The following is a 469,525-nucleotide window of genomic DNA, read 5'->3' as shown; positions in this document are numbered from 1 at the left end:
AGGTCGCTGAAGTCCTTACCCATGAGCAAGAGTTGGATATCCTCAGGCGCTGCTCCAGAAAGATCTGTGCAAAGAGTAGGCAAGGCTTGTGGCCCTCGGTTACAGCGAGCATCTCGCTCATTAGGGCAGATGGGGATATATTCCCCAATCCATCCATATGCAGCAATCGGGTGATGTGCTCACGCCAGGATAGCCCGAAAGTGTGAGTTAATAGCTTTTGAGGGCCGTGTATTTGCCTTGCTCTGGAGGCTGCCATAGGAAATCTATAACCCTTGCCGCTGTGTTCTGATCGTGGGTGCTCACAATGTAGAAATAGCAGGTGTCGTTGGTAGTGATGTGCCGAAGCTGGAACTGAGCCTCGGCCTGCTCGAACCACACGTGTGTCTGGGAGACCTAATCCTTTGGGAGCCTGAGAGAGAGGCCACGTGGATGGTTGCTGGGTCCGCCTGGTCCGACCTGGGATGGAAATGACATCAGCCCCAAAGGCTGGAACAGTGCCCAGTATATCAGGGCTCTCGGGCCCCTGTAAGTCCTTACCTCCATAATTCGGTTCACTTGCATAGTGGCTCAGCCCGCCACAGGAGTTCCCCCCACCACCCCAAAATTCCTCCTCTCCTGGAAGTAATGTTTGGAAGTGACAAGTCATCTGACAGTACACAGTTTTCACATTTAGGCCTGATGACCCCTCTGCCACAGGCATGCCACTGTCACCAGTCACTCTAAGTCAATATGTCCTGGCTTAAGGCAATCGACCGTGAAGATTTCTTGCCTGCCCCCAGTGTTTAGGACGCACATTGAACTGTTGTGTGGAAGCACCTTATATGGACCCATGCATGGGAGCTGAAGCGGAGTTCTGTGCATTCCACGCCTCACAAAAAATTATTGGCAGTCCTTGAGCTCTTTCGGGTCATAGAAGGTAGTTAGACCATGTCGTGAGGTTGGGATGGGAGCCAAGGAGCTGACTTTTTCCCATGGTCGCATCAGGAGTGCTGTGGCCGAGTCTTCGTGTGCCCAAGCTGTTGGCACAAACTCGCCTAGGACAGCAAGTGGAGCCCCATACACAGCTCAGCAAGGATGTGGTCAGATCCTCCTTGGCACCTTGTAGCACATAAGGCAACTCATCTACCCAATTAATTGTCAATCAGTATTGTCAGATTGAACCAAATATGATCCCTTAAATATAAAAATAATAGGCATTATATAATAGAAAATAGAATATATCATTAAATGCTACTTATATACTTCTGACATGTTGTAATTTTTAGCTTTGGATTGATATTTTAGGGTTTGCATTGATGTTTGAATATATTGAATTGTAGTTAAATTGCAGAAACTTCCTAAAAAAAAAGTTTAATTAAGAAAATATAAGGGAGACATGTACAACCATACAAAGAGAAGATGTAACTTTTCAGACCGGTAATCAAAAAATTTACATATGCTGTGGTTGAGTGCATGGTACAAAAGTTTGAGTAAACCTTAGTGGGACATGCAGAATCATGGGAAGCAGAATGCTTTTACTTTTGATGGATGTTGCATGACCTGCTAAGATTCTCCAGCACTGTTGTGTACTGAATGTAACCTTTACTGATGATTTTCAAAGAGTAGCCCAACCCAGAATGTGAATTGGATCTTCTTTGTGAAGTGACCAGTTTGGAATTTATGTTAGCAAGCACGCAGTCCACGAGGAAGTGGTCTATTGTCTTATCTGAGGACAGCCTGCGCAAGATTAACTCTGCAGGAAAGGTCTGACTTTCTGATAATAATGTTGCTTTGGAAACCATCCTACAGGATCAACTATTTTTGTCTTCAGGACGTTCTGTGCTCTCCACTGACTGATGGGCGTGGTCAAATTGTTTTTTCACAGAAACATTCTGACAAAGAACAGGTCATCCAGCAAGATCTAACTAATGGAGCTTTACATTAGCAGCAAAATAAGCTCATTATTCACAACACTGCGGAGAGGTAGAACCTCAGCACATAGTGACACTTGGTGTATGGATACTCAGGCTCCAACATAGCTTAATGCAACCATACATTTAAAGTCCATTCATTCAATTGCTCTCTGCACATCTAAGGCTTTTGGCACATGTCCATGGTCGAGGTGTTGGTGCTGATATCCCTCAGGGGTTGGATTCCACTGCGTAGAAGCAGTATTGCTAAGGGAAGACTAGTCTGGTTCTCCATCACTGAGGCTGTTTCTATTTGCTTCTGTTTTTTGTTGGTACTTATTTCCATCAGCTGGGGGTTTGGGGAGCATATTGGTTATGGTACTGTTCCTGATCTCTCAGACCTGGGGGGCACAGGGTAGATTCAATTTGATTTTAAATTTAGACATATAGCATGGTAACAGGCTCCTTTGGTCCACGAGCCCATTCCACCCTATTACACCCAATTGATCTACAGCCTCAGTACTTCTTGAAAGGCAGAAGGAAACTGGAGCTCCCAGAGGAAGCCTATGCAGGAGCGGGGAGTACACACAAACTCCTTACAGACAGCTTGAGATTCCAACCCCAGTCCCAGTCGCTGGTGCTGTAATAGTGTTGTGCTAACCGTTCCTTCCTTTACAGGTTCTTCTTTCTTTCATGCACTCATTCGGTCTCAGGAATGATTCTGCCTTTAAAAACAGCAGAAGCACTTACTCCGGTTTAAAAAAATAATTATATGTACAGCACAGTAAAGGGCCAATTTGGCCCTATGAGTCCATGCTGCCATTTTACACCCAAATTTCCTACAGCCCTGTACATTTTTGAAGGGTGGGAGAAAATTAGTTCCCCCTGAGAAAAACCCACACAGACACGGGGAGAACATACAAATTCCTTACACTTCTCCTGGGTGGCTTGTCGCATCTTCACCATTTCCAAAGGTCATGCCAAAATGCCTTTATCAAATTATTCATGGAGAGAAGAGATACCCTTGGTTTTGTTCCTACAGAACGTTTCTTACAAAAAATATGCATTGTCTGTGAGGCTTCCTTAGACCTCATTCTTCAGTGTTGCCCTGAGATGTAACTGTTGGAATAGGACTGATGTTTATAACTCAAGAAGAGTATGTTAGTCAACAATTTTTCAGGTTCCATCAAATGCTCAGATACAAATGAGGTCACATTTCAATTCCCCTGTTCAAAATCAAATTTGTGCTTGTGTAATTGATTTAATAATTATGTCACTATCTTGAAGACCAGATGCTAATCATTATGTAGATTAGCCTGAAGTAGTGCTCAAACAAGGATGGGATTGGTTCTTCAGGTGTACCACTGCAGTAGAAAGAATTATTCTTTACAATGAAAGAAAAATAATTAGGGAAAATGTTACGAGCCCAGAGGACCCAAAAACCCAGTAGCAATAGATATTCACCAAGACAAATGGTCACTTAAACAAAAGTTGCTTTTAATTATCTTTAAGCCTGAAAACAGAATCACACTTTAACTTATCACTATTGACTTAAGTAACCTAACTTAACCCCCTTCTAATTCTAAGCGCATGTGTATGTAATGTGCTTGTAAGTTCAGAAACGTTCTTTGATTCACAGTCCAATCTCACTTCTCATTCCTTCAAGTTCTTTGGTTGCAGGCAATCTTATACTGTGCATAGAATTTGACATGAATAAAGTTCACCAAGCTTTGGTGCTTGAAAAATGGTTACCACTCAAGAAGGTTCTTGTCGGTTTTCAGAGAGAGATTTGTTGTATGCTGACACCCACAACTAATTCCTTTTTTAAATCAGCCACTTCAGTATCTTGCTAAAGAAACTTTCCCCCTCAGGGTTCTCCAGATGATAACCTCCTCCTTTCAGGCCACTAGAGAGTTCCTTTTTGATTCTTTTATTTCAAGTGAAACATTAGACAGCCAGCCCTCTCCTCTTGGATGAACCACAAGGGCTTTGACCATGCTGAATCAAGCACTCACAACCGTCTTCCAAATGGGGTTTTCTACAAGTTTGCCAGCTTGTCCTGTTCCAGTCCTAGCTGCTGCTGCTGACTGTATCACCGCAGAACTGATCTCTCTCTCTCTCTCTCTCACACACACACACAAAGCCTGTTTGACTTTCTCTGCTTGCAAAACCACATGACCCTCTTAGAAAGGCAAGTTCCACTCCAGACAGAATGTGGCTCTGACAAGTTCATTCATCTGTTGCCTTTTTGTAAACAACAACCCATTAGTGAAGTCTCTTGGGAATGCTCCAAAACTTTTGCAATATCTGTTGGCCCCGACATGTCTAGCATGAGAAGAGATCAAGTATTTTAAATAAGATCTGTTTTAAAGTGTTTGTATGTGACCTACACTAAAAATCCTTCCCCAATTTATCTCCAAAAAACATATCTATATTCTGTCACAATATACTTTTTCGTAAATGGAATAGAATGGATATTTTATTATGAAAATGTTGAATGTGATTGGATATTTGTAACTACCTGATGACAAACAAAACATGATATCTGCCTAAACCACGTTATTACAAAATTTATTTATATTCAAGTAACTTCACTGTTGCATTCCAAGAAAACTGGTTACATTTTGATTTTATGCAACACAGAACCTTATTTTCAATTGAATCTAATGTGGAGATTTATTACTATGAGATGTATTTTTATTAGCACTAATGATAAGAATGATCATTTAAGAAATTTGCTTCGGAAACTGACAAGGTAATCTCTTAAGTGGACAGCACCTACACTTGAAGATACAAGTGATTGCAGATGTTTATCACCTTATCACATGGTTAAGATGGCTTAAGGTAAAACTCAGAACAATTAACAGTAGCTGTTCAAGTTTATAATTAAACCTACTGGCTCTATTTCAGACATCTGGAGGATAAATAATGTGGAAAACGTTTGAAAAAAATACTTGTCAACAAAATGATTTGATGGTATTGGAGGAACACATCACATTAAATGCACATGAATCAAGAATTGTGAGCTGAAAAACAAAAATAGACCAAAAAATTATGACTTCATTTGGATTTTATGCTTATTTATTTAATTTTCCCCTGCACAAATTCTGGAAGAATTAATATTATTTTTCGGTATCTCTGATTTTTCAGAAGTAATTTGTGAATTCCATAAGGGCAAATTTCCATGTCCTGAATAGCTATAACTTATAACTGCAACAAATATTTTATTACATAAAAGAAAATTACACCTTTAGGTAAATTGTTAATAGAGAATGGCATTACAATATCTGAACAGAATCACTTTAACAAAAGTGTAAGTACATTAGATAATGGTGCACTTTTGCTTCTAAATAAGATGCTATGGTTTGCAAACTAAACTGTATCTAATTTCTCCTTAGGGACAAGCGTGAAATCAAAATCTTCAGAGTAGGGAATTAATTAACACATTTGAATTTATGTCTAGCATCAATCCTTGTGGAGATAAACCTGGTGATTACATCGAGGGGTGGGATAAAAAGAAAGTTCTTTTCTCACATGGTAGTAATCTTTCAAATTCCTTACCAGAAGGCTCAGGTATTGGGGGATATTGAAGATAAATACTGATAGACCTCTAGATATTAAAGGAATTAAGGGATAAGAGGTCAGTACATTAAAATCACACTAAGTGGATGAGCAGTGATCATATTAGATGGCAGAGCAGGGACGAAGGGCCAAATGGTCTACATGTTCTCTATGCATCTTTTATAGGCTCATTTTTCAGAATCTCTGCATCATTGACAAGGCCATATCTGTTGTCCATGAACTGATAGGCTTGCTAAATTACTTCAAAGTCAACCATATTTCGGTGTCTGAAGTCACAAGACAGATTTACTCCATAAAGGAGAGTGGTGTGGAGCATTAAGGTGGCAGGTCTAAACCTTAGGGTTGTGCACACAAACTGAACAGAGATATTCTGTAAGGCAGACTCCCACTCTATATTGTGGAGGAGATCATGTTATAAGCAACAAAAGCCCTATCTTAAAAGAAATACAAGAGAATCGCTGCCTCACTTGCAAAGAGCCCTTGTGATCCTGGTTGGTAAAAAAGGAGATAAAGAGGTAGATGTGGCATTTCCTGCAATTGTATGTGACAATGCTTTGGAAAGGGTTAAGCAAATTGGAGAAGAATAAATACCAATGGAGAAAGAGGGGTGTAGATGTGTTCGGTGATGGCATTACATTGGACATTTTGGTAATCTGTAGGTTGGAGGAAAGGAAAGTTAGGGAAAAGGAATTGTCTCCAAGTTACATTATTGTTCCCTTCATGTTCCCACCACCTACTCGATATCTGACGTCTCCAACCACCATCTTGTCTCCTCCTCCACTTTGTTACACACCTACCCCATAGTCATGATCCCTCCCCCTACAACCTCCAATTAATTCTGGCCTCTAGAGTCCCTTCTTCTCTCCATGCTTCACTGCACTTGGTGTTGTCAGCTACCACTTGCCAGCTTCTTGCCTTTGATATGGGAAAAGACAAAACATTTTAGTCTGGCTAGTGGAGGAGCCTATTCTTCCCAAAGTTTTGAACTGTAAAACAACACCTTGAACCCAACCACATCTGTTACATGTTATATGTTATTATTGTGATCTAGTGATTCCAGTGATTCCATACTATTAGTGAGAAGCTCAGTGGAGTGGGGTGCTTGATCTAAGGCTTTTTGTTTGGGATTGGGGGTATTTTTGCAGAGAAGGTTATTGGAAATATTTCCCCCTCCCCCAATGGTCCACTGCCTAAGTGGCTGAATGAGACCAGTTAAGGCAGAGGGTAGACTTCTGTGTGTCTCAGAATAATTTGCTGCATGTTTTTGGAAGTACGATAGGGATAATTTGTCACCCTTCAACTAAGATGCCAAAAGTCACTTGCACACTCCATAGTCCCAAAATAACTGGCAAAATCAAGATGAGATATCAAGGCTGACGACTCATACTTCCATATCTATACCTTCTGCCAATGCTATGTTTTATTTATTTTCTCATTATTTTATATCTTTGAAAGCTAATTAATGATAATAAGATTATATATATTTGTTCTGTTTATTTCACATGAAACTATCTTTATTTATTATTGAAAGTGTTCACAAAATATTTAAGGTGACCATAGTGAACAAAATATTTGGTAATTACGGTTCAGTTTGCTTGGTATCTACAATCTATGGAGCATTGACCAAGGCTGATTTATTCTAATTGTAATGAAAAATTACCTACTTCAATATACAAAATACAATTGAGTTCAGTTCTTGAACTGTCTTGTGGAGTACAAAGTACATTAAATAATATATTCAATATTGTGAATACCCTTTGATGCACTGTACCAACTTAAAAGTAGTTAAAACATACTATTTATCGGGACATTATCAAACAGTATTTTACACTGAGTGATGCAAGAATGTATTGGGGAAGGACGCAAACCTCATCAAAGGGATTATTTCAAGGAACATCTAAATACGGAGAGATTTAGAGAGCAAATTTCAGAGCTTAGTCACTGAAGGTATGAACACCTTGGTGGAGGCAGTAAAATTAAAGATCTCCAAGTGTCTGTATTGGTTAGTGCTGATATGCAGTAAATCCCTGTTATCTGGAATTTAAGCAACTGGCAAAAAAAAATTGCAGAAAATAGATAAGTAAAAATATGAATGTTTAAAATTGGCATGTCTCGCCATTCGTTTGCCAATCATGCCACATGTAATCTCCATCAACCAAAAAATTCACTTATCTAGCATGTACTAATTTCCATAAGTGCCAGATACAACTGTATTGACGTTTGGATAGACATACAGGGAAGGGTGAAGATAATTGAATGCAAATGTTGCGTCTCAGACCAACATCAATAGAAATTCGCCAAGGCAGTGTTATTTTAAAAATAATATTTTTATTATTAATTACTGATAATATAGCACCTTAATTAACATCTAATCTTAACCCCTAATTATTCATGAATGTGTGTGTGTGCATAATACCCAAACCATAAGAGCTTTGGCACAATTCTGGAAAGTCAGTTCACAGTTCCATCTTGGAAATCTTGTGTTGAAACTCAGGATTTTAAACTGATGCCCAGAAGTAATTATGAAGGAGGTGGGAGAGACTAAGTGACCAGAGTGCTGAAAACCACAAATCCTCATCGAGTTGGTTGCTGAGAAATATCCTTTCAGGGAGTTGCTACAACTCCCTTTTTCCTTGGTGAAGGGAAACGAAATGCGTGACTTCCACTATGCTTCCTAAAAACCTGCCACAGTCAGTCAAAGTGACGTTTCTTTTGGCCATGGTGTGGTTCAATAAGTGCCCTTTTAAAATGACCTTTCCTTGAGTTATAGTGATTCAACACGTCCCATTAAAAATGATCTTTCCTTTGGTCACAGTGTTTCAATGTCCCTTCAAAAATGACCTTTCCTTTGGTTATGGTGGGGTTCAATAAGTTCTCTTCAAAATGACCTTTCCTTTGGTCATGGTGGGTTTCTCTCTGACAGGGAGAATCAAACAAATTGAACCACTCCAGCAGTTTTCCTTCAGATGCCTGTGCTCTCCAAGTGTTGTTCCTTTAAAATGGCTGCTGATCACAAAGTGCATTGTTCCTTTAATGCTTTTCGCTCACATGACTCTCTCCACCTGTGTCCCCGGAAAAAGCAACACATTTCCACTCTTCTCCCCAAAAGTGGCGAAGTTGGTACATTCTTTGTGAGTTGTTGCCACCCCAGTCTCTCCAAAGCTGTGCATGTTTCAGCTTGATGTGTTATCCCTTAAAGTGACAGTCACACTAAAATGAAATGGAAACTTGTAATACAAGAAAGAAAAGTTTACTCAAGGTATTGATTAACTGGGAGATAATGCAAGTCGGTGAGCATATGCATGAGGAGTAATAAGGTTGTACAAGTTAGGACGTGAGTAACAGTGTTAGGAATGACTTTGAGTTTGTGGAGTGTGGCATGTGGGTTGCTGATGTGGTATAATCGCAGCATGAATAAGAAAGACACGGACAAGGTTTCAACAGTATTGTTGATATTAGAGATACAAGAATACCCTGAAGAATTGGTAAATCTTTTAATGTGCTGCGATGTGCTGTGATTGCTTTTAATTCTTAGCAATTTAAATACAAAGCTTTGTAAAAGAGGAGACCAAATGAAAAATCACAAAATAGTTTGCAATTTTAAACTTCATGTTCTTTCTTTTTCAATCTTTTTATTATTATTATAATTTATAAACACATACAGTTCAAAGAGATATTAAAAATACATAGTAAGTAATGAATTAATACAGAGATATTAAACAATAATATTACAGAATAAAAATATATCATAAAAAAATTTTAGATCAGTTTAGGGTGTGAACTATCTCTAAAAAAAAAAGATATAATTAATAACAATATATGAAAAAAGAGAAAAAAAAACCCCAAAAAAGAAGAAAAAACAAATCTGAATTAAAAAAAACTTTAAAAATACCTACAGATATAGCTAAACCACGCCGATCACTCCGATCTCATCTTACAGCCCAATTATCATACATAATCATAGAAAGAAAACAGAGCCAGATCAACTCACCACAAATGAAAATATTGAATAAATGGTCACCAGGTTAACTCAAACTTAGAAGGGGATTCATAGACAGAGTTTCTAATTTTCTCTAAATTTAAACATAGTATAGTTTGGGTAAACCATTGGAAAACAGTGGGAGGATTAACCTCTTTCCAATTCAATAGTATAGATCTTCTAGCCATTAGTGTAAGAAAAGCAATCATACGATCCGCAGGAAGAGATAAATAAGTCAAATCTATCATAGGTAATCCAAAAATTGCAGTAATGGGATGTGGTTGTAAATCAATATTCAAAACAGTAGATATAATGGAAAAAATTTCCTTCCAATAATTCTGTAAAGAGGGACAGGACCAAAACATATGTGTAAGGGAAGCTATTTCCAATTGACATTTATCACATATAGGATCGATATGAGAATAAAAGCGATGGAGTTTATCTTTAGACATATGAGCTCTATGAACAACTTTAAACTGTATTAGTGAATGTTTTGCACATAGAAAAGAAGAGTTTACCAGTCGCAGAATTTTATTCCAATTTTCATTGGAAATATGAAGATTGAGTTCTCTTTCCCAATCATTTTTAAACTTTTCAAAAGTCCCAGAATTTATTTTTGTAATTATATTATATAATTTAGATATCACACCTTTTGGAGGGAATTTTGAATATAGTATATCCTCTAAAACAGTTGTAGTCTCCCGATTGGGAATAAACTTCATGTTCTGACTGCCATTTTGATGCTGGAACTAAATTATATCTGCTTTCAAAAAGTCTATACGACTGAAATTAAAAAAAAAGTCTGGAAAACCGCAGTCAGCACTGTTACATGTGGAAATATAAATGTAATGAAAAGTGAAAAATCCTGAATAGGTGGGAGCACCTGAAAGATTTTTAAAAAGATATAAATTCATATTTCTCTGCATATGACTTTGAAATGATGTCAAGGCTGAAAAATTAAATGTTTCCAGTTTGAATAAGAAAAATCTATTGTTTGAGCTAAATGCTTAAGAGGCCACCAAAAAAAGTAATTCTGATAAAAGCAGCTGAAAATATCAGGAACAAACGCTTAGGATCCAGCTACTGTTCCTCAACCTTTGCCGCTGCCAAATTCTCATTTGGAATCTGAGCCAAGTGAGTTGAATTTGGTTCAGCCTGGCTTTATGCAGCTCACATTCTATAAATAAACGGAACCAGCAGACTGATTTCCCATAGTCTTGGTGATTTCCAGACTTGTGTCCATATCCAGAAGCTTGGTCTAATTTAAGACCACTGCCTAAAATGCAACTACAAATAAAAGGTAGTTAAAGAAAGAAAAAAAAAATGCCTATTTAATTGGAAGTGTAGTCACATGGAATCCAAGAGCATAATCTAAGAACAGAGTAAGTTAAATAAGAATAGATACTTTGGACCCTCATGCTTTCTCAGCCATTCAACAAGTACATGGTTTATCTTTACCTCAACACTACATTTCTGAGATTCTTCTACGCTTCTTAATTTCCTTAACATTCAAACATTTATTGATCCCTATCTTAAATATATTTGGTGACTAAAATTCTTTCCCTTTCGAGTAGAGAATTCCTGAGATGCAGTCCCTTCTGAATGAAGGCATCATTTCTCATTTCAACCTTGAATGGCTGAGCCAGTTAATTTAGGAATCTTTGGATTTTTTAGAGTTTGAAAGCCCAAGGACAAAGAAACTAATGCTTATTTCTCATCTCGGCCATGAAGTCTGACATGAATGCTGACCATTTAGTGGTTCCTGTCAGTTCCCATTTTAGCAACCAGGCTAATATAATCACTGAGGAAAATTTGAAACTGCAGATCATTTGAATAAATCTAAGTAGTCCGCCCTTAATTTTCCAAAACAACAAAGATACTCCAATACAAACTCAATCAGACAACTGTAATGTATTTCATGGATTTATCAAAAGTAAATGTCTTGTACAATCAGAAGCATTTTCCCTTGTAGAAGGTCAATTTCTTTCTTTTACTCAATTGAAAGAGCGTTTTTATATTGCTGAAATTCTTTATTTGTTTATTATCAAATTTAGTCACTGATAAAAAAAATGTATGGTAAAGAGATGATTTTACCTGTATTGTCAGAGTTTGAGTCTTTAATTTCTTCTATGCCTAAAAAGGGTTATATTTCTGTAATGTATCAAGTATTACAAGATAATATGGACAAGTCGGAATGGGAGAAATCTAAGTTTAAATGGGAAAATGATTTAACTTTTGTTTTTCCTGAAGAATATTGGACAGATACGTGTCATGATAGTGTTACTAGATTGACAAATGCATGATATGGAATGGTTAATTATAATTTTTTGCATCAGTTATATTTAACTCCTGAGAAATTGAAAAAATATGGCTTTAGTAATTTAGATTACTGTTTTAGATGTGGTACGTGTGTTGGAACTTTTTTTTTACATGCTGTTAGGTCTTGTATGCATGTACAACCATTTTGGAAAGAAATTAAGTCAATTTTGGAAAAATTGTATAAGATTAAGTTACCCTTAGATCTATCTGTTTTTTTACTGGGTTATATGATTCCTTTAAAGGGACTGGGGTTGGATAAATTTCAAATTACATTTGTATATTTAACATTGTCCATAGCTCAAAAATGTATAGCAAGTACATGGAAGGATAAGACAGTGATTAGTATAATGCAATGGGATAATGAAATGAAAGCTTGTATTGTTATGGATAAAATTACTTATGTTTTGAATGATAATTATTTTTTTGTTAATAAGTGGTCATTATATTTGGAATATATGCATTTAGAGGTACTATGATTTATTTTATTCTTAGTTTTTTTTCATATATTTCTTTGGATCTCCTTAAGAGAGCTGGCTGAAGGGGTGGGGGTGGAGTTTCCTCTTTTTCTCTTTATTTTCATATATATATATATATATATATATATATATGTATATATATAAATATATGAATTTTGTTGGTGTATTTTGTATGTTTATCAATAATTTTTCAATAAATAAAGTTTGAAAAAAAAACCTTTTTACCAATGTATACAATAAGGGTTGTGCAGCTGTATCTCCACTCTTCATACACACCACCATATCTGAGTTGGCAGTGTTTGATATTGAAAGTGATTAGGTGAAAGTAGACTGAGATAAAATAATTCACTGCCTCATTCGCTCCCCTTCTCCATCGAGGTAAGTAAAGTTTATTGTCATCTGATTGCACAAGTGCAACCTGGTCTATGGTATGTTCTCTGGTCTATGGTGTAGAACACGCAGAGTATATCAACCAGATATTCCACACATACAGACAAACAATACATATGCAGGACAAGTATTCATATATCCAAATAAATAATAAATTTTGTTTTGTGCATATGAGGGTCTTGGCTGTTTAGTGTTAATAGTTCCTTAATAGTTCCTTTGGTCATTCAACATTCTTACTGCCCATGGATAGAAGCTGTTCCTCACCTTTCCTGACAGAAGCAACAGAAAGATGCTGTATGTGTAGTGGAAAGGGTCCTCAATGATTTTGTGCACCATATTCATCACCTATTTGAAAAGTATATAACCTTATCGCAAACTTTTCAAGAAAATTTCACCAGTGTGAGACCTTAATATTTACAATCGTACTGAGGAGAAGCAGATCAATTAAATTACCTCGACTGAGTTGGTTGGAATTAGGAATCAGAAAAATATTGACCTCAAACAGATAAACTTATTACTATGCTCATTATAACTACAAGGTGACATATAATGATATTTTTGGTATCAATCACCTTAAACAGGACAAATCCAATCCAATTAACAACTGCTGAAGTAACGACTTCTCAATTATCAGAGACGTGTTGGAAGAGATTTTCCAGCATTGTGATTTTTTTTTAAGGCAGTCCCAGCATCTGCAAACTTTCATGTTTCTCTCTCTAAAGTGTTAGAAGGTGTCATTGACAGTGTTATCAACTAATCTGTTTGCAGATGGACATTTTGGGTTTCTCCCAGACCATTTGGCATTAAACTCATTATAAACTTGGAGCAGAGTTGAATGTCACAGGTTTGGTGAGAAGAAAATCAAGGTGACATTTACAGTGTTAGAGATTATTCATCCAAATCCCACTATGTTGTTGCATGAATTCTGAAGGGTGGTGCCTTAGGCCTAATTATCATCAGTTGCTTCATTCGTGATCTTCCATCCCTGATAGGATCAGAGTTATGAATTTCCCTGATGATTACACAGTGGATTCACAGCTCTTCACTAAATGAAGTATCCCATGCCTGCAAGATCTAGGCAATATTCTACAATAGTATAATTTTTCTCGTAATATTTGGGCTTCAACAATGTCAGGCAGTGGCTGTTACCATCAAGAAAGTGTCCAACTGCCTATCCTTCACATTCAATGGCATCAGAATTGCTGAGTTCCTCACCATCAATAATCTAGGAGTCACCGCTGTCCAGACATTGGTTTGCATAAGCCATGTAAAATACTGAGAATTTTTAAAATGGATGCATATTCTGCAACGACTGGCTCACCAATATTTTCCACTTTCCTGGAGGTGTGCAATTCTAGTAACCTTTAAATCTCTGCCCCATTTAGAACAAAGCAACTTGTTTGATTGTTTGGTTCCTCCATCATAATTTTTGATTGCAGTTTGTACTGTATCAGCTACACAAGGTAGCACAACCACTTGCCCAAACTACTCCAGATAGTACGTCCCAAGCTTATACCACATCAGCCAGGGCAAAGACAATGGGTGCATAAGAATATCACCTCCTGAGGGTTACCATCCAAGTTGCATAGCATTCTGTTAGGAAATGCATTACACCTGTTATTTTTCATTTATTGTAATGAAGGAACTTGGGTTCTTTTAACATAACAAAGGATTTCATGGAGACATCCATTTTTAATCTACCCAAGATGCAACAGCTCTTCTTCTGATCCCATCTAGTGGTCAGGATTAGTACTAGCACTCTATCAGTACATCCCCTTTCCTTGAGATGTTTAATCTAACAACATGACATACTAATACATTATTGATTTCAATTTAAAGTTTAATACAAATGTAAGCACAAACATTGGCAGCACAAACTTATTAAGTGTGCAGTCTTTTTTCTTTTAGATATTCAGTCTGTCAGGTGCCTTGATAATACATGTGGATCGTCTTAACAGAGGGGCTTGTGTTGACACTGCTGGTCCACTACAGACTAGCACTAGTGATATTTCCTCTGTTGCTATGCAGGCTTGATCTTCTGCTTTTGTCTGTTCCTGCAATGTCTCTTGCATTTTCAGCAGGCTCTTTCAATTCTTTCTCATTATTTGACTGTCCTCTGTTCTGACAGGGTAGGATCTGGGATTTACATCCTCCAGAATGGTGGCCTTTTTGTCCTAAGTGTTGGGATCTCAGCGTCTCACTGTGCCATATTGTGCCAGTGGCCCTAACCATCTTGATGACTTGTCATAGTTTGCATTATGTCTCCAATACAAATGCTTCAGTTTCCAATCAACATCTTTGACATCTCTGTTCTTGTTTGAGTCTGCAGGGTAGGGAAGTATGGTGCGTAGTCTATGTCCCATCTGAAGCTCAGCTGGCGACATGCCCTGATCAAGTGGCAAAAATCTGTAACTCAATAGAGCTAGATATAGATCTGAGCCACTGTCTTGTGCTTTTTGAGCAACTGTTGAATTATGTGAACTCCTTTCTCTGCTTTACTGTTTGACTGTGGATGCAGAGGAATTGAAGTTACATATTGAAAATTATAATCTTCTGCAAAGTTCTGGAATTCTCTACAGCTGTAGCATGGTCCATTGTCACTTAGACAATTTGAGGAATTCTATATCTTCCAAAGATCAACTTCATATATTTGATCACACAAGCAGCAGACATGCTAGGAATCAGTCCAATCTCCAGATAGTTTGATAGATGGTCAATAGCCAGTAAGTAATTACTTCCATCCACGTCGAACAGATTAGTCCCAACTTTCTGCCATGCTTCTGCTAGTACGTCAGTTATTATCATGGGTTCCTTTGTCTGCTTTGCATGATGTTTCAAACAGGTCTCACAGCTGGAAACCATCCTGTCAATGTCAGCCTTTAATCTTGGCCAATAAATAGCAATTCTGACTCTCCTCTTGCATTTTTCCATTCCAAGGTACCCCTGATGCACCCTTTTTAGCATATTTTGTCACAGAGATTGAGGAATGATAATTCTGCTCTAACTGACTGGAAGTCCATTGACAACATTCAGCTCAGCTTTGATGTTGTAGTATGGCTAACCATCACCTCTCGGCCATCCTTCATTCAGATTCTTGATGACCTTCTGTTTCAACTGCAATCTGCTTGCATTTCATTTCAGATAAGGGAAGAGATTCAATGATCAGGCTCACGAGGAGATTCATATCTGTCTCTGTGGAGCTCTCATTGAATGCTTCATTCTGTGTTGTTGCCCTAGATAATGCATTAGCCAACATAATAGGGTTCCCTGCTGTGTACACCTTCTTTACTAGGCTTAAGTTTTCATATGCTTTGTCACCAAGCAGTGATTCATGTCCATCTGGGACTACTCCAAACCTGAGGTGGTGCTCTTTATCTTTAACTTTCACCTTGAGTTTACATATACCTTTTGTGTCCATGCTCTGTCCATTGTAGGCTTTGAGCTGTACATGATTTGCATGGATGTATGGCTTTATCTTCAATGCCCTGATTTCTCACTCATAGATCAAATTGACCTTTGCCCCATGTCTAGTTTGAAAGGAATATTTCCTCCATTTGTATGTAATGACATCCACTTATCCTACTTGACTGTTCATGCTTGGCTGTTTAGTGTCTGTTGGTTTATAATGTTACACATTTCATTGGCATGGTAGTGAAGTATCAGTGAGAGCAGTTTCTTCTATAATGTGTACAGTTTCACTTTTGTTTCCCTTTGGAAAAACATTGCTTTGAATAATGATTCTGCCCTTGGCACTTATCACAGACTTTCCCATTGGTGGGGCATGATGAGTGCACTTGAATGTCTCTCCATCTTTTGTTGTTTCCTATATCTTTTTTTTGGGTGTGTGGACACACAATATGGCTATGGCTAAGCTTTTGTTTTCACTGGCTTTTGCACTCTCATTGAACATTTTTTACATGCTGCAAAGCTTATTCACTGGTGTGACATATCTTCACAGCTCCAGGTAAGGTAAGCTCTGTCTCTCACAGCAACCTTACCTTCACTTTCTTATCAATAATCCTGATCACAATTTGATCACGGATCATTGAATCTTGTAGCGATCTAAAATTGCATGTTCTTGCTTTTAATTTCAAGTCCGTTAAAAATGTATCAAACCTCTCTCCCTGCAGCTGCATGTGTGAGTGAAACACAGACCTCTCAAATGTTTCATTTTTCTTTGGTGAACAGTGTTCATCAAATATTTTGATTACCTTGTCGAACTTCCCCTGGTCTTCTGCCTCGGCAAAAACTTCTAGTGCTTGAGGTTCCACCACGGTAAGTAGCAGTGCAATCTTCTATGCATCTTGTTTGTTGTCAAGTCCCATGGCTTGCAGGTATAGCATAATTTTTTGCTTAAACAACCTCCAATCATGGTCAACATTTCCAGTCCAATTTACAGCATCAATAGTCTTTACACTCTTCCTATTTTCTGTACTGATATCAACAGATACTTTGCACCCTCCTGATTTTTCTTCCACTCCTGTGCACGCTGAAAACTCCTGGTATCATGTGATGATTCTTTTATTGTTATAAAGAAACTTGGGTTCTTTGAAATCAACAATATTTATTAGCTATAGCACATACACAAAAGATCTCATGGAGGGATCCATATTGAATCTACCCAAGATGTAACAGTTCATCTCCTTCTTGTGGTCAATATTAGCACTCTGTCAGTACAACAGCTCCTTTGCTGCATTTAATTCCTTGAACTTCATCCACAAGACGGCAAAAGCCAACAATCTCAAAGGTTCCAATTTCAAAATTATTATTCAATTCTAACTGGTTTCAGGAAGAAAGAACAATTCCCGTTGGAATGTTCCAACATCTAATTACCAAAGAATACTGAAAGCAATAAAATTGAATATATAGTGATGAGTAAATTTAAATTAAATGTAAATTTAAATTTAGACATACAACATAGTAACAGGCCCTTTTGGCCCACAAGCCTGTGCCAATTAATCACACCCCATTGACCTACAATCCCTGTGACAATTGTGAATGGTAGGAGGAAACTGGAGCCCCTGGGGAAAACCAACACAGACATAGGAAAAACATACAAAGTCCTTACAGACAACATGGGATTCATACCTCAGCCCTGGTCACTGTCACTGTAACAGTGTTGTGCTGACTGCTATGCAGCCCTTTGTTTTCTGCCAAAGAACTTGTGGAGAAGTAGTTTGCCATGTTGTTAGAATTTGCTTTGTGGTGGTCAGTCATCTATTTTAAACATGTCAGAATTACAATATATTGTTATGATCAAATCACAAAGTTCTGGTTTGTGCCAGCATCACATTGCAAACATCTGTATTATAAACAATATAAGCAAAGTATATCTGGTTGTAATGATTCATTCTTCTTTCCACAAGATGAAATTAGGGTAAAAATACAAAATGCAGAAGGCAAATGACATGCAAAATACCCAAGGGATATACCTTTAGCCAGGGGAGATGATATTTCCCATGACTAAGCACTCACGAACCATTGGTCGCAGTCATACTAAAGGGTCGGCCACATATGGCATTGACCTGAGGGATTTCTTTTCATTCTGAGGATGATAAATCATTGGGATTCTTTACCCAAGAGAGGTCTGGAGGGTCAGTCATGGAGTGCATTCAAAACAGATGTTAGTTGCTTTTTGCATATTAGAATAATCAAGTTTTGTAGGGATAGGACAGAAAAAGGTATGAAGAGAGAAGATTACCTATGATTCTATTTGAATATCTGAGCAGGCTTTATATAAATCATCAACAGTCCTTCTCGTATACTTGAGCAAGCAATGAAAAGTTGGAGGGGCTCAACAGGTCAGGCAGAAGAGAAATGGACAATTAATGTTTCAGGAACAATTAAAGGTCAGATGGAAACAATGGAACAGGATGACATGGGGCTTATCTAAGATATGAAAAAAAAATCAATGCTGATGCCATGAGGTTTTGAGCTACCCAGAGGGAATATGATACCCTGATCTTCAAGTTTACCTTGTCAGTGGCCAGACAGGCCTGTGTGGGAATGGTGAGAAGAATTAAAATGGCGGGCAACAGGGAGTTCCAGCTTTGCAGGTGCTCATCATACTGTGGTTCAGACTATATTTGGTTTCACTGATGTAGAGGAGACCAAATCAAAAGCACCAAATGCAGTAAACTAGATTAGAGGAGATACATGCGGAATCCAGCTCCTTATGGAGGATCTGTTTAAGACGCTGGATGGAGGTGAATGGGAGATGTGATGGTGGCAGTAAATGCCTAAAGGGAGGGAAGAGAAAACTGGGGAGTTATCTAGACAATGGACCCAATGAAAAGTGAAGAGGAATGGGAGGAGAAGATGTGGTTGGAACTGCCTGGTTAGTTGAAAATCCAAAGATGTGACCATTGAACTTTTCAATTTCAGGTAACTTCCACCACTCAACTAGTTCTGCTGTTTCCACCTGTTCTTTTACCTGTTTGTAATTTTCCACAACTGCCCTCTACCCTGCAATCTTGTCCTCTGCCTGTCTCCCATTCTGCCTCTCTCATCTTCATTTGTTGAGTATGATATTACCTCAGCCCCTCCCCGGCTATTCCAACTTCCTTTTTTTGCTTCCCATCTTCCCACCTTAGCATCGTAAAAAGGTCCTGACCCAAAACATTGACTGACTGTTTCTTTCCATGGATGCTGCTTGACTCAATGAGTCCCACCAGCTTCTCCTCATTTGCTCAAGATTCCAACATCTGCAGTTTCCTGTTTCTCTTTTTATGCCCATGTTAAATCCCACATTACTTTTAGCCACAGAACCCTCTTGCCAAGTAATTAGATTTCCCATGGACATGAAGCAGGAGCAAAAATTAAGATAATTGACAGTGTTTAAGTAGAAAGGGACCACCATTTATGTCTGAACTCTCATCTCTGTTCAAATATTTTGAATTCTGTGTAATTCTGGAGTGTGATTACTTTTGAGTTGGTAAAAAGGCTGATAGCGGACAGAATTTGATTTTTTTTTCAAAGAATACTTCATGCAATAAATGTCTTCTCCTTTGACTTTCAGTTCTCTCTATGAAATTACTATCACCAGAAAGTAAGAACCATGGTGTTCGAATGGTGTTCGAATTCAGATTTGCATTGGCTTGAAGCTTAGAATCAACTAAATAGTGCCTCCAAGTGGTTGAAAATTGCAGGTTCCTTTATGTTTATCTTTTATTATTGTGAAAACCTTGGATTTTTGGAAAAATTGGAGAAGATAACAAGCCATATTAGTGGCAGTGGTGCAATATAGTATTATAATTGGGCTAATGCTACAATGTACAGAAACAGACTGTGTAAATGGTGGCACTAAGAATGTAAGAAAAATGTATTTTTCATAGTGAATACACTTAATTTATGGAAAATAAAAGCAAAGGGAAATAGTCTCTTGTAGATTAGAATTACAATTACATACACAGAAGGTTCTTGGTGCACTTCATTGGAACACATTTTAAAAATATGACATTCTAGTGTGTTTGGAAGAGGCATTTCTGCAAGATTGGCCAATCTTATACTAGGTATAAAAGATTTTGAGGAATTATTGAAAGTTTAGGGAAGTTTCCTTGTACACTGGCCAATCTTTTTTTTCAAATACCAGTCGAAAAAAAGGTAAAATTTACCTACTACTGAACTTTTCTCTAACGCCAAACAGACTTGATTTGCTGAGTATATTCGGCAATTTCTGGTTTGATATCAGATTTCCAGCATCACTAATTATTGATTTTCAGTCCCTGTTTTCACAAAACTTGTTTAGTTTGGCTGGCACTGAAAAACATTGGCAATTTGAACATGACAAATGCTTTATAGCATTTCAAAAAATTCCACCATTAGTATACAAAATTGAATAAATGCAGAAATTAGAAACAAATAATTTTATCTTGTCGATAGTGCTTGGTCAAGCTTAACTATATCCATGTGCTACACAGAAGAACACACAGCCAGAATTTATGTCCCGATTTCATCCTGTAATGGTGCTGGAAAAGAAAAAGCACAGATATCAAACAGGTTTACGTTTCTCTTTGACCCTTTGACAGTCAGATGGTGTTGATCTGCCAGGAACTGATGCTGCTCTTCACGTTTGTGAACCTCAAGGCCGATAGCTCGCTGCCATGAGTCAGTCTCCAGAATAATCTGGTGGTAGGCTAGACTCCACAGAGGAGCACTGGAAGACACCTCTCCGCTCCCTACTCTCCACGGTATGCAACAGCCTTTGCAGCGCCTCAGCAACACCACAATTTTTCTGCCTCCAGAGCCTCAGATCAGGATGTCATCCATTCTTGGTTCACATTCAAGTATAATGTTCTGCAAAAAAGATAATATTGGTAGTCTTGTTTGAAATAGTAAAAGCAGATGTTGGGCAAATAATGCTCCCATTTAGGTTGTCGATGTGGTATCAAGAACAGATAACAAAATCAGAGTTAATGGTAGCAGGCACCCAGTCCAGTCGCCATCAGCTCCGTACAGTCTTTAAATGTCCTTTTAAATGAGCCAACAGTAGTCTGGACACAAGATAGTGGTGCCTAGGTTCGTCAGTGGCCACGAGGGGTTGCAGGATCCAGTGAAGCAGATGACTGGTGCTGGGCACCACTAAACATGGAGACCACCCCCATATGAGAAGAAGCAGAGGAGACGACCCACTGAATGGTGATCACAGCGACCAGTGAGGGGCTCTGAGGCGGAAGGACACACAGGCAGCTTGAGGCAAGGAACCTGCGCAGGTTGCAGTCTGCATTCTGCTGGTGACTGTAGTCAAGGAACTCATACCAGGCTGCAAACTGCGGGAAATTGGCTCAAGACTAGCTGAGGGGATACCACGTATTGGAACTTAGATGCGAGAGGGTGCCAAGGGCTATGTGGCTTCCTGATCATGTCAGAGGTTAGGATCATGAGCTCGAATTGTCAAGTCCATGATGATCATAACATCTCCAACTGCACTTGACTTTAAACCATTTCTGTCATTCTTGCAATAATGGAAGATACTCAAAATAAATCCGTTATAAATTGCACCTGCTTCCTCCTGTCCCGTGTATATATATATATATATATTGTCCTTTTGAAACAGTCCTGGCGACAATGAAAGTTTACCTTTAAGAAGCAAAAGGTGGTTTGGAGTAATTGCTTCGAGATCATTAGGGTTTGTTGAAGTCTTAGTGATTGGACGACTGTTGAGGATAACTTCAACTTCGCATAGAACTGTTTGAAGATTTTGCCCATCCAAGATTGAATTAAGCATTTTCCGATTTGATCTAATCAATCTTTCTCATACACCTCCATGGTGTGACCCAGTAGGGGGATTGAAGATCCAAGTAATTTCCAAGTAGTTCATTAAGAATTCGAGTTTGATTCCAATTTTTAATTGCATATTTCAATTTGTGCTGAGTCCCATGAAATTAATGTCATTGTCAGATCTTAGTTCCTTCACTTGCCCACATCTGGCAATAAAACACCTAAGGGCATTGATGAAAGAGTCTGTGCCAAGTGATGATGCCGCTTCAATGTGAATTGCCCTTATGGCTAAACATGTGAAAGTAACACCTTAGCACTTCACCACATTTCTTGCTTGTTTCACTTCAAAGGGTTCAAAATAATGAATGAAGGTCCAGATGGAGAGACTCTGTCCAGAGGCAAATCTGCCATCAGTTGTCCTCCGGTCTTATTGACAACCGTGAAGAGTCTTCTGTATATCAGCTCTAGAAACTCTATGGTTGTCATCAAAATGTTTCTCTGATAACCACCAAGCCATTTTTAATCCTTGATTTCGAGCATATGCTGGCAACTCTTTACAAGTTCTCTTAGTTGTCCAATCATGAACTGAAGCAAATACTCTTAAACAATCCTCTGAGCTGTGAATTTTAATTTTAATACCATATTCAAAGCTTTTCATAAACCCTTGAAATTGAAGTGGGTCTCCATCAAAAATAGGAATTTTTTATCTTGGGCAGAGAAAAGCATGTCTGTAACTGAATTAACAATGCAGCCATTTCATCCTTTCTTGACATACAGAGGTTTGCATTACTTTGTCCAACCAGGATTTCTGATACTCGCTGGGAGTTCCTGGTATGATCCTAAAAGAGATGGCATTTGACTCCCATCTTTGTTCAATGCGGCCATCATCTGGGTTTGATCTCTGGCTCCTTGGATCCATCTTGTTAATTTTGGATCTCGCTCATCTCACATCTGCAGCACTGGTTCAGCCCCTCCTCTGCCAAGACCAAGTTCGAATTGTAACTGTAGCACTGGCTCTGCACCAAGACTTAATCTGCTTAGTCCTTGACCAAGCGCTTCTTGTGGTTTTATCACTGGCTCAGCTCTGAGCCCTGATCTGCCTTTTCCAAGACCAAGCTCATATTGTGGTTCTAATACTGACTCAGCTTTGTACCTAGCCTTGTCTATTCCAAGACCAGGCCCATATTGTGGTTCTAAAGCTGGCTCAGCTTTGGTATCTAATAATTTCCTTTCTTGTTCTTCATCAAAACTTAATGTTTTCAATAATTTACTTTGAGCACCAGATATCACTGAACTTTCCAATGCCTCTGACCTGGCCCCATTAGCAGCAATTTCTTTGTCCAGTACCAGTTGCTTCTTTTGCTTTTTTTTTTAGCTCTATTTCCTCAATTTTTTAGCTATTTCTCCTGCAGTTTCTCCTCTTGTCATTACCACACCTCCTCCTCTGGTCTATTAATTATCCAACCAAGCATAGTTTTGACAGCATAAGGTCCACGTCCCTCACTCCTTATCATATCCAATGGTTCCAGAGCCTTTGGTACATTTGAACCAATTAGCGTCTCAATCTTCGAGTCGATGTCATGTAAACGTATGTTTTTTCAAATATGGTTCAATGTAATTTTGATGTGGGATGTTTTCCTTTTGCACAGACATACTTCCCTGAGTATATACACCTGAAGGTTCACAAAAGTCATTACTATCCAACCCAGCGATCTCTAGGTCATAAAGCATGTTAGTTTTTGTATGTTTAAATTTACCTGTCATTTTCAATAGAATTGTCATACTTTTTCCTTGAATATTGAGTGTATTTGTAAGGCCCACAGTGCAAAATGACGCTGTGCTTTCTGGGTCAAGAAAGGCATAAGTATATTTTATTGCACTTCCTTTTTTGGCCTTAACCTGAAAAGGTACTACCAAAAGTTTGCAGTTATTTTCACTGGTCCCAGAAAGACCATTTGTCAATACCAAGGCTTCTGCATTATTTTCAAAATCTACTTTCCTCGTTGTTTGTTCCTTTCTTGTTTCCTTATTTTCCTTGGAGATGTGTAGCATTTTCAGATGCATTTTATTACGTATATCACAGCTGAGTCGCTTCTTACGGTCTTTGCCAATGTGTCCTTTATACAGACAGCCAAAGCACACTCCATTTCCCTCCAAAAAGGCAATTCTCTCACTATGCGTCTTTTCCATCTGTGGACAATTTTTAAAATCGTGTTTATAATTACATAATAAAATTATTTATTTAGTATGGACTAACATAAGATCACATCCAAAAGAGGTTCAGCAAGTTAAATTGAGAACATAATGGAGCACAGCATAGATGTTGAGATATTTCCATGAATGTGATGATGTCAAACAGGGTAAAAAATCAGGGGACAGTCATTTAAAACTGAGATGCCTCCAAACTTCTTTTCTCAGAGAATGGCAAATCTGTGGAATTCTCTACACATGAGAAATCTGAAGATAAAATGGTCAGATATATTTAAGGGCTATTATAACACATTTTGAAAGATTGAGGAATTGAGGGACATGGGGATTTGAACTGAAGTGGGAATGTGGCCTGAGGCAGGTAAGCTATGACAATATTCGATGGAGCAGCAGGCTCTGGGGACTGGGTGGCCTTCGCCTTATCCTACTTTCTGCTGTTTTTGTACATTAACAACTTTTCTTCATATGAATCATTTCAAGGATATCAATAAGGTAGAGAGGGTGCAGAGAAGATTTACTAAAATATTGCCTGGATTGCAGTATCTAGAATACGGAGAAAGATTGAGTAGACTGGGTCTTTTTTTTTTTGGAGTATAGAATGTTGAGGGGGGATCTGATAGAGGTATTTAAAATTATGAGAGGAATAGATAGATGTGAATGGGCTCTTTCCTTTGAAGGTAGGTGAGATTTGAATGAGGGGTCATTAGTTATGGGTTAGGGGGCAAAACTTTAGAAATAACATAAGAGGAAGCTTCTTCAATCAGAGAGTGGTGGCTGAGTGGAATGTCCATCCGGAAGAGGTGGTTGCAGTAGGGTCAATTTTGTCACTTGGATGAGTACATGGATGTGAGGGAGTTGTAGGGTTATGGGCAGGGAGCAGGTAGGTGGTACTAGTGGAGTTCACTTAAATCAGTGCGGACTAGAAGGGTCAGTATGGCCTGTTTCCATACTGTAATTGTATATGGTTATAAGGTATTTTAGATGATAATTTCCTCATAAATGAATCATGTTAGACCATATCAAGGTTATTAATGTATGCGCCCCAAAGGAGGAAAGAGAGTCTTACAGAGTGAAATTAGGAGCATGATGCTACCAAAGGCACAACTGTCAATGGTGAAGCAATTCAATCAATGGATGATCAAAAGGCCAAAGTTGCAAGGTAGAAACAGGTTGCAGAAATAGAAGCGTAAGGTCATGTCTGGATTTGAATTTGAGAATTGGAGAATTTTAACACTTAATGTAGGATTGGCCAAACATTTTTGTTTGTTGGCCACATATAGAAAAATATAAGGGAGTCACAGGCCCATCAATATTAAGCCCACCATTTTGCAACCAGTTTTTCAAGTAGTGTTTTTAGACCAGAAAATGCCTGTGCCATTAAATAAGTGTTTTGAGACCAGTGCTTTTCAAACTTTTTCTTTCACACACCACCTTAAGTAATGCCTATTTCATAGGTGCTCTATGATAAGTAAGGGATTACTTAAGCTGGTATGTGAGTGGAGAGAAAAAATTTGAAAACCACTGCTTTAGACCATGTGCCATTAAAAATTTATTTTCTTTCAAAGGACACTACTGAACAGTTTAATTGTTGCCATTACAGTAGTTTCTTCTAAACTGATGTAAACATTTTTATAACTGAGTTAAATGATTTTTAATTGTGGTAAACATTTTTATCAATGAGTAATTTTTTAAGTCAGCCTAGTAGTTGTTCAAAGTTCCAGAGTCATCTAGTGTTGAAACTAAGTGCAATGTATCAATTTATTGTTGGAGACTATGTTCTAACGGGCCACTGAAAAATGGGAAATGGGCTGCAGTTGGTAGCCGGGTCTTAGTTTGGCCATCCCTAACTTAATGCATTGTTTAGCTCAAAGTAATTTTTAGGCACAAAACTGGGTGAAAATGGACCTGTGGAATTCATGATAGGTGAACAGGACTGGTGGATGTTAGTTGATTTACAAAAGGGTGGGAACAGTTAGTGTAGCGTTAACACAATCCTGTTAACAGTGCCAGCGACCCGGCATAAGGAGTTTGCACATTCTCCTCACATCTGTGTGTGTTTTTCCTATGAATGCCTCAGTTCCCCCCCCACCCTTCAAAACATATGAGTGTTGTAGGTCAATTGAGTGTAATTGGGCAGCATGAGCATCTGGGCCAGAAGGGCCTGTTGCCATGCTGTATGTCTAAAAAAAATTTTTGTAAAAAAAGAACAATTAAGTCTGGCAAGAATACACTGGAAAAGTCAGATGGCAAGATGAAGGCAGTAAGGATGAAAGTTTCAGCATCAAATGATCTGCTGCCAATGCAGAGTCGGGGAATGCTCCGGATATGATATTGGATGGCTTTAATTTGGTTTGAAATCATGATCTGAAGCTCATGTCAGTGTCGAAATTGAAACCAAGTTTGTGAAGTCTGATTCAATTTCAGGCAGCTGCTGGGCAGAAGGATGGAGTTGATGGCTGAGGAATGATGTTCATGTCAAATAGAAAAGAATGTTTTGATATTAATTTAAAAAAAACTGGTGGAATTTATGTTCATTCAACAGAAGATTTCAAAGAAATAGTTAAATGATTTTGAGTCAGTGGAGTGGTCAAGAGTAGTATTGGGGATATACTAGCATATTCAAGTAATATACGATGCTTATTTTCTTTTGGATAAAATGATTTTTATGCATTTTGCCAGAAAATCAGGAAAATGATCTCTTACTTCAGCAATAATAAATGCCCCTTGTTTGGAAAGTTGGAGTTAACAGTCACATGAGAACTCCAAAGGGGCCACGTGCAGTGAAATGGAATTTACTGTCTGTGTGTAGATGGCTGACCCCTCCTCTTGGCTCCGCCCCCATTGGTCCCCATATAAACCTTTACCCCAGATTCACCTGAAGACTTTGGTAAATACTGGCTGTTAGTTGTAAGTTAATAAAAGCGTGTTTATGCTTATCACGTCTCCGAGTACTATTGATCATGTTACAATTTCATTAACACTTCTGAAGATGGGATGGAAGTCCTATTGCAACCAGGCATGCTCCAAGTCAACCCTCTGTCCCCAGGAGGCCCCGGAAGAATTTGCCTATTGGTTGGAGTGCTTCCAGCCCTACATCATGGCCACCAAAGAAGTCTTCCACTTTGACGGCCTCCAGAGATTGGTCCTCCTCTCTCTCGAGTTGGCCCCAAGGGATACGCTGTCATCAGGGTCTGCGTGATATATAAGATGGCCATTGAAGGCCTGAAGGCCCCCTACATGAGGCCCCAGAATGATGTGCTGATGAGACACTGATTCTCACAACGTCGGCAACAACCGGGTAAATCACTGGACGACTACGTTCTGGAACTATGAACACTGGCAAGGAAGTGCAACTGTGAGGTGGTCTCAGCCAGGGTGAGGGAAGAAGGACAAGTCCGCGATACTCTCATAGCTGGAGTAAGTTTGAGGTATGTGAGGCAGCAACTGTTGGAGTTGGGGAAGAAAGACCTTGCCAGTACCCTTGACCTGGCGAAATCCCTTGAACGGGCCCAAAGGGAGCAGACCAACTCACTAATGAAAGCAGCGCCTTCTTGGCAAGCCAGGCCTATGGCGCACAGCTGTCCCAGGTACCGACTACCGCGGCCACACATGACCGGAAGTGCTACTTCTGTGACAAGTCAAACAACCCTGTGCCAGATTCCCCGTGAGAGATTCCATGTGCTCCAGATGGGGTAAGAGGAGACATTGTGCAAAAGTCTGTCAAAGAGGAACCCAGGAAGGCTACCGCATGCATGGCTCCTGAACAGTCATACAGCCCAAGCCCAGAGGTTTGGACCCCCACCTCTCCATGGTGCTTGCCGCCGCTATCTTGCTGTGCCTCATGGCGGGAACTGCTACCAGAAGAGAAGCAATGGAGGGAATGGGGGCAATCTTGCTGCTCATCTCTGGCCTTTGGATCAAGACGGCGGTGGCAGAGGGAGCGATACAGCCTCCATACCACTGGCATCAGTTGTCCTTGACCAAGTGAAACCCTACCAGCTGAGTAACTCAATGATAGAGGCGAGGGTAAACGGACATCTGATTGACTGCTTAATAGCCACTGGCTTGATGGAAAGCTGCATAAACCCTAAGACCGTTTGGCGGTACAAAATTAAAGGTCTAACCCATGGACTACCATATCTATTTAGTGTCGCAATCGCATTTGGCGACTATTCAGGGGTATTGTATGGTGCACTTATCTGTAAAGATGGGGGGGGGGGGGAATTTTGCAAGTTTGCAAGTTCTGAAAGTTAAGAAAGATTGAAGGTTTGTGTGCTTCTGTGTTGTGGGGCCTTAAAAGCATGACCATGGAGTACTCAGGCTCACTACCCCCAATGTGGAATGGAAGGCCCCAAAACCCAGACACTACATGCAGTCTCTCCACGGTGTATATCACCCCACCACCCCCCCCCCCCCCCCCCACCTTGTTTCAGAACCTAACTCCTGACTGTATGCCGATAGCCACAAAGAGCCGGCGATACAGTGCAGGGAACAAAAAAATGATTAGAGCAGAAATGCAATGGCTGTTTAAGGAAAAAATTCATTGAACCCAATAACAGCCGTGGAGAGCCCACGTGGTAGTTGTGAGAGGGGGAGAAAAGCCCAGGCTGGTGATTGACTATAGCCAAATTATTAATCACTTCACACTCCTGGATGCGTACCCCCTTCACCGAATCTCAGACATGGTGTATGAAATTGTGCAGTACTGGGTCAATTCAACCATCGACATGAAAGCTGCATATCACCAGTTACCAATCAGTTCCAAGGACTGCCCCTACACCACATTTGAGGCAGATGGATGGCTTTATTAGGTTCTGAGTGTCTCTTTTGGCATTACAAATGGGGTCTCAGTCTTCCAGTGGTAGATGGATGAAGTGGTAGACAAATATGGGCTAAGGGCTACCTTCCCCTATCTTGAAAACGTCGCCATTTGTGGATATGATCTGGAGGACAACGACATCAATCTCCAGAAATGTCTCTACACAACCAAATCCCTGAACCTCGTGTATAATGCCATTATGTGTGTTTTTGGAGCTAAATGCCTAGCTATACTGGGCTATGTTGTGGAGAACGGCATCATTGGCCCAGACCTTAAGTCTATGCGGCCCCTCTTAGACCTCCCTATCTCACAGACCATGAAGGCACTAAGGAGATGCCTGTGCTTCTTCTCATATTACACCCAATGGGTACCTCATAACACTGTCAAGTAACACTCCCTCTTAAAATCCACCTTCTTCCCATTATCGCCTGAAGCCAAGGCAGCTTTTAACTACGTCAGGAGCAAGATCGTGAAAGCCACCATGCATGCGGTGGACGAAAATGCACCATTCTAGGTGGAGAGCGATGTCTCTGATGTAGCTCTGGCAATGACCCTTAACCAGGTAGGCAGGGTGGTAGCTCTCTTTCCCTGCACCCTACGAGCTCCAAAACCCCTCTGTGGAAAAGGAGGCTCAAGCAATTTTGGAGGCCATTAGGCACTGGAGGCACTACCTGTCCAGCAGGAAATTCACTCTGCTCACTGATCAGTGATCTGTAGCCTTCATGTTCAATAATACAAATGGGTAAAATAAAGAATGACAAGCTCACGAGGTGGAGGATCGAACTCTCTGTCTATAACAATGAGGTAGTGTATAGGCCAGGTCCAGATGGCCTATCCTGAGGAAGCTATGCTGCTGCACACACACCAGCCAGATGCAGTCATTTCATGACAAGCTCTGTCATCCAGGCACCACCCACATGGCTCATTTCGTCAAGACATGGCACCTGCCTTTCTCTATCGAAGACATCAGAGAGATTACTGGGTCATGCTAGGTCTACGCAAACCACACTTCTACTGCTCAACAAAGTGCACCTGATTAAAAACTTTCCACCCCTTCAAATGACTCAGCATCGATTTCAAGGGGCCACTTCCCTCTACTAACGGAAACATGTACTTTCTTAACATTATTGATGAGTAATCGTGCTTTCCATTTGCTATCCCCTGCCCAGACACCTCCACCACCACAGTTATCAGAGCTCTGCACTCTATTTTCATCATGTTCAGATATCCCAGCTGTATGCATAGTGACCGGGAATAATCATTTATGAGCGAAGAGCTACACCAGTACCTGCTTGCAAGAGATAATGCCTCAAGCAGGACGACTAGATACAGCCCCTGAGGGAACGGATAAGTTGAAAAGGAGAATGCAACAGTCTGGAAGGCTATAAAACTAGCCCTCCAGTCTAAAGGCCTTCCAGACTCTTGCTGGCAAGAGGTTCTGCCTACTGCACTCCATTCCATAAGGTCACTTCTCTTCACTGTGACCAATGTGACTCCTCACAAGCTAATGTTTGCATTCCCAAGGAAGTCCACGTCAGGGGTTGCTCTTCCAGCATGGCTAATGACACCAGGATCAGTCCTGCTGAAAAAGCACACGAGGAGAAGCAAAGCAGACCCTCTGGTCAAGAAAGTGTACCTACTGCAAGCAAATCTAATGTATACCTATGTGGCATACCTGGATAGCAGAGAAGACACCATCTCGATCAGAGATCTAACACCATCAGGAACTGAGGTCCCGATGCTCACAATAGGCCTGGGACCTCCAAACTCCCCACGCAGGGTTCTGGACAATGTGGTTCCAATGGAGCTACCATTGGACCTGGGACTCCAGACCCCCCCCCCCCCCCTCTAAGCCCCACAACCCAAGAACCACAGGAAGTTCTGGAAGAGCAAAGCCCACCAGTGATAAGGTGCTTGACCAGAATAACCAGGCCCCCAGACAGACTCAACTTGTAAATAACTAACATTCTTTTTAAATGTGGTCCCCCACAGGTTCTTTTCTAAAGGAAGGGCTGAATGTAGTGAACTGGAACTTGTGTTACAAGCCCAAAGTATCCCAAAACTCAGAAGCAAGAGATATTAACCATGACAAATGGTTACTTAAACAAAGTTGTTTTTAATTATCTTTAAACATGAAAACAGAATCAAACTTTAACTTATCACTAACCCAACTTGACCCCCTTCTAATTCTAAGCGCATGTGTATATGTGTAAATTTAAGAAAAGTTATTTGGCTCAGAGTTCAATCTCACTTCTTATTCTTTCAAGTTCACTGATTGCAGGCAATTCTTATACTGTGCACAGAATTTAAAAAGGTCCAAAACAGACAGCCTTGGTCTGGTTGTTCTTCATTCATTCATGACGTCATTTCAATTAGCACCTACTTGTGAAATGTGCATAGCATTCTCCATAGTTTCTGTAAAGTCACTGAATATGAATTCTTCAGTATTTCATTTCCCTTGCAACCGTGCCTGCCTGTCCCACACTGGACTTGTCAGTCATCAATGAGCCTGCAGCAGACATGGACATCCCCTTCCATAAATCTTCGTCCGCGAAGCCAAGCCAAAGAAGAAATAAGATCTGTTTTAAAGTGTGTGTGTGTAATCTACACTAATTTTACCAATTTATGTCCCTAAAACATTCCCAAATATTTCATCACAACTGTCTGTGTGTAGAGGGCTGAGCCCTCCTCTTGGCTCTGCCCCTGTCGATCCTGATATAAACTCTATTTTCCCACTTTACCCCAGATTCACCTGAATGCCTCTGTAAATACTGGCCGTTAATTGTAAGTTAATAAAAATACATTTGCGCTCCTCACAAGTCTCCAAGTACTATCGATCATGATAACCATGTAATAATGTTTTGAATCAAGGTTATATGATTCTGTAAGTTATGTTGGCACTATGTCAGTAACTATATCATTAATGTAATTATACTATTTGGCAATGGATAATTTTATCCATGTCCTATTTAAATCATGTTATGTATTATTAGCCATGTCAAACTTGTCAAGAATTCTATATGTAAAATATACAACTTCATTTTGTGAATTGAATTTATTGATTATAGATGGATAAAGTTGCATTTTTGTCACTTTAATTCTTGATTGGACTGCTGGTTGGGCCAATCTTGGAAGAAATAAAGTTAGTCTGATTTCGCAATGAACTAAGCTTGGTTTCTTGCAGAAAATTAAATCTTTCTGTGGAATCCTGTGGAATTCATGACTATGTACAGTTAGTGTTGTCTAATTTTTACACAGACACTAAATCCAATTCATCACATCACATTTTTCTTACAAATAAATTTACTGTTTGAATATTTAAAAAAGACATTTTGATAATATGCTGCAAAAGCAAAGGTGAAGTACAAAGCATTAAATAAATATTTATTGTGTAGCAAATTATTCTACACTGAGTTATTTATAGAGTCCAGTGCAAGACCAACACTTCCAGACTTGCATGCAGGCTCATATATATCACTGCTTCTGTCACATGGACAGGAAATGATGTCACCACTGATGCCATCAGTCCAGATTTTAAAAAAAACCTGTGTTGGATACAGGCTAATTGTCTGTGCTTTTCAACAGTATGCCTGCCATTTTGGGAGCCAGTTCACTTGCTGGTAAGTGGGTCACCACAATAGCATGGATATGAAGTTGGCTAAGCAACAAACAAAAAAGGAGGGTCATAGCTGTTTTTCAAACTGGAGGGTAAATGGTGGAGATCACCAGAGATGAGTGTCAGGGCATTTTTTAAAAAAAATCTGTTAATTACAGACTTGGTGTGCAAGACATAATTTCTAAATTTGCAGATGACATGAAATTTAGCCATATTATGAGCTGTGATTACATTGCAACAGGATTTAAACAGGCTGGTAGATGGACAGGCATATGAAGTTTCAAAGAGAAAATTATGAATGTAGTTGTAGAAAGAAAGGGGGAAAAAAGGCAGTATGTAGCAAAAAGTACTGTTCTACAATGAACGTGTTATAAAATTTGTTGTTTTGCAGTGGCAGTATTGTGCATTAAAGGTACAAAAATTGCTATATATATTTCTGTAAATATACTATTTAAGAACAAATAATTAGTGCAAAAAGAGTAGAAAAAGATGAGTGTCTGTAGTTCATTGTGCATTCAGAAATCTGATGGCAGAGGGGAAGAAGCTGTTTTTGCAACATTGGATGTTTTCAGGTTCCTGTACCTCCTTCCTGATGGTAGCAGTGAGAAAAGGGCATAGGTTGGGCAATGAAGGTCCATGATGGAGGCTGCATTTTTGAGACACTGCCTTTATGAAGGTGCTGGCTGAGTACACAATTCTCTGCAGTCTTTTTCTGTCCTGTGCATTGGCACCTCTTTTACCAGTCAGGGAATCAACCAGTCAGAATACTCTCCATAGTACACTTGTAGAAATTTGCAAGAGCCTTTTTGTGACATCGTCTCAAGCTCTGAACGAAATAGCCTTCTTTGTGATTGCATTGACATGATGTATCTAGGATTGATTTTCAGAGATGTTGACACCCAGGAGTTTAAAGTTCTTTACCCTCTTCATTGCTGATTCCTTGATGAGGACTGGTTTGTGTTGTCCTGGTTTCCCCTTCCTGAAGTCTACAATCAATTTGTTAGTTTTGATAACGTTGAATGTAAGGTTGTTCTTGTGACACCACTCTGATCTATCTCCCTCCTGAACACTTCCTCATTGCCATCTGTGATCCAACCGACAAGCATGGTGTCATCATCAAATTTGTAATTTGCATTTTAATTGTGTCTAGGCACAAAGAGGAAGTCAAAGATCAACTTGCAGAGGGAGGTGTAGAAGTCCGGGTTCTGAAACATTCTGAGCTGTACTGAGGGGATGATGGTGTTGATATCTGAGTTGTAATCAATGAAAAGCAAGATATATGTGTTGTTGTTGTCCAGGTGAACCAGGGCTGAGTGGAGAGCTAATGAGATTGCATCTGCTGTAGAATGATTGTGGCAATAGGTGAATTGCAATGGATCTGGGTCTTTAACATAGAACAATACAGTACAGACCCTTCACCCCTTAATGTTGTACTGACCCATATATCCATTTTTAAAAAGTACTAAACCCTTCCTACCCCATAACCCTCTTTTTTTTTCTTTCATCAATTCTGGTTTCTTAAATGCCCCCAATGTTTCAGCTTCCACCACATCCCCGGCATGGCATTCCAGGAACACACACTGTGTATTTTTTTAAAAATCCTGATGTCTCCCCTAAACTTCCCTCCCTTAACTTTATATATCTGTCTTCTGATGTTTCCTGATCCTGCCCTGGGAAACAGGTGCTGGCTGCCCACCCTATCTATGCCTCTCATAAACATGTAGACCTCTATCAAGTCGCTTCTCCTCCTTCTATTCTCTAAAGAGAAAAGTCCCATCTCTGCTAATCTTGCCTCATAAGAATTGTTTCCCCATTCAGGCAACATCCCGTTAAATCTCCTCTGCACCCTCTCCATAGCTTCCACATCCTTTCTATAATGAGGTGACAAGAATTGAACACAATACTCTAAGTGTGGTCTTACCAGAGATTTGTAGAGTTGTAACATGACCTCTCAACTCCTGAATTCAATCTCTCTATTAATGAATCCCAGCATCACATAGGCCTTCATAACTATCCTATTAACCTGTGCATCGACCTTGAGGGATGTATGGATTTGCTCCCCAAATTCCCTCTGTTCATCCACTTTTTTAAGTAACCGACCATTAACCATGTACAGGTACACAATCCTTTATCCAGACATCTAAAATCCAGGAAGCTCCAAAATCGGGCAAATGGGGAGAGAGGCTGGCAGCGCGAATCAGGTGGGTGAGGGCAAGAGACAGGCAGTGCAAGTCAGGCGAGTGCGAGGGAGAGACCAGCAGCGCGAGTTGCACGGGCGCGAGGGAAAGACCGGCAGCACGAGTTGCACGGGTGCGAGACCAGCAGCATGAGTTGGGTGGGCGCGAGACCAGCAGTGTGAGTTGGGCAGGCGAGGGGGAAGAACTGGCAGCACGAGTCGGGTGGGCAAGGAAGAGGGACCAGCAGCGCGAGTCAGGTGGGTGAGGAGACCGGCAGCGTAAATGTAAGGGGGTGGGGGTGGATACGGCAGCATAATTCAGTGGGCTTAAATCTTGCTTTCTGAAATCTGGAAAAATCCAATATTCAGAACATACTGTCCCCCAAGGGTTCTGGATAGAGGATTGTGTACCTGTACTCTGTTTAGTCCTTACAAAATGCATCACCTCACACTTACCTGAATTGAACTCCATCTGCCACTTTAGTGCCCAACTCTGTATCCTGTCTATATCCTCTAGTAATCTTTGACAACCTTCAGCTCCATCCACATCTCCTCCAATCTTCATGTTATCTGCAAACTTACTGATCCACCCATCTGCTTCTTAATCCAGGTCATTTACAAAAATCACAAAGAACTGGGGCTCCAGAACAGATAACTGTAGCACTCCACTAGTCACACACCTCCAGGAAGAGTACTTTTCTTCCACTACTACTTTCTGCTTTCTACCTGAAAGCCAATTTTTTTTTAATCCATATAGCTAGTTTTCCACTGATCCCATGGCTCATGAGTTTCTGGATGACAAATGCCTTGCTAAAATCTATGTAGACCACATCTACCAATCTATCCTCGTCAATTTCTTGTGTTACCTCCTCAAAAAACTCAATTAGACTTGTGAGGCACAATCTTACCTTCACAAAGCCATGTTGATTATCCTTGAGTAGACTGTATTTCTCCAAATGCTCATAGATCCTATCCTTAAGAATCCTCTCCACAAATTAACACACCACAGATCTAAGACTCACCAGTCTGTAATTCTCAGGATTCTCCCTATTTAAACAAGGGGACTACATTTTCCATTCTCCAATCCTCCGGCACCTCCCCTGCAGCCAAATAGGCTTCAAAGATCATAGCTACTACCCCAGCTATCTCTTCTTTCATTTTCAACAGCATCCTGATATATATTGTGTCTAGCCCCAGGGACTTATCAACCTTAACATTTTTAAGAAGATCCACACTTCTGCTGCCTTAATCTCCAAATTGTCCAGTACGTTCAATTTTGACCTCACCATTACCAAATCCCTTTCTCTTGTGAATGCTGATGCAAAGTATTAATTTCAAACCTCCCCAACCTCCTCCACCTCCAAGCACATGTTGCCTTCCTTATCATTTTGCCTTCATTCTCATCATCCTTCTGTTCTTCACATACACATAGAACACCTTGGGGTTCTCCTTCATTCTGTATGCTAAGGCCTTCTCATGCCTCCTTCAAACTCTCTTAAGTCCTTTCTTGAGTTCCTTCCTGGCTACCATATATTTCTCATTATCCCTTCCTTTTTCCTGCTTCCTGTATCTAATGTATGCTTCCTTCTTCCTCTTCACATTGCCTGACCTGTTTCATCAGCCACGGTTCCCTTTTCCTACCATATTTTCCTTGTTCCAGTGGGACAAACCTATCTTGAATCCTGCTCAAGTGATCCCTAAGCTTCCTTCACATTACTTCTGTGCTTTCACTTTTAAACATGAGCTTCCAATTCATCCTTGCTAGTTCCTGCCTCATCCCTTCATAATTAGCCATGTCCCAGTTAAGCACTTTCCCATTTTGACAATTTATATCCTTTTCCATAGCTATATTGAAGTTGTGCTCACTCACCAAAATGCTCCCCCACCGAGTGGTCTGCCACCAGAAGCACATCCAATATGGCCTTTTCTCTAGTCGACAGGTCCACATACTGTGTCAGGAATCCTTCTTGTACACACCTGACAAATTTATCCCTCTTGCAGTCACGAGATCCCAATCAATATTAGGGAAGTTAACTACAACCCTGTTTTTTCCCACACCATTCTAAAATCTGCCTGCTTATCTGCTCACCAGTGTCCTGAGGGCTATTTTGGGGGCCTTTTGACAACTCTCAGCATAGTGATTGCTCCCTTCCTATTACTGACTTCCACCCACACCATCTCAGTGGACACTCCCTCTGCAGCATCCTCCTTTCTATAGCCATGATAATATCCCTGACCAGTAATGCTACTTCTGAACAAACCCGCCACCCCACCACCATTTCTACTTCCCATCCTATTCTTTTTAAAACACCTAAACTCAGGTACCTGCATCAGCCAATCTTGCCCTTCCTCCAGCCATTTTTCAGTAACGGCCACATTGTAGTTCCACATGCTGATCCATGCTCTAAGCTCACCCCCTTTACTCTGACTACTCCTAGCACTGAAATAGACACATTTCAAACCCTCTAACTCCTACCTTTGTTTTGTCCCCTGCCTGTCATTCCTCATCAACTGGAGCACAGAGCATCATGTTTTTGTCCTTCTACCCTAATCTCTCCCCTCACATTCTGATTCCCACCCCCATGCCAAACTAGTTTAAACTCTCCCCGACAGCTCCAGCAAGCCTGCCTGCCATGATATTGGTTCACCTCCAGTTCAGATGCAGCCTATCCTTCTTGTACACGTCAGACCTTCCCCAGAGGACACTCTCTCTGCAGCATCCTCTCTTTCTATAGCCATGATAATATCCCTGACCAGTAATGCTACTTCTGAACAATGATCCACAAATTTGAACCCCCATCCCTGCACCAACTCTTCAGCTATGTAGTCATCTACCACAACTTCCTGCTCCTACCCTCTCTGGTGCTTGGCACAAGCAGCAATCCTGAGATTACCACCCCTGAGGTCCTGCTTTTTAACTTCCTTCCTAACTTGTATATTCCCTCTTCAGGAACTCATCCCTGTTTCTAGATATGTCATTGGTTCCCAAGAGGACCGTGACATCTGGCTGCTCACCTTTCCCCTCTAGAATGCAATGAACTTGATCCTGATGACCCTGACCCTGGCACCTGGGAGGCAACATACCATCGAGAAGCTTGTTCACTGAATCTCCTATCCATTTGTCTAACCAACCAGTCTTCAATCACCATCGCTCTCCATTTCTGAGTCATGGTGGAGGGGGGGGGGGGGGTCAGCCTCTGTGCCAGAGAATCTTCGACATGTCCCTGGTAGTTCATTAGTTGATCTCCACCAACAGTATCTAAAACAGTATACTTGTTGAGGGGAATAGACACAGGAGTACTCTGCTCTTTCTGCCTCTTCCCTCTCCTGACAGTCACCTGACCTTTGGAGTGACAGCCTCCCTGAAACTCCTTCCTATTACTACCTCTGCCTCCCTCAAGATCTGTTCATCCAACTCCAGGTCTCTAACAAAGTTTCTCAGGAACTGCAGCTGGATGCACCTTTTGCAGGTGCAGTCATCCGGAATCAACTTGCCGACCCTGACTTCCCACATCCTACAACCAGACCACTGTACTGCCCTAACTACTGCCTCCATTATCCACTCCTAACTTAGTACTTGGGTACAAGTTATTACTGGCTATGACCAACCTTTCAAAGCATTTTATTACAGTAGATTTGCGTGCCACTGGATAATATTCATTGAGGCAGCTCACACTTCAGAAGTGACAGGTGTGAAATAAAGGCAAAGAGAATTAATCATGGTGTGAGAAAGACTTTTAACAAAATGTTGTTGGAATTTGGAATGCACTTACCAGCTGATGTGGAGGAAAGCAGATTCCAGGGTAGGTTTCCAGAGGAATTGGATCAATATGTGTTGACATATTTACCAGCCACAGCAGAGGCTGCACATGGAACTAGTGTGTTGTTTTTTTTACAAGAACTAGTGGAGTTGATGGTCTTTTTTGCTGCAACTTTTCTATGATTATGATTCCATTAATTAATTTTTATTTTGTGTACTACATAGAAAGCTGCATCAACAATGGTAACTGATTAATCAATCAGGTAGACTAATCAGGTGAAGAATGTTGGTGGTAGATGAAAGGAGAGATAGGTAACACTCGACCAACAAGAAACCTAGTTGATGACACAAAGATCAAGGCTGAAATTTCATTTAGGTTGTGAAGGTATGCTAACTCTCATGGTTCCAGGTGTGATAGTAAACAGACCTCATAAATATCTTGGGTGCATGTTAAACCCCAAATGCATTTGTTCACATAATTAAGATGTAATCTCTGGCGATCTGGACTGAAGAATCCGAGATCAGTTAACATTGTTCCTTTGTTCAAGAAGGGAAATAAACATAAAACAGGAAATTAGGTGACCCTTGCATTTGTGGTAGAGTTGTACAGAATCAGCAATGAATTGATTGTTAGGTTTCAGATAATGTGGCTTGCCAATAGAAGACAGAGGGAAGGGAAGGGAGTTATTCTCTAGATCTGTGACCAGAGGTGTTCTGTAGGGACCAGTGTTGTGACCTCTATTATTTGTGATTAAATATAAATGGAGGATGAAAAAGTAGGTATTTAGCTTTATCTGTAGCAAAAAAAATGTATTGCTAGTACGTGGAAAGATATGAATATGATTGATATTAATAGATGGCATAATGAGATGAAATATTGTTTAATAAAGGAAAAAATTACATATGTTTCACGTGATAACTATAGTTTATTTACTAATAAGTGGTTGTTATATTCAGAATATTTACATTTTGATTTACATTGATTAGATTTTAATTTCTATGCTTAATTTTTTCTTAATTTTTTTTTCTTCTCTTTATGGCTCTCCTGAGGAGAGTTGGCTGAAGTGGGGGGGGGGGGGGGTTCTTTTTTTTCTCTCTCTTTCTTTTCTTTTTTTTATATTATATAAGATATAATGTTCATGTTTATGGTTTATTGTTATATATGTTACTTATTATCTGTACTCTGAATGAATAAATACATTTAAAAAAAAAGACAAAGTAGGTGAATGGGTGTTTGCAGATTATACAAAAGTTGGTGGAGTTGTGGATGGCATATAAGGCTGTCAAAGGATACAGTGGGTTATAGATCAATCGTAGATATGGGCAGAGAAATAGTAAGTGGAGTTTCAACTGGGCAAGTGTGAGGTTTTGCACCTTGCAAGGTCAAATGTAATAGGAAAGGTTACAGTAACTTTGATCTGCAGAGGACTGTGGAAATCCAAGACCATAGCTTCCTGAAAGTGTCCATCCAAATAGATTTGGCAGTAAAGAAGGCATATGTTATGGTTGCTTTCATTGGTTAGGGCCTTCAATTTAAGAGTAAGAAAGTTATGAGAGTAAGAAAGTTATGAGAGTAAGAAAGTTATGAGAGTAAGAAAGTTATGAGAGTAAGAAAGTTATGAGAGTAAGAAAGTTATGAGAGTAAGAAAGTTATGAGAGTAAGAAAGTTATGAGAGTAAGAAAGTTATGAGAGTAAGAAAGTTATGAGAGTAAGAAAGTTATGAGAGTAAGAAAGTTATGAGAGTAAGAAAGTTATGAGAGTAAGAAAGTTATGAGAGTAAGAAAGTTATGAGAGTAAGAAAGTTATGAGAGTAAGAAAGTTATGAGAGTAAGAAAGTTATGAGAGTAAGAAAGTTATGAGAGTAAGAAAGTTATGAGAGTAAGAAAGTTATGAGAGTAAGAAAGTTATGAGAGTAAGAAAGTTATGAGAGTAAGAAAGTTATGAGAGTAAGAAAGTTATGAGAGTAAGAAAGTTATGAGAGTAAGAAAGTTATGAGAGTAAGAAAGTTATGAGAGTAAGAAAGTTATGAGAGTAAGAAAGTTATGAGAGTAAGAAAGTTATGAGAGTAAGAAAGTTATGAGAGTAAGAAAGTTATGAGAGTAAGAAAGTTATGAGAGTAAGAAAGTTATGAGAGTAAGAAAGTTATGAGAGTAAGAAAGTTATGAGAGTAAGAAAGTTATGAGAGTAAGAAAGTTATGAGAGTAAGAAAGTTATGAGAGTAAGAAAGTTATGAGAGTAAGAAAGTTATGAGAGTAAGAAAGTTATGAGAGTAAGAAAGTTATGAGAGTAAGAAAGTTATGAGAGTAAGAAAGTTATGAGAGTTATATGAAACTCTGGTTAGGCCACAGTGGAGTGTTGTGTGTAATTCTGGTCACCCCATTACAGGAAGGATGTGAAAGGTTTGGAAAGGATGGAGAGGAGAGAAGACAAATTTGGGTTGTTTTCTTTGGAGCGCTGGAGGCTTAGAAGAGGACTGACAGAAATAGGAGGCATAGATAAGGTAGACAGTCAAAATATCTTTCTCGAGTTGAAATGTCAGGTGTTGTCTGTAATGAGTTTGTACATTCTCCCCATGGGTTTCCTCCAGGAGGTCCAGTTTTCTCCCACCCTTCACACACAGGTTGTAGGTTAATTGGAGCATTTGGGTGGCATGGGCTTGTGCTCTGTCAACATTTTTACATTAAAATTTATACAGTATGACATGTTCAAGATGACAGAGGCAAAGTTTAAAGGAGATGTGTGGGGCAAGTTATTCATGCAGAGAAAGGTAGATGCCTAGTGCAAGCTGTCATGGTTAGTGGTGGAAGTACAATAATGGTGTTTAGATGTATGAATATGCAGGAAATAGAGGGATGTGTATCACATGCAAGAAACTGAAACTTACTTAAATTTGGCAACATGGTCGAAGCAGATATTGTGAGCTGAAGTGTCTGCTCCTATGCGGTACTGGTCTATATTGTTCTGAGCATTACATTTCCCCCAATCAACATCATTAGAAACATATTATCTTGTTGTTATCACTTTATTTCAGTATAAATTTGCTACGTGCATATTACCTTCATTTTTTTGTACAATGATGATCACAGTTTAACTAGTAGCTTGTAAATTACCAAGCAACTTACAATATCCCAAAAGGTATGTTAACAAAACTACATATGTGCTCATCTTTTTTCATTCCAAATTACATTATATATTTCGCTATACATCCTTTCATGTTTTAAAATATAATTTGATCAGGCATTTGGCAAAAGTTGTCAACTTGCATCATCAGAGATGAAGAATTGGTCATCCATTCCAAACCTCCTTCACTTGGAGCGCAGATCCTTTGGTTAGAGACACCGCAGAAGGGGGCAATTCTACAACCACGGAGTTAAACAAGAATGTTTGCGGAACTGGCACTGCAGTGAAATACACAAAAGTGCTGGAGAAACTTAGCTGGTCACGCAACATCAATAGGAAATCAATGGTAACCAACATTTCAGGCCTGAGCCCTACATTGAGGTAGGAACAAAAAGGCAGGTGCCTGAATACAAAGGTGGTGGGAAGTGAGGTGTGGGGCAGGAGAGGAGAAGAGGGAGGAAAGGGCAGGGGGAGCACAGGCTAGCTGGTCAGAGTGGATAGAGGTGAGAGGGTAGATGAATACTGAAGTGATAGGAGAAGAACAGCTTTCTGAATGGTAAGGGAGGGGATGGGAAAGTAGAGGTAAGGAGACAAAGGGATAGGAAAAGAGAGAGATTCGTAGGAGGTACTTAACAGAAATGGGAGAAGTCAATGTTCATCTGGTTGGAGAGTGCCAAGACAGAATATTAGGTGTTGTTGCTCCAATTTTTGGGTAGCCTCAATTTGACAGTGCATAAATAGACATATCGGTGTGGGAATAGTGTATGGCATTAAAATGGTTGTCTACTGGGAGGACCCTGTTATTGGGGTGGACAGAGAAACGTTCTCCCATTCTGTGTCCCGTCTCTCCCTGTGACTGCAAGAAATGGTACACTTGCACCCACACTTCCTCCTTCACCACAATTCAAGGCCCCAAACAGTCTTTCCAAGTGAAGCAAGATTTCAATTGTGAATCTGCTGGGTTATCTGCTACATCAGATGCTCCTGTTACATTGGAGAGACTGGGTATATACTCCCTCTGTCTCTTTTCCTCCACCTCCTACCACTTCTCTCTCCATTCAGAGTTACCCCTCCCCATCACCTCAGCTTTTTTTCTCCTTCCACCTATTACTTGTTAGCCTGTGCTTGTCTCCCTACCCCTTCCTCACATCTCTCTTCTCTTTTTTCCCCTCCACCCCCCCCTTCCCCACCACTGTTATTCAGGTACTTGCCACCATTTTGCTCAGACCATAAGGAAAGACTTGGGGTCAATACATTGGTCGCCTTTTACTTGCTATAGATGTTGCGTGTCCTATTGAGTTTCTCCTGCACTTTTGTGAATTGCAATTCCACACCATAGCAATAACAACAAAGGCTTCCTTAATGCATCCAGGAGACCAGATTAAAAAGCCAAGCCATCTGCATCTAATGGTGATTTTCCCCAACCCTTCTCTCCATTTAATCAGAAATACTTTCAGAATGCCTCATTGGAAATATTATTTCACAACACAACTGTAAAAGAATGCTTTTGCATTAAAATTCAAATACTCTTATAATGATATATCTTAATGCCATTTTCTATTAAATATGTTTATTGTGAGTCATTTTAATAAGATTTAAATCCATATTTACTCATTAATTTCAATGTAATTTTGGCTACTCTGACCGTTTCATTTCACAGTAGACTGTTTTATTACACAGAATGTGTAGCTATTGAATAAAAACCTGACTTGTTCATTTGAATCCCATGTATTGTGTGCTGATTATAAAGTGCATTGAGAACATTTAAGTCTATTGATGGTATGAAACTGGCAGAACTGTTGTCACTGTCAATCAGCAAGATTAAAATACACCCTCTCGTGTCCTTCCCTGTAATTAAGATACATTAGATAATCAAGCACTGTTTGCGTTCCAATGGTCCAGCTCTGTTAATAATGCAATAATTACACTGTTATATACTGTAAATGCATCTTCAGACATGCATTTTGCCATTTTACCAGACTGATCTGAAAATGTATCTTGGCTAATTTGAAGAAGTTAGTAATTCATTTTGTGAATATTAAAGCAGTTTTTGTTTAAAGTGTAAAATGCAGAAAGACAATAAAATCCCCAAAGCATAATAATTTCAATAATATTATTTAACTCATTCTATTACTGAAGTGTTTAACTCTATTTTGAGAAATATTAGTTCATTATGTATTATAAATGAAAACATTTGAAGATAATGAATATGCAACGCAATCTGAATTTAAGTATTTTATTTGCATTAATCTTAAATAAATAAAATTTAAGAAAATAACCTTATCTTTAGAGGAAGACTGCATGCTATTTTTCATACATATTCAAGTATAAATTTAACTAGATTTCTTTAAATACATGTACCTGAGATCAAACATTTTCAATAAAAATCATGGCAAATAAACTGATGTCTTGTGCACAAAAATAAAAATTATTCATCCAGGCATAAATATAGAAATTGTTTTCATCTGTACATATTTTATCAGCTAGTTTTATCTTGACCACGATATCAAGCAAAATCAAATTGGGACCAATTCAATTCTTCGACCAAAGTTGTTTATATGCGCTATTGAGGATAAAGTGGTTATATTTCTTTTGTCATTTGATGCAACAGTATTACCAGCTAAACCATGGAGCACTGGAGAGGAAAGTAACCTGATACTCATTGTTCTGATATCCATCCACTTTACTACTGAAGGATCTTTTATAAACATCCAATATCGAGGCCAAACCAAATTGTCCATAGAATGCTGTACCATAAAATATTTAGTTTGAAAAAAGGATTCTGTCTTATGTGACAAGAAACTGATAGAACGATCAATCATGTTTCTTACAAGAATTAAAGTGCAGAATTCATTAAAAATTCAGATAAATCGTGATTAACGCATCAGCTACATACAAATCCCATTTCTCCACCATGTGGAGCAACTCTGTGGATAATGCAGTCAGCTACTACAATCAGCTGGTTGTTTTGCATCATTTGGAAATATTATCAAACTGAGCAATTGAACCCTTAGAGCCAATACATAAAGTGATAGCAATCTTCCTGACTTGTTAATAATAACATTTAATCAATATGAAACCATCATTTATTTATACTGTAGGGACATTATACAGAATTGGAAAGTAACTTTTATTACATCTATAACCCTCAGAGGACTTTAGATTGGTTCAGCCACACATAGTGCACAATTTTTCAGTATTATTTTATAGTAAAAATCAATTGAAGATAATTTTTAAAAATTCAGAGTTTGGGATTTGTAGCATTCAATCTTCCTTTAAAATTTGCTCAAATTAATTTCCAAATGCTATTGAGGTAAGCAACACATTCATCGAAGGCAGATAATTCCCCTGTTATTTTAACACTGAAGGACATGGTCAGCTATTGGATCCTGGAAAATGGTGATGATGTGTTGTGAAGACCACGCTGACAGAAAGCACTGGGTGCGTCAGCTTAAATTACATCATGTGACATTGGTCTGAGTCCCATAACCTTCCTTTAGATTGAAGATGCTGAGGTTTAACATTTCTTTCTCTAAATATAACTGTAATACCAGGTGCAACCTTGCCCACAGTGTTAGGTTTCATTGATAGATCTCCCTGACTTGAAAACTCACATTTGTAAACAAAAAGTGCAAGTAGATATCTCTTGTGGACATATTAAACATAAAACCTATATTTTACAATAAATATGATGTAAACATTATTATATTAAAATGTCTTTGTATTTTTTTCAGTCAGTGCAGTATAGGTGTGCATCTCATCTGGACAGGGTTGTCCTCATAAACGTCAAGCAGGGAGGTGCTTTTCTCCTTCTCTAAGCTGCAAATATATATGCATGAAACAATTATGTAAAATAGGTTCCATCAAACAAATTTCAATAATTAATATCTAAGGAAATTGTTTCATTTTTTTCTAGAAATTCTCTCAATTCTTCATCTTGGATGAAAACTTCAATTTGTTTTAAAGTTTGCACCTATCAGAAGTTGACAACTTCAATTATTTTCAATAATAATCTTATATGAATGTGACTCCAAAAAGTTAGTTCATAGGCTTGCTTTAAAAGATGTAAAATAAGTTAATAATATGTTCAGAAATCTCACCATTTTTCTTTGATTACTAAGACAGAAGGTGCATATTGGTCTGGCAGCTGCAGTATTAACGTCGTTATTGCTGCCCTGCCTGACAGCTCGATATTTTAAGCAGGGCTGACCGTCCAGACAGTCCTCTCCCAGGAGGAGGACATTAGCCAGATGGGAAATATAACTGGAGGCCAAGCGCAGGGTCTCTATCTTCGATAGTTTGCGGTCTGCTGGCTCAGTTGGAATGAGATTCCTGAGAGCTGTGAATGCTGTGTTCACGCTGTGGGTTCTGTCCCTCTCTCTTGCATTTGCTGCTTGTCGTTGTTTGTTGATTCCAGTTGAACAGATCTTTCTCTTCTTTTTTGCAATACCATCACTTTGACTGTTTTCACTCTCACTCTCAAGTTCTTCGATATCAGAAGCAATGGTTTCTGACTGACAGGTTTGAGTGCTCCCTATTGACTTCATCATGCATCTGCAATGGGAAGAAGCTGTAAATTGTACACCATGGGTTAGAAAGCACGACCATTTCCTGTGATAGAAGTATCCAGTATTTCAAAACAGAAAAGCTGACAGCATCAGTCCACTTTATCCCTTGACAGTTCTGCAGGCCTTTTTCTGAATGATTACTACAAATGGGCAGAACCATGAGGTCTCTGTATAAGGACAAAAGGGTGGAGCTTTTACTCTCAGATCACTGATTACCTTTAAATTAAAGCTGTAGCAAACAGTTCAACATCATCATTATTTATTTCACAAATGAGATTATTTTGCAAAACCAGGATACATAAATACTTGGGTCACATCTTGTTTTAAAATGCTTGAGCTTCTAGTTTACTTTGAGCTGCTGTTATAACCTCTAACACATGCACTTGTAAGTGTTGTTTTAAAGGAGAGATTGTTTCTGCAAGTACAGGAAAACCCGACACCTGTAAGGAGGGTCATTCCACTTGAGTTCAATCAATATTGAGTGCTTTATCACAGTGAAATCAAGTAATGTAAAGCAAGGGAAGTTGATTTAATGGTAAAAAGACAGAAATATAAATTCCACAGTATGAATTAACTAAAGTCAACTTAAGGCTTTCTCTAAAGATTGTCTACAAGGTACATGTCAGCAATGTTCAAACACTAAATTAAAATTCAGCACATGGATGTTCATTAGAAACAAACAGTGTAAAAGGAGATCATGGATGCTACAATTGAACTTTTAATTCCTGGTTACCTTTACTATTCCTCCTTTTTAAATATACAGTTCATTTTGTCACTAGATTTTTGTGGGATCTGATGAGAGCAACTAATTATTGAGGCTGTTATTTAATCTTTGCAATTCCACATGAAAATGTGGACAATTTCAAAAATAATTTATTTTAAAGAGTTTGCCTTCACAAAGAAAATAATGAACTTGCTGCACACATAAAATTAAGCTAAATTTAGATTGTTATCAAGGTGCTATTTTCACAAATGTTGAGTGTGAATATAGAATTTTGGCCTGGCTTCGCGGACGAAGATTTATGGAGGGGGTAAATGTCCACGTCAGCTGCAGGCTCGTTTGTGGCTGACAAGTCCAATGCGGGACAGGCAGACACGGTTGCAGCGGTTGCAGGGGAAAATTGGTGGGTTGGGGTTGGGTGTTGGGTTTTTCCTCCTTTGTCTTTTGTCAGTGAGGTGGGCTCTGCGGTCTTCTTCAAAGGAGGTTGCTGCCCGTCGAACTGTGAGGCGCCAAGATGCATGGTTTGAGGCGATATCAGCCCACTGGCGGTGGTCAATGTGGCAGTTACTCATGGCAAAATACCTAATTTGTCTCATTTTTTGGGGGGGCTCAGAGCACTGGTTTACAAGGGCAACAGTCTTCCAACAGTCCTTCACTTCTTATAGATGCGCATGACCTGCTGATTTTCTCCAGCACTTTGTGTTCCTCGCTACAGTCACAGCATCTGCAGACTTTCCTGTTTAACTAGAACTATTCCAGCACTTTTTTTTTTATTAATCCTCCTCTGATTTCACTGATTCAAGACCCTTGTGCAAGTGGGTTTCCCTCCCCTGCTTGTCGCAGTATCTCTTGTATCCATTCTCTGAGGCCCTGGAAAATTCAATCTTATTTTCTGAGTTAAAGAATCATGGAAATTTACAGGATAGCACAGAAATGGGCCCATCTTATTAATGCCACCTGTGATCCCTTTCTATGCATATCCCATTTGCCCTCATATAGGCCTGTATCCTTCTGTGCCTTTCCTATCTGAGCATCTGCCCAAATGCCTTTGAATCATTATGATTTTATCTGTTTTCTGTCTCCTTTTAAACTCTTTGGAATGAAAAGGATGTCAGTGTCAAGCACATTCCTTATGATTTTCTTCCAAGCAGACTGTCTCTGGAACTTGCAATACATATTGTAATTGTCCAGATAGCAGTTTGTTATATAAACCAATCCTTAAACTGGTAAAGTAGCATTAAAATATCAATCATGGACAACTAATGTTACATATGACATTTAAGTGTACAGATAGCCTTGGAATTATTTTCCTTTCAGGTACCTATCCAGCTCTCACTTGAATGTTGCAATTGAATCAGCCACCAGTATTTGCTGCATAAAACAATTTTTCTCCATCATTGTTACTTTGGCCAATTATTTTCATTTTCTTTCACCTGATCCCACTCTGTTTAGACCATCAGTTATTTTAAATGTTTCCAGAAGGTCACTTCTTGCCTCTGTTCTAAGGAGAATGTAAAACAGCAGGACCTGACAAACGTACCTGGTTGGGTGCTGAAGGACTGTGCAGCCCAGCTTGACAGAGGTCCTAACGAACTTCTTCAGCATCTCATTGCAATAGTCCATTCTCCCTGCTGGATTCAAGGCAGCCACAATCATCCTTGTGCCCAAGACAGTGAAGGTAACTGGACAAATTAGCTACCACTGAGTGGCACTGATCTCTACAATCATGAAGTGCTTTGAGTGACTGGTGATGTAATACATCAAATTGCACTTTCCAGTGAGACCTTCCAGTTTGCCTACTGTCCAAATCAGTCCAGAAGTGATGCAATAACTTTGACCCTCCATTCCATCCTGTCCCACCTGGAATATGATGTTTCAAACATCAGGCTGTTGCACATTGACTTCTAATCTATGTTCATCCTGTTCATACCTCAGAAGCTGGTGGATAAACTGTTCTCACTGAGACTCAACACCCCTCTCTGCAACTGGATTCTGGGCTTCTTGACAGAAAGACCATAATCTGTCTGTATTGATATCAAAATCCTATCATGCTGAACACCTCTGGGCTCTTTGTTCAACCTGCTGTTGTTCATGCTTCTGACTAACAACTATTCTGCCAGATTCAGTCTAACAGAGTCAAGTTTGCAGATTATACAATTGGCAACAATGAAGAGTCAACTTGCAGATACAAGGTTGGAAGGCTTATAAAATGGTGCAAGAACAACAACCTGAGTTTCAACGTGGACAAGACAAAGGAGATATTTATGGACTTCAGGAGGATGAAGGTCAACCATTCTCTACAACATATCAGCGGGTCTGTCTTGGATAAAGTTCCTAGGAGTGCATACAAAGGCCAATCCATTTTGGACCCACAACACCACCTCATTAGTTAGGAAGGCTCAGCAGTGCCTACGTTTCCTAAGGAGATTGGGGTGGGCAACTGGCTCCCAACTTGACAATTTTTTTTACAGGAGTACAATTGTATAGTTGCAGTATTGTGTTGTATGGTAGCTGCAAAGCATTGGACTAGAAGTCAACACAGAGTATCATCAAAATCCAAGAAGTTCCCCTTCCTTAATTGATGTTATTTACTGGAAGTGTTGAATGAATTGGGCTTAATGAATTACAGAGGACCCTTAACATCCAAAAAAAATACTCACTACCATCAAGAGGGTTGTACAGGAGCATCAGAATCAGGACTTGCTCCCACAGGCTGTGAGATTGATGAATAGTATCCTATAATGGAGTAAATAATTGCAAAATTTAGACAACCTTGTCAAACTCCACGAAATCTGCATTCTTACTAATACCTTCTATATCCTTATAAAGGTGCACCATGTACCTTCGCTCATATATTCCATGCCCTTTTATAATGCCCAGCATTTTATTTGCTTTTTTTTAATTGCATCGTCAAATTATCTTGCCACATCCAATGCATGTAAACTCACAGATTTGTGATTCAGTGCCCATTATAGTTTACATTGCCTTTCCATGTTCTTTCTACTGAAATGTAATGCTTTTCATTTTTAAGCTTTAAATTTCATCTGCCTCATGTACCCCAGTCAGTATTCTTTTGAACTGTAATCTTCCCTCCATCTGGTATATGATGCTTTGATGAATTTTTAATGTACATTTTCTCGCCAGTTGAAATTAACTGAAGCAACAAATTGGAGGTCAAAGCTGTGAGCTTTCCATACAATGTACATACACATTCAATGCACTAAAATGTTCAATCATCATTATTTTATCTTATCTGGATAACAACCTTTTGCATATAATCCTGTGAAATGACGGCTTCCATCCTGTTTCATGTATGTGCTGCAATAATTTTCTTTAATTCAAGAATAAATGTAACTGAAAACTGACACAGCAATTGGACTTTTAAGGAAAGGTCAGAGAACCCTTCAAACATGCTTATGAGTGAGCAGTGCAGGTGTATTTATTAATCGTACTTGCCTGTAGTTATTTAGTTGCTACGAATATACCATGTTAAAAATATCTGTCTGGATTTATAACACATACAGTGGATATTGGGTTACTTCAGCACTGAACATTGTGAAGTAGAGCACCATTGCAAAGTTTTTTAATGTAAGCACAAGATTGAAGTGATTTTATAAAGCACGATGTATTTCCTTAAGATCTGGTGAATGGACAAATCAAGAATTTAATGTTAACATTAAAAAAAAACCCAAAATATATTCCTGTTCTTTTGTGGACATTTCACTAAATATTGAAGAGCCCGTTTAATAGCTCCCCTTTCATTGGTACTATCAAGAGTTGTTTCCAATTTTTGCTATTCCTGAGCGACAGGAGGATGAGGAACAGGAGAGGAGGAGGAAAAAAAGTATCAGCTTAGCACACAAGCTTGCACTTCCTTCTGAATGATGTTAGGTCTGCTTTGTTCATGAATGAGTGAGACAAACACCAGGCTGAGTCGAAATCAGGGTTCTTTGTTCTTTATTACCGGATTGTAACACTTGCGACTAACAAAGTTAGTCGGAGAATGCATTCTGCCGTTATCAGCAAAATGGTGATTTTTTATACCCTTGGATACATGCTTAGAACATCATCATATCATTACTTGTCCAATGACTAAAACTGTTGCTATCCTTTCCCTGCTAGCTTCCTGCCTCTCAATCCATCAATGTCTCTCTTATCTTGTAAGTACAAGGATGCATTTACATCTTGTTACAGCCCTGTACATTCCCATCTCATGATGTTTTACCTAACAGGAGTACAAGGACACCTCCCCTTCTTGTTACTGCCCTGTACAGGGTAACTCCCTACACATTCCCATCTCTTGATGTTTTACCTTACAATGACCACATTATTTGGCAAAAGGGAAATGTTGAGGAGCTGATGGTATTCTCTCTCTCCGTTTGAGCAGCAATATTTTCCTTTTTTTCTTGTGTGTGCGTGAAGTAAGGAAGCCAGTTCAGTATTAGTTATCAAAAAGCAAAAAGAAAAATGCTAGAAATGCTCAACATATGTAGTGAGAGAAACTGGATTAACATTTCAGGTCAATGACCCTTTGTGAGAATGGAAAAAATCCTCCTTTCTGCAGACACTGCCTGACCTGTTGAGTATTTCCCACAACTTATTTTTGCTTTAATTATACTTGATGAGGCGCAAAAGGAAAACCACTTTTGGGTATATGATTCCTTCACAAATTAAAGAATATAAGTATATTTGTTTACAAATTTTAGACATTAACACTGGGTTTAGCACGTTATCCTTCCTATACTGTTTGAAGAAGTTCAGTATTAAAGTTTTGGTTGTTTGATCAAATGTTTCTATATTCTGCTATTTTAGCTATGGAATACAGCATTCTATCTGAGGTTTTCAGTATTTTTTTATGCAAGTTTGCATTCTCTTGAGATATGTCAGCTACTGTCCAGGATTTATTGCCTTTCTTTAGTTGTACGAGGTAATGGTTGTGACCTACTCTTTTGAATGCATGAGGAGGGAAAAGCCATTGTGACCATTAAGTAAGATATTCAATAAAATGTTAATTCAATCCAACTTTCTTTCTCTATCCCACTCTCCTTTTTTTTTAAAAGAACAAAAAATGTAAATACCATCCAAGGAATGAGCATCCTTAGACATCCTTGTTAGAGAATTCTAATCATTCTCACCCCTTATAAAATGACAATTTGCTTATTTTAGTTTCAAATGACACATCCATAATCCATAAAAATGTAGACTCTTCAGACTCTCATTTGGTTTCTCATTCTGTTCAATCTCTCTTCATTAGTCAGGCCCTATGACAATTAATTTAATTGTGTTTTATGATGACAGTCCTCTAACTCAGGGGGACTTTCTGCAATTTGGTCACATGCAAAGAAATTCCAACACCAGATACATCTTGCCCCATCCTTCCCCTTCAGCATTTAATGGGTATTGGTCCCTTTGTGAATCCCTGATCTACCTTACACTCCCTCCATTCGCAACCCCCCCCCCACCACAGACCTTGCACATGAAACTGCAGGTGACACAACCTTTGCCTTTTCAGTAAAATGCAAAAGTCTGTGGACACTGAGACTGAAGTAAAAACACAAAGCCTTTCCACTTTGTCATTTCTTCTCTTCTGTTCCCATCATCAACTGTCTTACAGGTGAAGAAGTGAATCATTTGAAAGACTTCCAATATGCTCTCCTCTACAATGAAGAAACCAAAGTCAAATTTCATAATTGTTTCACAGAGAATCTTTGTGTTCAGTCCTCAAGGATAACTCTGTACTGTCATAGTGAGGCCTATCTCAAGGGAGAAGAACAATACATTGCTAACTGGGCATATTGTAGCCTTCTGGATTTAGAATAGAAATCTATGGATTCAGATAAGTTAAGTTTATTGTCACATGATATGCAGTGAGAAAGTTTGCTTTGCAAGCAGTCCAGCTGGTCATCCCAGACATATAGCAAGTAAAGCATAGTATAGAAGTGAAGAGTTACAGGGAGAGATCAGTTAGTTCAGAGCAAAGACAATACTATTTTACCGATGTAAGTTTCATTCAGGAGTCTGGTAGTGGTGGGAAAGAGACTGTCATCAAATCTGATTGTGCATGATCTCACGCTTGTGAATATTCTCTCTGACAGTTGGAGAATGAAGAGTGTGGGATGACCTTTTTGCATGTGTTGGCTGCTTTTGCATGGAAATCGAGTTGACAGTAGTGGGGGGGTTTGGGGGTGGGTCAATGGTTTGTGTGATGGTCTGAGCTGCATTCACCCCTCTCTGCTGTTTTTTTTTTGCAGTCATGAACGAAGAGGTTCCCAACCAGGCAGTGACACACTATTGCAGGATACTTTAGGTTCAGATTTCAGATTTATTGTCAGAGTACATACACAACATCACATATAATCCTGAGATCCTTTTTCCTGCAGCCGAGGTGGAATTACCACTTATTAGTGTGCAAAATAAAACCCAACTCAACATTCACATGTAAACACATAAAGAAATTTAAATAAACAAACTGCAATACAAGGAGAGAAAAAATAATCAATTAAGTGCAAAAGCAAGGGTTTTTAAATGTTTGTTGAGGAGTTTGATGGTGGAGGGGGTAGAAGTTGTTTCTGAACCTACTGGTATGAGTTATATGGCAACTACTATATACTTTTTCCTGATGGTAGCAACAAGAACAGTGTGTGTTCTGGATGATATGTTTCCTTGATAATTGCTACTGTTCTCTGATCGCAGTGTTCTCCTCAGATGTTCTCAAAGGTAGGGAGAGGTTGTTGTCCTGGCACCAAGTCATGAGTCCCTTCATCTCCTGTTCTACATTCCAGTAACAGGTCCTGATCTGAAATAGTGACTGAGCATTTCAATCTATGGATGCCGACTGACCCAGCTTCTACTTGTTCAATCAGGATTCCAGCATTTCCAGTTGTTAACTTTCCTGCAAAACGAGATGAGATTCCTTTATTGCCATGCACATAAATACATACAATAAGTCAACTTCCACTCACCTCCAAGAAACTCAGGTGCCATTAGCCCAGCACCCCCACCAATAAGAGGAAGAATTGCAAGAGTGTCTCTATAAATTCCCATCCTGTGCTCTGTCAGCTTCTACAGCTGTGACCTCATGCTGATTCCGGTGGTGAAACCGCCGATAGTTTCGATCCTCCAATACAATCAGAAAACTGCTAACACCTGAGGACCTTTGAGAGCCCTGCTCACTATTGTGGCACCCTCCTGAATCTGAATCCCATTACCAGCTTCCCACAGCCAGTGTCTAGCTATTTGTGCATAATAAAGTCAGGGGCATGTGAATGCATGCATGTCCACAACACAATATTAGGCATTGTTACTGAGAATGATAATTAAGAACAAGTGATCTCTTGTCTCTGTTTTTGTTCACTCCCCACTCCCACATTCTTCATGGCCCTGCCATTGTATTAAGCTAGTTGTCTTCCCAATTGCTTGCATCTATATATAAACTTGCTGGGTTCCCAAGATGGCAGCCCCCACAGATCACACATGGTACTGCTGGCCCAAGATGATGACAGTGTCCAGGATGGCAGCCCCATGATCCACACGTGGTGCTGCTAGGAAGAATTTTCTTCATAGTGATTCTTCTTCCAGCAACTAGAGCAAGTTGAGTCCTCTAATGCTCGTCCAGGCCGCAGAAGTAGCATTTTGGGTGCTCCCATAGCACGGGGGCTGTGGTTGTGTCACCACCAGAGCCGAATGAAAGTGGTGGGAGGTGGTCGCGGAGCACTGCTGTCAGAGTTGAGTTGTTAGCAGAGCTAAGTGGGGTCGGCAGTATGTCCCAAGATGGTGGCACCCAGGGTAACCACGAGGCAGCTGCATTGTCAGTCAAGTAGGCCTTCATGCTCTGGAGAGCCACCTCCAGCATATCTGCCAGCTTGACTGCTCTCCACAGACTGAGCTCCCCTTGCTCCAAGTGTCTCTGATGGATGTAGTTCCTGCAACGTAGGCATCACAAATGAGGTCCTCTGTGTACTCCACAACAGACATGCCCTGCATTCACAGGCCCTGCCAAGTGCTCACAGGGCCAGATGTTTGATGTTGAATCCACTGGGTCATTGTTTACGGTCACTAGAAGGTGTTTGGTGTGGACGACATTGATCTTACGCAGGTACTGTATGTTGAATATGTTCATGGCTTCCTGGTACGATGTAGCATCCCTGATCATGCAATACACCAGGGTGCCGACTCAGGAGTGCAGCATTTGTAGCTTATTTTTCTCTGATCGCACAACAGTAAAGGAAATCTGCAGGAATGCTTCAAAACAGTACAGCCAGAGCTCAAAGTTAGTCAATGCCTCAGGCGATTGGGGATTGATCTCCAGCTTTCCTGGCTTCAGGATCTGCTCCTTTGTTTTAAAAAAAACTTTAAGTGAATAAAATTGATGCACCATCAATTACTCGAAAGACTGTTATTGAGAAACCAATAGGTTTTTATTCACTTAAGAACAATGGCACATCCATGCAGTTCGACTGTCCTGCACTGAGGAGGGGGCTATGGGGAGGAGCCTTGGGTACAATCAGCCAAAGATGTGTCTGATAAGATAAGCATATGCAACAGAGAGTTGATAAAATTGTGCCATAATAAAATGGAATTAGTGTAAGTAGGTGCTTGACATTCTGTACATCAGTGGCTTGTTTCCATGCCATATGAATATTTGACTAAATCAGCCTCATTCTTACCTATCCACCATTCAGTCTATATCTTCAGCTATATTTTGTGCCAGATCATACTCCAGGCTACTCTTGCTTCAATGTTGTACATATGAGATAATTTGCCCTCCAAATATTCTCATCATCTGTCTTTGTGCTATTTTTACTCCAGATAATGGAGATTTGTTCTCCTGATCTCCTCTAACTTTAGTTTTTATTAGATTTCATGAAACTACACAAAATCAATTACTGATGTCAATGGTTGTCACACCCACTACCTCGAATTCAATTCTTCTTCTTTTGTTTAGGCTAAGACTGCAGACATTTGCATCTATGATTTATTGGCAGAATCTAAATTAGCATTGTTGGGCAGGTCTTCTGGGAAGGATACTTTACTGATTGATGCTTTGAATTATTTGAACATACCAAACAAATGTATTAAGATTTCAGGTTTGTTTTTCATCCTGGTCTAATACAAAATGATTCATGTAATGTATATGACAGCCAGTTTCTTCCTAGTTCTCTGCATTAAAATTCATCAACTTTACGCTATTGTGAAAATTTTGTGCTTCCTTTCATCCTCCTCCATGTGTGGATTGTCAGTTTTATCTGTTGTACTCTGCAAATGTTGAACATCTGACTTTCTGACTGCTGTAGAAACACTTGAGGCTGAACCATTTTTGATGGTTATGAATGAGTTTTCTGCAGATTGTGTAATTTGCATATGGATTCAAGGGGATGGGGGTGAGGGGTAAAACTGGGAAGGTGGGGAATGAGTCAAAGCAATGACTGCAAATGTTTTTTAAATTTTTTAAAATTAAAGTTTAAACAAGCATTTCCATAAAATGTATTTCAGATATTATACATATATATCATATTCATATTTGCCATGATTTTCTACCTAATATTTATCTGAGGTATACACTTATAGAGAGAATGATTGGGAGTGAGATTTGAACATAACATTTTCAGATGAAGATTGGTAATTTCAGCTTTATTAATGATTCTTCATGTTATGCAAGGTTTTGCTTATTATAGTTTAAGGTGATACATAGAACACCTGTCCAAACTTAAATGATGTCATTTTAATTCAGATATTGATCCACTGTGTGAGAAGTGTAAACTTTTTGGAGCTTCACTGATCCATATATTTTGGGAGTGCCTAAATTTAGAGAGATTTTATAAAGACATTTTTTTTTCAAACTTTATCAGCAAAAATAAAACCATGTCCATTAATTGCTTTGTTTGGTTTTTCATGTGGGTCAGATATACCTCTGTCTGCAACTCAGGAAAACATTTTAGCCTTTACCACACTGACAGCCAGATGAGCAATTTCAATGAAATCCTCAGAACACTGTGGTTACATGATAGAATGTCCTATATAAACTTGGAGAAAATTAGTTTCAATTTCTAATGATGAGGGCCCCATTCATAGAAGACTATTATGATTGGAAGAATTAAGAATGTTCTGGAGATTTTCTGTCTGATGTATGGTGGTCGCTAACCAATCCACAATTTCCCTTTTACAAAGATTACCTTGATTAGAGGGAGGGGGTAGATTAGATTTAGGTTTTAGGGTTTTTTGTTTTCTTTTTATCAATTTTTATTTGGATTAATTTGGCAAATATGGGTTTCAACACTGTTATCATTAGATTAATTCAATAACTTGCTTCTCATGTGGATGAAGGAATTGTCTAATGTAGTTCCATCCATGTTTTTGTACTTGCATGTATATGAGCTGACTTGTTAGGTTTTCCTTAAAATGTTGTATGTGTTTATATGTTAAACGCAATAAAAAATATTTAAAAAAAAGAAAAAGACAAAGAAAAAGCCGTAGGTGATGCCGGTAGAGGACCCATGATTCGGAGCTGAACAGGAGCGTGGGTATGACAACGGCTCTGTACACGCTGATCTTTGTGTGTTTCTTCAGGTGGTTGTTTTTCCAGACTCTTTTGTGTAGTCTTCCAAAGGTGCTATTTTCCTTGGCGAGTCTGTTGTCTATCTCTTTGTCGATCCTTGCATCAGATGAAATGGTGCAACTGAGGTCGGTAAACTGGTTGACCGTTTTGAGTTCTGTGTGCCCGATGGAGATGTGGGGGGGGTGGGGGGGGGGCTGGTGGTCATGGTGGGGAGCTGGCTGATGGAGGACCTCAGTTTTCTTCAGGCTGACTTCCAGGCCAAACATTTTGACAGTTTCCGCAAAACATGATGTCAGGCGCTGGAGAGCTGGCTCTGAATGGGCAACTAAAGCGGCATCGTCTGCAAAGAGTAGTTCACGGACAAGTTGCTCTTGTGTCTTGGTGTGAGCTTGCAGGCGCCTCAGATTGAAGAGACTGCCATCCGTGCGGTACCGGATGTCATTGTTGAGGTCTTTATTGGCTTGTTTCAGCATCATCCTGAAGAAGATAGTAAAGAGGGTTGGTGCGAGGACGCAGCCTTGCTTCACGCCATTGTCAATGGAGAAGGGTTCGGAGAGCTCATTGCTGTATCTGACCCGACTTTGTTGGTTTTCATGCAGTTGGATAACCATGTTGAGGAACTTGGGTGGGGCATCCGAGGCGTTCTAGTATTTGCCAAAGCCCTTTCCTGCTCACGGTATCAAAGGCTTTGGTGAGGCCAACAAAGGTGATGTAGAGTCCTTTGTTTTGTTCTCTGCACTTTCCTTGGAGCTGTCTGAGGGCAAAGACCATGTCAGTAGTTCCTCTGTTTGCGCGAAAGCCACACTGTGATTCTAGGAGGACATTTTCGGCGACACTAGGTATTAGTCTATTAAGGAGAATCCTAGCAAAGATTATGCCTGCAATGGAAAGCAGCGTGATTCCTCTGTAGTTTGAGCAGTTCAACTATTCTTGAGGTATAAGCCCAAAATACATGGTCTTACTTTCTAAGGGTATTTTGCATTTAAAAATGTGTAGAGCAATGTGTATCCCACTCCAATAATCTTTGATAACAGTACAGTCTCAAAAAATATGGTGATAGTTTGTGTTTTGATTTCCACAATTTCTCCAGCAAACAGGGAGGTTACTATCCTACTGGGATTTCTGAGAGGGTGCGGTAAAATATCTTATCAGGTTTTCCACCCAAACTCCCTCTATTTCCATGAGCTGGTACACTTCCACTGAGACCTCCTTCTTATTGTTCTTTCTTCCTCAGATATAGTTATCCTTCCTTCCTTCCTTTTCCCATTGGAATGATGTAGTGTGTTTTAAATTTGCAGATATAATTTTATTATTATATCTGATATAATTTTATTACAATTATCTGAATTGTATGTTTTTCAAAACAGTTCTCTTGTATATATACTTGCTTTTGTTACATTTTTAGCTCTCCTATTAACATAATGTCACATCTGCAAATACTGATAAATGTCTTGTTTTTCTAATAAGTGCTTAAGTATTTAAAATCTGAATAGTGTCCCTTCTTTCATTATATTACAAAGAAATGTTATTTCTTCAGCTATCCAGTCCTTATTTATTTGGTGTGAAATGAGAGTCATATGCACACCATTTAAGAATTGTAGTATCTCCTTCTGGTTTATATTCCTTTATAGTAGTTTTCCATATTTTAAGAATCAATTTTACCCATATATTATCAATAATATTTATGTATCTTTGTAGATTTTTAGCAGCCAAAATTTCCGGTATGGGGATGGAAAGTATCTTCTCAATATCTTTTCTATTAAGCATGATATGATGGGTAATGTCAACATATCACAGCTCTCAAATGTGCTACAAAATAGTACACTTTAAGGGAAAGTAGGCCCTATCCTTCCTTTTCCTTAGCTAATTGCAAAGTTTTGAATGAACTCTAGGCCTTTTACCTTGCCATATATATCTTGATAACATTTTATCCCATTCATTGAATCGATTTTGGTCAATCTCTATTGGTAGGGTCTGAAAAATATATAATCATCTGGGCAATTTATTCATTTTAATGGATTCAATCCTTGAACTGAGATTTTTTTAAAAGGAATTAGGTTTCATCTTATAATATCTTCCTTGTATATGTAGGAAAATAATTGCATTATAATAATTTTGCCAAATTTTTTGGCATAATGATGACCAAATACTTAGACTCTGTTTGCCATGCCCAGAGATAATCTACTTTCAGTTTGTCTTGGTGGGCTATAGTTATATGAGAATAATTGGCTTTTATCTACGTTAATTTTGTATATTGATAATTGACCAAATTGTTCAAAGGATTGCATCAATTTTGGTAAAGAGCATGTTAGTTCTCTAAAATATATCAAAATATCATCTGTAAAGCAGGCCAATTTATGATCTGTCCCTTGAATAGTAATTCCCCTGATATCCTCATTCTATCTGATGTATTGAGCTAATGATTCCAAATATAATGCAAAGAGTAGTGGTGACCTTGCACAACACTGTCTCGTACCCCTTTCTAGTATAAAACTATTTAATAAATATCCATTAATTTTAATCCTAGCAGTAGGATTTTCATATGGTGCCTGTATAGTTTTAGTAATTGTATTGTAGCGGCCTGCACCTTGGGCTGACGAAGGAAATAATCGTCGAATGCGGCAACACGCAAAACATCATGCAGGCTGAAATGCCCATTTCCATAGGCCACCAGCAGAGTGGAGAAACTGGCCAATCACCACTGGTGGAATGCAGGGGGCCTAATCAGGGCCCAGGCATCAGAGGTAACCAATTGATAGCCAACTTGCTTAAGCCACGCCTTGGTGGTAACGCAGCCAAGCTAACTATAAAAGGCAGATCTGCCATTGAATAAACTCGGTATTGAATACACTCTACTGGTGTGTTTTTTTTTTCTCCAGCAGATTTGAGCTACAGCCTTAGGGCTATAACCGAGAGTCATAACATAGCTGTAGCTGTAGAGACCTTGCTGCAATATCATGTAAACCAAATCTATTTAAACTTTGTAAAGAAAATTCCAATTCACCAAATCAATGCATCCATGCTAATAACTATTGCTTTAATATTTTTTTATACATGATCTATAATGTGGTGTCCTTTTTATTTTGTCTTGTGTTTGGCATTGTTGTATAAAACTTGCCAGATCATTATGTATCAATGTAGGTAAAAACTCTTCTAATCATTTGGCCATAATGGAGGTAAATGATTTATAATCCATATTAAGAACAGATATTGGACTAAATGACATACATTTCATTTTATCCTTGCCTTTTTCAGTATAGCTGTGATTATCACCTCCTTCCAACTGGGTTGCATTTGTTCCTTTATTTGGAAGAATCAGAATTTATTGCCATGAACAAGTCATGAAATTTGGTGTTTTGTGGCAGCATTATAGTGTAAACATTCATATTATAACCATCTTACAACATTACTATTAAAAAATAAAAATAATAGAGCACAAAAAGTAAGGCAGTGTCTATGGTTCATTGATTAATCAGGAATCTGATGGCAGCGGGGATAAAGATGTCCTTGTGCCACTGAGTGCTCGACTTTAGGCTCCTATAACTTTTTTCTGATAGTAGAAGAGTGAATAGGGCATGGCCTGGGTGATGGGGGTCTGTGAGGATAGAGGCTGCTTAATTAAGACACAGCCTCATGTAGATGTCCTCGATGAAGTGAATTCACAGGCCGAGTTAACAACTTCCTGGAGTTTATTCTTGTTCTGAGGGTTGGCACCTCCATACCAGGCAGTGATGCAGCCAGCCAGAATGCCCTTCATGGTACACCTATGAGAGTCTTTGGTGTCATACAGAATATCCTCAGACATCTCACACATTATAGCCATTAGCGAGCCTTCTTTGTGATTGCATCATCATGGAGGCTCGAGGACAGATCCTTGGAGATGTTCACACCCAGGCATTTCAAGTTCTTGACCCTCCCCACTACTGAGCCCTCAATGAGGACTGAGAGTTGTTCCCTTAACTTCATCCAGAAGTCTACAAGCATCTCCTTGGTTAGGCTAAAAATGAGCACAAGGTATTTGTCATTACACCATTCAATGAGCTGATCTTTCTCCCTCCTGTAGGCCTCCTCATTGCCATTTGTGATTCTGCTGACAACTATGGCGTCATCGGCAAACTTGTAGATGGCTTTGGAATACTGTCTGGCCACGCAGTCATGTGTGTATAATCAGTAGAGCAGTGGGCTAAGCACATATTCTTGGGGTGCACCCTTTATTGTTTCCAATTCGTACTGACTGTGGTCTTCCAGTGAGAATGTCAAGGATCCAGATGCAAAGGGTGGTTCACAGGCCTAGATTTCATAACTTCTTGACCAGCGCTGAGGGAATAATGGTACTGAAGGCCAAGCTGTAGTCGATGAAGAGCAGTCATGTGTATGAATTGTTGTTTTCAAGGTGATCCAGAGCTTAGTGGAGAGCCAGTGATATTGCATCTGCTGCAGAGTGGTAGTGATGAAAAGCAAATTATAGTGGGTCCAGATCTTTGCTTAGCTGCATGTTAATTCTGACAATGCCCAGCCTTTCAAAGCATTTCATCACAGTAGAAGTTGGTGCTATTGGGTGGTAATCATTGAGGCAGTTCATGCAGCTCTTCTTGGGTACAGAGATGATTGATGCCCTTTTGAAGCAGGTGGGAACCTCTGGGGCAAAGACAGGTTGAAAATGTCTGTGAACACTCCAGCTAGTTGGTTGAAGCAGATTTTCAATACCTTACCAGGTATGCCACCAGGGCCTGACGCCTTGTGTGGTTTCACCCTCTTGGATAATGTTCTGATGTCTCCTTCAGATTCAGATGTCGCAGAGTCCTCAGCCTTTTCAGGGATTCTGGTAGGCACAGTTTGGTGGTTCTTCTCCAAGCAGGCATCAGGTAGTGAAGCATCATAGCCATCTATAGTGTTCACCCTCGCTTTGTAGGCTAGAATGGCCTGCACTCCCTGCCATACCTGGCATGTATCTGTGTCAGTCTCTGGCTTCCTCCAGAAATGCCACTTTGCTTCAGAGATGGCCTTCCGCAGGTCATACCTGGATTTTAATACCCAGTTCAATGTGGGGAGTAAAACAGGAATTAACTTGTTTTTAAATTATTTATACCACTCTGCCGTATATCCATCTGATCCTGGTGACTTGCTTAATTTAAGCCTACTAATTACAATTTTTAGTTTGACTTCAGTTAGCCAATGTTCTATTTTGTTCTTCACCTGAAATGGGTGACTCTAAAGAGGAGTGATGACTCTCTGCCTTACAGTGGATAAAGAATTTCACGATGTTACATTCTTAATGTAGTATTATGTGACAATAATGGAGCCTTTAGCTTTACCTTTACCTTAGAAATCAAGAAGGTGCTAATCTAGGTTATGCTTCCCCCTGAAACTTTGGAGTATAGAATTTTATAAAACATTTCAAAAATGTCTTGATTTTCACTTAACTTATTTTTATTACTTTTTTTTCTTGGATCCCCAACTCTGAATTTTATCTTCTGCTCTCTTATTCTCAGTTTCCATGCCAATATTTTCATAGACTTGGATCCACTTTAATTGTGTCTCTGTTTCAGAAACATTAAATTTTTCCTGATTTCTTGTCTTACAAGACTATTAATTTCATAGAAAGCTACACACGGAAAACAGGCAATTCGGCCCTTCTAGTTTGTGCCATCCATCATTTTGCTAAACCTACTGACTTACTCCCATTCCATAACCCTCCAGACTTTTCCCATTCATGTATCTGTGCAATTTATTCTTAAAGCATGAGATTGAGCCTGCATTCACCACTCCATAGGGCATCTCATTCCACACTCCCACTACTCTCTGTGAAGATTTTTCCCCTAATCTTCCCCCTAAACCCTTCCCCTTTCAGCTTAAACTATGACCTCTTATATTTATCTCTCCCAATCTAAAAGGAAAATAGTCTACTCTCATCCACTCTGTCTATACCTCTCATAATCCTGTAAACCTCTATCAAATCTCCACATTTGAATATATCAATTCCAGATGAATACTGGGATATTATGCTTGATTTGATTAGTAATACTTCCTTCTGTGCACAACATTGTCTATTACAATTTAAAGTGGTACATAAGTTAACTTTAGACATGTGAATTCTACCTTGCTTATATTCTGATGTTGATCCACTATGTGATGAATGTAAAATTTTTGAGGCCTCTCTGATATGTTTTGGAAACTATTTTTCCCACTTTATCTTAGAGATTCTTAGAATTAAAGTGGAACCTTGCCCTTTTATTGCTTTGTTTGGTTATTTTCAAGAGGAAAATATTTCCTTGATTGTAATTTAAAAAAAAGAATAGTAGCCTTTACTTCATTGATGGCCAGATGAGCAATTTTGATGAAGTGAAAAGATAGTTTACTACCTATTCATATGTGAAGGATACAGAATATTGTCTTGCTTGAGTTTAGTGAAAATTAGATAGAACTTTATAGATCATGATTGAATTTGACAAGATATCAGGCCCATTTATGGACTATTAACATAATTTGAATACATAGGTGGGGGTTCTCTGTGAGTTTTCTGTCTGTTATCCAGGGGCCTAGACTCAATTCTTTACATATTATTTGCTGGTGAGTGTGATTAGTGGGAGTGTTAGGATTAATGTTTTTCCTCTCTGTAAGTCGAAGAGATTAGTCCCATCAGATAATTTACTACAAATGTCATAATATTAGAATATGAGGTGAAGTTTTCATGAGGGTATTTCCATTGAATACAAGATGATGTATAAATAATTATGATTTATATTCTGTATTGCATTGTATTAAGTTATGGGGCTAAGTTGTAGTCCATATGTAACATCATATTTCTCTTTTCAAATTAAGAAAATATATTATAAAGAAAGAAAATCTTTCCTCATTCTTCACTCCAAGGAATAAAGTCCTAACCTGTTTAATCTTTCCGTGTAACTCAACTCCTGAAGACCCTTCAAATACAAGTAAATCTTCTCTGCACTCTTTCAATCTTCTTGATTTCCTTACTGTAGTTTGGTGACCAGAACGCCACTCAATATTCAAAATCTGGCATCACCAATATCTTAAAAAAACTTCAACATAACTTACCAACTCCTATACTCAATACTTTGATTTATAAAGGCCAAGATGACAAAAGCTTTCTTTACAGCCCTGTCCACCTGCGCCGCCACCTTCAGGGAACAATTTATCTGTATTCCCATATCTCTCTGGTCCTCCGCTCTCCTAAGTGCCCCATTATTTACTGTGTATGTCCTGCCCTGGTTTTCCCTTCCAAAATGCATTACCTCACACTTGTCTGCATTAAACGCCATCTGCCAATTTTTGGCCCATTCTTCCAGTTGGTCCAGATCTCTCTGCAAACTTTGAAAGTCTTCATCACTGTCCACCGTGCCTCCTATCTTTGTGTATCAGAAAACTTGCTGATCCAATTTACCACATTATCATCCAGATCATTGATATATACAACAAACCATATGATCCCAACATCGATCCCTGAGGCACACCATTAGTCACAGGCCTGTAGTCTGAGAAGCAACCATCCATTACGACACTGTTTTCTACCACACAGCCAATTACAAATCCAGCTTACAACATCTCCATGGAGACCTAGTGTCATAACCTTCTAAACTAGCTTCCTATGCGGTACCTTGTCAAAGGTTTTACTAAAGTCCATGTAGACAACATCCACAGCCTTTCCTTCATCTACCTTTTTAATAACCTCCTGGAAAAACTCTACAAGATTCGTTAAACATGGCCTACCACAAAGCCATGTTGACTGTCCTTAATCAGCCTATGACTATCCAAATACCTAAATATCCTGAGTCTCAGACATCCTTTCAATAATTTACCTACTACTAATGACAGATTCACTGGCCTATGCCAGCCTATAATTACCTGTTTTATTTTTGGAGCCGTTTTTAAACAATGGGGTAACATGAGCTACCCTCCAATCCTCCAGCACCTCACAGTGGCTAAGGATATTTTGAATATATAAGCCAGGGTCCCTGAAATTTCTATGCTAGTGTCCCTCAATGTCCGAGGGAATATCATAACTAGCCCAGATGATTTATCTATCTTTATTCACTGTATGACAGCATGCTTCTCTCCTCCTTGTGTTCCATGATCCTTCTGTTTGTTTCCCTTCCTTCCTTATACACTATACAGTTTCATGAGTAAAAGCTGATGCAAAAAAATAAAATGATAAGATCTCCCCATTATGTGAGGATCCATACATAGTTGACTACTCTGATCCTCTAGAGGACAATTTTGATCTTCACTATCCTTTTACTCTTCACATACTTGTAGAAACCCTTCGGGTTTACCTTCACATTATCTGCCAGAGCAAACTCGTGTCTTTTTGTCTTCTGCATTTCTTTCTTGAATATTTTCTTTTTCTGTACTTCATTGGATCCTTGTTGCCTATACTTGCTATACATCTCCTTCTTCTTAACCAGATTGCCAATATCCCTTGAAAACTAGGGATCCCTATGCCTGTTACCTTTGCTTTCAATCCTAACAGGAATATGCAAACTCTGCACTCTCAAGATTCTGCTCTTGAATGCCATCCACTTACTTAACACATCCTTGCCAGAAAACAACATATCCCAATCCACTCTTCCTAGATCCTTCTTCATTTCCACAAAATTTGTCTTCCTCCAATTTAGAATCCTAACATGAGGATCAGACCTATCCTTTTCCATAATGAATTCCATAATTCATTCTTATTTTTTAAAATTTCTTCTAATGTATCCTGAGCAAACTCAACTTTTGTTTTATTTTGTTCCTTCAGCTTTTCATAATTCCTTTTTTTTCTTCTATGAAGATATCACTATAATTTTCCCTCTTAAGACAGCCTTCAGAGTATCCCATGAAATAGGAGGAAAAATCTCTCCATTATCATTGAATTGCAAATAAAGATCAATTTCTTTTTAATTTGTTCCTTAAAATGGGGATTATTGAGTACAGGTAGTCCCCGACGTGATTGTAATGGGGGCTCAGGTTGGTCCAATTTGCTTCACCGCGCATACCTAAGGTCGTGCAACATTCAACAAAAGAACATTTAATGGGGATTTAGGACTACCACTGGGAGTGAGGACCACTGAATACAGTAATCTTAATACAAAATATATACTTGTATAGTAGTTTTAATAATGATTTGGTCTTGTGTGTGGGTGGATGTAACTCACATAGGTCAGAAGTCAAGGACTACCTGTAGATTTAAATTTAGTTTTTAATTAGTATTTTTTGGTTGTAGATCAAAATCAACAGATAAATATATAGATGCATGGTCACTTATATTGATTATTCCAAGTTCACAGCTGTTTATTTTGTCTTTATCTTTTCCAAATGTTATGAACTACTCCATTCTGGTACATAATGAATGAGGGGTAGAGTAATGAATGTAATCCCTTCTGTTGGGGGGGGGAAACATCCCTCCATATATTAATGCATCCAATATCCTCAAAAAGTGTGTTAATTTTCTTTTGAAAATAATTTATTTCCTAAGTTTTTTTTTATTGAAGAGTCCAACTTTGGTTGTAATTGTAAATTTAAGTCTCCCCCATATATCAAGAAACCTTCTGTTTCTGCAGCCATAATATTGGTAATTTTTGGAAGAAACTAATATCACTTCTTGTAGGTATATATATATATATATTGAATAGAGTAATCAGATTCCCATCTATATACCCCCTTACTAGAATATATCTGCCCTCCTTATCTTACATGTCAAATACTTTTTCAAAATTTAGCCTGTTTAAGTTGAGAATAGCAACTCCTCTCCTATGTCCTGATTTATGTGAGGAGAAAAACAAATTAGTGAAGCCCATTCTCTTTAGTTTTCCATGCTCATTATTATTTGTGAATTTCCTGTAAATATACTACATGGGCTTCTTGTTTCTACATTTTAGGTAGAATTTTATTGCATTTGATTGGATTTAACACCCCATTAGAATTAAAAGAAGTTAATTTTACCTTGTCCTTAATCTGTTAATATTATCATTGAAATTAACAGAATATACCTTAAACAATCTACTCCCTGAACAGAGATGAACCAAAAAATATGTGTGTGGGGGGTGGGGGGAAAGACGATGAAAGCGATGTTTCCCTGAAACATGACCCTGAATTGGGCTAGAGAAAACATCTAGCTGTGAGGGATAGCCTCTCTTGCCTGTGAGTTTACGGCCCCTATTCCAGTAACCACAAAAGTAAATGGGGGAAAAAATGTCCATTATACAGAAAATACTTCCCTATGTATTCCTCCCATATATAAATTCTCATTTATATGGGGAAAGAGGAGTGAATGAATAAAAAATAAAATTATTAAGTAATATAAATATACCTTCTTCAGATAAGTACAGCACCATCTATTTTTGCTTCTGTTTAGCTTATCAACACTTTTGAAATGAGTCAGATCTTGTGACTCTTCTGGGGGGAAGAGTGAGGTCTGTCTTCTGAAAACTTAGTCTCTTCCTGATATTCTTGTCTCATTCTCCTCCTGTCCCCTGCTTTCTCGATTCTGTCACTATTTCCCAAAGAGAGCAGGATGGCTGCTCAGACAGGCTTTCCCTTACTGATGGACAACCCTCTGACCTTCATTTCTGCAGTCACTTCTTCCACTGTCCGATACTACCACATTCCTTCTTCATAAAACCCTCATAGTTTAGCAGGGTATGGAGTCTGGAAGCTAATCTTGCTTTGCTTTAATACTTGCTTTGCTTCAGAATATTCCTTGTGTTTCTGAAGGCCTGCTGGGGGTTATCTTAATCAAAATGTATTAATTTCCTATTCAAGAAATACCTTCTTCTTTACTCAGGCCATGTGCAGAATCTCGGCTTTGGTTTTGTACCAAAGGAATCCAATTATTATTGACCGTGGTTTATCTTCCCTGTCACCAGGAGGCCTTGGGATGAGTGCATGATGTGCTTTCTCATTCTTGAGTTCCACATTCGGGGGAATCTCCAGTGTGTCCCGTAGTAACTTTTCTACAAATTTCACCATAGACAGCCTCTCCGCACATTCAGGAACATTTTTATACATCCTAATATTCTTCTGTCATGACCTTCCTTCTTGATCGAGTAGTTTATTTTCTTGTTGATTTAATACAGTTATCATCTTACTTAGCATCAGCCTACATTTTGAACCTTTTCAATTCATGCCTCTACCACCTCTATTTTTCAATAAGCATTGGTGAGCTCATTTAGTTGCTTTTTTATATTCCCTTATCTCTTCCAGAATTTTTTAGATTTTCTGATTCACCTAAATAGGGCCCAATGTCAGCTTCATTATTACTCATGTAGAAATGTTGAAAAAAATAAGGGCTCAAACCTGAAACGTTGGTGATGTATCTTTACCTTTGCTACATAAAGGCATTGTTTGACCTGTTGAGTTTCTCCAGCATTTGTGTGTGTGTTTTTTTTTAAAACACTTAACCATGGTGTCAACAGTATCCTGTATCCACAAGCTCAGCAGTGACACTTTTTTTTCTCCATTTCTTTTCCTCATTGTTACCTTCTTTATCAGTTCATATATTTTCAAGAAATCTTGTATTTGGCAGATTATTGAGGCATAATAATTGTTCTTTTCCGGAGGAGCTGTTATTTTAAGCTGCCATTCTGAATGATGACGTCACTGGAACCCTTTTTGACTCTTTAGAATTACTTATAATCTGAATGAACAATGGATTTAATTTCTGATAACGCCATAGAACAGATGATACATTAATAATGATAATGAGTTTATTGTAATATACTATTTGGAATGTAGATGTGCATCATAATTCTTGGTGCAGCTGAGAGGTACCTTGTTAAAAATCAAAAACAACTGGGGAAAAAATGGACAGGTCATACATATTCACAGTTATCTCAGTGCGGAAAATGTGACTTAGAAGTAACGCGGACGTTCCTTTTGTAGTGTCGGAGCAATCCCCAATTAGAGATGGCAGATTCAAGAGCCTGATAGCTATTGGAAAGAATCTGTTCTTGAACCTAGAGGTTACGATTGATGGAGGTCCTTTATGGTGTTGGATAAAGTAATAGAGAGAAGGGAATTGATGCACAAAAGACAAGGGTGGGGGGGGGGAGGCGGGTGGGAGAGAGAAAACATGTTTCCCAAAGCTCATTCTGACGTGGCTTGCTGCCATCAAAACCAAAGTTCATTCATAACATTTGGAGATGGCACTGGAATTTTTAGGACTGTAAATCGAGTGTTTGGTTTCTCCCTCTAATTTGTTATCCTCTCTTGTGCTTATTTATCCCTCTCCTTCAGACGGATAAATACTTTTCCTTCCAATTCTGATTTCAATTTGAGACGCGTCTTTCTGTCTTCTATTCAGCAGCAGATGCAGGCGTGATTGCTCATTGCCCAGAATAGATTTATTCTCTGGAGCCAGACGTTAGCTCCTGCTTAGCTTCAGTTGTATTACAGTTACCCAACTCTGGCTGCTGAAGCCATGCTGAGAATAAAACTTTCACTCATTTCTGCCACCTCTTTGATCATGTTTTACAATATTGTCCTTTGTCTCATTGACTTCTGGCAGCTCTTTAATGATCATTCTGATCATCTCCTCTCTCTCTACTCCTACTTCTTCACTTAAAGGTACGAGTGAACAGAAACTGATTTAGGTGTTCAAATACACAAGGGGAAGAGTTCAGCTTATGCTAGAGTTCTCCAACCCAAACAGGCATGAACCACAAGGATCTCGCCATCTGAAAGTCCATTCGCTGCTGCATGGGTATAGTTTGCTTTATTTTTTTAGTAATTTTATTCATGTATGTCAAGGGCGTAAATCTAAACACAATAGGAGAAAAAATGAAAGGAAGATTAGAGACATATTATTCAACGTTTCTATCCATATAAAGAAATAGCATTTTGCAATACTCCAATATCAGGTTCTAATTACATATTAATTTCTTTAGGTTGGTAATCTTAGATTTCACAAGAGGAAACGGGTTCTGTTTTATCTAAACGAGTGGGGTTTACAAACGCAGCCCAATTAATCTTAACAATCCTAAATAGCAGCAGTTACGCTTATTTTCCCACTAAGATTAAGGGCTCTGAAGTCACGTCATTCATCAACTATTAAATAGTTCAATTGTCATTCATCTGAAGACCACTGAATCAGGATCTACCCTTGTGATTCTTTTTGGATTGTACACATGACAGCAAGTTTAATGTTGAAGGTTAAACAAAAATTAATAGTATAAGGAATATACAGATATTTGTGCAGTGTTTATTGAAAACGCTGAATCTCTACAATTTTCCAGAGTAAAGCTTTTTATTTCAACTTAATTTCTAGTTGCTAAATGCAATTTTCTCTGATTAATATCAGAAAAGCTGAAGATACCCACTTCTCTTCACACTATTGTCCCGTGTAGTATGTGAGACTTAACTCTTTGCAACTAATGATCCTATTTGGAGCATTGCTAAGCATGCAACTCAAATCCTTTCCATCGCTAAGTACCTAACATCAGCATAAAGCTGTTTGCATTTTCGGTCATTGTAGGCCTGCTGTTAATTCCCAGGTTTCCCCTTGATGAAGCTGGCACCAGGTAACCTTTCCAATTCAAGTTAAAATAAGGTATGAAACTATATCTCTCACATATTAAAATGTTGCATGTTGGGTGTGGATTCAGTGTTCAATGCATTTTCACCTTTCAACATTCTATTTTTCAGTCATTTATAATGAAGGAATGGATCTTTTTTTCAGACCATATATTCACATGTGGTCTTACTTTCTGGAAACTGCCACTGATAAAATAACACTGTGGATTATGTGCAGTTCAGAGTAATTTCAAAGTAAATGCCATCTTCACTTAGCGCCGCGAGGAAACAGGTTCTTCCTATCCTCTGACCTTGCTGGATTTTGCACCTTTACTTTTTTGTGTTGCCATGCAACAGCAGCCAATATCTCTAGTTCAGCACTGCAGCACCACAAAAGCAGTTTGATACAAGCAATTTATCCTTTTATTTTCAGCCAAAGCATTAATAGAACTTGTATTTAGTTGAACTTTGTGCCCTCAGTTTTCAGTACGTGACACAATTGCTCATGCATGGGGGAAGATCAAACACAGAAAAGGTGGTTACTTTTGTGAATATCAGTTGTTCCAGTAACCCTAATCATCTGATTTCTCTCAATTCTCTTCCATTCTTACTTTGACTTAAGCATCTGTCACTGTTACAATGCAAGGTCAACAATCTTGAGTTACACAATTTCAGATATACTATTTTTTCTCAGACATTTAAATCCTGTTAATGGTTTCTCAGTGACCATTTACGCATCCTTTAGATTCACCTTTTGCCTGCCACCAGATTCCCTCCCGCTATCATTTTCCCCCTCCACCCTTTCACCAACTGATTATCTCACCCCACCCCCCTTTGATCATTCCATCCCCTTCCAGCCATCTCCCTCCATCTTATTTCACCTGACCACTTTATATTCTTGCCTCTCACTTCCTTTGTCAACCAGCTGCCTTGCCTCCACATCTGTCCATTATCTTTTACCTGTCTCTGAACCACCAATCCCCTTCTGGCACCTGTCCAAGCCCTCTGTCATACCCCCATTGTCCTGGCTATCTTGTTTGCACTCTAAGTCTTGATGAAGGATCCAGACCCAAAACGCTGACATTTCCTTTTCTCCCTCTGATGCTGCTCAATCTGTTGATTACCTACAGCAGAATATTTTGCTCCAGATTCCATCACCTGCATTCTCTCGTGTCTCTTTTAACTGACTGTATTTGTTAATAAAGAGATGCAAAGAACCATAGAACAGGCCCTTAGGCCCATCTAGCCTGTGCTGAACTATTTTTCAGCCTACTCTCACCTAGACCATAACCCTCAATGCCCCTCCTATCTATGTACCTGTCCAAATTTGGCTTCGATGTCAAAATTTAACTTGCATTTACCAATTCAGCATGCAGTTTGTTCCACACCCCCGTGTGAAGAAGGTCTCCCTAATGTTCACTTTAAACATTTCCCCTTTGATCCTTAACCCATGTCGTCTAGTTTTTGTCTCACTTAACCTGAGTGGAAAAAGTCTGCTTACATTCATTATACCTATACCCATCATAATCTGGCAAATCTCCCTTCATTTTTCTGCTCTCCAAGGAATAAATTGCTAACCTGTTTAATCTGTCCCTGTAGTTTTTATAAAAAAAACAATCTGCAGATGCTGTGATTGAAGTAAAAACACAATGCTGGAGGAAACTCAATGGGTCAAAACAGTGCCTTTTATATAGCAAATATAAAAATACATTACCAACATTTCAGGCTTGAGCTGTTCATTAGGATAATCTTTATTAACTGTTCCCTAAACTCAGTTCTCCAAGACCTGGCAATACCCTTGTGAATTTCCTCTCGACTCTTTCAATTTTATTGATACCTTTCCTGTAGCTTGGTGACCAAAACTGTACACAATACTCCCAAATTTGGCCTCACTAATGCCTTATACAACTTCACGGTAACATTTCCAGCTCCTCTTCTAAATGCTTTGATTTATGAAGGTCAATGTACCAAAAGCTCTCTTTATGACCCTATCTACTGGTGATGCCACTTTCAGGGAATTGTGTAACTGTATTCCTAGATCCCTCTGTTCTATCGCACTCCTCAGTGCCCCACCATTTACATTCTATGTCCTACCTTGGTTTGATCTTCCAAAGTGCAATGTCTCACACTAGTCTGCTTTAAATTCAATATGCCATTTTTGCATCCCATTTTTTCCAGCTGGTTCATATCCCTCTGCAAGCTTTGAAAGCTTTCCTCACTGTCCACTACACCTCCAATCTTTGTGTCATCTGTAAAGTTGCTAATCCAATTTACCACATTATCATCCAGATCACCAACTTCCCAGTTTGAATGAGAGGATATTGGTCAAAAAGACAAGTGGAACATCTCAGCTGGTAGAGCTGATGTCTTCGAGCTCCAATTTTGATTCTGACCCTTGGTGATGCCTGCATTTGTTTTCATTGCTTTCCCTGTGGTCTGGTGGGTTTCCTTTGTGTGTTGGAGTTTCCTCCCACATATCCTAGATATACAGATTGGTTGCTGTTGCATTTAACCCCAATATACAGATGGGTGTAGAATTTGGGTAACATTGACGATAATATGAGAGAATAACTGGGATTAGTGGAAATGGGTACCTGATAGTTGGCATGAACTTGGTGAGTGGAATGGTCGGATTCTGTGTTGTAAGATTCTCTCTCTCACTCAAAAAAAATCAATTCAGTGCTACCAAGCTGCTGAATATTTCCTGACTTTACTTAAAATTTTCTTTATATGGTTCACATTCTCAGTGCGAAAAAACAGTCCCATTTCTCATTAATATTACAATTACAAAATCTTAGACTTCCATTGTGTGGCTGAAATAAATATAGCAAAAACAAACTATACTGTATTGAATCTGTAGTTGTAATAAGAGTCTACAGAGCATTCCTTTATCTTAAAAGTGTGTATTTAAAATTAAAAATGTATTCGTTCCTTCTTTGTCTACACATCCCATGTTAAATGATTTGACCTACACAACTCAACTGCTGTCAAATAGAAGAAATTCACCTTGCAGTTAGGGTAAGTGTTGGACTGAAATTAATACCTTAAATTGGCCACTTGTTGCATCCTTTCACTGACTTCAATTCAATTGAAAGCAAAGCAGAAAATGCAAGTGGAATTCTCCCCATTTAATATAGTGGATACTTCCTCTGCTACTCAAAACTAACAGGCATTTGTCTCTTTCCCTATTCTGATGAATTATCCATGATCATAGGACCGTGGACACCACAGCATAGAAGCAGGCCCTGTGGTCCATCTAGACCATGCTAAACTATTATTCTGCCTAGCCCCATTGACGTACTCGGACTATAGCTCTCCATACCTCTCCCATCCATGTTCCAATCCAATCTTCTTTTAAACATTGAAATTGAGCCCCCATCTACCACTTGCAATGGCACATGTTGAAACACTGTCTGAGTGAATAAGTTAAAAACATAAGATCATAAAAGCTAGGAGCAGAATAAAGCTATTTGGCCTATCAAGTCTCTTCACTATTCAAATTGTGGCTGATAGATTTTTCCTTTCAACCCCCCTTTTCTTGCCTTCTTCCTATAACCTTTGACCCTATTGGATATTGTTGAAATTCCCCCATTATCTCCCTTAAAGATTTCAGATTTCACCCTTTACCCATGTTATCTATTTCCCCTCTCACCTAATCTCTGTGGAAAAAGCTTGCTTGCATTTGTCCTATCTATACCCTGCATAATTTTGCCTACCTCTCTCAAATTTCCCCTCATTTTCTGACAGTCTAGGGAATAAATTCCTATTTTAATCTCTCCAATGTCTTGTACAACTGCAACATAACATTTCAACTCCTGTGCTGATTACTTTAATTTATGAAGGCCAAGGTGCCAAAACCTCTCTTTATGACCCTATTTACTTGTAATGCTACTTTCAAGGAAGTATGTATCTGTATTCCCAGATCCTTTTGTTCTTCAGCTCATTTCAGTGCCCTACCATTTACCATGCAAGTCCTACCCTCGTTTGTCCTCTAAAATCCAACACCTCACATTTGTCTGCATTAAATCCTATTTGCCATTTTTATAGCTAGACTTGATCTTGCTGCAAACTCTGAAAACCTTTCTCATTGATCCAATACCTCCAATCTTTGAGTCTCTACAAATTTGCTGATACAATTGACCACATTAGCATCCAGATCATTGATTAAAGTCAACAACAATGGATCCAGTACCCACCCTTGAGGCACACCATGAGTCACAGACCTCCAGTCAGATAGGTGATCTTCTACTACCACTCTATGCCTTCTCCCACTTACTACCTGTGATAGTACAGATTAGATCTCCAATGTATATATATATTGTAGTGTAGGATGATTGTGATTGGTTGAGAGTGTAGCTACCCCTACTGGCAGGTCTTAAAGGGTTGCTCCTAGCCAGACCAGGTCATTCTGGACTGGTCGACCTACATGTGATATGCTCCAGTCTTCTTGTTAATAAAAGTCTTGGTTTGGATCAACAAGCCTTTTATTCTTTCGAAACACTCTACACTACCTCATACCGAGTGACCAAACTTTTGTGACCAACCTCCCATACGAGACCATGTAGGCAAAATCCACTGCATTCTTTCATCAATGTTCCTGATAACATCCTTGAAATACTCTTTAAGATTGGTTAGACTTGACCTACCACACGCAAAGCCATGAGGATTATCATTAATCAGTTGCTATCTATCCAAATACTTATCTATCCGGTCTCTTAGAATACCATACAATACTTACCACCACTGATGTTAGGCTTACTTTGGTCTATATTTCCCAGATTATACTAAGAGTCTTTCTTAAATAATGGAATAACATCAGCCTTCCTTCAATTCTCTGGCACCTCACCCATGCCCAAAGATGTTTTAAATACCTCTGCTAGGGCCCCTTCAATTTCTGCATGAGCCTACCTCAAAGAGGCTGAAACAATTACTTTGTTTCTCTCTTCTGCTGCCTGACCTGCTGAGTATTAGAAGCATTTTCTATTTTTATTTCAGATTTCCAGTACCTGGAGTGCTCTTTTGATATCCATTTCTTGACCAAGTTGACTATTAGATGTCTTGTCATTTTTGAAAGGGCAAAACCCTGGACCTCTTCCTTGCAGTGATCGGAAATATGGTTTCTGGTTCAAGTGTCATCCTCTGAAATAAATTCCATGACCACGTTGCAGGCATTCTTTTTGGTGTCCTGTCCTAAGCAAATGAAATCTTCCAATGAATTGTGAGAGTGTAAGTTCTCCAACCTCCTTTTAAAGACATAATGGCTTCCTGATTTGATTCTCTTCACTTTTGACAGCGACTGGTCCATAATAATGAAAAATCTCTATTTCCCTTCAAGTGTAGAGAGAGGAAAGTTAGTTGCCAGCAACTATTTTTAAGTAGTCCACACATATAATAAGCTAGTTAATGTCAATATGAGTTTATTGGCATGTACAATGCACAGATACACTGAAATCCTTATTTGGTGCAGCAAAAATATATGTAATGCAATAGTAAAAACTTAAATCATCACAAAAGGCAAGAAAGAGGCAATAAATATCAAATGATAAATAATATATTCACAGCTACAGTTGATGCAGGAAAAACAGTGAAATTTCGGTAGCGTAGTCAGATCTTTTATTGGTCCTGGAGTAATTTATGGATAAGATTAGGGTGATACGAGGAGGTTCAAGATCTAGATCGCCCTTGATAATTGTTAAATCACAATGGAGAAACATAATGAAGAAAGCAAATTCTTGCTCACACTACCAGGGTTATTATTTCTTTAGCACCACCAGATGGCAGTAAATGCAGGCAATTCAGAAGATTCGGTGAATTGCTATGAATTGTCAAACATCAAAACCATGATTTGCTTAAAAATGGATGGATTTTAATATCTTTGTGTACATGCTTCCAAAAGATATTCCTAGTCATTATATGAGCTCTTTGATCCATGATGCCAAAAGTTTAAATTATTTTTTAATAAAAATGATTATGAAGAGGGTAAGCAGCATACATTGTTAATCATACATAATTATGCACGACATTGTATTGCAGTATTTACTTTATATAATTTTATTTGTTCATTTTTATGGACAAAAGTCAAGTGTGGATTCCTGAAAGATTGTGTTTGAGGATGCATGTTTCAAATCTGAGCAAAAGCTGCAAATCCATATTTGATCATGAGTAATTATAAAGAAAAACGATGTTAGTACCTTTGAGAATCATTTTTCAATGTTCCAGTACTGTCGCAAATTTAACCTCCAGCCAATCCTTCCTCGTTTGTCAGAAGTGAAGAAAAATAAAACATAGGAAAATTTAATTTCTAATCTCCAGGTTTCTATAAAATTAATCAAGCTGTCTTGATTTAATGAGAGGTTTTCACACTGCTTTGGGTTTCACTTTGTCATCTCGCTGCTGTAATTATGTCTTGCTGCAGTGTGGACATTTTTAAAAATCAAACCTTGACTGAATTAATATTTGGGCACATAAACAGTGTTTGAGGGGGAACTAAACTTGAACAGGTAATATATGCTCTAAATTGGATTGCACATATTTGTTTTGCTTGCTTTAATGCCAAATTTGGACCCTGGCATAAAGATCATAAAATTATTAAAAGTTCCCAGAAAAAAGTGTTAGAATAAGATTTGCTCTATTTAGCACAAGACCCAACACTTTACTGTTCAATAAACAGTTCCAAATAAACTGTCTCAAGGTCGCACAACACTTTTCATAACATATTACATTAAAAAACAACCAAGACATGTCAATTTCTTCATTCACTGTACCAAGTAATTCAATACTTTCCCTTAAATCAATCCTTAAACACTGAATCAGAGGGTTTTACATGGGGTCCAAAGGGGAAAATTACTTCAATGCTCTCTCTCAACAAAATAGAGCAAAACCAAAAGATGTCCTCACACTATATCAAGATGTTCTGCATTTGTGTGTAAATCCACTGCCAGAAGAAATCAATGAGACAAGCAACATCCATGTGAGAGAAACAATGGTTGACATTTCGAGCAGATGCCCTTCACTGAAGGTGGTCCCCAATCCTGATGAAGGGCTTCAATAACCATTCTTTCTCGACCACTGATGCTGCTTGATCTAATGAGTTCCATCACTAATGCGTTTAGTTTCAGATTCTAGTACCTGCAGTCTTCTGCATGTCTCCAATTCTGCATTTGTTGCTTACACTTGCAGAGTGGGTAATTTTATTTTAAACAAAGGTCTAGGTACTTTCAGCAAGTTACCACTCATCGGGAGTTTTATTGGGCCTGAGCCTTTCTTAAAGGTTCCTCCAGAATTTTTATATTTTTACATAGGCATTTAGCAGTACACTTCAACAGAAATGGAGCCATTTTCTGCGTGCTCCACGTTGTTTACCTGTCAGCTAATCAGGACCAATGAGTAATTGTCTATGGAATTGAAAGCCAGTGTCATTTTTAGTCATGATTACAAATGATAAGGTGCAGAATGAGGACAAAAGGACAAAGTTTCAGTTGTGGACATTAGATATGTTACCCTGTTCAAAACAAATTGTTTTGTCCACTCTCTTGCTTTCATGCACAAGCAATGATTTTTGTTAAACAGTGGCTTATTTATTCCCGCCTTTCTCAATCTCATGCAATCATGATACAGATATGTCAATAATTGCTTGCCCTGCCCCCCAGCAACACAAGCAGATGCTGCTCGACTGCTGAGATTCTCCACCAGTTTGAATTTTACCCTGGATTCCAGTATCTGTAGTCTTTCATGTCTGCAAGATAGATTAGGTGTTTTGTCACACCCTTGTGTTCCTGTTTGCATTGCTCCCCTTCCTTTGGAAATCTTCCATCTGAGGTTGCCATTATAAGTGTCATTAGTCACATTGAAGCAAAGGAGAGGGACCCATGTCAAGAATCAGCTTCACATCAGAGGCCAAAATTACGAGGCAGCTCTGGCGATAGTCAAATTCTTTCAGACTCATGAACTGCGCTGTGTAAGAAAATCTTTTAATTTGATGTTGATCCAGTTGACCATAAATACATGGAATTAGATGTTGACTGAGTGAGGCCATATCTGGTATGGAGCATAGCTAGCAGCTGGCATTATGTGACCTTCCTGTCCCAACTGTAAATGCTACTTTTGAAGTGTAGGAGGGATATGGGTGGGAAAGGGTCAGCAGCTCATCCATATTTAATGAGGACACAAGGTCTATTTTTACATTACTCCTTTGTATTGGAAATCTGAGTCCTGAAGGTGACAACTAAATCCACCCCCTGCCAGGCACCTCTTATGGCAAACTTGCCAGATCTCCTGGTCGCCTCATCTACCCAACTACCTTGCTGCTTCCTTCTTGACCAGAACTTTTACAGCCCTATGAGGAAACCTTTCAACTCTCTCCTTCTCTCATTCAGCCTCTCTCTCCTCCCAAATGATGGTGTGTGTTTCTGCTACCTCGCTGCAAGATCAGGTGTGCCTTCTGTGATTACAATGTAGTTTAAGTATTAAAAACTGCTTTTAATTGAGCTTGGTTCCAATGGGAATGAGGCAGATCTTGTTGTAATTCATAATTCTGAGTTTAAATTCATCCTAATATAATTTCAAATATTGTTTTGATTAATTTTCCATTTTTCTAAATGTGGACTCAGTTTGGTTTGATGTAGTTACTATATCAAAAATAAGTGAAATCCAATCTCCAGCTCAAGGTTTCTTCATTTCTTTCACATAGTTGTTTCGTTGTCTGATAAACCACTTGAGGGAAAATGGCATTTATTTTGTGTAACCAAACAGGATGTTTACTGTGCTTTTTGTTAGTTTATGCAGCAAATGCTTGCCATTGAGATTTGTAACCTAAACATCTGTTTTATGCTGTGCTGGGATAAAAGTGATGTGTGGAGTTTTTAAACCCAATGAGATCAAACAAATTACCAACTTCACTGGAAACAGGAGAAAGGCTCAGTTCATACAGGTTTATTGCTTGACAACTATTTATTTTCTTTCTTAGTATGCACTTCAGCCAGTTCTGCTCCCCTTTCCCCTGAATGGGGTCTGTAACTAGAAGGAAATTTATGATGCTGGTTAACAATTCATTAGTGAATCAATGAAAACTATCAAACAAGAAGTGGTTTGCAAAACACCACTAGTTTTTTTTAACTGGAGTGTGAATAATGATACAAATAGTGATGCTTTATACTTTAAGTTCAAGTTCATCTGATTATACATATACTACCAGATGAAACAGCATTCCTCTGGACTATGTTGAACGCACATACACCATTTCTCACGTGCAAATAATAAGCACACACAATCATAAAATATAATATCAAATAAATATATGTAAATATGTAAAAATATTCTGGAATAATCTACTCAGTTTCATTTATAAAACAGCCAAGGTTAAAGAATACCATTCATCAATCTCACAGCCAGTGGGAAGAAGTTATCATCCTGGCAGAATGATTTTGATGCTTTCTGATGGAAGTAGGTCAACGATATTGTGTGATGGATAATTCTTTGAGCCCTATGCAAGCAACACTCCTGTTGAATGTCATCATTAGAGAAAAGGGAGATCCTAGTGGTATTCTGGGCCATCTTAATAATCTTCTATATCGACTTCTGGTCCGATGCTTAGAAGCTGCCATACCACATAATGATGCAGCCATACAGGAACCTCTCAATTTTACTCCTGTAACATGTTGTCAAGATCAGGATCAATAGCCATGTCCTCCTCAAACTTCTAATGAAGTGTAGGTACTGCTGCATCTTCCTGACAAAGGAGGAGGTTTTGTGGGTCTAGGATAGGATGAGCAACAATCAAAAGATTTTTTTTTAAGAGAAGAAAAATTTGGATTCTTAAAATGTGACAATGTCTTTTCACAATTATTTTCATTTCCCATTAAGTGGGACCACAAAGTTAAATGCAAATATAAACTCATATTTACAATTATCAGTAAGAGTTTGGAAAATCTAATATTAAAAGCCTTAAATTATAAGCAAATAAAACAAACTTCTGAAGGAACTCACCAAGGCAAGCAGCGTCTGTGGTGGTAATGAGATAAAGTTATGCGTTAGGACCTGGCATCAGGACTGGGAGCATTGAGGGAAGATATCCAGTGCAAAAGGGTGAGTTGTAAGGGGAGACCGTGCATGGTGAATGAAGGGTGGAACCAAGTGAAGTGGGTGATGATAAGGAGATGGTGCCTGATGGGGGAAGAGCGAGAAGGGCTGGCCGAGGGAGAAGAAACACATCGATAAGGCTATGGATACCTAATTAAATTCTCACTCTTTGTATTTTGTATTATTTCTCACTTCAACGGTAATGAATGTAACCTAACTTTCTAGGTCCCTTCTGCTAAACTCAAGTTTTAAAACAATGTTTCTAACATTGCCATCTCAATGAGATAGCTGGACTTGATCATGTTCCCATAATAGTGTAAACCTGATGATAGCAAATCAACAGCCTTTTAATTTAATTTTTCCAGGTATTGTTCAAAAAAAAATCAAGGGACCCTACAAAGGTAAAAAGGCAGAGCCTACAGGGTAGATGGCCAAGGCAATGGACCAACCAGGGGCTCAGCGAATGAAGGACTCACACAGTCTATGGGCTTCAGCCGACTGCTGGGTGAAGGACTCATGCCAGTCTGTGAGATGCTAGAGATTAGTTTGTGGGAACCAGGTATCAGGATTGGGATTCAAGAGGGTCTCGGAGGCAGGATGAGGCCTTGGAGCTAAAAGCTTCCTGATTGTATCTGCGGTTTGGATCTAAGAGCTTGGATTTGCCAGTGGAGGAGACAGGAGGCTGAGGGGCTGCAGGAGTGCTGGAGGAAAATCCATGGTCACCTGGTGTCTCTGAAAGGATTCTCTTTTATTTCTCTTTTATTCTTGGAAGTGGCAGGCTATATTAATGGTGTCACTTTGAGAGCCTTTAAAGGCGGTAAAAGCTGATGGCTTTTGTGTGTTATTACATTGTATATATTAGTACATGATACCAAAGGAATCTTGGACCTTGAATCGAGATTGAAACAGAGACGGAAATATGTAGAGAGGGAAATATGGATAATGTTTTGAGTCATTTTTTTCCAAACTGTCATCTTGCTGTTCTGAACCCAAAGCTTCTTCTTGACATTTATAAAATTAACATTAGCAGGTGTTACAATACTGACTCAGTTTCTCCAACTGTCACTAAGGAAATGTTTCAGCTCTTGAATAAAATACAATCTGGTAATAAAGTAATGATGAGAATGATTTTTGTCCTTCCATTAAATTTGAGATTATGCCATTAAGACTGGCAATCTACACTGAGCTATCTGCTCTGCTGAGAGATCAAGTATCATAAATGGTGTTAGGTTGTTAAACCTTGGCTTGTTTGGAGGAGAGGTTGTCTGGATTCTTCCACAGGTATAGATATCAAGTTGAGGAGAAATCCCATTTGTGCTGTTATTCCTGCGAAGCTCAATGTTTCCGTTTCGTTGCTAAGTCCACTTGAAAGGATCAGCAGAGAGCCTACCATGGAAACATACCCCACTGTGAATCAAGACCTTTGACAGATTGGGAGAAGTGCTTGGCAATGAAAGAGACAAAAATCAATTGTGAATTGCTTGTCATTTCTAGTTAACTGCCTCAAATATTGATCAAAACAAAGCCACGAATGAAAATGGACTCTCTGAGTATTAAATTCTGATGCAAATAAGATACAGAGATTGAATAAAGATGAAAGCCATGATGTCAATCACATAGGCTGATCTGTTACCATTATGTATAGTTTAAAAATATTTCTTGCATATCTGGCAATTGATGCAGGCACACTAAACATATGAATGTTGTCAGAATGCTTAAACAAATGGCATTTTTGGAAAGGTTTAAATGATGAACTCTGCTGCATTTAATTTCAGCAAATGAAATGTGCAGCTTTCAATGCTCATAGTTTATTGTGGACATTTACCCCTCCATAAATCTTCGTCTGCGAAGCCAAGCCAAAGAAGAAGAAGTTTATTGTATAGGCAGTTCCCTGTGGGGCCATTTGGGATACCCTTCAAGTAGGGGGGGGGGGGTATTGATTATTTGTTAGTTTAAACAAGGAGAGATCTAGATTAAATATAAATTTTAACATTAATATATTAAAACTTTTTTTCATCCAAAAGCCACTGCATAAAATTAACTATTTAATAAAATATAAAATATACAGGAACTATACATGTTTCTCATTTGTTCTGTGAACTGAATCCAGATTTGTGGAAGATGTTGAAGTAAATTAACCTTGTAAGTTTTCTGGAAGTTGAGGCACTCTAGTGACAGATAAGACAACTAACATAATATGAAGATCAGCTTGATTTACAGCTAATTTTGATTTTGTGTAGATGTTGACAGATAAGTAAACTTCATCAGTCAAAGATGCCAACATTTAATTAATGATTAAACTTCATTACACATTTTAAATATTTTCCATTCAATGTCAATCTTTTTGAACTAAGATAAAAATTGCATGCAAGAAAGAATTAATTAACCTCCAATTAAATTGCAAACCTACTTCTTCTAAGAAGTTTAAACTATTCTGGGTTATCATTCCTGTAGAGTTCAGAATATTTTGAATATTTTTTTAACATGCTTGACATAATTTCAGAAGTGCTCCAATATTTAGGAATTACAATAATGAGAAGTTATAAAATTTATTGAAAGAATTTTTTTGGTATTACTTAATCAGATTAAAAGACTATTGGTGGGATGGCCACCCTGATCCATTACAATGATTGGATGTATCAATTCAATTAAAATAAATATTTTACCTAAATTTTTGTACTTTTTTCAAGCATCACCAATTTTCATTCAGAAATCTTTCTTTAACTCATTAGATTTGGTTATTTCTTCATACATGTGGCAGAGAAAGCAACCCATCTTCAAAAGTCTAAAATGAATTTTAGATTTTATTATTGGGCAGTTAATAAACGTAATTTACTTTTATTATTACATTTTGATAAATTAGTGAATTTCCCTTCTTGGGTAAAATTGGAACTAAAGTTCTATGTTGACAACTTTAGGTTCCTTTTTACCCTTTTCCTTTTCTAAATTGACACATAATCCGATAATGAGAAATAGGTTGAGAATATGGGCTCAATTTATACAAATATTTGGGTATAATGGTTTTTCTCTTGCTCGTCCATTACACATAATCATTTTATTCAGCCTTCTCTGTCAGATGCAGGCATTAAAGAATGGTATAGATTAAGTATCAAAAGTTTTATCAAGATTTTTTTGTTTGAGATAACTTGTCTTTTTTGAACAATTGTCAGCTAAATTTAATCTTTTTTTTTTAACTTTATTTAAGATTTTATAACATGAATAACATATAGGATTACATTAAAAAAATTAAGAATAAAATAATAAAATTACAATACAGTATCAGTAATCTAAATAAACTATACCCTCCCCAATAATTATTACACATTAATAACCCAACTCAAATTAGTCCAACCCCCCCTTTCCCCCCAAAATAAAGAGTGAAGAATTAATAAAGTTAATAATATGTGAGAAAAAAACCCACTTACAAAAAAAAACAAAAACATAACCGATTAAAATACTAACAAAAAGAAAAGTAATTAATACTAAGATATCAGACTTAAAAAAAACATATTTAAATCAAACTTAAATGCATATATTTAACAAATGGAGTTAAGATGAAACATATATTTAACTCAAACTTAATATAAAAAATTAGTAAAGTTAGTAACATTATCTATCAAAAATTCTTAAACAATAATCAATTCTTAAAAAAAATTGTAGCATAAAAAAAGATGAAAAAAAAACTTTCTCTATAGAGATAAACCTTCACCAAATATCAACTAACTTCACATCTATCATCATATTAGTCACATAAACCACCATCTTAAAACAAAATTCAAACCTCATTAAGCATTATACAATTCAATTTTAGTACTCTTCCACCATTTTTCCCTTTTACTCTTGAATAGTTATCCAATAAAAGCTCCAATACCACATTTAAATATCCCCAATCATTACGTTAAAATTCAGATATCCAAATAATAAAAACACATCTACAACGAAATCTATATCTTCAACAAATGGAGCATAAACCACAAACAAAATTCAAGCCTCATTAAGAATTGTACAATTCGATTTCTAACTTTCACCATTATTCCCTTCATTCTATAACTAAAATAGCAAAATAATATACACCAGAATTACCACTCCTTTCACCTTAAAGTTAAAGAAAAAATATTAAAAAAAACTTATCCATCCCATTCACATTTAAATTTCAGATATTCCTTATCTACTGAATAGACTTTACAAAAAATACCACATCATTTTTTAGTTTTTTAAACAATCAAATACTTTCTTATGCTTTTTTTAATATTTAAACAAAAAAAAACCCCTTCACTCTTTAATCTAATAATACAAAAATAAAAGAAAAAAAAGGGTAGGAGGTTAAAAATATCCCCTCCCGTCTAAACCGTGCAATGCGGTAACTCCCCAAAAAAAATGGGTGTGAGATAACTCACACGTAGCAGATGACTTTCAGGAAATAGTGTCTATCCAGTTCTCTCCCCCAACTCTCACTTCATTTTAAACTAACATCATCATTAGTTAACATCCCTTTTTTTTTAAAAAAAACATTAGAAAAAAAAAAAGGACAACTCTTCTTTTAATCAGCTCCAACTGCCGAGTCACCATTACAACCATTCCTTCTTGGAGCACGGCTCTTTTCTTCCATCTCTTGTCTCCTTAGAGATCGCGGCGGACTATGTCTCTGTTGAAACTGAGTAATTGACAGCTCTTGAGCAATTGCTATAGCTTCCTTTGGAGAATCAAAGAACTTTGGTTGGCAACCATCTTGGAAAACCTTCAAAACAGCTGGATATCTAAAGGTTGCCTTGTAACCTTTCTTCCACAACAACTCTTTAGCAGGATTGAATTCCCATCGTTGGAACATAACTTCTTGACTCAAATCTGCATAGAAGAAAACTCAAATATTTTGAATCATCAAGGGTGATTTTCTCTGTTTTGCATTTCTAATAGCCACTCGTAAAATTATTTCTCTGTCGTAATAATTCAAGCAACGAACCAAAACAGATCTTGGACTTTGACCTGAAATAGGTCTTCTACGCAAGGCTCTGTGAGCACGTTCCAGTATTATACCTTCCGGAAAATGTTCTTGACCCAGCACCTGTGGAATCCATTCAGTAAAAAATTTTCTTGGGTCTGGTCCCTCCATACCTTCCGGCAAACCTATAATCTTTATATTATTCCGTCTGGATTGGTTTTCCAAATAATCAATCTTTTTCACCAAATTTTTATTTTGAGTTTGTAAGTCTTCGACCATTTTGGTCACATCAAAAACTTGATCCCGTATTTAGTCAATATCTTCTTCACACAAATTAAATTTATCTCTCACTTCAAGCTTAAAAGCTCCAAACTCAGCCATCTGTTGAGAATGTATTTTCACCAGGGTATTAAACCTAGTACCAAGTTCAGTCATAATCTTGGATAATCCCTGCATTGTAAAAGATAATTTATATTCAAGATTCACAAAAATCTTTTCAATTGGAAGAGATTTTAGCTCAACAGATTTCTGCTTCTTCTACATAACCAAAGGATCTTCTGTTCCTTCCTTCATTCTGGTTGCTTTCCTTGTAGTATGACTGTGTGTGGAAACCCCAGCCACAGCCTCTCCAGCAATGGAGAGACGCTGGCCGGGGTTTTCCCCAGTCCATAATGTATTACGTTCTCCCAGTACATCAAGTTGTATAGATTCTTCTATCTCAAAAGATGCAGTTTGCAGAGCCACCTCTACAGTTGACAAATGCCTTTGAGTAACTCTTTGTTCTAAAGGCTGTTTGGCGCCCTCTTTAGGGGGCTCTACCAATGTAACATAGAGCTCTACATCCGAACACTGTACCTCTCTCCTGGGATCCATTTCACGCTGAGTCCCGGTGTCTTTCCTATAGGTAGGCTCCAAAACTTGAACTTTTGGAAAATGTAGTTTTTTGATGATCTGTTGTCGTTTTATTTTGCTCTTTTCCACCAATTGTACCATCATAAGTTAAATTAACAGCACTGAAATTATCTAAACTTTTAAAGAATTTTAACGGGCATTTCTAGACAAAACAATAAGATTGAGTCAGGAGAGGACTGGAAGGCACGTCTGATCCTTATGCCATCTTGCCACGCCCCCCAAATTTAATCTTTCTAATAGACATTTTTTTTAAAAATTTACAAGTTAGGCATTTTGTTCAATCCAAACTTTCTGATTTTCCTTGAATCTCAAATACAAAAATTCACGATTTAAAAAAAAATTACAGTTTGTTCACAGTTGATTGATATCATGTCTTCATAACAACTTTTTGGATTTAAGATCAGCTTCAATGGCTGGGATTAAGAATGATTGGGAACAAGATTTGAACATAACATTTTCAGATGAAAATTGGTACTCCATTCTCAGTTTGATTCATGATTCTTCATTTTGTGCAAGGCATTGCTTATTACAGTTTAAGGTAGTACATAGAACACATGTTCAAACTCAAATTATCTTGCTTTTATGCAGATGTTGATCCATTATGTGAGAAGTGTAAATTTTTTGAAGCTCTATTGACCCATATGTATTGGGAGTGTTGCAATTTGGGAAGATTTTGGGAAAACATTTTCCAAATTTATGAATGATTTGTAAGATCAAGAGAGAACCATGTCCTTTAATTGCCTTGTTTGTGTTTTTTGGTGAACCAGATATACCTCTGCATCCTAAGATAAAGTTTTAGCTTTTATCATGTTGATAGCCAGACAAGCAATTTTAATGAAATGGAAAGATGCCTCTTCACCTACTCATACACAGTGGTTACATGATGTAATGTCTTATTTAAGATTGGAGAAAATTAGATGCAACATTAATGATAGAAAGTTTCATGATTGGAAGATTTAAGAAGTTTGGATCCTCCAGAAATTCTCAGTCTAGTTTCTTACAGTCGCTTTTTGATCCATATCTTTACATCCTTTTCTACAGGTAACTTTAATTAGATTAGATTTAGTTTTAGGATTATTTTGTTTCTTTTTTAATTTTGTTTTCTTTTATTTGTTGCATTAACTTGTTAAATATGGGTTTAATTATGTATCATGGATCATATCATTAAATTAGATAGAATTTGCCCTTTGTTTAGACCAAAGGATTGTCTAATGTAATTTATTTAGTTTCTATCCAGAATTATTTTTAAGAAATACTGTTAAATAAACAAAATGCATAGGATTTTTTAATGTACATTTAATATGTATATATTATTTAATATATTGGAAGACTGTATTTAGGATTTATGTTAAACTCAATAAAAATGTTTTAAAATGAAAGAATTGTTTTAGATGACTGAACACTTGCTTCATGATATCTTAATTTACATTTAGCACATGTATTTACGGTAACCTGTGTGGTTGAATTAGATATCAATGCATTTTAAATGCAAAGGAGAAGACATAAGGCTGGAAATTCTAAGATTCTACATTAGGGCTAGCCCATACTCGGAGTAACTCTGACAGGAGAACAATGGACACACCAGAGAAAATTGCTATTTTTAATGCTTTACATTTACTTCTGCAGGGAGTCCAACAATTTCCTATCAGAAAACCCTCATGCAGATTCCATGTGATTGTATTAATGAAGATCTTTTTATTTTGAAGAGATGTCAACAGGTAAATTTATAATGACATGAAGATATTTTAATGCACTGAGAATTTTGATGGATTGATTTTTATATATTCTGCAAAACTTTGATTATCTCTAACCTGAATAATGTAAAACTGTTACAGACTCCATTGTTTCAGTGAGAAACCCATCAGTTCCTTCAGTTATTCTCCATAGCAGAGCCCTGTATTTTTTATCTGCTCAGAAGATGTGAGCATTGCTGGCATGGCCAGCATTTATTGTCCCTCTCCTATTGCATCAGATCTAAGTTTGCCAGAAGCCTCAATGGTTAGTCTAGATAATAAAGAAAAATCCCCTTTCCTGATGGATGCTAGTGATGCGTTCAGACTTTACAATTACTGATATCAAATTTTCAGTACAGGTACCAGATTTAATTATGTAAATTTAAATTCTTCAAATGCAGTGGTGGGATTTGATCTCCTGCCTTTTTATAAAAACTTTATTTATTTGTTCAAAAAACAAATAGTATATGACATATACAACAATTAACCATAAACATGAATGTTATTTTTTATATATAGGAAAAAAAATAGAAAAAAAAAGAAGAGAAAAGAACCCCCCCCCCCTTCAGCCAACTCTCCTAAGGAGAGCCATAAAGAAAGAAAAAAAAAATAAAGAAAAATTAAATATACATATTAAGATCTAATCAATGTAAATTGAAATGTAAATGTTCTGAATATAACAACCACTTATTAATAAAACAATTATAATTATCACACAAAACATATGTAATTTTTCCATTATTAAACAATATTTCATCTCATTATGCCATCTATTAATATCAATCATATTTGTATCTTTCCACATACTAGCAATACATTTTTTCGCTACAGATAAAGCTAAATATACAAAAGCAAGCTGAAACTTATCTAATCCCAAGCCTTTCAGAGGTTGAAAACTACCCAATAAAAAAACTATCGGATCTAAAAGTATTTTAATCTTATACAGGTATTCTAAAAACAATTGTGATCTCCTGCCTTGAGACCAATTGCCCATCCCTTTGGAATCTAAATCAGTAATTTCACCATTATGCAACCAAACGTCATAACATGTCATCATCTCTTCATTGATCTGTTTTTTTTTGACATTTACAAATATTAGGAATTGATTTGAATAATTATAAAGTATAACAAATTAAAGAATTAATACATTAATTTAACATTCATTAATTAAATTGTTAACAGACACTGAAATAAATATAAACTGAAAATGGTCAGTAACCCCCATGCAAAAGAAGGAGGCAAGTCGAGACGAAGAGGGACCATGTATGAGGTATAACCAGAACTTTGGCTCAAAAAGTTACCAAATGAAAATGCTGATGTGCCCACTGCAACTAGTAACTGGTTTTCTACCGAAATTTGAGCTTGCCATCAATATGATTCTGCCATCCATTCCTCAACCTGCCATAATCTCTCCAAGTTCATGGCATACATATGCTCAGCTAGAATTTTTTTTAAAAGTAAATATCTCACTCTCAGCATATATTAAAGGTAAACAATAAGAATCTTAAGAGACTTGAGGTCCAGCAGAATCCATGAGAAGAAATTAACAATAAATTTTCTGGATTGGAACACTTATTTCTGTGTAAATGTTTTCTCCAGGCTTTTTACATAGAACTTAAAACATGACAGCACATGCCCTTCAGCTTCTGAGCTTGTGCTGACCTATGTGAACTTCTTCCACAGCAATCTAATTTTACCCTCTCTCATACTCACATCCCTCTATATTCTAACATCCATGTGCATTTCTAAGAGTCTTTTGAATGTCCCCATTGTACCAGCCTCACCACCACCCCTCTCAATGCATTCCATGAACCCACCACTCTCTGTGTAAAAACCTATCTCTGACATCTCCGTAGACTTACATGAAGTGATGTATTCTCCACTAAGCTGCAACAGTATATAAAATCAAAATCTCACCAAAGCTATCAAAGTCCTACAAGTTTTTCAGAGATTATGTAACTGCATGAGCAATTTTTATTTCATCACAATAAATGAACAAGATCATTTTCATATCTACCATCACCATTGGAAACTGAAATGACAAGGCGGTGGTGTATCATGAAATGATACCTGATTTGAAAACACATGTTCATGGTTGCAGCCTGTTAAGAGGTTTGTCCATGATTTTTTCTTATTCTTAGATTGACGGATGACAGATGCTCTACTTCCAATTTCTACTGGTTTCTTGAGCTTCCATTTTAGTAAAATGGGATTTTCACTCTAAGGGATAGTATAAACAGGAGGAACTGAATGGTCACAGTTAACATTTAACATTTCACACAAGCACCATCACAACACAATTTACAGCCCAGTGACAATATAACACCTTGGAAAAACTGAGGGAAAGCTTGTGTTACAGTTTGTTCCAGATTCGAAAGACAATGTGATTTTCCAAGGGAGAACTATTCTGATGGCTGAGGAGAAAACAGCTTTTTGAACATTTCCACATTTTTGTGGAATTCAGAGCAAAGCATGCCCTGTGAATAACTGATCCTTTTCAGTGGATTGACCTGCACCAGAAGGGTCTTTTGGGAAGCAAAGTGCTTCATTTTAATTGTGACTAACAGTGAAATGGTGTTACCTTTTGCAAAGATCTTGCTGACATTTGAGGAACATGACCCAGTCCTCATCAAGGGCTCAGTAGTGGAGAGGGTCAAGAACTTCAAATTCCTGGGTGTCAATATCTCCAAGAATCTAACGTGGAACCTCAATGTTGATGCAATTACAATGAAGGTTCGTCAGCAGCTATACTTTGTGAAGTGTCTGAGGAGTTTCGTTATGTCACCGAAAACTCGTGGAAACTTCCATATGTGTACCATGGAGAGCATTCTGGCTGCTTGCATCGCTGCCTGGTATGGAGGCGCAAACTCTCAAGACAAGAAAAAAAACTCCATAGGGTTGTTAAATCAGCCTCAATATCATAAGCACCAGACTTCACTCCATCGAGGACGTCTATATGAGGCAGAGGCTTAAAAAGCACCCTCTATCCTCAAAGACCCCCCAAGCCACAGCCTCTTCACTCTGCTTCTCTTTTTCTTTCTCCTTGGCTTGGCTTTGCAGACAAAGATTAATGGAGGGGTAATGTCCACGTCAGCTGCAGGCTCGTTTGTGGCTGACAAGTCCGATGCGGGACAGGCAGACACGGTTGCAGCGGTTGCAAGGGAAAATTGGTTGGTTGGGGTTGGGTGTTTCCTCCTTTGTCTTTTGTCAGTGAGGTGGGCTCTGCGGTCTTCTTCAAAGGAGGTTGCTGCCCGCCGAACTGTGAGGCGCCAAGATGCACGGTTTGAGGCGATATCAGCCCACTGGCGGTGGTCAATGTGGCAGGCACCAAGAGATTTCTTTAGGCAGTCCTTGTACCTCTTCTTTGGTGCACCTCTGTCTCGGTGACCAGTGGAGAGCTCGCCATATAACACGATCTTGGGAAGGCGATGGTCCTCCATTCTGGACACGTGACCTACCCAGTGCAGTTGGATCTTCAGCAGCGTGGATTTGATGCTGTCGACTTCTGCCATCTCGAGTACTTCGATGTTGGTGATGAAGTCTCTCCAATGAATGTTGAGGATGGAGCGGAGACAACGCTGGTGGAAGCGTTCTAGGAGCCGTAGGTGATGCCGGTAGAGGACCCATGATTCGGAGCCGAACAGGAGTGTGGTTATGACAACAGCTCTGTATAAGCTAATCTTTGTGAGGTTTTTCAGTTGGTTGTTTTTCCAGACTCTTTTGTGTAGTCTTCCAAAAGTGCTATTTGACTTGGCGAGTCTGTTGTCTATCTCGTTGTCGATCCTTGCATCCGATGAAATGGTGCAGCCGAGATAGGTAAACTGGTTGACTGTTTTGAGTTTTGTGTGCCCGATGGAGATGTGGGGGGGGGCTGGTAATCATGGTGGGGAGCTGGCTGATGGAGGACCTCAGTTTTCTTCAGGCTGACTTCCAGGCCAAACATTTTGGCAGATTCCGCAAAACAGGACATCAAGCGCTGAAGAGTTGGCTCTGAATGGGCAACTAAAGCGGCATCATCTGCAAAGAGTAGTTCACGGACAAGTTGCTACCATCTGCTACCATCGGGGAAAAGGTACAGGAGCCTGGCACAAGGACAGCTTCTTTCCTACTGCCATCAGATTCCTGAATAATCAATCAACCAAAGACTTACATTTTGTAACCAAAGACTATTTTTATCTACAGTAATGTTGTAAGAAGGTCATAATATGAATTTTTGCCTATGATTCTACCACAAAACACTAAATTTCATGGCTTTGTTCATGACAATAAAATCTGATTCTGATTCTGCTGAGAACAGACTCAACTGAAACCAACCATATGAATACAGTGGCTACAAGAGATTATTAGAAGTTGACTCATGTCCTGTCATCCCAAGGCCTTCCTATCAAGGATAGGAATCAAGGATGTAATGGATGAATTCTGCACTCAAGAAGCTCAACACCATCCAGGACAATGTCATCTGCTTGGCCAGCCCTCAATTAACCCCTCTGATCTTCACCACTGATGCATAGTGGTTCTAGTATTCTACAAAATACGACCCATAAGTACAGAAACTCTAGCATCAAGAAGGGCTGCAGACGCGTGAGAGCATCATCATCTGTAGGTATATGCAAAGTTGGACAGTCTTGTAGTTATATGACTAATCATTTATTGATTCTGGGTCTAAGTCACTTTGCCCAAGGGCACCATGGGGCTACCTGCAGCAGTTCAAGAAGCGAGTCCACCATCACATTGCCAACAGCTCCCAAATCCTAACTATGAATACAAACAATCCAAGCAAACACAGAGTGACACAGTTAGCGCAACACTATTACAGCACCAACAAACGGGTTCGAATCTGGCGCTGCCTGTAGGGAGTTTGTACATTCTCCCTATGCCTGTGTGGGTTTCCTCCAGCCACTCCAGTTTCCCCCCCACCCTTCATAAAAGTACAGGGGTTGTAGTTAATTGGGGTATTTTGGCAGCATGTGCTCAAGGGCTGCAAGGGCCAGTTCATGTGCTGTGTGCCTAAATTTGTTGTTTAAATCACTTTGTTCAACATTTCCATCACTTTTATTCATGCCCAAAGTCCTGGCATTTGAGAGGAAGAATCCCTGCAGATATTCAATTCTTCAATGCGCCACAGGAAGTTACTATCCTATTTGAAATACAGAACTTAACTGCACTTAGGCCTTGAAGATGAATGAGCTAATTTTAACAAAATCAAATAGGCAAATGACAGGGAGGATTACAACATAACTACATTGCTGAATTACCAAAAGGGATAAAATTTAATGTTAACATTTTATATCCAGAAAATTGAGCATTTTTCTCAGGAGTGGAACAAATTCTGATGTAATAGCTGAGTAAATTGAATGGCACGGTCAGCAAAACGCTGTTACAGCACCAGCGATCAGCACTGGGAATTCTGTATGTTTCTCCCTGAGTCTGCATAGGTTTCTTCCGCGTGCTCTGGTTTCCTTCCACTGTTCAAAATTGAACCAGTCATTTGGATGAAATCGGGTGGCATGGTCTCATTGGCTGAAAGGGCCTATTACTGTGCTCTCCCTAGCAACTTGATCATGGGTCCACCATAGGCCGTTAATGTGACATTTGCTGTTTCCAATACACTGTCTTTTGGATTCCCTTTTATTTTAATGTTCTCTGGGAATATCTGGTGGTAGTCTGAGTGGAAGGATATTGCTTTGTGATCCAGTATCCAGCCTCACCTTTAGGTTAAATGTTGTAGGCTTGTTCTGGATTGTCCTCTGCATTTGGATCCTTGTGTGCAACTCACTTCCTTCTTTTGTCTCACCCGACATCTCATGAAGGTGTATGGATTCTGTCCAGTATTAAGGTGTCGGAATCCCTATTGTTGTTTCCTTTTATGTGGTGGATCTTCTTCTTGTCTTTTTTCTTCACTGTTTTCTTCATACCAGACTTGCACATCTTCACTCAGTGCTTTGCTTTACCACAGGCTCTACATTCAGGACCTTTGCGGGGCATTTGTTTTGGTCATTGAAGGGGTGTTGTCTGCAGCACTTCCTGCAGGTCTTGGGGGGTTTGCACTTTTCTGATGGTGTTTGTTCTTTATAGCATCAACCATTCCTTCTCTTTGCTGTGGGTGAGTCTGCATTTGTATCCTTATGGCTTCGACTGCTCTGGCTGTGTCTATAGCTTTGGCCAGCTTCAAGCTACTCTTCCCTATAAGGGACTTTTGCACTTCAGGGTGGATGTGCCCCCCCCCCCCCCCATATTAGTTGATCAACTAATCTTTCCTCTATATCCTTAAATCTGCATTTTGCAGCAACAATTTTTAGTCTAGTGACTTACAATCAATTGTATGACTTTATTTTTGTTATACCGCTGCCACCACGTTATGTCTCTGTGTTACTTGGGAGGCTTCCTAAATAACTTAGAGATGCAAGGTTCAAATAACAAAAGAGACTTTACTTACTGGTGCCTTTCACCATCTCAGGAAACTATTCGCACACACTCCTATACATACGCCCCAGAGTGGTGCACTAGAGTTACTACTACGTGGTTACAAAATAATTCATTTTATCCTGACTATATAATACTTATCTATGCTTCTCATGATACGTAAAACCTTCCTTTTGCCATTTATGTTGAAGGAAGAAAAGTCTCAGCTGAGCCAACATCTCCTTGTAATTCAAGCCTACCAGTCTTGTTAACCTTCTCTTGAAAATTTTCTGCATTCTTATAGCTTAATGATATACTAGCTATGGTTAGATGGCCAGAATTGTGCATAATACTCCAAATACAGTCTCACCAAAGTCTTGAGGAGTTGCAACATGATATCTCTGCTACTGTACTCAATATCCTGATGGAGGAAGGCCATGCTTTCATCATTCTGAGTATATCTATGTTGCCACTTTCATAGACTATGCACCTGAACTCCTATGTCTCGCTGTTCAACAACACTTTCTAGGGCCCTACCTTTCACCTGCTCTGGGAAAACCTACCAAAGTGCCACACCTCACACTTGTCCAAATCAAATTTCATCTACTGTTTTTGGGTCACATTTTCAATTTATGTAGATCTTAGATAAAATCTTCACTGTCCATTTCACCACCAATCTTGGTGGCAGTTGAAATTTACAAACCATCCAACTACATTGTCATCCAATTTGTGGCAGTGCCATGCTGTTACAGCGCCAGTGATTGGGACCACACTATCTGTAAGGAGTTTGTACGTTCTCCCCATGTCTGCCTGGGTTTCCTCCGGGTACTTCAGTTTCCTCCCACCCTTCAAAATGTACAGGGGGTTGAATGTCATTTGGGTGTAATTGGGTAGCACAGGCTTGTGGGTTGAAAAAAATACAGATAACAAACAATAGAAGACGCAGCATCATGAGGCAGACCGTCACAGGCTTAAAATTGGAGTAACAGGAGCTCATGATACATATCATGGGCAATATGAAACAAGTATTAAATCTAACAAGAGTTATCCATATGAATTTGATCAATTGTAATTTAAGTTCATAATCTATTCTTCCATCTTTCCTGAAGTGCAGCTCTCTCCTGTATTTTAAATTAAGGTCATAAGAGCAATATATGACAATCTACTGGTATGTCAATTGGGTTTTCAAATTTCATCTCGTCACCTACCTAACGTATGCATAATTGCTACTTTATCAATGAGTGATTGTTGAGAAACTGCTTGAATGATTATGCTTAAATTAACATGAAATATTGATACAGTTATGTATACAAATAAGTGTTAATCATAGCGGTGCCCAAGAAGAGTGTGGTAATCTGCCTAAGTGATTATCGACCAGTGGGACTCACATCAACAGTGATGAAGTGTTTTTTGAGGATGGTGTCAAAGCATATCAGCTCCTGTCTGAGTGTCAACATGGATCTCTTTCAATTCCCCTATCATAGCGAATCAGGTCTACTATCTCACTGACTCAACACAGAGCTCTGGAACATTTGGACAGGAAAGATGCATACATCAGGATGCACTTTATCAACTATAGTTTGGTGCTTAACACCATTGCCCCCTCAAAATTCAAGACTTGGGACCCAACACCCCACTGTGCAATTCTCACCTCCAGACCACAGTCTGTGAGAAACATAGAAAACATAGAAACATAGAAGATAGGAGCAGGAGTAGGTCATTCGACCCTTCGAGCCTGCTCCGCCATTCAACGAGATCATGCCTGATCTTAAAGTTCAGTACCCCGTCCCCGCCTTTTCTCCGTAACCTTTAATACCCTTATACTGAAGAAATATATCTAATTCTTTCTTAAATATATTTAATGAACCTGCCTCTACTGCCCTCTGTGGCAATGAATTCCACAGATTCACCACCCTCTGGGTAAAGAAATTCCTCCTCATCTCTGTCCTAAATGGTTTGCCTATTATCCTCAAACCATGGCCCCGGGTTCTGGATTTTCCCATCATTGGAAACATCCCATCTGCATCCATTCTGTCCAGTCCTGCCAGAATTTTATATGTCTCTATGAGATCCCCTCTCAATCTTCTAAACTCCAGGGAGTACAATCACAATTTGTGCAATCTTTCCTTATAAGTCATTCCTGCCATTCCAGGTATCAGCCTGGTGAATCGCCTCTGCACTCCCTCCATTGCAAGAACATCCTTCCTTAGATAAGGTGACCAAAACTGCACACAATACTCCAGGTGTGGTCTCACCAAGGCCCTGTACAGCTGTAGTAAGGTATCCTTGTTCCTATACTCAATCCCTCTTGATATGAAGGCCAACATACCATTTGCCTTTTTAACCGCCTGCTGTACCTGCATGCTCGCCTTCAGAGACTGGTGTACAAATACCCCTAGGTCTCTCTGCACTTCCCCATCTCTTAATCTATTGCCATTCAAATAGTAATCTGCCCTCTGGTTTGTATTACCAAAGTGGATAACCTCACATTTATCCACATTGTAGTGCATTTGCCACGTATCTGCCCAGTCCCTCAATTTATCCAAATCACACTGGAGCTTCCTGACCCCCTCTTCTGTGCATACAACCCCTCCTAGCTTAGTGTCATCTGCAAATTTGGAGATATTACATCCAATCCCCTCATCCAGATCATTAATGTAAATTGTAAACAGCTGGGGTCCCAGTACAGATCCCTGTGGCACCCACTGGTCACCGCCTGCCACTCAGAAAATGAGCCATTTATCCCAACTCTCTGTCTTCTACCTGTCAGCCAGTTCTCAATCCACATCAATACTTTGCCCCCAATCCCATGAGCCTTGATTTTGTAAGCCAGTCATTTATGCGGGACCTTATCGAAGGCCTTTTGGAAGTCCAGGTACACCACATCCACTGGCTCTCCATCTCAAAGAATTCCAATAGATTTTTCAAGCACAATTTACCTTTTGTAAATCCATATTGACTCTGTCCGATCCCTTCTCTGCTAGTCATATGCTCCGCTATTACATCCTTAATAATGGATTCCATCATTTTGCCCACTACTGATGTAAGGCTCACCGGCCTATAATTCCCCGCTTTTTCTCTACCCACCTTTTTAAATAGTGGGGTAACATTAGCTACCCTCCAATCCATGGGTACTGATCCTGAGTTTATCGAGTTCTGGAAAATAATTCTTAAAGCATAAATTTTGCCCACTACTGATGTAAGGCTCACCGGCCTATAATTCCCCGCTTTTTCTCTACCCACCTTTTTAAATAGTGGGGTAACATTAGCTACCCTCCAATCCATGGGTACTGATCCTGAGTTTATCGAGTTCTGGAAAATAATTCTTAAAGCATAAATTTCCCCAAGACCATGTCCTTAGAGATACTAATTTCTTTCAGTTCCTCCCTTGCATTAGTCTCTATGAATTGTCAGACTCTGGCTTTACCCTACCCTCAATTTAGTCTATGTGTCGTCTGAGTCCAGCGTGCTCGTTGAATGAAGTGATAGGAGAAGGTATTCGGTTCAACAATCAGTTTATTATACAGCACAAGAATAAAGCTTAACAGAGCTCTGGGTCAGTCGTTAGTTCATAGGTCACCTGCACAGTGAGCTATTCCCCAAGACTGACCCCTATTGTCCAGTCTGCTCAGTTTATATAGATCTAAATTACCATACAGAACAAAAGTTGGCTTCCTTTGCTAGATAAAGTATATCACCAGCAATTTCCTATTCTACAGTTTATCTCGGGTGTAGACCTCTTATCTTAAATCCTCAAGATCAGACCATCCTATTGTTTTGAACAGAAATCAATTCCTACCCCAGATATTTCCAATCATCGTTCTGTTCCTGTCTGGCCAATTTCTTCTGTTCTCCTTAACACCTCCTCATGCCTTAATCTTCTTCCTAGACTGGCTTTCCATTCCCTTTGTTTCTTACAGGATACTCTTTGTTCTGGTCTGACCTGTGTCTCCTGTGCTACTCACCACCTCCTTCAGTTTGACCTCCTAAATCGTTTCATCCATTTCCTCTCCCTTGTATTTTGGAAGCAGACAATTCTACCCCTGCTGTACTCAGCCAACTTTGCTCCATGCTGTGATTGCCACTTAATTACATTACTCTTTTCCCTTAACCATGAAGTAAATATAAAATTGTTACATAGTCATATATTCTGTGATATTTTAACCCCTAGATTCCACCAGTAAGCATGAAGTAAATATAATATTGTTACATAGTCATATATATTGTCTTTCTTTTTCTTTCTTTTCTTTGGCTTGGCTTCGCGGACGAAGATTTATGGAGGGGGTAAAAAGTCCACGTCAGCTGCAGGCTCGTTTGTGGCTGACCAGTCCGATGCGGGACAGGCAGACACGATTGCAGCGGTTGCAAGGGAAAATTGGTTGGTTGGGGTTGGGTGTTGGGTTTTTCCTCCTTTGCCTTTTGTCAGTGAGGTGGGCTCTGCGGTCTTCTTCAAAGGAGGCTGCTGCCCGCCAAACTGTGAGGCGCCAAGATGCACGGTTTGAGGCGTTATCAGCCCACTGGCGGTGGTCAATGTGGCAGGCACCAAGAGATTTCTTTAGGCAGTCCTTGTACCTTTTCTTTGGTGCACCTCTGTCACGGTGGCCAGTGGAGAGCTCGCCATATAATACGATCTTGGGAAGGCGATGGTCCTCCATTCTGGAGACGTGACCCATCCAGCGCAGCTGGATCTTCAGCAGCGTGGACTCGATGCTGTCGACCTCTGCCATCTCGAGTACCTCGACGTTAGGGGTGTGAGCGCTCCAATGGATGTTGAGGATGGAGCGGAGACAACGCTGGTGGAAGCGTTCTAGGAGCCGTAGGTGGTGCCGGTAGAGGACCCATGATTCGGAGCCGAACAGGAGTGTGGGTATGACAACGGCTCTGTATACGCTTATCTTTGTGAGGTTTTTCAGTTGGTTGTTTTTCCAGACTCTTTTGTGTAGTCTTCCAAAGGCGCTATTTGCCTTGGCGAGTCTGTTGTCTATCTCATTGTCGATCCTTGCATCTGATGAAATGGTGCAGCCGAGATAGGTAAACTGGTTGACTGTTTTGAGTTTTGTGTGCCCGATGGAGACGTGGGGGGGCTGGTAGTCATGGTGGGGAGCTGGCTGATGGAGGACCTCAGTTTTCTTCAGGCTGACTTCCAGGCCAAACATTTTGGCAGTTTCCGCAAAGCAGGATGTCAAGCGCTGAAGAGTTGGCTCTGAATGGGCAACTAAAGCGGCATCGTCTGCAAAGAGTAGTTCACGGACAAGTTTCTCTTGTGTCTTGGTGTGAGCTTGCAGGCGCCTCAGATTGAAGAGACTGCCATCCGTGCGGTACCGGATGTAAACAGCGTCTTCATTGTTGGGGTCTTTCATGGCTTGGTTCAGCATCATGCTGAAGAAGATTGAAAAGAGGGTTGGTGCGAGAACACAGCCTTGCTTCACGCCATTGTTAATGGAGAAGGGTTCAGAGAGCTCATTGCTGTATCTGACCCGACCTTGTTGGTTTTCGTGCAGTTGGATAATCATGTTGAGGAACTTTGGGGGACATCCGATGCGCTCTAGTATTTGCCAAAGCCCTTTCCTGCTCACGGTGTCGAAGGCTTTGGTGAGGTCAACAAAGGTGATGTAGAGTCCTTTGTTTTGTTCTCTGCACTTTTCTTGGAGCTGTCTGAGGGCAAAGACCATGTCAGTGGTTCCTCTGTTTGCGCGAAAGCCGCACTGTGATTCTGGGAGAATATTCTCAGCGACACTTATTGTATATATTGTAAACATGAAGTAAATATAAGATTGTTAAATAGTCATATATTCCATGATGTTTTAACCCCTAGATTCCAACAGTTTCCCAACATCCTTGGGAGGTTATTTGTATCCTCTCTTGTAAAAACAGAACTAAAGTAAGAATTTAATTGGTCTGCCATTTCCTTATTCCCCACTATATATTCCCCTGATTCCAACTGCAAAGGACCTACTCTGGATTTCACCAATCTTTTCCTCTTGACATATTTATAAAAGCTTTTGCAGTCGGTTTTTATATTTGCCGCAAGCTTACGTTTGTAATTTATTTTTGCTCTTTTGATTAATCCCTTTGTCCTCCTTTGGTCCATCTTGAAATGCTCCCAGTCTTCGGTTGTGGCACTTTTTTTGGCCAATTGATATGCTCTCTCTTTGGACCTAATGCTGTCTCTAATTTCCCTTGTTATCCACAGTTGAGTCACCTTTTTTGGTTTATTTTTAAGCCAAACCGGTATAAACGATTTCTGCAATTTCTCCATTAGATCTGTGAATGCTTTCCATTGTCTATCCACAGTCAACGCCCCCATAAACACCACCCAATCAATCTTACTCAACTCCCGTCTCATACCATCATAATTCCCTTTATTTAAATTCAGGACCTTAGTCTCGGTTTTAATTTCATCACTCTCCACGTCGAGTGAGAATTCAATCATATTGTGATCGCTCCTACCCAAAGGGCCTCATACAACAAGATTGTTGATTAGCCCCTTATCATTGCATAATACCCAATCTAAAATGGCTTGCTCCCGAGTTGGTTCCTCGACATATTGGTCTAGATAACCGTCCCGTAAACATTCAAGGAATTCCTCCTCCTCGGTATTTTTACTAATTTGGCTAGTCCAATTTATATGCAAATTAAGGTCTCCCATGATGACAGCTGTTCCCTTATTGCACGCTTTTCTAATTTCTCTTTTAATGCCTTCCCTCACCTCTACACTACTATTTGGAGGCCTATATACCACCCCCACTAACATTTTCCGTCCCTTGCTATTCCTCAGTTCTACCCATATAGATTCCGCATCTTCCGAATTGATATCCTTTCTGTCAATCGTGTCAGAACATCTCCATCACAATCTCCATTAGTAATGGGACACAAGGCTGTGTTTGTAGCCCCCTGCTCTACTCGCTATACACCTACGACTGTGTGACATGGTACAACAACATAATCATCTACAAATAATTCAGATATTAATGATGCTCCTTCTTTTATTTAAGAGAAGGTTGGATGTGTACATGGAGGTGAGGGGGTTGGAGGGTTCTTGGCAGAGAGCAGGAGGTTTGAACTAGTGGAGTTGTTCTAGTGAACCGGTACAGACTCGAAAGACCAACATGGCCTGTTTCTGCTCCATAAATGGTTATATGGTTAAATATGCCGATGATACCACAGTAGTGGATTGTGTTAAAAAGGGCAATGAGTCAGCATACAGGAGGGAAATTGGAAAGTTGACTGAATGGTGCACCAACAACTACCTCCCACTCAGAGTTACCATAACCACGGAACTGATTGTTCACTTCAGGAAGGAAAATAATGTACAATCCAATGATCACTGGGGTATCAGTGGTGGAGAGTGTGAGCAAATTTGTTTTTAGGAATCACTATCTCGGAGGGTCTTTGCTGGATGCAAAGCACTAATGGGATTGTGAAGAAAGCACATTAGTGCCTCCACTTCTTCAGGAGTTTGCGGAGGTTTAATATGACACCAGAAACTCTGGCGAATTTTTATAGATGTGTGGTGGAAAGTGTGCTGACCGGCTACATCATAGTCTGGTACAGAGACCTCAATAGCCCTAACCTCAAAGTCTTACATAAGATTGTGGACACAGCCCAGGAAATAACAAGCCAAACCCTCCCACCATCGAGAACATCTACAGGGAATGCTGCCGTTGGAGAGCAGCAGCCATCATCAAGGGTCCACATCACCCACTGCATGTCCTTTTCTCGCTGCTACCACCAGGAAAGACGTATAGGTGCCACAAGACGGGATTAGCTGGAAGATGCTGTGTGCAGGTCGGTAGGAATCACCATTATGGTTGTGGAGAACAGAGAGCTGATTACATTATAAACCTCTGCCCACAAGAAAGTGACATCAAAAGCTATAACTTGGCTTCAAAGCCTGCCCAAAGCAATTAATGTTGCCAATCTAATTGCTACATCTAATTAAATTATAACTTAACCTTTAAGAGTTGAAATGTATAAAATCTTTAAAGCTTATCTCAGGTTGATTGATGATACCATTGTCAGAAGGATATTTGTTCAAGGCCTACTCTTGAACCTGTGCCCTTAATCTTGGCTGACACTCCAGTGTATCACTGAAGTGATGTCTTAATGCTGCAGCTGTCATCCATTGGAATGGTAAAGTAATGTCAGTATTTTAGGAGAAACAGTATTCTCCTGTTGGTCTGATAAGACCCACCAACACTAATTACCAAGCCTTTCAACTGTGCCTTGTTGCCACAAAATGGTGTTGTAAGTGCACAAATAGAATGAATGTATGACAGCAAATTTACCAGAATCATGAAATGTTCTTTTATTGCAAATTGGCTAACAAACCCCACCTGTACTCATGTAACCATATAACCGTTTAGTAGAAGCATTTCATAATATTACAGAAGTAAATAATTATCAAGGACATCATACAACTTGCTTTGAAAGAGCATAAAAATTAAGACTGAGATTAAATAAATCACCTTATCTCTGTTCATCCTCTCAGATAAGAAATCCACTTGTATTTGTATAGAAATGTCAATAGTAAGTGCTAGTTTTGTATTTGGTAAACTGTTAGTTACTTAAATGTTTAATAAATTCTTCTTTTACTTAATGAGGTCATCCTGGGTATGGTAATAAAAATGTTAACAATATTAGAAATGTCTTTAAAAAAAACTGCAGAGAGGTAAATGATTGGGCAGCATATACTATTAATTTTTTTTTTGTCTGCAAGTCTAGTTTTTCTCCAGTGCATGAATTAAAAATTGAATGCGCTTTCATCCAAGTTAAAGAGGTGTTATATTGTCGATTGTACATGAAATGTGACTGCCTTCCTTGGAAAGTATTGTGATCTTGAAGCTATTGACCAGCACAAGTCCAAATATTGCCAGTGAAGCCAACCTTTAACAAACTGAAGATGAAATGAACTGGCATAATAACTAACAAAGCTTGAAAACACCAAAAACCTCATGGAAAGTTACTAGATCTTTGCCATCCCTTGCTCCAGTGATTTTTTTTTTTGAATGGATAATTTTACCACTGATTCTTCATGGAATCTACTCATGGGTAATGTTGACAAAACAGTGCCATTGAATTCTCATTCCCAAAGCAAACATATTACTTTCAACTTTTAACCAAGCATTTTATAATTTTTTAAAATATATCTTACAAAATACAGGGCCTTATAGCCTGAATGTGTCTGAGATTGTCTCAACTCGGAAGCTAACCAGGTTCAGGCCTGGTCAGTATTTGGAGGGGAGACCCTCTAGGAACAACAGGTGCTCTTGGTTTCTGTGTGGGATGCCAGACAAAGTGGCAACTCTCTGTCTGCCTTATGGTAGACAACATTTAAAAATTTTCATGTATGTTGCATTCCAAATGTAGTATTACATGACAATAATAGAACCTTGACCTTAAGTTGTTTTTAAGATTCATGGTTTTGAAGTGTGATGTTGGCTACCTTTCTACCCTATTGATATCAAAGTCCCACTGCACCTGTAATTCTTTACAACTGTTTGCCTTTTCACTTTTCTGAAGCAGTTTTACTGAATGTGTGCAGTAGGAATTTGTTAGTATGTGATTCAATTATAGGATTGGTAATTCAAAGGTTTAGTCTAATAATCTGATTTAAAATGCATTTAGCAAAGGACTTTTAATTAAATTAAATTAAAGTACAGCTGTAGTCCAAAATGAAGCCATGCAAGTTCTGTATGAAAGCCCACTGGCTTTAATACTGGCCTGCAGGGAACTGTTACTACAGTAATATGATTAAATACATCTTCCCAAATGACGCATGCACCATTCTGCTGTCAAGAAGGTGACTCATCACATCCTCTTCAAACAATAATTGTGTAAGTATCATTGGTGCGATGTGTCCTGCTAAAGGATAAAATTCCTTTTGGATTTGGAAGGATGGAAGTAATGAAAATATTGCAATCACATTAAAAAGATGGCCCCTTGGACGTACTGAAATGTCAACCTAGAGTCTTGTGATCAAACTTTCTGGCATAACAGTCGCAGAACCAAAGTTTGCACCATGTTGATTCGAAACAGAGCTATGTTGCACTAGTGAAAAATAGAAGCTGATTATTTTAGACTTTTAATCTGCTTTTTGTATCTAGGACATCACTTTTTTTTTAGGCTGAAACTTGTTTATCGATATTTGCTAAATATACTTTTAAGACTTGGGCTCGTCTTCACGTGATGATTTTTTAACTTAGATGTACAATTAGCAAAATCATCAGGTGGATCTACTGCCAACAATGTCATTGACTTAAATCCATTGTTTACAGGTGGAACTGATTTGGTAATAGTCAAAACTATTTTCTCACACTTTAATTTGCTTCAATATTTCAATGTAGAGGTAAAGTGGATACAGTGATATGATGTTGACCTAAGTGCTGAGCAAGCTAACTTCATCTTGTTTTCATGTCCACTCAGATTTTCGTTAGTCCGTTCATCACTAACTCCAATGCAAACCATTTGAATTGCAAAGTCGGTATTATGGAACATTTGGACTAAGCTCTTTGTGTTTGTTTTTCTTGTTGAGTGGAGAATTTTGCCATAGTTCAGTAGGCACCAATCAGCATCCAATATAGTAATTTGAGTACATAAGCCTATTTTCAGTCCAGCTCTGCTTTTATCCTCACCCCACACAGTAATTGCAGCATGTTAACTGTCAAAAATAAGCATTCTGACTGAATTATAGATAGCTCAGTGCAAATGATGTACTGTAGAAATATAATTTATTTTGATCAACTTTAACGTGTCAATTTCTTACAAAACTTCTAGCATACTGGAATAGTTAGGCCTGAAGTTTGCAGTCTGGATAAACCCTGCTCTTGGGAAAACAAATTGGTGCTCTTAGCACTTCTATTTTCAAGGGCACAATATATTGCTTGCCATTCATGTCCATTTTTCTCCTTAAATTGAAATTGGAAGAGTATTGCTCATGGAGCAAAACATCACATTGTGATGGAAATGGATTTGCTGCAGCCCTTTAACAAGTTCCTGAGTGAACAGGATATTTTCAGTTATAGTCTGCTAAATTGTTGTTTGGCTCAAGCAATGATGGGGAATGGGCTATAGTCATCTCCTGGAGCTTTGCTTGATTGCCTTGGAGGAATACAGTGCAACTTTGATGATCCAAAAATCGGATTATCCAAAATGCTGTTATCCAAATCGTTTTGGACCCGGAGGTGATGTCTGTTCAGCTCCAAATTTTTTTAGAACTGAAGATTTCGGATAAATCAGGAATCCTCATTTATCTCCAAAAAATTGAAGCTGAAATGACGTCATTCCACCTCCAAAAAATTTTGAATAAATGATAATCTGAAACAATCAGAAATCCTCAGTTACCCAAATGTTTTTTCACAGCCAAACTGATGTCACAGATTGGAAAAAAAAATGGAATTTTGGAAAAACCTGAGTAGAATTCCAAGTTTGTGGTGACAGATTTATCTTATTTTGTTCGGGTTGTTTTTTTTGGTGAGAATTAAACATTATTTTAATGCTTAAAATACCTTCCCTTATTGTTTGTTGTTGTTTAAACACTGTTACAAGTGACTTGATGTTGCTACTGGGCTGTTTTAAAAAAAATGACCAGTTATCTGAAAATATCGTTTATCTGAAATAGCCCAATCCTGATCATTTTGGATAATTGGAGTTGCACTGTATTTAACCAAAACATTATTAAAGGCAACAAATCAATTAAAGCTGTTTTTCAAAACAATTTATTAAAGCATATGTATGGTATTATCCATCTTGCCTTTATATATCACAATTCAATATTAATTTTCACAAATGAACTAGAAATATTACAAACATGGTTTCAAACATTATGATATGATATACTCAATTTCTTGTTTTATATACATAAATAAATTGTACAAAAACATTTTTCATAAAACTAATATTTTCATTAAATCAATAAGTTAGTTTGTTACAAAAGAGTGGAAATGTCAAAATAAAGTTCATGTACTGTTTTAGTCCCTGGCGTGGTTGAATATTATAGGAGGAACAATCAAATCTACAAAATTGCCCATTTTCAGTATAGAATTAATGTAAGCTGAACACTGGGAGGTAAAGACAGCTTGTTTCGAATTATCCTTGTGGAACAAACAATGTATACAACCTCAGTGTAAAGCTTAAAACTTAATAAATGCTGCAACTCTATCTACTGTATTAATAGTAAAGAAAAAATAAAGTCACACTTCATCTGATTTTACTTTATAAGGTGGTTGTGCTATTTAATTTGGTGTCTTAAATTTTTCTTTCCTTTTTAATTTAGAGTACAGCACAGTAACAGGCATTCCAGCCCAAAAGCCGGCGCAGCCAAATACACCCATGTGACCAATTAATCTACCAAGCCACACGTCTTTGGAATGTGGGAGCAAACCGGAGCAACTGGAGAAAACCCACATGGTCACGGTCAGAAGGTAAAATCTTTTACAGAATCAAATCCGGGTCATTAGCGCTGTAATAGCATGAGCTAAATGCTATGCTAACCGTGCCACTCACTTTTGTCCAGTGATAGAGTTGCAAACAATTAAATAATTAAAGAATGGGCTTCTCTGGAAACAAAATTGCCAAGTTAAATCTAAAACTGAGTTTTGTGTTGGATAATGAAAATCAAAAATGTTCAGATGCTGTGGAAATCTGACATTTAAAAAAAATGCTGGAAACATTCTGAGTCAGACAGCATTTGTGGAGGGAGAAATAGAGTTTACATTTGGTTAGAACTGAGAAAGCTAGTTTTAGATTGCAGAGAGACAGGGAATATTTCTGGTAGTGTGTGGGCAGAAGTGCCCAGGTAATAAGATTGCAACAATCTGATTGAATGCTTCAGGAGAGAGTTAACACAAACAAAGGAACAGGTACAATCTCTGAAATGTGGGTCGGAGCTGTAGGAAGTGCTCAGTGGGTCAAGACATGCTGGTGAATAATTTAAAACAAAAACCTAAGTTTCTTACAGATGAATAACTCTCAAATAGAACTGAACGGTTCTAATGCAATTAGAGAAAGCTGAATTTGATTATTTAGAAAGCTCCAGCTAGCTCCAGTTGTAGATGAGATGCTGCTTCTCAACCTTATATTAGGCATAATTATGAAAATGCTGAAGGTCATAGATAAAAAGGCCAGAGTGGGAGGGCAATAAAAAAATTAGGGATCACAATTTTATTCTTACCATCTCTTTTCAGAGACCTCCCACATTGCTATTATGAGGTCCAATGTAAGCTTTCATGTGTTTCTTTTAAATATGTTCACTCTAACTCCACTCCATCAACCTAGCAACCTGATGGTTTAATCTACTGCATATCAGTGTGATTTCACCCAGTCAGACATATTTCCTTTGTCAGACTCTTAACCACTTTGCAACAGGCCACTCACAAATTTCTCTGTTTTCCCAGTTCTGCAAAGGGACTGACCTGAGAAGTTAACTCCATTTCTCTTTCAACAGCTGCTGCCTGATGCAAGTGGGTCTATTTGAATGAGGCATTTATCTGGGGATCTGATTTACTGAATCCTCATGACATAAATAGGATGTTTCATATGACTGAATAACATTTATTTTGAAATCTAAGTTACACTGATGTAATTGCTGTAATGTTGTATATTCTTGCAGTAAATTCTCTGCTATGAGAATGTGATTGAATTAAATTATTCCCTCAACCCCAATTAGTTATTGTTTACATACAATTACACACTTCCCTGTATGGCACAGCCCATAATTTTTAGATATTCATTCAGAGTAAAGATCCATAGAATATTACTATAGGGAAGTATATATTGCCTATGGTGACCTTTCAATAAATCTACTCAGTTAGTTGCACTCTAACATTTTTCCTAATCTTTTTCCATCAGATGTGTGGCTATGAAATAGCTTTGAGAGGCAGAATTCTGAAAGTTATACTTGATTCACTATTGCTTTGTTCCTGCAGTTAGAAATATTTAAACTAGTCTCCAAATCAAGGTTTTAATAAAAATGTCCCTGTCTTCACTTCCAAAATGCAATTCCTTTATTCAAAGGATGAGCAGAAATCAGTGATGGAGGTTTTAGTATTTATAATTTTTTTTGATCTTGTTAATCTGAGGGATGTCACATGAGGGATCTGAGCATAGTGGACACCGTGCAGGACATCACAGCAAAATCTTCCCCACCATTGAGAACATCAACAGGGAACACTGCCATCGGAGACCAGCAGCAATCATCAAGGATCCACATCACCCAGCACAAGCTCTGTTCTTGCTGCTGCTTTCCCAGGGACTTATTTATGGACTCTTACTTTTGCCTTTTATTGATTTTTTTTCTCTGTATTGCACAGTTTATTTACCTTTTTTATATGTTTACATGTGTACGTTGAGTCAGCTTTTCTTTTGCATTGTCAATAAGTTATAATTCTGCCTATCTGAGGATTGTATGTGATATACTCTGACAATACATCTGAATCTGATATCAATTGTGAGGAAAGAACATTTTCCACTACTGCAGTGCCCTTGGTGCTGAGCACTTCTGGACTAACTGAAACATTAAAAAAAAGATGCCCACTTTTTCAAAACATGTCAATCTTATTTCCACTGCTCTTATCAATTCAGAGAAGTCTAATTTCTCTTATTAATCAACCCTGTTGATCTTTCTATCTATGATTTTCGATTGTTGCCAAATTAAATAGAGTTCTGTGATGAGAATGGTCATCCATTGAATTTTTTTGTTTGCAATACATACAAGGAGAATGATAAAACAAGGAATTTGACTCCAATATTATTTGCATTTTATTGGAATAAACAACAGTATGGGGGTGGTGGGGGGGGGGGGGGGCTAAAATGTTAGCACCATTGCAATATAAACAGAGAACAGAATGTTAGAATTTATAAATATAATCCAGGTCAATAGTCATGTGTGGTGAGATTCAGCTTGCAAAAACTACAGTGTCAAGATTAACTGTCTTAGCTGACACAGATGCCCCGTGAAGAAGTAAGAATCTATGTCTATGAGGTAGTGAGACTACAGATACCAGAAACAAACAGCCTACCATCCTGTAACATGACTGCAAGATTATAATGAGTTGATTACATATAAATTATACAACAACTTACATCAACATATTTGCCTCCTGCAATTAACATTTTAGTTATGCGGCAATATAATTTTTTTTGGAAGTTTAAATCACTTCTTTAAGGTGTATTGATGTGAAAATAAACACACCTTGATATCTTCCTCACATCACTTCATTGTACAGCTGTTTGAATGCATTATCCCTTGATGTAGCTGCTCACTAGTCAATATAATGACTTGTAGTAGTTCCAGTTTATCATCCACGCCCAACTGGAAGCTGCAATGGGTAGAAAATACAATGGTATGAATTAAATCAGTTTTTGCATTGTTATATTTATGTAGGAGGCATTGATTGGCATGGTAACTACTCTGAACAGACCTTTTAGAAAGAGGTTAGATAACTGAATTCTATTAAATCATTAAAAAAGGGTGGCATGGCTGGTGTGGCGGTTAGTGCAAGGCCTTGAGAGCGCCAACGATCGAGACTGGACCGGGAATCAAATCCCACAGGCAATCATTGTGTGTAAGGAGTTTGTACATTATCCAAATGTCTGCATGGGTATTGGCTGGGGGGGTCCAGTTTCCTCCCACTGTTCAAAACATACTGGGAATGTAGGTTAATGGGGTATAAATTGGGCAGCATGGACTCATGGCCCGAAACTATGCTGTATGTATAAAATTTAAAATGGTACTCAGGTTTAATAACTGGCAGATCAAGTAGATCCCTCGTTATATTTTTATTTGTGTAACTTATTTCATGCTTATTATATGTGCACAGCTGGTTACCATGTCCTCAGATGTTTCTCACAGGGTTTAAAGGGCACCAAGTGAATAGTACATGTTATTCTGTTGTTATGAGCCCAAAGGACCCCAAAACCCAGCAGCAATAGACATTCACCAAGACAAGTATTTACTTAAACAAAAGTTGTTTTTAATTATCTTTAAACATGAAAACAGAATCAAACTTTAACTTATCTCTATACTTAACCCAAATTAACCCCCTTCTAATTCTAAGCACATGTGTATGTAATGTGTGTGCAAGTTTAAGTGAAGTTCTTTGGTTCACAGTTCAATCTTTCTTCTCCTTCTTCCAAGTTCTCTGGATGCAGGCAATTCTGATACTGTGCACAGAATTTAACATGTATAAAGTTCACCAGGGTTTGGTGCTCGAAAGGTAAATGTTTACTGCTCAGGGAGATTCTTGTAGGGTTTGCAGAGAGATTTGTTGTTCCAAGATTTCCACAACTGAGGTACCACCATTAGTCACCTCAATGTCTCGCTGATGAAACTTGTCCCATTAGGGTTTTCCAGATGGTAACCTCTTTCTTTCAGGCTATTACAGAGTTCCTTTCTGTTTTCCTTATTCCAAGAGAAACATCAGACAGATAGCACTTCCAGCCATCCACTGCTCTGGAACTTTCTGTTTCCAACCAGCTCTTCCTGGCTTGCACTGTTCAGCTGCTTTCAGTGTTGCACACACTAACTGAGAGAGCTTCTTGAACTTGTCTTCTCTCTCTCTCTCACCAACCGAGACTGCCAGAAAGCCCATGTGACTCTCTCACCTGCAAAAAACCCCACCTTCGTCAGCAAACCACAGGAGTTCTCCTCTCTTGGTCAAGCTGTTGTCTTAGGTGAACAAAACCAAGGAGTGACCCTTCTGTGAGCACTTTGCAGAAAGGTCAGAAGCCTTGTAGTTATCCAACCATCCAGCCTGTCTCCAATTCATTTCATGATGTCATTTCAATTAGCACCTACTTGTGAAATGTGCATAAAAGTCTCCAAAGATCCTGCAATGTTACTGAATATGAATTCTTCAGTCTTTCAAATAAGATCTGTTTTAAAATGTGTGTATGTATGTAACTTACTCTAAGTTTACGAAATTCCTCCCAATATGTATCACTTACACTATACACTTTGAAGACTAGATTAACAATTCTCAGTTATAAAATTTGACGTGGAGTAATTTAAACTTTTTGTAACAGTGATTTGTTTTGAAAACTGGGCAAGAGAGAAAACAAATTTATTTCAAGTTTCACAGATGGTGACCTGATTGACTTAATATGTAATGGCTGATAATCAGCTGCCTGCATTTGGTCCACGTCTACAAAAATCTTGTTGCTGATACATTGATGCAAATTAGTTTAGGAGAAATTGAGATGAGAGTGCTGTGTTGATTTCTGGGTTACATTTTCAGAGACCAATTTCAAGCTAGAAACTGAATGTCTGGAAAATTACATGCAAGTAGAACTAACCTAAAATTATTTTGCAATTAAGATCCTGGTCACTGCATCCATTGGGGAAACTGGACAGGACAGAACCGAACCATGTTAGCATGTCTGATATTTTTCTGCAGTCTAGTGTCCCTAATGCTGTCTTCATTCATAAATGTCCTTGTTGACTAAAATTGATAACCAGTTACAGTTGAGCAAGGATCATTCTGTGCTGTTGTGTTACTTTGCCATAATTTAAATGAATAAGCTGGTGACATTGGGAGACCTAATTGCAGAGCTTTTGTACTGAATGCACGCTATTGAAACACCTTCCACATTCTTCGTCTATTTTAAGATGATGCTCTTGTTCCAGGGCTGCTCTCTCAGTGGAGGTCTCATAATCCTCATCAATGCAGCTTCCCAAACTAATTTGTTGATCTCTATTGAAGATGAGAGATTACATAGGTAATCACGAAAATTTGTAGACACCGTAGTTGAAGTAAAAGCACAAAGTGCTGGAGAAACTCAGCTGGTCATACAGTGTCTTTTATATAGCAAAGGTAAAAATACATAACCGACGTTTCAGGCTTGAGCCTTTCATCAAGTTATGAAAGAGTGTCGGCGGACATCTGAACAAAAGGGAGGTGGGGGCAAAGGCAGGAAATGATAAGTGGAAAATGGAGGGAGTGGACAGCAGCAATCAGGGGAAGGAGGGAGAACTGGAAAGGAGAGGGGAAAGAAAAGGTAAGCTGGTTAGCAGAAAGCAGAGAAGCTGTTGTTAATGCCATCTGGCCGGAGAGTGCCCATGTGGAAAATAAAGTTAAAGGATCCATTATTGTCATGCTCTGGAACTTTCTGTTTAGAATGTAACATACATGAAATTCTTTAACTTTTGTCAACAATAAGGAAGACAGAGAGTCACCACTTTGTCCAGGAACAATAAGGTGTTGTTCTTCCAATCTGTGGGAGGTCAGGGTGGGACATAAGGCCTTGGACGAACATGTGAGTATATCTGTCTGACTGAGAATTGAAATGCTTGGCCTCTGGGAGGTATTTGTTGTGGTGGAGGGAGTGGAGGTGCTTAGCGAAGCAATCTGCCAATCTGCGACTGGCCTCTCTGAGTAGAGAGATTACATAGGAATAGTTTGCTGAGAGAGAAAAAAAAAATCTAAAACTAAAGTTGTTCAGGAATCCCAAGAGCTTGGGATTTGCTTCACTGGGCAATGTTCCCTCTGTTTCCTTTAAATTCACTGAGCCCTTATGTTTTGGCAGAAAAGCCAAATATATATTGGTGCTAAAAGAGCATTGTAAGATTTTTAAAAAATATAATTTCTAAGCAGTAGTTTTAAAAATTTTTATGGTCACTCCAACTGCAAGGAACAAAGTGGCCATCACATGTTAGCTATGTATGGATTAAGACTCCCAAAGACTACTTTGTCACCTTGTTATTTCTTGTTCATGCTGTTCCTTGTTTGAAAACAGCAACATCACATACATAGGCATAGAACTCACTCACTCTTGGTTTTCTCTTTAGAGCTAATCTATTGTTGTGGGCCGCTGTTTGTGAAACCTGCTGGACAGGGAGATGGCCATGCTCTGCCTGCTCCTTTTAACTGATGGAAATGTACATAGCAGATAAAATAGTACATGCCCTTCAGACCACAGTGTATAGTTCAGACTCATTGTCACAGTACCCACATGATATTACATACAACCCTGAAATTATTTTTCCGGCAGGTGAGGCAGAATTACCATTTAATGTTGTGCTGACCTATATTAACTTCCTCCACTATCAAACTAACCCTTCCTAACCTCGGAGCCCATAACCCTTCCATTGTTCTCTCATCCATGTGCCTATCTAAGAGTCATTTAAATGTCCCTATTGTACCAGACTTCACCAAAACAATGCATTCCAAGCACCCACAACTCTCTGTGTTTTATAAAAAAAACTTAATGGTCGTTGATTTTTGAAATTGCTCCAACTTACCATATTGTTTCCAAACTTTTTAAGTCTTTATTCTTAAGCTTCATATTGCTTACTGAATTTATTTGGATTAACAACTGTAACTGTCTTTAATATGATTAGGACAAGGAATACTAAAAGTGCTAGAAAAGAAGAGGACCTTCCTGTCACTTCAGAATCGATCATGGAATTGCTTCAAAACCTAGCAAAGAATCCTCTGATGAATTACAACAATTCAGAAATGAGTTCAAGTAGATGAATGCAAAATTGGATTCTTTTCAAAAAACCTTAGAAGGAAATGATAAACATATCCAAGTTAATCGAACTGTTTTGGATTGAAGAATGGATGAGAGGCAAAAGCTCTGTAAAAAAAAAAAAAAAAAAATCTATCAAAGATTAATGAAAAATTAATGCAGAGTATTATCAACATAGAAAACAAAAGTAGAAGAAATAACTTACGAATTCTGGGCTTGGAAAAGTTAACTGAGGGTGGCAACCTATTAAATCCTTTGCAAGTTTTGTCATAATTATTTGGACCTGGAGTTTTGCCAACTCTCCATGTGATAGATCATTGGCTTTTAAACCAGCTCGTGGTCAGAGACCTCGATCGTTTAGAGTGCGCTTTCTTGAATTTCAAACTCAGGATATTTTATTACGTGAATCTTGTCCTAATCTTCTGACCTCTGTAATCACTGAGGATTATTCACCCGCGGTTAGGAGTGCACATGTTAAATGTAAGAAGATAATATTGAAATTCTACAATCAAGGTTTTGAAGCCATCTCTATTTTTTTTTCTAGCGTTCTTCGGATCACACTGAAGACAATTCTAAGAAGTGGTTCCATTCCGTCAAAGAAGCCCAGAAATGTATGGAAGAAGATCTGCCATCTATTATCACTCCATGTGAGTAACTATTTCTCTAATTTTCTGTAGATGATACACTTCCTGAATCTTTTAGTTTTTAATTATTAGAATAAAGATTTAACGAGTCAATGCCTCAAATGTTTCTACATTTTGATTAGTTTTTTTTGACATTTTATATATTTTTTAGTCATTTAGGTTAGAAAATGTTATGTTTTTTTTGATCCTGATTTAACTTTTTAAATTACTCTTTTAATATCTGGGTATTCTTTAAGATTAAAGTGTGTTATTAATATTGTGAAAACAATGATTATCTCTGTTTCTGTTCCTGGCATTAGCTGCAGTCTCATCTGGAACCCATTTACTGTTTCATTATAACATTGTAATATTGTCAGGAGAAGAGTTTGGGGATGGGCAAATTAATTAGTAGTGTACTATCTGTCTATCAGCTGGCTTTCTGTCTAGAGGAGGGTGGGGTGGGGGGGGTTGTTAACATTTCTGTGGTTTGAAAAGCCTCATCTGTTTTTGGTTATCTGATTGTCAATGCCTGTTCATTATAATTGAAATAATTTCCTTATTCGCTAGACTCTTTTTTAAAATAATTAAAATTGATCAAATTATTAATTTAATTAGTTTTAAAATTGAAGGGTTAAATCACCTGGCAAAATAAAATGTGATTTTTGCTTACATTAAAAAATTTAAGGACCCAATTATATTTTTGCAAGAAGCATATGTTTGCAACAGTGACAACACACACCTTTTTAGACAGTTGAATAGATTGAATTTTTACTCTTCATTTCAGGGTAAATCCAGAGGGGTATCGATTTTTATAGATCCTACAATTTCCTTTGTCCAACATAATGCTGTGCCAGATAAAGAGTCATTTTGTTATTGTGCCAGGGAAATATAATAAATTAATAGTGTTTGCTAATGTTTATGCTCCAAATGTGGATGACCCTGGATTTTCTGAACATTTGTTTTTCATCCTTGAATGATTTGAGCTTTAACTCAGATAGGAGGAGATATTAGTTGCTGGTTAGATCCAGTTTTGGACCACTCATCTTCTAAATCAGCCATTTTGAATAGATTGGCTTTATTCATTTAATTCTTTTTATTAAAATGTGGTATTATTGATGTCTGATGGGTTTTTTTTCACCCAAAAGATAGGGAGTATGCATATTTTCTCATGTTCATCACATATATTCACGGATTGACTTTTATATTGACAGTCAAATGATCCCACTAACTCAATCTCGTGAATATAAAAATTATAGTAATTTCCGACAATACTCCTGTGTTCTTATCTTTAAACTTCCTTGATCTTCCCCAAATAAACAGATATTGGCATTTTAATTCAATCTTACCATCTGATAAAGATTTTTTTTAAAGTTCTTGGAGGAACAAATTCATTTATTTTTTGAAGATATTTCCGTCTTATTGTCTGGGACGCATTCAACGCTTTCATTAGGGGGCAAATTATTTGGTATACTTCAAATATTAAGAAAAATGCCACTAAAGAGAAAACTGATTTAGCTAACCAACTGACACAATTAGATCAAAAGTATGCTCTTCCTCCAGACCCTGGTTTATATAAATGGCGTGTCGAAATTAAAACTAAATATGATTTTCTTCTAAAATACCCAATTGAAAGCCAACTTTTGAAATTTAAAAGTCATTTTTATATTCCTGGAGATAAAACAGGTAAACTATTATCTAATCAATTAAATTTTTTAGTAGCCAAATGACAAGTTAAAGAAATTCGTAAAGCTAATGGTGATATGACAACTGATCATTTAGAAATAAATGATACATTTATGGAATTTTATTCTGAAATTTATAATTCCAATTCTACTAAGGATAATATTGTAATGATTTTTTTTAGATTAATTAGCTTTTAAAGGATCATATAGATCAGTAGCTCTCAACTTTTTTATTTCCACTCACATACCACTTTAAGTATTCCCTATGCCATAAATGCTCTGTGATTAGTAAGGGATTGCTTAAAGGTGGTATGAATGTGGAAAGAAAAATTTTGAAAACCACTGTTTTAATTGTACCTAATTGACTCATTATATGCACGGATTAATAACTCCAAAGGAAATGGGCCAATGACAATTTTTCTCAAGCAAAATATTTCAGTAACAATTGGGTCTAGAGCAGTTTTTCTAAAATTTCCCTTCCCACTCACATACCACTTGAAACAATTCCTTACTAATCACAGAGCACCAATGGCATAGGGATTACTTAACTTGGTATGCAAGTGGAAAGAAAAAGATTGAGAACCACTGGATTAGATATTAAATGTTTTAAAGATCTATTTATTGAAGGGAGTCTTGCTTTTTTTGAACAACTGTCAGTTAAATATAGCTTACCAAATACTCATTTTTATTGTTTAGATATTTAAAAGATACAGATTAGAGATTTTTCATGATCTCAATTACATACATCCCCTAAGATCTTAGATAAGAATTTAATAGATGTAATTTTTAATTTGCAACCTTTTTACAATAGTTCAATATTTAACATTTATGACATGTTGCTGGGAATAAAAGGGATTAATTTAGATATTTTTTTTAAAGCCTAGGAAAAGGACATATAGTTTTCTATCTAATGAAGAAACTTGAAATGTAATTTTTAAATTGGTTAATGCCCCATCTTTATGTGCTTGTCAATCCCTCCTACAATTTAAAGTAGTCAAAAAGGCCCACATGTCCAAAGTTAAACAATCTTGCTTTTATTCAACAATAGAGATGCATCACTAATTCACATGTTTTTGAGACTTGGGAAATATTGGCAATATTTCAAACTTTTTCTGTACTTTTAAAATTTTAAGCCTAATCTTTTAACTCTCTTGTTTGGTATTGTTGGAGAGAGGCATAACTTTAATAGCATATGATTTGTATGTATTAAATTTTATTTCTCTTGTGGCTAGACAGGCAGTGTTGCTTAGATGGAAGGATGATGCTCCAGCTATTCATGTTCAATGGTTATGTGACGTTATGTCATGTTTACATTTAGAGAAGATTCAACGCTCAATATCAGATTTGTTTTCAAAATTTTCAAACACTGTGGGGACTCTCTTTGAATCACTTTCAAAATCTCTGATTCAGTAATGATGCAGAGGTGTTGACTAATAAACATTACTGTGACATGGATTTTTTTTTTCCTTTCTTTGCCAAACAGCTTTGGTTTTGGTAGTGGGATTAGATTTTCTTTTTATAATAAAATATTACCTAATATCACTTAATAGTATGATCTGAGTGTAGTGTATTCTGTGTTTTTAAATTTTTTTTTGACTTTTAATATGTATTCTTTTTGATGTGGAATTTCTTTTTCAATATTTTCTATTGCATTCTGAGAAATAATAATATCAAATACATAGATGTATATGATATAAAGATCAGGTAAAAGTAAATTAAATTTACAGATAGTAAACAACAGTAAATGAGATACATATGATCCATGTTGTCTATGAAAAAGGGGGGGAGGAGGGAACCTTTAATGTAATTTCTTACCCCAACCTATTCCCTGAGTGATTACAATCAAAGCCAGGCATCAATGCTCATAATTCAAAAAATGAAGAAAAATAAAAAATGCTTTTGATAAAAAGCAAAAATAATTGATCTATAAATTTTGAACATAATTTTTAAAAAACCCAAAGAGAAAAAAAATACTCGTTTTAGTAGTTAAACACTTAATTTTCTCTAGAGAGAGGGATGCCATAAAATCCAATAAACATTGGGTATGCATGGGAGGGACAAGATCTTAAAACTACAGCAAAATGGGATTGAGATGGAGTCAAAATTAAGTCCATTGGTCCACTCATTCCAAATAAAAACAGCAATAAAAGGGCTCGGAGACAGATTTATATCAGGAATTAAAGATAGTGTTGTACATACCTTTTTCTAGTAGTTACAAAGGGAGGGATATAGCCAGGACATATGATATAAAGTACCTTCTTGAGTTGTACACTTCTAATCACATTTAAATGATACATTGGGTTAAAATATAGTTAATTGAAATTTGGAAAAGTGGGCCTTAGGAACTACTTTAAATTGTAATATGGAATGTTTAGCACAGAGAGAGAAAGAATATACATTTTTAAAAAAGAGAAACCATGCATCTTCAGCAAACAGTTGTTGAAAGTCATGTTCCCACATTTTCTTAATGTTAGATAAAGAATTAGTGCTAAATCTTAAAAGTAGTTCATAAAAAGCTGAAAGCAGTCCTTTCTGATTAGATCTAAAAATTATATACTTCCCAGATAAGGTTAAAATTAAAGACTTGGGGAAGCCTCAATGTTAAAGAGTTTAAAAAAAAATACTCCTAATCTATAAATAGTGAAAGAAATGTTGATTTGGTAATTTATATTTGGCAGATAATTGGTCAAAATAGAAAAAGTTTTGGTCTATATAGAAGTTCAAGAAAGAGTGAATACCTAACCTAGACCATTGATTATATCCAATGTCTTTAACCGAGGACAAAAAAAGGAATTATGTAAAATTGGACTAATTAATAAAAATCTATGATAACCAAAATGTTTTCTAAATTGGAACCCAATACATCTCATTACCAAATTAGTAGTTAGTATGGAGAGTGAAAAAGGCAAATATGCTCCAAGTATTGAGACAAGAGAATGTCTTTTAATATCCAAGTTAATCCATCCTGAGGCACATGAATATTCATTATGATGTGTCCAAATAATGATATCTGTGGAATTCCATGAAAAATATTGAAAAAGAAATATTTTTATTTTGATTTATTAGTGTTAAGGGTTGAGGCTGTGATTGGATCATTGGGCTGTAGGTGTGAGGAATTGAGAAAATTGTCCAGAGCCTGCACAGTAGTTGTGTTCATTACTTAGCATTACTTAAAAGGAGGAACAAGCCCAGGAGTGGCCTGTGTCGGAGTGGCTTAAGGACAGAGTGGGACATTAAAGTTGTGCCTTTGGCTCTCAGTGCCTTTGTTGAGCAGTGACTTGAGAAGAGATGCTGCTTGAATCCAATAAAAATATTTCAAAAAATATTTCAAAAAATATTGAAAAAACTTAACCTTTCCTCCACTCACTTTATACAGATATCCTCTGGTATTGCTGACCTGGTTCTCCACCCTATATAAGCCTCCCTTATTCTTATACACCTCTATTGTCTCTCATCCCCCGTTGTTCTGAAGAAAAATATTTGAGCTCGGTTATTCTTTCTTCACAAAACATGTTCTCCAATCCAGGCCATATCCTGGTCATCTCCTCTGCACCCACTCAAAAGTTTCCATATCCTTTCTATGTTGAGGGAGCCATAAATGAACTCAATATTCTACAAGTGTCTTTTCAGGATTTTTGTAGAGCTGCAATATTACCTCATGGCCCTTGAACTCAATCTCCCACCTAATGAAGGCAATCTAAGTAATGCTTCTCTACCTGAATGTAAAGCATGAGAGTTTGTGTTTTAGGATTTTTGAGGATAGAAACCTCAGTGAGCTTAAAGTGTTGTCCCTTTCAATAAAACATACAAGGAACAGAGGTTAGAAAAAAAAAGTTTATTCCATGACTAATATCAGATAAGGGAGACATAGTTGGCTGAGTGGTTAGCGCAACACCTTTACAGCACCAGCGATCGGGACGGGATTAAAATCTCTTGCATTCTTCAAGGAATTTGTACGTATCCCCGTAATTGTATGGGTTTCCTCTGAGGACTCCAGTTTCCTCCCACCATTTAAAAAAAAAGTACCAGGGATGTAGGTTAATGGGGCTTAAATTGGGCGGCATGGACTTGTGGACTGAAATGGCCAGTTACCATGCAGTATATCTAAATTAAAAACAATTTAATGCTAATAAAAAATGCTAAGGAGAGCAAAAGACTTTCCTGACAAATGAAGGGGCACATTTCCCAACAGGATCCGAAAACATGTACTGTATAAAATTGCTCTATTTAGAGTTCAACAACTTTTAACTGTAGAGCACTGTATTATTTTTTGGACTTGCTACAAATTTCTAGCTAAGTGTTTTAAGTTGAATAGCTCGTACTTAATTTAATATACTCTGGACAGCTCAATATTGCTGAAAATTAATAGTCAAAGAAATAAAATGTATTTTTTAATTACATTGAACCATTTCAACACACAACAGAATTTAAAAAAAAAGAGCATTAACTTTATAAGAGCTTTAGAACGTGTAAGTTTGAATTTGGATTTAAATTCCCACTAATACAAAGCTTTGCTTGACAATCATTTTGGTGAGAACTTCTTTATTGGCTTCTCTTAATCACAGCATATCTATTATCTCGTGGAACTTGATTATTTTCAGTGGATCAAAAAAAAAGAAAATCTCAAATTTTGCATCCCTCTTCATTAAAATCAGTAGACGATGCCATGAAATGGTAGCAGGCCTCCTGACACTAAATGATTACATTGAGCTGATAAATGGTGTGTAAGCATGAATAAAGATGAGAGGCTAAAATTAGAGATGAATAAATGAGACCTTTGAAAATAAAGAGCCTTTGCATTTAGCAGACATGCACTGATCAATGTGACAGAGATTCGGCATGATTGGCGTAGTGGTTAGTGCAATGCCTTTACAGTATCAGCAATAGGGACTGGGGTTTGAGTCATGCACTGTCTGTCAGGGGCTAGTACATTCCCCCATGTCTGTGTGGGTTTTCCCCAGGGGCTCTGGTTTCTTCTCACTGTTCAAAACGTAATGGGGGTTGTAGGTTAATTGGGTGTAAATTGGGCGGCATGGACCCGTGCGCCAAAATTTTTTGTTACTGTGCTGTATGTTTTTTAGTTGGTGAGGAGTCAGGAGAGTCTCTGGAAAAACTGTGAGTAACAGTGGTTTAAACTTTTATTTAGGCATGTAGAAGCTAGGAATAGCAGAAGGTTAAGTATTTATTTATTTGTACATGTAGAGGAGCTAGGACTAGCAGAGTTTTAAAGGACTGTTAATTTATTTAGACGTGTAGGGACTAAGGTCAGGGAGGGGGCCTAGTGCACAGGCGCATGATGTCGTTCAGGCAGTAGATTTAAAAAGGGCAGGACAGCTTACCTTGTTTCTCAGTTAGTTTACCATTTAGAGTTAAATATTTAAGTGATTTATTAATGTTAAGGATTGAGGCTGTGATTGGATCATTGGGCTGTAGATGTGAGGAATTGAGAAAATTGTCCAGAGCCTGCACAGTAGTTGTGTTCATTACTTAGCATTACTTAAAAGGAGGAACAAGCCCAGGAGTGGCCTGTGTCGGAGTGGCTTAGGGACAGAGTGGGACATTAAAGTTGTGCCTTTGGCTCTCAGTGCCTTTGTTGAGCAGTGACTTGAGAAGAGCTGCTGCTTGAATCCAAGAAGGTAAGTCTTATCAAGGGAGCTTTCATCAAAGTTAATGGAGTCAGCTAGGGCTATGGATTGTTTAGGATGTGGGAGATCTGGGAATGTATAATTGTCTCAGATAACCACACCTGCAGAAAGTGCATTCAGCTCCAGGTACTTACTGACTGACTTCATCAATTGGAGCTGGATGAACTGCTGGTTATTAAGGAGGTTGAGGCAGTCACTGAGAAGAGTTACAGGGAGGTAGTAACCTGAACTAGACAGAGCACAAATAGCTGGGTGACTGTCAGTGGAGGAAAAAGGAAAGCACAGGTAGTGAAGAAGGGGAGCAGTTGGATTTTGTGGTCTATGTGGTAACCGATGATATTAGATTGGAGCAGAGATGAGGTCCTCACGAGGGAATTAGGTAGTAAGTTAAAAGACAGGACCTCAATCTCAGGATTGCTGCCTGTACTAGATAGCATATTAATAGAAAGTTATGGGTGATGAATGTATGGCTGAAGAGTTGGTGCAGGGGAAAGAGCTTCATATTTCTAGATCATTGGGATCACTTCTGAGGAAGGCCAGACTTCTATTAAAAAGAATGGGCTGCACCTGAACTGGAAGAGAAGAAATATCCTGGCAGGAGTGTTTGCTAGAGCTGTTGGAGAGGGTTTAAACTGGTTTGGTGGGGGGGGGGGGGTGGGAATCAGATTGTGAATGTTATACGAAGGTAGTATTTAAAAAGCAGGATGCCATGAGTCCTATGTTGAGGAAAGATGGGAAGGGGCAAATCATAAATGCAATCGGTCAGAAAGCTTGAAATATGTCCATTTCAATGCTAGGAGTATAAGGAATGAAGTTAGAGCTTGGATCAATACATGGAACTGTGATTTTGTAGCTATTATTGAAACCTGGCTGGAGGAAGGACAGGATTGGATGATGCAAATATCAGGATATAGCTGCTTTTTTTTAAAAAAAAAAGGAGGGGAGGAAGAAGGGTGGGGGGAAGGAGTGGGATTGTTGCTTCAGGATAGTATCAATTGTACATAAGGAGGACACTGAGGAAGGTGAGTCCACTGAGTCAGTAATCAGAAATAGGAAGGGAGCAATCACTGTACTGGAGGCCCCCAAATAGTCTCCCAGACAATGAGGACAGTTCAACAGGCAGATTTTAGAATGGCGAATGAAATACATGATTATAGTCATGTAAGATTTTATCTTTCCTAATATTGACTGGGACCTCCTGACTGCAAAGGGGATAGATGGAGCTGAATTTGTTAAGTATGGTCAAGAAGGATTCTTGACACAATATGTTGCCAAGCCGATGAGAAGAGAGGCCATACTAGATCTGGTGTTGGGTAATGAACCAGGTCAAGTGGTAGCCCTCTTGGTGGGGGAGCACTTGGGTGAAAGTGATCACAACTCCCTTAGCTTCATTATAGCTATAGAAAAAGACAAACTCAGGCTAACTCGGAGAGTGATAAACAGGGGAAGAACTAATTATGAAATGATTAGGTAGGAACTAGGGAATATTAACTGGAAAGAGATGTTCAATGTGGAGAGCACAGACGTATGTGGAGGAAGCTAAGGGACCAATTGAGCTGGGTCCAGGATAGGTTTGTCCCACTATGACAAGGAAAAGAAAACTGGATGATGAAACAGGTAAGCTGACTTGTAGAGAGGAAGAAGCAAACCTATGTTAAGTATAGGAAGCAGAGAACAGATGGAGCTCATGAGAAATGTATAGAAGCTGGAAAGAGCTCAAGAAGGAAATTGGGAGCGCTCAAAGGGGGCATGAAAAATCCTTTGCAGGTAGGATTAAGGATAACCCCAAGGTGTTCTATGCATACGTTTATTAAAAAAATGATGGTAGGGCCACTAAAAGATGAGGCAACATGTGCATAGAAGTGGAGGAGATCCTAAATGAATACTTTGTGTTAGTATTTACAAGAGAAAAGGACCTTGATCAGAATGAAGTCAAAACAGAGCAGGACTATGTATTGGACAATGTGCTGATTATAGAAGAGGAAGTGTTAGATTTTCCAAATAACACCAAGATGAATAAGTCACCAGGGCTAGATGAGATGTACCGTAGGTTGCTGTGGGAGGTAAGAGAAAAAGTTGCAGGAGCATTAGCTTTGGTCTTTGAATCCTCTTTGTCTATGGGGGAGGTGCCAGAGGATTGAAAAATGACAAATGTAGTTCCTTTGTTTTATTTAAAAAAAAGGTAATAAGGAGAATCCTGGGAATTATAGACCAGTGAGTCTCACATCAGAGGTATGTAAACTATTGGAAAGGGTTGTTAAGGATAGGATATAATTTACTCAGGAATAGTCAGCTTAGCTTTGTAAAGACGAGGTCATGTCTCACGAGCCTAATTGAGTTTTTTGAGGAAGTGATGGAAGAAATTGAGGGTAGGGAGGTATATGTGGTCTATATGAATTTCAGTAAAGGTGTTTGATAAGGTCTCCCCATGAGAGACTTATCCAGAAGGCCAAGAGGCATGGGATCAGTGAAACCTTGGCTATCTAGATTTTAAAAAATTGGTTTGCAGGAAGAAGACAGTAGTAGTGGAAGGGAGGTACTCTGCATGGAGGGCAGTGACTAGTGGAGAGCCACAGGGATCAGTTCTTGGTCCTTTGATTTTTGTGAATTTTTAATAAATGATCTGGATGATGGGTGAGTATGTTTGTGGATGACACTAAGATTGGAGGAATTGTAGATGGAGCTGAAGGTTGTCAGAGGATATAGACAGGATTGGGCAGAAAAATGGCAAATGGAGTTCAATCTGGACAAGTGAGATGATGCATTTTGGCAGGTCAGATCAAAAAGCTGAGTACAGTAGGTTAACTAAGAGTGTGGATGAACAGAGTTATTGAAGTTCATTTCCATACATTCTCTCAAGGTAGTTGCTTATGTTGATGGGATAGTTAAAAAAGCCTATGGGATTCTGGGCTTCATCAATAGGGGGATTGTGTAAAAGAGTAGAGAAGTAATGTTGCAGCTTTATAAGTCTCTGATGAGACCATATTTGGAGTATTGTGTCCAGTTCTGGTTGCCTCATTATAGTAATAATGTGGAGGCTATGGAAATGGTGCAGAGGAGATTTACCAGGATGTTGCCTCATGAGGCAAGGTTAGAAAAGCTGGGACTTTTCTCTTTGGAGCATAGAAGGATGAGAGGGGACTTGATCGAGGTCTACAAAATTATGAGAGGCATAGATATGGTGGGAATAAAGGGAGGGAAGTATAGGAAAGAAATCAGGAGTAAAATTTTTTTTTCACCAAGTTGTTGAGGCCTGGAATGCCTTGCCAGGAGTCGTGGTAGAGGCTGAAATATTAGGGGCCTTTAAAAGACTATTAGATTGGCACATGGACAAAAGGAAAGTAGAGGGTTTAGCACTACTTGGAGGGGTGAAGGGCCTGTTCAGTGCTGTAAATGTCTTAATTTGGGAAAAAAAATCCCTTCCAATTTTAGTCATGTCTAAAACATTCCTTAATTATATGGTTTCCAGCTTTACCTTTTTGGCGCAGGCTAATCCCATGAATCCTCTCCTGCAGGCGCACACATTCGGCCTGATGCACTTACTTCCAAACAAACATTTCTGCTCACAGATAGCTGGAAACATAATAAAGAACAGATGTAAAGACATATTTCCAGGTAAAGAATAATTGCTTACATTGTAAGATTAGAAGTCATGGAAGAACACTTACCATTTTCATCAAACTAACCAATGGGGTTACATTTTAGAATTAGATATAAATTATCTATTCTGTTTGGTTCTTCTCTGTTTAGTCTATTGCTATTTAAACTTGATCTGGGTACTTTTGTCTTTAATCAATATCTCAATCTTCAACATTGACTGGATTGAACTAACAGTCAAGAGAGGGAAAATGTTGGGGAGCCGCATAATCCATTTGGGTGGCACAATTAGCGCAGTGACTTGCACAATGCTAATACAGCGCCAGTGACCAGGATTCGAATCCATTATTAATGAGTTTGTACATTTGCTTAGGGGTCCTCTGGGTGCTCAGATTTCCTCCTACCCTTCAAAAATATACAGAGATTGTAGGTTAACTGGAGCATTTGTGGGCACTGGCATGTAGGTCAGATGCATCTGTTACTCTGTTGTATGCATGCCTAAATTATTTCAATTACATTGGCAATCTCCTGCTTTCTCTGCAAATGGCAGTGTAAACTCCTGGTTGAGCATGGATGTTCAGAAGACACTTGCATCTCATAATCTCTTGAGCTTCTATTACCAAATTAACTCTGAGCAAGATCACATTGGTACCTAATGCAAAAAATACACAAAAACCATTATAATCCTAAGATCATGAGAGAGAATGCTGTTTGAATTCCCTTCTTACACCAAGGTGAATTAGATTGTGTTTCCATAAACAATAAATTATCATTCATGATGGCTTCTTACCTATTTTAAAATGAAAAATTTTCAACTCATTAACTCTCATAAGTGTTACAGGCCAGAGCATACCAAAGGTCATTTATATAAAATACTCGTCATAAATTCCAAAAGAATATTCAGAAGATACTTTTTTTTTAACCCATGCCCTCCTTCATCTGTCTGGGCAATGAGTACAGGAGCAAGGAAGTCTTGGAATTGGATAGGACAGTAATTTCTGGCAACCTTCCTGTATTCCACTGCCCTCCGGCCTTCCCACATATAACCGTTTACAGTGTGGAAACAGGCCATATCAGCCTTTTGAGTCTGCGCCAATTCACTTGAACAACTCCACTAATTCTCCCCTCTCAGTCCATAACTCTCCAACCCCCTCATATCCATGTACACATCCAATCTTCTCTTAAATTATAGAAAGGACCCTGCTGCAACTATCTCCTCTGGAAGATCATTCCATTCTGCAATCACTCTGAGTGAAGAACCATCCTCTAACATTTCTCCTAAAGTTTTTCCCCCTTAACTTGTGCCCTTTTGTTTCAACCTCCCCTGCCCTCAGGGGAAAGAGTCTACTCACATCTAGTCTATTTCATTCATAATTTCATATCCCCTCTCAACTGACTATGTTCCCATGAATAAAATCCCAGCCTCCTTAATCTTTCTCCATACTCTAAATATTGTAAGCCAGGCAACATCCTTGTAAATCTTCTCTGCACCCTATCTATATCCTTCCTATAATTTGGAGACCAGAATTGAACACAATACTCCAAACCTAGCCTCACCAATGCCTTAAACAGTCACAGCATCACTTCCCAGCTTCTATACTCTATAGTATGATTTATGAAGGCCAGCAAACCATTTGCCTCCTTAACCACCCTGTCTACATGGGAACGCACCTTCAAGGAACTGTGTATCATAACTTCAAGATCCCTCTGCATACCTCAATGCCCTCCCCTTAAATGCACATGTCCTATTTTGTTTATTTTTTTCTGAAATGCAGCACCTCACACTTGTCTACATTAAATTCCATCTGCCATCTTTCAGCCCACTCTTCCAAACAAACCAAATCCTTCTGTAATCCAAGAAAACCTTCCTCACTATCCACCACTCCCCTTAATTTCATATTGTCTGCGTATTTGCTTACCCAGTTAACCACCCCCTCCTCCAAATCATTAATATAAATGATAAACATCAGGGGACCCAGCACCCATTTTTGTTCCTTTTCCCATATCACCCTCTAAAGACCTCCCGCCTACTTACTGTATGTTACTCACCAGATCTCCTCTCTCATCTATCCTTCACCTCTCCTCCAATGGTTCTCATTGTCACAATCCTGGTAGCCTGTCATCCACCACCCTCCCCACTCCTCTCTCTCGATCTAGCTCACTCTTTCAGCCTTCCTCAGTCTACTTGGAACCTGCTGGTCACCATCTCACTCATCCACTCGCAGTCCTGTTGTAGGTTCTTAACCCAAAGTGTAGACAAAATCTTTTCTCACCACAGGTACTGCTCAGCTTATCTCGATTTTACTTCAGCAGTGATAAAATGAAGACTTGGATTCTCCACCTCAGTTGAAGGCTGAACAAGGCTCTGAACAAAATGTGTACAAATCCTGTACAACATTTCTGCCCTTGAAGTCTGTCATTAGCATCTGTAAATTTTGATAATGTCTGACTTCTTAGTCCAATCCTTTATCTGAGAGATGATCTTATAAAGGTGTACAAAATCTTAACAAGAATAGATTGGGTGAGCTCAGTGTCTTTTGCCCAGAATTGAGGAATCAGAGAATATAAGCTAAGGGGGGGGGGGGGGGGGGGCAAGAAAGATTTAACAGGAACATGAGGATTAACATTTTATTTTATATACAGGGTGGGTAGGTGTGTGGAATGGGCTGCCAGAGGAGGTAGTTATTGCAGGTATTATTGCAATGTTTAAGAAATAGATAAATGCATGGAAAGAATGGGTTTAGAGGCATATGGACCAAATGCAGACAGGTGAGATTAGTTTGGTCAGCGTAGGCATATTTCCATGCTGTGAGGCTCCATAACTATGAATGGTGAAACAACAATAGTCTGAAGAGAGTGGCAATCTGAGCACCTATTTGTTAGCTTTACCCACAGGACAGGTCAGCTCCGCTTGCTTCTGGGCTCCACATTTCTCCCTATTGATACATTGCAAGGATACAAGGTTCTGCAGGAGAATGGAGCAAGCAAGAAGTCTGCAGATGCTGGAAAACCTTAGTAACACGAAGCACTGGAGGACTCTATTGGTCAGGCAGCATCTGTGGAGATCTCCAGACAGTCGATGTTTTGGGCTGAAAGCCATTCATCAAGAATACCAAGAACCAGACAGGCACTTATCTTTCTCGCACCCTTCCCCCATCACAGCTCCTCGATTTTTTTTTTTTTTTTACCCGCCCGCCCCCCCTCACCTACATTCACTGCTCACCTGCCAAGCTGTGCTTCTCCCCCTCCCCACCTCTACCCAGCTCTTTCAACTCCTGAAGAAGGGGTTTTAGCCCAGAAATGTTGACTGTCTATTGCAGGGGTGGCCAAATGGTGGCTTGTGAGCTACATGCGGTACTTTGACATGTAATGTGCGCTCACAGAAATATGTTGGTTGGAGATACCAGCACTCCCAACACTACCTTGGGACACTCCAAATATCTGTAGCCAGATCAGGGGGTCCCTGGATAGTCTATCTTGGGCTAGTGACAAGGAGAGGGAGGAGGGAATGGGCTCTGAAGGAACAGCCCTGCAGAGGAGAGTAGTGAGCAGCATGTTGGAGTTGGCTTCTCCTCGCTCAGGATGGGCCACACCACAATCCTGTCAGCAGGAGATGTGTGGAAGAGGAGAAGGTTGAGTTGAGGATTCTCTGCAGGGAATGGCTGCAGAGGTTGTGAAGCTGGGATTGGGCCACGAGATCTTTGAGGCATGGCCTGTTCCAGAGTCTGTGTCTGTCCAGGCACTCTGGCAGGGGGAAGCAAGATGACAGAAATGGGGAGGAGGTCCTCATCCATGCAACAAGCCAGGACAGAGCTGGAGCTGACAGCGGCAGTGAAGGTCCTGTCAGTGGGCAAGGCCTGGCCCCACCAGATGGAGAGTCAGCACCAGGCAATGCAGACTTTTGACTGCTCCGTACCCCAGCCTCCGCTCCCCACATCCCGCCCATGACTGGGAAGAGGGAAGCAGAGGTTGGGACAAAGAGCAGCAGAGCTGTGGGCCCTGTGGCCTTGCCCTGCTGCAGGAGGCAGCTTTGGATCGGGTCACTTACCGCATCTCAGCTGTGGATGCAGCAGTGCTGCAGATATATGCAGAGACCAGTGGCAGCAGCGTTCCCGAAGAGAATACATTAGGAGTAAGAGTCCTCCATTTGGCCTGTGGAGTCTGCTCCTACATTCAATGAGATCGCAGCTTATCTAGCTATGGACCCAGCTCCAGCACAGAAGCCTAATATGCCTGAAATTGCCTTATCTCAGAAGCTAAACAGGCTCAGGCCTGGTCAGTAATTGGAGGGGAGACCACCTAGGTGTTGCAAGTTTCTGTGAGGGGTGCTGGACCAGCGGCGACTCCCTCTCCGCCTTACGGTTGACAAAATGTAAAGAATTTCATTCTTAATGTAGTATCATGTGACAATAATGGAACCTGTCACCTTTCCCACACAGCCCTCAATTCCCTTGTGGTTCAAAAATCTATCTTTAATGAGGCAACTTATCTTGGCAGATATTTCCACAGAAAATCAGTCAGGTATTTAAAAAAAATTATATGTATACATGTACTTTTTGATAATTGAAATGAATACAAATGAGCAGTTTTAAAACTACAAACATCAATAAACATTATTATGTACATGTATTTCTTAATATTTATGAAAGTTTTCTAACAAAATCTACATGTAAGATTAAAAATGGGTGTTTAATATCTGGCTGTCAAACATCGGAAGTTTATCGTATAGGGCTATTGCTTCCTATGGATGCTGGCTGACTCACTGAGGTCCTCCAATATTTTGTGTGTTCTGCAGAAAAATGTGGACTTTTACAGTTGGAAATGAGAGAGGTACTGTTTAGATAATTGTGGATATGATAAAAATGAATGGGGATTTTTCCAATTCAAACAATGATTAGGAGAAGATTATTTCCACTGCTTATCAGAGATACCTCATGGCAATTACCTTAAAAACACCAGTTCTTTGCAGGAACAATTGAATTAATATTTGAAAAGGGGGAATAAGTGCCAGGAGAGGGTACAGCAATGCATGGACATACTGAAAAGACTGATGAGTTTAGGTAACCTCCAATAAACACCAATTACACGGAAGCACGAGGGTCAGGCAGGCATTTTTAGAGAGGCTTTTCACATCAATTTTTCACATCGCAAAGGTATTAAAGTCCATAAATTAAAGTATTAGTGCATGAAAAATGAACAGCTATAGTGACACAAAATGCAATTATATTGACTTTAGACTAACATCAGCTACTTACGAGTCTGACACAGCATTCCTTCCCAGCCTGCCCGGCAGTGACAGGTACTTGGTCCCACACATTCTCCATCATTCTGGCATTTTTGTAGACATATTGCTGTGTATACAAGTAATAATTGACAATCTATTCATGCAGATTGAAAATATAAACTCTGTATGGATCAGGGAGAATAAGATAAATTTAAAATTTGAAAATCTGGGCTCTGTTCCAGTAAAGCTGAGAAAATAAATCAGTAACCATAAAGGGTCTTTGAGGATATAGTTATACAGCCTGTTGCTTGGCGAGACCACAGTAAATAGCAAACAAATGAAAACTCACAAAAGGAATTAAAATGAATATCAGATTACATTTCTGATTACACAATGCTTTTGCAAAGAAGGGGCTTATAAATAATTTAAAAAGGCAAAGAATATATGAAATATATTAAATGTGTGGCAAAGTGAACTACTGGCTCAAATAACATTAAATATCTCTTGCGGGAAGAGACATGGGCTCATTGTTTAGGCTCAATGATTTGTTCCTGTGGCAAGTTGATTTTGACCAGTTAAACCTTTGATATTTATATTCCTACTTATTGCAATACATACTTACGTTGATTGCACCATTTCCCTTTCCATGCTGATGGACAGTCACAAATATCTGGGCTCACACACTTTCCTCCATTCATACACATTGGGTCACAGATGCCTGCAGCAAGAAGAAAATGGATAAATACTAATTTTTAAAGACCATTGACTTTGCATTATAAATCTGGTATTGTTGGTCTTTGTAGATCCCTCATACTTTCCTGGACAACTGGATGTTTATCTGATAAATAGGCATTTGTAAAACTAATTAAAAGCTGTAGATATAAGATCAAACCAATGTCAAAATGAAATGGATGATATTCATTCAGTTTTGATTCACACTTTGTCAGGGTGATCCTTGCCTTTTTTCCAAAACCGATGAGCCGTTCATGGAAACACATATTACTTGGTATATTAAATAATTGGCTGAAAATATTTGGCACAAAACACAAGTAGAACTCACTTTGCTGACATCTTCTCCCTGTGTAGCCTTCAGGACAGGAGCACAAATTATTTCTCATACACCGGCCACCATTCTTACAGGGGGGATTGCAAATAGCTGCAAAGGAATAGATGGTTTTAACTTTATTTGTAGGTACTTCCATTTAAATTATTTCTTTCCTGATTTCAATTCTAACAAAGTCATGTCTTAATAAATTGTTATTTATGCACCTTACTATAGAGATATGATAAGCCTTTTATTTGTTATACTCTGTGTGTGTGTGAGACTTATAACTGGTATGTGGAAGTATAATTTATATCTCAATGTTTTAAAGCTTTTGCTGTTAGAATTAGAAAGCAGCTTATAATTATAAAATGGGTGAAATTACAAAGTGTGCCATAAAATGTCTGAACTCATTTCGCAAACTCTGCAGAAAACAGGTTGTAGACCTTGCTAAGACAGAGATGAGATGGCTTTATAAATATCATTAAACATTTTATCTTTTACAGTGATGTTGATTATTTACCAGACAAAAACTCAAATCATTTTTTTGTGTAAGATAAACACCAAAAAACAGGCTGTTCAAGCTGGAAACTTTTTAAATGATAAAATTACGAAATGCAAATGTGGGGTCACTTCTCCCACTTACACATTTGAAATTGTATATAGAATGAGAGCTAAAGGCATCAGGACGGGTGTCAGAAATGAATCTCTCCTGATTAGTCTGACTCACTTCCTATATACAAATTGACTATTGCTGAAATAGATTTGTATGCTTTAAAATGATATTTTTCTGTGTGCTGTATTCTGCTGTCTGATTTCACTTCAGTGCGGATTGACTTCCACAGCTGCTTCCCGTATTTGTCCGAATTTTTTTTTAAAGTTGGAGTGGCCCCTCCAGGTTGCAAGCGTTGGGCAGAGTTGGTATGGAGATCTGTCTATTGCACATGCAGTGAGATCCCTTTCTCTTCTCTTTGATTATTTCATTCAGATTTACAAATCAACATGAAATTCATCAATTACATAAAAGAAACAATCTTATCATTTGATGTTGATTTTGAAAAATACAAGAAAAGAAGAACAAGCCCTAATCCTCCCCCCTCCCATCCACCCAGGAAAACAAAGGAGAGGAAAAGGTCTCATTAGATTCATTAATCTCCTGCCATGGGACAAATATCCTGACTTGCCCAGAATCGCAGATGCGGGGTGGGGAGGAATCATTAAGAATCTACATCTACATGTTGAAAATATGGACTCAAATTTTTAGAAAAAAAAAACTTTTCCCTAAGGTTTTAAGTAATTTTCTCCAGGGGAATTCAAGCATATATTTCCACTGAGTTGTATCTAGATGGGAATCGGATTTCCTAGTAACCACCACCAATGCGATCTGTACAAATTCTAATTGGTATTTTGATAGTCTCATTTTGGGTCTTGCATCTGTTATATTTCCCAATATAAAAAAAATTCTGGTATCTGTATAAATTGAATCTGTGTGATTTGTTCTAGAAGATTTCCCAAATCTTCCCATAAAGGACTCGGTTTGAGTGCAAAAAGATTCCTGTTTCTTTGCCACATCTAAAACATTGATCTGATATTTCTGCTTTTAATTTGTGTCATTTTCGCAGCAAGCTATAGTTGGTGCAAAAATTTGTGTTGCCCCAATCTATACCTTGCGTTAATAGTATTGGTCATGCTGTCCTGACATAAGTCGGACCAGCTTTTTTCAGTATACCCTAATCCAGTGGTTCTCAATCTTTCTTTTCTTTTTCAATCTTTTTATTATTATTATAATTTATAAACACATACAGTTCAAAGAGATATAAAAAAATACATAGTAAGTAATGATATTACTTAATATTAAACAATAATATTACAGAATAAAAATATATCATAAAAAAAATTTTTTGATCAGTTTAGGGTGTGAACTATCTCTAAAAAAAGATATAATTAATAACAATATATGAAAAAAGAGAAAAAAAAACCAAAAAAAGAAGAAAAAACAAATCTGAATTAAAAAAAACTTTAAAAAAACCTACAGATATAGCTAAACCACGCCGATCACTCCGATCTCATCTTACAGCCCAATTATCATACATAATCATAGAAAGAAAACAGAGCCAGATCAACTCACCACAAATGAAAATATTGAATAAATGGTCACCAGGTTAACTCAAACTTAGAAGGGAATTCATAGACAGAGTTTCTAATTTTCTCTAAATTTAAACATTAGTATAGTTTGGGTAAACCATTGGAAAACAGTGGGAGGATTAACCTCTTTCCAATTTAATAGTATAGATCTTCTAGCCATTAGTGTAAGAAAAGCAATCATACGATCCGCAGGAAGAGATAAATAAGTCAAATCTATCATAGGTAATCCAAAAATTGCAGTAATGGGATGTGGTTGTAAATCAATATTCAAAACAGTAGATATAATGGAAAAAATTTCCTTCCAATAATTCTGTAAAGAGGGACAGGACCAAAACATATGTGTAAGGGAAGCTATTTCCAATTGACATTTATCACATATAGGATCGATATGAGAATAAAAGCGATGGAGTTTATCTTTAGACATATGAGCTCTATGAACAACTTTAAACTGTATTAGTGAATGTTTTGCACATAGAGAAGAAGAGTTTACCAGTCGCAGAATTTTATTCCAATCTTCATTAGAAATATGAAGGTTGAGTTCTCTTTCCCAATCATTTTTAAACTTTTCAAAAGTCCCAGAATTTATTTTTGTAATTATATTATATAATTTAGATATCACACCTTTTGGAGGGAATTTTGAATATAGTATATCCTCTAAAACAGTCGTAGTCTCCCGATTGGGAAAAGAGGGTAAAGTCGAAACTAAGAAACTCCTAATCTGCAAATATCGAAAGAAATGAGATCGAGGTAAATCATATTTCATGGATAATTGTTCAAATGACATGAAAGAGTTATCCAAGAATAAATCCGAAAAGCACGTTATACCTTTAACTTTCCAGAGTAAATAAGCTTGATCAATTAGAGAGGGATGAAAAAGGAAATTTAGTACAATAGGAGTTTCCAAGATAAAATGACTTAGGCCAAAAAATCTCCGGAATTGAAACCATATACGTAGTGTATGTTTAGCCATTGGATTATCAATTTGTTTATATAATTTAGTGAGAGTAAAAGGGAGAGCAGCTCCCAAAATAGAGCTAATTGAAAAATTTTGTATCGGTTTAATTTCTAAATTTACCCAATGGGGATTTAGAGATAATTCTGAATAATTCAACCAATACCTTAAGTTGGCATTACCCAACTTTAGAATTTATTACTGGGCAATTAATATTAGTTACTTAAGGTTCTCAATCTTTCTTTCCACTCACATACTAGGTATTCCCTATGCCATAGAGAAGGGATTGGTTGAGGTGGTACGTGGGTGCAAAGAAAAAGTTTGAAAACCACTGCTTTAATCATATCTAATTGACTCGTTATGTGCACGGTCTGTTTAAGTCTTGAAAAAGAAACCTGAGCTAATGGAATTCCTAATGTCTGGAAGAGACATTAGGATGCTCTCAACATATTCATTCTTATACAATTGACTCTGCCAACAAATTATTTGGAGAATCATCCATTTACCAATTATCTTAAGCAAGGGAAGATTTAAAAAAATATATATAAATTCTGAAAGTTCTATCTACCTTTATCCCTAAATATTGGGGAAGATTTTATAGTCTGAATTCAGTAATGATATGGGTCTATAAGATGACCTTTTCAGTGGATCCCTATCTATTTTAGGTATCGCTGTTGATAAATATTCTGGGAGGGCACGGACTACAACTGCCTGATGCAGTACCTCCACAAAAAGAGGTATTAAAATATATTTAAATTCTTTATAAAATTAAAGGGGGGGGGGGGAAATCCCCTGCTCCATGCTAATGACTGGTCCAAAAAATGACAAAAGTCTATACTGTTTGGTGCCAACAACATCACAGGAGTTACTGTGCCAGTGCTGGGTACAGCACTGAGCTGCCTTTGGGATTCGGAGTTTACTCCCAAAGCCTTTCCCGTAAGCGGGTATAGCCACAAGGCAGCAGAGATTTGATATCAGAATTTTCCCTCTCCTAGATGGGTTACCATCCGTGATTATTGAGTCCCATCTACCTGGAGCAACTGGCTTCAAGGCATCAATGTTCTAGCTTTGCCTCTTCTTCTCTCTGTGAGAAGAACTCTGCTGGGCATAAGAACTATACCACATGTGAAGGCCAGGAGTTGAACTTGGTTGTCAGAGGCTGTTTGAGTCACATTTGTGTATGAGAGGGAGCTACCAACCTTTTGCTAATGCAACCTTTAGAGTAGTAGTTCTCAACCTTTTTCCTACCACTCACATACCACTTTAAGTAATTCCCATGGTCTGTGATTAGTAAGGGGTTGCTTAAGGCGGTAAGTGAATGGGAAGGGAAGGTTGAGAATCACTGCTCCAGACCCAACTGATACCAAAATATTTTGCTTGAGAAAAATATTTCCTTTGCACATAATGAGTTAATGAGGTACAATTAAAACAGTGGTTTTCATACTTTTTCTTTCCACCTACATACCACCTGAAGGAATCCCTTACTAATCACAGAGTGTCTATGGCATAGGGAATACTTAAAATGGTATGTGAGTGGAAAGAAAGTAAAAGGTTGCGAACAACTGCTTTAGAGCCTTTTACACACATGTTTCAATTCTAATTCTATGTTTGAATACTGGAGGTGTTTACTGGGCAGATTTTACAATTCTGAACAACTGTTGTGGAATAGAATAAAGTGAGGTTTTTTTTTTAAATTACAGGACAACCCAGGATTCTGAACACATGATTTGTTGACACCCATACATACCAATGAGCTCCCATCATAGGATTAAATTAAAAAGTCCAATGTGTATTGGACACTCTTGCGTAAACAGTACAGCACAGGAATAGGCCCTTCAGCCCACTTATCTGTGCTGAACATGATGCCCAAGTTAAGCTAGAGCTCCACTATGTAAGCATGATACACATGACTATCTAGAAACTTCTTAAATGTGATAATTGTATCTTTTTCCACCATTCCTCCTGACAATCCATTCTAGGCATCTACAACTCTCTGTGTAAAAACATGTTCTGCCCATGTCCATTAAACTCATTCCTAGGGGAAAAAAATGACTATCTATCTTATAAGTGTCTCATAATTTTATGAACATGTGTAAGATTACACCGACTCTCTGAAGAAAACTAACCAAATGTGTCCAGTCACTCCTTATAGCTTAAATCATTTTATCCAGGCAATATCCTGTTAAATCTCTTTGTAGCCTTTTCAAAGCCTCCACATCCTTCCTGTCAGGGGGAAATCAGAATGGTACTCAAGTTTTATATATACAGGTGCACAATCCTTTATCCGGAACCCTTGGGGGGACAGTATGTTCTGAACTTCGGATTTTTCTGGATTTCAGAACACCCGAATTGTGCTGGCGTCTCTCTATCCCTTGCCCACCCACCCATATCGTGCTGCTGTCTCTACCCCCATTCAACCTAGTTGCACTGCTGTCTCTCTCTCCCTCCCTCCATTGTACTAGCAGCAGGAAAAAAATGCCAGTTTTTGGAGCTTTCCGGATTTTAGATGTCCGGATAAAGAATTGTGTACTGTATATAGCTGCAACAGACTTCTTTACTTCTATACTTAATGCTTCACCCAATGAACCCAAGCATACCATCTACCTTCTTTATCAACCTATCTACTTGCATAGTCACTTTCAAGGACCTATTGTCCTTATCCCCCAGATCCCTCTGCATATCAATGCTTTTAAGAATTCTGCCATTAACTGTAAATGCTCCTCTTGAATTTGACCTCCAAAAGTGCAACACTTCACATGTCCCGATTAATCTCCATTTATCATTTTTCTGGCCATATCTATAAAATAGCCATATAACAATTACAGAACGTAAACAGGCCATCTCGGCCCCTCTAGTCCATACCGATTGAAATGATCTCCTCTAGTCCCACTTGCCTACACCCTGCCCGTAACTCTCCAATCCCCTCACATCCAAGCATCTATCTAACTTTTTCTTAAATGAAAAAATTGTCATTGCTGCAACCAGCTCTTCTGGAAGGTCATTCCACTCAGCCACCACTCTCTGAATGAAGAAGATCCCTCTCATGTTACTTCTAAACTTTTTCCCCCTAACCCTTTACTCATGACCCCTCATTCCAATCTCACCTACCCTCAAGGGGAAGAGCCTATTCACATTTACTCTGTCACTCCCCCTCATAATTTTAAATACCTCTATCAAATCCCCTCTCAACCTTTTACACTCCAGTGAATAAAAACCCAGTCTAATCAATCAAACTTTGTATTCTAGATACTGCAATAGAGGCAACATTTTAGTAAATCTTCTCTACACTCTGCTTTCCTTATTGATATCCTTCCTATAATTTGGGGACCAGAACTTTACACAGCATTCTAAATTTAGCCTCACCAATGCCTTGAATAGTCTCAACATCATTTCCCAACTCCTATATTCTATGCTTTGATTTATAAATGCCAGCATACCAAAAGCCATCTTTACCACTCCATCCACATGAGATTCCATTTTCATAGAACATTAAATTGTTATTCCAAGATTTCTCTGATCCTCTTTATTCCTCAATGTCCTCCCCTTCAATGCATATGTCCTGTTTTGATTATTCTTCCCAAAATGAAGTGCCTCACACTTATCGCTATTAAACTTCATCTGCCATCTTTCAGCCCACTCTTCTAAGCCGTCCAAATCCTTCTGCAGTCTCTGAAAACCTCTTCACTATCTACAACTCTCTTTATTTTTGTATCGTCCGCATATTTACTAACTCAATTTACCACTCCATCATCCATGTAAATGACAAACAACAAGGGATCCCTGAGGCACACCACTCATCACTGGCCTCCATCCTGACAGACAGTTATCCACTATGACCTTCTAGCCATCGGTGAACCCATCTGACTATCTCAACGTTAATACTTAGTGCCTGAACCTTCCATGTGGAACCTTATCGAAGGCCTTACCGAAATACATATAAGACTACATCTATTGCTCTACCCTCATCAAACTTCCTAGTCACCTCCTCAAAAATTTCAACAAGATTTGTCAAACATAGCCTTTCCCGCACAAACCCATGTTGAGTGTCCCTGATCAGTCCCTGCCTCTCTAGATACTTATATATATTATATCTAAGAATATTTTCCATTAGTTTACCAACCACCAATGTCAAACTTACTGGCCTATAATTGCTGGGCCTACACCTGGAGCCCTTTTTAAACAGAGGAACCATATTTGCGATACACCAATCCTGCAGCACCATGTCTACATCTAGTGACTTTTGAAAAATCACTGTCAGAACCTCCGCTATTTCCTCCCTGATTTCCCTCAAGGTCCTGGAGAGTTATCCACCTTTATATACCTCAAAAGTTCCAACACCCCCTCTTTCCTAATTACTACATTTTCCACAATCACCTTTTTTGCTTCTCTTATCCTACATGGTTCCATATCTTTTTCTTCAGTGAATACGGAAGAAATTATCTCATTTGGCTCTGCACACAGTTATCCGCTCTGATTTTCTAAGGGACCAATTTTATCCTTCACTCTTTTTCCTATTTACATATTTGTAAAGACCCTTCAGATTTATTTTCACCCTGTTCGCTTTCCTAATTTCTTTCTTAAGCTTTTTATACATCCATGTATTTTTCCAAGCATCTGGTTTATACCTTGTTTCTTATATTTAATGTAGGCTACCTTTTCATTCAAACCAACTTTCTAATCTCCCTTGAAAACCACGTCTTTCTCGAACTTTTGGCTCTGCACCCTCAAAATCTCACCTTTAAAATGCCTCCAATTCTCCTCTACCTCTTTCCCATAAAACAAATTGGCCCAAATTACTCCTTGCAAATCCATTTTCATTTAATCAAATCTGGCTTTCCCCACTCAAAAACCTTAATCTTTGAACCAGACCTATCCCTTTCCATAATTATATTGAAACTAATGGTACCATGATCATTGGATCCGAAGTGTTTCGCAACACACACCTGTCACCTGCCCTATCTCATTCTCCCAGTCTAGTGGGTATAAAAACTGACTTCTGCCTGCCATAAGGCAGTGTCACATGGTCAGCTCCCACAGCCTCTACAGCTGCACAGACTCCAGTTCGATTCATTGGTAACCTGAGCTCCAGATCCAAACCTCCGACATGATCTGGAAGCCTTCAGAGGGTTTCCCCTCTTGCCTTCACAAAGCCTTACAATTGGCTGATCTAGTTTCCACCCTCTCTCCACTTTTAGCAGTGGTCGTTTCTCATCTGCCATGTGTTTGTGATGGCATTCATAGCATACTATGGAGTAGTGGTTGCCAAATTGAGTGACTTTTGTTTACTTAACTTACAGACAAGATCAATTGAAGGAAATACGTACAAATGGAATGTGTTTGTTAACTGGAAATAATGTGCCATGCGTTTTAAGGATCCTTTTTCACCAAACATCCAAATTTCTGAAAAGGATAAATTTCTACTTATATACTTCTTGATTTGTCTGTATTTAAATTCCCACCACTATTAGGATTTCTAACAATGATACTTTGTTTTAGCTTTTGAAACTGCTGATATGAGGAAAATATACAACAGGGAAGATCACTTTTGAACGCAATAGGCTTTACACATTTCACAAAATGGGAAGTGTTTGTTTAAACAGCTTCACCAGTATCTGCACCAGGACTTTACACCCTTACAACACATAATGACTGAAAATAAAGAACCCAAGTTCGATGAGTGGATCTTAAGAGAATGTTTATGTTCCATTTCGGATTGATATAATCACCCTACATTCATGCGTCAGTATGAAAAATAGCTCTCCCCAGAATCAACTGTTGACTGGATCATTTAGCAATAAACCTACAGTTCCAGTAGTTAAATAATATATTAATCATTAAATAATAAAAAGGAATGGAACTTACCATTCTGACACTGAAGTCCATAGAAACCACGAGGACAATTACACACGTTTTGGCGAATACAGATGCCACCATTGAGACACACAGGAGCACAAACAGCTGCAGAAAATAAGGAGGACAGTTAGATGACATCTCTCTGTAATGGGAGGGTCACGTGACAAGAGATCGGAAATGACTCTGCCTGCCAATCAAGGGTTAGATCTGCCCACCTGTGAAGTCAATGTGTTATTTGCCCTTGTCATTAACGTTTGATTGGTCCGTTAGGTGCTTATCAGGTAAGGCTGATGTATGATTGGTCTTTGCAGGTCAAGAGGACGAGCCTTGCATTAAAAAATCCCACATGTGGTGCTCTTTCTTTCTTTTTGCTGTTCCCTGAAGAAACCTGAAGAAACTCCAGGCTCCGAGCCACAGACAGCTCCGGAGGGCCAAGTGTGATGGACCCATCCCGGATCCTGAGTAGTGGTGACACTGGAGATCAGATTTGTTTAGTTACATGGTATACTGTGCCTGTGGGAGGTGGACATGTTATTAACCCTCATTTATTTGTGTACTCAGTATACTGTGCCCAGTATGGGTATATGGGCGGTAGACATAGTGTTTAATCCTCATGTTCTGAATCGGGAGTTGAGATTCTTTAGCAGTGATTTATTTGAGAGTGTGTGTGTGTGTGCTCTTTTTGTGAATTCTCCTATGTGTAAATAAAGACCATTGTTTGTGAATAACTCGTGTCCAGCCTTGATTCTCTTTGAACCCATCTAACCTATTCTGAACATGACACTCACTTAAGCAATCAGATAGTGTACACCATGTCTTCAGAATTAAGAGAACATGTAACTTAACTGAACATCACATATCCTTTAAAGTAGAGAACTGCAGACAGTGGAAATCCAAAACAAAAACTAAAGTGCTTGCTGAAGGCACTGTATCGTATCAGAGACAGAATCACCAGGGAGAAAAACAGGACCCTTCATCAGAATGGGAATGCAGGAAAACAAGTGTGTTTTAACTTGCAGGAAATGGGACAGTGAAGAGAACAGGATATTGTATGGACAAAGTTGTTAACAGTTATTTAATAAATAGCATTTCAAGACTGAAAAAGGAGAAAAAAAAACTAAATGGAACAGAAAATTACCAACACATCTGAGGAGACAGATGAACCTGAAATTATTAAATTAAATACTAAGTCCTGAGGTTGCAATGTTCCGCAACAGAAGAGCTGCTGTTCCTCAGTGACAGCTTTCTCTACAGATATGGCTGCATTTTTCTGTATTAACAACATCAATAGATGTTCATCGAAGGAAGGAAATATATCTTTTCAGTTTAATATTCAAGGATGCAATCTTTGTACCTGTTTCACACGAGGGTCCTGTCCATCCAGCTTGACAATTGCATACATCGGGGGAAGTGCACTTTCCACCATTTTGACAATGTTTATTGCAGATCACTAAAAATATAAAATAGTGTCAGTTTCAACTGTATGCATCAATCACACCTACTGATAGGAAGAAGATGAATGGCTTCATCAAAGTAAACTCCCATCATTTCAGACAAGAAAATATATTTTACCTGTCTTAAAATATCAGAACTGAAAATGGAATTAAAAAAGAGGAGAAAGGTGCAAAAACTACTGAGTTTGACACTTTAACAATAGATGGGAACACCCACAACCAAAATATTTACATATTTCAACCCTCAAACAGATTAAACAACACTTTTCTAACCTTCACTCCCCTTGTTTCATTGTTATTGACCCAGTTCCCTTTGAAGATACTAATTGGTTCCAAATATTTCCCATTTGAATAAATCTGGTGATTTATTCTATTGAAATCTGAAAAGAAACATAGTCTTGCCTCAAATTTGGAGATCATTGATTCTTGATGCTGTCAATAGATATCATCCAGAACACTAATTTTCTAAAACATCAAGAAACTGATAGAAACCCAATTTAAAGAATATCAGGACGGTGATCAAACTGAATCATCCACCAGCTGAGTTGCTGTATCACTGCTGTGCTAACATCTGGGAAGTGAGTCAGGCCTCAAAGAGCATTTTCCATGGTAGGCAGGGGATGGCTCTGTAAAGGACTGGGAGCAAAGGAAGATCTGTTAGACAAACAGTCTCAATCCACCTCAACGGCTCCAAGCAACTGAATTTTGGGCTGATCAAGTCAGTGCACATGATACCTTTCACGGAGCTGCATGTTATATAGATACCACAATCTTTGTTAATGGTGTGTAGTGGGGATCGTTCTTTGGTGGACTGTAAATGGAAGTCAATAGTTGCATCTTTCAGAGATACTTCTGTTTCCAAATGCCAAAACGTTTGCAGTGTTTGATAAATATCTGACTCTGGGCAAAGGTCACACATACCCAAACAGTCGCTAAGAGAGCTGAAATAGAATGTGGGCTTTACCGTGCACAGAATGGCTTTTATATACAAATTGAGCAGAAAATCATTCATAAATGAATCCAATTTCTTGATAATGACCTTGCTAGTATCATCAAGTTGTATTTAAGTGGACAATATTACTTCATCAACTGATGCCTCTAAGTCATTTGATCACTCGAAGTTGAATGGCTACTTATATTCTCATTTGAGGAAATGGTAAATTATGTAGAGAGGAAATGATTGGAACTTAATAAAGCCTGCCTGACATTGCGTCCCTGAGAGATGTTTTGATATGCAGAACAATTCCAAACCAAATGATCCACTCACTTGTTTCACATCTTGGCCCAACAAATCCATAATGGCAGGAACAGGTATTTCTGGTTATGCACAATCCGCCATGCTCACAAGCTGGGATGCAGAGGGCTGCACATAAAAGTACAAATTACTAAAGCAGTTGAGGATCTTTGTCCCGGAATTAAACTCTCTCTGATTTCAGCAGAGCTTAATTTCCCAGCTTCTGAGCTAATGGCTTATCTCCGCTGCCAGTGGTTTAGTCTCTGTTGAGAATTTCTACCATATCCAGACTGCTGAGTTCAAGATATCTCTGTCTGATTGAGACCTTGGAATGCAGAGTGTCCCTGGCCCAGCTTGGGACATAGTCAGGTTACAGAAGAGTTCCATTGGGAGTTTGATATGTGTCACATGTTACATTGTGAGTGGTGAGAGTTAATGCTGTTATCTTAGTGTTCCAGTGACTCAGGTTCAATTCTACCTCTGATGCTTTCTGTGTGGAGTTCACATGTTCTCCCATGGCAGTGTGGGTTTCAGCTGGGAGGACCAAGCAGTATGCATCATCAGTGCATGAGAGTACATCATGAGGACTCTCTTATGGCATAGCAAGACCATCAGCAAACACCAGCTATATGACCTTCAAGCTGAGTGAACCAAAGATAGACACTGTGGGCATCCTAAACCCTTGTGTCATGTTTGTTACAAATTTTACTCATTTTATAATCTATGAAAATTAGAAAAATGGACATTTGAAATCGAAAAAAATCCCAGAAAATGCTGAAAATGTTCAGCAGATCAGGAAGAGTGGTGGGAATGGAAATGCTTCAGGTCAGACTCATTAGGCTACTCAATTACAAATCAATTCTTTACACATTGATTGTGATGTAATATCTACATTTTTAAGTGGTAGAAGGGGAGAATTGAGAACAGCACAAGCCATCATATATTAAAGCAATAAACAAGTCACAAAGTTAAGAAGGCTCAACAATTCATCTGACTCAGCAGTTCTGCACCTGCTGGGTATTGAGCAGCCAGTACAGGTCAGCAGCACATTGAGGTGTGTAAGAATATTGCACTGATAAATTAACTGCACTAATGCCAGTAATGGTATAGTAACGACACATTCGGAAGTAAAGAATCCCCATTTTCATTATTTCCATCTGTTCATGCTTTGCTTTTCTTGCCAGATTTTGAGAATATATTTAGTTTCACCAAGAATGTGATTACATGAATTTTCCAATTGCTGAAATGATGGGAATTTAATTGTGGAAATGACCTAACATCATTATCCAACAAACCAGAAAAGTTCAGGATCCACTTGGTTAAATCATGCCATAAAAATAAAATCTAAACCTCATTCTTTGCTTCCTTTGTCAAGGGAAAACAAATTTTAATCCTTCAGATAAAGCTGCAACAGGATGCAGGGCCAAATAAAAAACAAATTCTGACTGTGTAAGTCAATGCTAGGATAGGATACCACAGGAAAGAGCGAGGTCAGGAAGTTAAATGGACATTCTTTTTCTCTTCTCGTGCCATATATATATATATATATATATATATAACGAGGAAGTGTTTTGGCCTCCAGTGTTTCATTGGGCACAGTGCCTATTGCCATTTGCTTTGCCTCTCATAGATCATCAAATGAATCAGGGGGTAAGCCAGAAGAACATGGAATGAACAGGCAAATGAAATTGATGGGAGATGAGGAGGAAAACATTGCTAACGGCAATGTTAGGAGCATCACCTTGCAGCTCCATAGATGATGGTTTAACCAGGGTTTCTTATCAAAGTGAGGATGGGCTAGGATATGTGAGGGAGGAATAAATGCTATGATAGAAGGATGTGCACTTATAAAAACAAATACAAAACAGGATTCAAGTAGTTACTCGTGCAACTGTTGATGTGATAGCCAAGTAAGTATGCAACATTCACATGAGCAATGAAGCAAGAAACTGGAGATCCATTGGGGAGTTTAGTATGGGTCAAACATTGGACAAAGAATGACTGAACATCAGAAATGCCAGAATATTCATCATCTGAGGCAGCAACTGTGGAGAGCGAGAAAATAAGTGCACAGATGCTGCTTGAACTTTCAGGTATTTCTCTTTTGTTTCACATTTCCAGTATCTGTTATGTTTTACATTTCATAAATCCAACATGGCCTTTTGTTTCTTCTCTCCCTATCTCCTGGCACTGAAAGTGATATGATATCCAGAAAACCTCAATTTCTGATCTCAGACATCTTCTTTGTTCTTTCTTCTCCAAATTCCTCACTGCAACATAAACTTGTCTTGTTTTGATGAAGGTTATCAATCTGAAACATTGACTTGATCTCTCTCTCTAATGCTGCTTTCTGATCCGTCATGTGATTTTGGCATTTTATGGTTTTGATAAATGTTTAGGGCTGTCAGTATTGGACAGGATAATGCCACTATTCAGCTGATCTCAGGACCAGCTAAGTGACAGATGCAGGTAAATTTTGTTGCTGCTGTATTTCAGATAGAATCCAATGGTGCAGCTTGAACATTCAATGCACTGGGGCATTTAGCCAAGTGATTCCATGGCAGTCACATTTAATGTAGGACTGCAGTTCTATTTATGCAAATAGGAAGGTGTAATCATGGAGCTTTGGATAAAGTTTTTTTTTCACTTTAATGTTTTTTTTAATTACATAATCATAGCAATGTACCACACAGAAATAGACCCCTTAAGGCCAACTCTTGCATTGCCTATCTACACTAATCTCATTTGTCTGCATTAAACCTGAAACCTTTAATGTCTTTCTATCCAAATACAATAAAACCTCTGTAATCTGGAATTCAAGCAAACAGCAGCCTCAAGCAACCAGCAAAAAAAAAATACAGGTTTAAAATTGGCATGCCTTGCTGCAAGGTCACTAATTACAACACAATTTCAAGTAACCAGAAAATGTACTTATCTGGCATCTACCAATCCTATAGGTGCTGGTGACCAGGGGTTTTACTGTACGTGTTCTAATGTCTTTTAATCATTGTAATTGTATTTACCTTGACCTCTTCTTACAGCAGCTGATTGGAGATGACCACCACCTCCTGTGTGAACACCTTATCCCTCCAATCTCCCTCAAGTTTCTCTCCCTCACCTCAAACAAGATTCATGTTGCTGAAGTAAAAAAAAGATTCAAATTATTAGGAATAAATATCTCCAATGATCTGGCCTGGGGCAAACACGTTGCTGCGACATTCAAAAAATTGTAACAATGTTTCTACTTTCTTAGAAGATTGAAGAAGTCTGGCAAGTCTCCCCTCCTGATCTCTGAACAGATTTTATAGTTGCACCATTGAAAGCGTATTTACTGAATGCATCACACCAGGTATGAGAGCTGCTCTCGTCAAGGTTGTCGATACTACATAAAGTGGTGAATGCAGATCAGAAAATAAAAACTTTCCTCCCTTCCGTGGATTCCATCTGCACCTCCTGCTGCCTACAAAATGCAGTCAACATACTGAAGAAAGACCCAACAGACCCATTAGGGAGAAGGCACACCAACACCCTTCAGGCCCCGAATAAATGTGGCATACTTACTCGGCTATCACATCAACAGTTGCATGAGTAACGACTTGAATCCTGTTTTGTATTTGTTTTTATAAGTGCACATCCTTCTAACATAAGCATTTATTCCTCCCTCACATATCCCAGCCCTTCCTCGCTTTGATAGGAAACCCTGGTTAAACCATCATCTATAGAGCTGCAAGGTGATGCTCCTAACATTGCCGTTAGCAATGTTTTCCTCCTCATCTCCCATCAATTTCATTTGCCTGTTCATTCCATATTCTTCACTGTGGCTTAACCCCCCGGTTCTTTTGATGATCTATGAGGGGGAAAGCAAATGGCAATAGGCACTGTGGCCAATGAAACACTGGAGGCCAAAACACTTCCTCCTTTATTGCAGAGGAAAAGAGAAACTAGCTAGTATAACAGTGTTCTCATTCTGACCTTGCCTGGTGCTAATATTTTTCCATTTCATTGTAATCCCATATTCTGTACATTATGCTCTATGCATGTAAGGCTAGAGATAACTTGTTCAGTTGGCAGAAAAAAAACCTTTCTCACGATACTAGGTATTTGAGTCATGTAAACTTAAACATAAAACCTATGTCATTACATTTTTTTTATTATTGAATTCAATTATCTACAAAAATAACTATTTGCAGCAGGTTTTTCTTTTGGAGTATTTGGGATATTTAAGAGCCTCACAAATTCTGAAAGGAGGTAACAGCCATCTCTCAAGTTTACTTCAGAGTGCAACATTAACAGACAGGGCCTCAACTGTTTGCCAGCTGAAGTCGTTGGTCTCTAAAACATAGCTAATCAGCTCTCTGGTCAAAAAAATCATCTCAATCAGCCCACCACATCTGGCCCAGGTAAGTTCAAGCAGCCAGTGAATTTGAGAGCTAAGTCTCGTATGGATATTTGATTAAATTGGAAATCCAAAATAAAAACATAAAATGCTGGAGATACCCTGAAGAACAGGTAGCATCTTTAGACAGATGCTAACACAAATGGTTGTGGCTTTAACAGACACTGCCAGATCTAGTCAGTGTTTCCAACATTTTCTTTTCTCGATTTTGATTTAATTGCCTGAATGGCAGTGTGGAAAGAGATTGCATGAGTTATACCATTACTCAGACAGAGAAGACAAAAAGGAATTCCATTGCCTTTGGAATGATTGGTAAATTGTCATGAACTTTGATCAACTGATGCTTGTCAAGATCTATTAGACTTGTCAACTTCCTGTAACATAAACCACGGCTTTTCAGGTGGAAATGGTAGAGAATGGGTCAAATGTCCATTAGCAACTTGAGCTGTCGATTTGTATGGATGATTCCACTATTCAATTAAGGACTAAATTTAGGGTGACAAGTTATAGCAATATTTATTTAATAAAATATAGTTGGCTGAGAGGAGTGATAAAGTGAATACAGAAAATGTCAAAGAAGCAATTTCAACTCTGTTAGGAAAATTCCTTCCCATTAAAAATTGCAGCAACCACAGGAAACAAAATGTGGGGTAAAGGATGAGTTTTGTTGAAGAATATATTGGAAATGTTACTGATAATAATGACCTTACATATATTGCTCTGTGGATAATTAAACAAATAATTTACTCATTATGCAAAAAAAACTCAATTAGTGGGAAGACAGCTGAGCCTAAGTTGTATATCCTTGCCTGTGCAGCAGGATTTTTTTTTAGGTGGATTCAAAACATAGATCATATTGTGGTAACAATTCAGCAACGTTAAACAATGATTATTATATTTGCAATTCAAATGTATATTTAATTGATAATAAAATCTTATTCTCGGTGCATGTAATGCTCAAATTAAATGCTGTGACAATTTCATCAACTACAGATAACTCAGCAATCGAGGTCACTGTGCCTGAGATCAGATTTGTTTTACATTATATGCCAGAGGTATGGGTCATGGGGCGAATGGCAATTCATCGAGAAATTTTATCAGTACAGGAAACTGCATGAAAGGAAAGTTGTCAACATGTTACCCTTGATCTTGAGAAATATTAGCTCAGACTAAATTTACATATCAGTTGAGACAGTTAAACTGTCTTAATAAAATTCAACAAGGGTGTTATTTGAAGTCAAGGGAATGGAATTTCATTCTGTTGACTTCGTGTGTGCATTTTATAGAAAGGATAGGTGTGGTGATGGTAGTTGAAGAAAATTATAAACCAGTCTTATTTTTGGCATCGACTGTCCTTATTCTACCTTGAAGTCAAAATATGGCTGATGGGAAGGAAATTTAATTTCTTAAAATTTAATTTACAGATACAGCATCGTAACAGGTCTTTCTGGCTCACAAGCCCGTGCCACCCAAATATACTTATGTGACCAATCAGCCTACTAAATTCTTAGGTCTTAGGAAATGAATGAGCTCCCCTTATAGATCTGGGCTTAAAATTGTAGTCACAGTGGGATAGCATTACTTGAAATGGATCCATACATCCATGGGATTTCTGTACCAGATCAAGGACAAATCTGTCACTCCATTTTAAATGCTCCTTTTGCCACCTGATGATGAGGAGGAAGTGCTGGGCAATGGGGAAAGAATGAAGGGAGGAAGGTTTAGGGGAGATATCAGGACTAAGTTCTCTTTTTTTGACAGAGAGTTGTTGGAGCCTGAAATGCTTTGCTAGGGATGGTGGTAGAGGCTGAAACATTAGGGGCATTTTAGAGAATCTTAGACAGGCGTATGGATAAAAGAAATATAGAGGGTTATGAGGTGGGAAGGGCTTAGTATTTTTTTGGTAGGAATATATAGGTCAGCACAACATCAAAGGCTGAATCGTCTGCATAGTATTGTAATGTTCTATGTTCTAAGTTGCCCCTAGTCCATCTGTCATTTGCAACACGAGAAAGCTGGAGCAGACAAACAAACATAACACGTGAACCTAAGCACAATCATCCAAATTGGGAGAAAGAGTTAGATATTTTAACCTGGTCTCGCATTTAAAAAAAAATTGCATCTTATCTGATTATATTCTATCTGCCTTAAAAATATTCACATTCTGTTTACATTACACTTTGAGGCAGAGAGTTCCAAAGACATGATTCTGACCGACATAAAGATTGAACTGATCTGTATTAAATGGGAAATCTCTGTTCTCATTATTTTCAGGACTTCAATGATAATTTTATCTCTTCATGAAAATGAATTTACTGCAGTGAATGGTGGGGGGTGGGGGGCGAGAGTGTGATGGATGTCCAAGCTGAGAGTCACACAATGCTTGCTGCATATGAACAATGGGACTAAGCAAATCGTGCTTACCGTCCTCACAGGTCAGCCCATTGTATCCTGGGGGACACTCGCAGTTATCTGGTTTAACACATTTTCCTCTGTTTTTGCAGGCAGGTTGACAGATTGCTTAAACAAAAAGGAATAGCCAACAGTAGCAACATCAAAATATTGTGCAATCAATCACAGACAATAAGAGTAACCTTATCACCTTCAAATGAGAATTCCAATCGGATTTTGTTTAGCAGAGTTCTTACCTATATGACAGTTGTAGCCAGTGTAGCCAGGCTTACAGCGACATGTGTTGGGTGCTGCACATTCCATGTTCCTTCCACAGGGATACCTGCAAATAGCTAATCAATATTACAGAGGTTGGTTTTCCATATCAAGCATGGTTGCTACCCTAGAACGTATCTGAATAGCCATGATTTGCAGTTGGCGTTCGCTAAGTATTTCAAACAGAGCAACATTTTCTGGTGACATAGAAGAAATTAGACCATGGCTATGGGTCAGATGAAGCTGATGGGACTGGGTCTTTACATGTTAATGAAGGGTTCCAAACCAAACGATTCTTTTTTCTCACTGATGCTGTCCAAATACTGAGCTAGAGCCATAGAGTTACAGTATACAGTGTGGATACAGGCCCCTCAGCCCAACCTGCTTATGTTTGGTCCATATTGCTCTCAACACATCCTATCCAGATTTTTTTTCCCTCCAAATTCCAGCACCGGCAGTCTCTTGTGTGGCCCCCAAGGATCAGTTTATGGCTTTCAATTATTTATAATTTATATAAGTTGTCTGGAAGGTTGTGCAGGTTAAGAGATTCAAATGTGCCTCTGATGTGAAAATACCTGACGTGGCAAGTGGTGATGAAGATATTTGAATTCTGCAACATGATATGGAGAAGTTGTGTGAGAGGGAAAAATCTTGGAAAATTAAATTTGATGTGGGAGATCATAAAGTTATATACTTCAGTAAGAGGACATTAAAGACACAATTATCTAAATGGAGAAAGATCACATATGAGTGAAGTTCAGAGGAAACTAAATATTCTTGTTCATGAATACAGAACGTTAGTAAATAAGTGGGGCAAATGATGATACAGTGTGGCCCATTTTTAACGCTATCTTTGGGGACCACAAAATCTCATCATGAAAAAAGTGGGGCTGCGCTAAATTGGGGTTTCAATAAATTGTTGTTGTTACAGTTGAAATTAAAACCCAAATTAATTTTTAGTAAACCAGAAATGGCCATTTCTCTGGCAGGAAACAAATAAAGTGTACGATGCTGGATGTTCACAGCTTAACGCTGCTCAACATCATGTATAAATGAGTTTTGAAGTAGCAAGAAGTACATCCATGGAGAGAGCACTTGCAACTCTGCCCTGTAGTCGGCAAGCCCGGGGACCCAAGGTCCCCGCTCCTGCCGGGAGCCCAACCCCCTCGCTCCTGCCTGGGAGCCCAAAGCCCCAGTCCAATGACTCATCGCGTTACATCCGAATTTGCATTAAATCAGGGTTTCACTGTGTCAAATGGGCCATTGTCCTTGACTGGGCTTCGGAAATAAGGAACTATTATCACAATTTTACATGGTACCACAGATGCCACATATGGAGTACCATGGACATTTTGGGTCTCCATACTTAAGAAAGGACATACAGTAACTGGAGTTAAAATAATTCACTAGGCTCATTTTCAGGATGGGGGGGGGGGTGGGGTGGTTACCATTACGAGTAGCCAAATAAATTGAATTCTATGTTTTTTAGACTTCAGAAGAATGAGTGGTGATCTCATTGAAACACCTAACATATTTGGGGTGTGTGGTAGGGTAGTTATCAAGATGTTTCTCCATGTGGCAAAATATTGAACAATGAATAGGGGATAGTCATTGAAACAGAGGTGGGCTAGAACTTCTCACAGAGAGTGGACAAACTGAAATTCTCTGTCTTAGAAGGTTGTGGAGGTGAGATCATGGGAGATATTTATAAGTATATAAAAGGTAAGACTGGCACAAAGGAAGCTATGTTGCTTGGGGTAGCCATGATCACATTGAACAGCAGAACAGGTTTGATCACCTGATTCTTTTTCTCCTACTCCAATTTGGAGATGTTCTTTGGTTTATAGAATGAAGGAAGAAGGGCTCAAAGATCAAAAACTAGTTGATGAGAAAAGCATTGAATGGTGTTTGAAAGTATTGAGCACAGTTTGAAGGCACATTTGCTAAAAGAGGAAAATGACTATAATTGAGGAAGAAACCATTAGTGAGTTAGTTGAGTAATCAAGGAACAAGTGGAGCAAATTAATGAAGTAGAGGTATATAACTGTAGATATCTGAAATACACTATAAGGTGAAAAAGATCTTCACATTTGTGCAAGGCCGAGAAACGTACCTTCCACTATTAGTTTTAAATATATGCTGTAGTGTTGTCTGACCTTTGTGATATCTTAGTTCCAATGAAGTCAAAGGAATCAAATATTGGAAGGATCAGCCAACATTTTAGATCCTCTTTGAATACTTTCTTATATCATTGGATGGGGATGCCATTGGCAAACCCAGAATAATTTGAACTATTTTGTAACCATGTAAGAATACACCATTCTTACTATAGTAACTGTAGTGCCCCACAGTGGGGATGTATGTATATATGAGTGCGTGTGAATAGTTTCCTGAGATGGTGGAAGACATCAGTAAGTAAAGTCTCTTCAGTTATTTGAATTTTGCATCTCTAAGTTATTTAAGAATCCTCCCAAGTAACACAGAGACATAACATGGTGGCAGCAATATAAGAGAACAAGAATAAAGCCATACAATTGATTGTAAGTTACTGAAATGTGAAGGGGAAGAAAATTTAAAAAATTGCTGGAACAACAGCAGTTCACCAAGTGATGGACTGGGAAGCTGAAGGCATTGTTGAATCGTCTAAAAAGTTTCAGCAGAAGTGCAATTTATTATTCAAAAGCTATTTTAAAAATGCAACAGTAGAGAAGGTCAGTTCTATACTTCTCTGGACAGGGGAGCGAGGCCTTGATTTATTTAATAGCTTGGAGCTTACAGAGGTGGAGAAAAATGTTCCAGAGCAGATATTTGCAAAGTTTGCTTCTCACCTTGTTCCCAGATCTAATCATAGAATTAAATGCGATGGATTTCAAGGCTTAATGCAAGAGACTGATGAAACTGTTGATAACTTCCTCACTAGGCTAACAATTGTGGCTGCAAAATGCAGGTTTAAGGATATAGAGGAAAGATGAGTCAATCAACTAATATGAGGGAGTGCCCATCCTGAAGTGCAGAAATCTCTTATAGGGAAGGATAGCCTGAAGCTGGCCAAAGCTAAGACAAAGCCAGAGCCACCAAAGCCACAAGGATGCAAATGAAATCGCTATCTATGCAGACCCACCCACAGAAGAGAAGGAAAGGTTTAATGCTATAATGAACACAATCAGAAAGATGCGAACACCCAAAATCTGCTGGAAGTGTGCCAGACAACACCCCTTCAACGACCAAAACAAATGTTCCATATATGGTTCTGAATGTAGAGCCTGTGGTACAGCAAACCACCGGTGAAGATGTGTGTCTGGTATGAAGACAACAATAATATCAGTGAAGAAAAAAAAGACAAGAATATCCACCATATAAAAAGAAACAACAATGAAGACTCTGACACCCAGATACTGGACATAGAATCCATTCATCTTCACGAGATGTCGGGTGAGATGAAAGAAAGAAGCGAGTTAAACTCAAGGATCCAAATACAGAGGACAAACCAGAACAAGCCTATGATATTTAACCTAAAGGTGAAGCTGGATACTGGTTCACAAAGCAACGTCCTTCCACTCAGACTCTACCACCAAGTGTTCTCAGAGAACATAATAAAAGGATATCCAAAAGACTGTGTATTGCAAACAGCAAATGTCACATTAACAGACAATGGTGGACCCATGATCAAGTTGCTAGGGAGAGCTAAGATCAATGGCTACCATAAGGGAAAAATACATCCGGTGTATATTCTCCATGGTAGTTCAGATGGACCAGAAATTCTAGGTCTGGATAGCTGCCGATCTCTGTCAATTATCAGATCCAGATGAAGAAGATATCCAAAAGGATCAACAGAGACACTCCATTGCAGAACTGACCTCCAGTCACAAACAAGGCTGAGCTCATGAGCATGTACCTCGAATCCTTTGATAATTCATTTGGATTCTTTGTAGACTTTGAATATCACTTCACCATAGATCCAAACTGCAAACCAGTTGTCCATGCTCCACAGAAAGTACCACTACAACTTAAGAAGAAGTGACTGAGCCGACTGACTGGGTAAATTCCATAGAGGTCAAAGAAAAACCAATGGCCACTTGAGAATATGTCTGGACCCTAAAAACTTAAATCAAATCATAAAAAGGGGTCACTACCCAATACCAACACTAGAAGGCATCACAGTGGAACTAACAGGATCCAAAATCTTTAGTAAGCTAGATGCTAAGAATGGATACTAGAATGTGAAAGTAGATGAGGAATCAACACTACTAACAACGTTCAATACTCCATTTTGTCATTACAAGTTCTTGTGACTACCTTTGGGCCTAAACGTGAGCCAGGACATGTTCCAACAGAAGATCGATGAGACCTACAGAGGGTGTAAAGGTGCTGTTGGCATCGCAACTGACATCCAGGTTTTTGGCAGAGATGAAAAAGCTCATGATTTTCTTCTACACGAGGTAATGGAGAGAACAAGAGGAGCTGGAATTAAACTTAATGCAGACAAATGCATTATAAAAGAGAAGGAATGCCCATTCTTCGGAATGGTATACACTCCCCATGGGGTAAAGCCAAGCCTAGAGATGGTTAAAGCCATTGCTGAGATGGAGCACTCCAAGGACAAAAAGGAACTCAGAAATTTCCTTGGGTTGGTCCAATACACAAGTTCCTTCATACCACATATGTAAGACTATACAGCAAACATTAGAGAGTTGCTGAAGGAAGATGTGGAATTTCAGTGGTTATCATCACATCAGAGAAATTTAGACCAGCTCAAAGAAAAAGATTGGCTGACACACAAGAAGGACACCACCATTATTACAAACATGCACAAACATTGCCAGAACTCTTCAGAAAGCAGGCATTTGCATATTCAAGAGCCAATGTTAAAAACATTGTCCCCAGCAAAGGTCATCAGAGAAGCTGAGACACCAAGATCATATATTGTTGAGACAGACTCTGGCAATCAGCTGAGGAAGAACTGAATTCACATCCAGCCGACACAAGATGTCATGAGGCAGAAAGCCTTAATACCAGCAAAGCCTGCAACACCAATATCAAGTGAGGTATCAAATGAAGAGACCACAACCACTAATACTGAAACATCAACACAGCAGGTGAAGCCCAACAAGCTACGAGAGCGACACAGAGCCCCAATGGTCACAGCCAAGTTCACAAGATGGCAAAGCAACATACTGCCGCCAGTGTGATATTGATAAGAACTATTTAAAAATAGTTGTGTAAATGAACTAGTGAACAAGATCAGTTACTTAAGTTGCACTGGAAAGTAAGTGATAAAGAACAGTAATTTTTTTCTGTATCTTGAGAAGGACGGATGTTATAGAGTCAGGATAATGTGAACTATTTTGTAACCCTTCTCACTGTAATAACTGTAGTGCCCCACTGTGGGGCGTATGTATTTGAGTGAGCGTGAACAGTTTCCTGAGGTGGTAGAGGACACCAGTAAGTCTCTCCTGCTATTTGAATCTTGCATCTCGAAGTTATTTAAGAGCCCTCCCAAGAAACACAGAGACACAGCACCCTGAACTTTTAGTTTATCCTCACTTTGCCTAAAATTAAGGAGGGAACTAGATATTTCAACCACACGAGTGGATCTAGAATCACATGTAGGTGAGGATGAGAAAGGTGGTTGATTTCCACCCCCAAAGAACAGTAGTAAAATGCATTTCTTTCAATGTGAATCCAGTAGTTTCATAGTCTTCTGTACTGAAACAAGTTTACCTTTTATCAGACAAACTTAATTTTATTCAATTGCATGAATTTGAATTCTCCAGTCACCATGAGGAGATTCATATTCAATCCCTGGATCAATGGTCCCAAATGCTGGTGGCTGGAATATTAGCTTATTCATTTAGTTTTCAAAGTATGAATTCCTCACCCTATGTGTGGCTATTGCTGAACAAAACCATTTACGATTTATAACCACTGTGGTCAATGCAGATCCCTTCTGCACCTATTGAATGCATTTACCTTTGCACGTTACACCATCACCAGTGTATCCAAAAGGACATTGCCCACATTTAAAGCTTCCATGTTGTATGGGCTCACAGGGAACTCCAGTAAAGCAAGGCATGTCAGCACAGGAGACCTTTGTTTCAGTCGGAACAAACTCATTCCTTATGTGTGGAATGGAAACAGCTTGAGATGCTGTTACAGCCCGTAATGCTGAGGTGACAGGTTGCCAAAAAGTGGCTAATTTTTGTGGAGATTTGGCATGAACCTCTAGCTGAGATATAGTTCCAGAGCTGGTGAAAGCAGCACCAGTGTCCTGTGACAGGGAGGTAATGGAAGGAGAGAAGCTCCAACTTGCATGCGGCCTTATTGTCCTGAGAGCTGGAGGAGGTTTGGCTCTTTTAACTGTTTTCTCCATTGTCACTCTGCCAGACACAGGAACACGTCTAAGAGTAGTTTTTTTCCTTGGTTTTGTGGTGGAGGCCCAGTGTTGGTGAAATCCTGGTGCAACATGCTGGGAACCTAGAAGAACAAAAACATTTACTGCATCATAATTTGGAAATGCAAGAAATTAGCATGCCTTCACAGCAGAGTATTTAATGTTAAACAGTGAAGTTTTAATGGTCCACCACATCATGTACAGACTTAAGCATACCCATTTGTGAAGAACTGTTTAACATCAGAAATTCTGCATGGTGAAAAGACTTAGAATAACTCACAGGTAGCTACAACCTCTTCTCACCCTAAGAACTGAAGAAATAGGAGCAGGAGTAGGCCATCTAATCAATTGAGCTTTCTCCACCATTTAATAAGATTAGGGCTGATCTAGATGTGGACTCAGCTCCATCTTATTGCCTTTTCACCTCCTCTGAAAAAATGTATCAGTGTCTTGAATATATGTAATGAGGTAGGCTTTACTGTTTCTATCAGATTTTCTCCCACTCTTCCAAATTCCAATGGACATTATCCTATGTGACTCAATCTCAATGACTAATTCACTCATCTCCAGAATCATCTTGGTGAACCTCCTATATTTGATACCTCACTCTTTTTTGAATTCTGCTCAACTTTGCTATGCCTTTACCCATTGTGTGCACATTTGCATTGATGTGTTCCCAAAACAAATTTGGGGATAGCTGAGGCCAAGTAACATGTCATCTTTAAACAGAACTATTTCCTCAATGGCTTTCTGTTAATGGGTGAAAATAGTCATTGTGACATTATGGAACAAATCTTCTCACTGGTCTGGGTAACTGATGGTAAGTTCTTGGCTTGTGCATTTTCACTGACCTGCACAGCTGCACACAATGTATGCAACACACAGTTGTGTTCAGGTAAATGATGCACAAGATCCTAATAGTTATTTATTATTTGTCGAGTTATTTACTTTTATATGTGCTCGTGAACACTGTGCAAAAATGCAATTACTAAATAGCTTTTTAACAGGAAAAGGCCCAAGTGGCTGATCCTTTTGATCCTACGAATAATTGTTGAAGGTTGATATACTTCACCGCTAACCCTGCAACCGCTGCAACCGCGTCTGCCTGTCCCGCATCGGACTTGTCAGCCACAAACGAGCCTGCAGCTGACGTGGACATTTACCCCCTCCATAAATCTTCGTCCGCGAAGCCAAGCCAAAGAAAAAGAACAGTTTTGCATAGCCTTTCAAACACCTGGATCTGGATGTCTTTAGAAATCTCCCTCAAATAAATAATAATGTCTTAATCCACAAGTTGGAGTCCGAGCTCATGGAAAACAATCTAATGCACAACAAAGAAAATTCATTTATCACAAAAATAAATTATTTCAAGGAAAAATTCCAAAAATAATATATATTTTTTTACAGATTAAAGCAGGATCGATGCAGGATAGCAGACTGTGCACAGTGAGTTAAATATTAATTAGGGGCAAAAAATAGTTTCTATCGTTGACAGCAGTGCAGTAACTTGGATGATTGAAAAGGCAATCAGGCAAACATTTAGACTTTGACTAGAACAGATGCTGTCATTGAATACAACCATTAAGGAATCATTGCCCTTGCACATGCGATGAGTTCTTTAACGCTTTGTGCATAATTGTTACAAGCCCAGAGGACCCCAAAACCCAGCAGCAATAGATATTCACCAAGACAATGGTTACTTAAACAAAAGTTGCTTTTAATTAACTGTAAACATGAAAACAGGATCAAACTTTAACTAATTACTATTAACTTAACTAACCTAACTTAACCCCCTCCTAATTCTAAGCGTGCATGCATGTACTGTGTACATAAGTTCAGAAAGATTCTTTGATTCACAGTCCAATCTTACTTCTCATTCCTCCAAGTTCACTGGTCGCAGGCAATTCTTATACTATACACAGAATTTAACATTTATGAAGTTTACCAGGCTTTGGTGCCAGTAAGGTAAATGGTTACCATTCAGCAAGGTTCTTGTCGGTTTTAGAGAGAAAAATTTGTTGTTCGCTGGACACCTACAACTGATTCTTTCTAACCAGTCACTTCAGTGTCTTGCCAAAAAAACTTGCCCCATCAGGGTTTTCCAGATGATAGCCTCCTTCTATCAGATCACCAGAGTTCCTTTTTGTTTCTCTTATTTCAAGTGAAACATTAGGCAGCCAGTCCTCTCCTCTTGCATGAACCACAAGGGCTTTGACTAGGCTGAACTAAGCACACACAACACATCTTCCAAATGGGGTTTTCCACAAGCTTTTCAGTTTGTCCTGTTCCAGTCCCAGCTGCTGCCACTGACTGTAAAACTGCAGAACTGAATTCTCTCCCCCTTCTCTCTCTCAGAGAGAAAGCCTGCTTTACTCTCTCTGCTTGCAATCCACATGGCCCTCTTAGAACAGCAAGTTCCACTTCAGAAAACCTGCAGCTCCAATCAGTTCTTTCATCTGTTGACTTTTTGTAAACAAAAATCCATTAGTGAAGTCTCGTGAGCATTCTCCAAAGCTTTTGCAAAGGCTCTTGGCGTCAGCCTGTCTAGCATGAGCAGAGCTCCAGTTTTTAATAAGATCTGTTTTTAAAGTGTTTGTATGTGACCTACACAAAAAGCCTTCCCCAATTAATCTCCCAAAACATATCTATAATCTGTCACAATTATGTACTCCACATTGTGCACTTAGTTATTGTACCCCTTTGCTTTAGAGAAGTATTGCTCTACCTGTGGGCCAATAGATGCTCCATGGTGAAGCAGTGGTTAAATATGATTACAAAAGTCCCAAAAATTCAAAGCAAATGTTAACGCCATAATCAAGGTAAGTATGCCGTTGGTTTTGCGTGCATTCATCAGCTACTCTTCTCCTATTAACTGAGAGAGCCATAGGTTATTTGTGAGTTTGTTGCAGGTGGTATGCAGTAAATAAAGGAATACTCATGGGTGATCTGTGAGTGAAAAGAGTTGGAGAGCCATTGCTTTAGAGCATTGAGTACTGAAAATGGAGAAAAGGTCATTTGATCAGCATTTATTTGTTATAATTTATTCTATTTTCGGTCATGTCCTTCACTGGCAACCTGCCTATAATTAATTCTGGTGGTCTTTTGATCATGACTTTAATATGCTGGTCCATGTAATTTTTTTCAGATATTTCATGCTTTATTTTGTCTCAAATTCAGTCTTGAACTTTCATATTTGTTGCCACTCTTTTCAACCAATTAGCTGTCAACCTCTTCAAGAAATCTGAAATTTTTTCTGTAAAAAATCTACTTAAAGGTTCAGCCAATTTCCACAAAAAAAGAACTTAATACATCTTAATCAAAGCTTGAAATCTCTTATAGTTGAAAGGGACGCTGCTTGAATATTAGAAGATTGTGTTAAATGTATTGTGGATGGCCGCATGCTAATAATTATTATACCTCATAATATCATCAAACAACCATTTCTTCCAGTTTTGTCAAAGAAAAAAAAATCTCCAGTGTTTTAATTAAAAAGATTCCTTAGTGTATTCACGATTATTTGTGTGCTATATATTTTGTAAAAAAAATAGTGTTTCTTTGAAATTATCTACACAATCCCCGAGCAGCTACTTTGGAGATTTTTAAATGTTTGACTTATGACCAATGTTATTCAAGTGAATGCAAAGACTGAGAGAATAAAACTCCAGCTCCAAAACCAACAGCCAGAATGTAGCTACTGGAGGAAGCCAACAGATTAGGTGACATCCATGTGCAAAAACAGTTAGTTAAGCTTCAGGTTGGAGCCCTTTATTGAAAGTAAATTAAAAGGGGGTGACATGACAAATATAAAGGAGGGGCAGGGGGCAAGGAGCTTGGGAAAGGATCAGAGATGATGGGTTTTTGGACTGAAGGTGGGAGAAGTAGGCAGATGGGAAGAGGGAGAGGCCACAGTTGGGGTGAGGGAGGAACTCAGAGAAAGAGCAGCAGAAGGTTAAGAAGATCTGGAAACTGTGGAGCCAGATAGAGGTGGGGTCTACCTCAAATCTGTGTTCATGCTGTCAGGTGTTTAAGGGTTTCCTGGATGGCATGATCATCGACTTTGGTAATTTTAGGTAACCCTGTTCTCTATTTAGTTCCACTGTTTCCATCTCTTCTTTACCTTAAGCTGTTCTTACATTCTCTCTGATTTTCCTCCTACATAGTCTCTCACCCTTTCCACCTGTCCAAAAGTCCCATCTCCCCTTGGTCCCTCCTCACCTCTTTTAATTTCAGCCTCAATAAAGTTTCTGACCCAGAACGATGACTGACCATTTCTGCCTCTAGATGTTGTCTGATCCACCATCTCATTGTTTGTATCAGATTACTGCATTTGCAGCCCTTGTGTCAGGGCTATTTCTCAACCCATGCTCTGCAGGGTCACATTGTGGAATATAGTGCAGACTTCCTCTGGTAGGGGTGACCACCTGGGCTGCAGGTAATAGAAGAAACTGCACTAATGGCCTTTTCTTTTCCACAGTAATTGGCACTTCCTGGGTAATGGGGACATTGCTGGGCTCCTGTAATGACCTATGGAGGTTGCAGGGGAGTGGGACAGGTCCAGACAGCTGAGAATTGCTGACAGGAGTAGAATTCAGCTCAGATTTAAATATTGAGTTAAAATCTGTAAGAGTTCAATTCGGAAATTCAAGCATATTTCCAACAGTAATTTTAACACATACTAATTTTATGCCAGAACAGTACTTTCACCAAAGTATGTTTGTTTAGTTTGAGAGAATTCAATTTAGAGTAACCTACAAACCCAACTAGCCTTTTTTAACATTTGATCATTAAAAGCTAATTTGAAGATAATGAAAGCAAATTATTGTGTCCTAGTGAAAACAAAAATGCATAGCATACATAAACAAAAAATACCCAGATTCATTAATCATAAAATTAATTCAAAATGGAGATGGGAAATGCTTGAAAGCAATTTATCCTGGAAGAGATTAAATATGTCCATAGATGTAACAATGCAATTTTGAATCTGACTCTGGGTATCATTGCTAAGTACTCTATCTGCAGGACACTTTGTATGAATCTATGGATTCAAATTTTACATATTCTAAAAGTAATTATCTTTTAACTCTTCTAAAAATTATTTTCAGGTTATGGGTGCTCAGGATAACATAAAATTATAGTCCCTAGTTTTACTTGAGAATGTGATGGCTGAGCACTCTTCAGTACAATGCTACAACCTCGTACTTCCACTTCTTCCTTTCCCACCTGGAGAACAACTCCTCATTTGCCTGAGAGCTGTTCATTTAATATGATCATACCAAAGAAGTTCACAGATCCGTAGGTATCCGAGGGATACTTAAGTTGGTAGGTGAGTGGGAACAAACTACTAGGATAGACTAAGGGTGACCAAATTAATTAATATCAGCACATGAAGAAATGAATTGATTATTAAGAGAGTAATTTGTCAAGTACAAAGAATAGTGGTCTTCTCTCACTCCATCTTTATATACACATTCCTACTTCAGTCTCAAGAGAGAGCCTCAATTGACCATTTCAACCCATGGATGCTGCTTTACCCATTGAGCTCCTCCAACTTCTCATTGTTTGCTTGTCGTTCAGTTGCTACCATTTATTCTGCACTCATGTATACATAGTGCTACAAACCACTCACCAAACCGTGAAATCGTCTTGCATGTCTGCCCAGTACCAAAGAATCCTGCAGGACAGCGACCACATACAAAACCAACATGAGGTGGCTTCCGATCGAAACACTGAACTCCTGGGAAGCAGGATTTACTTGCACAAGTAATTATGCTCTGTGTAACAGTGGTTGAGCCTAAACAGAAAACAGATGATTGGCTCAGAATTAAGAACAGCTTGTTAAGTGGAAATGCATCAGTAACCAAGCCATAAGATATACAAACAACAGGATTAAGCACTTTGGAAACACATTTCTATGAGTTTCTCTCATATTTTTGTGTATTGCATAAGACCCCAGCATGTGTAGATTTTCTTGTTTAACTTCAATTAGTTACATTTGGATGGAGAGACCTTTTCACCTAGCATAGCAACATTACAACCTTTCCATAACAGTTATAAGATAAAAATCTTATCTAGAAGACAGCATTTCCCCAGTCTATCAGCTATTTTCTGGTGTTACAGAGCAGGGTGAACCTCTATTATCTGGCACCCTTGGCGTAATCAAGAGGTTAGTATTGAGAAGCACATACTAAGCTTCTCAGATCTTTTCTCACCATCTCTCAGCATTTACAGAATGCTTATCTGAGTGATCCAACTAAATGTTAAAAAAACCCAGAAGCCATTATACTCACCACCATTATACTCACCACCATCTGTAGTCTTTTAATTAAAAAAAATTGAATTAAAAAACCCCAAAAAATAAAAAAATAAATAATTAGATAAATAGGAGAAAAGAAAAAATATATATATATATATACACACACACACACACACCAAAAAGTGTAAGAACAATAAAATATCCTGTATAGGTACAAAGTAAAGACAATGAATTCTAGAATAAAAAGGGACATTACAACTAATGATAAACAAACAGACAAAAATCATTATATCTCTCGTTCATGCAGAAAAAAAAGTAACATATTATATCTCTCATTTATGCAGAAAAAAAGATGTAACTAACTTATTCTAAATCTATAACCCCTAAATAAAAAGAAAGAAAAACACTGGGATGCCTTAAACCACCAAAAGGGTGACAGTAAGAGTATGTTGATGAATTGCTTTATATGTAAATAAGTTAGTTTTGGAAGAGATTATAAACATTTTGTATGTTATATATAAAATAGTAAACCACTGTATTATTCATTAAACATTAAAATATTCCATAAACGAATGCCACATTTTATCAAACTTAACTTCAGATTTCAAAACATTACATCTAATCTTCTCAAGGTTTAACCATGACAAGGTTTGGGTCTTCCATTGTGTGTAATTGGGAGGGATAGAGTCCTTTCATCTTAGTAAAATAGATCTTCTAGCCACTAAAGTGGCAAAATCTATCACATGGCAATTTGACACCAATAATCTACTGTTCCCTATCTCCACACCAAATAAAGCTGTAATGGGATGTGGTTGAATAGTAACCGAGAAAATATGGGAAAATGCATTAAAAAGTTCCTTTCAATAGTGATCTAAATAGTGATCAAAACATATGAAATAAGGATGCAACTCCATTACGACATCTGTCAGATAAAAGGTTGATAGTAGGAAAAATCTTGGCTCATTTATCTTTGGATAGATGTGCTCTATGTACCATCTTGAAATCAATAAATGAATGACGTGCACAAACAGAAGAGGAATGGACCAATTTACTTGGTCCATATATCATTGCAAAGAATAGTTTGTAATTCACTCTCCCAAGCGCTCTTCATTTTATTCATAGAAATGCAACATATTTTAGAAATTAATCCATAAATTAATCCCATTAAACCCCTTTGACAAAGATTTAACTAAAAAAACAAGTCAATGTGTGATAGTACAGATCTATCACCCTAACGTCGAAGTACTCGAGATGGCAGAGGTCGACAGCATCGAGTCCACGCTGCTGAAGATCCAGCTGCGCTGGGTGGGTCACGTCTCCAGAATGGAGGACCATCGCCTTCCCAAGATCGTGTTATATGGCGAGCTCTCCACTGGCCACCGTGACAGAGGTGCACCAAAGAAAAGGTACAAGGACTGCCTAAAGAAATCTCTTGGTGCCTGCCACATTGACCACCGCCAGTGGGCTGATATCGCCTCAAACCGTGCATCTTGACGCCTCACAGTTTGGCGGGCAGCAACCTCCTTTGAAGAAGACCGCAGAGCCCACCTCACTGACAAAAGGCAAAGGAGGAAAAACCCAACACCCAACCCCAACCAACCAATTTTCCCCTGCAGCCGCTGCAACCGTGTCTGCCTGTCCCGCATCGGACTTGTCAGCCACAAACGAGCCTGCAGCTGACGTGGACTTTTTACCCCCTCCATAAATCTTCATCCGCGAAGCCAAGCCAAAGAAGAGAATCACCAATGTACATAGTGTATATAGTTACTGTATCTAGACTGTGCTTACAGCGATTGGCTGAGAGCCTATTGTCTGGGCCTTAAAGGGTTGTGTCCCTAGCCAGGTCGGATCATTCCGGACTGGTCGGCCATCTGTGAAGAGCTCCGGTCTTTTGCTAATAAAAGCCTTGGTTTGGATCAACAGGCCTTTGGTTCTTTCGACGAGCTCTACACAATGCAATTACTATGATGGGAGAATGGAAAGGTAGTAGTTTGGTTTCTCAGGAAATTCTCTAACTTGTAAATATCTAAAAAAAAGGAAATTAAGGAGATTAAATTTAGGTGACAAATGCTCAAAAGTCATAAAACAGCCATCTAAAAATAAGTCAAAAAATGAAGTGATACTCTTTTCTCTTCATTTATGAAAACAAGTTCAAGGCAAGATGGAGAAAAAAAATTAATAATCGGAGCAGATTTAAAAAATTCAGTTCAAAACTGTGCCTGACCAGCTCTGGCTACACAACTTGGTGCCTCCTTTCTGTTTTCTTTGGTAAAGATGAATAAATAAATAAGAAATTTGATAACCATCTGTAGTCTTATTCCTGTCTGAAGTTGAGACAGCCCACTATTGCCTCAGCATCCCACAGTGAACTCTACTTTAAAAATATATTTTATGCACAAAAGTTGTAAACATTTTTTGTGACTGTTACATGCTCCCATTTTAAAGTTCATTTCATGAACTGTAACTTTGAAAGGACAGATTTAACAAAAGCCTGCAGGCTTTGGAAATTGACTGTGAACTGGCAGCAAGCTTTGAACAGCATGTTCCTAAATTGGATACACTTGCAGAGTGAGGAGAGAAGCCCTGGAAATCCGAGGGGCAGAGACCATGTGACCAGCATATTAAAGAAGCAATGCGCAGCTTTGCTCAGGGGGACATTTTAAGGAGACAGCACAGGAGCAAACAACTCTCTGAAGAATAAATACTGTGCTGGATGGGCCTCATACGTGGTTATAGACAATCTGTCTGATTTCCTCTTGTTTCTTATAGAGGAATGAGTATATATGCAATCTGTCTGATTTCCTCCTGTTTGTCATAGACGAATGAGAATATCTTTCTGTGACCAAAAGAGTGAAGGTCAGTTTTCTTTGACTGACCCACAGAAAGGGTTCTACCTGCAGAAGAAATACTGCACTTGGATGTTGACCAAAGTGAGAGTCACTTGAGTTCGGCTGACACATGAAAAGGGTTCTGGAAGCTTTGTGAGCATCACTTGCTTTGTGTGGCCTATGCCAAAGAGGAGAGTTTTGGTTGGCATGCCTCTAAAAAGGACATTTTGTTGGAAGCATCTCAACAAGGGTTTTGTGAGTTAGTCAACATTCTGTCACCCCTGGTCTCTTTCAACCACTTTATGACTGCTAATTTCATCTAAAGCCGGAATGTCTCATCCATCTAAGGCCTGCGTGTCTCAACCATCTAAAGCATGCATGTCGCATCAATTTCAAGCCTACGTGCCATCACTGAATTTCTGAAACGGAACTTTGGAATTTGGACTGCCTTTTGAGAAATCTGCCTTGAGCTGTGGTTGCTTGGGGTATTCCACACACACACCAGTATATTTGCGCATAGTTGGGGGTAAAGTTTGATAAATGTAGATAAGATTACATAAGTGTAAATAAATTAGATGATGTGTTATATCACTGTTAACTAATAATTAAAAATATTATTTTAAATATGACATGGCCTGGGCTCATTTCTATTGCTGCTGTCTGGTATGTAACAATAAGAACAGCTGCTATCCCCACCTATTTGCTGCTAATATTCTCAGTGACATTTAGCACTTCATGATGTGCTTATTCCAATCCTGCCCCAGCTGACTGACATTATCTAATCTTCATCCTCTGCACTTTCTAACATATATATCTACGAACAATTATTACAAATATTTGGAAACAGATTACTTGCCCTTTATTTGAGAGGAGGAAATATGGGATGCAACATGGAAAATATTTAAATTCAAAAGGAGATGCAATATTTTAAAAATATATTAAAAAAATCAAATTGTTGATTGGATTTTAAGATAGATTATTTTTAGAAAATAAATACTTTTAAATTCAAAATACATTATACTGAAGGCATAATTACCAAGGGTCACAGCGACTAATGTTGCAAAGGTAGAAATACATAACCAATGTTTCAGGCTTAAGTCCTTCATCAAGGTATGAAAGAATGCCGGCAGGCATCCGAACAAAAGGGTAGTGGGGGAGGGGGATGGCAAAGGCAGAAGATGATAGATAGATGAGAGGAGGGGAAGGAGGGGGACAGCAGCAATGAGTGGGAGAAGGGATGGCTGGCTGGGTGGGTAAGGGGGAGGGAGGGAAGAACTGGAAAGATTGGAAAGGTGGAGGGGAAAGAAAAGTGAGCAAGTTTAGCTGAAAGCAATGTTAAGGCCATCTGGCTGGAGAGTAGAGGACTTTAGCTGGGTGGTGTTTGGAGAGTTATAGAAAGCAATATTGTGTCTAGTAAATAATAAGAGTAAGTCAACTTCATGGTGCGCTGAAAGAAATGAGTGAGTGTATTCTTTGTTTGTAAGCTGGGGTAACTCAATACTATTACAAGTGGTGCATCATCCTCAGCCATCTATGGAGACTCATATTGCCCAGTTACTAACTGATGACAGCCCAGACAATAGGCAAACATCACAGATGTTGAAGAGGTGGTGCAGGCTATCTCAAACAGACCCTGTCGAAGGTGATTTTTGGAAACAGAGGTTCCTTCAATACTTACATCATCATATTCAAGAGCAAAGAGTCTTTCAAAAGTCCACCTTCAATCAGCTGGCAGATCATGTTGACCTCTGCATTGAACACAGAAGGATTGGGTTCTTCCCCTCGTCAATAGGAGCAAATGGAGCTGCAACAACTGTTTATTGCACTTTGTGAAATGCCAGCACCTGATCCATTGAAGAAAGCACCAGCAATTTCTCAATCGAAGATAATACCAGGACCATACATAACTGAGTTGAAGCAGCAAATAACAGCACTGACTACGCAGGTCCCAGCTTTGGGCACGCAATGGAATTCCTTCCATCGACCTGGTTGGAAGGTCCTAAGGACATGGTAGAGGCCATGGATGGGGTATCTGTTGGAAGCATCGGAGATTTGGTGCTGCTGCCTGGTCATGTCAGCCACCTTGCAACTTGTACAAATGGCAGACAGAAAATGACCTGGCCCAGCAGTAGAAGCAATTGGTGTCCATGGGCACTTCAGCCACTGTCTTTTCCTCAAAGACCGTCTCTTTGGTGTTCAATTTCTTGCCGATTCCAGTGCAGAGATTCCAGTGGTCCATCCAAGTACGGAGGAACGCAGGCACCCCAATATATTGGTTTTCAGATGCAAATAATTCTCATATTCAGGTCATTCGTTTTTGATTTTGGTCTCAAGAAACCTCTTCTCTGGGTTTTCACAATTACAAGTGTGACAAATTCCATTTTGGGAGCAGATTCCTTGTTACATTTTTCTTTGTTGGAGGATTTGAAAAAAAATTGCTGCATCATGGACTACAGCTCTTATATTCAAGTGAGCTGCATCTGTTGTCCCTCCAATGTCGTCTGTGGCCTGAATAGTCTTCATCTTGGATCCTCCCCTTTCCTAGCCTTGCTTAAATGTTTCCCTCATGTAGGGACCCCATCATATCATCACACAGATGTTAAATATACAGTAACCCACCATATAAAACTTGGGGTCCTCTGGTGGTAGCATGGGCTCATAGAGTATCCCCTGTCAAACTGTGCATCACCTGTCTTGCACTATCGTACAAGGTTAGACCGAACTGTCAACCCTCCCAACGTTTGCGTAGTGGGCCAGAGCCAATTAGTCATTTCCTTGAAAGCTGAAGGAGGGGTGTGGGGCTGTCAAAGAAATGTACTTAACTTTGTTGGGAGCAGTGCTAGCATCGCTGATGACATAACAGATGCAAAGGACAGGGGTAATAATGCGCAAGTGCAGATGTGTTAGTCTTCAGTATATGGGTGAGAATCTCAGATGCAGGAGGAGGAGAGAGTGTCATGTTTACCTGTGTGGCAGTGAGCCAATGAGAAGATCAGAGGAGTTTAGCTGGGTCATGAGTGGGGAGTTGAAGAATGCAATGTTGTGTCTAGTGAATAATAAATGAATGTTGATTCATGGTGTGCTGAAAGAAACGAGTGAGTGCATTCTTTATTTGTAAGCTGTTGTAAATCAGTACCATTACAGGACCTTGTCACAGCCTTTCCTTCATCAACTCTCCTGGTAAGGGAAAACTCTTCCAAAAACTCTATAAGATTGGTTAAACATGACCTACCATGCACAAAGCCATGTTGACTATCCCTAATCAGTCCATGGCTATCCAAATAACTGTATATCTGATCTCTTAGAACACCTTTCAAGAACTGATCTGACTACTGATAAGAGGCTCACTGGTCTATAATTTCCAGGTTACTTCTGGACCCTTTTTTAAACAACAGAACAACATGAGTTACCCTCCAATCCTCTGACACTACACCTGTGGCTAAAGACATTAAATATTTCTGTCAGAGCCCCTGCAATTGCTACACTAGCCTCCCTCAAGGTCTGAGGGAATATCTTGTCAGGCCCTGGGGATTTATCCACTCTTAATTCCTTTAATACAGCAATCACTTCCTCCTCTTTAATCTGTATAGGTTCCATGACCTCAACATTTTTTAACTTTACTTCCCACAATTCTATGCCTATTTGCTGAGTGATTACTGATGAAAAAAAAAACATTTAAGATCTCTTATAACTATTTTTTCCAAACCCAGAGTGCTTACATCTCCTCCGGCAATCTAGATAAAAAGAAGAAAGGAAGAAAATATACTTTATTATTATAACACCTATTGGGTAGGGTTCTTTTTGTTTATATATAGTTGCATGTTTTTTTATGTATATTTTGAAAGTATATTTTCTTCCTTTCTTCTCTTTATCTAGATTGCCAGAGGAGATGTAAGCATGCTGGGTTTGGGAAAAATAGTTATAAGAGATCTTAAATGTTTTTTTCATAAGTGGTCCAACACCACCTCCCTCTGTTTTACACAGCAAATATTGTAAGAAATAAAATACAAGTATCTTGTGATAGCTCTTCAAAAGAGTTCTAAAATTAGTCCATATTTTATTTGTAATTACCATCAGTACATACACTTTATAGCTTGGTAAACTTCCAAAGGAATGGTGGTCCAATTAGCAATTTGTAGTTTTCCTTGTTTAAGTTCCCATTCACAAAGACAAGTATCTCTATCCCTTTAATTTCTTGATTACTTTGTCACCTCCTGACATGTGAATATGAAACTCAAATTCCTCTGCTCTTTCACTCCCTTCCAAATAACACTGACCCTCCAGTTTCTTCTTCCAACTTGTAACAGTCAACCATTCCCTGGATAAATGCACTTGTCATGTTACTAATCTTCTCCTGATCTCTGCCATCACTCATTCTACAAAATTTGCCACATTTGCTTCCAGTTCCCAAGTCAAAGTAATTTATTCCCAGAACAAGAGAAAAAAATGCAGTGAACTTTAGACAGCCCCTTTTCTATTACAACCATCTCTTTGAATCAGTGGTTTTCAAACTGCCCCCAACCCACATTCCACCTTAAGCAATCGTTGTACCATAGGTGCTCAGTGAATTGTATGGGATTGCTTAAGGTGGAATGTGAGTGGAAAGAAAAAGGTTTGAAAACCACTGTTTTAATCGTACCTCATTGACTCGTTATGTGCAAGGTTTCATAGCTCCAACAGGAATGGACCAATGATAATTTTTTTCAAGCAAAATATTTGAGTAATAATTGGCTCTAGAGCAGTGATTCTCAAACTTCCCTTCCCACTCACATACCACCTTAAACAATCCCTTACTAATCACAGAGCACCGATGGCATAGAGATTACTTAAGCTGGAATGTGCATTGGTGGGGGGGGGGGGGCAGTTTGAAAATCACAGCTTTAAACCATGTGGTTCTATTTTACAAATTATTTTGCTTTGTGATGTTCTATGAAATGTTCTTTGAAAGCCTTTGCAAATATGTGCACCATTACCTTCTTCAACCCTCTTTGTTATCTCATCAGAATAAAACAATCTGAATGCTGAAGCTGTGAAACATCAATAGTATCATAATAAAAATGAGAGATTTCAGAACATTAAACTAAAGATAACAGTTTTCAATCAGCTCTCAAAACATGTCAGTTTGCAATAGTGACTGTCCTAAGTAAAGCAAGTCATGTGTGAATTCTCTGGAATTAAAAATGATCATGTAGCTTTATATAAAGTTTTCTTGGTACCCAGAACTAATGACCAATATAAACAAAAGTACTGTCTGGATGGGTTTCATTATTGCATTTGTATGGTAATGATTGTTGTAAACTATATCAAAGCATTAATGAACAAGGACCATAGAAAACTGCAGCACAGAAAACAATCCATACCAGAATATCATTTTGCTTGTCCCACTGACCTGTACCCATTCCATAACCCTCCACACCTCACCTATCCAATTTATCCTTAAAACTTAAGAGTGAGCCCGCATTTACCAGCTCATTCCAAACTCCCACCACTCTCTGAGTGAAGAAGATCCCCCTAACTTTTCACCTTTCACCTTAAAGCTAACCCGTCTTGTATTTATCTTTCTTAATCTGTGGAAAGAGACTACTCACATTTACTCTGTCTATTCCCTTCGTAATTTTGTAAATCTCTATCAAATCTCTCTCATTCTTCTAAATTCCCTGGTAATTCAGTTGGAACTTTTTTTCATGCTGTTTGGAAGAAAATTCAATTGTTTTTAGAATACCTGTATAAGATTAAAATACTTTTAGATCCGACAGTACTTTTATTGGGTAGTTTGCAACCTCTGAAAGGCTTGGGATTAGATAAGTTTAAGCTTGCTTTTGTATATTTAGCTTTATCTGTAGCGAAAAATGTATTGCTAGTACATGGAAAGATAAATATGATTGATATTAATAGATGGCATAATGAGATGAGATATTGTTTAATAATGGAAAAAATTATTATGTTTTGCGTGATAATTATAGTTTTTTTTATTAATACTCAGAATATTTACATTTCAATTTACATTGATTATATCTTAATATGTATATTTATTTTTTCTTTAATATTTTTTCCTTTTTCTTTCTTTATGGCTCTCCTTAGAAGAGTTGGTTGAAGGGGGGGTTCTTTTCTTTTCTATATATATAAAAAAAATAACATTCATGTTTATGGTTAATTGTTGTATATGTTATGAACTATTTGTTTTTTGAATGAATAAATAAAGTTTAAAAAAAATATTCTAAATTCCTAACTTGTTTATTTTTTCCCTGTAACTCAACTCCTGAAGACACAACCACATCCTAGTAAATCTTTTCTGCACTCTTTCAATCTTACTGATAGTCTTACTGTAGTTTGGTGACCAGAAGAGCACACAATTTTCCAAATTTGGCCTCACCAATATCTTATACAACCTCACCATAATACTCCAACTTCTGTACTCAATACTTTGATTTATGAAGGCTAAGATACCAAAAACTTTCTTTACAACCCTGTCTACCTGTGACACCACTTTCACGGAATTGACTATCTGTATTCCCAAATCCCTTTGTTCCTCTGCTCTCCTCAGTGCCCTACCATTTACTAGGTATGTCCTACCTTGGTTTGTCCTTCCAAAATGCATCATCTGCATTAAATTCCATCTCCCATTTTCTGCCCCATTTTTCCAGCTGGTCCAGATCCCTATGTGAGCTTTGAAAGCCTTCCTCTCTGTCCATAATGTGTCCAATCTTAGTGTCATCACCAAAAGTGCTGGTCCAATTTACAGTATCATCCAAATCATTGATACAGATAACAAACAACAATGGTCCCATACTTGTAGATAGAAACCCTTTGGGTTTACTTTCACATTATCTGCCAAAGCAACCCTTATGTCTTCTTTTTGCCTTTCTGATTTTCTTCTTATTTTCTTACATATTCTATGCTCTTCTAGTACCTCGTTTGCTCCTTGTTGCCTGTACCTACTCTACACCTCTTTCTTTCTCTTTAACAGTTTGCTAATATTCCTTGAAAAATCAAGTTTCCTTTGTTTTTAATCCTGTTAGGAACATGCAAACTTTGCACTCTCAAAATTTCACCTTTGAAGGCCTTCCACTTACTGAACACTTACTTTGCCTGAAAAAAAAACATCCAATTCACTCTTCCTAGATCCTTTTTCATTTCCACAAAACTGGGCTTTCTCAGATTTAGAATCTCAAGGTCAAGACCTATCCTGATCCATAAATAACTTGAAACTAATGATATTTGTGGTGGAACATGGTATTGCGGTCATGTCCTTACTGGGCTGGGCCGGCCTACCTTCTGTACCTCTCCATAAAAACCCTTAATAAAGGCTGAGAGCCCTAGTCTCCTCCCTCATACCTGCCTTGGATGTGAGCCAGCAGCATGTAGAGGAATGTCTGGGCCTTCTCATCAATAAAGCCTTTGGCTACCTGCTTTGTGCCTGCGAGTATTCATTGATTGTGCCACAACATTATGGTCACTGGACCCAAAATGTTTGCCTACACATACTTCTGTCACCTGACCTGTCTGGTGTCCCTAATAGGAGATCAATTATTGTATCCTCTCTCTTTGGTACCTCTATATGTTGATTTAGAAAACTTTCCTGAACACATTTGACAAACTCCAAGCAATCCAGCCCTTTTTACTGTATCGGGATCCCAGTCAATACAGTGAAACCCAGATTTTATGTGCCCCAATTTAACATGAATTTGTATATAACACAATGAATCATTAGTCTCGGGTATAGGGCTCCAGACATGAGTGGGGGCATTGGATTTGAGGAGAGTTGTGTTGTCCCTTATTTCCCACATCCCACAATTGGATCAATCCATGCCCTGGCTGGCTCCATTATCTACTCCTAATATCGATCCAAAGGTCACCTTGCCGAAGCCTCACTGCTGAAACCTCGCCACTGACTGTGAAATGCCTCTCTAGCTGTTTATCATTAACTTTTAAAAATATATTTTTATTGAGTTTAGCATATAAATCCTACATACATAGTCTGCTGTTTTTCATTCACAACGTATTGTTAACAGTTTTGTTGGCACACATCTGTAAAGGAATTGGTTCTCGACCACATGTTTTTGATTTATCTGTGTTTGGAGAAATAATTGTGGCTTGTAAAAAAAAAAGGCACTCTACAAATATACCATAGAATGAGCATGTCATGTGATTCAAACATACACTAAAGGCACAGGAGTGGAATTTGGCTATTCAGCCTATCACATCACCTCTGCCATTCCATCATGACTGATTTACAATCCTTTTTAACCCCATTCTTCTCCCTTCTCCCCATAACACTTAATTCCTTTCCTAATCAAGAACCTATCTACTTCTTTCTTAAATACAATGACTTGGTCTCCACATGGTCCATGGCAATATAGATTCACTCCCGAGGGGTAAAGAACCAAATGCTCCCCATTTGATAACCCTTTCATCCCAGGGATCATTCTTGTGTACCTCTTCTGGACCTTCTCTACTGCTAACACATCCTTCCTTAGATAAGGAGCCCAAAACTTCACCCAATTCAAGTGCACTCTGACCAATTCATTATAGTTTCATCATTACATCTCTGCTTTTATATTCTATCCTTCTTGAAGTAAATGCTAAAATTGCCTTCCTCACCACTGACTCTACATGTAAACTCATGCATGCACCTCAGATTGATCCTTTAATTGGTCCTTTAATTGGTCCTATGCAGCAGTTGGAAGCTGGTTCATCAAGGCTAAGAACATTTCAGGGGACATCAAAGATACCTATGTAGCTTTAACCAAGTGGAGAAACCTTGATATCTTGATACCCTGATATCTCACTATAGAGGGGACAATGAAATTCAGTACCAGGATACCAGAGCCCATGTATAAAGTTGTCAAACAAAAGAGGCACAAGAATGTAAAAGTTCAAAGGCATAATTATGTAATGATATCAGATTTATGTGTTATTTCATGTTGCTTTTTAGTACCATTTGATTCTACAAGCACTGTCCAAACATGGCCTCATTTTAAATATCATTACTGTGGAGGGATGAAGTGACACTGGTAGTCATGCCTTACCGAGCCTTCCATGCCTTACAGAGAAAGGTTGTTAACATTATGCAGGTTTGGATAAAAGATTTGAGCTTATTGCTGCTAAACACAAAGAAATGCTTTGCCCTTGGAAACCACAGCCTCTCTGCAGTGGATCACAAATCACAAAATTCTAATCCTCGTGCAGTTGCTAACATGGTATTCAGGCAATAAATGAATTGGACTTTCATCACCATCTCACTGTATACATTTGTTTCACTCTGAGAGTGCACATCATGTCCACATCTTAGGAAAGGTCCCTGAAGTAGAAGTTTCAGTAAGGTTTATGATGACATTCGAACTTTTCCACTTGTCGCCCACAGTGTGAGATTCTCTCTTTAGGTGGGTAATTGAAACTGACTGAGAAAGAATTCACAAAAACTGATTGCTTGTACAGGGAAGCATGACTATACAAATAGCACATCCAATTGTTTCAATCTGAGTGAAGCATTGCATATTTACCATTGAAAGTTTATCAGTCGTACCTTGTTGAATAATTTGAAATGGACAACGGACACAATGGTCCAAAATCAAACTGAAGTTTCACAGGTGATTTCTCGTTCTTGGAAGATTGGGAACATCAGTTTGAAATATTAACTGTCAATCTGGTCAGTATGGTATTGTCTGCAGTTTTTCACCTCCTGTGGCTACAGTGGTGACTGTTGCTATGCGCCGGTCCAAAGTGAGCAAGATTTCAAACAAAATTTATACCTGCAGAAGGTTGTTGCAATCTAGGTCAAGACACTGAGGTTTTATAGAAATCCATGTGAATTATAGGATTAGGGAAACATTAATTGGTGTATTATTGGCAGATATAGTAGGCCTCACATGAGAAGTTTGTGCAATTAGAGTGTCATCTGGGTTTTCCTAGCTGCTTATTGGTGTGAATGAATGTAGCAGTACATTTGGATTTTCCCTCTGTGAGGAAGCATCTTGTGTGTGCAGACAATATAGAGTGCGTGAAAATGGTCACCAAAACCAAGGAACTGATCATTGACTTCAGTAAGGGAAAACTGGAAGTATACAATCCAGCTATATTTGGGGGATCAGAGGTGGATACGGTGAGAAATTTAAGTTCTTGGGAGTCACTATCTTGGAGGAACTTATGTGGATCTGACACACTAATAACATCATGAAGAAAGCACATAGGTGCCTCTACTTCCTCATGAGTTTCCAAAGGTTTGGTATGACACCAAAAACCCTGGCAAATATCTACAGATGTGCGGTGGAAAGTGTACACCATGCTTTGGTATAGGGACACCAATACTCCTGACCATAAAGCCCTCCAAAAGGTAGTGGACACAGCAGATAAAACCCTCTCTACTATCGGAAACATCTACTGGGAACAGTGGGATTAGAGATCAGCAGCAATCATCAAGGACCCTCACCACTTAGCACATGCTCTGTTCTCGCTGCTGCATTCAGGAAAGAGATATAGGTGCCACAAGACTCATATCACCACGAACCGCTACTACCCCTCCACCATCAAACTCAATCAGGGACTCATTTAAGGACACAGGGCTCCAGTCAGAGAGGCAATCATCTAGTGCCACACCCTGGCTTCTCCAACAAAGCCAATATCTAATCCATTTTACTACCTCATCCTGAATACCTCATATTCCCATGCAGGACCTTACCAAAAGCCTTACTAAAGTCCATGTGGACAACATCCACTGCTTTACCATCAACTTTCCTGGTAAACACCTCAAAAAACTCAATAAGATTGGTTAGACATGATCTACCATGCACAAAGCAATACTGACTATCCCCAAGCCAATTACTTGTATATCCAGGTTTTCAGCTCTTGTCAGATAAGCAGCTCTTTGTCTTCTGCCCTGAGATCCCCAAATCACCCTGAATGACCAGTGAAGATCATAAAGACCCATCCAGTAATTCCACATTTTCCTCACAATACTAGGTGAGGTCATTTTGGACCATAGGGTCACTCAGTGCTGGGCTCACACAACAAAGCTGTTCATCATTAATTTTCTCTGTTCCCTCACACACTCCCATCAACACATGAGAAACAATTATCACCTGCCAACTAGCTTACCAACCTGCACATTTTTAAGTCGTGGGGGATGCTGGTGCAGCCAGAAGAAACCTATGCGGTCAAATTGAGAATGTGCAAATTTCACACAGCACACTGGAGGAAAGGATTGAGCTCTGCCATTGGAGCCGCACCACCAGCCCCAACGATTGCGGCCAGTGGTGTAATTACCAAGGCAAACAATGAATGGGTTTCTCAACAGCTCAGTGGTAGAGAAAATAGCAAATGGCAGAGTTCTATTTAGGGTGAGTAGAGGAAAGTTGAGCGGAGACATCAGAGATAAGATTTTTATTTACATAATAAAGTAGTGGATGCTTGGAATGTATTGCCGGGGGTGGTGGTGGAGGCTGGAGCAAAATAGACTTTCATAAGACTCTTAGATAGGCAATTGATGTAAGAAAAATAAAGGATCATGGACTTGAGGGAATGATCAGAAAGTTGTGGAGTATTTTTACATAGGTCAGCACAACTTTATGGGCCAAATGGCCTGTACTATGGTGAAATATTCTAGGTTCTGGTTAGCTCAAGGTGTTCAAGCAGTCTACTTTCATTAGAAGTTACCGTCGTGCAAAAGATGACATCATTAGATTTTACATCAGGGAAAATTGGGTTTGGATTGGATGGGGAATTTTGCAAATGGTGTAATTTCATGAAATTATATCATAAAATGATATATTATTACTAAAACAGTACAATAATATTTGATCAAAGATTTGCATTTGAAAAATTCTAGCAATAACTAAACAGTAGCTTATAATATCAAAGATTAAACTTGTTTTCTTAATAACATCAATTTTTTTTTCTGATACATCTATTCTAAGATGTAACATCTAAAAATTTTAATATGTTGAGTTTCTTGTTTAAATAAAATCAATAGAATTTTGGACTTAGATCATCTACTGCAACTGAAATGTTGCCCTGTAGGGATGCATCTTGAGAATCCAGTTTATGTCTGCACTTTTGAAATTCATTATTGATAACTGTGAACATGTATATTGTGGTAAAAATCAATAATTAATGGCAAATTGCAACATGGAAGACAGTCACTACTGCTTTTATAAAGGTCAATGTGTCTCCAGGACACAGCAACACTATTCCCAACAACAGGCTTATGGTAACCACAGAGGTTTGCAGACACTATGGTTGAAGTAAAAATACAAAGCTGGAGAAACTTAGGAGGTCAATAGTGTACGTTATATAGCAAAGATAAAGTTAGAGAACTAACGCAATGGGCTATTCAACAAGAGTTGAGGTTCTGGATGTACTTTCGATCTGGTCCTTCATACCTTTAAGAAGGACTCAAGCACAAAACTATAGAACACAACAGCACAGAAAACAGGCCATTTGCCTTTCTAGTCTTTGCCAAAATATTATTCCACTAGTCTCATTGACCTGCACCTACTCCATAACCCTCCAGACCTCTCCTATCCATGTATCTATGCAATGTATTCTTAAAACATAAGAGTGAGCCTGCATTTACTACATCAGATGGCAGCTCATTCCACACTCCCACCACTCTCTGGGTGAAGTTCCCCCTACACCTTTCCCCTTCACCCCAACTATATGTCCTCTCATGTTTATCTCTCCTAATCTAAGTAGAAAGAGCCTACTAGCATTTACTCTGACTATACTCTTCATAATTTTGTAAACCTCTAACAAATCTCCCCTCATTCTTCTATGCTGCAAGGAATAAAGTCCTAACCTATTTAATCTTTCCCCGTAACTCAACTCCTGAAGACCAAGCAATATCCTAGTAAATCTTCTCTGCACTCTTTCAATCTTACTGATATCCTTCCTGTAGTTAGGCAACCAGAACTGCACACAATATTCCAAATTTTGTCTCATTAATGTCTTATACAACCTCACCATGACATCCCAACTCCAATATTTTGATTTATGAAGGCCAAGATGCCAAAAGCTTCATTTATAACCTTGTCTACCTGTGACATTAATTTCAGAGAATTATGTACCTGCATTGCCAGATCCCTTTATTCCTCTGCACTCCTCAGTACCCAACAATTTACTATCTATGTCCAACCTTGGTTTGTCCTTTCAAAATGCAACTCCTCACACTTGCCTGCATTAAATCCCATCTGCCATTTTCTGTCCCATTTTTCCAGCTGGTCCAAATCCCTTTGCATGTTTTGAAACACCCCCCCCCCCACCCCCACACTGTCCACAACACCTCCAATCTTAGTGTCATCAGCAAACTTGCTGATCCAATTTACCACATTATCATCCAGACCATTGATATAGACAACAAACAACAATGGTCCCAACACTGATCCCTGAGGCACACCACTAATCATAGGCCTCCATTCTGAGAAGCAATCAACCATTAACACTTTCTGTCTTCTTCCTTTCAGTCAATTTTGTATCCAGTTTACAAGCTCTCCATTAATATCTAGTGTCTGAACTTTCAGATCTAACATCCCATGTGGGACCTTATCAAAGGCCTTACTATAGTCCATGTAGACAGCATTCACTGTCTTTCCTTCATCTACTTTCTTTGTAACTGTCTCGAAAAAACTTTATAAGATTCCTGAAACACAACCTAAAATGCACAAATTCATGCTGACTATTCTTAATCAGTCCTTGGCTATCCAAATCCTTGTATATCCAATTTCTCAGAACACCTTCCCATAATTTACCTACTACTGGCTCACCAGCCTTTAATTTCCTGGTTTCCATTGGGAGCCCTTGTTAAACAACTGAACAACATGAGCTACCCTCCAATCCTCTGGCACCTCACCCATGGCTAAGGGTATTTTAAATATTTCTGTCAGATCCCCTGCAATTGCTACACTAGCCACCCTCAAGGTCCGAGGGAATATCGTGTCAGGCCTGGGGATTTATCTATTTTTATTTTCTGTGAGGCAGCAAGAACCTCCTCCACTTTAATCTCTATATGTTCTCTACTGTTTGTTTCCCTTCCTTCCTTATACACCATGCCAGTTTCCTGAGTAAATAATGATGAAAAAAACTCTTCAAGATCTACCACATCTTGTGAGGTCACCCCATAGATGACTATTATGATTTTCTAGGGGACCAATTTTTTCCTTTACTATCCTTTTACTCTTAACATACGTGTAGAAACCCTTTGGGTTGACCTTCACATTCTCTACCAAAGCAACCTCATGTCTTCTTTTTGCATTCCTGATTTTTTTCTTGTATTTTCTTATATTTATCTAGTATGCCATTTGCATCTTGTTGTCTATACCTGCTATACACCTCTCTCTTCTTCTTTACTGGATTGCTAATGTTCCTTAAAAACCAAGGTTCACTGTGCCTGTTAACTTTGTCTTCAATCCTAAAGGGAACATGCAAACTTTGCACTCTCAAAATTTCACCTTTGAAGGCCTTTCATTTATTGAAAACATCCTTGCTAGAAAACAACTTATCCCAATCCACTCTTCATAGATCATTTCTCATTTCCACATATTAGCCTTTCTCCAATTTAGAATCTCAACTTGAGGACTAGATCTGTCCTTATTCATAATTAACTTGAAAGGAATGACATTATAGTCACTGAACCCAAAATGTTCACCTCCACATACTTCTGTCACCTGTCCTGCCTGGTTCCCTAATAGATCAAGTATTGTATCCTTTCTCGTTGGCACAGGTACACGATCCTTTATCTGGACATCTAAAATCCAGAAAGCTCCAAAATCCGGTAAATGGGGAGAGAGGCAGCCAAGGGATTGGCTTTTGGGGGAGGTGGCTGGCGCTTGGGGGAGGTGGCCGAGGGTCTGGCGCATGGGGGAGGCGGCTGGGGGACTGGCGCATGGGGGAGATGACCGAGGGTCCGGCGTGTGGGGGAGGCAGCCAGGTAACTGTAACGGGGGGGGGGGGGGGTGGGTGGATACAGCAGCACAATTCTGGTGGGCTTTCCGAAATCCGTAAAAATCCAAAATTCAGAACACACTGACCCCCAAGGGTTCCGGATAAAAGATCGTGTACCTGTACCTCTATTATTGATTTGGAAAATTTTTCTGAACACGTTTGACAAATTCTAAGCTTCCAGCCCTCTTAAAGTTAAAATCTCCTATTATCATAACCTTGTTTCTTACATCGTTAGTTATAAAAAACTTAAATATTGGTTAACTATATAAAGTATACCATTTGACCTGCATTTCTCTAGTTTTGTGATTTTATAGGCAGATGGTTTAAGAACAGACATAATTGCACCCAAGAAATTAACACAATTCTTTATCCATCATTAACTCATATTGTGGAACATGGTCATTCATCCAAGGTTCATGGTGAAAAATTCTCTTTATTAAAGCTTGTTACTTGAGAGATGCTTTAATGCCAAACTACCAGTTTGGTAGTAGATGTAGACATGTGTGAAACATAAAGAAAATGATTATTTTTTTAGACATTACAACACTACCAGGATGTTGTGGTTTCTAGAAATTCTTTTTGAACTTGCTGAACTCTACTAATTGAGTGCAAGCTGCTTAATCTGCTGGGGACTAAATGGAGTTTTCACAAATAAATGTCAACAGGGGCAGCATATTTTGCTCATTTATGCACATAACTCAGAAGCCTGCTGGAGATATGAAGGAGTCTGACATTTGAGTAGCGGGATCTTCCATATATTACTGAGTTGAGTTTCTAGATGAATATTCCATTAGCCCTTGAGCTTTGCTCCAGTCATGGGATTAATTTGAAAAATATTGCCAACTACCATTTAAAATAAACTTTTCCAATTTATTTTCTTTGTTATTTAAAGTAGATACCAGCAGCATAGGCATTTTAAAATAATTTTTTTTTGGATCAGGTAAGCTACTCAGATGCTGTTTATTCAAACAGAGTTGACTGCATTTATCAGAGATCTGCCTGCATAGAGAGCAGGCAAACTGCAAAAAAATACACCCGATGGTGCTAGGTGCCATTGAACACACTAGGTGTTCGTTTAAAGATGTAATACAAGAAAATATTTCTCTAATATTCAGCTGCTTTGCCCAAAATACGAGCAGTGAACATGTTGTCACTTCCAGACTGTAACGTCCTTTAGTTATGCCTGTTTCACTTTGATTAACAGTGGCTGCCTGAAATTATGCATTAACTGTTCCTGCAAGAGTTAGGCTGGTGTGTTAGTAATTATTATTTTTGCGATGTGGCTTTAGTAATTAAGTAGCTGGCAGTGTGTGCAAGCTACAGGAATGGCTTGTAAGGCTTCAAGTTCATTATTTATGTAGCACATTTTTTTTAAACTTAAATTGACCAAGGTGCTGTACAAACCAAGGCAATCGATCGAAACTAGTACAACTATTTATAGAACAACATATTAAGATGTTATAAATAGACCACAATTGCAGTGAATAGTGCAGTGCTGTCAGAGGTTAAAGGGTTTCAGAGGTCAAACGGTAATGACAAAAGGTAAGCTTTAACCTGGATTTAAAGCAGTTTAAAGCAGTTGAGGGAGGGGTAATTTAAGTCAGGGGAATGGTGTTCTACAGTTTGGGGACCACAACTGTGAAGGCCTGGTCTCCCCTTTGTGTGCACAGTGCATGGTACAGCCAGGTGCCCTACGGAAGCTAATCTGAGCTGCTTGGGAATGGAGTAGGGCGTAAGCATATCAGAGATATGGGGAGAAAAATCTCTGAGGGCCTTGTATGTAAATAGCAGCAGCTTGAAGTTGATTCTGAGCTGTACTGGCAGCCATTGGAGGGAGGCCAGAACTGGGTGATATGGTCCCTCTTCTTGGCACCTGTCAGGACCCTAGAGGCAGCATTCTGAACCAATTGAAGGCAGGTTAGGAAGGACTGGCTATCTCAGTGTATCAAGAGTTAGCGTCACCTAGACATGAGAATATAAGGGCATTAATAACCCTTTCGATGTCCTTGAGTGAGAGGTACAGCTTTATTTAACAATGGTGTGGAGCTAGAAAAAGCAGGCCTTCACCACAATTTTGCCCTGTTTGTCACATTTGAAGGCAGGGTCAAATAGTACCCCGAGAGATTCAATGTGGGGTTTAACAAGAGTGAATAGATTACCTAGGGAGCCATGTAATTTTTTGTGAAATTAGGGGAGCTGAATAGTATGATCTCAGATTTTGTCTCATTAAGTTGGAGGAAGTTGTGGGCCAGCCAGCATTTTATGTCTTATAGGCAGTTGGTGAGGTTGGTTATTTTTGACTGGTCATCCAATTTTAAGGGGGGGGGGGTAGAGCTGGATGTCATCGGCATAACAGTGGACGAAGATGCCATGTCTCTGCATGAGATGGCCGAGGGGGAGCATGTACAGTGAGAAAAAAATGGGGCATAAACTCACCGACCAGGGGTTTAGATGGGCAATAAATATGAATATTGAAGTCTCCAAAAATCAGAATTCAGTCAGTTTTGCATGATGTTAGAGAGGAAGTTGGCGATTTGGGTATTTTTGTGGGTGATATAAGAAAACAATTAACAAGGGATTGACCAGCCCCACTTTGATTATTTGGACCTCAAAGGTAGAGAATTCCCCAAAATTTACTATGCAACAGTTGAACCAGTCTTTAAATACAACGGCTAGATCCCTGTCCCATCCAGAGGGCCTTGCAGAGCTGAGAAAGTTACAGTTCTACGGACAGAGCTTGTGTAGAAGGGAAGACTCATCTGCGTTCAGCCAGGTTTTGGTCAATAATAGAAAGTGGAAAACCTTGGGCAGTGAAGCAAGTCTTTGTGTTCGGTTGCGAAGGAAAGCATAAAATTAATTTTTTAAAAAAATTTAGACGTATACAACAGGAACAAGCCATTTCAGCCCACGAGTTGGTGCCGCCCAATTTACACCCCCAGTATATTTTGATCGGTGAGAGGAAACCGGATCCCCCAAAGAAAACCCACGCAAACATGGGGAGAATGTACAAACTCCTTACAGACAGCTTTCTTAATGTAATTGCCAAGAGAGTTTGTCTTAGCGAGATAACTGCTCACTCTTCTAAATTGACATGAGCATAGTGATGAGCTTCCTCATCACGGGAATACACTCACTCCATGGTGAAACTATCTCTTCAGATGTGGAGGTGACATCATTTGAAATGAGATCTCATGGAAACCTTGTGCAATCTCAGTTGCAAACTTTGACAATGATTTTCTTCTAATGGAAGGATATTTATGGGGTCAAATTAACTGAATTTTCACACTGTCCTTGGAAATCTTCTGGGCACCAAATGTCAACAAGATTTGATCCTTTGGACAAACTAGATGCAACTATATTAGTTGGCAGTGCACAATTCATTTAGCACCCAATTCGTTAATCTTTGGATAGAGTTATAACCTTGATCACAAGAATAAGCCTTGGTGAAGCATCTAGGCTCATATAGATTAATTTGCTCATTGATCTCAAATTTTATTTCTGCTTTTTTTTAAACCAGATTTTTATTGATGAAATCAGTTGAACTTGGCCAGGGATTGCTAACCTTGTAATTTTTAATTTAGAATACAGCACTGTTACAAGTCATTTCAGCCCACAAGGCCATGCAGCCCAATTAACCTATACTCATGGGCTAAAATGGCCTGTTACCATGCTGTATGTCGAAATTAAAAATTAAAAGGTTAGCCACCCCTGAACTAGGCTCTCAGTAAGTTCCTAATGGAGATGAGGTCACACTGTTTTGCATGGATAAACTGGTGTGACTGATTAACTATGAGTCCACAGAATACTGCTAATCGGCTTTGTACAGATTTGTAAGAGATTTGGTTGCATTATTAATGTAAAAATGTTTGCTATATTTTTAGTCAAGTAACAAATCCAACTTTTCCTAGAGTTGGCTACCACAAAAATGAACAGTATTTTTTGTAATAATCACATTCTTGATTTTTACTGTTGAGAAAAGATTTGAAGAATGCTTGCTTCACCAAACAATGGTGATAGATTAATGTTATAATTTGTGGTACACAAAGTGCTGGAGACATTCAGCCGGTCATGCAGCATCCACAGAAAGCAAACGGCACATTATGTTTCGGGCTTGAGCCCTTCTTTAGGAGTGTCAAAAATCAGATTTCCTTTTTTTAAAAATATTGTTTGGTTTCTCTTGCGATTTCCAGTTAGCTGAATCTGCCAAGCTTCTGATTTCACTTAAGATAAAAACTATTAGATATTTTATTAGATAAAATTGGGTTTGAAATGGGTTATTATAGATCATATCTTAGATTAAGATAAAATTACCTTTTTTATATCATTGGATGATACCATATCTATTTTATATTCAATAATAACTTTGCTATAATATCTGAAATGGATTAACTGTTAACCTAAAACAATGATAAAATTGGAGATAAATTAAGATAATAATCATGGGTATATTTAGAATTTATCTGTGTTATATTTATGATCTGACCTGTTCTATGCTATCAACTGTGTATATAGGGCATTATCTATTAAATTCAATACAAAATATTTTAACAAAGAAAGATTAAAAACTAAATATAACTGCAATAAAATTTGAACCAGAGTATCTCCCTCAAGGTGCAAATCAGTTTTCCAACCCACATTAAAGCATCAAAGCTGGATTTACACAGAGCTGGCAAATGAGAGAATGGAGGGCTACTCTGAAAACAATGCATCAAAATGAAATTGAGAAAACCCTTGAAGGATGCAGTGGCCTTTGCATAGATTATTACTGGACTTTAATCCAAATCCGGGACAGCCTCAGCAAAATAAAATTGGGTGATATTGTAAACTGTTTACTTCAACAACCTCTAGTCCTCAAACCCTGAAGGAACCACTGACCAAACCCCTCATGACAAATACAAATTAGTAGAGTGGAAGTGGGGCAGGCTCCGCACATGTGCACTTCAAAAATGCAATTGCTGTCTGTTACATGTCTGACATACCAAGATGATACCTAAATTTGAGAACATGTCTATGAGGCTAGGTTAAAAGAGGTAGGGGTTTTCTCTTTGGAGTGAAGAAGAATGAGAGCTGACAATATAGGTCTACAAGATTATGAGAGGCAAAGATAGGGTGGACAGCAAGCACCTTATCCTGGGGCGAGAGTAGAAAACTCCAAAGGGCAGAGGTGAGAGGAGGAAAATTTAGGAGAGATATCAGGGGTGATTTTTAAACAGAGAGAAATGAGCATGTGGAATGGATTTCCAGAGTTGGTAGTGGAGGCTGATACAATAGGGACTTCTTAAAGACTCTTAGAAATTCACATAGATGCAAGAAAAATAGAGGGTTATGAATGTGAGGTTTAGTTCATTGAGAAGGTTCATGTAGTTCAGCACCGCATCGTGCGTTAAAGTGCCTGTAATGTGCTGTAATGTTCTACGTTCTAAGTTTAAGGTTTTAAGTACATCAATGGCGATTTGCAGTCACTGCATTGCACAAACCATTATGTCCACCGTGCATCTATTTGTATACCTCATCCTTCTCCACTCCAACTAAGGAAAAACCCTATAGCTCAGGCCCTTAAGACCTGGCCACATCCTCATAAATTGTCTCCTCATCCTATTCAGCTTGTTGGGCCACCCTGCCAACAACACGACTGGGGAATTGAGCGACGGAGCAGTCGCACCCGACGAGCCCGCTAGCGACACCACTCCAGTGACCCCAATCCCGGCACCACGGCAGTCACACCGGATGGTCAGACCCCCTGACTGCTACAGTCCTTAACCTACCCCTTCCTTTCATTCTCTCCCTCGTTTTTGTTTTTTTTTCTTTTTCCAGGGTCAGTTCTCCAAGAAGGGGTGAATGTGATAGTACAGATCTATCACCAATGTACATAGTGTACATAGTTACTGTATCTAGACTGTGCTTACAGCGATTGGCTGAGAGCTAAGCCACACCTATTGTCTGGGCCTTAAAGGGTTGTGTCCCTAGCCAGGTCGGATCATTCCGGACTGGTCGGCGACCTGTGAAGAGCTCCTGTCTTTTGCTAATAAAAGCTTTGGTTTGGATCAACAAGTCTTTGATTCTTTCAACGAGCTCTACAATGACATAGTTCCAATGACATAGTGACCAACTGAATACAATGCTTCAACAGTTGTCTCACCAATGTCTTAAACAACCACAACATTATCTCTAACTTCTCTACTCAAGATTTAGACTGATGAAGGCCAATTTTCCAAAAGTCTTTATGACCATTGACCTGTGGTGCCATTTTATTTGTTTTACAACACTCCCCATATCTCTACCATTCATTGTATAGTTCTTACCCATGTTAGACTTCCTAAAATGCAACACCTCACATTTCTCTGTATTTATTTAAATTCCATCACCCATTCCTCTATCTACCTGCCCAACCTGCTGTGTTTTCATCCAAATTGTTAATATAGATGACAACAATGGGCCCAGCAAAGAACTCTTTGGCACACCAATAATCAGAGGTCTCTCGTCTGAGAAACAACCTACCATCACCCTCTGCTGTCTTCCAAGAGACCAATTTTCTCTCCATTCTATCTCCTTGGATTCCATGCAATCTAACCTTTCAGAGCAGCCTGTCAAGCAGAATCTTACCAAATTCCTTGCTTAAATTAAAAATAAACATTGCACACTATTTATTTCAGTCAATGCTGCAAAAAAAGTGCATTTTCATACTGATCTTTAAATATTAAAAAAAATGCTATCATGCTGTACGAGACTTCAGGATGTTCTTCATTGATTGATGTTCTGAGGTCCTTTTTTAAAAAAAACAAATGAAAATAGAATAAATTCACCAAAGATTAATTTCTTCATTCCAGAAATTACATTTCTTATAATCTTTGACAAGCAATATAAATTTAGAATGAGATGGTTTTCTCTCTTAGTTGATATTGAACACTGAAGATCTGCCTGGTAATTCAGACATTGTTTGAAGGGTTTTTGTGATATCTTCTCTCCAGCCTGTGATGTCTGTCATCAGATTATTTTTATGTTACATTTTGTTAAGTAATCAGAATTGAACAGCTTTTGTACCATCTGGAATGAGATGCAAATTATCTCTTTTAATGGATTCTCCTCATACCTCATTATTCAGAGAGAACAGAGCTTTCAAACAAAAGCTCCAAAAATATTATTTTACTTTAATTAAGTTTCTTTCCACATACATAGTATTTGACTGCAATATTCAGATGAAAAAGATGGAAACTTCTTTGCTTCCATGCTACAGATTTGTAAAGTCACGAACAGGCCCTTCTGTTCAACTCATCTATGCTGACCAAGTTGGCATTCTGGGCTTGTCTAATTTGCCTGCATTGGATTTATTGCTTCCAAACTCTCTCTATCCATGTATCTGTCCAAATGCCTTTTGAACATTTTAATTTTACTCACTTCTATAGCTTGTTCTTGCAGCTCATTCCGGATACAGACTACTCTCAATGAAAAAGGTCCCTCTTAAATCTCTTTCCTCTCACTTTCAATCTTTGCCCCCTAGTTCTAGAATCTTCAACCCTTGGAAAGAAACTGTGTGCACTCACTTTATAAACCTCTAAGTTCCCTCATCAGACATCTATGTTCTAAGGTATAAAGGCCTAACTTATGATAAGGTAGACAGCCAGTGCCTTTATCCCAGGGCGGGAGTAGAAAATACGAGAGGTCATCTTTATGAAGGGAGGAAGGTTCAGGGGAGACATCAGGGGTTAAGTTTTCTTTTCTTCTTTTGGCTTGGCTTCGCGGATGAAGATTTATGGAGGGGGTAAAAAGTCCACGTCAGCTGCAGGCTCGTTTGTGGCTGACAAGTCCGATGCGGGACAGGCAGAAACGATTGCAGCGGTTGCAGGGGAAAATTGATTGGTTGGGGTTGGGTGTTGGGTTTTTCCTCCTTTGCCTTTTGTCAGTGAGGTGGGCTCTGCGGTCTTCTTCAAAGGAGGTTGCTGCCCGCCAAACTGTGAGGCGCCAAGATGCACAGTTTGAGGCGTTGTCAGCCCACTGGTGGTGGTCAATGTGGCAGGCACCAAGAGATTTCTTTAGGCAGTCCTTGTACCTTTTCTTTGGTGCACCTCTGTCATGGTGGCCAGTGGAGAGCTCGCCATATAACACGATCTTGGGAAGGCGATGGTCCTCCATTCTGGAGACGTGACCCATCCAGCGCAGCTGGATCTTCAGCAGCATGGACTCGATGCTGTCGACCTCTGCCATCTCGAGTACTTCGACGTTAGGGATGTAAGCGCTCCAATGGATGTTGAGGATGGAGCGGAGACAACGCTGGTGGAAGCGTTCTAGGAGCCGTAGGTGGTGCCGGAAGAGGACCCATGATTCGGAGCCGAACAGGAGTGTGGGTATGACAACGGCTCTGTATACGCTTATCTTTGTGAGGTTTTTCAGTTGGTTGTTTTCCCAGACTCTTTTGTGTAGTCTTCCAAAGGCGCTATTTGCCTTGGCGAGTCTGTTGTCTATCTCATTGTCGATCCTTGCATCTGATGAAATGGTGCAGCCGAGATAGGTAAACTGGTTGACCGTTTTGAGTTTTGTGTGCCCGATGGAGATGTGGGGGGGCTGGTAGTCATGGTGGGGAGCTGGCTGATGGAGGACCTCAGTTTTCTGACTTCCAGGCCAAACATTTTGGCTTACACAGAGTTGGAGGTGCCTGGAATGCCAGAAGTGGTTGTGGAGGCTAAAATATTAGGGTATTTAAGAGACTCTAAGACAAGCACATTAATCAAAAAAATCTAGAGGATTATGAGATAGGAAGGGTTTAGTAATTGTTCTGGTAGGAATATATCTCAGCACAACATTGAGGGCTAAAGGCTGTAATATTCTATGTCCTCATCTCTTTTTCTAAGTCAAATCCTCCAGGCCCAGTAACATTCTAGTTAATCTCCTGTGCACCCCTTCCCATTTGTTGACCTCCTTCTATCAAATCGGTGACCAGAACTGCACACAGGACTCCACACACAGTTAAGCCTATGGGGTCATTTATTTTCACATACTATTTCCAGGACCAAGTGTTTCTATATTTTATAGAGGGGACCAAAGAAAAATAGATTAATAGCATTAAAGAGGCAGATGCTGTGAGACTGTGTCAGAATTCAAAAATGACTGATGGCTTGCTTAAGAAAATGCGATTTGAGGATATTGAAATCTGGAATGAAAGGGTTATCTTCTGGAGCAAGGGATTGGACCAATCATAAACAGCCAAAGAAGATAGATATATTTTCTTAGGAGTTTAGAGGAATGAAGTGTGATATTACTGACGTTCCGAAGGTGATATTACAAAGTTGATGTTGAGATGTTTCCACAAGGGGAAGAGTTTTCATATAGAGAGAGATGGTATGGGTAGAGACCATTCAGCCCATTAAGTCTGCACCAATCATCAACCATCATCACTAATCCTAACATCATACGTTATGTTTATTTTCTCCATATTTATATGATCTCCAAAGATTCCAGATTATACCACTCACATGCACACCACGGACAATTTTTAGTGGCCATTAAGTATACCAACCCACATTTCTTTGGAACATGGGAGCAAACCAGAGTACCAGGCCGAAACACACACAGTCACAAATAGAACATGTAAGCTCCACAAAGACAGCATATGAAATCTGGATTGAATTCAGGTTTATGGCACTATGAGACAGTGGATCTACCAGCTGTACCACTGTTAGTAAATGTACTCATCTGGGATGAATGGGGGGGAGTTACGTGGAGAGCCCAAATTCCCTTGAATAAAATTACAAAGCAAGCAGGTGATCATTAAAAATGAAGCTACATTAGAGGTGAAACTCTGGAATTCTCAAATAGAAGGTTAATGTAGTTTACATGACAAGAGAAAGCCAAAGAGAATGTTGGTATATTTTTGGAAGATCAAGGAACTGAGCACTATGGGATCAGTTAGTAGTGTACAGAGTTTGATTGGTTTCTGTATAACCTGCACTGGAAATCAGCTCAACACATTTAATGTGTAGTTAAAATGACGAGTATTTCTAAGAATTTCAAATCCTGATTTAAATAATAGCAAAACAAAGGATCTTGGCTTTGTTCCTTTACCAACCAGTAGGGGCAATCTTGACACCTTCTTGGAATCTTAAAGTTTTTAAACTAAAAAAGTTTGAGAGTTTAATTTAATATTATTCATTTAATACTGCACAGAATAGCTTTTCAAAATTCTGTGCAGATGTTTCACATTTTATAGGCTGATAAGAAAACAGCAGATGATCATACAACCATCCCAAAGGAATTTGGATGGCATTTTGCCGATAAAAATGTGAACTTACTGTGAACATTTTCGTGGGTAAGACATGACGATATTTACCTTTGCAAGACCGGCCATCACCTTTCATCTTGCTTGGGCAGTTTCCACATTTGTATGATCCAAAGTTATTGAAACAAGGGACGCCAGGAAAACACACTGCTTTCTTGCATTCATTAATATCTTCTTGACATTCAAGTCCTGAAAAAGATATGTACAACAGATAAGGAAATGGTCGTTTCCTCAAAATAATAGATGACAAAAAAAATCCCCTTCCATTCAGAAAATCAAGCATATAAATGGGAACCAGGTATCACAGAGCCAGGATATGAGAAAGTGTTGAGGGCAAGAAGGGCTCCTGAAGGCCCTTGGGCACTGGAGGCTTCCTGATCGTTTGAAGGTTTGGATCTGGAGCTCATGTTATCAATGGATTGAACAGGAGTCTGTGGCTGTAGAGGCTGCGGGAGTGCTGGAGGTGAATCTATGGACACACAGTGACCCTGATGGGAGTCTCTCTTGCTTCTCTTTCACTTGTACTATCAGTTTATTTTACCTGGTTAGGATAACAACAGAACGTTCAAGCACACACAGACTGCATATTCATGTCTGTAAACAAGAGAGACAGGTAGGAACGTGCATTTTCAAGCTCAGTAAAAGCTAAACGAAATAAATGAATGCTGAAAATCTGAAATCCTAACGCAAAAGAGCGGAAGTGCTCAGCAAGCTGTATGTAGACAGGTCTTGTGGTCCTGATAGATTTGAAAGCTATTATAATTTAAGTAAATAATCAATATGAAAGAAAGTTAAAAACCTAATCACTAAATAAATCTGCATCAAAACAAAGTAAAATATTTAAACAAGAGCTTAATTCCTTTTTGTTCTCTGACTCATAAGTCAACCATTCCCAGTGAAATCAATGGGATCTCAGATTGTATGTCTGGTCCAGCCTGGCACTGATTTCAAGAAATAGCTTCACAATGAATACTATGAATTCTCAACAAGGCTTCATTGCTGACTCCCAAGGAACCCAGTGGTGCAAAAAGTGACTGATTTAGCCCCGCAAAAGATCCTCTACATTTTGCTTCTCACACTGAAAGCCATAGTGTTGTTTGAACAGCTAGAGGCCAGAGGTTCTGAACCACACTCTCTGATGAGATCTGACCCATAATCTTGATTTTTTTTTCCCCGTTTGCCCCCATATCATTATTTGTCCCAAGCACCTTTGTGTCATCAAATCTTCCTTTCAACATTTTTATTAGTTTCATTATATGTTACATAGGTACATGAGAATAAAATAGAACATTAACAAATTTTATAGAATAATTCAGATTATATTGTAACCTATGTTACATTAAAAATAAGTGAAACAAAAACTAGTAAAGTACTATTACCCTTATCTAAACCCATCCGACAGAAGCTATTGGCTTAACACGGACAGACCCTTACTGATAATATAAAAGGTAACCAATGAGGTCATAAACCAGAAAAAAAATCTTATAAATTTTGAAAATAATTGAGAAAAGAACCTCATAAATTAAGATTAATTTCAGTCATGGAACATCTATTTTTTTTCTGAAGTCAGAGATGCCATCATATCAGACAACCACTGATTTTGATTTGGAGGGACAGCATCTTTCTATCTCATTAATATGGCCCTTCTTGTGATAAGGGAGGTGAAGATAACTACATGGGATTGTGAAGCAGTCAGAATTAAACCAGATGGCCCACTTAATCCAAAGAGAGCAACAAAAGGATTTGGGATTAAATTAATATTAAAAACTAAATACAAGATACATCATACCCCTTCCCAAAAATTGGAAAGAATATAACCTTCTTCAGTTATACATTTATCATCATTTTTTTTCACTATTTACAGGTTAGGAGCATTTTTTAAATTATTTAATTTTGAAACTCCACAAAGACCTAGAATCCAATATGATAGAGAGGATTTATAATTTTCAACCTAATTATAGAGATGGTATCTGGTCTTTATGAATTACTTTTAAATTCTTGGGATAATTCCCCGGACAGAACTTTTAAAAAAAAACTATGGGAACAAGATTTCAACAGCCATTTTCTGAAACTACATGGAATTCTATTCTGAAAAGAGTGCTTTCATTATTACAATTTAAGGTAGAACACCAGGCCCACTATTCCAAAGTTCAATTGGCTAAATTCTATTCTAATCTCTCTTCTAAATCTGATAATTGTATAACTGAAGAAGGTAATCAAACTTTCATCAAATTCTATTAATTGTCCAATTGATTATTCAGCTGTGCATCCTCATTCAATTGAGGCTGTGCTCTGTAATATTAATGCTTTGGCCTTATGTCCAACCTTTGGTTGAATGGGAACAGGTCTCTCTATTACATGAAGATAAAAGGAATCTTGAACCTTTGTCAGAAATAATCTAGAACTTGCAGTTCTTATTTAAATTACAGTGAAACCTGAAATCCAAATAATTTTCTTGCATGAATTACTTGAGTTATTTCTGGTATATAACACTCTCTTATACAGAGCTGCTCATACTTTGGTGCAATCAACACCACAGATAGTGCAAGACATTTTAACACTACCAGGACTCAGCAAAGAACAAAGAATTTCACTTGCAACACTGATGCTGTCAAATGAGATAAATCAATTTCAACCAGTTCTTAAGTGGACGGAATGGCCCTACAACCAAAAATACATCTTAACAAGGTGCAAAAGTACTGGTGACACTATATAATGTTACTTAAACTCTTTGAGCTCACTGTGAAGATTAAATAGCAGGAGGCAGCCTCATTTCATTTCTCCATAAATTCTAACATGCATCTTCAGAGGTACTGCACACTAATTCCCTGAAATCTAATGATGAGTTAAGTTTCACCACAATTATCCTGCATAAGTGTTAATTAAACTTTGCTTTTGCACCACTTTACAGATGCTATTTTGAGTAACCCAGTTTAACAAATATACATTCAGTTTCTTGCAAAAGAGAGACACACAAGAGACTACAGATGCTGGAATGTGTAAATTGTTATCAATGTGCCATATGTTGTGACCATAACACAATTTACAGATTTTCCTGTGTACTGATGCCACTTGCAATAACAAGGATGATAATCATTAAGAGGAAGTAAAAACTAGGATGTCAAACACACTGTACAATACTGCAGAGACAATAGAGGATATTGACTTGTGTGGATAAGCTGCATGCAACATCAACTGCAGGAATCAAAAATGCAATACAGCAATTGCATCTGACTAGGAGATCCTATATCACTCTTCAGCAGATGCCTGAAATAATGTGAAGGCACAGAAATAGAGAGGAGGTCCCTAATGGAAGGCCATCGTATCCAGTAGGGAGGAGGTCAGGGAGGTCAGCAAGTATCCCTGGTGACTTCATCTGCAAGAAGTGGATCCAGCTGCAGCTTCTTACAAACCGGATTAGGAAATTGGAGCTGGAGGTACACCGGATCATTCGGGAGGCTTAAGGGGGTGATTGACAGGAGTTACAGGGATGCAATCACACCTCTGAGGCAGGAGAAAGGTAGCTGGGTGACAGTCAGGAGAGGGAAAGGGAACATACAGTCACTGCAGTGCACCCCTATGGCCATTCCCCTCTATAACAAGTGTACCATTTTGGATAATGTTGGGGGGAACTACCTATCAGAGACAAGTCACAGTGATCAGGTCACTGGCTCAGAGTCTGGCCTTGTGGCTAAGTGAAGGGGAAGAACAGGCGAGCTATAGTGATAAGAGATCCCATAGTGAGGGGAATTGATGAGGTTCCTGGATGGCATTCTTGGGAGGGAAGGTGAGCAGCCAGATACCATGTAAAGACTATTGATTTTGGAAGGAAGGGTGATGAGGTCTTGCAAGGCGAGTTAAGGGAGTTTGGCACTAAGTTGAAGAACACAGCCTCCAGCAGGGTGATCTCAAGATTGCTACCTGTCGCATGTGCTAATGAGTTTACATGTGGCAAAAAAGATGGTGCAGGACGGAGGGCTTCAGGTTTCTGAATCATTAGGTTCTCTTTTAGGGAAGAGTGGAATCTGTCCTGACAGGACGGTCTGCATCTGGACTGGAGGGGGACTATTATCTTTGTGAGAAGGTTTGCTCGAGCTGCTCCAGAGGATTTAAACTAGATTTGCAAGGGGATGGAAACCAGAGTGCCAGAACAGATAGTGGAGTAGAGGTGATTATGTGAAGACTGCATGTAAAGTCAGCAATCAAAGGGCTCTAAAGGTGGAAAAAATTCTGGTGCATCTATTTCAATACAAGGAGTATTGTAGGAAAAGCAAACGAGCTTAGAGCTTGAATTGGCATATGAAATTATGACATGGTGGCCATTAGTAAAACATGGTTGTAGGAAGGGCAGGACTGACAGTTTAATGTTCTGGGGTTCTATTGTTTCAGATGCACTAGAGTGGGAGGGATGAAAAGGGGAGGAGTTGGATTGCTCTTCAGGGAAAATATCACAGTTGTGCTCAGACAGAACAGACCAGATCATTTGTGGACTGAGGCTACATGGGTGGAGTTGAGAAATGGGAAAGGTATGACCACATTTATTGGGTTGTATTATTGACCACCTAATAGTCAGCAAGAATTGGAGGACCAAAGCTGTAGAGAGATAGCAGACAACTGCAGCTGTAATAGTAAGATATTTCATTTTTCCACAAATTGACTGGGACTCCCTAATGTGTACAAATTGCAGGGGCCCTGGCAGAAATATTTAAAATATCCTTAGTCACAGGTGAGGTGCCAGAGGATTGGCGGGTAGCTCATTTTGTTCCCTTGTTTAAAAAAAAGGACCCAAAAGTAACCCAGGCAATTTTAGGCTGGTGAGTTTGACATTAGCAGTTGGTGACTTATTGGTAGGTGTCCTCAGAGATTGGATATACAAATATTTGGATAGCCAGGGATTGATTAGGTATAGTAAAGATGGCTTTGTGCATGGTAGGTTATAGAGTTTTTTATGGAGGTTACCAGGAAAGATGATGAAAGAAAGGTTGTGAATGTTGTCTACAGGGAGATTAGTCATGAAGGTTCAGACACTAGGTATTCATGGTGAAGTAGATAACTGGATTTGACAATGTCTGGATGGGGTAAGCCAGATAATATTGGTGGATGATAGCTTCTCAGACTGGAGGTCTCTGTCTAGTGGTGTGCCTCAGGGATTGGTGCTAGGACCATTGAAGTTTGTCATCTATATCAATGATTTGGATGATAATGTGGCAAATTGGATCAGCAAGTTTGCAGATGACACTAAGATTGGAGGCATTGTGGACAACGAAGTAGGGGTTCAATGCTTGCAGAAGGATCTGGACCAACTGGAAACATTGGCTGAAAAATGGTAGATGGAATTTAATGAAGTGAAGTGTGAGGTGTTGCATTTTGGAAAAACTAACCAAGGTAGGTCATACACAGTAAATAGTAAAGCACTGGGGAGTGCAGAGGAACAAAGGCATCTGGGAATACAGATGCATAATTCCCTGAAAGTGGTGTTACAGGTAGGTAGGGTTGCAAAGAAAGCTTTTGGCACATTGGCCTTCATAAATCAAAGTAATGAGTGGAGGAGATGGAATGTTGTCATAAAATTGTGCAAGACATTGGTGAGGCCAAATTTGAAGTGCTGTGTACTGTTTAGGTCACCTAACTACAGGAAAGATATCAATACATTTGAAAGAGTGCAGAGAAGATTTACTTGACTTTTGCCAGAACTTCAGGAACTGAATTATAAGGGAAGGTTAAACAGGTGAGGACTTTATTCCCTGAAGAGTAGGAGGATGAGGGGAGATTTGATAGAGGTTTACACAATATTGAGGGGCATAATCAGACTAAATGCAAGTTAGCTTTTCCACCGAAGTTAGGTGAGATAAAACCAGAGGACATGGGTTAAGGGTGAAAGAGGAAAAGTTTAGGGGGAACATTTTCACACAGTGAGTAGTGGGTTTGTGGAATGAGCTCCTAGCTGAAGTGGTGAATGCAGGTTCAATTTTAACATTTAAGAAAAAAAATGCATAGTTGCATGAATGGGAAGGGTATGGAGGGCTATGGACTGGGTGCAAGTCAGTGGGACTAAGTAGAATAATAGTTTGGCACAGACTAGAAGGGCTGAAGGGTTTATTTTCTGTGCTGCAGTGGTCCATGGTTCTATCGTTCTATGGAGGTTTGCTTCTGGAGTTGGGAGGGAGGAGGGGTGGTGGTCTGCCACTAGTTGTTCTACTGCAAGTCCAAATCTAATTGTGGACCTGTTGAGTAGATGGTGTCTCTTGCAGTACTATCTCCATGGTTGCTTCCTTCTCTATTGAACTAAAATGTGTTTTACATTATGAAGTGTGGTTTGAAAAGTTGCTAATGGAAAAAGGAGAAATACACATAAATGGAAGGGGAGAAATTAAACTAATAAGTGGTGTAATAGGTCCAATTATGCTTTGTGATTTATAACTGCTCGGGGGTGTATTTAGCTGGAAAGCAGCAGTATTACTTTATGAAGCTTAATGGCCCATTAATTAGATGGCATAGCCTTTTCAATGCTACATGCCTGAAAATCACTTACTTATGAAGTAAAATGTGATTATGTCCATTTCTGGGTTGAATCATACCAGCCAGGAAATACAATGGGACACTTTTTGCTCTAAAAACATTTCTGTGCCAATTTCTGTCTCAATCACACACCGAATAATGCCTTCCCTTGTGCATCAGGAAGGCTGCTGGTTCACTGCAGTTCTCTGTAACAATGCTCCAGCCTAAAGGATGGAAATTTGAGCCAAATTATCCACTTTTTGATTTCTTTTCAATTTATCTGCATACCTGAGGTCCACACCCAGCCCATACAACACTAATTCCGATTCCTACCTTCTCGACCCATCTGATAAACCCACCCAAACCCAAGCCTTAATATGTGGGCATTTGCCCACCAAGATAAATTCAGATTTAAGCCATGATCTTCAGAACCTCCTCACAATCAGAGCCTGGATTTCACACTTCATCTGGATATGGTAAGACTCCTGCCAGCCAGCCAGTTCTTAAACATTAATCTTTTAGAATCTGCCACTTCATAGCATTCATTATATTTTTCATGTATTCTGCAGGATGTGGCATCAAAAGTTGACGACAGGCAATGCTACGTTAGATAATCTATTTCCCATGTCAAGGGCATTGAAAACAAGAGATATTGTTTTAAGATAAGAGTCAAAAGTTTTAATGGGGATCTATGGGGTAGATTTTACAGAGAGTGGTTGATATATGGAACCAGAAGAAATAGTGGAATCAGACACAATTGCTACATTTAAAATGAATGCAGAAGTTATGATGTTTAAATGGCATAGTGAACAGCCACTTAAATAGGAAAGGCATAATGATTTGGGAAAATTAGATTAGTGTTGAAAGGCAAAAAGTTTAGAATAGACAAGCTGGGCAGAGGGTCTGTTACGACACGGAACAATTCTATGACTATGGGTTGTCAATGCAAACAAACAAAAGTACACCACTGCTGTCAAGGGAGAATGTCACACAAAGAATCATTTATGCATTTGGATGGATCTCAGCTTGGGGCAGTGGATAAAATACTAAATCATTCAGAAAATCATCAGATCTCATGACAGCTGCTGTGTGCATTTCCATGGAAGGATTAGAGGGAAGAGCAAATTCTTCCTTATGCTTTTTTTAAATTACTCTGTTGTGGCAACAGATTAATAAATATTGTAGCTTTTGTACATTTAACCATATAAATTAAAAAAAAACCTGGAATCCTAGCAAACAAGAACAATTAAATTCAATCATGCTGGCCAGTTGAGAATAAGCTGAGCAGCTATTAATGGTTTTTGCAGGATATAAATGAATTCACAGCTGTCCCATGTTGCTGGAGTTCTTCAGGATTTTTTTCTTTCATTCTCCTGCTTCAAGTTTTTGGATGTTAATAAAAAAAGGTTTCAATCCAACTTCAGAATCTCACAGATATTACCAAACACCTTACATTCTTGTCAACACAATTGCATTTCTTTGCCTGAAGTTACAGTTCATTTCGAGATGGAGGCCACTGAGGACTTTTTCACCAAGCCAAGCCATCATCAAGCTATAACCAGGTATTTTTAGAGGTAATGCACTGCCCAACGTAGAAAGAATGCCTTCAATATCAGGGCTCGTGGCCAGATGATATTTCCCTATAATAAGTGCTATGTGAACATAATCAATCAATGCAGATTTTATAGTTACCATAATACACAAAATTGACTACTAGTAAAGATAAGGGCTAAGGAGGTACATCTTCCTCCTACAGGAGGCTACTAAAAGAAAATCAACAGGAGCCAGTGCAAATTGTCACAAAATTCCAACTATTTCACAAATGATTATGGGAGGATTTACAGGGGCCATCTACTGCATCTGGTGTTCCAGTTGTGGCTTCCTCTACATCACAGAGACTGGATGCAGACTGGAAAATCATTTCCTGGAGCACCTTTGCTCTGTCTGCTGGAATAGAGGGGATCTCCCAGTAGCCAACAATTTCAATTCCCTGCTCCAATCCTACACCAACATGTCTGTCCTTCGTAGGAAGAATTCTGCTTTCTTTTCATACCACTCAAGACCTGCAGCTACATGGTTGCCTCTTAACTGAAGCCCTCTGCAAATTCCATAATTGAGGGGCAATTTCTGATGGAGAATGTTGGACTCAACTGCAAAAGTAATATCCTGTGCAAAATAAAATCACAACATTTTGATAAGTTGGTGCAAAATAAAAACTTCAACAGGAATATTTTAATGTATAATGAAAGCTCAAACACTCCTGAAGTCCCCTTATCCCTTAAACATGATGTTGGGCTCAGCTTTTGCATTCTCACTCTGACAGCTAACTCAGGGGAATTTTGGCCTGGCATCAAGTGCCTTCACCTGTCTTGACTAGGCTTGACCAAGACTCTCCAGGATTAAAACAGACAAAAGTTCAGAAATACTCTGAAGTTGGGATACTGTTATCAACTTGGAAAGAACCACCCGATGAGCCAATAAGCATGTAGGGCTTGTCCCTTATCGGATACAATGGTGAATTGTCAGAAACTGTTCTCTGGAGCTGACAGAAGAATGATTCACATATCTCGAACTAAGAGCTGAAGTTCCCTTTTGTTCATTCACTGGAGAAGATACCCATCTCCAGTAAATTGATTAAAATTGTTTTGTGTCAGTGAGAATGAGAATGGCATCAAACCCTGGAGCCAATACTGATGAGGAAAGGAAGGTCGTGGAATGATGTGGCCTTGGAACAGACAAATAATTTTGATGATACATAATTTCTTCCATGCCAATCAAATGTGATGACTTGGTGGTGGTGAAAAGTGGTGAAGGAAGGGTAGATGAGGGTTTTATTGGTGGATAAAACAAATCACATTAAGGCACTACATTCAGCAGATATTTTGAGAATTTCTACCACTCCTTAGGGGATAATGCTGAAGAGGTTATGATCTAAAAGATGAAACTATCATATTTTTGCACACTATTACATAAGAACAATGGGCTCTCTGGCCCATTGATGAAGATTCCCCTTTCAATAAGATCATGGCTGTGGATTCAGCTCCGCCTACCTGCCTTTTCCCCATAACCCAATTCCACTACTGTGCAAGAAATGATCTAACTGTATCTGAAATGTATTTAACAAAGTAGTTTCATCTCCATAATAAATCTACTGCCCCAAATCTTGTGGCTATGTTCCTCAGTTCTAGCCTCACTTAACAATCTAAAGAATTTTCCTGCCTCTATCTTATATACCCCTTTCATAACTTTATATGTTTTGATACGATTCCCTCTCATCTTTCTAAATTCTACTGAATACATTTCCAGGAAATTCAATCTCTCCTGATAGGCTAACCTCTCCATGTCTCAAATCAACCTGGTAAACCTGCTCTTCACTGGCTCCAAAGCCAGTACATCTTTTTCTCAAGTCTGGAGACCCGAACAGTACTGAGTACTCCAGGTGCTGCCTCACCAGTACCCTGTTCAGTTACATCAGACCCTCTTTGCTCTTGAAATCAATCCCTCCTGCATTGCAGGCCAATGTTCCATTTGCCTTCTTTATTTTTGAATATTTTGTTTTATTTTTTCCAAGACTTTAATAGACCATTATTACATACATCATATAAATAGTATTTTAAAATTACAATCTCATGATTTGCCAAAATCACATCCCCCACCCCCCGCCAAATGCTAATATAATAAAGAAAAACAAATGTCCAAAAAAGTAGGACCATACCTTTAATAATTAGTCCATATCTTGATCTTCAGAAAGTCAACACTATTAACCTGACCATATTATTTGAACCTTTTTGGGGAAATTAATTATATTTTTACAGATTCCAGAGGACACCCAAAACCAGCAGCAAGAGATATTCACCACAACACAGGGTTACTTAAACAAAAGTTGTTTTTAATTATATTTGAACAAGAAAACAGAATTAAACTTTAAATTATTACTTAAACCTACTTACTTAACCTACCTAACTACTTAATCCCCCCTCTAACTCTAAGCACAGGTGTGTGTAATGTATATTTAAGATTAGAAAAGTTCTTTAGATCACAGTCCAATCTTACTGGTTGCAGGCAATTCTTCTTCTGTGCACAGAAGTTAGCATTAACAAAGTTCACCAGTCTTTGGTGCTGAACAGGCAAATGGTTACCACTCAGGACGGTTCTTGCTGGTTTTCAGAGAGAGATTCCTTTTTCAGGACATCCACAACTGGTTTCTGTGTCACTCCTCTCTGTTTCTTACCCTCCTTCTCTGAGAGCAAAATTCTTATATCCCTGCAAAGATCACATGCTCTCCCAGGCTGTAGATACTTTGTTGCCTCCTGCAAAAAGCATTCTGCAAAAGTCCTGCAAATATTCTGGTTTTTAAAATGTATGTGTGCAAGCTGTTCTAACAATTCTTCCCAAACCACCTCTACTCTGTCACAATATCCTTAAGCCAGAAGTAGTCAAATAAAGGTTGCCATATTTTAACAAACGTGCCATATTTCTTTCTAAGATTATGCTATCTTTTTGAGGGGTGCACAACCTTGTATTTCCATATTCCAGCAAGTAATAAGTAATGGGGAGTTGGACTTCCATGTAACAGCAATACACCTCCTGGCTATCACTAGTGCAATCCTCACGTACTGTATTTGATATTTTTATAGTTTTGTGCCAATAACCATAAGATGCTCAATAGATATAGTTCTGGTTCCAATGGAAAATTCAGCTTGCATTCCCCAGTTCAGCTGGCAGCTTGTTCCACATTCTCACCACTCTGTGTGAATAACTTCCCCCAAATGTTTCCATTCCCTTCATCCTTCACACATCCTCCAGTTCCTGCCTCAGTAGAAAAACAAACCCGATTGAATTTATTCTGCCTGAACCCCACCTCCTTTACCTCCCAGTTTTCCAAATTACCTGATACCCTTTGATATTTTATACATAGTTATCACCCTACAACCATGCTTTTGTAATGGTCACTAACTCATAAGACAAGGTACTGATGTGTAGCTCAAATTCATTGACCTCGTTTTGGTATATTAAGGAAATACAAAACATTTTTACCATTGTTCTTTTATAAATTAAAAATCTTTATGTCTTTTGCTTGGATTTTCTGTACTCTACAGTACTCTTCTCTCATTTCTAACTTTATTTGGTCTCTGCATTGCTTCCCGCTGTCTTTTTGGCATAGATTCCCATCCCATGCCCATATTAATTTAAATCCTCCTTTACAGAACTAGCAAACATTCCTCCTAACACATTGATATCAGTCCAGTCCAGGTGTAAAGTGTTTGATTTGCATTGGTCCCACCTTCCACAGAACTAGTTCAAATGCCTCAGGAATCTGAAGCCCTCCCTCCTGCACCACTGCACAAGCCACACATTCATCCAAACTGTTCTGTTATCTACATTGACTAGCACAAGGTACAGGTAGTAATCCTGAGATTGATACCTGTGAGGTTTCTTTTATTGTAATAAAGAAACTTGGGTTCTTTTATAACTATACTTCATTAGCTACAGTACTCGTGACCTCATGGAGGCATCCATTTTGAATCTATTCCTCGCTGCAACAACTCACCTCCGACTTTCTCTAGTGGTCAGGATTATCTCTAGCACTCTATTATTACATTCCCTTCCCTTGAGATGCTTAATCTAACAACACACTAATACAGTATTCATTTCAATTTAAAGTTCAACACAAACGTAAACACAGACATAGGCAGCACAATTTCTTTTAAGTGTGCAGTTCTTTTTCTTCTAGATATTCAGTCTGTCAGGTGCTTTGCTAACACGTGTGGATCTTCTTAACACAGGTGCTTGTGTCGGCTCTGCTGGTCCACTACTGTCTAGCACTGGTGGTGTTTCCTCTGTTACTGTGCAGGCTGCATCTTCTGCATTTGTCTGTTCCTGCAGCGTCTCTTATGTTTTCAGCCGGCTCTTTTAATTCCTGTTCATCCTCCGCTTTACAGTAGAATCTTGGATTTACATCCTCCAGAACAGTGGCCTTTTTGTCCCAGATGTTGGAATCTCCAGGTCTCACTGTGTCATGTTGTGCCAGTGGCCCTAAGCTTCTAGCTGACTTGTCATAGTTTGCTTTTTGTCTCCATTACAGATGATTTTGTTTCTATTTGACTTCTCTGTTCTTGTATGAGTTTGCAGAGTAGCAAAGTGTGGTGTGCAGTAGGGAACTCAGCGGGTGACACACCGTATTCAATGGCGAAGCTTGGTAACTCAACAGAGCTAGACAAGGATCTGAGCTACTGTCTTGTGGTTTTATGAGCAACTGTTTAATTATGTGTACGCTGTTCTCTGCTTTATCGTTTGACTGTGGATTCAAAGGACTTGAATTAACGTCAAAAATCATACTCTTCTGTAAAGTTCTGGAATTCTCTACAGTTGCAGGATGGTCCACAGTCCATTGTCACTCAGACAATCTTGCAAAGATTGATTTCATATATTTGATCACACAAGCAGCAGGCATATTACCAATCTAAGGATAATTTGATAGATAATCAATAACAAGCAGGTAATTATTTCCATCTATGTGGAACAGATCTGTCCCAACTTTCTGCCATGGTTCCATTGGTAAGTCAGTTATGATCATGGATTCCTTTGTATGCTTTGCGTGATTTTTTAAACTGGTCTCACAGTTTGAAACAATCCTGTCAATGTCAGAATTTATCCCTGGCCAATAAACAGCAGTTCAGTCCCTCCTCTTGCATTTTTCCATTCCAATATGTCCCTCATGCACCCTTTTCAACATTTCATCTCAGTGATTGAGGAATAACAATTCTGCTTTGTCTGAATAAAAGCCCATTGACAACACTCAGCCCAGCTCTGATGTTGTAGTATGGCTAACGTTCACCTCTAGGGCATCCTTCATTCAGATTCTTGATGACCTTCTGTCAAAATGTGTCCTTTTCTGTTTCAGCTGTGATCTGCTTGGATTTCATGTCAGAAACAGGAAGTGATTCAGTGATCAGGTTCACATAAAGATTCACATCTACCTCTGTTAAACTCTCATTGTGTGCTTCACTCTGCCTCAACTGACAAATAAGTTTCCCTGTTGTGTACACCCATTCAAAGACATAACATTGTAGCTTCTTCATCAGTTTTTGGATTTGTCATGACATCTCACAGAGAATTTACTTTACTATGGCTATTAATAGCTTATGGTCTGTCTCTCCCATGAATGTTGGTAAACTATATACATAATTGTGGAATTTCTTAAATTCATAGACCAGACCTAGACTCTTTCTCCATTTGTACATATCAACATTCAGATGTTGTCATTCTCCTTATGCTACTGGCCTCCCACAGCCTGAAGTAGTGCAGAACTATTCCATCTTTTGAAAGTCTATAGATATTTTCGTCCTTCTGGATGCATCAAGGAACATCAAAAGCATTGGTTCTGCAGTTAGAATGGTCGTCAGTCATCTGCATTCTTCCTCATGGTTGACTGTCCACTTGAATTCACATTTGTTCCTTATGTACATTGCTTTGGAAGGCAGGTTTGGTATGAATTTACCAATGAAATTGATCATTGCCACCACTCTCGATATGCCTTTTTTGTCAGTGGGTCTGGGCATCTCCAAAATTGGTTTCACTTTGCCTCAATGGATGACATTTACTGAAAGCTTTTTCTAAATAGGGCTCGAGAAATAGAAGACCTTTTCCATCCAATGCACAATATACATTACTATCAAAAGGTGGTACAGGAGCACTATCAGGCTGGAAAATAATTTCTGGCTCCACACCTGCCTCTGACAGTTTGTCTCCCAGAAAGGAAATTTCCTTCACACCAAACTGACATTTTTCTCTGTTTAACTTTAATCCACATTTCTGGATGTATTGTAGCAATGTGCTTTTCTTATATGTATCCCCATAGGATCATGTCATCCACATACACACATATCCCATTATCCTGCGGAACACTTCTGGAGTTGAGGAAATTTCAAAAGACATCTTCAGACAGGAGTATCGGTCAAACAGTGTTTTGTGCTATCTTCGTGCAGTTTTATTTGGCAGAAGCCCTGGGATGTATCCAATTTAGTGAAAAACTTTGCACCAGCCATCTCGCTTGCAATTTCATCCTTGGTTGGAATCTGATAATATTCCCTTTTTATACTGGTATTCAAGTCTTGTGTTCATGCACACACGTCAGTCAGCATTTTTTCTTTTTGACACACACCATTGAATTCACCCATTCTGTGGAGTTCTCCACTTTCTTTCTGACCCTAGTGATGTCACTCAGTCGAGTTCTTGCTTGAGCTTTTCTTTTAGTGATGCTGGTACCTGCCTTGGGAAAAACACTACTGGCTGTGAATCCTCTTTTAACTGTATCTTATAGGTGAATGGTAGAACTCCCAACCCCTTGAAGATGTCAAGAAATTGATCCAGTATTTCCTCTACACTGTTCTTTGCATTGTCACTGTTAATTTGGTACACCCTCTTAATTAGGCTCAAGTTTTCAGATGCTTTGTCACCAAGCAGTGATTCCTGTCCATCTGGAACTACTGTGAACCTGAAGTGGTGCTCTTTATCTTTAACTTTCACTTTGAGTCAATGCTCTGCCTAATGAATGCTTGGACCAGTATAGGATTTTCATGGAAGCATGGCTTTATCTTCATTGCCCTGATATCGTACTCACAGATCAAATCGACCTTTGCCCCTGTGTCCAGCTTGAGAGGGATATTTGTTCCATTTGTGTGCAATGATACAGTCCATGTGTCCTGCTTATCTCTGTTCACACTTAAATATCTATTGGTTTATAGTCTTCCTGCACTACTCTACCAATGAAGAGGGCATCACTAAGAGCATTTTCTTCTATAGTGTGTATAGTGTGCACACTTTCACTTCTGTTTTGTTTCCCTTTGGAAAAACACTGCTTTGCATCATGATTCTGTACTTTGCACTTATTACAGACTTTTCCATAGGCTGGGCACGGTTTTGGTGCATGTTGAGCATCACATCATTTACAATTGAATATCCCTCAACCTTTTTATTATTTGTTATATCTAATTTTTTGTTTATGTGTGTGTCCAGACACTGTGGCTACGACAACTATGCCTTCATTTTCACTGGCTTTTGCACTATCACCTAACTTTTTCACATGCTGCAGAGCTAATTCACTGGCATGACTTATCTTCACAGTTCCAGCTAAGGTAAGCACTGTCTCCCACAACAACTTCTCTCTCACTCTCTTACGCGAACAAAATTTGATTGCAGATCATTGATTAGCATCAATACAAAATTGCATGTTTGTAGTGAAGTATTCTGCACTGAGCTACTAGAGTCATCGGTGTACACATTGTGGAATCACTGTGCATGTTGTTGAGTTGATCTCTATGCAGGGAAGTCAATGTACATGCTGTGGAATCTAGTGCAAGACTGACACCTCCAGGCTTGCATAATGGGCTTATATACATCATTGCTTCTGTCACATGGACAGGAAGTGATATCATCAGTGAAAAACCTGTGTTAAATGCAGGTCAATTTCCCACATTTTCCAAAGCACATCCACCATTTCAGGAGCCGGTTCTCTTGCTGGTAAGTGGGTTGTCACATGACTCAACCTCCCGGAACCAGCAATTCCATTGTTGGCTCCCAAAGTCTGTATAGTTTTTTTTTAGTTTGGGCAGAATTCCTCTTCGTTGAGGCACCTGAACTATGACTAGTCCATTGGATTGTGGGTGGTAAGCAGTTGTGCAGTGCAACTTGATTCCAAGCAGGGTAACCATTGCTGATCACAAGCTTGACATGAATTGGGCACTCCTGTCAGACGTGATGTGTGCTGGCAGACCGAAACATGCTATCTAGGCAGAAATGAGGGCCCCGGCGCAGGTGTCGGTAGTCATGTCTGCCAGTGTAACAGCCTCTGGCCACCGCATAGCCCATTCCACAATAGTGAGAAGAAAATGGGAACCACGTGACACCAGCAGGGGCCTACAATGTTCATGTGTACATGGTCAAACCTCCGATAGGTTGGTTCAAAAGATTGTAGAGGGGCTTTCATGTGTTGCTTGACTTTAGATGTCTGGCAATAAGTGCATGTCTTCACCCAATTGCTGAACTGTTTTTGAAGGCCATGCCACAGAATTCTGTGGCTACCATCCAGACAGTCATTCTGATCGATGGATTGCCAACCCGTGTACCGCATCAAATACCTGCTGCCTTCACGCCGTGGGAACAATTGGGTGATGACAACCTGTAGATATGTCACACAGGAGTTTGAGCTCCCCCGGGCCTACCGGAATTTCTTCAGCTTTGAGTCTCCATTTCTGTAACGCAGAATTTTTTCATCTGCTTGTTGCACTTTTGTGAGCGCAACATAGTCCACTCCTTGGGCGAAGGTCTCCACTGATTTTATGGCCAGATGAGACAGCATATCTGCCACTACATTGGCCTTTCCTGAGATGTGTTCGATGGCCATCATGAACTCAGAAATTTATGATAAATGTTGATGAGCCAACATGGTTCTGATACCTAAATTAAGACAAATGTAAGTGGCTTGAGGTCCGTAAAAGCCGTGAAATGCCTGCCTTCTAGAAAGTACCTGAAATGTCTGATAGCTAGGTACAGTGCCAACAATTCTAGATCAAAAGCACTGTACTTGAGTTTTGGTGGTCCCAGGTGCTTACTAAAGAAAGCCAACTTTTTCCAATGCCCAACAGTGTACTGTTCAAGCACACCTCCTACTACCATAGTGGACGCATCCACTGTCAGGGCTGTCGGGACATCCATTCTTGGGTGGACCAGCAATGCAGCATTAGCCAGTGTTTCCTTGATGTTCTCCAATGCTCCTGACAATTCTTCTTCCCAAGTGGCATGACATCCCTTGCCTTGCCTGAGACCAGGGCAAAGAGGGGCCACATGATGTGAGCTGCTAATTGTAGAAACAAACTCCTGGAAGCATTTAATTGTTCTGGGCTTAGCAAATCCCTGGATCACCTCGACCTTTACCGGTAGTGGCTTTGCTCCGTGTTTGTTGATTCCATGGCCCAGAAAGTTGATGGTCACTAACCCAAATTGATACTTGGCTGGGTTGATGGTCAGCCCAAACTCATTCAAATGAGTGAAAAGCTTGCGCAGATGGGACAGATGTTCCTGACGACTGCAGCTAGCGATAAGTACGCCATGTAGATATGTTAAGGTAAAGTTGAGATTGCATCCCACTCCATCCATTAAACATTGGGAAGTCTGCATGGCATTCTTAAGCCAAAGGTCATCCTTCTGAATTCAATAAGGCCAAACTGCTGTTTTTTGAATGTCATCCAGGTGGACTGGGATTTGATGATACCCACGGACCATGTCCATCTTGGAAAAGATGTGGGCTCCCTAAAGGTTGGACGTGAAGTCCTGTAAATGCGGTACTGGGTAGCGATCTAGTGCGGTAACTTTGTTCAACCTCTGGTAATCACCGCAGGGTCTCAATCCACCCTGTGGCCTAGGGTACCATGTGGAGTGGGGAGGCCCAGGAGCTATCAGACCATGGTACAATACCCATGTCCTCCATCCTTTCAAACTCCTCTTTGGCCAGATGAAGTTTATCTGGAGGGAGCCTGTGAGCTCAGGCAGGCAGCGGTGGCCCTTCGATTGGTATGCGGTGCTGCACCCCATGTTTCGGCATCGCCGAGGTGAATTGCAGTGTAATTATTATGGGGAATTCTGCCAACAACCTGGCGAATTCATTCTCCGAAAGAGTAACGGAGTCTAAATACAGAGCTGGCATCTTGACCTCACCTAGGACGAAGGTCTGGAAAGTGTTGGTATGAAAGAGCCTTCGTCCCTCTAGTTCAGCCAGCAGGCCATGTGCTTTGAGAAAATCAACTCCCAGTAGCGGTTGTGTGACCATGGCCAAAGTGAACATCCATGTGAACTTAGTATTGCTGGAACTGAAGCGGAATCTTACGTGTGCCAAATGTCTGGATAGTTCTGCAGTTTGCAGCTTTCAATTATGCGAGTCATGCCCAGAAGGGGGAAGCATTCTGTATCGAACAAGAAACACGAGCCAAAATGTCTATCCCAGACATATAAACGGCTGCCCCAATGTTCAGCTGCCACAGCCATTAGTGACAGCTGGCCCTTGCGTTTCCCTGAAAATTAGAAACCCGACATGCCGTGTCTTGATCCGGGAAACTTACTACTTAGTAGTACCATGTGGAATTCGATGTTATCTACCTTAACTGGAATTGGGCTTCTGCTTGGTCAAACCATGCGGTTGTGAAGTCCAAAGCGTTGGCAGTTTCAGAGCCACAGCATGCATTGAAGAAAACTTTTCCATATTGGGGTTCAAATATTGTTTGGACCATCAGGGTCACCAATGTAGCAAAGTCTTCTATACTGAGATATTAGAGACATCAGTGTACACATTGTGAAATCGCTGTACACGCTGTGAAGTCTAGTGCAAGATTGACAACTCTAGGCTTGCATGCTGGGCTTATACACATCACTGCTTCAGTCACATGGGCAGGAAGTGATATCATCAGCTTAGATAAAAATCTGTGTTGAATTCAGATCAATTTCCCACATTTTTTACAGCATGTCTGCTATTTTAGGAACCAGGTCGCTTGCTGGTAAGTGGGTTGCCACATGCTCTTGTTTTTTATTTCAAGACCGTTAAAAAAATGTCAAAGCTCCCTCCCTGCAGATGTGTGCATGAGTGAAACACATACCCCTTGAACGTTTCAATTTTCTTTGTGAACAGTATTCATTTAACATTTCGATATCTTTGTCGAACGCCCTGGCCAGCAGCCTCAGCAAAAACAAATGTGTTGAAAACCTCTTATGCTTGAGGTCCCGCCACTGTAAGTAGCAGTGAATCTTTAGTTCTGAGGAAAGCAGACTTAAATGCTTTGAGCACACTCGTGTCAAAAGGCCTTATGAACTTTAAAGACATAAGTGATGCCACATACCATGTGACACAAGAAATGGGCTGGAAATATATTATTGAAATGAGAGACAAAGAGTTGAGTTTTGGAGAGTACTGAAATCAAAACAACCTGTGACACACAGGGGTTGAAACCTTATGAAAGACAGGGTTGAATTACTGTAACCAGAAAAGGTGCTATTATGTGTTACTCCTGGAAAAAGGGGAACATAGAATAAGTGGCTTTTAAAATGGGGAAGACCACTTTGCTGTCTCTTTGGAAAAGAGGACAGATTCTTCGTATGGAAAACAGATTCCAAAATCTTCAGTAAAAAAAGGTTTGATCCTGGGAGGACAGGAATTGTATTCTCTTTTCACAGAAGTTACATTGGTGGCTCAAAAGAATATCTCTCAAGACATCTCATCAAAAGAATTCTTAGTAAAGAGGCCTGAAGATATGGTGCTTAAAAGTGCTTTATAATTACTTCTGAACTGAGAATATAAGACTTTCAAGCAAGACTAAAATTATGGTTTAAAAATTGACTTTTCAGAATGGGATTTTAATCTCACACTCACGCACATACATTTTACATTTGTGCATAGTGGGGTTAAATTTAAAGTTAAGTTTAGAGATAAATAAGAAATGTTATGTTTTTGATAGTTTAATAAAAACTATTATTTTGAATTTACTATTGTTTGGTGAATTTTCCATTGTTGTTCCTTTGTTAGTGCAAACAAAGTCTCTTTAGCCCCAAACCAAAAAATTTATTAAAAGGGTTGTTAGTCCCTAACAGTATCTGATGAATTCTTAAAATATTCACATGACCAGCAATTGTCCTGAGAAACCAACATATTTTACCGTATAATTACAATGTTACAATCATGGGGATTCTATTAGATAAACACAAGACCAAAACCAACAAGATCACATTTATTCTTATTAAATCAAATTTATTTTTAATAGATCATTCTGATTTATAATGATAAATGGCTCATCCTACCTGTGAGACCAGCTGGGCATCTGCAGGAGTAGCTGTTGATACCATCCACACAGGTACCCACACCGCATGGATTTGATTTGCATTCATCAACATTTTTTTGACAAAACTGCCCTTCAAAACCGATGGGACACACACAGAGGTATTCACCACTTCCTGGGGGGAAATTGATATTTGTAACACATGTTCCACCATTTATGCAACCACATGGCTTCACTGCAACCTATAAAGGAAAATGAGGAACACTTGAGACAGCAGTGCAATGAACGACTATCACAATTGTAGTTTTCTTTATTTAATAATATATGCATACAAGAACATTTTAAGTGACTCCTTTGAAGTTATTGTCGGCTGCTTCATGGCCTCTGATCAATTTACATTTATATTAATAAAACTGGAGAAATGTTGCTGCTTCATTTTACATTAACAAATCTGAAGAGAAAGCATTTTTATGAATACAATTCAAAAGGTGCCAGTTTGCCTCTTGTAGCAATAATTAAAGCTCTATGTTCTGTTTTACAACTAATTAGTTCTATTCTAATCCTATGGTGCTCTTCATTTCTTACTCAGTTGGAGGTCTGTTCTCCTCACAGCAGGGTGTAGAGTACAATTTCTTCAGTGCAGGGAGATATGTCAATCACTGCCTACAAAAGAACCAGTGGAATAGCATGAATACAGAAATGATTTCATGCTCGGTTATGGTTGGAATTTTATCCCCTATAATGTGATGTAGCTACTGAAATAATTGGCACCTTCATTATCACTTTAAGACAAACCTTATCAATTGTGAAATTTCATTCCCGTTCTGAAGAAGACCCGACCTAATTTTTCTTCCCTTTGAAAGCAAATAAAGGATGTGCAGCTGCTACTGGAAAAAAGACACCACACACACACACACACACACACACACACACACACACACACACACACACACACACACACACACACACACACACACAGTGTAGTCAGGCTAAGCTCCGAGTTTATTAGGGCTCAGGCCCGACTTTTATACTTGCGCTGTTCCCACCGTGGCTCCCTTTGGCTGACGTCACAACATGCATAACAAAAGCGGGTTTCCCATGCACGGGCACTTTCCCGCATAACAATGCCCTTCTTCCCCATGCGCTCCTCCTGTCTGTTGGCTGTGCAGCATGGCCAACATGGTGTGGTGTACTCCGAGATATAAGACAGGTGTTATTACTGGCAGGCCGACCAGGGGTCCGAGATCTTAGCCAAGGTGAAAGTCAGCCGTTTGTGATCTGTGACCTGTCCTCTAGGAAATACAGCATTGTTAGCTTTCTGTCAAAAGCACTGTATTTCAGTTCCGGCGGCTGCAGATGTTTGCTGAAGAAAGCCAGCGGCCACCAAATTCCTTTGATCTGGTGCTCCAGAACTCCATCGATCACCATTCCTGAGGCATCCACTCGTTGGAGCTTCTGACCTGGGATGTGCTCAGAGAATGGTGTCCATCAGGGCTTCCTTGACCTTCACGAAGGCTTCTGCTGACTCCTTGTCCCAGGTGATGTCCTTTACCTTGCCTGCCATCCAGGTGAACAAGGGCCACATGATCCGAGCAGCTGAGGGGATGAACCTGTAATAGAAATTGATTATCCCATGAACTCCTATAGTCCCTAGATTATGTGGGTCTCGGGAACTTCCAGATTGCCTCCTCTTTACTGGGTAGCAGTATGGCTCCTTCCCTGGTTATTCTGTGGCCCAGGAAGTCGATGGCCTCCAATCCGAATTGGTATTTAGCTGGATTGATCATCAGGCTGAACTCGCTCAGTCAGGTATAGAGGTTACAGAGGAGCGCCATGTGTTCCTGTCATCCAGGTGCACAAAGGTGCCATCTAGGAATCATCCCACTGCGTCCATGAGTCACTGGAAGGTCTGTGTGTCGTTCTCTAGCCCAAACGGCATTCAGAAGAATTCGAAGAGGCCGAATGGGTTGATGATGGCAGTCTTGGGGATATCATCGGGGTGTACCGTGATATTCATGCACAAGGTCCACTTTGGAGAAAATCCTTGCCCTGTGCAGGTTAGCTGCGAAGTCCTGCATGTGCAGCAAGTGGTACAGATTTGTTGTTGTGACCTCATTGAGCCAATGGTAGTCGCCGCATTGTCACCAGCCCCCAGTTGTTTTGGGTACCATGTGCAGGGGACAAGCCCATGGGCTGCCTGACCGCTGTACGATGCTGAGCTCCTCCAGCTTCCTGAATTCCTCCTTCACCAGCTAGAACTTCTCCGGAGGATGGCGTCTTGCCCTTGCATGGAGCGGTGGGCCCTGGGTCAGGATGTGGTGCTGTCCTCCATGCCAGGGCATCACCATGGTGAATCGGGGGGTGTTGAGAACTGCAGGGAACTCAGCCAGGACCCTGCTGTACTCATTGTCCAATCTCCATACAGAGTCCTGGGAGTCTGGCGTCTTTGAGGGGGAGGTCTGAAATGTCTTGGCATGGACAATCTCCTTCCCTTGAAGTCTACTAGCAGGCTGTGGTTGCACAGGAAGTCTGTCCCAAGGAGCGGTTGTTCCACTGCAGCCAGCATGAACACCCACAAGAAGAGGCTGCCTTCCACCTGCAGTTGGACCTTGCGGGTACTGTAGGTTCGAATGATGCTGTTGTTGGCAGCCCTCAGTGTGGAGCCCTACTGCCTGTTCATGGTGTCCTGTCCCGACGGGGGCAGGGTGCTGACTTCTGCTCTCACATCCAAAAGGAAGCATAGTCCGGACTGTTGATCCAAACCTACAAGATGCTGTCTTGGTGGCCAGCCATTGAGGCCATTAGAAACAGCTAGCCCCTGATGTTTCCCTGAAACGTGCATGGCGACCTGTACTGGTGGGCTCCAGTGCCCCATCTCTGGTGGTAGAAACACCACTGGACATCTGAACCACCTCCTCTGGGGTGTTGCTGTTCTCTCAGTTGCTCTGCATGGGTCTGGCCACCATGGACGTCGAACACTCTCTCTTCTATTTCCACAGAACGTCCACTTATGCTGCAACTTTCCAGGGGATTGCTGAAATCTGCATCAGCCAGGAGCAGTTAGATGGCCTCAGGCAATTGTTCCAAGAATGCCTGTTCAATGATGACGCGGGGCTCTTGTTTGCCCAGGAGGGCCAGCATCTTGTTCATGGGGGCAAAAAGGGGCCTGACCCCTAGCCTGTCCAGGTGACATAGACGTGCCCTTCTCTCACACCGCGAAAGTGCAAATGTCTTGATCAGCAATTCCTTGAAGGCAGTGAATGAGCCTTCCAATGGGGTCTCCTGGATGAAGTTGGCCACCCGACCTGCTGTGTCCTGGTCCAGGGCATTCACCCCGTGGTAGTACCAGGTGGATTCTTCTGTGATCTGCCAGATCTGGAACTGTGCCTCAGCCTGGTCAAACCACACACGTGGTTGATTCATCCAGAAGGTCAGCAGCTTGAGAGTGACCATGTTGTCTGCTCCCTGTTAGCTCATTACTGGGCTAGATGCCGTCTTAAATGTCGGGGACACCAATTATAGCCACGCGCTACTAGAAAGAAAACACACATAGTGTAATTAGGTTAAGCTCTGAGTTTTATTAGGGCTCAGACCCATCTTTTGTACTTGTACTGTTCCTGCCATGGCCCCCCTTGACTGACGTCACAACGTGCATAACAAAAGTGGGTACTTTCCTGCATAACAATAACCTTCTTCCCCACACACTGTCCCTGACTGTAGGCTGAGCAACAAGGCCAGCGCTATTTTGGGGTCACTGGCCTTTAAGCTGCCCTTGCCATTCACCCGCCGGTTTACTTGTTGGGGCCAGTGCCGCTGTGTGGGCTGCTGGTCTTTGGTTGCGCTCAATTACCGAAATGACAGGCTGCCACAGATGTGTACTAAAATAAAGGGTAACATTTCCACTCTGGCTGCAGTCAGCAATTCTGAACAAACAGCATTGTTTTTAAATTTGTTCGAACGTAAAGAGTTTTGTGACATTCGGAAGCTGTGAAAGATGCAAGTCATCCTTTCATTCAGAATTTAAAAATTCTCCCTTTAGCATTCTTGTAAAGAAAGAGGCAGATTTGATTTTTGTGATTCCTTTAATTTGCCCATCCTCCTCGTCAACCTCGACCCACTTCAATTCATCTACCAAAATCACAGATCCATGGCAGATGGCATTTCTCTGCCTTTCCTCTCGGCCCTAAAATATCTGACAATATTTTGTCAGCCTACTATTCATTAGGCACTTTCAAGCTGCCACACGAGTGGGGTGCTAACCAGGATTTGCCTGGTTAACCCCATTTTACATGGCAGCTTGAAAGGGCCTAATGATTACAGCTCTGCCTTCAACTCCATAATCCCAAACAAACATCCCTGGGATCTTGGTCCCAGCTCCCACCCTCTGCTTCTGGCTCCTTGACTTCCTGTCTGGCCGACCTCAATTAGTGAGGTTGGGAAATGACTCCTCCTCTACAATCATCCTCAATGCTAGTGCCCTGCATGTTCGCTCCCTACTCTTCTTCCTCTGCACCCATGACTGCTCTGCACTGCCAAATGCTACTCCATGTGCCCTATTAGTGCTGAGGTGGAGATAGTGGACAGTTTTAAGTTCCTTGAAGTAAATATGCCCAACAATCTGTCATGGACCAAGCACATCGGCCAAGAAAGAAGGGCTCAGGCCCAAAAAGTCAGCAAATACATCTTAACATATTGCCAACTTTTATATAACAATCTATCTCATTTAGATGCTGAGAAGATTGGCTGAGTTCCTCCAGCATTTTGGTGTGTTTACTACATATGTAGCATACCATGCTTCACTCAAGAAGGTGCACCAATACCTTCATTATTTCAGGGGCCAAAGGAAATTTGGCAAGTCCCTGGCCTCCTCCAGAATCTCTGCAGATGTATCATCGAGAGCATCTTGTCAGAATGCATTATTTTGTGGCATGGAAGTTGTTCTGCCCAAGAGGGCAAGAAACTGCAGAAAATTGTGAATGCAGCTCAGACCCTTCCATCCATAGATTCTATCTGCACTTCCCGATGCCTCAGGAAGGAAACCAACATAGTGAAGTAAACATTTCAACTAGGAGGAAGATTTAATAGTACAACATCATGCAGTACCAGACTCAAGGAAGTTTTTTTTTCCTGCAATTATCAGACTCCTGAATGAATCTCATCCTCTAAAATAATTTTTACTTTAGACATAACAGCATGGTAACAGGTCCTTTCGGTCCACGAGCCCGTGCTTCCCAATTATGCCCAATTGACCTACAACCCACTTACATTTTGAAAGGTGGGAGAAAACCGGAGCACCCAGAGGAAACCCATGCAGACTTGGGGAGAACCTACAAACTCCTTGCAGACAATGTGGGATTCGAACCCCAGGAGCTGAAACAGGATTACACTAACAGCTGTGCTACCTGTTGCGCTGACCATTGTTAGGTCTGCTTTGTTCATGAATGAGTGAGACAAACACCAGACTGAGTCGAAATCAGGGTTCTTTGTTCTTTATTACCGGATTGTAACACTTGCGACTAACAATGTTAGTCGGAGAATGCATTCTGCCGTTATCAGCAAAATGGTGATTTTTTATACCCTTGGATACATGCTTAGAACATCATCATATCATTACTTGTCCAATGACTAAAACTGTTGCTATCCTTTCCCTGCTAGCTTCCTGCCTCTCAATCCATCAATGTCTCTCTTATCTTGTAAGTACAAGGATGCATTCACATCTTGTTACAGCCCTGTACAGGGTAACTCCTTACACATTCCCATCTCATGATGTTTTACCTTACACCATGCCGCCCAAAGGTTGCCCTTACTTTGATAGACCTGATCTCTCACTGTAAATCTATTTTCTGTAATGCGTTTTATTCTACTGCACTTGTGAACTTAATAGATAGTGCGCCAAAAAAAAAAGTCCTTTTCACTGTGGAACCTCAATGTGCATGACAATAAATCTAAACTTGAAACATTAATTTTTAGAAATTCATTCCAAGCAGTGTGAAATTCTAAAGGTTTATTAGCACAAACAATTGAAGAAACTTAACATGCGTCGAAGCCAATTTGGATTAAAGTGCTATTATCATTCATGTTAGTTTCACCAAATGTCAGCTGAAATATATTGAAACAGTGACCTTGTGGGAACTGATGTACAAACTGTTTCAAAATCTAGCCTTCAAAGAGTCATGGAGTAATGAATGAGCCATAAGCTCTTCAGAATTTCATTTCTTTTGTTCAGAGTCATTTATAGATATTATTTTTAATAATTAACTATCAAGTACATTTTGGCCACATTCTTGTGGATGTTCATTACTGTAATCACCCTGACATTCTCCCTTTTTACATTACCTAACTGAACACATCCTTTATTTATATTTATTCACAGCCCAATGTATAATTGAAAAAAAACCCCAAGCATTCTCATCCTTCAAGGGCTTTTGGAATTTGTTGATAGTGGAACATCCTGTCTGCCATCAAGAGCAGACTTCTGGCTTCTGACCCAGTATGAAGAAAGTCATTAGTACACTTCAGTGAGCATGGTGTGTGACTTCGAGGGGAACATGCAGGTGATGACATCCTGAAAACTCTGTTGCCATTATCTTTCAATACCAAGACAAAAGAGAGACTGCTGACGCTGGGGATTTGTAGCAAGAAGCAAACGGCTGGAGGACCTCATCTGTGGAGATTAGGGGCAGTCGATGTTTTGGGTTGAATCCCTGAATTAGTTAGCTTTTCGCTCTTTCCTCATGATATTAATGACATGTTTTGAAGTTGGAGAATTGATGCAGTGCACTTGTAGACGGTACCTATTGTGGAAGCGCAAGTCAGATACGCCTTGTGGAAGGGACTTGCCAAGACAGATTATTGATGCTGAGAATCCACCCTCAGACTTGTATTTCTACTCAGAATATTTTTAAGGCTGGTTTAATTCAATTTCTGGTTAGTCATGAATCCTAAAATGTCAGCAGCAGGGAACTTTAATATCAAGTGGAAATTATTAAGCAGTTTCTTGTGGGGACCGGTCATCGCCACCCAATTGTGTACTACAATTATTATCTGTTAGATCTCATTGTAACGCTGAATATTGTCCAGGTCTTGTTGTTTGTGAGTATGTGCTCGTTGAGCATTTGATTTTTTTTTAAATTACATTTTAAATTTAGATATACAGCACACTAACAGGTCATTTCAGCCCACATCCCATTAACCTATGTTTTGAATGGTGGGAGGTGACAAGATCCTCAGAGAAAACCCACAGATACACTGGGAGAACCTTCAAACTCCTGACACTATGTTTTGAACGGTGGGACGTGACAAGATCCTCAGAGAAAACCCACAAATACACTGGGAGAACCTTCAAACTCCTGACACTATGTTTTGAATGGTGGGAGGTGACAAGATCCTCAGAGAAAACCCACAGATACACTGGGAGAACCTTCAAACTCCTGACACTATGTTTTGAATGGTGGGAGGTGACAAGATCCTCAGAGAAAACCCACAGATACACTGGGAGAACCTCAAACTCCTGACACTATGTTTTGAATGGTGGGAGGTGACAAGATCCTCAGAGAAAACCCACAGATACACTGGGAGAACCTTCAAACTCCTGACACTATGTTTTGAATGGTGGGAGGTGACAAGATCCTCAGAGAAAACCCACAGATACACTGGGAGAACCTTCAAACTCCTGACACTATGTTTTGAATGGTGGGAGGTGACAAGATCCTCAGAGAAAACCCACAGATACACTGGGAGAACCTTCAAACTCCTGACACTATGTTTTGAATGGTGGGAGGTGACAAGATCCTCAGAGAAAACCCACAGATACACTGGGAGAACCTTCAAACTCCTGACACTATGTTTTGAATGGTGGGAGGTGACAAGATCCTCAGAGAAAACCCACAGATACACTGGGAGAACCTTCAAACTCCTGACACTATGTTTTGAATGGTGGGAGGTGACAAGATCCTCAGAGAAAACCCACAGATACACTGGGAGAACCTTCAAACTCCTGACACTATGTTTTGAACGGTGGGACGTGACAAGATCCTCAGAGAAAACCCACAGATACACTGGGAGAACCTTCAAACTCCTGACACTATGTTATGAATGGTGGGAGATGACAAGGTCCTCAGAGAAAACCCACAGATACACTGGGAGAACCTTCAAACTCCTGACACTATGTTTTGAATGGTGGGAGGTGACAAGATCCTCAGAGAAAACCCACAGATACACTGGGAGAACCTTCAAACTCCTGACACTATGTTTTGAATGGTGGGAGGTGACAAGATCCTCAGAGAAAACCCACAGATACACTGGGAGAACCTTCAAACTCCTGACACTATGTTATGAATGGTGGGAGATGACAAGGTCCTCAGAGAAAACCCACAGATACACTGGGAGAACCTTCAAACTCCTGACAGAATGCATGGTACTTGAACCACGGTCCGGCCCTGATTGCTGGCGCTGTACAGGAGTTGTGATAACCGCTACGCCCAACTGCGGCTGCAACTGCAGAACTGAATTTTTTTGCAATCAGCAACACACATCCTTACTTTTGGTGCAGGATGGGGGGGGGGGGCAGAGCGGTTGGGGGGGAGTTCATTAATAAAGCAGCTGAGATGGTTCAGCCAAAGACGAGGTTACAGAACTACTGTAGCAATAGCCTTTTCTTTTGAGTTGACTGATCTCCTCAAACAACAATCTGTTTGTGCTTGGTGAAATTATTTTCATTGAACACTTTGCCTTGTTAATCATAGAATTCAATTTTATCCATTCTTCTTGAAAGCTTATTTGATCAAGTGTAATCTTGTGAAGCCAGTTACTCCCACCAAATCACTTGCATTTAACTGTTTTGCTCATGTTTGGACTGTAATGGATAAATATTGGGAGGAATTTGGTAAGATGAGCATGGGTTACATACATACACACATTTTAAAACATCTCATTTGAAATAGTAAGAATTCATATTCAGTAACATTGCAGAAATTTTGGAGAATGATGTGCGCATTTCACAAGTAGGTGCTAATTGAAATGACGTCATGAAATGAATAGACCATTGTCTTCAAGGAGACAAATTGGCTGTTTGCAAGTATCTACAGAGTGCTCACAGAAAAGTCACTCCTAGGTTTTGTTTGACAACAGCTTGACCAAGAGGGAGAACTCTTATGGTTTGCTGAAGAAGGTGGGGTTTTTGCAAGTGAGAGAGTCACATGGACTTTCTGGCAGTTGGAGAGAGAGAGAGAGAGAGAGAGAGAGAGAGAGAGAGAGAGAGAAGCTCAACAAGCTCTCTCAGCCAACGTGTGTGACACTGAAAGCAGCTGAACAGTGCAAGCCAGGAAAAACTGGTTGGAAATAGAAAGCTCAAGAGCGGTGGATGGCTGAAAGTGCTATATGTCTGATGTTTCTCATGGAATAAGGGAAACAGAAAGGAACTCTGTGCTAGCTTGAAAGAAAGAGGTTACCATCTGGAAAACCCTGATGGGGCAAGTTTCATCAGCGTGACATTGAGGTGACTAATGGTGGTACTTCAGTTGTGGACATCCTGGAGCAACAAATATCTCTCTCTGCAAACCATACAAGAACCTTACTGAGCGGTAAACATTTACCTTTCAAGCACCAAACCCTGGTGAACTTTATACCTGTTAAATTCTGTGCACAGTATAAGAATCACCTGCAACCAGAGAACTTGGAAGAAGGAGAACTAAGATTGAACTGTGAACCAAAGAACTTTTCTTAAATTTACACACACATCGTACACGTGCGCTTAGAAATAGAAGGGGGTTAATTTGGGTTAGTTAAGTATAGAGATAAGTTAAAGTTTGATTTTGTTTTCATGTTTAAAGATAATTAAAAACAACTTTTGATTAAGTAACTACTTGTCTTGGTGAATGTCTATTGCTGCTGGGTTTTGGGGTACTTTGAGCTCGTAACAGGACCAAGTCTCAAACCAAGTATTTCTTGCAAATCTCAGAATATACAACTGTGATCAGATCTTTGTTCAGATAGTGCCACTTCTTTTTAGTTGATTGAGAGCAGAATGGGTCATTGGTTTAACTGAACAGAAGTGCTTTATTCGTGGTTAGGTGTAGCTGGGTAATCAGTTCACCAGCTGAGGAAAGGCAATAGGTGATAACCAGCAGAAAGCTTCTTGCTTATAAATGACTGCATATGACCATGTTATTTCATGAGGTCTGGAAAAAGAGCTGAAGAATCTCATTTTACTGTCATCTTTCATTGACCTGTCCTGCTCTGGGGACATGATAAACACAGGTATTAGAATAAAATTGCTTGGGATATTGACTATGTGTAGCTATGTCAGGTTGATGCTTGACTAGTCCAGACAATAGTTCTCCTACTCAGGCACAAATCGACAGATGGTTCTGAGGTGAACTTGGCTCCATTAATGGGACTTAGCATTTTCAAATTCAAATCAGTTCTGGCTAATTTCATTTTCAAATATTGCAGATTGATGCACCAAAATGAATTGCTTGGCCATTTTAGAGAGCAGTTAAGAGTCAAGCACATTAATTTGGGTTGGAATTACAATTAACCCAAACAGAGGAATGTTCCCAACAACATCAGTGAACCAGGACAGTTTTACAGAAGCCCAATAGATTCATGATTACCATAATTGGTACAAACATGTTATTCATTCAGATTATTTAATTAACTTATTTTCCAGCAGTCATGATGGAATATTAACATGCTTCTATAGTTCAGATAATGGCATTACTAATCCACAACAATGTTGTAATGATGTTCCACTATTTCCTATAAATACATGTTCCAACATTAAAGCTCCATTGTTCAAACAAATTTAAGTGAGACTCATTAAAAAAAATTCCATGAAAGAAATTTAAATATAGTGCGATGCATTCAGCAAAGTAATTGCAGGTTTAGCAGATTATGTAGAAAAAGACCGTTCAATAATTTTAAGACATCCCGTTATTTTTAATGGATGCTTGCCTTGCAGTAAGCCATGGATGGATCCACCAATAATTATTCTCTACTGATTTGAATGGACCACAAAATCAGATATCCAATCTTGTTATCTTGCTGCTAGATGATTGGATTTAATTTGTTGGATTTTTAACCTATCTTTGTAGATCAGCATGAGTATCTCCAGACCTTTGTATTCTGTGATACTAAAAGCTTTACTTGAATGCACAGAAGACATCAAAATCTGAGCAAATTATTGCAATGAGCCTTGCTTGGTAATGCAGACAGCTGCATGTTGAAATGCCACCCTTTATCTCCCAGGAAAATCTCGAATCGCAAGCAAACAGAAAGTCCTCCCTGTGTTGGCTGAACAGCAGTGGCTTCCTTGCTTTTCTTTGCTTCAAAGTTGGATCACTCCTGGAGCACAGTACCAACCTCATGCAATTCCCTTGCAGTTCTACTAGAGAATCTGCCCCACTGAACCTACACCATGTTAGACCTAGCATCAGACCAAGCTCATTCATTTTAATGTACAGCTGTGAAGGGAAGCATATGGTGATGTCCACATTTTTTGGAATTAATTGCTGTAATTACTTTAAATATTCAAAGTGGTTTAAGAGATTTAAATTAGATTTAATTTTAAACTCATTAATAATTAAAAAATAATTTTCCAATTGATTTTTCACAGTTTCGCAATGCCCTTGACTATCAAAGTCATTCAGAAGCATTCTAAGTCAAGCTTGAGTGCAGTTTAATTTGATATCTAATTTACCTTTCCATGGAGGGAGGGCTTGTTCTACATTATATACCTTCCTTCACCTCATATGATGGTGTTAAAGAGGAAAATCTGTAGATGCTGGGGTGGTAGTGCAATACACAAAAGTGCTGGAGAAACTCAGCAGGTCATACAATATGCACAGTAAACAATGGGTCATCAACGTTTCAAGCTTGAGCCCATCGTCAAGGACCTATATGACTGTATTGCCTCAAACATGGCCCATTTGCCTTATCAGTCCCTGCCTTCCAGAATCAGGATGTTTCAGGGGTGCAAGTCACATCAGGGCATCTGGAAAAATAGGTCTGCAGTCAGTACATACACGAGTGGAAAGATCAGGTGGCTCCATTGCTAGCCATTCTCTAATTTAAATGCAGGGTGTGGACACCAATAAGAAGCTCAGAACTTGGTGGCTATTCCCAGTTATTTTTGAAAAGTTTGTGGTGAGCCATCTCAAGGATCTGTTGCAATCCAGTTTGTGAAGAAGTTCCTATTGTGCTATTTGGAAGCGATCTAAAGGATTGTGACTCAGAGACAGCTAAGGAATGGTGAGGTCAAGCAACATCAGTGGAGGCAAATATATCAGGAGTGAGAGAGAAGGCAGAGAGAGGTGGGAGGGAGGAATGAGACCGAGGCTTTCACCTCTTCAGAGGGACCATATTTCCTGTAGACTCATTGGCATGCTGCAGGGTCCAGACCCAAAATATTGCCCTTTTCTTTGCCTCCACTGGTGCTGCTTGACCTGCTGAGTTCTCCAGCAGTTTGTTTTTCTGGTCCAAATTTTAGAACCTGCAGTTTCTCATGACATAGATTCCTTTTATTGCCGCATAATATTACATTCAAATGTAATATACAAATGTAATATACATGAGATACTTCACCTTTGGTGCAGTTAGGAAACCAAAGAGTCAGCATGAGGAGTGCCCAGCACCCCCAAGAGTAAGAGAAAGAGAATCAAAGAGATTACCTTCAAGGACATGGAGTGTCCGTGGATTCACGTCCAGCACTCCCGCAGCCTCTGCAGCCTCACAGACTCCTGATCAAATTATTGGCAACCAAGTTCTAATTCTAAATCTCCGATACATATGATCAGGTAGCCTTCAGTACATGAGGCCCTTTGGGACTTCACAGGGAAAAAAATACTACAAATAGTGGTGTTCCTTTCCTCCTTGATGAGAGAGATTTGGGAGATGATTTGAAAGAAGCCTGGATAGTTGCCGCAGCAGATAGCCCAGCAAAGGTGGTAATGGAACCCTAATGTTGGTGGATGGTGAGAAAATAAAAAATGGCTGTATCACGTTGAGCTCTATTACCACATCTAATAGCCTGAATATGCCTGGAATTGCCTGACCTCAGGAACTAAGCAGGCACAGGACTTGTGGTTTACTTGGAGGGGAGACCACCAAGGAACACTAAGTGTTGTAGGTTTCTGTGAGGGGCGGTGGACAAAGTGGTGACTCTCTGTCTGCCTTACGGTAGACAAAAGTTAAAGAATTTCATGTATGTTGCATTCTAAATGTAGTATTATAATGGAACCTTTATCTTTGTGTGTGATCAGAATTGCAATTATCAAGACAAGTTGAACATAGTCCATCACTTTGCTGATCTCTGCTTTGAAAACTTTGGATATTGAAAAGGTAATTGTACAGGGCACGTAACTTCTGATCATTTAGCAAACTTTCCAACTGTTGACATTGTGATGGACAAAAGTTCATAACTGAAGTAAACAAAGATGGTGATGCAAAGATACAGCTCTGAATAACTTATTAAAATCAGGTTCCTTTCAATAAAGCATGAAGTCAGCCAATGAAATCTGTTTACTCCAGCTCCAAACAGCTTCCATGTTACTGGGCTTGTCTGATGTTTGCATGTCAAGGACAGTCACATATATTCAGGAATCAAGAGAGTGACTTCAACACAAATAAAATATTCAGCAGATCAAGAAAAATTGATAGAAGAGAAGCAGTCAGATTTCAGCTTGAAGATCCATCAACCAAACACCAGGAATGCACAATATGCAATTTGGACACAAGGACACCATTTTCCAACATATACATTTCCTCAAAGAGATAGCAAAATAGCAAGAAAAAGAAATGCACACAAGTTCAGCTATATCTATTTTCCTGCCTCTTCTCAATTCATCACAGCAGACCCTTATCAGGAAGTGGTTATCTGGTATTAAAGGCACAATTCTAATCCATTTTGAGTATTTGTCATAAAAATGTGTACCTATATATCAGTTAATGTATTTTTTGGAAGATTATCACTATTCTCTTGAAACATTAATAAAAATATACTCACCTGAATTGAATATGTACTTTGTGCATTACATTCATCAGAGACGGTGAAGACAAAACTGCCTGAGCTTTGGGAATTCACTTTCCAGATGAGAAGTCCAGCTGGTGACAGACTGGCATTTTCTGGTGGGGACTCCAGTGAGAAGAGCACAGGTGATCCTTCTGGATCCACTGCGATGAACTGGTAAACAAAATTTTCCCCTAAAAATGTCTGGAGCCTCGTGGTAGATTCTTGGTAGTGTGGTGGCTGATTATCTTCATGGAATATAAAACAAAAACATCAACAATAAATCTGGACAAACATATGGCCATTCCAACTTTCCTCTCAAAAACCCACATCACCAATGCCAAGAAAATGAGGTGTCCTAATGCATTCACTACATTGTCACTGCCTCCTCCAAATGGCAGTTTCAGTCATGGATCCACCATTAAAAACTTCACTCAAGGCTTTGCTATTAAACTAACATTTTCTTATTGGAAATTCTGCCATCAGTGTCCAAGGATTAAGGGGAAAGAGAGAGTCATTAGTTCAATGTATGATGGGGTGTGGAGGTTGCTTAAAAGGACAGTGTAAATGAGTGAAAATGAGGATGAAGAAGACCACAGTTGACAATTGACAGCTCAGATCCTTGGAGTTCATTAGGTCTAAGATTTCAAGTGACAGTTGGTTCAGGATCTGAGCCAATTGGAGAGTCAGAAGTATGAGTAATAGAGAGCAGGACAACACTTCCCTAATCTGCAGACCAAAACAAATACAGAGATGTCAAACCAAAACAAAAGTGTCTGCAATGGAGACATAAAGCAAACTATGACAAGTCAGCAAGAAGCTTAAGGACACGGTGAGACTTAGAGATTATGTCACCTAGGACAAGAAGGTCACCATTCTAGAGGAAGTAAATCCAAAATCCTACACTGTCAGAACAGAGGATGATTAAATATTGAGGAGGAATTGAAAGAGCCTGCTGAAAAGGCAAGTGACACTGCAAGAACAGACAAATGCAGAAGATCCAGCCTGTACAGCATCAGAGGAAACACAAGTGCTAGACAATAGTGGACCAGCAGAGCTGACACATTCACCTGTGTTAAGAAGATCCACATGCATTATCAAAGCACTTGACAGGCTGAATCTCTAAAAGAAAAATAACCACTCTTAAAAAGTTTGTGCTCCTGATATTTGTGTTTATTTTGGTGTTTAACTTTAAATTGAAATAAATACTGAATTAAAGTGTAATGTTAGTAGATAGAACATCCTAAAGTAAAGGAGATGTGGCGATAGAGTGCTATTGATATTCCTGACCACAAGAGTGAGTCAGAGATGAATGCTGCACCTCGGGCTAGATACAAAAATCTGGCTCTACCACGAGGTCATGAGTTGTTAATAAAATATTGTTAATATAAAAGACCCCAAGTTTCTTTATTACTTAAAACATCACAATTGGGATCTCTTTTGTGGAAAGTTCAAACTGTACAAAAAGGACATGTTACACCAGAACTGGAAGGGTACAAATATCCTCGTGGAGAAGTTTGCTAGAGCTGTTGGGGAGGTTGTAAACTAATTTGGCAAGGGGATCGGATCCAGAATAATAGGGCATAAAATAAAGCAAATGGTGGAAAGGTGGATGTAATGTGCAGTGAGATTGTGAGGAAGGACAGGCAGTGGAGGGAGCCTAAATATAATCAGGGAAGTGAACTTTGAGCATGGATCAATATGTGGATTTACGATGCTGTGGCCATTACAGAGACATGGCCGATACAGGTACCATGGTTTAGATGTTTAAAAAGGAATAGGACAGGAGGTAAAAGCAGGTGTGGGGGTGGAAAAAGCATCAATAATCAGAGATACTGTCACTGATGCAGAAAGGGAGGTGCAAAAATAACAGTCTTGCTCTTATGGGACACTTAATAAGTCTTAATATTTTAATGTGTATAACTCCTATTCCGACTTATATTGATATAAATATACTCTGTGGTCCTGGAGAAACGCTATCTCATCTTTAGTGTGCGAGCATGGTATGAAGAATAAATAAAACTGAATTGACTTGAACTTCCCTAATATTGATTGGTACCTCCTCAGTGCAAGAGGGAAATAATGGAGAAGTATTTGTCAGATATGTCCAAGAACAATTCCTGATACAGCAAGTGAACAAGCAGAATAGAAAAGAGGCCATACTGGATATAATACTGGCTAATGAACCTGATCAGATGGCAGGCACATCAAAGGGGAGCATTTCAGGAACAGTGACCACAAATCCCTGATCTTTAGCATGGCTTTGGGGAAGGATAGAAGTAGATAAACTTACAAAATATTTAATTGAGGAAGGGCTCAGTATGATGGGATTAAGCAAAAATTTGGAAGAGAACATTGAAAACAGATGCTCTCCTGGAAAAGCACAGAGGTTAATGTGGATAATGTTGAGGGGCCACTTGCCTGCAGTTTTGATAGGTTTGTCCCTCTAAAACAGGGCAACAATTGTCGGGTATGAGAAATATGGCTGACAAAAGAAGTGAGAGAGCTGGTTAAGAGAAGAAGAAACAAAACAAAAGTTTTCAAGCAAATATCAGGATGTCAGATGTGTTCAGGAAAGTTTTCTAAATCAATATACAAAGATACCAGCTAGAGAAAGGTCCAATACTGGATCTCCTATTAGAGAATGAGACAGGACTGCTGACAAAATTAGGTGCAGGGCAACATTGTGGGTCCAGTGATCATAATGAAATTAATTACTGAGAAGGGTAGGTCTGGGACACGGATTGGAGAATGGCCAATTATGAGGAAATGAGAAAGGATCTAGAATGCATGGATTGGGGTCTTGTTTTGGGGCAGGATGCATGAGGTAAGTGGAGAACCTTCAAAGGTGTAATTCTGAGAGAACAGAATTTGTATGTTGCTGTCAGGATTAAAACCAAGATTAACAGGCTGAGGGAACCTTGGATTGCAAGTGATATTGGGGATCTGGTACGGAAGGGAGAGGTGTATAACATGGAGTAAATGAGGTACTTGAGGGTATAAAAAATGTAAGAAAGACCTCAAGTAAGAAATCAGGAAGGCTAAAAGAAGACATGAGGTTGCTTTGGCAGACAATCCAAAGGAAAATCCTCAGGGTTTCTACAGATATATTAAGAGCAAGAGGATAGTAAGGAATAATATTAATCCCCTTGAAGATCAGAGTGGTCAGCTTTGTATGGAGCCAAAGAGAAGGGGACATCTTAATTTTTTTTCATTAATATTCAGTGAGAAAATGGCCATGGAGTTTTGGGAAGTAAGGAAAACAAGTAGTGAGGTCATGGAACCTATAAAGATTAAAGAGGATGAAGTGCTTACTGCCTTAAAGCAAATAAAGGTCCATCAATTCCAAGGGCCTGCCAAGATATACCCTCTTCCTTGAAGGAGGTCACAGTAGAAATTGCAGGGGCTCTGGCAGAAATATTTGAAGTCCTTGGCCATGGGTGTGGTGCTAGAGGTTTGGAGGGTAGCTCACTTTGTTCCGTTTGCTTAAAAAGGCTCAAAAAGTAACCCTGTAAATTATAGGCCAGAGATCCTGGCATCAGTAGTAAATAAATTATTGGAAGGTGATCTAAGAGATCAGATACACAATTATTTGGATAGCCAGAAATGGATAGTCAACATGGCTTTGTGCATGGTAGGTCACATTTAACAAATGCTATAATTTTTTCGAGGAGGTTACCAGGAAAGTTGATGAAGACAAGGCTATGAATGATGGACATTAATAAGGCCTTTGACAAGGTCCCACATGGGAGGATAGTCAGGAAGAAAGAGTTTAGATATTCATGGTCAAGTAGCGAACTAGACTTGACAATGGCTGGACGGAAGAAGCCAAAGAGTAGTGGTGATGATGGCTTCTCAAACTGGAGGCCTGTGAGTAGTGGTGTGCCTCAGGGATTGGTGCTGGGACCATTAGTGTTTGTCATCTGTATCAATGATCTGGATGATAATGTGGTAAATTGTATCAGAAATTTGCATATGACACTAACATTGAAGTTGCTGTGGACAGTGAAGAAGATTTCAAAGCTTGCACAGGGATTTGGACCAACTGGAAAAATGGCTGAAAAATGACAGATGGAGTTTAATGCAAGCAAATGTGAGGTGTTGCATTTTGGAAGAACAAACTAAAAAAGGACAAACATGGTAAATGATAGGGTACTAAGGAGTGAGGTTGAACAGAGGGATCTGGTGATACAGATACATAATTCCCTGAAAATGGCGTCACAGGTGGATAGGGTTATAAAGAGAGCTTTTGGCATACTGGCCTTCATAAATCAAGCATTGAATAAAGGAGTTGGGATGTTATGTTAAAGTTGTATAAGACATTGGTGACACAACATCTGGAGCACTCTGGCAGTTATTCCCTCTTCCCCTTTCCCTCAACTTCATATAAACATACAATAACATAGAAAAATAGCCTAATACCATTGGGATCCATGATCTTCCTCAAAGTTCAAGAACCCCAGATGTTAAATAAACTATGATGGGTGAAAGATAAATAATCAACATTAAAATTAAAATTTAAAATTAAAACACATCATCTGTGCCACACCATTTCATTCTCTCCTTTACTTAACTGGCAGGATGATTTGTTTCTTATCTCATTACTCAGGTTGGGGGGGGGGTGTGGATATAGATTATATCTACGCATCTATGTGCCTCAATACAGCTGCCATACATTAATGGAAGGTCTAAATCTCTAGATCTCTCAAGGTTACCGCACTGGGTGATGGGATAGTTAAGAAGGCTTATGGTATGCTTGTCATCATTAATCGGGGGATTGAGTTTAAAAGCCAGGAGGTAATGTTACAGCACTATAAAACTTTAGCTAGATCTCAATTAGAATACTGTATTCAGTTCCAGTCACCTCATTCCAGGAAGAAAGTGGAAGCTTTGCAGAGGGGACAGATGAGATTTTCCAGGTTGTAGCCTGGATTGTCTTATGAGGCATGGTTAACTGAGGTAAAGTTTCCCTCTTTGGAATAAAGAAGGATGAGAGGCACCTTAATATAGGTCTACAATATTATGAGAGACAAAGATACAGTGGACTGAATGGCGGAGCAGGCTCGATGGGCCATTTTTGGCCTACTCCTGTTCCTACTTCCTATGTTCCTAACCTTTCTCCTAGTGTGACAGTAGCAAACACCAGAGGACATCTGTATAAGGTGAGGGGAGGAAAGTTAAGGGACATGTCAGAGGTAAGTTGTTGTATTTTTGTTTTACACAGGGAGTAGTCAGTGCCTGGAATACATTGCCAGGGTTTGTGATGGAGGCTGATAGACTAGGAACATTTAAATAACTCTTAGATGTGCACATGGATGAGAGTAAAATAGAGAGTTATGAGTGTGAGATAGTGAAAATTTAGTTTGTTGAGTAGGTTTATAGTGATCAACACAACATTATGGACTGAAGGGCTTGTAATGTGCTGTGATATACTATATTACATGTATGAGATTGTCTGGTGCTGAAACTAAACAGTGATAAGCAACTGAACTTCAAGGCACAAGTCCTTAATTAAATTCAAAGGCTCTGAATATGAACTTACTCTCATTGATAGACCAGGTGAACTTGGATATGTTTGGGTTGCAGAGTAAACAAAGACTTGTTGGATTTGGGTCTCCTTCGCCATAACACAGACCATCTATATTGCATGTTTTTTCCTACAAAAACAAATCCATCACATTTGATGAAATTAGAGCTGCCGAAAAGATTAATTCAACATTTCATTATGATTACAATTAATAATTACACATAAAAATGTCAACAATGTATTAGAGGAGAAATACATTTTTGCACTTTGCTGTTTACTTTGTTAAGAGTTACAGCTAGTTGAAAAATAGTTATTCTACCTACTTTTGGTGCAAGTAACTGAAGATGTATTTTCCCTTGATCCAATAAGATTGAAACAGTGCAAGGAAGATTTACTAGGATGTTGCCAGGTCTTCAGGAGTTGAGTTACAGGGAAAGATTAAACAGGTTAGGTCTTTATTCCTTGCTCGATATCAATTTTATCTTGGTAAATGAAATCAATTTGCTGGAGTGGGTGAGGAAATATCAGTGGAAAGCGAATGGTCGATGTTTTGAGCGGAATGTCTTCATAACGACTGAGGCTGAAATATCAAGTGTTCTTTTCCTCTCTCTGATGCTGCCTGACTCACTCAGCTCCTCCAACAGATTGTGTTTGGCTTCAAATCCCACTATCTGCAATCTCCTGAATATCCCTCAGTTTCCTTGGTGAACAAGGATTTACTGTAAATTTAACCATGTTAGACAATCAAATAAAAGTGGGAAAATGTTGAATGTTTAACAAGTTTGCTATATTAATTCTGAAATCTATAATTGGAGTTAGTAATGTAGCCTCCAACTCTACTTCATAGTGCCAAAATTTGGATAAAAGAATTGCATGGACATGGTACACATCCAGAAGGAATATAAGACCATAGGACCACAAGGAGCAGAAATACACTATTCAGCCTATTGAGACTACCCCACCATTTAATCATGAGCTGATCCATTTTCCCACTCAGCTCCACTGCATGGCCTTCTCTCCATAAACTTTGATGATGTCCTGGTGAATCAAGAGCCTATCAAATTCTGACTTAAATACACTCAATGACTTGGTCTCCACAATGGCCTGTGGCAACAAATTCCATAGATTTCCCACCATCTGGGTGAAGAAATGCTGCCATATCTCTATTCTCAGTGAACATCCTTCAATCCTGAAGGTATGCCCTCAACTCTACCACCATGGAAAACTACCTTTCTACATCTACTCTGCCCATACCTTTCAACGTTCAAAATGTTTCAATGAGATACCTCTTCATTCTTCTAAATTCCAATGAGAATAGGTCAAGGGCTGTCAAACACTCCTTATGTGATAACCCTTTCATTCCCAGAATCATCCTTGTGAACTTCCTTTGAACCCTCTCCAATGTCAGTATTCTTAAATGAGGAGCCCAATCTCCAAATGAGGTCTTGCCTGTGCCGTTTAAATTCTCAACATTTCATGCTTTCTCTTGCATTCTATTCTTCTTTAAACAAATGCCAGCATTGCATTTGCCTTCTTTGCTGTCAACTCAAAATACAAGTTTACTTTCAGGCTATCCTGCATGAGGATTAATGTGAAATTATAGCAGGTTGAGGAGAAAGGAAGACTTGGAATGGGCCTCATCAATGTCTGATAAAGAGTTCTGATGGGAATGGCAACAGGAAGCTTAGTTGAGGTGAAGAAGAAACTTGAGCTTCAATGTCAGAAAAAAATATTCTGAAGGGAATGACAAAATGAACTTTGTGGAAGCTTAGATTAAATGGATAGGCATAAAAAGTAATGCTAGATTTTGTCAGATTAGCCATGTTGAAATAAAAGCAATTCAAAGAGTGGCGCTCTTTCTGTCAGTCAAAAATCTCATCATCTGGATCACAAAAGCACAATGCTGGAGGAATTCAGCAGGTCTTGCAGTATCTATGGGAGGTAAAGATATATAACCTACTTTTCAGGCCTCCTTTACCTCCCATGGATGCTGCAAGACCTGCTGAGCTCCTCCAGGATTCTTGTTTTTTTCTATAATCACAGCATTTCCAGACTTTTGTGTTTCACCTCATCTGTGTCATAGAACAGAAACTTTTTAAAAAATCACTATCTTTTCATGTAGATGACATAAATTAACAGATTAAATATATAATTCTTACTCAAATGTATACTAAAATGACAAGAAATTCAGGATTATTTAAATTGAACAAATTAAACATTTGTTTAATTTAGTCATGCCTTCCTTTTAAATTATGAGCAAATAAGACAGATCCATCAGAGTGGATACATCTCAGAATAAAACAGAACTCCAGAACCCTAATAATGAAGTGAATTAAAACATATTTACTTATTTTAAAACAGCAGTTTTGTTTCTCTAATGCTCCCTGTCCATCCATTAACCATTACCAAAGATCATTGTTCAATTAGCCTCCTCATCACATCCACCTCCTCATTATTTCCACCAACCCAACTCTTTCTTCCCCAGTAGTTCCCTTCCAACTGGCCTTCTCCTGAATTCTCCCATCCCACTTTCCTGATCTCTTCCTCTGCCATCCCCATGGTTCACTTCCACCACCAATTTCTTCCCTTATAGAACAGCCATGAATGTCCTTGTGATTGATGAGTTTCCTCATCACATCAAGCAGACATATATAGTTCACTGCTCGCGTGCAGATGAGACAGAGGTTTAAGGAGAGATTTCAAGTCAAGTTTATTGTTATCTGATTGTACAAGTACACCTCGACAAAATGAGGTTCTCTGGTCCTTGGTGCAAAACATACAAACACACAACCACATATAAGACACATACAGACAAACATGTACAGGACAAGTATTTTATCTATACAAATAAATAAATTGTTTTGTACAAATTAGAGTCTCAGATGTTTCATGTGAATAGTTCTTTTGGTTGGTGCTTCTTCTCACTGCCCGTGGGAAGAAGCTATTCCTCACCTTAGAGGTGTTGGCTTTGATGATCCTGTATTTCTTCACTGACAGGAGCAGCTGAAAGATGCTGTGTGCAGGGTGGAAGGCGTCCTCAATGATTTTGTGTGCACCCTTCAGACAACAACCCTGGTTGATCATGTTGATGATGGGGAAGGGAAACTCCAGTGCTCCTCTGCCACTCTTATGGTCCTGTGGATTGACTTCCAATCCATTTTCTCTGTACCAATTGTACCACACTGTGATGCAGTCACCAGGTCGCTCTCGATAGAGCTCCTAGAGAAGGTTATCATGATGGTGCTGATAGCCTTGCTTGCTTCAGTCTTCTAGGAAGTGTAGTGAGGAGATGTTGACTGTCCCCTGTAATATTAATGATCATGTTTCCAAGGCCTTGATTATAGTTACTGTTTGATTAGACATGGCTCCCAGCAGGGGGCTGACACACAGTATATGCTATCTGTAATGGAGGCTTCCAGCCTCATGGCTTGCCTCATGTGCTGTTCATAACAACTTTAAAGTAAAGAATCTTTTCCTTCATCCATGTGTTGCCTAAGAAATCACACATATGAATAGAAGATGAAACATGGTGTTAGAAGTGGGATGAAGGAAATTAAAAGGAAATACTTTACAAGGTAAAATTTAAAGTCAGCAACTGATCAGTGAAGAGAAGCTAACAAAGTGAAAAATGGAAAGATTTCATCCATCAGCGAAATTTCAGCTGACAGGGGATGTGGCTGAAAATTGGAATAGATTTAAACAACATTTTGGTTTGTGTTTAGTGGCAGTTAAAGGTGATGAGAAAAGTGATAAAGTGAAAGCATAATTTTTCTCACACGTCGTGGATGATGAAGCCCTGGAGGTGTGTAATAACTTCATATTTGCTGCTGAAGGAGACAAAATGAAACTGGAAAAAATAATGGAACAGTTTGAGGGAATCTGCATAGCAAAACATAACGTGACATCTGAGAGGCACAGATTTTTCACTTGTATACAGAAAATGGAAGAAAGTATTGATCAGTATGTGACTGAATTTAGAAACAGGAGCAAAACATGTGAATTTGGTGGACTGACCAACTCGCTGATAAAAGCCAGATGTGTGTGGTATTCCAGATAATAGTCTAAGGGAGGACTACAACAAGAGCAAAATCTAGACCAGGAAAAAACCATAGCACTCTGTAGAGCTGCAGAAACTGTAAAAACACAGGTAAAAGAGTTGTTCAGTGTAACTAGCTGCAACGTGGATGCAGTGAGCATGAACAGACATAAACCTTTTAACAAAAAGTGCGCCAAATTGGAAAGAGAGGCATAGCAAGTGAACAAAAATGAAAGGGACAATTGAAAGCCATGTTGTCGATGTGATACATAACACCTACTAAAAAAAGTGTCCAGCATATGGTAAAACATGCTATATGTGCAACAAAAGCAAACATTATGCCCGTTGCTAGAGGAACCAAGTACATCAAAGCAAGGTTCATGCAATAGATGAAAGGGAGATAGAGGAATTCTATGTAGATGTTGTGACTGAAAACAAGAAATAAAACAGAGACTGGATGTTGAGATTAAAAGTGAATGACATATACATTTCAGTTAAATTGGATATTGGAACACAAATTAATGTTTCATCAGAGATTGATACTAAGAAGATTAGACCCAGATCAAAGAAATATGGACCAAAGTGAAGGTGACAGGATATTCAGGTACTGATATACCAGTGCAAGGAGAATGCATGGTCAAAGTGAAACACAAGGTCAAAGAACAGATGCTAGCAGTCATCGTGATACCAATGGATGTACAGGCCATACTAGGTTTAACAGCCTGTGAGAAACTGAACCTGGTAAATGATTCCTTGTGGTGGAAAGTGAAGGAGAGACAGTCTATGATGAACTCATGACCAATTTCAGGGTCTAGGCTGCCTTTCAGGAAAACACACGATCAGAGTGGATAAATGTGTGCCACCGATAATACATCCGTACTGAAAAGTTCCATTTGCGCTTCAAAAGCAACTAAAACCAAAGTTGGACAGGATAGAAAGTCTGAATGTGATTCAGAAGATAGATGTGCCAACAAAGTGGGTGTGGTCTCTCATCATTGTGGACAAAAAGAATGGAAAGCTTAGAATTTGCCTGGATCCAAGAGGTCTAAATAGAGCAATAAAGAGGAAACACTTTAAGCTTCCAACATGTCAAAGTTTGCAAATGTAATGTTTTTCAGCAAGTTAGATGCATCATCAGGATTTTTGCAGTTGAAATTGGATGAAGCAAGTTCAAGATTATGCACGTTCAATAGTCCATTTGGTAGATACAGATTCTTAAGGTTACCATTCAGAATTGCCTCAGCTCCTGAGGTGTATCACAAAACTATCCATATGCTCTATAAGCACCTGGACCAAGTTGATACCTCAATGGATGACATCATAGTATGCGGAACTATGAGAATGGAGCATGATGAGAGACAAAGGAAAGTCCTAGAAAAAACAAGGAAAGCAAACCTGGAGCTGAATAGAGAGAAATGCCAGCTCAGGGTGACAGAACTAACATTTGTAGGAGATATTTTTGACAGTGAGGGCATCAGACCAGATCCCAGAAAGGTGTCTGCCAATGGGAACATGCCAAGGCCATAATGCATAAAGGATGTACAGTGGTTTAATGGAATGGTCAACTATATGGGTAAATTCATATCCAACCTCTCAGAAAAGATGGCTCCATTGAGAAGATGAACAGAAAAGAACATTGAATGGGAGTGGAATCTTGAGCATGAAAAGTCATGGAGGGAACTAAAAAAAACTGCTCACAGAGGAACCAGTTCTGAGGTTTTACGACCCAGCGAGACCTATCAAGATATCATCAGATGCATCACATAGTGGCCTCGTTGCAGTTCTTCTGCAAAAATATGATGACTGACAACCCATTGCATATGTATCATGCTCAATAACAGATGCGGAGATGCAATACACTCAAATTGAAAAGGAGCTGCTCCACGGCACATACGCCTGTGAAATATTTAATCAGTTTGTGTCAGGACAAGCAATCAAAGAAGAGACTGACCATAAGCCCTTGATTGCATTGTTCCAAAAACCCATTAAATGAATGTCCACTGAGAATACAGAGAATGATGAATAGGCTGCAACACTATACACTGAATGTAGCGTACACTCTGGGTAAGCTAATGTACACAGAAGACATGTTGTCTAGAGATGTTAACATAAGAGAGCCTGCAAACACCAAAAAGGATAAAGACGTGAATGACTTAGTGAAGATGATCACAAGTGGACTGCCCATATCGGATGCAAAAATGGAGCTCATAAAGTGAGAGATAAACAAAGATGAAACACTGAGAAAATGCATCTTGTATGGATTGCCCCCATGAAGCAGGACTGCTCACCTGATGTTTCAGAGTACTGGAATTGCAGGGCGGAACTATCAGTGGTTGAAGACATCATCTATAAAGGAAGTAAAATCCTTATCCCAAAGGGCATGAGGAAAGAGGCACTAAAAAGAATCCATGGAGGATATCTTGGAATTGAAAAGTGTAAGAATAGAGCATGAGAGGTGATGTACTGGCCAAGAATCAACAATGATATAACAAATAAAGTGTCAAACTGTACAATATGCCAGAAATATCAGGCAAGCAATGGTGCAGAACCACTAAATTCCCAGCACCATACAGACCTTACAGGAGGTAGGCGCTGACCTATTTGTATGCCAAGGGAAGGGCTATCTTATAGTCACAGACTATTACTCCCTGTATCCAGGTGTGTAGACTGAACTGGTCAACTGAACCCCTGAGCCTGTATCTCTTTTCTGCATTTCCACAAAGTCTGTTACTTTGCATTTTGATATTTAACAGAAATCCTAAAAAAACTGTTATTTAAAAAAACGAGGTAACAATTTCAAGCATATCTATCTTTTGCAAGAGATATAAACCGATGCCCCATCCAAACCCATTACATTACAGTACATTTCTGATTATCTGAAATACTTGCTACCTGACCTATAATTGGTTATCTGGATTTTTCAGACAATTGAGAAATTTCTTTAAGTAGCCCAGTAGTATCAGCAGAATTATTGTATTGGCCGTTGCCAATCCCCAACACTTCCCTACCTCAGTCGCCGATCCCCAACATATCCTCTCCGCCATTGCCAATCCTGCCTAGGAGCCCCTGCCCGGAAGCCCAAGGTCTCACCTTACCTGCAAGTAGTACGAGATTGCACGTACAGTCCCAGGGACTGCCCTCCAGAATTTGAGTGACCCCGGTGAAAGGGTATTTGAAAGAGAGAGCGACTCAGGTGAGTGGGAATAGAGTGCAGTTCGGATGAGTAGGGAGAGAGTGTGGTTTGGGGGAGCGGGGGGTGGGAGAGAGAGCGGCTCGGGGGAGCGGGGAGAAAGGATGGCTCAAGGGAGTGGAGAGAGAGAGAGAGTGGATCATGGGAGCAGAGAGAGAGAGTGGCTCATGGGAGCAGAGAGAGAGAGTGGCTCATGGGAGCAGGGAGAGAGAGAGTGGCTGATGGGACCAGGGAGAGGGGACCACTCAGGGGCGCGGGAGGTGGGTGCCTCGTAATGCTGAAGGTTGGAGATGTCTCTCCTCTCTCAGTCGATGGGAAGAATGGCTTCCATCTTGATACACGAACACATCCTCTCGCACAGGTCTGTAGTCGTATTGCCCCAGACAAAGCCCAAAATGATTTGCAGCAACACAGTCCTCAGCAGCACTTTCAAATAAAGTAGTAGCATATGCCCCCCCCCCCCAGCCCCCCTCTTCCCCCCCAGCCCCCCCCCTCCCATTTTATTCCATGAATTTCTTTGGCTGGTTCTGAACTCTGTTGTTACCAAACTGGTGCTAACAGTGCATCAGAGCCCCACTTGAGCATGGTGCATTTAAAAAAAACTTTTTTTCAACTTGTGACGTCATGTCTCATCCAAAAACGTTTTTGGATATTCAAGAATTTCAGTAGAACTGTTTTCCGATAATCTAAGAAATCTTAAGTGCACAATAGTACCATTGAACAGGTTTCTATACAGGTACATAAACAAAATGAAACATAATAGTCTCCAGATGCTGTGATTGTAGTTAAAAACACATTGAAATGCGGGAGGAACTCAGTTGGTCTTGCTGCATCCATCAGAGGTAAAACATAATACGGGTATTTGAGGCCTGAGCCCTTTTTCAAGGAATAAGCAAAGAACAGGAAGGCATAAGAATAAAGAGACTGAAGGCTGGGAAGGGAGGAGTCCAGACCAAGAAAAGGTGTTAAATGGATATGATAAAAGGAAGTGAGAACTGATTTTGGCTCTGTGAAAGGAGATAAAGGGAAAAGAGAAACAGAGCTGGGAGAAAGGCAACAGGGGGCTGAAGAAGGGGTGGGGGGGTGGAAAGGGTATGGTTTAACGGAAACCAGAGAAGTCGACATTAATGCCATCTAGTTAGAGTGTGACCAGATGGAAGATGAGGGCTTGTACCTCAAATTTGTGGATGGCAGTGCATGAGACCATGAGCAGACATGTCAGCAAGGAAATGGGATGGGGAATTGAAGCGGTTGGCCACTGGGAGATCCACGCATGCAGCGGACAGAGCCGAGGTATTCAACAAAGTGATTTCTTAGTCTGCACAGTCTCTCTGATGGAGAGGAGATCACAACGGGAGCACCAGATTCAGTAAATAACCCCTGCAGATTCACAAGTGAAATGTGGCCTATGACCCATGAGGGAAATTGATCATGTGCAAGATGCAGAGTTTTAGTTTAATTTGGGCATATCTTCAGCATAGACATGTGGGCTAAAGGGCCTGTTTACATGCTACACTGTTCAATGTTCAGATTAATGTTCATCACTTAACTAACATAAGAAGAGCAAATGATCAAGTTTTTATCACATTAAATGAGTACTCCTATGCATATATAGGACCTGTATTTCAAACAGCGACTACATCTGAGAAGAATAATTCTTTTGCTATAAAAAATGCTTGCAAACCAACTGAGTGAATGAAGGGTGCTTGTTAAATTCAAGTTTTTATTTAAATAACCCATAGAAACAGCAAACCAGTGTATTAAATGTATAGGTTTGAATAAGGAAGATTTGCCTGAGCTTTAATGGTCAGATTGAAAAACTGTGAAGCAGCAAAGAATGGAAATTGAATGATCCTTATTAAAGAGTATGATATTCCTTGATTAACACCAGCACCAAAAGATTTACCAGTGTTCTGAACTCTATATTCCAACAAAAGCTAAAACCTTGATTGTTGAGATTGTGTGTCTAATTTACTTGTTCTAGGAAAATTGTGATGAATTCCTACAGGGACGCAATTCCCATTTTCTATCATAAAACATAAATTGTATATATTTGTTAGATGCATGCTTCAAAGGTCTTCACAATGGGAACACATTTCATCAGGAATCAACTGGCACAGAGGTACTGCCTCAATTCTGATAAGCAAATCCCTCATTGACATTCTATTCAACCTTTAAGGTTACAACAGTACATATAGAAACAACAGGCAAGGATCTCAAATTACCTTCAATTTACAAAGTCCAGTTGGAACATTATCACAGATCTGGCAAACACCATCATAAAGTGTCAAAACCTTGGAATCACTGAACAAAGATCCATCATTTGTAATCTGTTGAGTTGGGAGGAAATAGAAATACTTTGAATAAAATATTTGATATTATTTCATCTGTAATTATTAAAACTTATATTTTATTATTTGGAACATGCCACAACTCCCAATTAAATACTGGGTAAAGTATAATTAACAGATGATTGAATTCACAACTGACAAATAGCAGTGATTGTGTCCACTGTTGGCTGCTTCCTAAAAGTTTCATATCTGAGGATCATGTACAGAATTCAGAACATTTGGAAGCAATTAGTTGGTACTGAAAGAAAATGCAGCTGAGAAATTGACATGAAATTGAACCCCAATGGAAAAGCATTTCCCCCCCCATTTCATAACTTAGTGTTCACTCAATTTGTTTCTTAGCAATTGTGAGTTAACTTTTATAGAATTTCCATGGCATGCACTTCAGTCATTGCAATTCCTATTGACTATGAACAATTTACAAGGAACAGAGTGGACAGAGGGAGATATTGGTGAAGGTATAAAGAAAAGGGATGCCATCAGAGTGATGGCAATGCCTTCATAAACAAAAAAAAATTTCAAAAGAAAGGCAAAATTCTTGGGAATCAGGTGTAATACGTTCCTCTTGATTAGCCATTCTCAATAGGGGCCACAGCACATTTAAGTGGCGGGGTGGTGGTGGGGGGGGTGGTGATGGAATGAATTCCTTAATAATGGGAGCCCAAAGTGTATAGAGGGGCATGGAAAGTGAACAGATTAAACGTTTTTGCGGGAATAGTAATTCTTTGCAACTGGACTTTGCTGTATAGTTGCAAGAAATACATGACTTTTTTTAAGGCTGGAGGCGTTTGGAGACTGCCTCGAATTATGTCAATAAATGTGGAAATTTATCAATTTTTTTCCAGAGTTTTACTTGATTTGTCATGATTATGTTTTATTGACTAGGAACCAACTTTGGCTATGAATGGTCCTCCATGTCATTTTCCTCTTTTGTTCTATTGCCTTCAATTCCAGGAAATAAATCTGCAGGCCAAAAATTTTGCTCCATATTTCCTGAGAGCACAAACTCTCCCATTGTACTTCAATTTTTCAGGATGGGAAGCAAATATCTCCTTCTGTTAGCTTTTATTGAAGATAAGTATTGTTGATTATTTTTCATAAAATAAAAGCAGAGTTTTGAGCTAAATCCTGATAAGAAGTGCTTTTAATTGTAATACAGTAAAAGCCCCAGTATCTAACATCTATTAGGATTGATAGATGCCAGATAAGTGAATTTCAGTCCTTGGCATTCAAGTCTTTTTGGTCCATGCACATGCGTAGGTCACTGTTCTTTTTGACACTGACCATTGAATTCACCCATTTTGTGGGCTTCTCCACTTTCTTTATGACCCCTAGTGACATTATTTGGTCGAGTTCCTGTATGAGCTGGTCTTTTAGTGGCACTGGATCCGGTCTTGGGGCATACTGGCAGTGCTTCCTCTTTTAACTGTATTTTGTCTGCACTGTTCTGTACATTGGCGCTGTTACCCTCTTGATTAGGCCAAAGTATTCACATACTTTGTCTCCAAGCAGTGGGTCACGTCCATCTGGGACCACTAGAAAAAACATGAGATGGTGCTCTTTACCTTTGACTTTCACCTTGAGCCTAATGTGTCAATATGCTGTCCATTGTAGGTCTTGAGCTGAACAGAATTTGGATGATTTGGTGACTTTATTTTCATTGCCCTGATGTCGGGCTCAAAGATTAAATTGGCCTTTGTCCCTGAGTCTAGCTTGAAAGCAATATCCTCTCCATTTGCAAGCAATGGCACAGTCCACATCCTGCTTAACTCTTTTCACGCTTGGCTGTTCAGTGTGTTTGAAACCTTTCTGTGCTACCATGCCCACAAAGAATGCATCACTGAGAACAGTTTCTTCTATAGTGTGTACACTTTCTCTTTTGTTTTGTTTCCCTTTGGGAAAAAAACATTGCTTTTCATAGTGATTCTGCCTTTTGCACTTGTTACAGACTTTTTTCATTGGCTGGACATTGTTTTGGCACATGTTGACTGCCATATTGTTTACAATTGAACATCTCTCCATCTTTTTGTTGTTTCCTAAATCTCATTTTTTATTTATTTGTGCATCCAGTCACTGTAGCAATGGCTATGCCTTAATTTTCACCAACCCATGCACTTTCACCAAAATATTTTGAGTGCTGCAGAGCTAATTCGCTGATGTGGAACATCTTCACAGCTCCAGCTAAAGTAAGCTCCATCTCTCGTGGCAACCATCCCTCTTACTTTCCTGTCCATAATTCCCAACACAATTTGATCACAGATCTTTAAATATTGCAGAAATCCAAAATTACATGTTCTTTCTTTCAATTTTGGCCGTTAAAAAAGTATCGAAGTTCTCTGTCTGCAGCTGCATGCGTGAGCGAAACACGTAACTCTCGAAAAATGTTTCATTTTTCGTTGGTGAACATCTCAATAACATTATCAAACTTGCCCTGGTCTTCTGCCTCAGCAAAAACAAATGCATTAAACACCTCTAGTGCTTGAGGTCCTATCATAATAAGTAGCAGTCCAAACTTCCATGCATCCAGTTTGCTATCAAGTCCAATGGCTTGCAGGTACAGCATGAACAACTTCCATTCGTGGTCGACATTCTCAGTCAAATTCACAATGTCAGGAGCTTTCATGCTCTCCTTGTTTCCTGCTGGTACCAACTGATACACACTCCTGGTACCATGTGATGTTTTGTTCATTAATAAAGGAACTTGGGTTATTTTATATTAACAATATTTTATTAAAAACTCATGATCACATGGTGCAGCCATTTTTTTGTATCTAACCCAAGATGCAGCATTTATCTCCAACTCCCACTAGTGGACAGGATTATCATTAGCACTCTATCACCACATCTTGGGCCCAAACACTGTGTTCACAGTATTTTAAAATAAACCACCATCAGCTCCTTTAATAAGCCGTTTAAAGCCTATGTGGACCCATCTGTAGTTGGACTGGGCAGTGGAATCCTGCAGGGGAGCACTCTGTTTCCTCTCCTCGTTCTCTGTGGGTCTGCAGCAGTTCTACTGTTGCAGTAGCACTGACAGGACTGTTATTTTTTAAATATTTTGACATGTTAATTGATTCATTTGTTCTGCTTCTTGAAAGGAACAAATGTCTTATGGGACTATATTCAACTGGATTAAGACTGATCTGAGCAAGAAGGTAACAATTCTCAGCAATATTTTGTATGATTTAATTATGGAATTGATGACTATGTGATCTCTGTCAAATAGCCTGCAATTGATCCAGACAAAATGTAAGAAAACATGCAAATGGGGAACTTTGAAAACTGTGTTTTAAGTACATGTCTAAGTCACATATTCTAAGATTGCTACACCTGCCATGTCTTGTTACCAATGACTCAGATACTGTATCAAAAGTGTTTATATTTTGAAGGAAATTCATCTAACTAGCATTTTAAAAAAGAACATCAATCTAGTTTTTAACATCAATGTTATTTTCTGAATTGAGTTTGTTTATTGATATACAGTGAAAAACTTTATTCTGTATGCTATCCAGGTAAGTCAACCTAAATCTGAATACAACAGCAAGGGTACTATAACATAAAAATGCACAGTATAGCACTACAGAGAAAAAGTTGGTTTAAGTAGTGCAAGAGCCTCATCATTTTACCAATGAGAGGTCCAGTCTAATAACAGAGGGGAAGAAACTATCATCAAATCTGGTAATGTGTGTGCTCAAAATCATGTTTTTCTGTCCAACAGGAGTGGGGAGAACAGTGTGTGACCAGGGTGGAATGGGTTGTTCAATATGTTGGCTGCTTTCCTGAGGCAGAGGGAAGTGACTGTGCTGAGGGAGGGAAAGTCAGGTTGCACGATATCCTAAATTCATAATTCAACAAATTAGACAGTGCCATTCCCATACCAAGGTGTGATATAGCTGAACAATATATTCTCTAAGTTACATCTATAAAAATTGGTGAGAGACACTGAGGTTGTATCAATTTTTTTTTTAGGTTTCTAAGGAAGCTTCTTGGTGTAATTATCACCAATTATCAACAATCACTACCATTTCCACCTCAGACTTTTTACAGGGACGGTGACAAGTACTCCACCCCACTCCTTCATTTTCTTGAGAGGTTGTTGGACTGACTCCATATTTTAACCAAGGCATACAACACGGTAATAGACCCTTTAGCCCATGCGCCTTTGCCACCTAATTGACCTACAATCTATGCTTTTGAACAGTGGGAAGAAACCAAAGCACCTGGAGGAAAGTCACACAGACACGGGGAGAATGTACAAACACCTTAAAGACAGTGCCGGATGCGAACCCTGGTGGTTGGCACTGTAACTGTGTAGCGCTAACCATGCCATCTGTTTCTCCTTACACCGTCTCATTATTGTTTGAGATCTGGCCTGCAACAGTGGTGACATCTGCAAATTTGTAGATGATGTGAAAGCAGTATTTGGCCACACATCGATTTTCCACATTCTTCGTTGCAAGCCTGCTTCATGGAATGACAACAACTCACTGAAATCCAGCCAGTGCCAGGTTATAAATGACCAGGTAACAAACAACTCGTACTTACGAATGCTGCTCATAATGTTACCTCAGAAACTCTAAATAAGAACTGTAAGTACCCGTTCCACCTTGAGTGTAAATTCGGCTCGTGGACAAACCCAGGTAATAGAACTCGTTCGTAACCTGGGGATTGGCTGTATTGATTCAAATAGTTTTGAATTTATCCCTTAAACTTAAGCACTGGACATTACTTACAGGAGAGGTACTTGGGCACATTTTCAGGAAAAAAAAACTCCATACACCAGCGAAGGGCAAAAGGTAAAAGAGCCAAGTAGAAAGTACTTCAAGCTTTGAGTGGTGAGGAATAATTAAGCATTCCAGTCAACTCATATGGCTAAATTATATTTTAACTTACTATATAGTTACAATCCCATTTTTTTTTAAATCTTACCTTTATTTGCCATCTGGCAAAAGGTTTATTTGAAAATAAGAAGTCCATTGTCTCAGTTTCCATACTTGTTAATGATGGAATTGCACAATCAACAGCTTTGGTGCTAAGGAACTCTGCTTTTGTGGTACGCTTAGATCCTGGAACCCATTGATTATTAATGTTCTGTGTTTAACATTGACAGGGAAGACAAACAAAATCAGTGCCTATGGTGGAATTGTTAATAATAATACTGCAATAAGAATAATAATTTTAAAATATTAATAATGAGCTTATTGTCACAATACGCACCAAAATTCTTGCTTGCTGCTGCCAAACAGATATTTGTTAACTACAACCACAATTGTAAACTTAATTGAATTAATTTGTTAACTACAACTACAATTGTAAATTTAATTGAATTAGAAAAGAGAATATATACAAAATAGATAGAAAATAAATACTCACTTTGTAAATGTTAAAAAAAGTTTAAAAAATTCTTTAGAGGAATGATTTCAAACAAACATTTGAGAATTTAGATTGAGCATTCGTTCAATATCAAAAACACTTACCAGTCATACTTCAAAGTAAGACAAAAGTCTTAGGTTCTTGACTATTCTGACTGCAAGGAAAAATGGCAGCTGTTGAAAAATCATGTTGTGTGTGGCGGACCAAGTGGCCGCAGAGTTGTATAAGCAGAATTGCCGCACCAAGTCGCCAGCACAGAATGGTGAGGGCTCCCTTTCTTTGCACAGGAGAAGCCCGTGTTTGCAGACTCGCATGGGTGGATGGAGCACGTTGCTTCCCCATTGGCATGTTGCCAGAGAGACAATGACTGCAGCACACTAACTTCACTCCCCTTTGTGAGGCGCACTGACATCACTCCCCTTTGTGAGGCGCACTGACATCACTCCCCTTTATGATTTGCATAATTGTTTAAAATAAAAAATAGTTTGCAGTAATTCTCTGGAAAACTCTTTTTTTGATCTCTGCATTTAGTACCACTAAATTGGTGACCCTGACGGCTGTTCAGCATCTTTTGAGCCCCGACTGTGAAACATAGTGAGAAAGTCTGCAGAATTGATATCACTTCTACGCTGCACGTGGTGGCTGTGAAACTGCCCACCTTCTGGCCTCACAGACCACGTCCATGATTCCACCAGACAGAGGCCCAGTTCCACATTAGGAACAGAGTAAATGAAGCCACCAAATTCTGGCATGTAGTCACCTCATTAGATGAAGATTCTGCTGCCAAGGTAGATGATTTTATCAACAACCCGCCTGAGGAAGATCAATACAGTGCATTTAAGGCACACACCCTCACGACTTTCAGCATGTCTGATCTGGAAAAGAGGCACACGCTTTCTCCACTTCAATGATTTGGGGGACAGAAGGCCATCAGAGATGATGAATGAAATGCTTGCATTAGCAGACGGCCATTTCAATTGCTTAATGTTCAAGGTAGCCTTCTTGGAACAGCTCCCTCATGACATCGCCCTGCTGCTCTCTTCTGCTGACTTCTCCAAACCAAGGGAAATGGTGAGGGAGGCAGACAGATTTCACAGGGTACCGTAGCCTCCCAAGGCAAAGTTTCAACAGGTCACCTTGGACAGTCAAGTCAATGCAGCCGCCAGTTCATGGCATTCCACAAGCAACTGAGGAAGAAAAAGCCATTGGAGAACAGTGAGTGGTGCTTCTACCACAGAAAATGGGGCAGGAATGCATGCCACTGTGTGCCACCCTCCAGTTACGTGGTTGACTCCCAGGGAAACGACAACTCCAACTGCCACTGATGGCCTTGACGGTTGGTGACCAGACCAGCCTGTTATATGCACTGATCAGCGCAAGGGATGCAAACTGCTAGTCGACACCGGAACTCAGCTCGGTATTCCCACCGTCCTCTTATGAGCAGGAATTTCAAATGCCTCAAGCCAATATATGTGCCATCAACAGCACTACGATTAACATTTATGGTACCAAGTCAAATATAACTGGTATTAGGCGTCACTCCTTACCGCTGGACTTTCACACTAGTGGCGGTAGGACAGCACATTTTGAGAGCGGACTTCCTGAGGGCACATAACTTGCTGGTAGACGTGAAAGGGCGGCGTTTTGTCCACATCACTATATTCCACACATGCGCACTTTCTTCAGGTCACCGGTTGGCATCACTGCTACAGGTGCAAACACTCACCACTGATGATTTTGCAAACTTATTAGCAGAGTTTCCTGAACTACTTACACCAGATTTCCATTTAGTCTCTCCACATTATGGACTTCAGCACTACTTAACCACCACCAGCCATCCCCTACATTCTAAGGCATGCCGACTTCCCCTTGACTGGCTACCACAGGCCAAAAAAGAGTTCAAAACTATCAAGGAACTAGGCATCATCCGAAGGTTTGACAGTCCTTGGGCATTGCCACTCCATATGGTGCCCAAAGCATCCAATGGCCTAAGACCTTGTGGAGATTACAGACACCTCAGCAGTGCAACTGTGCTGGATAGGTATCCAATACCATACATTCGAGATTTTGCTGCTAACTTCCACGGAAAATGTATCTTCTCGAAGTTAGACTTAGTAAAAGGTCATCACTAAATCCCTATCCACCCGGAGGACATCCCTAAAATGGCTATTGTTACTCCATTAGGTCTATTTGAGTTTTTGAAGATGCCTTTCAGCCTTAAGAACATGGCTCGGATGTTCCAATGTTCAATGGATGCCATCATGAAAGATATGCCTTTCATTTTCATCTACCTCGATGACATCTTAGTGGCCAGAGAGTCAACACAAGAGCATAGACAACACTTGAAACGATTGTTCCGGAGGTTTTGGGATTTTGACCTTTCTATCAACCTTGTGAAGTGTGCATTTGCCAAACACAAAATTGAATTTTTGGAACACAGGATTTTGAATGCAAGTGCAACCTGGCTTCCAGACAGAGTATCCACCATTCGAGCCTTCCTAAAGCCCACTACAGTTAAAGGGCTACAAGAATTCCGGGGAATGGTTAACATTTATAACAGGTTCATCCCAGCAGCTGCCAGGATCATGAAGGCCTTGTTCCACATCCTCACCGGCAAACCTAAAAAACTGTTCTCAACTACAAAGGATACAGAAGCATTTGACAAAGCAAAAGGGGTGCTTTCAAAGGTAACCATGTTGGCCCACCCTCATATGCACGTCCCGCTTGGACTCATGTCAGATGTATTGGACATTGCCATGGGAGTGGTCCCAGAACAGAAAATCAGTGGTTACTGGCAACCCTTGGCATTTTTCAGCCACCACCTATGCCTGCCCAAATTAAAGTACAGCATTTTCAACCAGGAGTTGTTAGTGCTTTATCTGGCCATCAAAAATTTCAGATATTTTCTCAAGGGCAGGCATTTACTGACCATAAGCCTCTAATATTTGCCCTTGCCAAGATTACAGATCCATCGTTGGCATGTCAACAGAGGCATCTAGCCTATATTTCTGAACTTACCTCTGATGTGCAGCATTTGACCAGTAAAGACAATGTTGCAGCTGATGTCTTGTCCAGGACAGAGGTCAATGCGATTACAGGAGGGCTGAATCTCCCAACAAGAGGACCAGGAGGTACAATCTTTCCGTACAGCTATTACAGACATTCTCTCAGCCGACGTTTCATTGGGCCACGACCAGGTGAACATACTTTGTGATATTTCAACTGGACACCTATGACCAATCATCCCACTGTCTTGGCAGAGGAAACATTTCAACCACATTCACGGCCTGTCCCATCCATCTGTCCACACAACCAGCTTCTGTCCTCAAAATATGTCTGACATGGCTTAAGGAAGCAGGCCAATCACTGCGCATGAACATGCCTCTCCTGCCTGGCAGTTAAGATCCAACAGCACACCCAAGGACTTTTTCAACAATTTCCACCTATGACCCAAAGGTTTCACCATGTACACATAGACATTGTGGGCCGGTTGCCTGTGTCCAGAGGTCAACAGTATAAACTAATAATGGTTTACCCGCTGGCCAGAAGTGACACCAATGATGAACATCACCACTAAAGTGCGTGCTCGAACTTTTCTCTCAATTCGGAGTACCTGTCCATCTAACCTCTGACAGGTGAACTCCGTTTACTTCAACCTTGTGGAAAAATCTGGTGAGACTTTGTGGTACCACACTCAGGCTAATGGGCTAGTGGATTGTCTCCACCAGCAGCTGAAACAAGCTTCACAAGCAAGACTTAACGGGCCTCAGCGGGCAGATGAGTTACCATGGGTGCTGCTGGGTATTAGAATGGCACCCAAGGATGATCTGGAGACCTCTTCCACAGAATTAGTTTACCTCCTCTCCAAGTACCAGCAGACATCACTCCTTCTCCAGTCAAAGATAGATACTTGGTTATAGAGGAATTACAAACAAGTTGGGTTCCCTGGCTCTGGTTCCAGCAACACATCATGGATCACCACCTACACACATTTCTGCTGCTCTCGACTCTACTTCTTAAGTCTTTGTTTAACATCCATCCCTTGCTACGCTCCTGCCTTACAAGGGGCCTAATAAACTGCTGCAGCACAATAGATACACGGTGCTATTGGAAATTGGTGGTCAATCAGGAATTTTTACACGAGACAGTCTGAAGCCTGCACACATGAACTTTGCTGAACCTGTGCAAACCCCACCTCCCAAGCACTGGGGACACCCTCCTAAAATAGCCAAAGTTGTGACATTGCAGCCTTAAAACGATTCTTGGGAGGGGTGGGGGTGATGAGGTGGACACAGCAGCTGGACAGGCAGAATCGCCGCACTCAGCGGCTGGCGCAGAATGGTGTAGGCTCCACTTATCTGCCCAGGAGAAGCATGTGTAGGGTGATAAATAGCGTTGCTTCCCTGCTGGCATGTTGCCAGAGAGACAATGACTCTGCAATGAGTTAACTTCACTCACCTTTATGAGGCGCGCTGACATCACTCCCCCTTATGTGGCGAGCTGACATCACTCCTTTATGAAGTGCACTGACACCACTCCCCTTTATGAGGTGCATTGACATCATTCCCTTTTATGAGGTGCACTGACACCACTCCCCTTTATGAAGCGCGCTGACACCATTCTCTTTGTGAGGCGCATGATTGTTTAAAATAAAAAACGGTAGTTGACTCTTCTCTTGTAAGCTGCATTACCTGAGCTCTGCAGTTAGTACCACTAAATTTTGAAACCAGACACAGTTTCACTGTCAAGTTCAATTATCCTTGAGGGCTATGACATATAATAGAATTTTTTTTTAATCATTAATGTAATTAATTATTTGAACTGAAGATATTTTAAAAATATTAAAGATTCTATTTTGTATTTTTTGTCATATTACAAACTAACTATCAATGTATTATGCAGATTAGATTATGTATGGATTGCAAGAATAAATAAGCTTGCCTTATGTTATTTGACTGCTACAAATGATCAAAACCCTCAACTTCCCATGATAAATCCCATGGATTTCTGCATTCCGTTTGATGGCAAAATGCCCCAATATGCTGGAGAAGCTACCCAGTGCCGCGAAAATCATGTTTTCTGAGTTGATCTACGTAATAAACCACCTACCTCAACAAATCGCTACTGTAAGGGATCATCATTATTATCCTGTCTTACAACATAAATCCCCAAAGTCCAACAAAGTGAGGATACTTTACCTACATGAACACTTAGTCTATTCTTCCACAGCACAGTGATCTTTAGAAGAATATTCTCCATCGTGTCAGCATGAATTTGCCAACTTCCCTCCAAGTATTTTTTACATTGGAAAAGCCCAAATTTCCTTTCATCTATTTGCAAATTATTCCAGGAATTTCAATCATCATCCATTCTTTTACTCTATTGCCACAATCCTCAAGCAGCTCGCCAGGCAGCCATTATCAATCTGTGGAGCCTTGAACTCCTAATCTTAGTTACTTGACCAGGGTAGCAAACTGCTAAGTGACCACTTGATAACAATGGGACCAGGCACACTGAGAATTACAATACTACATTAGTGTGCACAGAATAGAATTTTGTGCTCCTAGTTGCCATTGTGTTTACCCATGATCCATAGAACCATAGAATATTACAGCACAGAAAACATTGCCTTAAGCCGTTCTAGTCTGTGCCAAAGTATTATTATGCCTAGTCCAACCAGCGTGCACCCAGACCATAGCCCTCCATGCACCACCCATCCACGTACTTGTCAAAATTTTTCCTAAATGTGAAAATTAAACCTGCATTCTCCACATCAGCTGGCAGCTCATCCCAGTCTCCCACTACTTTCTGATTGAAGAAGTTCCCCTAATGTTCCTTCTAAACTTTTTCCCTTTCTCCCATAATCCATGTCCTCTGGTTTGTATTTCACCTAACCACAATGGTAAAAGCCTAAGCTTATTTGCATTTACTCTATCTCTACTCCTCATAATTTTGTATACCTCTGCGGCACCCCACTGCAGTGGCAAATGAGCTGGCCCTCTGGGTAGTGAGCGCAACCAAAGACCAGCATCCCGCACAGCAGCACTGGCCCTAACAAGCAAACCGGCAGGTGAACGGCAAGGACAGCTTAAAGGCCAGCGACCCCAAAATGGCACTGACCTTGCTGCACAGCCAACAGACGGGGACAGCGCGAGGGTAAGAAGGGCATTGTTATGCAGGAAAATACCCATGCGCGGGAAACCCACTTTTGTTATGCATGTTGAGACAACTGCCAGGGGGTGACGGCGGGAACAGTGCAAGCATAAAAGTTGGGCCTGAGCCCTAATAAAACTCAGATCTTAACCTGACTACTCTATGTGTGTGGTCCCTTCTTTTGAGTAGCGCAAGGCTACACCTCTATCAAATCTCCCCTCGCTCAAATTTCAATCATCAAACAGCGCAGCACAGAAATAGGACCTTTGGCCCTCAATACCTGTACTAATCATGATGTCAAATTAAACTAATTCCATCTGGCTGCACATGATCATATCCCTTCCTTCCTGCATGTTCATGACCCTGTCTAAATTCAAGTTTTTCCAACCACTCTCTATAGTAGCTAAAACTCTTTAATGTAAACAACATCCTGGTGAACTTCTACACTCCCTTGAAAACCCTGTAAAGTGGGACCAGGTCTGCACTCAGCATTCAAAATGGCGCCTTATAGTGGCAAATCTTTGTGGGCAGATCTGATGGAAATTGTCACATTTTCCCATTCAGAACTATTAAAACTCAAACCCTTTACCACAGAAAAGAACTTACCTGTGAAAAATGATGTCCTAAGATCGCTGGCAGAGCTTTCAATTGACAGAAACTGCAGAATCCATCTGCTTTAATCAGCCGTAGCACAGGCGAGTTAAACACCATGGGAGTTTCAAACAGCGAGTTAATGGGCCAGTTAAACTCCGTGGGAGATATAAGCAGCCAACAGGCCATTTAAGCACCGCGGGAGATTTAAACAGCCAGGGCATGAGCTATTTAAAAACCACGGGAGTAATGAGCAGCCTACCCACAGGCCTTTTAAAGAAGACCTGACCACGAGGACACAGAAGGGGACTATGGGTCAAGCTAAGACTCCAGGCCCGGTGGTTTCCGCTCTCTACCATCCAAATAGACAACATCCAATCCTTGGAAACAAATTTCATGAACTCAGGTCCAGATAACATCATCAGAGGGACATCAGAAAGTGCAGTGTGATGTGCTTCACAGAAACATGGCTAAAAGAGGGCATTCCAGACACGGTGCGACAGTCAGTGGGCTACACACTCCATCTTCTTGACTGGACACCAGCAACAGGAAAAACCAGGGGGAGGCAGCATTTGTTTAATCATCAATTCATCGTGGTACATAAATGTGACGGTCACGACCCAGTCATGCTCCCCCAACCTCGAACATCTGGAAATCAAGTGCTGCCCATTCTTGCTCCCAACAGTTGGAGCAAGATTTGAAAAGCTCAGATTCAGCAGGAAGAAGCTTATTGGGCAATTGAGGTCCAGTGACTCAAACATCATTATAAAAGAGAGGGATTGTGTAGTGGAGCAGTCATCGTCAAAGGGCTTCGGTGAGAAGAGGCTGAGGTGAAGGTGCAGGAGTTGAAGTAACAAAGGAACAAAAAGGATTGAGCAAGTTAGGGCAGGTTTTATTTATATATTTTTTTCATCTAATCACAGACAGTGGGAATGGCAGCAAGGGCAGGGGAATGCTTCTCTTGCAGAATGTGAGTAGTCCTGGAATCCAGCAGTATCCTTTATGACTTCATCTGCGAGAAGTCCATCTAGCTGCAGCTCCTGACAAACCACAATAAAGGAATTAGAGCTGAGAGGCTGAGGGGGTGATAGACAGGAGTTGCAGGGATGCTATCACATCTTGGAGGCAGGAAGAGGGTAGCTGGGTGACAGTCAGGTGAGGGAAAGGTAATAGGCAGTCAGTGCAGTGCACAGCCGTGGCTATTCCCCTCAATAACCAGTATACCATTTTGGATACAGTTGGGTTGGGTAACCTACCGGGTCAAGCCATGGCAATCAGGCTTCTAGCATGCAGTCTGATCTTTTGGCTAAGAAGGGAAGGGAGGACAAGAGGCGAGCTGTAGCTACAGGGCATTCTATAGTCAGCAGAACAGATAAGAGGTTCTGTGGAAGTTATTGAGAAACTCTGAGTGGCATGGTTGGTGTAATGGTTACCACAACATCTTTGCAGTCCCAGTGATCAGGATCAGGGTTCGAATCCCGTGCTGTCTGCAAGGATTTTGTATGTTCTCCCCGTGTCAGTGTGGGTTTTCCCCAGGGACTCCAGTTTCCTTCCACTATTTGAAATATACCAGAGGTGTAACTTAATCAGGTGTGAATTAGGTGGTATGGACTCGTGGGCATAAAAGGCCTGTTACCATGCTGTCTGTTTAAATTTTTTAATTATTTAAAATCCCAGATGGTTTGTTGCCTCCCTGGTGCCAGTATATGAGATATCTCAGATCAAGTTCACGGCATTCTCAGGAGAGAAGGTGAACAGCCAGATTTTGTGCTGCAAGTAGGGATCAATGTCATGGGTCAGAAGAGTGATGAGGTTCTGCAAAGAGAGATCAGGGTGTTAGATGCAAAGTTGAAGGTCAGAATCTCCAGGGTTGTGATCTCAGGATTGCCACTCATGCCATGTGCGAGTGAGGTTAGAAGTAGTAGGATAATGCAGTTTAAGGCATGATGCAGGAGGGTGGGCTTCAGGTTTCTGGATCATTGGGCTCTCTTCCAGAGTAGGTGGGACTTGTTCTGACAGGATGGTTTGCCTCTGAACTGGAGAAGGATTAATATTCTTGAGGGAAGATTTGGGCGGCGGGGGGGGGGAATGGAACTAGATTTACAGGGAGATGGATCATCAGTACCAGAGTAGATAGGGGAGTGAAGAAGGGGAAAGATGATGTGAAAAATTGCATGTACTATTAGAAGTCAAAGCGTTGAACTGGGCGGAAATGTTCTCAGGTGCATCTATTTCAATACCAGGAAGCATTGTGGGAAAGGCAGACAAGCATGATTAGCACCTGGAATTATGACACTGTGGTCATGAGTGAAACTTGGTAGCAGGAGGGGCAGCACTGGCAGCTCAATGTCCTGAGCTTCCATTGTTTCAGGATTGATAAAGCAGCAGGGTGGGGTGGGAGGGAGGGGCGAATGAAAGGGGGAGGAGTGACATTGCTCATCAGGGAAAATATCACAGCTGTGATCAGACAGGACAGTCCAGAAGGATATGGGTGGAGGTGAGGAAAGGGAAAGTATGACCACACTCATGGGGTTGTATTATAGATGACCCAATAGCCAACAAAAATTAGAGGACTAAATCTGTGGAGAGATGGCAGACAGCTGCAGGAACGCAAGGTTGTGATAGTAAGAGATTTTAATTTTCCAGATAGAGACCGGGACTTCCATACCGTAAAAGGGCTGGATTACTTGGAGTTTGTCAAATGTGTTCAGGAAAGTTTTCTAAATCAATATATAGAGATACCAACTAGAAAGAGTGCAATACTGGATTCTCCTATTGAGGAAGGAGACAGGACTGGACAGAATAATGCATAGAAGAACATTATGGGTCCAGTGATCATAATGCCATTAGGTTCAAGTTAATTAATGAGGATTGGTCTGGGGCTTGTGCTGACTTTCTAAATTGGAGAAAGTAAAAACACACTGAAATACTGGACATATTTTCAGCTGGTTTTTTTGGAGTCTATAGAAGACAAAGATATTCAATTAATTTATATCCATTTAACACCTTTTGTTGGTGTGGATTCTACCCCTCCCATTGTTTGAATACTGAGACTTTGTGAGATTTCCTGCTTCTGGCTTATTCCTTGAAGAAGGGGTGAGGCCCAAAATGTCAGTAATACATCTTTGTCTCTTATGGACACTGAAAAAAACAGCTGAGTTCCTCCAGCATTTTAGTGTGTTTTTTTTCTACAATACATCATCTGCAGACTATTGTATTTCATAAAATTGGAGAAAGATCAATTTGAGGAAATGAGAAAGGATCTTGAATGCCTGGACTAGGATAAGTTGTTTTCTGGCAAGGATTTGTGAGCTAAGAGGAAAACTAGTCCTCATCAAGGGATCAACCGTGGAGAGGATCAAGAACTTCAACTTCCTGCGTGTTAACATCTTCGAGGATCTGTCCTGGATCTCCATGTTGATGCAATCACGAAGAAGGCTCGCCAACGACTATACTTTACGAGGAGTTTGAGGAAAGCCGATATGTGAATGAAGACTCATGAGAACTTCTACAGGTGTACCGTGGAAAGCATTCCGGCTGGCTGCATCACTGTTTTGGAGGTGCCAACACTCAGGACAAGTAAAAACTCTAGCGGGTTGTTAACTTGACCTGTGTCATCGGGGCACCAGTCTTCGCTTCATCAAGGACATTTACAAGAGGTGGTGTCTTAAGAAAGCAGCTTCTATCCTCAAAGACCCCCACCATCCAGGCCATGCCCTCTTCACTATCAGGAAAAACGTACAGGAGCCTAAAGATGAGCACAACGATATAGGACAGCTTCTTCCCCTCTGCCATCAGATTCCTGAATGAACAATGAACCACAGACATGGCTTTTTGAGTTTTTCTTTCACTATTTCTATTTACTTTGTAAGGTGATTTATATAAATTTTTGCCCTGTGATGCTGTCACAAAACAACAAATTTCATGACATGTTCATGGTAATAAATTCTTATTCAAATTTTGATTCTTATTTTGTGGTCTAACCAAAATTATGCACAGCCACACATGACCTTCATAACTTTTGTCCTCAATGTTCTAGCTGATGAAGACAAGCATGCCATACCTTGCACCCTAAGGTCTCCCTCAAAGAATGGAAGAATAGCTAAAGCATACAGACTGTGGTGTATAATACTAATCAAAACTTGAATCCCTGAGATTATCCATGTGGTATAATGTTTAATACAGGTATTAGAAATGCTGTTAGTTGTAAATTTATTGCCTTGAACAAGGGATGTCCTGCTGGTGGCTCAAGCTTTGCTATTTGCCTCATTTAGCATGAACACTAACGCAACTAAAGATTCTTAAAAGAACTACCCCCACCCAAAAAAAATCAGCATTGCAAATCTGTGCCACGTGAAGAATACCTTCAGTATTCTCTTTATATCACACAAGGTCTATTATTTCCTGGTATTCCCTAGTCTTATTGCACACGGACCTGGATATATCACTCGCTGCCTTGCAAATTCATCACAGGCTTTGTTGGCGTGATATCAGGTTATTTAACAATCTCCTGAGCACATTATGGCAAAACTGCTGGGGCACCTCTTCCTTGCTTTTACCCATTCACCTTTCCTTTCAGCCTGTTCAACAATTCCCATCAGAGGGGCCATCATTAAATTTCATATACAATGAAGTGAGTCGTGACCAGTACCTTGATTACCACTCCTGCACTGTACTGACTGATCATTTGCATCCCAGGTTGTCCACTCACTTTCCAATGGTAACACGTGAGCTGTCATAAACGACTCTTTTGAAATGATAATCTGTAATCTGGTTGACCAGTGTTCCAGAGCCAGAGACATTGTGGTACCTCTTCAAACTTGCCTAACCAGTGGGGTCAGTATATCCCAAAATGCAAGTAACAATCCAATTGCTCTCCTAGATCACAACAGACTTCATGCAGGTCAGTAAAAATTTGGTTCCAGCATTTATGTTTTAAGTAAAATTATTTTAGATGGCACCAGGCAATGTAATGTGACTGAGCTAGCAAGATAAAAATCGACATATAATCCACAGACATCTTGGCTTTGCTCGCAAGAAATCATTTACATACCAAGCATTTTATTTTTTTTATTTGATTCTTCACATTCTCTTAAGTGATTAGGTCATGAGATGACAGCCTTTTCTCTTAAGCCTAACGTCGAAGTACTCGAGATGGCAGAGGTCGACAGCATCGAGTCCACGCTGCTGAAGATCCAGCTGCGCTGGGTGGGTCACGTCTCCAGAATGGAGGACCATCGCCTTCCCAAGATCGTGTTATATGGCGAGCTCTCCACTGGCCACCGTGACAGAGGTGCACCAAAGAAAAGGTACAAGGACTGCCTAAAGAAATCTCTTGGTGCCTGCCACATTGACCACCGCCAGTGGGCTGATATCGCCTCAAACCGTGCATCTTGGCACCTCACAGTTTGGCGGGCAGCAACCTCCTTTGAAGAAGACCGCAGAGCCCACCTCACTGACAAAAGGCAAAGGAGGAAAAACCCAACACCCAACCCCAACCAACCAACTTTCCCCTGCAGCCGCTGCAACCGTGTCTGCCTGTCCCGCATCGGACTTGTCAGCCACAAACGAGCCTGCAGCTGACGTGGACATTACCCCTCCATAAATCTTCGTCCGCGAAGCCAAGCCAAAGAAAGAAGACATAATTTATACTGAATGGCATGGATAGATTCATTGGACTTAGTCTTTCATTCTGTGTGCATGCTACTTGTCCAGCCAAACACATACAGTCACTCAAATGCTCTTAAAAATCTCTCATCAGCCACTATCCTATACTTATTTTTTCAGAAATAAGAATACTTCTTAAATATATTAATCAGAATTTTACTTAAAATACAATGCATGTATTTTACTTTTATATGTTTATCATAGCTTAACCAGCAACTGAATTTACAGTTTCTCTAATGAAATTAAAGTTTTTGGTGCTGTTCAATTTTGATTATAATTTAATTGCACAAAGGATGAAAGAAGTCGAAAGGAACACACGCTTCCAAATCACAAAACATGAAAGTCCTTACCGTCAAGACGATTGCTTCACACTGGAGATGAGGAGAATCCCTGAAGCCCAAACCAAATACTCGGATTCTATTGCATTCATAGATTCGAATATCACAGAGACCACTATTCTCCAGATCAGTAATCTCAGGAGGCCGATCTTAAAAATGAAAGAGCGACCACAATAAATTTGAACTACACCATAGAGAAAAAAATTCTAACAGCACAAACAACACAAGCTGATGATTAGGTAAAAATGCAATCATGTTCAATGCACAATTTTCTAGAAGATTCTGCCAGACCACAAAAGGAAGAATGGATGAAAGAAAATAAAGTGAATTTGATGTTTACTGGGTAAACAATTCCTGCCAATCATGTGCAAATGATTGAATAATGCAATATTATCTCATGTAAATGTTGCGATGAATCCAGCTCATGGAACACACTGACAATTAGTATTACAACTAATGACACAATACCCAAATTGAAAACAAGAAATAACACAAATTTAATAGATACCATTGAATGAGCCTAGGCAGCAACTTTGATATTCTGTTCTAGGCGATGCTGATAATCCACTCAATTCTTGGCATTTATAATGTCATCTTATTAAGGATATAAGAAAGAGGAACAGGAGTAGGCCATCTCGCCCATTGAGCCTGCCCCTCGATTTAAAAAGATCATGGCTGATCTCGCCGTGGACTCAAATCCAACTACCTACCTTTCTCCCACAACTCTTAATTACCTTATTGTACAAAAATCCATCTAACATATTCCATATAACCATATAACCATTTACGGAGCGGAAACAGGCCATGTCGGCCTTTCGAGTCCGCACCGGTTCACTAGAACAACTCCACTAGCTCAAACCTCCCACTCTCCACCAATAACCCTCCAACCCCCTCACCTCCATGTACACATCCAACCTTCTCTTAAATGACAGAAGCGACCCTGCCACAACTAACTCCTCTAAATCTTTAGGCTATGTCCTTTAGTTCTAGTCTCACCTACTAGTGGAAACAACTTTCCCTTCCTATAGTTAATCCATCTCTTTCATAATTTAACGTTTCTTGAAAATCTCCTCTCATTCTTCTGAATTCTAGCAAGTATAATTCCTGGCTTCACCAGTATCCTGTATAGTTATACCAGAACCTCCCTGTTCTTAAATTCAATCCATCTAACAATGGAGGCCAACGTTGTTTCTAGATTACCTGATGCATCTTCATACTAAGTTACTGCAATTCATCCAAAGCCCCTTTGCACAACACCATGCTGCAATATTTCACCATTTAAATAATAAACTGATCGATTAATTTTTTTCTTCCATAGTGGATGACTTTACATTTACCAACATTGTGCTCCATCTGCCAGACCCTTTCCCACTCACTCAACCTATCTATATTTGTCTGCAATCTCTATATCAGTTTTGTGAAATCCACCAAATTCAACTATTCTGCACTTTACAATTTATCGACTGCAGAACGCAATCTCCTGGCAGGGGTTGCAGCTCATCAATTTTTTTTTTGGACAGCATATTTTGTTGATATTTATGGAAGCACAATGGACAAAGTTCAAATATCTGCTTGTTTGGCTTGGATAGCATACACATTTGTGAGAAATGTCTATGTTTTGAGGAGACAGCCTTCACCAGAGGTACAAGGAATGAAAAAGAATCCAGTAGATATGAGGAGTTAATATACTAAATCCTCTTCCTGTAGCTCTATATTGCGTGGTGGGGGGGGGGGGTGGGTGGGGAAATAATCATACAATATTATGATCAGCTAAATACAATTTGTGTTAAATTTTCTAATAAATAGCAATCTTAGACTATGTCAAATGCTGGCTTATTACGTGTAAACATACGAGGCAGCAAACTGGCCCCGCTTGTCACGGGGCTGCCGCGGCAAAAAATGATGTTGTGTGTCCTTCTCTTCCGGAGCAGACAGGAAGAGCGCATGCAGCCTTACATCAGTGTGACACAAGTTTCGGACCGTGAGGGGTGGGCTGACTCGGCCTTAAAGGCTGCAGCGTGAACTTCAAAGGAAATCAGTTGTGCTAAATGAGCTCGCAGTCTGCTGCCTCAGTCTTCTCACTGAGGTCAAGCACAACACACAACAGCATAACATTTTAAAATCATAAGTGTTTAAATGTTTCTTATGCTCGACAAAGACAACTCTATATTCATATATTTTTTTTTATTTGGCTTGGCTTCGCGGATGAATATTTATGGAGGGGTAATGTCCACATCAGCTGCAGGCTCGTTTGTGGCTGACAAGTCTGATGCAGGACAGGCAGACACGGTTGCAGCGGTTGCAAGGGAAAATTGGTTGGTTGGGGTTGGATGTTGGGTTTTTCCTCCTTTGTCTTTTGACAGTGAGGTGGGCTCTGCGGTCTTCTTCAAAGGAGGTTGCTGCCCGCCGAACTGTGAGGCGCCAAGATGCACGGTTTGAGGCGATATCAGCCCACTGGTGGTGGTCAATGTGGCAGGCACTAAGAGATTTCTTTAGGCAGTCCTTGTACCTCTTCTTTGGTGCACCTCTGTCTCGGTGGCCAGTGGAGAGCTCGCCATATAACACGATCTTGGGAAGGCGATGGTCCTCCATTCTGGAGACGTGACCTAACCAGTGCAGTTGGATCTTCAGCAGCGTAGATTCGATGCTGTCGGCCTCTGCCATCTCCAGTACTTCGATGTTGGAGATGAAGTCGCTCCAATGAATGTTGAGGATGGAGCGGAGACAACGCTGGTGGAAGCGTTCTAGGAGCCGTAGGTGACGCCGGTAAAGGACCCATGATTCGGAGCCGAACAGGAGTGTGGGTATGACAACGGCTCTGTATACGCTAATCTTTGTGAGGTTTTTCAGTTGGTTGTTTTTCCAGACTCTTTTGTGTAGTCTTCCAAAAGCGCTATTTGCCTTGGCGAGTCTGTTGTCTATCTCATTGTCGATCCTTGCATCCGATGAAATGGTGCAGCCGAGATAGGTAAACTGGTTGACCGTTTTGAGTTTTGTGTGCCCGATGGAGATGTGGGGGGGCTGGTAGTCATGGTGGGGAGCTGGCTGATGGAGGATCTCAGTTTTCTTCAGGCTGACTTCCAGGCCATACATTTTGGCAGTTTCCGCAAAACAGGACGTCAAGCGCTGAAGAGCTGGCTCTGAATGGGCAACTAAAGCAGCATCGTCTGCAAAGAGTAGTTCACGGACAAGTTGCTCTTGTGTCTTGGTGTGAGATAAATAGACAACATAGTGCAATGTTCTTGTATGAATTTAATGCATGTCAAAGGAATTCTTCTCCAGGAATGTATTTTTTTTTGTTTTTGTTATTAAGATGGATAGTAACATAGTCGGGCCTTTTCTTTCTTTTCACTTGTTTTATGAAAGTGATGGCAGGCTCTTCCTTAATTTAATCAATCTCAGGATCGTACTCTTACACACTTGATACATGTGACACAGAGTGATATTCACACACAATTGTTGGTGCGAGGAGTCAGAGATGGAGATGTCCGTCTGATGTCTTCAACAACTTTTTTTGATATAATTTGTAGATTATATTTTATCTAAAAGGAGACCTGCTAGAAAGCTGAATCTACAAAAAAAGTTATTTAAAGACACTTTGGCTGTGCAATGTTTTTGTGCCTTATGGTTTAAAAAAAACTCAAATGAGCTGCTTCTAGCAATTTAAGGTCACAATCAAAACTCCTTTCAAGAAATCCCAAAATATAATTGCATATTCAGGCATGAGGCAATCCAATGACTAATATATGAATGGAATATGGGCAAGCTATTGTTCGATGAAACGAGACATTTACAAATCTCAGTCTCACAATTGTGCTGTTTCAGTCAGTTTCTATAAATAGACTTTAATCAACAATGTGGCTCCTTGTCTCACCCATGAATGAATAACATTGTCCCTGTTCTGTCTAACTTTTGCTCTGCTTGACAAGGCACAATTAGGGTGCAGCAGGTGACATCAAAATCCATACATTCCAGAAGGAAAGAAAATATAATCAGCCAGGACTCACATTTCAGTGATCCCTTCTAGGTTTGTGTTGGTATAGACATTGAATTAGACTCTTCTGCCCACCAAACTCAAATTTATCAAAACTGCTGTGGATGAGGGGTGTCCCCACCAAATCTTTCAGGCTTTTCCCCAACCAGAAGCCCTGGATGAACAATGAAAACCAGAACCTGCTGAGAGCCGGATCACAGGCTTTTAAGAGAACCAGGTCAATACAGAATGAGCAGGTAGATCTAGTGAAAGCAGGTGGAGATATTAAATGAAAATGGAAACAACAAGGGACACCCGACAGCTGTGGCAGTGTCCAAATGCCACAAACCTGCTACAAAACAAAATCTGGTGAAGTAGCAGATGGTAATGCTTCACTCCAAGAGGAACTCAAATGCATTCTGTACCCGATTTGATGGTAGTAACAGCGAAGAACTACCCTTTGGCACCTCCACGTCCCCTGATGATCCCATCACCCACATATCCGAGGATGACATGCATACTCCCTTCAAGAGAGTGAATCCGAGGAAAGCTTCTGGCCCAGACTGAGTACGTAGCTGAGTATTAAAAATTTGCTGACCTACGTATATCTTCAATACCTCATTCCAGCAGGGCGTGGTACACACCCGTTTCAAACTGGCATCAATCATAGGCCCAAGAAGAGTGTAGTAACCTGCCTTAATGACTATCGACCAGTATCACTTACATCAAGAGTATTGAAGTGTTTTGAAAGGCTGGTGTTAAAGCAGATCAGCTCCTGTCTGAGCCGTGACATGGATAGAACCATAGAACAATTATAACACACAAACTGGCCACCTTGCCCCTCTAGTCTGTGCCAAATCATTTTTTTTTGCCTACTCCTAATGTCTTGGACCCAGCCCATGGCCCTCCATAACTCTTCCATCCATGTCCCTTTCCAAATTCTTCTTAAATGTTTACCACTCCTGCTGGAAACTCATTCCATACTCTCTATGTGAAGAAGTTCCCCTTCATGTTACCCCTATGCTTTTCCCCCTTCACCCTTAACCCATGTCCTCTGGTTTGTATCTCATCTACCCTCAATGGAAAAAAGCCCATGTACGTTTATTCTGTCTACCCCTTTCATAATTTTAATTACTTCTATCAAACCTCCCCTCATTCTTCTACGCTCCAGGGAATAAAGTCCTAACCTGTTTAATCTTTTCCTGTGACTAAGTTCCTGAAGGGCGGGCAACATCCTAGTTTCCATCTTATTGATATCTTTCCTTTAGTTAGGTGACAAAAACTGCACACAATACTCCAAATTTGGCCTCATCACTGTCTTATACAGCTTCAACGTAACATCCCAACTCCTGAACTCAGAACTTGGATTTATGTAGACCAATATGCAAAAATCTCTTTACAACCCTGTCAACCTGTGTCCCATTTTCAGTGAATTATGTATCTGTATTCCCTGATCTCTCTGTTCTACCATACTCCTCAGTGCCCAACCATTTACCCTGTATGTTATTTCTTGGTTTGTCCTTCCAAAATGCAACACCTCATACTTGACTGCATTAAACTCCATCTTCCATTTTCCAGCCCATTTTACTAGCTGGTCCAGATCCCTCTGCAAGCTTTGAAAACCCTCTTCGCTGTCCACAACACCTCCAATCTTAGAATCATCTGCAAACTTTCTGCTCCAATTTACCACATTATCATCCTGATCATTGATACAGATGACAAACTACAATGGTCCCAGCACCGATCCCTAAGGCACACCAATAATCACAGGCCTCCAATCTGAGAAGCAAAGTTTCACCACCACCCTCTGGCTTCTCCTGTCCAATCATTGTCAAATCAAGTTTATTACTTCACCATGAATATCTAGTGTCTGAACCTACCTTACTAATCTCCCATGTGGATACATTCCAGTTCACCTATCATACCAACAGGTCTACAGCGGGTGGAATCTCACTCGCTTCACTCAAAGCCTTTGAATACCTGGACAGCAAAGATGCATTCATCAGGATGCACTTTATTGACTACAGTTCGGCATTTAACACCATCATCCCTCAAACTCCAAGATCTGGGACTTAACACCCCCACTGCGTAATTGGATCATGGATTTCCTCACCTCCAGCACTCAATCAGTGAGAATTAGTAAAAACATCTCCTCCACAATCTCCAATGGTACTGTAGCACCACAGGCCTGGGCTTTTAGGCCCCTGTTCTATTCACTTTATACCTAGGACTGTGTGGCTCGGTATGCCAATAATGCCATCTGAAAACTTGCTGATGATGCCACGGTTGTGGGTTGTATAAAGGTGATAAGTCATCAGACAGGATGGAGATTGAAAATTTGGCTGAATGGTGCACCAACAACAACCTTGCATTCAATGTCATCAAAACTAAGGAACTGATTGTTGATTTCAGGTAGGGAAAGCCAGAGTTATACAACCCAGTGATAATTGGAGGATCAGAGGTGGAGAGGGTGTTCTTGGGAGTCACTATCTTGGAGGATCTTCTTTGGACCTCACACACTAATAGATTTGTGAAGAAAGCATGTGTGCACCTTTAGTTTCTCAGGTGTTTGTGGAGGTTTGGTATGACAGCAGAAACCCTGATAAATGTTTATAGAGGTGTGGTGGAAAGTGTGCTGACTAGGATATCATGATCTCAGCTTACCTGCCCTGGGAACTTTGTCAGAATGCCTGATGGAAGACTACCCAAGGACATCTGGTATGGGCAACTCCAGTGGTGCCCAAAAATGAAGAGGCCAGTGACAACAGTTCAAGGATGTTCTGCACTGGAGCCTCAGAAAATGCCATCAGAAAATGCTGAGAACAAGCTCAAAGGGCCAACAGAGGAATAGCACAGAAAGTCGCAGAGCTTCTGCCCCTTCAAGTCTCACTTGCCAAGTATGTAGCAAGCAGTACCTGTCAAGGATTGGCCTGAACAGCCACACCAGGATGCACATATCAAACTCCACAAACTGAATGGAAGGAAACCAATATCATCCTACAGGATGGATAGCCAGAAGAAGACGAAAGACATGGTCGAAAGTGTGCTGACTGACTGCATAATACACTGGGATAGGGACACCAGTACCCCTGAGCATAAAGCCCTGTAAAAGGGAATGGACACAGCCCAGGACATCACAGGCAAAACCCTCCCAACTATCAAGAACATCAACAGGGAGCACTGCCGTCAGAGAGCAGCAGCAATCATCAAGGATTCACAGCACCCAGCACCTGCTCTGTTCTCACTGCTACCACCACGTTCTCACACAACTACATTCAGGAACAGATGCTATCCCTCCATCAAACTCCTCAACAACAAACTCAATCAGGGACATCTTTAAGGATTCTCACTTGTGCACTTTATTTTTTTTATTCTCTCTGTATTGCAGAGTTAGTTTACATTCATCTGTTTGCAGTTCTCTATTTGCTTACATGTATATGCCCTGTATATATATATTTTTTTTGATTGCCAATAAGTGGTAATTCTACCTCACCTGCAGAAAAAAAGGGAATCTTAGGGTTGTATGTGATGGCATGTATGCACACTGACAATATGTCTGAAATCTGAACATCTGAGCATTTAAATGAGGTGGTTGAATTAGCCTTTTATGTGTTGTTTTGGAATAAAATTTAATAGGGGAATGAATGCAATGTGCAGATAATTTTCATTTTAAATTGAAGTATGATCATTAACTATGATCTCTTATTGAATAAATGAAACAATGCATGACCCGGGAAACAGAATCAGTTGTCGAGAACCAAATATTCTAACAACTGAATATTCAGGCCACACAAAACTATTAAAATTAAGGACATAAGAATGATGGTTTTAAAAAAATGGCCTCGTTTGCTTCTTACGATTCTCAAACATAAAATATGAAGCTAATAACATGATGAGAGACCTTCAAATAATATTTCAGCCTTGTAAAGATTTAGTTTCTAAGATTCTCAGAGTCTACATTTCATTCCCTTGCCTTGGAGTAATTGAAATGTACAGGTCAGAGAAAAGGATGTGTAAGTTTGCAAGAAACCCCAAGGAAAGGTGCAGGACATTGAGTCAAAATATAATGGAGTTTGCCTCAGCTCAGGAATCAAAGAATTGCAAACTACTATGACCTTGGAACATCAAATGATAAGAACACAAGAAATAGGAGCAAGAGTGGGCCATCTAGCCTGCCCTGCCATTCAATGAGATCATGGTTGATCTGATGATAGACTCTTCATCACCTACCTGCTTTTCCCCCATAATCCCTTAATAACCATACTTTGTAAAAATCTATCTAATCTCATCTTAAATTTATTCACCGAGGTAGCCTCCACTGCTTCAATGGGCAGTGAATTCCATAAATTTACCACCGCCTAGGAAAAGCAGTTCTTCCTCATCTCCATCCTAAATCTACCATCCTAGATCTTGAGGCTATGTCCACAAGATCTCGCTCTCCCACTAATGGAAACAACTTACCTACCTCCATCTTATCTAGGCTTTTCATAATTTTATGTTTCTATAAGATCCCCCCTCATTCTTCTAAATTCAAGAACATCCCCAGATGACTCGATCTCTCCTCATTGGCCAACCCCTTCATCTCTGGAATCAACCTGATGAAGTTCATCTCGAGAATCAACCTGATGAATCTCATCTCTGGATTCAACCTGATGAATCTCATCTCTGGATTCAACCTGATGAATCTCATCTCTGGATTCAACCTGATGAATCTCATCTCTGGATTCAACCTGATGAATCTCATCTCTGGATTCAACCTGATGAATCTCATCTCTGGATTCAACCTGATGAATCTCATCTCTGGATTCAACCTGATGAATCTCATCTCTGGATTCAACCTGATGAATCTCATCTCTGGATTCAACCTGATGAATCTCATCTCTGGATTCAACCTGATGAATCTCATCTCTGGATTCAACCTGATGAATCTCATCTCTGGATTCAACCTGATGAATCTCATCTCTGGATTCAACCTGATGAATCTCATCTCTGGATTCAACCTGATGAATCTCATCTCTGGATTCAACCTGATGAATCTCATCTCTGGATTCAACCTGATGAATCTCATCTCTGGATTCAACCTGATGAATCTCATCTCTGGATTCAACCTGATGAATCTCATCTCTGGATTCAACCTGATGAATCTCATCTCTGGATTCAACCTGATGAATCTCATCTCTGGATTCAACCTGATGAATCTCATCTCTGGATTCAACCTGATGAATCTCATCTCTGGAATCAACCTGATGAATCTCATCTCTGGAATCAACCTGGTGAATCTCATCTCTGGATTCAACCTGATGAATCTCATCTCTGGAATCAACCTGGTGAACCTCTTCTGTACTGCCTCCAAAGCCATTAATACACATAGTAGCTCAGATGAATCCTCACCTATACCTTGGACAGTTGCAGCATAACCTCCCTGCCCTTAAATTCAATCCCTCTAGCAATGAAGGCCAACATTCCATTTGCCTTCTTGATAGCCTGCTGCACCTGCAAACCAACCTTTTGCAATTCATGCACAGGCACTCCAAATTCTTCTACACAGCAGCATGATGCAATTGCTTGCCATTTATATAATCTTATCTTCCATTTTTCTTTCCAAAGTGGATTACCTCACATTTACCAACATCGTACTCCATCTGCCAGACCATTGTCCACTCACTTAATCTCTTTATAGCTCTCTGCAGACTCTCCATTTCCTGTTCACAATTTGGTTTTCGATTCAATTTATTGTCATCAGCAAATTTAGATACATTACACTCTGTCCCCTCTTCTAGATCATTAAAGTATTTTAAGAGGGAGTTAGATTTTGCCCTTGTGGCTAAAGGGATCAGAAGGCATGGGTAGAAGGCCGGTACTGGGTACTGAGTAGACAATCAGCCATGATCAAAATGAATGGTGGTGTAGACTTGAAGGGCCAAAATGCCCTACTCCTGCATCTATTTTCTTTGTTTTTATGTTTCTAAGAACAGTTGTGAGCCCAGCACCAAACCGTGACACTCTACTCACCACTGAAAAACTCCCATTTATCCCAACTCTATGTTTTCTGCTGGTTAACCAATCCTATATCCATATCACTCCCAACTTGATACAACCTTGTTACATATAGGTCTTTCATGTGCCACTTTATTGAATATCTTCTGGAAATCCAAGTAAACAACAGCCACCTGCTCCCCTCTGTCTTCTGAGCTTGTATCCTCAAAGAACTCCAGTAAGTTTATCAAACAGGACCTGCCCTTGCTGACTCCATGCTGCGTCTGCCTGATGGATCCATTTCACTCCAGATGCCTCCCTATTTCTTCTTTAATGACAGATTTAAGCATTTTCCCAACCACAGATGTAAAACTAAATGCCCTATAATTCCCTGCCTTTAGCCTACATCCTTTGTTAAATAGTGTTGTGACACTTGCCATCTTCTAATCTACCACAGCCTCCCCAGAGTCCAGAAAATTTTGGTGAAAGCGCCATTCATACAGTAATGAGAAACAAAGACGTGTTTCATTCAAAATGAAAATTTTACAATGAAGGTTAAACTGCAAAACCTGCAACTGTTGAAAAATCAAGGGAAACTGAATTAGTCTGTTGGGCAAGAATTAATTTTGAAGTTTTGAAGAGTTTGGAGGTCTCCACCACACTGGGGAAGATGGGCCACAGATCCAGAAAGGACATTGTACAACTGCACTCCAATGTTAAATGGATATAGATGAGACCACAAAGAATTGTGCAGTATTTCCATGAATGCAGACCTGAGGCAGAACATTCACGGCAATCAACAAAGAAAGGTGGTTGAAGGCCCATGGAATGAAAATCGGCCAGCATATAGTCTGATTTTGCACTTGACTGGATCACATCATTCTTTTATTTAATGTAACTGTCAAGATAACTAAATAAACACTCATTTTTTTCTCTCGACATTGGTTTATATTTTGAATCTTTTAAAAATCTAACACTACTTCTCACATTTAATAAGCAAGTCATGCCTTCAGGAAGAGAAGGAAAGAAAAATAACTGTTTTGTTTAGATATTGGGAGCTTCCTGATGCTGGTCTTGCTATGATTCTGACAAAACTGATTGTTCTCAATGGAGAGTATAGAATCACTAAATCATAAAGCATGAAACAGGCCCTTAGGCCTGATTCATCCATGCTGACAAAGGTACCATTCTGAGCTAGTCCCATTTGTTTGGTTCATATCCTTCTAAAACCTTCCAATCTAAATCTGTCCAAATGTATTTTAAATTGTTAACATACAGTGTTTCTTGCCAAATGCAAACACTCCAGATTAAGTTAGTCTGAAATAAAAACATAAAAATACTGAAAATACTCAAAAGGACTAGCAGCATCTATGGACAACTAAGTAAGTTGATGACCTTTCGATGCAAATTTTAAAAAAATGTTTTAAAGTTGGAGGGAAGGGGGAGAGATGGGGTGAACAAAAAGAATGTCCTTGTTGGGGTGAAGACTAAGAGGTTACACTGCTCTTATTTTCACATGATCCATCCCTGACTCTTCCCATCCCTTTTGTAATCATGCCTCCATCTCAAGGGATAGATAGTGACTAATATAAAATCCAAGCTTGACACGGTTGGCTTACCTGTTAACACAATGCCATTACAGCACCAGCGAGTGGGACTGGGGTTTGAACCTCACACTGACAATATGTTCTCCCCATTTCTGCATGGGTTTTCCCTGAGTGCTCTGATTTCCATCCATGTTCGAAATGTACCAGGCATTGCAGGTTAATCAGGTGTAATTATGTGGCATGGACTCATGGGCCAAAATAGCCTGTTACTGTGCTGTATGTTTAGATTTTTTTTTAATATCAACACCCGACCCCCATCCTGCTCTTTTCAAGAACCTAACTCATTCCACAGCTTAAGGAGTTCCACTGGTTCTCCTCTAATGTCAACGTCTTCCACACCATTGCTTCCCATCTCTCTTCTCTTTCCTTACCCATGACTTCTTATCTACCACTGACAGAACTCTTTTTCAGTGTTAGTTCAATTTCCTGTACTTCTGTTCACACCTCCTCTTCTCACCAACAGCAAGGAGAGATTACTAAGAGTGCTGAGTGATGTAGTGAAAGGGTGCTGGGCCCATAACCCAGAGGTCGATGGATCAAATCCATTTTCTCCAGCACATCTGTGTATAAAACAACATTTACAGTGTCTGCAAACTTTCTTGTTTAATTCTTCTCAACAAACATAGAGAGCTCTTATCTTCACCTCGTACCCCATCAAAATTCACACAGTTGGTTATCCTTTGCCAGTTTCACCAATCTCAATGTGATGTCAACAGTCACCTCTTGCATATTCTGAAGAGACTTTTCTTTCTACAATGGTTCTCTTCACATATCTAGGTTCACCTACATTCCTGATTTCACATCTTCCCACAGAAAATGTAGGAGATGCAATGGATGAACTGAATGCAAATTGGACACCTGCATTGTAGAACACAGCTGTTCAGTTCACTAAAATGATTGCATGCTTCGAACTGCCTGTCACCTTTATTTTCCATATTGCTCCAATTCTGATCTCAACATCTTTAGCATCTTACACAGATCCAATCAAACTGAATGTAAGCTTGGGGAGAAGCAACATAGCTGTAAAATAAGCATGCAATAGCCTATTAGATTTAACACTGAATTTAGCATTTTCAGAAAAGCAGCCTTTCCAGTTTCAGAGCTAGCCAGACCCAGTTCTCACGCTGAGATAAGGAATGCTTGCAATATTAAACTAGGCAATATTTATAAGGAGATGGGCTGGGTTAATGTTTAGATTACCATTGATTTTTCATGATAGATGGGTCCAGGAATTTTTTTTTTGGTCTGCAAAAGGTGTCTGGCCTACTATTTTTGTTTCAGAATTTTAAAATCTGCATGTTTTGTTTTGCCTTTCAATTCCAGGCCAGTTCTGATGTAACTTGGTTTTACTCTTTACACTGATGTTGCTTAACATTGTTATATTCAACATTTGCCTTTATTTCAGAACTTTAGAGGAAACCGAAGCACCCAGAGAAACCCAAAGCAGGCCACGGGAAGAACATCCAAGCTCTTTACAGACAACACCGGAGTCGATCCCACCAGGTCGCTGGTTCAGTAATATCATTGTGTTAAATGCTACACTAACCATGCAGCCTTTGGCAAAGTTATGCCAGTCCGCAATAGTCAGGATTGTGAGGGCGTGAGCAGTTTGGCCTGGTCCCCCAGAAGGTAAAATGGAAGTGGTAGATCCAACTGGCAGAATGGGCTTCTTTCTAGCAACATTCAAATGTGGATAGAATGTTTTCCCATATGCACTTTACTGAAAGAGAATTAAAATGCATGTTAGAATAGAGACAGATTTTTGGAATATTCAAACCTCACATTAACATTTCTTAAGAGACACTTAACCAACACCAGCTGCCATCGCTGAAAAAGCCACAAATAGCTACCCACAGCTTAATGTGAGGAAACTGCTCATCAGGAAAATTATGCCTTCATCAAATGATCTCAAGTGAAGTACACAAAAATAAATGCTCAATCCAGCAGACAGCAAGGGTGTTACTCGTTGTAAGCAGGTCATGTGATACCTTTCATCATTTGCCAACTCAGTTGATCACACAGATTTGGACTTCCATGTGTAACCTAACCCAAAGAAAATCTGAAGGCAAAGTCACCCTAAACTTTTGTTATAAGATCCTGAAGCAAGACATTCCATAATTAAATTTTTATTCTTTAGAAGATCTGAGGAAAATGTCAACCTCATTTTAAAATATTGCAAAGATATCTCAGGCAGCCAAGATGTATCCTAAATTTTGTATATATTGTCTAAAATGGGAAATTCCTTGGCGCATCAAGAAGTATGATAAATCATTCATGCATAATGATTTATCAAGTCTCTTTATGGGATGTGAGATTGCTGCAAAGGCTAGAATAGATTGCCCATTCCAAATTGTGGAATTGAGCAACTTTCTGGAGCCACTGCACACTTCTGTGAGAGCACTCCTGAAATGTTGTCGAGTAAAGAGTTCTGCAATTTTTGTCCAGCAATCATAAAGGAATATGGATTGCATTGTGGTCAGGATGGTGAAATACCTGAAGGAGAAACTGCAGATGTTGGCATCAGCTTGCATTCCTCTTATTGCTCAAAGTAGCTGTCTTGAGAGATGGTGTTGGGCTAGATTGGTTAAGTAATTGCAGCGCATTTTGTGAACAGTGTACACTGCAGCCACAATAAATCAGTGATAAAAGGAGTAAACATTTAGGCTGGGTAGTGATGCTTTTCAACACCCAGGGTAGATTGTTTTGAATTCTTCTTGTTGAAAATCAATCCTTATCTGCCACTGATCAGCAGATGGCTGATCAGAGTTAAAAAACTTGGTCCATGCAAGTACAGAACATAAGGACCCAGAAGTTGTAGATTCATCAGCAAAAATCCACACCTGACTTTATGATGGAATAGAAGTTTTTGATGAAGAAGCTTAAGACAATAGGGCTTACAGCATGGGTCTGAGCAACTCCTGTGGTGATGTTCCAACAATCATAATCATCTTCCTTCATGTAAAGTACAATTTCAATCGCTAGAGCTTTTTCCTCTTAATGACCACTGACACCCAGTTTTACTTGGGCTTTTTGATGAGATATGCAGTTGAGGATTGCATTGATATCAAAAGCAAATTATGCCCACAGACCTCTAGAATTTTTTGGAGAAGTAACATGTGCTGAAAAGGAAATATTGGACAGTGTATACTTAATTTCCCAGAAGCCATTCAGTGAAGTGCTGAATATAAGGTTATTGTGGAAACTAAACTGCAGAGAGTTGGAGGAAGGATTGTGCTGGATAGAAGGGTTGGAAACAAAGAGCAGTCATAATACATAATTTCCTGGTTATAATCATCTGTGCTGGGGGCATAACATTTTACACTTTATATAAATGTCCAAGGTGAAAATATTAAGGAAAATATGCTACATTTGTTGAAGACACAAGATGTGTAACAAATAAACTATAAAGATAAGAAAATGAGGAGTGGTTCCATGCTTGCTACATGAGGAGAGATAAGGGAATATTGCCTCTGTATTCTTTAGAATGTGAGTAAAAAATGAGAAGAGGTTGCATTGAAATCTTCAGAAGTCTTTAAAGGTAGATACCTCCTTGGCATTTAGGGGGATAAATATTTTCATTTAGAGAATGGTAAACCTTTGAAATTCTCCATCCTGGACAGCTTTGGTGACTCAGTTGTGCTCATTACAGAATCCAATGGATCTTTGGACAGAAGGGAATCAAAGGAAATGTGACAGTGGAGGAAAGTGGAACTGAGAAGGAAGTTTGAATGAATGACAGAGCAGAATCAATCTGCTCCATCTTCAGAATCAGAATCAGAATTTATTGTTGTGAACAAGTCAACTCAAACGAATGAACCATGAGAAATGGGCGAGATGAAAAGCCAACTACTTCTCCAATTCAAGCAAGGATACTCACCGTGTGTTGAAGTTATTCTGGCCTAGAATTATTTCTGAACCTACTAAGAGCAAGAATCATTGCTACCATCTCCCTATACAGCCTTACACCTATTGCCAAATCTCATCCCATTATGTTGATTTTCCCTTCACAGATGTTGCCTTAGCTACTGAGTTCTTCCAACAGTTTGTTATTTTTTTGCACCAGAATCAAGAAATAAACTGACCTATGAAATTATAGAATAACTAATGAAAGTCATGCATTTTTTTAAATAATTCCACAGAGCTGGCATTGAGATTTGCAGCTTTAGCAGCTCACATTTGGCTTTGATCATCTAACAGCCCTGAAATTGCTTTATGCATCAGATCCATAAGGACTTGAACATCTGTCACCCACAATGTGATCTGCCAAGGATTAATGCTCAAAGTTAATTTTTCCCCACAAAACAGAAATCGAAATGCCAGACCTTTTAAGGCAATTTGATTTTGTGAAGCTTTAGCTTCTGGAACATAAAGTGTACTTTCAAAGTCATTATTCTGTTCAAGTAATCACAATGAATATATTTTTATGCTTACCATTGGAAATGCTGCAGTCATAGGAGCTGTATTTGGTAAAACACTGGCACCCCCATTCTGTGCAATGTCCATTGTTACTGCATGAGTTAGGACAACGGAGTGCTGTAACAATCTCTTTAACACGTGAACCAATTGTTCCATGGTCCCATTTAACCCTTTTTTCCAAAAGTTTCCTTTCACATTCATTGTCAAGGAAAGCTCGCATCCCTTTCTCCCAAGCAAGATCATCTTTAAGCTGCATGTCTGAAATACACAGATCCACAGCTTCAATCAGCCTTCGTCCAAGAAGGTCATGACACGCTACACCGATAGTAGAGTTTCCGAGGGCTTGTTGGCATACCTCTAGAGCTTTGACTGATGTCAGTCCACTTGCAGTTGGCCATGTTGGCTGTACACTAGGTCGATTCCTTGACAAATGGTCTTCTGGGAAAAAGTAAGTGAAGCTTTCCAGATCGGTTTGGCTTAGGCTCTGAAACGTGACTATTGGTAGGTACTCGTAAAAAGCCTGCCTTTTTATTTTACTTGGACCAACCTCTGGTTCAGCAAAATCGATCACATCTGGCCATCTGGCATATCTGCCTGACTGATCAGTTAGTGACCTGCCTTTTGTAGTAATTCCTTTGGAGCCTTGTGATGGAATATATTTCGCATGTGTATTTGATCTTTCAGAAGATTGGACTAGGTCACGTTTTCCGAATAATGACAGTTCAGGGTTGCTTATGTGTTCTGCAGTCACATCCAAAAAAGGAATTAGTGAAGTGTAATCCACATTTTCATGGGCATAGCAACGAGATGGTAGATGAAGATGCTGATGTCCAGTGGTCAACTTGTTCACTGAATGGAGGGACATTGTATATTCCTTCTTACACTTGCAATAATTTCTTCTTTTCTCTCTCACAGAGGCAGACGGTATCTTGTCAAACAAACTCTGTCCTGGGTGTATTCTAAAGAAAGTAGACCAAGCACATTAGAAAAGAAAAAAAAATACTTTCAAAACTACTGTTCTATTATATACAATGATTTTCTTTGTGAACACATGTTATAGTCTTATAGCAACATGATTGGCCATCTTACTTTGGATTAAACTCAAATTACTGGGAGTAGAAAACACTTTTTGTTTCAAACAATTGTCAACACAATATTCATTATTGCATTGTCATCAAGCCCAAGAAATATATTGAGATGATTATATTTGGGGTAAGAAATAGATATCCTATAAATATTTTTGAAAATATGGAACCTATATATTTGAAATGATGTTTTTAAATGTTTAATATAATGATGATAAAAGATATATTGATTAATATGAGATTGAAACTAGCTGCTACAAGCTATGGCTCTATGGAGCCTATAATGCAGCAGAGGTTATAGCTGTATGCAGGTTAGCTCAGAAAGAATGACAAGACACCAGATGGGTGTACTTAACACACTCTGCTTTATTGGGCTCACAGCCCTGCTTTTATTCTCAAGATGAGGCCATGGTCAAAATCCTCTCTGCACTGATTGGTGTGTTTGTGATCCACTTTCCCTGATAGACCAGTTAAGCTCTTTTGGTTGTGGCCAACTGGAGGGCAGCCTCATGCAGCCTGCTGGATTGTCGCATACGTCCTTCATTTTGTGAGGCACCATGGGGGAGCTGCAAAGGGCCACCATACGATGCAATATTGTAAAATCAAGTGTAATGACGATAAAATATATAATGTAAACTGACAATATAATGTTGTAATTTTAACTTGCCTATTTTTTGTATTTATGAAATTTATACTGATGCTCCCTGGACCTGACAAAGTCAACAAAAAAAAAAATTCTTCTAGTTTGGATGATGGTTCTAAGATTTATCTTTCTATTATTTTTTTCTGTGTTGTTTTTCATTTCTTTTTTGGGATTTTTTATCTTATTTTATTTGGGGGGAGGATAGATTAGATTTGGGTTTTAAAAACCATAATTTAGTATGATTATATATTAATATGCTGTATATGAATTTTGAATGCGAATGCATGTATGACTTGAAAAATTCAAAATAAAAACTCTTAAGACATATAACATCATTTAACATACTTGATTCTAAAAGAAATGAAAACAATGGGCCAGTGCAAATATTAAAGTATAATTATTATAAGTACAGCAATCATGGAGTCATGGAGGCATTTAGTACATAAATAGGCTCCTTCAGCCCATAAACTTCACACTGAATACAAACCAGAATGAAACAGTTGGGAGTATTACCAAGCCTGCTGTGAAATATCAAGAAGCAGGCAAGAATGTGTGCAAAGCGCTTGACAAAGAACTTGCATTCCATTCTGTCCAGCATGGAAGGAATAGGTAATTACATTAGCCCACTCACAGAGTCACCCATCATGTTACATCCATTGGCTGATGCCTCATTGGAGTCCAAAAGGACACAGCTTCAACACTCAATATCTCTTGTCATCCAATAAAAAAAGCTTTGTTCCATCAAGGAAGTAACACCAAGCCTGAATGATGGCCACGGAGAGGTTGAGCAATGATCTGGACAAGTGGCTTGGTCGGCTGGTATGTTGTTATACACCAGTTGGACACAGAGAGTGAAACGTGTTTCATCTGTGCTCTTGAATTTGAATGTGCATGTGTGCACGTGTATGTCACAATCTTCACAATGTTTGTTTGATCACTATGCTTCGTTCTCTGGAAAGAGAGAACAAAATGTACAAATACCCTTTTTGCAAATGTGGATGGCAAGCCATATGACACCACACCATTCTCCATTCCCTCCAAGGTGAGACAGCTGCACAAAATTCTCAGGCATGGAGACTGCAGTAAAGTGGTCATCAACCTGCTCTAAGCTTATAATAATGAATCTGACCTGGCAAAATCCATTCTAAATCCCAAACATTACTGCTTCTTGCTGAGACTTAATTGAGGAATTGTTTTTTTTAAGCCCTGGCTAAATTTGGCTTCCAGCTAAGAGATCTTCTTTCCTTCCCTCTTCTCATAACATCCCTTCTTCTGCCTCCCCTCTCCATTCTAAAGTTTAGAATGTTCTTCAAATGGAATGGATATGAATGACCTAGTTTTCCCAAACTTTTGAAGTCAAGACAAGGCTTTTAACATCTGCACACACTTACTTCTTGGACACTAAAACCCCTGTAAACAAGGCTATGTTTTGTTATCTACTTTCCCTTTGCTATAGAAAATACACTGTTTGACCTACTTGGTTTCTCCAGCATTGTGTGTTTTTACTTCATCTACAGTGTCTATAGATTTTCATGTTTTACTTCTAGACTACACTATGCTGTTGTTCAATGATAGTTATAAAAAGCAGAAATCAGTAAATTGGCAGTTCCATTGAATGGTGACACAGGAGACTGCAGACGCTGGAAATGGAAGCAAAAAAAAAAATGAGCAACTCTCCAGAGGCGGAGAAATGGTTGACTTTTTGAATTGTGAACCTGCATAAGATGCTTGATTCTCATCTATTTCAGCCTATTAGATGATGATGTTGCAGGACAATGGATGGGTTTTGGGTTGGAGGGTTGATCCCTCGTGCCACTAAACTTGTGCAACCAAACTTGATTTCATCCGCAATTCAATCAAAATCTGAGAAAAGTAAATTGCAAGTTGTAAAAACACAAGCAAAACAACTTAAAATACAATAAATATCTGAATCAGGTGGAATACAAACCTGATAAGCTGAGGTTTTCTAACAACAGCAAAGTGAAAACTTGTATCACTAACAAATTCATCACACCAGTTACATGATCCATCAACCTACGCAGTTTGAAGTTAAATTTTTATTTGACATTAATGTTTATCTTAATTTTTTTTTTAAATTGTACCCTTAATGCATACCTCCATTCTTCAATGAAATCACTGGGGTCTTTATTCCAATCTGAAGCTGCCATGGGACGTCCATCAGCACTGTGGAAGTCATTATTACTGTTTCGATCAAAGATCCCACAGAGACCTCTCGTATTGTTGAAATCTATGCTGGGTGCCCGTACTGTTATGCTCATTCCCCAATCGCTTACATCTGCACGGACAAATGCCCCTGACGGAAACATAATCTGCAGAAACCAGAAAAAGACAAAAATCTAACAAAATGTAATATATACTTGTTTTATGTTACTCTTCAAAATAAGAATTAAATTTAGATGGAACAATTTCACAATGAAGCTGGCGTTGCTGAGCATTTTCAGCTCTAAGTTTAAAAAGCAAAGTGTACTTCAACATGCATTTTCCATTCACTTTAATACCAATGGAGGTACAGAATAGGAATGCTAATTTAACTTTTCATATTACTTTTATTCAATCAATATCAACTCTGATCATGTCAAATCTACAGCATTAGATGGTTTTGGAAATGTTAGTGCAGTAATAAAGGCTGTAATTATGGTAATTTCTGTGATGCAGTTGTCAGTTGTTTATATCTCAATAGCACAGCACTTTTTTTCCTCATTAAGTGTATACCAGCATTTTAAACAAGGAAGTGCAGAACAGATTTAATATATGATAAATAACACTAATAAATATTACCAAATTAACAACTAACAACAGAGGCTTAAAATGTAATGCCCTATGGTCAATGTGACACAAAGCTGATAAATGTGAGGATACTTTTTCAATCAATTTGTGAAAATATCCTCCATTTTGAGACACCAGTTAACAAAATTATGGCAACATCATCTTATTATAGTTTCTCTTTAAACTAAGAATCACATTTATTTTTCCCATTCACTACTATATATATTACAATGAAACAATGTTTTTGCATTGTCGGGCACATAACTTAAATAGAGCACGAATTAAATGTTATGACTCAAGCTGAAATTTCACTCTATTCCAATTAATAAAAAAAAACTTGATGTCAGGATGGACAGTTAATGACTTCAGAAAGTACCCACAGTGATTTTCTTCCCCTGATGAGCATCCATTATTTTTATATGATGCGGTTCTGATCCACTGCTTTTGACTGACAGATGAGGCCTGGTCTCCTGAAAGTGCCCATTGCACATGTCAAATGCAATTATGTCATCGTCCTCCTTGGCCACGACTCCACAGTTACAGGATACAGCATAATGGCGACTGCCACAGTCCCACTGACGTATGTGAACTTCAAATTCTCGCAAAAGTGCTTTATACATCACAAAAGTCCCAATTTTATGGTTGTCGTAACGTCTAGAAGAAAATGATATCAGTCTGTTAGTTCATTGCAAGTCCCTGAGAATGAATAACATTTAAAAGATGGAGAATGATGTGTAACATTAATTCTTCAATTATCAATAGAATATAAAATCAATCCTGAACTCAGAATATTCAAAATTTCACTGACTATACAGAAAACCCAGTAATACTTGGTCAGTAAAGATGCACACATCAGGATGCTCTTTCTTGAATACAGTTCGGCATTCAATACCATCATCCCCTCAAAATTGATTAGCAAACTCCAAGACCAAGGCCTCAAAACTCCACTGTGTAATTGGATCCTGAATTTCCTCAACTCCATACTCCACAGATTGGCAAGAACGTTTTCTCCACAATCTTCATCAGCACCACAGGGCTGTGTTCTTAGTTTCGCGCTCCACTCGCTTTATACCCATGATTGCATGGCTCATTACGACAGCCATTTACAAATTTGTTGATGATACAACAGTAGTGGGCTGGATAAAAAGGAGTGATGAGTCCCCATACAGGAGGGAGATTGAAAACTTGGCTGAATGGTGCATTCACTCAATGTCACAAAAATCAAGGAGCTGACTGGAGCTTGTAAGGAAAAACCAGAGATGTACAATCCAGTGATCATTGGGAGATCAAGGTTGGAGAGGATGAAATTGGAGTTACTATCACAGAGGATCTTTCCTGAACCCAACATACTAAACTTGGCAGCACCTCAACTTCCTCAGGAATTTTGGGAGATTTCGTAGAATGTCAGAAACCTTGAGAATCTTCTATAGATGTATGGTGGAAAGTTAGCTGACTGGCTTCATCACAGCCTGGTATGGGGACCATGAAGTGGGAAGCCCTGCAAAAGGTAGTGGACAGCCCAGTACATCACATAAGAACATAAGAAATAGGAGCTGGAGTAGGCCATTCGATACTTCGACCTTGCTCCTCCATTCAATGAGATCATGGCTGATCTGATGATAGGTTCATCTCCACCTACCTGCCTTTTCCCAATACCCCTTAATTTCATTACTATAAAGGTCTATCCAACCTTAAATGCATTTGCATTGAAGCCACTGCTTCAATGGGAATCAATTCCATAGATTCACCACTCCCTTGGAAAAGCAGTACCTCCTCATCTCTGTCCTAAATTTACTACCCTGAATCTTGAGGTGATGTCCCTGATTTCTGGTTTCCCTTATCTATTGCTAATCTTTACCCAAATTAACTCAATATTCTGCTCCTTCGATCTTATTGTCCTGATCTCATCCTTAACTAAGAGCACTACCCCACCTCCCTTACCTTCCTGCCTGTTCTTCTTTTCACCTGAAATGCTTGGATATTTAATAGTCAATTCTCTCCACCCTGCAACTCCTTTTCTGGAATGGCTACTAAATCATAACCCTTTGTACTGATTTGTGCTCTGATCTTTTGAACCCAACCCCCTGCTATTTAGTTTGAAGCCCTGACCACATTCCTAGTTATGCAATTAACCAGGATCCAGGTCCCATCATGGTTCAGATGAAGCTTATCCCCTTTGAACAGTTTCTTCTTTCCCCAATATTCATGCCAATTTCCCATGAATTGGAAACCACATCTCCCACACCAATCTTTAAGCCACATATTTAAATCTCCAATCCTCTAGACCCTGTGCAATTTGCACATGGCTCAGGCAGTAATCCAGAGATTACCATCTTTTTGGTTCTGCTTTTTAATTTGGTTCCGATCTCCTTGAACTTCCTGAGCAAAACCTCTTTCCTTTTTCTACCTATGTCATTAGTAACCACACAGATCACAACAGCTGGATCTTTTCCCTCCCCCTGCAAATTCCTCTGTCGATCAGATAAGAGGTCCCGAACCTGGTCACCTGGCAGGAAGCACAGTCTTTTCTACCCTGCAACAGAGGACTTTGTCTATCCCCTAACTATACTATCCCTGATTACACTACATGTCTCTTTTCTCTCTCCTCTTGAATGGCTTCCTGAACTACAGTGTCGCAGTCAGGTTGCTCATTGTTCCTACAGCCTTCACTCGTATCAACACAAGGATCATGAGTCTCAGACAAGATCAAGGGCTGATGGTCCTCCAGCATTGTATCTTGGATTCCACTACCTGTCACACTTGCAGTCACATCCTCTGGTCCATGACCACAGGCTGAATTTGAGGCAGCTATTCTAATGGGTGTGACCACCTCCAACTATCTCTCCCTCTCCCTGATGTGTCACAGTGTTTGAAGCTCAGATTCCAGATCATTAATTCTGAGCTCATAGTAAAACTATTCCAATATTGAGAAAATCTAATATGGTATGCTAGCATCAGAGGAGCAGCAATCTCAAGATTCCTCATAACCCAGGACATGGTCTGTTTTCATTGATGCCATTGGACAAAAGGTAATAGGTACTAGAAGACTCATACCACTAGCAAAAACACACAAAAATGCTGGAGGAACACAGCCGGTCACACAACATCCGTAGGAGATAAAGATATGTGACTGACATTTTGGGTCTGACCTCTTCTTGAAGATAAATGATCATACCACCAAATTCAGAAGCAGTTGCTACTCTTCCAACATCAGATTCTTAAACACGAGACTCAATCAAAGATTAATTTGCACATATAGGAGGTATGAAGGCTATGGACTGGCTGCAGGTCACTGTGACTAGGCTAAAAAGAAATGGTTCAGTACAGACTAGAAGGGCCGAAGAGGCCAGTTTCTGTAATGTTTTATGGTTCCATTATTTATCACTGAAATTTTTTTTTCCATATTTGCAATCAGCTTATTTAGGTTTCTTGCTTTGCATGCATATCTTTTTCTTGAAAACATTTAGTTTACATTTCTGATAAGTTGAAATTCTGTCTTCTGCAGGAAAATGAATCTCAGGGTTGTATGTGATGTGATATTGCAAATATATATGATGACCTTGAAGATTAAAATAGGAAGAAAATTGCTTAAGTTGGAAATAAAACATTTGGGATCTTTTGTTGTTTATGCAACTCACAGTAAAAGAAAATGTTACAGGGTCTATGATATTCTATAGAAATATGGAAAAAGCACAGCAATTACAAATTGAAATATTTGTGTTCAAAGGAATGGCTGAAGGACTTCTGGTTAAACTGTGGTATGGAGTAGACATCTTTATCATAGCCCTACACCTTCAGTATACATTTTCCCATTTACTTTTCTTGAAACTTTTAAATTGGTGTCAAATTGCATATTCTATCTTTGAAATGGATACAAGAGCTGGAAAGCTCTTGGGAAAACAGAAAAAAAAACAAGAAACTCCTCCTACACCACTGGCAAACTTGACTGCTAAGAGTTCCTGTGATATACTTGAACAAATTAAAGAATGCAGGATTTAAACATCTAGATGGCACTGGAAAACCAATTTGGAGAGATTCCATAGAAAAACGGTGAGCGTTTGACCTCAGCAGAATCTGCTTTAGAGGAAATGAATAAACTTGTCCGCTACCTAGAAGGCAATAATGAAAGGCTAATAACTACAATTATTGATATGGAAGATCAAAGTAAGCCACAAAATCTGTGTATTGTAGGCTTGGGTGAAGATACTGAATCTGGTCTGCTTATTACATTTTTCTCTTGATTTGTTGGCAATGGTGTTTGGACACCACCTGAGCTTGATAAAGCACTCCAATAATTTTTGTTCAAGCCTAAATCAGGGCAAAAACTATGTTCTGGGGTTATATGCCCTTATCATCATCAAACAGGTACTGCTGATTAGTGAAGATACTTTGCAATAGCAAAGCAGAACATTTAGAATCATGGAAAATTATGCTCCTGACGATATTTTTCCGAGATGGCATAGATTAGGGTATTCAAAGCTTTAAGGATCTGTTCATTAATTGATATTTTGCATCATTTGAACAGATTAGTACTAAATTTACTTTCCCCAAATCTCAATTTTTTAGATATTTGCAAGTCCGGCATTTTCTTGAATCACAATTTTCAAATTATCTGAGATTCTAAATCAAATTTTGTAGATGTGTTATTTAGCTTAATTCCTTCTCGTAAAGATTTAATATCTATTATTTATGAGAAATTGTTACATGTAAATAAGATTTTGTTAGTTAAAATAAAAAATGCTTGGGAACAGGATTTACATTTGACTATATCGGATGTGGATTGGGACAGAATTTTTAAGTTGGTTAATAGCTCTTTGTTATGTGCTAGATATTGTCTATTACAATTCAAAGGGGTAAATAGAGCACATTTGTCTAAGGCTAAATTGTCTCGCTTTTATTCAGATATGAGTCCCTGGTGTAAGAGTGGAGAAGAGTCATTAATGCATATGTTCTGGACTTGTCCTAGTCTAGAAAATTACTGGAGAGTGGTCTTCCATATTTTATCAAAAATCTTCAATATAGATTTAACACCAAATCCTTTAGTGGCCCTCTACAGTACAATGGGAATGAGTGAGTCTTCTTTATCATTGGTTCACAGTCACACTATTTCTTTTGTCTCTCTCTTGGTGAGGCATGCAATTTTACTTAAATGGAAGGATGCTGCCCCACCTATTCATGATCAGTGGCTGTTTGAAAAAAAAGATTTGTTATTCAATTATTAATTCAGATACAAGAATTTATGGGGGTCATTTATAACTCACTATCATACTTTATAATTTTACTCCAATGTAATTAAATTGTCTGATGTATAATTTTTCACATTCTTTATATTATTTTTTTTAAACTTCATTTTTCTTTTAATACCAATCAGATATAACTTCTGGCAATCAATTAAGTGAGGAGTCTGAGTTTTTCTCCTTTATTATTTTTTTTTCCTTTTTTTGTATTATTAGTTTATTTTCTAAAAATTGTATATACTATTTAGAATATGAATTAGTGATATGATATTATGTTAGTGATATACGGAATGTCTTAGTTAGGTTGTGTACCTGTCCATACTATCTTATTGATTGCACCCTTTTTGTTTGTATGAGTTCTTTATGGTTGAACAATTGAAACCCTGAAGTTCACCAAAGGCTTTGCAAATATCAAACATTAGCAAGAAATGTTTAAAAAAAACTAGTATGGTTTTCAATTAATGGCTTAATTGTTCTCTTTGGAATCAAAGAATTTGAAATGAGTTGGCAGCAAGTTTCTAGATTTATTTTTGCCAGCATTAATTTTTTTAAAAATTAAATTTAGACATGCAGCATGATAACAGGCCCTTTTGACCCATGACCCCATGACAACAGGCCCTTTTGACCCATGACAATAGGCCATTTTGGCCTATGACCCCATGATAACAGGCCCTTTTGACCCATGACCCCATAATAACAGGCCCTTTTGACCCATGACCCCATGCTAACAGGCCCTTTTGGTCCATGACCCCATGTTGCCCAATTACACTCAATTACCCTACATCCCCAGTGCATTTCACACATTGGGAGGAAATTGGAGCCCCTTGGGAAAACCCACGCAGACACGGAGAGAATGTACAAACTCTTTTCAGTCAGTGCGGGATTTGAACCCTAGTCCTGATTGTTGGCGCTGTAACAGCTTAGCGCTAAACTCTACACTAATCGTGCCGACATGTCTCTGATTGGTTTATACATCCACAATTGTTTGCAGATGCTTCTTATTGAATTAATAAAAATAGCTTGTGTTCTAACACTTAATTTGGAAAAACAGCAACATATTTTTTTTAATCAAATGGTGCTTGCTACACTTATTTGAATATCCAGTCATTTCAGTGACCAAAAGATATGTTGATATAAGTTGTAAACCAGCATACTATCAAGTTTCAAATTAAAGATTCAAGATGTAATATTGCACAAAATTACATTTAGTCTGCTGTAAGGCAGACAAAGATTTGTCATCATCAGAAATTGCCTGAGACCCATTATAGGCACAGAAATAGAAGCAAAAGAGAGTTCTTTAAGAGTCACTGAGTGTCCCAGGATTCACCTTCAGCACTCCCCAAGCCAGTGCAGCCATACAGACTTCAGCTGAAACCATCAGCAACTTGAGCTGCAGATTCCAAACCTAATGTGATCAGGAAATCATGAATTCTCTTCCCTTTATAATACCCTAACCAAACTGCCATTGCACAAACTACTAATCTGACGCTTGATAGCACACGTAACATGCTCAACTTGCTGCTGACAGCCCCTCCATGGATTCTCACACACAGTTTTATTCCCCTGACTGGGTACTTTATAACATGAATACAATAATCCAAAATAGATTGAAGTTTTGTGCTCTGTTTTAAATATTTCTATTTTTCACAATTAATAGATTTTAATTTCAATAGAAAACTTCCACAGAGCAATAATGAAAAATTATCTCTGCTGCAACCATCCATTTCCATCTTGTTCAATCATTCAGGATCTCAGAGCCAGACACACTCACCTGGCCTAGTTCTGCAGACAGATTGTCTATCATTGCATCTCTTCCCCCTTTAAGCATTTCAGTTCACACATGCAATATTTAATCTCTTTCTCCTAATTTTAAAATGTATATTTTTCTCATCTCCTGCTCTTCCCATTCAACAAATTGTAAGTTCATTAGATTTTATTTTGGGTATTGTTTCAGGATTTCTTTTCCACCTCTTTTTCGACCCCTCTCTGCATCCTTCTCTCCAAGCGACACCAGCACATCCATCCCCAATAATAACAAATGTAACTCCTTACCAGCCAGTTCACTGTTGTGTTAATTTTGACTTTTGAAACAAAAAAAAATCAGACAGGAAGCACAGCACTGCATTTCTAGCTATTTTAATATCCTTTATTCTCACCAGAATTTAGCCCTTGTTCCAATTATATTTTATTTTTGCATCGCAAAATACTTCTTCACTCCAAATGCTTTTCTGACCCAATCCTTTTTTGTTCACTGGTTTCTCTGGACTACTGTCAAACTGCACTAACAACCTATATCGAAATGACTGAGCAAGCTAATCCAACATAAATGTGTGTCTTCCTATGATGTGGAGAGGACCATGTCTTACAACAAGACTACAAGTAGTGCTATTTGAATCACTGACCCCAGAAAACCCCAAATGCCATTCAGAGATTATAAACAAGTTAAATAGGCTTGATAAAATATACATTTATTTTTTATAACTATTTTGACAAAGAAAGCAAATAAATCCACAAAGATAAAGAAAAAAAATATTTGCAGCACCAAGCTTTTTATTCAAAATTGTTGCTAAGTTAAGGGATCAGATACAACATGCATTTATTACTTCAGTTCACCAATTTGATACTTCATCCATTGATTTAGTGGTGAAGACAGTGATGGGTGAGCCAGTATCTGACCTCTAGCCCTTTTCTGACCTCCATGCACAGGTGAGGAGATTGTGGATAAGATAACAGTGAGGAGGATGCTGCAAAAGGATGTGGAGCCGCTGCCCTGAAACAAGCATATTCTAGCCTAATCTATTTTTTTCTTCCTGTGTCATTCATACAACTCCACCTAAACTACATCTCAGCAGATGTAGAATCTATATAGTGTATTGGCCTTCATTAGTTGAGGGATGAAGTTCAAGAGCTGCAAATTTATATAGTAGCTCTTTTAAATTCCAGTTAGACCACACTTACAGTACTGCTCACCTCATTTTAGGAAGAATGTAGAAACTTTATATCTGGTTCAGAAGAGATCTATCAGGAGATTGCCTGGATTAGAAAACAGCTTTCGAAGAAAGATAGGACGTTTCATTTTAAAGCAATAGAGGTGCATATGATATCTAGAAGCATAGATTGGGTGGACAGACAGCATCTTTTCCCCAGGGCAGCAAATGACCAGTAACAGAGGATATCTATTTAAGGTGATGGAGGATATTTTATGGAAGATATCTGAAGTTAGTTTTTAAAAAATATAAACAGAGTTTTTACAGATGCTGGAATGCATTGCTGGGGATGGTACAATAGGAACATTTAAAAGACCCTGAGATAGGGACATAGATGTAAGAAAACTGCAGGGTTATGGGCTGTGAAATTGTGAATGGTTGGATTGATTCTGGAATAGGTTTATATAGGTCAGCACAATATCATGGGCCAAAATGACTATACTGTGCTGTTCTCATCCATGTTCTATATTTTAAATGCAAAGAGTTTCCTTACACACAATGCACATGTGCACCCTGACACACGAACAAAAGTAATCATATCATCTGTGATATCTATTCTCTTTCTTTGACTTCAATCGGAGTACCAATGTTATCTCACAGTTACACTTGGTACCACATTGTTTATCATTTTGAGAGATTATTCTGTTTCATTACAAAAGACTTCATAAATATTTATAAATAGAACATGCACTACTGAAGTAGATATAAGCATCTTAAAAGAATTTGAGAAGATTAGTTGAGAGAAATATGTCAACAGAATGAGCATTTTTTTCAGATTCTGAGCTCAAGGCATCAAGCCAAGTCTGCCTAAACTGATCTGAAATAATTTCAGATAAATTTACAACATGTCAAGTTCAGGTTTAAATTTAAACACATGCTCATGGAGCAGCAGGGTTTGTAAGAGCAACTAATAAGAATATCCCTGTATTATAATGCCAAATATAAGGGATGTTAATCTTACATGAGCTTCAAAAAAGAAACTTGACAAATAGTTCTTGGCACAACAAAATGTTTTTTCACACCATGTTACATATTTTATGAACCTTATGCAGTATATGGAAGTTAATTATGACATTATTCCATAAACTATGTGCCCACTCCCCAACTTTGATGTTGCAAAATGTCAAAAAAGCAACTCCTTCAGAGAAGGGTTGAACATCTGCTGAAGTTTCAAAACAGCTGCAACAAATAACTATCCAAATGCAAATCTAAACATTTATGAAATTTTAGAACAAGTCAAGCTAATTACATCACAACAACATAGATGTGATGAAACAAAATTCTTAATGAAAGGAATGAGAAGGAAATCCAGAGATATATAATCCAGTGATCACTGAGGGATCAGAGTTGGAGAGGGTGAGCACATTTTAAAGTTCTTTGGAATCACTATGTCAAAAGATCTTTCCTGGACCCAACACACTAATCGCATTGTGAAGAAAGCATGCCAGCACCTCTACTTCGTCGGGAGTTTGCGGAGGTTTGGTATGACACCAGAAACCCTCACAAATTTCTTCAGATGTGTGGTGGAAAGTGTGCTGACTGGCCGAGAATGAGAACACCAATAGACCTGAGCGAAAAGCCCTCCAAAAGGGAGTGGACATATCCCAGAACATCACAGGCAAATCTCTCCCCACATTTACAGGGAACACTGCTGTCAGAGAGCACACCACCCAACACACACTATGTTCTCATTGCTACCATCAGGAAAGAGGTATAGGTGCCACAAGACTCGCACGATCAGATTCAGGAACAGTTGCTACCCCTCCACCATCAGACTCCTCAACAACAAATTCAATCATGGACTCATTTAAGGGCTCTTAATTGTGCACTTTATTGCTTTCATTTTAATTCTCTCCATATTGCACAGCTTGTTTACATTTATTATATGTTTACCATTCTTTATTGGTTTACATTTATACCAGTGGTTCTCAACCTTTTTTATTTCTACTGACATACTGTTTTAAGTAATCCCTATGCCATAGGTCCTCTGTGATTAGTAAGGGATTGCTTAAGGTGGTATGTAGGTGGAAATAAAAAGTTTGAAAATCACTGTTTTAATCATACCTCATTGACTCGTTATTAAACCATAAACCCCAAAGGAGATAGGTCAAAGACAATTTTTCTCAAGCAAAATATTTCAGTAATAATTGGGTTCAGAGCAGTGATTCTCAACCTTCCCTTCCCACTCACATACCACCTTAAGCAATCCCTTACTAATGATAGAGCACGAATAGCATAGAGATTTCTTAAGTCATATGTGAGTGGAAAGAAAAAAGTTGAGAACCATTGAGTACAGTTTTTTTTTGCACTACCAATAAGTGGTAATTCTACCTCACCTGCAGAAAAGGAATCTCAGGGTTGTATGTGAGGTCATGAATGTTCCGACAAGAAATCTTAAATCTGAGAAAAGGCCCAATGAAAAAAAAAACAGGCATGATGTTTTGGCTTCAGAGGGTTAAACTGGTGAAAACTCAAAGTGAACCAGGATTTTCAGTTTTTTTTCTATAACTACCTTGCCTTAATCTCAAATCCTATGCACAAGAAGTTCTAGTTTTAGTAGGGTGAAGAGCTAAGGGAAAGCAGCCATTTATTTGATGACGGCTTTGTTCAGCTGTGGATGATTTCATCAGGAGAATAATCTAGACAGCAAGTGTCCCTTCACAACTGCATAGGGTAGAGGGACAAGGAATTTAACTGATAAATATTAAACATAACTCAAAATAATCAACAATTCTTTGATTTTCACTTATACAGTGAAGACTATGATATATTCACAACTCCTGAATGCAAGCCCCCTAGTGTATCTTGGTCATTCTTGTGACAAGTCAAAATGCAACATGCATAAAATGTCACTGTGAATATGTATCTAAGACAAGTTTATTGGACAACTCAATGAAACAGTGTTCTCCGGTCCTCGGTGCAAAACATGCAGACATACAACCAGATATAAAACACATACAAACAACACATATGCATGACAAGTATTTCTAACGTATAAATAAATATTGTTCCATAAATATGAAAGTCTCGGATGGTTAGTGTGAGCAGTTCCTTTGGTTGTTCAGCATTATTACTACCTGTGGGAAGAAGCTGTTCCTCAGCCTGGTGGTGCTGGCTCTGATCCTCCTGTATTTCTTCCCCAATGGGAGTAGCTGAAAGATGTGCGCAGGGTTGAAGGGGTCCTTGATGATTTTTGCCTTCTTCAGACAACAATCCTGGTAAACCATATCAATGGGGGGATTGGAAAGGGTGGTGCAGGGGAGGGAGACTCCAGTGATCCTCTGTGCCACTCTTATGGTCCTGTGGATTGACCTCAGATCGATTACTCTGCAGCAAACATACCATACTGTAATGCAGCTAGACAGGATGATCTTAATGAAGCTCCTATAGAAGTTTGACATAATGGTGGCCTGTAACCATGCTCACTTCAGACTTCTCAGGAAGTGCAATCATTGTTGTTCCTTCCTGAGAAATGAGATGATGAATGTCCACAATAGATCACTAGTTAAATGACCTCCAACTAATTTGGTCTCCATTTTCTCTACTCAACAAATGTAGATGTGCAATGGAGGATGGTTGTATCTGGTTCTTCTGATGTCCACGATCATCTCCTTTGTCTTGTCCACGATGAAACTCAGGTTTTTAAACATTTCACTAGATTTTCCATCTCTTCTCTGTTGTGTGACTCATTGTTGTTGCTGATGAGGCCAACTTCTGTTCTGTCATCTGCAAACTTGATGATACTGTTGGAGCTGGATCTGGCAATGCAGTTGTGAATCAGCAGCATGAACAGGAGTGGAATGACCACACAGCCCTGAAGTGCACCAGTGCCCAGCATGACACCGCTTGACGTTGTGCTACTGACCCGGACAGACTATGGTCTTTCTGTTAGGAAGCCAGGATCCAGTTATAGTAAGGAGTGTTGAGTCCCAGCAAGGACAGTTGCCACCCCCCCCCCACCCCCACCCCCACCCCGCCACAAACCTCTGGGGAATGATTGTGTTAAATGCTGAGCTGGTCAATGAAAAGCAGCCTGGCGTATGAGGCATTGTTCTCCAGATGGTTCAGAAAAGAGTGAAGTGACAAGACTTTAGCACTGTCAGGAGAATATGAGAGAGAGCGAGAACGATAGAGAGAGAGAGACAGAGAGAGAGAGAGAGAGAGAGAGAGAGAGAGAGAGAGAGAGTGCACACGTGCAAGGGATAGAGATATAATTATTATCTCTTTTTCTGCAATGGTATATTGTAGTAATTCAATGGCAAAAACAATGAGCAATGCACGTAGGTCTGGCGGTGACAATGGTTGGTAACAAACTGGCACCCACTTGTGGCATTATGTCGATGCTCAAAAGGTTTCGGATTTTGGAACATTTCTGAACTTTAGATAAGGGGTAGTGCTGCAAGTAAGAATTTCAGCATTTGAACATATATAATGACAATAATCTCATTTTATCTCTAAATTTTAAAAAATACATTACCTTCCTGTCTTTAAAACATCCACAAAACTTACATTTGCCATGTGGGTGGTCCAGGCCCAAATAAAATATCTGTGGGATCATTGAACTGTATTTCTTAATGAATCTAAAGCAAGATGGATGATCGCCTTCAGCTGTTTTAATGTAGTTTTATACACAAGACTGCCAATGTGATGTGATGTTTCTGAAATTTGGCTCCACTGACTCAGTGGAACCAAATTTCAGAACAGAATCTTACATTCACTGAGTTTAACACAAGTTACTCAAAGTTCCAAAAGCAAAGTATAGTCGAACAGGATTTTACTTGATCCAAGTGGGATAAAGATCAGTTTGTCAAACTATTTTTTCTGCTTTGCTCAATCTCATGCTCTGCTGTTCACTCAGACAAAATGCAATGAGAAATTAAATCTGTCAAAAAAGTGAAATCACTTGCTTTTCACATTGCTGGAAAACTGAATACATTCAGTATAAAAATAAAATAGTTGTCTTAGTGTTAATACTTGACTCTTCCTGGTTGAAAAGCAATATTTTGGAAATAGGCAATTCCAGTGTTCAAAGAAGATAAGGAATTTGTGCTCATACTTTTTCTTCACTCTTAGTCCATATAAATAAGATAAAGCACCATGTATGTTGTCTGCAAAAACAAATTAATTCCCCACACACTCAGCACATTGGAAGTCTACAGCAGTATCATAGATAGCTAACCATGTCAAGCAACACAGCTGCATTCCAGTCACAAATTGTGTTTGAAATTTAGTTCTCACTTTCACACTGCAAGGTGTCACAGTGACTAATAGCAGAACTGTTAAGTCTATAATTGGGAAAGTCATTATAACCTTCAGTCCTTTTTTTTTAAGAACACACAAGCTCTCAACAGTGATGCAGAATATTAGTTAACCTAAAGAGTTAGTAGTTTCCTTTCTTGACCAAGAATTCAGGTCTTCCCAGACTACTCAGTTGAAAATCACCTCTATCAATTAATAAAGTGCTGAACTTTGCATACAAGGTCAGTAGAAATGTTTGTGACAAGACCAGTGGGAAACTCTGTCTGACCAAATTCTGCTTTTCCAGCCTTCTCAAGACCTAGAAATAGGTGGAAAAGGTTTGATTTCTTGAAAAATGCCTTTATATCAAAATAGACTTCCTTTTTTTCTATGAATAATAATTTTTTGAGGATTTGGAGCCAAATAGGGATTAAATAGAAGATTGACTTTGAACATGGTAAATTTATCACATTTCAACAATGAAAGAAAAAAATAATTCCCAAATAATACTTTCTTTTGTTATTGTCAGGTTAAGGTTTTCTTGGTTGACAATTTAGATCATAATTTGATACTAGCTAGACAGAATTAATTAGAATTATTGATATGTAAAGGTGGTATAAATGTTTATTTCAGAGACATATAAATTAATTAAAAAAGTAGCTCCCATGTTAGAAATTTATAAATCAAGATTAAGTTGGGAGATTGATTTAAATAGATTAAAATAATTATATAAGGAAAATATGAGTAAAATTATTAATGTTCGGTATAGACTGGTTCAATATAATTTTCTACATTATATTTAACTCCTCAAAAATTAAAAAAAGTGGAACCCAATATTATCAGATTTATGTTTTAGATGATGTGATCAGGAAGTTGGCTCATTTTTCCATTCTACTTGGGAGTGTACTCGAGTAATATCTTTTTGGTTAGAGGTTAAAAACTATTAAGAGTTAATATTAAAATGCTTAGTCCTAAATTAAGATTAACTATATTTCAAATTGAATTTTTAAGATTTAGCTTTTAGCTGTTTCTAAGAAGTACATCATCATTATATCATTATTTGGAAATCAGATACAGGTTTAGGGATGGAGAGATGGCATGCCGAATTGCACTCTTGTATTCCACTTAAAAAAATAACTTATAAGTTACAAAATAAATATGATTCCTTTTCTTGAAAATATGGAGTTTTTTTTGCATTCTCCTAACTTTTTTTTTTTTGTTTCTTTGATACTTTAGGGGAGGGTTGGTGCGTGGGGGTGGGAAGTTTTAAAAAAATATTTACCACATTTGTACTCATTTTAGTTTTACTGATTATGTATACATGAATGTGTTTCTTTTTAATTTTTAAATAAAATGGAAAAAACAGACCTAGCAACAATCTTGGAGCTTGTTCCACCTTCCATTTTGGAATGAACTGAAATTTATCCAGCGAAACAGGAAAATGACGGACATCAAATGTCATCCCCAGACACAACTATGGCATATAGGCAGATCAAGCAAGTGAGTAAGAAGGTGGCAGGACTAAATGCGAAAATCATTATTTATTTTTGTGGACAGAATAAACAAAAACATATGCTAAGTAAATAGGAAATATTCATGTGCATAAGAACATTGATCTGCTACTTCATGAAATCCAGATAATTAACTTTAATGTTCACGAGGCAATTATGAATTCCAACAGCATGGTGGCATCTTTTGCAATTAATTTGGAATGCAACAGTAGATAAGGGTTCATGTAATTGTGTAGACTGATGGTCTGAATACAATTTACTGCCTTTCAATTCAAGAAAGCTTTGGTACATTGGCCTTCATGAATCAAAATAATGAGTACAGGAGTTGGAATGTTTTGATGAAATTGTATAATGCATTGGTGAGGCCAAATTTGGAATATTCTGTATAGTTTTGGTCACCTATCTACATGCAAGATGTTAATAAGTTTGAAAGAGTGCAGAGAAATTTTGCAAAGATATTGGTGGGACATGAAGAGCTGAGTTATTGGTATATGTACAATAGGTTGGGATATTATTGCCTGGAGCGTCAGAGAATGAGGGGAGATTTGATTGAGATATGCAGTTATGAGGGGTATAGAAAGGGTGAGGACAAACAGCCTTTTTCCATTGAGATTGGTTGAGCAGGAACTAGAGGATACGGGTTAAAGATGAAAGGTGAAAGGTTTAAGGGGACATTAGGGGAAACCTCTTCAGAGGATGCTGAGAGTGTGGAATGAGCTGCCAGTAGAGGTGGTGGATGCAGATTCGATTTCAACATCTAAGAGAAAATTGGATTGGACCCAGGATGGATATATGGAGGACTATGTTCTAGGTGCAGGCCAATGGGACCAGGCAGAATAAATAGTACAGCAGGAACTATATGGACTGAAGGGCCTAGTTCTTTGCTGTTGTGCTCTATGGTTCCATGAGTATAATGGTCTTGAAGTCAGTGCATCACAAATCTATTAGACTGCTATCTGGGTTCTAAGATTCTAAGATGTTTCAAAGACATAGACAAACTGATAATATCAATAGGATAGTCTATGTCCTCTGGCTGGAGAATCCACAGTAGACGGGTTAGTTGCAAAAGATGGTTTGTTTTGGGTCTGAGATGAAGTCTGCAACTTCACAGCCCTCTGGGTGTTGAGTCATGGTGAGTCAAAACTGAGATTCATTGATTGTTGTGATTCAAAACTCTGTAGATCAGACAACATTATGGAGTGGAGGTAAAAGATTAGCTCATCTTAATGCATGGTAATGCATGCTCAAAGAATGATTGGCTTTATTTCTTGCCATCAACTCTCTTTCTCTTCTCCCCCATCCGCTATGGGTCATTTTAAAAATCAGTGTGGATATTACATCATTATACATGTTGACAACTACACAAATGATTATTTATTTGATGCGAATATTCTTTTCTGTCCTGCAGTTTCATGACCATCCATCCAATATTCAGTTATAAAGCATAAATAAAATGCTTCATGTTCCGGTTTGAATTGACCATGTTTTTCATTTATACAAGATGATTAACATAGAAAAATGATCTAATGCATATTCACAGTAGAATTATTAAATAAAACATGACACAGAGGAGATGATGACATATGTCCAAATGTTTTGTCAAGGAGATATGGAGAATCTTAAATGAGGAGGGAGGGGCAAAGAGACAAAAGTTCAGGGTGAGAATTCCTGAGATAAATGTCAAGGCAACTGTGGGCACAACTGCAATAAAAATCAAAAGCATCCAAGAACGTGGAACTGGAGGAATGCAGATGCTTCAGAAGATTATGAGACATAAGATATTATCGAAACAATGGACGGAATCCCATGTGAAAATTTGAAAGTCCAAGTGCGAATTTCAAAATCAGTCCATTATTTGAGACTGGAGGTAAACTGCGAAAGTCAAACAGTAGAATGCAGTTTTGGATGAGTTTGAATTGACAATATGTCAATATGTTGAGAGGCAGGCAATTGAAACAAGTTCAACCTTGGGGGGTAACCTTCCAATTAATCCAATCTGCAAAACTAGGTTAAAAAATCCACTCCCAGCAAAGGTTTCCCGAATTTTGCTGAGCTCAGAATTTACCACAAAACTGACAACATTGAGAGAATTAAAAGCTGACCTTCCATCAAATGTAATGATATGAGGATCAGTGAAGGAATAGCAGTTTCCTGTTGGGATGTCTTGTACTGATACCTATAGATAAAAAAATAGAAAAGACAATTATAGAAATCATTCATCATGTGAAACAATTATTAATATTTACTGTTTACCTAATTTTACCAATAACACTGATCGACAAAGATTTTGCTTCCTGAATACTTTTGGGTTCATTTTAATGACTTTGGGCTGCTGATCACAAAATTCACCTCAAGATTTTCCTATCATGTACCATTTTTTAAAACTTATTTTTATAATTTCCTGTCATATTTCAAGGATACAAAACCAGGAAGCGCAACATGTCATTGAAAATTCATTTTCTGCATTCACGCTTAAACGTCTTCCTTGCTGATCTTGGTGCAGTCAGTGACAAATGTGGTGAAAGTGGTATCAGGGCAACTGGAATCCATCATTCTGGGCAATTACTGTTGGACACTGTCACAAGAGGCATCAGATCCTGATCACAAGCGAAAGTCAGCCAGCCAAACATCTTGAGATCAGTTGAACTGACGCAATATGCCAGCATCATTATGCGATTCAATACGTTAAATTTAATAAAACGTTAATTTAATGATTCTCCAACATCCTACGTGATGGAGCAAATCTGCAATTATCTTTGTGTTCAGCTTGAAGTTGTCTATCACAATCCCCGTTTTTTTCAGGAAACAAACCTTTTGAAAAATGTGCTACCCAGTGTAATACAAACTGCTAACTGCATGACAATATATCGACAAAGCAATGTGAAATTACACTTGGGTCTAAGGTGCGGAGTTATTTAACTCCACTTCTTTTGCTCACATCACAACATCTAATTCTTTGGTTGGATGCAGGCTACATCACAACATACCCTGTTTAAAATGTATGCGGCTCGTTAAGTGCAAAAATGATCTTTGTTGTTATGCTTCATGGAGATAAATTATTCACAGCTGCTCTATCCAGTGCTTCTCTGCTGTTTCTTTTACATACTGTTTAAGGTTTCAAGATGCGTATTTTTGTACCAACATTTCTTCTTCAGGTTTGAAATCCGAATATTGCTGCTCTTAAAATGTAACAGTGCAGGAGTCATGAAACTCAGCAACAGCTGGTTACATTCAACAAAATACACTTCACTCTGCTGCACTTTAAATATTTAGAATTTCAGTTTTAAACAGAAGCAACGTGCATCAAGATTTAGCCAGTCTGTTTAGAATTTGGATTTCAAACAGTACTGACTGACTGGGATCGATTAATTTCAATGGCAAATTCCTCAAAAGAACTGTCTGCTTCAGTTGCCAAAGATGAAATATAATTAAGCAAGCTGCTTCCTGATGAGATCAGAAACTGTCTTTGTTCACTTTTTTTTGTAATGAGAGTTGTTATGGACACATTATTTTTTAAAAAGTTATTAAGTCATAGATTTATAGAACATAGAAATAGGCCTTTTGGCCCATCATGTCTGCACTGACTGTACTATAATACTGTGCTTGACTCTAACAATCTCAATGTCTCAAAATTAATTTTGATATTAAGAAAATAAAAAAGAATAGAGGGAGGTAGAAAACAATGAGATCTGGAAAGAAAACATTTACCTGAGCCACAACATTTAGCGTTCAAAAATTCATGGTTTTATCTTAGAACTTATTTTAATTCAGCATTATGAGGAAATGAAACTGGAATTCACTGTGTGCAATATTTGTCTGTTTTTTTTCAAAACTGCTAAACTGTACTTTAAGTTACTTATGTTATGCCACTGTGATCCATGAATGATCCCTGTATCTTTTAAATTGTTTTTCAAATTGAGAAAAAGGATTATTTTCTGCAGCTTCAAGATACGTGGATCAGTCTGTGACATTGTTTATGACATCTAAAGATAACCCAAAAGAAGTTCTCTGCTATTTATGAACTTAGAAATGACTGAATAAGAAATTGAGTAGAATGCAATTCAGCTGAAGGAGGCAGCAGGGTGTGGAAATGTTTCAGTTGATAAAAATGGAAAAGGACATTGAGTGTGCCTGTCTTGCCTTTTACACACACACACCCACACACATATACAAACACACATACATATACATGCGTGTGCACACACGCACACACACATACATCTTTGGCTTGGCTTCGCGGATGAAGATTTATGGAGGGGTATGTTCACGTCTGCTGCAGGCTCGTTGGTGACTGACAAGTCCGATGCGGGACAGGCAGGCACGGTTGCAGCGGTTGCAAGGGAAAATTGGTTGGTTGGGGTTCGGTGTTGGGTTTTTCCTCCTTTGTCTTTTGTCAGTGAGGTGGGCTCTGCGGTCTTCTTCAAAGGAGGTTGCTGCCTTGTACCTCTTCTTTGGTGCACCTCTGTCTCACCAAATAATACGATCTTGGGAAGGCGATGGTCCTCCATTCTGGAGACATGACCCACCCAGCGCAGTTGGGTCTTCAGCAGCATGGATTCGATGTTTCCGGACTCTGCCAGCTTGAGTACTTTGATGTTGGTGATGAAGTCAGTCCAATGAATGTTGAGGATGGAGCGGAGACAGCGCTGATGGAAGCATTCTAAGAGCTGTAGGTGATGCCGGTAGAGGACCCATGATTCGGAGCCGAACAGGAGCGTGGGTATGACAACGGCTCTGTATACGCTGATCATTGTGTGCTTCTTCAGGTGGTTGTTTTTCCAGACTCTTTTGTGTAGTCTTCCAAAGGCGCTATTTGCCTTGGCGAGTCTTTGTCTATCTCTTTGTCGATCCTTGCATCTGATGAAATGGTGCAGCCGAGGTAGGTAAACTGGTTGACCGTTTTGAGTTTTGTGTGCCCGATGGAGATCTGGGGGGGCTGGTAGTCATGGTGGGGAGCTGGCTGATGGAGGACCTCAGTTTTCTTCAGGCTGACTTCCAGGCCAAACATTTTGGCAGTTTCTGCAAAACAGGACGTCATGCTCTGGAGAGCTGGCTCTGAATGGGCAACTAAAGCGGCATCGTCTGCAAAGAGTAGTTCACGGACAAGTTGCTCTTGTGTCTTGGTGTGAGCTTGCAGGCACCTCAGATTGAAGAGACTGCCATCCGTGCGGTCCCGGATGTAAACAGCGTCTTCATTGTTGAGGTCTTTCATGGCTTGTTTCAGCATCATGCTGAAGAAGATAGTAAAGAGGGTTGGTGCAAGGACGCAGCCTTGCTTCATGCTGTTGTCAATGGAGAAGGGTTCGGAGAGCTCATTGCTGTATCTGACCCGACCTTGTTGGTTTTCGTGCAGTTGGATAACCATGTTGAGGAACTTGGAGGGGGGGGGGGGGGCATCCGAGGCGCTCTAGTATTTGCCAAAGCCCTTTAATGCTCACGGTGTCAAAGGCTTTTTTGAGGTCAACAAAGGTGATGTAGAGTCCTTTGTTTTGTTCTCTGCACTTTTCTTGGAGCTGTCTGAGGGCAAAGACCATGTCAGTAGTTCCTCTGTTTGCGCGAAAGCCACTCTGTGATTCTGGGAGGACATTTTCGGCGACACTAGGTATTAGTCTATTAAGGAGAATCCTAACGAAGATTTTGCCTGCAATGGAGAGCAGCGTGATTCCCCTGTAGTTTGAGCAGTCTGATTTCTCGCCTTTGTTTTTGTACAGGGTGATGATGATGGCATCATGAAGGTCCTGAGGCAGCTTTCCTTGGTCCCAGCAGAGCATGAAAAACTCATGCAGTTTGATATTCAGAGCTTTGCCGCCAGCCTTCCAGACCTCTGGGGGGGATTTCATCCATACCTGCTGCTTTGCCACTTTTCAGTTGTTCAATTGCCTTATATGTCACACACACATATATATATATATATATATATATACATACACACACATACATGCACATGCGCGCACACACATATACACACACACATATATACACACTCACACACACACATATACACACTCACACACACACACATATACACACTCACACACACACACATATATACACACTCACACACACACACATATATACACACTCACACACACACACACATATATACACACTCACACACACACACACATATATACACACTCACACACACACACACACACACACACACATATATACACAGTCACACACACACACACACATATATACACACTCACACACACACACACACACATATATACACACTCTCACACACACACACACACACACACACATATATACACAGTCACACACACACACACACACATATATACACAAACACACACACACACAAACAGGACTGTGATTACACAAGAATGAATCCTTGAGATATGACCATATCGTGAAAAGTTCCATTAAAAATTGAAACTAATGATGGCTCATTAATACTGCCAGCTATTAAAAAAAAATGATTTTAACTCTTGCTTGGTATCTAGATCTTGATAACTTGGTTATCAATGTACCTCTGGGTCAAACTTGAAGTTTGGCTCTTTTGTAAATATGTAGCTTAGCGTATGCTATAGCAGCTTGCCTCAAATGCAATTGTAGTTAATTATCCAGACAGGTAGGCTGCTGTGGATGTTTTATCTGGTGAGAACTAAGGGCTGAGAATAGAGGACCAGAGAACACCCAATTGATCCATTGTGTTTAACTATTATTTTCTATACACTTTGAAAGACAAGGAGGAAAAAGAACTTCCCAGATCGACACCCTGCTACCAATTTTGTCGAGAACTGCCTACTGTGGCCTTAGTCTTGAAATCCTGTTTCTATCGTCTCACGCAATTTTGAGTTGGCGACTGAGCAGGTAGAGATGTGGTCTGAAGTTAAATCATCCTGGCTTGTGCCATCAAAGTTGTGGAAGACATGTTGTTGGTGATGAGTTCTCCACATCCTCAGGATTTTCATTGTTGGTTAAAGTTTATGTCTTATATTTATGCTATCATCAAGATATTAACGGGAAATGTGTCTGCCAATTCAAACACTTCCATAGAAAATTTTTAGAATTTTGGTTTTGATGGTCATTCATGAGTTAATTGTTGATCAAAGCAGAAGAAAGAGGTTGTAGTTAATTGGGAAGCTTGGGTGTCAATGGCCAGAATTAGCTTCTACAATGTTGTAAATAAAATTTCAAAAAATCAAATAGAATTAAAAAGCAGCAGTAACAAGGATAGTTCAATTTGTCTTAAAGCTCTGTATGTCCTCATCACAATTTTTCTTTGTATTAGCAAATTTTGTTCTTGTATAAATAGCATAAATTGCTGAGGTTCCAACATGATCTCTGTGGTACAACAGTAGTTTCCAATTACCAATCTGAAAGTAATCCACTTATCCTGACTCTGTTTTCTGATCAGCCTCCTTTTGCCCTTTATGTACCAAAGTATTATCCACAACTTTATGAGTTCTTCCCTTGTGCACTTATCTTTTGCAATAACTTTTTAAATGCCTTCCAGAAATACAAACACACTTCATCAGTTAGTTCCCCTTTAGCCACCTAATTTGTAACATCCTTAAGCAATTCTCGCTTATCTGCCGCAGGTCATTTTCTCCACACTAGATTGACTCTGAGTCACTGAGTGACAGTTATAACAGCACAGAAACAGATCATTTGGTTCCTTCACAATAATGACAGCCATTAGACATTAAGACTATTATCATACATCTGCCTTTGATCTGGACTATGCTTAATTATCTTGTAATTTTCTAAATGACCTATTACCTCTTTTATCATGTATTCTAAAATGTTCATAACTTGGCCTATTCCTTCACACTTTCTCTCTCCTTTCTTAAATTACATTACACATACAATTTTATTCCTGCCGTCATAAGACTATTTATAGGTATCTAAGAATATATGAAATTATAATGCAACATATTGTCCAAGAGATAACAATCCTGAAGTTCACTGAAACAAGGCAAGTACACTTAGGAATGTGTTGTGTTGCAGAACAATCATGTTTCTGCTGCCCAAGGTGTTGGGCACTACTGTTACGAGCCCATAGGACCCCAAAACCCAGCACCAATAGATATTCACCAAGACAAATGGTTACTTAAACAAAAGTTGCTTTTAACTATCTTTAAACATGAAAACAGAATCACACTTTAACTTATCACTATTGACTTCACTAACTTAACTCAACCCCCTTCTAACTTTAAGCAAACATGTATGTAATGTGTATGCAAGTTCAGAAAAGTTCTTTGATTCACAGTCCAGTCTCACTTCTCATTCCTCCAAATTCACTGGATGCAGGCAATTCTTTTACTGTGCACAGAATTTATCACTTATGAAGTTCACAAGGCTTTGGTGCTTGAAAGGTGAAAGGTTACCGCTGAAAAAAATTCTTGTCACTGTTCAGAGAGAGATCTGTTGTTCCTGTACACAAACTGCTCCTTTTTAATCAGCCACGTCAGTGTCTTGCCAAAGAAACTTGCTCCATCAGGGTTTTCCAGATGATAACTTCTTTCTTTTAGGTCACCACAGAGTTCCTTGTCGTTTCTCTTATGTCAAGTGAAATATTAAGCAGCCAGTCCCCTCTTATTGTCAGGTCCACAAGGGCTTTGACCAGGCTGAACTAAGCACTCACAACCAGTCTTCCAAATGGGGTTTTCCACAAGCTTTCCAGCTTGTCCTGTTCTAGTCCCAGCTGCTGACAGTAGCTCTGCAGAACTGATCTCTCTCTCTCTCTCTCTCTCGCTCTCTCTCTCTCTCTCTCACAGAGAAAAAAAAACCTGTTTTACTCTCTGTTTGCAAAAACCATGTGACCCTCTTAGAACAGCAAGCTGCACTGCCAGACACCCTGCAGCTCCGAACTACTCCTCCCATCTCTTTCATATGTTGGTTTTCAAAACAATAATCCTATAGCGAAGTATCTTGGGCACTCCCCAAAGTTTTTGCAAAGTCCCCCAGGTGCTGCCCTGTCTGGCTTGAGCAGCGCTCCAGAATTTTAAATTAGATCTGCTTTGATGTGTTTGTATATGACCTATACTAAAAAAAACCTGCCCCAATTTACCTCCCAAAACCATATCTACAATACATACAATACAAACACAACATAATCTGTCACAATATGACCACTGATTATGCAAATAAAACCTCCATTTAAAATAGGAGTGGGGAAAAGTCTGCAAGATTTTGTAAGACCAGTGGTTAAGCATTTGGAGTCAAGTCAGGTATCTGAAGGAGCTATCATTGAAGTTGAGCACAGACTGGGAAATCAGAATCTCAGCTGAATTTAGCTGGGTAGTTCAGGCAGTTGGATCAGACTTCTTTGATGAATCAGAGCTCCATTAGGACCAGTATTTTGGAGCTTGGATGGCCAGGAAAAAATATTGCTGCAGGGGGATGGGTGCTTGGAGCAAGTAGTCAGATCACAATCAGATTTACATTGGATCTATAGACAAAGGGCTCAGATCCAGGAGATGAGATCCAAACTAGAAGACCATCTGAGAGTTGCAAAATGTTGTGTGGATAGGGTGTTGATATACAAAGGAAGGAAGTCAGATCTCAATCAGATTGACATTGGGTCCATGGTCAAAGGGCTCAGATCAAGAAGATGGGATCCAGATCCAGGAGATGGGATCAAGTCTGGGGGACCATCTGAGAGTTGTGAAATTTTGTATGGGTAGGGTATTATCACACAAATGGGTGTACATAAAGGAAAGTAAGAGAACTTAGCTTCTAACCCCAGGATGGAAACTACTATAGAAGTAGTATTGTTGAAGAATTGTTGTTCCAAAAAAAAAATGCCTAACAACAGCTGCACCTCCAAATAAAGTGATCTAATTTCTTGGCCAGACACTCAATGAGAATTACATCACATCCGACTCAGAGATCAGGCCCCTGATGCATGAGTAATTCACAGCTGCAGGTGGCCCATTAAACATATGGAATTGGATTGTTATCTTCAGAAATTTGATCCATTCCAAAAATAAACCAATTTCCATAAACATAGCTCAGAAAACATATGGATATGTATGCCTTTCAAGACCAATGTCCGCACAGTGTACTTTTTTTTGTACGTATTGTAATGTGCAACTGTAGCAATTTGTGACCTTAGAGTGGGACTTAAATACAATTCCCTGACTTACAAATCAGACCCCGGAGATCATCAGTGTTAACAAGTTTCCTCCACATTGCTTAATCAAAAATACTTGGTTCGTGCCCACACGCATTCAACTCCCATTGTCCAATTAAAGTCTCCTCAGCTTCTAATCCAAGTGAACCATAATAAATATAAAGCTTATATTGATTAAAATATAAAAGGTAAAAACTGAAATATTTTCTTTGAATAAAGACAAGAATTTGGATGTACCAGTTTCAACTGACTGTGGTCACAATAAGATCAAAATTGCAAATTATCTACTTCAAAGCATCATGCTCTCATCACAGAAATCGAGACAAGAAAGCCCGTAGAAATAGAGATTAATTATAAAACATAATAACACCAGAGCTTGAAATGGAAACTGGTCTTAAAATAATCAATTTTTATTGTATTAAAGAATACAACAGGAATGATTACATTACCAAAAGGGAAATCTAATGTGAAGTTTACAAGGAGGTGTTTGACGATATTGCTTTGCCCAGTTCATTGTAGTGGAACAAAGTCTACAGAAAAGTTAAGAAAGTGCACTTGAAAAGCACCATATGATTAATAATTGGTACTGGCCATGGAGTGGTTAAATTACCAGATTCGTGACTTGAAAGGAACTCAGAGACCGGAGTTTAATCCCATTATGGATATGTGGAATATTTTTTTTTAAAAACACACAATGTTGGAGAAACTCCAAGTCAAACAGGACACTTTAAATAGCAAAGGTAGATACATAATCAATAGTTTGGGTTATCAAGGTATCTTGATGAAGGGCTCAAAGCAAAATATTGATTATGCATTCTTTACCTTTGCCATATAAAGGAGATTGTTTGACCTGTTGACTTTTTCAGCCTTGAGTTTTTAGTTCAATCACGGTATCTATCGACTTGTGTTTTACTCCTATGAATATGTGCAATTTAGTTTGGGTTGATAATCAGAAATTTAAAAGAAAATGTGCCATTACTTAGTTCTTTAGTATCCATTTCTATGCTGTAAAATTCTGACTCAAGTAACGAGTGCTTCCGGATGTTCAGGAAATCCCATCTTATTCATTGGGATTTTCTTAAGGAAAACTTCCATCCTTACCTATTCTGATCAACTTGTAAATTCAGACACAACATGCCTTTTGAAATGGTCTAGTAAGATATTTAGTTTAATGGCAATAAATTCTGGTTGTGCGATTGATGCCGATACAAAAAATGAATAAAATAATGGAGAAAGAAAATTGAAGACAAGATAAATCAAGAGCCATTTCAAGGTTAAAAATGAATTAATTTGGTAACTATAAACAGGCACGGGTAGTGTGAAACATCAAAATACCAAATATAAAAACAGATGTACAAAAGTAATGATGAGTTAAAGTCACTTATTAAATGCTGACATTCCATATAACCATTTACTGAGCAGAAACAGGCCATGTTGGCCTTTCGAGTCTGCACCGGTTCTCCAGTGTTGGTTTTTTTTTAAAAAATGAACCCTAGGAATTTTGAGTGAGCAAAGTTAAAATATTTGGAGGAGAATTAAGTGACTCGTTCTGTTAGACAAGGCAGTTCAGCTGAAGGAAAGCATGGAGGCATGACTTGATGTACTGAATGACTTAAATTTGTGTGCAACCCTTTTTGAATGAAATCTGATGGAAAAGCCAAAGGGACTAGTATTTAATACATTTCGGGGCCCATATACTGTTTGAATAGTCAGTAAAATATGTTCTCAGTTGTTCAGTAGTTTTGATAGAAAATATAGATAAACTTAATTATTTATTCAGTGGAATATGATATACAATTTCATGGGTTGATAGCTAATGGCAACCATCATGAATTCTGTGATTAAAAATCAAAGCAACCTGCTAAAGCTATTAAAATTCTTTATTTGAAACTCACCTTCATATCCTTTGGGGTGTAACCATGCCACAAGAAATTGTTTGATTTAATAGGCTCAATCCTAATATTGCTGATGCGATTTCCATCTCGAGCAAAGTCTGTCACAGCCATCACTGACAGAGAACTTCTTGCACAGCTTCCAGCCACACAAGGTGTCTGCACTAAATCCACCTGGCATGAGGAGAGTGCTATGTTTAAGGGTGCAGAACCCTGACTGTCTGAAAATACAACAGCAAATTAAATTGTTAAAAGATATTGAATACAAGTTTGTTTTCATGGAATTTCAGCACTTAATATAGAGAAGTTAATTCTGAAATATCATCAATTATCATTCCAAAATTCAGTCAAAGACATACAATTTCAATTCAATGTAGGAAAAGAGACATCAGATCAAAATTTGTTCTTTGCACTCATTTTGTGATGGATTATGTTATATTTTATATTATATATAGATTTGTGTTAAAGGAGATAAATAGTGGATTTTTTTTATAATGTAGGTCACAAACACAAATACTTCAAACAGATCTCATTTAAAATGCCAGAGCTTGGCTCAAGCAAGACAGTCCAGGCTCCCAGTGCCTTTGTAAGACAATGGAAACTGCTTTGCTGAAGGACTTCACAAGTAGGTGTTAATTGGACATGCTGTGGAGTAATGGATTATTGTTTTAGAAAGCAACAGAAGGTTGGGTCTGGTGCCACAGTCTATCTGAATGCAGTTTGCTGCTTTAAGAAGGTCATGTGTTTTTGCAAGTAGAGAGAGGGTTTTCTCTGAGTGTGACAGAGAGAGAGAGAGAGAGAGAGAGAGAGAGAGAGAGAGACTGTTGGTTTTCTGCAATGGCTTTTGGAAGCTTGTGAAGACAGATTGTGAGTTCTTAGTTCAGCCTGTTCAAAGTCCATACAAGAGGAGATGGCTAGCTGTATAATGTTTCACCTGAGATAAAGGAAACAGAAAAGGAACTCTATGAAAGAAAGAGGCTATCATCTGGAAAACCCTTATCTGCAAGACACTGATGTGGCTGATTGGAAGGAATCAGATTGTGTGTGTCCAACGAGCCACAAATCTCTCACTGAAAACCGACAAGAACCTTCCTGAGTGGTAACCATTTACCTTTCAAGCACCAAAGCCTGGTGAAGATTCATAAATGTTAAATTATGTGCACAGTATAAGAATTTCCTGATACCAGTGAATTTGGAGAAGTGAGATTGGACTGTGAATCAAAGAACTTTTCTGAACTTATGCACACATTACATACACATGTGCTTAGAATTAGAAGGGGGTTAAGTTGGGTTAAGTTAATAGTAATAAGTTAAAGTTTGATCCTATTTTTAGGTTAAAAAAAGAGAAACTTTTGTTTAAGTAACCATTTGTCTTGGTGAATTTCTATTGATGCTGTGTTTTGGGGTCCTCTGAGCCCGTCACAGACTCACCTTTGATAATGTTTGAAAGTGACATGAGTAAGAAAAATTGTCAACATTTAGTTCTAACAAGGGAAGGATTATAGGAGCAGTAAATACTAATTTAATTTTATGCATTATATGTCAATAATTCTGTAATCTGAGTGGAATATAAGTAATATAAATGTGAATTTTATGACATCAGGAATAATCACAGAAGGGTGTTGAACAGAAGCAGTTTATTCATTCCATCAAATCTCTGCTGGCTTTTCATTCACAAACTTTAGTCAAATGCCATTCTCTTATCTACTCCTCAAACTTTCAGGTTCACCTTTTCAAAGTTCATTAATTTCCCTTAAAATACACCAGCAATTTTTTTTTTTGCCTTATTGTGAAAGCTCTTTGATTTTGCTCCTATCCTTTTTAATCCACCCCAAGTTAATTAACTATCACAATGCTTCATGATAATATGGACAATATTTTTGTGGATAGATTTTGACCAAGTAGGGGAATTAAGGGATATGGTGGAAAAGGCAGGTTGATGGAGATGAGCCTATCATCATGAATCATTGAATGGCAGAGCAAGCTCATTGGGCCAGATGTCCTACTCCTGCTCAAATTTCCTACATTGTTATGTAATACCAGAATTCCAAGATGTTCATCTGACTCACCTTAAATGTTTACTTCCTACTAGGGTGACAAACAAATGAAATCTCCTATTTTACTCAGAAATTTCAATCTTCTATGTCTACCATTTCAAATCGGAAAAGTGCCTGATATCATTCTTTTCAAAATACATACATATTCCTGATTTGTTGCTCAGTTTCCAAGTTTGCTTTTCAGGCAAATCCCACTGTCCATATGAAAAAAAAAATCTGACTTTCCAGGCAAATCCTAGCTGTCCACTACCTAAAACCTCTTTCCAGAAGCAACAACTCACATACATTATTTTTTTAATGATATGATGTGGTTCTCTCAAAATCAGAGAAACCAAATACAAACTGGGGGGCTGCTGTATCACTGTTCAGCTTATAAGAGTATTTCAGTATTCTATCACTTTCATTTTCTATTCTGTTCTCTCTTTGCCTTTTGCTTCCTTTACTAATCTAATTAAGTTCAACTTAACAGATATCAGTTGAGGACAGCAGAGAGAGACACATTTCGGCACCATGGTGAGCATGAGAAGGAGGAAACAAGACAGAGAGGACAATTTATTTTTTGTTTGCAAGGTGGGTCAGACAGGTGATTTCGTGGCTGCAAATGAGTCTCCAGGTTGGTATTTGTCTCCTTGGTGCTAGGAACAATGATGTATTACAGTATCTGCAGAAGAGCTGGCATGGTTAGCGATTGGGACTGGACCTGGGTTTGAATCCCACGCTCTCTGTAAGAAGTTTGTACATTCTCCCCGTGTCTGTGTGAGTTTTCTCCAGGGGCTTCGGTTTCCATCACCATTCAAAACGTACTTGGGGTGTAGATTAATGGGGTGTAAATTGGGTGGTACAGACTCACGGGCCAAAATGGCCTGCTACCAGGCTGTATATCTATTTTTTTTAAATTAACACTCTGAAATAGGAGGGTGAACAGCCAATGGTCATGGAACCATTGACAAGAATGAGAAGGGATGAGGTCCCATAGCATTTAGTGTGATAATTAGCAATTTAAAGATCCGTCACCATCTAAAAATTGGGACCTCAAAGGTTGCAATGCTTCAGACGCCACAAACAAGTAAGTATAGGAAGAGAAGGATGGGTCATATGAATGTGTGGCTAAGGGGATAGTACAGGAGGATGGGTTTGGATCATTGAGACTATTTCTGGGGCAAGGTGGGATCCATACATGTGGGGCTGTTTGGAACTTCATCAGAGTGGGACATTACTGGGAGGTTTGCTGAAGTTGTTGAGGAGGTTTTAAAATGAATTGGCTGGGGAAGGGGATTCAGAGTAGTTGTTCAGATGGAGAGTACAAGGAGAAAATTTTAACAGGAGAAAATGGAACTATGCGGAGAAGGCAGTCAAAATAAGTTGGCAAACATCCAAGGAATTCAGAGGTAAGTTGCATTTATTTTGCTGCAAGGATTACCTCTGGCAAAAATAAATGAACTGAAGGTCTCAATTGATCATGGGTTCTACAATCTTGCCATCACTGAGACATGGTTGAGGGATGGACAGGACAGGCAACTCCACATTCAAGGGCATAGAATATATAGGCAAAATAGAGGGGAAAATGGCAAGGTGGTATGAAACTGTTCAGCAAAGATTTCATTTATTCAGTATTGACAGAGGCCATTTGTTTAGAGATAAGAAATTGCTGGGTGATATTATAGACCTCCCTGCTGTCCACAGGAGAGAGAAGAACAGATACGGCCAGATATCAGAGAGATGTAATCGAGTTATTTCATTTGGGGATTTAAAATCCCCAAATATTAACTGGGAATGCAAGAGGGTTAAATGTAAAGAGGGAGCAACGTTTTTATGGTGTCTTGGAAAGCTTTTAGAAGCAGCATGTAGATAGAGATCAATAGGGGAATATGCTTTCACTTTTCCTTGAGCAATGAAACTGGTCAGATGGAGGGATTCTCAACAGGAGATCATTTTGGAGATTGTGGTTGTATCTCTTTTCATTTTAAAGTAGTTATGGAAAAGGACAAGAATGGACAAGTAATTAAGTTGTTAAATTGTTTGAAGGCTAATTTCATTAATTAAAAGGAAGAGAGGTCTATTAGGAACATTAAGTTTGGATCAGCAGGTCAGTTATAGGAAGAGTTCAAGGCCAACATGTAAAGGTAAAAGCCAGACATAACATGTATAGGAAATATGAGGGATATTAAGGGCTGGATGAAAAAAATAAAAGAAGCACATGACAGGTTTTGGGAATGAATGATGGGGAGGCCCGTCAAGAGTATAAACAGTGCAGGGAGACACTTGAAATGGAACTTAGAAAGACAAAGAGGAGTCTCAAGAAATGACTGACAGACAAAAATCAGGTACTGAAGGCATTCCACATGTATATTAAAGGCAGGGAGAAAAAAAGCACCAAAGGAAATCTATGCATAGAGCTAGAAAGGTAGGTGAGATCATAAATTAATACTTTCAATTGAATTTAGAAAGGAAACAAACTTTGGAGTTAGAGAATTCAGTGAAGGTATATTTAAGGTGAAGGTTCCCATATTTAAAGAAAAGGTACCTGATGATGGAGACAACCCTGGGAGTAGATGAGATTTATCCCAGGCTGCTCAATGGGCAAGGGAAGAGATTGCTGAAGTTTTGGCTGAGATTTTATAAATTATCACTAGACACAAGTGATGCAATTCACAAATATGTTGTAGAAACTTAGCAGGACACACAGTACCCATAGGAAGCAAAGGGATCAGATTACTGGATCATAGCAAACAAGGATAATATTTTCAAGGGGGCCTGGTAACTATAGATTTCAGAGCTTGACATCAGGAAAGGCAGGGATTAATCAGAAGCAGCTAACATGGGCTTGTCAAGGCTACATCCTCTCTCATCAATTCAGTTGTATTCCAAAAAGATTTTTTAAAAGTCCATCAATGAGGGAAAGGCAGTAGATTGATTTACACAGACTTTCATAAAACCTTGAACAAGGTTCCTAATGGGTGGCTGATTCAGAAAGTTTGGGGCATGGGATCCAGAGCAAGTTAACAAACGGAATTCTAGATTGGCTTGTAATAGGAAAGGATGACAGAAGATGTTTGTTTCTGTGATTATGTGTATGTGACTAATGTTGTCCCACAAAGATTGGTGCTGGGATTCTCATTACTTGTAAAATACATGAATGAGAAAGAAGAACTGCAGATGCTGGAACTTGAGCAAACAATGGAAAGGTGAAGGGACTAAATGGATCAAGCAGCATCCATGGAGAAGAATCATCAGTCAACATTTTGGGTTGACACTCTTTCAAGATGACTTTAATATGTAGAGGTGGAAGAGAAGATCTGTAAATTTGCCAATGACAAAGGAGTGAAGAAATTTACAGTGTGCAAGTTAATCTTAGGCTGGACATATATATATTTATTATTTCTGATATCAGTTCAAAAATTATAATCCAGGCAAATATGAGGTGATGATTTTTTGGAGCAGTAATTAAAATCCACTAATGAAAGGTGAAGTCTAGAAGGTTTTGAGGAGCAGATGGACTTCAAAGTACAAGTCCATTGATTGTTGAAGGTGGTAACAATCTGGGTTAGGAAGGCATACAGGAAAAATTAATTGGGAATGTGAATAGAGAATTATATTTCAACTTCATAAAACCTTAGTCCACTCTCGGCTAGAGTACTGTGTGCCGTTCAGGTTACCAAGACATACGAAAGATGTGATAATTCTGTAAAGGTTCCTTTATCATCACCTAATACTACCATTACAATGAAACATTCATGAAATTCTTCAGACAGAGACATCACTTTGTCCAGCACCACTCAGAGAACTTACAGCATCTGGTGATCCGTGGTGATCTCCCCTCCAACTACTGACCAGCCTGCATAGCATCCAAGATCAGACAATCTCAGGCGTATTCAAGTTATTAGGTTTCAGAGGATACAGAGAAGATTCACCAGGATGCTGCCTGAGATAGAGCAATTCAGTTATGAGAAAAAACTAGGTTCTTTACCCCTAGAGTGGAGGCTAAAAGTGAACATGATTGAGGTCTACCAAATTATGAGGGATATAAATTGCAGCGAACATCTCCGATATCAGAAGTAAAAAAAAATAGAGCACATAAGTTTAAGGAAAAAAAGCAAAATAATGAGGAGGATATGAGGTGAATTTTCTTCATTCACAGAGTGGTAAGTACCTGAAATGGATGCCAGAAAGTAGTTAAGGCTGAGTCACTGACAGTTTTTGAAATATGTCTGAATGAGCACATGAATCACTGAGGTACAAAGGGCTAAGGACAAAGTGTTGGCTGACAGGGTTAATAGAGGAGTGCCTATTGGTCAGTGTGGACAAATTGGATCCAATAACCTATGCTGTACATTTTTATGACTCAATCTCCCAACTTGACACGTACAATTTTCAGGACTCAAATTTGAATACAGTTATTTTAGATCATCAGTTTTTTTCATCTTAGTATCTTAAATTTCTCGTGTTTTGTTTTTCTCTCTTCTGCTTTGATATTGATATTTTCATGTGACTCCTCTCATTTATATTTCGACCAAATCATTTCTTTACAGCAGCAATCACTCCAATAAATACCGATCCATCTCCCCCAGGCTCCACCCAATCACAGATATTCCCTACTGTTCCATCTGTCCTGTCTTTTTTTTCTCTGCCACACAAAACATTTCACTGCCTACTTTTCCCACTTGTGACAAACAATAATCAACCTGAAACATTCACCTTCTTACTCCCTCTAAAGATGCTGCCCATCTTCTGAGAAATGTCAGCATTTCCATTTTTTATTTAACATCCAAGGTCTAGCTGCAGGTTGCTTTCTACGATTCATCCATTTTTTTCTCTGCCTGGCCTTGACTGTACATGAGCAATTTGACAAGACAGGTAGTATTGGGATTTTGAGGCTCTCATGGAGAGCTCACAATACAGAGCCACATGATCACATCTTTAAAAATCTGTGAAAAGAGATTTCCAACATTAATTAGAGGTAGGCATCAAAGGTGTGATTTCTATAGTTGCAAATGAGACAATGATATAAAGGGGCTACAGAGTGAAAGAGATGGGGTAAGTGCATGGCTAAAGTCCAACTAATGGAGTTTAATGAAGCAATTGTTCATTTTAGTAAGAAAAGGAACAAGTACATCAACCAAGTGATGTGGGATTACAAAGCTCTGAGATGTCGAGGAATCTGCATGATTCATAAAAGGCTAATGGGAAGGTACAGCAAATTATGAAGCAGGCTAACAAAATATAATTGTTTACCACTGAAGGAGTTGAATGCAAAAATAGGCAGTTTGCACTTCAGTTAGAGAAGCAGTGGTGAGACCATATCCGGAGCCCTATGTAGAGATTTTGTCTCTTAACTAAAGAAGAATGCAAATGCATTAGAGAGGTTTCCTAAACTGATATCTACAATGAAAAATAAATAATTGTCTTCAGTGGGGAGTTAGCATAATGCTATGACAGTGCCAGTGACCTGGGTTCAATCTGGCACTGTCTTTAAGGAGTTGGTACGTTCTCCCTGTATCAGTGAGGGCTTCCTCCAGGCACTCCAGTCTCCTCCCACTGTTCAATATTTTGGCAGCACGGGCTCGGGGGCCAGAGGGCCCGTTACCATGCTGTATGTCTAAAATGTTAAAAAAAAAATTGAACAAGCTAGTCATGTATCAATTTGGAGTTTATAAGAATGAGAGGTAACTGATTGGAATACATTGGATACTGAGAAGACTTGACAGAGTATATATGAAGAAGACTCTTCCTATAATGGGAGAATGTAGAACTTGGGGTCACTGCATAAAACATGCAAGAAAAAGAGCAGTTTTTTCTTAGGATATGTGTCTTTAGAACCGTCTCTAAATATTTTCAAAGTAGAGGTTGAGAGGTTCTTAATAAACGAGAGGGTAAAAGTCTACCAATGATACACATAAATGTAGATTTAAAGTTACAATTACACAAGCCATTATTTCACTGAACAATTCTGATCTTGAATGATCACTGTGAAAACATGGGTTTCCTGTGGGTATTCCAGTTTCTACAACATCTCAAATGCATGCTGGTAGGATAATGATGTATTTGAAATTACTCTCACTGTAGATCAGCCTTTTGGTCCCATAGCTGCCAAAGTTTATGGACCACCTTCCATGTGAAGCAGTCAATTTTTTGTTTCTGTTGTACTACATTAAAAAAAAAAATTATAATGACAGGAGGTGAAAAGAAAATAAGGCTTTTACTTAAATGTGCTGTGGTCCCAACCCCCTCTCCCCCCCACCCCCCACTCAACACTCCCATTGAAAATGGATGATACAGATAAATATTTGTAAAAATCTAAAGGAATATTGTGAGCAAATATGAGAGAAAATAAGTTGCAAGACTATGGGGAAATAGACGCAGAAAGAACAGGACCAATGGAACTCGATATGCTGAATCGCCAGTAATGTTTTATACGTGAGGTGAATTCTGGCAAGGATGAAGAATGAGCCCATTTTTAAATTATATTTTTGCTGTTTAGTCCTGACTGTGTGTGCTTGTTGTTTGACTTTCAAAGCATAACTTCTTAAAATCAACATTAATGCTATTATTTTCAAACCTTATCTCCTTATGATACAAGTTCGTTTGTGCACACACAGGGTTACATTACAGAAGAAGGTTCACAGCCTGGACAATCTAACTCTCAAAAAATTTACAAAATATTCACATTGACATATTACTTCAGAGTCTTTTCTTATATAAATATTATTCTCAAAGATTTTCTTTTGAGAAAAAGCACCTCATTTCCATTACTGATATTCATATTTTGCTTCACACAATGCCAGTCATTTTTATCAGTTCAAAGGAATATGGATGAAGGGGTTGATTTGGTGAAACACCAGCAGGAATATGCAAAGGGATGACTTGCTCAATCTCTTGCTCAAATAATTTTACATTGTTATATAAAAACAAATATGTATGAAATTCTCACCAGCTGAGATGGCACCAAAGGAGAGAGAAAGAATTAATGTTTCAGGCCATGCTCTTTCCTCAGAATTCAGTAATGATAAAGATCATCAACCTGAATATTTAATCTGTTTCTCTCTCCATGGCTTGGCTGATCTGTAGAGTATTTCCAGCAATTTTATTGTTATTTAAGGTTTCCTTTTTGATTGCAGTTACAATGTAAAATGTTCAAGTGATAAACATATCCTATGCAAATTCATAATTATTATTCATTATTTTAATGTGGATTTTGGAATTCATTTCAGACAAATATTAATAAAATATGTTAAAATAGGCATTTGCATGGCTATATATTACAGTTCAGAGCAGTTCCTTTCCCATTATCAAGGAACTGGGTAATACATGCTGCTAAATATCATATTACTTTCTTACAGGCTAGACAATATAAATCATACAGTTATGACTCTTTATTCTATTCCCACATCCATCAGTAAATCCAATGTAATTTTCCTACATCTTCACAGTATGGAAAAATACTGCACACATCATAAATGGTGCCATATTTAAAACCATTTGAAACATGCACATTCTGATGATATCTTTTTCATTTTCAGCAAAATAATTTTGATGCGCAAGGTAAATCAAGGTCTCATTTAAAGTGAATGAATAAGTAGTACAACAGGCAAAAATTGCATTGCTTAAGGAGAAAACAACAGAAAACAATCAAAATAATATTGATTCCATCAGCTGATTAACTATTCAGTGCATCACATACAACTTGTTGCATTCATTCACAATCTTGGTGCTTACCTGAATCATTTATGGTTAGCCGCAAAGTTAATTTACAATTCTTTAGATTCTGACTGGCTTCCTGACAAGAGACAGGTATCGTACTTTGGATTGACAAAGAATGCTCCTTTCCGTCTTCTGCTATGTGCAAAAATTCTGGCTCAAACTGTGTGAAAGAAATACATTTTAATTTGCAAACTTTAACACCCAGTGCATTTTTTAAATTATTCTAAGTCACTGCAGTATTAAAGTTACATATCAAATGACTTCCTAGTTAATTGATCTTGATCAATTACTTCATGGGTTTTGATAAGAAGTTATTTTCGGTTTTAATCAGAAAGGACAATCAGCCACATCTTTCAATTATATTGTATGTGTTTTTTTTAATGCTTTAACGGAATCTTAGCAATTCTATGGCTTTCAAGAGCAATAAAGGGAGCAACAAAGAGACTGTACCTGCTAATGTCCGTTGCACAAATTAATCTGTGGGAGAAACTCAACCAGTTGAGCAACATCAATGGGATAAAAAGAATAATTAACTTTTTGGGCTGGAGCCCTTCATCAAGCAATAAGGGGAAGTTCTCCCCAGTTTGTGATCATGCATCCTGGTGGGTAATTACAGAGAATATGGAACTGGGGTGGGGGGGGGGGGAAATTAAGCAGATTGCTTTTTTTCCTGTTTGACGTCTATATCATGCTGGCCCATTGAGCTTGGGTGCTGTCTCAGAGTATATTATTGCTTAAATCAAGCTGTGACTTTTCTTCTTCAATGCTTGCTTCTATCACTGCCAAGACTTATAGATGCACAAAGCCTCAATGGCCTTTCCCCTCCTCGATAATCTTGACCATCCCTTATATCTCACTGAAACTTCTTCCCTTGCCTTTGGCATTGATGGCCTGCGGTGCTCTGGAATTTCTTCCACTGTCTCCTTTCTCTTTCTCCCTTAAAAATTTTCGTCAGAACTGCCTTTTTTAGTCCATCTTTTAATCTACTGCTTGATATGTGATGTAATAATGTTCCTGTGAATTAATCTTGTACAATTTCACTACATTAAAAGCAACACTTTAGTGCAACTGTAATTCTTATTATTGAATGGCACTCTAGCCTAAAGCACAGATTAATAAATGGGAGCATCTTATCAAAATGGTTCTTTATCAATAATTGAATGAGTTAAGTCATATCACTGGATGAGATAAAACACTAAATTCAGGATTATAATGTCACAAGATACTTTCTCTGAATCCATTTCAATTAACGCAAAATTTGACAAACACCATCATAAAGTATGTGGAATAAGTTTGAAGTTAAATTAAGAGAATATTTTCATTTACCTTTATTCCAGCAAAGAATGGCTCACTTCTCTTTGACAGGCTGTGAATATCTGGAAACTCTTGCAAGAATGTTGATACACTACAGTAAACCTGTAAAACAAAACATAATAGGAAGTACAGATTTTAGTTCACTTCATCTGCAAACATTTTAAGTGATGATATTTTAGAAGAGATCACATTTCCCACTCTGCAATGGGCCACTCACTCTGTCATCCCAGAAAAAAACTGAAACCACTTGTCCCTGCTGGGAGTGCCAGATGCAAAATAAAACATCCTCAACTTGTGCTGTTGTTCAAAGATAATTATTCACATTCTCGACAAAACTTAGCTAGTATCAATCAAAATAAATCCGTACATACAAAACTTCTGATACAGCAACATTTCAGTAAAATATCAAGTTCACTGCAGAGCAGGGAATGTGCAGGATGTCAACATTAATGCTTTGATTATGAAGCTCAGGGAAATATTCAAAAAGTTTATCATACTTTAGCAAGACTCAATCAGTAGACTGAAAATAACAATCTGCTGTTATGCAATTCCAAGAGAGTCCAGTTTGGAAAAGGTTAGAGCATGATAGAACTGATTCTTGAAGCTGGACTTCTGTTGGGTTTGGTTAAACTAATCTTTACATCACAGGACATTTTTGATTAAAGAGCATCCTTGGTGATTTATAAGAGTAGGTATTACAATCCCTGACATTTCAGTATTAGTTAAATTAATCCTCTCTCATTGAGTTAGTCTGGTTGGTTGCCTCAATTACAATAATGCAGCATGACTACTAGGGATGACTGTCCAGTCTCGGACACATCTTCAGTTCTATTCCCTGGTATCGTAGGGTGTTTCGGCCTTTTAAACACAAGACACCCTCTGCCAAGGCAGGTCCACCACAGGCTGATCCAATATATAGGGTGTGTCTCATATCCGTTATTCCAAGTGGTTATTTGGAGCCCAGATATACCCCTAACTTTTAGCCAAAGCCAGTGACTGCTCATTTCAGTAGAGGCAGAGAGGAATTTAATTGACTCTCTGAGGCCTGCCCTTTGATTCCTACTTCTCTCAGATGGCTTGGTCATGGATTTGGCAACAAATTCTCTACAACCAAATTCAACCGGACACACCCTCATTTCCCAGCCTTGCACTTCTGCTTCTGTGGCAAGATTGGTATAACACAGTGTCTTGTTCTTGCACCTCATCCTTGGTACCTCCCAAGGAACCATCAGCTTAATAATGAAGGCATTCTGCTGAGACCGGGACCAGAATACCAGATCTGGTCTCAGGTTGGTGCTGGCATTTTCTGATAGAAAGAGGAGTTGCTAGCCAAAGCCACAAGGAATTTCAGTTGCTGACTGTTTTCAGATGGCCTATGTCTCGGAGTGAGGAGGAGTGGGTTTGGTGATTTTTTTTCCTCTCTCAAATGAAAGGTATTAGGTATGAGAGAGTATCTGGGTGTTTGACAGCAGGGCATTCAAAGTTTTTTTTTCTTTGAGTTCGACTCTTGGGCATCTCAGCACTTGATTGTGTCACCAGGTATACCAGCCTTGGGTGAGATTGACCTTGCACCCAACCAAAATGTGCTTGAGGGTAGTAGGAACTGTGCAGAGGGGACATGCTATGTCCTTTCCTGATCATAGATTTAGATTTGTGGGAGAGGGCAGGACATCATACGTGACTGGTGATAAGACTTGCTCTATTGGACTCCTTATTCCACAGGTCCTTCCAGGTTAGTCTCCTCCTTTCAATGCCCTCCCATCTTGTCCATTGCCTTTGTTTGGTTGAGATATGGCTTTGGCAAACGTGGTTGCTGCTCCTTGTTGGTGTACTTCTTCCACCACCACTTGCTAACAGTCAGATGGACTTGCTTTCTGCCAGGTGGGTTTCTTTGTTTCTAAGCCAAAGTCTCCTCTACCTTGTGGCACATAGCCCACTATGACCTGGTGTCTGAGTGCTGATTCTGCATTCCGTACTGCTGCAGCTGGTGTCCATTTTCTATCTGTTGAAAAGGCTAGGGCAGCATCTCTAATGCACAAGTCCTATGATTTTCTGAGTGTCAATTCCAGCCTCACTTTGGTACATTTTCATTCTTCCACAAGACTAGATAATGGCAACAACACAATTCCATCCCCATAAAGCCCTACAATACTAGATATCTGGGAAGTCCAAGCCACTTCCTCATTTGTGAGCTAAGCTGTCTCTTCATTTTCTCAATGTATGAGAGATTCTTTGTATATTGTTAATGTCACGAGTCGGGGTAGCAGACCGGACTGGAGACACCACACCTTTAGTTTCCCTGGGAGAGCCGTGTTGTATATCCTGCCTAAGTTGTTCAACTTAAGGTGCTCAGTTTCATTTAGGGTTGCATTATTCTAACATAACAGTATATAACAATTACAGTACAGAAAAAGGCCATTTGGACACCTCTAGTCCGCACCGATTTAAGTGATCTCCTCTAGTCCCACCTACCTCCTCCCTGTCTATAACCCTCCAATCCCCTCACATCCATGCACCAATCCAACCTTCTCTTAAATGACAAAATTGATCCTGCTGCAACCACCTCTTCTGGAAGGTCATTCCATTCAGCCACCACTCTCTGAGTGAAGAAGCCCCTCTCATGTTACTTCTAAACTTTTGCCCCTAACTCTTAAATGATGACCCCTCATTCCAATTTCATCTACCCTCAAGGGGAAGAGCCTATTCACATCTACTCTATCCATCTCCCTTATATACCTCAATCAAATTCCCCCTCAACCTTCTACACTCCAATTAATAAAGACCCAGTCTACTCAATATTTCTTTCTATTCTAGATACTGCAATCCAGGCAACATCTTAGTAAATCTTCTCTGCACCCTCTCTACCTTATTGATATCCTTCCTATAAGGTGGGGAGCAGAACTGCACACAGCATTCCAAATTTAGCCTCACAAATGCCTTGAACAGTCTTAACATCACCTCCCAGTTCCTATATTCTATGCTTTGATTTATAAAGGCTAGCATACCAAAAGCCTTTTTACCACACTATCCACTTGAGAATCCACTTTGAAAGAATGATGTACCATTATTCCAAAATCTCTCTGTTCCTCTGCATTCCTCAATGCCCTCCCCTTCACTGCATACGTCCTGTTTTGATTATTCCTCCTTCACACTTATCTATATTAAACTCCATCTGCTCTTCTAAGCAGTCCCTGAAAACCATCTTCACTATCCACAGGTCCCCCAAATTTTGTGTCGTTCACATACTTATTCACCAAATTTACCATTCCATCATCCAAATCATTAATGTAAATGACAAACAACAAGGGACCTAACACCGATCCTTGAGGCACATTGCTCGTCACTGACCTCCATCCTGACAGTTATCCATCATGACTCTCTGGCATCTACCTTCTAGCTACCATTGAACCCATTTGACTATCTCAACATTAATACCTAGCACCTGAACCTTCCTTCCCAACCTTCAATGTGGAATGTTATCAAAGGCCTTACTGAAATCCATAGAGACTACATCTACTGCTCTACCCTCATCAACCTTCCTAGTCACCGCCTCAAAAAAATTCAACACGATATGTCAAACATGACCTTCCCCGAACAAACCCATGTTGAGTGTTCCTGTTCAGTCCCTGCCCCTCTAGGATAGTTGGTATTGGTTCTTCATTAATGCAAACCTTTTGTCTACAAGCCTGCCTTTGGCAATGGAAATACTGTGAGATTTGCTTGGTTTGATTTCCATTCATGCTCATTTGATGTTGCTATGAAGCTTATCGAGGAAATGCTTAGTGCAGGACTTTTTTTAAATTAAACTTTTAAAAAACTTTAAATGTTGATGTTCAGCACATTAACAGGCCGTTTCAGCCCATAAGTCCATGCTGCCCAATTTACACCCAATTAATCTACACGCTCCTTCTCATAGTTTCAAATGGTGGGAGGAAGCCAGAGCCCCCAGTAGAAACCCACGCAGACACAGGGAGAACGTACAAACTCCTTACAGAGAGTCTGCTATTCGAACCTGGGTCTCGATTGCTATCCACTACGCCAACCATGACGCCTTTGTTGTTGTTAATGTGGTGATGTCATCTGTGTATGCTCTAATTGGAGGAAGACGTAGCCCACTTTTCAGCCGCTCCCCTCCTGTCACCCAACATGCCATGGTGAAAGCAAAGGGAGAGATGGTGCAACCTACCATTATACATATTTCCAGGTTGTAAATGGGGAACTGGAGATCCTGAAAATATGCTTGGATGAGATGCGTGATGGCTTCTGAAACCTGGAAGAAGTTGAAGGCTGCTTGTATCGGGTGCCAGATGATGCTTGTGTGTTATAAGCAACTCGACAATTCCCTTACTCCTGTCTTCTGCATGATGTATCAACAAACTTATTGTTCACCAGGGACGTAGAGAGTCAATGAGCCACAACACTGAAGAAAATCTTTCCTTCTGTGTTCAGAAGACTAATCTGTCAGAATTGCTTGATGGCTGAGTTCTTTAATTTAGGAAACAAGATCCCTCCTGCTCTCCAACATGCCTTTGCTATGATTCCTCCCCATGCCACTCTCATAAGCTTCCAAAGGAACCTCAGGTTGCCAGTGGTGTTCTTATAGACCCCATTCCATTGGGCTCTGGGGCTGATGCTGTTCTTGCCCACTTTACCGTGCACTTCACCTCTTTCCATACAAGAGGCCCCTCATCCAGCTGATGTTCTGGTTGGTAAATTGGTGGCATGCTCGGTGGGGGGGGGGGGGGGGGGGGGAGAGGGGGATGTTAATTGGATCATTCCTAAGAGTATCTGCATGAGTCTTTCTTAAGTGTTCCTCAAGTTCCCTCCTTGGAACTTGTGACCCACTCTTTTCTATAGTGAAAATGCCTTTGATGAACGCAATATCTTTGTAGAAGTTTATTTTTGCCCATCTTTCATTCTTTGCTGCCTTTTCAGGCACTTTTTCTCCTCTGATGCCTTCCTCCATTGTTTTCTCAGTTGCCGCTTTTCTCTTATGAGTTTCTCAATTTCCCACCAACTTCTTGATTTAAGCCGACTTAATTCCTTCTGTTCCTCTTTCTCTTTTCCTTCACTCTAAATCTGTGCACTCCATAACTTTCTTTCCCATCTTTCCAAGTTATTTTCCACAGATCCCTTAATCCTCGAGTAAGTGAACAAGAACTGTGTTGATGGAACTGCTATTCTTGTCTCCTGCAAGACTTGGGCCACAATGTTTCTATTTTGCACCTACCGATCTTCCTTTCTGTTGCTGGTTTTGGCTAGTTGGACTCCAGACACCTAGATGTTGTTGGGTCTGTAACTGTTTGAGTTTTTCTTGTGTTTGGGATATTGAAACCCTGCATGCTGTGGTGGTTCTCCTGCCACTGGGCTTCATTCGACTGATTTTGCCTACTTCTTAAAAAAAAAAGTGGTCAATGCAAAGTCCCTCATTAAGCTCTCTCAAGCACTTTTTCTTGCCTTGATAGATCTTAAGCCCCCTCTCCAAGGTTACCTTTGTCCAACCATAGATGCAACTTTGGAGTTTCTGTCCTACAAGTGTGGTTGATCTATCAGGTCCTATGCTGATCGTCTGGCTTGTGGTCATTTCTGTTCCTAGGTCTTTGGCCGTGTGGTCTGCCATTGAGTCATCTTGCTGACTCCAGGGGTACACTTTGTTTTTACACTTTCGTAGCCATTAGTGGATGGATCCAACACAATGTACAGTGATGGCTCCTACAGGCAATATATTTGATTCAACTTTTCAGTTTTGTTGTTGTTGATTATAAAAATTAGGCAAATTACAGGAAGATACTTAAAAGGAAAAATTTGGAGTTGACATAAACGGAAAATAACCAACAATATAATCCAATCACTTTCTGCAGAGAACTATAAAGGAAAATAGGAGCTTGAGATATATGAGTCTTTGAACCAGAATCACATTGGATATGAATGTATATCACAATATAGACTCCTGGGTATGGAGGAAAATCACATGCAGATTAGTCGACTACTTTGCTGAACACTTCTATTCATTCCACTAGTGTGACCTCAAACTTCCGTATCTGTCCCTTTCCACCCTAACTTTTCTCTCTTTGATCACTTACATTATTCCAATCAAGTCCAACAAATGCTTGAGAAACAACACTTAATTAGGGGAAGTTTTGACAAAGCATATTACATGCTTTTGTGAATGAAAATGTTAAAAATCTGCAAATGTTGGAAACCCAGGCCAAATTTTTTTTAAAAAGCCGTTCTTCAGGCTTGCTTTGTTTCCCAAAGTAACAGTAATGGAGGCTGAAATGACTGAGGTCCAAGCAGGAAAATCTTATAACTAATGCTGGGGGATATTTTGTGGGCCAGGTAATATCTGTAGAGAAGAAGACAAGGAGTTAACTTTGCAGGCTAATGACCTTTCAGGTAAAATGTTGTCCATTTCTCTCACCACTGATGCTGTCTAATCTTTTGAATGCTTCCAGCAACTTCCATTTGTTTTAAACTTCCAACATCTGGAGTTTGCAAGTTTTCAAATAAAAATGTTCTAACACAATAATGGATATAGATGCAAGGAACTTGGAAATCATTACCGTGTCTCCAAGTCTCAAAGAGGTACCATCCATTTCCACAAATGAGAACATTTGTCGGGTCGTGACCCTCTTTACTTCTTCCTTCATGTGAAGTGGGGAGATCCGGGACCACACCACCACATATCCCACACTGCCATTTACAGCTGGGCTCATGTAAGTACACTTCAAATGGATGTCAGTGCCAACTAACTCAGGAGTAATTAGTGGTTTGTTGGGCAGATCAGGAACCCTGGCTGAGAGAAAAAAAGACAAGCATAATTAATTCAAAATTTGACCACAAATTCCATAAGTTCTACATACTCTAAATAAGACTCAAACAAAATTTGTTTTTTTTTAAATGTGAAGGACTCCAAAATATGCATTTTTGAACACTGATAGACAAAGTGGCAAGCATATAAATAAATGCTGCTCCAGTAATGATTACACGTTCTACCTTTGATATGCTTCCTTTTGCTATTGTAGAGATGGTCACTATCACAAAATGGACATGGGGAAATCAACATGCATTTGGCAACCAACCTGAAGCTTTAATTTTGTTTCTCTCTTTCTTAAAAATACTGTTTTCTAAACTACTAAATATTTCCAGCAGTTTCTGGTTTTTTTTTCTTTCAGGTTTCCAACATCTGTAGTAATTGTGGCTAAGAGCGTGTGGGGACATCTGTTCACAGACATGAATCCTTATAAGAATTACTGGGAAAAGATGGCCATGGAGGCCAATGCAATTGCATATCAACAAATTGCTGGATATACAGTACTAGGTTTAATAACCTCACATGCACAGTCAAGGTCAATGGATCGATCTTTAACTGCAACGTCATAGTAGTAGCATCACCACTCTCGCTAACCGAGCGTCAGGACTGTGAAATAGCTTTTACATCTTCACAATCTTAGAACTGCCGTAAGCCTCACATCTTTCCAATAATCACTACTACATCATGTAAACATATTGCACAACACCCACTGAATTTTCTTATACACCATAAATAAAGGAGGGGGAGCCAATTGCAGGGGCATAGTGTGTCTACATTCTGTAAGCGACACGGAAGAGATCATTATGGAAAAAGCTACTGCTGAGAACCAAGCCATTGGCCAATTGAGACAATGACTGAGGTGGTATCTTGATTCTCCGTAGACAAATTCTTTACTGATTTACAAGTCCAACCTGGTGGAAATGTGTACCTGTTATATTAATTTTTTTCATCTTTATGTTGGTTGCTGGTTTTTCCCTCCATTTAGATGTCCTAAAGCATTTCTCTGCCATGTTTAAAATCTAGATGTCACTGAAAATGGGCACACATTATGAGAGTTCACATTCATCATCACATTGTTAGATATTACACTACACAAATATTAAAAGATGCAGCAAGAAAAGACTTGCAGATGATCAAACAAAGAACAGATATGTACTGCTTCAAAACCATACAACAAACATCTGGGTGCTAGGTAGCAAGATCATACGCATCAGGCCATAATCAAGTTTGTTGATGATACCACAATGGTTGGTCTGATCAGAAGAGACGATAAGACAGCCAACAGGGATGAGGTCCAGGACCTGGCCGCATGGTGTGCCGACAATAACTTGGCCCTTAACATCCAGAAGATTAAGGAGATAATTATAGACTTCAGGCACTCTGGCAGCCACACTCATGCCCCTATCAACATCAGTGAAGCTGTAGTGGAATGTGTATCAAGCTCCAAATTCCTTGGTGTCCACATTTCTGATGCGTTCATCTGGCCCCTGAACATTCTGATCAAAAAGGTGCAATAGTGCCTTTATTTCCTGTGGAGCATCAAGAAAGCTCACCTCTGTCCCAGGATACTGATGGATTTGAACTGTTGTACCACAGGAGCATAGTCACTTGTGTGGTAACGACAACTGTCCTGTATCAGACAGGAAAACACTCCAGTGGCTGGTGAAAACTGCCCAGCGGATTATCGACACCCAATTGCCTACAATTGAGAACATCTATCAGAAATGCTGCCTGGGCAGGGTGAAAAGCTTTATCAAGAATGCCTCTCATCCTTGACGCTGGGCTTTAAATTGGATAAATTTCAAATGGCATTTATTTATTTAGCTTTGACAGTTGCTAGGATATGTGTAGCAGTTACATGGAAGGAGTTGAATGTTAAAAGATGGCATGCTGAAATGAGAAGCTGTACTCCTTTGGAAAAGATAACATAACTCACATGATAATTATTTCTTTTTTAATTAAAAAATGGAATCCGTATTTGAAATGCATGGGTTTGGAATGGCTCTCTCTACAGCAGCTATTAATAATAACTAATATTGCTCCTATTTTTTTTGGAAGGGAGTAGAGGTTAGTGGGGGGAGGGGGAAAATTGTATTGTTATACTTTAATATCTGTATTTTACTTTTTTCTGAATAAATAAAGTTTAAAAAATGCTTCTGACCCTAACTATGGACTTTTTTTTACTCTCCTTCCATCCAGTAGATGCTACAGGAGCCTCCGCTCCCGAACCAACAGGCTCAGGAAGAGCGTCTTCCCTGAGGCTGTGACCCTGCTGAGCCTTACATCACAGTGCTGGGCAGTATTGCACCCAGACTGTACTGTCAGCATTTTTACACTTGTTTCTTTGCTGGAGTGCTTGCTTTTATTCACAGTTACTTGCAAGTAGCACATTCTTTGTACTTCTGGTGAGATGTTAATTGCATTTCATTGCTTTCCATCTGTACTTGGCACAATGACAATAAAGTTGACTCTAATCTCACTTTATATTTTTAATTTTTTTTTAAAATCTACTTTTTTTAAAATATATTTTTATTGAAGTTTGCAATAATACAAAAAATAAACAATACAATTATTATATTGAAATACAAATTCCAAGAATAAAAAAAATATTAAATCAAAACCCCTACCACTATACAAGGTTGGGAGAAAACAAAACTGTGGGTGATAACAATCTGGAAATAGCACAGCATCAAAGCTTATAACAACCCTAAAACTTTAGATGTGGTCATGGTCCATTAAAGGACCCCACATCTTTAGGAAATTAGTATTTATATCTTTAGTAGCATATCTATTTTTTTTCTAAACTTAAAAAAGACATAATATCATTTAACCATTGTGTGTGTGGGTAGGTAGAGTGTTATATTTCCATTTGATAAAAAGTGTATATCTGGCTATCAGTGAAATAAAAGATAAAATTTTGGATTTAAGTGAGCTCAGTAAAACGTCATCATCTTGAAATGATCCAAAAAGAGCAATTAAAGTCCAAGGTTCCAATTTAACCTTAAGAATCACCGATACAATTTGAATAATATTGTTCCAAATTTTTTTTCTAAACTAGGGCAAGTCCAAAGTATGTGAATCAAAGAAACCTCAGCAATTTTACATTTGTCGCAGAATCTAATCTAATTGGAAGACCTGAGGAGGAAGACAGATGTGTACACACCATGAAATCCCTAGTGCAGGGGAAAGCCTTTTAAAGAAACTGTTTTTATTGCCCAATAGGAAGGATGTTGCCCAATGCTTGGAGTGTTCTCCATCCAAAATGGAAGAGGCAGACAACTCCATCAACGCATCTGTGAACCAACAATGATTTTGTCTGATGGCGAGCTGATACCAATCCAGGTTTTATATAGTGCCCTCCCTCCTTTATCCACCTTTTACTTCTTCTCTGTGAGTGTGTGTTCCTCCCCTGCCCCAGCCCCACCATTTTATTCAGGTGCCTACCTACATTTTACTCATACCAGGATAAAGGCCTCAAGTCCAAAACATTTGTTATCCATCTTTATCTTTGCTGTACAAAGTACAATGCTTGACTTGAGTTTCTCCAGCATTGTGTTTTTATTTTAATCTAATTTCATTGTGTGCATTTTTCATGCAACACCGAAAAAAAAAATCATTGGTGGGCTCTCCTCTTTCCATGACAAACATCCACATCTGGAAAATAATAAATAAAATAATAATAAAAATAAAAAGGAGTTCACACAACCCTCATGTAAACTGTTCTCCCTTCTGCCATCTGGTAGAAGGTACCATAGCCCTCGGCCTCTTGCGTCCCAATTGGGCAATAGTTTTTTTTTCCCCCAAGCTATCAGGTTCCTGAATTCACAGAACATATGTGGATATTGTACCATGGACTTCTACTGTATGTGTCTTAATGTTTTAACTTGAATTTATATAATTCTGCTCTGTAGTCTTGGAGAAAAACCATCTCTTTTTACAGTGCAATGCATAGTATAAATGACAAATAATGGTGACTTGACAGATTTACAATAGCCATCAATAATTTTTTTAAAAAAGCAGCTTTTAATTTTTGTTGTAGCACAAAGCAACTTTTTATTGGATTAAGAGTGTTCACTCAACACTAGAATGTCGATGGTGTAGTCAACCAAATAAAAAGCTGTGGACTGGAAAACAATGAGAAGAGATAAATTACATTTAGGGATACAGCACGGTAATGGGCTCTATCAGCTGATGGGCCCGCGCTGCCCAAATACATCAATTAACCCACAAACCCTGTATGTTTTTGGAACATGAGGAAATCCACATTGTCATGAGAGAATGTTCAGACTCCTTAAAAACAGTGCTGTATGGGCCACTAACGCTGTACTAGTGTTGCACTATCTGCTATGCTAACCGTATTTGAAGCAATACTTCACTTGTACATCCAGAGGACTTATCTATTGCACATGGTGCACCCTTTGTGGCATTCTCTATAATCGGAGAGTCCAGTCGCAGACTGGCAGATTATTTCGATCAGCAATATTCCTCCATTTGCAACCACAGCAACCTCCCAGTGACCAACCATTTCAATTCTGGGTCATATTCCCACACTCACGAGGCTGTCCATGGCCTTGTGTACTAACCTACCCTGTCCACCCACAGACTGGAGGAACAACATCTTATTTTCCAGCTGGACACTCTCCAGCCAGATGGTATGAACACTGACTTTATTGTCTTCCATTAAACCTGCTTGCCTTATCTTCCCCCTCCCCCTATCCTGTCCTTCCAGTTCTTTCATTCACACAGCTCTACCATTTCCCCCCACCCCAGTGCTGCAGTCCCCTCCCTCATTTCTCCACCTATCATTTCCTTGCCACCCCCAACCCATTTGTTCAGAAGCTTGCTAGCATTTTCTCATACTTTGATGAGGGGCTCATGCCAGAAACGTCAGTTATGTAAGCCTTTGCTTCAGAAAGGACACTGTTTGACCTGCTGATCTTCTCCAAGTTCTTACTTCAACCACAGTGTCTACAGAATTTTGTTATATACTTAATGCTAACTGTATTGATCCATGTTAACTGAAGATTACTTGAGCTACTACTCATGATTTTGATGTCTTTTTTTTTTAATTGGTTGTGCAGAAGAAGCAGAAAACTGATTGGATGGATGGAAACAAGGAATTATGGAATTTGGAGGCAGCCACATATTCCAAGGTTCATCATGCATTTGATTTTTTTTTAATGGGCCTGGCCAGCCCTTCCTATTCTGCTGTGTGTGAACCTGGGGCCATTCTAAGGTGTAGCCAAGTCCTATTTTGTTTCACGGCCTATTACATAGTGCTTGTTGCTGATGAAGCAAAGTCTTGATTCAAAGATTATTTATCTTGTTTTGTTTTAATTCCCTTCATGGCCTTGAAACTCCTTTGCCCGGTAATGCCCTCCAACTTCATGGCCCTGTATATCTATTACTGTCATCAAACCTGGGGATCAATTATAAGCCAAAATGCAAGTTCCTAAGATATGAATAAACCATTTGGAATCACCCTTAGTCAGATGCCCCATCCAACTTAGCTTACTTAGAATCCAGTCTTCATCAAAGTTGATCCTCTCTTTATAGAACCATAGAGCACTACAGATCAGAAACAAGCCCCTTCAGCTCTTCTAGTCTGTGCTGGACCATTTACAATTGTACTACCAATCAACCACAATCAGGCAGAGAATCATGATTAATAGGCTTTAATCACCTTTAAGTGTCAGCACAGCTTGCATGTTGCTGGCCCGGTTCCATGGCAGGTACTGAGGGAGGGGTTTGGGCAGAACAGCCTTGATAGAGATATCTGGGAGGGAAGAGTCACAGGTTCAGGGGGTGGACCAGCCCATGCATACATCTACACACATAGTGGTAGCACCACAATGAAATGGCTGTTGGTAATAAATAGAGAAAAGATGAAGGGAGCAGGAAACATTTTGGCATTATGTCTTCTCAGGCAAACAAAAGTAAATAAATTTTGTGTATATGTGTACATGACAATAATGAAACGGTGAGAACTCCTTCAAAACTAGATGGACCAATAAGATTTTCAAGCTCAAATAAACAATCTGTTTGACACCTAGGGCAGCCAGTTCAGCAGGCAGGGTTGGGAGGAGGCATCTTTAATGGCACACAAAGTATTTCTGAGATTCAGGTAAAAGGTCTGTTCTGTAAAGGAGCTTTGCCCATAGTTAGGTCATTTTGCTCAGGAGGGTCTGGAAAGAAGAAGAGTTTTAGCAGGTGGATACAAATAAATGCATACCCCTTGCTGTAGCTAGAATATTATTCCACTGAGATTCTGATTGGGAACAAATCCTGGGAGTGTACATTTTTGTTCCAGGACCCCATGTTGAAAATGTCTATTGGCAGACATCAAATTTATTATACATTTGTCCCACAAATAGAACAACCAGCTGGTAAACTGGAAATATGCAATACAACAGATATTCTTTATTCCTGGCTCCTTACCAATTCAGATACATCTGAATTAATTAGAAGAGGTGCTGATGCTCCAACAATTTGAATTACTGGCCAAATAGCCAATATTATTCCAGAAGGGCAAAAATCAGCTCTTGACAGGTTATTTATCACTCCTTTTGCCTTGAGACTGACAAGATGGTGTTTGACCAAATTATATGCTCTTGGATTTATAGCTGAACTCTTAAATAAGTCTCACCAAGTTTTCAAATTAATTAAAAAGTGAAAGAGGCATTTTTATGGCTTCTAATGAGGACATTAGTTTGTGTAGACAAGATATATGATGTACAGTGAACACTGGAATCTGTGGAGTATGAAACAGAATTAATGTCTCAAATTGCTAGCATTTTATTAGAATAGAATAAAGTTGATAATTAAACATGTTTTAAGTTTCAGATAAAGGGGAGAGGGGGCTGTTGTGTTCAGAATAGGTTCAAAGGGTTCAAAGGGAATCACGTGCTAGTCTTCAACTACCGTCTATATTTATATATGGGGGATTCACCAAAGGGCATACACTCATGTATGCATAAACAGCAATAATACACAACAATCTCAACACCTGATTGCAAAACGAGGGTTAAACCTACCGTGCCCACCACTCACAGGCACAGTACACCAAGTACACAAATAAACAAGGGTTAAATATACAGTGCTCACCACCTATAGGCATGGTATACTGCATAACTAAATAAATACATTCACCTGAACCTGCTCTCCAGTGTCACCAGTGTCGATACAGTTGGCAATCCAGAGCTGCCCATGGCCCGCAGCTCAGCAATGGTCACAACCAATGAGCACACACAACCTGGACTCATGTCACTGTGGGTCAAGATACAGAACAGGCCCTTCAAAGCTGACCGTGGCTTGCAGCCTAGCACTCAGCAATAGCCTTGAAGGAGTAGCAAAAAAAGTCAACAGCTCCATGTGGTGGGCTTTTTCAATGCAGGGCCCATCCACGTGACATACAAGGACCAATCACACGTCAGCCTCACCTATGGGCTGATCTAACAATTGATTGGCAACTGGAGGATCAATCAAACATCAACTTCGAGGACCAATCATGCTTCAGCCTCACAGGTGGGCAGATCTAACCCTTGATAGGCAGTTGAGGTCACTTCTGATCTTTTTTGCCTGCTGGAGAGGTCACATGACCCTCCCATTACAAGAGTGGAAAGCACAACATATTTGTGATGGGATAGACATAAAGAGTGATAAAGAATGATAAAACTAATGGTAGTGGCAGTGACTGAGGGGTGTGAAGATTCATTAAGCTCCTTCGATCTTCAGGATCCCCAATTCTCATTCTCATCGATTTCCTTCTCTTGCAGTATCCCTTGTTGTAAATTAAAGCCTCTCAATGTTTTCACTCCAACATTCCCTTTCTGACATGAATAACTCCAAAGTCCAATCCCAACATTGTCAACATCCCTGCTGATAAGAATGATGCATCTGATAATCAGCAAATGACCTTACAAAAGCTATGCATCAGGTCTCTGACATCTTCTGACTTCCTTTTCAACCATATCCTACCACTTAATATCAGACGGTTACTAACCTCATTCTCTCTGAAATCATTCCCGTTCAGCAGTGCTATGATATACTGACGAAACTTGGGACTATTTTATGCTGGAGCATGAACACTGCAAGACTGTAAGAGCCATATCACATTTGAGTGGTGAACATGCTCAGAGCAACACTGTATCAATACATGACCAGTAACCTAATGTGAGTAAAAAATTGTGCTGTTAAACTTTCAAGCCTTCCTAGTGTTTATTAAGACCTCTGATGGTACAATGAGGACACAACAAGTGATTCTCAACCTTTTTCTTTCCACTCACATACCACTTTAAGTATTCCCTATGCCGTAGGTGCTTGCTGATTAGTAAGGGATCACTTAAGGTGATATGTAGGTGGAAAGAGAAAGTTTGAAAACCCTGTTTTAATCGTACCTAATTGAGTCGTTATGTGCATGGTTTCATAACTCCAAAGGAAATGGGTCAATGATCATTTTTCTCAAGCAAAATATTTCAGTTACAATTGGGTCTAGAGCAGTGGTTCTCAACCTTCTTTCCCACCCTCATACCACCTTAACCAACTAATCACAGAGCACCTATGGCATAGGGAATACTTAAAGTGGTATGTGAGTGGAAATAAAAAGGTTGAGAACCACTGCTGTACAGTTTCTCAGTACCTTAAGAGTCTCATCTAAGAATTACAAACAGGTTATGCTAATGGATTCATCAGAACCAGAATCAGTATTTATTGACATGAATATGTCAAGAAATTGTTGATTTGTGGCAGCATCACAGTGCAAACATTTATACACATCACCGTACAAAATAAATAAAAATAGTGGAAGAAAAAATAAAGGTTGGGTCTGTGGTTCATTGTTCATTCAGAAATCTGTAGGCAGAGGGAAAGAAACTGTCCTTTTGCCACTAAGTGCTCATCTTTAGGCTCCACTACCTTTTTCCAGATGGTAGCAAAGTGAAGAGGGCAGAGCCTGGGTGGTGGTGATGGGGGTGGGTGTTTGAGGATAGAGGTTGCTTTATTAATACACCACCTCTTGTAAATGTCCTTGATGGAGTGAAGACTGGTGCCAGTGATGTTGCAGGCCAAGATAACAACCCACTGGATATTTTTTCTTGTCCTGAGCATTGGCACCTCCATACCAGGGAGTGGTGCAACCAGCCATAATGCTATCCATGGTACACCTGTAGAAGTCTTCACGGGTCTTTGGTGACCTACCAAATCTCCTCAAATTCCTTATAAAGTGTAGCCACCGATAAGCCTTCTTTGTGATTGCATCAACATGGAGGCTCCAGGAAACAACAGATCCTCAGAAATGTTGACACCCAGGAATTTCAAGTTCTTGATCCTCTCCACTGAACACTCCTCAATGAGGACTGGTTTATGTTCTCCTGATTTCCCCCTTATATCCACAATCATATCCTTGGTTTTGCTAACGCTAGGTGCAAGGCTGTTTTGGTGGAACCACTCAACTAGATGATCTATCTCCCTCCTGTACACTTCCTCATTTCAACATGTTCCAATTCCATAGAAATCTTTATTCTTACCTTCACTCTATTCAATCTCATCTTGACTTATCCCTTTCCACTTCCATCCGGGACACCTACGATGCCTTGTACCACTCTGGCCATTTCCATTTCATGATGGACATCCAATCCTTCTATAGCTCCACATTACATGGAAATAGTCTGAGGGCCTTTTGCTTCTTCCTTAAAGAAAGATCCAATCAATATGCCTCCAGAACCACCCTCCTTTCTCATGCCGATATTGTGTCGCTCCCCTTGATCTTTACTGTGTTAGAGGTTGCAAGATTAACATTTTCAAAGGTGTCAAGGTAGTCTGGGTGTAGATAGAAGGCACTGCAGCCACTGCATGCCAGGAGAAGGCAGCCAAAGATCCTGTATCCATGCAATGAGACTGTGACTCTCAGCCAAAAGCATCTCCAGCATTGATGCTGCCCTGATCTTTCACGGTCATGAAGCACCAGATGATCAGCATGACCTGATATAGTTCCAATGCTTGACATTGAATCCATGTGAAACATTTAATAGTTCCCTCGACACTGTCAGTAAGCACATTTTTTTGCAATTAAATTCCAACCTCCTACGGTACCTCTGAAGATGAAAGGAACTTTCAGATAACATTATTTTATTTCTGACTTATATTATTCAATTAAGTTCATTTTAATTTTTTGACAGTATGGTAAATGTGAATGACTTTTGAATATTTGTAAGGGTAAAGATATTTTAGATGTCTTTCAGAAAATAATTTAAAAAATGAAGAAAATAATGGATAAAGAATAAGAGAAAAACCTCATAAAATTAACAATAATTTTAAAAAATTATAAAATTAAGTAAAAATGTTGTGTATCTTTCTCTTTGTCACCTACTCTGCAGCTTTGCAATCCCTATTAAAATTAAGACTGCATTAGATCCTAAATCCAATCCAACTGAGATTAACCTCCAAGTATAACAGAATAATATTGACAAACATCAGGAAAAATTAACTGTGTGCTCTGGGCAATGAAGCAAAATGACCTTTCAGCATTTCCGATCTGCCAGTAGATTCAAGCCAGTATGTGCATGGATATCTAAAACTATTGTTGATAAAACCATCAAAATGTAGACATTTCAGGCCTGACCCACCCTCCCCCCCCCCCCCCACTTCAAGGTATGAATGAAAAATTAGGTGTCTGAATTAAAGGCTGGGGAAAGAAAAGGAGGAAGTATTGGGTGGGGGAGGTGGTGAGGGAGAGGAGTACGGACCAACAGACAAAAGGTGTTCATTTGATTTGATGAGGAAAGGTGAGAAACTTGGACCTCATCCACGTATTCTCTACAACCCATATATCTGCCCTGGCCTCCTCTTCTGAATGTGCAACAAGGGCAGGATTCCCCTACCACCTCACCAGGTTTCGCATCCTAGATATCCTCCTTTACCATTTCTACCAGGGCTGAAGTGATCCCACCACCATATATGCTCCTCTCCTCTCTGCCTTCCACAAGACTACTGCCACCATAACTCTCTCATCTACTCTTCTTATAATTGCTCCCTTGTTACCTACCCCTGTTACTGCGAGAGATGATCCAAATGCGCCCACACCTTCTCCTTCACCACCATTCACAATTCTTAACTTGTGAATCTGCAGGGGTTATCTACTGCATTTGTTGCTCTCATTGTGGTCTCCTCTGTACATTGGAGAGACTTGGCACAGACTAGGAGATTGCTTCTTTGAGCATCTCGGCTTTGTTCACTGCAAAAGCATGGCTGCCCATTTCAATTCCCTACTTCATTCCTTTGATGACGTCTATCCATGGTCTCGTGTACTGTCAGACTAAGACCACCTGCAAATTGGAGGAATAACACCTTATCTTCCACTTAGGTATGCTCCAACTGGATGGTTTCCATTAGAAACCACCCCATCTTCTTCCCGTCTTCTTTTCTCTCCCTCTGTCTCCTTGCATGGAGCCAAAATCACATCTCACCTTTCCGCTTATTACATCCAATTAACACCCTTTTTCTGTTGGTCTGTACTCCTCCCTTTCTCATCTGCCTCTTTTCTTTCCTCAGCCTTTAATTCAGAAACCTGCCATTTTTCAGTCATACCTTGCAAAATGGCTTAGGCCTGAAATGTCAGTAATATATCTTTGCCTCCTATGGTCGCTGTGAGACCTGCTGAGTTCCTCCAGCATTTCTGTGCTTTGACTACAATCACAGCATCTGCAGACTTCAACGTTTCACCTGCTCCTTAAATAGTTCAAGACATGCAGTTTATTTTGGAATCCCTGGCAAAAGCCAGCAAGATGCAGCCCAGTGTCAATATCATTAACATTACAGATTGCAAACATTGATTTTGGCAAATATTTTAAAGAAAACTATGGTTACAAGACTAGCTGTAAGTTTCGGCATCTAAATCTGTCCATTTAACTAGTAACTCTGAGTCATACAAAATAATGTTCTATCATTTATGGTAATTTCTTTACCAAAAATCTCAAACCAAAAATTGTATAAACCACAGAAAAAGCAATGGATGATAAAGTAAAAATATCCAATCAGAATCAAGATGTTTTTCAATTCATTTCCACCATTAAATATGTTATGATCGATCTACTTTCCAACATTGTTCCTGCTTACAAATGAACAGCTCTGCTTCTAACTTGCTTGGAAGGAGTCCAGCAAACATTCCAGCACCATGATAATGTTATCAATAATACATTACACATACAAGAAAAAAAAACTTTTTTAAAATCAGGAAATGATGTTTTGATGTTGTCTTTAAACTAATTTATTTTTAAGCTTCGCTAATAAAGTTCATTTTGAATTGAAGTATCAAAGTAAATGAACCCTTACAATTGCAGCTGCTTCAAGATAAATGTCCTGTTCAAAAGTGTTACTCTTTAATTTTAGTGCAAGGCTCGAGGCACAGGAAAATGGAAGGAACAAGTACAGTATATGAAAGACCTGAATTGTACATAATTACCTGGGTGTGAACCAACTTTGTTCTTACAAAAGGCAATACTACAGTGATCAATGTCTGTCATATCCATATTTACTACTAGTAATGATGTAATATTCCCAAGAGAGAAGAATGAGTACAAAGCTTACAGGTCACCATGCCCCCCTAATATAACTCCATACTTTGTTGGTGTATAGGCAAAATGTATGCTGGTCTGAAAAGAATGGAAAATGTCCAATGTTCCAGATAGTTGGCAAAGCATTTGCTTTCCTCAGAAACAACTGTGCCTTTAATTTAATTTTGATTAGATGATTTACTTCTTTAACGATTATATTTCTTCACTTAGACCCTTTTATTTAAAAAAAGATATTTTTGCAAGTTGCAAGCAAATATTAAAGATGAACAAATGACAATAAAAAAGCCTGAACTTTGCAGAAATCATGAAATATCTGTTTGATCTTGAAGTCTACGTGATTTTGTTAATACTCTTAAGAATTTATAATAGAACAAACATTCTAAATGTTTGAGACACAAAAGACTGCAGATGCTGGAACTCTGAGCCAAATAAATGACTGCTGAAGGAACAACTGAACAGATAGCTTCTGTAGTCGCAACAGGATAGTCAACATTTCAAGTGGAGATGCTGCACCAGGTCCGAGAATGTAAATGATAGGCAGTTAAAATAAGTGAATAGGAGGGGTGAGGTACGAGCTGGTGAGTGATAGGGAGATCCAAACAAGGAAGGAGTGATGGGCAGATAGATCCACGTAGGGAGGGTAGGAGAGAGCAACAGAGATGATAAGTAGAGACAACAAAAGGTTACAGATGTAGAAATGAATAAGATATTAAGCTAAAATTGAAATATTTACCAGAAAAAACAGAATATTATTTATTGATAGATTTGTGTGACATGGGTGTCATTGACAAGGCCAGCAAGTATTGTATATTTATAAATGATTTGGATAGGATAGCAGAGATGCCATCTTCTTGACCTTCAACAATGTGTGAGATTCTCACACAGGTCTATTGTGTGGAATATTGTTACAGAAGCCCAAAGATCACTTTTAAGAATATGCTGAAATTTTTCAGGTCCTCAGATCATCGGCAGAATCTTGCATACAATGTGCAAATTGAGAAAAAAAATGATGGCACTGGATAACAAATGAAGCAGGTAATAGCCATGTGGTCTCTTGATAGCCTGTAAACCTTTAAGACCATAAAGCATAGGAGCAGAAATAGGCTATTCAGCCCATTTAGTCTGGCCCACCATGTGTTCCTCACTGCTTGGCCATCTCAGCATAACCTTTGATGCCCTGGCTAATCAAGAACCCATCAATATACCAAATGACCTGACCTCCACAACCTCCTGTGGCAACAAATTCCACAGACTTACTACCGCCTGGCTGAAGATGTCCCTCCGCATCTCTTTCAATAATCAAACACCTTTCAACCCGGAAGTTATGTCCTCTTGTCCTAGACACTCCCACCATGGGCAACAGCCTATCCACATCTACTTTGTCCAGGGCTTTCAATATTCAAAATGTTTCAGAGATCCCTCCCTCATTCTCCTAAATTCCAATGAGTACAGGCCAAGAGCTGTCAAACATTCCTCATAAGACAACACTTTCATTCCCAGAATCATCTTTGCGAACTTCCTCTGGACCCTCTCCAACATCAGCCAATCCTTTCTTAAATGAGGAGCCCAAAACTGCTCACAATTCTCCAAGAGAGGTCTCACCAGTGCCTTACAAAGCCGCAACATCAAATCCCTGCTCTAATATTCTATTTATCTTTAAATGAATGCCAGCATTGCATTTGCCTTCTTCACGACCAACTCAACATGCAAGTTTACCTTGAGACTATGCAGTATGAGTCCCAGATCCCTTTGCATCTGGATATTTTCAATCTTCTCATTTAAAAAAAATAGACTGCTGCGGCAGTTCGGCCATGCAAAAGGTGAACCAGCTCATGGAGTCACGGACAAGTCTGTGGCAGATCTGACTGTGACAGCTCCAGGTGCAAGACAAGCCCACACCCTGGCAGCTGATGTCATAAAGGTACCGGGAGTCACAAGAGTCACTGAGTTCCGAGTTCTAATTAAGTCATTTAGTGCAACTCACTTTCGATTGTGTGGTTCCTTCACTCGCTGCGTGCCGAGTACAACCGAATTGGTGATCCTGATGGAACAAACAGCATTTGGGCCCAACAATGACCAACCCAAACACACAGAATACAGTTTCACTGAAACTGCCAACTTTCTGGACCTCACAGCCCAAGGTCTGATTTGAACAGGCTGAAGCCCAATTCCAGGTGAAGTAAATTGTCTTGGATGCCACAAAGTACTACTATGTGGTCAGCTCACTTGACCAGGAATCAGCAGGCCGAATCATTGACTTCCTACTCCAGCCACTGTTTGTGGACAGGTATGAAACAATCAAGGCACTCCCGATCTGTACTTCTGGCCTCTCCCACCATAAGCTCGCAGCGTGGTTGCTCCACATGGATGGCCTAGGTGACCACGCACCATCAGCCTTACTAAACAAGATGTTGGCACTAGCAGAGGGCGATAATCCATGTCTACTGTTCGAACAAGTCTTTCTCAAGAAGATGCCAGATGATATCTGCCTCCTCATCACTGACGAAGATTTCAGTGACTCACACTGTGCTCCACCACCCTGCGTGAATGTACTGCCACTACAAATGGCTGGCTAGGAGCATGCTGATGATGTCGCGATGACATCATCATCCCGTGACCCATTTCACTCACCCCTTTCCCTCCATGACCTCCTCAGGGGAGGAGCAGCCGGTGGGGGCCAGCAGGGCAGGGGCCAGCAGGGCAGGGGCCATCAGGGCAGCAGTGGCCGACAGGGGCTGTGACATCCCCAACAGTCACTCACTGGGTAGCTTTGTCCTTTGGGGTCGCTCATCAGTGCCAGCAACTTAATACAGCATAGCAATGGCTGTCTTCCCAACCCATAATCCCCCATGCAGCTGGAACTGTTCTGGGAAACGTGAAGCGTTTGATCTTGGGTAGGGAAGATGGCCATATCTCCATCACATATTTATGACAGACGGCGCCACGGCACAGTCTCCCAGTCTCCCCACCTACAGCAGCTTCCGACAATGCACCGGAGGTGCCACTCTGCCTAAAAGCAGCACTGGAGCAGCCTTTTAGGGGCGCTCCATGAACAGATGAGTATAAAGTTTTTATCCACCTTTTCAGCAGGCCTCAAAGCGAAGGCCCAGCATGAAAACACTTAATGACTGTATTGGAGCTGGATCTGGCATCGCCGTCATAGCATGAAAATGCTTATTTCAATTTCTGTTTAAAGTGATAACTCCAAATGAAAATTTGCAATTTCACTGCTTTCTCACTAAGACAAAAGAACAAATCCTGCCCCAGGCATCCAGAGCAAATCAGAACATTCATGCAGCAAAATTCAGACATAAACTCCACTCTATTTTCCCCTTCGCTATTTTCTTCACATCTTCCCTTCCCCTCTTCATCCCATGATTGATTTCCCACATTCTTTCTCCCCTTCATTTTTAACAATTCCTTGATTTAATTTAGTCATACTCAGCATTCACGGTGAAAAGAGCATTGTCAATATTTCCATAATTAAACACGAGTCATCCTCACAAAATTGAACCCAATCTCATTTACAACAATCTATTTCTTTCACCTTCACTTCACGAACAACAGAAGCATTCCAGATTAATCAATTTATTGAATCTAAATTCCCAGCTGCAATGCAGGAATCTGTGATAAAATCTCTGCAAAAATGCAACACCTGAATTAAAGCAATTGCATTGCAAGACTATCAATGTCATACCTTGTTATAGCTAAAGGAGGAAATTACAATCCAACAAAATTTCTGTTCCATACTATTAAATTACATGCACATTTTAACTCAACTTTGTGCCATAATTTACAAATTACTTTCTGGTATGAAGAAAACCTATCTACGCAGAAGCAGAAGTCAAGCATCAGCCCAATCTGATCTCAGCAATCTGGTCTAATAGTTATTCATTATGATCCAAACTTGACACACTTCAAAGTGCTGTATTTTTCTTGAAGATGCAAGGTTAAACTTTTCACAAAAGGAGAAAGACTGATGCCTTTCATCTTGCATTCTACTAAATGAAAAGCCTGTAATTTACACACAACCATCAGCAGATTCCCTCACCAACCACAAATTAAAGTGTGAATGATCTCATCCTTTGCTTTTTGAGTAGAAATTAGATGACAACTTTGGAGCCACTTCTGCTTTGCAACTAATGAGTGTGCATTATATGCAATAATGTTTTCTTCCTTCTACAGTGCAATACTTGAGTTTCAAGAGCACAGTCACAAGGAATCCCAAAACATAACTAACCTGAAAACTCAAAGTGAATGCAAAAGATTGCTGTAAAATCTTGAAACTCTACTAAATTCATAAAAGCTTTCATTACCTTGACAAACTCCATCTATTTCCACTTTTCCTGGACCACAGGATGTTGACTTTTTTTCTGTGATGGCTATTTACAATAGAAAGAAAATTTAAGAAATTAGAATGAACAACTTCGAAGGTAACAAAGTGCATTCAGAATCACTTTATATTCAAGGCAGTGGAACTCGTTTGAAGAGCTAAGTAACACTTTTTTGTTGGCAATTTGTCTTCATTTAACCCAAAGTTAAACACAAAAGCGGGCAATGCTGGAAACTTGAGCAGACACTGGAAGCTTGAGCAGATACAGAATTGCTCGAGGAACTCAATGGGTCAGACAGCGTCCATGGGTAAAAATGGTCAGTCAATGTTTCAGGTCTGGACATTTCTCAGGGTGAGTGGGAAGGGAGTAAAATTGTAAACATAAAGGAGGAAAGAAGCTGGAGAGGGGCCCACATGTGAAAGGGTATAGGGCAGGTTTGAGAGGTGGGGAGACATTTATTTTGAGGGTGGAACCATTAGGAAGGGAGGGAGCTGGAAAGAAAAAAAATATACTAAATACAGGAAACAGTAGAGATGGAAATAGTGAAATCAGATGGAGGTGGAGATGATCTAAAATCAATTTACTCTTTTATTTTATGATCACAACTTAACTTTTATATTTTATGCTATGAACTACAGCATGCTTATGTGAAATTATTTTGGCTACCATTTCAATGACATAATATTACATTTGTTTTGCCAAAATATTTGCACATGAATGCATCTGTTATTGTATCGTAATTTCAAACAAGATTTATTGTGCCAGAGTCATACATATCCCACACAAGTCCACATCAACCATCAAACACCTATTTAAGTTAAATGCATTTTTAAAAACTTTCCCTACATTTCCATCAACTCCCCCATGCTACCACTACCAGCACCACTGGGATAATTTACAGCAGGTAAATAATCTGCCAACTCACATTTTTTGGGGGAAGTAAGGGGAAACTGGAGCTCCTAAAGGAAACCCACATGGTCAAAGGTAGGTCAAGCAAACTCCACACAGACAGCACTGGAGGACAGATTTAAATATGAATCACTGTAATTTGAGGTTCAATCTTTATAACATGTGCTAAGTAGTAAATTAATCTACAAAATCTGTGGAAGTGAACAACTGGCTGTTTGTTACTTGCTCTAATAAGAATTTTTGTAGTATAATTTTCTTTAAAAATATTTTAGGCCTGATTAAAATTCACTGATAATGAAACTCTATAGAAAGCTTGCCTTCTTTCGTGAAAACAAAAAAATAGTGACGTGACCATCAAAAAGAGAAATTGAACATTCAGCATCATGCTACAGGATAATTTCTTAAAAAGGTCAAAGCCTTTTAAATATGTGTATAGCAACACCACTAACTCCAACTTGCAATCTGATATTTACAAAGGTATATGATGCCTTATTTAGAAAACTTTCCAAAAGTAACCCAAAACAAATATTCCATGAAAGCATGTAGAAAATGCCCAAGTATCATCTTAAACTTTGCTTCCAAATGGTGTCAATGGTCAAATAAATAACAAGACACCAGTGTTGATTAATGCAGTTTGCAGGCAAAACATTCCTTATCTGATTAAAAAAAAACAGTCCATCAATACCACACACCTAATGACTGACATTACAAAGATATAAACGAGAAAGAATTGAGACATTGTAGAGTACTTCTGGGTGCCAGTGTTTCATTCATTGAGAGGTTATTCATTTCAAAGAAACTAAATTATTCCAAAGGAACTGTTCAATAAAATTAAGGCAGTCTCTTGAAAAAAAAATGATGCATAAGGTAGCATTTCTGACACTAAAATTTTCCATAAGCAGGATATCCTTATTGCCTAAATTATGAGCTATCACAAAATCTGTGGTCTTGACAGATTCTTTTTCTAGCATTGTTTTCTCTGACAGGATTGCAGTCAGCTGTTAAATGATTTCTATTCCTTCAGCCTTTTCATATTTTCACATGACATTTTGCCCGAGTCTATGCCAGCTCTAAAATTAATCCCATTTCCCCCCAATTTATTTCACTGCAACCTATTCTCATTTACCTGTCCGTCAACTGCCCCCCACCTCCCCCCTTGATTCTCCAGCCACCCACTTGCATTAGGAGCAATGTACACTAACCAGTTAGCCTTCTTATACATCTTTGGTTTGTGAGAGGAGACCCATAGAACCAAGGAAAAAAAAAACAGTCATTTCAAGCAGCATTTGAGATTACTGTAGCTGTGCAGCAGGATTACCATAGGCATACTAATGTGTCTTTACGCTAGTAGTATAGAGAGAAGGGTGTTCCAACAAAAATCAGAAAATGTATCACCAACAATGAAATGATCACAAAGCTCACCAGTCAGTCCAAATGGAATACTTGGAAGTCAACCATCACCAGTGTTGGCAGAGAATTTTGGATCCAGAATAATGAAAACAGTTGCCTGCACTGTGAGACTTATCACTGATCAAAAGGTTAACATGAATGTCCCAGAAGAAGGAGGTGAAGATTAAAGATCGCTCTTAGGAAAGAGATTAAATTAGGGCCTGGTGCAGGAGCACCCCTCTTTAATGCACGTGTTGATATATGATCTAATAATTATTCCGATTAGTGCTGACTCTCCAAGCACCCTTATTCATAGGAGCACATGCAAATGCTAAAGTAAGGTGTTAGCATATGTTCTGCTACCTCCAGAAGGTTTTACCTTAATCATTCTAACAAGAAGGTTATCTAATGGTGTTAAATTATTATCTCTTTCTCGAGTCTAAATCTAAATTAATTTCACCAAGTTATACCAGCCTCAGGAATTGATTTCAACTATAAATTAATAATTATCTTTTCAATAATGCTGAATTAGTGTGATATAACTGAACGGCCTTTGTAAAGTCTGCTACTCAATTTATAACCTTTATCTAACAGTGCTGTGGATCTTTTACAATCACCAAGTAGCAGACAGCTCATTCATTGAGCAATAGCTTAGGTACTCCGAACAAATAGTTAACAGTATAAATACCATAGAATTTGAACTTATTGATGGAAGATAGTTTTAACTTGCAAAATTTAGCTCTGATAGTGTGTAAGTATAATCTGTGTGGTCAGCCTTTGACTAGATGCCAAGGTAAAGGGGACAAGGTTTGAGCTGGCAGCTTGTTAAATATTATTCAGTCGATGTAGTCTGCCCTTTATGTATGATCTGAACTCTGAGTTCTCATAACCTTATGCACTCTCAACAACAGTGTTTTGTTAAAAATAATGGGTTTATTTACAGAACTAACTTTATGGATTAGTTAGCTATTTAGTCAACTGCATCTCAAACAATGCCATACCAATAAGTATGTCCTCAGACATGTATTGTTTTCATTATAATATTCAAGATAATAAAAAAATAAAATGTATTAGCTAACCTTCAGTAGCACAGTAACCCATGCATCCCTGAGTAGGTTGAAGATAATAAACAAAGAAGATTCCACAATTTCTAAGAGAGACAGGGATCCTGAATAAACAACAGTCCTTGGTGCTGCCTGAGAAGAACTGCCATGTAGCGCAGGCTGTTAATTTCTTTTTCTCACCAGGATGAGGCAACGAGTTGGAATCTTCAAGGGACAGCCAAACAGGAGCTTGTGTGCCACACTTATTCATCTGACAATAAAAATTACAAGAAAGGTCAGAGTTCTAAGAGGATCCATAAACTCCTTCGTAAAAAATTGTTAAACATTTACATTTTTTGGAGCATATTGACTCAAAAAATATCATTTCAAAGCACCAGTTCCCATCATAAAGCACACTTGTCCTCAATTCATTTTATTAAATTGAATTAAATTTAAGAAATACAAATGTTGCACATACTACTAACTTCGATACATTTTGTTGGCATTTCAGCTGGCTTGTCTCCAATCATGAAACGATACCATCCTGGTGTCAGGAAATGATCACATATGAGGTCTTGGATTGAAAATTGCTGGAGCTCAGTAGAATCAAAGTGAATGCTGCGGTAAGAGCTCCTCAGAACTTGATATCCTCCTGGGTAGCATTCTGGGGCTAGAGAAAACAGAAGTTATAAAATTAGTCAAGAGAACAACTGCTTCTAAACTTTGTCTGTCTTTAGTTTGCAAAACCTTGTCACCAAATCACACACCTCAAGCATTTTCCAGGAAGCGTCATTACGAATTTCTAATCCACTTAGCATTGAAGAGAGTGTAACATCAGTAATGTCCTCTGTAAATTTCCCACTGATAACCACTGCTGAGCATTTCAGTTGATCAAATTGATCAGCAGGAAAATGGCCCATGAACGCTCCTTCTCCAACATCTTTTGTCTTCCCCTCCTACAAAATCTCGCAGAGGTGACAAGCAGGCGAGTTAACCCATGAGCACAGATGTAATGCTGCATAACTCTGAAGAAACAAGAACATTTGTTTCCTGTAGTTGACCATTCAACTTCCAAATGGATTACATTTTACATGTAAAAATATAGGCCTAGAAATGCTTAAGCTGCTAAAACACACACTCCAAGTGGCATTAGACTGAAAGGCCACGTCAGTTTTAAGCTCATTCAATTCCACAGCAATATTCCATCATAGGCATGACCCAGTGTTAAAGTGAATAGACAGGCAAGGTGGGCATCAGAAAAAATCTAATCAGGGGCATTAGGGAACTGCAGGGGGTGGGGGGGGATCAACAATCTGACATTCAAAGACTTGTTCAGCCGGGGTGGGGGGTTGTTGGTGGTGCCTACCTGCCATGAAACTTCTACGTGAACAGCCATCACACTTCCGCCTTCCTCTAACACAACAGACAAACATGCTACGTTTATCGTGTGGAGATAGTGACACGTTCTATGGGTTGAGGACTTTAGAGCGTGTCGAAAGAACCAAAGACTTGTTGATCCAAACCAAGGCTTTTGTTAACTAGAAGTCTGGAGCATTTCACAAGTAGGTCGACCAGTCCAGAATGACCTGGTCTTGCTTTGACCAGCCAGTAGGTGTGGCTACGCTCTCAGCCAATCACAGTCATCCTACACTACAATCTCTAGATATAAACATTGGTGATAGAATATGTACTATCACATTCACCCCTTCTTTGAGAACTGAACCCCGGTTGGATAGAGGGCTATAAAAAAAAGAAAGAGTAAAGGCCCGGTGGAGGTTAGGGGCTGTACCAGTCAGGAGGCCTGACCATCTGGCATGACCGCCGTGGTGCTGGGATTGGGGTTACTGGAGTTGTGTCGCCGGCAGGCTCGTAGGGTGTGGCCACTGCTTCGCTCAATTCCCCAATGGCATTGTCAGCAGTCAGTCCTGAGCTGGTGGGGTGGTGCTGGTCCCTCTGTTCAAGCACATGACCTGGGGGAGAAGGAATTGGGGGAAGTTGGGCTAAAGGCACTGCTGTGCCTGATCCGGTTTGGGCTAGGTCCCTTACCGAGACTGTGTCCTCCTGCCCATCCGGATACTCTACGTAGGCATAATGCAGGTTCGCATGGAGCAAGGTCACTTGGTCAACCAAGGTTCTTTGAGTACCGGACGTGGCGTTGTAGGAGGACCAGCCCGGGAACCGTGAACCACGCTGGTATGGTTGTTCCCAATTCGGATTTCCTCAGGAAAGAAAACATCCTTTCTTGCGGGGGGTGGCATTGGTCGCGGTGGATAGGAGGGAGCGGATGGAGTGTAGGGCACTTGTGAGCATGTCACAAGTGAGAGGTGGGGAGACCTTTGGACCGGAGGGCAAGAGTAACTGCTTTCCAGACAGTGGCATTCTCTCTTTTGACTTGCCCATTACCATGTGGGTTATAGCTAGTGGTCCTACTTGAAGCAATACCACGCTCCAGAAGGTACTGCCGCAGCTCTGCGCTCATAAACGAGGACCCCTGTCACTGTGGATGCAATTGGGGTACCTGAAGATGGTGTAGTGCAGGGCCTCTATGACTGAGGAGACAGTCATGTCCGAGCAGGGCACAGCGAACGGGAAGCGGGAGTACTCGTCGATGGCCATAAGAATGTAGGTATTATGGTTGGTCGATGGTAGGGACCCCTTGAAGTTCACGCTGAGACACTCAAAGGGACGGGTGTCTTTGATGACGTAGGTGTTCTCTGGATGGAAGTAGGGCTTGCACTCAGCGCACACCGGGCAGGCTCGGGTCATGGAGCGAATCTCCTCGACCGTGTAAGGCAGGTTGCAAGCCTTGACAAAGTGCGCGAACCTAGTGACCCCTGGATGACAGAGCTCCTCGTGGAGTCTCTGCAGCCTATCCAGTTGAATGTTGGTGCAAGTCCACCTGGAGAGCGCATCTGGCGGGTCATTGAGTTTACCAGGCTGATACAGCACGTCATAATTAAAGTTGGAGAGCTCGATTCTCCACTTAGCGATTTTGTCATTCTTGATCTTACCTCGCTGGGTATTGCTAAACATGAAGGATACCGCGTGTTGGTCGGTCAGCAGTGTAAAGCGCCTGCCAGTGAGGTAGTGTCTCCAATGACGTACTGCTTGGACTATGGCCTGGGCCTCCTTCTCGACAGAGGAGTGTTGGCTCTCAGGACCCTGGAGGGTTCTGGAGAAGGCGGCTACCGGCCAGCCAGCCTGGTTCAAAGTGGCTGCCAGAGCAAAGTCAGATGCATCGCTCTCGACTTGGAATGGGATGGACTCGTCAATGGCGTGCAGCGTTGCAGCAGCGATGTCCGATTTGATGCGGTTGAAGGGCGCTCTGGCTTCAGTTGACGGGGGAAGTCTTGATGAGTGGCCGTGCTTTGTCGGCATAGTGTGGAACCCATTGGGCATAGTAGGAGAAAAAGCCCAGGCAGTGTCTGAGGGCCTTCTGGATGTTTGGGGGGGGGGGGGGGGGGCAAGTCCACGAGGGGACATATGTGGTCACGGTCCGGCATGACCACCCTGTTCTCCACCACACAACCTAGAATTGCGAGCCAAATGGTCCGGAAGACACACTTGTCGAAATTGTAGGTCAAGTTCAGCCGAATTGCAGTCTGAAAAATTTTCTCAATGTTGGCATTATGATCCTCCGTGTCATGGCCGCAGATGGTGACATTGTCCAGATATGGGAAAGTACCAGTTAGCCCGTTCTGGTCCACCATGCAGTCCATTTCCCACTGGAAGACCGCGACGCCATTTGTGACCCCAAAGGGTACCCTGAGGAATTGATACAGCCGCCCATTCGCTTCGAAGGCCGTGAAAGGTCGGTCTTCCCGTGGATCGGGAGCTGATGATAGGCCGAACTTAAGTCAATGGTGGAAACTACACGATATTGGGCAATCTGATTCACCACATTCATGATCCGTGGAAGGGGGTACCCATCCAGAAGCGTGAAGTGGTGATTATCTGGCTATAGTCCCTGGTCGGCAGCGGTGCTGGGTCCCTGGTCAGCAGCGGTGGCGGTGATGGGTTCAGCGGTGATGGCAGCAGTGGGTCCCCAGTCAGCAGCAGCAGTGGCTGCGGCCGTTGAGATCGGGGCTGGGGCCTGGTTGAACGTTGCTTTGTGAGGGTGGGTGGACGTCATTGTGGCGAGGGTGGGTTTTACCTTCTGCACTTGGTGTCTGCCCAGTGATGTCAGGCGCTGCCGCACAGTGGAGCTCTCACATTGGACAAGAGCTCTGAGGAAGAAGTGTTTCAATGGGAGGGTGGAGATTGGGCTTCACACGAGGCACAGTGTTTGATGGTGGCCATTTTGGAGCGACAGACTACAGCAAAGTGGCCATTTTTAAGGCACTTCTGGCACCTGGCTTTTCTCACCAGGAACTGGGACCTGCTGTGTTTGTTCCTCCCACAGAAATAACACTTTGGGGTTGCATCAGTCTGCGTAGCGGCAGCTGACAGGCCGTCAGTGTGCCAGGGGGTAGTAGGGTAGAGGGAAGGCATACTACTCACATCAGAGTGTGGAGTCCAGCCCCGAGAGTACACGTCCATACTTAAGACCACAGCCTCCATTGTCTCTGCGATCCGGATCATGTCCTCTAGGTTTTCTCCCCCGTGATCTAGCAGGTGCTTCCTCACCTCATTCAATCGAACCCCAGTCACATTGGCATCCCGAATGAGATCGTCTGTGGTCTCCGCCTCAGTTCTGTCTGTGCAGGCACAGTGCCTGCCCTTTGCCCTTAGTGCCTGAATATAAGATCTATAGGAGTTTCCTCCTTGTTGGAAGTTTGGACCAAGTATAGACGCTGTTCACCGGACACTCATAGAGCCCTTTTAGCACCGTCATGGCTGCAGCGTAAGTGGTCGCATCCTGGATGCTCTGGTAGACTCTTGGGGACACCATAGTCACCAATATTAGTAGTCGATGGCTGTCCTGTATCATGGCAGGGTCAGAGAGCTGTAAGTATGTTTGAAGCATCTTACCCAGTGCTTAAAGTCATTTGAGGCTGTAGCTGACTGTGGGTCGATGTCGAGGCGTTCCAGCCGTAGCATATGCTCCATCCCTTCAAAACCTTTTTAGTTAATAAAATTGTAGAGCGCGTCAAAAGAACCAAAGACTTGTTGATTCAAACCAAGGCTTTTATTAACTAAAAGACTGGAGCATATCACAGGTAGGTCGACCAGTCCAGAATGACCTAGTCTGGCTAGGAGCAATCCTTTAAGACCAGCCAGTAGGTGTGACTACACTCTCAGCCAATCACAGTCATCCTACACTACAATCTGTACATATACACATTGGTGATAGAACCTGTACTATCACAGGGACACAATAATTAATTTGGGGGGGGGGGCAATGCCCGCCCTTGCTGCCAGCCATGTAGATAGACATTCAACCAGGATTTACCCAGAGCAAGTTAGTAAAATGCTGCTGGAATTCAAATGAAACTCAGTCATATGATAAACAATATCATTGCATTATGCAAGAGAATTATGGAGTCAATATGAATTTAAAAATTCTCTTCACTCACAATCAAGACAAGCACACCTCAAGGATGCTTGCTTAGCTCACAGTTCTGCTCGCTCTACATTAGTGGTTTTCAAAAGGTTTCTTTCCACTCACATACCACTTTAGTAATCCCTATGCCATAGGTGCTCTGTGACTAGTAAGGGATTACTTAAGGTGGTATGTGAGTGGAAAGAAAACATATGAAAACCACTGTTTTAATCATACCTGATTGACCTATTATGTGCACGGTTTCATAATTCCAAAGGAAATTGGCCAATGACAGTTTTCTCAAGCAAAATTGTAACAATTTGGTCTAGAGCAGTGATTCTCAACCTTTTTTTCTCCTGAATTTGCACTGAAATGCTGCCGCAAAACAACAAATTTTTGTCGGGTTCATGACAATAAATTCTAATTCTGATTCTCAATGTGACATGTCAACTGATGCAAGTTATTTTTGGAAAGAACAAGTGATGCTGCATCCAAATCTAACTGTCAAATCAGAAGGGATTAATAGATTTGAAAACTAACTCTGAGGTAGTAATGAATTGGAAGTAATTTGAATAGACAAAGGAACACAACAATGGAAAAGACAAATTGCAGCAAGAAATTCTTCAGTCATTAGTGGATTTATGAAAAGTGTTGATACTGCAGTGTGGTAGAGAGTGGGTAGGGGTTGGAAGAGATGGGGATGTTCTGGTAAGTAAGTGGAAACAGTAGTGAGGTGGATGCACGCAGTAATACTGCTTTGAGATTTTACGCAGAAAACTCATTCAAACTGTGGTGAATCACACTGAATCATTATCCCCAAAATCAGTAAATCTGATGAGGTCAATTTAACAGCATTCATCCAGTTAATAATCTCCCCAGTTTGGTATCATCTTTGGAATGGAATGAGTTGCCAAAAGCAAACAATTTTGACTAGAATATCAAAGTAAATTTAAACTGTATGTCAAGCATTCCTTATTTTTGTATTATTTTTCAGTGATACATATCCCAACTTTCACATATTTAATACAGTAAAAACCCTGCCAGATAAGTGTATTTCATGTCGCTAAAGGCTTGTTCTTACCATACCTAATGCACCTGAATTAAGAATAAACATTTTTTAAAAAGAAATAGTATACTGTACTTACACTGAACAAATGTCACTTGCATAAAGAAAGCATTAAAGCATTTTACTTTATTTTCAGTCACATTCTTTGAAAACGTTTAACAGTTGCTGCATCTTCAGGTTCTCTGACATCCCCACCCCCCCCCCCCCACCCACCTCCACAGAACTGCCCAAAAGACTAACATTGTAGAAAATTAACACCCATCCTCCCACTTTACAGATAGTCAGTTCATTCATGTTCATAATAAAAGCTGAACTCTTATAATGAAAGACTGTTGTCATGTATTCATCAGGGAAGTAGTGCTTATCTGCTGTACTCAAGGATACCAAGGTCAAGGAACATTTGGAAAATTCCCACCAAACACTTGTTAGCAAGTTCAGCATTTATGTTTTGCATGCAAGATACCATTTCTTCCTATATCTGGAAGGCAGAAATAGGACAATAAATTATCTCCCAGATCACTAAATATATTAGTTTCAATAGCTGCTTCTTAACTATTCAAGCAAGCCAATTAATGAACCAATATCTTTTTTTGTCTGACTAGTGTCATCCAGTCTTCACCTACCAAGGTGACAGCAAAATCTTGGACAATTAACCCTTGAGAATTCTGAACCCAAGTTCCAATGGAAATATGATATAATTTATGCCAGAAAAACTCTGCGGAATCAAATGGACATTCATTCCGAGACTTGACTGGATGATTAGATACAGAGTCGGATCATTGTATTACAACCTCACATTTCATGTGACTGGCATTTTAAGGATTAGTGCAAGTTGCAACCATCCTCAGCTTGTGGCAAGACAGAGTGGCACCATTAAGTATTGACTATAAACAAAGTGATACTCTAGAAGAACCAAGAACAACAGTTGTTAATTAAGGAAAAACAGATGGTGAGAGAGTGTCATGTGATTGAGTCATGTGATTGGGACACTTAAAGAAACGGGGTTTAGATTGATCAGCCAGCCATCTGATAAACACAGAGGTGGAAAGAAACTTTGTGAAATAGACAATTCGGCTGATTCTCCTTGTCAGGCGAATTACTGAAGCACCATGACCCCTATTGTAATGGTCATTTTGATTGACCCATATCTGGGTAAAGAAAGCACAAGAATTGCTTCATTGGATTGTTACCATTGCGATGAGAGATCACTTGTACGGTGTTACAGCCAGCAACAGCAGCAGGGACTGGAACAGGACAAGCTGGCAAGCTTGTGGAAAACCCCATTTGGAAGACGAGTTGTGAGTTCTTATTTCAGCCTGGTCAAATCCCTTGTGTTCATGCAAGAGGAGAGGACTGGCTGTCTAATGTTTCACCTGGAATAGGAGAAACAAAAAGGAACTCTCTGGTGACCTGAAAGAAAGAGGTTATCATCTGGAGAACCCTGAGGGGGCAAGTTTCATCAACAAGACACCAAAGTGGCTGATTAAAGAGGAATCAATTGTGGATGTCCTGGAACAACAAATCTCTCTCTGAAAACTGACAAGAACCTTCGTGAACAGTAACCATTTACCTTTCAAGCTCCAAAGCCTGGTGAACTTCACAAATGTTAAATTCTATGCACAGTATAAGAATTGCCTGCAACCAGTGAACTTGGAGGAATGAGAGTGAGATTGGACTGTGAATCAAATAACTTTTTTGAATTTACACACACATTACATACATGTGCACTTAGAATTAGAAGGGGGTTAAGTTAGGTTAAGTCAATAGTGATAAGCTGAAGTGTGATTCTGTTTTCATGTTTAAAGATAATTAAAAGAAACTTTTGTTTAAGTAACCATTTGTCTTGCTGAACTTCTATTGCAGCTTGTTTGTGATTCAAGTCACATCCTTTGACAAATACTTATTTAAGAGATGATTAAATAATAAAAATGCAGTAAATTGGCAAAGACATATCGTTAAAATCTGCATTGTCAATCTGTCGTAAATGTTAATAGGACTGGGGCGTCTAAATGTATTTCTCTGTATATCTGATTCTTGGAGTATTTGCCAAACTGTCTATATCCTTATAGAAATTGAGAGGAAGCATGTGTTAGAATCATAACAAACATTAATGTTAATGTTCAGGGGATCACTTAATCTTTGAAGCTAATTAAACAGCAGTTGATTGGGCAGATTATCTCCTGTAACCTCATGTGCCCAAGCTAAAAAAAAACTCAGTTCTGTAATATAGAAGTGTATTTAAAGATATATGCAGACAAGCCTCTCTTGAATCAAGCAACATCTCTTGAATCAAGCAACACGATTAATCAATTTGAATCTGTTTGAGAAAGAGAGCCCAATAAATAAAATACAGTGCAAACCTCAGCATATAAATTTGAGAAATCTATAAATCAAGGAAGTTTGAAATTGTTTTCTTGAAAAATAACTGAATTTCCATGGCTATTTTAAGATTTATTTGCTGTATCAGTATTGGACACATATTTCCTATAAGATAATGTTTGAACTGCGTGCATCTTAAAAAAAAATCATTTCAAAATGCTTCTACTTTGATTTTATGAGGTACAAATAAGGACTCACATTGAAGCCTTGAGCACAAAGAACAAGAAAGTCACCGGTAACAACAATAAAAGCATTTTGATAGACTTCAGAGGTGTGAGTGCAACAAGAGAAGAAATATTAAATCCTTAAGAAGGTAACATATTCTCTCAAACAGAAAACAATGTACTCATCCATGAATAAAGACAAATATTTAATTAATTTAAAATATAATTTCAGTGAGCTATAGAGTTGTACCCCAAGATCCCTCTGTACATCGATGCTCCATGAAACCTGCCATTTTCTGTATCCTTTCTTCTTGCATGTGACTTCCAAATTGCACCACTTGACATGCGGCTGCTATTTCTCCACCCTGATCAGGCTATCCATTTCAAAGCATCATAATTTTAAAGTGAGATTTGTGTTGTATTAGAAACCCAATGGATATCTTTAGAAAGGAGCTTCCCTCAGAATGGTTGGCTTCCAACAGCAGGCTGAAAGCTGTGAATGTCATGACATCTGGTTAGAATCCAAATAATATCATCCACATAATCCAATCTTGTTACTTTATTAGAACTTGGAACAGGACAGCACAGGAAAAAAAAAAACCTTTCAGTCCATAATGTTTGTACTGGCCTTGATGCCAAATTAAACTGATCCTATCTGCGTATCTCTCCTGTATTTCCTGCCTGTTCATGCATTTCTCTAAAAGTTTCTTCAACATTGCTATGTTTGTATTTACTACCTTCTCTGGCAGCTCGATCCAGGCATCTACCACACTTTTTGTTAAAAAAAAATAGGCCTTAAGCATCTCCTCTAAACATTCACTCTCTTGTGTTAAACCTATGTCCACTAGTATTTAATATTTCCAACCTGGCGTTCTACCCTATCTATGCTTCTTGTGATATTATAAAGTTCTACCAGGTTGCCCCTCTGCCTCCATTGCTCCAGAGAAAACAAGCCAAGTTTGTCCAACCTCTCTGATGGACTTCTTCTGTACACTCCCCAATGCCTTCAAATACTTCCTGTACTGCACTGACCAGAACTGCACACAACACTCCAACTATAATCTATCTGAAATTTTACACAGTCGTAACATGAGTTGCCAACTTTTATAGTCAATGCCCTAAGCAAGGATGGAGAGCATGCTGAATGCCTTCTCTACCACCCTATCCACTTGTCTGGCCACTTTCAGTGAGCTATAGAGTTGTACCCCAAGATCCCTCTGTACATCAATGCTCCATGAAACCTGACATTTTCTGTATGTTTTCTTCTTGCAAGTGACCTCCAAATTGCACCACTTGACATGCGGCTGCTATTTCTCCATCGATATTTCCAGCTGATCTATATCCTGCAGAATCAGTTGACAAATGTCCTTACTATCCACAACTCCTCCAATGTTCATGTGATTTGCAAAGTTACAAATCAATCTATATTTTCATCAAATCATGTTATGATTTGGATAATAATAACATATCATGAACAGGGGAGATTACAGCACCGGTCCTTGCAGAACACCACAAATCTTCATTTAGAGAACCACATTCATGTTCTATGACCAAACCAATTTTGTATCCAATTTACCATCTCACCATGGATTCCAAGTGGTTTAGTCATCTTGATCAGTCCACCATGAGCGACTTTGTCAAATGACAGTAGATAACATCTGCTGTCCTACCTCCATCAACCATTATCGCCTCCTCAAAACTCTCAATCAAATTATAAGATAGGATCTCCAACACACAATCACACTGACTGTTCGTAATAAGTCCAATGCTCCATGATTTTCCAAATCCAACCAAGTACTGTCACTAAGAATCCTCACCAATAATTTTCTGACTATTGATTTAAGGCTCAATGTCCTATAATTTTCAGGATTATTCCTGGTGTCCTTCTTTACAAAGGAACAATATTGGCTATTCTCCAGAATTCTTTGACCTCATCTGTAGCAAGGATCTCAGCCATTTATTTTCTTGCCTCCTTCAATAACCCACAATAAATTCAATGAGGTTCCAGACACTGATTCACCTTAATGTTCTCACAATGCTTCCTTCTTTGCATCGACTTGTTCTAGAATACTCTTCTCTCGGCTGAATACCAAATCCAAAGTACTCATTAAAATCCTTACCTGCACCCTCTAGCTCCACGCATCAATTCCTCCTTTGTCATTGAGTGGACCAATAAAATGCAGATTTTCCTTACCCAATTTTACTAATTCCTTTTGGGAAGACACTGTTGAAATTGGTTCCACCCTGATCAGGCTATCCATTTAAAAGCATCATAATTTAGTGCGTAAACACTTTCCCTCATGTTTTATTCTCCATTTTGCTGAAATGTGGTACCCCACAAGAAATTATGAATAGAATTTTTTTTAAAGTTATTAGTGAATTTAACATTGCAATTCAAAGAACCTGCTGTACCTGTTTTTCTTTGAGTGCTCATAATTTACCTCACTGTGACATACTGTTACTTCAGAACAAACTGCACACCAAATATTACATAGCGGCTGAGACTCTCTCGCACCCCCCTCCCCCCTGCTACAACCCCACTATTGTTCAAACTACAGCTGGAGAAAACAAAAATCTTCAAATGGTAAGTCAATCTTTTATTCATTTGATATGTGCTTGAGGATTTCATCTGATTAACTTCCTGCTCTGAGCATGAATTGAAGATACAGCTTCCTCTTCAATAATTCAGTTTTGACATATTGAAGTAGCGCTGGAATTTTCCTATCAACTACTGGAAAAGTTAATTGACCCTCAGTGACTTTGGAAGCTTACTCTATCAAGCTAGCATTGCCTCCGATTTCTCTGCAAGATGTGTGTTATCTGTAAATTTGTGATCTGAATACATAAAAGCCTTGCCGACTTCCTGCTAATCATTTTGCATACATGTGTTTGACGCCAAACAGTGCAAAATGCAGGGAATTATGGCATAACATGAAATGACTTCTCATTAGATTTTTCAAGTGCTAAAATAAAAGGTGTTGAATCTCAATGTTTAAGACTGCACAGGCTAAATATTCACCAAGATCAATTCAAATCATTGCAGAAAATTGGAATGCGGGGTGGGAGTGGAAAAGTGATGAAGATCCAGAAAAACGGAATGAGGAAGCTGTTTCACGTTGCCAAATGCACTCAACTGTGGCGTGTTAAGAGACCACTCTCTCTCCCCCAACATCTTTAAAGGACAGGTGGGATGTCATTTTTTAGCATCTTAATGTGTACTCGGATGAAAAGATTTTAATGAGGGCTTGGAGAGTTAAAATGAGCCAGCAGCAAGAGGCATAAGTGCAACTGAAAAGACTCAGAATAATATGTCACAATTTAGTTGTTTTCTCACCCGCTACCATGTAAGGGGTTGTTCATTACACATGGACTGGGAGAGTTATATTACTTAGAAAATTTGGAAGTCAAATCTGTACCTTGGGTACCTTGGGTTTCTGAGCCATCATGAATAGTTGCATGGACATTAGACAAAGGCTAAGATGACAATTAGCAACACTAATGGCAAAAGCTGAGGAAAAAATAGCATGCCAAAAATATACTGGTGATCAAAAATGAGAAACTCCGAAGGAGTTTGAATTAGCAGCGTGTTGTAGGTCGTACCTAGCACAGAGGGATCTACAGGTAGTGGATATGCAGTCAGTCCCATGCAAAACACTGATGAGCAGACCAGCATGTTCCACACCAATAAAACTTTATATGGACAAAAAGAAGGTGAAAGGACTCAATGGTTCAGGCAATATCCATGGCTAGAAACGGTCAGTCAATGGTTGTATGGGCTGATTGGATGGCCTGCTTGCAAAACAAACTTTCTCACTATACCTTGGCATATGTGACTTGAACTTTGAGTCTCTGGAGTACCAAATATTGCATTGATTAGACACAGACAGTTACAATCTGCTGAAATAGGATCGGCCATGAATTGGGCCTTCTTTAGAAGTTCTGTCAGAGTCCTTATGATCTGTGACCCTTTTAGCCTCCTCCAAATTACAGTAGATGGGTTACAAATTTATATGGCATCTGCTGGGAAACTGAACATACATGACCTGACGACACCTCAACAGTTCCATGCAGAAAGACTGGCCAGTGGGAGTGTGAAGACCAGAACATTTCAGAGCACGGCAATATGTGCTCGAGGTCAGATGATGGCATATCTGCCTCCTACTTCACTGATCGACTCAACACTGAAGTGCAATAGTGATTCAATACTGTACAAGAGGTTTGATATACTTCATAACTATCTCCTCAACCTCCGTGTGCACTTAGTCGGCATATTAAACACTTAAAATGGCCATTCCCTTCTCACCAGCTTCAAGGTGCATTGTAGCATACCATGTTGACATCTAGAGCCCAAAACATTTTTGGCTTTATATTTAAAAATCAGTTAAATTAATGTACATGTGAAGATGAAGAAGGACTTTGATAAATTTTAATTCTTTAAATTATTAGCTGCTGGGACAGATTTCTGCTCCCCTGGCTTCACATGTCAAGAGCAGTGGTTAAGCTGGCATTGCAGTGGGAGGCACATAGTTGTGGATGGGAACAGACCAATGGAGATTAGGGTGGAGGCACAATTATGTGGCATTACCCATAATCTGCCCAATAGTGCATGGGAGTGAATTTCAGGACTTTAACCCTGCCTCGATGAACCATTAGATAACTATTTTCAATTCTGGGTAGTGTAAACTAGGAGAGAAAAATATAGATGGTTATGTTGCTATGCACTTGCTAACCTTCCAACTTTTGGCAGTCCGTAGATCTTGGGTGTTGTTAAGTATATCATAAGGAGTTGTAGAAGAGCCAGTGTGAAATGAATGAATCTTTCAGATGGTTGTTGGGATGCCAATCAAGTGGCATCTTCTAAGCAGAAGCCCCTTTTATACAGAGCTTTTATTCGCCTTTCAAGCGCTGTGTGAAAGTATCACAAGGTGGAGCGGGAAGTATAGACTTACCTGTCTTCAATCCACCTAGGTAGGTAGTCTCAGCAGTGGAGCATATTTGACTCATGGAGCCGGCTTGTTTTTGGTTCTGTGTCAACATGCAAGCTGGCCTCCTAAGACCAATCACGTCTATGGGAATACTGCACCTTGCAGTATAAAGGGAGCTAAAGTTAGAGCTGCATTTATCTAGAAAAATGGGGTGTACATCATTACACTCTGTGTCCTGTGGATAGAACAATCAGGAATGTGGTGGGATCTCATAAGGTGAGTTAAATGCTATGTGATAGCAAGCCTTGGAACTGCTCCTGTTGCTACACTATTTACACGTCTCTTCTTCTTAATCAATGATATCCCCCAGGATCTGGAGATTAAGATGTTCAAAAACAAAATAACTGCTGATGAGATAAATTGATAACAAGCAGAAATATCTGGAAATGATGAGGCACCTTTGGACTGGACTTAATTCGCTTTCTCTCTTTGCACAGATGCTGCCTGATGTTTTCAGCATTTTCAATATGTAATTTGGATACCAAAATGCCTTTGCATAGCAAGCCAGAGATGTACTTTGCCATCCCCTTCTTGGAAATGGTTACTGTGCAGCTCTAGTGGCTCTCTGTTCAAGTAGGTCGACTGCACAATCCTGATTGACACCATTTAAAAAAAATGGCAGAGAAACTATCTTTAGACTCGGATAAAAAAAAAAGATTGCTTAGATTTATATTAAAAATTACTCCTAATCCAATACTATCAATGCAGCTTCAAATGGTTAATTATCTGTCACACTTTACTCTGCAAAATGTACTTGTCTACAAACATAAATAACCAAACTTCAGATAATTGATTCTCTGTAAAGCATCTTGAGGAAATTAGGAGTACTGGATCAAAGTGGCCTTTTTTTCCCCTCTCTTTTAATGTTCACTGTCTAAACTCAGATGTGGTGAGCTGGTATCTCAAATAATACTGTGACCCTTGTGTGCCTTTCATTAAAACTTACATTTTATTCTTGCAATTTTTTTTAAACCCTGAGGTAACACTCATAGCAAATCTGTCCAATTATAGGGTACTAATCAAATTACACTGCTTTGAAAAGCTGAAAGGTTTTAACAGTAATTAGAGAAAAGTAAATCTGTTAATTTTGCATGTGAAATGCAAAGTAGCCACCTATTCATGTTATTTCCTCCTTGTTTCACACCCACTGTGGGACATGTAACATGGTTGACAAAAAGTGACCTGCTCACAGCTTCTCTCGTAAATTTAAATTAGTGATCTGAAACTCAGAAGATAGGTCTGTGAATATAGCCTTGAAGTCAATGGAGTCTGCCCTTCCTCCTCTCTTTTTCTTTGACCTGCACCTATCAGTCACCTCCCTCTGACTCCCAGCTCCACCTCTACCTCACCCAGTTCCATCTGTCCATCATACTTCACTCCTCCTCATTTCACCAATCCCTGCAGGTCTCTTTCTCACTCCTCACACCCTCTCCTACTATTTCCCATATCCATGATCAGTCTTGTTAAGAGGTTCAATCCAAAACAGCAACAATTCCTTTCACCCCTCCAAGCCCCACAGATGCTGCTTGATGCATTGGTTCCTCCAGAGGCTGATCTTTGCTTCAGAATCCAGCATCTACAGCCTCTTATAATCTTCAAATAGTATTGTCAATTATGAAAGCATTTCTGCAGCAAACAACATAAGTACACTCTCAGGAAATATTTAATTCACATATGATTTGCAACTGGCATCAACTTTGAGAAACATTCCCTGCTCATGTTAAGAAACATCCTGCCGCAGTACGGGAGTTGGGAATGCTACATTACAGATCTACAAGTTATTGGTGAGGCCATATTTGGAGTATTATGGGTAGATCTAGTCTTCTGGCTACAGGAAGAATGTCATTTTGTTGGAAAAGGCGTAGAAACCATTCATGAGGATGTTACTGGGACTGGAGGGCTTGAATTGCAAAGAGAGACTGGATAGACTGCAGCTTTATTTTTCCTGGAGTGTAGGAGGTTGAGCGATGACCTTATGGAGGTGTACAAAACCATGAGGGGCATGGTTAAGGGCAGAGTCGGCCAATCCAAAACTAAGGGGCATAGGTCTAAAATAAGAGGGGGAAGATTTAAAAGAGACCTGAGGGGCAACATTGTCACACAGAGGGTGGTGGTTCTAAGAAATGAGCTGTCAGATAAAGTTGCAGAAGCAAATAAAATTGTGATAGTTAAAGGAGATTTAGACAAGTGCTGAGGTAGGAAAGGTTAGGAGAAATAACAGTCCACAAACAGGACTACTTTGGTTGGATAATCTCATTGGAAGGGGTGAGTTGGGCAAAAGGGGCTGTTTCCATACTGCATTTCTTTAAGACTCCATGACTTGAGTTGTAAAACAAATTTAGTGATAAATAAAAGGAAATACTTACTACTTCAACCATTACTTCAAACAAAATATAATGAACCAATTTTGGTGACTTAATTGTTCATCTTCAAAACAGTTGATCACAGACTGATTAGGAAACAAATAAACATTTCTTGTGGGTCTCAGAAAATTAAATGAGAGACCATTGACCTTCAAATCATTGAAAAGAATTTCAAAATCTAATGGGAATAACACTAATTAAAATAATGCATTCTCTGTTTTCCACATTTCTAACTGCAATGAAATTGATGAAGATGAAATTTTCATCTTTGAAGGGATAAAGAGGCAGAAGATGCCAGGAATCAACAGGACACCAATAAAATCATATTTCATGTGCGTATTGCATTTTCAAAACATATATTCGACTGAAGTCCTTTTGAATACATTGAATTTCAATCGAGATCTCAATACCAACTTTTAAAATATGGGAAGTAAATAACTTTCTGCACATTTACATGAGCGTGCTTGTGTCTCTATTACTGTCTTTTATGAAGTGACAAATTTGTAAGTAACAAAAGTCATTCAAATGGAACAGTTTTATTTTACAAAGCATAGCTACTATAAGGCTAACATCAATGGAGTCAATTAACTCGTTTAAACAAGCGAAACCACAAATATCATCGTCTCCTCGATATTCAATTTCTGAAACAAAAAGATAAGGGGACCACTGTGCACAATATATTTATGACAAGAGATTTTTATTTTTTTTATTTATAAGTGAAATTTCCCTTCACTTATCTGAAACACTCTGGATGGCTTGATGTTCACATGGTAACAGGGAAATATTCAAACTATAACATTTGGTTTCCAATCTTGTATTCTATGAATGATTAATAGGTAGAGGCTGCATAACTGTGGATCACAGGGGTTAATAATGTCTGCAGGATATAGGTACATTTAAAGGAACATTTATGACATATTTAAATACTTCATGCAAAAATAGTAGAAGAATATGTTCTATTATCATAGGATGGAGTCCCCAGTTAACACAGCAACCTGTTGCCAAATCCAATGGGAAGTTTATAAAACAAGACAAATCAAAATTTACTAGATAAATACTTTTGCCTCTGTTATGCCACCCAGCAATTATTCCCAAACATTTCTCACCAGCATTCATCCAGAAATTAAATCACATATCAATTTAGTGATACAATCTGCTCTCCCCTGCACATTTTGGCAGCTTGAATTATGTTAATTGCTTTACTTACTCAAGCTGTATAGGAATGCTCATCTATGATGTACTAGTTCCACACAGCCCATTCTCTCCATTCACAGCAACTTGTGTTGCCTCCAGGTGATGACTCCAGGTTCGACATCTTCAAAAATGATTTTAACCCTTGGGGTAATAGAGATGGGAGCAAGGAAAGGCAAAGGGTGGTTGCGTGAAGTTAAAAAAACCATCTCTGATACAATGGCAAACTAACCCTTGCCCCAATCTTAACTGCATTAACAAGCTTTGTCTCTCAGTCAAACTTCATGACTACATATTCTTTATGACTGCAACTTTCAGGCATGAGTTTGCTAATAACAAAACAAAACTGATCATCCTATTCAATGAAGCCAAGACCAGCTCCCTGGGCACCTACGAGGAAGAATCTGGACCAATGCCAGGTTAACTGGCATATACTTTATAATGGAGCTTTTATTGTACTATCCTTCAACCGACAGACCTTAATTGAAGGGAGATTATTTGCAAATTAAACAATCCAGAATGACATTGTATTGGGTTAAAATCTTCTCCTTTAGAAAAAAAAACCCATAATATAAAGTCCAACACTATCTTACCAAAATGTTTGTCCACTACAATATATTTTTCACATCTCAATAATCAACATTGTTATCTCCATAGTAATCACATTGTACGCACTATGAACAAATATCCAACTATTCTAATTAATAACTGCATTAAATACAAATTAAAATTAGTTTAATGAACTACTAAATATCTTGAATGCATTGGTAAGTTTGGTTTACTTTTACCACTCTCATCTTCTTCTTCCCAAGCCACACTTTGCCCTTTCTTCTTTCGCATTTTCTATGAATCTATACACTTCCTTTTGTTTTCAAGTTAGTATCTTGGGCTCTGCCTCCACAACACTCTTCACACAGTAGTATTGTACTGGGGCTACAGCACACCAAGATAATCTACAAAACCAATCTTTCTTTGTCCAAACTGTGATTGAAATTGATAGGCTTAAGCTTAGTTTTCACTTCCTCTATGGAACAAATGTTCTCCACCTTAAGTTCTCTGGGCAAAATTGATAGAGTGTGCATGCCAGGAAACTTGAATAATGCTCATCACAAACTATGTTCTCTTATAACTTCTCATCAGGTCTATCTTGTTTACATCATTGTCATTAACTTCTTGAACAGGCATGCTCCCCCAGTGTCGAGATCTCTCCAATCTTGATTCCATAGTATATTCCCAGCACTTGAGTCATTGTCAGGGTGAGGCTAAACATAAGCTTGAGGAGCACAGTCATATTCCTCCTGGACAGTATTAAATCTAACATGAAGACAGCATTCTCATTGTTGGTAACATCTACCCCACCTGAATCCACTATTTCCATGTTTTCTTTACCTTCTCCTCTGACACTTATGATGTCTCCCTCTACTTGTCTCTCAACCTTTCATACCTTCTGTCCTTTGAGGCCTTTCCCTATTTCCTTCTCCCTTCATATGTCATTTTTTAAAATTTTAGTCTTGATAAACTGTTCTGACTTGAAGAGTTAAGATCGCAACAAAAGAAGCAAAAGTCAGCCCATCAGCCCCATTCTCCAACCTTCTCCCCATAACCCTTGATGGCCTGACTAACCAAATACCTGTAAATCTCTGCCATAAATACACCCAACGACCTCACTTCCGTAGCCCTCTGTGGCAATAAGTTCCAGACTCATGAACTGACTCTCTGACTAAAGACATTTTTCAGCATCTCTGTTCTGAATTGATGTCCGTTTCTCCTGAGGTTATGCCTCTTGATCATTTCTACCCATAGTAGAAACCTGCCGACTTCCTCCAGAAATTCTTTGTTTCCCAAGTCCATGTAGGTTTTAGACTTGTCCAAGTTATTTTCCATCATCTCCTCTGCACCGCCAACCACTGCTGCTTATGTTCCTATCTGAGGTTTCCTTCAAATTTTATTTTTTGCTATTGTGTTTTCTTCATTGGGAACTCATGACACACACGATCTGCTCCCAGCCAAGATTATACAGATGTCTTTCTGTCTCTGCTTAAGTTTTTAGTCTGTGCTGCTCACTGTTCCATATCAGCATGTTTCTCATCTTGTGTCATTTCCAAGGGAGCTATTATCACTGACACATCTCCAAAATCACCTTCAAATTCTGTATCATGATAACTTTTCTGCAGTAAGCATCTTCAGATCCTACTATGTTTTATATTGGTTATTTTGACTTTAATATCCACAGCACAGATAACCATGAACTGACCATGTTCCACAGCTCCAGTCCAAAGCCAACACCACAGACACTTTATTCTTAAACTCTATAAAATGCAACACCCTAAATTCATAAAAGGCTAAAATCTGCAGCAGCTTTTTTGCATCAAAAGAAGTGCACACAAAGAGGGAACTATTTAACTTGGGTGGCTGGAGCAGTGAGGCAGGAGTTTTACTAACTGCACCACATGCTGCCCCTCATTGTTGGAATTTTAAAATGAAATGTACTAAGCAGCTGTGAGCTTTAATCTCTCCAAAGCTGACCTCCAAGGGAATACCTTTCTTCATGATCCTCCCATTGTCACAAGTCTTTCAGTAATTTGATCCAATCCATTTTACATATGTATTCTCATAGACAATGACCAGTGGACACTACCATACCAATCAATCTTTCTCCCCATGCCTCTTAAGAATATAATACACAACGTTGGTCAACATTTCTAAAAGACGCTAGAAATATTCTCAATGTACTACCTATCATGGAACAACATTTCGAGATGAATTTTTACATCTCAATCTACAAACATGTATTATCTTTATTATGCTCGGATATGTTACAGATATCATTAAGCATTCCTAGTTTCACTTCTGCAGCATCTACCTCCATTATGTGGATAATATCCCAATCTTTGAGGAAGAGAGGCTTCTGGCTTTCAGGTGACCTGCACTATCCCACGTTTTCCATAACACTGTCTTCTTGAGAAGTGCAATTGATGTTGTATGCCTCCCATGCTGTTATTTAATATTGAACTTTATATTATGTGTTTGTTGCTTTTATTATGAAGGGGAAGTTAACATATAATTTTATCATGAATAATTCTTATAGGTGTTTTGTTTAGTTTGCGAATATCTGCCTTCAATCACGCTTTGCACCCACATGACTTGCAGCTTTCTCATCTTTAACATTCATATGACCTATTCAATTCCTGTCAAGCCCATTACCAGTGTCTATAATATGGGCCAGAATCATTCCTATTTCCATAGCTCAGTCACAACCCTGAGTAAAACATGTTCTCATGCGCAATTTCCCCAATGATAGAAATCTTGTCATTTGCTTGATAATTGGACACAACTTTCATGCATTAGACAGAAGTATCCACTGAAGGTTTATAAAATGCATTTGTAACAGAACTTCCTCAATGATTTATGGTACTCCCAGATGCTTCTACCTCATTCTGTATATCTGAGGCCTTACCACTAGCCTATAGAATGACCTTCCTCCCCTTACCTTCCACTGTTATGTGTACTTCCTTAGGACATTGCCATTCACCTTAAAGAACAACTCTTCAAAGTTGAATGTTGAATCCACTTTACTCTTAAGGCTGCTCAAAATAATTTGCTCGTCCAATTTCTGCCATCGTCAACTAGCAAGAGGACCCAGATTCTTATGTTCTACCTTTATACTATCCAAATATTTTTCCAAATGGAACTTTGAATGCAACTGAATGTCTTTCAAGTCAGTTTGTGGGAAGTAACTTCACTTGACATTGAATACAAATTTTATTTTCTATACCTGTATCAATCCTCCAACTTAAGACACCCCCTTTAGAAAAACTCAACTTTTTACATCTTACTTAAGCATTTAGTCCCCTTAATTTTTGCATCACAAGATCACATAATTTGACATTTGCTGACCCTTTCACCAAATACTATTATCTGTAGTGTAATATACTATTATCTGCATGTTGACTGTAATGAATATAGGATTTAGGGACAGAATTATGTCAAGGCCACTTACCACAGCCTTCCCACATTAGAGAAGGATAATAAATGGTGGCTTTGTAACTGAGTGGCGAGGCGTGATGGCGTAGGAGAGAGACGTGGTGGAACATCTCTCCCAGCAGATTTGAATACCCATGTTGAAGTGACTGAAAATTACATCAAAGTATTTAAACTGAGATTTAATAAGTAATCAGTTACAAGTATGAAGAAACCAAGAGTTCAGACTATGAAAAAAATTGATTTTGACACCAACAGTAAGTTTGGAAGAAGTTTAACCTACCTTGGAACTGGAGCCTGCGACCTCGATTAGTCCTCCACCCCCCCCCCACCCTCCACCCCTCCGTGGACAGCAATGACTGCCGGCAGTGCCACTTGGAAAACTGGCTTCTGTGCTGAGGAGCCCCAGGAAGGATGGCGTCCAGAGCTCCCCTCCCGAAGCCCAAGAGACGGTGCGCATGTGCACAATACCTAGTATTTTTAACCCCGGGGGGGAGCTGCTACTCGTCGATCCAAGGAGTTTGGATTGACTGAGAGTAGGCCACATACCTGAGGGGAGGTGGAGAGGGAAGCTGAGAAGACTGTGAAAGAATTTAAAGGGGCAGCAGAAGGGGGAGAGGATCAACCACAAGGACACAGCTCTGGAGAAGACCCAGAATAAGAGCCTGAAAAAAATTAAGCCTGGTCAGGGTCGGCCTTTTACTGAATACAAAGAATATTTTGATGGACAATTTCAAATTATGGTACAACATATATGTCAGTGGGTTTTGATTCTGTTAATCAACAACTGGCTAGTGTGAGAGATGACATTTCTAATGTTAAGGCAGAAATGGTGAAACATGCAAAGGTGGTAGAGAAAGTGCAAGAAAATGGATGATAAACTGGAGGACTGTGTTAAATCTATTGGTCAATATCAAGAAAAATTCAATACATATGGCTTTGTAACTAATCTCCAATACAGTAAGTTAAAAACATTATACATACAAATTCACATTCATACTTGTTGACCAACATGAATCGCAGTGTCCCGAGTTCAGTGCAGGAATGAGAACATCTTATTTCAATCTCTTCACACCCTTTATCTAGCCTCTTTCACTCACTCATCTTCCTTGTCATCTGCACAATTCTATACACGTCCTCATCCTCTCATAGACGAGGATAATTCTCCCTTCAATAATATCAGCTCAAAATTTGGATGGCTATTCCTGAAGCTCTCATTGCATTTAATTTGAAACTCATTTCAGGTCTCCAGAGTCATGTCTTTACAGACGCTACAGTAGGAGACCGCAATAGTAAACATAGCTGGTGTAGACCCCTATGGAAACATGGTGGCAGTGCTGAGGCCGGAGCTGCTGTAACTGCAGCACTATTACTGGTGCAGATCTGTGGGCTCCAACTGTCCAGTCCGACTGCTATCAGCTCAGTACAGCCTTTAAACAGCTTATAAAAGGAGCTGACGGGGTTTTATTTTTAAATCCCAAAACCTCGGCGTCTTCGGCCAAGATGGCAATACCTATGATCAGTAGTAGCCCCAAGCGGTTTCAGACTCTAGGGAAGGAGCGGACTGGTGCAGATCATCAGAAAGCAGGGATACCACCCCGTCTGAGCAGGATAAGCAGAGGAAATGCTGCACAGGCTGTGGGGTGCTAGAGACTGCAGACAAGTGACTCATACCAGATGGTGGACTTCTGGAGACTAGGTGTAGGGGTACCAGGTATCAGAACCGGATGCGAGAAGTGCTGATGTTTAGAGCTGGAGGTCAGGTTGCTGATGGTTTGAACTGCACTCTGTGTGGCTGCGGAGGCAACGGGAGCACTGGAGGGAAATCCACAGACACTCAATGACTCTGTGGGGAACTCCCTTTTGCTTCTCTTTCTCTGACTGTAAAAGGTGCTTCAGGCAATTCCTGCCTGTGCCGAATCTGTCTGTCTAACAGCAGACAAAAGGCAATTTTGTGCAATATGACACTTTTTTTAATTCATGAGAATAAATTGAATCTTGAATCATAACTACCTCCTGTTCAGTTTGGAATATGTTGTTTCCATCAAGCACAGTAGCATAGTTCTACATGTTGATGACTCTCATCAAGGAGAGGGCCTGCTGAGCAAGAGTAAGGACCTCGGGCTCCCAGGCTGGAACAGCGATGGCGGTGGGGAAGCGATCGCCACAGGCAGAAGCCTCGGGTACTGGGGCAGGATCAGGATGATGGTGGTGGGGAGATATCAGGGATCAGCGACAGCGGCAGGAGCAAGGACAGTGGTGGGGAGGTGTTGAGGATCGGCGACAGCAGAAGCGGGGTGGCAAGGGAAAGGTGGCTCGACCTTTATGGCCTAGGACCACGGGGTAGGAATCATAGGGTACGAGTCATCTGTGGATGGGCCAGCTCCACATATATACAACCGACAATGATAACTATATACAATGGAGGAAACATATCACCACACAAGTCACAGAAATCAAACTGTCACAGCTGAATTGCCCGGTATATTTGTACCACAAGTAGTAGATTAAGGTTCTTTAGATCCCTGAAAAGCATATTTCTTAAACAATAATTTTTAAATTCTTTTCCTGATCTTCTAACTTCCCCTTCCCTCACATGCCATGATTTTACACATCTTTAATTTGTCATCAGCGCCATTTAAGAGCCCTTGATATGAAACAATTCCCCCCCCACAGATGCTGCCAAATCTGCTGAGAATTTCCAGCATTCTCTGCTTCCCCCCCCCCCCCAGATTTCATGCAATTGTTTTAGTTTTTATTCTAAGCTATCCATATACTGTCATTCTAACCTTCTTGCAATCTCCCATCTTCAATGTCTTGAATTCCCTCCTAAACCTTTCAGCTACTAACCTTCTCACCATTTTTGGATAAGGGGAAGTCCATAGCATCTTATTTTGTCTTAATATAGCCTGATGTCACTTGTTATTTGACTTTATTTCTGTGGCTTTTTGATGCTAAAGCATGCAGAAAAGTTATACAGCGTGGCTGAACACGATTACATACATTTATGCTCCTTGCCTATGAAGAATTATATTCATAAAAATCCTGATGCATGAAATTTAGCAAACGTATTATGCATTCAGACATTTTGTTTTTTTTAAATAACAAGATATGGTAAGGATAATAAGCTTCTCAATCTCTGTGTCAAGGCTAGCATTGAATTATAACAACCAATTGCAATAGTTGAGGGTTGCAATCAGCTTTGTGACTGGAGGAAGTTTTGCTATCTCTACCCGCCATTCTATATACCTGAGGCGCTGCTCTAAAAAAGAGAGCTAGGTTTCTGCAGCACCAACACCGTTTTGGATTAAATTTCGCAAGTTCATGTCCACTCTGTGAAATGTCCCAACTGCATTTTGAGGAGGGCGACTGTGTGACAAGCTTTGAAGTTTGATCCAAGTTTGTCTCAATAACAATGAACACCCCTTTTTCAACCTGTTGCGTTGCAATGCCTTTTAGACGGCGTTTTTGAATGAAACAAAGCATTAAAAAACATCTTTCCCAGGATGATAAGTTTCTGATTTTATATTTTGACTCCGCTGTCAACAGCAAAACCCTGGCGCCTGCCGCGATTAATATTCCACTTGTCCTGCACCTTCGCCCCCCCCCCCCCCCCAAAAACATGCTGTTTGTTCCTGATTTAATCGACAACCTGGGCACATTCAACAGATCGTTCGTCTAAGATTACAAATGCGTGCATGTCGACCGTTCTTCCACAACAACAGCCCTGATAACGAGCCCCTACTACCTTTCATCGCCAGGAACAGCCGCGGCCGTCTTTGATGTCTTCTCAACTTTTCTGGGAAGTTGCGCCCGTCGACCTTCCCCGGGGTTTTAGCGCAACCAAAGGTAGCCCTAAAACGGCCTCACCGGGAAAACTTGCCACTGACAGGCTGGTGTGTTTTTGGCTGCCCCTTCAATAAGGCAGAATGCAGCTGCCAACGCAGTGAGATGCTTTGACATTATTCAGTCCCCACCTCATTTGTGCTGGAATGTTTAGCCATCGAGCAAAAGTTATATTCAAATCACTCCTAATTCTTTCAAATGATCAACTTCGTCTTACCAAAGTGTGCAGAAGACACATAAACGTTGAGGAGGAAAAATCCCAGCAGTGGACAGGGACCAGATAATGCTGGCAGCCCGAACGAGGACATTTGCGCCACGCTGTTCACCACGAACCGCTGAATCCTTGTGGATTCCGAGCAGGATCCCATCAGAAGAGAGCTGCAGTCGGCGCCATGCAATCCCCGGCTAGTGTCAGATCGCAAGAATCCTGCAGAGGGCTCGCAGCGTTCCCGCATTAGCATTTCCGACACAGGGGAAGGGGGCTCGTGTGTCCAGCCCACTAAAATCTTCAGTGACAGATGTTGGGAAGGGGTTTAAATCATTCTTTCTACTGTGGAGGCTATTTCGCACAGCCATTTGTTTTTTTTAGCTTGATAGTGTTAAACAGTTCCTAATTTTAAATCAAAGTTAGAAAGTATTTATTCTCCAGTGCCCAGTTCCTCTGCTCCCCTGCAAATCCAGAGTGGACAACATTTAATGAATTTAAATGTACAAAATTCCTAATTTTAAATCAAAGTTAGAAAGTATTTATTCTCCAGTGCCCAGTTCGTCTGCTCCCCTGCAACTCCAGAGTGGACAACATTTTCCCATTTTTCTGCACAAGGCTGAGAAATAAAAACAATTAAATGTTGAGTGAATTTAAATGTACAAAATTCATAATTTTAAATCAAAGTTAGAAAGTATTTATTCTCCAGTGCCCAGTTCGTCTGCTCCCCTGAAAATCCAGAGTGGACAACATTTTCCCATTTTTCTGCACAAGACTGAGAAATAAAAGCACTGAAATGCTGAATGAATTTAAATGTACAAAATTCATAATTTTAAATCAAAGTTAGAAAGTATTTATTCTCCAGTGCCCAGTTCGTCTGCTCCCCTGCAACTCCAGAGTGGACAACATTTTCCCATTTTTCTGCACAAGACTGAGAAATAAAAGCACTGAAATGCTGAATGAATTTAAATGTACAAAATTCCTAATTTTAAATCAAAGTTAGAAAGTATTTATTCTCCAGTGCCCAGTTCGTCTGCTCCCCTGCAACTCCAGAGTGGACAACATTTTCCCATTTTTCCGCACAAGGCTGAGGAAAAAAAAAGCACTGAAATGTTGAATGAATTTAAATGTACAAAAAAAAATCCTATTCCCAACCTGGCAGACAGGTTCACAGTCAAGCATTGCCATAAACTACTTTATTAAGTGTTATGTCTTCAACCATGACATTTTGAAAGGACACACAAAATGGAAAGGATGGGAGGCCCTGATGATAAAGGATGACTTCGGGGCGCTTGGAAGAAAATATTTTACCTTGAAACATCAATAATATCAGTAAGTTTGGAGATAAGAGATAACAGTGATTATACCTTTGGGCAGAATTTTACAAGAGCTAAGCGGAGCGTCCAACAAAATTTGTGCACTAATTGGAGGAGATTTTAATCTTCATGCAGACTGAACATACTGTCAAGATTAGTTTAAAGTTCAGATTCTTAAAATGTATTTGACAGAGTTTTTGACCAACATATCACAGAATCGAACGGAGAAAAGGCTATTTCATATGATTTTTTTGTCGGAATCAGGAGGTCAATTATTAATCTCCTAGAATGAGACAAAATGGGGGATGTGATCAGAGTCTCATGATTTTATACTGAGTGTAAAACCACCATGCTCTGATATAAAAATTATTTATATCTTTTATATGTCGATATTATTAGGCCTGAAGAATATATCTAATTTGAAAACAATAGGCACAAACCTGAATAAAAACAATGACAACCACTAGACAGTAATTGGTTTAAGTAAATTCAGAAATTGGGTTAAAAAGTTTGATGTTGATTAAATAATGGTAAATATTTAATTTTTAAAAATATGATTTTCAATGAGATTCTTTTCATTAAGAGATGTAATAAATCACACAAAAATATGGACCCATTCTGGCTAAGTTATTGGTGTAGCAACCCTGGAGCATTGATTCAGAGATAAGAGTTTGAATCCAAGCACAGATAAGAATTTAAATCAATTGTTTTTCAGCAAACTGAGATGTCAATGAGGGAATGCGGACAAAAGGCATGATCCAGGTTGGAGGAGTACGTTCTGGGGGATGAACTCAGGCTTGGCGGAGCCATTGCAATGGCGCTGTGAGGAAGGACCACAGGCTAGATCAACCATTCTCAACAGGGGCCATACGCCCATCCTGCGGGGGGTGCATAAACCAAAATCATTTAAAAAAAAAACTATTTTTTTATGGAGTCAAAAGAAGAGAAGAACAGAAGATAGCATCCAAACTTGACAGCTTCACAGGGAAGGGGGCCCATAAATTTTGAGTCCTAAGGAGGCGAAAAGCAAAAGAAAAGGTTGAGAATGGCATGTCTAGAGCTCTTCCATGACCGAGCATTGAAGGCCTGAGACCAAGGGGAAGTCCTTCAAACAACAGAGGTGGGAAGAGTGATAAATGGAGAACGACTATAATAATGTACATTGATGGAAATGTATGCATATGAAACCAAGGATGTGAAAAGATGTTGAATGCTTTTCTTTTTTGAAAATAATTGACTTTGAAGAAAAAAACTTATTTTCCAAAAAAAATATAATTATTTGTAAAAGTTATGGAACATTAACAGGCCTTTCCGGTGCTTGAGCCATGAGGTCACAGGAAGAACATCCAAACTCCTGACAGAGAGCAACGAATTCTGACCCGGTTTGCTTGGATTAAAATCATTTTGTGCCAACCACTATCAGGTACTGATATATTTTAAAAAGCTTGACCTAGTTGTCTGAAGTCATTTATGCAATGAAGGCTGTCATCCTTGCCTGCTCTGGCTGAAATATAATTCCAACCCCACCAATGTGACTTACTCTTAACTGCCTTATTCCAGACAATTAAGGATGAACAATAAATCATAGCATTCCCTGGGGACATCCACTCCTCATGAACAGATAAACTGAGGCTGTTAACCATCAACCTAAAAGAAAATATGTCAGAGGATTGGCAGCATGTTAGATACCAACAAAGGAGGGCTAAAACAATCAGAGGGAGCAAATAAAATCCAAGTAAACCAACAGGAAATATTAAAACAGATTGTGATATATTTGAGTAGCAAAAGTAAAGTCAGATTTCTTTGTGGGGGAAATAGAAGAAATTATAATGAAGAAGAGAGAATGCAGATACGCTAAATGCATATTCACAGTTGAATACACAAATATTACCAGAATTATTCCGAAGCTAATAATCTAATAAATGTTGCCACTGGCTGTGCTGATCCGCAAGCAAACCAGGTCACGGAGGTGCAGGCTTGCATGGGGCTGAGAGCACCAAGAGTGTTACCTGCCCTCCAAGCTGATGTCCCATTTGTCCTGGGGGCAAAAGTATCATGGGGACTGTGTTTATAAACTCTCACAGGAGATCCAGTAAAATCAGTTAAACCGACTCACACTGATGACTGTCTTTGTTCATTTGGTGACCTTGACGGCCCAAATCAGCAAATTTGGACCTCACGACAAATGATGCTAATGCAATCTCCTTGAAGCTGCCTACATTCTGGACCTCACAGCTAATTCCAGCAGGCTGAGGCTCAGTTTCATGTTAGGGAAATCACCGCTGACACCACAAAATACTATTACGTGATCAGTTCTCTAGACCAGGAGACCGCCAGCAAGATTGTTGATTTCCTGCAGCAGCCCCCCACTGAAGACAGGTATGAGGCACTCAAAGCACTCCTCACCCCCACTTTCGGGTTTTCCCACCTTGAGCGAGGAGCGAAGCTGCTGCATGCGGACGGAGTGGGTGACCACACACCATCCAGCCTCATGAGCATTAAGCTGGCACTGATGGACAGACACAGACCCTGGCTGCTGTACGAGCAGATTTTCCTAGAACAGATGCTGGAGGCAATTTGCCTACTCCTGGCTGATGATGACTTTGGCAACCCTTGCTGCCCGAGTCAATGCCTTACGGCAGGCTAAGTAACATGGAGGACCTCCCATTGACTATGTTGCCACATCACAGGCCAATCAATATGGCAGAGCAGCCATCGACCGGGTTGCTACATCACACCAGGGTGCTCATATTGTTCCAGGGCCAGAGAGAAAGTCTAACACAGTGGGGACATCATGGAGAAGAAATGGTAGTGCTACTACCAACAGCGCTGGGGTTCTGCTGCCCGCCACTGCCAACCACTTTGTTGCATTTGGGAAATGCCTTGGCCAGCTATCATTGATTGGCTACCACGGTTGGCTGTTGAGGCAGCCTGCTTTATCTTTGGGACCAGCATTCCAGTCAGTATTTCCTGGTCGACACGGGAGTAGAGATCAGCATATTGCCTCCCATGAGCCGGAACACATGTGCTTCGCTGCAGCTAATGGCAGCAATACCCAAACATATGGAGCACAGACTATGCCTCTAGAGTTCGGATCCTGCCAGTTTAAATGGACCTCCACACTGGCAGATGTATCTCAACCCCTGCTGGGTGCAGAGCTTCTCTGAGCACAATGTATCCTTGTGGACCTGATGGGCGCCGCTTAGTGAAATTCAAATCCTTCCAGTCTCTCGCCCTCTGCCAGATCATACAACTTGCACTTCACCTTGACTCGGTGACTTTCCCTGACATGCTCACACCAAGATTTTAGCAGAGTTTCTGAGCACAGTCACCCACCCCCACCCCCAATTCTCCTCAGCCATGCCAAAACATGGTATCCAGCATCACATTCCCACAAAGGGACCACCTGTACATGCTCGGGCCCGCAGACTGCCTTCTGACAAGGTGGAGGAAATGGGAATATCACGATGCTCCGACAGTACATGGGCATCCCTCCTGCACATGGTCCCAAGGAATCTGGTGGCTGGAAACCTTGTGGTGATTATCACTGGCTCATCAACAACACAACGGCAGACAGATACCCAGTTCCCCATATCCAGGACTTCACCTCCAAACCTCACGCTGCAAAGATCTTTTCAGAAATTGATCTGATTAGGTGATACCATCAGATCCTGGTGCACCTCAACGACATCCCAAAAATAGTAATCATCACTCCTTTTGGGCTGTTTGAGTTCCTGCATATGCTTTTCACATTAAAGATTGCAGCACAATCCTTCCAGAGGCTAATGGGCTCATTATGCTGTGGCTTGGACTTTGTGTTCATGTATCTGGATGATATTCTTATTGCCAGCTGCTTCCATCAGGAGCACAGCAAGCACCTGCGCCAGCTCTGCCAGCGCTTTAGCGAATATGGACTGGCTGTCACTCCTGCAAAATGTCAGTTCGGGCTTACATCCATTGATTTCCTCGGGCATCACATTGGACAGCATGGGGAAGTGTTGCTTCCTTCCAAGGTGGAAGCAAAATGTAAGTTTGTCTGGCCTTCCACAGTTAAAGACAGGTATGAGGCACTCAAAGCACTCCTCACCCCCACTTGTAGGCATAGTAAATTTCTACTACTGCTTTTGTCCAATGGCAGCCAGGATCATGCAACCACTCTCGAAACTACTTTTTGGCCAGCCCAAGGACCTGAAGTGGAACGAGGAGGTGACTCCAACTGAGATGCGCTGGCCAATTCCATCATGCTTGTGCTCCCATGAGTCAACGTGTCCACAGCCCTCATGGTCAATGCATCCTTAAAAGTGCTCCGACACAATGGAGTGACATGTATACTGGACATTGGTGGCAGGGAAGTAGCATTCACCATTGACTGTCTCAAGCTGGCACACGTCGATCTGGAGCAGCAGGTGCTGGTAGCCTTCCCATGGCGGAGAGTTCGGGGGGGGGGGGGAGTCACATAGCGGGCTACACCAATCTGCAAGCGAATTGGGTCACAGAGGTGCAGGTCCACGTGGGTCTAAGAGCCTGAAGACACTGGGAGCGTTGCTAGCCCTCCAGGCTGATGTCACAATGGTCCCGGGGGCAGTAAAGTATCATGGGAGTTGTGATCACACAGGAGTTCCAGTAAAATCAATTAAACTGACTCACCTCGACTACTGGGTTTTATTTGCTACAGTGTAATAATAAAATTATTTTTATTATCAGAGAAGTTAATAGGACCAAAGGCCATTAAATATTTAAGTCCTGATGGCTTATATCCTGGTATTCCAGTGAAGGTGGCTCATGATGCATTGATGGCAATGAATCAGCATTGATCATTCTGAAATGCTTCAAACTTGGAATGATGTCAAAGTTTAAATTGCAGTAAATTTAACATAGGTGAAAAGAGGAAAGAGGAAAATATATGTTAGTTCACCTGACAGTAGTTCAGTAATTTTTGGGAAAGTAGTGGAATCCATTGGTAAGGAAATATTAGCAAGAAGTTCAGAAAATTGTTAAAATGATTGGGAAAACTCAACATGTCTAATAGATCAAAATAACATTATTGAGAATGTAAGGTTAGGGTGGGCAGGATGGTTGGAATAAAGTTAAATCAGAAGCAGGTCATTTGACCCCTTGCATTTGATCTGTCATTCAATATGATCTCTTGATATCTGTGTCCTCCTTCATTAGTCCCACAGTTTTAAATAATTTTAAACATAAAAATCACAAAATGGTTCAGCATGGAAGGAAGCAATTTGAACAATTGTGTCAGTCAAACTCGACAAAGTAGATGCTGACAAGTAATTTCCACTGTCTGGAGAGTTTGCATCACAAGGGAGCAATATCTCAGAAGAGGAAGTAGATACTTTTAGACTGATATAAGATTTTTATATTCATTCAGAGTTAACCTTCCATCACAACAGGCTTATTTGAGGCTGAAATGGAGAGATTTTTGGGCACAAGAGGGATCAATGATACAAGGATTGGTTACATTGGCTGACTGCCTATTCTTGATCCAATAAGTCTCAGAGGTGGTGAAAACATCAAAATGTCAGGGCATGAGCTTTCAATCAATATAAAGCATGCAAATGTTATTAATCCATTTTCAGCGTGCATAGTATTCTTAAAAATTAACCAACTGGCCCAGAAAGTGCCCTTTGACTTTGATTAGGATTGATGTCATTCCTCATACTTAAGAGTAAAATACTGCAGATCCTGAACATCTGAAATAAAGTAAACAATGCTAAAAATGCCAGCTGGTCAGTTTGTGGAGATCAGAATCTTTCCCATTCCTAGTTGTTTTAATATTGGTTTCTTTCCAAAATTGGTTGACTTTCATTTGGCATTTGAAATGACATTATAAGCATATCAGATGCTGAAACAGCTTTTAGTAGCTTAAGAAGCAAGTCATCGGTACCCTCTGAAGACCACAGAATGACAATGGAAAAGATTCTGATGAAAGGACATTGATCTGAACCATTAAATGTTTTACTCTTGGCAGTCTTTTTTTTCCCTATTTCCAGCATTTCTGTTTCATTTCAGATTCAAGACCCTGCTGTATTGTTCTTCACTTCCACATCCTCAGACTAAATAAAGAAAATAATTAGAAATAAAATTCTGTGCATTATTGTTAACGATAGGTACAGATATAATTGGTTTGGTGATCAGGCCCAGAAGTATGACAATATGGAAGGATGGTGTATTAGAGCAGGGAAGATTAACATGAGATTTCAGTTATTTTGTCACTTTATCATTTTTTAAATTAACTGACTAATAATTATTGGGTTTAATGATTACAAAAGTATTTTATGCTATGCACAAAATTTCTGGACAAACTCAGCGGGTCATGCAGCATTCATTGGAACTAAAAGGCAATTGAGTGTCTGGGCCTGACCCCTTCCATGGGAGTACCACAAATAAGACACCTGAATAAAAAGGTGTGGGGGAGGAGAGGAAGGGGAGAAGCACAGGTTAACAGTTAAATGAGAACAGAAAGGGAAGAAGAGAAAGAAGTTAAGAAGTGATAGAGGAAGAGTGCAGAGGGTTGTGAAGGGTAGCTCCCTGATAGAAGGAAGGTATGGGGTGGGGAGCAAAGTCGATAAAATTGACAAACTCTTTGTAGGTGTAGGAGATGGCACCAATGTCATCATCAATGGAATAGAGCAAGGGTTGAGGTGCCTTGCCTGTGTAGGCAATTCCTCCACATATCCAACAAAAAATGCAGGTTAAATTAGGAAGTCCCAGCCCAGGGAACTGAAGATACCTTGATGCAGGCATTCATTCCTCTAGCTCCACACACCCTTCATTTATTTTCTTCTCAGAGAGTAATACTTCTTAGCCCTCTGCCATCTACCCCTATCAATTCTCAGATTTTTCTTTTACCCTCCCACCTGTATCCATCCATTACCTTTTACCTATTAATCTTTGTTCCCTCCCCTTCCCCCTCTCTTCCCCCCCCCCCCACCTTTTTATTCAGGCATTTGCTTGATTTGTGCCACTCTTGAGGAAGGGCTCAGGCCCAAAACCTGACAACCTATTATATATTTTATGCCTTTTAGGTTTTTCAATTTGACATGACTCAAATGAATATCTGCGAGATTTGCTTGACTTTCGAATGAAGGGCTTGTTTTGCAAACCCACTCTGACCATTGTCCCACAGAGGCAACTACTGGAGGACACAGAGTAATTAAGTCTGAACCCCCATTTAGATAAAGCATGAGTGTATCACAGTTGACTGCATATTACAGATTTGTGATCGATGTTAACATAATTTTTCTGCCACAGTAGGCATTGGTCAGATTCAGAAACATACAAGGCAGTCAAGCATAACTTCTAGGAGGCCATATCAATGCAAAAAGATGATCCTAAATGAAATCACAGTCTCAGACATTCAATAGCTGTAACCGAGTTTGCATGCCATCACTTCTTGTCAGACAAAAACAAGTAGCATCAGTAATTGTGAAGCATCTCTTACCAACAAGATGAACAATTTTTATGCTCACTTCAACGATGAAACCTCATGACACCCCACAGCCCCCAGCATTGTATTCCCAGTTTCTGATGCCAACAAGGAAGAATCAACAGAGAATGTTCCCCTAGACAGTGTACCTGGCCATGTCCTTAAAATTTGTGCAGACCAATGGGCTGCAGTTTTCACTGACACTTTCAACCTCCCACCTGCTTCAGAAGGTTGTCCATCAGGAAGAAATGATTTGAGAGATTAGTTATGGAGCAAATGGACTCCTGACTCATGCAAGAAACTGACCCATTTCAATTTACCTATCATCACAAGCCAACAGCTGATCTTTCAATCTGTGTTCGAGCATCCAGGCCACACAAAATTAGTTTATTGACGACAGTGTTTAAAACCATAGATACAGTTTATTTGCTCATGTGGTAACTCAATTTATGCTATTTGTTGGTGTATTTTGTGAACTGGTATAGCTGCAGCAAGCAGTTTCAAGTACATTGTTCTTATGTTGGTCAATGAAGTATTATTTCATCTCAATGGGGGATTACCATGGCTTTTTCTGAAACAAAAGAAGCAGTCTTCATGAATGCGACTCCTACTGCATGGACTTGCATCTCAAGAGAAAAACCTGAAGCGTGCTGCTATAATGATTGCAGATAAATTAGTAGACTGGTTCAGAGACCTCACTGATATCGGCATTCACCTGCTCAGTAAGCCCTGTGAATAGATGCCCTCCAGCTGTTTTGCTTAGTTGCACAGTAGCAATAACATGGCATTCATTTCACCACAAAGGATTAGCATTTTTTAAAAAAAGGCAAATAATATGCATAAAGGGTGCAAGATACTGAAGTTGTATCCACTACTTTGCTCTTGTTCACTGTTTAAATCCTTATAGATTTAACTAAAGACTGATGATTGCCAATTTAACAATTGACTGAGTGCATCTTTGGAAAAAAAACATAACCAATCTGTTGGACATTGTGCTGTTCTGTACCATCACATAGATCTACATATGTAGCAACAAAATTCCCATGTGTATAATCTAAAGTAGAGCCGGGCATTGCTGCAGATACCCAAAGTAGGGTTTTGACTCTTTTGTGTTTAATACAGCTGGTTAATTAAAGCCAGAAGATAGTATGCCTGGGAGGACATATTCTGGATTCTGCAAATTTAAAGAGCTTTTTATGAAAAACTGGAGATTGACAGGTTCTTGACTAATAAGGGCATCAAAGGTTGTGGAAAATGTTTAGCATGTCATGGTCAATTTCAGTGTCTTAGATTGTAGTGTGTTATGTCAGGACTTTCCTATAACTTGTTGCACAATGTCTGAGTAAAGAACTGATAGAATTTGATCAAATTGGAGATTGTGGCAATATTTGAAGAAGAATTAGAGTTAATTTATTGTCAGAGTACAAACGTGACATCACATACAATTGCCACTATTGGTCACTGTTAATTGTACCAAAAAAAATCTTGAATGGTATCCTGACTCAGAGCGCAAAAGTATTGGAGAATGTCAGCAGATTATGTAGCATCCACAGAGTCATATAAATGGCACCTCCTGAATGTGGTCTCAGGCCCAAAATGTTGACTGCCTTTTGCTTCCTATGGATGCTCCTTCACCTGTTGACTTTCTACGCCACCTTTTTGTGTTCAGCTCTGGACCCCAGCATTAGCAGATTTCGTGTTTAACTGATAATTCTGACTCTTCAGCTTCCTTTCACATTTAGATGGCGAACTGGAATGTTTCCTCTTTGCTTCATATGAGTCTTGTCAGTGTTCTTTTCCCATTTCCAATCAGATGACACTATAGCATTTCACCTGAGATCAGCCTACTTCTGAAATGCTGACTTCAGATATGCATTCCATCAATATGCTCCCATTTACTTCTCTTACATCTGGACCAAGTTATGCATTGCTGGTGGTACCGAGATCTATGCCTTGATGCATATCACTTGTGCCATTGCTATGGTGATCATTGAGAATTCCCAACCGGCAAATTTAAGACTTTGTTTCGAGTCAAATTAGTTCTTTTGATTATTATCCACCTTTGATTTTCAGCATGAATCACCTCAGAGTCTATACAACTGCAGTGGCAGCACTTCATCCTAAGTCCTCATAGACTCCTAAAGATGTGTCTTTCTGCACACTACAGACAAAATACTGAAATGTGTGCCATATGTTTTAAGAGTGTCAAAATGCAAATTGTAAACAAAAGCCCATCCAAATCATTCCATCTGCAAAAATTGGCTCATTTTCCAACTTGCAATTTTATCTTTGGCAAGGCTCATTTCAGGATATAATGGAATACTCAGTAAGCACATTGAAAGTGAAATTGCAACAAATTTCCAGCAATTTAATGCTATTAAAGACAAAGAACCCTTAATACTGATCCATATTCTGCCACTGAAACCAAGATCACCATCCACCCCATGATGTGAATATTCCATAGAAAGGAGGGATTGCAGTGATTCTCCAAGGTTATATTTAATGGAGCTCCTAATTCCATGATCTGGGCAATCAGGAAGAGGAAAACGTGCACCAACATGCAACCACGTGCAACAACTCATACATATATTGACTTTGGACCAACATTACTATTCCTTCATTATTGTTGGATGAAATGCTTAAATCTCCAACTAGAGTCCTAGAGGGATTATTGTCAGCATTGGTAACTTAAAGCAGCACATCATGGAGCAAAAAATAACATGCATCCTACAATATCAAAGGCTGATTAAATTTTAAATCCATTTTGGGAGTGTTACAAATTCAAAATGTATTGGGGATGTATGCTAATTAGATGCAAATTGGGTGGCATGATCCCATGGGCTGAAAAGGCCTGTTACCATGCTCTATGTCTAAATTTAATTTAAATTTTAAAACTTAGTTATATATGTTAAGATTTGCAATACCTAGAATGTGGGAAATTGGAATGAAGGAAGACAGAGAAAGTGTAAAGAAGTTGGGAAATTGATACAGAAGTAGGCATGCAATGAGTTGACTTTTAAAATATCTGCAAAGACAGGAACTTGTAGAAATCACTGTGAAGGTAAATTGAACACAGTACCATTCCTGTCAGAGTTATCAGTGAGTGACACTAATTGTTCATTTCTACATTTCATGCAGCTTTTCCTTAATAAAATTAAAATTGGAATAGTATTCAGTATTTCGAGTTACAACCCAAGACGATCATACATAATACCAAGAAAGGGAACAAGCAGAAAAGAGATATTTCAGATCACATTGTGTTCTTGTGGAACCATGGTGTCAGTTAAATAGCGAATTTGTTCTGATTTTACAGAGGCTGAAATCTTTTGGAGAGGGTACATAAAGATGTAATTTCCATAGATTTGACAAGTGACAAAAAATGTTTGAGTAATGTTTCCACCTTTATCTAGTAAGACCAAAGTAATTTTTCCAACAAAATTAGTGCATTGCAAAAGACAGAGGAGGGGAAGAAAACTATGCCCTTATTAGGCACTATGAGACCTCATAAACCCACATCACATATTGCCAGGTCTATCACAGGCTCTGACTTCTTATGACTGAATGCATGTATATGAGGCGCTGCCTCAAAAAGGCAGCCAGCATCATAACAGACACCCTGGTCATAATCTCTTCTCACTGCTACCTTTGGGCAAAAACAGCACCTCAGTGGAACAGTTTCTTTGCAATAGCTAAAAAATGTCTAAAATCATGGCTTTCTCTGACATCACAAATGACCTTTTTGCAAAGAATTATGGGAAGGGGACTTCTGCTGTAGCAAGTAGTTAATTCTTTAATAGATTAGTAGCCACAGCTGCAGAATAGAATAGGTCAGGAGTGTTAAGCAACAGGTTGCTTGGAAAGTTGCTGTGTTGCAAGTCACAGAAACTGTGAAGGGCAGAAGTAGCTGTGAAAGATAGAAGTAGCAAAAAGATTAGATTGCCAATCGTGCGAACACAATCATTGTCCTAGAATCAATTATGATAATTATGATCTTGTTCTTTCAGACTTGGTGTCTCGAAAATGAACTCTCTCTCTGAGTGCAATGGTGTCTCTGCAAACATGTATGTGAACATTTGTTTTATTATAACATGGTTCAAATGCTTTTTCTGCATCAAGCGCAACCACCATTGACAGGTTGGGTTGCTGACTCGATGCACTGATCAACGTAATCATTCTAAGAATATTATCAGAGGCATACCTATTTTTAATAAAACCCACCTGGTCAGTATGTACTAATTTAGGCAAATATTTAGCAAGTCTATTTGCCAATATTTTGGCTATTCTTTTATAATCTGCATTCAATAATGAAATTGGTCAATATGAGGCTACATTCAATAGAACTCTTTTTTTGCTATTACTGTAATTATCGAACTTGAACATGATTCTCGTAAAGATTGCTCCTGAGTTATTTGTTGAAATACATCCAAAAACACAAGAGACAAATCTTCATAAAACACCTTATAAAACTCAACAGTAAATCCATCATCCCCTGGAGACTTCCCATTTGGCATCTCTGGTATAGCTTCCATAATCTCAAAATCTGTAAATGGAGATTCCAATTCTTTCACATCATCTTCTCCTAAAGCCGATAGATTTAAAGCAGATAAAAAAGATTCAATAGAATCATCATCTCGAACCCCCTCAGAAGTATATAATTTCTGATAAAATAAAGAAAATTGATCATTAATTTCCTGAGGTTTATAATTAACAGTTGAATTATTTTTCACAGCATTAATAGTTCTTGAAGCTTGCTCTATTTTCAGTTGCCAAACTAAAACTTTATGAGCTCTATCACCTAATTCATAATAACGTTGTTTGATCTTTGAATTAGATGCTCATATTGATAAGTTTGTAATGTATTATAAATTTTAATTTTAATTTAGTTAATGCTGCCTTTTTATCTTCAGTACAATGTTTCTGAAACACTTTTTCTAACTCAGTTATCTGTTTCTCTAACTCCAAACTTTCTGCCAAATATTCTTTTTTTTCTTTCACTGAATAACTAATGGTCTTGTAGATATGACTTCAGTGCATCCCATAAAATAAAATTACTCCATAATGAAATTCATATTTGTACTCAAAAAAGCAATTTGCTCTTTAACAAAACTAACAAACTCAGGTTTCTTCAATAACATTATATTAAATCTCCAACGATAAGTTGATTGCATAACTTCAGATCCAGCATAAGAAATAAGTAGCATAGAATGATCAGACACAATTCTACTCTTATATTCAGCCTGAGTAATTTGAGCTTGAAGATGTGCTGATACCAAAAATAAATCTAACCTGGAAAATGAATCATGTCGAGAAGAAAATGAAATATCTTTTTCTGCAGGATTTAGTCTTCTCCAAATCTCAACTAAAATCAGATCTCTCATCAAAGATGCCATTTGCACAGCCACCTTCAATTTTTTAAAATACTTTTTGGAGATTTATCCAATAATGGATCTAAAATACAATTAAAGTCTTCCCCAATTAAAATGTTTTCCTTGGCCTGATTTAACATCAAAAAAGCTTCAGATATAAATCGTTCATTGTCTACATTAGGCACATACACATTCAACAATGTCCATGATTCTGCAAAAAGTTTACAGTTCCACGTTAAAATTCGACCAGCTGTTTCAAAGAATGATTCCAGTTCAAATGGTATTTTCTTATGGACCAAAAGCGCCACTCCTTGTGCCTTAGGATGAAATTACATGTCCAACCCAATCTCTCTTCAATTTTAAATGTTCTTTATCAGTTAAGTGTGTTTCCTGCAAAAAAAGCAATATCAACTTTCATCTTTTTAAATATAAGCCAACACACGCTTAATCGGATTATTTAAACCTTGTACAATAAAAGTTGTAAAATTCAAATTAGACATTTTATATTAAAAAAAGACTTACAAATCACACGTATCTAAAAAAAAGGCTCCCCTTGCTCAATTAAAAAAACTTCTCTAATAAAAAATGCACAAAAAAATCTTTCCCAAAACTACACCAATGTAGTAATTCCCCAACTAACTGGGTGTGGTTAAAAAAAATTCCACTAGTTGCAGATGTCTTTCAAAAGCATCACAGTCATCCACCCTCCCCAGTCAAACTTTCAACAGGTATCTATCTCAATTATATCATGCTCTCAATTATATATTCCCAATGATTTCAGTCACAAAGCTTGTTCCATATCCTCAATGTCAATCAGACCCTTTGACATTTCTCCTTTTTCCATTCCCATTCTTCTTATCAGACATTTTCCTCTTAGGTGACAATTGGTGATCAACTCCCCGTAAATCTGACAAAGAATTAGCAAAAATTAATGCATCATGATCATTCTTAAAAAATTGAGATTGAAATTTCCCATAAAAAACTTTCAATACGGCAGGATATCGCAGGTGAACTTGTATTCCTTTCTCCACAACACCTCTTTTGTTGAGTTAAATTCTTTATGCTTCTTAATAATCTCCTGATTCAGATTGGCTTAAAAAAAAACTCTACTACATTGAACCATCAGTGGGGTTTGATGTTGTTGAGCATTCTGCACCGCAATTCACAAAATTATCTCCCTATCTTGATATCTCAAACAACAAATTAAAACTGCTCGAGGTGGTTGACCTGGATAAGGTTTCTTCCTCCACACTCTATGTGCTGTGTCCAATTCCAGATCATCTGGAAAAATATTCAACACCCAATACATCTGGGATCCATTTAAATTTTTATTTTACTGGATCTGAACTCTCAATATCTCCAGAAGTCCCACTATTTTCACATTATTCCATCACCCTTGATTTTCCGAAGAGTCAATCTTCTTCAATAATTCTTTCTTCCGAATTTCCCATCCTACAAAAGAATCTTCCACTTTTTCTATTTTTTTTCTGTTCCGTTCCACTTCTTCTCTACAGTTATGAAATGCCCCTTCAATTTTTACAAAATTATCTTGCACTGTATCCACCATTTCAGACATCTATTAACATCAGCTTTAACAACAGTCATGTCTTTCTTTACAGAATCCACTTCTTCACAAAAATTATTCATTTTAACTGTCATGTCCATAAACCCTCGATCCATCTGTGTAGACATCTGAGTTGAAATATTGCCCATTTGATGAGCAAAATCTTCCAAAACTGTAAAAATTGCATCAAAACCAGACTCTCCAATTCCTCCTTGAGGTCTATCTTCCTTAACTTCAATACCAGCAGCAGCTTCTTCTTGGGCCCATTCTAATAAGGCAGGGCTTCTCTCCTCCTCTTCACCTGCACTTATTATAGGTTTAGTAGTTTTACTACATTAACATACTGACCGACACAGGGTCGAGCTGCTCAGCCCATTGCCGGCCAGCCCCTCCCACAGCCCAGACCTTATTGAGAATGTCCTGGAACCGTGACACACCGCACATGCCTGGCAGCACCACTGTCGAGCGCAACCATGGGTTCGCATGATGCTGCCGATGTCTGCCGCTCGGCTACCCACTGGGCGCACGTACCAGAGTCAGCTGAGAAAATCACAGTGCTGGTGCCATTTTGTGACTGCAAGAGGTGGACTGGCATAATACTTAAGCGGGCTGGAGTGCGCTAGGCTTTGGAAGACAGGCTCATTGACTCAATGGTTTCAGGATGGTAAGTAGGCCTTAATTCCTCTGCACACTTGCAAGGTAATTTCTTCTGTAGTTGAGTTTTCGGCTTCTTTATATTAGTAGTCATTGGCTTCTTTCAGTATTCAGACACTTTTAAAAACACTTTTCAAACTTTTCCAAAGTCTTTCATTCTGGCATTAATTAGTTCAACTGGGGAGAGGTGGGATTACACGTCTTCTTATGCCATCACGCCACACATTTGACCAAGTTGAGTGGAACTTTTTATTTAAAGTGCTAGAAAAATTTAAATTTGGACTGTTTTTTACTGGTTGGGTTAAGGCATTATATAAAAATCCAGTTGCTATGGTGGTGACAAATGGTCAAACTTCTTCATCATTTAAATTAACACGATCAAAGTGTCAAGGTTGTCCATTGTTGCCAGCCCTGTTTGCATTGGTCATGGAACCATTAGCTCAAGCAATAAGACAAAATGGTAATATTTAAAAGGGATAAAGAATGCAGATGATGAATACAAGATTAATTTGTTTGTTGATGATGTATTGATATATTTGACATATTCAGAACAATCTTTAAAATACTTGCAAGAATGTCTGGAGCAATATGGTGTATTATCTGGGTATAAAGTAAATTGGGATAAAAGTGAAATATTGCCAATTTCACATTGGGATTATAGTGAGTGTAGACAGATTAGTAAAAGCTACGATGGTCTGATAAGTTTAAATATTTAGGAGTAATGGTTAATGCCAAATATCAAATGCTTTACAAATTAAACTGTGTACCATTAATGAGAAAGATTAAGATGGATTTGATTAAATGGAAAGATTTACCGTTATCATTAATAGATCAGGTAAATTGTATTAAGATGAATATTTTTCCTCATATTCAATATCTTTTTTTCAGTTGAATCCTTGTCCTCTTCCAAAAGTATTTTTCTAAGATTTGAATACAGCAGTACAGGAATTTTTATGGAAGGGGAAGTTAGTGAGAATAGCATTGCAAAAATTGATGTGGAAGTATGCTTTAGGTGGTCTACAATTACCTCATTTCCAAAATTATTATGAAGCTGCACAGTTAAAATTTATTAATAGGATGTCAGATGCTACACAGCCCCCCAGCTGGGCTAAAGTGGAATAGCTAGAATCTCTGAGTCTCAGGTTCATCAGTTTATATTTAAGTGGAAATCTGGTTTAATTACAGGGAATTAATGTACCAGTTTTAAAACACTTATTAGGGATTTCAACTAAAAGGAATTCTATTATAGGTACGAAATGAAAGATATCAATTCAAACTCCATTATATCAAAATAGACATTTCTTTTTCATGGAATAATAGGTATTTAAAGGACTGGGAGCTTGAAGGTTAAAGGTGATTGAGGATTGTTTTGAAGAAGGATGATTTCTTTCCTTTAATCAACTTAGAGAAAAATTTGGAAATTTTTAGTTATGTTTATTGGTTATAGGTGACCCTATAAATTTAGTTTAACGATAGTTAAATCAGTGAATTCTTTATTTGTGTATTATCAGGTTAGAGCATTGGTAAGGGATAATTTTAGAAGAGAAATGATAATGCCTAAATTAATGAAATATGTATTTTTGATTTTGCATTCATTAAAAAAGAGTTTTATTTCTGATATGTATGCTTTATTGCAGGATAGTACGGACAAATCAAATTTAAATAAATCTATAAATAGATGGGAAGGGGATTTATCTTACGAAATACCTCAGGAAGAGTGGGAAACTGTGTGCCAAGATGGGGTGAATAAATTACTTAATGTAAGATATAGTATGGTTAATTATAATTTTTTGCATCAATTGTATTTGACCCCTCAGAAATTGAAAAAATATGGATTTAGTAATTCGGATTTATGTTTTAGGTGTGGACAACATATTGGAAAATTTTTGTACTCAGTTTGGCTTTGTGACAAGGTCTGACAATTTTGAGAAAAAAATTAGAGTATTTTTGTAAAAATTATTTAAGATTAAATTGTCATTAGATCTAGAATTTTTTTTTACTTGCTTATATTGTTTCGTTGACTGGTTTGGGGTTGGATAAGTTTCAGATAGCTTTTTTTAGTCTAACATTAGTGGTAGCCCATAAGTATATAGTTATTTCTTGGAAAGATGATGTAGAAGTAAATATAGTTTGTTGGGAACTATTAATTTAGATCCTGTATTTCTTTCTTTGGCTTGGCTTCGCGGATGAAGATTTATGTAGGGGTAACGTCCACGTCAGCTGCAGGCTCGTTTGTGGCTGACAAGTCCGATGCGGGACAGGCAGACACGGTTGCAGCGGTTGCAAGGGAAAATTGGATGGTTGGGGCTGGGTGTTGGGTTTTTCCTCCTTTATCTTTTGTCAGTGAGGTGGCTCTGTGGTCTTCTTCAAAGGAGGTTGCTGCCCGCTGAACTGTGAGGCGCCAAGATGCACGGTTTGAGGCGATATCAGCCCACTGGCGGTGGTCAATGTGGCAGGCACAAAGAGATTTCTTTAGGCAGTCCTTGTACCTCTTCTTTGGTGCACCTCTGTCTCGGTGGCCAGTGGAGAGCTCGCAATATAACACGATCTTGGGAAGGCGATGGTCCTCCATTCTGGAGACGTGACCTACCCAGTGCAGTTGGATCTTCAGCAGCATGGATTCGATGCTGTCGGCCTCTGCCATCTTGAGTACTTCGATGTTGGAGATGAAGTCACTCCAATGAATGTTGAGGATGGAGCGGAGACAATGCTGGTGGAAGCGTTCTAGGAGCTGTAGGTGATGCCGGTAGAGGACCCATGATTCGGAGCTGAACAGGAGTGTGGGTATGACAACGGCTCTGTATACGCTAATCTTTGTGAGGTTTTTCAGTTGGTTGTTTTTCAGACTCTTTTGTGTAGTCTTCCAAAGGCGCTATTTGTCTTGGTGAGTCTGTTGTCTATCTCGTTGTCGATCCTTGCATCCGATGAAATGGTGCAGCCGAGATAGGTAAACTGGTTGACTGTTTTAAGTTTTGTGTGCCCGATGGAGATGTGGAGGGGCTGGTAGTCATGGTGGGGAGCTGGCTGATGGAGGACCTCAGTTTTCTTCAGGCTGACTTCCAGGCCAAACATTTTGGCAGTTTCCGCAAAACAGGACATCAAGTGTTGAAGAGCTGGCTCTGAATGGGCAACTAAAGCGGCATCATCTGCAAAGAGTAATTCACGGACAAGTTGCTCTTGAGTCTTGGTGTGAGCTTGCAGGCGCCTCAGATTAAAGAGACTGCCATCTGTGCGGTACCGGATGTAAACAGCGTCTTCATTGTTGGGGTCTTTCATGGCTTGTTTCAGCATCATGCTGAAGAAGATTGAAGAGGATTGGTGCGAGAACGTAGCCTTGCTTCACGCCATTATTAATGGAGAAGGGTTCAGAGAGCTCATTGCTGTATCTGACCCGACCTTGTTGGTTTTGGCGCAGTTGGATAACCATGTTGAGGAACTTTGGGGGGCATCCGAGGCGCTCTAGTATTTGCCAAAGCCCTTTCCTACTCACGGTGTCGAAGGCATTGGTGAGGTCAACAAAGGCGATGTAGAGTCCTTTGTTTTGTTCTCTGCACTTTTCTTGGAGCTGTCTGAGGGCAAAGACCATGTCAGTAGTTCCTCTGTTTGTGCGAAAGCCGCACTGTGATTCTGGGAGAACATTTTCGGCAAAATAGTAGGTATTAATCTATTTAGGAGAATCCTAGCGAAGATTTTGTTTGCAATGGAGAGCAACGTGATTCCCCTGTAGTTTGAGCAGTCTGATTTCTCACCTTTGTTTTTGTACAGGGTGATGATGATGGCATCATGAAGGTCCTGAGGCAGCTTTCCTTTGTCCCAGCAGAGCTTGAAAAACTCGTGCAGTTTGGCAAGCAGAGTTTTGCCGCCAGCCTTCCAGAACTCTGGGGGGATTCCATCCATACCTGCTGCTTTGCAACTTTTCAGTTGTACAATTGCCTTATATGCCTCTTCCCGGGTGAGGACCTCATCCAGCTCTAGCCTTAAGGGCCGTTGAGGGAGCTAGAGCAGGGTAAATTCTTGGACTGAGCGGTTGGCACTGAAAAGAGATTGGAAGTGTTCTGACCATCGGTTGAGGATGGGTATCTTGTCACTGAGGAGGACTTTGCCGTCTGAGCTGCGCAGTGGGCTTTGGACTTGGGATGAGGGGCCATACACAGCCTTTAGAGCCTCGTAAAAACCCTTGAAGTCGCCAATGTCCGCACTGAGCTAGGTTCGTTTGGCGAGGCTAGTCCACCACTCATTTTGGATCTCCCGGAGTTTGCGCTGAAGATGGCTGCATGCGCGACGGAAGGCTTGTTTCTTCTCTGGCCAGGACAGCTTTGCAAGGTGAGCCTGGTGGGCAGCTCGCTTCTATGATAATTATTCTTTCTTTGTTCAAATGTGGTCACTTTATTTGAAATGTATGGGTTTAGAAATATCTTAAGATACTATATAGTTTATTTCTGTATTTGGTACTTTTTTGGCTCCCCTTGCGGGACATGCTGAGGGTGGGGGGAGGGTGGGATGGGTTTATGTTTTAGATTATTTTGATATTATCTTTATGTATTGTTTTTATGTATTTTGAAAATCTTAAATAAAGTTTTTTAAAAATTTTAAAAATATAGGTCGACTTCACCATAGGCATAGTCAGCGACATCTTGTTGGGACACCTAGGTACATCTAGACTGAGTAAGCGGCAGACAATATTTGGAAGGCTGAAGGGGGAAAATAAAGGTGCCTTCAGATCCCTTATGCCCAATTCCTAAATCAGCCTCCAGGAGCACTGTGTTCCTTTGTCTGAGGTAGACCTGGCTCCCTGCCGAGATCCGAAAAAGAACCAGGAAACATTAGAAGGAAGCGTTCAGGTTAATACATGTTCAATTGGTGATACATAGATGATTCGTATGGATGAATAATAAGTTATTTTGGAATAACTTGAGTTTATTTGGAAGATTATAGAAATACTACAGGGTTCGTTTGGAATACATGAGCAGGGCCCCAGTTAAATTTAAAATTCAACTGGTGGCAGAGAAGGCCAGATTGGCATAATGGTGGGTGCAACACCTTTACAGTGCTCGTGATCAGGAACTGGGTTTAAATCCCATGCTGTATGAAAGAAGTTTGAACATTCTCCTCGTGTCTGCATGGGTTTTTCCTGGAGGGTTCCAGTTTCCTCCCACAATATTATGAAGGTGTAGGTTAATTGGGTGTAAACTGGGCGTCAGGGACTCGTGAGGTGAAATGGCCTGTTATTGTGCCGTATGTCTAAATTTAAATCAAATACAATTTAGGAAGCAGACATGTAATGAAATGGGACAAGTTTCAGATAAAAGCGAGAACAAATTTGTTAATTGCACCCAAAACATTGAACGGAATATCGGCAACTATCAGCAGCATTTAACGAAAAGGTTAGGCAATGAAGAATGGCCAATTGGTGGTCCGTGGTCTATGAGGGAGAAAGAGAAAATGGAGCAATTATTATGGGAAAAAATATAGGGAAAAATTGAAAGTGAATAAGGGAATGAAAGGAGCAAGGTTTAAAAGAACAAAGGAACGTAGTTGGAGGGACAATGCAAGTAGAAGAGAGGTAGTGGTATGTAGAAAAGAGGGTGCTCCCAAGGATTGGGAGGTTTGAAAAGCTGAATGTGAATGGCATGATAACCAAGAAAAGAAGTGCAGAAGTAATGAACCTCAGGAACAGGGCCGAATGATCAATAAATGGCTAAATATAGTAAGGACAATGATGACCCTGGGGACCCGTTTTCAGGCATTCTTGTAGAATGATGAGGGATCAGAAGGTTCCTTTTGGGCAATACTACCCCTGCCACAGCCCCCCAAGACCCGAAGGAAATACCCCAAGCCCCATCTCGCGTTAGTTACGGTGAAGGAGACATGTAAAAATGAAGCCAAGATCTATCAGAAGGCTGTAATGTGTTTGTAGGAGCCAAAATTAGTCACTTGTTTACTACCTTGTTAGGTCAGAGTCCTGTTGGTCCCCATGGTCGTCGGAGGCATCCCAGGTTCAATTAGCTGGGTGTAGCCATCTTTGTTCTTGTGCAAATTTGCGAGTTCCAGGAGCAGGTGCAGTGCATTAGCATCTCAGAGTACCAGCTGGAGCATGCAGGGTGCATTCGTGTATTGTAGTGCCAGTTGGAGCATGCGCAGTAATGTATATTATAAAAACATGGTGGTGGTGTAGGAGGGTGAGTGAGATCGTCATAACTTTTATTGACTGCCTTTATGACTATTACTTTGCATTCACCGAGCTTTAATGCAGATGTTATTTATATTCATTTCATTGAATGTTAAAGAGTGTTACCTGTTTATGTGTTAAATAAATGATTTAAATACATCTGGATTTGTATTGGGAAATAATTGAAACACTTCATGAGGAAATGTCTTACCTAGCCTTCAAGTGACTATTTATTGGATCAAAGTCACTATAGTGTTTGAAACAAGATGAAATCTGCTTCACTAGAGCTTTGTAGAATTAAATTGGCGCTGAAATCGTGGCGACTGTGGCATGACTAGAAAGAGCACGACTCCTCGTCAGTTAATCCAGGAAAGGGAAAAGCTAAAACGAGAGGAGGTCAAGAAACAGCAGTTTGAAATGCAGCTACAGCTGACCCCCTTCCTAATCCTCCTCCGAAAGATGTTAGAACTGCTCCAGCAGAAAGACACAGGAAACATGTTTGGTGAGGCGGTGGCATTAAAAGAGGTACCAGATAATTTGGGTCACATCAAAAACCCAATGAACTTCCAAACAATGAAGAAACAGCTTCAAGGTAATCAATACTGGATGTTTAACCAATTTGAAGATTTTAATTTGATTGTGAACAACTGCTTAGGACATAATATTTTACCATGCAGCAATTAGGCTAAGAGAGCAAGGAGGCAATAGAAAATAAGTTTTGATTATGAAGCAGGACTGCATGTACCTGAACAAGTGCCACCAGCAGATATGGGTCAGCTTTTCTGAGAAATGGATTGGCTGCTGGTACCCGAAAACAGATCACACACGCCATTCCCCAAAGATATACTGATACAGTAGTAGAGGCTGCTGTCTGCCATCACCCTCTCTCTGCACAATTAGCTGAACTCTACTCTAATGTGTGCCTGTATCAAAGGAAAGGATATACTCCTTAACATTTACATGGGCTCACGATACGTCTTTGGAGTTGCCCATGATATTGGTGCATTGTGGCAGCATCATGAATTTTTGACCTCCTCAGGTGACCCTATAAAAAAATGTGAAATTTGTGTCTAACCTGCTGGCATTTCTGTCTCAACTGTCCCACCTTGCAATAATTGTACTGCTTGGCCTGCCTTCATTACTGTAACTCCTCCCCCTCCAGGATCCTTAATAAAGGCTGTATCACTCAATCCCCCTCCCTCAGTACTGCCTTGGAATTGGGCCAAAAGCAAGTAAGACATGATTGTAAGTTTATAGTGATTAAAGCCTATTAATCTCAACTTCTTGTCTGTCGGGTCTAATTGAAAGTGCTACAATTTAATCACTATAACTATGTGCCATGGACAAGGCTATTCGAGCAGAGAAGCTGAACACTGATCCCAATAATCTAGAGGCCTCCGTAAAATTAAATCAGTGACTGTACTGTCTGAACACCTTCATGAGGCGACGTGACATCTGGGATGAGGTTGATAAGAGAGACCTACTGCTTCCACAGATTGGCCACCACATCTTCCGATAATTAGAGACTGTGAGACTTACTCAGCCACTCTGGGGCACCTGCAGAAGCAGTATCTGACCCCAAAGAATGTGATTTATGCCAGATACATCCTGTGCAGTCATCAACAAGCACATGGTGAGTCCATAGATAAATATATTCAAGCCTTGCGGGAGCTGGGGAGAGCTTGTGTTTGCACCATCAGTGACACCTGAGTGGCTGGACTCAGGTCTGATCATAGCAGGAAAAGACTCCTGAAGAACAGTGATCGGACCCTGCAGGATGTGGCCAATCTTACAAATGCACTAGAGATGGTCCATCAAACATGGAGGTTTACTCCACCGTCAGTGTGACCATCATGTGGGGAGTTCACCATCTTGGAATGTGGGGTCCAAAACTGCAGCTGCTATCGCCAAACACCCAAAATGCTATTACTGTGGCCAGACAAAGCACCCATGGAAGAACTGCCCTGCTGGAGGAGTGACCTGTTCCAGCTATGGAAGAAAAGAACACTATGTACAGGTATGCAAGTCCAGACCTTTTTCTTCCTACTGTGTAGGAACAGAAACCGTGGCCATCTTGGACCACTTCACTTGCAGATCAACTTCCAGTCGTGAAAAACAGCACAGTGGGGGCCTGAGCACTATGGCTAGAATCGCCGTCACTTCTGGGTTCACTACTGGTGGCAACTGTGAGAAAACTTTGGGTGAAGCCATCTTTGGGGTGGACACCTTGAAGGCCACCAACTCACATGTACAGTAGCAGCAAGTCAGACAACGAACTGATGCTGGCATCCATCATTCTGAATCAGAGCAACCCACATGAATTAGCAAAGTCTACCATGGACATTGAGGTAAATGGCCGCATGACGAACTGCTTGTTTGATACAGGAAGCACAGAAAGCTTCATACACCCAGGAAACATCGAAAAATAAGTTGGCAAATTAACTGAAGAAACAGGACATAACTGGTTGAAAGTACTCCCTCTGGCCCTTTTTGAAATGAGAATTATATCACACACTAGCACTGGACTACCCCCTGTGGAAAGATTGTTTGGAAGATAGCTGCATACACGTCGGCCAGCAGGTAAAAAAGTAGAAGTGTGTCTTGACCTACATGCCCTCAGTACAGAAATGATTAATTATGTACAAGAACTAAATGAAATTCTTGAGCATTTGCATTCGCAGATACGTTACACTCAGAGAAAAAAAAGGAACACAACATAGAAGGGCCCTTACCAAAAATCCAGTCCGGAGATTAAATTCTGATAAGGAGTTGGGAGCAGCAAAAGTTAGCACCAAATGGGAAGAGTCCCTGCAAGGATTGCAGTAAAGGTTGAGAGGAAACCTCAGGGGAAACATCACACTGACTCTAAAAAAGATTCCCCTTGGAAAAAGGACACCATGATGCAACAGAGGACAAGCAAGATCCCTGGCCAAGCTCTTGAGTGGTGAACATGAACAATTCTTCTTCTTATGGATGTTGAGGGCTTTGTTTTGGGCCTCCTAGTAATGAGCAACTTGATAAAGGGGAAGGAGAATGCAAATCAGATATCTAAACAGAAATGGCATGACAATACTTATGTACATCCCTAATATATGTTGAAACTATAAATGTGTCCTGCTATTGGACCTGTACCGATATACCAACCTATAATGGTCAAGGGATTCCAATGGAATCAATACCATTTAATGATGCAGAATATCTAGCATGGAGATGTCACTCCAACTGGACTCTGAGGGTTGTACTGGCAAAAATGTCAACCTGTTAGACATTTATTTATTAATTGGTATCAGCACTTTCCACATGGCCCCTATATTTTCTGCCGAACAAGTTCACCGGGGGTGGGGTGTGGGGGTGCTGGGGCCACCTATTTTCGTAGGGGAAAGTGAAAATAGGACCAGAATGGACCATTGCACTAAAGTAGACAATTTGGCTAATCTACTGGGAAGCAACCTTAAATGGTACCTGTCTTTGTGATGGACAGAAAGCATATCCATGGCTGCCATACTATTGGCAAGGGTGTTACCTTGCCCCGGAAAAACAGGATTTTGAGGATATTACTGACCATCCTTTGATACTTGGTGGAGTGAAAAGAGCCATTTCTGAGACTGAAAGGTTCTTTATGATTATCTGTCCTAATTACGTTGTTGCTAAGGCAGCCTGAGTATTGATTAAGCTTGCAATGAAACAGCTAGGATTTAAGAAAACACAAAGACCCAAATTCATGAACTTCCCACTAAAGTAGTGGCCTTACAAAACTGCTAAGCTTTAGATTTCCTTTGGCCAGGAAATGAAGGAACATGTGCAGTAGCAGGACAGGAATGTTGTACTTGCATCCCTGGCGCTTCAGAAAATATTATCCATTTAGCAAACCACATCAAAGAATGGTTACATATAGTACAGAGAATAGAAAGACAATTCCACAATTACAACTCGTTGGGAGCATCTTGGTGGCCTTTGAAGGGATGGTGGACAACATTTATCCAAGGATTATACATTCTAGTAATTAGGTTATTCATAATAATTAATAGATTGATTATAATTTAAAAAAATTAACATTTATGATAAAAGCATTAAAAACAATCAATATTTTAATTAATCAGCATTATTTTCAATTTGAAAAGTATATCAAGGAATACTTTTTAAACAATTTTTTAAAAAAATAGCCCAATATTGAAGCTGATGGTAGGTTTTTTGTTCATCAAAGTTGGGCATGGAAACATAGGAATCCTGCTTCAAAATGGCAAGCATTTCCACTGGAAGATCTAATTTGTGTATGCTCAAAGTTAATTTATCCTGTTTATAGTAAGACATGCAAAGAATAAAATTTATTTTTAGTTATCTGATGTTGTATTATCGGGATAATGTTTTGCATGAATCTTGAAAAAGTACACAAAAACAATGTTTTTCCCAAGAGGAAAGTTGTAATTTTATTACTTGGTACAAGTTGATATCCAATAAAAGCTTGACTGATCAACACATTACTGAGATATTAGAGGAAAAAATTTGAGGGCACAACCTGACTGATAGCAGAACATCACACTGAACAAGAATGCCCCAGGCCACTGTAAGGGCAGAGCTGAGGTTATATCTGGAACATTAGCTCAATACTGCACTAATACCTGGTTAACAACAAATCCAAGTGAAACAAGAAGGTCTGCAGATGCTGTGGTTGAAGTTATTACACAAAAGTTCTGGAGAAACTGAGAAGGCCCACAGTGTCCATAGGAGGCAAAGATATACAACAAACATTTCAGGCTTTAGCCCATCTACTGATGTCTACCCATGGCCTCTTGGCTGTTAGCCTGTGCTCTTCCCCTTATGCCTTCTTCCCTCCTATCCCTGCCTTTTTATTTGGGAGCCTGTCTGCTTTTTTGCAGATTCCTTGATTAAGTGTTCAGGCCTGAATCATTGGGTGTATATGGGAGGCTGTTGGACCTGCTGAGTTTCTCCAACAATTTTGTGTATTAATAGCATATTTGATTAGCCTGCATCAATCTTTACCATCTTCATGAAACATTGGTAGAGGGAATAAATCTTTAGTTTAGCAACTTGTCTAAAGGATGACACCTTGATTAAAACTTCTTCTTTGGCTTGGCTTCGCGGACGAAGATTTATGGAGGGGGTAAAAGGTCCACGTCAGCTCGTTTGTGGCTGACAAGTCCGATGCGGGACAGGCAGACACGATTGCAGCGGTTGCAAGGGAAAATTGGTTGGTTGGGGTTGGGTGTTGGGTTTTTCCTCCTTTGCCTTTTGTCAGTGAGGTAGGCTCTGCGGTCTTCTTCAAAGGAGGTTGCTGCCCGCCAAACTGTGAGGCGCCAAGATGCACGGTTTTAAAACTGCACTGAGTGATTAAGGTTACATCTGCATTTTCAAATTTCTAACAGACAGGGGAATGCGATATAAATGGCAGGATATTGACTGGAATAAAGATACAAAGAGTGCTGACAATAGACTATTAAAGATTGCAGAAGCATTTGACATGGTGCTTAAAAAGGTTAGCAAATTACATTTGCATTGGAGATAATGAGATGATATTACCAGGAGTGAAAAATTGCAGCTGTGGTAAAACTTTGGATTTAATTGTAACAGAAGAGTCTAATTATTAATTATGATTAATATGGAGGGGGTACTGAGAGAGTAAATGGGAAGGGTTTATTCCCTGAAAAAAAGGGGTAAAAAAAACCAGCGAGATAGATAAAGTAATTGCAAAAATATCAAAAGTGAGATGAAGAAAGTAAAATAATCGAGGGGACTTGAGGAGTTTGGAATTCACTACCTGAAAGGGTTGTAGAGGCAGATATACTAAACACATTCATTAAGTATTTGGATGTTTTCTTGGAGAACATGGAGCTGGTAGCTGCAGTTGGATTGGACAGACAATGAGCCTAGTGATCGCAATCTGACATTGGTTCAATTTCTATTTCTGTTATTCTTACTACTGCCAAAGTGTATGATTTTAAAAATGAACAAAAGGTAGAATAAAGATGAGAATTATCAACATATCTTTGGATGTAATCTCACCAAAACTTTCATCAGTGAGCGGAATCATTGGGTAGACAGCATGCATCATGCATTGCAGAAGTGGCAGAGTAGCCAGGCACTGCTCAGGAGACCTTTACTAAAATAGTGTAGAGAATGAGAGAACCCAGAGTTCTCTTAATCAATGGAGATCCCTAACCCTCGGACATGGAAGCTAATGAAGTTATTGCCAAAAATGATGCACCAGAATGGTAATGGGGTACAGGAAAAAAATTAGTGATCCTCAATAAATGGTCAATGTCGGTGAATAAATCAGCAAATCTCACTGTTGGAAAACCCTTCCTCCAGCAGGTCATTCAGGTGAGGAAATCTGCTCCTTACCTGGACAGGCCTATATCCAACTTCAGACCTCCCACAACAGTTTTTTTTTTAAGTTTAGGGACCACCAGAAATATAAAATTTGTTCCAGAATTGCCAGTGACATCCATAATTAAAGAAAAGCAAATAACTCATGCAAATTTCAGTTGTGAGTTCATAAAAAAATATTGTTCATGTGTTGACATTGAAAAGTATAACTAAGAATAGGAAGTGTGTTCTAGCTTTAAAAATCAACACTGGCCAACAGGTGATATACCTTGATATATTAATATAATAATTACTGCTTTTCATAGAATTTCCAAATATGTATTTGCATTTGCAGTTAATGAGATCAGAAGTTAGGTTGCGCATTCTATCTCTTGAATGTTTGTAACTTCCTCATTGGTGCACAAAAGGTTCAGCAAAGACAGATGCTTATTTTACTTGATAATTTTTTCCCCCACTGCGCTTGATTTACCTTCCTTTATACAGATACTCCCCAACTTGCGACCTATGCAACATGCCCATAATATTGAATTTTGAATTTGCACACTTTACTTTTATGCATGCGCCAACCAAACTCCAATACGTGAACCCACCATGCATGTGCCAACCAAAGACTTGTGCATGTGCACAGGAATCAAGATGGCGGAGGACAACCTATGGACCACAGGATGCCGCCTAACAAAGTATGTATGCACATTTTGGCTCTTACATGCATTGTAAGCCAGTTATATAGTTTGTCAAGTAAAACATTTGATTAAAAAGTTTGTTTTAAGACTTCAGTATATCATTCACATGGGCAAAATTCTGAATTACGTCCATTTCGAGATGCACTCTCAATTATGGTCGCAAGTTGGGGAGTACCTATATTTATCATCCATTACAAGACAAATGGTTCTGGACATGAAACATTTTTGGGTTATCATTTGGAAAGAATGTTGGACCAAACAAACATTACCCTTACTGCACATTTATTAGGTATTCTGATTTACTGGTCAATTACCCTCAGCTGTCGATATCTTCATCCTGCTAATCCATCACTTCCTTTTGAATCTTTTTATTAAACATATTATAAGTAAATAATACATGAGGAGAATAGAATACAGAACCGAATAGTAAAAAAAGAAATATTAATATATTGCAATACACAATACAACAAATAACATTATAACAAATTCAACATTATTATCCTTTTCTCCTCAATTTGGGATATTCAAAAAAGTGGAAAAAAAATTATTGTTAAAACCCCATCTAACCTACCAAAATAAACAAAGAACAACAACAAAAAAAGGCTGGGCAGCCTAAACTGAGGGTTCACTACAACAGATCAATACAATCTATTTATCTGGTGTTCACCAATTTAAAAAAGAGAAATCCCAAATCATCTGGAAGATAAAGTCAAAATACAAATGAATTTGCGTGAAAATAGTTTATAAAAAGACACCAAATTTCTTCAAACTTAACGGAGGTATCAAAAGTGCAACTTCTATTTTTTTTCTGAACTTAAACATGACATAGCATAACTTGAGAGAACCATGGCATCAAAGTAGGTGAATTAGGATATTTCCATTTAAATAAAATGGTTCTTCTGGCCAACAATGTAGTAAATGCTACAACCCAATGTGCAGAAGTAGGAAATTCGACCTACCTATAGAACTATAATTTAAAAAATAGATGTCAATGAATTAGGTTTTAATCTAATGTCCAGTATTACTGACAAAGTGTTGAAAATATCTGTCCAATATAGAGCAAGACCAAAATATATGTGTTAGTGTGGCCATTTGAGATTTACATCTATCATACATCAGATTAACATTAGGAAAGATACGGGCCAATTTATCTTTCGACATATGAACCTGATGTACCAATTTAAACTGAATCAAGGTATGGTGAGCACATAAAGAAGAGGCATTAACCATTCCAAAAATCTTTTCCCAAAGTTCTTCTGGGAGAAGTGACTGAAGTTCTAATTCCCAAGCTCCTCTAATTTTATCATTGGATTCAATTGCAGTTTTAATAAATCGTTGTAAATATTATCTATTAAACCCTTATGAGAAGGATTCAAGTGACAAAGAGTATCAACCAAGAATTAAGCACCCTGATGTTAATTGAATTTGTGCCATTAAATCTCACACATGCACCACCAACTGAATTCCAATATGCGAGCCTACCACGCATGTACAAACTGAAACTCGTGTATGCACAAACCAAAAACTCATGCATGTACTCAGGAATCAAGATGACCACACCCAGTCTATGGACCCCGGGATGCCGACTAACAAAGTATGCAGATTTAGGCTCTTGCATGCAACATTTGCTTAAAAGGTTTGCTTGAAGACAAAATTCTAGCTTATGTCCATTTCGAGATACAACCGATCCTTCAGTCTCAATTATGGTTGCAAGATGGGGTGTACCTGTATTTAGCTTCCATTACAAGGTAAATAGTTCAGGACATGAGGCATTTTTGGGTTGTCACTTGGATAGAATGTTTGACTAAACAAACATTATGCTTACTGCGCATTTATTGGGTATTCTGATTCACTTTTCAACTAGCCTCAGCTGTCGATAACTTCATCCTGCTAATCCATCACTTGTTTACATGCTGTGTGGAATGCAGTTCATTTAGTAGTTTTTTGGAATTATAGAATGGGCACAGGAGTTTAGCTTGTGGATTGAAGCAAGGAATAAATTGATACTCTATATAATTGCCTTTCAAGTTTCTAGGGACTATTCCAAGTCATCAGCATCAAAGGCATTGATTACAGGGAAGGAATAGAAATTTTAAAGTATTATAACAGGAAAGGTAATTTTGGCGAATGTGTGGAAATAAAGTTTCTTGCTTCTGTTTGCAAATATCACCTTCAAAATATTGTGGAAAAAATGTTGATGGTTAGTAAATTTTGATGCAATCATTGTTAACAATGACGCATGATTGACATTAAGCAATGAAGCTGGTCTTTTTGAAAATTCTCATGATCAGCACTCAAGAAGAAACAACAACAAAAAAATTGCAAAATTTACTAGGATGTTGCCAGATGAGTTACAAGGAACGGTTAAACAGGTTAGGGCTTTATTCCCTGAAGTTTAGAAGAATGAGGGGAGATTTGATAGTTCTGAGTGTATGCATTGAGTAAATGCAAGTACAATTTGAGTCCCTGACTTACAACCATAATTGGGTCTGATGATTGGTCATAATTCAGATTGGTTTTAAGTCAGAGCAGAGAACTTGGACTGCCACCAGGAATGGGAATCACTGTATATGGTACTTTTAATACAAAATATGCACTTACAGTATCATTAATAAAAAAAAATTAAAAAATGGTTGTATGTGTGGGTGGGTGTAACTCTCGTAGGTTGCAAGTCGAGGACCACTGAATTAGGTGAGATACAAACCAGAAGACTTGGGTTAAGGCTGAAAGGGAGAAAAGTTTAAGGGGAACATTAGGGGGAACTTCTTCTCACAAAGAGTAGAGGGAGTGTGGAACAAGCTCCAGCTGAACTGCTGAGTGCAGGATCAATTATCACATTTAAGAAAAATGTGGACAGGTACATGGATGGGAGAGGTATGGAGAACTATGAACTGGGTGCAGGTCAGTGGAACTAGACAGAATAATAATTTGGCACAGACAAGAAGGGCCAAAGGCCCTGTTACTAGGCATTAATAACTCCATCTTGGAAGTCACAACTGCATATAATACAGCTGCAAAAGTACTTTTTAATTCAGAATATTAATAATATTTTTCTAAAATCTAAGAAGTTAAACATATGCACAAACATGTTTGATACATTAGCTATACGGTAGGCTTGTCTGTGCTTGAAATCTTATCTACTGTATGATATCCAGTTGGATTTTGTAACCAAATACATGTAGGCACTTTCATGTCCATTCTCAGATCAACTATTCTCTACAAAAAAAAATTGCAATAGGTTTGTCAGGCATGACTTTCCTTTCCATGCTGACTTGAGCCCATCTTTTCATGAACCTCCATGTATTTTGTAACAACATCCTTGGCAATCAACATCCACCAGCTTCCCAAAAATTGACATCTGGCTAATAGGTCAATAATTTCAATTTTGCTGCCTCGCTCCCTTCTTCAACAGTGGAGTGATCCTCCAGTAAACCAGAACCATGTCACAATCCACTGATTCTTGAAAGTAAAACACAATTCTGTGGACACAATGTTGGAGAAACTCATCAGGTCAAACAGTGTCCTTTATGTAGCAAAGCCAGAGATACATAACCTATGTTTCGGGCTTGAACCCTTCATCAGAGTGTGAGAAAATGCCAGTGAGCATCTAAATAAAAGAGTGGGAGGGGGTAGTGGCAGGGCAAGAAATGATAGATGGAGAAGGGAAGGAGGGAACACCAGCACTGAGGGGGAGGGAAGTTGAAATGGCAGGACTGGGTAGATGAAAGAACTGGAAAGGCAGGAAATGGAGGAGGGGAAAGGCAAAGGGAAGCAGGTTTAGTGGAAGGCAGTGAAGTTAATGTTGTTGCCATCTGGCTGGAGGGTGCCCAGACAGAAAATAAGGTGTTATTAACCTCCAACCTGCGTGTGGTCAGGGAGGGACAGTACAAAAAGCCATGTACAGCCATGTTGGAGGGTGACCCAGAATTGAAGTGGTTAGCCACTGGGAGCTCGCTGTAGTTGTGAACAGAGCAGATGGTGCTGAGCGTAGCGATCTCCCATTTTGCAACCGGTCTCTCCAATGTAGAGAATGCCACAAATGGAGCACCGGATACAGTAAATAAGTCCCCGGAGGTAAAGGTAAAATGTTGCTTCCACCCCCCCTCCCCCTCAGTCCTGCTGTCACTTCCCTCCCTTGTCCATCTATTATCCACCCCCTTCTCCCTCCCACTCTTTTATTCTGATGCTCACCAGCATTTTCTCATACTTTGATGCAGGGCTCAAGCCAGAAACGTCAGTTGTGTATCTTTCCTTTTGATACATAAAGGACACTGTTTGACCTGCTGAGTCTCTCCAGCATTGTGTGTTTTTATTGATTCCTGGAACATCATTACCAATGCCTCCACAATCTCTCGAACTATCTCCTTCTGAATTGAAGGCTGCATTCCATTCGGTCCAGGAGACTTATTAACCATTAGACCATTTATCTTCCAAAGTTCTAAACTTTTGTGATCTTGACTACAACACTAATGAAATCATTCTTTTCTGTCAGCACCACTGTTCCACAAACCTGGTGTAATCCTTTCTCCTTGTTGCATGATGCTGGGTCAGAAAACTGGGTGCCAGGAATCTGGTAGGAGTTCTTGCCTGTGGTTCATCATAGATACGCTACAAGTTCAGTTTGCGGCTGGATGAGATGGGGAAAGTTATATGGATGCTTTTTACTGAGATATAGGCCTCAGAGCCTGTCAGAGTCCAGGATCAAGAGCACGATAATGAATCAGGACTCTGGAGGGATAGCACTAGGCCTCACACTCTAGTGTAAAAGAAATGGTATTTTACTCTGTTTTCTTCTTCCATGTGTCTGGTGGTCTATAGGTGTAATGTTATTCGTTTGGCATTTGACCTGTTGATGATGTCACGGGGCTGGCTTCAGTATTGTGCTTTTCTGGGTCAGACAGAGGTGATAGAGCTGAAGGAGGGGCCCCACATGAAAAATATACTATGGGGTTGCTTTCAGTAAAGGTTCTAAATGCTAAGCTCAAAGTGGTCTTTATTGTGTGTATGTGAATCCAACACAAAATGGTGTCAGAAGTGGAGCTGCTTTGATCAGAGAACAGACATCCTGCTAAAATAAAGAACAGCATGAAGAATGAGCTGTGGCATGTGGAAGCGCCTTGACCAGGAACTGTGACACCTCTGAGAGTGAATTTCACCATTAAACCTCCGGAACCCTTTGACTTCTCGAAGACACAGGAGTGGGAGAAGTGGATTAGGAGATTCAAGTGTTTCAGACTGGTGAGTAACTTAAACAATTTCACTGAAGCTAACCAAGTGAATGCACTGGCATACTGCATGGGGGACAAAGCTGATGATGTGCTACGAGGGCTGGATTGACACCATTCCTGAGTAGCGGCAGCATTACGATGCAGTAAGGAAAGGTTTCAATATTTTTATGGGTTATATTATTATGGTTTATGGATAAATGTGCCTTTAAAAGAGATAGATTGTGGGGTATTTAGTGTAGATCACTTCACAAACAGAGTAATACTGCATATTTCATTTAAAATGCAAGAACTTTTCTGAAGCTAGACATTGAGGCTCTGAGTAACTTTGCAGAGACAATGGAACTGCTTTGGAAAGAACTTTAAAAAGGAGGTGCAAATGGTCAATAAAGTCCAAGCAGAAATATACTGATAAAATTGATAAAATCTTTCAAATAATTGATTTGGAGCCCTGTAGGAAGTCATTTGGGTTTTACAAGCAGAGAGAGGGAAAAAATAAGCAGGATTAGAGAGAGAGAGAGAGAGAGAGAGAGAGAGAGAGAGAGAGAGAAGTAGAGGCTGCAAAATGGCAAGCTTGCATGCTTGTTTAAAAAAAAAATTGAAGACACATTGTGAGTTCTGAGTTCAGCCTGTTCAAAACCCTTGTAGTCTGTACAAGAGGAAATGGTTGGCTAGAGTGTTTCTCCTAAAATAAGGGAAACAAGAACTTTTCTGAGTGGTAACAATTTAACTTTAAACTCCAAGAGCCTGGTGAAGATTCATAAATGTTAAATTCTGTGCATGGTATAAGGATTGCTTGATACCAGTGAACTTGGAGAAGTGAGAAGTGAATGATTGGACAATGAAGCAGAGAACTTTTCAGAGCACATACACATTACATATATGTACGCTTAGAATTAGAAGGGGGTTAAGTTAGGTTAAGTTAATAGTAATAATTTAAAGTTTGATCTTGTTATTATGTTTAAAGAAAATTAAAAGCAACTTTTATTTAAGCAACCATCGTCTTGGGTGAATTTTTATTGCTGCTGGGTTTTGGAGTCCACTGGACTCGTAACAATACATATTTTGTTCCAAAAATAAAACATGATATATGAACAGGTTAAGTTTAACAAGAGAGTACAGCAGCCTACGGAAGCAGTGGACTCATTCATCACAGCATTTTATGCCCTGTCAGAGAACTGTGAGTATGGAGATCTGCATGACGAACTTTTGAGAGACAGATAGTAGTGGGTCTTGGAGATTATTCACTGTCAATGAGGATCCAACTTGATAAAGACCTCACCCTCACGAAAGCTATCACAATGGCTAGACAGTCAGAGGAAATAAAGCAGCAACAGACTGACTTGAGAGAAGAAATGAGCACTAGTAAAGTAGCAATCAATGCAGTGCACATAAAGAGGGGAAAACTGCACCAATACAAACCCAAGGAACAGACACAGGAACAACCAACATTTAAGAAAACAGTGCAGAGCAGGGTGGACCACAAAGCATGCCCCAAATGTGGTAAATCAGCTTTCCACTCAGCATTTCAATGCCCAGCCAAGAGTGCAGAATCCCACAACTGTGGTAAACAAGGACATTATGGAAAAGTCTGTGGGTCAACCAGCACAGTGAATGAGGTTGAGAAGGAAGTGGATGGACTGTTTCCAGGAGAGGTGTCTTCCAGCAAGGAATAATGGATGGCTGACATTAACATAGGAGGCATTAAGGTAACCTTCAAAATTGACACCAGGTCGACATTACAGTCATTCCCGAGCAGGTGTTTAAAAGAGTCAGTCATACTAAGATAGAGTAAGCTAGATAAAGCTCAGAAATCACTCTATGGTTGGGTGGAGTGAAACTGATGGTTCTGGGGTCAGCTACTGAAACACTCTCATACAGAGAGAGGAGCACCACAGAGGAAGTGTTTATGGTGAGAGATCTACAGGTGGCACTATTGAGAAGACAAGCCTCAGTGAGTCTTAAGCTAGTAGCCAGAGTTGACTCCATAGTCCAAAAGACAGTCAGAAATACATATCTTAAACTTGATGAGGGGCTCGGGCTGGTTCAGAATCCTAACATCATTAAATTCAAACCCAACCCAAAGCCATTTTCTCTTAAAGTGCCATGACGGGTCCCATTGCCACTCATAGGCAAAATGAAGAAAGAGCTAGAGAGAATGGGGTAATCAGCTGTCTGGAGGAACCAACAGATTGGTGGTAGCCCTGAAAAAGAACAGAGGATGTCTACATTTGACACCCCAAAATGGGTCAGTGTGCTGTGAAAAGTTCATCCTTCCTTCTGTAAACCAAACCTTAGGCATGATCACAGGTACACAGTATTTCTCTAAGCTGGATGTGAACATGGGCTTTTGAAAGATTCCCCAGTCTAAAGATTCAGCTCTCTATACCACATTTATCATACCATTCGGGTGTAACTATTTTTAACCGCCTGCCTTTTTGTATCTCCTCTGCTTCAGAACACTTCCAGAACAAGATGGTGACCGAGGTTACCACAGATCTGGAAGGGGCTGTCTGCCACATGGGCAATATCTTCATCTGGGGACTGCTATGTCTCTGTATTACTTGGGATCCTTCTTAAATAACTTAGAGGTGCAAGATTCAAATAACAGAAGAGATTTTACTTACTGAGTTCTTCCACCATCTCAGAAAAACTGTTCACAGACTCTTCTATACATATAAGTACGGCCCACTGTGGTGCACTATAGTTAATATAGTGAGATGGTTGTATTCTTATGTGGTTACAAAATAGTTCACATTATACTGACTATATAACATCTCTCCTTCTCAAGATAAAGAAAAAAAGTGTTCTTTATCACTTACTTTCAAGTGCAATCTGTGGACCTTTATGAATTAAGATGTGCTATTTCTATATAGCTAGAGAAATAATCCACCACTAGAAAATAGGTACTGTGACTGAGAGTGAATAGATTTGCACCTAGTTTTACCCAGGGCCTGATTGGAAAAGTTTGGTTGGCATCAGAGGCTCTTTTGAATTTGCCCTTTCCTTAAAACATTCTCTGCATTTAAGGACAAGCTCATTTACCTGATTCCTTAGTTCAGGCCACCACACTGTCTGACTAGCACGTTCCCTGCACTTTACTACCCCATGGTGGCCTTCGTGTATTTTCTCAAATACATCACTTCTCATGTTAGCAAGAATAACTACCTTTATGCAATGCAGGAGAAGTCCTTCATGCACACTTAGAACTGTCCTCTTATGCCAGTAGTGTTTGACTGAGTCCTGTACCTGGTTCCTGTCTGGCCAACCCTCAACATAATATCTTATGACTTGTGTGCATTGTTGGCACACAGCTGCTCGCAAAGCTCAGTCAGCTGAAGTGAATGCAGGCTCAATTTTAATATTTAAGAAGAATTTGGACAGTTATAAGGATGGGAGAGATATGAAGGAGTATGGAGTGAGTTCTGGTTAGTGGAACTAGGCAGAAAAATAGTTTGGCACAGACTAGAAGCGCCATAATGCCCGTTTCTGTGCTGTATTGGTCTATAGTTGGAGAGTAAGCAGATGGAATATTAATCGTTGTTCCGCTAATTTGCAGGTGGCATCAGTTTGGCAGTGCATGAAGCCATGGGGTGTGGAATTAAAATTGTTGGCCACCGTGAGGTCCCTGTTATTGCAGCGGATTGAGCAAAGGTGCTCAATGAAATAATTTACCAGCCTGTGTTCAATCTCAGTGATACAGAGGATATAGTCGATGACTCTTTGGGACTCCGAATGATTGTGAGGGTGGAGGTGTGGGTGCATATAGCATTTCCAGCAGTCACTGGGGTAGGGGCAGAGTGAGCGATTAGTGGAAGGGAATGAGTGCATGAGGGAGTCCCATAAGGCGCAGACTCTGTGGAAAGCAGAGAGAGAATGCAATGAGCAAGAGGCGTCTGGTGGAGGGATTACTTTAACGGTGTGGAACTTGCAGAGGATACAATGTTGCACGTAGATGCTGGTGGGGTGGTGGGTAAGGACAAGGGGAATCCTGTCCTTGTTGTGTCTGGGGGGTGGAGGGGGGCTGGGCAGATGTGTGGGAAATAAAGGAGATGCGTAGAAGGAAATGCTCCCCTCCCCTGCCTGCTTTTTGTTCAATCCTTGATGAAGGGCACAGGTCCAAAACGCTGGTTCTATCTCTTTGCTTCCTAGAGATGGTGTGTGACCTCTTGAGTTTCTCCAGGACTTTTGTGTATTGAACCTGGAATATTGTGAAGAGTTTTAGCTTCCTTACTTGAGAAATAATATACCAAATAAAAAGGAGTGCAGCCTTCTGTGGTGAATGTCTGCCAAGCTGCCTGTCTCCCCTCTGGCGAGCCTTGCTGTACTAACATTGTCTCTACTGTTAAGGACACTCCCCTTGGTTATAACTGTATATGCACCTATTGTCTTTCATTATTGTACCATGAGTTTCTGCTAATAAAAGCCATGATTATTGTTTGACCATATCGTCTTTGTCTCCTTCATCAATGGGCACTTAACCATCATGTGATTGAAATAATTCCCATGAATTTCTCAACATACCTACCAGATAATCATTGTCTATTTAGGAGAGATTTGACTCAGAAACAGAAATAAAATCCAATTTGCAATTAACCTTGATCAAAAAAAGAAGCATCACTCAATGAATACCATTTGTCTCATATTTTTTAAATCAATGACTCCAACTCTTTTCACATATTATCTGCACTTTACATATTTCCAACAAATTTGCATTTATTGTCAATTCTCAGTATTGTCAAGACATCTGTTTAAATATGAACCTTGAGATTTTTGATGGTGAAAAATTAGCCCATTCACTTAAGCTACAAAGAAGAACATTTGGACCAAAATGCAGTAAAGAGCAGATGTTGCTTCAAAAACCTGTTGTTTTATTTTCAGTTTCAATTCCTACAATGTGTAAGACCCAGTACAATGCCAGCAGCTGGAATTTGTGGTTTGTAGATATCACACACAACAAAATTAAACCCAGTGGTGATTTTATGAAACAATGTACTTCAAAGCCAAACAGACTTTTATATTCAATACTGGGTTTCATGTCAGTTCCTTATAACGATCAAAATTTGTGTCTTGGAAATTTTTTTGAGACACTGTGTTGATGCACAACTCTGCTGTGACGAACTGGCCCCACTTGTTACACACAGTCAGCGGGGCAGTCACAGCAAAGATGGTGCTGCACCTCCTTCTCTTCTGGTCCAGACCGGAAGTTGGCGTATGTGCTGTGTCAGCATGACACAGGACATGGGGCAGACGCGCGGTCTGATTGGAAGCCGAATAAGTGAGCGCGCCAAGTTCAAATGAACACTCTGTTGTGATACTTGAGCCAGCAGCCTGCATCTCCGGTCTCCCTCACAACAGAGTCCTGAAAACTCAGCATCATGGACCCCGCAGTAGTCGGTGGCATAGCGCTAAAACTACAGATTATCTGGACTAATCGGCCTTACACTGGGCCAAGCAGAGGCCCAGTTGCAAATCAAACAGATTTCTTCAGACGCAACGAGTACTCCTATGTAATTAGCTCGCTCGACCAGGAAGTCGCTGCCTGCATAGATGACCTCATTCAAGCCCCACTGGAGGAGGGTAAATATGCTGCCTTAAAGAACCTCCTCATTACTACATATGGGCTATCCTGCTGCGACCGGGCAGCCAGACTCTTACATCTGGACAGTTTAGGGGAGAGAATGCCATCCATGTTATTGAATAAGATGGTTGAGTTGGCAGAAGGCCATAAGCCCTGTCTCCTGTTCAAGCAGGCATTTCTGGAGAAAATGCCAGAAGATATTAGTCTCTTGCCCGCAGAAGCCGACTTCAGTGACCCTTGCAAGGTCGTGGCAATAGCCGACATCCTGTACCGTACAAAATGCAATAATCCCAAGGCGGTCCACCAGGTGGCCAAACTGCTACAGCCTCCAGACCGCAAGCCTAGTCCCGCCAAGGAACACTGCATTAACCATCAGAGCCGGACCCCCATAGAACAGCGTATGTGCTTCTATCACCAGCACTGGGGAGCCAACACCCTGAGATGCCGCCATCCATGTTCATTCCAGGGAAATGAACTGGCCAGCAGCCATTACTGGCTGCAGCTGGTAGCTGAGAGAACAGCCTATTCCATGTGTGGGATAGCATCTCAGGCCACAGATTCCTGGTTGATACTGGGGCTGAGATAAGCATCATCCCTCCGACTTCTTTGGAGACGCACACGAGTCCGCATGGTCCCACCCTGCAAGCAACCAATAAGTCCACCATTTCTCCCTTCGGCCGTAAATTCATAGCTCTGCATTTTGGACAAACTGACTATCAGTGGCAGTTCACTTTGGCGGCAGTGGGAAAACCTCTGCTGGGTGCAGACTTCCTCTGAATGCAACCCTGCAAGGCAGGCAGTTAGTCCATGCCGAGACCTTCCATGCAGTGCCCCTGGACTCCTCCAATGAAGCTGCAACCCACCTCGCTGCTGTACAGTCTGCAGACAAGTGCTACACTCACCTGCTCGATGATGACCTCACCATTCTTCACCTTTAGTTCTCCTCATCACAGCCACACCACGGAGTCCAACATTACATAGTCATCAATGGCCAACCCATCCACTCGAGGGCCCGGCACCTGACAAGATCAAGATGGCCAAAGAGGAGTTCATGCACATGGAGTTGGGCATCATCCACAGATCTAAGAGCCCGTGGTCTTCACCCCTACATATAGGGCACAAGGCTAACAGCAGTTGGTATTCCTGTGGTGACTATCATCAACAGAATGAGGCCACAGTCCTGGACTGCTACCCTGTACCCCACACATAGGACTTCAATGCCAACCTCACCGGGCACATCTGTTCTCTAAAGTTGACCTCATCCGGAAGTACCTTCAGATACCCATTCACCCCGATGATGTACCAAAAATGGCCATAATCACCCCATTTGGCATTTTGTAGTTCCTCAGGATGCCATTTAGCTTTAAGAACACCACCAAGATGCTCAAGTGCCTAATGGATGCCGTAGGGCGGGACCTGTTGTTCCTTTTCATTTACCTGGATGACATCCTGGTGGCAGGAAGTACACCAGAGGAAGATGTGGCCCACCTTCCTGGTCTTTTCTCTTGCCTGGCACAGTTTGGACTCATGATCAACCTCACAAAGTGTGAGGTTGGCTGCAAGTTCATTGACTTTATGGGCCATCACATCAGCAAGGACAGAGCAGTTCCCCTTCTGGATAAGATGGATGCCATCTGCTATTTCCCGTGACCTGAACACTCAAAGGCCTGCAGGAGTTTGTGGGGATGGTCAACTTTTACAACAGGTTCCTGGCCCATGCCACCATCCTCACATGGCCACTTCTTGATCTTCACTGGACGCGCAGATGCCACTGTAGCATTTGCCGCAACCAAGGCAGCCTTGGCCTTGGCAGACTCCACCATGCTTGTGCACTCACAGTGGATGCATCTGGTACAGCAGTGTGTGCATAGACGACACATCGAGGCTACTTGCCTTCTTCAGCTGTCACCTCCGCCCGCTGGAGTGCAAATACAGGGAAGTATATTTCAACAGGGAACTGCTTGCCCTCTCCCTGACTGTCCGCTATTTTCGTTACTTCACCACGTACACTGACCATAAACTGTTGATCTTTGCTTTCACCAAAGTGTCGAACCTGTGGTCTGCACACCAGGAGAAGCACCTGTCGTATATCTCCAAGTATAACATCTTCATTCGTCAACTCTCTGGCAAATGCAACCTCATTGTGGATGCCCACTCCAGACCGGTCACGTGCTCGCTGTCGTAGGGCGTTAACTTTTATGAACTTGCCTATGCCCAGGAATCTGAACTGGACACGAACTGCTTTTGCACATCTGTAACCGGCCTTCAGCTGCAGGACTTGCCTTTGGATAGTGGCAAAATGACCATCCTCTGCAATCTCTCCACAGGCAACCCCCATCCACTTATGCCACCCAAGCTGCAGAGGGCTGTGTTCGACCTTGTTCACAATTGGTCACAACCCTCCATCAGGGCTACCGTCCAGCTGGTTTCCGCTCGTTTCATCTGGCATGGTCTCTGCAAGTCTGTGACATAATGGGCACAGTCCTGCCCACACTACCAAAAAGCTAAAATGCAGACACGCGCGCCCTCATCCAACAGTTTGAGCCTGCAGCACGCAGTTTCCAGCATGTCTATGTCGACGTAATAAGTCCTCTACCCATTTCATGTGGGTACCATTACCTCCTAACTACGGTGGATCGATTCACCTGGTGGCCGGAGACAACACACCTACCTGCCACAGACACCTGCACAAGGGCTTTCCTGTCCACTTGGGTCTCCCGTTTTTGAAGTCCCCTCCGACATCACCTCCAATCGTGGTGCCCAGTTCACCTCCACCTTGTGGGCTGAGCTTTTCAAGCTCCTTGGGACTGAGCTCCACTGCACGACTGCTTATCACCCACAGTCCAACGGCCTTGTGGAGCGCTTCCATAGGCACCTCAAATCTGCCCTCATGGCACATCTTGAGGGTCCAAACTGGGCAGATGAACTACCTTGGGATATTCCTAGGGATCTGCACAGCCCCCAAGGATGACTTGCAGGCCTCAACTGCTGAGTTACTCTATGGGGAGGCCCTAACCATAATCGGGTCAGTTCCTTCCCACCCCCCAATGGTCAAGCTCCAGATGCTAGGAACATGCTTGTGCACACCAGGGAAAAACTGGGCACCCTGGCCCTTCCTCCACCCTCATGCCACGGTCAGCCCCCTGCTCATGTTCCCCGTGATTTATTATCTTGTGCTTATATATTCGTACACAGGGGCGGCCACCGGGCACCTTTCCAATGTCCCTATGAGGGACTGTACAAGGTGCTCTGCTGAACAGGTTCCACCTTCACCTTAAAAATCATGGGCAAAGAGGAACAATTCACCATGGACAGCCAGAAGCCAGCACATTTTACTAGATGAAGTCGGTCCAAATGCACCAGCTGCCATGCAGAGGCAGGCCCTCCAAGCAATAGGACACCACCGGTGCCTATTCTGGGGGGGGGGGTGGGGGCTTATGTGACAACGCACAACTCTGCCATGAAGAACTGGCTATGCTTGTTATGTGTAGTCAGCTGGGCAGTCGCGGCAAATTGGTGCTGTGCCTCTTTCTTTTCTGGTCCAGACTGGAAAGTAGCGTATGTACTTGCCTCACCATGACACAAGCCTTGAGGTCCAACTGGCAGCCGAATAAGCGAGCGCACAAAGTTTAAATAAGCAATCTATTGTGATACTCAAGCCAGCAGCTTGCATCTCCGGTCTGTTCACTCACTCTCCCTCACAATGCACTACAACACTTCCAATGGATACATCCTTTCCTGCATTGTTTGCTTCATTAACATTCCCTCTTTCATTTGCAATTAAATTACTCCAATTTTCCACCTCTCTCAGAGTTTCACTTTTGTTCTTTTCTCGCCTTCGATCTTTTTTCTGTCCCTTTACTTGCAGAAACAATTTATGAGGAAGGAATATATTTCAAATTATATCAATGTTCAACTCAGTTCAATGACAACATTTTCATTTCTTAATCAGAATGTTCAAAGTTCAAATCTTGTTTCTGGAATTAATGATCAAAATCTAGGGACTTCTGAGGAAAATTGACCAAGTGATTTTATTGTCAGAGATTTTGTATATAAATATTCTGTTTGCTCTTTCATGAGCATGTGCAAAAAAACCATTTAATGTTCAAAGATGATCAGGGAATTCACAGTTGTGAATCTTCTCTGTCAAACAACCCGAGCTCCAGATCCGAACATACGACACGGCGAGGATCCCTTCAGCACCACCTCGCATTCCAGTTCTGATACTTAGTGCCCCTCCAGCCAGTTCGAGCGAGTTTCCAGCAGTCTGCAGCCCAGGGCGGGTCTCCCGACAGCAGTCTCCAGCAGCCCACAGCTTCTGTGGGTTCCTCACCTTGAGTTGTCAGCAGCCCACCACATGCACTGGTCCTCAGCCTCAGGACCCCCCCCCCCTTTCACTGGCCCGTTGATGTGGTCACCATCACTGCAAGTTGTCTTCAACGCTTCTCCCTCTCAGACGGGGTGAGATCTTGTCCTCTGGTGCCCTGCTCCAATCGTCTGCTTCTGCAGAGTCTGTAGCCCCTCGTGGTTGCTGCCGATTAATAGGCACCGCCATCTTGCCCACAGACCCACGGTTGTGGGATTTCAATTAAAACCACCATCAGCTCTGATTGCGGAATGTGGGAAATCGGAGAAAATACAATTGTCCCCGATGACTGCACCCGCATCAAGCTGCAGCTCCTGACAAACCAAGTTAGAGAACTGGAGCTGGATGAGCATTCATGAGGCAGAGGCAGTAATAGACAGGAGCTTCAGGGAGGGAGTCACTCCCAAAAGTCAGGAGGAAGGTAGCTGGGTGACCGTCAGGGAAGGGGAATAGACAGAGAGCAGAGCACCCCTGTGGCATTTCCTATCCACAATAAGTACGCAGTTTTGCATACTATTGGTGGGGACAACCTACAAGGGACAAGTTGTTGAGGCATGTCTCCGGCACTGAGACTGGACTGTCAACTCAAAAAGGAAGGAGGGAAAAGAGAAGAGCAGTAGTGAGAGGGGATTTGATAGTTATGGGGACAGATAAGAGGTTCTATGGGAGAGATCGGGAATCCTGAATGGTCTGTTGCCTCCCTCATGCCTGGGTCCGCAGTCTCTCAGATTGAGTTCTCGGTATTCTCAGGAAGAGGATGTCATTCATGGTCCTTGTAGGGACCAATGACATTGGTAGGAAGGATGAAGAGGTTCTGCAAAGAGAGTTTAGGGAGTTAGGAGGAAAATTGAAGGATAGGTCCTTTGGAGTTGCGATCTCAGGAGTCCTACCTGTGCCATATGCTAGTGAGGCTCAAAATAGTAAGTTAATGCAGTGAAATATGTGGCGAAAGAGATTGTTCAGGAGGGAAGCTTCATGCTTCTGGACAATTGGCCTCTGTTCCAGGGAAGGTGGGACCTGTTCTGATGGAAAGGCTTGTACCTGAACTGAAGCGGGACTAACATCCTTGTGGGTAGGTTTGCTAGTGCTGCTCTGGTGGATTTAAACTAGATTTGCAGAAGATGGGAACCAGAGTGTTAGAGCAGATAGTGAGTTGAAGGAGGATAAAGGTCAATGTGCGGACTGCATGTATAGACAGAAATCAAAGGTTTGTATGTGATAGAAATGTTCTCAGCTCTATTTATTTCAATGCAAGGAGTATTGTTTGAAAGACAGATAAGCTTAGGGCATGGATTGGCACATAGGATTAAGACATTATTGCAATTAATGAGACTTGGTTGCAGGAGGGGCAGGACTGGCAGGTCAATATTCTGGGGTTCCATTGTTTCAGACATGATAGAGGGGGAGGGATGAAAGTGGGAGGAGTCAGGGAAAATAATTACAGCTGTGCTTTGACAGGACAGCCCAGAGGACTTGTCTACAGAGGTCACATAGGTGGAGCTGAGAAAGATGTGACCACATTGATAGGGTTGTATTATAGACCATCCAATATTCAGAGAAAATTGGAGGAGCAAATCTGTGGAGAGATAGTAAACCAATATAAGAAACAGAAAGTTGTGATAGGAGATTTTAACTTTCCACATATTGACTGGGACTCCCATACTGTAAAAGGGCTGGATGGCTTGGAGTTTGACAAATGTGTTCACGAAAGTTTTCTAAATCAATATATGGAGGTACCTATGACATAGGATGCAATACTTGATCTCCTATTAGGGACCAGACAGGTCCGGTGACCAAAGTATGTGTGGGCGAACATTTTGGGTCCAGAGACCATAATGCCTTAGTTTCAAGTTAATTATGGATAAGGATAGGTCTGGTCCTCGAGTTGAGATTTTAAATTGGAGAAAGGCTGATTTTGTGGAAATGAGAAAAGATCTAGGAAGAGCAGATTGGAGTAAGTTGTTTTCTGGCAAGGATGTGTTAAGTAACTGGAAGGCCTCAAAGGCAAAATGTTGAGAGTGCAGAGTTTGCTTGTTCCTGTCAGGATTAAAGGCAAAGTTAACAGACATGGGGAACCTCGATTTTCAAGGGATATTAGCAATCTGGTTTAGAAAAAGATGAGAAAGGTGTATAGCAGGCATAAGCAACAAGGAGCAAATAAGGTTCTGGACGAGTATAGAAAATGTAAGAAAATACTGAAGAAGGAAAAAAGGCAAGAGGTTGCTTTGGCAGATTATGTGAAGGTAAACCCGAATGATGTCTACAAGTATATTTAGAATAAAGGGATAGTAAGGGACAAAATTTGTCCCCAAATAGATCAGAGCAGTTGTCTGTGTGGAGCCTCATGAAATGGGGGAAATCTTGAACAGTTTTTTTTTGCTCCCTATTTACAGGAAACTGGCATGGTGTAGAAGCAGTAGTTTCAGATTTTTTTTTCCGGCTTCAGATTTATTGTTAGAGTACATAAATGACATCACATATAACCTTGGGATCCTGTGGGCATGGCAGTGTTACTATTAGTGCAAAAAATAAACTGTACATAATGCAAACATGTAAAGAAATAAAAGAACTGTAACAGATAATGAATATAAACAAACTGCAGTACAGAGAGAACAAAAGAAAATAAAAAAAGTGCACAATTAAAAAATCCTTAACTGAGTGTCTGATTGAGTTTGTTGTTGACGAGACTGATGGTGGAAGGGTAGCAGCTGTTCCTGAACCTGGTGGAGTGAGTCTTGAGGCACTTATACCTCTTTCCTTGTGGCAGCGGAGAAAACAGAGTGTGTGCTGAGTGGTGTCGGCCTTTGAAGATTGCTGCTGCCATGTGTCATGGAGTATTTAGAGTTTAAACAGGAGGAGATGTTTGTGGCCTTACAGCGAATAATGGTAGATAAATCCCCTGGGCCTGACATGATATTCCCTTGGACCTTGAGGGAGTAAGTGTAGAAATTGCAGGGGCCCAAGCTAAATATTTAAAATGCCCTTAGCCACGGGTGAAGTGCCAGAGAATTGGAGGGTAGCTCATGTTATTCTGTTGTTTAAAAAAGGCTCCAAAATAAACCAGGAAATTACAGGGAAATGAACCGGATGTCAATAGTAGATAACTTATTGGAGGGTGTTCTGACAGATCGGATATATAAGTATTTGGACAACCAAGAGCTGTTTATAAGGAGAGTCAGCATGGCTTTGGGTAGAGTGTGTTTATCGAATCTTGGAGGTGCTTCATTTTGGTAAGAAGAATCGAACAGGACATACGTGGTAAATGGGAGAGCATTAAGGAATACAGAAGAGCAGAAAGATTTAGGAGTAACGGTACATCGTTCCCTGAAGGTAGAAACTCACGTGAATAGGGTGGTGAAGAAGGCTTTTAGTATGCTGGCCTTTATCAATCATTGCATGGAATATAGGAGTTGGGAGGTGATGTTGAGACTGTATAAGACGTTGGTGCGGCCTAATTTGGAGTTCTGTGTGCAGTTCTGGTCGCCTAATTATAGGAAGGATATAAACAGAGTGGAGAGAATGCAGAGAAGGTTTACCAGAATGTTACCTGGGTTTAAGCATCTAGAGTACAGGGAGAGATTGGACAGATTAGGTCTTTATTCTTTGGAGCGTAGAAGGTTGAGAGGGGATTTGATAGAAGTATTTAAGATTATGAAAGGGATAGACAGAGTGGATGTGGATAGACTATTTCCGTTAAGAGGAGGAAAGATTAAAACAAGAGGACATGAGTTAAGAATTAAGGGGCAGAGGTTTAGAGGTAACGTGAGGGGGAACTTCTTTACTCAGAGAGTGGTAGCCGTGTGGAATGAGCTTCCGGGAGAAATAGTGGCGGCGGAGTCAATTGTATTATTTAAGAAAAGGTTGGACAGGTATATGGATGAGAAGAAGATGGGGGGTTATGGGCATTGTGCAGGGAGGTGGGACTAGAAAGGGGTGTTTGGTTCAGTGTGGACTAGAAGGGCCTAATGGCCTGTTTCCGTGCTGTAATTGTTATGTTATGTTATATGTTATGTTATTGTGGAGGTTACCAAGAACATAGATGAAGGAAAGGCTGTGGATGTTGTCTACACGGACTTAAGTAAGGCCTTTGAAATTATTAGTTCAGAAGTTTCAGACACTAAGTCTCCATAGAGAAGTTGTAAACTTGATTCGAAATTGGCTGAATGAGAGAAGATAGACAGTGGTAGTAGATGATTGGTTCTCAGCTTTGGGGATCAGTGCTGGGACCATTGTTGTTTGTTGTCTAAGTCAATGATCCGAATGAGGTGATAAATTAGATCAGCAAGCTTGCTGATGACACTTTGATTGGAGGTGTGTGGACAGTGAGGAAGGCTTTCAAAGGGATCTGTACCAACTGGAAAAATGGGCCAGAAAATGGCTGATGGAATTTAATGGAGATAAGTGAGAGGTGATGCATTTTGGAAGGACAAACTAAGGTAAGACATACACAGTAAATGTTAGGACGCCAAGGAGTATGGAGGTACCAAGGGATCTGGGAATACAAATGCACAATTCCCTGAAAGTGAGGTCACAGGTAGACAATTTTGTAAAGAAAGCTTTTGGCACATAGGGCTTCATAAATCAAAGTTGGGATGTTATGTATAAGACATTGGTGAGAGCAAATTTGGAGTATTGTTTGCAATTCTAGTCACCTAACTCTGGGAAAGTTATCAGTAAGATTGAAAGAATGCTGAGAAGATTTACTCAGATGTTTCTAGGTCTTCAGGAGTTGAGTTTCAGAGAAAGATTAAACAGTTTAGAACTTTATTCTTTGGAGTGTAGAAGAATGAGGGGAGATTTGATAGAGGTTTACAAAATTATGAGGGGTAAGGACAGAGTAAATGTGAGTAGGCTCTTTCCACTTAGATTAGGAGAGATAAATACAAGAGGACATGGCTTTAGGGTGAAAGATTTATGGGGGGGAACTTGTACACTCAAGAGTGTTGGGAGTGTGGAACGAGCTGCCATCTGATGTGGTAAATGCAGGCTCGCTCTAAGTTTTAAGAATCAATTTGATAGATACATGGATGGGAGAGGTCTGGAGGGTTATGGACTGGGAGCATGTCATTGGGACTAGCAGAAGGTCAATGGAGCTAGCAAAATAAAATTTTGGTACAGACTAGAAGAGCAGAATAGCCTGTTTCCTGAACTGTAGTGTTCTATAGTATTTGTTGTTTTTTTTTAAAGCTGTTCAATTTACTGAAATCTTTAATATTTATTTTTTGGAGTAAGTTGAGTAGGACCGATAAAATAAGGCACCGTGTAGCTGTTAGCACAACACTGATACAGCGCCAGCGATTGGGTACAGGGGGTTGAATCCTGTGCTATCTCTAAGGAGTTTGTACATTTTCTCTGTGACTATGTGGATTTCTTCCAGTGGCTCTGGTTTCCTTCCACCATTTGAAGCATACCAGGCGATTGTAGGTTAATTGGGTGGTACAGGTTTGTGGGATGGAAGAGCTCGTTACTATAGTGTATATCTAAATATAAATGTAAAATGGACAATTCACAATGTTTAAGAGCCTTTGGAAGACTAGATTGTGGCTCTACAAATATTTTATTATACACCTTTGTACATTTTTCCCCAGACGTTTTAATCATTTAATCATTTCAACATGCATTTTATCAGTAAGTGGCTTCAAATAAACAGTTCAGAAATAATTCCTCATGTGCTTAAAATGGAGAGTGGAAAGGTTTTGATTAATTGATATAAATACATAAGATTTAATTTTGAATTTAAGATGTTAAAATATAATGTCCTTGCTCATTCATTATCAATTTTACCATGAATAAAAGGATATAATTAATTGAGAAATAATGAAGCATTGTATCAATGTGCAGAATAGTGACATCTGTCATGGTTAAAAATGGACCAAAGCAATAAAATGAACTTCAGAGATAATATAGTAAAAAAAAAAGGTTTCCTGAGAGTGATTTAAAGAATGTAATTTTATGATGGAGTTGAACTGATCATATAAGGCACTGGAGGCTCGTTCAACAAAATAATGTTCCAGTGCTTTGAAATCCTACTATTTATCCCGTGTTCTGTAAATGGAAAGCTACAAGTCCGTAAATGCTATGCAACTCCACATCTGACAATAAAGTTTTATTGTGAGCCTCTGAAAAAAGTGGCTCACTTCTCACTTATCCGGAGCCAGTTGTCATCCAATTTGCTGTCGCCTTCAACACACCAATTCTACCTTTAACTATTTGATAGAAAGAATGTTTGAAAATAAAGCACTCAAGCGCAACACAAAAAATGTGGTCAATAGACATCTGACACTTGAACTAAAAAATAGATCAGGAGCCTCGGGGCACTGCAGAGAACCCACCAAAGTTGTTTCCATTACATTTTTCACATCTTAGAAGGATGCACAAGCCAAGATCCTGAATTTCCTTCTCAAACCTTACCATTTCTCAAGCTATCATCCCCAAGGTCAATATTTCTAGCATTTAGGTACTGACTACATTTTCCATTGGGTCAGCCATGTTGTTGGCATACCTGACACCAGACTCTTAAAATAGGCTCATTATATGTGGCTCAATCCCCAGAAGAGATAAAAAATTGAAAGAGAAAATTATTCAAAAATATTTACAATGGCTCAATGAAAATTTTGGACATTCATGTTGACACTGAGAAATCCCGGACCCATTACATCTCAAAGTAGAGAAGTAGAATTTAGGATAGCAAACATGGAAATTGCCAAGGTGTGTTCTGCTCAGTTCCCCAACAAGAGAGAATCCAACTATACATTCATGGCATAATCATTATAAATCTCTCACTGTCAACCTCTAGTGAAAATGAGTGCATTAAGAGAGTACAATTAAAATTGGTGGGAATGAGCAGGAGGAAAGGGAAGGGATCATATTGACGAGAAAATCAAATGGACCAAGCATGTGTGGCTTTGAGTGGAGTCCAGAGGTTGGCAAACTAGCAGTGAAAAGCAAAATGCTCTCCACTATTTCCATAGTACAGGATGATGGAATACCCTTTATTTGACTTGATAAATGCTGTTTCAACAACAATCAATCAGACAAAACAAGCAACATGACAAGATGCACCATCACTTATATAAAGAGTCATCTCCTTCACTACCTGTAGCTGCTGTGTGCAATGTACAGACATGCCTGGCAGCTAATTTCCTTGTCTACTTTGAGAGAACAAAAAAAGAACACCACCATCTGCAGGTTCCCTTACACATCATACTATCTTGATTTGGAAATGCTTTGTTGTTTCATGTTCAGAGTTTAAGTTTAATGTCCCATTGTTGTGTTTGGAAACGTATCAGCTTCAGTGCGTTCACAGAGAGAGGAGTCTGGACACAATCTAAGATAATCTTAATGAACACACAGGAGACAAACAGGGAAGAGTTCAAATGATATTTAATTACTCTACTACTAAATAACGACATAGACATTCAAATCGGACTGAGGTTGGACTCCGACGCTGGTGGCTGCTTATCCTACCTCACTCTCCTACATATGTAGACTCTTCACAGACTGGACCTTTCAAACACACTCTTGACTTTGTGTATCAACATGGGTGTGGCTCTCTGCAAGGACTTATCTATTGCAGTACTATGGCTCAACTCATTGTAATGCATGCCATACCCACAACTCCTCCAGCAATATCCACAGTTGCATGGAGTGATGCTTAGGACTTGTACCAAGAGGCAGAGAGAAAAGAATGCAATATGCATCAATGTTTTATATTGTTCAGAGCTGGGCATCTGGCTAATGATGACCATTCAGCCAAGTTTTCAATCTCCATCCTGTATGCTATTGTCATATTGAGTTACACAGTTGTAGGTGTAAAGTGAGTAGAGTTGATTCGCTCTTTCTCCTGTTATTAATGTTCTTATGTAAATCTGTACTCCATAGGAGGACTGTCAAGCAGAAGAACTGTAGTGATTGAAAAAGGCAATTCATCTTCTCAAGGCTGGTGAAGAAAGGGCAACTTGGCATTGTCAGTGAAGCCTACGTCCCACAAAATTAAGTTAACATAACATCATTTATAACTTTGGAGTGATTATGAGGGTTTGTTTTTAAGTTTTTCATCAGTTATGTCTTTTAATTATTATTGTTTTAATTATTCATTTTTCTGGATCTGTTGTCACAGGTAAGGCCAGAAATTATTGCCTGCATCTAATTGCTCTTGCAATGGTGGTGAGGAGCCATCTCTTTGGCTATCCATTCTCCAACTCATGAAATACCAAGTTATATTTCAGGTTTTCTTCACCACATCTCAAAATGCTCACTATTCTTCCTTGTAGAAGAAATAAAGGGCTTTTCAAAATATTGCATCACACGCATCCACAAAGACAAAGTAAGTAATTTAGATACAGGTACTCGAATGTTCTAATGTACTCCCATTGATCGATTTAGCACAAGCATTTCAGAAATTGAGACAGTCAACTCATAATAAAGGAAATGTTATTAATCATTTTAATTGCCTTTTGCAAAACCCATTTTCATGTAATTGTAGCAATTAATGTGATTGTAATCTTTGCTTTCTTTTCTTTGGCTTGGCTTCGCGGACGAAGATTTATGGAGGGGGTAAAAAGTCCACGTCAGCTGCAGGCTCGTTTGTGGCTGACAAGTCCGATGCGGGACAGGCAGACATGATTGCAGCGGTTGCAGGGGAAAATTGGTTGGTTGGGGTTGGGTGTTGGGTTTTTCCTCCTTTGCCTTTTGTCAGTGAGGTGGGCTCTGCGGTCTTCTTCAAAGGAGGTTGCTGTCCGCCAAACTGTGAGGCGCCAAGATGCACGGTTTGAGGCGTTATCAGCCCACTGGCGGTGGTCAATGTGGCAGGCACCAAGAGATTTCTTTAGGCAGTCCTTGTACCTTTTCTTTGGTGCACCTCTGTCACGGTGGCCAGTGGAGAGCTCGCCATATAACACGATCTTGGGAAGGCGATGGTCCTCCATTCTGGAGACGTGACCCATCCAGCGCAGCTGGATCTTCAGCAGCGTGGACTCGATGCTGTCGACCTCTGCCATCTCGAGTACTTCGACGTTAGGGATGTAAGCGTTCCAATGGATGTTGAGGATGGAGCGGAGACAACGCTGGTGGAAGCGTTCTAGGAGCCGTAGGTGGTGCCGGTAGAGGACCCATGAATCGGAGCCGAACAGGAGTGTGGGTATGACAACGGCTCTGTATACGCTTATCTTTGTGAGGTTTTTCAGTTGGTTGTTTTTCCAGACTCTTTTGTGTAGTCTTCCAAAGGCGCTATTTGCCTTGGCGAGTCTGTTGTCTATCTCATTGTCGATCCTTGCATCTGATGAAATGGTGCAGACGAGATAGGTAAACTGGTTGACCGTTTTGAGTTTTGTGTGCCCGATGGAGATGTGGGGGGGCTGGTAATCATGGTGAGGAGCTGGCTGATGGAGGACCTCAGTTTTCTTCAGGCTGACTTCCAGGCCAAACATTTTGGCAGTTTCCGCAAAGCAGGACGTCAAGCGCTGAAGAGCTGAACAAGAAAATAACCCATTAAAATTACATTGTTTTCCTTTGTAATTTCTTTCAGAACCTTTTTATGTTGAAAAGAAATGAAATTTGAGATTTATTTTAAAAATGTAAAGCACAATAAGTTAATTAAAACAGTGACAAAATGATTTTGAACCATGGAAATAAAGCAATTTGGGAGAATAATTGTTTTGCAATTAACTTTGGTATTTCACAAAAAAAAGCACCACTTGAAGCTGCACACACCAGGTATTGATCTCAGTTACACAAAAGGACATCTGGAGTTTTTGAGATTTTTGTCAATGAAACATTGGTTACCAGAAATAACATGAAGCATAGGCCACAGCTGACAATTCTTCATAGAATGGGAGGCATAACTATTTGATACTACATACCATGACTGAAGAATGACAACCTCAGTGGAACCAATAGCCCCTTTTCCACTGGTATCTCAGTTAATTAGCTGTTCGGAGTGTTCTACCTTCAACCGGAAATAGGTGAATTTCTGCTGTCCCTTTTCCACTGGTTTAAACAGCACACCAGCGTCAGCAAATGCCAGGGTTATGAGCGGGGTAGAGGCGGTTAAGCCCCGGCATGAAATGACATCATTTGACACCGGCCTTTGGACAATGTTCCTTTTCCACTGGACTCTGTCTCAGTAAATTCCCAGTTAATTCCTGGGACAAGGTGCTAGTGGAAAAGGGGTTAATGTGCACATCTTTGTGTAACATTTGAATTTATGGATCTCTATCATCTTTATCTTTGCACTCCCTCTACTTCCTAATAAGGTTGAGGAGGGGGGGGGTGAAATCTGTCCTGTCTAGCTACATCATTGTGTGGTATGGTAGCTGAAAAGCATCAGACCAGAAGTCAAAACAGAGGATCATCAAAATAGCTGAGATCAATGTGGTCTCCCTTTCCTCTATTGATGATATATACTAGGAGTATTGCTTAAATGGAACTCAAAGAATTATAGAAGATCCTTTCCATCCACCACACAGCATTTCTGACCAATTAACATAAAGAAGGAGGTACAGAAGCATTTAACTCAGGCTAGGAAATAGCTTCTTCCCACAAGTTGTTAGATTGATGAACAATATCTTGTAAGAAAATCATCCCAAAATATTAATATATATTTAAATTATAATTATATACATGATCATTAAGTACTGTATATTGTGTGGGCATGCATGTGCACTGTTGTCTGGAGAAAAGCTATATATATATATATATATATATATATAGTTAAAACACACAGAGATGATAATAAACTTAAACTTGAACTTATTGTTAATTTTCAAATCAGTTGCACAGATTTTTCAGGATTGTGCCAGCTCTTCCATTTCGAACTGGAGGACCGAGTGAATTTCTGCACTCTTTTGCCAATGAAGAACTCTTAAACTAACTGATGTCTATGGAGTACAAATGGAGAGCATATAAGGTACCCAACGCAAATGCTGGAGAATTTGCTTTGGGATCCTGTTTCAGGTTAGACAGATACAAAGTTATTCAACTGAAAATAGATCTGTGAAGAAGAAAGCAAAGAATAAGTTACATGATGATTTTTAATTGTGTTTGGTGTCTGTAATTATTACCAATATATATTTTTGCATGCATTGTGTTGTTTATTTTTTAAAACAATGTTTTTTTTTTACTTCTTACTTAATTCATTTTAAATGTTGTTGAATGCCAGAGTGAAGTTGGGTGGTAAATAGTCAAAGATTTTCAGAGGAAACTTGTGGGTAGGGAATAAGGCCTAAGCACCCAACTCCAGAGCTATCCGAGCCATTGATAACAATCCATGGTCAACCAGTTCAACCTTTACTTATTGCACATCTCCTTCAGTCCATGAATCAATCATTTGGATGTGCTATGAAAAGCCTCCAATGTTCAGATATATCTGCTTAAATTACAGACCAAAACTGGATGCAATCTTTCAGATGTGGACTCATCAATACCATGAACTGTTGTACCATTGCATCTTTGCTTTTATATTCAAACCCCTCTGCATTAAATAGCAACATTCCTTTTGGTTTCCAGCCTTCTGAATTTAATCTTCAATAAATTCAGAACCCTTTTCTGCAGTCTGTCCATGAAAATAAACTTCTTTTTCCATTCATCCAAGCAAAGTGGATGCCTTCATATTTCCCACATCATATGTAGCCTGAAATTCTTCCTTAATCCTAATACACCGCTTTTGTAATTTTTTTGCATCCTCTTCATAACTTGCATCAAGATTTTATTCCCATCCAAACGAGCATCTTGTTGTGTGGCAAGGAATCACATTTTGTTTGATAATACTCCTGTGATGCTTAATGAGGTGTTTTGCCATGTTAATTCTATAAGTTGTACTTATAAATGCTTCAAATGAAACTCACCTTATTTTTGGACATGTTGAGTTTCTGTTCAATTTTGAAAATTTTAATTTTATTAACAGCACAGTAGAAGTTTATTCTGTCCATTTAAACCTGTGTCGCCCCAATTACATCCAAATTATCCAACAACCCGTATATTTTGGAAGGTGGGAGGAAACCGGAGCACCTGGTGAAAACCCAAGCAGACATGACAATAACACACAGACTTATTACAGTCAGTGGCACATTCAAACCCAGGTTGTTGGTGCCATAATAGTGTCACGGTAACTGCTACACTAACCATGCCATCCAATGCATACGAATACACTGAAAACATTAAAATGGCTACTGTCTTTTTTTTTGCATTGGTTATATCTCATGGGATCTTCCAGCATTAGGAAGTTGCATTTCAAAACTTTCATTTTTACTTGTCAAACTGCCAAGAGTTCAGAACTATTGACGAAGATTTTCTAGGACTTGGAGTCAATTTATTGAATATCATGAGAAAACTGATGAATATAACTTGCCTTAGTTGAATACAACGCTATAAAAAGTCATACTGATTTTCCTGAATCATATATTGCTAAGACTAATTACAAGTTGTATTTTATTTTTGCTCAATAAAAAAATTCATGATGTGTATACAAAATATAAGAAAGATCAAATCACCATTGAGCTTCCAATCTTTCAGCTGTAAATAATAATACATCTTTAAATCAAGACAGAATATTACTGGATGCAAAATATTTAAGACAGTCTTAAAGTGTGTGAAATTTGCAAAATGCACTGCATTTATTTCAGCATACTAGAATTTAAAAAAGGGTGTCCATGATCACTTTCTCACTTACCCAGTACTAATCAAGTGTTTTCGAGTTGAAGTGGTAACTGTTTCACTTTCCATACTGGCTTGCTTGGTATTTCCAAATTTACTGTCTGTGTGCCAGTATAAAAGTTGTTTCAACAACATCTATATGGAAAAACAAGAAGATTGATTACTAGTCTACATGTATTTTTTGATCATTTCAGATAACCAGCTGTTCCTAATTGAGTCAGAATCACTGAAATCAACACAGTGTTATTGCAATTATTCTCTTTCTACTAAAGCTGCCTAATCTGTTGAGTATTTTCAGTTATTTCAGATTTATTTAGCATTTCACAATTCCACAACGTTCTTTCTCTTTCATTGTTTCCATTCATCTACTAATTAGAGAGCTCCAAAAGCATGATGTCATCTGAATAATCTTAGTTTCCAGCCAATCACAGACATTTCCTTTGTTCTGTCCAGGGCTACCTCTGAATGTCTGATCTCAACACAATGACAAAATCATTGTGATGAAGAGATTAAATATTAACTTTCATTTTCTACAACTGCTTTCTGATTTGCTGAGTGCTTCAATTTCTGTTTTTAATCCAGATTTCCAGAATCTCCTGATGTTGCTATTTTAATTAGATTAATAATTGCTGATTGTTATGTATTTTTTTTGGAACTGTAAATTACTTTAATATTGCTTGCAAAAAAGGCGTAATGTCATGAATCTTTCTGTGTGGACATCTGTGTTTGCTCATATGGCCATAGGTCATAGTCAAAGAGCGTGAGGACAAACACTTTGGCCTACCTGGAACACATCACCCATCAATCACAATTTACACTAATCCCATTTTATTCTCCAGCATTCCCATCAACAATGTTCCGACCTGAAACATCCCCCATTTAAAAAATTTTATTGATGCTGCTTGACCTACTGAGTTTCTCCAGCAGATTATATATTTTTTTGCTCCAGATTCTAGCATTTGCAATTTCTCTTGTTTTCTTCATTTGTGGTAATGATTTGAAAGAAGGCCATTCAGCCCAACCAGTTTATGCCACCTCTCAGAGCAATTCCATTCCCCAACTCATTTCCACCTCAAATTCCCAACAACTTTCTTTGGATTCTATCAGTGAATTATGCATTAGAGACAATTTACAACAGACAACAAACCTACAGACCTTAATTTCTTTTGGTGGTGGTAGAAATAATGGAGCACCTCATGGAACTCACCCATATGGGGAACATCTGAAAACTTCATGTAGATAGAGGCCATGATCAAACCTGAGTTGTGTGGCAGCAGTTCCACTTAATTGAAACTCAGGTAAAGTATCAGCATGACCACAATTTTACATTATTACTCTTCTCTGTTTAAGATCTTGCATAACAAAAAAATAAAAGACTTTGAATGGGGACAAAAGCTTTCCAAATCCACAGCGGAGATCATGATTGAACCTGAATATCTCGTGATATGAGACATTGGCGCAACTAGCATTTGGACCACCAGATGTGCTACTGGGTGGCTCTATTTGCATAGGGCCATTGACCCTCTTTAAAAAGGAGAGTGAAACTAAATGGTGTACTTTGTACTTTTGCAAAATGTTAATCAAATTAATTAAATATATTTAGTATATACATTATTAAGGTTAATGTATTTTAACTGTGTCAAAATGTCTTTGATTATTTGGGACAATTGTGGATTGTGGTCCAATAGCAATCAGAGTATTGTAGGTGTGGGGCTCAGTCTACACAGCTTGAGGTTGTATGGCTGGTTGTGGATGAGCCACGTAGTCACAAGAGGCAAGTGTGACTATTGGCATTCAGCTAGAGGTGGACTTGAAGCTGGGGAATTTTGAACAAATCCAACCTTGTCAAAATTTATTTGTGAATGTATTATCATTTCACCAAAATAATTAACAGACTGAGTTAGAAATTGTGGACAGCTATCAATATCTTAAACAATGTTCATGGCAGAGATGCAATGAGTTCAAATCATACAATTTATTTTCAATCCTGTTTAATGATGAGAAGCTCGATCAAATCTGTGTCCTTATAAAACTTGTTCAAGTTTGCCAAATTCTAAAGAAAAATACTGTAGAAGGTCACTTAATTATTCACAATCTAAGTTAATCATGATAAATTAAGATTGAAAGACCATAGTTAACAATCTTAATTAGAAACAGATTCAATTTATCACAGGTTTTAAACACAGAAGTATGCAATTACTTTTGTTGGCGTTTTGTAGCAGTCACCTTTCAGAACGTGATCTGGTTTTGGCAACAAAAAGCATGAAATTGTATTACTTTCTCCATAAATAAATAAATAAAAATTTTGAAAATTTTAATTATATTATATATATATATATATATATATTTGTTTGTGTTACCTGAACATATTTTCCCATTTTTACTTAAATATACAGTAAGTTATATTTTTGCCATATAAATGCCAGTGCAATAAAATGCAAGAGAACATTAGCAACCCAGAGGTTATCATTGACCAGAAGTTAATTGGAGCCACTATATTAATGCCATGGATTGAAAAGCTAGGGAAGGACAAGACATTATGTGATGTGAAAATCAACAAATTGCAGAGAATGGAAATCTAAAATAAAATCTGAAAGGGAAACCTGAAAAAGAAATATATTTGTTTTCTAAAGGAAAGCAAATGAAATGATTATAGTTCTGGTTTGGTCACCATTGATTTTGCCGCTTATTTGTACTGCATTATAATGGGGGAATATGTTCATCATGAACATTGATGTTTCATGACAGGCACTGAAGTCTTTCTTTTAAACATATTGCAATCAAGAAAATGCAGCAGTCTATTTGCACGCATGTTTCAACAGACAGCAATGTAATAAAGACCAAGCAATCCGTTTTGATAATCTTGGATGAAGAATGAAGACTGGATAACACTTCCATTCTTCTTTAAAATTGTGCCTTAAAATCTTTTATATCCATCAATTTATGTCTTAACGAAGAAAGTTGCAGCTCCAAGAGACTCCTATGCCATCGGTGTTCTGTGATTAGTAAAGGATTGCTTAAGGTGGTAGGTGAGTGGGAGGGGAAGGTTGAGAATCACTGCTCTAGACCCAATTGCTACTGAAATATTTTGCTTGAGAAAAATTTTCATCGGCCCATTTCCTTTGGAGTTATGAAACCTGTACATAATGAGTCAATATGATTAAAACAGTGGTTTTCAAACTTTTTCTCTCCACTCGCATGCCTCCTTAAGTAATCCCTTACTAATCTCGGAGCACTGATGGCATAGGGATTACTTAAGGTGCTATAGGAGTGGAAAGAATAAGTGTGAAAACCACTGTGTGTCGACCATTTCCATGCCATTGATAGATCAGATGAGATTTTTATGCCTGGCACTGGTATGAATTAAAACACTTGTGAGGTGATGGTGTTGCTTATTTGGATATGAATGACACTTGAAATCAATAAATTGATTGCAAAAGAATTTGGCTGGTGCCAGGAATAATGTGGAATGCAATAGCTGTGAATTTTAGAATAAATGAAATTATTAATGTTAGAAGGAATAAAGCATGTTTTATGGTTTCACTACTTCTATAAATCTTTAGAAATCAGAATGGATATGATGAGGTTAAATGCTCCATTATGTGGGGTAATTTCAGCAGTTTATTTTTCCCCACAATCAGATGGACCTTTGCCCTAATCCATCACTTGGTGGCTGGTTCCCATAATTTTTTTTCTACATCATTGTGATTGAGTACTATTACGCACTGTTCCACTGATTCAATCTTCAATCAGATGTAATATCTTGCACAAGGCAATCAGGGACAAAATGTTCGAATCACATCTTTATTGGTCAATTATAAAGACTTACGTCACATTAAGTATTTCTTGGGTTCTTTATCTCAATTTTCTCTGCTGATGGACATCTCCAAATCTTTAAATAAAATCAACTCTGTCATGCGTGCCTTAGGAAATGTTAATGTATCTTTCTATTGACCTGGAGGCATTAATATTCATGGTGAAATTATAAAGCACCTAATACCATTGTTTTATCATAGCTACAGAGGTGGTCACAATAGGAGGCTCTCAGCCCATGAAGTCAACAATGGATCCAAGCAGCTGCTGGTGAATTTTATTGAACATAATTATCATGTCTTAACAAATGCTGTATATTTATGAAATATATTAAAATAATTATTGTCATTATTCATTTTGACCATGTTGTTGATGTTTCATTTTCTGTTTTTTTTTTAATTGAGCAGTTTAATTGTACACTTTGAGAAACTATTCACCAACTCATAGTAATTATAAACTAGCTTAGAGACAAATTAAGAGACTATTGACTCCCTGCAGAGCACAGGGCCAGTCCAGTGTGTTCTGGCTCATCTTCATGTCATTTTCATTTTTTTTCCCCCACTTTATTTAATTCTAAACACATATTCTTGTTTTTGACACTTACTGGTAAAGGATAAACTACATTGATCATTTTTACAAATATTAACGTTGAAAATAAGCTGTTTCAGTAAGTAAACAAAAAATATATATTTTAAAATAAGTGCTTCTTTCCAGTGAATGAAATTAAGCAAGAAACATAGCTCTGGTCATTTAAAAATAGTTTTTTGGAAGTTTAACTCCAGTCTTTGGATGCTTATTGTTAAACATACAATGCAATAATATTCAACTTCAATAGTTCAGAACTTCAGAAGCAGAGAGTAATATGTCGGCACTTCAACAAACCTGCAAAGAGAGATTGCTTTTGTCAAATTTCACATCACAAGCTCATTGACCATCAATGAGCAGGCTCTTCAGAATTTTCAAGGGAATGATTTAATCCAATAGCTCCTTACAAATCCCCACATAAATAAAACTTTATAATATAAATTACATTTAAATGTTTTCTTGTAAAAAAAAACTGATATCTTTGCAAGATATGAGAAATGAAATAATAATTATACATTTACAAACATGTGAGAGGAACTACTCAATTTTTTTAAAAACCTGTGCTGTCTAAAAGGAATCTTATTAATTGTAGAGCTGCCTTCAAGATTCAAGTTCAGTTGCAAATCTGCAAAGTGGAGAAGTCCTTTCATGCCTTGTGCTGTGAATGTCACATTTGTATCTTGGCAACTGTATTTCATTTCAAGATTTTTTTTCCACTGGAAGGAGTTACATGTTTGAACTCATTAATTCACTTGGTGAGCAATTTTACTATCATCCAATATCAAAGATAGCATTAAAATATAGTAAGCGGGTTAAAATATAATCAAGACACACTAGTACACTGCTATGACTGATGTAATCATTATACTGCTTTTTGAAAAAATCTATTAAATTAATATTGTGCTTTCTGATCACGTCAGAAAATATTTTGCATTTATTGTTTTCACTGAGTAGGTTAAATAAGATGTAAAATAGAAACCAATAACAAAAATGATACTTATTAGTTGATGAACAGTATTATTCTTTTTAGCCCCACCATTCCCTGAGAATGCCTTGAAAAATGCAAATTTTCCAACTATTTAAGAATTGATCCCTGTTTAGTTGTAAATTCTAATATATTAAACAAAGGTATTGTTATTGTTAATTCCCTTCCAGTTGAAATTCTATTGTCGTTTAAATGAATAGCTGCAAAATTACTTTGGTCCACAAATTGCAAATCCCATGGATGGGTTCATTGTGACAGTCCAGACATCAAGATCAAACCAGAATAATGAGTAAGACAACTACTTCCACCCTTCTGACCTGAAACATTTTCATTCTTCAGAGATGTGGACATCATTGGCTGGCCAAACATTAGTTGCTCATCACAAATTGCCCCTAAATTGGACCACTCCATAAGAAGTTCGAAAAACAATTAAGATTCATTTAGGTGCAGTGCAATAATGGGAAGATCAGCAGATTCCCTTCTCTGAAGGACATCAATTAGCCAGCTTTGTCATTCATTTTTATTCCCGATATTTTCTTTAATTATTTGTATACCCACGCCCCAAATGCTTTCATAGAATTGGAAATCATGACTACATGACTCAGGGCTCAGGGCTCAAAAATACTAGCCCAGCCTCTTCACCATTTTTAAACTAGCTAGGAATTACTGGGGTGGACTGGAATACAGTGACCAATGGTGGAAAGGAAAAATGTGCTAACATTTCATGAATTAAACAATGCCTTTACTGCGTTATTTCAGACATCCAGCATCAGCAGTTAATTATTTTCATTCGGTTATTAACATTTCATGATTGAAAGAAGACTTTTTAAGAAATAAACACAGAGTAATTGTAATCTGGACTGTCTAAGAAGGGGGAGGAGGCAGGTACTTCAACAACATTTAAAAAAGTACTTGGTTGAACATAAGAATTGGCAGTGCATGGTCAGCTAATTACTGAGTTCTGGTAAATGGGAGTAGAATGGATGGGGACATGATAGTTTCATACCAATGTAGGCCAAAGTGCTTGTTTCTGTGCAATATGACTACTGAACTTGAAATTACATTGATTGTAGTGCCTAAAGTGGCCAGGTTCTGCATTGCTATTTAAATTTCTTTTAACCATATAGCATGGTAGAGGGCCGTTCTGGCCCATGAAACCCATGCCATCCAATTAACCTACCAACCCCATATGTTTTGGAAGGGGCGAGAAACCAGAACACCTGGAGAAAACCCAGAGGGTTTATTGTCATGAACAAGTCATGAAATTTGATGTTTTGAGGCAGCATCACAGGGAAAATATTCATGTTCTAGCCATCTTACAATATTACTATATAAAAAAGTGTACGAAAAGACCATGTCTTTGGTTATTGATTATTCAGGAATCTCATGGCAGCCGGGAAGAAGCTGCCCTTGTGCCATTGAGTGCTCATCTTTAGGCTACTTTACCTTTGTCCTAATGATAGTAGAGTGAAGAGGACATGGCCTGGATGGTGGGGTTCTTGAGGATAGAAGCTGCTTTTTTAAGGCACCACCTCATAAAGATGTCCTGTGATGTCACAGGCCGAGTTAACAACCCTCTGGATTTTATTATTATCCTGAGAGTTGGCACCTCCATACCAAGCAGGAAGCAAGCAGTCAGAATGTTCTCCATGGTATACCTATCGAATTTTATGAGAGTCTTTGGTGACATACCAAATATCCTCAGACATCTCACACAATGTAGCCCCTGGTGAGCTTTCTTTGTGATTGCATGAAGGTGGAAACTCCAGGACAGATCCTTGGAGATGTTCACACCCAGGAATTTGAAGTTCTTCTATTTTCTTTTTTTAAATTAAAAAAAATATGGAACGCTTCACGAATTTGTGTGTCGTTCTTGCACAGGGACCATGATAATCTTCTCTGTGTCGTTCCAATTTTAGTACCTGTGCTGCCGAAGTGAGCACAAATTTGAAGTTCTTGACCCTCTCCACTACTGAGCCCTCGATGAGGACTGGGTCCTGTTCCCCTGACTTCCTCCTGAAGTCCACAATCGTCTCCTTGATTTTGCTGACGTTGAGCACATGGTTGTTGTTACACCATTCAATGAGCTGATCCATCTCCCTCCTGTAGACCTCCTCATTGCCATTTGTGATTCCTCCATCGAGTGTGGCAAATTTATACATAGAATTGAAATTGTGCCTGGCCACGCAGTAATGAGTGTATAATGAGTAGCACAATGGGCTAAATACTCATCCTTGGGGTGTGCCTGCATTGATGATCAGTGAGGAGTCATTGCTTCCAATTCATACTGACTGTGGTCTTCAATTATATATAGAGAGTTTTCAGCAATAGCAGGGTTTTTTTTTGTTCTTCCAATTGAATTTTTTTTTCCTGTTCTGTTGTAATCTTGGAATGATTCATGTGCAGCCCACTTGTAAAATCATGGATGGCTCAATAAATTTGGAAGTTACCTTCAGGGACAAATTAATAGTTTAGGGGCAGCTCAGTTAGTATAACACTGTTTCACCACCAGCAGTTTGGTTGGGGTTTGAATCCTGCACTGCCTGTAAGGAGGTGATAAGGTCTCCCTCTGTCTGCATAGGTTTTCCCCAGGAGCTCCAGTTTCCTCCCACCATTTGAAAAATACAAAGGGTTGCAAGTTCATTGGGTGGCATAGATTCATGGGCTGAAATGCCCTGTTACTGTGCTGTATGTCCAAATTTAAAATAGGAAAATCTGCAATTCTTATAGATAAAAGTTTCAGGAATACTGAGAAAATCTTCATTGAGTACCAGAAGTGCAAAGGGGATTGTAATCAAATGTCAGTTTTACCTTAAGTGTGCATTAATTGGCCCATCATTCTTGATTGGTCCCATTTCCTGGTGCTGCACTTAGTATGTGTGGCTCATTCGTGGCATTCGATCTTGAGGCCAAGCAGTCTTAAAGCAGGGGTAGTGTTAATTAATTCTGAAAAATGTGGATCAAGTACTCTTTCAGAAGATTATGGCTCAGTAATTCTTGGAGTATTCTGCTACCCTTGTATCGTTGATTGGTAGAAACCATGCTTACTACAGAAAGAGCATTCCCCCACATTTCTGTCAAAGACACGGAGCTTGAACAGAAGCAGTCCTGGCAAACTCCCAACTCACAGTCCAAGTTACTTTAGGCACTTTCAGGTGACCAATTTCCCCACATGTAAAGCCGTACATTTAGGCAATATGTGGCTGTTTTGAGGCCACCTGAATGTGCAGGAGGCGCTCTTGAGGTGAGCTACGTAACCCACCTCTGAGAGGGATAATCAGCTCAGCTCAGTGGCTCCCCCAGCCACCTGAATGCAGCTGCCTGAAAGTGGATGTTAAAGGGTCAGGCTGCTGATCACAGCTGACACTGGGCAGGAGCCGAGTGTGCTCAGAGCCGCATCCTGTGCAGCTGTGTCATTCAGGTGGCCAGCATTGCACTTTAAACACTGCCACCTGAACGGCAATTTAAAGGGCCACTTCTGCTTCTTCAGGTGCATTCTATGCTAAGAATGCACCTGAAAAAGCCTTTAGAGATCATGATAAGGTCAGCTATGAAGTATCAACAGACTAGCTTTAATGGTAGGTCCATAAGTTAATATCCTGAAGTTTTAATGACTTTAAAATGGATCTTCAGCATAAAATTTATTTCATTAATCACAGCAAAGAAAAGACTGAGTATTAATAGCACTGACATGGTTAAAATGGGCAATTATGATTTTTTTCATCTAATTTTTATGCTGCCTTGAGGAGCAAAACTTGTTCTTCATATTCTAAGTGCTATACATCTCTTCATTGAGTTTGCTTTCCATAATGATTAGGAGAAATAGGTTTAGTGGGTCAATTCAACTCTAATTAATATAAACCCAGTAACCTACTTAATTTATGATATATTGAAATTACAGAGGAGTGCAGTGAAACAGAGGAATCTGAAAATACAGATAGAATTAATTCCCTCAAAGTGGTGTCACAGGGAGATAGGGCCATAAAGAGAGCTTTTAGCATGTTTTCCTTTCATAAGTATTGAGTATAGGAGTTGGGGTGTTCGAGTGAAGTTGTACAAGACATTGGTGAGGTCAAAGTTGGAGTTTTGTGTGCAGTTTTGGTCACCTAACTGCAGGAAAGATATAAGATTGTAGGAGTGCAGAGAAGATTTACTAGAATGTTTCTGGAACTAAAAGAACAGAGTTACAGGGATAGGTTAATTAAGTCAAGTCTTTATTTCCTGGAGCACAGAAGAATGAAGGGAGATTTGATATATTTATATATTGAGAGTAAATGCAAGTAAGTTTTTTTTCCCCCCCCAACTGAGGTTTTGAAGTTATGGGTTGAAGGTGAAATGGTAGAAGGGAACATTATAGGGCAGAGTATGAAACGAGCTGCCAGCTGATGTTGTGAATGTGGACGATTTCAAAATTTAAGAAAAATATGGATAGGTACATTGATGCGAGACTATGGTCTGGGTACAGGTCAATAGGACAGGTCAGAATAATAGTTCTGGATGGATTCGATGGGCTAAAGACCTATATCTGTGCTGTAGTTTTCTATACTTCAATTTTGAGCCTCTGCTAATAAGGGGCTGGACAGCCTGAAATTTAGAAGACCACCACTCCCCTCAGATGACTGGTCTTCCTATTGGCCATTTCCAGAACTTAGAATAAGTTAATCGAATCTTAGCCTCCAGATCCATTTGTTCCTATGAGCACCACTTGAATATCTGGAAAGTGGAGCAAAGAACCAGTGTGACAATAAATGGAATGTTGGTTATTGACAGCCTATATATAAACTATTTATATCATTCATTTTTCCCAAAAAAAAAGTTTGGATGATTGTACCAATAAACTCTATTAATGGATGTTTTATGCAAGAATTTTTTTGCAGAACAGAAATATTATCAGATGTTAAAAGTTTTATTTAAAATACTTAAAAAATACTGTTTTACCCCTATAACCTAATAATGTACATCTATTGACTTTTCAAAATTAATGCAATTATTAGAAACCAAATATTTCTTTTCCACATTTTCTCTGTGCTGACAGCAACTTAGCTGCAAATTTTTAAAGCTCCTCCTGCATTTTATGGTGGTGGGGGGGGGGGGCCCTTAAGGATACCTTTTCATATTCAATGAAACAGTTAAAAAAACAGAAATGGGAGGCCTCTTGGGATAGCTCCTTCATGGAGACATAGAATCATACGACAAGACCAATTAAACCCCAGTCACTGCATTTCCTCTGGATAATTTGAAATTTAGGCCTAGGTGAAGACTACATCTCAGTTGAAACAAAAGATTTTTTTTTCCCCTCTAAGCTCTCATTCAAACATCATTTGACAGCAGCATGTTTTAGATCCTATGGATCATCTGGCCAATTTTGTTTTCTGACAGCAGATGGGGGGGGGGGGGGGTGGGAATTAAGTGAGAATTCACTTAAAGTAGCCTAGTGTGGCCAACTGGAAGGAGATTTCAATTAATTCCCCCATTAATTCTTTGATAGGAAAGCCTATTGTAAAAACCCTAGCCAGCAGCATCCATTATCTTGAAAAGGGCATTCTACTTCAAAGCTGCATGCAGAAACACAGTCACCACAGAATTGCTGTGAGCTGTGTCAGGGGCATGCAGTGTTTCCATCAATTATCCTTAATAAATGAAAACAAGCGGTGAGCAGCAGCTTTCATAGTTTCATCTGATTCACTCAAAACCTAAAATACTGAAAATTTGCAAGAATACAAGGTATGGATTTATTCCAAGCATTACAAGTCAATGTATTTAGATTTATCTGTTTGTCCATTCATAACAAAGTCATCAGCTTCTCCTCAGAAATAACCGTTTATTAGAAATCAGAATTATATAGAAGTAATGCAAAATTAAAACTTAATCACTTTCCTCTGAATATATTTTATAGGTTATTTAAAAGACAAAACACATTGGTGGAAATAATGTTTCCTTATGAAGCAGTGATCAACAACAAGCAGTAGAGAGCAGCAACGAACAATGGACAAGAGCTGGCACAGTAATTGAAAGGACTGTTCAGTGGTCAATCATCAATTTCCTCTGGACTACGTGCAAGAAAATCCCACATTTTCAATCAATCACCTGTTATTAAAAGTCTGTTGTTCCTTCACATTACTGTCCTGATTGACTGTACCTTTACTTCAAAGAACACACTGAACAAGGTGAGGGCAGCACTCAGGGAATAAATCTGGAGAGAATAAATTATGCAGCATCTGCTGTGCTCCGAAATGGTGATATTATCCTGTTTGCAAAGGATAATTTTTACGTGCTTCTCTTCAGACCTGCTGTGTCAGCCATTCACCATTGTAACAATTTAGTCTTTTTGTTGAAGGCTTTGATTTCAAACCCCATTTGAGAGATCTGAGCATGTTATCTTGGTTAATATTTTAGTACAGTACCACGGGAATATTGCTATGTTGGAGGTACCTGCTCTGAAACGAACCATTAAATCAAGACATGGTCTAATCCCTCACTGATGTGAAAGCCTGCAAAACAGTATTTTGAAGAAATAGTTTGTGTTCTCCCAATGACTTGGCTCAGGTATATTACACAAAAGAATAAAAATAGATCTCATGATTTTCTCATCACATTTTCTGTGAAAATTACTTGGTTTGTTTTCCATATTACTTGACTTTTCTTCAATTTGTTTGTCCTTTAAATAATCTATAAAAATATATATTCAGTGGAAAGTGATTTCAAAATGTTAATTTTTGCATTAGTTCTATATAATTCTAACTCAAGCATGTAATTCATTGAAAGTTGTTGAGGAACATCAGCATCGAAATTTGACCATGTTGGGTGAATTTTTTGTCAATTTTGACATTACCTCGAATAGATTACACTAGAGATTCTTTTTCTTTTCTTTTCTTTGGCTTGGCTTCGCGGACAAAGATTTATGGAGGGGTATGTCCACGTCTGCTGCAGGCTCGTTGGTGACTGACAAGTCCGATGCGGGACAGGCAGGCACGGTTGCAGCGGTTGCAAGGGAAAATTGGTTGGTTGGGGTTGGGTGTTGGGTTTTTCCTCCTTTGCCTTTTGTCAGTGAGGTGGGCTCTGCGGTCTTCTTCAAAGGAGGTTGCAGCCTGCCGAACTGTGAGGCGCCATGATGCACAGTTGGAGGCGATATCAGCCCACTGGCGGTGGTCAATGTGGCAGGCACCAAGAGATTTCTTTAAGCAGTCCTTGTACCTCTTCTTTGGTGCACCTCTGTCTCAGTGGCCAGTGGAGAGCTCGCCATATAACACGATCTTGGGAAGGCGATGATCCTCCATTCTGGAGACGTGACCCACCCAGCGCAGTTGGGTCTTCAGCAGCATGGATTCGATGCTTGCGGACTCTGCCAGCTCGAGTACTTCGATGTTGGTGATGAAGTCATTCCAATGAATGTTGAGGATGGAGCGGTGACAATGCTGATGGAAGCATTCTAGGAGCCGTAGGTGATGTCGGTAGAGGACCCATGATTCGGAGCCGAACAGGAGCATGGGTATGACAATGGCTCTGTACACATTGATCTTTGTGTGTTTCTTCCAGTGGTTGTTTTTCCAGACTCTTTTGTGTAGTTTTCCAAAGGCACTATTTGCCTTGGCGAGTCTGTTGTCTATCTCTTTGTCGATCCTTGCATCAGATGAAATGGTGCAGCCGAGGTCGGTAAACTGGTTGACTGTTTTGTGTTCAGTGTGCCCGATGGAGATGTGGGGGGGATGGTAGTCATGGTGGGGAGCTGGCTGATGGAGGACCTCAGTTTTCTTCAGGCTTACTTCCAGGCCAAACATTTTGGCAGTTTCCGCAAAACAGGACGTCATGCGCTGGAGAGCTGGCTCTGCATGGGCAACTAAAGCGGCATCATCTGCAAAGAGTAGTTCACGGACAAGTTGCTCTTGTGTCTTGGTGTGAGCTTGCAGGTAACCTCAGAGAAATTAGCACTGATGTGAAATTGGATTGGACCATTTTGAATGCTGATCATTTTAGACTGTATGGACTAGATCATGTTATTATTTATTTATGATATACATTTCATCCATTAATCAATGATAGCAGCCAAATGCACATATGAGAAGAGCCAAACGAGTGCTCCAGTAGAGTTGGCCATTTGGTCATCATCGAACATAGAAACCCAAGCACAGTCCTTTGGACCACAGTGTTGTGCTGACTGAATAATCTAATCTAATAAATGTTAGATTTCCCTACTGCATAAATCTCCATTTCCCTCCAATTCCATGCCTATCTCATAGTGTCTTAAAAGATTCTATTGTACCTAATTCCATCACCATTGCTAACAGTGCATTCCATGCAGCTTCCACACTCCATGTGGAAAAATTGCCACTTACACCCTCCCTTTACTTACCCCAAGCACCTTAAAATGCCAGCCCCTCCCACTCCGATATTAGCAATTACAGCCCTAGTACGGAGGTGCCAATGCACAGGACATGTTTCTAGAATGTTGTTAATTCAGCCTGCGTCATCACGGGCATTAGTCTTCACTCCACCGAGGACATCTACAAGAGGAAGTGTCTTAAGAAAGCAGCCTCTATCCTCAAGGACACCCCCCCCCCCCACCACCACCTCTATCCAGGCCATGCCCTCTTCGCACTGCTGCCATCAGGAAGGAGGTACAGGAGCCTGAGGACAAGCAGCCAATGGCACAAAGATAGCTTCTTCTCCTCTGCCATCAGATTTCTGAATGGCCCATGAACCACAGACACAACCTTACATTCTCCTATTGCACAATTTATTTATTTTGAAATAAAAATTATTTCAATATTTGGACTGTAGTGCTGCTGTAAACACAAGTTTTGTAACATGTTCACAAAAATAAAAGCTGATTCTGAAAATGTATCTGCCCATTTGCACGATCAATGCCTCTTATCATTTCATACACCTCCATCATGTCACCCATCAGCTGCTGACACTCCAAGGAGAAAAGTCAAAGTTCATAAGGTATGCTCCCCAATCCAGACAGTATCCTTGTCAATCTCCCCTGACCATCTCTATAGCATCTACACATTTCCTGTAGTGAGGTGTCTAGAACTGAACACCATATTCCAAGTAGGGCCTTATATAGCCCTTGAACTTGAAATGTCAGGTCCACCATTCATTCAATCAGATAATTGCTGAGCTAGTTTTTTTTTTTTTTAAACAGGAGTCCCCTATTCATTTTTTAAAATCTTTATTTTCAAGTATCTGTTAATTTCTTAATAAATTCTACACAGTGACTGGGTACCACTTTACCTCAACTGAAAGAAGTTCTTCTCATCCATGTCCCCCTTTACTGATCATTATTTAGAAACAGCAATATCTGCCTTTCGACCTAAGCCTGAGGAAACATCATCCTGACATCTACCCTATCAAGCCCGATATGCATCAATTAATGACCTCTTCACACAAGATCCTGATACCAACTGTCTAATCTTCATTTAATTTTTCTTCTCTCAAAGAACAAAATATATTGTTAAACCATGCAGTCCAGAATCTTCTGTCAGTGCAAGGCATTTTAAAGACCAGTAATAATAAATTTTCGGGTCTGAAACTACGGTCAAGCAATACCAAATGTTCACTGCTTAGTTCAAATTTAGAAATGGTTATGGGTCTTTTTTTTTTTTTTTTTTAAAAGGTCATGTTAATAACTTAATTAATTAAATTACTTCTTTCTGAAATAGGCTCTTACTATTTAAGAGTTTGTTGATAATATTTTGCCATTCTTATTAGGGGCCAGGTTGGGAGAAATATGCTGAAATGGATCCAATTAAAACATGTTTTCTTACATCTGAATCAAAATTAAGGCCATATGCTGTAATATTATATTTCCTTCTATTTAATATCATTTTTAAAAAAAAAACACATGCATGTTGCAGTAAAATCTAAGATATTAAATGATAGCAAAATAGCTATCATAACTGAAGAATGACTGTGCTTGGTAAAAGGATTCATATTGAAATTTGCTTGCTAAATTAATTAGATATGTGCATGTTCTGATATTTCAATACATCATGCAAAAAGAATGAGACATTGGCATTTATTGAATTCCTTTTCAGATGTTGCAAAAGCCTTTTATGAACACAAAATACCTTATTAAGGATAGGAAATTACTAATTTTTCCTGCTGTAAGAATCCAAATGAAAAAAAAAGTTGAGATAGAAGCATATGGTTGTGGTAGCAATGACAATTTTCTATTGGGTCATTTGACACCAATTTGTATTTTTCCTGAGTAACTAAATTGAATAGCAATTCTGAGTTAAATTTCTAAAATCACAATAATATTATTAGAACCCAAAATAATGCAATGTTCAAATCTAAACAAACAATTGGTTTGGCAACATGAGATGCTCATAAATCTTCCAGCAGGTCAACATTTATGTCGTACTAATCCAAGCTTGGTGTTCTGCACACCACATTTGCTTTGCTTGAAAGTATGTTTCTTTTGATTAGTGACTTATTGACGCTTTTGAATATACGGATTCATTTCAACTCCAAAAGTCAGGCTAGCTTAGGCTGTTCTCAATATTTTCATCTTCCAGGCCCATGCGGGTGATCACTGTATAAAATGCAGAATTATTTATACATCAAGAAAATGGGCATGCAGTGTTTTCTATTGAGTTTTGACTATCCAATGCTTCTTGACAAGAAGAACATTTTGTTTCCCGAGAGTTTCCTTAATTAGTCAAGCTCTCATTCGCTTCACTTGGAGCCAGGTGACATTTAGGAATGAAAATGAGTTTCTCACAGTTTGTGAATATCACAGATGGAAACTGCCTAAAGCAAACTCTAAGTGAGGGGGGAAAAAAATCTGCCATGAATTCAATGGCAGTACATAAACACATATATTTCCATTTAATTTTCTTCAGATTAACTATCAATCAGCAAGTGGAACTTATAATGCCCTTTTATAAAAACAAAAATCCAAATGCACTCTCTGTAAAAGTATCAAAAAATGACAAAGAAGATTTTGGTTGCTTAATCCAGATGGGCCAAAGGATCTGCTTCTGTACTTCTATCCCATTATTTTGACAAACACTAAATTCAAGATTACTGGACTTTTCTTGTGAATTCAATATGTAGTTCAGCCAAAATCTTTTCTTTCAAATAACAGTATTACTACTCTATGACCCCAACATTGCAACTGCTGTGGAATAGTTTCATCTCCTTGACTGTACACTGATAAAAATGTGTCCATTCTTTCAATGTTGTTCATGGATCATTTTTAACACTTACTTTTTAGATCTAGTCTGGAATGTCAGATACATTCACTGGTAAGCCCTTATTGATCCCATTTGTCCATGATTCTCACTTGCAACATCAAAATTCTCATGCAGCAGTCATAAGAGAATGGCATACTGTTTTGGAAAATCCATACTCATTTGGACAATCATGGAAATATTGTTTTCTTGATGTGCCGCAGTGGGAAACATTGATTTGAGGCATTATATCTACCTTATGTATGAGCCTGTTGTTGTTCATCTGTGCTCAGTGGATATCATAAATAGTCAATTTAAATTTAGACATACAGCACAGTAACAAGCCCTTTCGGCCCTCGATCCTGTGCTGCCCACAATTGACCTACAACCTCCCAATGCTTTGAATGTTGGGAGAGATCCCAAGCAACTGAAGAAGCCCACGCAGGCACGAGGAGAATGTACAAACACCTTACAGATTCAAACCCTGACCGCTGGTGCTGTAACAGTGTTGTGCTAACAATGCCACCCCTATCCACAGTACTTATGATAGGAAATCCAATCAGCATTTTTATATTTTACTAACAGGATACCCGGCATTTCCCAGGAAACAAAACACTCAGTTGTTGATTATATGGTTGAAACAAAATGCCTCCAAAACTTTTGAACTCTGCTGTGGTGGCTAACAGCAGCATTTTCAATGGCTGTGGAGGCTCAGGCAGTAGAGGTATGCAAAACTTCCCACTGGATGGCATTTAATCTTTCCACTTCTTTGCTCCACAATATTGGTATACCTATTGTCATGGAGCCAATTACAACTGCATTAATGGAAGAATACTCAATGTAATTGAATGCAGCATTTAGCAGGTTGGCTGTAGTAAATGGAACTACCCTTCTACTGGTGGCCTTTGTTTGCATTGCTTGGAGTCCTTCTTGTTCTTCCTCAGCTGTCTCTCGTTGTCTGCTCTTGGGATACCTGGTGGCGTCAGCACTGAGGCGGGCTTGATGTTGTTCCTCAGTTTCCTGCTGCCTGCTCCTTGCATATCTAGAAGCATCAGCAGTGAGGCGAGACTGATCTTCCTCTGCTGTCTCTCGCTGACTCCTTTGTCTAACTCTCTGGGCTTGTGAAGAGCTTCTGCCAATGTTGCTTTACTTTTTGGGGCCCATATTGAATGGGTTTGGCCACTTGTTTTTATTCTGAATGTACATTGATGCACAGCCCTGTAAATAATTGGGGTGTCCCTGGTGTAAGTTCAAAATTAGTTCTGAACTTTTGAACTTCATATGACCTTAAAGGTTAAATTTATAGTGGTCCAAACTTTCAGCATCAAATGGTACCCCTACTGAACCTCCTTGGACATTTCCAGAGTGCTCCATGTTGATTTGCATGGAGAACAGACAAGCAAACAGACATATGTGGACAAATATATATTAGATTCAAATGATATGCATGATTTATCTTAGTACAATATCACAATTCAAATATATACCCAATCCTACTGATTGAAATTACAATTGCAATTTTTAGTCATAAAGATGTCTTAGTAGTACATATCTGAATATCTATTGCTGTGCAAAACTTCAAAAAATGTACAGGGAAAAACAAAGAGCAGGATGGTCAATGTGAAAAATTAAATTAAATGGGAGCTCTTAATTCTTTGCTAGCAACAAATTTGCAATACTTAACAGGCACAATCTCTTGTGATTTAGCTGACACAGTGGATTGCACTTTCATCAGTTTGCTGTCAAATTATTCAATAGCATCCCCATCTAAAGCTGCAGATACATTTTTGGGAGTGTTGACAATGAACATATCAACACAATTATGTAATTTCACAGCAAAAGTTAACATGAGCAGAAAGAACTCATGCATGGCAGCATTTTTGCAAATACTCAGATTTCAGATTTATTGTCAGAGTACATACATGACATCACATACAACCCTGAGATTTTTTTTCTCTGTGCAAGGTAGAATTACCACTTATTGGTAGTGCAAAAAAAATTGTACAGTCCTTAAATGAGTCCTTGATCGAGTCCAAGAAAGTTCTTCAAGAACTTAAATTTGCTCACACCCTCTCCCTCTGATCCCCCAATGATCATTGGATTGTATACCTCTGTTTTTCCCTTCCTGAAGTTAACAAACAGCTCCTTAGTTGTGGTATAATTGAATGGAAAGTTCTTGTTGGTCATGAGTGCTGATTCATCACCTTTTTTGTACAACCCACTACCATGGTATCATTGCCAAACTTGTAGATCGTATTATTGTCGTACTGAGTCACACAGTCATAGGTATAAAGTGAGTAGAGCAGGGGGCTAAGAGCACAGGCCTGTGGTACTCTGGTAAGGATAAAGATAGTGGAGGAAATTTTCTTACCAATCTTCATTGATTGTGATCTGGAGGTGAGGAATTCCATGATCTAATTACCAGGAGGTGCATTGAGTCCCAGGTTTTGGAGTTTGTTGATCAGTTTTGAGGGGATGATGGTATTACATGCCGAACTGTAGTCGATAAAGTGCATTCTACTGAATGCATCTTTACTGTGCAGGTGTTCCAGGGCTTTATGTAGAGCCAGTGAGATGGCATCTGCCATAGATCTGTTGCTATGATAGGCAAACTAGAATGTATCATCCATATCGCTGCTCAGACAGGAGCTGATATGCTTCAACACGAGCCTTTCAAAATATTTCATCACTGTTGATACAAGTGCTACTGGTCAATAGTCATTAAGTCTAGGCAGATTACTACACTCTCCTTGGGCACCAGTATGATTGATGTAAAAACACAATGCTGGAAAAATTCAGCACATCAAAGGGTCCTTTAAACAGCGAAGGTAAAAATACACAACTGACATTTCAGGCTTGAGTGTCTCCAGCACTGTTTTTACTTCAGTCACAGTATCCACAGATTTTCAGGTTTTACTACTGGTATGATTAACGCCTGTATGATTGATGCAATTTTTTTGTGAAAATTGAACATATTTCAAAATTACATCAAACACCAGCAATAAGCATTCAACATAATCTGTGTTGACTTCGACAAATCCAAAATATTTTGATTTGATTAATAAACTAAAAAATTGCACTTTAATTCTGGATTACTGAAAGTATTAAAAATGATGAATTGAATGAATTAATTTTGCAATTAGAATATGCATAATATTGATTTACAATAAATTATATAAAGGAATCTTAGGAGTATTGGAGATTATTATTCATTAATCAATAAGTTTGGCTTTCTTAAGTAAAAGGAAGTTTGATTACTATTTTATATTTGTCGGTCAGTTAATGCCTAAAATGAGAGTTCACTCAAGAAGTTCAAGGTAGTGGGCTGATCTGTGCTTGATTTGACCCGTGTTCTCCCCAGTTCTATCTCTATTGCCACACTCACCTTATAGGACCTTTGGCCTGGATGCCAGAGTTGTCTGTGAAGCTATTGTCAAAGGGCATTGGCATTTTAACATTTCTGATAATTTTAGACAAGTTCAAGATCAACTTCATTATCATCATCCAATTGTACAAAACAGCATTGCTGATCCTCAGTTCAAAAATATGCAAACATGCAGACAGATAAATGATACATAGGTAGAATGTACCCATGTATAAAAATAAATATCATTAAATAATTAGTCATCATCAGGCAGTCTCACTGATGGTGGGAAGACAACAGTTTCTCAGCCTGGTGGTTCTGGTGCTGATGTCCCTTCCCTAATGGGAATAGCTGGGTGATGCTGTGAGTGGGGTTATAGGGGTCCTCAACAAGTTTTTCGTCCTCTTCAGTCAATGATCCTGGTAGATCACATTAATGAGTAAAGGGAGATCCTAGTGATCCTCTCTGCTACTCTCCTGGTCCTATGGATTGACCTCCAATCCAATCCTCTATAGCAACCACACCATACTATGATGTAGTCAGCCAGGATGCTCTCAATAGAGCTCCTGTAGAAAGCTGAATGAATGGTGTCGGTAGCTTTGCCCACCTCAGTCTTCTCAGAAAGTACAGTTGCTGTTATGCCTTCCTGACAAGTGAGGTGATGTGTCCAGGATAGGTCACATCTTACGTGAACTCTGAGGAACTTGGTTCTTTCCACCTTCCACTACGAAGTTATTAATGTGTAGTTACCTGGATTTTCTTCACTTCAGCCATGGTTATGCAGGGGTCCCGTTCATCAGGGGCACAAGGAGCTTTCTTCAGTGTCAACCTGTTCTTCTCATTGAACCATGCATAGAAGATGTTCAGTTCATCTGGATGGTAGGTATCATTGTCTTAGACTCAAGATTTTTTTCAGACATACAGCATGGTAACAGGGCCTTTCGGCCCATATGTCCTTGCTGCTCCATTGCACCCAATTAACCTACAACCCCTGATACATTTTTTGGATGGTGAAAGGAAACTGGATCACCCAGAGGAAACCACCAAGACATAGGGAGAACATACAAACTCTTTATAGACAGCACCAAATTCGAACCCTGGTCCCAATTGCTGGTGCTTTAATAGCATTTTCCTAACCACTAACAGTGCATCTCCAAGGTTGTCTTGTGGTCTGTTATAGTTTTGATCCCATGCCACATACACCTCATGTCACAGGTGTCACACAGCTCTCTATGGATCTTCTCTGCTCTGCCTTCCAGATTGCAATGGAGAGTTCAACTCTGGCTGATCTTTGCGCTATCTTGTCTCCTGTCCTGAACGCAGCATCATGAGCTCTGAGAAATGCCCAGACTTCTGCACCCAACCATGTTTTTGGTTCGACCTGATTGTGAAACATTTGATCTCTGTATATATTTTCAATGCATTTGCTGAGGTAGCCGGTCACTGAATTTGTGTACTCTTCTATGCTTATGACAGTTGTAGGCAGCCACCTTCCTGAAACAGCTACCGTCTGTGGTCTCAACACAGTGCTGTAGTGCCTCTATGCCCAATCTACATCTCAGCCACACACTAATCTGCCTGCGAACGAGCTTAGTTTGTTTTGCCAGTGGTCTTTATGCCAGGATTAGCAGCACTGATATATGATCCAAGCATCCAAGGTGGGGGAGAGGGGTGGGCTTGTACACAGCAGGAACACTGGTGGACACCTGATCCAGAGTATTCTTTTGTCTGGTGGTGAAGTTGAAACCATAGTAGAACTACATTCAGGTTGGCATGGTTGAAGTGGCCAGCTACCATCATGTCACCCTCCTTAACAACTGCAATAAGGGATTATAATTTTAAATAACATCCAAAATTATTAACATTATGAACATCCAAAATTATTAACATTATGGATTATTTCAAACATAATTCAAATCACATACAAATGCAAAAAAATACAATCAAATAAAGCAGGCAGACAGCTGAAGGTCTTGGCAGGTGATGCATCAGATCCCTCAGATTAACACAACTAAATTGTACTCTGGATCCAATGCAGATTCCAGCGGTGGAACAAGAGGTCAGATCCATTGGGTTAGATCTCTGGTGCCATTCTGAATGCTGCATTTCAAGAACAAGGTGAGCTTTGATGATAACCCCACTGACTGTTTTCTCCTGAGTTGGCAATATACATGCTTTGGACTGACATACATGCTCAATACCTGCACATGGTTGAATGTAACAGAATCCTTTTTTGCATGTTACTGTGAAGTTTGATATTTGCGACATAAACAAATGTAATATTATCATGCGTCTGTAAGAAATAAGGTATGTGAAAATTCATCTCATATTGTTAGTGCTATCTGTCTTTTACAACAGCCTGAGCGTTTTATTCTCTGTTTCTGAAATTCAGTTGAAAGGAACTAACTTTAGAGGCAAATTGCAATGCACAGATGTAACCCATCATATTTAAATTACTTGGCAACATGGTGATTAACATGGCCTTAAATGGTTCTGTTTTACAAACATGCATAAAAAAGCATAGAATATTTTAAAATATTCACATGATAATCTGTCCACTATTTGTGATCTAATATGATATTGGTAATTTGGAATCTTGAACTATAATATTTAAATAGTTAGTTCTTTTTTATCCTCTGGTATTCCACTTGGATAACTGGCCCAGGCTGGAAAATACAGGCTTGATCATCTGGGTTTAAAGTCATTTTTTGAGGGAGGCAATATCTGCTTGAAAACATCCAGCTCCAGGCTATGTGAAACAGCAAAAATCAACCAGTTTCCTTTCTCAGCACTTAATTTTATATGTCACTGCTGGCTGCAAGATGCACCTGTATCTGGTACATTTTCCAGTCAAAGTGTCCAGAGAGTTCTAAAGCTGGAAGGGATTAATAAGATGAGTCACAAATATAAGATTCTAAAGCAAGGATAAGTCTTCGAACAGTTTTTTTTTTCTTTTTCAATATTTTTGATATAGCGTGTTTGATCTGAAAGAGTGCACATTATTTATACTCTGTATAATCAAGGTTTTATTTAAAGTGTTCAAATTTTTGTGTTTTCTTATACTCTAGCAAATGCATTAGATGTACATGTATGTATTTTTTAAAATCAAACTCAGTAAAGATATTTTAAAAAGAAAAGTGAATAAAATTTTAATTTTCATCAACTATATTCAACCCTTTAATTTCTGTGGTGTAACATATTCACGTTTAGTTAGCATTCATACAAATCAAGAATACACCTTACTCAATGAAATGTATTCAGCCCTGACAAACACATCACCTGAAATGTCACCTAATGCATTCAGTCAGAGATTTCCATCTTTCTCTTTACACCTCATTTACTTCCAAAGGTTACAGGAACAACAAGAAGTGTAAATAACAAATTGTTTCCATGGAGACAGGATTGGCCATCATTACTGAGGTTGGGGGCAGTAAAACATTGGACAAAATGATCGCTCTGCTCTTATGTCCTCAGCATTCTTCTCATCTCTCTCACATTGTACAAACCCTTCTGAATGAAAAGCAGATTGTTGCTTCTCACTTTCTCCTCTCCTTAAGTACAATCCAGTCCTTCTAATTTTGTTTTTCACTTCAGAGAATTAAAAACTGGAAACACCCCGGTCAGAGGAATAAAATTGTTACACCGAAGACTTGACTTTACTTAATCTTGCATTTGCCGCCTAAAATCAATTCATCCGATAGGATATTGATGAATATCCTATCGGATGAATTACTTTGAGTTTCTGAAGTGTCAAAATATATCTCTGATGAACTTCAATGCAGATTTTAACAAATTTCCACAAGGAAGGCTATTGCGCAGAATGGAGCCATGGTATCCTAGAAAGATTGTTAGAATGCGCCTGTTGGTTGGTAATGGGAAATAGAGAGTGAATGCAAAACATCAGCGTCGACATGATGGACTTATTTTAGTGCGACATGAAGTCTCTGATTTTAACCACCTCCAAAATACTGTAGGGGTTCGAATCTAGGCCTGCCTCAAAAGAAAAACAAATAGTTGGTCATGTCTGTCACCACATTTATGGAACCTTCGATGATGCACCCCTCTTTTTTAAGAAGAGTTGTAATGTCTGATACTACAGCTTCCATTAGAGAACAAGATCTTAAGCCAGCATCAAAATTTCAGAAACTGCAGAATATTGCAGTAGTTAAGCAGGAATGTTTGCAGAAGCTGGGATTGTATGGAACTACATGCAAGTGCTGAAGAAACTCAGCATCTGCAGGAAGTAAAGGATAACCAATATTTTGGGGTTGAGCTTTTCAACAAGGTAGAAGCAAAAGGCAGTGATCCACCATCAATAAACACAAAAAAAATGAAGTGGTGAAACTCGTAGGCTTTTATTAACTATAGACTGGAACAGCCAGTCAGACTGATCAAGGCAGAGTGAAATATGGAGCATGCAAAGGGCTTGGGTAGGATTGGTCTCAGGAGGTGTGTTCAGCCAGCAGCAGCCAATCATAGCACTACATTCACCCCTCCTTTTTAAGAAGTCCTGTGGGGTGAAAAAAAATGAAGCAAAATATACATATATACAGTTTACAGATCAAGTCTGTCAAGGGGTCACGTTTGCTACAACAAATGGAGTTTTAATAGTTGCAGGGGTGAATGGGGGTGCTGCTGTAGCACCTTGAGCAACTTATGGGGTTGGCCTGTTATGATCGGTTACAGTTCATTGAGGTTGTGGGCGGGGGGGGGGGAACGACAGGTGATGGGGTAAGGGAGTGTTGTGCTGGTGCATTATGGGTGATAACAGTAGCCAGAGATGGAGAGTAGTCAGCCGTAGGCTTAGGGGCCCCTAAGGTAGCTGTGGGGAGGTGTATCTTTGGTGGTCAGTGGTGATCAGAGGGATGTCTGATAGAGCCAGATCCTGAATCAAGGCCACATCTTCGCACCTGTCAGGGAAGACAACGTAGCCATACTTGGGGTTAGCATGGAAAAGGCAGACCCCTCTTTACTAGGGGATTAGTCTTAGATTGCTTGGCATGCTTTCAAAGCATGTCCAATCCAGGGGAGGTAAACCAGGCGGGTAGCATAGTGCCTGATGCAGACTTCTTAGAGAAACCAAACATCCGTTCATGAGGTGTGTTGTTAGTGGCTGTACATAAAAGTGACCGGATAGAGTGGAGTGGGTCTGGGAGGACTTCTTGCCATTGGGAGATGGGGAGGCCCCATGACCTCAGTTTCAAGAGGATGGTTTTCCAGACCATGGCATTCTCCTTTTCCACTTGCCCATTTCCTTTAGGGTAGTAGCTTGTGGTCTTGTTCATGGCGATGCTCCTGGCCAGCAGGTACTGCCTCAGCTCATCATGAATGAACAAGGTTACTGGTGACTGTGGATGAAACCAGGCTACCCAAAGAGTGGGAAGATATTGAGGAGGGCCTTGATAACTGTGGCCATGGTCAGTTCCGGGCATGGGATGGCGAAAAGGAAATGGGAGTATTCGTCGATGATTATAAGCTTTGATAAAATGGAAAAACCTTGTCACGCCAGGGTGACAAAGGTTGTTATGTAGGGTCTGCAGTTTGCCCATTTGGACACTGGCACAAGTCCCATGGGAGAGAGTGTCTGGGGGCTCGTTAAATTTGCCAGGCCAATAGAGGATGTCATAGTTGTAAGTGGACAGTTTGATTCTTGACTTTTCCCCCCTCTGCTTATTATTAAACATGAATGCGACTGCTCATTGATCCGTGAGGAGGGGGATTTGTTTTCCCGTGAGGTAGTGCCTCCAGCGGCGTACTGGGTCCACAATGGCTTGGGTTTCCTTTTTGATGGAGGAGTGGTGAATTTCAGGGCCTTGGAGGGTGTGTGTGGGTAAAAGGTAATGGGTACCCACTTAGTTGAGTGTGGGAGCCAGAGCAAAGTCAGATGCATCGTTCTGCACTTGGAGTCATCCATAGCATCCTTGGTGATGTCATCCTTGATGCAGTCAAATGTAGCTAGAGCCTCTGCCAGCAAGGGAAACATGGTGGCTTTGACCAATGCATAGTTGAGGACCCATAGAGCATAGTACAAGAAGAACCTGAGGCATCTCTTCAAAGCTTTGAGAGTACTTGGGAGAGGTAGCTCCAGCAATGGATGCATGGACCAATGATGCCGTTCTTGACCACGCAGCCAAGGATGGCTGGTCGTGCTGTCTGGAACGACAATTGTCCTTGCTATAAGTAAAGTTCAGGCATTTTGCTGCCTGGAGGAATTTACAGTGATCTTGCATCTTGATCTTGCAGGTTGTGTCTGCAGATGGTCACATTAATCCTGCTGGAAAAGGGAGACCCCAATGATGATGTCGAAAGGGACCCCAGAGGAAATGATAGAAGTGGCAATCCACCTCGAATACGGTACACTGGCAGTCCTCCAGGCAGATCAGGAGCTGGTCTTATGCCAACTTCACGTTGATTGTGGGAAAACTCCCAATAAAGTGCAATCTGGTTGACCACATCACATATGCGGGGAGAAGTGCATGCATCGAGCTGCATGTACCAGTTGTTGGTCTGGCTGTAATCTATGACCACCCTATTCTTTTCCTTGTTCTTTATCAGAACCATCTGGGCCCTCCAAGGCCTATGCTGTCCTCAGTGATGCCCTTGCCCAACAAATTCTGAACCTCCAACTTAATGAACGCCTTGTCCGAGGCACAGTACCATCTGCTCCTGGTGGCCATCTGCTTGTAGTTGAGGGTGAGGGTGGCAAACAGTGGGGGGAGGGGTGGTTGACTTTGAGAGTTGAAAGGCTACCGGTCACACACAGAGGGCAGTCTGTGAACTGTTCACTGCCAACATTGTGGGGGGGGGGGGGGGAATGGGGCCCATTGAATGTCAATGTAACTTTCTGAAGTTGGCACTGGAAGTCTAGCCACAGTAGCAAGAGGGCAAAGAGTTGCATCGTGACGAGTAGCCAGAAATGTTTGTAAACTACGCTTCCAATGGTCAGGGTCACTACACAGGACCCATGGATAGCTGCTGTATGTGATTTGGATGTGAGTGATATCTTGTGCTTGGTGGACTGTACCTTAAGTGATAGGCGCTTAGCAGTATCAGTGTGAATAAAACTTTCTGTACCCCTGCTATCAAATAAACAATTCATAATGAGCCCAATTATCTGGACATCCATCATGGACCTGGTGGGTTTGTGTGGTCCCTCTTCATTTAGGGTGATAGAAGCCAATATAGACTCACTGTCCAAGTCCGATGGGTGCTCACAATCACAAGATGGCCACTCTCGATCCTAATATGGCCCCTGTCGCTTTTCCCCCATGGTGTAGTAATCCTGAGAAGATGGCATTTTCTGAGCAATCCATAATGGCGGCCCCCATGACTTGCACATGGCATTGCTGGTTCGAAGAGATGGCATTGATCGTGCTGTCTGGAGTGGTGACTGTCCAGACGCGGCAATGCTAGGATTCGTGGATGGTTTGGATTGGCAGACTTTGGCATAATGTCCTTTTTTTCTGCATCTCATGCATACCACCTCCTTGGCGGGAATGGGACTGAGAGCAACCAATTGCTCATGGCGAGGGATGATCCCCCCCCCCCCGTCTCAAGATGGCAGTGCACATGGTGGCCAAGAGGCAGCCAAGTAATCATCCGAGTTTTGGAGGGCCACCTCCAATGTCTCTGTCAGCTCAATCACCCTCTGTATTTTTTGTTCCAGAAGCCTCCGCCTTATGTATCCGGAGCTGATATTGGCCACATAAGCGTCCCAAATGAGGTCCTCAGCGTTCTGGGCCACTGACATGGCCTTACAGTCACACACTCTGCAGATGTTCCAGAGGGCCCACAGATACACTGTGCTTGATTCACCAGGTTGCTGCTTTCTGGTGGCCAGGAGGTGCCTGGTGTAGATCTCAGATACTTCTTCAGATACTGGGCCTCCATGTACAAGCTGGCATCACTGATCATCAGGAATACCTGGAGTCTGACTCATGAGAAGAGTAGCCTCATTTTGTTAGCATCCGTGGTGATAACATCCAGGGCCACCACCAGGTAGTCCTCGAAACAGCGTAGCCAGACGATCGAGTGTCAATTTTGAGCTTCTCATGTTTCAGGTACTGCCCCGTCTTTCTTGAAAATTTATAGATGATAAAATTGATGCACTGTCAATAATCAGAAAAGAATGAAGTTGTGAAACTGATAGGTTTTTATTCACTATAGACTAGAACAGCCATCAACCTCATTGACTGATCAAGGCAGAAATGATATGGGGAACATGCAAAGAGCTATGGGAAGGATCGGTCTTGGGAGGCGTGCCCAGCTGGCAGCAGCCAATCATAGCATAACAGTGGTTTGCTACAGGCAGGTAGGCACCTGAATGTGCTACTCTCCTGTCCCTTCCTCCCTCTACCTTTTTAATCAGGCATTTTGCTCATGTCTTGATGAAAGGCTTGGACTTTTCATTCTTTATCACTCTTAACTTCCTATAGACGCTGAGTTTCTCCAGCACATTTATCATAATACTGCAGCAATGTGGTTCTGAACACAAAGGTGAAAGGAAACAACCAAAGCATCACAAAGACCAATAATTTATCCTTTAAACAACAGCTACTCTAAATCCATCTCCATAAAGAAATGCACTGCCTGCACTTAAATGCTACCTTTTAATCTTTATGAGCAGCTGAAAGCCAATAAACCCCTAAAGATTAAATTTTAGGCACATATTGATAGCTGTAGGCAGAGTTTTCCTTGCTCTACTTTCTGGGTGTAGATACGGTTATAGTTGAAGCAAAGGATTTGCACAATGAATACTCTGAAGGATTACTTATTCTGTACTTTGGGTATTTTCTTGATATGAAGGATGCATTGCTACCAATAATTCTGTGAATTCAGAAGTAGCTGAAGCATCCTTTATGGAATCCATAGCCTCTGCCATCACTCGACAGTGAGGTGAGAAATGGAGATGGACAGTTATGAAAGTTACAAGGTTCTTGTTACCTTCTTGGAGTCTCCTTTTTCATTTAAAAAGTCACTGAACAGGGATTCGCAAGAGTTGGTGAAAATATATTCTTCGAAAGGTCGTTGAGAACATCCTTCAAGTATTTCCTCTGAACCCTTGGTAATCTTTTATGATTGTAGAATGGAACAGAGTGCTCCTTTCAGGATTCAGGCATCAGGCATGGAAACAGCATGTGCCGCACATAACATAGGAACTGACAATATAAATAGAGCCATGATATTAGAGGCATTTCTTGAACAAAACTGACATTGATTTGCTTATTCTGCCAATGAAATATGATGACAGAGTTGGTGGTATCTCCTGTTCCCGCGGGCCCCTGTTCCCGCGGGCCCCTGTTCCCGCGGGCCCCTGTTCCCGCGGGCCCCTGTTCCCGCGGGCCCCTGTTCCCGCGGGCCCCTGTTCCCGCGGGTTCATGTCACTGAAGCATACAGGACCATGAGAAATCATGAGTTTAGTTCAGGATTTGAGGTCTTGATAAATGATTTTTTTTTAAATAAAATCGGTGGTCAAAATCTGTACTAACTCTCTAAAGGTAACACTGAACTGAAATTATTAATTTTCTGCCTTTCATGAAATACAGATGCAGGCAATTTTTATTTTTGATGTACTGATATGTTAATTTGCTGTTGTGAATACCCCACAATAATGATCTCTGGACATTTCAAAGTAAATGGGTGCTGGGATGCAACTCAGAGCTCAGGACCATACATGTTATTTTCAGGGCCTTACAACCTTTCCTACTTGCAATTGTTAGATCCACAAACCCAAAGTGATGCTCCATTCAAAAGTGTTTACACCCACCTCTGGTGATTATGCAATCACTAAACAATGAAAACTACATGCCATGCTCATTTTAACCCAAAAGAAGAATATACAACATTGCACTTTTCTTGTTATTCATCAACTCCTCAGCAACATTCCGAGTGACCATAATGTTCCACTAAATTAGGAATTTTATTTCATAAATTATGGATTTCTTGATAAGTTCCATTTATCTCATTGTACAACATTTCTCTAGCTATTTGCTTATTTTTATTATCTCATGTTAAGCCGAGGTCTGATGCCCAAAGGTATGCACTTTTATGTACCGTATTTGATAGCATACAAGACTCATGGGCATATTAGATCACACCCCACCCCCCTCCACTTCAGCAAGAATTTTTAATGATTTAAGATATTTTAGTGTACGTGTTTTAGTCATTTTTACAGGTAAGCAGGTCCATGTTTTAGGTATATTTGCAGGTCTTGCAAGACCTGGCCTTGGTGGCAGCCATTTTATAATTGGCATTGATCCACTGAGAGCGAACACAAAGACGAACAGGCATGTGTTCCTTCTACATCCAGAATAGTGGCAGCAATAGCAGTGGTATCAGTGCTCTGGTGGGGGGAGGTGCTTTCAATTGGCACCCCGGGTCCTTGGGGCATTCCTCTCTCCCTGATAATGGAGCCAGGTGGCAATACTGGGCAACCATCAGGGGACCCCTCCCTCCCTGATACCGGGGGCTAGGTGGGAATCACATGCTCTCCAAAATGTCACCTTCGTATACAAGACCCGGGAGGCTTTATTGGATGACATTTTTTTTTAGGGAAAAAGGGGCTCTTCTATGCCGTCAAATACATTACTGTTATCACGACTGATTGAAACAGTTTCTGCTGTTAGTTACTGGACACTTATCAGAATTACTTCAGTCTGAAAATGACAAGAATGTTGTGCATGGAATTCTTATCAACACTCTCAAAGCCTTTTCCATCCACACTGCTTATAATCGGAAGTGCTAGATTTGCATTTGAGTGGAGACCACTCAAATTTAACCTAAACTCAAACTCTCCCAATCTAACAGATCAGGATTTTTTTTTAAATAATGAAGTCATATTTAATGGTAAAGAAACTTCCAACTGGAATTAAGTTTGATTTTAATAAAAATCAGGGGTAACATAAAAAATATTTCTTTTGTGCAGTCAGCTGGAAATGAACAGTCCTGTTTATCAGACTGAATGCAGAATTAGTCTTCAATTTTTTTAAAAAGCTAACACATTCTGTGTTTTGGAAATCAATTTCAGGGTTGGAAAAAGGAGCAGGGTTTAAATTTGATGAGAAAGAACATCAAATAAAAACTTTTCTATTGTGGCGATCTGTTGTTACATGATCCATTTATTTTCTTTCTTGTTCTTTCTCATGTGGAATGAGCACTTTTGATAGTTCTGCCACAAAAATCAATGATTTTGTAGCTTCTGTGTCTGTCAAATACTGTTTTTTTTAAAAAAGTGAATTATGAATTTCATTGAAGGGTAGTGTATTGACCATAACTGATAACAACATTTCAGAAATAAAATCTGAGTTTATTCCTAGAATACATGTGATCCAATGCATAAATGTGCTTGAAATGAGATGGTAGTGATGCTTAAGAGACATTTAGGCATGCACATGAACATACAGGGAATGCAGGAATATGGATCTTTTGCAGGCTGACAGGATTAGTTTAATTTAGCACCATGTTCTGCAAAATGGTGCTAAATTAGGCCAAATGGTCTATTTCTGTATTCTGCTCTAAATTTAAAAAAAACTCCAGATAGTGGATGTTCAGGAAGCAAAATAGTCTTTCCAGGTGAAGAAGTCATTCACTTGCATTTCCTTCCAAATGAGTGGACTGTGTTTGGTGTTCACAATGTGGTGCCCTCTATATTAGAGAGGTCAAACACAGATTAGGTGTTTGCTTTGTACTGCATTGGTATTTGGTCTGCAGGAGCAACTCTGATCTTTCTGAGCCTCTTTAGTTCCCAACCCCAGTGATGTTACAATGAGTCACAATGCAAGCTGGAGGAACAGCACTTCATCTTCTCTCTGCGTAGAATGAAGCATTTTGAACATAACATTGAATTCTCAGTATGTTTTAGTCATCAATCTGTAATACAAGCTAAAGTGTTTTTTTTTCCCATTTTATTTTACATCTCTGTGTGAAGAACATACCCAGCCTGCATTTTTCAACTCCCACATGCTTTTGTGCTGAGAACCCAGTAGATTGGAAACAGCGATACCTCATTCCTGATGACAGCAGCGAGAACCAAGCATGTGTTGGGCGGTGTGGGTCTTTGATGATTACTGCTGCTCTCTGACAACAGCAATCCCTGTAGATGTACTCAATATTGGGGAGGGTTTGTCCACTACCTTTGGAGGGCTTTACGGTCAGAGGTGCTGGTGTCCCCTTTCCAGACCATGATGTAGCCAGTCAGCACACTTTCCATCACACCTCCATAGAAATTTGCCAGGGTTTCTGGAGTCATGCCAAACATACACAAAGTCCTGAGGAAGTCGAGGCACTGGCGTGCCTTCTTTGTAAAAGAATAAGTTTAATGAATATACTTTACAAAGGGTTAATGAATTGGGTGAGAATATAGTTGACATTGCAACATGGGTGGGAATTGGACTACCTTTAACATGACCTTCCCTGTGCTATAGTGAGATAGTAACTAACACCACAAAGAAGGTCACAAGACCAAAAAGATAAAGAAGTAAGGTCATCCTGTTTATGCCTGCTTGTCTGCAGGAACCTCTTTGGAACATGTTGTTGTAAAAACAAGTATCGCCAGCTGTGTTAAACTTTGAAGAACTCACACAGACTCCTGCCCAAGATGTATAAAAATGGGATGGAATCTCTGCATGCTTTGAGTGGGGCTCATAGTAGAGGACAAGTTACTGAACACTTTTTTGGTACTCCTCACTCCCGCTAGCATTATCAAGGCTAAATAAAGAAACTGTTGTACGCGTAATTGGTTCTGCTGTTTGTTTCATTATAGCATGGGCTGATTTTCTCATTTTCACTTTGCCATTGGTGTGTATATATTGGTCATGAATGTACCCTGACAAGAAATCAGAACTTTGAACTTTGATGTTCTTCTGTCTTTGTTCTCACTCTCTTGATGCTCCCATATATTCATTGACCAGATAACCTTGTATACAGCTTAGTCCCACGGTTACACATTTTTCCTGCAAGGGATACTGCCAGGATTTTGAACCTTCCCTTATTACTTGAACCATGAAGTGCTCTGGCACCATTTTTAAAAAATTGCACTTTTTGAAATGACACTTTTTTTTTTGCACTTAATGTGAATATTTATCATCTATCATTTCTTCAGATTATCTCTTTCCTTACCAGGGTAACTTAAAATCTACTATTGCAATTACCTGCATCAGTTTTGTGGAATTTCATCAATCATTACAAAGTATTGCAGCAGCAGTATTCTAGTGTAGGATGCCACAGTTGGTTTCAAGATTCCTGAAAGTGGGCATTACTATGTCTGTGTTCACATAAATAATGAGCTAAAAGAAAGCTCTGTGCTCAGGGATTCTGGGTAATTCACTATGACAATCTAGCAAGATCAATGTCTTCCAATTGCTTAAACAGAGTGTAAAGATCAGTGTTAGAGTGAGAAAGCATGAGAGTATTAAAGATATAGAATGGACAGCCAGTACCTTTATCCCAGGGCAATGATAGTATGAACCAAAGGATATCTATTTAATATGAGTGGAGGAAGCTTAGGGGCAATATCAGAGGTATTTTGTTTTACACACACAGTGGTGGGTGCTTGGAATCCATTGCCAGGGGTGATGGCTGAAGCTGGAACAATAGGGACATTCAAAAGTCTCCAAGATAAGCCATGGATGTGAAATAAAATAGGTAATAGGCATGTGATCAGGAAGAGTTAGGTTGTTGTGGAGTAGGTTTATATAGATCGGCACAACATCATGAGATGAAGGGCCTGTTCAGTGCTGCAATGTCCTAAGTTTTAAATTTCATTAGCAAACATGTAACAAACTAACACAATGGCATTAATTACATTGTTTCATTCAGTTCCATGTATCAATCTTGATACAGTCTTTTTTTTCCAATAAGAGATGCTGGCAGACCTACCGAGCTCCCATATAGAACATTCTTCTTTGGCTTGGCTTCGCGGACGAAGATTTATGGAGGGGTAAATGTCCACGACAGCTGCAGGCTCGTTTGTGGCTGACAAGTCCGATGCGGGACAGGCAGACACGGTTGCAGGGGAAAATTGGTGGGTTGGGGTTGGGTGTTGGGTTTTTCCTCCTTTGTCATTTGTCAGTGCGGTCTTCTTCAAAGGAGGTTGCTGCCCGCCGAACTGTGAGGCGCCAAGATGCACGGTTTGAGGTGAGATCAGCCCACTGGCGGTGGTCAATGGGGCAGGCACCAAGAGATTTCTTTAGGCAGTCCTTGTACCTCTTCTTTGGTGCACCTCTGTCACGGTGGCCAGTGGAGAGCTCGCCTTATAACACGATCTTGGGAAGGCAATGGTCCTCCATTCTGGAGATGTGACTCACCCAGCGCAGTTGGATCTTCAGCAGCGTGGATTCGATGCTGTCGGCCTCTGCCATCTCAAGTACTTCGACGTTAGGGATGAAGTCGCTCCAATGAATGTTGAGAATGGAGCGGAGACAAAGCTGGTGGAAGCGTTCTAGGAGCCGTAGGTGATGCCGGTAGAGGACCCATGATTCGGAGCCAAACAGGAGTGTGGGTATGACAACGGCTCTGTATACATTAATTTTTGTGTGTTTCTTCCGGTGGTTGTTTTTCCAGACTCTTTTGTGTAGTCTTCCAAAGGCGCTATTTGCCTTGGCGAGTCTGTTGTCTATCTCGTTGTCGATCCTTGCATCCAATGAAATGGTGCAGCCGAGATAGGTAAACTGGTTGACCATTTTGAGTTCAGTGTGCCCGATGGAGATGTGGGGATGTTGGTAGTCATGGTGGAGAGCTGGCTGATGGAGGACCTCAGTTTTCTTCAGGCTGACTTCCAGGCCAAACATTTTGGCAGTTTCCGCAAAACAGGACATCAAGCGCTGAAGAGCTGGCTCTGAATGGGCAACCAAAGCGGCATCATCTGCAAAGAATAGTTCACGGACAAGTTGCTCTTGTGTCTTGGTGTGTCATTTTGTCCGGATCAGGGCCGCCTACCCTCTGCCCAGATCGGGGCCGGAGCCGCCGCTGCCTTCCCTGTGCCCGGTCTGTGGCCACCACCTCCTTCTTTCTGCCCGGACCGGGGCCTCCGCCTGCTTCGCTCTGCCGAGGCCAGGGCCACCGCCTCCCCCTCACTTTTGCCCGGATCGGGGCCGCCACCGCCTACCTTCTGCTCGTACTGGGGCTGGGGCCGCTGCCACCTACCCTCTGCCTGGACCGGGGCCGCCTCTGCCTTCCCTGTGCCCAGACTGGGGCCACCGCCTCCTTCTTTCTGCCTGAACCGGGGCACCCGCCTGCTTCGCTCTGCCGAGGCCGGGGCCACTGTCTCCCCCTCGCTTCTGCCCGGACCAGGGCCTCTGCCTGCCACACTCTACCGAGGCCAGGGCCACTGCCTCCCCCTCGCTAGTTTAACAATACAGCTTTACAAAATGCGCAACCACAATTAGAATAGTTAGGGGTTAATTCACTTGCTTGATGTAGTGCAGACAGATCAGATTGAATCTTTCTTTTATTTCTTTCCCATCCCCTTCAGTCTAGTCCCTGCCGAGCTCTCACCCCTCCCCATCTCCCGTGTTCCTCATGCACAATGTTATACCTGTACCAATCGGACCAGGTATGGTCCGACCTAGGAGGGGAGGCAGGCCCCTCCAGCCTGGGTAAGAAACCTGCATAGGAGAAGGCCACTCCTATATAAAACCTACGACCCAAGGACCTCGCTGCCACATCCCAGCTTGCTTGGCCATAAAGAACATTACAGTGCAGTGAAAGCCCTTCAGCCCATGAAGTGCTGACTTGTATATACCTACCAAAAAAAACAAAGCCCTGCCTGCCTCATAACTCTTTTTCTTTCATCAGTGTGCCTAAGAATCTCTTAAATACCCCTACTGTTCAAGCATCCACTACCATCCCTGGCAAGACATTTCAGGCACACACAACCCTGTGTTAAAAAAAAAACACCCTTGTTGCCTTCTCTAAACCTTGCTCCCTTCACTTTGTGCAGATGTCATTGGTGATTCCTATTCCCATCTGGGAAAAAGGAGCTACATCATCAATGCCTCTCATAATATTGAAAATCTCTCAAAGGTCACCTCTCATCCTTCTTCACTCCAAAGAGAAAAGCCCTTGTCTCATCAGCTTTAATTTCCAATCCAGGCAACATCCTGTTAAATCTCCTCTGCACCCTCTTCACAGCTTCCACATCCTTCCTGAGGTGACCAGAAAAAGTGCATTTATTTTACAGCCTCAGTGAATAATCATATCAGGGTACCACTCCTCACATTCATTACAAAAAGTTCACAAAGCAGTTTTTTTTTTAAACTTTTAGAATTTTCTTTATGAAATAAAACTGCAAAAAAGCACCTAACAAAATTGAAAATTAATGGTCTAGAATATTGTGGAATTTCAGTCACAATCCTTTATTCTCATCAAATGTGAAATTTCTTTCCTTTTTCAATCTTTATTGGTTTTTAAAAAGCATATACATAGATACACATGATATAAAGTTCAGATAGAAGTTAATTAAAATTACAGATAGTAAACAATAAGCAAGAGACATATGATCCATGTTGATTAAAAAAGGAAAAGGAAAAAAATCTATAACTGAACTAATTTCTAACCCCAACCTATTATATAACCAAATGCTATCAAAGCCAGATGTCAACTGTTAATTTCAATACTAAATGTTCAAGAAATAGAGAAAAGGAGACAAATATAAAAAGCAAAAATAATTGGTCTATAAATTTTGAAAATAATTGAAAAAGGAACCACAGAGAGAAAAATGTAATACCCTTTTATGTAGTTGAGGAGTTGATTTTCTCTAGAGAGAGGGATGTCATTAAATCTGATAACCATTGTGAATGCATTGGAGGGACAAGATCTTTCCACCACAGCAAAATGTACCTCCTAGCAATCATGGAAGCAAAAACAATCGAATGGGATTGAGATGGAGTCAAAAATAAGTCTAATGGTCCACTCATTACAAAAATAGCAATAAAAGGGCTAGAAGACAGATTAATATAAAAACTTAACGATAATTTGCTAAATAACTCTTTCCCGTGGTTACAGAGGGAGAGACATAGCAAAAACATATGATATAAAGTACCTTCCTGAGTTATGCACTCATCACATTTAGAGGATATATTGGGATAAAATTCAACTAATTGAACTTTGGAATTGTGGGCTTTATGGACTACTTTAAATTGTAATGAGGAATTTCTAAAATGTGAAATTTAAAACAACTTGCTTTTGGTGTGCTTTCTTCATGGTTGCCTCAAGGTGTTGCATCCAGGAAAGGTTCTCAAAGATATGGGCTCTCAGGACGTTTAAGGTTTTTATTTTCTCCACATTACTGCAAGCAGATGCATAGATCCTCAGCCTCTCTTTCCTAAAATCAAAAATAGGCTCCTTGGTCTTGGTGATAGTAAGAGCAAGGTTATTGTTTTGGGACCTCCCAACCAGGTTCTCTCTCTCCATCCTATATTCTAACTCATCATTTCCAATGATTCAGTCAACAAGTGGTGTTGTCATTTTTCATGATTTTATTTAATACCTGATTTAGATCTTCCCAAAACTTAAAAAAATCCAGAGATCTTTCTTCTAAGTAATACAAGAAGTAAAGAACTTGGCCTCGATTTGGATGAAGCACAAAAAGATTTATTATGATATCCTTAGCTGTAGCAAAAAATGTATAATGTCAACTTGGAAATCAGAAGGTAGCCTGAGAATACAGCAATGGTACATAGAAATGAATAAATGTATTCCATTGGAAAAAATAACAATTTAAGAAATATCATCCAGTATTCAAACAAATTTGGGAACCATACATGGAACACAACAGAGAAGTCCTACCGCAGACCTCCACCACCTAAAATGACAGAATGAGAAGAAGACGAAATGAACTGACCCAGTCTGTAAAGGTAGATAACACAATTTTCTTGTTTATTTTCATTGTGTGATGACATTATTTAATGGGTTTAATGTATCGTATATGTTGAATGTTTAGTGGGTGGGGAGGGGGGTGGGAAGGAGGGAGGGAAGGGAGGGCGGAAAAAGGGGAGAAAATGACAGTGTATATTCAAGAGGGAAATGTTTATGTGTATTTTGGTCAATATGGTTCATAGTGTGAAAAATAAAAAAAAAAAAAAAAACAAGTGGTGTCAGTGAATTTGCAGAGCTGAACCTGGCTGCACAATCATCATTTTACAGGGACAAAGCACACAGCCTTTCGAAGCCCCTGTGTTAATGGTCAGAATGGAGGAGGTGAATTTGCAGATCTCCGCTGATTGCAGTCTGCTAATATGGAAGTTGAGATTTATATTCTAGTTCTAGAAGGAGCACATTCATCCATTCAATAGATCTCACAGATCTTAATTGGAGGCCACAATGTAAATGATAATAAACTGGCAATTGGAAGACAAGTTTGGAAGTAGTTCATCCCAGATGATGAATTGATGAGCAGTTCATGTGAAAGGATGCTTTTATTTGTAGCCCCAGTGAGTAATCATTCAAACACACCAATCCTTAACTCGTTGCAAAAAATACACAAAGGAGGGGTCTTTTTAAAACTTTCTTACTTTTATAATTTTCTCAATGAAATGAAACATGCAAAATGGCATTTAACAAAATTGATAATAACTAAGTCCCATGAATATTGCACAATTTCAGCCACATAATCCTTTATTCTAATCAAATGTGAAATTTAAGAAAATCTGCTTTACTTCCATTATTCTACATTATGCAAGGATCTGCCATTCAATATACAACCCATGTCTCAAACTATTGTGGAGTTTAAATTATGACAAAGGTTTTAAGAAATCAACTGTAATAAGGAACTGATAATTATAAGACATAATTAATACCACTGGGAAAATTATTAAAATATCCACATCGCATTACCCTATACTCTATTCTAATGTTGACATTAAACAGTCTTCTTATGAGCATTAACTCATTTTAAGTAAAACTAATTAATACCTTAATTAAAATAATAAATAAAGGAATATTGTAAAAACTTTTGTCTTGATCATTTAATATTGTTGAGAAAATCTTTGAAGCCAATAACTTTTAAAATAATGCAGTAGAAAAAAACTCAATTATTTTCTGTCTTTATTTTATACAGATCGAGTTTCATGCCCATTTATCAAAAATAGAGAAATCCCAAATGAACAGCTATTTATCCCCTGATCTGCTAAGGCCATAGCAACCCACTTACCAGCAAGCAAACCAGATCCCAAAATGGCAGATGTGCTGTGGAAAATGCAGGAAATTGACCTGCATCCAACACAGGTTTTTATCTGGGCTGATGACATCAGTGATGATGTCACTTCTTGTTCATGTGACAGAATCAGTGATGTATTTCTAATAAAAAATACCCAGCATTCCACCCTGAAGTTGTCTAGATTCCACAGTGTGTACATTGGTCTCCCTGCATATACATGAACTTGATAATGTGTATACTGATAGTAGTTCAGTACAGAATACTTCATAACTTTGGTTATGCTGGCTGTCCAAATGATATTTAGACCCCAACATGGAATTTTCTTTTCTTTCATGCATGCTGTGGCTCTGAAACTACTACTGTTTTAGACTTCACAATGTTGGAATTTTCAAATTGGTTTGATCCAGTGTTTCTTGTCCTTTTTCTTTCCACTCACATACCTCTTGAAGTATTCCCCATTCTATAGATGCTCTGGGATTAGTAAGGGGTTGTTTAAGGTGGGATGTGGGTGGAAAGAAAAAGTTTGAAAACCACTGTTTTAATTGTACCTAATTGACTTGTTAGGTGCACAGTTTCATAACTCCAAAGGAAATGGGCCATGTCAATTTTTCTCAAGCAAAATATTTCAGTAACAATTGGGTCTAGAGCAATGATTCTCAGCCTTCCCTTCCCACTGACATACCACCTTAGGCATAGGGATTATGTAAAATGATATGTGATGTTTCATCTTGTATTTATATGTGTGAGTTCTTAAGACAACACATGGATGAAAGAAAAGATTCTTTACTTTAAAGTTGATATGAACAGCACCATGAGGCTGCAAGTCTCCATTACAGATCCAGCATACTCTTTGTCAGTCCCTGGTGGCAGCCAAGTATAAATAAATTGTTAGGCATTGCTAGTTGCCTTGCAACCACAATCACTATCATTACATCTCCCTTTCTTAAAACAAAAGTAGCTTATTTTTAACTAACTTGTTTTCTTTGTAGAACTGCAAATTTAACTTTAACACCAAGAACTTACATTTTCATTATTATTAACCTTGTTAACATTTTTTAAACTTGTTTTATGTGTTCACATTTACATACTCTAAAATTTGAAGAGAGAATAAGATAGCCCTACTTCATTCTATAACAGGAGTCTTTAAATTTGGTCAATTAGTTTCTTAGGAGGATTCCCGTGTCTTGACGATCTTCTAATTGATTGTCCTTGAATCTGAGTTGTTCTTTGAACTTGCTCACTTTCTCCTCCTCTTTTGTTTTTAGGAGGTTCTCCTGAATGGTTAGGTTTGATCTTAGCCTACGCCCCATAAGGAGTTGTGCTGGTGACATACTAAACTCAAGTGGTGTCGTGCGGTATACTAGCATGCTCTGGTAGAAGTTTGTTCCACTGTCTTTTTCCTTGCTCATCAGCCTTTTCACTGTCTGTACTGATTTTTCCACTAGACCATTGGACTTCGGAAAATGAGGACTTGACATGGTGTGTACAAAGTCCCATTCTTTAGCAAACTGTCAGAACTTTAAATTCAAAACTGGGGTCCATTGTCTGTGAAGATCTTGCTTTCCACACCATGTCTGGAGAATATGGCTTTCATACCTATTATTACAGCATCTGCAGTGGTGGTGTTCAGTCTACACACCTCTGGATACAGGGAGTAATAGTCTGGAACTACAAGATAGTCCTTCCCTTGACATTTGAATAGGTCAGTGCCTACCTTCTAGTAAGGTCTGTATAGTGTTGGGTGTGGCTTTAGTGGTTCTGCGGGATTGCTTGCTTGTATTTCAAGCATATTGTACAGTTTGACATTTCATTTGTTATATCATTGTTGATTCTTGGCCAGTACATCACCTCTCGTGCTCTTTTCTTATACTTTTTGATTCCGAGATGTCCTCCATGGATTATTTTTAGCATCTCTTTTCTCAGACTCTTTGGGATAAGGATTTTACATCCTTTGTAGATGATGTCTTCAACCAATGATAGTTCTGCCCTGCAGTTCCAGTATTCTGATATGTCAAGTGAGCAGTCCTGCTTCATGTTGGGCCATCCATCCAAGATGTTTTTTCTCAGTTGTCTCAATGTTTCATCTTTGCTTGTCTCTGACTTTATGAGCTCCATTTTTGCATCTGATATGGGCAGTCCACTTGTGATCTCTCGTGTCAACAGCTCTAGACAATGTGTCTGCTGTGTACATTAGTTTACCCAGAGTGTACGCTACATTCAGTATTTAGTGTTGCAGCCTAATCATTAATCTTTGTATTTTCAGTGGACATTCATTTAATGGCTTTGGAACAATGCAATCAAGGGCTGATGGTCAGTCTCTACACTGATTGCTTGGCCTGACACAAAATAGTGAAATCGTTCACAGGTGTATGTGATGCTGAGTAGCTCCTTTTCAATTTGAGCGTATCGTGTCTCCACATCTGTCATTGAGCGTGATGCATATGCAATGGGTTGCCAGTTATCATATTTTTGCAGAAGAACTGCACCGAGCCCACTGTGTGATGCTTCTGATTCTATCTTTAAGGGTCTCACTGAGTCATAAAACCTCAGAACTGGTTCCTCTGTGAGCAGTTTCTTTAGTTCCCTCCATGACTTTTCGTGCTCATGATTCCACTCCCTTTCAATGTTCTTTTCTGTTCGTCTTCTCAATGGAGCCATC

At 39.6% G+C, this 469,525-nt stretch overlaps 1 protein-coding gene, 3 long non-coding RNA genes and 1 other non-coding gene across 22 annotated transcripts; 3 read left to right on the top strand and 2 right to left on the bottom strand.

Annotated features, from left to right (window-relative positions):
* Positions 1–106,705: 106,705 nt before the first annotated feature.
* LOC138761998 (von Willebrand factor D and EGF domain-containing protein) lies at positions 106,706–434,685 on the bottom strand. 15 transcript variants are annotated; one of them, XM_069935109.1, is made up of 33 exons: positions 434,619–434,672; positions 429,990–430,030; positions 427,806–427,924; positions 345,252–345,436; positions 344,803–345,037; positions 341,408–341,473; positions 324,272–324,504; positions 317,721–317,810; positions 316,410–316,554; positions 306,643–306,860; positions 296,742–296,815; positions 280,047–280,320; positions 278,995–279,209; positions 275,167–276,110; positions 259,192–259,328; positions 245,987–246,148; positions 240,932–241,036; positions 231,496–231,610; positions 225,951–226,201; positions 211,971–212,190; positions 191,682–191,819; positions 162,972–163,136; positions 156,925–157,428; positions 150,936–151,031; positions 150,712–150,807; positions 143,925–144,020; positions 142,558–142,653; positions 141,213–141,308; positions 132,272–132,367; positions 131,834–131,929; positions 131,243–131,338; positions 125,866–125,963; positions 106,707–110,290 (listed from the first exon to the last, which is right to left on the bottom strand). In XM_069935109.1, the coding sequence occupies exons 4-33, from the start codon at positions 345,294–345,296 to the stop codon at positions 110,270–110,272; spliced, it is 5,223 nt and encodes a 1,740-aa protein (XP_069791210.1). In that variant the 5' UTR covers positions 345,297–345,436; positions 427,806–427,924; positions 429,990–430,030; positions 434,619–434,672; the 3' UTR covers positions 106,707–110,269. The 15 variants fall into 15 exon arrangements, 13 of the variants coding, with proteins under 13 accessions (XP_069791204.1, XP_069791205.1, XP_069791210.1 ...); XM_069935106.1 differs by lacking the exon at positions 434,619–434,672 and adding an exon at positions 431,619–431,770; XM_069935108.1 differs by lacking the exon at positions 429,990–430,030 and having other exon boundaries at positions 434,619–434,685.
* Positions 107,252–141,909, top strand: LOC138762000 (uncharacterized). The gene is made up of 3 exons (XR_011356701.1): positions 107,252–107,395; positions 114,985–115,087; positions 141,515–141,909. It is a non-coding gene; the product is annotated as an uncharacterized lncRNA (long non-coding RNA).
* Positions 332,547–353,703, top strand: LOC138762001 (uncharacterized). Of its 4 annotated transcripts, none has more exons than XR_011356705.1 (3): positions 332,547–332,694; positions 345,278–345,389; positions 351,917–353,703. It is a non-coding gene; the product is annotated as an uncharacterized lncRNA (long non-coding RNA). The 4 variants fall into 4 exon arrangements; XR_011356702.1 differs by lacking the exon at positions 332,547–332,694 and adding an exon at positions 338,051–338,126; XR_011356703.1 differs by lacking the exon at positions 332,547–332,694 and adding an exon at positions 339,090–339,378.
* LOC138761999 (uncharacterized) lies at positions 431,968–439,767 on the top strand. Its single transcript, XR_011356700.1, has 3 exons — positions 431,968–432,269; positions 432,780–432,942; positions 439,069–439,767. It is a non-coding gene; the product is annotated as an uncharacterized lncRNA (long non-coding RNA).
* Positions 435,009–435,115, bottom strand: LOC138762542 (U6 spliceosomal RNA). Its single transcript, XR_011356949.1, has one exon. It is a non-coding gene; the product is annotated as a U6 spliceosomal RNA (small nuclear RNA).
* Positions 439,768–469,525: the final 29,758 nt, after the last annotated feature.

Source organism: Narcine bancroftii, chromosome 4 (assembly GCF_036971445.1).
Source record: "Narcine bancroftii isolate sNarBan1 chromosome 4, sNarBan1.hap1, whole genome shotgun sequence".
Classification (NCBI taxonomy): domain Eukaryota; kingdom Metazoa; phylum Chordata; class Chondrichthyes; order Torpediniformes; family Narcinidae; genus Narcine; species Narcine bancroftii.
This window is presented reverse-complemented; position numbering and strand designations above follow the sequence as displayed.

Bases quoted from the DNA above. Each gene is read 5' to 3' on its own strand.
- LOC138761998 (XM_069935103.1), bottom strand. From the start codon at position 370,591: ATGGGATCCTGCTCGGAATCCACAAGGATTCAGCGGTTCGTGGTGAAC. The intron at 317,811-324,271 runs GTAATGATTTCC...TTTGTTTTACAG, and splicing joins CTTTGAGACTTGGAGACACG to GTTTACTGTAGTGTATCAAC. The intron at 144,021-150,711 runs GTAAGCACGATT...TTTTATGTGCAG, and splicing joins TGGGCTGACCTGTGAGGACG to CCCTCTGCATCCCAGCTTGT.